The 576,716-nt window shown below is 34.1% G+C and overlaps 1 protein-coding gene and 1 pseudogene across 1 annotated transcript; one reads left to right on the top strand and one right to left on the bottom strand.

Annotated features, from left to right (window-relative positions):
- Window positions 1-98,190: 98,190 nt before the first annotated feature.
- LOC134739729 (protein eyes shut homolog) lies at window positions 98,191-449,676 on the bottom strand. The gene is made up of 12 exons (XM_063666301.1): window positions 449,551-449,676; window positions 417,829-418,110; window positions 408,014-408,128; window positions 269,154-269,288; window positions 267,958-268,902; window positions 263,925-264,038; window positions 169,517-169,710; window positions 166,763-166,890; window positions 146,553-146,667; window positions 116,640-116,799; window positions 107,269-107,408; window positions 98,191-98,376 (listed from the first exon to the last, which is right to left on the bottom strand). Exons 5-12 carry the CDS (start codon window positions 268,703-268,705, stop codon window positions 98,191-98,193), a joined length of 1,785 nt encoding a protein of 594 aa, XP_063522371.1. The 5' UTR covers window positions 268,706-268,902; window positions 269,154-269,288; window positions 408,014-408,128; window positions 417,829-418,110; window positions 449,551-449,676.
- Window positions 449,677-554,798: 105,122 nt separating this feature from the next.
- LOC129037902 (mitochondrial nicotinamide adenine dinucleotide transporter SLC25A51-like) lies at window positions 554,799-571,052 on the top strand (annotated as a pseudogene).
- The last annotated feature ends 5,664 nt before the right edge of the window (window positions 571,053-576,716 follow it).

Below are 576,716 nucleotides of genomic sequence, written 5' to 3' on the forward strand. Positions count from 1 at the left end.
ATTACCATTGTGAGGTATTGTGTACTTTGCAGAATGGTATGTGTTACATTTTTGTACAATTGGCAGTGCAGTAGGGATTTTTTTACACCTGCATCACCACAAGCACACGAATAATGCATTTTCCTAGGACATTAACATTGATACAATTTCATTACGCAATACATGGGACAACCATTGTATATGTGGCATATCATTGACTGCAGAAGTAAGTGAGAAGCCCCTGGAAACTTTAATGCTAAGGGAGCAACATAATCTGACTTACGTATTTCGATTGACTACTCTTTGAAAAATGTATTTTTGTGGAAGTGAGTAACAAGAATGACATTTTGGAAAGCTATTAATCCAAAAGGGGGATTTGGTTGTTCAGATTAGGTGGTAACCTTGAAGATGAAAATAAATGAACAAAATTGGGATATCTTTTGGCAGCAGAGACATTAGGACTATTTTATGGATTTGACTGGGGGGTGCTGAGGCAAGAGACATTAGAGATGTCTCCTAAGTATTTGGCTTGAGTGAATGTGTGAATAGGGAAACATGTTATGATGTAGAAGGGCCTAGCTTAGCACATGAGCATGGTGTTAAGGAAGCATTATTTCTTCTTGGGGTATGGCAAATTAGAGATACAAATTAGACATCCAGTAGTCTTGTCAAGTAAACAATTAGGTTGCTTTTCTAATCTGATTCAGTTTAAAGGAGCATCTGAGGTCTACCCCAATGAGATGCTTTCATGTTACTGCTGTTAAAACAATTTTATCAGAATCCTCAGTTTTTATAAATTATCCTACTTTTAGCATATAATATAAATATTTGTGTAACCATGGACTCGGAGGATGACGCTTGTTTTACTTGAGTGGGCTTCTACTGTAAAGTCAAAACCTTTAGCTAAAACTTCAAAACAGGAGGTGAGTCAAATTGGCCACTCTCCAATGACCTGTCAGAAGTTTAAGAAATTCCTTGAGAAGAATGCAAAGTTTTCCTACTCAATTGTTATGACATATTTTTGAGGCTTCTAATATTTCATTTGTATTTAACCGACAGCAGCGAAGTACTCAGTGTATTTAAAAATAAAACCCAAACTGACCAAGGTCTCAGCCTTTAAAGCAGCGTATAATTTATTTAGAAACCAGACAGTGCCATGAAACCACTAGATGTTATAGAGTGTCTATCATAACAAATATTATATAAGTGATATGTACATGAGATGAAAGATGTAGATAACATTATTATGTTCAAGAAAGTTAAATTGACTTAAAAATACTGAATCATCTGAGTTCCATCTTGGAGAGATAGTAGGATTTTCTAAGAAAGGAGAAACAGGAGTGGTAAGTTGAATAGCAGAAACAAAATCATAAGCAAAACAAGGAAATGAAAATAAATAGATATTTGCATTACAACTAGTCATCATTTGAAAGGCACCAAGGATGCATGGAGGAGAGTGACTGGAAATGAGGTTGAAACAGGAAACATCCTAGACTGTGAAAATATGTTGGAGCATTCTACAGAGTTTGCATTGCGGATAGTACAAATCATGGATGAGTATAAACGGATTATATTGGGGTTTTAGAGAGAATACTCTGTTATCTTATTTCCAATATGATGAAGTAAAGGACAAGATTTCAAGAACTGAATGAAATGGCTCAAGACGATAACAGTGAGATTTAAAAAGACAGGAAAGAATTGTGAGAAAGATCAAAACTAGAGTTATTACAACTTCCTAAGTGAATGTTTTGAGTGAAGGAAAGTTAAGTGTCAAAGATAATTCTGAAGCTCTCAGCCTATGTGACTGAGTGAATTGTGGTGTTCCTCAAATGAAGACGGAAATTCTATTTGATGAGGGAGTAGTGGTAAGCCAAGAAAAGTTCTGTTTTGAAAGTCCAGGTGAAGATGACTAGTAACTAGACACAAATACAATCTGTTGGGCAGGAGATCAATATTTAAGCCAGAGAATTAAGAGTTATTAGCATATTCAAGAAAGTGGTAATTGCTGAACTCCATGAAGTTCCTATGAATAGGTTAAATTGAGAAAAGATCTTTCAGCATAAAACTCTGAGGGGTAGGGGCTTTCCAGGGAGAGGCAGCAGAAGCCAGAGTAAATTAAAAGAAAGGGACTTCAGTCCAGCCTGAGCGAAAGAGCGAGACTCCGTCTCAAGAACAAAAAAGAAGGGACTTGTCAGAGAGAGAAAAGAGAAAAGAAGAGATGCTAAACAAAGAGGAAGGTGATTTTTAAAAAGAAAGGTAAGAATTGACACAAAGTACAGTTATTGTGTATAAATGTATATATACTATGACCCATATTTCTTCATTATTGAACACTTTTTACTTTCTTTTGAGTATTGCCATCCCTCTGTTCTTTAAATTGCTCTAACATCTTTCATATTTCTCAAAATTCTAAATATTAAAAAATTGCTTAGCCACAAAATTTTCTCAAGCCTCCTGTTCATATCTGCATTTAAGAAAAAATTAAACAGTAATAAAATCAAATAAACTGAATAAAGAGAAGAAAAATTAGGGAATAGAAACAGAAGAAAAACTGTAATTCATTTTGCCTGAAAATGAGAATAAAAATATATTCTAAAACTGTTTTTCATGTTTTATGTAAAAATGACAGTTTTTAAAGTTTCCTAGGGGCTGTCTCCTTTAAGATATTAGAACATAGTGATACTTAATTTTGAATAGATGTATTATGGATGATACATAAAAATTAGTTATAAGTATCTATTGATGATATATTGTTTACTACCATAGAATAAGACCAGACCTGAGCCTAAAGAAAGTTCTCAGTTTACTGTAGGTAAAATCTTGCTATGAAAGGTGCACATAAAGATTAGGGGCTTTCTGCGGTGGAGGGGAAACACTGCTGGCTGCAGAAAAAATATCTGACATAACATTTAAATTTAAAAGCACAAATTATTGACTTAGTATGTTAACATAAATGAACAAATGTCTTCTAAATGCTTTGTCTTTTACTAAATTCCAGCATTTTACTACTAAAAGGACACATATACAATAAGTAATAAATATATCTGATATATTTTAATAATGTAACTAATTTCCTTTATAAATTAATTATAGTTTTAATACTCTTCTTTATGTGCTCTAAGTGGCTCCATTGGCTAGGTTAATCATTAGAGGATGACTAAATTGAAAAATCTTTCTACAAATAAAGTGGTGAATAATGTCATCTTCCACCTTCTTATGCTAATGTATAACTAACTATTATCCATTGCTGCCATTTCTGAATTTTACATATTTTGTTCATTTAGTGTGAGCTATCTAAAATATATATGGATTTTAAATATTTATTTTATGCCATGGATAAAGTTTATCTCTCTTATTTTGTTTTGTTCTATAACTATTTCAAAGTAATAACACCTATATGGTCCAGAACAGATGTCATTGCTTGTGGTCTGGAGGTCATGAACATTGCTAAGCCACACAAAAAAATGATTTTGTGTGTGTGTGTGTGTGTGTATGTGTGTGTGTGGTTGTGCACGGTATCTCATGCCTGTAATTCGAGCACTTTGAGGAGCCGAGGCAGGTATATCATTTGAGGCCAGGAGTTTGAGGCCAGCCTGTGCAACATGGCGAGACCCCATTTCTACATAAATACAAAAATAAGCTGGGCGTGGTGACTCACACCTGTAGTCCCAGCTACTCAGGGGGCTGAGGCATGAGAATAGCTTAAACTCAAGAGGCAGAGGTTCCAGTGAACCAAGATTGCACCAGTGCACTCCAGCCTGGGTGACAGAGCAAGACTCCATCTAAAAAAAAAAAGTTTTTTACAACCATGGCTTACATGCTGAGACATATATAATCTCTGATGAATAATGTATCATGCTAATTTTATTTAAAATATTAAAACTCATATTACACCACTATCAAAGTAATAAAAAATAAAGGAAATCAGGTATACTGTATATTGACACAATATATTTTGCTATTTATTCTGATGGCTGATATTTAATAATAGCACAGGTAAAAAATAACTAGGAAAGTTATAGGTAATATTACATATATATAAATTCAGAAATGTCTTGTCTAGCTGTTTGTGAAAGCTGTGAAGCATATCTTCCATTTCCCTGAGTAGTTTGTTGGTGGCCTGGACAAGTTCACCCTCATCACAGCTTGACCCCCAGGGGCTAGAGGACAAACCCTTTGGCCTGGTTCCAGTTCCCCAGCACTCTAGCACACAGTTTGGGATGTATGAAGATGACATCTGTGGCCTGATCTCCAGCAGGGGAAGAGTCCACACTGTCAAAACATAGAGAAGGGTATGGTGATGAGGAAGCTGGGTACCCCTCCCTTCTTTAGACCTGACTGAAAAGCTTATTGCCTGATAGATGTGGTTTCTGCTGCAGGAAGTCTCACCATCGAGATGCCTAGAATAGCTTTGTGATCTGGGCACAAATGGTTTTGGGTCAGACTAACTTGTAGGGCCAGTTGCCAGAGTGGATGCCAGAGGGAGACTCAACAATAAGAGGGTGTATGAGTTGGCTCTTCCTCTGAGCCAGCTCTGTGGTGCAGGAGAGGCACTGTGAACATTGTTGAAATAACAACAAATTATTTAAAATCTTACAAAAACTTAGTTCATAAAACCATGGCAGGCTTAAAGGGAATTGCCTTAAATTTTGAAAGAAGTTCCATTGTGGGTAAAATGCTGTCAAACAGCAACACATGCCACAGAGAAATCTTGTGTAAAAGGAATTGTGCACCGATGTGGTAAATTTCACTGCTGTGTTATGTTAAAATTTGGCACAGTCTCTTTAGCATTCAGCAACCACCATCCTGATAGTCAGCAGCCATCAACATTGAGACAAGACCCTCCACAAGCTAAAAGACTATGACTTGCTGAAGGTTCAAATGATTGTTAGCATATTTTAACAATGAAGAATTTTTCAGTTAAGCTATACATACTTTTTTTGTAGACATAATATTACTGTGGACTTAACAGAATATAGTATACTTTAAACATAAATTTATATGCACTAGAGAACAAAAATATTTTATTGCAGTGGTCTAGAACCAAACTGTAATTTCAATTTAAGTCTTCACAATCAGTGTTCTTTTGTCAGCATGGTACACAAAGATGTACTTATATAAAAAATGTTCTAATTTTTCATATAAAATGTAAATAAATTTGGCAAATGTTCACAGTTCTTAAATTAAGGACAAAAGCAAAGATTATATAATTAAATTCATCTTTTATGTTTATATATTTATATTTTATATATACACAGTAATTTCTTTTTGAGGTTTGTCTTAAATGAGTAAAAAGTGTTTACATGAGTGAAGTGTGGGTTCTGTACCCGTCTATATGACTAATGTTCATAATGTATGAATACCCATACATATATGTTATTTATAGTGTGAATATATGCATTGTATCATGAAATATGAATAAGTTTATAATCCATGCTATAAAATGATACGAATTGTATTACTACTTTATAGCATTAATGTACACAAATATATTTAATTTACCAAAAATATAAGGTAAAAGTAAATAATATTTTTGTGAATTTTGACACATTGTGGTGTTAGAAGCACTAGTTTGCTGATGTAGTTAAGGCACATTTTTATATTAGAATATATTGAGTTTAAAAATAATACAGAATGTTTAACATATTAGCAGTAATTTCTAGGAAAAACCTTTATGAAGTTTAGTATAAATATAATATAAAAATAATTTTAAAATGATGTGATCAGTAATCAAAAGTAACTGATATATAAATAATAAAAACACAATCTTAAACTGTTATAATTTACTTGGCTTGCAAATATTTTATAATATAATATATATATTATACATCAAAATTTATTTTTGATGATATATTTTTAGTAACTTATTCCTATGACAAATTTGGCAAGTAAAAATCAAAATTATTTTCTAATTCCATTAACATGCAAAACATATATCACAAAATTAGTGAAAGCCTAATTTGAATAAGCTCACATTTAAATGAGAATTGCTAGATCATACTAATCAATTAATCAACTTCCCAATCTAGAATTTATTGAACAAATGAGCCTCAGCAATACTGCTTAATACTTATGGTCCATTAAGCAAGACCAGGTGAATGAGGCAATCAAAATATTTTAATAGTGTATCTGATCAGGAGATAGAAGAATACTAAATAATCTGGTGGTTATTTTTAACAATATGTTGTGCTCTTGAGAAGTAATTAATCTTACAGGATTGTCAGCTGGCATCCAAACTCGATGTATCATTTTAAACAAAGTCACTTAATTTCTTGATTGTTTTAACCTGAATAAATTTAAGACCATAGCAATTTTAGACAATTATCCAAATCTAATGTCTATGGTCATTTTCATTCCATGAAGATGAAGTAGTATGCATAGCAATGCTTTTTTCAAAGAAAAATGAATTATACATTAGAAATTATATGATCACTTATAAGAAGGTATTAAATATCACAATGAGAAACTTACTGTAAAGATTACCTACCATTCTAAAAAATGCCAATAAATATTTGTCAAACACTCTTCTAGTTGCTCATTTTTAGGGATGATCAAAACAAACCTGAAACCAGATGATGTGATGGGCTGGAGCAAAGGAAGGGAGCTCTTTTAATTAGGGTAGTCACAGAAGGCATTTTTGAGGAGGTAATAGTTCTGTTGACATATAAGAAATAAGCAGGAATGCGATGAAAAGAGCCATATGAAAAGCCTTTTAGTCTGAAATAATAAGAAATGCAAATGATCTTTATGAGCATGGAGCTAGGGATGTCAAAGTGTAAAAATAAACCAGAAGCTGGAAAGATAGGCCAAATACAGAAAATATAGAGTTTTCTGGGATGTGGTCAGAGTTTAGATGTCATGCTAAGGACACTGACATGCCAGTAGGTTGAAAATATTATCTGATTTAAATATACACTAAAAATACTCTGACTTGCTGTGTGGAGATTGAAGAGTAGAAGCAAGAGTAGAAGCACTGAGACCAACTATGAAAGGTTTTACATTGTCTCCATTGAGAGATCTTGGTAATCTTTACTGAGGATGACACAGCCGAATTAGATAATAGTGAATAAGTTCAGTTTATATTTTTAAATAGAATAAACTAGATCTGAGGGCTATGTGTGTGGTAGTTGAGTAAGAGAAAGGAATTAAACAAGCATCTTAATATTTTCCTTTAGTAATTAGGTAAATCAAAAATACTGAAAGAAGATAAATGAACATTAGATAGTATGGGGGATAGTTATAAAGCAGAAAGTGTTTTATTTCTGACTTTTGTATTTAATTCCTCTCTTAAACATACCCTGATAGGGATATTAAGTGAAATACCTAAGACCGACTTCTAAATAAATCAATTACAGAAAAAAAATTTAGTTATTGGCATGTAGATGGTATGGAGCATATTTGATGCTAACATTTTTTCTTTACCTCCCTGGTTTTGTGATACCTCACTGAGGTAAGAATGTATTTTTCGAATGTATGATTTTGGGTTTGGATATGTGAGTTGCTTTAGCAAAACAAAACAAAACATGATTAGTGGTGACAATGTACCAGTTGTAAGCTGAGGCTTTATTAGACATCAAATATTTTCACTCATTGGGATTTTACCATTTGTCATGAGAAGAGCATACTCTGGGTACCTGTTGATCCTGAAATGAAAAACACATGAATCAGACTTCAACCCAGTCCCATGCCTAAGTCATTACTGTAGCCACTCAAGATTTGTGAGAAAGACAAATGGTTACAGTTCTAAATCACCAAACTTCAGATGTCTCACCAGAAATACTGTTAAATATGTGTCATATAAACAATGAATTCTAAATAAAATCATCTAGCCTAGAGTGGAGAAAAAAATTAAAGAAGAATAAGGAGTAGGGCAATCTATCTTTTGTGGTCAGGTAGAGAAGAGAAAAGGTTAGAAAAATCTTGCAAAATACCAAGGATCCAAAATGAAAACAAAGCAAGTGAAGAGTGATAGAAATCAAGATAACTTTTTTTTTCCAAAAAGTAAAATAAGACAACTTCAGAATGCTAATGAGAGGTGGAGAAAAACGAAGACAGAGAAGTTGTTTCTTTATTATGATCTCAGTGAGCCTTAATTTACATAGAAGATATATGTTCCAAATTTTGCATGATTTGAAGCACATAAAATATTTTAGGGGGCTCATAATCTTCAAGTAGGTTTATATGGCATTTAAATCAAGAAACAATAAAGCTGTAATCATTTCTGGAGACGTTTAGACATATAAGCACACATACATATATTTGGATGGTAGGCATTCACCAATACAGGAAACATGGTTCATGCTGCCAGATTTGACAAAGATTAAAACAATGGTTCCAAATAAACTGGAAAGTTGATTTTCAGTAGAGGAAAAATAGAGAAAATTGGTGATCGGTAAAACCATACAGAATAGTTCACAATCTAAATTATCTTGGTGATTAAAATATAGTAGAGTGTTTGCCAAGTCTGCTTGTAAAGATGCTGGAGTATTAGCAGCTGAAAAGAAAAGATAACATTTTCTTCTACTGAGTTTAGAGAAATTTTTTTTTCAGACTAAGAAATGTAGCTTTCAAGTATTAATAAATATTCCATGAGATTTACAATCTTTTTTTTCTTCATTTGTGAAGCACTAGACAAATCTTTGTTTACATCTGTTTCTGAATTCCAGTGAAATGAAATAGCACAGAAGTCAAAGACAATAATTGTATTAGTCTGCTCTCATGCTGCTGATGAAGACATGCAAGACTGGGTAATTTATAAAGAAAAAGAGGTTTAATGGACTCACAGTTCCATATGGTTGGGGAATTCTCACAATCATGGTGGAAGGCAAAAGGTACATCTTACACGGTGGCAGGCAAGAGAGAATGAGAACCAAGAGAAAGAGGAAATCCCTTATAAAACCATCAGATCTCATGAGGCTTATTCACAACCATGAGAACAGTATGGGGACAACTACCCCCATGATTCAATTATCTTGCACTGGGTCCCTCCCACAACGCATGGGAATTATGGGAGCTACAATTCAAGATGAGAGTTGAGGGGGGGCATAAAGCCAAACCACATCAGTAACTTTATCTTTCTTCCTCTCATCTATAAGCCTCCATATTGATGTGATATAATCCTATAGCCTTGGGAAAACCTCTCTGCAAAACTATTTTTTTAAACTTTTTATAGGCTCAGATTTTTGCATTTTTATCCTTATTGTTTATATCAAAAAGACTACTTGCATTTTTTAATGACTGTGATTTTATTCTTAAAAGTGTCACCGAATCCAGAAAAAGAAATATTGGAAAAAAAATTCATTCTTCATTAGGTACATTTTTACCATGTACCTACCATGCACTAGACACTCTGCTAGGTAGTGAGGGTAATACTGTGATGATAAATGATAATATGGCTTGACTCTGTGTCCCCATCCAAATCTCACCTTGAGTTGTAATAATCCCCATGTGTCATGGGAGGGACCCAGTGGGTGGTAATTGAAACATGAGAGCATGTTTTTCTCATGATAGTGAATAAGCCTCATGAGATTTGATAGTTTATAAAGAAAAATTCCTTGCACATGCTCTCCTGCCTGCCACCATGTAAGATGTCCCTTTGATCTTCCTTCGTCTTCCACCATGATTGTGAGGCCTCCCCAGCATGCAGAACTGTGAGTCCATTAAACCTCTTTTCTTTTTAAATTACTCAGTCTTGAGTATGTCTTTGTCAGCAGGATGAGAATGAACTAATATAGTAAATTGGCACCAGTAGAGTGGGGTGCTGCTGTAAAGATACCCAAAAATATGGAAGTGACTTTGGAACTGGGTAACATGCAGAGGTTGGAACAGTTTGGAGGGTTCAGAAGCAGATAGAAAGACGTGGGAAGAGTTGGAACTTCTCAGAGACTTGTGGAATGGTTTTGACCAAAATGCTGACAGTGATATGGACAATAAAGTACAGGTTGAGGTGGTATGAGATGGAGATGAGGAACCTGTTGGAAACTGGAATAAAGGTGACTCTTGCTATTTTAGCAAAGACACTGGTGACATTTTAACCCTACCCTAGAGATTTGTAGAACTTTGAACTTGAGAGAGATGATTCAGGGTATCTGGCAGAAGAAACTTCTAAGCAGCAAAGTGTTCAAGAAGTGACTTGGGTGCTGTAAAATCATTCAATTTTATGTATTCACAAAGATATGGTTTGGAATTAGAACTTATATTTAAAAGGCAAGTAGAGCATAAAAGCTCATAAAATTTGCAGCCCAATGATGCAATGGAAAAGAATAACCCATTTTCTGAGGAGAAACTCAAGTTGGTTGCAGAAATTTGCCTAAGTAATGAGAAGCCAAATGTTAATCACCAAGACAATGGGGAAAATGCCTTCAGGGCATGTCAGAGGTCTTCACAGCACCCCCTCCCTTCACAGGCCCAGAGGCCTAGGAGGAAAAAATGGTTTTGTGTTCCAGGCCTAGGGCCATGCTGCTTTGCGCAGTCTTAGGACTTGATGCCCTATATCCCAGGTGTGGCTAAAAGGGGGCAACATAGAGCTCAGGCCATTGCTTCAGAGGGTGCAAGCTGCAAGCCTTAGAGGCTTCCACGTGGTTTTGAGCCTGCAGGTGCATAAAAGTCAAGAATTGAGATTTGGGAACCTCTGCATAGATTTCAAAGGATGTATGGAAACACCTGGATATCTGGGCAGAAGTTTGCTGCAGGGGCAGGGCCCTCATGGAGAACCTCTGCTAGGTCAGTATGGAAGGGAAATGTGGAGTTGGAGCCCCCACAAAGAGTGCCCACTGGGGCACTGCCTAGTGGAGATGTGAGAAAAGGGCCACTGTCCTCTAGACCAAAGAATGGTAGATCCACTGACAGCTTGCATCATGCACCTAGAAAAGACAAGACACAAAATGCCAGCCCATGAAAACAGCTTGGAGGGGGGCTGTACCCTGCAAAGCCACAGAGGCAGAGCTGCCTGAGGCCATAGGAACCCACCTCTTGCATCAGGGTGACCTAGAGGGAAGAAATGGAGTCAAAGGAGATCATTACGAAGCTTTAAGTTTTGGCTGCCCTGCTGGATTTCAGACTTGCATGAGGCCTGTAGCCCTTCCTTTTGGCCAATTTCTCCCATTTGAAATGGGTATATTTACCTAATGCCTGTACCCCCATTATACCTAGGAAGTAACTAACTTGCTTTTGATTTTTCAGCATTATAGGTGGAAGGGACTTGCCTTGTCTCAGATGAGACTTTGGACTTCGACTTTTGGGTTAAGGCTAAAATGAATTAAGACTTTGGGGAACTGTTAGAAGACATGATTGATTTTGAAACGTGAGTGCATGAGATTTTGGAGGGGCCAGAGGCAGGCTGATATGGTTTGGCTATGTCCTGACCCAAATCTCACCTTGAAATGTAATAATCCCCATGTGTCTTGGGAGGTACAGAGTGGCAGGCAATTGAATCATGGGGGTGGGATTTTCCGCTGTTCTCGTGATAGTGAATAAGTCTCATGAGAACTGATGGTTTTATAAAGGGGAGTTCCCTGCACATTCTCTCTTGCCTGCCATCATGTAAGACATCCCTTCGCTTTTCCTTCATCTTCTGCCATGATTGTGAGGCCTCCCAGCATATGGAACTATGAGTCCATTAAACCTCTTTCCTTTATAAATTACTGAGTCTCAGTATGTCTTTATTAGTAGCATGAGACCAGATTAATACAAAAGAACACAGAATTTGGCCTCATTTAACCAAAGTAAAACAGAATCAAATGGAAATATAGCCATGAAAGTTTTACAAGGATGCATATATAGTGCTAAGTAATATAATATGCATAATTGGCCTACTCTGTGAAGTCACAGGATCTTTGCTCAGGAATCAATAATAATTGAGTAACAGAGAAAAATGTGAATTAGATACATGGGATAGCAGAGAATAGTGGATTTGTCAGGAATGAGAAGATATCACAGTAAGATATCACGGTGGCACCAGCTTGAAGAACTAAAAACGGTCAGTTTGTCTGGATAAAAAAACATAAGAGAAAATATATGAAATAAGGATGAAGAAGAGGTAAGAGTCAGGGTACACAGCACCTCAAAACAGAACAGCTAAATGGAACTGATTAACAGTATAGACCTGGTGATGACATCAACAATGATGGTAAGAATTCCAAAATTCAGTCCCTCTACAAAAGCAATGATAAATTTAACAAAACCTGTCAGAAGCAACTGTTTTCAAAGCTCTGGACCTCTAATCAAAAGCTCACAACAAATAAGGGAATGTATAATGATGAAAGAAACTGCCGACCAGCCTGACCAACATGGCAAAATCCCATCTCTACTAAACACAAAAATTAGCCGGGCGTGGTGGTGGGCGTCTGTAATCCCAGCTACTCGGGAGGCTGAAGCAGGAGAATCACTTGAACCCAGGAGGCGGAGTTTGCAGTGCGCCAAGATCGTGCCATTGCAATCCAGCCTGGGCAACAGAATGAGTCTCCATCTTCAATAACAACAACAACAACAAGAACAACAACAACAGAAACTGCCAAATATTAACAAGAGAACATATGACATTTTAACTTATCTTCTATCATCTTCCAGTCTCTAGCTTGGTGCTATTTGTGGAGACAAGTGATCTATATTCCTAGTGTGGCTAGCTTGTGCCAGAGGGGGCAAAAATGACTGTTTTCAAAGACATATGATGTGTGTTGACATGTTTGGTGGGTTGCTGAGGGATTGGACCTGAAGTTTGCCTTTGTTTCAACTACCTAGAAGTATTCTCAGTCTAAGAACAGCACCTTATATCACATTTGGCAAAAGCATTTATAGCAAAGTACACTACCACGTAGTCTAGGACAATGGATACCATCCAGGGCAAGTAGCAGACAGATGAAAAAGGCTCGGAAAGAAGAGACTGGGGAAGGAAATTGGCAGGCTGCTTTTCAGGGTCCCTCCACTGTGGTACCAGTTGGACCGCCACATGTAAGACTGTACCCATCCTGGGCAGCTTTCCTGTCTTGGAGTACCAGCTCACAATGGATACTAGGCTCTGTTCTCCTTTGCTGCATATCTGTAAGTAATATATTCACTTAAGGTAACTTGTACACATGAGTGTCCTGTCTCACTAGACTCAGACAAGTTGGTAACCAGTGCACAATGAAGTTGCTTGAAAAGATGACTTGAGTAACACTACAAACCAGACCTAACAGACATGCACAGGATAGTCCATCCAAAAACAGCAAAATACCTACAACAAAATACAAATTCTTATTAAGTTCACATGGAACATCCTCTATGCCAAACCATGTATTAGGCCACAGCAGTCTCAATATATTAAAAAAATTGAAGTCATACAAACTATCTTTAAGGATCACAATGAAATAAGTATAAATATAAGTAACAAAAAAGTAGAGTTCATAAATATGTGAAAATTAAATGACACACTCTTAACCAGTCAAAGCAGCAATCACAAGGTAAATTCTAAATAAAAAAATATGTTGAGACAAATGAAACAAGATCTACAGTATGCCAAAACTTACAAACTGCAGTAAAGGAGTACTTGGAGACAAATTTCTATCAATAAGTTCCTAAATTATAAAAGAAGAAATTTCTCAAATCAACAACCTAATGTTACACCTTAAGGAATCAGAAAAAGAGCAAACTAAACATGAAACTGAAAGGAAGAAAATAATAAAGATTAGAGTGGAGATAAGTGAAATCAAGAATTGAAATACAATAGAGAGAATCAACAAAACTAAAAGTTGGTTCTTTGAATTGACAAACATTTAGCTAGACGGACTAAAAAAAACAGCAGGAGAGAATACTCAAATCACTAAAATTAGAAATGAAATTGCAGATGGGGACATTACTGCTATTTTAACAGAAATAAAAGGATAAAAGGATTTATAAGAATACTAAGGAATACTTAGACAGTTCTATGCCAATAATTTATATAACCAAAACAAACTGTACAAATTCTTGAAAAAATACAAACTACCAAAAATGAGTTAGGAAGAAATGCAAAATCTGTCTGGACTTACCATAGGTAAAGTGATTGAATTCATAGTCAAAACCTCCCCCAAAAAAAACACAAGATGAGATGGCCACACTGGAAAATTCTATGAACATTTAAAGAAAGTTTTTCAGATAATATCAGAAATTTTCAGATAATATCAAATCTTTCTCGAATAGAAGATGAAAGAATACTTTCTAGCTCATTCTATGAGGAAAGTGTTACCCTTAATACCAAAGTCAAACAAAAGGAATGAAAATTATACACCAATATATCTTATGGATATAGTTGCAAAACTTTTCAATATATGTATAATATATGGAAAAATATAGAGAATTGAAATATAATAGAGAATCAACAAAACTAAGTCTAAAAACTTTTACAAGAAAACTAAAAACTAATTATAATGTATTGAAAATATTTGAATCTATAATATAATATATAATTATAATTATATAGTACAGCAAATATAAAGCAGCACATTAAAAATGGTAAAAACATTGTATACCCTCACCAAGGGAGATGTATCCCAGAAATGCAAGGAGTTTCAACATAGAAAAACAATCCACATAGGCCGGGCATGGTGGCTCATGCTTGTAATCCCAGCACTTTGGGAGGTCGAGGCGGGCAGATCATGAGGTCAGAAGTTAGAGACCAGCATGGCCAACATGGTGAAACCCCGTCTCTGCTAAAAATACAAAAATTAGCCGGGCATGGTGGTGGGCATCTGTAATCCCAGCTACTCGGGAGGCTGAGGCAGGAGAATTGCTTGAACCTGGGAGGCAGAGGTTGCAGTGAGCCAAGATTGTGCCATTTCACTCCAGCCTGGGTAACAAGAGCAAAAATCTCCATCAAAAAAGAAAAAAAAAAAGGAAAAGAAAACCAATCCATGTAACTTTAATTGAATGACACCAAAAAACTACATGATCAACTCAATTGATGAAGAAAAAAATAACATTTGGAAAAATCCAATGCACTTTTGTAATAAAAACACTCAAGAAACTATGAATAGAAGGGAAGTTCTTTAACATGATAAAGAGCATTTGTGAAAACCCACAACTATATTATATTCAACAGCAAAAGATGGAAAGTTTTACCTTTAATATCAGGAACTAGACAAAGAAATCTGTTTTTACCACTACAAGGGAAGTTTAAGACAGAAAATTATGCAAGAAAAATAAATAAAAGATATCTCTATTAGAAATAAAAATTAAATCTATTTATATTTAAAGATGTCATGATGTTATATATAGGAAATTCTTAAGAATAGTAAAAAAAATCTATTAGCATTAACATGCAAATTCAACATGGTTGTAGAATACATATCAACACACTAAAATCAATTGTGTACCTATATACCAGCCATAAACAAATTTTTAAAAATTAAAATCTCAATTCCATTGCAAGAACATATAAAACATTAAAATATTTAGAAATAAACTTAATCAATGAATAAACTAACCAAGAAGGTGTAAGGCTCTTACACTCTAAACTACAGAATATTACTGAAAAAAATTAAAAAACTAAATAAATGAAAATACATCCTGTGTTTATAATGGACTCATTAACTCAACAAAAAGACAAGCAACCAATTTAAAAATGGACAAGGGACTTGAGTAGACATTTCTCTAAAGAAAATAGTAAACAAATACATAAAAATATACCCAATATCAATTGTCAATACGGAAATCCAAATCAAAGCCACAGTGAGATCCACTTCATCCTGAATAGAACAACAACCACCATAAAAACCTGAGGAAATACAAGTGTCATCGAGGCTGTGGAAACATTATGACCTTCATATATTGTTTATAGAAGTATGAAATAGTGAGACTGCTGTGGAAAAGAATGGCAGTTAAAAATAGAATTACTGTATGACCCAAGAATTTTATTCCTTGGTATAAACTCAAAAGAGTTAATAGTAGTTGTTCAAATCAATACTTTTATACAAATTTAGTAGTGCTCTTCACAGTAGTCAAAAGGTAGAAATGCAGTCATCCAAATATCCATCGGATGATAAATAGACAAAATGTGGCATAACAAACAATGGAATATTATTCAGCTATAAAAGCAAAAGAAGTGTCCTAGTGCAGTGGCTCATGCCTGTAATGCCAGCACTTTGGGAGGCCGAGGCGTGCGGATCACCTGAGGTCGGGAGTGAGAGACCAGCACGATCAAAATAGAGAATCCCATCTCTACTAAATATACAAAATTAGTTGGGCGTGGTGGTGCTTGTCTGTAATCCCAGCTACTCGGGAGGCTGAGGGGGGGGAAAAAAAAACAAGAAGTACTGATACATGTTGCAACATGAAAGAATTTTGAATATGAATATGACATTTTATGAATTATTCCACAATATATGACATGTCCAGAGTATGCAAATTCAGAGATGGAAAGAAGTTTAATGATTACAAGGGGCTGAGAAGTAACAGTTAATTGGGTATGAGTTTTCTTTGTGAGGTGATAAAACAGAAGATACCACTTTATATCTATTAGGAGGGCTATTATTTAAAAATACACATATAAGAACATGAAATAATTAGAATTCTCTGCACTGCTTATGGAAGTATGATATGATAAAGCCACTGTAGAAAATGAGATGGCAGTTCAGAATATTAAGACATAAAATTGATGCATGATCATATTGATATATGATCAAGCAATTCTATTTCCAGGTATAAATAAAAGAATTGAAAGCAGGAACTCAAACAGGTATCTTAACACTAACGTTTATAGGAGCATTATTAATAATAGACAAAAGTTGAAATAGCTCAAATATCCATATATTGATGAATGAACAAACAAAATGTGGTATAGCCATAAAATGGAATATTATTCAATCTTAAAAATGAAATTCTGATACATGATACAGCATAAATGAACTTAGACAACATTATGCTAATTGAAATAAGGCAGACAAAAAAAGGACAGATACTGTTTGATTCTACTTACATAATGTATAAATTGAAATTCATAGAGACAGAAAGTAGAAGAGTGGTTACCAGAGGCTGTGGGAAGGGGGAAATAGGCGATTATTGTTTAGTGGGTAGGGACTTTCAGTTTGGGATGATTAAAAAGTTCTAGTAAGGAATAAGGATGATGGTCACATAACAATGTGAATATATTTAATACTACTGAATTATATGTTTTAAAATGGGTTAAAATGTTAAGTTTGATGTTATATATATTTTAACACAATTTTTCAAAAATAGATGCATCCATAAAAAGTCTATAGCTAGTGCAGTCTATGTGGAAACAAGGATATCCACTTTCTCCATTTCCATGCAACATTGTACTGGAGGTTTTTAAATGGTGAAATAAGACAAGGAAAATACAGAAAAAGCACTCAGATTGAAAAGGAAAAAATAAGAGTATTGACTAATGACATAATTGTCTATGTGGAATATCCTATTGAATCTACTAAAAATACTAAAACGATTACATGTGTTTCACATGGTTATGATATTTCAGTAACATTAAATATATAGTAAATCTGACAAAAATATGCAAGACCTATACATTTAAAACTTCAAAAGATTATTGAGAGAAATTAAAAAATATCTAAATAAATAGATATATTGTGGTCATAGATCATTAATAATACTTTTCCTCTTTTACACTATTGGCTTTTCTCTAACAATTTGATCCTAACAGCTTTTAATCATGGTGAAAACCCTACCATTTGAATCAATACTTTCAGATATTAATCCTCCACAAATTAATCTACAGATTAAATATAGTCCCAGTGAAAATTCTAGCAGGTATTATATTTTATAGAAATAGACAAGATGGTTTTATAAATCACGTAAAAATGCTATGAAAAAAATAGTAATACAATTGGAGTTCTAACACTCTCTGACTTTGAGACTTGTTATAATGCTGTAGTAATCACAAGAGTGGTGGTATTGGTAAGAGAGAAAGACACCCTTGTTAATGACACAGAATACAGAATCTACAAATAATCTAGTTACATGGTCAATTAATTTTGACAACAGTGTAAAGGCGATTCAGTGGGAAAGAGCATTTTATCAAATGATGCTGGGAGAATCAGATTGTTGTTTTAAAAAAAGAAAGAGCCAGTCTTGATCCATACCTTGCAAGATATACAAAAATTAAGACAAAATGGATTATAGACCTAAAAGTAACCATAAGGAAAGAAGATTGAGAGTAGACAAAATTGAGCAAAGAAACTGGTAGAAGAAAAACCAAGACTACACAATTTCACTGAAGCCAAATAAACAGAATTGACTTTTAAAAAGAAAAGAATGCTTCATTGGATACTGCTGAAATGTTTTAAAAGATTAAGGTTAGAAAATGTCCAGTGTATTTAGCAAGACATGGACCATTTGAACAACTAGTGTTGGGGCTAGATAAACAAAAAGAAAAAGAAAAAAAGGAAACAGGTTTTAGACAGTAATTTTTAGAAAACAGCTTTTTCTTTGAGCAAGAGATTTATAGGGAGATAGCATAGCAAGGATGTTGTTTTTGTTTGTGTTATATAACAATAGAGAACTGAGCATGGAACAAAAAAGAGCTTTTGGGCCTAAAGCTCTTAGGACCAAATTGGTGGAGAAAAGTCAATTTTATAGAAAATAACATGTACTATTAATAAATGAAGTTACAGAAAAAAAAAAAAGTGGCAGAATCCAGAGCCCTTTCGGGAAATTAGACAGAAAGAAGGTTCTCTAATGTAAGAGAAGACAAGAGTTCAGATGGGTGTGGATTTAGATTGAAAGAAGAGAGAGAAGTTCATGGATAGTGAGTTTATACTCTTTCTGAGACTGGAGCTGGGTGGCAAGTTGCAGAAATCAGAGGAGGGTGAAGAAAAGTGAAAAAACATAATGTTGAAGAAAGTGAGAGTGAGTGAAACTGAGGAGTCTCAAGTGTGATATCTGGACAGTTTGCTGTGTCCATTTTAGATAAGAGATCATGAATTTACTGAAAGACAATTCTCCTTTATTTTGAGGTAATACAGTTTTGTGTAATTGCCCAGTTGAAGAAGCAGAATAAAGTGCACATGGGTCTTGCCAGAGATCTATGACACACACATAAATAATCCACAGGTCTTAGGGGAATGTTCCTAAAATAATCAACCATTTAAGTAATAAGGGGAAATGAAAAGAAAACAAAGGCTGACAGACTGTTAGAAAGTATAGGGGTCAATGAACTATGAAAAGTGAATATTTGTACAATAACCACTTGAGTAATAAACGGTAGAATCCATCACAGACAGCTTGCAGTTTAAACAACTGTTCTTCTAATAACACAATAGAAGTAATCTAAAGATAAATTAAGTGATCAAATCCTTAACAGAAGGAGTCACATTTCTTGCCATTTTTTACTTTCATATGATTTTCTCCTAGATTACACTGTGTTTTGTTCCATAACTGGACAGATTTTAAAATCCAATAAAGAAAAAAATAAAAATAATTGGTGAATAGCAGAGCCTCCGGAATGATTGGTCCAGGTTTAGCAACCATCTAATGAGGTCAATGTGTTAATACAATTACCCATGTATAATACAATTATTCATGTATACAATTAGTTTTCCCCCCAAAAGATTATTTTTATACAATGCCATACATTTTAATACCTCTTTTTAACTTTAATATGAGTTGCTAATCCTCCTCCCTTAAAAATGTTTTCAGAGAGAAAAATTTACTATCTTGGTTAAATGCAATTATCAACAATGCAAAATTTATTTTCATGTCTTTTCTTTCCTAGAGGGTCTGTATTTGAACAATGGGCCTATCTCACATGTGGAGGGCCTCCCTTCATTTTTCACATACTCCTGAGTTACAACGTTGACAATTATTTTTCTTTGAGTCATATCTTTTTTCAGAGAGTAAGGCCTGAAATTTGTCTGGAATATCCCTCTTTTATATGAATAGAAATTTTAAAATTTGCAGTAGTAATACGCGTGTCAAAGCTATCATTGTTTTGAGAAAAAATATTTCATTGTGTTACATGGCATGCTCTTAATTGTACAGGTGAAGTGATGTTTTACCTTTACTGGCAATATTTAAGAAAAACAAAAAGTGAATATATATTTCATACTAGGCTTAATAACTGGGTGATAAAATAATCTGTACAACAAACCTCCATGATCTTAGTTTTCCTATGTAACAAACCTGCGCTTGTACCCCAAAATTAAAAGTGTATATATATTTTCTTTTCAGACATATATATCTGAATTTCTATTGCTTAAAAAGCAATAATATCCTGCATATGATTATTTTTGGCTTATTTCTCTGTCTCTTAGATCAGAAAAAATAAAGTATATAAAAATCACACTTACAATTGTGTATGAGTATATGCATGTATTTATTTAAATGAAATCCATTCATTAAAACAGTTAAATTCTAAAATTGTTCTATGTCGCTCAAACTCCCTCTGTGTGGTGTTTTATTAAAAGAGAGGATTGGGGAGAGACTCTTTACCTAATTATGAAATAATACATTGTGTTGGCAGAGGAAATCATCATGATGGCTCAAACCCAATAAAGTCTGTATCACAGATTTCATTTTTTTTCGCCTTGACCATAAATACACAAATGGATGAACAGCAAAGGATAAATTTGCTATCAAGGTTTGAGAAAGTTATATGTACAGGCAAGTTTTTGTTCTGGAGTGTTGCTTAATAATTAAATTTAATAATGAAACATTGATAGATATCCTCTTAGTGAAAATACATCATCTCCTTTGAAAGACTCCAGTCATGGGATATATTTATAATTCCTTAAATCCTTAGTTACTGAGGAATATGCAACTATGAAGTCATATGATTTAAAAACAAAAGGCACTCTTAAATTAGGAGAAAGCAAGTAGTGATATGAATAGTTCCCAAGTCTTGTGGTTGAAAAAAATATAAAGGCTTCTCCTGAGATTAAGCTGGAAAACTCACATAGCAATTAGTGAATCCAATCTATATGCCAATGTAGGCAATGCCACTACTGTGTGGAAGACCATATTTAAGTGTTTATATTTCTTTTTTAAATGTTCTATATTTATCTATAAAATACACTAAGTAAAAAAGCAGGTCTGTAGAAGATATGATACATTATATCATATACAGTTTCTTCAGCCTTCTCTTTTCTGAAGTTCCAAGAGACATATTTCTAATCAGTCCAAGTTGCATATGTCTATGTTTACGTCTCTGTATTTGTGCACCATTGCATGGTTGAGCTACCAGAACTGTGGATGCAGATATAATGTCCAAAATTAAAATATAAATCCTCACTACATGACTACAGAGAAGAAAAAAGTAATATTTGATTTCCCATCAAATCACGCATGTGGTACTTTCAGAGAACAAATATTGCCTAAAACCACAGTGATCTACTGTATTAATGGACTCCTCAAAAGTGATTACTTTTTTATAATTAATCTTTCAATTATTTTCCAAAATTCTTAAAGTCCAAATTTCTTAACATGCTCTATAATATTAAGGATAAAATCTTTTTTTATGCCTCAGTCTCATTCTTAAACGTTTGAATAGTTTTAGATTTGCTGAAAAGTTACAAAGATTGCACCAAGTTCCCATATACCCCTCACCCGGTTTCTCCTCTTATTAACAGCTTAAGATCTGGCATTTGTCACAATTAATGAAAATAGTGATTTATTAACTGAAGTCCATACTGTATTTAGCTTCTGTTTTTACCTAATGCCTGTTTTCATTCCCATATAGAATACATTATACTATTTCCAAATTAGGTCATATTCTAAGGTACTGGAAGTTAGAACTTCAACATATGAATTTGGGTGGGGAGTGATAATTTAACCCATAATAACCCTCAAAGTTCTAGGCAATCACTAATCAACTTATAAACTGCCTATTCTAGACTTTTCATATAAATGGAATATTATAGATACTGTGACTTGTTTTTTCACTTAGCATGTTTTCAAGATCCATCAATATTGTCACACGTGTCAGTACTATTAGTCTGCTCCTGTGAATTTTTCATTTCAGTTCATTAAAGAATTTCCTTTGTATTTCTTATATCTGTATCTTATTGATATTCTCCATTTGATATGAAATTGTCATCATGCCATCCTTTATTTAATCTTAGTGTCCTTTAATTATTTGAGCATGTTTCTAATGATGCTTTGAAGTCTTTGTTGGCTAAATCTACCATGTAGGCCCCATCAAAGACAGTTTTTCTTGTTTGCTTTTTCACTGTGTATGGGTCATATTTTCTTGTTTCTTTGCATGTGTCATATATTTCTGTTGCAAGCGGGATATTTTCGGTAATATGTTGTAGCACCTATGAATACATTACCCACCCCTCCATCTGGCAGTGGTTATTATTGCTGCTGTTTGCTTGGTCATTTGTTTGCATAGTGATTTGCCTGAATTAACTCTGTGAAGGATATTTTCCTTGCAGTGTTTTCCCTGATCATATTTTCCCCTTATTTTTAATCTTTGAGTCTAATATCTAGAGGTTGTCCCAGGAAGAATATAGCTATTTATTGTTGAAACATTTTGCATAAGCTCTCCTTAGTCAGTTCGAGATTTACCGTTTTACTGTTGGATATGTGTGTGTGGCTTGGAGGCTGCAATCATTATTTAGGGAGTTTATGTCTGTCTCACATTCAACAGACTGCTAGCTTGGAGGTTCCTTCTCTTACTGTACTTTAGAGGGTGCAGCCTTCGTTGGGCATGTACAGTCTTCCAGAAAGCTGAGGATAAGTGTTATTTTATCTTTACGTTTAGCTTCTCTAGAAGTCACCTCCATGTCAGAATAATTAACTGTTCAGTCACTGTTTTGCTAGAAGTTGTGTTTAAGCTCCTTGTGTCTATGAGGTTTCTGCCCTGTGTTGATGGGTCTGTATGTAGCTTGCAGAATGTTTTCATTTTCATGCCTTGTCCTGCTCAGATTGCTCCTGAGTGAGGACAACCCAGCACATGCACACAGCCTTCCAGAAGCCCTGAGTTGACTGTGATCTCCATAGGGACATCCTGGGCTGTCTCTCTTCCCGATTCTATCAAATTTCCGGCTGCTCTGTTGTTTTGTGTATATTATGGGTCTACTAGCCTCTTCTTAGTCACTGCCCACCAAGATCTTCATTATTTTTAATAGTGTCCTTAGGCATGGAATTCTATGCTTTTTGTACCAAGTAAACCCAGTCATCTCAGACAAATCTGCAGAGCTCTTTGTCCTATGGCCAGCCTTTCCTGTGGGCAGAACCTCCTGCCACAGCATCAGAGCTGGGTGGAGGGAACCATTTTTTCTCAAAGTGGTACTCCGGCTCTAAGAGTAAGCAGTGGATGGAAGTGGTGGTATTATTTCCTGGTCTTTCTGGTTTGCTCTTTCTATCAAGGAACTCCTACATTACCAGGGACCCGGGCCATAGGCAATCAAAGTCTCAGATTTCTTTGCTTGCTATCCCTGAGGAGGAACTTCTTCTCTACCAGTGAGGGCTATGTAGATATCATTAGTTTCTATATATTGTGAAGTGATGTAGCCTTTGGAGCTCTAATTGAAGATCACCATCATTTCTAGAGCATTAAAACACATTTCCAATTTGAATCAGATTAATTGATTTGTGATTTTATTTAACATCTCCTTTCTTACCAATCACTACAGTTGATATTGGAAATGCCAAGATGAATAAGACACACAGAATTCAAAGTATTTATAATCCAATGTAATAGATAGATATTAAAAAGAAACACAAACTACACTATTTATATTGTCAGTTAGCAGGCATAAATATGTACAAAGTGTTTGTATAATATGGAGATGCCTTTTTGAGATATGTTGATGCCAAAGAGAAACAATCTCATTAATTGAATTTCCAGGATTTAAAGATACTACATAGCTAGTGACATTTGATCTCTTAAAATTTCTGCAGGAATTTACTAATAAATTGGGAGTAGATTGGGTAAAAATTCCTGCAAGTAAGACTATAGAATAAAGTCACAGAGGAATTTGGAGCATGATGTGTTAAAATAACTAAAGTAGTTCAGTATGGCTAAAACCATATTAGGGGTGGGTGAAGAATATTTTAAGGTTCATTACACTTCTATCTTTGCAGCATTAAATTGTCAGAGAAACCAAGATGCATCAGCTAGCATTGCAAGAAAATATTCAGTATATGAGCCTAAGCTAGATGTTCTGCCTTAAAATATTGGTGGAGAATTTTGTAGTTGTGCTATTACAGAGGATGTCAACATTTCATTCTTCAACATGGAAAATAGTATAACTGATTTACTTTCTTCAAGTTTCTCTTAAATATGCAGAGAGGTTGTCATCCTTAATCGTACTGTGACTGAGCCACATTTAATCTACTGGAAGTAAATTGAAATAAATGGAATATGTATGACACTATGAAGAGTAGGATGTATAAATGTGCAATGAAAATATGTGGCTAAACTACATAATAAGACACAATAAGGAAAAAAGCTACAACAAAAGTAGTTGGTATGAAGGTTTGGCAATTTTTATTCTATAGTTATTTCGCATATCATATTTCTCCTTTATATAGTTCATAATGCCAAGAGGTACAAGCTGACAGCTACAGTAGGAAACTGAAGCATGAATTAGGCGATGTAGATTGTAATTCCAGCTCTTTATGACAATTTTTGTCACTCTAGACAAGTCGCTAATCTTCACAGTTTGAGCTTCAATATTTTAAGATGGTGAAATTATGTGGTTCTGGTAATTTACATTCTAGATTATTTAGCAAAATTTTCCTTGATTTTGGAATTATGTGTGCACCTCTTAAGTAACAAAGCAAAATATATACATTGTAGTACTTTGTAATAAATATTACTATTAGTAGTAGTAGCATTAATTTGTTAGTTTGGATTATATCAGCATTGCTTACACATGATTAATAACTCTTTAAAGGGAAAAAAATCTTGAGGATCCTAATATTACCAGAATTTCTATTATGTTACTTAAAATGTACAAAAATTTTGGCATATATTTCTTAGGCTTACATATGTGATTCTGCTAATTTACATTTTAGATTATTTAGGAAAAATTTCCTTGATTTTTGAATTATGTGCACCTCTATGTAACAAAGTAAAATATTTATAGTAATTTGTAATAAATACTATTAGTAGCATTAATTTGTTAGTTTGGATTATATCAGCATTTCTTACATATGATTAATTACTCTTTAAAGGGAAAAAAATCTTGAGGATCCTAATATTACCAGAATTTCCATTATGTTACTTAAAATGTAGAAAACTTTGGGCATTAGGTCATATTCTAAGGTACTGGAATACATTTCTTAGGCTTACATACTCAATTACACCATAACCTAAAATTACAAAGTAAATATAAAACCCGTAAAATGGGCCGGGCACAGTGGCTCATGCCTGTAATCCCAGAACTTTTGGAGGCCAAGGCAGGTGGATCACAAGGTCAGGAGTTCGAGACCAGCCTGCCCAATATGGCGACACCCCATCTGTAGTGAAAATACAAAAAATTAGCCGGGCATGGTGGTGCATGCTTGTTTTCCTAGCTACTAGGGAGGCTGAGGCAGAATCGCCTGAACCTGGGAGGTGGAGGTTGCAGTGAGCCGAGATTGCACCACCGCACTCCAGCTTGGGCAACAGAGTGAGACTCTGTCTCAAATTAAAAAAAAAAAACAAAAACAACAGTATTATTTTGGCAGATGATGGTTTGTAGCTACCAAATATATGCTTATAACACCTTTATGGTACTGACTTCAGTGGTACAGTTTCTTTTACATTTAATAGGTAGAAACTTTCATGTACTATGACTATAAAGCAAAGATTTTACTGTTTTCCTCAAAGCTAACTACTGTGAAACTTTCGTCACAGCAACTTGGGACAACTTTTGATCTTTGCCTGATGTAAGCTAAGCATTTGTAGATTAAATCTCTCTTTATATTTTCTTTGGCCAATACAATGAATGTGGTTTTCTGCTTATGTGAGTATTCAAAAACATAAATTAAAATGAATATATTGAAAATGATTAAGTTGGGTATAAGGTGGTAAATGGGCTGAAGACCAATTGTGTTTATGCTCTCTTTTTCTCTCACTTGAACATATTAACATGCTTTTACATTTATATTAAATACAAAATGAAAATCTAAAATATAAGGACATAATAGAGAACTAGGTAAACCTGGGTAATAAATCTACATTTTCCAGGAGTAAGCATATGCCTTTATGTGAATAAATGAAAGCCAAATAGATTTGTATAAAAATTAGCCCTGCACTTTGCTCACTATAACTCTTTTTGCATATACCCAGATGCTATTCAAGCATATACAAGTCAGGGGCCTCTTATAAAGTCTATCATCATGAACACTTAGGACACTACTTGAACTACAAAGTATAAGGAATGTTTTCGAAATATCACTACATTTTAGAATATTCTCTAGAGACTTGAACAGTATAGGTTTATATCATTATAATTGAATGCAGATTTCCAGTAGATCTTTCACACTGATCTCAGAGATCTAAAAGGAGAGGCATTTGTGCCATTTAGGCAAAAGGGGATTAAAGAAGTGACAGTAGGAAAAACTGAAAGTTAAGAAATACTCCAGCCTGGGTGACAGAGTAAGACTCTGTCTCAATCAATCAATCAAGGATTATGGTAGTGCTATAAACCACATTTGTATAATTGCATGGGCAAACAGTTATGCTTTTGGTGTCTGTTCCTCATTTATGATACTGATAAAAATAGTATGTCCATCTAAGGTTATTATGAGATTTAAATGAGTTCATAAGCAGGATCTGCTGTTTAGGACCCATTGCTAACATTGAAATACTGTTATACAAATTCTTCATTTTTTGAACTAGTAATTATAGATGGAATGATGTATGGGTATGCAAGAAATTGATATCATACAGTGTATTTGGTAAAAGAATGAGCATTTAACTGATTACAGTGAATCATGGCCCATTTTGGCAAAAGAAAAATGGTAAAAACTAAGACAGTGAAAATTACTGAATTGTGTTTCAAATGATCACAAAATGGTCATGTAAAACCATAAAGTACAGTTCTCTTTCAATTACCAAGATTTGTTCATAGTAATGGCTTTAGGTATATGTATATTGATGGAAACATTTTTCTTTTTTACCAAAGTTTGATTTCAGAATTTTAAAGTCTAACAATGTGAATACTATATTATACAAAAAGTAGTTTGCTATACTTTTATTCAGTTTCTATTAATTCTTGTTACATTTTTTACTCTGAAATACTATTATGTAAAGATAATTGCCAGACAAGGTACATAATCCTTTTTAAAAATATAATATATATATATAATATAAATATGTAATATTCAAGATAGGCACACCAATACATGAATCAGTAATACTAGAATCACTTTTTGTCCATTTTCAATTAATATTTCACTCTATCACTTGTCAGAAGAAATAATCCAAAGCATCATCATGATTATATTGAAAAGTTATTTCATTTTGATATCTGAAGTGCTGAGCTTGAATCCTAGGTTTGATTTTTAGTAATTTTGTGATCATACCCAAATTATTAGACCTCTTTAATCATAGCGTTCTATTTATGAAATAGAAGTTAATGCCTTTTCTATTCTTTGTGTGTGAGAGAGGGAGAGACAGAACTAAAAATAAAGAGTACGAAAGCACTTTTAAAAAATAATGATACACCATAATGTTGTTATTGCTATTATTACTAATATGATAATTATAATTTATGGTCACATCCTTGAACTCCTCTCAAAAGAAAATTAAAATTCAGAGCAAAACCTTTCCATATATTGCTGGTTTTAAATCTTATTCAATGGCAAAGGTAGGAACAGCCAAATATTTTTATGTCCTCTTCCACAAAATTTCATTTAAAAGTATTAGAAATACCAATAAATAAAACACCCAAATTGTGGTAGCATAACTGAGATGAACAAATGCTACAATGAGAAGTCAGTTACATGATTAAATTAATATAAAATTATGATCATATTAATATGCTTAAAAAAAGTTATTGGAAGAATGATAGGATGACAAACAGCTGCCATATTCTTCTCATTATAGTTCAAAAAATAAGAGCTGAGAATATCATAGGCTTACTAAAATTGAGCTTGGCTAAAATATTTTATCAGGTAATCTCCATTTTATTGCCCTTAATCTCCATTACATTTCTGGTTAAAAAAATGTATAAAAATTAGTCTGCAGAATGAAAAACTCATAGACACAGGCCAAAACAAGACATATCCTGACTTCACAGGGTGATGCTCATTGCCTCCTAATCATTTATTTCAAATGAGAGCCTAAAAATAACAATTATCATAATTTTTAAATTAATAAAGCATTTCTATATATTATGTTGATATAAATGTATCAATAAATTATAGACAAGAATCACGCTTCACATGTGACCAATAAGGTTTACAAAAATATCTTGGTACAAATTATAATCTGGATATTTTTGTTAACTAAAGGCTAGTTTAATATATAAAAATTATCTGAAAGCATAAACTTTGCTAAATACATAATGTAAATTTTCATATATTTATTCTATTCAATTGGCTAATGCCCACTCTAGGTTTTTAAAAATTCTTTTAAAATTTTTGCCTTTAATATTTTTTTCACCTGCTAATAAGATGACTCCAGATAAACAAGCAGATATAAGCAGAAATGTAACAGAACCTCACTAAAAGAACAAATTTGAAAATCTTCAGAATTTTGTGGGTTTAGAAGCTGGGTGCAACAAGAGTTGATATTAAAGAAAATGGTTTTTGAAATTAAGATATACATATTTATTTGTGAAAGGACAAATAACATTAAATGCATGGCTATATTTACCTCAGTTGTATAATACAAAATACTAATACCATATATGTAATTCTAATGGGTAACTTTTTAAACCTCCAATTACTACCCTGATGAATGTTTTACTTTGTACTATAAGCAGAAAAAAAAATCTGTTAAGAAACTAACATTAAACACCTGTGCAGAAAACATATCTGATTTTAAAAATCCATGTATTTGTAGCATATATATTTTGATTTTTTTTTTTTGAGACAGAGTCTCACCGTTGCCCAGGCTGGAGTGCAGTGGTGCCATCTCGGCTCACTGCAGCCTCTGCCTCCTGGGTTCACGCCATTCTCCTGCCTCAGCCTCCCGAGTAGCTGGGACTACAGGTGCCCACCACTACGCCTGGCTAATTTTTTGTATTTTTAGTAGAGACGGGGTTTCACCATGTTAGTCAGGATGGTCTCGATCTCCTGACCTTGTGATTCACCCGCCTCGGCCTCCCAAAGTGCTGGGATTACAGGCATGAGCCACCATGCCCGGCCGATTTTTTTAAATTTCAAGTTTTATTTTAGGTTCAGGGGGTACACATGCAGGTTTGTTACATGGGCATATTGCTTGATGCTGACATTTCAGGTATGAATGATCCTGTCACCCAGGTACTGAGCATCGTACCTAATGGTAGTTTTTTCAGCACTTGCCCGCCTCCTTCCCTCCCAACCCTCTCTAGTAGCTCCCTGTCTCTATTGTTCCCATCTTTATGTCCATGTGTACTCAATGTTTAGCTTCCATGTATAAGTGAGAACATGTGGTATTTGATTTTGTGTTTTGCTGTTAATTACCTTAAGACAGTGGCCTCCAGCTACATCCATGTCACTGCAAAGGATGTGATTTTGTTCTTTTTTATGGCTGCATAGCATTCTGTGGTATATATCACCACATTTTTTATCCAGTCTACCATTAATGGGTATCTAGGTTGATTCTATGTATTTGTTGGTGTGAATAGTGCTGCAATGAATATACAATTGCATGTGTCTTTTTAGTAGAACAATTTATTTTCCTTTGGATGTATATCCAGTAATGGGTTTGGTGGTTTGAATGGTATTTCTGTTCGAAGTTCTTTGAGAAATCTCTGAACTGCTTTCCATAGTGGCTGAATAAAGTTACATTCCCATCAGCAGTGTACAAGCATTCCCCTTTCTTTGCAACATAATTTTATAACAGATTTTTCCTCTGAAATATCTACTTGAAATTCCTGCCAGTGTTTTCCTAAAACATTTTAACATAAATAAATGAATAAATATTTTTCTAATTATTTCATTTTAAATACAAATACTTACTAATTTTACTTTACATGGTAGAAAATGACTGGTTTTGTTAAATATTTTGAAATTAGACTTACATAAAAATGGAAGATCTTATATATAGTTATTTTTCACTGATTCAGTCTTCTTCCTTTCACATTGTTAAAATATGTTAAAAGTAAAATCATGAAATAGATATACTCATAAAACTTACTTGAATTTAAGTGACCATTTTATTTATGAAAGTCCTCTTTGCTAGTTTTCTCTTTTCTTGTGTGTTACATATATGATTTAGTTACATGCATAGCAACATTTTCCATTGTGCCCCTGTGTTAAGTAGAGGCTTTTATTCTGTTTCTATTCTGCACTAAAGAGTCAGTAGCAAAGAGAAGTTTATAAACATTTCAGAGCTGGATGCATAATCAAAACTCATAATCCACTCCAACACCCACATTTTTTTTTTTATCAAGGCCCACCTAATTTTCTTTTCCCTCTGGTCTAATTTTTACAAAAATTTCATTTTGTAATTATTTATAATAATTTATATCTGCAATTTCTGCTTTGATAGAACTGGTATGTCAGGAGTCTCCATCCATGATATATTTTATCTTTGCTTATCAGTTAAAGGAGTCCTGAAAATAACTCTCCCCTTCCTATGTACCATATTTATGGTTTCACACTTGATTTTTTTCTACAAAGTTGGAGGGTATTTCTTAAAGTTCTAGATGTGATTATCTAATCTTGCTTGGACAGAAAAAGTAAATCGGGTGTTAGCTTGTACTTTAGGGATTGTCTTAGGCAGAATATTGACTCCTGCTTCCCTAACACTTTATTATTAACGAGTCAATTTAGCTATTCCTAATGTGTGCGTGCATGTGTGTGTGTATTTCAAAACAACATATTATATATGACAAATATATACAATTTATATTTGTCAATTAAAAAATGAGAATATTAAAAATAAAATAGTGAATTAGAGAAAATATTGTGCAAATTCCAGCAAAATTCCTACAGATAAGTTTTTAAATGAACGTTTAAGTTGATTACCTGTATAATGACTCCATTACATTAAAAAATAGCCTTATGTATAAAATTTCTATGTATTTTTTAAACAGCTATATTGAGATATAATTCACGAACTATACACTTTACCATTTAAAGTATGCAATTCAGTGATTTTAGTATATTTAGAAATTTGTGCAACCATCATCACAAATCTAATTTTAGAATTTTTTTTTAACCAGGAAAAGAATCTATTAGCATTCAGTTCCCATCTCCCCATCTCAGCTCTTGGTGATCAATAATGTATTTTTTGTGTCTATACATTTGCCTTTTCTGTATATTTCTTATAAATGGTAATGACCAATATGCTGCCTTTGTGACTGTCTTGTTTTTAGCATAATTTTTTGAGGTTAGTCCATTTAGTGGCATGCGTCAGTATGTCATTCCTTTGTATCGCCATCTAATCTTTCATTGTACAGATGTAACATATTTCATTTATCCATTCCTCAGTTGATAGACATTTGGATTATTTCCATTTTTAAGTTTTTATTAATGCTACTATAACATTTTTGGATAACTTTTCTGTAGATATATATTTTCAATTTTCTTCAGAACATGTAAGAATTGGAATTGATGGGTCATATGATAAATTTATATTTAACATTTTGAGGACTTGCCAAAATAGTTTCCAAAATTGCTGGATGATTTTACATTTTCACTAGCAACATATTAGGGTTCCCATTTCTCTACATCTTAATGGAAAATTATTGTCCATATTTTTATTATATTTGATCTAGTGGTTGTAAAGTGGTAGCGTTTCAAAGTTTAGACTTATATTTTTTTAAATGACTAATGATGTCAAGTATATTTTCGTGTGCTTACAGGCCACTGCTGTCTTTTTTGAAGAGGTAACTACTTAAATGCTTTGCTCATATTTTAATGTGTTTATTTCTGTATTGTTATTGAATTGTAAGTGTTCTTTATAAGTTCCGGCTAAAAGTACCTTACCAGATATATGATTAACAAGTGTTTTCTTACATTGTATATAACAACATGATTTGCAACAAAAAATATACTTAATTTTGTCAGGCATATTTTAATGTGCATTCATTTATTCATTCATTTGTTTTTTTGTGTGTTTATCTTGTCATTTGTACCTTTGATTTTACAGGTATAAAGATATTGTGGGTTCTATTTCAGGTCATCACAATAAAACAAATGTCACAATAAAGTTAGTCATTAAGATTTTGGTTTTCTAGTACATATACAAGATATGGCTATACTATACTGTCAACTATCACAGCAGCAGAGATCAGAGTTGCTGGTGGCCTGCCACTCTCAGAATGAAACTGTAGTCCTAGAATAGGAGTTGGGGGGTGAAGGAACTTCTTTGCTTTGGAGCTTCTGAGCTTTTGTGACACTTTGTTGGGTGGGAATGGGGGAGGAATTAAGGGAACAATCAAGACTCAAATACCACAGACTCTGTCTCTGATTACCATAAGGTTCTAATAGGTGTTTCTCCCTTTGTTGTACGCCATTTAAGATAATGTCAAAGACTTTATTTTTTTCTTTTTTTATAAATAACTTTCAGCAGTTGAATTTGTGTTCCTCTGGTGAGAGGACATGCTGAACAACTCTTACCACCATTTTGGAAATCTTTTCTAGCCCAATCAACATAGTGAGACCGTCATTTCTACAGAAAAATAAGAAAAATATAGCCATGTATGGTGGCACAGGCCTGTAATCCTAGCTACTCTGTAGGCTGAGGCAGAAGCATCACTTGAGTCCAAGAGTTCGAGGCTGCTGTGAGCTATGATTGTGCCACTGAACTCTAGCCTAGGTGACTAAGAATCTGTTTCAAAGTAATTTGTTTTCAAAGTTTGTATTTTTTTCCATTTTGCTAGTTGTATTCCAAATAAAATAGTTTTTGAACCAATAAAGATAAGTTCACCCTTTATCATTGTCATAGTCCTCTTCTCTCCATCCCTTCATCTGAGCTGGGCCTATTGAACACTCACTCTGATAAATGGCAATGGTTAGAGTTGAAATATAAGAGGGCTGAGGCCTCTCCCTAAGGGGCTTGGAGATTTTCCAATTAGGCTTGTTTTTGTCTTTTTAAGGACACATGAACAGATTACACAACTTTTTTGTGAATAGTATTTATTAGGAGAAGAGGTAATTGGTACAATATTTTAGTCTCTTTACGCAAATTATTTTAACTTATTTTCCCTAAAAAAGTTTAATTGTTGATACAATTTGACCATGAAGATTGGCTAGGGGTAACTAAAATTCACTTTACCTACAAATTAAACTAGCACATAAGTTATTCTTTAAAACCTACTAGAAATGTCTCCCTAAATAATGTATTTGTTCCTATTGTTCTCTTATTCAAAAGAATCATGCTGTTCTAGAAAAATTATACGTATACTCTAATTTCTACTTTAATTATCCGAACTTTTTATTTATTTATTTATTTATTTTTTATTTGAGACCAAGTCTCGCTCTGTCACCCAGGCTGGAGTGCAGTGGCGCGATCTCTGCTGACTGCAAACTCCGCCTTCCGTGTTCACGCCATTCTGCCTCAGCCTCCGGAGTAGCTGGGGCTACAGACGCCCGCCACCGCTCCCGGGTAATTTTTTGTATTTTTTTTTTTTTTTTTTTTTTTTTTTTTTTTTTAGTAGAGACAGGGTTTCACCGGGTTTCACCGTGTTAGCTAGGATGGTCTCTATCTCCTGACCTGGTGATCCGCCCGCTTCGGCCTTCCAAAGTGCTGGGATTACAGGCGTGAGCCACAGCGCCTGGCCCGAACTTATTTCTACCATGGCATCTATCTTTCACCAAAGTTATACTGAAATACCATCCAAAAATGTGTCTATTTTTATTTCTATATTTCTGACCTTTAGACACATTAATGTCTAATTCGAAAGATTTGGCTTATTATAGTTCCACAATTTTAGCATAAAGTTAATTTAAATATTTGAAACAAATAGGATATAAAATGGTGAAAATTATACTGCTGCTTACATTATTAAATGTTTTAACTATTAGAATATTCTTTTGCTGTCATTTTGAACAGTACTAGAATTCAATACAAGTTTATCAGATATTTAGAATCATCTCAGCACATTATATATGGTGTTGCTAAAGTGTGAATTTAAACCTGTTGCAGCAGCTCAGAGCATGCTCACAACCCAATATGTGAATAAAGAAAATGTAACTAGCAAATGGAATTCTCTGATTCTGTTCAGTTTGAGAAGGAAATATGCAATGGGAGGGATACATCAAGTACACTGATTTTCTCTACAGATTACCTGTTTTTCCAAACATGTAATCAGTTTTTATTTACCTATGCTTCGAAAAATAGAACTAAGATGGATAATTGCAATCCAGGATTCATCCAAATTAAAACTGTATTTCATTCATAATTATTAAGTTACATGTAAGTCCCATACATGTAACTGTGTAACACAAAGATCATACAATAGCTCTGACTTTAAAAAAAGGCTGCCACCTCAGCTTATTATTCTCATATCAAGGCCTTTATATTGATGTTCTTTCTCATAGTTCTTGTCCGTTTCCCTGAACTAGGTTTTCAGACTAACAAAATCTGTTGTTTTTCTTCTAAATTACATTTTACTAGTGTTCAGTTTAATCTAATTGCACCTTCTCCTTAAAAAAAGTAAAAAAAAAAAAAATTGAGGTACTAGTAGGATGTTTAGATATTTATAGCTTGTTTTATTTGACAAATTTTGGATAAACAACAACTTTTTTGTTGTTTCTGGTGCTTGTTTTGTGTTATCATCTCAGTGACACTGAGGGCTCTTTTTTTTGGCCACGGGGGGAAGATCTCTCGAAGAGCTAAATAATATAGAATCTATGTAACAATATAATTTCGTTTATTTTTAATTTCTGAAAAATACACTTTGGGGAATACTGCCCTTGACATAACTGGAACCTGCCCCACCAACATTGTTGTCTTTCTATTTTCCTTATATTCCTATTATTTCTCCCTAGTAGACAGGAAGGGCAATCAAATGCAAAATAGCAATGTGAAAGATATACAAAATGATTTTTCTCATTCAATCTTATTTTGGTTGTTCCTAAATGGTACTATGTCATAGCAATAATTATCACATGGTGTGTTTATGTGTCAATGTGTGTACTAAACGCTATGAATAGATTATTGCACTGATTCCTATACTCACCTTATGTTGTAATTAGTATCATTCTCAGTTTGCAGTTGATGAAACTGACATACAGAGAGTATAGGTGACTTTTCAGCCTATATTGTGAATATGAAAATGTATAGGGACAAGTACACATACATCAAGAAGACTGAATGCTAATAAAAGTTTGTTGAATAACACAAGCAAAGGCTGTTAATTTGTAACATTATTTAATTATTCATGTCTTATGGTATGCCAGAGGACAAAATCAAATTAAGAGAACTTTATTTGGGTTTAGATTTCAATTTAATTTTCTATCCATTATTACAAGTATATCCACAGGGATTCAGTGTGCCTAACAGAAGCTTGGTGGTCACTGGGAAAAGAGCCCCCAGTAGTAATATTTTTTTCCTGTCTTTTTCCTACCTTTAATACATCCTCCCATTTGCTCATATTGCCTTTTCTAAATACATCTGAAACACAGTATGTTTTCCTGTAGTCTTCTGGTATCCAGATTGGAAATACACACACACATGTATGCGTGCTCACTTGCACTCTCATACATTCTTCAATCAAAAACTGTTAAAACAACAGAGAATGGCTAAGCAGATAATCCATTTTCAGGCCATCTTTAAAAGCTATTATTTCAGTTCTTGCTTTTTCATTCACTGTGTCCTTGTGACAAGCATATTTTCAGATACATTCCTAAAGTAACAAACATAAGGTTAAATGAAAAGCCTAGAATAAACTCAGAAATGAAGAGAATAAAAAAGATCTCTATTTCTGGTATTGTTCTCTCAATGCCAGGTCTCATGGAAGGACAATATAAGGTGATAAAGTAAAAAATAAATAGTTCATAGGGTGATTTTATGTTTTAATATACGTATTCAAAGCAGATTCACTATTGTTGTAACTAAGGCCTGAGTAAACTGGAGACAGAGGCAAATGAATAAGCTGTATCGGTCCATGATAATCATCTTTCTTATCACTCTCTCTTGCTCACTCGGGTCCAACCATATAGTCCCTTTCAGGTTCATGAATACAACATATGCTCACTTGACTCAGGGATTGTTTGTGTGTCTTTCCTTCCAAATAACAATTTTCTCATTATCTCACTTCCTTCAGATCACTTCTCAATGTCAATTTATTTGAGAAGTTTCCTCTGATAACTTCCTATCAGAAAGGACCCATTCCTATACCTAATCTTTTACCCTGCTGTATTTTCTCAGTAACATCTTTTTATTCCTAATATATAAATATTCATTGTTTTACCTACTATTTGTTGCTCTAGCAGAGTGAAACCTTAACAGGCATTGTTTTATCTTCTGTTACACCTCCAGTACAGAGAACATTGCCTAGTATAGGACAAGCACTCATAATTATTTGAAGAGAGAATAGGGGAGAAAACATATTCTCTTTCAATGATCTCACTACGCATTCTAACCTGATTACCAGACACCTTGGAAAATTTGTAAACCACAGAAGAAAATAGAAGGATTAGAATGCATTACATTTCTTTGTGTTTGCTGTCTCATTTTGGCTAGAATCACTCCAAATTATTTTTGTCCATAGCCTATACACAATTATTTCTTTAAAATTGGGTGTTCAATCACTAATATTGTTCTATATTGGAAAGAAAATAATTTAAAATAATATCAGAATAAAATTTGACCAAGGTTATCTTTAGGCTTTATAATTAGTTTGAGACTCTCTTTATTTTGCTTATTTTGGGGGAAAAATGGGTTTTTATAAAACCTGTATAATACATTAAAGACCATACATTTGTGATTTTAGATTGCTTATAATTTCCCCTACAATTCACTCTATGAAAAAGATTATTTAAAAGAAAGAAAAGCAAAAGATACTCAGATTGTTGTTGGTTTTTTTTCCTCCTCAGCTGGTTTTGGCTGCTCAATTTTAACACTCCCCAGAGAGCTCTCAGACATTTATGTGATTTAATGGCCTACTATTATTAAGTCAGAGATATTTTATTTTATATTGAGATTGCCATAACCATTGCATTAACATTTGAGTAATAGGCAATAACACTGAGAATGTATCAATGTATCATTTAGTGAATTAATCTGTATTCCCTTCCTAGGACTTGCTTGTTGATGATGCAGGATAAATGTAATAGTAACAATAAGTCATCAAACATTCTGGCAGACCTGTCAGGAAGAGGAGGTGGGGGTGCATGGAAGTGAGCTTGTTGAGAGACAGTTCAATGCAGAAGAAATGACATATGTCATATTTTCCCCACAGTGAAATGATAGCGTACATGGAGATAGCTTAGTGATCAGCAATGTGTGCAAGTTTTGTATGCCTAGAGCCTCTGGTTGTGTTTCTGGTTACCCTATGTAGCAAAATAATAATGAGTTAATTGAAACAGCAATCAAATTCTGTAGGAAATAAATAATCTAGAATAAAAGAAAAAAATGAAAAAATTAGAAATCACATTTAACTGTAAATAATATATCTTAGCTGTCTATCAGTCCACAAATTAGGGTGACGTATATTCAAGGCAGGAAAAAAAAAATAGATTTGTTGTGCATGTACAGGAAGAAAATACAAGAACTTCCATTTATATGCATATTTATCTAAACAAGAAAACATGGACTCATTTTCATTAAAGTGTGTAATATTCAGATTGATATGTATGTGTTCATGGTATGCTGTGTACAAGTTATCCTGAGGAAGAATAGGAGGTCCTGTAATAGGCAAGGTTGCCAATGGCTGTCAGACTCCTTTGTGGAGATCAGACTGTTAATTTCAGTATCCTGTGATGTTGAGCATATCCAATTAAGTTGATTTAAGAATATTTTCTGGGTTTAGTAAAATGTGTCCTATAAAACCGACAAGTGAAAAAAAAAACTCAAACCAACATGAACAAACTATGGAATAAAATGAGAGTAATAAGAACAAAAGTATAAAAGAAAATAGCATCACTGATATTTCTCAGAGTATAACTATCTAAACCACATTATGAAGAATAATAGTCTAATATGAAGAACACTAACCCCCAAAAGCTCAATATCACAACAATTTAAAATATTAATATTTATCTGGTTTCATTAATGATAAATCAGAACTTACACACTGTGTTTTAAGATGTGAATGGCTGTATAAAGCCATGAAAATAAATAAGACATTTCCAAAATTAAGTATCTTGACAATGAAGAGAACCAAAATTTTTGAGAAACATCTAAGGTCTTTCAACTCCTAGTCCAGTATGTCATGCAAGGTCAGCAAACAACCCTAAAGAGTTAGAATTTTATTGGAAAAATTCTCACTTAAATAGCAAAAGGCCTAAATCCACAAACAATTACATAAATATCCTTTTTTTTTCTTGCTATGGTAAAAGTGGTTTAAACGCTATCAAGAAAAGAAAAACAGAATTAAAAGTCTCTTGTCTGCGAATACAAAAAAAATGTATAAAAATTACAACTTAAAAGCACTTACTTCATTAATAATAAGCAAGGTAAACAAGCTACTGCAGCAAAAAAGGTTGATAACTGGAAGCAACACTGGCAATATGTGGTTTCAATACTTGTATTGTTGGTGAAGAGACCCCCTATACCGGAAGATTGTGCAGAAATCCATATAAGAGATGTTCAAGCATTGGGCCCGGATTTAACAAAGGTAATGGAAGATGTCAGCTTTCAGAGATATTAGAGAAGCAAGGTTCAAAAAATGTGCTGGCAGATAGTATGTGGAGTACGTGGAAAATATTGAAGATGATACTTAGATTAAAATTTTGTCCAGTGCAACTGAATGGATGATGATACCATAGTCGCTTTCGGTTAAGAGCATCAAATCAAACATACTAAAACTATGCTCTATTATATGCATGATGAAGTCTGGAGAGTGTTCTGGAAAATCCAGAAAAGTTTAAATAAATATTCTTTCATAGTCTATACATTTTTCTATATAAGTACATTTGGCTAAAAAAAAAATAAGTCTAGGTTATACCTATTAAGTGGCTACCCTTATTAGCTGAGGGGAAGAGACACTATCAGTTGGTATTCTCCTACATTTATGAGGCAGCTCCTGTAAAATAAACCACTGATCTTTTATGGATCTTCTTGGGGTTACTAGTGAGCAGAGTAGATTTTGTTCACCAAAAATTCTCAGAAGAAATCTAACAGTACCTTAATAAAGTTGACTTCCAAGGTCACCACTAAATTAAAACTAAAAATTAACTCTGTTCTATTTTCATCCCAACTTACTTCCAACCATATTCAGAACCTGGCCTCAAAAAACATTCTCAAGGAGATAAAATGACATTATAAAAATATTCTCATAATGAAAAACTTCAACAATACAGATGACCAAATTTGAATATAAACCCATGTATATTATCAAAATAACAGATAGATATTTTAAGTCCAAGAGACATATCCTTTTGCAAGTTAAAGAACCAAAACAGTAACATCCAAAAAAAATAATTAAGCTACCGTAAGTTAGAATTTCCCTCTCTGGGGAAAGACTTAATTCTACAATAATGCTAGTCCTCATACCTTAATGTAAAATTTAGTGCAATTCAAATTATAATCCCAATGAGTTTATTCTTTTTAAAAGGAGATTGGCTAATATGATTTTAAGTGATATGAAAAAAATATCCGGAAAATAGATAAGAAAAATATAAATAACAACAGAAAAAAAACCAGGAGAGCACTGGCCTTAACAGATATCTAAACAGGCAAATAGTTTGTATGAATAGACAAATGTACACTTTTATAGCATTGAGAATCCAGATATAGGTAGTGTCAAGTGGAAATAATTAGGAATAGTTAATAAAGACAAAATTGATCTTCCAACAAAAAAAAATTAAAAATGAATGCATAAACAAATAGTACCAATCTTATAAAATAAAATTAATTACAAAATTTATCAAAAGTAAACTATACTAGAAAATACTGATGTTTGATCAATGTATGTAAAAATAAACTATAAAATAGTGGTATATTTTTGAGCAATTTATTACAAACTGTAAAAATTTTAATTATAGAGAAAAAATTATTTTCAATATTTTTGAAGATGTTATAAGTTCCTAGGATTTCCAAACAAAAAAAACAACAAAAATGAAATTTAATTATTTGTGGGAAATATATAATCAAGATAGAGACACTGTTGTCAAGATAATACACCAACTCTGATTCCAGGGAAGATGGAATAATGACATTCCACTCTACTATTTCTCACTGAATATAGCTATAGAAAGCCTGCAGCTGCTGTATGAGGACTGACTCAAGCAAACAGTAGCAGGTAAAATGGGTGGAAGACCCAAATAACAGTGAATTTACCATTTTTTCCCCTCAAATATCCATAGTCTGAACGCAATGCTTCAGAACTGGCCATAGATGGAGTTAGAGAGTTATAGGAGAACTCTGGTTCTGACTCAAAGAGTGGGAAAGGAGACTCCCAACGCCTAAAGAGAATACCAGACTCCTTCCCCATCCCAACCTCCCTGTGCCACATCCCTTTTTTTGTTGTTTTTGTTTTTCTCTCTTATTCTTTGTCCTAGCCTTAAGCAATTCCATCATGCTGGTGGTGATAGCTGATGGTGACAATAGCCTATAGTAGTCAAAATTATGAGGGAGAGGAACTTTCCTTTCTGTTTGCTAGAGTCATTTTTCCAGGGGGTAGGGGCGACTCCTATTGTTTTTGTTTTATATTGTCTGTTCTTTTGCTTCTTGCATCAGATGGGGGGTACAGTCATGGAAGTGAAGAGCAGAGTATTAAACCCCAACTTCCTGGCAAGAGGTCTAAGTGGAAAGGGAACTGGACTGCACAGGGGAGATGGCAGAGGGAGGAGTTAAGCAAAGTGACCCCATCACATTTTTAATAAACTCCTAAATCACCCCTGTGTTGCATAGATGTGGATCTGATTTTATTCAGCATACCAAAGACAAAGAAAATGTAGTAATAGACCACCAACCATATCACAGATTGACCATTGATGGCAAACACTTAGGATAAATACAAATACAAACAGAACACAGGTTTGAAAACAGAATGGATATTGGAAACAAGGCTCAGGGAAGACATTGGAATTTGTGACCTGAAACTAAACAAATCAACTGCTTGCTAAAATAAAATGCATATATCCTCAATAGGATTTAAATAAGATCCAGCATCTCATATTTATTATTTAAAATGCCTAGGTTATAGTCTAAAATTATTCAACATATGAAGAACCAGAAAAATATCAACTGATATGGGAAAAGCCAACCAATAGATGCCCATGTTTAAATGTCGAATTTATCTGACAAACACTTTAAAGTAGCTATTTTTAAATGCCCTTGTAAATAATTGAGAACACTACTGAAATCAATGGAAAAATACAAAGTCTCAGCAAATAGATAAAATATATAAAGAAGAATTGAATGAAAATTTTACAATTGAAAATTGAAATAACTGAAGTGAAAGCTTTCATTGGGTGGGTTCAATTCAGAATGAAGATGACAGAAAAGAAAAGTCAGTGAACTTGACAGCAGATCAATAAAGATCATCTAAATAGAGAACAGAATTGGTGAAAAAAATGAATAGAGCCTCAGACCTGTTAGACAATAAAATTTCTAGCATTTGAGACATCCGTGTACCAAGAAAAGAGATGAAAGAATGCAGTACTAAAACAAACAAAACAAAAACCTTGAAGAAATTGTGGCTGAATATGACCCCACTGTGCTAAAACACATAAATCGATAGATTCAATAAATACAGTGAAATCTATACATTCAAAACAAAACCTTTCAGACACATCAGAAGGAAGCTGCTGAAAGCTAAAGACAAAAAGGATAATATAGCTTGAGACATTTATACTGTAGCTCTTGCTGTTGGACTCCCACATAATATATCTAGGCTCTAATCTATTCCAATCTGCCAGAAAGGCTTTGAAATAATTTTCTTATTCTTCTTCATTAATTCCAGCTGAATTATCCTGGTGTTTGTTTTAAAAGAATGTTGTGTTGTAGCTTCTGCATTTCTGTTAAATTGAAATATGTGAAAATAAAATTAAACACCCACTGAGGTCATCGTACTCCACTTATCCAAGGTGATTTTCCTTTAACTATTTTATGACCTAGCAGAAAAATATTAACATACTGTAATTTTTATATATTTGGATTATTTGTAAATGCAGTGTTCTGATACAACACATAAGACTGAGATATTTTATGTCATATACATATTATTGTGAATGACATCCATCATTGAAATTATTATAAAAAGAATATTTTAATGAAATTACTCTAAAAGCAATTTGCATTTATTCAGAAAGGTCTTCAAAATAGAAGTCACTGTAGACCATAGCTATATTTGAGCTAGATTCATAAAAATACAAGCAATAGAAGGTTAAAGTTAATATAGTGCTACTTCAAAACAGTGTACATGGATATAAGAGTACACATTGTAAACTGAAACATTTTTCTTTTTATTACGTAGTGACTTAGTCAAACTTCTAATATCCTATCTTTTTCTGATTTTTCAGGCATTTCCCCCAATACAACATAAATGCTACTGTATCAGGCTCAATTCTTAGTAAAGCTTAATCTCATTGAAAAGATTAAGAGGATTTAAAATAAATTTTAAGGTAGGAAGCTTAAAAGTGCTTTATATCTATAAAGTCATATCTATAAAGTCACCTAAGAACTTCAAAGTTTCTAAGAAGGCTTGCTAAAAGAAGTCTTTAAAACATATGCCGAGATAGCATAGCATTTATTTTGATACACAGATTTACTTTTATCTCTTAGAACATTTTCAAATCACCTGAGCAGTTGAGTATTGCTCTTTTATAACTAATCCCTTCCCACACCCACACACCCTGATGTATATACAGACCAGTGCACACGTAGAAAACAACTCGCTTGTGTATTGATTTAATGATGAGATATTTTGGGGGATAAAACAGGTATGGTTAAACACATCTACTAAGATCACTAATATTCCAACTCTATTTCTTTATGAATAAAGTGAAGAAGATCCTAGTTAAAGTGTAAGAACAAGTAGGAAATTCAATTTATGCAGGATGGAGTGGAAGAGGTAATTGTACTTGAATGGAATAGAATGCTAATTATGAAAAGAAAAATTACTGCATTTTGAATGAAAAAGAACTCTTTTCTAAAGTTCAGTACAATAAAAAATTGATAGACACAGGACTGCAAATGTTAGATTCCAAAGTTATTGTGGAAAGATTAATTTGGTTACACATCTTTTAAAACAAGACCATAGTAAAATGTGGAATTCAGTATAGAATTTTCATATTCTAAGGAGCTTCCCAATTTATTACTGTTCAAAACAGTGGAAAGTTATGTAGGGCTGTTAATAAGTGGATGTTTGGTGCCACGCGGAATAATGTTTCTTCTAATATTTATTTTCATCTGAAATCAAAGACACTGGTAATTTAAAATGAAACACAAAAGGAAACAGCACATTTTTACAGCATAAAGTAACATTTTGATAAAAGTATTAATATGGCTCCATTTCCACTTTTGAAAAAGTAAACATGAATTTACATTTTTAAATAAACCATGCTCATAATGTTCAAACATATCACCTGAATTAGTTCAAGCAAAATAACTGCCAATGAAACCCTTATGCAAATACCAATGATATTTTTCACAGAAAGAGAAAAAATAATCCTAAAATTTTATGGAACCACAAAAGACCCAGAATAGCCAAAGCCATCCTGAGCAAAAAGAACAAAACTGGAGACATCTCATTACCTGACTTCAAATTATGCTATAGAGCCATTGTAACCAAAATAGCATGGTATCAGCATAAAAACAAACACATAGACCAATGGAATAGAATAGAGAACACAGAAATGAATCCATACATCTATAGTAAACTCATTTTCAACAAAGATGCCAAAAATATACACTGGGGAAAGAACAGTATCTTCAATAAGTGGTGCTAGGAAAACTGGACATCCATATTCAGAAGAATGAAACTAGACCCCCATCTCTCACCATAATCAAAAAGTAAATCAAAATGAATTAATAACTTCATGTAAGTCATGAAACTACTAAAATAAAACATTGGGGAAACACTCCAGGACATTGTCTGGGCAAAGATTTCTTGAGTATTACCCCATAAGCCCAGGCAACCAAAGCAAAGTGTAAAAGTGGGATAATATCAAGCTAAAAGCTTCTGTACAGCAAAGGAAACAATCATCTAAGTGAAGAAACAATCCACAGAACGGAAAAAAGTATTTGCGAAGTACCCATCTGACAAGGGATTAACATCCAGAATATATAAAGAGCTCAAATAACAGGAAAAAAAATCAAATAATCAAATTAAAAATTAGGTAGATGATCTGAACAGACATTTCTAAAAACAAGACATATAAATGGCCAACAGGTATATAAAAAATGTTCAACATCATCAGAGAAATGTAAATCAAAACTACAATGAGATACTATCTCACCTTAGTTAAAATTGCTTTTATCCAAAAGACAGGCAATAACAAATGCTGATGAGGATGTGAGGAAAGGGTAACCCACATGCACTCTCAGTAGGAATATGAATTAGCACAGCCACTGTGGATAACAATCTGCAAGTTCCTCAAGAAAGTAAAAATAAATCTACCATATGATCTAGCAATCTTGCTGCTGGATAAATATTAAAAGGAAAAAAAAATCAATATATCAGAGTGATATCTGCATTCCCATGCTGCTTGCAGCACTAATGACAATAACCAAGATTTGGAAGCAACCTGCATGTCCACCAACAGATGAGTGGATAGAGGAAAGGTGGCACAAATACACACTGAAGTACTATTCAGTCATAAAAAGGAATGCGGTCCTATCATTTGCAACAACATGAATGAAACTAGAGGTCATTATGTTAAATGAAATAAGCCAGGAACAGAAAGACAAACTTCACATGTTCTCACTTATTTCTAAGAGGTAAAAATGAAAACAATTGAGTTCATGGAGATAGTGAGTAGAACAATGGTTACTAGAGGCTGGAAAGGGTTGCAGGGAAGGAGAAAAGTAAGGATGGTTAATGAGTTCAAAAATATAGTTAAAATGAAAAAGATCTAGTATTGATAGCATGATCAGGTGACTATAGTCAACAAGAAATTATTGTACATTTTATAAAAGCTAAAAAAGTGGAATTGGAATGTACCTAACACAAAGAAATGATAAATGTTTTAGATAATAGATACTCCCTTTACTCTGTTGTGACTATTGCAAATTGTATACCTATGTCAAAACATTACATGTACCCTATAAATATATACATCTAATATATACCCATAAAAATTTAAATAAAGTTTTAAATAACTTTTAAGTTAAAAATGCGAAGATATTAACATGGATGTCATTTTCAAGTTAATGACAGAAAAAAAATTGTTGGAATTTAAAAGTGGGGGGAAAAATCCACTGACAATAGACAAAGCAAGGGAAGGAGAGTTGAATTACAGGAGAAAGCAGCACTTTCCATTCAAAGTAATTTGATCCAAAATTTCCACAATTTCCCTGTGATGTAGGTAATCTTCTGAGAAAATCTGCATTGTATATTGTGGGATACAGGATTCCTGTGAAGTTTTGATTATTGACGTATTTAACATTTGTATATTCTATCGTGCATGGTAGTTTAATCTCAAAAGAGAAAAACTGTTTCCCTTTAAAAGTTGATGTAGTATATGTCACAAGGTGTGGGGAAGGGGGAGAGCTATGTAATCCAACCAACAAATAATTTCAAAGGTTAGGAAAATGTCTTTCTTGCACTGGTTAAAAACTAATAAAACTCCTATCAGACATTATGAGAGCAAGATTGTCTGGTTCTAGTACCTACAGAGAAATTTTGTGGTGGAATATAAATGAATCCAAATAGGTATGCCACTGCAGAGATACAATGAAGTGTATACTCAGAGTTTCTCAAAACACGAATCTACCATATGCTTAAGGCTGAAAGTTAAAGTAACATTTTCTGTTTTTTGACCATCTGAAATTAACTAAAATTGGTAAAGCATTTGTGAAATGACATAATTGTGAAATCTCCCATAAAAATATTTTTTAAATTTTGGGGAAAAAGAAAAATTGATACAAGTAGGAAAACCCTGCATGTGGAAATGCAAGCTGGAGGGGAGCACAGAAGAAAAAAAAAAATAAACTTTTGTTACTTCTGAATATCTGATAATTTCCAAATCTATGCAAGATGATTAAGGATGATTACAGAAATTTAAATATTTTCATAAAGATTTAAAATGACAAATCATAGATGGTAGACATTACTGATGTCTTGTGTCTCTTCCTTTATACATATACCTGTTGAAGTAAGTTGAGACTTTGGTCAATGAAAAGTGAAAGGAATTGGTGTTGGTCATTTCAGGATAGAAGGATTAAAGAGTCATTGCTCCACCCGTGTCCTCTTCTTCCGTCCTAGTGGTAACAAATGAAGTTGCAATAAACTGAAACAGCTGGAAATACAGAGTGAGTCATTAGGTGGGGAAAAAAACTGTCTCAGAGATTCCTGCAGTTTTGCAGCAAATTTTCTGTAACCCAGAACCAAATGTCTTCGGTGTTAATCTTCTAATATTTTGTCTTTGTGCACCACAGTATAACATATCCTATCCTGAGAGAGACATTGAATAAATTTAAAAAAAATGGTTGATGTGTTTTTATACTTGAATGCAAATTTAGATAGTAAAATTGCCACTTAAGAATTACAACATCAAATAGTACTATGAACAGGTGAAAAATTTATCTTTAATGTTTAGAAAATTATACACAAAGCCAAGATTATTGGTTTGTTTTGTTTGTTTTTCAAAATCTTCTTTGGCTCTATAGGACTGATCAGTAAAAATGATAAATCTTCACCTGGAATTTAAGACCTAACTCGACATAGCTTTCAATTTCTAACTGATACTAGTGGGAATGTACTCCTAATTTTCATGTGCTTGAAAATTCAACCAAAAGTACAGAATAATGAAAAACGACTAAGATCCAGGATACATAGTGACACTCCAGTTCTGCCTGGAGTAGAAACTGTCTTTGGACAGCTCATGCAATCTCTCTCAATTTCTCATCTGTAAAGTGAAGTGGGTGGAGAGTAGAATCTCTTTAATTTACGCAATATATTAGTCCATTTTCATACTGCTATGAAGAACGGCCTGAGACCGGGTAATTTGTAAAGTAAAGAGGTTTAATTGACTCAGCATGGCTGAGGAGGCCTCAGGAAACTTAAAATCTTGGTGGAAGGCAAAGGGGAAGCAAGGAAGCTTCTTCTCAAGGCAGCCAAAAGGAGACGTGCCTAGCGAAGGGGGAAGAGCCCCTTATAAAACCATCACATCTCGTGAGAACTCACTCACTATCAGAACAGCATGGGGGAAACTGTCTTCATGATGCAATTACCTCCACCTGGTCTCTCCGTTGACATGTGGGAATTATAAGAATTATAATTCAAGATGAGATTTGTGTGGGGAGACAAAGCTTAACCATATCACTCAATTTCAAAGACCTGCCTGCAGATGCCTGCTCTACTTTACCACACAATGGCTTTTATTTCTGTTGTTTCATTTCTCTGATCTATCTTTTTCTTATTATTATTTCCCAGAAACATCTTATTGTTTCTATGGTTTATCAATATTTCAAGTACCCACCACAATGCCACTTTTTCCATAAAGCTTTTCTTCTCTCATTAAAATTGTCTTTGTTTGAATTATATTACATTATCACTGCCTCTTGTAGTGTTTATTTTTTAATCCATCAATTATTTTCATATTTTGCCTATTCAATATATTATAAATTCATAAACTGTGAAATACACATTTAAGATTACTTATATGTCACACAATATCCAATATGGCCCTTTTATGTTGTATGTGCTCTAAATACACTTTTAAGAACAATGGGTAAAAAAAGCACAAAAGAACGCAAGGACAAAAATAATAAAAGAGAAAAACTGAAACATGGCTGTACAGAATTATTTTCCTATAAGAACTTATTAGAAAGAGATCACTACCTTTATTCTATCAAGATGAATTGTTTGTTCTTTGACTCTATTAATCCATTTTCCAAATATTACACTTCTATTTACTATTTTCTTGTCTAAAACCTAAAGGCTTTTACTTAATCTAGGTCTCAGAGCTACTGAGTACTATAATCATTGTTTGGAGCGACTTTACTTGGGGGAAATTTGCACTTCACTGATCTTTAAAGAGTGGAGAATAACAACATTTCAGAATGCATTAGGAACATTTTAAGAGCAAAAAATGTTATCTATATCACTCAGGTTCTGTTGGATTATCTCACACAATACTGATTGTCACAGTGTGGAATCAAGAAAAAAGAGTTCAATCAATGGTTATTTTTTAAACTGCATTTTGAAAGGACATATATAATATGTATATTTATACATACATATTTACATTTACATGAACATATATATACACACAAACATATATATGTCTGATATAATTTTTACATCTCATCCAAATATATACAAAGTGAGCAGAAAATAAGGAAAAATCCATATCTGTCTGGTGTGCATGTGTTTACCACTCCTCTGTTGCTTAAGCAGCAAATATCAAGAAAACTCTTAAAGTTGCTTGTGTTTAATAAAAGACTGACATGTTCCAAGCAATAGTAAACTCAGTTATGGTTTGCATAATGATTAACAAAGTGTTATTCTCACACACTGATTTATTTGGTATTCATTTAATAATATAAAACAGATAAAACAACTATGTATAGATAAAAAATATGAAGATTGTCATTTGTCTATGATCAAATTGTTAAAAATTTTAAGGTCATGGCTTGAGCCTAAGTTTTCTTATTCTAAATCTATACTGCTTTGTTTCTTCAATCATAAGTGGTATGTCAAAATTTTTCCACTTGGAAAATTTTAATTGTATTTTTTCTTTAATCCTTTCAATAGTTAACTTTATTTGCTCATTAAATAGAGTTGTTTTACCAGCATACAAAAATGTTTACTGTTTTCTGTCTATGAAACAGTCTATAGCTGTTCTGAAAGCACCACCATATTATTTGAAGAATTTGCTTTTCCAATTGAACAAGGTCTCCTAACATTATATTTATGGACACTTTCCTCTTATGGCCAGTGGATCAAACTATTCAATCAAATCTTCCCTCCTTAGAATATAATTCTTATCAGAGATCAAAAGAGAAAAGTACACTGATCATGTTGAGATTTATCCTGTATCCCATCCCTAAATCTCTGCACCTGATTTAGTTCTAAATAGCTCCCAGGTGCTTTTTCCTAGCTAGCCTTCTGTTAATTCTGAGAGCTCATTATATCTTTCCAGTAACATACCTTTGATTCAATTAGCCAGCAATATTTGTGTTACTTCTTACAAAAGAATCTTGGTATTATTGGTCATAATCAATTTAATAATAAATATTTTTCTCAATACATTACATGTCATACAGGGCTAAGCACATACTTAATCAAATGTGATGATTAGAAGACAAAAGACTTAATGTATAATTGAATAAGAAATGTATTACTCAGTATAATGAATCATCTACTGAGAATAACATTCAGTGACCTACCCAGCCCAGAAACACGTTAACTCATTCACTTAGAAAATGACATTTTGTTACTTGAGAGCTAGAATGCATGAGATGTAATCATCATTGGGTAATTACAAGAGTGATTTTTGCATTCCCATAAGTCTCAGGGTTAAATTTCTATACTTCATCATATATATGATGGAAGATATAATTTCTTTAATGATACAATATGATATGAAATGATATATATTATGATATGATACAATAAGAACAACAATAACACATTTATGTATTAGTTTTTCAACCATGGACAAAACACCAGACACCCAATTTATTTAAAGTACACATTGTGTGTTTGAGATGAACTAGTTAGGTTCATTTAAAGCCCATGTAGGTATCTCTATATTTAAAGAATACCTTTAAAAGATTTTAAGGGGACACCCGTATTAAGAGGATAATTAGTTAGTGGACTCTATTCAGTAACTGTCCATTATATAGATCATCTTGCTTATAATCATAAAGCCATTGGATCCGTCATTGATATTCTATTTTTCCAAGTCCATTGTATAACTCGGGTCTATTATGAAGTAGAAATGGTTATTAATGTAAACAATCAAAACATATAAAAAGGAGATAACTTAGTTTTGGATGACAGCAAATTTTAAACAATGCAAGAAGGCGGTTACAGTGGCAAACGCCTATAATCCCAGCCCTTTGGGAGGCTGAGGTAGGTGAATCACATGAACCCAGGAGTTCCAGACCAGCCTGAGCAACATGGCAAAACCCCATCTCTACAAAAAATACAGAAATTAGCTGGTCATGGTGGGGTGCACTTGTAGTCCCAGATACACAGAAGGCTGAAGTGGGATGACCACTTGAGCCCAGGAGGTCGAGGCTGCAGTGAGCTATGATCATGCCAATGCACTCCAGCCTGGGTGACAGAGCGAGACCCTTTCTCAAAAATAAAGAGACAATGTAAGAAATCAGAAGTTAAATATGGAGAGCGTTGATCATATAAATGTAAAGTACCTGAAATCCTCACCAAAATTCGGTAAAGTAATACGATAAAGTGTTATTACCCTTTACATAAAGAAATCGCTTTTCCAATATTCCAGAAAATTAATAAAAACTAAAAATTAAAAGTCAGTTTTAAAACAGGCTAATGAATTTGTATTATAATTAATGTTTGAGGAATCAAAAGTAATTTATTATTTTCATGAATATTGGAACAATAAAAATATGCTTTCTAAAAGGGTAGCAAGTAGCTGATTTACAAATAAGGCATAGAACTTCTACCTAAAAAGCAAAAACAAGGCAAAGCTGTGTGTGTGTGTGTGTGTGTTTGTGTGTGTGTGTGTAATTTAAAATTAAATAAAAAACAATTGTGGTGGCTTGTGCTTGTCAGCTACTTGATAGGCAGAGGCAGGACGATCACTTGAGCCCAGGAGTTCAAAACTTTAAGGTGCTATAATTGCACCTGGAAATAGTCTGAACTCCAGCATGGGCAACATAGTAAGACCCTGTCTCTCAATAAAAAACAAGGAAGTAGAAAAAAATATAAAAAAGAAGTCAAGAGAACAGGAAAAAAGCCAGTCATGATGGTTAACAGTGGAGGAAGACAGTACTGAGAAAAAAGTAGAGGAGTTAGGCGAATAACACATTTAAATTTTATTTCTTTCTTTTGAAATAATATCTCTGCAGTAAATTATTCGGAATGTTCTATTTAAAAAAAATTAATCAGCCTGCATTTCTGATTTGTGACTGTAGGTCATAGATCTGAGATAACCAATGAAATGTCTTTCCAGTTGTTATACCTAGCAAGGCACTTTTTGAACCAATTTAAAGTTATTTACCAGCGAACAAAGGAAAGTGTTAGCAAAAATTCTAACATTCAAATATTTATTTCTCCTTTGTAGGAAAGGTGTACTAATAAGTGCTAATTAACATTTCTTCTGTAAAATACCCAAGTTATTCTTTGTTTTCAAAACTGTAACTACACTTCATTGCAAATTGTTTTCATTACTTTTAAACATGCAGAGAATGAGACTGGGTTTTTAAAAATAGCCAGAATTTTGATGCACGTAAGACATTCACTTAAAACACCAAAAGTTTAGAAAATAAGTACACCTCAGAATAGAAGTACTTCTTTGTCTCTCCTTAAATAATCAAAATTGTATTGCAAATTTGGGTGCTTTAGGCCATTTTATTTTGAGAAGACTGTTTAGTTGTTAGTGAAATCAAAAGAAAAATAGAAAATAAATAAGTGATTTAATAAAAAGGTAAGCTTTGCTGGTTTCCTTTAGGTTATTGGTTGTTTATTTTTCTCTTGTCTCACGTATAATGAATCTCTTTCACTGTTTAAAGGTATCATATTGATAACAATGAAAGACTATTTACTGAACTTATTTTTGTAATTTTGCCCATTATTACTAAATATAAAGAAATTAAAATATTCTCACATTAGCATTCTAAAGTAAAAATATTTGGAATGATTTTTACTTACCACATTATCATAGATATATCTGTGTAGATATATCTTATTCTATTTATTTATCTAAAATAATTTATTTTATTGATATTATTTATAAACGATATTCTATTGCATTAGTATACAATGCAATACAGACTGCATTGACTTTTACCCTCTAGAAAAGTTCAGAAAGATTTTAAAACAAAAGTAGCCTACTCCATATAAAATTTAAATATACATGGGCAACAAAAGAAATTCGAGACTATTAGTTGCAGGGCAGAGGGAGAGAGGCAAGGGTTGAAAACTAATTATTGGGTGCTATGCTCAATACCTGGGTAATGAGATCTTTTGTACCCAAACCTCAGTATCATGCCATATACCCTAGGTAACAAACCTACACACGTGACCCCAGGATCCAAAATAAAAGTTGGAAAAAGAAATCTCTAAAGAAAGTAATTTATTTTCCCTTTGTTATCTCATAGAACCTTATCTGTAGTTCTTTTACCTTATTTGGCCTTGAGTTATTATTTGTATTTATGGATTGTGTCACTATTAGGGGATAAGGTATTTAAAGCAGGATATGGTTTGCTATTCTGTGACTCTTCTACAACTCTGAACATGATTCCTAAGAGAAGTGAGTAGATGTTTGCTGACTGGACCTGGAACATGTGCATATGTCTATTATTATATTGTCTTAATATGGTATGCTTAATGTAGTGAGCTAAACAAAATAACAATGTGTATAGAGTATTGTTTAAAATACCCCACTTCCAGTTGTTTAAAGTGCAAAAGAAATTATATGTTTGAAAGTTAGGTGGAATAAATGAAGATTAAATGATATAGAACTACTCAGAAAACAGGATGACTTTGTGGGGAAGTGAATTTTGATCCTGCTTTTGAAGAATATATCAAATGTAACTTAGAGAGCAAGGATATATGGAAAGAACATAGGCTGTGGATTTCAGAAAATGCTCTTATTTTTTAGATATGCAAACTTAAGCCATTTAACCTAGGATTCTATTTTCTAATCTGTAAAATGAAGGTAACAGCACTCACCTTAACTTACTGGGTGTTTTGAGGTTTAAATGAAATACAGAATTTGATAATATTTTGTAGTTTCTAATTTTGAGTACACATCTAAAATTTTTTCATCTATTTCTTTAGGCCATCAGAGAATTAAAAAAATTAACATTTAAGAAAAAAATGTTTGCCTTGTAAATAAGAAATACAGTATTATCCTTCCATATCTCATTCTTGATTTTACTATATCCAAGTTGATAATATAGAGAGAATTTTTATATTTTATTTTGCAGTGTACCAGATAATCCTTCAGATAACTGGTATAACTGTTCAGTCAACTTAAGATTATGATGTTCTTTACTATTCATTCTAGTTATTGCAACACCTGTAGAACCTATATCTTACTTTCCTGTCAGTCAGCTAGGGGACCATACAGACTTTAGGGACTGGTTAGAGAATGATAATATTGATAGAATAGAAATTGATTGTGAAACAGTGAAAGAGGTTTGACTCCTACATATAAGACTACAAATCTATGGAGGGAGGAACTCCATCTACTTTTTTCGCCATTATTTTCTTTCACTTTGACGCATGGCATCTAGAAGCTACTTTACAAAGATTTGTTGCATGCATGAATGAATGAATGAATGAATGAATGAAATTTAAAAATAAAATTTTAAATCCACAAAAATGCTTTATGTAAATTGATCGTGGTGCATAAGCCTTTTGATGTGCTGTGGGATTTGGTTTGCCAGTATTTTATTAAGGATTTTCGCATCAATGTTCATCAGGGATATTGGCCTGAAATTTTATTTTTTTGTTGTATCTCTGCCAGGTTTTTTACAATACTGTGTTACAATATTACAAACTAGTTCATTAGTATCATGAGCTCAAAGCAAGAAAGAACATATAAAAAATTTCTAGTAAGTTAATTTCTACTTAAGCTACTGTACAATATCTGTTTAATAAAAAAACACTGAAAATTTTAAATTAACATTTACAATTGTTATAAATACACATCTTAATGCGTGTGCATATATATATATACACATCTTGAGACATATGTATTCACAAACATTGATATATATATATATACACACACATACCTTGACATATATATATATATACAGAGAGAGAGAGAGAGCTCACACATGTAAAAAATTTGAATTAAGCCCTATTTTTGGTTCACAAGTCTTGCTTCTTCCAGAAATTTTCTGTACATGTCTCTCAAGCAGACAAGTACCTCGGCTTTTCAGAAGCACGTGTGATCCTGAAGAGATTTGAAAATATGGACTCCTAGTGCTTTATGCAAGGCTATAAAAAAGCTCCAATTTTCAATTATGATTGGGTAAAATATTTCTCAGTTATATAATATTTTTCTTGATATTAATTCTGCAATTTTCTTTTCAGATTTTCTAGACTGTAGTAACGTTCCACTGAAATATAATAATTCTATAGTTGGGAAAATGACTAATCGCATGAAAAAGAAAGGGTACTAAGAGAACATCACTTGACAAAAATATCAATCATAGTCTGCCTCAACTTGAGAGGCACAGTCTTTATAAGATATTTAATTAGTCATAGTACATTGCCTGCAGGAGTGTTACACAGAAGTCCAACCAGTGTTTTCCATGGGGTTTCACCCTAGACCTGATGAATCATAATTTATCGGATGAAGCACAATAACATATGTTTACATGTTCTTTTTAATACCTCTCTTATATTTTACTTATGTATGTATTTTTCCGTCCTTAGGTTTAGGGGATACACGTACAGATGTTACCCTCAGCAGTGTATAAGCGAGAACACAGGTTCGTAACAATTCCGATTGGTAACTATCACGCAACCAGCTAAATTCCAAGTAAACATATGAGAATCAAAATACCAAAACTTTAAAATTCGAACAAACAAACAAATGGAAATCTGTTTCCTGCAAAGTATGAAATATTTTAAATTTTTCTATCCAATTTCTTCAAAAAACCAAGATGGATCTCTTCTTAAACCTATACCTCTTCAAAAATTGGCCATATTGAAATTAACCTTAGAAAATGTGTGTCTCTCTATCTCTCCCTTCTAAACACACACACACCCACACACCCACACACAAAAGCATATAAAGAAAATATAATTGTGTCTTATTATGCAGAGGATATTTGCTAATGTAATAGGCAATTATATTCAGAAATGATTTGCATATTCACAATGTAAAAATGCTGTCATGCTGTGGATATGCAATGAATAATTAATCAGTTATACTCGAAACAATACCTATGAAACACACACTGGTGTTTAGCAATAATCATGAAAGAATCATTGCAAATATGTGTATGAAATATATTACAAATATATCATTAATATTGATTCTTCAATTTAAGATATTTGATTTCCACCTACCAAATTATTAAAGAGATAAACTTTACTAGGTAACCCATGGTTTTGGTTGTAGATTTTATGATAAAAAGGATAAATTATAGATTTGAAAAGATCATGAATATTATGTATTTCAATATCATACTTAGTTTGGTAAGTAATATATGTAAACAATAGTTAGGATGTTTAGATATAATTTACATCCTCCCTTTTTCCCTACTCCATAAAATATATTTGGGAAAACATACAATCAAACATTAATACAAATAAAGTCATTGATAAAAACAGAGATCACAAGAGCAATTCCCTGAAGATAGGGAGAATAATAGAAATGGTAATGAAAGCATAGCAACCAAGTTAGAACAGTTACTGAGCTTGGAAAGAAACATTTCACTTTGAACTTTTTAGCAACTATATCGAAATTGGAAATGTAAGGGATTGTATCATTCTCGTTCTCTAGAAAGAAGAACATCATCGTTTTATCTGGAAAGAAAAACTGCTAGAACTAAATGCAAGAGGAATTGTTTTTTGTAACATAACGTGGTATTTCAACATGTTTTTTTTAAAAAAAAGATGCTAAGATCTCTTGATATAATTTTATTTTACATTTCTAACATCCTACTAATGGTTAGCTTTAATGATTGTAAAACTTTCAAAAATGCAGTCAAATCAGTAAATTTTATTATAATTTTCTTTTCAAACTTTATAATTGATACCTTAATTTCTCATATTACAAATATTTAAAGAATAAAAAAAGAAGGTGAATATTATCTCCAATCTAAGCCTAATAATAGTCACTATTCAGCCTTGTCATCACCCTGGTCATTTTTTCTTGACTCTAGGCTCTGTTTGTCAGTATCAGCTTTTAAAATGACAACCAAATCCTGCTCAATAATTCAAATATAGTTTCTAGTCAATCTTTGTCTTTCATGTCTTTGAACATATTCCCTATATTTTATAATCACCCACATTGTGTGTCCCACTTCCCAAAGCGTAAGTTCAAACAAACAAAGAAACAAACAAGCATGTCTAGATTATCTCGGAGTTTAGGTATATGTGTGTGACTCAGATTCTAGATATCACAGTGAGAGAACTGGATTTAAAAGGGAGTAACCTGTGGAGGCAATTGTATAAGGGGGATGTCATCTCCAGACAAGTGCCATGCATAGGTATTTCCTGAAACAAGCAGTAAAGAACTTGTGACATCCAGCCCTGAGTCTTATAAGACTTGGTAATTCTGAGTTTCTGCTACAGCAGCTGCTGTGATATGTGGGTTAGATGTGATCCCTATCTGTAAAGCTACAGAATCTGAGTTACGGCACTCATGGAGACTGTCTTAATTCAGCCTGCTATAACAAAGTACCATATACTAGGTGGCCTATACACAACAGAAATTATTTCTCACAGTTCTAGACACCGGAAAATTGAGATGAGGGTGCCAGGATGGTGGGGATCTGGTGAGGGTCCTCTTCCAAGTTTCAGACTGCTCACTTCTCGTGCATCTTCACATGGCAGACCGAGGGCAAGCTAGTCTCTGACCTCTTCTTACAAGTGCACTGCTAATCATGAGGGTGAAGTCTTCATGACCTAATTACCTCCCAAAGACCCTACCTCTGAATATCCTTACATTGTGGGTTAGAGGAACAGAAATATTCAATTCATAACTTTCTATTCTTCCCCCCAAATTCATGTCATTCTCACATGCAAAATATATTCAACTCAACAGCCCCAAAAGTTAACTTATACTAGCATCACCTCTAAAGTTTAAAATGCAAAGTCTTACCTAAATATCATCTAAATTAGATACAGGTGGAACTTGAAAGCCAATTCATCCTGAGGCAAAATTCCTCTCCAGCTGTGAATTTTTGAAACCAAACAAATAGTGTGCATCCAAGCTACAATAGTAGGACAGGCATAAGATAAACATTCTCATTCCAAAAGGGAGAAATAGGAAAGAAGGAAGGGGTGATGGGTCTCAAGCAAGTTCAAAACCTAGCAAGGAAACTTCAGGTGATCTTAAGGCTCAAGGATAATTCTCTTTGGCTAGATGCTCTTCCTTCTGATCCCACTGGGGTAGGTGTCCTGACTTCCAGAATTATTGGATCAGGAGTTACACCTTTATTGCTTTGGGTAGCCCTACCCTCACAGTTCGGGGCAGCCCCTCTGCTCATGGTTTTGAGTGAAGGCCATTTGTACTGTTGAAAGCAATGTGAAGTCCCCAACGCCAACACAAAATACATCCTAACTGTTCTCTCTTAACACATTTTCTCATTTTTTTTTTTTTTTTGTGATATGGATAGGCTGAGAATTTTGTCAATATTTAATTTCTAGTTCTTTTTTTCTTAATAATTTGATCTTCAAGTCATTTATCTCATCACACATTTTACTATGAAAAGTCAGAAAGAACCAAGCACTTCTTCAACATTTTGCTGAGAAGTTTCTTCAATTAAATATTAATTTTATTGATTGCAACCCCTACCTTCCACAGAACAACTAGAAGCTAGTTTATAACACAGATCACTTCTTCTCCATTGTCCAATAACATGTTTCTCATTTTTGCCTGAGACCATAATGGCAGCCATAACACAGTGTTCTATATATGATTTATGTATTATTTAAGAAAACAGAAACTTTCTCTACCTCTCTTCTCTTTCTGAGCCCTCAACAGAATTGTCTTTAAAAGTCTCTTCACAAGAGTCTCAGCTTCTTCTAACATATACTTCTTTCAGCTTCTATCCATTATCCAGTTCTAAAATTGCTTTCACATTTTTAGGTACTTATCATAACAACATCCCACCCTCTCAATACCAAAATCTGTTTTAGGATTCTCCAGAGAAACAGAATCAATAGATAATATATATATATAAGAAGATTGATTATAAGAAATTGGCTCACAGGAAGCTGGAAGTTGAGAAATTCCACAATCTGCTGTCTGCCAATTGGAGACCCAGAAAAATTGGTGGTATAATTTGAAGTTCTGAGACCCAGAGAGTCAATGATGGTTCCAGTCTGGGTATGAAGGCATGAGAACCAGAAGCACTCATGGCAAAAGGTCAATGTCTCAGCTCACACAGTAGGGCAGAGGGCAAATTCAACCTTCCTCCAACTTTTTATTCTATTCAAGCTCTCAACAAATTGGATGGTGCCCACCCACACTGGGGAGGGCCACGTGCTTTACTCAGCCCACCAATTCAAATGCTAATCTCTTCCAGAAACATCCTTAAAGACATACCCAGAAATAATGTTTAACCAGCTATCTGGGAATCCAGTGGCCCAGTCAAGTTTTTAATTTTTTTTTATTTTTTTAGTTGGAGTCTTGCTCTGTCACTCAGGCTGTAGTACAGTGGTATGATCTCAGCTCACTACATACTCTGCCCCCTGGGTTCAAGCAATTCTCCTGCCTCAACCTCCCTAGTAGCTGGGATTACAGGCGTGCACTACCACATCCAGCTAATTTTTTGTATTTTTAGTAGAGACTGCATTTCACCACGTTGGCCAGGCTGGTCTCAAACTCCTGACGTCAAGCGATCCGCCTGCCTCAGCCTCCCAAAGTGCTGGAATTGCAGGAGTGAGCCACTGCACCCAGCCCCAGTCAAAACATAAAATTCACCATCACAGAGACCATGAGCTCTACCTTCAGCCAGTTGAAGGATAAAATCCTGAATTTGACTTTCAGCATTCTTAGTCCCATGTCTACAGGAGGTAAAGTTCTCAGCATACATAAAGCTTTCAGATTGTGTATATGCTGCTTAAACTGGTAATTCAAATTCCTGAGCTCATCCTTTTCTTTTCCCAGTCTGTCTAGCAACATTAGGAAAAATCAGCCAATTACATTATAATTCTAAATTTGAGACAAATATTCAGAAGTATCATATACTCAGTCACTGAGATCTTTGCTTCTTATAAGTGGTTGGTTAGGAGTACCCAATGGTGATTATTTATTTATCTCTATTGCCAGATCATGCCATGGGCAATCAGTGCTCTTTGAACTGCTGAAAATAGTGTCATCATGAGAGGAGACTGTTCCCTTGACTTTGATCCCCTTGACCTTGACCTTGTCCCTTCGTGAGCAGGAACCGAAGGGGCTCATTTCACTCAGCCTGCAGTCCATGGATGGCTAAGAGTTAACAGCTCACTAAAGGGTGACTTAGGGCCAAGATTCCAGTATTAAGGGTAGAGTTTAGCCAGGAGCCCAGCCATTCTGCATCAATCAGAATCTAAATCTAATCATGTTCCAGAGTCAATTCCATAAACCCCAGAACCATTTCTGAACAAACTCATCTTTATAAATCTCTTCCCTTTGAACCATTCTCAGTACCAAAATCTGTATTAGTTATGGAAACAGAACCATTAGGATATACATTAATCCATTCATGTATTATAATTATTACATATATATAAATGTCATACTAAACACAGTAATGAATACATTAATGTTATCCTGAACAAATTTAAAACTCATTCTCACGGATAAGTAGAATCAGCATTCAAAATATCTTGACATTAAAACGTATAACATATCTAAAAATAGCTTTATGCATAAATATATTGTCATGAGCGGCCTAAATCTCCCACAGATGTGTAAGATAAAGATTAGGATGATAGGGCCTACCATAAGCATGTGTGCGATCAAGTTTAATTAATAAATTAGTCACAGTACTCTTGCATTTTGGGGCCTTTATTAAGTAATGTAAGGGTTACTTGAACACAAACACTGCAATAACCATAATAGTCAATTTAATAATCAGGATGGCTAATTGAATAATATTTGATACACTGCGTAAAAAAAGATTCATGTCCTAAGAGGGAGGGAGAAAGATGATGTGAGAGTTCATCATGGTACTCAGAATGGCACATATTTAAAATATCTGAACGGTTTATTTCTGGAATTTTCCATTTAATATTTTGGATAGTAGTCAACTACTTTGACTACACAGTTACCACAAGTAACTGAAACCATGGAAAGTGAAACTACAGATAAGTGGGGACTACTGGACTGTTACTCTTTCCGCCAGCATTCCACAAGTGACTCTACAGCCTTTTACCAGTATAACTCTGCATTAAGGGAAGGGAAACAGTTATGAGGTAGAAACTTAAAAATAAATATGCATTCATTCACTCTAAGGAAAGTAACAGGCAAGGCAAGGGTTACAAAGAAAAGAACAAACTTTACCTAGCAAGCTCACTTCAAGGACAATTATAAGGTAACGCTGTCCAGAAAGGCAAGGCCAAAGAAATGGGCTCCAGACACCCCCAATCCAGAGCAAGGTTGAAGGGGCAAAAAAGAGAAAGACAAATTCTTTTACTGTTACTCCTTTCCCTGGTTTCTTAAGCATGATTATATTTTACAAATGTCCGTATTTAGCCAGTTCTTATTTTCCTTTCAATGCAGCTACAAGGTCACCAGCTACGCAAGGCCACAAGTTATGTTATGCTATACGTTACGTGACATATCACTGTATGATTAACTGCTTTTGTTTTGCTTCTGTAGGTCTGCTTATAAAAATCCCACTCTGTCTTTGTTCAAGGCTCAGCTTTTTGTATGCAAATCCACTGAGCCAGTGCATACCTAAAATAAACAATCCTCCTGTTCTCCACATCGGTCTCTCCTGTCCTCAGTTTCCCACAACAATCAGAACTTTTAAGGACTACTGGACACTGTCCCTGAACCCATACTAACTTCAGGAGACATAAAATATCACTGGTGTCTACCAGTCAGGTGAGCAGTGGAGTTTTTACACAGGTTCAAATCACAAGGGGCCCAGTGAGTCCCCAGACACACCCTGTGGTTACTTCCCCAGTTCTGGAATGCACAATAGGAATATACATACTCAGCAGCTGACTTGTGGAGTGAAGATTGTTATGGTAGAAAAGGACAAGCGGAAGCCACTAGAACTATCTGTAACCAGGAAATATGTAAACCAAAAGCAATACAGTATTTATGAAAAGATTGCAGAGATTAGTTCCATCACAAAGAATTGAAAAATGCAGGGGTGGTGATTTCCATCTTATCCCAATTCAACTCCTCTATTTGATCTGTGCAGAAGACAGATGGATCTTGGAGAATGACAGTGGATTATCAAAATCTTAACCAGGTGGCAATCTCAATTGCAGCTGCTGTACAAGATGTAGCTTTATTGCTTGAGCAAATTAGCACATCTCCTTGTCCCTAGTATACAGCTATTGATCTAGCAAACTGTTTTCTTCATTCTTGTTCATAAGGACCACCAGAAGTAGTTTGTTTTCAGCTGGCACTACCAGAAGTATACTTTTTCTGTTTTACCTCAGGGTTATAAAAATTCTTCAGGCCATTGTCATAATTTGGTTCACAGGGATCTTTATTATCTTTACTTTCTGTAAGATATCATGCTGGTTCATTACACTGATAACATTATGTTAATTAGACCAAGTGAGCAAAAAGTAGCAACTACTCTGGAACAATTGGTAAGACATTTACATATCAGAGGGTATAAATCCAACAGAAAATCAGGGGACTTCTAACTCAGTAACATTTCTAGGGGTCCATAGGACCTGTCAAGATACCATTTCTGAGCTGAAGGATAAGTTGCTGCATCTGGTTGCTCCTACAGCCTTAAAAAAAAAAAAAAAGAGAGAGAGACAATACCTAGTGGCCTTTTTAGATTTTAGAGGTAAAATATTCTTTATTTGAATATTCCCATTTACCTAGTGATCTGAAAAGCTGCTAGTTTGAGTGGGGCCCATAATAAGGGAGGACTTTACAGGAGGTCCAGATTGCTGTACAAGCTATTCTGTTCCTTGGGTTGTACGATCCAGTAGATCCAATGGTGCTCAAAACGGCAGTGACAGGCATTCTGTTTGGAGCCTTTGATAGGTTCCTATAGGTAAATCATAGTACAGGCCCTTAGGAACAAAACCTTGCCATCTGTTGTGGCTAAATATACTCCTTTTGAGAAACAGCTGTTGGTATGTTACTGGACCTTAGTACGAACTGAATTATCACATGGGTGATATTATCACATGGGTGATAATTCAAACATGTGACCTGAGTTGCCCATAAAGAATTAGATGTTATTAACCCACCAAGTCACAACATTGTACCTTACATAGCAGCACTTCATCATCAAATGGAACTTTTATATGTGTGATTGGGCTTGAGAAGGCCCTGAAGGCACAAGTAAGTTACATAAAGTGGCCCAAATGCCCATGGTTGCCACTTCTGCCACACTGTCTTCTCTCTTTGAGCCTGCATCTATGGCTTCATAAGGAGTTCCCTAGGATGACATGAAAAGAAAAGAAGACTTAGGCCAGGTTGTTCCCTGTGCTTGGAAGAAGAAATGGCCAAAAGGGCAATAATATATGGATTCATGGGCTGTTTCTGTAGCCAATGGTTTGACTGGATGATCTCAGACTTGAAAAGAATATAAATTGGAAATTTGGGAAAGAAGTTTGTAGACAGACCTGGCCCCAAATATGGCACCATTCCCCAGGGTGATCAGCCAGCTAGCTACCTGGTGGCAGATTGGTTACTTGAAACATTGTTATCACAGAAGGGGCATCATTTTGTTTTTAATAAAATAGAAAATTACTCTGGATATGATTTGCCTTCTCTGCATGCACTGCTTCTGTCAAAACTACTATCCATGCACTTACCAAATACCTTATCACCATCATGGTATTCCACATAGCATTGCTTCTAATAAAAAAACAACACAAACAAACAAAAAAACCTCACTTCATGGCAAATGAAGTGATGCATTGGGCCCATGCTCATAGATTTCCCTGGTCTTACCATGTTTCCCACTATTCTGAGATGACTGGTTTGATAAAACAGTGGAAGAGTTTTCTGAAAGCTCAGTTATAGTGCCAGCGAGGTGATAATATCTCACAAGATGGAGCAAGGTGCTCTAGAAGGCTGTATATGCTCTAAATCAGTATCCATAGATGAGTTATTTCTCCCATTGCCAGAACTCACGGCCCAGGATAGGAAGGGTAGAAATAGAAGTAGCACCATTATTCCTAGTGACCCACTAAAAAATTTTTGCTTTTTGTTTCTGAAACCTTATGCTCTGCTAACCAAGAGATCTTAGTTACAAAGAGGGAAGTGCTTTCACCCAAAAAAGAAAAAAAAAATGATTCCTGACACTTAGTTAAGACTGCCACTGGGTCAGTTAGAACTCCTCATGCCTCAGGATCAACAGGCAAAGAAGAGTTACTACACTGCCTGTAGTTATTGACGCTGACTACTAGAGTAGATTGGTCTACTGTTTTACAACAGAGGTAAGGAAGGCTATATCTGGAATAAAGATCATTGAAAGCATTTCTTGGTATTACAATGCTCTTTGATGAAAGTCAAAGGAAAACAGAAAACAACTGAATCCAGTCAAGACTACTAATGGCCAAGGTTCTTCAAGAATAAACGTCTAGGTCACCCAAGATCAGCTGAGGTACTTAATGAAGCCAAAAGAAATACAGATTGGGTAGTAGAAGAAGCAGGGATTTATCCTAGGTCATAGCCAGCTGTGACCATGTGACTAGTTACAGAAAAAGATAACTGTAATTGACATGAGCATTTCCTTCTTATTTTGTTATAAATATGTGCATGTTTGTATAAAATTTTTTTTATTGTCTCTCTTATTTGCTGGTCATGTAACATAAGATATATAACATAGTATTTAAGTATTGTTAATTTTGCATCATGACAACAAACTACATCTTTATGTTCCCCCAAAATTCATGTGTTGAAATCCTTGCTCCTAGTGTGATGCCATTAGAAAATGAGGCCACTGGGAGGGAACTATTAGACATAAGAAGGTGGAGTCCTCACGAATGGGATTGGTGCCCTTATAAAAGGGACCCCAGGGCTGGGCACGGCGGCTCATGCCTGTAATCCCAGCATTTTGGGAGGCCAAGGTGGGTAGATCACAAGGTCAGGAGATCAAGACCTTCCTGGCCAACATGATGAAACACCATCTCTACTAAAAATACAAAAATTAGCTGGGCATGGTGGCACAAACCTGTAGTCCCAGCTACTCAGGAGGCTGAGGCAGAAGAATCGCTTGAACCCGGGAGCCAGAGGTTGCAGTGAGCTGAGATCATGCCACTGCACTCCAGCCTGGCGACAGAGTGAGATTCCGTCAAAAAAAAAAAAAAGTTAATTAATTAAAAAAAAAAAAAGGGACCCAGAAAACTTTTTTTTCCTCTTCTACTATGTGAGGATACAAGGAGTCAGCAGTCTGCATTCTGGGAAAGAACCCTTATCTGAACTCAATCATGCTGGCACCCTCATCTTGAACATCTATCCTTAAGAACAGTGAAAAATAAATTTCTGCTTTATAAGCCACCCAGTCTGTGGTACTTTGTCATATGAAACCAAACTGACTAATCCATCATAGTAATTAAGTTATGGGATATGAAGAAAAGTAAATGTCACTCAATGACTTTACCTCCTTTTTAGAGCAGGTAGTGATACATTTTCCACTGTACACAAGATAGATGTATCAAGTTAGGAGATTCAGACCTTGCTATTGTCTTCATTTGGAGATTGAGTATGAAAGAGATGCATATGGGTGGTTAAGTTAACAAGGGGTGGACTTACAATGTTTGTTTGTCAATTGTACTGGGCCACATGGTACTCAGATATTTGCTTAAACATTGTGGGTGTTTCTGTAAAGGTGCTTTTGCATGACTTTACATTTAAATTGGTAGACCCAGTAAAGCACATTGCCATCCTTCATGTGGGCAGGCCTCATCCACTCAGTTAGATATCAGAAAAGACCTAAAGGCTTACCCTCCCTGGATAAGGAGGGATTCCTTCTGTCCAACTACCTTTTAGCTGGGACACCAGGTTGTTTTCTTTTCTTTTTTTTTTTTTCTGCCTTCTGTCTTAAACTGAAAGATTGGCTCCTGGGTCTAGAGCCTGTTGGCCTGTGGACTGGAATTATAGCTTTGGCTGTCTTGGATCTCAGGCCTTTGGACTGGGAGTGTTATGGCATTGTCTCTTCTGGTGTAGACTGCAGATCTGGCTGCTTGTTAACCTGCATAATCATGTGGGTCAATTCCTTATAACAAATCTCTGTCTCTATATATTCTATATATAATATATAGTATATATATTTTATATATATATAATATATGTTATGTATGTATGTATGTGTATATATATATATATATCTCCTATTGGTTCTGTTTCTCTGGAGAACCCTAATACAGCAGCTCATATCTATATATTACATTATTCAAAAATTACTTTTTCTAATAATGCCATTCTTTTGCTGCAATCTTTTTGGATATTGACTCTACTTTTTATTTCTGAGGATCAATTTCAAGGTTATTCAGTGTGGCATAAATGTATTCACCCCAGTTACTGATAGGGTTTTGTTTTTAATTTGAATTAAATACAAGGCCCAAGTCAGAGGAGTTTACTTTGTCATGCTCACTATTGTATATAATTTATCATTTGTTGCTGACTCTTCTAGTCAATTCATAATTGTTTCTATTGTGCCAGATGACATGAGATTGTACAACAGTTCTGTGAAATATAGTACATTTACTACCACTCAGCCATTGAGTTTTATTCAAATAGTATCTGAGTCTCAGATGTCATGATTAACTCTTGGTCAGTCATGGCTCTAAGAGGGTCCTATGAGGTGTTACATAATATGATACCTGTGGCCCAGCCCGGTGGCTCCTGCTTGTAATCCCAGCACTTTGGGAGGCCAAGGCAGGCGGATCACCTGAGGTCAGGAGTTCGAGAACAGCCTGGCCACCATGGCTAAACTCCGTCTCTACTAAAAATACAAAAATATTAGTTAGATGTGGTGGCATCCTGTAGTCCTAGCTAATCAGGAGGCTGAGGTGAGAGGATCGCTTGAACCCAGGTGGTGGAGGTTGACAATAAGCCAAGATCACGCCACTGCACTTCAGCCTGGGCGACAGAGTGAGGCTCTGGCTCTATAAAAAAAAATAATAATAATAACAAATATGGTACCTGTGTACCTCAAGATGTCTGTGCTTAGGGCTCTCTCTTCCTGCAACTTTCTTTCCCCCTGACTTTCTCATAGTTATTTCTCTTATTTTATCTAGATCTCTGCTTAAATGTCATTTCCTTAGAGTTCTCCCTTTGCTATCAATCTAAAATAGCTTTCTACTCACCATATCATCTTCTCCTATTGCCTCACTTTATTTTCCTTTGTAGCAAGTGATAACATTAGGCAACATACCACACTTTCCCTAACTTATATTTTTCAGTCTTCTCCAGTAAAATTTTAGCTTCCCCCAAGAAGACAGGCTTTTTCTTTGTTCATCTGTTTTTTCTTTTTCTTTTTCCCTAACCATTCCCCCAAAATAGTTGCATGTCTGACAAGTAGTAAGTATAACAACGGATAATATTCTGTTGGGTGAATATATGAATGACTAAATGAGTGAATAAATAAACTTTTATTTTAAGTACTCATCAAGCATCCTTTAAATAATTCTGGCATCATGTTAAAATCAACATAAATCCTTCCCATTTTTTTAAATGTAGACTTACATAAACCTTTCTTATGTGACATCTTGATTGTTTACATCTTGCTAAAGATTATGTAAAAAGACAACATGTTCATTCTTTTCCCAACAAGATTTCAATTCTATAATTTTGACATTTACCAGCCCAGAAAATACAGGAGTTCCTCGGATTATTTAATTTTCCTAGAAGACAATCTCTGAAATATGAATACCTGAGGAAACGAGGCTTTCCTAGAGCATTTTCAGTATCACTTGGAAATAGACCCAGGATAGCAACCAGTTATTTTTTTGTGGTATCCTCTTATAAAGTCACTTAATAAAGTACTGGATAAAAGAAGTAGATTTATATTATTTCTGCTCTTCTCAGAGGAGCTTTATGTTAGACTTAACTGACTTCCCCTACCTACTAAACAGCATCTCTAAAAGAATGTTACTAATTTCCAGTTTGTTAGCCACTCTTCCAATCCACAATGACTCATTAGTCAACAGAACATCCCTTCACTCAGCCCCTCCCTCCATTCTGCCATGGACGCCACCTCCAGCACTGCACAACTACTGAGTGTTCTCACTAGGAAATGTGTTTATTCTCAAAAACAAATGTCTGTATCAGACATGTTGGGTGAATTATAACTTTAGTTTTTATGTAGTATGTATATTTTCAAGATATAATAGCTAATTAGAGGCACTTGGAAATTATTAATAGTGAAGTTACCTATTTGAGCACCCTGACATTTCACATAGAATGCTAGTTTCAAGCTATACTAAGATATTAATGCTGTATAATTTATATCATAAATATCTGTAACTGTAATTTTTTCTTATGAATTTAGGTTTAATAAATATTTGTAAGTTACTTTTACATGATTTCATTTTTAAATTCTGTCTGTATGGGATGTAATTTTCACATACCTGTAATGTAAAATTACATTTCCCAGTGCTATTTTATGATATCAGTTCATCTGATACATAGAAATAATAACACCTGGCCAGGCGCAGTGGCTCACACCTGTAATCCCAGCACTTTGGGATGCCAAGGTGGGTGGATAGCCTGAGGTCGGGAGTTCGAGACCAGCCTGACCGGCAAAGTGAAACCCCGTCTGTATTAAAAATATATATATATTTAAAAAATCAGCTGAGTGTGGTGGTGTGTGCCTGTAATCCCAGCTACTTGGGAAGCTGAGACAGGAGAATCACTTGAACCCAGGAGATGGAGGTTGCAATGAGCCGAGATCGTGCCATTGCACTCCAGCCTGGGAAACAGAGTGAGATGCCATCTCAAAAAAAAAAAATAGAAAAAAGAAATAACACCTAAATATTGAGCTAAGTTTTTTTTTTGTCATATATATGTATATGTACATATATATCATTAATAAAGTGATACTTGGAAAATCTGGAATATTATCTATGCCACCTCTCATTAAGTAACATTATTAACAATCACTTATATTTTGTTTTCTATTTTGAGTATATTAATTTGATATTCAACTACTCTTATTAGAAGTAGTACTTGTAAGTAAAACTAGCAAAATTAAAGATAAATGTTAATATTCAACAGAATATTTCAGATGTATTTTCACTATAATTAACACTAAAATAATTTCCTTTTATAACTCACAATGTATGTAGTTCTTATTGTGGGATAATTAGTCTCTGTCTAGTCACTGAAAATTACTTTGAAATACAGTTTTAAATGTTGGAAATAGTGTCCTGAGCTTGTGTGTTATGTTATTTTCTTGTATTTCAGAAAGATCACTCTCAGTATAAATCTGTGAATGCTTGCAGCTGCACACTTTTGAAAGATCACATAAATGTACATTTGAATGTGTAATCATTCTTGCATATGTCAGTACTTTACTTGAAATCTCAACTAAGAAAGGATAAAGCCTTGATAGTCACATATAGCATGAGAGAGAAAAACCATATATTTCTACTAGGCCTCACATCATAAAGAGAATAGGTATGGATCGAAAATTAATGACATTGGGGACTTCTTTTGAAAGCTCATAACAGATCAACCAGGTTCTGTAAGTTCTTCTGAAGGAAAACTCCATTTCTAGATAAATATGTCTCCTAGTTTTTACCTATAGCTTTGTATTTCTAATTTTATTTAGTATTTGGGTAATTTAAGCATATTTAAACAGTACGTCTATGTTAAAATTTTTTATCCATTGATCTGTTGATGAATAATAGGTTGATTCTATGTATTTGCTATTGTGAATAGTACTGAAATGAATGCTTAATATGTGGAATCTTAAATGATCAAGTCATAGAAACAGAGTAGAGTGACTGTTACAGAGGATGGAGGATTTGAGTGGGGGTGGGGGGTGATGATTAATGAATACAAAATTTCAGACAGGAGGGAAAAAATATTTATATATAGTTCTATGGCACAGCATGGTGAATACAGGTTAATAATAGAGTATTAAATACATTTCAAAATTACTAGGAAAGTACATTTCAAATGTTCTCATCACAAACATATTAAATATTTAAGGTGATGGATATGTTAACTAGTTTGATTTAATTACTCCACATTCTATTTATAAATCAAAACATTGCTTTGTACATCATACATTTATAAAAAGTATCAATTTACAATTCAACAAATTTCTAACAATATACTGAATAACAAAATGAACTAAAATTAAATAAAAACATAATATTGGCTCTTAAAATGTCTAAAAGTAGAAAAAATAGTAATAGTTTTAAAAGTGAAACAAAAATAAGTTGTTAACACGTGAGCAAATTTTTAAGTATGTTATTGTGTGCAATACTAATTTTCAAATTTTACTACATGATTAGAGAACAGAAAACTTTAACTTGGAAAATATAGCCAATTTTTCATAAGCACTGTAAACATTCCATACTTTCTGGGGCTGAATGAGATAATACATTTTTATTGTCAATAATTGATGTCACAGATATTAACAAAATAGTTCACTAATAATGGCTTTCCATAAAGATGTGCACATTTTAACTTTATATTCTAGGTACAATGCTTTTGTTAGTATTACTTCAGTGCTCTATAATATTTTTTATTAATAAATACAGTAGCATTTGTATACTGTTGATTATTGGTCTTATTTGTAAAATTAAATGGCTCAGTCTGCAGACTTTCTTAAATTGTTGCATTTCTCAAAAAGTTTCATGTAATTTAGCATATTTTCTCCAAATGCCATTCATTTTACAGGTAGGCAAAATTAAATATATATACATCCAGATGCTAAAATTTGTCATTTTAGTGACTGTTTATGTGTTATTAGACATGTCTATCATCTTACAAAATGCATAATTTAAAAATTTTGATATTTGTTAATATATTACACTTTCAACTACCCAAAGCAATACTAATTTTTCTTTTTTCCCACAAAATTAAAACAATATGACTCAATATTATTTGTTAGTTAATATTTTTCCTATCAGAACTCCGTAGCTAATGTTCTACTTGATCTTTTTGGCACTGAACTTTAAAAAGAACAAGTCTCATTCTGTAATAATTTTATTTTTATTTTAAAAAATATTTCAGCTCATGATGTTAAACCAGATACATTGATATTTATTTTACAATTCCAAATGATAATATCAGTTGTTTATATGGATTAGAAATTAGTTTTATATCTTACTTTTGATTATTATTTGTTAGCATTTAGCAGCAACATTTATCAATATGGTGGCAGTTCATTGTCGTGACTATTTGTTAATAACATCTTTTATTTTTTTCTATTTTCTTTACATTTAAAATATTCTAAATTCCTTTCTCATATTATAGACTTGACATTTGTAATACTAATCCCATTCTTTACTGATTTGAATGGAGATTATTTTACTATGCCAATAGTAAAATAGAGTTACTCTGTTAACTCCACTTTTCTCCAATTTTATTCAAGTGGCTATTCATTTTTACGGTGGTCTCATTTCACAACCTTTTTTTCACAGTATCTATGCTTTTTTAAGAAAATATTTGTGTCAAGCTAGCTTTCTCATCTCTAGCAGATCTCATAAAGAATTACACTTTTCAGTGTCGATATTAGTTTCTATTTTGGTTTATGTTGTAAATTTTTATGGGCCGTATTTGAGCTTTGTATATTAAGTGAATTAATTTGTATGAGCAGAAATCTGAACAATCTAAATAATTGCTTACAAAATAGTAGGTTATTTTTATTTTAATCTTCTCGCCATTTCTGTGGCCACTATTAAAATCTTACGTGATCTAAACTCGATAGACTGAATGTTATATATGTTTTCCATCAAAGCGATGCACCAGTACTCCTGGAAGAGTTGAAAGATTCTGGAGCGATTGCTTTCTCACCTGCCAAGAATTGAAATGGCACATTTCCTGTGTGGCTGTGGGCTCCATTTAGCCTCTGTTCTCTTGCTAGGTTCATGCTGTACGCTGCGCAATGCCCTGGCCACAAACTTTGAGAAAGCTAATGGCTACCAGATAACAGAAAATCTATCTTCTCAAAAAGAAGTCTGGCCAAATTTTGTGCTTTTTATTTTGCTAAAAATAACTTACGTGAAAATCCTGCTTCTGCCATTTTGTTTTTAATAATACATTTTGCCTGTCTCAGTTGCCATATGAAAAAAGCTACTACTTTTTTTTGCAGGTGACTTTTAAAAAGTCAGAAGCTGTTAAGTAGACCATAAGAAAAAATACCATTTTAAAAACTATATTTACCATGTATGCTTATAACTATTAAAATTGAAAAGTTAATATCTATTATAATGAATATTATCTACTGCTATATAATGAGAACCCATCTATGCTTCTCTGAAAATATCCCGGCTTACAGATCTATCCAGCTTGAACTTAACTAATATAACTCCAATCATCATTCATTTTTGGTGTATAAATAATAAAGGAACAACATAGCTAAATGGTTTTAAATGTATAATTAATCCCTATGGCCTCATTATACTTGATACCTTGTACCAAGGTAAGTAAATACAAGTATGGAAGAATAAACAGGTTGTTAACAGATGAATGGATGGATGAATCCATAATACATAACTTTGTTAAAGCATATTTTAAAATGCCTAACTTATTGAAAGATTGTTTGAAGCAATAAGCTTAGATTATCCTATAACTTATAACATATGATTAATTTGCATGTTTACATAGTGTTCATGTAACAAGAGGTATTCTATTTGTAATTAAATAAAAACACTAAAATATCTTTAAAAGCAAACAAATCTATTATCCTTCTTTCTTAAATATGTGCATATTTATTTTAAGTGTTTGATGTTTTCTGGCTATGTTTTTCTATTAAAGGTCTTCCCTGAAAAAAAAAAAAAAGAATGACATGTAATGGAAGCCTTCAAAGTTATTGTTGATACGTGGTATTTTTTACAAAATTGAGAAATATATGTTAAAATTTAAAACTTCAAATAAACCCTTTGAGGATTGTGTTTACATTTGTGTTATTTTCTGCTACGTTTTGTGGCTTAATTATGTGAAATTTTACTCTGCAATTGTATTTTGCAGTTATTTTACTATGAATAATTTGCATTTTTTTCTAATTTCCATTTTTTCTATTTAAATTAAAGGCAATCAACTTTTCATTTATGAGAGCAGGGCAGTATCACCTTTACATTGTAGCAAAAATAACAAAAGATAGAGAAATCACATAGTTTTCTGAGGAATGCCAAAAATGTATCTTTCCTCTCTTGCATTTTTGGATGCTGTTTTATAATGCTTTTTACATTTAGTCAGCATTTTTGAAAATTGTACAGATTAGAAATCTTTTAAGAAGTGCCCTAACAGCAAGAAAAGCCATGTTATCTTCTATTCATAAAAAAGATCATTTTGGAAAGGTACTTTCCTTCAGTAGCTTTTGGAGGCTGTTTATATAATGTAGCTGCAAAATAACATTTTCAGATAAATTTTAAAAACTATGAAAATATAAATTGTATAATGTCAACAAATACGACTGTATTAAGTGATAGAAAATGTCCTAAGTGTACAAATCGAGAAATATTACTGTCATATCACATTGAATTATAAATGCAGAGCTAACCTGGTATCTGTTAGAAAGAGAATGGAATTTGACAACTACATCATTTAACTTATAATGATATAAAAAATCAGGAGAAAAAGTTCCCCAGGTATTGTAGGAACTTACACAACTTGTATCAGTATTCTGGAGAGTGACCAAATTGGTAGGTAGTTCACTGATTATTTTGGCCTTCACCCATCGCGACGTTGCCTAGGTTAACACCAAAATTTTTCTGGGTTAGCAAAGCTACTAGGTCACAGGAGGGAAATTCTAACCTATCACTTCCGTATTATGCCTTAAAAAATCTAAACACAGATATTATGTTAGAATTTGCAGCCAGAAAATTAATTCTGATTGGAAATGTGTCATTTTCATACTTAGACCTGTTCATTTTAATCTCTATTCTCATTTACTCTCATTTAGTTATTTCTCAGTTGCTTGATAATTAAAATAATTATACAGTATGCATATATCACACTTCCAAATTAACAAGCTGGCCTCTTATACATTATCTCAATCTCTGCCAAATGTAGACTTGTTTTTCTCTCACTTCTTTCTTGTTCACAGTTACCTTGCATTTCATGGAGTATTGGAAGACTCAGTTTCATCCCATTCATCTTTCAAGGATCAGCTCAAATATTACATTTTCTAATACCACAGGCAAAAGTCATTGACTATCCATCAAGACAGATTCTTGATTAAATTTTTAAAAATACATTTCTACATGTGTTGAATTAAAAATCAGGACCTGTAACCCATAGAAATATACATATATCTTCAAAACTTAATATATGATGTCTTTAATGTTGATAAAACTATATTATCCATGTACATGAGTTATAGAAATGAATACCAAAAATTCTACCCAAAGAATAACAGTAATTCTTTCTTTGAGAGTAATAAACATGTTCTGAATAAAAAGGGAAGAAAAACAAGCTATCAAAATAAAGTCTCAGTGATATGCCACTTAGTTATGCTGTGTAAATTCACATTAAAATTTAAAACCCACATTTAAAAATTATCTGTGGTCTTGGGCTGCTTGATATTTGATTTAAAAGCAGTTAATTGAAGAGTAGTAATTTTAAAAGCAGTGAATGGGGTTTTAGTTTTGTATTTGTTCATTTGTATGGGTGCTGTATTGTTGATTGATTTCTTAATGGGATTCTTTTAACGTCAATGGGAATGTGTAAGAAAATTAAATTACATAAAGCCTGGAGCAGCTTAAAAAAGTCTTGGGTTCAGTAATGTTATCACCTTATATTAATACATTGGATTTCCCCCAAGAAGCTCAAGATCCTTTCAGTATTTATCTTAATAGTAAAGTAGGGCAGGTATACAGAGGGGAAATAGAATGTCTATACACCAATAATGGGAACATTGAAAAAAAATGATATTTCATATTTAGATGAAACAGAATCAGAAACCAGGTCTCCCTTAGCTACTTTGGTACAGAATGAAAGGTGCTCACACTTATAATTTTACTACCATTTGCTTTGGAACGTTCCACGGTGTAGAAATGGGCTCAGCATAAATGCTAAACATATCATTACAAATACTTCATGTTATGATGAATATATTTGGTCATTTCCCTTGGGGTCACTTCCCAAGATGGTTATTTTATAACACTTTAATACAAATGCTTAACCTTTAAAAATGTAGTTCTTCTGGATAAAATCCCAGATGTGCATATAATTAGAACCAACATCAAATATTTTGTGTTGCCAGATCACTAATTAAATTCCTGCACATAACCTTTTTCTTCCTGAAATGCAACATTTAGTAAATTATTTTATAATTATGCAAACAATGTTTTGTATAGCTTTTGCATTTTAATGAGTTTGGGGGAAACCAATTTAGAATTAAATCAGATTCTGAAAAAAAACAAAACAAAACATGTGTTCTACTAAAGAGTTGCCATCTAATTGTAATAACACACACTACTTTCCATCAGTCAGTAATTCCTTTGCCATTTAAAAAGTCACAAATTTTCTGCTTAATTTTTGTGTTTTTGCCTTTTTATGGGAAGATATTTAAATATTTAAATTCACAAAGGACTCATAAGAATCTTCCAAAGTGAAGAAAAACTGTTCTCTCTCCCATAACCTTTTCTTTAATATTACCTTTCAAGAAAGTTTCTAGAGCTCCTATATTCTATTTGGTTAGATTAGCCTTCAGTACACTCAAAGTCCAGGGATCAAAGTAGGCAAAAATATAATGCCCAACTTTATTTCCCTGATTTCATCAATAATTTCATCAGACATTGTATAGAACAGTATTCTATTAATAGGACTAAATATGCATTAGTTGTTAAATAAAATGAAAATTATGTAGCAGAATAATTATCTTGAATTATTGGACTTTCTAAATTTGTTAAATATCTTTAGCCTTCTTTCAATTTCCTGTTTTTCAGAATGTAAGGAGTATAAATGACCTGTAGGAAATGACAAACTTATGTCTGAGGGACATAAATATTGACAAACATATTATGTCTGAGGGAATCCTATAAATAAAGAACTGGAGGGAATAGCTGAAATTCTGACAAAAAATATGGGAAATATTTGGTATTATAGCTGTCTGAGTCTTCCACTAAAGTCTTTGTACCATGGTGTGCTTTAAAAAAATATAGAAATGGACAAATAGGAGTCAAAGTTATTACAGGACTAAGAATATGAGATAGATAAAAACACATATGTATATATATGTTCATAGATACAAACACACACATAAGTGTATATATATATGTTTTGGTACAGTTATTTCATTTTACTTAATTAATATTGACCTCCTACCATCAAACATCTTTTAAGTATAAAGGTGAAAGAAAGAGGTAATTAGAGAATGGAGAATTCAACACACGAGAGCTACTTAAAAAGTTACCATACATATGGCAAAAGACACTAGTTGGAATTTCACAAATGTAGGAGATAAATAAGGGCAATAAAATAGTACAATGTGGGTAAATCTAATATTGGATGTATAAAATGATAACAATGTCTCCTGCTATTTTAAAGATATATGGAATAATACGTATGCACATATATGTGAAGGGGATTAAATGCGGTTAAATATTTATGACCTTTACCTTGTCTGGAATGTGTAACAAGTACCAATTTCTATTAAAATATGGTAAGCTAATTGAAAGTATTGCAATCCCTAGGTTAAGCACTTAAAGAGTAGTAAAGGTAAATGGTAATATCAATAAAGGGGAAATTGGACTGACAAAATAATCAATTGAAAAAGAATACATAAAAAGGAAAAATATAACATAGAATGGATGAAACAAATAAAAAACAAATAGTGTAGGCATATATTTAAACCTTAATATAAACTAACTTAATAAAATGAAAGTAGGTGAAGTCTCCAAATAAAAGATAAAGGCAAAAGTAGTATCCCATAAATAGATTTAAATAAGAAAATATGTTTATTTTATACAAATATGGATTAAAATAAACAAGATAAAAAACTTTTAAGTATATGCTAAATAATATAGCTCAAAATTTAAAAGGTAAAATTTTAGAACTATTTGAAACTTATTAAAACCAACTGGCATGAGGACCTCTAACTCATTTATATTGGGTTTGTGTGTATGTATATACATTTATGTTTATTATAAATAGATGTAAATGTTATATAGTCAAATTTCCAACATTTAGCTATACTTTAAAACCACATGGGACTATGGTATATAGATTGAAACATTGCCTTTTTTCTTGAGGACTACTCCCAAATATGTGGATATGTTATATTTGAGGTGGCATCAAAATACTGCTTTCAGAAAAATTTATTCAGGTAATTATTACCCCCAGCCTGATATATATACCACAGAAAAAGACATTTTAAAGTATATGCGTAAGGTAAATTTCTTCCAAATATCCAAGCACTATTCAAAAATTATCATATGCTAAGCCAAGCATAACAGATGAGTCATAGGAATCCAACATTCCTAACTCCTTCCTAAATTCACACATTACTAACAAATCATAGCAGTATTTCTGCCAAACTTTAGGAATTTTTCTCAGCACCCTTCCTTTCAGTCCTCTTGGTAGGTGCTAGAAATGCTCTACTATTGGAAGAATAATAAGAAATAATTTTACATTTCTGTATTTTTCAAAAAAATTAAGAGCAAAATTATACCAAAAAGCAATGATTAGTAATCATATTCTTTATTAATGATACAATAACACTGAAAATTAGTACCAAAAGAGTAAAAAGTATTGCCAAGTAAATTTAGAAGTCTTTTCTTTCAAATGCCATATTTACTCATAAATGGAAATGAAAATCAAGTCTGAAATCTATGTAGAAAATAGTACAAATAAGAAACTTTAATTTAATATTTTTAGAATACAGGCAAAACAATACCCAAAGTATTTGTAGCTCCAAACTTGTTATTATTAAACAACAAAGAGAATAATAAATTGACTAAGGGTTAACAAAACATCAAAAATTAAAGAACACAAAGAACAAAGCATTGTAAAGTTTAGTAAAGATGGAGAAAGGATTCTATCATTAAACGTATAAAGTATTAAACAAAAATCAGAGAAAACCTTGAGAATAAATCTATGAAAATAAGTTCTTGAAAATAACAATGATATGCAGAAAAGTCTAGCTATTATAAGAGAAAATACAAAAGATGAAAAAATTGATTTTGATTTTATGTCTACATTTTTTTCCTCTTGTTTTATTAGTTTTTGATTGGAACAGCTAGAATTTTACATATAATTGAATTGTTATTCTATGACAATTATACTTTTAAATGTGAATATTATAAGTAACTCCAGTAATATACATTCACAAATTCTTAGTAAATCCTAAGGAATTTTTAAAATTTTTGTGACCATTATGATTTATCCCACTTTATTTAAAATATTTTAGAGTTTAGAGTCAGAAGTACTTTCCATATCTTTGTATAAAGTCAGCACAAGATTGTAAGGCCATAAACACAACTTCTAATAAACACATCTAAAAGACCAAAATTGTTAGTGCATGAGTGTGTGCAATTTGCAAAATTTTTAAAAATTATGAAAGTAAAATGTCAGTTTATTAAACAGCTGCTGTGCTAAATTATTACTTCCCCTTCTATTCCTATTTAATGTATTTTAATTAGAAATGATATCATCTTATTTATCATCTCCTTAATATCAAGCCATCACCATGTTTAATGATAACAAAATCTAAAGTCCTTTGAAATTCAGGAAGAAAAAATGGGTGTTTACTCTCACCATTAATATTGTACTTTGTCTTAGAAATTTGATCAAATGGTATTAAACAACAACATAATATTAGTTAAGTAAATAATAAAAAGAAAATAAAAACTACCTGTATTTGCAGATGTAATTCTCTCTAGAAATAATAAGAAAAGTTGTATCTTTAAATTATAAAGAACTATAGCAACTAAGTAAGATACACTTCTCAGGAAAACATGGTAAAGAGCCTGTAAAAATTTCACATTGTAAGCAATCTTTTTTTGCTGCTGCAAGAAGTGAAAATCAAAATGAGATATAATCTGATACATAAGAGTGGAGGAAAGTCAAAACCATAATGATTAATACTTGGCATAGTGAATGTGTAAACCAAATGGTCCTCCTACACACTGTTGGTTGGAGTGTAAATGAGGACAGAGAAAATTTGGTTGTACCAAATCAACAACTACTCACGTGTTTTTTTTTGATTTAGCAATTTTCTTCAAGTTAGGTGCATGCATTTACATAAATACTTTGAAGCCATAAAAAGTGAGGTTGTATATTTATCTTATTGATATACACTGATGGTCAACATTCATGTGTTATTTTAAAAAAGGGAGGTTATAAACATATGTACATGAAATCCATTGTTAACCTTTCATAAGGGAGGTTGTTCTTTCCATGACATGAATGGGTAGGAAGTTGACAAAAACTAAAGGAAAATGCTCCAGGAGCTCACCTCTGGGAATTTAGGGATGAATACTCCTAGAGACAGATCAGCTCTGGGGAGACTCATCTTGGGAGTCTACTACAAGGGTTGTGTTGCTTCGAAGATGAGGCTCAATTTCATGAAGAACTAAATTCTCAGTACATTGAAAGAGTAGGATCCTGCTTCTACCTACATCAGAGATCTCAAGCCACTAGCTGAGGGGTTTAAGAGCCAGTATGTCAGAATATAGTGCAGAGTGATGAAACTGAGCTTGACATGATCCTACAATATGTCTTGAAAGCCCTGAGCAGACACAAAAGGTTAATGGAATTTTTATGAAGAGAGGGATGTACATGCAGCTCCATGAGAGACAATATACTGGGATAAGTGATACCAACAAAAAAAATAGCGAATTTAAGGCACAACCCCAGTGACTAAAAACGAAATATCTTCTGAAGGAAGACTACAATATCATGGCGAATTTTGGGGAAAACCACGAATACAAGCAACAGGCTTATGTAATATCTCCTACTTTCTCCTCTTAGGCATAAATTACAAAAGAAAATATATACAAAATAAAAGCAATTATATAAGATATAAAATCAATGTTATTTGTGCATTAGTGTTTTTAAAAGATCAGAACACAAAATAGGCTACACTATAAATTTGTTTTCTGTAAAACTATCCATGAGGTCTTAACAGAATTGGTGATTATAACGGCTAGGTTAATTAAATGTCTATTCAAAGTATAGAGACTGGAATGTGGAAGGAAGCAATCAAGGGTAAAAATCTTACTAACTGGGTCAGATTTGAACACCCAATATGGAGTAGTTCAATTCTAATGCAGACAAGATAGTCTTGGGCAGTGTGATCACTCCAGTAAGTGTTCTAGAAGTACGAAGGCACCTAGAAGTTTCTTTGTACATAACTCCTTTGTATATAAAGTACCCCTTTAGGTACTTGTAGACTGCTTTGGGGAAAATGAAATTATAACCTGAAGGAATATAGTAGAACAGTGAAAATTAGGCATCAATAATTGGCACTGTACAGTGGGAGCTAGGTTCCAGCTGAAATGCAAATGTGGTTGAAACCTACTAGTACACTTCTACAGAAATAAAAGTTAGCAGACAAGGAAAGGAAAGGGGCCTATGGAAAAAAAATTAATCCTGGAATTCAAACAGTTTCGTGTTGCCAAGGTAACTTAGACCTAAAAATAGAATAAAGTTGTCTGGCTGGCATTTTGGAGAATAAAGTCATAAAGATTTGCAAGTCAAATTTATAATATATAAGATTGTATCAGAAAAGGAGTTTGCTTTAGGATAGCAGCCTCATGGAAATTAGATGAAAACTAGCAAATCTATCAATAAGGCTTATTTCAGTCTCATCTCAAATAGGAAACGGCTGGGCTTGATATTGTCTAAGAACTCGAATCCTCCTACTGGTTAAAGGAGAACTTCCTAGACTTCTCTGGTAATCAAGACAATTATAAGAAAAGTAAGATGAGAAGATGGTTGCTCAAATTAAGAAGGACGATAAACTTGCATGGTCTTATTTTGACCATGAAAAAATTTTAGAGAACAGTAGTGCTGAAAGTGTCAAAAGGACAAGGGAAGAATATTAACTAAAAAAAAATCAATTTTGAATTCATTACTAAAATATTATAGATATAAATAACATTGGAATTGCAAAAAGGTTATAACCTGAAAAAACACATTCTTTGAAATTATTCCCAGAGTTAAAAATCTTTGGAGAGTTTCAGAAAATTGATTGGAATCAGTTTTAAATCCTGTAGGATTCACTCAAGCATATGGCCTTACCAAGTGAATGTATCAGCTTCTTCAAGAACTCCAGAGATTAGTGTTTTTATGTAGACAAGATTGGACTAGCTGCTTTCCTCATGCTGTGTTTCATGGTAGTTCACACTCAAAAGTGAATTTTACATCCTAGGATCCATACAATTCCTCTTCATTAACATAATTTACTGGGTTTAGAACAGTTTTCTTAAAGTGGTTCACAAACCAGCAGCGTAAGGATCACCCCAGACATACTGGACACTAGAGCTACCAAATGAGAAACTCCTAACGTGGGGCCAATAACTGGTGTTGTAACAAGACCTCCAGGTGATTCTAGTAACATAACATTTGTGATCCTCTGGGCTACAGATACAGAGACTGACATTTAATCTGGAAATTTGATTGTAAGGCTAAAACTTCCAAAAATGTGATGGGGATCAGGGAAATAAAAGGTGATTATACTTGATATAAAAGCCATGGTTACATTGTTTTTAAAATGTTAACAAATGCCTTCAGAAAGCACATGAGTTTGGAGAGGGAGGGAGAGAAAGCAAATGGAGGTGGGGAAAGAGACAGCAAGGAGAAATCAAATGGAAAGGGAGAAAGGGAAGGAGGAGGATCATACGATGGGGAGAGAAACCAGGTGGAAAGGGAGAAATCAGATGGGAAGAATTCAAGATGAAGGGAGATACAACTAACAGAAGGAACCAGATAGAGGAAGAGAAGGGGGCTGGAGAGAAAGAGGGGCATCTACTTTAAACTGCCCCCAAAAGATTCTGCTTTTAGTGGGGTTAACTCTGCATCCCTGGGAAAGTTTAGGCAGATCAGTTCCTTTACTTCTCACTATGTGAAGAGTTTAGAAGTAGGACTGAACTGAGGAAAGCCAAAGGATTTTTTATAATTCAGTGGAAAGAAAAAACACAATAGAAAATACAGGCCTTGCTGATAATACGGGCCTGTGAAGCTTGTGTTGGGTTTAATTTGAAAAGTGAAAGAAACATTACAGTGTTTAACCCCACCTGGAGAAGTAGGCCATACCAATTTTATATTATATTCCAATAATAAGTACTATGTATATATGTGGTAAAACTATATAATTTATACACAATATATATTTAATGATCATATAATGTACAACCAATATAGAGTTGATATGTAAAATAATAGAGGATTCATTGATCATGTTTGCAAATACACATATGTATTTAGCCATGCAAAAGGATTATGGCAAATTACATATTCTATTAGTAATGGCATTATGCAGAATTAAATTCATTCTTTATTTTATGTAAAATTACTACTTAACTATATATTTACTGATATTTGGAAGATTGTTAAAGAAATGATATATATATATTTTCTAAGACAGACACCTATATTTTAACAATGCTAGCACATTTATGCAATTTTATTTTTACTTAGAACATGTTTGAATGTGAAGTAATATGGCCAACATTTTAGCAAGCTTACCAGAATTTTTGCCCTCAAATTTATTTTTGCCTTAAAAAAGCTAATCTGGATGGCTATACATTTATTCCAATGATATCACCATTTCCATTTTTGGAATTTATCTTTAAATTGCTTCCAAAACCTTCAACATATTACTTTAAATACCAAGCAGGGAAAATATTTTTCATGTTACGATGAAAATCCAAATAACTTTTCGAATTGGGTCTGCTTAATAAAATGGAATATCCAACTGGACAAAACTTAAAAAATTTGTTTTATAAGTGATAATGTAATTGTTTTTCTGTAAGGCCACTGTTCTGATTTTATAAGGTAATGATAAGTTTGAAATTATTATAAATAATCATATCAATGTAAGACCAATCATAAAAATGTCAAGTAATTAAATTTGAATGCTTAATTTCTGATATTTAACGTTAAAAGCTGCCTTATTACTACACTGAATCTTGTTCTCTATGACTATACAGAGAATATAGTATGTTTGTGACTTCACTTTTTCTTAAATGTTACTAATGTCATGGCATCAAACTGACCTAGACAATACTGAAACCAAATTTTATTCTTAAACTAGAAAAAATTGTCACTCCATGTGCTTATGCAGCCAAACAAAAGGTTGAAATGCAGTACTAAGCTGTTTAGGCAAAATTATTTGGAGCTTATGGCTGCCTGTTCTTCCCTTCAGACCTTTGACATATACCATCATATTCCCAATGCTTCAGCCTGACCTTATTAGTCTTATTTGCATGAGCAAGGCTGTGTAGTCAGATCAAATTGCCCAAAGAAGCAATCCTATTATTCAAGTGAATGCATTTTTTTTTACTTTGCCAAATAAGAAATCAGACTACAATACCAATCAATAGACACATTTGAGATATATCAAATAAATATATTAACAACTATTTACTAGAAAATTTGATTTATCAGGAAAAAAAAAAAACTTGCCTTTAAATCCTGGGACACACTTGCAGAAGAAATATCCCCTTAAATGTATACTAGTTGTTCCATTTTTGCAGGACACAGATCTGCAGTCTTCAGTATCTATCTCACAGATGTTCCTTTCATATCTTTGCAGACCGCTACAGTTACACTTGTGCGAAAGGGCCAGGCAGAGGCCATGCACTGATATACTCTGGTTCCCTAAGCAATAGTCAACATTGACAACACACAATCTGCCAATGTAACTAAGAGAACAGCTGCATCTGAAACACAGAAAAATGAAAAACCCAATTAGTCATACACTTTATTTTGATATATTTAAGTATTTAAATCACACATTTATTTAAAAACACAGAAATAAATATTTAATGAAGATAGTTGTGGGGTGCATTTAAAAATATTTTCATAAAGTGTCCATTCTTGGCAAAATTACTTTTGATTATTGTGCAGAATTATGAGTGAAAATAACTTTGGTGCTGAATATATCTAGTTTCAAAAACATATTCTGCCACTTAATTGCTATGTTAGCTGGGATAACATCATGAACTCTGCCTATGCTAGTGTGTGTGTGTGTGTGTGTGTGTGTGTGTGTGTGTATTAATATATTATTAGGTTGGTGCAAAAGTAATTGCGGTTTTTGTCATTGAAAGTAATGGAAAAAAATCACAATTACTTTTGTAACAACTATATATATATACATATATATAAGATTATTCAAACTCAGTTTGTCACTCAATGCAATTATTTAAGATGTAGCTGTAAGGCAATGCCAGGTATTCTTATATTATTCTTTAAATCTATAATATTTTGAATTTTAAAATATCTGCACTCTTGAATACATGAACATAATTCATGCATTCATTATTTTAGTTTTTTAGATACATTTTTAATGAATTTGCAAATTTTGATGAGATTTTCCCGTAGTAATTTCAATTTATCCAATATATTTTTCTAGTAGTTTTTTACATAGTTTTCTTGTAAGTGAAGATAATTGTGAAATAGTCTGCAATTTATGTAAATGTATTTTAAATACTTTTTAGGTTTAATGTTGAGAACTATGTTGGCTATCAACAAAAGTGGGGATATTTTTCTGGAGTTAGAGAGACAAAGATTTTTCACTTTTTTCTTCCTTTTAAATACAGATGCGCACAGAAACACACACATCTGTTCAAGGCCTAATTTATTTGATCATTATACATTGAACAACTTTTCTTGGGTTCCTCTATATCTAGGCATAGTTATAAGTTATTAATATAAATTATTAGATCATTTTAATATAATTATACATTATATAATATATCCATATGCATTTCTTTGAATATTTTATATACACACATAAATTGAAAAAGAAAGCATAAGGTGAAAAAACATTAAAGTATCACGATTTTCAAGAATTCTTTACCAAGCACTCAAAGGGCACTTAACATTATCATATAAATATGTCAATGGGCTGAGAAAAGCAATGTCAAATCACTTTGCTTGTTATTCATAAAAATTAACCTACTGAACCTAAGTCATTACACTTATAACTCTATATGATGGTAAGCATTTGGAGCCAGCAAAAATGTTAAAGGTGAATTAGTTCAAGCCTTTCTTCTTGTAGTTGTAAAGAACTTAGCCATTTAATGCAATTTGTCAAGGATCACTGAGATTATTAATGGTAGGAAGTATAGTGGAGGCTTTGATGTGTTCAAATCACTGGTCTTGGAGAGAAAACTTTGGTTTCAATTCTTTTCAAACATTTATTAAATAAGTATATTTTTTCCTGTTTTCCTCATCTGCAAAATTCTCAGTTGCACATCTATTTCACAGAAGAGCATTGAATGCGTTTTTTACTGGGCAAGTAACTGTTACCTACTGTATCAAACACCCTTACAACAAAGTTACCTGAAATAAAATCATAGAACACAGTTACTTCCCTTCAATACCTTTCCTCTTCTCCCTCCACATACAGAAAAAGAAAAAAAAAAATCCTAGGTAAATTCAAAACAACTGCCACACGGCAAAAAATTGTTGGCCTGTGCTAGGCCTTGTTTAACCATATTTTTGTAAATTGTTAATAGTGCTTTTTCACTTTCAACAGTGTTCTGATTGGGGTGGTAGATTACATGGGGCCCTATGTATAACGCCAAGATTATTATACAGTTCTGTGCCTCCACTATACAAGTTTTAGTCATAATGCTATTTGTTATTCCATGAAAATGAAAAGAAAATTTTAGAAAGTTCCTTCCTAAATGAGCAGGATATCCTGTACAAGATATGAAAGCGTATCTTTATAATTCTTCCTGAGCTAATCTCTAATTTATTAAATCTCAATAAAGGCATCAAGAGGTAGACTCTAAATTATATATGGGAAGCTTATGGCATTGAGAATATTTTTGAAAATTAAGAGTAATATGGAAGTACTAGCTCAATAAGATACTATAACAAACAAAAACGGTAATAATTGAAATAGAGTTTGCCAGTTATCTATTAGGACCTTGCTTAAGTCTCTAAAATCTACATAGCCTATGAAGAATGATTCCTTTTTAAGTCTGAGCTTTGTGGAGATAGTGACACCTTTCATTAAGAGGAAGATTTAATAGGAGAAAATTTGGGGTAGAAACTAGGAATCTGCATTTGGCCATAGCAAATTTGAAATGGTAATTGACTTGATTTTTATATTTCATTATATTTCATATATTTTTATATTGACCACTTGATGTTTGTTTTATTGAGCTTTAATGTCCTCAAGAGAATACTTTTTCTTGTGTACTTGTCTTTTTAAAATTTGATGAGTTGTAGTTAGAGCAACAACCTACCTGTTTCCAATTTTGGAATTTTTCAAATTTTATTTTTGACACAACTTAGGCACATTCCCTTATTGTTTAGCATTACCATTTCTGTATCAACCTACCTACAATACAAACCTACCTACACATACATATTTATTTATATATATATTTAAATTATCAAAAATGATTATATCTTAGTAATATATAATGCTCTGAAATTTTATCTTTTCCTTTAATGATATGTCTGAGATACCAATCCAAATTAGCACATTTTGTTTTTCAAACGTTGCAAATATTCTATTATATGAATGTACCATAATATTTTACCCTCAGAAGGCACTGTAGTTACTACATGTTTTAATTTGTTGTGCTAATATTTATACAGAAATGGAAGTCCTTGTACAAATATATCAGTGGATTCTATAAAGAGGGTCCATAGAATAAATCCCTTGCAAAATTGGCTTTAATCAAAAGGAAATCGAGTGTTTAATTTTAATAGTTCTTATCAAAGCCCTCTCTAAAAAGGCTGATGTTCAGAATGCTGGGCTTCTCAAACACTGGAGAGTTCTGCATATCATAAAATGTTTTAGTATTTACCAGTCTGATTAGAAAATCTAGACAAACCAGTATAAGATAGAAACTTAAGTAGTACACATGAGTTTTATAATTTATCTGTCTCTGGCAGATAGCTAAACATAGCACATCAGATCATAACACAATGTGAGGGAAATACAGTGTACAATGACATTTGCTTCTATTCTGGAGCTTACAATTCAACAGAGAAAGAATTACTTGTAGTCATTGTGGTCACAAAAGGTTTCATGGAGGCAGTGAAGATAAAGTTCTACTAATACATAGTTTTTAATTTTAAAAATGTAAGCCTTCAAAGAACTAAAGTTAGCAATGTGTGGCAGTCCAAAAATTATGAGGAAAATGAGCAACTAAAAGGATTTAGAAAATTAAAAAACAAAAAACAACAACAAAAAAACCCTATGGTCAGATGTTCAATCTTTGGCCGGGAGTGGTGGTTCACACCTGTAATCCCAACACTTTGGGAGGCTGAGGCAGGCGGATCACTTGAGGCCAGGAATTCCAGACCAGCCTGACTAACATGGCAAAACTTCATCTCTACTAAAAATACAAAAAAAAAAAAAAAAATAGCTGGGCATGGTGGCACACGCCTCCCAGCTATTCAGGAGGCTAAGACATGAGAATCATTTGAACCCAGGAGGCGGAGGCTGCAGTGAGCTGAGATTGCACCACTGCACTCCAGCCTGGGTGACAGACTGAGACTCCTTCTCATAAAAATAAAAATAAAATAAAAAATTAAAAAAAAAAAAAAAAAAAAAAAAAGAAAATCTGTCCTATTTTGCTGTGATTTTTGTGTATTTAATTTAGGAATAACTGCACTTTTTTTGCAAAGTTACTGGTCATTTACCTTTTTGTTTTCCTAATAACCTATTTTTGGTAATTTTTCTACAATAAATAACATATTTTTTACACTAATTTTATAATTAGCACAAAAGAAAATAAGATATCAACACTTCCTTCTCCTTTGCACCACACCCTTCCCCTGACCTCCCCAAAAAACAATTCGGCAATCTATTGCTTTCTAATGGCCATTGTTTGAAAGCTCATTGGGATGTTCTTAGGAAAGTGTCGCTTCTGATGCATTGGAAGTAGTCCAAAATTTCTGAAATGCCAAGCGTTTTGGTTTTAAATTTATTTCCAAGTTTTAATATTCTGGTTTATTTTAATTTATATTTTCATCAAATACTACATAAATATTCCTATAATAATGCAAATATTTCTTATAGAATAACTATAGTGTCTTCTGAGGGTCAAAAATTACAGTGCATTTCCATTTCTAACTCATCATGCCACCTATATTTAACTACTTTAAGATGTTTAACTATTTTTGTGTTTTCATTTATCTCAATATTTCCAAATAAAATATTTTACATTTATTACTTAATAAAAAATCACATTTAAACATTATTCATTGACGTCATCCTATGGAAGAGAAGTATTTACATTTCTTACACTGTTCCTTACCCCAAAACACACACACACACACACACACACACGCACACACACACACAGACACACAGACACACAGATAAACACACCAAGCCCTTATTTCATTCTCCCAATATAAAATTAGGTTAATTTTGTGATAAATTAACATTCATTTTATATAATTAATTATGTCTTCAGTGATATCATTTATAGCTGAAAGAGGTCGTATGCATTTACTTCTACTGAACATTTTTGTTTTCCTGGCAGTTTTTAATCACTTTATTTTTAGTTTTGTTTACTTATTCTAAGCACCCAGTCATCATTACTTCCCCATGTCCCTCAATATGCAAAATACATTGGATATTCTCTCAGCCTCAGTCTTTTTGTCTTTAGAAATGCCTCTTCTGAATGGGTAGAGCCACAGGCTCACTTCATAGTGTTTTCTGGGATGACTCTTCACCTTCATCCTGGGAAGCTTTACCGCCTGTCTTCTGGTTTGGATCCTCAGTTTCCTAAATTCCTCATCTTTTTCCTTACTTGACTTCCTATTTTAAGCGAAGTATATTATTTTTAGGTTAGACCTCTTGAGAACTAAAAATGTTCACATATTGTAGATCTGAAAACTATTTTTTTCTACCTTTGTCTTATTTCTTTGAGGGCAGTAGTCTTAAGTTTTGCAGTTTTTTTCAAAAGTTTAACATGCATCTCTTCTTTGTATTTCCTCTGAATTCTCTCCCCACCTTCCAACCCCCAACTAACTTTGGTCTCTGGCTGTGAAGTTAAGAGAATTTCTTAACTTATATAGTTATGCTTGGCTCTCCACTTACATTGAAAAATTAATCACCAAAAAATATCGTTTGAAATTCCATGTATTAATTGTGAGTGATTTTCTAGTGACTTTATTGCACTGTGATCAAAGAGACTTGGCTGATTTGTTTAAGAACTCTCTAATTCTCTCAGAGTCTGTATTCTTTTACCTAGATCCACTCAGTGACAGTCAGGGGAAGTGGCCTGGCCACTCACATTTTTAGAGCAGAATGGAGAAAAATACCTTGTTACCTTTGTTTTGGGAGTAGATTTTTACTTAATTTCTCCTCTGTAGTATTGCACCACATCCCTGGGCTCTGTGTATTTCTCAATTTCTCAAGAATGGAACAGGCTGTTCGCACAGATAAAAGAGAGAATTCAGGAGTTTAACTGTGCGCTCATAAAGCTTTCAACCAATTCTTTGATTTTCAGCTTCACCGTGGTTCCACCCTCAGGAATGACTGATCAGTACAATGCCTGTCTTTCAAGTATTCGGCTTATTTAGTGGCTTCCCCTCTGCTACCAACTTAGTGTGGTGGTTCTAGTCTGTTGAGTAATCTACTTATTTATTCTATAGTTTCCTCTCCCATGCTCTTTGCTCCCTTTGATCATAATTTTAATGGGTTTTGGAAAAAATAGAAACCCATGTACTACATTGGCCACATTTAACAGGAGTACCTATAAAATATCATTTTGTCTAATGTACTGTAAATATTTTTTTCCAGATGCTTGAATGTTTTTGGAGTTTATGCCTTTATAAATTATACATTTTTATATAACACCTGTATCTGTTTTTCCTTTAATTGCTTCTCAATCTTGTGTCATGTTCAGAAAAGCCTCCCCATTTTAAGATATACAAATATTCACTCTCACTGTCTTTTAGAAAGGGATAGTTTTATTTCATAAATGAATGATCTGATAAATTGTTAAATGGTGTAATTTTTTCTACCATTGATTAGAAATGCTATGTATATTAAAATAAATTCATATAGATAAGTACATATATTTATATATAAAATATACATATGTATATGACTCATATGTATGAGTCATTGTCTCCCTCAGTAGAAGGTGTTATTTAACACCCCAGAACATATTTTAATACCTTGTTTTAATATCTTTTCTCATACTCCTATAGTTTTTCCTTTCTTTCAACTTTTATCCTTTTTATATACATAGTAAAACAAAAAATTTATTTTTGTTTTATATGAGACCATATAGAATTTATATATGAATTTAGAGTTACCATATTTAAAACATTGAGCCTTTCTACCCAAGAACATGCTATGCAATTGAAAGCATTTAATAATCTCTCATAAATTGTTCATTATAATTTTAAGATTTTCTTTTGTTATGCATTTATAACAGTTTATTCCTTGGTGTTTTATCTTTCGGGTTACTATTGTAAATAAAATATTAGTCTTCATTTTATTTTCTAAACGACATTTATTTCTTATTGGAAATCTATACGTTTCTTACGAAGATTTGTCAGTAGACCACAAAATAAAATTATTTTATTTCTAATAAGTTTTTTAAATCAATTCATTTTACTATATTCATAATCATATCTATAAACCACAATAATTGTGTTTCTTCCTATCCAATTTGTACTTCCTCATTTTTTGACTTGTTCATATACTTAAATATTTTCAGGAGCCTAAATTAATAGCAGGCATTATTGATTGTAATGCAAAATGCTTTATTACATCAACATAAAGCTAAATAAAAACTACTTTTTATCTGGTTTAACACTTTCTATCTTAAATTCCACCTTGATATATCAAGTCTGTAGTTCCAGCCTTGTTCTCATTAAGATCTCTCCAGTAAGTTTTTCTGTTATATATTTTTTAATCCTTCTAAGTCAAAGTGTTATAATGAACCTCTTAACCTAGAATTGCTCTTAGTTTGATTTTTGAGGTAATTTAATAGATGTTAATAACCAATATATCTTTTATGTGTTTATAATATTTTTGTTTTCTATTTTGAAATGTGAATTGTGTTTTATTTCTTTATTTTGTGGTTTGTGATGTTATTTATTTCTTATAATTTTGAAATATTTGTCTGCTTTTGATCCTCTGTTATACTTTTAAAGGTGTATAACCTACTTAGCTTTGTACTTCCTGAAACAGATACACTAAAATCAATGAGACCAAGATTTTCTGTTAATAGTGCACTTCTGGTTTTTGTAGCACACACTTTACTTCATACAATGGAATTCATAATGTATCCTACCTACACACCTAATATTAAAAATTAACCAAGATAATTCCCTAACTCTAATATAAAAAGTATAAGAGACCACTAATTTATAAGACCACTATTTCTATACAAAAAATACTAAGGAATGACTGAACTAGAAGATACATTGAAGTGGTTCGCTCTTTGCACTCATACACAGAATTACCGTGGGTTTGGTAGCCACAAATAAAGACTGATAATAGTCATTTCCTATTATACACTCAGGTAGGATGATGTATTTTTTTAATGTGGTTAAAAAATTCTAAGAAATTTCTGAATGAAAAATAATATTTATTGATGTAACATAAAATATTTATTCCTGATATAGTCAATGATTATTAAAATTGTGTAAAAATATTTTGTGCCAATATGTGACATGAAATTCAGATCTAGGCTTAGATATTTATATGTAGGTTTTATATACACGTTAACATATGCTGTGACTTTTAGAAATTGTGCAATCCGTGAAAAACGTTTGCTTTGCCTGAACTGTTCTGTGCATTGAAAGATTTATAACATTCATCATTCACTGCCCTCATGCGAAAATTAAACTGTTCCAGCCAATTATTCTGAATATTGACAATGACTCTAGAAATTCCCAAGATGCCTCTAGAAGACAAAATACTCTCCCTGAAATCACTGAGCTAAAATAAATTTCTCCAATTCACAAAAGCACTCATCACTTGTCACCCAACCATGTACTAGTATGTCAAGCATTTTGTCATCATAATTAATAAATTCAAATAAATTGTAATATATATGTGTACACTGATATTGAGTACTAAGAGAAATGGCTATCAGATTGAAAGCTTTTCAGTGAGTACATCAATTTTGCTAAAATATCAATTTTGATGAAAATTATGGTAACCTATAAATGTTATTGATATCTTGAAAATATTATGTAAATCTAAAGAAATTTTCTTTGAGAAATCAAATTGGACTAAAATAATTTATGAATGTATTGCTAACTGTATTAAATATATAAATTTTAAAATACAGTTAAATGGGAAACAAGTGAATAATATGATAAAAAGTAAAAAGCAGAAGCCTACTAGGTAAAATTCTATAAGTTAAAAATATGATCTAATGTGAAAATATTATAGTTATTAGTTTTTTATCATTTATGTTTTTAATGAAAAAAATTCTAGGAATAGAAAAACTAAAATGTATTCCTTTACACATTATCCTGAATCCTAAAGTTATGACCCAAATACCTTATAAACTGTGGATGCTCAATTACTGTTGCATTAATATGGTCAACAAATGCATTTTAAACTTGAACAAGCTTCGCTTAAGACAAAGGTCACCTTTTAAAGATTCTGCATAAAAGGCTTCATGAAACTCCAAGTCTTAGAAGATAATTTGAAAAGCAATGCAAAAAGGTTATACCTATAAAAACTATTTAAATATAAATTTAAATAAAAATCTGGCTTAGGTAGTATAAAACTATATAACATGCATAAATCATTTTATTGTTTGATATATGAAGTTGAAGTATGAAAAGTCATAAAACCTGAAGCTATAATATAGTCAAACTTTTATTTTACATATATAATGTATGTATTTGGGAAAAATATATGAGAGATAATTGTGTATAGATGAGTTAAGTTTCAACCCATATGAAACTTGAAACTTTATTATTCAAAAATGCTTCATTTAATGAAGTTTGTCATAATAATTTTGGTATCTGTATGGGTAATACAATGATACATACTCTAGAATTGCTTAAATGAAAGATTTCTATATCATTTTACTATAAGGATTTAAGAACCAAGATTATTTGGTTTTCTAGAGCATAATAAAGAGAGAAAATATATCAGTGTATGTAAGTGCCTTAGACAAAAAGATTTAGACACTTGATCTAGTGGTATCAAGACTGGCCCCAACCCAAAAATACATTCAATATGACACTTTCATATGCAGTTCAATATCTTTTTTGTTTTAAAGGTAAAAATATAAGCACATAAAACTTTTACTTGAAGGCAGAAAAGTTTGCATAGTATAGCCAAAATAAATAAATAAACCTAAAACAAACTATTCAATTTGTTAATAAAATCACAGACATCACGGCAGAAATTACAATAGTCTTAGAATAAATAATTATTAGACTTTTGGGATCAGAAATAATTTAAGAAAATCCTGGTCAAATTATACTATATTTTTGTGCCAAATTCACATAAAGCTCTATTTTTACAAGCCTCCTGACTCTACAGAAATAGTTTTTGAAACTTTACCTGATTTTCTTATGGACTTTTAGATTTTACACTTTGAAACAGAACTCTTACTTATAACTGAAAATTATGTTTTGGATATATTTAACATTACACAGAAAATGTGAATCTCCTAAAATAGCCTGTAAAGGAAACAGGTTAAATTTAAAACTTCCAGAAAGAAAGCCAGAAGACACACTGCTATAATCAAGCAACTTGTATGTTCAGAAAGTGAAAAAAATAATTACTTTAGTACTTTAAAAATGTGTTCACTTTCTAAATGAAACAGAAGAACCATGAGATGTGTTCTGAAGAGTATATAATCTTACCTATGTATAGTACATTACCTGGGGACAGGTATCATGTCTCATTGTCATAACGTTTCAAAAAATATCTTCCAGTTAGAGGAGATTCAATAAATAATAAATGTACAAATGACTATATTTCATTCTGTTATGATATTTCTGGTAGGAAGTAGGGATTGGTGACTTAGACATAAATTTGAGGCTTCAAAAACAGGTGGGAGTCATGAACACTTCACAGTCTGGGCATGGTATTAAGAAATTAGCATCCATACTTAGCAAATCCTTCCTGGTCTTAAGTAACTATATGGCTGGTATGATTTATTCTTTGGCTCATTAAACATTTTATAAACTCCTAGAAAATTTTTTTGAAGATTTCTGGGCAAAAAAATGTGGTAATATGCAGACCTGTTTGAAATACATCATTTATATGATGAATTTTAATCTGCACCCATTTAAAATACACTTTAAAAGAAAATGTTTATACGTTATCCATTAACTTTGTGTCTGTTAACATCAACATTATTAGTGTCTATCATTATAATACTATCATTATTTTGCCTTATAAATTGAGTTTAACTGAAAAATTTCTCCATCCCGAAATCACAAAGATATTTTTCTACATTTCTTTCATTTATATCATCATTTTACCTTTTACTTTTAGATCCCTATACACATTTAGAGTCTACTTCTATATAAGGTATAAGGTTGTAATCCAGTTTCACTTAAGGTCTTACAATGAGCCATTTCCTCAATACCATTTACTAAAGAACCCTGTATGTTCAAATGATATTATAGCCAAATTTCTCATATATCGAGTTCCCATATATACTCGGGTTGTTGTCAGAGCTCTCTGTTGACCCATTATTTTTTTTTTCCTTTAAAGGCACCCATATGTGTTTTGTAGTCTGTCATATCATATGGTTCATGAGATCCCACCCCATTAGTCTTCCTTTTCAAAGATAACTTCATAATTTAGAAAATATTATTCATAAATATATATAACATGATAATTAGTTTCTAAAATAACTTGCAATATTTTTACTATTGCATTAAATGTGTGAATTAATTTGGGAAGAATTAATATTTTAGCTAATTTAAGGCCTAATATTTAAATCCATGCATTATATTTCCATTTATTCAGAGTATATATAATTTTCTCTTTTTCATTGAGCTTAGTGGTATATAGAGGGTCTTTTTAATGGAGAAGTAGAGCATCTTTTTTTAATTCTAAAGATTTTGCATATCTTTTGACATTATAACAGGTGGTATCACACATATAATTTCTAGATACTGCAACTGATATAGGGAAACTTAATTTTATATAAAATACTTGTATCTGCAACATTTGCTGGGCTCCATTGTTAGTATTAATTATGAGACAATATCAAGAACTCATTAAAGTGTTGATAAATTACAAAAATGCCAAGATTCTCTGGATATCAAAAAATAATGGCAAACAAAAGAGAATCACAAAATCAGAAAAAAGGAAATTACATCACAAAACGAAAGATAATTTTCTTAATAAATAAAAAAGCTTCTGAAATTCATTGTTTCATTAAAAAAGTATTTGTTGAGCACTATTCTATGTGTCTTTTGTGGCTTACCACTTTTCCTTATCAAAATATTTTCAATGTTTATTCGTATTGAAGCATGTTTCAGTAATTCATCTTTGTCTATTGCTGAATAACATTTCATTGTATGGATATAACAAATTTTATATATCCATTCATCAGTTGATGGTCATTTGGGTTGTTTCAACTTTTTGACTCTTTCGAACAAAACTGCAAACATTCACATATAAATTTTTGTAAGCACATATATGTTCCTTTTTTTGAGTATATACTAGAAGTAGAATTGCTGAGTGTAAAGTGTTATCTCATTGTTTTGATTTAAAATTCCAGTCTTTCAGCCTTTCACCATAAAGTATAATGTTACTTATGTTTCTTTGTTCTTTTTTTTAACTTGTCTTATCAGATTGTGGAAGTTCCCTTTTATTCTTTATTTGGTGAGTGTTTCATAAAGAATTGTGAGATTCTGTAACACGCTTTTTTTCTCCATCTATTTACATTATCATGCATTTTCTTATTTATTCTATTGATACATTAAATTACATTAATTGATTTTAAGATATTAAACCAAACTTACATTCTTATGATAAATCCCACCTGGTCATGCTGTATAAACCTTTCTATATGTTGCTGAATTTGGTGTGGTATCACCGTGTTGAGGATTCTTGTGTGAATTAATTTGGGAAGAATTAATATGTTAGCTAACTTAAGGCCTAATATTTAAGTCTACGCATTATATTTCCATTTATTCAGAGTATATACAATTTTCTCTTTTTCATTGAGCTTTGTGGTATATAGAGGGTATATAGTGCTATACAGAGGGATTGAAAACATAGATTTGCCTATAGTTTTCTTGTGATTTGTCTGGTTGTGCTATTGTTGTAATATTGGCCTCATAAAATGAATTGGGAAATGTTCTCTTCTCTTCTATTTTTGGAAGAGGTGGTGAATAACTACTCTTAATTTTGCTTTAAATATTTGTTACAATGTCCCAATGAAGTCATCTAGGCATGAGCATTTCATAGTGTTAATTTTGTTAGTTTGTTTACTTACTGATTCAATCTTTTTACTTGTTATAGGTTAGGTTTCCTATTTCTTCTTGAATCAATTTCAGTAGTTGGTATTTTTCTATTTTCCATTTTATCAAAGTTAACATTTTTTTAATTTACAGTTCTTCATAGCATTTCTTTATAATAATTTTTCTTTCTATAATTTCAGTAATATTTTATATCTTATTCCTGATTTTAGTATATTTATTTTGTTAATGTTTAAACAAGTGAAATTTTGTTTTTTGATATTCTTTATCTATATTTTATTTTATTAATTTTACTTTACATTTTATGATTTCCTTCTTTCTATTTATTTTATTTAGGTTTAGTTTCCTCTCTTGTCCATTGTGTTGTGGAAGTTTAGGCTATTGAGGTATTTACAGCTATAAATTTTATTCCCAGCACTGCATCACCCATATCCCATGAGTTTTTGTATCCATTTTCAATAATCTCAAAGTCTTTTCTAATTTCTCTTGCAATTTCATTTTGATACATTGTTTAATAAAGATTGTGTTATTTAACTTCCATGTAATTGTGAATTTACCAAGTTACTTATTGATTTTGATGTTTAATCTCATTCAATTTTGGTCAGATAATGTCCTTTTTATTATTTCAATTTTTTGAAATATATTACAGCTTGCTTTATAGCATAGTGTAGGATATGATCTATCCTGGAGAGTGTGCCATGTACATTTAAGAAGGTTATTCTGGTGGTGTTGGGTAATGTGTTTTATAGCTATCTACTATTTCTAGATGATTTACAGTGTTGTTCAAATCTTCTATATCTTAGTTGATTTACAGCCAAGTGTTATATCTGCTATTGAAAGTAGAATATTAGAGCCTCTAATTGTTATTGTTGGATTGGCTATTTCTCCCTTAAATTATTTTTTTAGCTTCATTATTTTGAGGCTCTGTTGTTAGTTGTGTATATACATATACATATATATATATATACACATACATGTTTGTAATCACTACCTTTTCTGATAGTTTGACTCTTTTATAATTATAAAATATCTTTCTTTTTCTCTAGTAACTTTTTCATTTTTTCTCTTAATATCTATTTTTTTCCCTGATGTTAGTATAGGCACTCCAGTTTTCTTCTTGATGCGGTTTGAATGATATTTTTTTATTGGTTTACTTTCAGCTTATTTGTATCTTTGAATCTAAAGTGTCTTCCGTAAACCATATATATACACACACACACACGTATACATAAAGTGTATCTTCTACAGATCATATATAGTTGACTAAATCAGAAAACAGCCAGTCTAAACATCTCTATCTTTTGACTGAATTTCTGAAATCACTTTATTTAAATATTTTTGATATATTTGAATTTATGCCTGCCATTTTACTTTTTGTTTTCCACATGTCTTATATCTCTTTTGTACCTCTATTTTTCTCATTCTAATTATTCTAATACTAGTTTCTTTTATACTAAGTAAATCTCTAGAGCAATATTTTATTTTATTGTATTTATTTTTTCGTGATAGGGTCTCACTCTGTTGCCCAGGCTGGAGTGCAGTGGAACAATCATAGCTCATTGCAGCTTCTAACTCCTGGGCTCAAGTGATACTTCTTCCTCAGCCTCCCAAGTAGCTAGGACTACAGGTGTGCACAACCACACCTGGCTGATTTTTTAAATTTTTTGTAGAGACAAATTATCACTATGTTGCCCAGGCTGGTCTCAAACTCCTGGCCTCAAGCTATTATCTTGCCCTGGCCTCCCAAAACACTGAGATTACAGGCTTAAGTCACTGTGCCAGACCCTGAGGACAACATTTTAATTTTGTTAATGCTAATTTTACTAAAGCATATGAGTTTTTGTTTTGTTGTTGTTGTTGTTGTTTGTAGTTGCTTTGGAGCTAATCGTACCCATCTTAACTTAGCAGAATTTGCCACAGATTTATGCTAACTTAATTCTACAATGATATAGAAAAGTTATTTCTATACAGATCTATTCCTTCTTCCCTTCTTTTATTGTGCTAGAATTGTTATACATAACATGTATTATGTAACATAATATATAATAACTATATATGTATATGTAAGTGTTTGTTGTGGAAATTCCAATCATTTTAATCCACAAAAAGATTGTTACCATGAAACAGTTCAATTATGACTATCAATTTAATTATAACTTTTTGATATGTGATATTATCTGCTCAAATGATACATAAATACCTGGGTCTATTAATTTCATCTTTACAAATAGCTTCATGTTGACACTCATTTTCTTGATCATCAGTTGTATTTTCCAGATACATGTTGCCAGCCCATCTGAGAAAACATAGATACAGATATTCCTGACTGTCTTCTTCACTCAAACAACTGCATCCATTTGCACAAATCTATAGCAACAAAAGAAGTAAAAATGTTATAAATTCCCATCACTTACTACAATATTACAATTGTGACCTGAGACACCACAATAGATGCCTCTCTGTCTACTAAGATGAAACCTAGGGTTAAGGAAACAGAAGGTAACTGTAGGACAAGGGTTCAAAGCTTGGCTGGCACAGCAATTCCCTAAATTTCTAGAGCTACCAGAAAAACCACACCCTTGCTAAACTCCCTAATAGGAGCTATCAGTCAAATTGTCGTTTCATTTCTAACTCTGATTTACAACCAAGGCCACCATAACCCTTATCAGACAGAGAATCGCCTTACAAAACACTTTTCTGATAAGCAATTGTAGGCCTCAAACCAGTTTCAGGCAGTTTATACAGACAAGACATAAACTGTCTTTGTGTCCTATAGTTCACTTTTTTTATGTGAACTGCCAAATTCTACCTCATTTTAAAGCTAAAGCCCTGCTTCAAAGAGAACATGGGATATATGTTACATATATGTTTACTCATTGAACATGTGCTTGACTGTCCCCCATAAATATATATTGCTTTCCCCACAAACTTGCTGAATATGTCTGACTCTATTTTGAACACAGACCTTATGAGGCACAAAAATCACCCTGCCCTTTACCACTTCTAAGAGAGCACCTTGGGTCCACATCGGAGATGAAGTTTTCCCAGTTATATTATTTGGCTCTGTTTCTTCAGCCAAATCTCATGTTGAATTGTGATTCTGACTGTTGGAGGTGGGGCCCGGTGGGAGATGATTAAATCATGGGGGCAGTTTCCCCCTTGCTGTTCTCCTGATACTGAGTGAGTTCTCCTGAGATCTGGTTGTGTAAAAGTATATAACACCTCTCCTTTTACTCTCTCTCCTGCTGCCATGTGAAGACCATGCTTGCTTCCCCTTCACTTTCTGCCATGATTGTAAGTTTTCTCAGGCCTCCCAGCCATGCCTCCTGTAGAGCCTGTGGAACTGTGTGTCAATTAAACCTCTTTTCTTTATAAATCACCCAGTCTCAGGTAGTTCTTTATAGCAGTGTGAGAATGGACTAATACACCCAGTTAGCAAACGGATATCACAAATAAACTCTTCTTTCTACTATTTAGTCTTCCTGGTAGTCTTTTGGATGACACAATCATTTCAAAGTTTGAATTTCAAGCTTTCATTTATTTGTTGAAATAATATGTTTCTTTAGCAAAGATTAAAAAAATCAGTTTTGATTTATGTCAAAATCATTTTTAATAGTCAAATTGTTTATACTCAAATTGTGACAAAAATATATATGTATGTGTATATATATGTATGTATATATAAGTACTGAATATATGTACATTTATTACACATTTTTTAAAATTCCATTTTATTTTAACCAAATTTTTATAGACATTTTTTAAATGTTAACTGATGTGATGGAAATAGCATTGTATTGATAGACAGATCCATGGAAAATCTATTTGTGGTTTTGCTAAATAGTTTTTATCCTTCAGTGGTTTACTTGTTTTCTCCTTTAAACTGATAGTAAAGCTTTACTGGATTCCTTATTAAAAGTAAATTAAATAACATCTTTCACACGTTTGTTTAATATTTTCATAAAGTTATGATGCCATGTTTTATTGAAAATTATATTTATATTTTTAACAGCTTTAAAAATCTTCCACAGATATGCCCAATGGATTCACCTGATGGTTAGGTAAACTGTCGGAAGAGAAATGCACTTCTTATGGAGTGCTTAAGCACAGGTATATATTTATATATTTACATATACATATATTCCTAATTTCTACAAGTAAATTCAAATGACAATAAAACTTTACTATCTTTAAAAACATTTCTCTGCATATTTTCACATTTTCTTTTTGGTTTTGGTTCATAGCCAACAAGTTATTTTCCACCTGTAGCAACAAAGATTAGGAATTTAGTTTCATGGTCTGATCCTTTATTGGTATCTAAATAGATGAATGTTTCATAGAGATTCACTCTCGTTGAATTAGAATCAAATGAGAATCTGTCTTTTCACTTTCTACATAGAGCTCAAAACAAGTAAGAAAGTCAAATCTACTAGGAAGTAGAATAGTTCTTTGACATGAACGGATAATAAAGTGTTATTTACACTTGCCCCAAGTCTAAAATATTACAATTGAAGCTATAAGTTTTCTCTGTGTCTGTGTGTCTATGTGTTTGTAATTCACAAAGGCTTTCACTTCTGTTTGAGTATGTAATGATTTTCTATATCCAGAGGATATTAGTGGTAAAGATTTTTTCAATTAAAGGAGCACTATTATAACTGGCTTACAAATTTAATAAACACTCATATAAGAAGCAAGAAATTCCAGCATTTTATGACACTACTTTATTTTTCTATCTATCTCTATCTCTATATCTACAGGTAGTTTAGCTTTCTGAGATTTGAGACTATATTGAACATTATAACTTACTGTGTTTTTCTTTAAAAAAATGAGAATATTCTCTTTTGTTACCTCAGAAAAATTACCAAAGTTAGAAAGTTGATTTGGCTATAAAGCTATATTTTCTAGCTTATAAACCTTATTCAAAATTTGTTAATTTTTAAAATATTCTTTATGGAAAAATGCCTAATGTATTATTTCTGCACCTTAAATATAATTAGAAAATATGAAACACCAAAACTTCAAATTGCCCATTGTATTTTTAATTATTATATATCTATATTACAAAATAATACATAATTAAATCTTGAAAGAGAGCAATAGTTTAACAAGGAATATTAGTATAGAATTTGGAATAGGACAGACTTATTTCATATAACTATGTGCTTTCCCTTTTATTTTCAAAATAATTATTACTGGTATTTAAGAAAATCTGAAAGAACTAAAAAGTTGAATAATGAGTTTTTCTCTTGGCTATACCTCAAAAACCACATAACATTTTGTGTAAGGGATGTGATACGAACACCTAAATTACATCTAATGCTCTGGTTGAGACACTTTTATTAAATGGGAAAGATGGTGAATTATTTTATGCTGCAGTTATGTACTATATCTAAAAACTATTGCAAGTAATTTCTGGGACTAAAAAATAATTTTGGATTTCAACATGATTTCTCATCTGTTCAGGTAGTCTAGACATCTACTAGAATTTTGGTTTTCTATAATTAAATTTACAGATAAGAAGTCTCTCAGAAAAATTAGCAAGAGAGTAAATTATATCAGTAGACATATAGAAACTTGAATCTGCCTTGTAAAGCAGAGGAAAGATTTCTCAACTTTGTGTATACAGAGAAGCAAAGATCTGCTTAAAGGAGTCCATTAATCTTTAAAAATTTTACACAAAAAATTCTATCAAACATTCTATCAAAACGTTACATCAAACGTGTTAAGCAATTTTGGACTGAATAGGGGTCGGCAACCCTAACTCCTGTATTTCACAGATCAACTGTATATATATTATGTACATAAAATATATAATTAATTATTAAACTTTGATTGCCCAAAAACCCCAATATTACAAAATACACACAAGTTAAATTAGAAGTTTTATTCTAGATATTTTAAAATGTTTACTTGATGAAGGAATGCAATAAAATCATGATTTTGGACAGTGGAAGATCTTTTCTTCCCAAAGGAAACAGAAGTAAAACAAACAGCTGGAAATTCCCTTTTTGATAATTCATTACTAGTAATGTATATACATAACACAATATTATTACACCAAAATCACTTCATCTGCAGAGAAATTAACCTTCCTGAAGGATATTTATAACATACTTACAGACAATGTTCTGCATAGGTAAATAAAACAACTCTAGTTAAATAATGCCAGCTATCATTTCAGGGAATATTGTGTAATTTTCTAGAAATAATTTTGTCATATCCACGTTATATTAGTACATATGGTCACTTGGCAAAGGACTCTGTGGGAAAAAATTCAGTAAGATCTAATATATGCCCTTTATTTTGTCATTTTGACCCTTGTTATTAAATAGATAAATAAAGTGACTTCAGAGGTGAAAGTGACTTTACTTAATCATGATATGTAGAAAGCTGGATCCTTAAAATAATATCTGTCAAGGTAAAAATTGCACCAAAGTTAGATAGGTAATTAAATTTTATTAAAAACTATTGAAATAGGGGACGGAAACTAAACTCAATTCTCCAAAAATAGAAAGCAGGAGAGATTTTAATTGCGAACTTGAACTAATAAAAAATAACAGCAGTCCTCCCTTATTGTTGGTTTCACTTTCCATGCTTTCAGTTACCATGGTTCAAAAATATGTTAGTACAGTTTAGTAAGATATCTTGAAAAAGAGAGACCATAGTCACATAACTTTTATTATAGTATACTGTTATAATTGTTCTATTTTTATTAGTAGTTGTTGTTAAACTCTTTTTGTGCCTGATTTATAAATTAAACTTCATCATAGGTATGTATGTATAGAAAAAATACAATAAATATAGGGTTTGATACTATTCACAGTTTCAGGCATACACTGGGGTCTTGGAAAGTATCCCTGCAGTTAAGAGGGAAGACTGTTATACTTGATGTCACTAGAGAAGAGTTTGATCAATGTCAATGTGTCAAGCAGATTGAGTTATTACTGAGTTTGCAAGGATTTTGCTCTGTGAGTAGGCCTTCTGTAGAGTACACAGGGAAGTAAGAGTACTATTTTCTTTGATGTTTACATTTCAGAGACATGGTTCCAAGGTCCTTGATACAGACATCCCGTGCATCCTTAAACTGGCAAGAAGTTGGAAGAAGATTTACATACATTTCAAAAAGGCAGATAATTTACAACTGAAAAATTTTTAAAGTACATCCTATAAGAAAAAAAAAGAGCGCAGGGGCCTGTAGGCAATAAGAACCTGTCTGAAGTTTAGTAAAGGTGAGGGAAAGAGGAAGGTTGTTTTGGCTATATATTTAGCTAACTAAAAGGAAACAGATTTTAAAAATCATATCTGGATGAATTAAAGTTCAAATTTATACTGGATTAAGACCTAGTCATAAATTCTGAAATAAAATAAACTTGGTAAAAACCTTTCACATCCCAAATTTTAGTGCTCCATGGACTCTTCTACTTTGCTTGAAATTCACCTTCCCTTCCCAGTAATTCATAATAATATATAATTTTATAACATTTTTGTAGCAGGGGTGTAGAAAACAGATAAACTTATTTATAATTATGTGTTTCCATTCCAGAAGCATTTGCATTTAAAAGGACCTCACTCAGAGAAGGAACACATTTTAATACAAAAAAAATAAAAGAACACTCTTGGAATTTCTGTCTTTGATGATGAAAACTAAAATAAACCTAATTTTCCATCATGCGTTTCAAAATACTGAGAAAAAGCAAGACTAACTTACTATTTACTCCATGAAATACTTGCTTCTGGAACATAAGACTGTGAACCAACTAAAATAAGTTATTTACAAAGACTAACAGTTTGCACATCAAGATTCACTTTAAAGATTCTCAGTATATTGTGCCACCAATACGAAGCTTTCCTTCATAAACTCTAACCAATCCCCGCTAAATACCCTCTACAACTGACTCAAGGCTCTACACCAAATAAATAACTTTCCACAACTTCTCCCATCTAATGCACTACGAAGACTCTACTAAGGTGTTGTTTTCCCTTATTGAAAGACGTCTAAAATAATTAGTTTTTCTCCATCAGCAGAATTGCCTGGTGGTCTTTTGGAGGGTAAAAAGTGAATAAATCCAAAGTTTCACAAAATCTCATTAAAATGCCCTCACTCTCAAGGCTGGATAGCAACCAATGCACTACCCTGAGACCGCTGGATATTCTCTCCAACTGTGAAAGTGACATAGGTACCGTATCAAGTCTAAACTCCAATTTTTTTCATCAACTTCACAAATGTTATGTTTCTGTTGTTTCTTAAGAATAAAAAAATTTCAGATATATATAAATAGGAAAACTCTCCGTCTTCATCACTTTTTCCGGTGAGTCTATAAGAGGAAGTCAGCTGGGAGAGGAAAGTGTGGGTTCTGTAAGTGCATCATTCAAGTGTTCTAAATAAGCGATGAGTTCAGATGATCACATCACTCTGGTGTTCCTTTGTGCAACATTTTTATTGTCACCTTTTAAAAAATCTTCTAAACACTCTTAGTTGATTTGAAATTGATTGATCTTTTGAATTTTCTGGAGACATGATATTGTACAAATGCTTGCTGACATAAGTTTTCACAGGTTCTTCTCAGTCTTTTATACCTGGACACCACAGATTCCTCCCCTCATATTGTAAGCCGTATACATATCTCTCTAACTGGCATAATTTCTCAAAGGACAATGTGAAATTGCAGTGACCACTCTGGGGAAATTTTGACATGAACAAGATTGTTTATTTGACAGATCCAATAGAACAAAAAGGGAAAAATCCTCATGAGGAGATTCTCTGCCCTGTATGTCTAATAGAGAGATTACTGTGTATTATACAAAACCTCCTCTTTCATTTTCATGCTTCTGGGATTAAGAAGCACTAGATTTTTAATTATATGGCTCTGTGGAATTGTCAAGTATGTGAGTTGTTTAAATTATCTATAATAATTTGTTCTTGTGTGTTTGAAAATAGGTTTATCTGCATTTAAGCATCTCAAATGCTGTGCAGAAGGGAGATAATCAAACTTTGCAATCATAATTTTATATCTACCAGAATCTAGATAAACTTCATTTATTCATTTTTCACTTTTTCTCCTTTTCTGTTTTGCTTAGAAAAAATGGAAATTAATTGATCATAAATATTTTTATAACATTCTATATTGCCATTCTAGGATGATTTTTCAGATATTCTACATTTTACAATGAAAGGAAATGATTAACTGTGCTTTATTTACGTGATTTCTCTTCCCAAAATTTTAACAAATCAGGAAAAGCATTCATGTGTATGGGTAATATTGTTAGTCTTTTAGTTGAGAAAAAAAACTGGGCTCCACAGAGCTTTGGCTTAATCTTAAAGTTTTGATTTTTCAAAATACATAAATACTGAGGTTTGCTTATTTATATTAGGACATATGTATTTATTTATTTTAAAGAGGTTTATTTATTTAAAAAGGACTCATGTAATTTTTAAATAAATGACACTTCAGATAAATTAGCCTGATTTAATTTAAGAGAAATATTCTATAATTATGTCCTCAAATTGTCTGATTACACAAATCTAAAATTGACATAATTGAAATTTTAATAACAGATATAATTTAAAAGGGTTGAATCTTGTGAATTCTTACTAATTTTACTACACTGATGTATTAGAATGTTTTATTGATGATACTACAAATCATAAGAACTTAACATGATTGTGTAAGTTTGCAATTTCTAAATATTTAGTCAACATTAAGAACTTACACAGATATTTAATCAAATTAATCAAATTATTTTGGATGTCTGAACAATTAATCAAATTAATCAATTATTTTGGATGCCTGAACAATTCCTAATTAAGAAAAATATAAAAACATAGTCTCTAAATATAGATTTAAATTACCTCTGTCCTTATAGAATGGAAATAAGGTGTGCAAATACAGTTGAAGGATGTGTATTTATATTTATTTTGTCTATGATAAAAGTTGTTAAAGTTATATAAAATGTGTAATCATAAAGTAATAAAATAGCCAAAATGATCTTAGATTGCTATATTTGTGTATTTTCTTGAGTCTAAAGAAATTGTCTAATTAATTAAAGTTGGTGATTTATATTATAAAAGGATACTGAGAACTAGAAATACATAAACAAAACAACAAATACGATTTGCTTGTTCCTAACAAAGGTTTATAGTTACTGAATTATTAAGTGTATTATAATATGTAACTATTTTTAATATACTGATAAAGCTAAAAGTCTTAAAGATAAAGCTGTAATGTAATCATACATATAGTGATATATATGTGATTGGCTAAATATATATATATATGTAAGAATGTATTAAGCTTACTTCATGTATTTATGACTTGTAAACATATCAAAATATATTTGAGGGCATACTTTCAGATGTTCTGTGGTATTTGAAGTCTTTTTGCCTGTAGTTGTAATGCCTCTAGATGGCAAAATTGAAGGCAATAGTGACTTGCATCAGTTTTTACAAGGTTGACTCAATATAAATTGATATATTAATAAAGAAAAGGGCTTACAAGTCTTTACTGAAAAGTATACAATACGCAGAATTAAAATGTGACTTTCTTAAAATGACCAAATTAGGATGTATCAAGACAAGATAGGTTACAAATACTTTGTTAATTCTCTTTTTGGAAAATTCTTGAATCATTTTAACAAAAAGTTTCTGTTCCTGAGTTGTTTAAAATGAAGATTCTCAAATTTTTCTTAATTATTGTTACATATTAAAAAATATAATCTTAATTTGTATAAGACAGTGGTGAGGGGATAAAAGGAGGGCCTCTCTTTTATTCTTGCCATAGGCCTCACAATTTTTAGTGATGGAACAGCCTAGAGATTAGAAATTATTTTCATTTATTTTTATTTATTTTATTTTTTAAGTAGCTTGCTTGTGTAAGAGATTAGAAATCTCTCAGAGATTTAAACATATCCAAAAGACAAATGCATTTCATTATGATCTGTAAGCAAAAAAAGTGGCATCATCACAACTGTATTTGAGAGGCTTTAGTCAGCCTACAAATTATAACATTAATAAAACACAAGAAGACTAGGAAAAAAATGATTCTTCAAAATTTTTACCTTCCCATATTATAAATGTATGAAGTAAATATAAATTTCCAAGTAGGCTGTTGGGAATTTGTTTACGAAGTTATATTTAAACTATGCAAACTACATAGTTTGAATATTGAAGAATCTGTAACCTAAACATTTCTAACTTTCTAAAAATCAGACAATTACAAGCTAAAGAGAAAAATGAAAAGCAACTACATAAATTTACCTTACCTCTTTTGTGCCTTCACGTGGGAACCAACATGAAGAATTATAATCTTCAGGATCGTTCACATAGATTGCATCTTCAGTGCAGTTTGCAGCCAGAAAGAAATAGGCATCAATAACCCCTTGGCACTTTTCACCTTCAGATCCTTTAAAAAAAAAGAGAGATAAAAAATTAAATAAACTCTTACAAACTTGAATTCACAATGAATTATTAAGGACTGTGGTCAAATTACGTGAAAAGATAAATTTGACAACATCTGCCACAAAATAAGTTCCTGTAGGTATATGTTATTGAATTTGAAGGGGACCTCAAAGACCAACATTCTCATTTTAAACATGAACTGAGAAATACAGCATCACAACAAGAAGAAGACACAGCTCCCAGGCCAATTCACTTTTTTAAATAATAAAATATTGACTAAACTGTAATTAATAATTATAAGAAAGGATGGTAGAACCATAAAAAGAACACTGTCCTATAACAAAAATAAAAGCAGAGATTGCAAAAGAGCAGAAGAAAGAAGGGACCTATATTTAAGACAATGTGACCTATATTCAAGAGGAAAACTAAAATTTTAAGGCTCAGACCTAGAATTCTCAGACAAGGGCTTTAAAATGATTCTATTAAATTTTCTGAAAAATCAACAGAAAAAGATGAATAAAATAGATAATTAGATAAGGAATTAGGGAATGAGAGATTTTGAAATTGTAGGAAAAACCAAACAAAAAAAACGGTAAATCTCAGAATTGAAGGGAAAAAGGAGTTAATTAAACTGGGCTGAGAACCCGTTATTGGTCATTAATAGCGGTAATGAACATAGAAGACCTGATCCAATCTTTTTGTAAACATGACTACATCTCCTAGTAAATAAACAAAAAATATTTGTCAGAGGACAGTATTTATCTAAAGAATCTTTTAGCAAAATATCTCTGGCTTTGGATTGCTTATAGTAAACAAATCTAAACTACAGGGACTCGCAAGGCATCATTTCATGGAAAATACAATGTAAGCTATGCATTTTACAACTGATTTGTAAATTAGAAATTATTCATAAACTGACGTCTCCCTACCATGTGAATATCTCACCAAGAAATCTCACATATTACTGGAAAAAAAGAAGGAGCTAGGAACCAAGCACAATATCCCAAATCTCTTCAATCATATGTATGTAATTTGACTGTCTATAAATTTAAGATTACAGAAAATTACGGCTATGTTAATAAAACAATTAATGGATGAGATTATCAGAAGATCAAACACAAGAGAAGAAAAGATCAGTAAATTTAATGATAGGTCAATAAAAATTCTACTTGTAACATTCTGAGAGTAATTAACTCAAACAAGATTATGTTAGCTCCATATAATTAATTGATATGTGTTCCTCCCTCTGTGTTTTTGTGCAAATTTATATAGTATTAGAATGAATACTTTATTGAAAATTTGGAGAACTTTAATAGAAGGCCATATATTTCAAGTATGCTTTTGTGGGATGATTTTTAAAACTATTTTATTCAGTTATTTAAGAAATTGTAGGATTATTTAGAGTTGAAATTTATGATTTGCTCAGTTTTTCCAACTAGTATTTTTTTAGAAATTTATCCATTTCATTTAAATTGTCCAGTTTATTAGCATAAAGTTTTTCATAATGATATATCTGACTAAACATTTGGATTTAACTCTTAACTTTTTCCCTCTGCCTCCCAAGACCGCAAAAAAAGAGATAATTAAAAAAATAAATAAAACAAACGTTTTAACCCACAAAAAAGAGTGAGAAGACGAAAAAAAATGATACACTGACTAAATTAGCAGAAAGGCTACAGCCAAAACACAAATGAGGGGACATAATTACAAAAAAAAAATTGGCCTAGCAGAAATACTGAGATGCTCTGGGTTTAAAAAGCATCTGAGAATCTGATACTAAGGTGGGCTCTGGAAACAAGATTAGTTGACACTGAGAGTCTCTCTCCCAACTCAGTGATCCAGATTATTATTCTAACTCCTCACTCAGCTTTACAAACAAACAATTTCCGAGGTTTATTTTCAGGAGTTAAAGAATCTCAGGGGCTCTTGCCTTAAGGATACCAAGCTCCTTGAGGGTCCCCTAGCGAAAGCCTAGTTGCCATCCTGCAACCCTGTCATAGAGCTCCAGTCATCATGGCCCATCCTTGTATGGTCAGTTTCCAGTCAGCCTTCTTAGTTCCTCACCGTTAAATATGATCACCCCACATTTGGCAGAAAGACTCCAAACGAGAGAGAACAAATCTTCATAAACAGTATTTACAGAAAACTGAGACACTAGGCAAAAAAGAAGAAAATTAAAACAAACAAAACTATAACATTTTTAGAGAGAGAAGAAAAGCCATTTTACCCTTATTGAAAAAAAAGTCAGAAATGTGTATAATTTAAAGGATGGAAAACTGCCCTAGATTATTACAAATATAGTAAAACAAATTAAAAATTCAAACTCATTTTGAGATATTCAACTGGGGGAATGGAGTAGAAAATAAAACAATTTGAAAAGAAATAGGAAAGAGAAAAGAAATTATGAGAAAACGAGAGGATCAATTTAGGAGATGTGATACCCAATTTTTGGAATTGGGGCTACAGAAAAAAACAGGAAAAAGGACTTTTTAGGGGAAAAAATACAGAAACTACCTAAAAATGGAAAGACCCATGCTTCCAAATAGAAGAGTTTAACAAGAGACAACAAGAACATACTATGTAAAAGTCTCAACATTGTGAAATTTCAGAACACTGAGCAAAAAACGTGGAAAAGTGTTCCACAGAAATAAACACAAATTACACATAAAAAATCACAAAGTTGTCTACTATACACATGATTCTACACTGTTGCATGCCTTTCTTTGACCTTATCATGTATCTCAGTCCTAGATGAGTTCTACATTCATTTCCATATTTATGTTTATTCTTTTTCTTAATAACCAATGATACCAGTTATAAAATTACACCTATATTATTTAGCATGTGGATGTATTCTCAATGATCAGAAGGTTAGGTCAAATGGTATAGAATTTGTAATATTGAAAGATATTGCAAAACTATCCCACTTAGATATTATAGTGATTTTACATTATTGCCAGCAATGGATAGTCATTAAATTGTCCAATTCTAAAATTTTTGCCAGGCTAAGAGGAGAAAAATTATATACTTACAGTGTTTTTTAAGTTTGCTTTGATTGCATTATGAATGGAACCTAGCATTTTCCCCACATATTTAGGGATACTCTCTGTGTCTTCGTATGTAAACTGTGTGTTTATATTACTGACTTACCTGTCAGGCTTTTCAGTTTTTGCTTCTTAATTTCTAAGTTATTGATATATTCTTGATCCTAATCTATCTTTTGTGAAGTAAAATGTTTCTGCAGTGTTTCTTTTGCATTTTGATTTTTACGTCTTTCATAAGCAGATACTTTTACTTGTCTTGTAGTAAAATTCACCAGTCTTTTCTTTCTGACATCAACATTTTTAGTATTAACTATAAACATCTTCCCCATCCATTTTTTTTGTTTTTCTCTTTGAGTTTTTGTGGGTAAATACTAGGTGTATATATTTATGGGTTACATGAGATATTTTGCTACAGGCACATAATGCATAGCAATCACCTCAGGGAAGATAGTGTATCCATCACTTCAAGCATTTATCCTTTCTTTGTGTTACAGATAATCCAATTATATTTTTAATTACTTAAAAATGTACAGTAAATTATTGTTGCCTGTAGTCACCCTGTGGTTCTATCAGATACTAGATCTTATTAATTATATCTAATTATATTTTTGTACCCATTATCTATCCCCACTTCCATCCACCTCACTATCCTTCCAAACCTCTGGTAACCATCATTCTACTCTCTATCTGTATGAGTTCCATTGTTTTAATTTTAAGCTCCTACAAATACGTGAGAACATGTGAATTTGTCTTTCAGTGCCTGGCTTATTTCACTTAACATAATGACCTCTAGTTCCATCCATGTTGTTGCAAATGACAGGATCTCATTTTTTTATATAGCTGAATAGTATTCCATTGAGTAAATATACCATATTTCCCTTACTCATTCATCTGTTGATGGACACCCAGGTTGCTTCAAAATCTTGGCTATTGTGAACAATGCTGAAGTAAACATGGAAGTGCAGATATCTCTTCAATATACTTACCCCCTTTCATTTGAGTATATACCTAGCAGTGGGATTGCTGGATCATATGGCAGTTCTATTTTTAGTATTTTTTAGGAACCTCCAAACTATTCTCCACAGTGATTGTACTAATTTACATTTCCACCAACAGTGTACAAGGGTTCCCTTTTCTATACATTCCTGCTAGCATTTGTTATTGCCTGTCCTTTGCACTAGGGTGAGATGACATCTCATTTTAGTTTTGATTTGCATTTATCTGATGACCAATAATGTTGAGCACATTTTCATATGTCTGTTTGCTATTTGCATATCTTCTTTTGAGCAACACCTATTTAGATCTTTTTTCCCATTTCTAAAAATCATATTATTATTTTATTCCTGTAGAGTTGTTTGAGCTCCTTTTGTATTCACGTTATTAATCCCTTGTCAGATAGATAGTTTGCAAATATGATATACCATTCTGTGAGTTTTGTCTTTGTTGTTTCCTTTCTTCTACAGAAGCATTTTAACTTGGTGTGAGCTCCTTTGTCTATTTTTTGTTTGATTACTAGTGCTTGTGGGGTATTACTCAAGAAATCTTTGCCCAGTCCAATATGCTGGATAGTTTCCCCAATGTTTTCTTTTAGTAGTTTCATAGTTTGAAGTCTTAGATGCAAGTCTTTAATCCATTTTGATTTGCTTTTTGTATATGGTGAGAGATAGGGGTTTAGTTTCATTCTTCCCCCATCCAAATTTACAAAGCATTTCTCCAACATTCTCTAACATTTTTATACTTTCTTTTTTATGTATTAAAACTTTTATCTATTTCAGTTTAATCCAGAGAATGTTTAAAGGTATACACAAGTCGAATTTTTCTTCAGATGGCTATCCAGTTGTTCCATGTTAATTATTAAATAGTCCCTACTTATTCTAATAATCTGAGATGGCAGTTTTATTATATGTTATATATTTTTTCATGTCTTGGATTCATTTTGATACTTTGTATTTTGTCATATTTGTTGACTACCAATGCAGTGGTGCTATGCTTTTCATTAATAAAGCTATGTAATCTACTTTAATATATGGCAGAGCTCATTCTATACACCACTTGTCCAAACGATGCACTTTTGCAGAGTACACTTAGCTTTATTTGTCTTTTATTCCATGTGAACATTAAGAAATAAGATGTCAATTTCATAGAACACAAAGATAACACCATTATTTTATTAAAGTCTCAATAAACCTATAAAATAATATGAAGAGTTGAAATGTTTAAAAGTTGTATCTCCAGTATAATATAAGTTTTTCAGGGGGAAGATTATTATTATTATTTTAAATTTACAGATGAAACTGTATGTATCATACATAAGGTTATGATTATGTATGTATGATATACAACATGATATTTTGAAGTATATACACATTGCAGAATGACCAAATCTAGCTAATTAACGTATGCATTACCTCATATAGTTATCATGTTCGTGGTAAGAACACTTCTGAAATTATAAAACTCACTGGCAAAAGTAAACACATTGTAAAATTCAAAATACTCAAATACTGTATGGTAGTGTGTAAATCACTAATATAATTAGTACAAAGGTTGAAAGAAAAAACTATTAAGAATAATCGTATCTACAGTGTAATATATCTTTAGAATTTTCTTTCAGATTATGTATGCATGCACCTATACTACAGCAATATCTAAAGTTTTCTCTATGTAGAAGTTGCATATTTTTGTTAATTTTAGTCCAATGCATTTTAACATTTTAACTCTTGTTTGTAAGAAATATTTTCTTATGATTTAATTAGCTTTGTTCTGTTTATTAAAGTTGTTTATTTCTAATTAGCAATTTAATTAAGAGAATTCTCTTTCAAAGCACGTAAAAATGCTTTAAAAACTTACTGTAAGTGATATGAATGAAAAGTACTAAACCACTTTTTTTAATACTCAGATTTTTAAAAAGTCTTCAACTAAAGATTAAAACTAAGGTCCCTAAAATACTTAATAAATATATAAATAGCAGGCATTTGACAAAAGAAGACTTGAAGGTAGAACAATATACTAAGAAAAATAGATTTTGATAAAGATTTCTTTGTTGATATAGCATTTCCTATTTTCACAAAAATCGTTTAAAATTTAAGAAGTAACGTATAATACATAGATTATAATTAATATTCCGGAAGGTCTTCTACCAGAAGATCCATTACTTTATAAAGGAATAATAAAACTTTCAAAGTAAATATTTGTTTGCAATATCAACTCACAAATGCAACAATCACTATTTATTTAGAAAAAAAGTTCACTAGTACATGTTAAGTGTTTTAACTCTATGTTTAACTTGGATAAGCAAACTGAAATAACGACATGCTTCAAGAAGAAAGAGATTTAAAAGAATTTCTATGTCTTATTTTCTTTTTTTATCTAAGATTTTATCTTTTCTTAAGCATGATTCATATTGTCTTACTTCACTTCTCAACTCTTTATCCACTCTGTCAGTAGCTCCTTTCCTCAAACCTACATAGATGATGACATTGAAAAGAAACAGTGCATGTCAGCTCTTTCTCAAGATGTACATTGTCAACCAATTGTCCTTGAAGGGGTTTCTTCTAATTAATTACCATCCCTTTTCTGTAGAGCAATCATATTGGCAAGAATTGATTGGGCGTGTAAGACACTTCATTTAGTTGTTAGAAAAATCCCTTAATTAAAATAATTTTCCTGCTGGTAAAATTAATGCACCCCATGCAAAATTACCAGCATGATTTTAAAGTTCCTCTTCAATTACATTTTATATTTCATGAGGAAAAAGTAAAAGAAGATCTTAATGGCAATTATCAAAAGAAATAAGAAGGAATTCTACAACACATAAAATGTATAATTCTATTTACATATTTTTTCATTTATTTTAACTTCTATTCTGTTTTGAAAACTTGAGAAGTTTCACTGCTGAATCTTCATATTGAAATTCAAAATGAGTTTAAGTGTTTTACTTAAACATTCATTCAGGCTGTGCATTGCCACACTGCTTCTTTTCCATTGGAAAGCCCAAGTCATTTAGATTCTCAGATGTAGGGGTCACATAATTTTAATTTTTGTTATAATTAGCTATATTCAGTAAGTTCTGTCCAGTAATTCAGGAAGGAATAATGATTAAATATGCATACATTGTTTTGAAGATAATTACTTTCTGCTAAGTTATCCATGAGTAATTTTAACTTTGTATTACACCACCCATTTTCTAAAACATATATTTATTTTACTGCCATTCATAAAGTTGACTATATTTGCTCAAAGCTGATTTATCCATGAGCAATTTGACTTGCTATTATTCCTTCCATTTTCCCTCAAAAATACTTTTGCTATTTCATCATTGTGAATATGTTCCCTGTAGCAATATTTAGTTCTCAAAAGAAGTTTAATATTTAAAAATAACCAAACATATGAAAGCATTATTCCTACTATGAGACAAAGGAAAATGAAGTGCAAAAACGATGCAAGCACTTAAATATGTGAACTAATTTGGTTGTAACAGTAGAGAGCATTTCTCAATCTGCACATTAAAAGCATTTAGGGAACCTCAAAAAATACTCTGTGTCCATCTCACTACAATTCCAGTTTGATTGTTCCGTAATGAGAGTTCACCATTAGTATGTTTCAAGAGCTCCTTCGGATGATTCTAATATGTGGTCAGGGTTTAAAAACAACTGAACTGACACAATCCCTAAATAGTCCTGAGGTTAATTCCTCTAACCTCAACTATATTTATTTCTTTGTTTCGTCTGATTGTGTCATTTATAAAATAGTATGCATTCATAACAGAGTCTCTGAAAGTTCCTTTTAGCATCAACATAGTATAATCAACAATGCTTTGCTCTCTTCTACCAGTTTTGGTCTTCAGTGTGATCTGATTAATGAACTGATAACTATTTCTGTCACTAAAGGTTGTTTACAGTATACTATTTTATGAGCATGGCGAAATAAATTATCATGTTTTCTGTTTAAAAGGCTAATTGTTAGTTTACTTCAACACTGTTGTGATGTAATACAATGTTGGAAATTCAGCTGCTGTTGGTTAGCTGTTACTCAAAAACAGACATATCAAACTGTTAATTTGCTGGTTGTTTGTAAACTGAAGTGCCAAAATATCACTGTCAGAGGAAATATTCTTTAAAATAATGAAAATACCATATAGTCTTAAGAATGTAAATCAAATTTGCATCAGCTAAGTTAAATGATATTAAAAATGTAATCAAAGAATGAAAACTATGCTCATCAAAATAGATTGCGATAGAAATTGAAACTCTATAAAACAAAAACATATGGGAACACAAGTGCTGAAATGATTTCATTTCAAGTGTGTAAGACAGAAAACTAGGAGTCCTGTTGACACCTTCATCACTTGCTATTTCCAATTCATAAACAAGATCTTCCATTTATTTCAAGCTTCCAGCATTATGACTCACATTATTACTCCAGCCATCTCCCTAGCTTTTTTTCTTCTCTTCCATGTGTTTCTCTACTTACTATAAACTTATCGAATGCGTCAAAACCTATAGTAGTTTTCTATTCCTTTTAGAATAGAAATCAAAATATCTAACCCAGCATTTTAGTTCTGGCTTTACCCCCTCCATGGAATTGTTATTAGTCTTTTCTCACAGCCCCAGACAGGCCTTCAGAGAAGCCATTTCTTCTAATATAATGTTTTTACAAATACAATTCCCTCAACCCAGAATCCTCTCTTCTCCAACTTCTCTGCCATGACATTATTCTCTATATCTCTCTTCAGGGGTAATTTTCTCATGGAAACCTTTTCTGACAACCCAACTCAGTATCTCAATTGCCCAGTTTTTTTTTCTTTTTTTCTAAACAGGCTCATTGCTTATAAGCATTCATGGAATGCTACCTGTTTTCATAAGAGCATTTTGATTTTAAATAAAATTACATAGTTATCACTGTATTTGTCCATTAACCACTCCCTTCCAACAAATGGATTTATGAAAGTAGGAAATAGCTCTAGTTTACTTCACTATTATCTGTCTTGCACCAAGTAGATTTCCTAGGATGTAGTTGGTGTTAAACATGTCAGTTAAAGGAATACATCAGAAAATAAGAGTATTAATTTTATTTTTAGTTTATATTATGTTTTGAGATATAAAATACATTATGTGTTTAGAAAATGAATACGTGACTAGCAAATTTTGAAATGATTCAAGCAGATTAAAAAAATTACATAAATTTGTTACCTGCAAATCCCAATTGCCACACATATTCAAATTCAGCAGGACCTTTATCTTGGCAAATACCATGGAAAGTGACTCCACAGTAGCAGAGGTGTTGATGAATTAGGTAAACATTCTTCAAAAACCAACATGGATTTTTTGGGCACCCTGGAATGCATACATACTACAAAAAGGAAACAACAAAAAATGGTAAATTCTTTTTTGAAATATTTTTCAATATATACATATAACATAAACAGCTAATTTTTAAAACTGCAGTGATTATAGAAAACTTTATGGGACACCTTTTTTATACTTCTCTTTATTTCTTCTATTTCTTTATCTTTTCTTTCTGTACTACCTTTTGCCATATTCATGTTCAAAAGCCTATATGATAATCTTTTAGCTTTGACTCACTCTCAATATACAACAGTCCCTAATCTTCTGTTTGATAGGCTATAATACATCTTTCCCCTCACAAATTAAAAATACCTATGGTATAAATTAAGAGATACACCATTTAAAACACTTATAACAGTAGAATTAGCACAATAAAATGTCATGGTGTGTTCAAATTAGACTTTTGCTATCATTTGAAAATAGTTTAAGATAATCAGGGCATATTGTCTAATAATATGATTTGTTTATGATAATCTCCAGCATCTTCAAATACCAAAATCATATATAGTTATATCCACAATTGAACTAACTAAATGTAAACCATTTTAGGTCACATTGAGGGCATCACTAAGTTTTAGTACATGCTACGCTACTTAGGTATTAGGAAGACATCAACCAGCATGAAATTTAAGCCCTAGAGACAAACTAGGGCTACGTGTTCTCTTTAGAGCATACCCCTCAATTATTTCTACTTCTCCACGTTTTTTATTAACTAATCTCCCTTGAATTTGGCAGAGAAAAGCACAGCTGAGACATGCAGTACAAGGAATCTGACAGTTCCATTAATGAAATTACTACACTAAGTAAGCATTGTTCTGTTTCAAGTCATGGTGGTCTACCTGGATTTGCAATCACAATTTCCTAATTGCACAACAACCCTAAAGTATGAGTCAACACTAAATGTGAGGAAAAAAAAAATTGGCCAGGCGTGGTGCCTCATGCCTGTAATCCTAGCACTTTGGGAGGCCAAAGCGGGCGGATTACCTGAGGTCGGAAGTTCAAGACCAGCCTGGCTAACAGGGTGAAACCTTGTCTCTACTAAAAATACAAAAAATTAGTCAGGTGCAGTGGCGTGCGCCTGTAATTCCACCTACTCTGGAGGCTGAGGCAGGAGAATCACTTGAACCAGGGACGCAGAGATTGCAGTGAGCTGAGATCACACCACTGCACTCCAGCCTGGGCTACAGAATAAGACTTTGTCTCAAAAAAAATGAAAAAGAAAGAAAAAAAAAGAAATAATTTAAAAAATAATTATCATTTAATTATATTAAATGATTACCAAAAAATACAATTTTATGATATATTTCCAAATTGTGAGATGATCAAAAGCTTTAACCCATTACTTTTATACTGAGACATCAAATGTTGAACTCTACAAATGGCATTAACCAATCTTCACTGTCAGTGGAGATTGTCTTTATTGGATTTGGGTCCTCATTGTGATAGAAAATATGAAGGCCTAATAAATTCTGAATATATGACTGTACAAAATAAACTTAGCAGAACAGTACATTATTCATATTGATAAGATCCTGTAGAGTCATTTCTTCACTTAAAACTTAACAAAACAATAGACAGTTTTTATCTCTCATCCCCCTCTCACCCTTCCCTCTGAGTCCCCAAAGACTGCATACTGAGTACAGTGTACGCTGCTTCGGTGACTGGTCTACCAAAATCTAAGAAATCACCACTAAAGAACTTATTCATGTAACTAAAAACCACCTGTACACCCAAAAGCATTGAAATAAAAATTTAAAAATAATTTCAGAATATCTTCCTCTGGACACTGGCCTAGGAAGAGAACTCATGACTGAGATCTCAATGTACAAGCAACTAAAACAAAAATAAACAAATAAGACTTGATTAACCTAAAATGCTTCTGCACAGCAAAAGAAATAATCAATAAAGTGAACAGACAACCTTCAGATTGGGAGAAAATATTTGCAAATTATGCATCCAACAGGGGACTAAAATCCAGAATTTACAAGGAACTCAAGCAACTCAACAACTTTAAAATACGACCAAATAACCCAATTAAAAAGTGGACAAATGACATGAATAGACATTTTTCAAAAGAAGACGTACAAATAGCCAGCCAACATATGGAAAAATGCTCAACATTACCAATCATCAGAGACATGGAAATTCAAACCATAATGAGACATCATCTTATACCAATCAGAATGGCCATTATTTAAAAGTCAAAAAACAATAGATGTTGGTGAAGATGCAGAGAAATGGAATGCTTATTCCCTGCTGATGGGAATGTAAATTAGTACAACCACCATAGAAAATAGTATGGGAATTTCTCAGAGAACTAAAAACAGAAATGTGATTTGATCCAGCAATCACACTACCAGATATCTGCACAAAGGAAAAGAAATCATTATATAAAATAGATACCAGCACAAGTATGTTCAGATTCATTATTCATGATACCAAAAATGTGGAATCAACCTAAGTGTCCACCAATTGATGACTAGATAAAGAAAATTGTTTATACACACATACACATACATATACATACACACAATGGAATACTATTTAGCAATAACAAAGAATAAAATCATGTCTTCTGTGGCAAAAAAATAACAAAACAGCAACAACAAAAACTAAGTTTAAATTAAGTCCTGTCTAAGGTGTTTTGTTTTGTATGCAATTGTTTTTGTTCTTGTTTGTTTGTTTTTTAAATTAAGAATATCAGAGGAAGTTGGATCAAAGATATGAATCCCTGTTTCTGCCACTCAGGAGTTAAGGAACCACTTAAAAATGAGACATTAAGTATTCTGTAATAACTTTGAGAGAGATGAGCTGGTAAGGAGAATGAGAGATGCCAGGAAAAATGACAAAAATAATATGAATCCCTGCTCACAGGAGTGCTGTGGTATTGTTCCTACTACTTTAACCTGAAGACCAAATTTGACTTCTGGCTTTTCTTAATGAAGAAAACAAAGTCACCCAGGATATATTTCAATGGGTGTCCGAACAATTTATCTGTACTTATACCTTTCTATCATGAATAAGGACACTATGAAGATATTATAACTTTAGATAAAGTTTGGATTTAGAGGAAGTTATTTGTGATTGCAGCTCTTAATACCTTTTTAAAATTGTTGCAACATGAGTACATTATCTCCTCTAACATAACAACCTGAATGTTAAGAGCAGTTAATTTAAAAGAGCAATTTATTTAAGCCATATGTAGAGGTTAGGATTATTGTCATATAGGTCTGTCTCTGATTCTGACCTCTCATTTATACCTTGTGTGTTCATGTGAGGATGCTGATACACACACACATTTCACAGCACCAACATGAAAACAGATGTACAATATAACTTTTAAAGCAAGTTAATATAAGTAAAGTATGATGGTGAGATGGAAGAGTGGAAGCACTTTTTGTGTAAAACATTTAACTTAATGGTCTTTTGGAGCAATTAGATGCATCACCACTGTATTACAACTGAGCCATTAATCTTGAAGCTTCATCAGTATTAACTTGGTTCGCTTTCATCATGCTGTTGAGGGGCTCATCATTTCTGTAGAGGTTCAACAGAAAGGCCTTTTGAGCAGTGTATATTTTTGTATATTTACAAAAGCTTTATTCACTTTGTTAACTTCTTAATCATTCATAATGTTTATCTTCTTAAGATTAGTGGTAACTGGTGTTGCTTTGTTTTTAGTCTTTTAGTTGCTTTGTTTTTAGTCTTAAAGTGTTTTTAGGCTTGGTATATGAAATACTTTCCTGGCCTTTGCTCTCTTAATTTGTTCTTGTCCATTGTCTATAATACGCATGTGCAGCTTCTTAAGCTTCAAGTGATGCCATCTATTGAGTGAATAAACTAAATGTTTGTCTTTAAATTGCTCTGACCTTTCTAGAAGCCAAGGGAAAAAGGGAAACATTAAAATATACCACAGCTGTTTTTATTGATTAATTTTATACTGGTAGATTCATTTTGGTTTATTTGATGAACCAGATTTCCAATTGATATTCCTAAGGAACAATTGTTATATGGTGGAGAATATTAAACAAATGACAATACTTTGGTAATACTGTTATGAAAAAATATTTATTATATTGACCAGGATTCTACAAAGTATTTTCTTAACTACTATGTTTTACAAGTAAGATGATTTTTAATTAAATCAACTTCCTTTTTTTGAGTATGAATTTCAAAAATGCTGCTAATAAAAGAAAAGTAATTATTTCAAATTCACAGTGAAATGGCGACTAATGTAATGCTCATTGCTTGCTAAAACACTATTTTTTTTGTTTTTGTAAACTTAAATAAAAAGACAATTAAGTGAGTCAAACGTTATTTGTATGACCAGATAGGTGTCTTTGTGGAATTCAGTTATTTTAATGTGGCCTCTCTTTTAAAATGAAGTTAATTTTCAGTAGAATGATGGTCTTCTCTGTTAAGATATCTTAAGTTTCACAGTGACCTCAGGTACTATGGTAATATTAACTTTCAACCTCAATAAGCTTGTGAGAGGAGTAATTCTGGTAAGCAAACAGTGAAATTAAGACAAAGATGAAATGGTTTCACAATGACAGTAAAAAGAAACAATATTAACATCAATCTTATTTAGAACCAAAGAGATTAAAAATTAGTTAGTTTACATGGAAGTATTAACTTAGTTTGATTTTTTAATTTAATTAAATTAATATTTGGAATTGATGCTTTAAAATAATCCCATTTTAAATACTATTTTCCATTTAATTCATGGATTAGGTGACAAATATTTAACAGAAAATTTTCTCTGGTCTGGGAATTTATATCAAAATTTATACATTTCAAACTTTACCTCTGAAATAGAAGTATGATTATCTTCATTTAAATAAGTTCACTTATTATGGTATGGTGAATTTAAGGTGATCAACTTAACTGTTTGCCTGGGACTTTCTTTTTTTAAAGGCTAAAAGTCTTATGTCTACTGAACTACTCATTCCTAGGCAAATTGGGATGGTTACTTTTCCTAAGTGTTGATTATACACTCAAAGCTTTATTTCTGAAATTAAGGAGGATGTGGAGTAGAGCTGTATTTGGCATGCCATGAGAGAAAGAAATGATCCTCTGTTGCTGTAGGTTTCTGAAGTGTGTGTGTGTGTGTGTGTGTGTGTGTGTTGGGAGAAGGGGGGATTTAGTTACCATAGAATAACCCAACCTAATATGCTTATCAGAAGTTTCCTCCACCTATAGGTGAGACTAAACTCATTATCAAATATATTAAATTAGACCTTATACTATAAAATGTATAGCTCATATTTCCATAAGAAAATAAAAATTACATTAATTGCAGTAAACAATAGGTGTTTATAAGTTGCTAATAACAATATACATGAAAAATAGCAATGTGTTAATCTATCCCGTACTTGACAGCCCACTCTATGTATAAAAACTGAAAAGAGGAATCAATTCAGCATTTGCTCTATTTCTTCTTTTAGTGAGTTGAGCGCCAAGGGTTGGAAATACACAAACATGTCTTTGGAAGCAAACATCTATCTTACTGTTGACAGTGAACTAATTAACTGGTACATATTAGACAACTAAACTTGAACTGACTTTGAACCTCAATAAGCTTGCGAGAGGAGTAATTCTGGTAAGCAAACAGTGAAATTAAGACAAAGATGAAATGGTTTCACAATGACAGTAAAAAGAAACAAGAGAATCAAGAAAATTGTCTATAAAAAGGAAAGTAATCTATTTCTTGTATCTCGTGTCACATCAGAAATAAGCAAATATCAAAGTTTTGTGATTTTTATTTGATTGACACAAAATATATATTCATAACAATTTTATAACCTTAACCAACTGATTTATCATTTCATGTGCCAAATATATTCAATGTTGCTTTCCTTAAGGCTTTTCAATTTTATAAGGGAAAACTGATTTTGATTGCTAGCATGAAGAGGATTTTAAAACAACTTTAGATGCTGATTTCTTATTTCAGCAGCAACCTTTCTTAGGAAAGATAATGATTTCCATTAGAAATCTTGCTTTTCATGATGTGCTAAGCATTGTAAACTTCTCTTTCTTATAAAAACTATATCATGAAATTATGGCATATACCTAGAATTACAGCGTCTATATTCCCTGGTGATTCTATTTATATTTATTTAAAGCATTTGCTAGTTTTTAGAAACTATACAGAAAAATGAAAAGAAATTCCTTTATATAAGCAGATATTAATAGTGGGAAAATCTCACCTCTCTCTTTCTCTTTTTTCTTAGTATTTGTATATGTGGTCATTTTACCACATATGTGAATTCATCATTGTTCAAATGGGTTCAAAAGCATTAACTCATTCTATTCATTTCATCATTTTTTTCAATAGCCTGGATAGAATATTTGTATATTCATTTCTATACTTCAGATAAGGAAATAAAAGTTACAGAATTTTTTTTAGCTCACACACCTCAACTCTCACAGGTCTAAGGCATAAAACCTTTATACTTACGTTTCAAATCTCATCAACTGTTACTTTATTTTAAAATTTATTCTCTATTCCCCAATAAAAATATTTTCAGTGGAAGTTTTAATTGACACACAAGAACTATTATCGTTAAAAATTTGAAGTATATAACCTTATAATTCTGATGTTTTATTGTTTTTATGACACCACCTTTTTGCTTTGACATCACTTATTCACTTATCCTTCTGAAGTTTAAGTACTAATAAATTCTTAACAGCTTATTTCTAAAATATTCTATCCAGTTTAAAGAAATGTAATGATCTTTCAAAAAGCAATGATGAATTTACATAAATTAATGTTCAATTTCCACTCACAGTCAAAACCTTCTATGGAAAATTAATCAAGTAAAATCAATAGTAAATATATTATTTAAATTAAAAAACATTAGCATTATTTTTCCTCTAGCTCTTCTAGGTAGCACCTAAATTTAGGAACTGTATCAAAAAATGTAAAACAATACAAAATAAAAAACAAAGCTAGCCTATTTTGGCTCTCTGGGGACCAAGGGAAATCTGATTTTAACAGAAAATTCTCAAGTAGTTTGGGAAATTATATAATATCATTTTCTGGTCTCCTATTATTACTTTAACATTTTTCCATAAATCACAGTAGTTGCTGACAACTCCATGACCATACTATATTCTAGAGACATGTGAAAATTCAACAAATATTTTCTGAAATATAACTCTTCTCCAACTGCTATGCTAAAAAGAGACAAAAAGTTTAATTACAGCATCCACGCTCTCACTGAGCTCACAGTCTAATGTATGTTTATAGTCATTCCAAGAAATCCCATTTAGTGTAGTCAGTGCTATGTAGAAAGACAGTATTGCAAACAATGGGAACAGAAAGGAAGAAGTAGTCGACGTAATCACAATGTTGTGAGGTAGTTTCATTCTGGATGAAGGCATGTATTGGGATACATGAAATAGGAAAGGCATTCTTTTCCACATTTCCATCTATATTTCTACATATAAAATTGTGACTGGAGTTCAAGGAATGGTAGGTGACCATAAATTATTGAATATCTGTACTTTTACCCAAGATATTATAATTAATTTCTAAATTTCCTTTAGAAATACCATTGTGTCCGGAATTGGTGGGTTCTTCGTCTCACTGACTTCAAGAATGAAGCTGCTGACCCTCGTGGTGAGTGTTACAGGTGGCGCATCTGGAGTTTGTTCCTTCAGATGTTTAGATGTGTTCAGAGTTTCTTCCTTCTGGTGGGTTCGTGGTCTTGCTGGCTCAGGAGTGAAGCTGTGGACCTTCGCGGTGAGTGTTACAGCTCTTAAGGCAGCGCGTCTGGAGTTGTTCATTCCTCCCGGTGGGCTGGTGGTCTCGCTGCCTTCAGGACTGAAGCTGCAGACTTTCACGGTGAGTGTTACAGCTCATAAAGGCAATGTGGACCCAAAGAGTGAGCAGCAGCAAGATTTATTGCAAAGAGTGAAAGAACAAAGCTTCCACAGTGTGGAAGGGGACCCCAGCAGGTTGCCACTGCTGGCTGGGGCAGCCTGCTTTTATTTATTCTCTTATCTGGCCCCACCCACATCCTGCTGATTGGTAGAGCCCAGTGGTCTGTTTTGACAGGGTGCTGATTGGTGTGTTTACAATCCCTGAGCTAGATACAAAGGTTCTCCACATCCCCATCAGATTAGTTAGATACCAAGTATGGACACAAAGGTTCTCCAAGGCCCCACCAGGATCAGCTAGATACTGAGTGTCAATTGGTGCACTCACAAACCCTGAGCTAGACACAGGGTGCTGATTGGTGTGTTTACAAACCTTGAGCTAGATACAGAGTGCCGATTGGTGTATTTACAATCCCTGAGCTAGACATAAAGGTTCTCCAAGGCCCCACCAGAGCAGCTAGATACAGTGTCCATTGGTGCACTCACAAACCCTGAGCTAGACACAGGGTGCTGACTGGTGTGTTTACAATCCCTGAGCTAGACATAAAGACTCTCCAAGGTCCCACCAGACTCAGGAGCCCAGCTGGCTTCACCCAGTGGATCCCCCACCAGGGCTGCAGGTAGAGCTGCCTGCTAATCCTGCACCCTGCGCCCACACTCCTCAGCCCTTGGGTGGTCGATGGGACTGGGCGCCGTGGAGCAGGGGGTGGCGCTCGTCGGGGAGGCTCCGGCCGCACAGGAGCCCATGGAGGGGGTGGGAGGCTCAGGCATGGCGGGCTGCAGGTCCTGAGCCCTGCCCCGCGGGAAGGCAGCTAAGGCCTGGTGAGAAATCGAGCACAGCGCCAGTGAGCCGGCACTGCTGGGGGACCCAGTACACCCTCCGCAGCCACTGGCCCAGGTGCTAAGCCCCTCATTGCCCGGGGCCGGCAGGGCCGGCCGGCAGCTCCGAGTGCGGGGCCCGCTAAGCCCACGCCCACCCAGAACTCCAGCTGGCCCCCAAGCGCCACGCGCAGCCCCGGTTCCCGCTCGCGCCTCTCCCTCCACACCTCCTTGCAAGCTGAGGGAGTGGGCTCCGGCCTTGGCCAGCCCAGAAAGGGGCTCCCACAGTGCAGCGGTGGACTAAAGGGCTCCTCAAGTGCGGAAGTGGGAGCCCAGGCAGAGGAGGCGTGGAGAGCGAGCCAGGGCTGTGAGGACTGCCAGCACGCTGTCACCTCTCACCATCATTCTCAGCAAACTATCACAAGGACAAAAAACCAAACACCGCATGTTCTCACTCATAGGTGGGAATTGAACAGTGAGAACACATGGACACAGGAAGGGGAACATCACACATCGGGGCCTGTTGTGGGGTGGGGGGACGGGGGGAGGAATAGCCTTTGGAGATATACCTAATGTTAAATGACGAGTTACTGGGTGCAGAACACAAACATGTCACATGTATACATATGTAACTAACCTGCACGTTGTGCACATGTACCCTAAAACTTAAAGTATAATAAAAAAAAAAGAAATACTCATATATGGATATGTGAATGATCAATTTAATTTAATGACTTGTGAGGTGACTGACAGGAATTTCTTTCTCTTCTCTTTCTTTTTTCTTTCCTTCCTTCCTTTGTTCGTTCGTTTTTTTGTTTGTTTGTTTGTTTGTTTGTTTTAAGACAAGGTCTGTCTCTCTATCACCCAGGCTGGAATGCAGTAGTGCTGTATCTGCCCACTGCAACAACCTCCACCTCCTGGGCTCAAGCCATGTGCCCATGTCAGCCTCCTGAGTAGCTGGGAGTACAGACATGCACCACCACGATTGGCTATTTACACATTTTGTAGAAACGGGGTTTTGTTATGTTGCTCAGGTTGGTCTCCAGCTCATGAGGTCAAGTGATCTGTCCATCTCAGCCTCCCAATGTGCTGGGATTACAGGTGTGCACCACCATGCCCAACCTGAAAGTCATTTCTTAGACTACAGTGATTCATTATCTAATGTTTCCCTCCAAAAATAACACAGATAACACAAAGCAAAACAAGTAAAGCCTCTTATTTTCTAATTATGAGAAAATGACTGAAGAAATCGAGCAAATATTGGAATTTTTCATGATTGTGAAGAAATGTACACTATTCTAAAACATATATGAGTAACTAATTTATTATTCACAATCTGTAGTATCCCATAAAAGTGCACCATAGCTAATGGCCAGAGAACCTGTTCTTCCCCTATTTTCATTTATTTCCTTTTAAAGATTTCTTTGATTTTTAAAAGTATTACTACAAGAAGCCACAAAAATGTGGCTACCTAATTCATCACCAAGTATTTGATTTTCTCGTTTTAAGACATGATAATCACTATTATTCAAGATCATTTCTTTATTCAATATGTATTTATTGTGAGTATACTCTGGGGAGTTATTAATCACATAAGGCACAAAGAAAGTAAAATAACGAAATTGTCCCAGTTCTCTTAGATATAACTTTAAAAGGAACACAAACAAACAAATGAAAATCTCACAATTCCTAAAGGCAACACATTCCAGGACATCCTTAATCCAAGATGCTGCAAGTTGAGTATGTCATTTAAACACACCTAGATATATTTTACTATTTGGGAGTAAAGTAAAATTGACATATATGTATTTATGTGCGTGTGTATATATATGTGTGTGCGTGTTTGTATAAATGTATATACACATGCATATACATTAAATATATGCATATATGTATGTATACACATTACTCATTATTATATATACATATATATACATATACATTTATATATATATGCCTATATATGTAATGTATATGCATGTGTATATGTGTAATGTTTTTTCTACAAGTGCTTAAAGTTTTCTTCTTAGGAGACAGTTTCTTCCCCTTCTTAAATATATAAATTTTCTTTAAAAGTTTCTACGTTAGTATTTTATATCACTGTAGATAAAGTGTAATATTCTCCAGTGCTATACTGCTCTGATTCTGATATATTTATTTTTTCTCAAGGACTTTCATTTTTAAACTTTATAAATACAGTGTCTCTTATTAAACTCTTATCATTGCTTTAAATTCAAAAAAAGAAAATTAGAAAAGTTATGGGAAATCTTTAGAGTGAAGTCACCCTTTTCTTTTCACCAGGAAAGCAAGCAATCTCAAAGAACCATGAAAATGATCTGATTGCATTTAGTCCTAAATCAACTTTCAGCTGCTGAGGTAAAAATGTCTTTGCCATGACATTAAACCTTTGTAGTTGTCTCTCACATACTACATAGACTTGCATGCCAAATGTTATTCAACTTCAGGAATGAATGTGATCATCATGGGCTACAAAAGAAGATAAATGATTACCTTACTCATTTAAAATGATATTAAAACTATTTTTTTTGCAGTTAAATCTTCCTTTTGCTCTATAGGCTACATAACATCTATTTGTTTCATTCTTCTATCAAACAAATAAATGACTGCAGAAAACCAAAACCCCTATTTTCCCTTCCCAGCTAATTGCTAATGCAAACTTCTTATAATAGTGGCATAATATTAAATAAACAAACAATTAATTAAGCAATTAAATATATAGCTTCAGGTTCAAGATAACTTACATTGACTCTACTCATTTTTTGTTACAGTTATATTTAATCATTTCAGAAGAAAAACATCTCAACTCCTTTAAATATACGTCATTTTGTTTCCACAACATTGTAAATGTTCTGATAGATGTTGTTTTTCATGGCATAGACATATTTGATAACGTTGCCATCTCACGAAGAGTACATCTTTAACAGGCTAAAAGTGACTTTAATGTTCTTCTTAATTTTCATAATTAGTTAAAAAATTAGATTGATAATTGACGATTTAACTCTTAATACAAGTCAAGTTTATTTAGTAGCATTTATTTAGATTACTTCAATCTATCAGTAGTTTGCATTTTGTTATTTAACTAAAAACTTAGATTAAATACATGTGTCACATATTTTTTTCCAATTGTAGAAGTGTATGTGAACTAAATTTTCCCTCAAAATATCTTATTATAATTTTTTGATATCATTTTTGTATATCAAACTTTACCCCACTGATTTCAGTTTATAAATTCAGAAAATGACTTTAAATATATTCTTGCATTGGATTTTCTCTATTTTAATTTAATTATCTTTTTTATTGTGGTACAATAATATCTTAATTATTGGGGCTTTATAATTAATTTTTTCACCTGGCATTCCAAGTATTTCTTTGGTATTTTTTCAAAGTTTCCTTATATATTTTTAAATTTGTTTTTCCAAATAAACTCTTGGATATTTTTTCTTAAATATCTCTTATGTGTAAATTATTAAATAACATCTGATACATCACATCATTTGATTTTGTCTTTGTGAATTTTTGAAACTGTAGGGTAATATGATTTTTCTCAGGCTTTGATTAAAAAATAAAATCAACTAAATGGCTTTTTTTTTCAATTCATGGTAGAACATTGATTACAACATTTCCTTCCATAAAGAGTAGTAAATAATCAACCTCAGAATTGTGTTAGTCATTACATAGGAAACATTTATAGATATACTAGAATAATAATACAGAAATACAAAATGAATAAAACTTTAAAATATCATAATGTTGCATGAGTTGAAAAAATTTTTTTCAAATAGTCCACTCATTAGAGATATGCGCTTCAGATATATTTTAATTCATGGTCCTCATAAAAGAGATCAAGTTGGACTATATTAAAAATATTAAGACTTATTATGATATCCTTCTCTTTAGGTTTGATTCTAGGTAATTTTATAATTATTTCAGATATTTCTTGTATCTACCTTTTATATCAGGCATTTTAACGAGATAGTTCTGGGACAATGTTCTCTTCTGAGTTAATTTGGGTACTTTTAAAGTTCAGTTCCTTCTCCCCGGATGACACCATGGAGCTCTCAACATCTTTACTTAAAGAGATAGGATACATGTATTAAAAACAAGTACTTGGCCAATTAGAATATTATGGAGTTAGAAGAGAGGCAGTTAAATTTTTAAAAAATGAAATGTGTTTCTTCTGATTTCTATATTCACTATTCAAATGCAAAAAGTAACTTTCTCTTTGGATGAAAATCTGAGTGGTAGTGTGTCTCAAACATTTTTGGTACAACTGCATAATTAAACTCTCCACCTCATTTTAAGGAGTTCTGGTCATCTGCATACTGTCAAAAGGATTTTTTTGTGAGTTGAAGTAGATTGCTTAAAAAAGTCATCCTAACTCTGAAGAGCAGTTGGAAAAATAAACAGTCAGGACTTCAGACAACTATCAATCTAGGGAAACTTGGTAACCAACAAAGAATGGATAAATTCCTTCCTCTCTTCTCATACAGAAGTAAGAATAGTCAAGGACTGACCTATACTTGCTAATAGTAAGCTTATCCAAAATACAATAGCAACAACCAACAAAACGCTCACTCATATTTTTCCAGGACCTAGGAGGATTCCTGTCTTGGCCCTCCATCTGCCTGCCTTCTTACGCCTGAAAAATTTTCTGCCTGATCCCAGATTTAGATAGGAAATGATTATGAAGAACTGAGCAAAAGATAGAAAATATTAACCTGTGGATCTCTGTCTCTGTCTCCTATATCTCCCCCTGTGTGAGTGCATATGTGTGGTCAGTCCCTCCTCAGTAATAGGTGGACAGTATTTTCAAATCTGAACTTTCAGCAATTGATGTTAGGTTTCTCTTTTATCTTTTATTTTGTTTGCAATTAAAGTTAAGATATATATCTCAGTGAGTGACTATTACAAAGCATAAGGTAAGATCATGGTCTGTCTTCTTCAACATTGTGTGCCTGGAGTTGAGAGGTTCCACAACGTAATGTTTTTGATGAGCCCGAAAGACAAGTGACTAAAGATTTCACCAAAACTTACTGAGGCTAAACAAAAGTTACTTAGTCCATGGGCCTCTTGTAATGCCCGTGATTACATCTGCAATCAGAATGTTGGCTGTCTAGTAAATTATGTATGATTCTCACTTTGTAATGTGGATTGTCTTATTTTTTAAATTAGTGTTTCTGTTGACTTTTGAGTACAAGGTGAAAACATGACTTTGCAATTGTTAAAGATAATATAAGAATCATGTAGACATCAATTTCTAAACATTAGATGTTCACATTGGGAAGAATACCAGTTAGTGCCTTTTGTGTAAACCAGACCTAGTTTAACGCCTGTTACTCTAGCCAAGCAACTGTTCAGACCCTTTTTCATTCTCAAATGTGTCCTAATATGGATGATAAATTAGTAAAGTATGTACACATGCAGGATATGGCATTAGCATGGGCTATTCCTGTCTGAATTAGAAATGGGACAGCAAAATGTTACAAGCCAAGATCTCACTTGTGAAATTCTGCTGTTTCACTAAGCAGTTGACAAATGGATCTCTTAAACGTGCCAACCACGTCAAGGTAAATGCAGAATTTTAACTAATGAAAGTTAAATCCATTTGTTCTGAGATATGCAACTAACCAAACATCTTGCTGCTTTTGGTTTTTCCTGATGTACACTCAATCCCCTTGTATCAGTTAGTTCAGATGGATCCAAAACTCAGCTAAGACTGAAAATGACTGCTAAGAATAAATCTTGATTGACTTCTTTTGTGTATTTTATATACATTTTTAGAGAGGACCTATCACCATATTTACATGCAAATTTATGTGTTCAGTTGGAGAGCTTCTTTAATGATTTTCAGCTAGCAAGTTTACTTTGGTGTAAGTTTTAAAATAAAATTTCTTGAAGCCTTTGTGGATTTGCTTTCTATTGCTACTGTAATGAAACACTACAGATGTAGTGGCATAAAACAACATTTATTCTCTAACATTTCTGGAGGTCGGAAATCTGGAATCGGTCTCATTGATGTAAAGTCAGGGTGTCAGCAAGACTGGCTTCTTCTGCAGGTTCTGAGGGGGAAATCTGTTTCTTTATCTTTTTCTCAGCTTCTATTGGTAGCCTATATTATTTGGCTTGTACCTTCCTTCCTTCAGCTTTAAAAAATAACACTCCAATCTCTGCTTTGTTATCATATCACCTTCTCTGTCTCTGATTCTGTATGCAACTTTTTAATAGGGACCTTTGTGATTATATCAGGCCCCATCTGATAATCAGGATAATCTCTTCATCTCAAGATACTTATATTCAATGTATCTGCAAAGTCCTTTTTGCCATGTTAGATAACATCCATAGGTTATGGGGATTAGGACACAGGGGAAAATTTGGGTACCATTATTCAGCCCAGCATATGCTGGATGTTCAGAAACTGTTGAGGAAAGTTTATGTTCTGGTTTCTTTCCCAAATATTTGTGAAATTCCTTCTAAAGTACTGAGCTTTACCATATGTACAGATAGAATGGCTCTAAATCCTGTTAATAAGCATCTTGGTAGAAGAGCTGCTATCTTAAGGATCCAAAACATAATATGAAATAGATTCACATAAATAACCTGACCTTATTTTGTTTTTCTTTCACAAATGATTTATTCTTAACCATAGCAGGTGAATTTTTAAATAATAAAACTTGTTAAGAAAAGTTTTTTTCAATTATTTTTCCTGTTCCAGCACTAGTAAAGACATAGTGACATTCTCAGTTTCTCTAAGACATTTAAAATGTTTATATGTTTCCTTTAAATATGAATGTTTTAACTATTCACAAGCATTGCACTAATTTGAATGAATTAATCTATCACTTCTTATATTATAGTTGTTTTAATTTATTTTATCACTTATAAAAGTTCTGCTGAAAAAAAGCAAGATAAAAGATAAACTTGCAACTCCTTTGGTGCTTACTCTTGTAAATGGATAACAGCATAAAAATCAAGTTTAAAAGTGTGAGAGAAGAAGCTTATAAATTCATTATTAGAGGTCTCCCTTAAATATTTCCTACTCTATAGTTAATATCAATTATTATAGCCAATCAACAGAAAACATGTGGAATTATAAAGTACTTCTCACTGGAAATTAGTTAATTTACATATCATGCATGTAGAGGTAACATTGGCATAGCACTAATTCCTGAGCATTTCTGTATTAGTCCATTCTCATATTGCTAATGAAGACATACCTGAGACTGGGTAATTTATAAAGGATAGAGGTTTAATTGCCTCACAGTTCAGCATGGGTGGGAAAACCTCAGGAAACTTACAATCATGGCAAAAGGGGAGGCAAATATGTCCTTTTTCACATGGCAGCAGGAAGGAGAAGTGCTGCGCAAAAGGGCAAAAAAGCTCCTTAAAAAAAACCATCAGATATTGTGAGAACTCACTCACTATCACAAGAACAGCAGCATGGGGGTAACCACCCTCATGATTCAATTACCTCCTACTGGTTCCCTCCCATAACACATGGGGATTATGGGAACTACAAGTCAAGATTAGATTTGGATAGGGACACAGAAAAACTATGTTAATTTTTATTTTTGTCCTAGATCTATTAAGATACTGGTAAATTTCCTGTACATCAAATCCTTCACACATAATGGAAGTTATGTGGTAACTTTGCTTTCTATTAATCTTCTCAGTTGAACACATCTGAAGCTTTATTATTGTTTGCTGCCTAGGAAAGGACAAGCCAAAAAGGCCCAGATAATACTATTTAAGGTTGACCAAAAATAAAGTTTCTACCACTTTGAATGATTAACAATTTTATGGCAATAAAACCATTTGAGAATGACTTAAACATGAATCCTGTGAAAGATGCTTCTTACGTTATTTGAAAAAATTCTTCCAAGTAAAAACACATTGTTGTTTGCTTATTTAAAATATGATAGTAATTTAAATTATTAAAATATATCATAGAACTAGAAAAACAGTAACACACGCATATGAACAATATTATAAAGGGAACAGCTATTTTGAGGATGCAGCTCTCTTTCAAGTAGTACTTTAAGCATAAGCCAACTTTCCTCCCAAGAGTCAGTACAAGAAGAGGATAAACTACTCAATTAATGAAGTTCTTTCAGAGAGCCATTGAGAAATATGTCCACAAAAGAGAGAGATGAGAGGAGATGTAAGGCATAGACCAGGACACGAATGAAATGGATGATGATCATATGGTATTGTTGAAGCTACCTCAGAGCAATTCAGGGGCTATTTGATTTTGTTATTTTATGCTTAATACATCTGGGATCCTCCCTCTTCCCGTTTTCTTAAAAGGAAGTAGAGCAAGCTCTCTGTTATTATCACGCAAGTTCATTCTACTTAACAAAACTCTTTCAAACTTTCACCTACATGACTAATAATATGCATAGAGGAAAAAATGAAGCAAATTTAATGTAAGCAAGCATTTCGGAGAGAAGAACTGAAAAGCAAAGTTTGTGACCAAGCAGTATATACATATATACACATTTGTGACCAAGCAGTATGTGTGTGTATATATATATACACACACACACACACACATACGCACATATATATATCTCATTCTGAACCAAAAGTGCTTAGTCTGTTCCAACAAAGCAAGAAAATAACAAGAAAACAATTTGTCCTAACCAATTATGTGCATCTAACTGTCAGACGCAATGCCCACATGAACCAGAAAAAGATTTCCCAATCTGGAATCTATCTCCGGTTATTACGGTCTGCTAGTCTGAAACAGTTTTTCTTTTGTAAGTCTGGGGTTCTCTAACTTTCATAAAGTTGTATGCATTTGATCTTTCCTTTTGTCTTACTATTTTCCACTTTCTGCAACCTAAACTTCCTCTAAGGAAGAATTTTTCAACCACAACAATATTGGCATTTTGGACTCAATATTGCTTTATTGTAGGAAGCTCTCCTGTGCACTGTAGGATCCTTAGCAGCAAACTTGGCCTCTATAGCCAAACAGCAGTAGCAGCCCTGATCTCTACTTGAGACAACCAAAAATGTCTTTAGACATTGCCACATATTACCTAAGGGGCAAAATCACACTTGGTTCCTTCAGGGATCTTCCTGATTCTGACTCTAACTATTCCTTTTCAAAGATGTCTGTGACTCTCAGCACAAATTATGGCACTGACAACCCAGTCCCTAAGTGTGAAGAAACTGTCTCTGAAGACTGATAAATAATGAATATATTCGTGTGTTTATTTGGTCTGGGGTACAATCAGAAGGTATCTTTTGCAGATTAAAATGTAATTGGTAAGGTGATAGATGGTCACAGTATTTCTGTTTAATTCAGGCTTTAGTAGATCAGCATAGCATGAATTTCAGATTTTGCAATTTTGTGTACATTTGAATACTAATATTTTGAGTGTCATAACATACTTAGCTTACCCAATGCCTCTTCTTTCTTTCTTTCCCTCCCTCCCTTTCTTTCTTTCTTTCCCTCCCTCCCTCTCTTTCTTTCTTTCTTTTTCTTTCTCTTTCTTTCTTTTTCTTTCTTTCTCTCTCTTTCTCTTTTCTTTTTTTTGAAACAGGATCTCACTCTGTTACCCCAGGATGAAGTGCAGTAGCACAACCATAGCTCACTGCAGCCTTAATTCCTGGGCTCAAAGCGATTATCCCACTCCAGCTTCCCAAGTAGCCAGGACTATGGATGCATGCCACCAGATCACACTAACTTAAAAAAACATTGAAATTGCATCTCACGATGTATTGCAGGCAGGTCTCGAACTCCTGGCCTCAAGCCATCCTTCCATCTCAGCCTCTTTTTTAGTTTGGATTACAGGCCTGGCTGTAATGCTTCTTTCTTTGACTGACTTTTATATTTTTTTACATAAAACCATAATGCAAATTTTTTTTATGCATCACTTAATTTTTCCCACCTTTCAACAAATGCATCTTTTCCCATGTTCTATGTATTGCTATAAAATGTAATCTGGCTTTCCAGGCTTGGTCAAATTAGCTCTGACTATCTCATTACTAAGAAAGAGTTCTCCTGGTCAGTTTATATAGTCTGTGCACTTCCTATAAGGGAGTCCCTCCAAACAGGGTTCCACCAACTACATTTGGCATAATTTGCCTTTAGGGTAATTTTTCTGCCTTCCCTGGAAGAAAGTTAGTACCATACAAAGAAACAAATATATCTTTCTTCACAGAGATTACATTTCAGCCTAATCTAGTCTTCTAGTCAATAAAAATAATGTATGAAGAACTATGTTGTAAACTGGGAAGCCAGATGGCAATAATTGTTAAGGAAAAAAAAAAAAAACACCAAAAGTGGAGATGACACATATGGGCTGGATGAGAGTATGGGAGTGTGGCTGGCTCTCCTTCTCCATGGGTTCTGCATCCATGGATTCAACCAACTGCGGCTGAAAATATTTTTTAAGACAAATGATGGTAGCCTCTGTATGAAACACACATAGGCTCCTTTTTCCTGTCATTATTCCTTTCAAAATAGAGTATAACAACATAGCATTTACTTTGTGTTAGGTATTACAAGTAATCTATAGATAATGTAAAGTGTATGGGAGGATGTAGACTGGTTATATGCAAACACTCTGTCCTTTTATATAAGAGACTGGAGCATCCATGAAGTATCCAAGTGGGTGGGGGTCCCTAGTACCAACACTCCACGGATACCTAGGGAGGACTGTATGCAACATTTTAGATTGGGTTTCTACAGAAGGACAAACGAAGGATGTAACATTTGAGAAAATACCTACATAGAATGAAGAAACTGATGAATAATAAATGTGGGTGAAAATTTGGGTGTAAATGCTCACAACAAAGGCTTCAAGTAGGAATATGCCTGAGTTCTTATGGGAACTTCCAGGATGATATCGTTGTTTTTGTAGAGCAAACCAGGAGAAGTATGATAATATTGAGCCTCTGGTTAAAAGCTTACATGCTTTCCTCTCTGCAAAGTTTAATCATGTGAGCCTTCAAATTCCTCTCTCTCTCTCTCTTTCCCCCCTCTCTCTCTGTGTTTGTATGTGTGTGTGTGTGTGTGTCTGTGTAATGGGGGAAGTGGGGGCAAGGAGAGAGGGACAGACAGACAGAATGAGAGAGAGAGAGAGAGACAGAGAGAGATTTTCTTTAGATTTTCAATTGTTGCAACTAAAATTTAAAACTTTTAATCCTACCCAAATGCAAATTGTACTCATATGGAATTCTAATTCGAGCTTTACTTCTTTCAGCGTGAGTTTACATAAGTCACTCTTGTTGAAGATAATTGTAAAAAAAAAAAGCAAAAATGATTTAACTGGAGGATAGAAATAGAAGACAGAAATAAAGCAGATGGTGAAGTTAAAGTAGATTAGTTTTAAATTTTGTGTTTTTTTCTTTGTTCTCTAATGAAGCCTTATAGGAGATTTAAAAAAAATAAGATAAAACATAAACTGAATCCTTATATATGCACTTCTGAGCCAGTTGCAAAAGAAGAGAATCAAAGGAGCTTTCTATAAAGCTCTAATGCTATTTTCTTTGATGATATAACAAGCAACACTCAATAACTTTAAGTCATAACATTAGGAAGTTATATAATATTTGAATAGACACGAACCAGAAATTGCATTTCTAACTATATGTATTAAAAGGAAATAAATGAAAATAAATGTGTCAGTAAATCACTGAAACTCTAAGGAAAAGAATGCCTGAATCATTGCTGTAAGGCATTATAAATAGTATTTAATTGCATAGTACCTGTATTTTATAATTATAATGTGCTGGATGCCGTTTATTTATATAAACATGAAAATAACTATAGGATTTTTTTTTTGCCATGAGCTCTTAATCTCTTCAATAGTTTATACATATGTGATGGTGATTAGAAACCTAACACTCTCAATTGTAAAGCAACAATTGTTTTATCATTGAGGCCATTTATATTATTAATATTGAGAATGCAATTGACATTGTGAATGTGCTTGATTAGATATTCCTCATCAGAATTTCAATGAGAAAGTTAGCCATCCTTATGCCACTTCAATTATAAAGAAAATGAATTGAAAATAGAGAAATTTAACTCATAATGAAGAGCATGACTTAGAATTAATAAGGTTCTGACCTACAGGGTTTTTTTCTCTCCTCATATTTTCCAGCCTATTTTATTAATATCAGCTTCCTAATCTTAATGTTACTATGAAGAATGCTTTATTCTTCATAGAATTTTCATTAAATGAATATAAAAAAAGAAACATATTTTTGTTCTCTTTTTAATTTTAGTCTAATCCCATTAACAAGAGTAAACTACTATTAAATTTGTTGGTTTATTTTCTTGTAGCTTATTTAATACACATCTGCACAAATACAAATTTCAGCCTGGCCCAACTGGCCATCAAAACTCTGATTAAACTTGATCATAAGTTAAATCCTCATACTAACAGAGCCACTCTGTGAATTCCAAATCCATTCTTCCCCATGTTTCTTTTGGATCCTTGCTTCGGTATCCCTGTCTGTTTCAGGTCTTAAAGTCCCTTAAAGTCATGGGGACAATGGAAACAATTTGGAAAACACTTCAGGATATTATCCAGGAGAACTTCCCCAACCTAGCAAGACATGCCAGCATTCAAATCCAGAAATACAGAGAATTCCACTAAGATACTCCTTGAGAAGAGCAACCCCAAGACACATAATCCTCAGATTCTCCAAGGTTGAAACAAAGGAAAAAATGTTAAGGGCAGCCAGAGAGAAAGTTCAGATTACCTACAAAGGGTAGCCCATCAGATTAACAGTGGGTCTCTCTGCACAAACCCTACAAGCCAGAAAAGAGTGTTGCCCAATAGTCAACATTCTTAAAGAAAAGATTTTGCAAACCAGAATTTCATATCCAGCCAAACTACGTTTCATAAGTGAAGGAGAAATAAAATCCTTTACAGACAAGCAAACGCTGAAGGATTTTGTGACCACCAGGCTTGCCTTACAAGAACTCCTGAAGGAAGTACTAAATATAGAAAGGAAAAACTGATACCAGCCACTGCAAAAACATACCAAAATATAAAGATCAACGAAACTAAGAAGAAACTGCATCAACTAATGTGCAAAATGACCAGCTAGCATCATAATGACAGGATCAAATTCACACATACCAATATTAACCTTAAATGTAAATGGGCTAAATGTCCCAATTCAAAGACACAGAATGGCAAGTTGGATAGAGTCAAGACCCATTGGTGCGCTGTATTCAGAAGACCCATCTCATATACAGGGACACATATAGGCTCAAAATAAAGGGATGGAGGACTATTTAGCAACAAATGGAAAGCAAAAAAAGCAGGGGTTGCAGTCCTAGTCTCTGAAAAAACAGATGTTAAACCAAGAAATGTCAAAAAAGACAAAGAAGGGCATTACATAATGGTAAAGGGATCAATGCAACAAGAAGAGCTAACTATCCTAAATATATATGCACCCAATACAAAAGTGCCCAGATTCATAAAAATAAATTCTTAGAGGCCTACAAAGAGACGTAGACTCCCTCACAGTAATAGTGGGATACTTTAACACTCCACTGTCAATATTAGACAGATCAATGAGACAGAAAATTAACAAGGATATTCAGGACTTGAACTCACCTCTGGACCAAGCAGACCTAATAGGTATCTACAGAACTCTCCACATCAAATCAACAGAATATACATTTTTATCAGCACCACATAGCACTTACTCTAAAATCAACCACATAATTGGAAGTAAAACACTCCTCAACAAATGCAAAAGAATGGATGCAAATGTAAAAAAAACAGACTCTTAGACCACAGTGTAATCAAATTAGAACTCAGGATTAAGAATTTACTCAAAACCACACAATTTTGTGGAAACTGAACAACTTGCTCCTCAATGACTCCTGGGTAAGTAACAAAAATAAGGCAGAAATAACAAAGTTCTCTGAAACCAATGAAAACAAAGAAACAACGTACCAGAATCTCTGGGACAGGGCTAAAGCAGTATTTACAGGGAAATTTATAGCACCAAATGTCCACATCAGAAAGCTGGAAAGATCTAAAATTGATACCCTAACATCACAATTGAAAGAAATAGAGAAGCAAGAGCAAACAAATTCAAAAGCTAGCAGAAGAGAAGAAATAAGTAAGATCAGAGCAGAACTGAAGGAGATAGAGGCACAAAAAACCCTTCAAAAAATCATTGAATCAAGGAGCTGCTCTTTTGAAAAGACTAAAAAAAAAGATAGACCACTAGCCAGACTAAAAAAGGAGAAAAGAGAGAAAAATCAAATAGACACAATAAAAAATGATAAAGGGGATATCAACACCGATCCCACAGAAATAAAAACTACCAACAGAGAATACTATAAACACCTCTATGCAAAAAAAAAAAAAAAAGCAAAACAAAAACCAGAAAATCTAGAAGAAATGGATAAATTCCTGGACACATACGTCCTCCCAGGAGGAAGAAAATCCTAACTAAACCACGAAGAAGTCAAATCGTGAATAGATCAATAAAAAGTTCTGAAATTGAGGCATTAATTAATAGCCTACCAACCAAAAAAAAGCCAAGGACCAGACGGATTCACAGCTGAGTTCTACCAGCGGTACAAAGAGGAGCTGGGACCATTCCTTTCGAAACTATTCTAAACAATAGATAGACAAATGCAATCTAATTAAACTAAAGAGCTTCTGCACAGCAAACGAAACTATCATCAGAGTGAACAGGCAACCTGCAGAATGGGAGAAAAATTCTGCAATCTATCCATCTGACAAAGGGCTAATATCCAGAATCTACAAAGAACTTAAACAAATTTACAAGACAAAAACAATCAATCTCATCTAAAAGTGGGTGAAGGATATGAACAGGCACTTCTCCAAAAGAAGACATTTATGCAGCCAACAAACATATGAAAAAAAGCTCACCATCACTGGTCATTAGAGAAATGCAAATCAAAACCACAATGAGATACTATCTCATGGCAGTTATAATGATAATGACGATCATTAAATGTCAGGAATCAGATGCTGGAGAGGATGTGGAGAAATAGGAACACTTTTACACTGTTGGTGGGAGTGTAAATTAGTTCAATCACTGTGGAAGACAGTGTGGCGATTCCTCAAGGATCTAGAACTAGAAATACCATTTGACCCAGCAATCCCATTACTGGGTATATATCCAAAGGATTATAATTCATTCTACTACAAAGACACGTGCACACATAAGTTTATTGTGGCACTGTTCACAGTAGCAAAGACTTGGAACCAACCCAAATGCCCATCAATGATAGACTGGATAAAGAAAATGTGGCACATATACACCATGGAATGCTATGCATTCATAAAGAAGGATGAGTTAATGTTCTTTGCAGGGACATCGATGAAGATAGAAACCATCATTCTCAGCAAACTAACACAGGAACAAAATACCGAACACCACATGTTCTCACTCATAAGTGGGAGTTGAACAATGAGAACACATGGAGACAGGGAGGGGAACATCACACACCGGGGCCTATCAGGGGGTGGGGGGCTAGTGGTGGGATAACATTAGGAGAAATACATAATGTAGATGACAGTTGATGGGCGCAGCAAAACACCATGTCACATGTATACCTATGTAACAAACCTGCACATGTAACCCAGAACTTAATGTACAATAATAAAAAAGATAAACAAGAAAAAAAAATAAAATAAAACAGAAAAAAAAAGAGAGGGACTCCTCCCTAACTCATTTTATGAGTCCAGCGTCATCCTGATTCCAAAACCTGGAAGAGACACAATAAGAAAATAAAATTTCAGGCCAATATCCCTGATGAACTTCGATGTGAAAATCCTCAATAAAATACTGGCAAATGGAATCCAGCAGCACATCAAAAAGCTTATCCACCATGACCAATTTGGCTTTATCCCTGGGATGCAAAGATAGTTCAACATATGCAAATCAATAAACATAATCCATCACATAAACAAAACCAATGACAAAAACCACATGATTATCTCAATAGATGCAGAAAAGGCCTTCGACAAAATTCAACACCGCTTCATGCTAAAAACTCTCAATAAACTAGGTGTTGATGAAACATATATCAAAATAATAAGGGCTATTTATGATGAACCCATAGCCAATATCATACTGAATGGGCAAAAGCTGAAAGCATTCCCTTTGAAAACCGACACAAGACAAGGATGCCCTCTCTCACCACTCCTATTCAACATAATGTTGGAAGTTCTGGCTAGGGCAATCAAGCAAGAGAAAGAAATAAAGGGTATTCAAATAGGAAGAGAGAAAGTCATATTGTGTCTGTTTGCAGAATACATGATTGTATATTTAGAAAACCCCATCGTCTCAGCCCAACAACTCCTTAAGCTGATATGCAACTTCAGCAAAGTCTCAGGATACAATATCAATGTGCAAAAATCACAAGCATTCCTACACACCACTAACAGACAAGCAGAGAGGCAAACTATGAGTGAACCCCCATTGAGAATTGTTACAAAGAGAATAAAATACCTAGGAATACAACTTACAAGAGATGTGAAGAACCTCTTCAAGGAGAACTACAAACCACTGCTCAAGGAAATAAGAGAGGACACAAACAAATGGAAAAAAACATTCCATGCTCATGGACAGGAAGAATCAATATTGTGAAAATGGCCATACTGCCCAAAGAAATTTATAGATTCAATGCTATTCCCATCAATCTTCCACTGACTTTCTTCACAGAACTAGAAAAAAATACTTTAAATTTCATATGCAACCAAAAAAAGGCCGTATTTCCAAGACAGTCCTAAGCAAAAAGAACAAAGCTGGAGGCATCACGCTACCTAACTTCAAACTATACTGCAAGGCTACACAGTAACCAAAACAGCATGGTACTGGTACTAAAATAGATATATAGACCAATGGAACACAACAAAGGCTTCAGAAGTAACACCACACATCTACAAGCATCTGAGCTTTGACAAACATGACAAAAACAAGCAATGGGGAAAGAATCCCCTATTTAATAAATGGTTTTGGGAAAACTGGCTAGCCATATGCAGAAAACTGAAACTGGACCTCTTCCTTACACCTTATACAAAAATTAACTAAAGGTGGATTAAAGACTTAAATGTAAAACTTAAAACCATAAAAACCCTAGAAGAAAACCTAGGCAATACCATTCAGGACATAGGCATGGGCAAGTACTTCATGACTAAAACACCAAAAGCAATTGCAACAAAAGCCAAAATTGACAAATGGGGTCTAATCAAACTGAAGAGCTTCTGCTCAGCAAAAGAAACTGTCCTCAGAGTGAACAGACCAACCTACAGGATGGGAGAAAAATTTTGCAAACTATCCATCTGACAAAGGGCTAATATCCAGAATCTACAAGGAAGTTAAATTTACAAGAAAAAAAAAAAAAAACCTCATCAAAAAATGGGCAAAGTTTATCAACAGACACCCATCAAAAGAAGTCATTTATGCAGCCAACAAACATATAAAAAAAAAGCTCATCATCACTGGTCATTAGAGAAATGCAAATCCAAACCAAAACGAGATACCATCTCATGCCAGTTAGAATGATGATCATTAAAATGTGGAAATAATAGATGCTGGTGAGGATGCGGAGAAATAGGAATGCATTTACACTTTTGGTGGGAGTGTAAATTAGTTCAACCACTGTGGAAGACAGTGTGGTGATTCCTCAAGGATCTAGAACTAGAAATACCATTTGACCTATCAATCCCATTACTGAGTATATACCCAAATGATTATAAATCATTCTACTATAAAGACACATGCACACGTATGTTTATTGCAGCACTATTTACAATAGCAAAGACTTGGGACCAACCCAAATGCCCATCAATGATAGGCTGGATAAAGAAACTGTGGCACATATACACCATGGAATACTATGCAGTCATAAAAAAGAATGAGTTCGTGTCCTTTGCAGAGATGTGGATGAAGCTGGAAACCATCATCCTCAGCAAAGCAACATAGGAACAGAAAAGCAAACACCACATGTTCTCACTCATAAGTGGGAGTTGAACAATGTGAACACATGGAGATAGGGAGGGAAATATCACACACTGAGGCCTTTCGGGCAGAGTGGCAGGAAGGGGAGGGAGTGTATTAGGACAAATACCTAATGCATGTGGGGCTTAGAACCTATATGACGAGTTGATAGGTGCAGCAAACCACCATTGTACATGTATACTGATGTAACAAACTTTTACATTCAGCACATCTATCCCAGAACCTGAAGCAAAATAAAATTAAATTTAAAAACTTGAGACAGTTTGAACATTTAAAATGTGTATTTACTTTTATTTTCATTTATATCTAAAGATTATCTATACAATATATTTTCTAATTTTATTTGTTCTTTCCCTTTAAAAATTAACAATATAACTCACATATAGTTTTGCATGAAGAAACAAATACACCCCACCATGAAACAGGATTTATTAATTTCTTAATTTTAAGAATTTTAAACATCAGAATTTTATGATCTCTGATTTTAAGTTTTAAGGTCTATTTTACATAAAAGTAAGGTAGGCATCAACTGGTTTCTGGTTAGTACTTCTCTCAATTTTTTCCATCATTTTGTTTCAATAAAGACATTTTATTTCATATTATCTCATGTGAACAGTACATACCTCTATTGTGATTATGTTTATTTCTAATGTAAATTTAGGTGGGTAATCACTGGTTATTGTTGTCTTTTTAAAAATTATTTTGATGCACAGAAGTTTTTAAACTTAATTAAGTTCAATAAACCAATTAATTTTGTGCCCTATCTAACAAAGTTTAGTCTAATACATGGTCATGAAGAACCTCATCGTTTGGTGTATTTTTTTTTTTGCTCCATTTTATTCTCAAGAAGTTTTACAAATTTTCTTTAACTCTCAGGTTTATGCTTCATGTCAAATTAATTATTGTGTGGTTTGAGGTAGGGGATATGGACTCACTTTTTTTCCATGTGTGTTTTGATAGGAAGATGTTCCTTTGTTAACTAAATTATCTTGGTGTTTTTGAGGGAATTCAACAGAAATTTCCTTGCAGATCTATCTTCGAAGTCTCCTTTCCTGTGTGTGTGTGTGTGTGTGTGTGTATGTGTGTGTGATCTTCTAGTTCATCCTTATGCTATGCATTAGTCAGGGTTCTCTAGAGGGACAGAACTAATAGGACAGATTTATATGAAAAGGGGAGTTTATTAAGGAGTATTAACTCATACTATCACAGGGTCCCACAGTAGGCTGTCTGCAAGCTGAGGAGCAAGGAAGGCAGTCTGAGTCCCAAAGCCAAGAACTTGGAGTCCAATGTTCGAGAGCAGGAAGTATCCAGCACAGAAGAAAGATGTAGGCTAGGAGGCTAAGCCTGTCTAGCCTATTTATGTTTTTCTGCCTGCTTTATATTTTGGCTGTGCTGGCAGATGATTAGATGGTGCCCACCCAGATTAAGGGTGGGTCTCCCTTCCCCAGCCCACCGACTCAAATGTTAATCCCCTTTGACAACACCCTCACAGGGTCAATCCTTGGCATCCTTGAATCCAATCAAGTTGACCCTCAGTATTAAGCATCACATGCCAGTACCACATTGCCTTGATACTCTGCTTGAAAGTAACTCTTGAAATCAGGTTGGTAAAATCCTTCAGATTTGCTGTTATTTTTGATTACTTAGCTATTTGAGGTCGTTTGATGTTTCATATCAGTTTTATAATCAGCTTACCCATTTCTACAAAACATTTGTTAATATCAGTAAGAAGAAAGGACATCATAAAATATTAATTTTTCTAATTCATAAATATGTTATAACTTTACTTATAGGGCATATTCCATTTCCCTCTGTAATCTTTTTTTAGTTTTCAGCATAGAGGTCTTAGCCACATTTTGTTAAATGTTTTCTGAAGTGTTTTGATACAATTATAATCATACTTTATTTCACTTTTATAGCATTAATTTTTAGTGTCATGTCTTAATTAGTTGTTGCTATATTACAGAAGCCCTATTGGTTTCTAAAAAGTTATAATGAATCCTGGGATTTTGCCATATTTAACTTGTTAGTTCTACTTTTTAATTTTTATAGCGTTCCAATGAATAGTAATGAGGTATGCTTATCAAAACCACACTATTTTATTTATTCTATCTTCATGTTGTATTTATTTTTCTTGCCTTATTTCTCAAAAAAATTATTTTTTGAAAAAAAAAGCTTTGCAGAAACATTGGAAGTCCCCTTTGTACTCTCCCTGATTTCATTCTCCCATCTACCTCCCCATAGTTTGCCTTTCAAATAAAGCTGGTGTGTGTAATCCTCAAGTTTATGTCTATACTTTTGACATAAATTTATGTAATTATAGAAGTATGTATACATTTGTGTTTTACCACTTTGAGTAATATTGTCACACTGTATGTGAATAAAATTTTAAAATTCAATATTTTTATATTTGTAAGTATTAATATATATAGCTATTGTCTATTCATTTTAACTAGCTTTTATAATTCCATTGTAAGACTACACCATGATGAATTTGTCCATTCTCTTATTTACAAGGTTTAGTTTCAGATTTGAAGTGAAAATTCCTGTGTATGTCTCTCTCAGTAAATATCTGATAATTTCTCTAATAGACACACCTACAAGTAACATTGCTAGGTTGTGGAATATCCCTTACCACGTGTAGTACAGACATTTTGTATTTGTAAAGTAATTTCAAAAACTATTCACTAAAAAAGCATATTTTGTGGACCCTAACAATCAACCACTAGACTGATTTTATTTCTCATCTAGTTAAAGAGCTTAAAGTATTAGTAACTGGGGTTTTATATACTAAGAAGTATATCACCAGGCCTCAATTAGCTTTATATTTACTTTATAATAAAAACACCTCCTAGAACATTTATTAATTCCCTCCCAACATAATTCTTATAAATTAAAACCCCTATTGCTAAGCTTTACATAACTCACATTTAAATATACATATAAGGATATATTTCTCTGGCTAAGATTAATAAGAGCATTTGAAATATAGACTAACTGAATCTATTGTATTTTGAAGGGCTAAATTATGTTGCCATGTATTAAATTACTTACTTTGAATCTTCCAATTATATTGAAACACCATTCTTCATTCAGACAGTTGATGCTGAGCAGTCTACAGTGGTCAATTGCTTTCTCACAGTTTTTTTCAGTAAATCCTGATATACAGCTGTAAATACATCAGTGTAAATTAGAAAAATTATAATTTAAATATTTTCAGAAGAGCCTATTAACATTATTCCAAAAGGAATAAGGCTTTGTTTAAATTATATGGTATTATTAATCATTTTTTTCTACATACCTGTGATCTTAGCCAAAAAGCTCATATTTATGTATTTGGAAAGAATTACAGTAAACTACATTTTCAATGTATGCTCTTAATGATCTCTTTTGGGAATTTAAGAATAAAATAAACTTTGGCCTAAACTGATACTTAACAATACAATATATGTTTTGGAAAACTAGTGAAATGTGAAAAAAAAGATGCCAATTGTGATTTTTTAATGTTTAGTAGAGCCAGTATATACTGATGATGTGCTAGCAGGAGTTAATGATGACTACATGAATTTGAGACAGGATAGAGTGCCAGTGGATGATAATGGTCTAGTTATAGTTGGGCTAGTTATAGGACTTCTGTTTTTTAGATGTCATTTTTAGAATTGTTTTTCAAACAATCTATATTCCAGTCTACTGTATTTCATTAACTGCAATCTATAAGTTGCTAAAGAACACACACTGGTGTTTTGGCTTCCACTGCCCTCACTTCTAATTAATTTGTAGGCAACAGTCCTGTGCCTTAATTCATATTTAGTAAACTTTCTATTATAAAATAAATGGGACCCCAAATGAAAGAATGTTTTTTCTAATGTAAACACCAAATATTTTAAGGCCAAAAATATGACTTCTCATGACTTTAAGTTGGTAGAAGCTGATTTATTAATGAAGTGAATTTAACTATGTATTTATTATTTTAAATCTGTTATAAGAACACAAAATAATTTCACAAAAGGGATCAAAGGCCATGTTGGCACAATTTCACTGAAATAGCATCAATAAAATGCTTTAGTAATTTACCTTTCCTATAGTTTGAGGCACACAGCTTTGCATTTTCATCCTGCAGAATTAAATTATTTCTCCATTCGTATCAGAAATAATCATCCACTTTTTTTCAGCACCCACCATATGCCAGCCACTAGGCTAATTACTTTTACACAATTTTCTTAAGTTCTCATTCAATTCTTGTAAGTTGTGAAATATATTATTATTTATCACTTTTATAAATGAGGAAACATACCCATAGAAATTACATTAGTTGCTTTGGCCATATTACTTACAAATTTTAGAGTGGTTAATAAAATTAAGTTTGTCCTAACTTTAAGTGCATTATTATACTCTGCTATTCCATAGATGAAGACCTTTATGTATTTTACTCTACTACTCCACAGATAGTAAGATATATTTACTTTACGTCTCTCATTCTGAGGGGCCAGCTAGATATCCAGAAATCACTCCAAATACCAACTTAATGAAAGGTAGCATCCCTTCCTATTGAGGATGAGCATGTAATAGCATAGAGAAGAAGAGAAGAGCTTTAGCATATCCTAAAAGTTGATGAGTTTCAATTTTCCTTTCGAGTTGGAATGGACTGAATTGGCCAAGAGCAGTTAAAGACACATGTGACATTTGGGCTTATTTTGTGTTGCAGTTTCCAAAGAACAGGATCAGGTCTATGAATTGAAGAACCAACATTCAGCCATTAAGAAGAATCAGATCCAAAGGGTGTTGGATGAACACTGGGCAGCAGCAACTCTGAGAAAGTGTTTCTAAACAGAGCAGGTTTTATTGATCCAAAAAAAAAAGGCCAAAGATTTTCTACTCTCAGTACACACTAGGTAAGAGACCCCCCAAATACTATCTGCAATGTGTGGCTCAGAGAGGTTTGACCCAAAGGCGGAGGACTAATGTGTACTAGGCTTAATACCTGGATGATAAAATAATCTGTACAACAAATCCCCATGACCCAAGTTTACCTATGTAAGAAACCTGCACTTGTATCCCTGAACTTAAAAGTATTTCGTTTTTAAAGGGAAAATTTTCCAACTGAGTTTCAGGCAATCATCTCCAATCCCCCACTCCCAGTGACGGCTTGAAATCTAAGAGGCACTTCCAAGTCTTACTCATAAGAAAAATGTCATCCTATCAACTCAGCCTGCTGTCAAGGAAAAAGAAAGTTTCAATAGTAGCCTTGACATTTAAGAATGTAAAACAGAGAAAACCAAAAGCAAAGTAAACAAAAGCAAACTCTGGAACAACATGGACCTTTTTAATAAATGTGTTTACAAAAGTGCATTAACTTCTGTTGAAATGCTCAGAGAGACTTATAGCTAACTAATTTGAGCTACTCTAGGTGTCCAGCAGACATTTTAGTCAGAGGCCAATTGTTTTAAATACGGGGGGGAGAGAAAAGAAAGACCTTTCAGATCGCCATGTTTCTAAAACATCCAATTTATAGTCTGTTTTTATATAAAACTATTTTGAGACTTTAGAGTAAGGGTAACCTCATGATTGTGATGGAAATATTTAAGGTGTCATTTTAGTGGTAAAACGGGAGATGATACATAGGATAGCAGCGAGGATCTGTGAAGATACATGAAAGGGAAGGAAAAAAATAATGAAAATAAAATATAATAGTGGAAAAGAGGAGACAAAAACAATACTCTTATCTTCTTTTACTTTTTCCTTCCTAAAATGATTTCTTACCACTGATTTAAATATCTTTCTATTATTAGGTTTCCTTTTGCCAATAAAGCCAATATTCATTAGTTAATTAGCTTTACTCTATTTCTTGGACATAGCATTCCTAACTTGTCCAGTGACCTATGGAATGCACACTATTGATTTTAATGAGAAGTGTCGGGCACTGTTGGGAACACAGCATTAATAGAGTAGGAACAGCAATATCAGAACAAAATTCCATCACCAGCATTTTGGTAAATGTTTTATGTAATACAGAACTACTAGTATTTATAACTGCTATTTATTTTTAAAGTTAATTGATAAAATAAAAATCAGTGAAACAATATTTACTACATTTTTAATAGGTTTCAAAATGCATTTTCTCAAAATATTAAGAAAAGCCCATAAATTTAATACAATTAAAAATAAAATGTTCAATATTTTACTAACAATTAGTAAAAATTATTACTGTATTAAAATAATAATTTCATAAAGGAAAAAATTAGAAAAAATATTTTTTAAAGAGTTAACTTCAAATTGGAAGTATACTTTTCCTTAAAGTTTTCTAGCTGCTGAAATGGCTTTTTCAAATTCTATACTATTCTAGTAAATGGAAAGGAAATAGTTATAAACTAACTTCAAATAGTTTTCTCTGCCTGTGGTAACTTGAAATACTCTCATCACTTGTTTGAAAACTTGGAATCAAATTTTGATACATTTTTTTCCAGGAAATGAACAGTTATATTTGTAATTTTTATAATGTTTCAGTTGTAATTTTTGTCTTAAAGCATTGTAGTTCACATTTGTCTCTTTGGTTTCATCATGCATACATGGGGATTCTGATGGAAAGTTACTTGTATCAGTTTCTTTTTTTTGTTTTGTTTTGTTTTTATTTTATTATTATTATACTTTAAGTTTTAGGGTACATGTGCACAATGTGCAGGTTTGTTACATATGTATACATGTGCCATGCTGGTGTGCTGCACCCGTTAACTCGTCATTTACCATTAGGTATATCTCCTAAAGCTATCCCTTTCCCGTCCCCCCCACCCCACAACAGTCCCCAGAGTGTGATGTTCCTCTTCCTGTGTCCATGTGTTCTCATTATTCAATTCCCACCTATGAGTGAGAATATGCAGTGTTTGGTTTTTTGTTCTTGCGATAGTTTACTGAGAATGATGATTTCCAATTTCACCCATGTCCCTACAAAGGACATGAACTCATCATTTTTTATGACTGCATAGTATTCCATGGTGTATATGTGCCACATTTTCTTAATCCAGTCTATCATCGTTGGACATTTGGGTTGGTTCCAAGTCTTTGCTATTGTGAAGAGTGCCACAATAAACATACGTGTGCATGTGTCTTTATAGCAGCATGATTTATAGTCCTTTGGGTATATACCCAGTAATGGGATGGCTGGGTCAAATGGTATTTCTAGTTCTAGATCCCTGAGGAATCGCCACACTGACTTCCACAATGGTTGAACTAGTTTACAGTCCCACCAACAGTGTAAAAGTGTTCCTATTTCTCCACATCCTCTCCAGAACCTGTTGTTTCCTGACTTTTTAATGATTGCCATTCTAACTGGTGTGAGATGGCATCTCATTGTGGTTTTGATTTGCATTTCTCTGATGGCCAGTGATGGTGAGCATTTTTTCACGTGTCTTTTGGCTGCATAAATGTCTTCTTTTGAGAAGTGTCTGTTCATGTCCTTCACACACTTTTTGATGGGGTTGTTTGTTTTTTTTTTTTTTTTTTTTTTTTTCCTTCTTTTATTATTATTTATTATTATTAAACTTTAGGTTTTATGGTACATGTGCGCAATGTGCAGGTAAGTTACATATGTATACATGTGCCATGCTGGTGCGCTGCACCCACCAACTCGTCATCTAGCATTAGGTATATCTCCCAGTGCTATCCCTCCCCCCTCCCCCTACCCCACAACAGTCCCCAGAGTGTGATGTTCCCCTTCCTGTGTCCATGTGTTCTCATTGTTCAATTCCCACCTATGAGTGAGAATATGTGGTGTTTGGTTTTTTGTTCTTGCGATAGTTTACTGAGAATGATGATTTCCAATTTCATCCATGTCCCTACAAAGGACGTGAACTCATCATTTTTTATGGCTGCATAGTATTCCATGGTGTATATGTGCCACATTTTCTTAATCCAGTCTATCATTGTTGGACATTTGGGTTGGTTCCAAGTCTTTGCTATTGTGAATAATGCCGCAATAAACATACGTGTGCATGTGTCTTTATAGCAGCATGATTCATAGTCCTTTGGGTATATACCCAGTAATGGGATGGCTGGGTCGAATGGAATTTCTAGTTCTAGATCCCTGAGGAATCGCCACACTGACTTCCACAAGGGTTGAATTAGTTTACAGTCCCACCAACAGTGTAAAAGTGTTCCTATTTCTCCACATCCTCTCCAGCACCTGTTGTTTCCTGACTTTTTAATGATTGCCATTCTAACTGGTGTGAGATGGTATCTCATTGTGGTTTTGATTTGCATTTCTCTGATGGCCAGTGATGGTGAGCATTTTTTCATGTGTTTTTTGGCTGCATAAATGTCTTCTTTTGAGAAGTGTCTGTTCATGTCCTTCGCCCACTTTTTGATGGGGTTGTTTGTTTTTTTCTTGTAAATTTGTTGGAGTTCATTGTAGATTCTGGATATTAGCCCTTTGTCAGATGAGTAGGTTTTTTTCTTGTAAATTTGTTTGAGTTCATTGTAGATTCTGGATATTAGCCCTTTGTCAGATGAGTAGGTTGCAAAAATTTTCTCCCATTTTGTAGGTTGCCTGTTCACTCTGATGGTAGTTTCTTTTGCTGTGCAGAAGCTCTTCAGTTTAATTAGATCCCACTTGTCAATTTTGGCTTTTGTTACCATCACTTTTGGTGTTTTAGACATGAAGTCCTCGCCCATGCCTATGTCCTGAATGGTACTGCCTAGGTTTTCTTCTAGGGTTTTTATGGTTTTCAGTCTAACATTTAAGTCTTTAATCCATCTTGAATTAATTTTTGTATAAGGTGTAAGGAAGGGATCCAATTTCAACTTTCTACATATGGCTAGCCAGTTTTCCCAGCACCATTTGTTAAATAGGGAATCCTTTCCCCATTGCTTGTTTTTCTCAGGTTTGTCAAAGATCAGATAGTTGTAGATATGCGGCGTTATTTCTGAGGGCTCTGTTCTGTTCCATTGTTCTATATCTCTGTTTTGGTATCAGTACCATGCTGTTTTGGTTACTGTAGCCTTGTAGTATAGTTTGAAGTCAGGTAGCATGATGCCTCCAGCTTTGTTCTTTTGGCTTAGGATTGACTTGGCAATGCGGGCTCTTTTTTGGTTCCATATGAACTTTAAAGTAGTTTTTTCCAATTCTGTGAAGAAAGTCATTGGTAGCTTGATGGGGATGGCATTGAATCTATAAATTGCCTTGGGCAGTATGGCCATTTTCACGATATTGATTCTTCCTACCCATGAGCATGGAATGTTCTTCCATTTGTTTGTATCCTCTTTTATTTCACTGAGCAGTGGTTTGTAGTTCTTCTTGAAGAGGTCCTTCACATCCCCTGTTAGTTGGATTCCTAGGTGTTTTATTCTCTTTGAAGAAATTGTGAATGGGAGTTCACTCATGATTTGGCCCTCTGTTATTGGTGTATAAGAATGCTTGTGATTTTTGTACATTGATTTTGTATCCTGAGACTTTGGTGAAGTTGCTTATCAGCTTAAGGAGATTTTGGGCTGAGACAATGTGGTTTTCCAGATATACAATCATGTCATCTGCAAACAGGGACAATTTGACTTCCTCTTTTCCTAATTGAATGCCCTTTATTTCCTTCTCCTGCCTAATTGCCCTGGCCAGAACTTCCAACACTATGTTGAATAGGAGTGGTGAGAGAGGGCATCCCTGTCTTGTGCCAGTTTTCAAAGCAAGAGCAAACACATTCAAAATCTAGCAGAAGGCAAGAAATAACTAAAATCAGAGCAGAACTGAAGGAAATAGAGACATAAAAAACCCTTCAAAAATTAATGAATCCAGGAGCTGGTTTTTTGAAAGGATCAACAAAATTGATAGACCGCTAGCAAGACTAGTAAAGAAGAAAAGAGAGAGGAATAAGATAGATGCAATAAAAAATGATAAAGGGGATATCACCACTGATCCCACAGAAATACAAACTACCATCAGAGAATACTACAAACACCTCTACGCAAATAAACTAGAAAATCTAGAAGAAATGGATAAATTCCTCGACACATACACCCTCCCAAGACTAAACCAGGAAGAAGTTGAATCTCTGAATAAACAATAACAGGCTCTGAAATTGTGGCAATAATCAATAGCTTACCAACCAAAAAGAGTCCAGGACCAGATGGATTCACAGCCGAATTCTACCAGAGGTACAAGGAGGAACTGGTACCAGTTCCTTCTGAAACTATTCCAATCAATAGAAAAAGAGGGAATCCTCCCTAACTCATTTTATGAGGCCAGCATCATCCTGATACCAAAGCTGGGCAGAGACACAACCAAAAAGGAGAATTTTAGACCAATATCCTTGACGAACATTGATGCAAAAATCCTCAATAAAATACTGGCAAACCAAATCCAGCAGCACATCAAAAAGCTTATCCACCATGATCAAGTGGGCTTCATCCCTGGGATGCAAGGCTGGTTCAATATACGCAAATCAATAAATGTAATCCAGCATATAAACAGAACCAAAGACAAAAACCACATGATTATCTCAATAGATGCAGAAAAGGCCTTTGACAAAATTCAACAACGCTTCATGCTAAAAACTCTGAATAAATTAGGTATTGATGGGACGTATCTCAAAATAGTAAGAGCTATCTATGACAAACCCACAGCCAATATTATACTGAATGGGCAAAAACTTGTATCAGTTTCAATGCTGTCATTGAACCTATTGCACTACTTGGGCAAAAAGACCTTTGAAGGAAATTAAGATTTATTCTTATAATATAATCTTTGCAATACTATTGCATGCTTACATACTGTGACTTGTGTGGGCATAGACAAATGTTTAGATTTATGGACTACTTCATATGACGAATTTATCTTTTAAGCATAAACTGAGCAACAAGGTCACTGCCTGGATTTCAGGAAGCAAATAATTCAGATGTAAAAGTTATTTAAAGATGAAAATAAGAATCTTAGACAAAACCATCTGTATTTGATAATTAAAATTAACATGCTATACCTCTATCCTAGAATATAGAAAGCTAGTATTAAACCTATTAAAACAGCAACTTCTCTGCCTTATTATACATTAGTTTATGGGGAAGGGAGAGAAAATTATAAATACATGAGTGTAATGACAGATAGGCAGAGGTGCTATATAATTAATAAATTAAATCTGATAAAAGTGGAGGGAGAAATTGAGAAGAGGTATTTCAAGGCTGTGTCAGGATCAACAGGAAAAACATCTTTGAGGAGATAATATTTGAGTGAATGGCTGAAGGAAGTGTACAAATTGCTACTGTGCTTTCTGGGAAATGTGCACTTCAGAAAAGGGAATGGCAAATACCGAGGATTGAAGCAGGAGGTCCTTGAGATATTCAGGAAACATCTCAAAGACCAAAGTGGTGACTTAGTAGGAGATGGTGGCAGAGAGATAGACAGGAGGAAAATATGGCTCACCTTGTAAGCATTTTAAATACTTTAGGTTTTATTAATGCACGGGAACCCCCTGAATGGCATTGGCAGACGAATAACATGATTTTAAAACATATATATTCTTTTTTGTGGATAAAAAATGATAAAGAAGCAAACTATTTTACAGTTGCTTTACCTGTAACTTTCAGCATCTAATATAATCACAATCTGTCTTCTAGCTGCTCAGGACAAAAACTATAGAGCCAATATATTTGTTCTTTTTCTTTCTCATTCAATCCACTCTAAAGAAACATTGTATTGACTCCATCTTAAATATACATCCACAATCCAACCCCTTCTTATTATGCTGTCTCTCCAGTTCTAATCTAAGTCACTGTCCTACCCAGATTACTATACTATAATTACTATAATAGCTTATTAACAGGTCTCTTTGCATGTGCCCTTGTGTCTGTACAGTTTCCTTTCAAAACAACAGTCACACGACAATTTAAAAATATAAGCCAAATAAAAGTAACTCGTTTGCCAGCAACACTGCAATACTTGCCATTGTACTTAGAGTGAAAATGAAGGACTTTACAAAAGCATTCATGATCTAAAGCTGCCCCAGATTCTGGTTTCTCTTCTAACTTCATTTCTGCTACTTCCCTTGCTTTCTCCAGAGCAGTTAGTCTGTACTCATGCATGGATAGGGCCTGAATAGGCCAAGGATTTTGCAATAGGTACTCCCTCTGCCATGAACATTCTTCCGTTAGACAGCTGCACATTCCCTCACATCATTCAAATCTCCGCCAAAATATTAGCTTTTTTGATGAGACTTCCATTCACTATTTGACATGTACCTGAATGAAGATTCAAAACAATGAGGTCAAGAGGGAGGCTACTGAAATGTTCCAGCTGAGAATTTGGCTTGAACAAGGGTGTTAACATTCATAATGATAAAAGTGTTCATATCCATGATATGTAGTTATGGGAGAGTTCAAAAGATTTGTTGATGGACAAGACGTGTCAAAAGAGAGAAAAGAAGAAATCAAAGAGTAATGTAAACGAATACTGGCAGAAAAGAAGCTTTGTCCAGGGCTCAGTAATCAATTATGAATTTGGAATACATTAAGTTTGAGCTGCTATATTAGATATATATAAAATGGACAAGAATTTAATGGTAGGATGAGAATTAAACAGGTTTGGTGTTTTCAGGTCAATGGAACATAGAAAAAGAGAATCAAGGAATTTGAAAGTGGATGTGTAAGTATGTTTTTTTAAAAGAAAATGGGGACCTGCATGGGGTACTAGACACAGGAGTGTCAACGTAGTCATATAATTGGAGGTCCTGTTGCTTTTTAAAAAATTTATGAAATTTTGTCATTACAGCACATGAGTGAGTGAACTTGAAATACAGGAAGTGGGGATCAGAGAATGAAAGAATTTAAATTAAAGATATTGCAGGGTATGCAATTACAGGCATGATAACTTATAGGATAAGACCATGGGAGATGGACTGAGGTGAAGGAGAGGGGGAAATTAGCAAAATAATTATCAAAAAATTTAAACAACCAAAGTGAGTTGATTTCCAAGAGGGATACCAAAGTTATCAAAAAATATAACCACAGTGGTGTTAAAGAAAAGGTCAGCAAGCTAGATGCTAAAACATTTAGTAAAGGATAAGCAGAAACTGAGAAAAAAGCTACTAGAAAAGGAGTCAGGGAGAGGGGGAGGGGGTGAGAGAGTCAGAGAGAGAGAAGATACAGCTGCTGGCTAGGGTTTTCAGAAGGAGAAGGGGAAAAATGGCCTGAATATGGCAACAAGGGCAACGCTATCTATACACTTCACTGTCTGTGGTACACAACTGTAGAAGAATGAATAGTGACCAACTAAGAAGACTACAAGAAAAACTGTCCTCAGGTTTCAGTAAGAAAAAGAAAGTACAGAAAAAATATTGTGGGCTGGGCGTGGTGGCTTATATCTGTAATCCCAGCATTTTGGGAGGCTGAGGCAGGAGGATTGCTTGACTCCAGGAGTTCCAGACCAGCCTGGGCAACATAGTAAGACCCCATATCCACAATTTCTTTTTTTCAAAAAATTAGCCAGGTGAAGAGTCCCAGCTACTCGGTTACTTGGGAGGGTGAGGTGAGCGGATTGCATGAGCCCAGGAGGTTGAGACTGACATGAGCTTGGTTCACAACACTACATGCCAGCCTGGGTGAAAATGTGAGACCCTGTCTCTAAAAAATAAAAAAATAAAGAAAAAGAAAATATGTTGTGGATACTTGGAAAATATTCCGTGGACAAAATGAGATACAGAGGGCAAAGTGGAAGAATATTGGATATTAAGAAATATTGGAGGTTGTGCAGAGCATTATGGGGCTAAGGTTTCTTTAATCAGGTATGCCAGGAAAACTTAAAGATTTCATGATGTTAATTCAAATTTCATCTGCATATGTCTGTACTAACTTATTATTTTTTATATGGAAATTAATACATTCAAGGAAGGAAGTTTATACTGATGAGAACATATGTTCTTATATGAGGCATTTAGGGGGCCAGATTACAGGATACCTCCTGTCCCCTATAACAATACCACAGAATGTAAAGTTGTACTAATAGTAGCAAAAGCTACTCTTGATGAGAAAATGGCAACAATGTCCTAGATATTTTTAATAGTTATATAGTTTGTGACCAGAATCTGAAGTTAAAACTATATTTAAACTTTAAAAAATGTTTCCCTATGTTAAATTTCAGAATGATTGATTCAAAAGTTAGCTTTATAAATGTGACTATTGATTTCAAGCAAAGAAAAATGTAGCAGCCCAGCTTTTGAGATAATTAACTGCAAAAGATTAAGCTTTCCTGTTGAAAATTATTGAGTGACCAAGTGGAAGCATTCCATTAATTAATACTTTCCTCATGCAAATATGTGATTGCTATTTTAACAATCATTTTTCAAAATTAATAAGAAAATATAATTTTATTATATGTTGAAATATGTCAACATATTTCAACATATGTCAACATATTTCAACAAATATGACTTTCTGCAAATGCAGTGTCCTATTTCAAAGTCACAGTGCATACTTAATTAGTTATATTTGTGACATAAACTGAAAACCTTAACTTTACCCCTGACTGACATGGTGAGATTTATCACAAACCAAATAAAATAAATGCTGAAACTGACTTGGGGATGGGGGTGGGGGAAATTATGTTAATACATCAAATTGAAATTTAAGTAGTGTAAGTTATAATAATCTAAATCCAGGGAATAGAAAACAGAAAAAAACCACAATAAGCTGAGAATATAAAAAAGAATACCACTATCCCTTGAAATATCTCAGAATTTGGGAGGAGAAAATAAAAGGCTTAGAAAGCAAAATTCTCTATATCACAACATTTCTGATTTTTAAAAACATAGTATTCATATTTCTCTAATATCTAGTCAGTGGCATATTTTACAAAATTTTCTCCCAATTAATTTGGTTAAATAGTTGATTTTCAGACTTGAAAAATTGTTATATGAGAAAGACACCAGCTGGTTTAACGAAACTTTATTTCCTGGTTCATTTCCTCATTTTACTCTAAATAGTAAAAATTTGATCCTCCTGATATGTTGAGAATATTGGAGTCATTGCATTCAGTAAAAATTAGAGTGTGTGTGTGTGTGCGTGTGTGTATGTGTATAAAATGGCAATATTAATACTGTAGTTCATGATAATCTTCAAAGCCATTTAGTGATTTTGGTGAATAAACACTTTCCACTCTACAAAAGTGGGAAGTATGGTGGAGAATTCAGAAACCTACATGTCAAGTCACAATGACTTTCCCTTCTCTACCCATGAACCTCCATCCAAGAGGTGATCAGGGACCCTAGGAAGCATCACTGCAGCTGTGTCCTGCAGCGCCGTGGACACTGCCACCTCTGTAAGTGAAGTGGAGCACAGAGTCCTGTAGCTTTAGCACTGCTTTTGGAGAAATTTCCAAATGTCTATCGAGCTCTGTGAGCTCCTGAAAAAACCCAGCACTATTAACTTTATGCCAACACTCACAATCAACCCACTATGATCTACCTTTGACGCCAGTAAAATTACTCCCTTATTACCATTACCTCAGATATCCTAGGAAGTCAATGGTTTCCAAGTCATCCCTCACCGTGTGGTTCTTTTCCCCCAAGCAGCTCTGTACACTTCTTTCATATTCTTCTTAGGAATCTCTTTCCTTTGACTGTAAACTCTCAAGTGGTGGTTATTCTTTCTCCCTCTTCTCTCACAGCTCAATGTCTACATGTTGTATAGTTGTCTTCATCTTTTCCTCATGTCCTGTCCTCTTCCTTAAAAGCCTTACTTATTTCAAGATGATGCCATCAAACCATGCTACCCATATCCTCTCCTTGTCATACTCATAGCTAACCTTCCTGAGCATCCCCTCTAATTCTTTCACATTTAATATCTGACTTGTTATATCTTTCTCTAATGTAATCCCAACCTTACTTTATTTTCTTGTTTGTCTGTTTTGAGACGGAGTTTCGCTCTTGTTGCCCAGGCTGGAGTGCAATGGCATGATCTCGGCTCACTGCAACCTCCGCCTCCCAGATTCTATCCATTCTCCTGCCTCAGCCCCCTGAGTAGCTAGGATTACAGGCATGCGCCGCCATGCCCGGCTAATTTTGTATTTTTAGTAGAGACGGGGTTTCTCCACGTTGGTCAAGCTGGTCTTGAACTCCCAACCTCAGGTGATCCTTCCACCTCAGCCTCCCAAAGTGCTGGGATTATAGGCGTGAGTCACCGCGCCCAGCAATCCCAACCTTACTTTGTTATTTTTTTCCAACTTTATTGAGCATAATTGACAAAGTTGTACAAATTTAAAGTGTAAAGCATGATAATGACTTGGTATATTATATATTGTGAAATGATTATCCTTAGTTAACATATCTGTCACCTTGCACAGTTATCATTTGTATGTGTGGGGGGATAGCAGGTAAGATCTATTCTCTTAGCAAATTTCAAGTATGCAATGCATCATTTTTAGCTATAGTCATTACCTTGAACATTAATTTCCCAGAAGTTATTCATTTTTTTGTCTTTATTTTTTATTGATAAATACTGTTTGTGCCTATTTATGAGATACATGTGATATTTTGTTTCATGCTTAGAATGTACGATGATCAAGTCAGATTTAGGGCATCCATCACTTCAAGTATTTACCATTTCTATGTCTTGGAAACATTTCAAGTTCTCCCTTCTAACTGTACTGAAATATACAATATTATAACCCTTTGAACACCCCCCAATTTCTCTCAGCCCTACTTGCCTGAAAACCAGTATTCTGTTTCTATGACTTTGACTTCTAAAAATTGTACATGTTAGTTAGATGATACAGTGTTTGTCTTCATCTGGCTGATTTATTTCACTTAGCATAATGCCGTCAACATTCATACATGCTGTCGCAGATGACAGAATTTCCTTCTTTATGTAGCTGTGTAATATTACATACATACACATGCAAACACATCACAACCTCTTTATCACAATAGCCAAGGCATGGAGAACACCTAAGTGCCTTCATTATTTCAATATCTGCAAAGTTTATTTATTTGCAACATTAGCATCTCCTAGGAGCATACTGTCTCAACTCAAAGATCTGAATCTTCCCTCTAACTCTACAACCTACTCCCACTCTAGTATGCTATATACTACCATAATGTATAACTACATTATCTTCTCAATGTTAACTTACATAATCTTAACGTTAAGTATTTTATATTCTATGCACGGCCTCATTTCTCTTTCTAATTTACTCCTTGTAGTCCTTTTCTCCCCCAATGTTTATTCCATCCCACAATCCATTGACCCTACCAACACTTCAGTGTCTGTCATCCCCATCATATTCTCTATTGCCTCCTTGTGTGAATTAGATTACACATTTTACTTCTATAATCACTAATTGCATACACCCTTAAATCACTCTTTCCCCTCCATTGTCATAGCCTGGTAAAGGCTCAACCCTACTTTAATTCAACACCCTAGCTATTTCTGACAGGCATATGAGTAAATTACACTTGGTTTGAGATTGACACATATTATTGTAGACTGAACTTACTTTAAATTCGTGTTCACTAACTTCAAGGAGATGCTGTAGCATATCAGTAATACTCTATTTTCCTCATACTCACTTGGATTACTGTTTCATCAGACATTGCTGCTTATTTCACTTGAGTAACAGAGCCATCAGAAGACACTTTCCAAATGATTCAACAACCACACATTCAAAGCAACCTATTCTATTTTTCCTTCTATTACAATTCATTCAACATCGCCATCCTATCTAAGCTAACTCTTCTGCTTGTGCCCTATATCCCAACCCATTTCTACTACTATCTAAAAATAAACTATTTTGAACTTTCCTTAGTTGCCAGTTTATTAGCTTCTCTAATAATTGTGTGTATTTTTCTCATCGTAACTCACGGAGTCCTTTTAAATCTCATGTTCTAATACATTAAGTCCCTCAAATATGAGTGTCCCAAGTCTCAGTCGAAAACCTTCCCATGTTCCTATCTGGGTTCAATGTGAGGTAATTTCATTGAGTTTCCTGTTTTATTTTTATTTTTCTCTAAGCTAACCTCTTTTATTTATTTATTTATTTATTTATTTATTTATTTATTTTACATTTAGAGACTACAAGTGCAGTTTTTTGTTTGATTGCTTGTTTTTTGTTATTTTAACATGGATATATTACATAGCAGTGACGTCTGGGCTTTTAGTGTACCCATAACCCGAATAGTGAACATTTTACCCAATAGTTCATATTTCATTCTTACACCCTCTCCCACCATCCCACCTTTTAGAGTCTCCAATATCTATTATTCTACCCTATATGTCAATGTGTACCCATTGTCTAGTTCCCACTTATAAATGAAAAGATTAGGCTTTTTACTTTCTGGTTCTGAGTCATTTCACTTATAATAATGGTCTCCAGTTCCATCCATGCTACTGCAAAGACATGATTTTATTATTTTGGGTGGCTAAGTTGTATTTCGTGCTGTGTGTGTGTGTGTGTGTGTGTGTGTATCATGTTTTTAATCCAGTCATCCATTGATGGACACTTAGGCTGATTCCATGACTTTGCTATTGTGAATGGTACTGTGATAAACATATGAGTGCAGGTGCTATTTTGATATAATGATTCTTTTTCTATTGGTTAGATATCCAGTAGTAGCATTGCTGAATAAGATGGTAGTTCCATTTTTAGCTCTTTGAGAAATCTTCATACTGTTTTCCATAGAGACGTACTAATTTATTTTTCTATCAACAGTGTGTAAGCATACCCTTCTCTCTGCATCCTTGCCAACATCTGTTGTGTCTTGACTCTTTAGTAATAACCATTCTGATTGGTATAAAATGGCACCTCACTGTGGTTTTAATTTGTATTTATCTGATGATTAAAGATGTTGAGCATTTTTATATGTTTGTTGGCTGCTTTTATATCTTCTTTTAAAAAATATTTGTTCATGCCTTTTGCTGACTTTTTAGTGGGGTTATTTGATTTTTTCCTTGCTGAGGTGTTTGAGTTTCTTCTAGATTCTGAATACTAGACTTTTGATGGATGTTTTCCTTGAAAATGTTTCTCCTATTCTATAGGCTGTCTGTTCACTCTGTTGACTTAAAATTATACTAAAAGGTTATAGTAACCAAAACAGCATGGTATTGATATATAAAAATAGACACATAGATTAATGAAACAGAATAGAGAACCACATACCTACAACAAATTGATCTTTGACAAAGTCAACAAAAATATACGTTGGGGAAAGAACATCCTATTCAATAAATAGTGCTGGGAAAAATAAAGAATTATATGCAGAAGAATAAAACTAGACCCCTATCTCTTACCATTTACAAAAATTAACTCAAGTTAGATTAAAAACTTAAACATAAGACCTGTCATTTTAAAAATCCTAGAAAAAAAACTAGGAGAAACTCTTTCAGACATTGGCCTAGGCAAAGAATTAATGACTAAGTTCTCAAAAGGAAATGCAACAAAAACAAAAATAGACAAAAATTGAATATAATTAAACTAAAATGTTTCTGCACAGCAAGTTTCCTGGTTTTAAATGTCATGTCTCTGGCACTGGCTTCCAAATTTATATATTTAGCCCTGATAGCTTCTCTAAAATGGAAACATACTTGGTATCTACTTCAATATCTCTACTTGGCTCTATTAGGTGTCTTGTCTAACATGTTCAAAACTGACATCTTGTTTTCCACTCCTGCCAACCAGGCCCGTCTTTCTACAGATTTTTCCATTTTGGAAATGGTAATAGAAAACTGTTTAGGTTTATTTCCCAACCTTTCAATTGAGCAAACAACCTTGGAGTTACCCTTGACTTATTTCTGTTACCTCACATCTAACCCTTCAGCAAAAGATTGAACTATTCTTAGAAATATATTCCAGATCTGATCCTTAATTACCATAATCACAAGTCATCTTGATGGCAGTGTCAGTCACCAACTCTGGGCTACATACTCATAGTAGCTTTCTAGCTGGTCTCCCTTTCCTTGGGAACAGACACCAACACTCTATTTAATAAAACTGAGTCAGAGTGATCATTTAAAGCAGTATCTGCCTACTGGAATATAAGTTTCTTACGAAAAGAGCTTTTTTTCTTTTTAATTTTTTTTGGCCTTTTTTATGGTTGCAGAAGAGTTTTACTTCGAGTAGGAAAGTTTCTGAAAAATATATAAATATTCTTTAAATTAAATAAATTAGTCATTTCATGTCACAGCCCAAGTCAAGACCTTCCATTTCAATCAGTAAGATCCAAAATAATTATTATAAACAAATTATATAATGAATCAAATAAATTAGTTAGAAAATATTCTATACATAGCATAGTAAAATAATTTAGAAATACAGAAATGAATAAAACACATTCTTCTTGAATGCCTTATAGTAGAGTAGATTTTCATAGTAATTCAAAATCATTTTCATAAAGTAGTTAGCAATATTACAGAAATATTTGATTTTCTTTTAGTAGATGACTAATAATTGAGTGGCCAATAAAACTACTTGTATGGCTGAAGATTAACCATTTAAAATATGTGAGCAATCTAACTCAGTGGTTTGTAAAGAATTTCAGTATATTCACTTGGAAAGTTTTCAGTTGTAAATAACATAATCCTAACTCAAACAGACTAAACCAATGCAGAGAATTATTGGCTCATATTGTTAAACTGTCTATAGGTAGTTCTTTCTTCGTTAAGAATTTGATCATTGTTCTGGCTCTCCTTTTAATCCTTTCAGCTCTATATCTGTTTTGGCTTTGTCTCCTTGCTGGACTTCATGGTTGCAAAATGACCTCCAGTTGCACAATTACATGCTGCAATACAGTTTCTTAGTGTCACTGTAGAGTGTGACTTTCGTTTCCCTTTAAAACCTCTAGTAGGAGTTTCACTGTTAATCTTAAGTGCAGACTTTCTTCCAAATGGTTCAAGTATCAACATGCAAAAGTGCCAAATATACCTTGAAAAAATTTACCTTCTAGGGCCAAACAAGCAAGTAGGGGGTAAAATAGTTATTTCACTTTTGTGGACGGAGAGCAGTAATGCTGGAGAGGAGTGAGAGGAATTCTGTAGGAATTCCTAGTATTTGGATGGCTAAACCACCACCCAAATACTGGTCAAGTATCCTTTTTAAAATATTTGTTTCATTTTTTTGCAATTGCCATATTTCACAAACTCCATTTTATTTTCAAATCATTATCCAAAGTATTCACACAAACAATCAAACCATTCTTCCATAATTTAAGAGAGTCACCAAAGTTGTATTCTATCTGTCTGATACCTCCAAGACATCAGTTATTCCTTTTCCTTTCCTATCAGACTCTACTTGTGTGCTACCTGCTCCCAGCGTTGCCACTTTTGATACTTTACAACTCTTTCTGCTCATAATAATAACATTTTTATGCTAACTTCCCATAGAAACCTAAAGCTTTCAGTCTTCTAGGTGGTAAGGAATTTTCTGATTTTTAACTACAGGAGAAAATTAATTTCTTTCTAACTGTATTGCTTTAAGTTACTAGGTACCAAATAAAAATTTCCATAACCAATGTTTCACTGTCTTTCTCAAGGAGGTAATTTTGCTTCAGTTTCTCTCTCATCTACCCATATAAATTTAGATCTATAGCATATGTTCAGGTAGGGAAACTAATATCACCATAATCACTCTATTCTTCTCCTTTCCACATTTGACTCCTTTTCACCTTAACACATTTTTTTTTCTCCCAAATTCAGAAGAGTAAAACTTCAGTAGAAAAGAGTAGTTAAACTAGGTGGAAGGTATAAGACAATTTCCCTCATTGAAGCTGTTTAAGGCCAAGCTCATTTTGACTAATAGTTCTCAAAGTATGGCGTCTCCAGATCAGGAGCATCAGCATCACTTACGACTTGATTGGAAATGTACATTTGCAATCCTCATCCCAGATCTATTAAATTATAAACACTAGAGACAAGGAACAACCATTTGTACTTTAGCTCTTCAAGAAGTTCTAATTTCAAAGTGTTAGAGTCACTGACCTAGGAAAACATACCTCATAAGTTAGTAACACATAGATAAATCCTTAACATAAAAGCATTGAAGTCAAGTCGTTTTTATTATTATATTCACTGATATTCTTTGACTCACATAAGAACAGAAAAATAGATTTCAAGATTAATTTCCTGTCTTTTTTTCAACTTCATACTTAATTAATATTTATTATATCTCCATTATTTCACCTGAGTCAGAGTCAGCAATTTTTTTTAATCAGTCAGTTTTATGTTTGGGGAGGAGATGTATCTGTTTTTTTTTAAGTTGATCACTTTTCTAAGTACATTCACTAATATACTAGCACATTAAGGCATACAAATAGAATTGTAAATTAAAAGTATATATTTTTAAAAGGATAGCATTTAGGTTTATTGATGAATTAATACACGATTGAAGGCATGCAAAAATTTGACCGAATGGGTTAGAGTTTTCAATATCTTGATACAGCAATAAGGTTTATTGTCACTTCTTTTGAAAAAGTCACATTTCAAAAGGTTAATTAAAAAAAAAACTTTAAATTTGGATTCCTTTGAAATAAAGTATCATACAGTGTGAAGTGAATGCATATTCTAAGTTTCTTTTCAGTGTGTTCCAAGGCTATTCTGTACCCCACATGTTAATTTTCTGCCTTTAAGAATATTCTAAAATGTTGAGGCTACTTACTGCTTTTCAATAATGCCCAACAGAATTTACTTTAAGCAGTCAAAGTCAAGCAAGTGTGAAGAGTACAAATTGTATTTCTTAATGATGTGAGAAAATGTCTATAAAGCTATTTAAAATTGACTAAATTATATGCCCAGATATTTGGGTCACTTCTGCCATTTATAAATGAGTAATCTGTGGCAAATTATTACTTAAAGAAAGAACGAATTCCTAAAAGTCTGCCTAAAGACCCTAACTAATATCTATCTGTTGAGGTCTGTGAAATACAGGACGAAATAGTTATTCTATTATTTTAAAATATTTCAACATTATATATGTATAATAGAAATAATACTATGGAGACATATCTCTCTCTTTTCTTTCTAGACCTTCAATTATTATTTGATTATATTAAAACCTCCATTATGAAACAAAGTATTTATTTTATAACTGTACAGCTAAATTATGCTTGAGAATTTCTCAAATATTTATTTAAATTAATACCACAACAATTAACCCAAAACATGCAAAAAAAATTTTACTTTAACTTAAAATAGAATATTATATACCATTAAGTAAAAGTTAGGGTTAAAACCAGAACATCATTATATTTTTATTCACATGATTTAAAAATCCATGTATTTTGTATTAAAAATAAACAGAAAATTAATTATACCTGCAATGATAATCTTTCTCCCATTTCTTACATGTAGCGTTATTCCTCAAAGAAAATGACTCACATGATGTTTGAATGCTCTTACAAAGCAAATCTGTAAATATTGGTGAACAGATGTACATAACATCCTAGGAAAGATTAAAAAAATATTTTTATGAAGTATTTTGGATATTTCAAAGGTAATGAATGGGTTCTTACCTGGAGAAGGGTTAAAATTATTTTCATGAACTTGGAGTAGAAATTATCTGTCAGCAATGTGGCAGATTCTATTTTCCAAAATGTCACAATGCCATCTCCCATCTCACACACTCTTCCTGCTATGTGAAATCAAAGCTCCTCTATTGAGAGTTAGCGACTATATTCCCTTCCTCTTGAATGTAAGCAAGATTGTGACCATGGAGACAATGATGCTTTAAAGGCCATATAGAGACCATGGAGACAATGATACTTTAAAGGCCATATAGAGTCTATCTTATTGTCTTAGGATGCTTGCTCTTTGAACCCAGCCACCATGCTCTCAGGAAGCACAGGCCACATGGAGAAATCACGTTTAGGATTGTGGCTAATAAGCCCAGTTGTGGGCCAAGCTAACAGCCAACATTAACTACCAGACATATGAATAAGAAAACCTTCAAGATGAAGTCCAAGTCTAGACACTTTCTGATGGCAACCTCAGAGGGACTCTAAACAATATCCTAGCTGAGACAAGTCAGCTCACAGTACCATAAGAGATAATAATAAAATAATTATTTTAAGCCAGCAAGTTTTGGGGTGACTATGCATAGAAAATAAACTATTGGCACCTGACAAGTACATGCATCCATGGGCAGGTAAAAATAAAATGAAATTAAATTTGCTGGGCAAAAGTTAATTTCACCTGCATTCAAAATACAACCTAGTCATCATATTTCTTCCTCTTGCTGTCCTCCTTATTTTTTCCTCTCTTTTTTCTTTATTATCGTTATCATCAACATCATCATCATTACCAATCGTTATCATCAACATCATCATCATTACCATCATTTTCATTATCATATTTATCTGAACAACAAGATTTATTAAGATTCCAAGGTAAAAAGCCCATATACTTAAAATTGATGATTTTGTTTTATTCTCATGGAATCCAATCAAAATTTATTAATTTAACCCAAAACTAACATTGAAAGAGGTATATAGCTTGCCCAAGCTCAAACATGGTAGCAGTACAAATGATAACGTGTACAATCTTCCAAGTAATTTATCTACAAAATAATTCTAATGAATAATAGAGAATATTAAATAATGAGAATATTAAGTAGAGAATATAAATAATGAATAATAGAGAAGCAAAATAGAATTAAAGTACTTCTATGATTTAATAGTTAAGCATACATCCATTAAAAGTCGCTTCTTATGTTAAGATTCTTTTAACTCGTAAAGTTATAGAATGTGTTCAATTGTTCATTATTGTCAACTTTAAAAGCAAAACATTTTAAACGATACTATTAATAGTTCTTGATTATTGTATTAGTTTTCTATTTATATAACAACTTTTTATTTAAATAGCAAATTCTTACAAACTTAGTAGCTTAAAGCAACAACAACAACAAAAAATCATTATCTTAGAGTTCTAGAGGTCATAAGTCTGAAAAGTTTCAGAAGGCTAAAACCAAGATGTCTGCTGTGTCCTTCTGTAGGCTCTACAGGAAATTGTTCCCCCGACTTTTCCAGCTTATTCTAGAGGATGCATTCATTTTTTCATTTATGGTCCCTTCCTCCATCTTTAAAACCAGCCTCAGTACATCATCAAATCCCCCTTTGACTCTGATTCTTCCATCTCTCTCTTCCATTTTAAAGGACCATTGTGATTACATTGGATCCACCCAAATAATCCAAGATAACATCAGCTGATTAGCAGCCTTTATTCCATCTGCAATCTTAATTTCCTCTTGCTGGGTAATATAACACATGCACATATTCCCAGGATTAGTGCATAGACATGTTTATTTATTTTATTTTTATTTTATTTTTTGGTGGAGGACGAGGGGCATAGTCTGCTTACTACAATAATAGTTTCCTTGATTTTTAGAAGAAGCATGTATTATTGCTCTTTGCCCTTGTATCTCCAAATATTTGGGTCTAGTATATTGTACATTGGTAACAAATCTTTGCATATTGTAGAAGAAATTTCAGGTAGAGTAAAAAATGTTCTTCTATAAACTTTTATCTGTATATTATGTTCTATATAATTTAACTAATTCTTCTCAGCAAAAGTTCGGCAATTTTTTTGATAAAATGGACAGTTCTCCAGGGAAAAAAAAAATTCCTTTTCAGAGTGTTAGTAACAAAAAGTTCAGAAGGTTGGAAAAATAATCTCTTAAAGTTCTTTAAAGAGTTAATGACAAATATGAATCTAAAATGAAAAGATAGTAATTTGTGAGAAGAGCTAACGAAATATTTCCTACTCTTATTTATTTAAATGTTAAATTGAAAAAGTAAAGTATAACAATATTGAATTACTAAAAGATAAAGCAATAAGTAAAAATGAAGAGTGTACAAATTTATATTCTTTTAAAAGGGAGAATACTGATGGAAGAGCAAAGTTCTTTCCTACATAAATAGAAAAAATTAAAATAAGTAGATTGTTCTTGTTTGTCTGAGTTTAACAATTAAACTACCTTAATAAGGATTCTAATTATTTATTCTTTTCAAATTGCTTGGTAATAGTAAAAAAAAATTTAAAACCACTCACTTATATTTTAGATTGAGACTTACATTTGATATTTGGATGCAGTCAGTACCATTCTGACATGGTACTAATGAACACTCACTGACATCAGTTTCACCATTTTGGCTGGAAGATCCTTTTGGGCATTCATAAGTGTAAGCAGAACTGCTATTTGGGCAAATTCCTCTTTTCCAACAAAGCAGAGAAACACAAGGTTTTGTTGACATCTCACAGAATGGACCTTAAAAAAAATCACACACAAGAAAGAAAAAAAAAAAGAAAAGGAAGGAAGGAAAGAAGAAATGAGCATAGATATGTAGCAAAACATTCTAGAAAATTTCTCTAGAGTTTATGAAATATTTTTATTTAACAAATGTATTGCAGTATAAGTTATATATTATAAAATTCATTCACTGCAATTCTACAATAACTTTTGCAAATGTATAGAGCTACTCAAGCATCATCACAATGCAGTTTTAGCACAATTCCTTTACCCAAAGAAGAGCTCTTTTGTAGTCAATCTTGGTACCCAAGCCCAGTTCCAGGCATCTCATTAGAAAGGTATGATGGAGTATGTGGTCTTTTGCGATTGGCTTCTTTTGCATAGCAATTTTTTTAAAGAATTTTCATGTTGCATCATGTATCAGTAGTTGGTACTTTATATTGCTAAAGAGTAATTCACAATACACACATTTTGTTGATCCATTCATCCTTCAGTGGACATCTGTTTTCAGTTTTTGGTTCTCATGAATCATGAATTCATATACAATTATTTGAGGGAATATACTTTTTTTGTATTTCTTGAAAAGATTCCCAGGAGTGGAATTGCTGGATTTTGTGGAAAATTCATGTTTAATATTTTAGGAAACTGCTAAACTGTTTTTCAAAGTAGCTGTGCCATGTTAACATTCTCACCAGCGATGTGTCAGATTTATGTTAATCCACATACTTGCCAACATTTGATTTTGTCCGTTTTCTTTATTATAGTCACTCTAGTAAATGTACAATGGTATCTCCCTGAGGCTTCAATTTTCATTCACTAATGGCTAATTATTTTCAGCATCTTCTGGTATGTGTATTAATCATTTGTGTATCTTCAAAAATGAAATGTCTTTTTAAATCTATTAACCATTTTTAAATTGTGTTATCAGCTTTCTTATGTTGAGAGCATTTTTTGAGTGAGTTCTTTGTATATACTGAATAAAAGTCCTTTATGATATATGAGATTTGGCTTTCCATTTTCTCACTTGTTGACATTTGGATAGCAAAAGTTTTTATTTAATGAAATCCAATTTGTCAACTTTTCCTTTATTTAATTAAGTCCATTTTGTCGTTTTTATATCATATATTTTGGTATCATATAATTGGTTTCTAATAATATTTTGCCTAACCCAAGGTCATGAAGACATTTTAATATATTTTATAATTTTAGCTCCTATGTTTAGATTCCTAATCCATTTGAGTTTATTTTTTATATGGTGTGGGATAATGATTTAGCTTATATGTTTCACGTATACACATACAATTGTTATGACACTTTTTCTTTTAAGACTGACCTTTCCTTGTTTGTTTGTTTGTTTAGCAACTGTTAAAACTGACCTATTATAAATATGAAAGTTGATTTCTGGCATATCTATTATTTTTTCCTGATTCATATACCTTTTTATGTGCAATAACCCACTGACCAGACAAATACATAATGCATATAGCTATATGGTAGGTTTTGAAATTGGGTAGTCATTCAACCTTTCCTTCTTTTTTTCCAAAAATCATTTTGGCTATGCTATGGATTCTTTTTGTAGTTTCCTATAAATTTTTCTATGAGCTTGTCAATTTCTACACAAAAGCCTGTTGGAATATTATAGGAATTTTATTAAATCAATAGATAAAACTGGGAAAAATTTCCATCCCAACAAGATTGAATTCCAATCAATGAATATGCAATGTATCTCCATTTCTTTGGCTATCCTTGCATTTCTCTCAGCATTGTTGCATAGCTTTAAGATAAAGTCTTGCATTTATATGTTAAATTCATATCTAAGCATTTTAAGGTCTTGTAACTAGAATTGCTTTCTTAATTTTATTTTTGAATGTTATTTTTATTTATTTATTTTTTTCAGAGTCTCGCTGTGTTGCCCAGGCTGGAGTGCAGTGGCATGATCTCAGCTCATCACAACCTCTGCCTCCTGCGTTCAAGTGATTTTCCTGCCTCAGCCTTCCAAGTAGCTGGGACTACAGGCACGCATCACCATGCCCAGATAATTTTTGTATTTTCAGTAGAGATGGGGTTTCACTATGTTGGCCAGGCTGGTCTCGAACTCCTGACCTCATGATCCGCCCACCTTGGCCTCCCAAAGTGCTGGGATTACAGGTGTGAGCCACCACACCTGGCCTTGAAGTATTGTTTTTAATATACAGAAAGGCAAATTACTTGTGTATATTAGCTTGTAGTCTGAAAACTGTATAAATCCATTTACTAGTGCTAGTAGTTCTTTGGGGGATTCCTTAGGATTTTCTACATATTAGATCGTGTCATTTGTGAATAAAGACAGTTTACTGCTTTCCTTTCAACTAATATGTCCGTGTGTGCATGTGTGTGTGTGTGTGTGTGTCTAACAAATAGCCTGGAACCTCCTATGTTCCAGTGTTAAATAGAAATGGTGAAAGTAGATATCATAGTCTTGTTCCCAATTCTTCCAAGAAAAGCTGTCAGCCTGACACCTTTAGTGTGGTGTTCCCTGGACATATTTATCATAGATGCTTTTTATCAGGCTGAGGGATGGTGTTTCTATTTCTAATTTGTTGAAAGTTTTTATAATGAATAGGTGTTAGATTTTGTGATATGTTTTTCCTGCAACTATTGAGATGATTATGTAGGCTTTGTCCTTTATTATATTAATATGGTATATCACATTAATTGACTTTCACTTATCTTGAATCCTGGGAGAAAAAATCGTACTTTATCAGGATAGAAAAAAATATTTTTATATGTGATTGGATTCAATTTGCTTATATTTTGGTGGAGATTTTCTATCTTTATTCATAAGTGATATTGGTCTTTAGTTTTCTTGTGGAAGCTTTGTCTTTGGTTTTGGTATGGGGGTAATACTGGCCTGATAGCATGACTTCAAAAGTGTTCCTTTCTCTTCTCTTTTTCCTTTTCTCTTCTTTTAAGAGATTAGTGCCAGTTAGTGAGGATTGGTACTAATCTCTTAAATATCTGGCAGGTCTATATGAATTTTCCATTTCTTCTTGAGTCACTGTTAGTAATTTATATATATTTAAGAATGTATTCATTTCCTCTAAGTCGTCACATTTGTTTGCCTAATGTTGTTCATAATATCTCCTTATAATCTTTTAAATTTTGAGTGGTCATTAATGAGTCTTCACTTTCAATGCTTATTTTATTTACTTGTGTCTTTCCTTGTATTTTTTCCTTGTTCATTCCGACTAAAGATTTGTCCATTTTGTTTTCCTCAAAAATCAGTTTTTTTGTTTCATTGATTTTCTCTAAGAAGTTTTAATGATTTCTGTGCAAATCTTACTGTTCTCTTTTGTTTGTATGCTTTGCATTTAATGTGGGTTTTTTTCCATTTATTTAAGGCTGAAGCTTAAAATATTGATTTGAGAGTTCTTTTTCTGGTGTAGAAACTTGGAACTACAAGCACTGTTATAAGTGCTTAAGCACAGTATAAGCACTGTTTTAGCTAAGCATTGTCTTATTTTTAAGACATAATTTTTCATATTTTTCATATGGTTTCATGTTATTTTTCATAATTTTTCATATGGTTCCATGTTATTTTTTTCTTCTTTACTCTCAGGTTATTTCAGAAATTTGTTATTTATAATAATTTCCAGATATGTGAAGATTTCTAGAAACAATTCTATTGTTAATTTCTAATTTAGTTTTGTGAGGGTTGAGGAACATATATGATATGATTTGTATTCCTTTAGATTTATTAAGACTAATTTTCTTGCCATGCCTATTTGTCAATACACTATCAACAGCAGAGTTGTACAGTGAGGTTTGGCACTCGAAGGGATGTGAAAGCAAGTGCCTCTTTAAACTTGATTTCCTAGGCAAGTCACTTGCCTCCCCTTAGTCCCCACTCTACTAAGATCATGCGAATAGAGTTAACAAACTAGTATTATTAAGGCCCAAGCCTGGGGTACCCACTGCAGCTTGTGTAGAACTTGGATCAGCAGGTGTTTCACTTCACAGTTAACAAACACTTGTCAATCTGTTCAATGTGCTGTAATCAGGCACACCATAGTGACATTAAAACGTAACTGCAGTAGTAGGCTGACAGGCCTTGCCATCTCTGTGAACTTCTAGATTTTGAAAACAAAATTTACTCTTTTACTCCTCTTAGCTTGAGTAAGGCTTTGGAAAATTGATACGTGTTAGAAAAAACTGAAAAGGGAGATATCTGACTCCCAGCTAAAAATGATATACGTGGACTTCGAAAATTAAGGTATTTGTACTTCAAGTTTATAACCATTTTCATCAAAATCACCATATAGTGCAAGACTTTTTAGTAAACAACATATTTATTGAAAAATATCTTATATCCAACTCATTTATTACTATGTGAAGAGTAGCATCAAGAAATACTTATCTACAAAATATTAAGTTACTTAGTGACAACTTACTAGCCAGAAAACACTGCTTAGATTATATAATATTAATTCATTTGGATTTTGGATTGTGTCGGTTTCTAAAACAGACAGTCATAAAGGCAGTATAAAATGTTCAGTGACCACACCATTGACATTATTATTTGAAAACAACTCAACCTTTAATTTGTGGATATTTATTAATATATAAGCATTTATTTTGATCATACAAAGAGTAAATATGTATTTCTCCATGTTATGATACATTAACATAATGTTTTCCTTTTACATAATCAAATATTGATGATATTTGATTAGATATTTAGTGGTACTTAATTAGACATAAATATTACTTGAAATTATAGTAAAACATTGTTTGAATGATACTACCTTATGAGTATGTAATTCTTGGCATTTCCATAGTACTTACATCCATAAAGATTTGATAAAATTCTTAAAACAAAACCTGAAATTTATAGAGGTCCGTTCTTACCCAGTTTTATTTTAGTTGACACATTGTAATGGTACATATCTATTGAGTATAATTTGACATTTTGTAACATATCCATGTGGTATAATGATCCAATTGGGATAGTTAGTATATCTATCACCTCATGCCTTTATCATTTATTTGTGGCAAGAACATTCAAAACCATCTCTTCTAGCCCTTTTGTAATATATAGCACCTTACTTAAGCATAGTCACTCTGTGCAATCAAACAGCAAAACTTCTTCTTCTTATCTCATTGTAACTTTGTACCTGTTGACCAACCTCTACCGATTTTCCCTCTTCCCTCCCCTCCCCAGTCTCTAGTAACCACTGTTCTACTTCTATGACACTAGCTTTTTTTTTTTTTTTTTTAGATTTCACTTATGAGTGAGATCATGCAGTTTTTGCAGTTTTTGTGTTTCTGTGTCTGGCCTATTTCAATTAACATGATGTATGTCTCCAAAAGGAATTGAAGTCAGTATACCAAAGAGATATTTGTACCCCCTGTTTATTGCAGCATGATTTATAATAGCCAAAAAATGGAATCAACCTCAGAGTTCAACAATGGAAGAATGGACAAGGAAAATGTTAACTATATACACCATAGTATACTATTCAGACATATAAAAATAATTAAATTCTGCTATTTGTGAGAAGGATAGAAATGGTGGATATTATGTTAAGTAAAATAAATGAGTTTTATATTTTCATTTTATTTTATTTAAAAGAAACTAATTTTTCTAGACATTAAGCAATTTGCCACATGTCACACATCTGGTTAATTAATGGGAGATTGATAATTTTAAAAACTGCATACCACCTAATCCCATAATAATTCCATGCTCTTTTCACAGCAGTACATGCCCAGATTAATTCTGTACAAAGAAATAGAAGACACAAATACCATTTGATTGTTAGTACTAGACCAATATTTCTACTCTCAGATAAAATGTTGTTCAACATCATATGTTGAATATAAAAATATACAAAAACAAATGCGTTTTATTTGGCTTCTTCTACAAACAAAATTCTCCCAATGTATAAATATATCCTGTGTGTATATTTGTCATGGCAGTTTCCAAAGTAATCCATTGGGTAACATAGTAAACAGTGAAATGTGTGATTTTTCACATTTCATTTTGAAATAGTAATAGATTCATAGAAAATTACAAAGTTAATACCAGGAAATCCTGAGTATGTTTACATCTTACATAACTATAACACTATATCAAACTAGAAAATTGGCATTAGCATAATATTTGGGTATAGTTCTATGTCATTTCAACACATGTGTAGATTGAGGTAATCAACCACTATAAAAATGTGAACCATTTCATGATTACAAAGATCTCTCTCATGCTACCCCATTATAGTCTTACCCATTTCTCTGCCCTCTACCATTTCCTGATCACTGACAACCATCGATTTTCTCCATCTCTATAGTTGAACTATTTTGATAATGTTCTTTAAATGAAACCATACAATATGTAACTTTTTGGAATTGTCTTTTTTGTCCCTCTTATTATAATGCCCTTGAGATACATTAAAGCTCTTATGTGTACCAATAGGTCTTTTTTTTTTTTTTTTTGGTTAATTGGTAAATAGTAGTATCTGGTATGAATGTACCACAGTTTGTTTAACCATTCACTTATCGAAGGACACTTTTATTGTTTCCAGTTTTTCACTATTACAAATTGCTAGGGACTGAAATTTTGTGTCCCCCACATAGTATGTTGAAACCTAATCCTCAATACAATAGATTTGGAGTGGGAATTTTGGGATGTAATTAGATTATGACAGTGGAGCTCTCCTGTATAAGATTAGCACCCGTATAATAATCAGATAGCTTGCTCTCCCTCTCTCAGCTCTTTACCATGTGAGGATACAACAAAAAGACAGCCATTGACAAACCATGAAGTGTGCCTCACCAGGCAACAGATCTTCTGGGACCTTGATCTCTATTGCCCAGCCTTCAGGACTGTGATAAATAAATGTTTAAGCCACTTAATCTGTGTTAATTTGCTATAGTAGCCTAAACTGACTAAGACACAAATAAAGCTACCATGAATATAATATATAGGCTTTAGTGTGAAAGTAAATTTTTATCCTACTAGGATTTGCTGGGTCATATGGTTAAGGCATGTATAGTTTTTAAAGAAACTGTCAAATTGTTTTCCAAACTGGCTGTACTAGTTTACATTTTCCACAGCAATGTATAAGAGATTTAGTTACTCCTCATATGCACCAGCATTTCGTGTTATCATTTTTTTTATTTTAGCTATTTTAATAGGTATGTAGCAACATATTATTGTGGCCTTAATTTGCATTTATCTCATGGTCAGTGACATTGAACGTCTTTTCATGTACTTATTTGCTATCCTTATAGCTTCTTCAGTGAATTTTCTCCTTGTATTTTTTGTCTATTATTTATCGAGATTTTTGGATTTTCATGGTATTGAGTTTTGAGATGCCTTTCTGTCATCTATATATGAGTCCTTTGTCATACATGTGGTTTGCAAGCCTATCATTTGTCTTTTAATCTTCTTAACATGCTATTTCCAGAAAAAAATATTTTATTTTTATGAACACTGATTTATCTATTTAGTTTTTCTTTTATGAGTTGTGCTTTTAGTGCCATATCTAAGAGCTCTTGCAGTGATCCGTTCTCATAAGCTTGACCCCAAGATGTCAAAATGGGCAGAACTGCTTTTTCTGAGGTGAAAGCATTTTGTTGTGCACAATTTAAGATGTGATTTTCTGTGCCTTGGCTTTTTAATTTACCTGATCCCATCACTTCTCAATTTCCCCAGAATTCCTGAATAAAATGGTCTCCATGTTATGCTTCAGAAACACCATATTTATTTTAATGGAATGTTTGATGAAAAGAAAATGATCATATATGCTTAGACCCCCAAATTAAGATATCAGACTTTTTCTTATGTAAAATATTCTTCATCACAGCTATGAAGCAATTAAAGTAATAATTTAATTAATTTAGAATAATGTGCCTATTGACACTGATTATATGTCAAGAAATATTCTATATACTTGGATTATAGCAATGTACAAAATAGATTTTGACCTCATGAAGTCATGAATTTACAAGGAAATAGAACACATTTAAAATACATATAATCAATTAATTATATAGTATGTTTACTAGTAATAAATGATGCTAAGAAAAATAAATCAGTAAAAGGATTTCTAAGAAGAGTTCTTAAGAGAGGGGGCACATTGTGCAGCCTCAAAGATGCAAGGAATATCTAAGATTTATAGAAATAATGGAATGAGTCCTGTGGATAGGTTGTTCAAGAGTACGGCGGACCAGGTGCTGTGGCTCACACCTGTAATCCCAGCACTTTGGGAGGCCGAGGCACACCGATCATGAGGTCAGGAGTTCGAGACCAGCCTGGCCAAGATGGTGAAACCCGTCTCTACTAAAATACAAAAATTAACCAGACATGGTGGCAGGCACCTGTAACCCCAAGCTACTCAGAAGGCTGAGGCAGAAGAATTGCTCGAACCCAGGAGGCAGAGCTGAGCTGAGATTGTGCCACTGCACTCCAGCCTGGGCGACAGAGGGAGACTTCATCTTAAAAAGAAAAAAAAAAAAAGGAATAATGTGAACACCAACTTCCCTCATCTTGCTGTATTTACATTTTTCAGTTCAGATAATGTTCTAAAATAATATATTATATAAGGATTTGTGTCTATAATTTGTTGCCTTCATTTAAATATAAGCTCCACTTGGGCAGGTAATTCTGTTTGTTTCACTGGCTGATTTATTACAAGCAAATAGAATGCTGCTACCCCACAATAGATTCTCAATAAATATTTGGTGAAAAAACAAGTAAATGAATAAACAAAGAGCATATCAACAGAGAAAACAGCAAATGCAAAGACTTTGAGTTGAGAGCATGCTTAGGTATTCAAGAAACAGAATGAAAGCTAAGAGACTGAGTCAACAATTGTATGGGTATGGAGATGAGCTCAGAGGAGGATGTAATAAACTATTTCAGGAATTCTGGCATTTACTGCTTTTAGATCCTATGGAAAGATTATGGAGCATTTTGTTCTAAATAGTGGCATGATTTCACATTTTCAAAATATTTCTTTACAAGTAGCCTGTAGATGTCCAAGAAGGAAAGCAGAGAGACAAGATTTTAGACTACTGCAGTATTGCAGTAATGGAATTATAGAGACTGGATTAGGATGCTAGTGAAGAAGACAGTGAGAAAAAAATCATGCTCTAAATATATTTTGAAAGTACACTCATCTACATTTGTTGATGGATTTAAAGTGAAGGAAAAGGAAAAGGAAGATTTAATCTTTTTTTTTTTAATGGAAGTAACCAGAAAGACAGGATTAATCTTTTCTAAGACAGGGAAAAAGAATTTAAGGGAAGAAGTCAGAATCACTTTTAGATATGTTAATTTCAAGATATTTATTACACATCCAAGTGAGGTTGGTTTATACGCAGTTAATTAGAGTGATCTGCAGTTTCCGGGGTAAGGTCATAAGTGAAGATAAATATTTGAGATTTGCCTGTATGAGGATAGTATTTAAAGGCAAGAGAACAGGTATGATCCTCTAGGGAAAAAATGGAGAGAGAGATGACAACACTGATATTTAATGTTACTATAGCAGAGTTGTGCTATCAATGTATAGAATGTGCACTTCAATGTATAGAAAATATAAAGACGGGAAGGTACCTGAAAAGTTATTAAGAAAGAACAACCAAGGAAGGGGGAATGTAGGAGAAACAAGAGTGTGATGTTTTAAAAATACAAAATTTGTCAAATACTGCAAATGGTTTATAAAAGATGAAGAATTAGACTGAATTAATTAAAGATTAAATTTAGCAATGGCGATTTAATAAACATTAGTAGAACTATTTCTATGGTATAGTGGGGATAAACATTAGTTGCATAGGTTCAAGAGGAAATGAGAAGAATAAAAATGGAAAGAGGTAGTATATAATTCCTGGCAGTTCAAAGGATGGTCCCTGAACCAGTAGAATCAAGATTTCACCTGGTATCTCATTAGAAATGCACTCCAGACCCACTGAAGGAGAATCCGATTTAACTAAGATTCCCACATGATTCATATGTAAATAAAAATTTGTGAAGCATTGATCCAAATATCTCTTTTGAGTTATATGAAGTACAGTGGTATGAAGTAGCAATTAAGGAGGTATTAGAGGTTGTCAGGTTATATTTGTGAACAGATGGGATGATTAACTAGAAAAACAAAATTGATAATGAATGCAATAAAGGGGACAGACTCTAGATTAATGTCTATAAGTAGGGTAGAGTGACACATGGAATCCTGCCCACCGGTAGAGGGATTATCAGGTAAGAGACATCAATATAACAGGAGAAAAGACAAAAATAGATGGGCAAAGAATCAAGTTAACTGGTGGCATCCAGGCAGAGCCTGGAGATCTCTTTTTCTGATTGTTTCTGCTGTTTACTAAAATATGATGCAAAGACAAAAATGAAGTCTAATGAAAGGGGTGGAAGTTTGAGTAAGGAAGAGATGTAAGAAATGGTTGCCTAGCATATTGAGAGAAAAAAATGTACACATTAGAAAAACCTATCAAAATTTATGGGCAGTGTCTATGAACTCCTTGAAATTAGTGAATATATGAGACCAGGTAGCATGGTTCCATGTATATTTTACTGCAAACAAATCAATAAGTAGAGAAAATTGAACAGGTTTGTAATTTTGCAGGGAGTTACAACGCGAGGAGAGAGGAACAAGAAATTGAGAATTTGAAAAAGTGGTAGTAATGACAGACCATATAATTTAATCGCACAAGAAGAGAAAGGCATCACAAGGAGTTAGGAAATAATGAAAGTATGGTAAAGGCTCAATAGACTTTATTGTTTGAGGGAATGAAAAACCAACAGAATTTGGAATCCTAGAAGGAACAAATCTGAAAAATGAGACGGTTATATTCTTGGAGTAGAATGCTTAAAAGTTTATCTAAATACAAAAAATACATAGTGTGGGTTTGCTATAAGAGTACAGTACATTTTTCATAGTAATAGTAAGTGTGGCATAAATAAGTAGAAATTTATTAAAAGATGTTCATGATAAACAATTCTCCAGGTGTAAGTTATTATCATTTTTATCTCACAAAAGTCTCTCTCTATCTCTCTCTCATACACACACATGTACAAACATACAGACATAACCCAAATAATTTGAAGTAAAATATTTAAGCAGCAATCCTATTAAAATTATCTAAATAATTTTTATTTTAGTAGAAATCATAATGGGGCTTCTATAAAACAAACTAGCTCTGCTATCCTAACAATGTGCATATATCCATAAAAAAACACAACGAATAAAAGATTATTTTAGACCATTATGTTTTATTACAATTTCAGTAAATTCTTTTGGTCAATCCTCTGATGAAGTGTCAAAAATTTCTGAAGCAACTCTGTGTAAAAGAATGCACTGCAGTTAGTTGAGTATTTTATTCATTCAAGTTCGTTTTAGTCTACTTTCCTTTAAGAATGAAGCTATTATACTCTTAGGATAGGCAACACAAAGACATCACCAAGCAGGATGATAATTTGCCTTTCATTTCTATGGGGAGAGAAAGAAATGGTTGCTAGGAGCTCTGTTCAAGAACTTGAAAAGTGACAGAAGAAGTAAATACAAGAAAATTGAAGAAAGACAGCTAACTTGTTTACCCGTGTTTGATTACATTTTTAAGAGTTTGCCAAGACAAAGAATTGCTCCAAAATAAGAAAGAACATCTAATGAAAATACTCAGTTATTCATCAATGGTAAAAGTAATTATGTAAAAAGTTGCTAGTTTAGCATTTAAGATAAACAAAAAAAATAATTTTAGGTTATTCATTGTAAACATACCTTAACAAATACCATTTAAGTAAAGTTATTATCTTGTTATTAATTCATTTTTGGCCATGCAGGATATGAAAGTTTAGCAGTTAAAAGTACTGACTTTGCTAAGTTTCTAATGTGTGACTCTCACCACTCAGCTCTTCCACTTAAATTACCAGGATTGAGCACACAACCTATTGCAAGGAGATTAAAACCCAATATATTCCTCCATTGTATGGATCTGCAATTTTTTTTCTCTAAAGAAGCAGATAGTAATTATTTTGGGCTTTGTGGGCCATCAGGTCTCTTGGATTATTCAACTCTGCTATTGTAGTATGAAAGCAAAGATTACACATAAGTGCATAAGAATGATTGTTATATTGCTTTTCATCTATGTCTTTAATAAACCACACAGTGATTGAAGCCTTTTACATGTAATAATGCAGCAACTTTTATAAAGTAGATATTGTCGTTATGCCTACTATAAGCAAGGTGACTGAGGCACAAGGAGGATGGTCTAGAAATACTCCATCTCTACATTACTCATCAGAAACTTTGAGGAATGGCTGCCAGAAGCCCAAAATGCAATATTGGATTTAAGAAAGTTCCCAAAAACATGTAAATCATGCATAGAATACCAACAACAAAAAGCACATGGGGAGCAAATAGATATGGCCCCTAAAATAAATCCATTCATATCTCTTAATTTGAAGAAGCAGGAGACTGAAAAAAAGAGGGCTCCCAGAGCACTGAGTTATGATATGAGAATGGTATGGTAGAATTCAAAACAGACAGTGAGGTATAATTTTTGGAAAAATATGCGTATGTTACATATCCCAGTGTGCAATTTTAGGTTAGGCTACATTGGACTACATTGTACATACCAGCCTAAGTTCCTATTTAATAAATTCAAGTATTCCTAGTAGAAAAACTACATTTCCAGTTAGAAAAGTAATTTTGAGCAACACAATCAAAATGATGTAAACAAAAAGTAATACACAGAAGAACTGTCAAATGGTATTTCTGGTTCTAGATCCTTGAGGAATCGCCATACTGTCTTTCATAATGGTTGAACTAATTTACATTCCCAATAAAACTGTAAAAGCATTCCTATTATTCTGCTATAAGGACATATGCACACATATGTTTATTTCAGCACTATTTACAATAGCAAAGACATGGAACCAAACCAAATGCCCATCAATGATAGGCTGGATAAAGAAAATGTGGTACATAAACACCATGAAATACTATGCAGCCATAAAAAGGAATGAGATCACGTCCTTTGTCCTTTGCAGGGACATAGATGAAGCTGAAAGCCATCATCCTTAGCAAACTAACACAGGAAAAGGAAACCAAACACCACATATTCTCACTTATAAATGGGAGTTGAACATTGAGAATGCATGGAAACAGAGAGGGGAACAATACACAACAGGACCTGTTGGGGGTTGGTAGGTGAGGGGAGGGAACGTAGAGGATGGGTCAACAGGTGCAGCAAACCACCATGACACACGTATACCTATGTAACAAACCTTCATGTTCTGCACATGTATCCCATTTTTTTAGAAGAAATAAAGAGAAAAAATCTGTCATGAATACTAAAAGTATGGTCTCAAGCCACAATTAGCGAACCTCCAGTTGTGGTTGGACAGTGAAGCCTCTCTACATCTAATTTTATTTTCATGTTTCATCAAAGCCTTAAAGCTTTGATCAGGAGCTTGCCTATTCCCTGGCTGAAAGCACCTCAACCCCTAATACCATGCAGATTTAGTCATTTCTCTGGGAGAATGAGAAAAAAGAGAAAATAAACCAGACATATGAAGAGTTAATATTCAAAAGAAAAGTTGAAAAATAAGGCAGTCATTTTTTTTCAGGAGCAGAGCTATTAGAAAGTGAATAAAATCTAAATGTATAACTTATGGATGTATAAACCCAAACATGAGGCTTTAATAAACAAATACAGCAATCAGTCCTTTAGTAGTTCTTATTTAAAAAGTGAGAGAACAAATCTACACCTCATTGAGAATATTAAAATAGAAATTTTATAATTTGATTATATATGTTTTAAAAGACTGAAAATACAAGAGAATGATTAACAATTCTGTCCTAGTAAAATTGCAATCTAAACATGTACAAAAATTCACACAAATAAATTTATAGTAGTTGAAAATACCAATAACAAAATATAATTTATCAAAAAAAATCAGAGAATTAACCTCCAAAAACACATTGAGCCTAAATTTTGATTCTTTAAAACATGTGTAATCTGTACAATTTTGTTCATTATGTTCTACAACAGCTCCATTCAAGAGAAATAGAATATTTCACATGTGATTTTAAATTTTCTAGTCATCACATTTTAAAAAATAAAGCAAGTAATATTCATTTTAATAATATTTAATGTACCTCAATATATCCAAAATAAAATTATCATAACACATTATCAATATAAAACATTATTAACATTATATTTTAAATTTTGTTTATACTAAGTTTTTTTTTTTTTTCACTTAAGTTATACATTTTTTTTTTCTTTCTTTTTTTTTCTTTTATTGTAATTATTATTATTATTATTATTATTATACTTTAGGTTTTATGGTACATGTGCCCAATGTGCAGGTAAGTTACATATGTATACATGTGCCACGCTGGTGCACTGCACCCACCAACTCGTCATCTAGCATTAGGTATATCTCCCAATGTTATCCCTCCCCCCTCCCCCCAACCCACAACAGTCCCTGAAGTGTGATGTTCCCCTTCCTGTGTCCATGTGTTCTCATTGTTCAATTCCCACCTATGAGTGAGAATATGCGGTGTTTGGTTTTTTGTTCTTGCGATAGTTTACTGAGAATGATGATTTCCAATTTCATCCATGTCCCTACAAAGGACATGAACTCATCATTTCTTATGGCTGCATAGTATTCCATGGTGTAGATGTGCCACATTTTCTTAATCCAGTCTATCATTGTTGGACATTTGGGTTGGTTCCAAGTCTTTGCTATTGTGAATAATGCCGCAATAAACATACGTGTGCATGTGTCTTTATAGCAGCATGATTTATAGTCCTTTGGGTATATACCCAGTAATGGGATGGCTGGGTCGAATGGAATTTCTAGTTCTAGATCCCTGAGGAATCGCCACACTGACTTCCACAAGGGTTGAACTAGTTTACAGTCCCACCAACAGTGTAAAAGTGTTCCTATTTCTCCACATCCTCTCCAGCACCTGTTGTTTCCTGACTTTTTAATGATCGCCATTATAACTGGTGTGAGATGGTATCTCATTGTGGTTTTGATTTGCATTTCTCTGATGGCCAGTGATGGTGAGCATTTTTTCATGTGTCTTTTGGCTGCATAAATGTCTTCTTTTGAGAAGTGTCTGTTCATGTCCTTCGCCCACTTTTTGATGGGGTTGTTTGTTTTTTTCTTGTAAATTTGTTGGAGTTCATTGTAGATTCTGGATATTAGCCCTTTGTCAGATGAGTAGGTTGCGAAAATTTTCTCCCATTTTGTAGGTTGCCTGTTCACTCTGATGGTAGTTTCCTTTGCTGTGCAGAAGCTCTTTAGTTTAATTAGATCCCATTTGTCAATTTTGGCTTTTGTTGCCATTGCTTTTGGTGTTTTAGACATGAAGTCCTTGCCCATGCCTATGTCCTGAATGGTATTGCCTAGGTTTTCTTCTAGGGTTTTTATGGTTTTAGGTCTAACATTTAAGTCTTTAATCCATCTTGAATTGATTTTTGTATAAGGTGTAAGGAAGGGATCCAGTTTCAGCTTTCTACATATGGCTAGCCAGTTTTCCCAGCACCATTTATTAAATAGGGAATCCTTTCCCCATTTCTTGTTTTTCTCAGGTTTGTCAAAGATCAGATGGTTGTAGATATGTGGCATTATTTCTGACGGCTCTGTTCTGTTCCATTGATCTATATCTCTGTTTTGGTACCAGTACCATGCTGTTTTGGTTACTGTAGCCTTGTAGTATAGTTTGAAGTCAGGTAGCGTGATGCCTCCAGCTTTGTTCTTTTGGCTTAGGATTGACTTGGCGATGCGGGCTCTTTTTTGGTTCCATATGAACTTTAAAGTAGTTTTTTCCAATTCTGTGAAGAAAGTCATTGGTAGCTTGATGGGGATGGCATTGAATCTGTAAATTACCTTGGGAAGGATGGCCATTTTCATGATATTGATTCTTCCTACCCATGAGCATGGAATGTTCTTCCATTTGTTTGTATCCTCTTTTATTTCCTTGAGCAGTGGTTTGTAGTTCTCCTTGAAGAGGTCTTTCACATCCCTTGTAAGTTGGATTCCTAGGTATTTTATTCTCTTTGAAGCAATTGTGAATGGGAGTTCACTCATGATTTGGCTCTCTGTTTGTCTGTTATTGATGTATAAGAATGCTTGTGATTTTTGCACATTGATTTTGTATCCTGAGACTTTGCTGAAGTTGCTTATCAGCTTAAGGAGATTTTGGGCTGAGACAATGGGGTTTTCTAGATATACTATCATGTCATCTGCAAATAGGGACAATTTGACTTCCTCTTTTCCTAATTGAATACCCTTGATTTCCTTCTCCTGCCTAATTGCCCTGGCCAGAACTTCCAACACTATGTTGAATAGAAGTGGTGAGAGAGGGCATCCCTGTCTTGTGCCAGTTTTCAAAGGGAATGCTTTCAGTTTTTGCCCATTCAGTATGATATTGGCTGTGGGTTTGTCATAAATAGCTCTTATTATTTTGAGATACGTCCCATCAATTCCTAATTTATTGAGAGTTTTTAGCATGAAGGGTTGTTGAATTTTGTCAAAGGCCTTTTCTGCATCTATTGAGATAATCATGTGGTTTTTGTCTTTGGTTCTGTTTATATGCTGGATTACATTTATTGATTTGCGTATATTGAACCAGCCTTGCATCCCAGGGATGAAGCCCACTTGATCATGGTGGATAAGCTTTTTGATGTGCTGCTGGATTCTGTTTGCCAGTATTTTATTGAGGATTTTTGCATCAATGTTCATCAAGGATATTGGTCTAAAATTCTCTTTTTTTGTTGTGTCTCTGCCAGGCTTTGGTATCAGGATGATGCTGGCCTCATAAAATGAGTTAGGGAGGATTCCCTCTTTTTCTATTGATTGGAATAGTTTCAGAAGGAATGGTACCAGCTCCTCCTTGTACCTCTGGTAGAATTCGGCTGTGAACCCATCTGGTCCTGGACTTTTTTTGGTTGGTAAGCTATTGATTATTGCCATAATTTCAGCTCCTGTTATTGGTCTATTCAGAGATTGAACTTCTTCTTGGTTTAGTCTTGGGAGGGTGTATGTGTTGAGGAATTTATCCATTTCTTCTAGATTTTCTAGTTTATTTGCATAGAGGTGTTTGTAATATTCTCTGATGGTAGTTTGTATTTCTGTAGGATCGGTGGTGATATCCCCTTTATCATTTTTTATTGCATCTATTTGATTCTTCTCTCTTTTTTTCTTTATTAATCTTGCTAGCGGTCTATCAATTTTGTTGATCCTTTCAAAAAACCAGCTCCTGGATTCATTTATTTTTTGAAGGGTTTTTTGTGTCTCTATTTCCTTCAGTTCTGCTCTGATTTTAGTTATTTCTTGCCTTCTGCTAGCTTTTGAATGTGTTTGCTCTTGCTTTTCTAGTTCTTTTAATTGTGATGTTAGGGTGTCAATTTTGGATCTTTCCTGCTTTCTCTTGTGGGCATTTAGTGCTATAAATTTCCCTCTACACGCTGCTTTGAATGCATCCCAGAGATTCTGGTATGTTGTGTCTTGGTTCTCGTTGGTTTCAAAGAACATCTTTATTTCTGCCTTCATTTCGTTATGTACCCAGTAGTCATTCAGGAGCAGGTTGTTCAGTTTCCACGTAGTTGAGCGGTTTTGAGTGAGATTCTTAATCCTGAGTTCTAGCTTGATTGCACTGTGATCTGAGAGACAGTTTGTTACAATTTCTGTTCTTTTACATTTATTGAGGAGAGCTTTACTTCCAAGGATATGGTCAATTTTGGAATAGGTGTGGTGTGGTGCTGAAAAAAATGTATATTCTGTTGATTTGGGGTGGAGAGTTCTGTAAATGTCTATTAGGTCTGCTTGGTGCAGAGCTGAGTTCAATTCCTGGGTATCCTTGTTGACTTTCTGTCTCGTTGATCTGTCTAATGTTGACAGTGGGGTGTTAAAGTCTCCCATTATTAATGTGTGGGAGTCTAAGTCTCTTCGTAGGTCACTCAGGACTTGCTTTATGAATCTGGGTGCTCCTGTATTGGGTGCATATATATTTAGGATAGTTAGCTCTTCTTGTTGAATTAATCCCTTTACCATTATGTAATGGCCTTCTTTGTCTCTTTTGATCTTTGTTGGTTTAAAGTCTGTTTTATCAGAGACTAGGATTGCAACCCCTGCCTTTTTTTGTTTTCCATTTGCTTGGTAGAACTTCCTCCATCCTTTTATTTTGAACCTATGTGTGTCTCTGCACGTGAGATGGGTTTCCTGAATACAGCACACTGATGGGTCTTGAGTCTTTATGCAATTTGCCAGTCTGTGTCTTTTAATTGGACCATTTAGTCCATTTACATTTAAAGTTAATATTGTTATGTGTGAATTTGATCCTGTCATTATGATGTTAGCTCGATGTTTTGCTCGTTAGTTGATGCAGTCTCTTCCTAGTCTCAATGGTCTTTACATTTCGGTATGATTTTGCAGTGGCTGGTACCGGTTGTGCCTTTCCATGTTTAGCGCTTCCTTCAAGAGCTCTTTTAGGGCAGGCCTGGTGGTGACAAAATCTCTCAGCATTTGCTTGTCTGTAAAGTATTTTATTTCTCCTTCACTTATGAAGCTTAGTTTGGCAGGATATGAAATTCTGGGTTGAAAATTCTTTTCTTTAAGAATGTTGTATATTGGCCCCCACTCTCTTCTGGCTTGTAGGGTTTTTGCCGAGAGATCCGCTGTTAGTCTGATGGGCTTCCCTTTGATGGTAACCCGTCCTTTCTCTCTGGCTGCCCTTAACATTTTTTCCTTCATTTCAACTTTGGTGAATCTGACAATTATGTGTCTTGGAGTTGCTCTTCTCGAAGAGTATCTTTGTGGCATTCTCTGTATTTCCTGAATCTGAATGTTGGCCTGCCTTGCTAGATTGGGGAAGTTCTCCTGGACAATATCCTGCAGAGTGTTTTCCAACTTGTTTCCATTCTCCCCATCACTTTCAGGTACACCAATCAGACGTAGATTTGGTCTTTTCACATAGTCCCACATTTCTTGGAGGCTTTGCTCGTTTCTTTTTATTCTTTTTTCTCTAAACTTCCCTTCTCGCTTCATTTTATTCATTTCATCTTCCAGGGCTGATACCCTTTCTTCCATTTGATCGCATCGGCTCCTGAGGCTTCTGCATTCTTCACGTAGTTCTCGAGCCTTGGTTTTCAGCTCCATCAGCTCCTTTAAGCACTTCTCTGTATTGGTTATTCTAGTTATACATTCTTCTAAATTTTTTTCAAAGTTTTCAACTTCTTTGCCTTTGGATTGAATATCCTCCCGTAGCTCGGAGTAATTTGATCGTCTGAAGCCTTCTTCTCTCAGCTCGTCAAAGTCATTCTCCGTCCAGCTTTGTTCCGTTGCTGGTGAGGAACTGCGTTCCTTTGGAGGAGGAGAGGTACTCTGGTTTTTAGAGTTTCCAGTTTTTCTGCTCTGTTTTTTCCCCATCTTTGTGGTTTTATCTACTTTTGGTCTTTGATGATGGTGATGTACAGATGGGTTTTTGGTGTGGATGTCCTTTCTGTTAGTTTTCCTTCTAACAGACAGAACCCTCAGCTACAGGTCTGTTGGAGTACCTGGCCGGCCGTGTGAGGTGTCAGTCTGCCCCTGCTGGGGGGTGCCTCCCAGTTAGGTTGCTCGGGGGTCAGGGGTCAGGGACCCACTTGAGGAGGCAGTCAGCCCGTTCTCAGATCTCCAGCTGCGTGCTGGGAGAACCACTGCTCTCCTCAAAGCTGTCAGACCGGGACATTTAAGTCTGCAGAGGTTACTGCTGTCTTTTTGTTTGTCTGTGCCCTGCCCCCAGAGGTGGAGCCTACAGAGGCAGGCAGGCCTCCTTGAGCTGTGGTGGGCTCCACCCAGTTCAAGCTTCCAGGCTGCTTTGTTTACCTAAGCGAGCCTGGGCAATGGCGGGCGCCCCTCCCCCAGCCTCGCTGCCGACTTGCTGCTTGATCTCAGACTGCTGTGCTAGCAATCAGCGAGACTCCGTGGGCATAGGACCCTCTGAGCCAGGTGCGGGCTATACTCTCCTGGGGCACCGTTTCCTAAGCCTGTCGGAAAAGCACAGTATTCGGGTGGGAGTGGCCCGATTTTCCAGGTGCCATCTGTCACCTCTGGAAGGGGAACTCCCTGACCCCTTGCGCTTCCCGAGTGAGGCAATGCCTCGCCCCTGCTTCGGCTGTCGCACGGTGCACTCACCCACTGACCTGCGCCCACTGTCTGGCACTCCCTAGTGAGATGAACACGGTACCTCAGATGGAAATGCAGAAATCACCCGTCTTCTGCGTCACTCGCGCTGGGAGCTGTAGACCGGAGCTGTTCCTATTTGGCCATCTTGGCTCCTCCTATACTAAGTTTTTGAAAACCAAAGTGGTAAAGTGCATACAGGCATATCCTGGAGCTATTGCAGGTAGGTTTCCAGATCACTACAATAAAGTCAATATCACTCTGAAGCAAGTCACACAAATGTTTTGGCTTCCCAATGCATATGAAAGTTATGTTTACACTATACTATAATCTATTAAGTGTGCAATAACTTCATATCTGAGGAAAACAGTGTACATGCCTTAATTTGCAAATACTCTATTGCCAGAAAATGCTAACAATCATCCATGCTTTCAGCAAATCCTAATATTTTTGCTGATGGAAGTTCTTTCCTCAATGTTCATGGTCACTGATGGATCAGGGTGGTGGCTGCTAAAGATTGGAGAAGCTGTGATAATTTCTTAAAATAAGACAACAAGCTTTCTTTTCATGAAATATTTCTCTGTAGCATGCAATGCCATTTGAGAGCATTTTGCCCACAATAGAACTTTTTTCAGAATTAAAGTTGGTCCTCTCAAACCTTGCACTTTGTTTTATCAACTAAATTTATGTAATATTCGAAATCTTTTGTTGTAACTTCAACAACGTTCACAGCATCCTCACCAGGAGTAGATTATATTTGAAGAAACCACTTTCTTTGCTTATCCGTAAGAAACGATCTTCATCCATTACAGTTTTATCATGAAATGGCAGCAATTCATTCACCTCTTTAGGCTCCACTTTTCATTCTAGTGTTCTTGCTATTTCCACTACATTTGCAGTTGCTTCTTCTACTGATGTTTTAAACCACTCAAAGTAACCCATAAAGGTTGGAATTACTACCTCCAAATTCCTGTTATTGATGACATTTTGATCTCCTCTAATGAATTAAAAATATTCTTAATGGCATCTAGAATGGTGAATTCTTTCCAGAAAGCTTTCAATTGACTTTGCTTAGATCCATCAGAGGAATCACTGTCTATGGCAGATATAGCCTTACAAAAAGCATTTCTTAAATAAAAAGACTTGAAAGTAAAAATATTCTTTTATTGGTGGGCTACAAAATGGATGCCATGTTAGCAGTCATGAAAACAATATTTATCTCCTTGTATAACTCCATCAGATCTCTCGGGTGATCAGTTGCATTGCCACTGAGCAGTAATATCTTGAAAGGAACATTTTTTTTTTTTTTTCCTGAGCAGTAGGTCACAATGGTGGGCTTAAAATATTCACTAAACTATGCTGTAAACAGCTGTGTGGTCATTCAGACTTTGTTAATCCATTTCTAGAGGGCAGGCAGAGTAAATTTAGCATCTTTCTTAAGGAACTTAGGATTTTTGGAATGGAAGATGAGCATTGGCTTCAACTAAAATTCACCAGCTGCATTAACCCCTAGCAAGAGAAGCAGTCTGTTCTTTGAAGGTTTAAAGTCAGCATTGACTTTTCCTCTCTAGCTGTGAAAGTCCTAGGTGGCACTATCTTCTGATACTAGGCTATTTTTTTTCACATTGAAAATACGTTGTTTGGTATAACAACCTTCATCAATGATCTTAGCTAGATCTTCTGGATGACTCACCACAGTTTCTACATCAGGAATTCCTGCTTCACATTGCACTATTATGTTACGGAAGTAGCTTTTTTCCATAAACTTCATGAATCTATCTCTGCTAGCTTCAAACTTTTCTTCTATACCTTCCTCACCTCTCTCAGCCTTTATAGATTGAAGAGAGCTAGAGTCTTGCTCTGGATTAGGTTTTGGCTTGAGGAAATGTTGTGGCTGGTTTGGTCTTCTATTCAGACCACTAACATTTTCTTCATATCAACAATAAGTCTCTTTAGGTTTCTTAACTTTCATGTATTTACTATAGTAGCACTCTTAATTTCCTTCAAGAATTATTCCTTCGCATTCACAACTTGGCTAACTGTTAGGAGCACACGGCCTAGCTTCTGGGCTATCTGAGCTTTCCACATGATTTCCTCATTAAGCTTCTTTCTACAAACAGACATTGTCTCATTTAAATTGAGAGATGTGTGACTTTTCCTTTCACTGAAACACTTAGAGGCCATTGTAGGGCTATTAACTGGTCTAATTTCAATATTGTTGTGTTTCAGGGACTGTGGAGACATGAAAAGAGGGGGAGAGAGAGCAGAACGGTCAGTTGGAAGCAATCAGAACCACACAACATTTATCTACTAAGTTTGCCATATTATATCGACGCAGTTGGTGGTGTTCCAAAGCAATTACAATAGTAACATCAAAGATCAATGATCACAGAGCCCCATGTAGATATAATAATAAAAAAGTTTGAAATATTGTGAGAATTACCAAAAGGTGACAGAGACACAAAGTGAGCACATGGTGTTAGAAAAACTGGTACTGATAGATCTGCTTGACTCAGGATTGCCACAAACTTTCAATTTGTAGAAATTGAAGTATCTGTGAAGCACATTACAGCAAGGCACAAGAAAACAATGTATGTCTGTATTTTATGCTTACAGCATATTTAACTTTGAAATAGCTAAATTTCAAGTGCTTAATAGACACATGGCTTGTGGTTCTATACTGAGTAGCACATTTTTAGAGCATGGAAAATAAATAAAGCTTCCAATCTAATCTCAAGAAGTTATTGTAACTTGATACAAATACCTTATAATGTACCATATTTAATTCTAGTCTCATGACTGACTAAAATTGGAAGAATCTTAAAAGAAATATGAGCAATTACATTTTATTAGTATTGACATGTAGCAATAAACACAACCAAATTGGATCCATTTTAACACTGAAAATTTTAGAAAATCTGTGAATATAATAAGTTAGATTTATACTCAATAGGAAAGAAATTTAATAAGAAAAATACACCCTTCACATAGAAAAAATGCAAATGCCCAATAAATATGCAAAGCTTTTATATCATTAATAAACATAAAATTAAACAAAAAACTGCTGCTACCTAATTGCCAGAGTGGCTGAAATAAACATCTGTGACCCACAGAGCAATGTGTTCACATGAAGCAACAGGAAATATCCTACACATCTAACAGGAGGGTAAGTTGGAACAATCACTTAGGAAACAATGTGTTATCATTTAATAACATTTAACAAATACATAAATCATGACCAAAAAGCCTCTCTCTCTATAGAGAGACATATATATACACATATACACACATATATGTATATATGTATGTTTATGTGTACATCCTACAAAGGAACAACAGACAAGTGCAAGAAAGCTTATGGTAGCATCATTCATAATAACTCCAAACTTAAAATTACCTAAATTCTGTCCATCATTATAACAGATATATAATTTTGATATGTTCATTGAGTCAAAAAGCACATGACCATAGAAATAATTGCTAAAACTAAACACATGATCACACAAACATCCTATAAATAGAAAAAGGATAAAGAGAATAGAGAATATACTGCATAATCCTCATCCACATAAAAATTAAATGAGGGAAAACAAAACTAAAATTTAAAAATTCAGATTGGTTTTTATGGTTGGGGCATATTTACTGAGAAGTGGGAGGACTAAAGATCTGAGAATGCTGGCAACATTTTATTTCTTGATCTATGTCACATGTACGTGGGATTTTGCTTTGTGAGAATTTTGTAGTCAAAATGTTAAATTATTCAATTTAAAAATACATGTAATTAAACCATGCATAAAATTAAAAGGCAGGTAATTTGTTAAAATGTAATGTGTGTGACAGGCAGATGTTCTTCAGTGTTTTTAGCTGTTTGCTTGTGTCACTGGAAGTCAAATGTTAGCCAATGTCAGAATCACGGGGACAGCTTGTTAGAACAGATCCCAGGACCCAGCTCCCAGAACTTCTTATTCAGTGGGTCTACTACATTTGGTATCATAAATTGAGAATTTGTATTGCCATGTTCCCAGGTGATTCTGTTGCTGCTGATACAGGACCACACATTATAAACCTCTGGCTTTTGCTATTCCCATTGAAATATACTTCCCTCCATCCTCACAGTCACCTAGCTAACTCACTTTTACATTCACCCTAGGCCCAACTCCAGCAAGGCCATATAATTAGGTTACCCTCTCCTCCCAAACCTACTATTATCTTCAGGGAGCCCGCTTCTATTCTTTCATAATATTTTCCTGAGAAATTTACTTAAGATATTTTATCTCTCTGTCTAGTCTTCTAATTTCCCCACTATAAGCGACATTCTCTAGGGTTTACTTTATCCCTCAGAGTGCTTATTTAATTATATCTGTTGAATAAATAAATCCCATCCATTGACTTTTCAATTCCCTTCAGTTGTCAATTTCTCTTTTAGGTTCCTATGTGTCTTGCCTTTAGCCCCCTATTTCAAAGTCTAACTTTAACCCCAGCTTTCTTGGGAACACCTTCCTTCCAGGTTTCTAAGGTGTAATGAATTTAACGTGAAATTTGTGTCCTGGCAGCCTCCTTCTTCATTAACTCAGCCAAAGACTGCCAACATCTTTCTATACATTCGAAGTTTTACTTGCTTCTTTCTTAGTAGGGTGCACTGTCCTTCTTACTAAGTTGCCAGAAGATTAACAATCCATTACCTCCCTTTCATTATGTTCCCTAGCAATTTTATTTCTATTTTTTTCTTTCTTTTCCTCATATAACCTTGCTCTTAAGATTTTTCTGATGGTCTGTGAATTATCTTATTATTTTCTTTAGTCTTACTCTTCACAAAAATACTTTTATGGAAAATGAATATTTATCCTATGTCCTTCATTTTGTGGCTTCGGAAATAATGCTTCCTTTGTTACTTCCTTTCTCTCTTCCTTTCAGGGCCATTGAAACCTATTTTTAATACACAGTATTAAATAAATGCATTCATCCTCTTGTGCTTGAAAATATATTACAGATTTTCCATGTTTAATGAAAGGCATCTGTTTTATATTACATCAAATATATCTCATTTTACCAATCAGTACACAATTATATTTTTAAGAAGTGAGGTTTTGAGAGTAGGTATCCTAAGTTTATAAATGCTTTGGTATTTTGCTGCTACCTCAGAAATATTTAAATATTCTGGTATGTAGATGATGTGTGTTACATTAACTGAGGCATGTACAGGTTAATGGATCTCTCACCTCTGTCTGAAGATGGAAGAAATAGTATGACTTCAATAACCCTCAAACCTAGAAGCTATTATTAATAAAGAGCAGGGAGATTTTCTCTGCATTCCAACCTCAAGTGCATATGAACTATTACTCTATATTTTCTGCCCAAATGAAATTTACTCCAGGAAGGCAAATAATAAATGAAGCTACAGATTGTTTTTCTTGTTTGGTGTCTCTGTGTCTAAGGGTGTTATTGCAGACATTTATAATGAATAAAAATTGAATGGCTAATGTAATTACATGTGCAATTCAGTACCAAAGCGCTCCTTTGACCAACTATCTTGGTCAGCTGAAAAGCCTTTAGCTGTATAAATGTATATTTGATTACAAAGGTAATGTTGAATATTGTGGTTAGTTATTCTTTCAACAGGGAAGGAAAATATTATTTTTGTATATGAATAATGACTGTAAAGGGTACATTAAAATACTTGAATTACAAACTAATCTGTCTCTAGATGTGTTCTCTATGATCATGAGGAGAATTAATATAGTCAATTTTAAATAGATTTAGTAAACGTGCAAAACAAGTAAAATTTTGAAATGTGTTTTCTGGTTCAAGACTGTGGCTTCCATATACACTTGTTTTCTTTATGTTTTTAGAGCATATTAAAATGGTACCATTAATTTACTCATATATTGAGGAAAGCTAAAAAATCACTAGACCCAGATTGCAAAGAGGTTGAGTAGGTAATTTAATTGTTTTTGCTTTCCATAAATGTTGGGGAGGCTATCTTGCTTTACAAAACAAGATTAACTTCAATAATATCTATGTGTTTTAGAGGTGAAAACAATGTCTAAAGCATTTACATTAAACTTGGTTGGATTTGATTTCTTCTTATGAGGTTGTCCTTCCATAAGAAATTTAAACAGTGAGCAGAGGCTAAGAATCCTTTTATTACTCATAAAATTTTGGCTTTGATGGGCAAGTGTTTATAGTTCATGGCGAGGGACCAGTCTTTTAAAGCATTTTCATCTTTGCCAAAGTCTCTTCCTGGATTTAACTGGTCATCTCAGCAGGTATTAGAGTACTTTATGGTTTATGATGACAAATTTTCTCTCTAGAAGTGATGGCAGAAATGTTAGATGTTTTTCAGCTGTATTTATCCACCAAACTCAAGTGCATGTAACCAAACTGAAGACTACAGAACAAAGACTTCTTAATAAGTCAAACAGAAGGATTCCATTTTTAGTTTTAGAAACAGGGTCTCACTCTGTCCCATAAGCTAGAGTGTAGTGGCACAATCATAGCCCACTGCAGCATCAAACTCCTGGGCTAAGTGATCCCACAGCCTCATCCTCAAAAGTATCTAGGACTAGAGGTGTATGCCACCTCACGCAGCTAATTTTTATTTTTGTATTTTGTAGAGGTGGGTTCTTGCTTAGGCTGGTTTCAAACTTATGGCCTCAAGGGATCCTACCTTGGCCTCCTAAAGTGATGAGATTACTTAAGGCATAAGCCACTACACATAGCCAAAATTCTGTTTTATTATTATTAACTTTTCATTTCCTGTGCTGAAACAAATTGCTCTTCATCTGTTGTTGGCTACTAAATAAAATACAGGGGTAACCTTGCATTTAGTGGCTCCGATGTATGGATATACATAAATAAATATATTTTATTATTATCTTTAATGTCTAAAAAAACATTGAATGAATGAGATTGTCCCACTTTGGATAAGAGGCAATGTGGTAAAATGTCTGCTAGACCTAAGCAGATTAATTTTCTGATCCTATATTCTTTGGAGCATGTTTTCCTAAATAAAGTTGCCTGCTGAATCACCTCCACTTTTTAAATTGCCCTGTTCTTTTTATCTATCAAAGCTGATTTTATAAAAGTTAATTAGGAAGAACAGAGATAATAGGATGAATAAATCATAGGATTTTGAGACTTTTCTTTTACTATATACCCTTCTATACTATTTTCCTTTTTAATCATAGGCAAGAAATTTAAAATATATATTGTAATGTAAAAATTTTGTTTTAGGAGTTTCAACAGATGTTAATAAGCTATAAACCTTAATTTAGTAATTTACATGACTAAAATGTAACACCTAAAAATGAATCTTTTGTTTACACATATGGAAATGTTGTGGCTTGATTTAAACTTTATGGATTTTTAATTATTAGAAGTTCTTAATATTAATGTAGTTAAATACATAAATATTTTCTTTTAGGTTTAATTTTTGAATGTGTGTGTTGTATGTCTGTATGTTTTAAGGAAATATTTCCCATAGTGAAGCCATAATCTTCTCTAATATAACCTTAAATAAAATTTGTAAAGTTTAGCCCCCTGAAGCTTTTTCTTTAAATGGTGTAGGGTATCCCTTACTCTAGTTCCACCTTCATAAGTAGTCTTGATATCTGCCAGGGCATTTCACTTCACTTTTTCTTCAGGAGCATCATAGTTATTCTTTGGCCTTCCATTCAAATTTTGTAATCATTTTAGCACATTTCTTGGAAAATTCTTTTGGAACATTAATTAAAATTATAGATCAAGTTGAAAATTAATTGAGATGATGAAGAGTCTCCTTGTGCATGAATATGGTATTTCCCTGAGTAAATTTACACGTTTAAATTTTTCAAAATACAGATATGCATTGACTACCTCATGTTAGATTTGTTTCATAGTTAACATGTATTTTTAGTTAATATTATAAAATATTTCCCTTTAAATTGTGTTTTCAATAGCCTATTAATATAATTATAAACATATTTTAAAAATAAATATAATATACATAAAAAATAGAATTATTTTCTTTCATTGCAGGGGTAGAATAAGAATCACTTCGAAGATAGGCAGCATATTTGAGTCAACATAAAACATGCTCTCATCAATTGCAGACATGCAACAGTAAAAGGGGCACCATTATGGTATAGCAGTACCCCGCTGAATGCTGAATTATATCACTCAGTATTAACTCACCATCTGTAATAAAAATTGCAAAAGAAATTCATACAGATTTGAAATAATTAAAATAGTATAAAATGCGATATGTGATTTATTATATTCAGGATATAACTCATGACATACTAAGGAGAGAAAGCAGGAAATTCAAAATTATATATTTAGGATGTTTCCACATATAGATGATATCAAGAACATGATATATAATTACAAAAGTATACATGATACATTCTGTGGTATGAAAGTACAAATAAAGAAAATTTCATTTTATTAATAATAAAATGTAAATTTAAAATATTAACATGTTATACATAATAAGTGAAATTTGATGTTCAACTTAGCAAATATTTTTTAATTTTTGGAATGATATCAACTACTGCTGGTGAGAGTGATGTACGATGGCCTCTTTTATACAGCAATAATGGAATTACAAACTCGCTCATCAATTCTCAAAGGGAATTTCTTAGTATGCTTATGTTCATTATTTTGAACATTGACCCAGTTATCCTATGTCTGAAAATTTATTCTAAAATACAAATATATACTCAAAGATCTAGATTTATATGACAGTATTTTTTAATAAAAGCAATGTTAAAAAGTGAATGTACAAATAGAATGGTTAAATAAATACATTGAAATGATAAAAGGCTAAGTAGTCATTAAATTTCATAATAATTACATCAAACACTTGTATTGTGCTAATTATGTGCCAATCATTGCTATTCATTTTTACATATATTAACTCATTTAAATATCACATATTTTTCTATGAAATAGTCACTGTCATTAAACTCATTTTTTTTAGCAATATTGAGGTTAAGTAACTATCCAAGCTGGAATTGTATGCCAAATCTATGCTGTTTTTTGATTCTCCTTCTTCTCAAGCCATTAACAGACAAGATAATGGACTGACCACTTCAGACGCATAAAATTCTCCTTCCCTTAAACTCCACCCATGCCCTCAGTTCTTCAATAAAATAATATAAAATATAGATAATCTTCCATCATATTGAGAACTGAAAATCACTGAGGAATTTTTGTTAAATATAACGTAAGTTGGATCAAATTGCAGTAAAGATATCAAAAACTGTCAAATGCATCAAAGAAACACTGTGCTTCATTGCTAAAAAATCCCCCACATGAGGCACCAATATGAAATTGTGGCCTATAAATAAAAGATGTTCTGAGCCGGGCGTGGTGGCTCATGCCTATAATCCTAGCACTTTGGGAGGCCGAGGCGGGCGGATCACCTGAGGTTGGGAGTTCGAGACCAGCCTGACAAACATAGAGAAACACTGTCTCTACTAAAAATACAAAATTAGCCGGGCATGGTGGCACATGCCTGAAATCCCAGCTACTCGGGAGGCTGAGGCGGAAGAATTGCTTGAACCCAGGAGGCGGGGGTTGTGGTGAGTGGAGATGCACCATTACACTCCTGCCTGGGCAACAAGAGCAAAACCATCTCAAAAAAAAAAAAAAAATGTTCTGGCACAACACTTGTAGCAACAATTAACTGCAAGAGAAATTACTAGGGGCCAGTGCATGGTGTGCAACTAGAAATATACTACGTGGAATCTCCCTTTAATAACCACTAATCCTCAAACGTATTATAAAGCAGCTTACTCTTCCAGCCTCTGGGTTTCTTCCACTTGGATATAAAAAATTGAAACCAAAACAAAACACAACAGTGAGGCAGAGTTATTCAATTCATTTTCCAGCAGGCAAAGAAATGAAGCTAAATACTAACAGCTTCATTTCTTATAGCCTTATAGCCAAAGAGAAAGCTAAATACTAATATCTGAGCCCTACCACAGTGGCTTCATTGTGCGTATACAGTAGTATCAAGCACACTCTAATATCCTTACTTCATTGGTTCCAAACCCAATTTGCTAATTTATGTTGGTAACACCAGCCCTCCAGATTACACACTATAAACAAAGTGATATGGGAACTTGACTATACAATAAAACAAGGAAAAGAGAATAAAATGTATTATCTATGGAGAAACATTGAGAATGATTTTTTTTATTTATGATGAGTTTCCAAAAACAGATACACAAATAATTTCAGGCTAATGAAAATGTCTTAGAAAATAAATGAAGAAAATAACACTTGATAGACAGAGAAGAGATACTTTTAATTATTGTAATGACAATAATAGTTAATGTTTTATAATAATACTTTTAGTAATACTTTTAGTTTACTCTGCCAAGCACTGTTCTAATACCTTTACATGGATAGCTGTTTTAATCCTCATAATAACCTATCAGATAGTAGCATTATTATTCCCATTATAGATAAGTGAAGCATAGGAAAGATGAGTAATTTGCTCAAATTGACACTGCTATAAATGACAAACTCTTGTGCCTGAACCAGGAGTTGAGAGGTAGAGCAAGATGGCAGAATAGAAGGCTCCATCAATCATCCCCCTCTTCAAGGACACAAAGTTAACAACTATCTACAAAGGAAAAACACGTCACAATAACCAAAATCAGGCGAGCACTCATAGTATCCTGTTTTAACTTCATATCACTGAAAGAGACACTGAACTCAGTGCTGTTCTGTTAGAGCAGAAAGGAAAACCAGACCAAACTCATCTGACACCCACCCACAAATGGAGCATTTAAACAACCCTAGCCAGGGGTGAACCACTAATCCCAGCAGTCCTGACTTAAGTGCCCACAAACCTCACACTGAGGTCCAAAATGCCAGTCTCTGAGTAAACTTGAAAGGTATAAGGCATAAGTTTCTAGGCCATAAGGACTGCAACTCATAGGCAAGTCCTAGCACTGAACTAAGCTGATACAGTTGACTTGTGGGGCATGTGACATACAAAGACACCAGCTGGGGCAGCTAAGGGAATGCTGGCATTACCCCTCCCCTAGACCCAGGCTAACCCTAACCCTTTCCTTCTGCTTGAGCAGAGGAGAGAAAAGAGTGGGGAGGACTTTATCTTGCATCTTTGATCTTGATCAGCCACAGGATAGGACACTGGTCAGAGTCATGAGGCCCCTGTTCCAGGCCTTAGCTGCCAGATGGCATTTCTAGGCACATCCTGGGCCAGAAAGGAACCTGCTGACTTGAAGGAAAGGATCCAGTCCTGGTAGCATTCATTACCTGCTAACTGAAGAGCCCTTGTGTTCTGAATAACCAGCAGTAATACCCAGGTACTATGTGGAGGGCCTTGGGTGAGCCTCTGAGACTTGCTGTCCTCAGGTGAGATGCAGCACATTACCAACCTTGGTGGCCATGGGGAAAAAAAGTCCGTCTTGAGGAAAGCGAGGAAAAAGAAGAGGGAACTTTGTCTTACACTTTAGATACAAGTACTGCCACAGTCAGGCAGAGCACCAAGTGGGCACTTAAGAATCTTCTACACTACTACTTTCAATTTGCCTTTTCTACCACCACTCCAGACTGTGGACAAGATCACTAAAAACCATCTTACTTCAGAATCCATTGTGAACTCTTTCACCATTTTTGTTAATTGACCTGTCAGCAAAGCAGCATTTAAAGTGTGGGTCATAACCTCCTTTTGAGAAACACCTTTTCCTTTACTCCTTAATATCACCATCCTGTATCTTGGGTTGTTACTTCTCAATGCCCTTTGTGTCAGTGTCTCTTTGTCACATACTTCACTTTCACTTTAATTGATGGTATTCCTCCTTATTCTGTTCTGAAGACAGTTGTCTTCTATTCAGCTTTTTTCCTTTGGTGGATACTACCAGATCCCAGGAAGTCAACTAATATGTATATGATATTTATGACAATAAAATAAATAATATATTATTTGTAATTTACTATTCTCTCTTCTGGGGAGCTTTCCTTCTTTAAATATGTTGAAAACACTACATTATTTATCATAAATATTTGTTCATTATATATGACAGTAACATTATTAGGTGGAAATATTATGTGTTGGAAAAAATTGCTCAAATTATATTCATGATCACTGGCTGTTCTAAAATCAATTTTATTAGGTAATATCTGTGTCACATTATCTCTAAATTTCCATAATTTTTATAATGAAAATGAAGAATAAAATCAAACTGAGTTTTAAAATGTGAGCTAGTAATTTTAGTTATAATGTTTATTTTAACATTAAACTCATGAATAAATAACAAAATTAAATGCAGTTCATCATTCTTTGAACATGTCTGAATTTTTGAAGATCAAATATAAATCTTTCACAAGGCTTGCATTTGACAATGTTGAGCAACTATCTCTGGTGGGAGGTTGTTATTGTATATTTTAAAAATAATTTAGGATACCAAAAACAATTCCTCACTAGATTCCTTCTGGAAACCAAGAAAATATCCAATAATAATGGCATTCTCTAAACCCAGTTAATTAAAATCTTATGATCCATAAAAGTAAGATAAATATTACTCATATTTGTAGATAGAACATTAGAGGATTGTTGCTGTATTTTCAGAGTAAGGGTAAAGATTAAGCTTTTCATAAGAAATGATTGCAATAGCTGTTTTATAAATAGGGTTTTTGGAAGTTAATTATTTATATGAAACATAAAATTATTGTGTCAGATGCTTTCCTACGGACTGGAGATAAAATAATGAACAAAACAGATAACCATATATCACCTCCTTGAACTTAAATTCCGGTGGGAGAACACAGAAAAATAAGCACATACATAGGTACATACGTACACACAAAATCTGTGATTATGTAATAACCATTATAATTTATAATAATTTAGATGCAGATGAGTATTATGAAAAAAATGAAACAAAAGAGGGTGGGGTTGCTCAGGTATGGGTATAGGGTTCATTTTTAAATAATGTGGTAAGGAAATGCCTAACTGTGCAGAACAAGAAGACCAAGATGACTGCGAAAGAATGAAAGGAGTACAGATGTGGGAGGCCAGGTCCAAAAGTAAAGGAGGTCAGACAATTTAGGTCCTTATAGGGCATTTTGAAGGCTCCTCTTCTTAGTGATATAAAAGCTTCCACACAGAAGGGGATTTAGCAAATTGACATGCTCTGACCCACATTTGAGCAGAATTGTTCTCCCTGCTGTTGGAGGTAAAAGGCAGAAGCTGCCACTGACATGGCAGCAATGAAATGGGTGAGAAGTGGTCAGATTTTAAATGTATTTTGTAGGTAGGAGCAACAAACTTTTCTGAGAGATTAAGTAAGAATGTAAGAGAAAGGAGAAGTCAAGAAAAAAAATAAGACTGCAAGGTTTTTGTTTGTTTTTTAACCTTGGCCAACTGAGAAGATAGACTGATAATTAAGGGAGGAATGGGAGGGGGTGGATATCACGTGTTTGTTTTGTGAAATTAAATTACATTGTTGAATTTAAGATACATCAATATATAATAGGTACCATTAAGGAAACACATCAAGTGGGCAGTTAGATACAAAACTGTGGAGTCCATGGGAAAAGTCTATTGAGCCTTTTCAGGTTATGGATTGTTTTTAAATATATAAAACTAGACAAGAATACGAAGGAAATGAAGATAGCAAAAACATGGAAGCCAATATGTAGTGTCCTGGAGTCCAAGTGAAGACGGTATTTTAAAGGGCAAGGAAGGATCAATTTTATGACAATCACTAGCTCTTCTAGAATGTCAGTCACTTCATCTGCAATTGGAGGCACTGGAACACGACCTGATGGACTCTAGTCATTCCGGGTCTTAACATTTTGTGGGACTCACCAGGGTACATGATTAAAAAAAACAGAATGCTTCAACAAGATTATATTTTCATGGTCATCTCTTTTCAGTGCTGTAAATCTGTGATTAAGAGAATGTTTGAGATTAATGATGGAAATAATTAAATCATGTCTAAACTCATTATATGAGAGATGAAAGTAATAACACCCAGCCAAGTTTAGTGGCTGTGAAACATTTAAAGTTTGGGGTCAGCCTACAGACTCTTAGGAGCAGATTTAGTACGTTTTTCACAAGGCAAAATAGAAATATTTCGGGAGTTGTTAATAATTTGATAGCTTTATAAGATTATTTGTTAATAAAAATGGTACTAGAATGAACCAAGTAATGACTTTAACATTTGAATATGCACTTACTTTTTATTTTACTTGATCACGATTTGGCTCTTTAATTAATTTTATTTACTTTTAATCTTTCTTTTGGCCCAGAGGAAAAATTAACGAGTTGAAATGCCATGTTCGGGTTTAATTTGAGAATGAGATTTGAAATATGAAATATACCTCTTCTTCAAATCACTTCTGTGGCTTAGAGTATGACAGTCAAAGACCTCTATTTCCTACCGCATCAGTCACAGCTCTTCCTAAGCATCACACTTTCAATAGAAATACAGCTGACCTCATAATCATCCCAGATAAACCATTTTTTATTTTCCCTGATCTTCAGTGAATATTTTAAAAAGGCAGAGTGATTGGAGAGCAATGTGGAGGAGTGAATAGTGCAGCATAGTGCTGAGAGCCCTCAAGAACTAAGCTTTGCTAAGAATGTGGACCTTGTTGAAGACATAAGTCATTATCCAGAGATGAAGAGAAGCACCAAGTATTGTGACAAAATTTTTCAGAAGGAAGGGGCAATATTAAAACAACAACAATAACAACAGGTTATATCAGGGACATTTTCCTAGGTTTGCTTTTTTTTTTTTTTTTTTTTTGAGACGGAGTCTCACTCTGTCGCCCAGGCTGGAGTGCAGTGGCGCGATCTCGGCTCACTGCAAGCTCTGCCTCCCGGGTTCACGCCATTCTCCTGCCTCAGCCTCCCGAGTAGCTGGGACTACAGGCGCCCGCCACCACGCCCGGCTAATTTTTTGTATTTTTAGCAGAGACGGGGTTTCACCATGTTAGCCAGGATGGTTTCGATCTCCTGACCTTGTGATCTGCCCGCCTTGGCCTCCAAAATGTTGAGATTACAGGCGTGAGCCACTGCACAAGGCTGCAAAAAATTTTAAATAAGGAAAATTTTAAAATTGTCACTTAAACTTAAATGTTTCATCTATGAGAGGCTGCATAGCACCTAAAATCTCTCATCATCCTTCTTCTCCTGAAAGATGCATTTAATGCTAGAAACATTGACATATGCTACTCTTTATATCTAAAATGTTCCCATAATATGAAAATGTATTAATATTTTAAGGCTTAATTTATATTGCTACTTCTCTGTGAAGACCTGTTTGTCTCATTTCAATTAAATATCTCTTTCTTTTCTGTACCTCTATTATCTAATTATCTCTACTATTCCTAGTATTCTTAATATTTATTATACATAGGCTCTTGGGGACAGAAGGACTAGTATTCTGCATGGCTTGTATTTTGCATTATTACTGGTTTAGTATATTAAATAATTAATAGATGAGTAAATTAATATCACACATCTAAAGTCACCAGATTTTATGTTAAATAAGATATTTTCTATCTGATTTAAGAAAAAAATTGAAAGACAAATTACTGTACCTATTGAGTTTCATTAATTGGTTACAGAGTTATAAAATAACTTCAAAAAACAACATGTTTAAAATGTGACCTATATAATTAAATGTTGACCTTGTGGGACAGTAAATGAAAGTATCAATGTAATATTAATTATTTATGATGATAAAGCCTTTATGAGATTCAAAGGGATTTCTGTAAGTCAAAGATTATAACAGTTCACGTTATGATTTGCTATTTAGTAGTTCTATTTTCACTAATTTTCTAATAAATTTTGTTTTATATATATGAATACAAATACATATTATTTAACAATAGATGTCTTTTTATGGGCTGATTATCACAAAAACTTAAAGGAAATAATTATGTAAGCATGTTTACAGTCTCTTATGGAATTACTAAGTAAAAAGAGAGAGATTAAATTGTTAACTTTAAAGTTAACAATTTTAACTGGGTGAAGGGCCCATGGAATCTTTATTATTTCCTACAAGTGCATGTGAATCTACAATTATCTCTAAATGAAAAAAACCTTAATAGAAATATTTTCACACTTACTAAGGACTGAATTGTGTCCTTGTCAAAATTCATTTGGTGAAGTCCCAGCCCCCACCCCAATAATTCAGAAAGTAACTGTATTTTTACATAGGGCCTTTAACGATATAATTAAGGTAAATGAGGACATGTGGGTGGGCCCTAATTCAATATGATTAGTGTCCTTTTAAGTAAAGGAGATTAGGACATAGAGGCACAGAGGGAAGACCATGTGAGGACACAAGATGGCCATTTAAAAGCCGAAAACAGAGAGGCCTAAGAAGAAACAACCCTGCTGACACTTTAATCTCTAACTTCTAATCTCCAGAAATGTGAAAATATTAAATTATAGTTTTTAAGCCATCCAGTACATGGTACTTTTTTTTACGATTGTTCTAACAAATCAATATAACACTAAACAGAGCATTTTATTTTAAAATACATATAACCAAAAGTAGAAGAAAAGTCTAATAGCAAAGAAAACTATCAATGTAATTGGCCATATTAGCAGATGGAATGAAACAAAATCACGGGTCATCTTTTTGGATGCTGGAATAAATATTTAATAAAATTCCACATATTGTTGAAGATTAAATGCCAGAGCATTTGGAATGAAAGGGAAATCTCTAAATCTGACAATGGCTACTTACTAACAACCAACAGACATTATTTTTTTCATCATTTTTAAGGGTGAAACATTACAAAAATTTTATTTGAAAATGAGGAGCAAGAGAAGGTAGACTGCAATCACCACATCTATTCAAAGCCATATGAAAGGACTCAGCCAGAGCAATGTGACAAGAAGAAAAAAGAAGAAAAAAAAATGATGTTTTGATTGTCTATTCAGTGCTTCCCAGCATTTTTCATTTCAGGGGAAACACAGAAATTGCTAAAGGAACCAGATCAATATCTTTCCTCAATTGTAAACCATTTGTGACACAGCAGTCTGCTGCAAATGGTTGAGAACCCTGTTCTATACTGTAAATCAACATAATGACAATCTTTCAGAAAAAGTATTCATCTAGATAGCTGAGAAAATATCAATATACAAAATAGATAAATGTCCTATATACCTTCAATAAATAATTAGAAAAGATGTTCAAGATATGTATGAAGATAATTATAAATCTTCATTGAAATAAAAAATATCTAAATAGATATAAAGAATGGCTGAAATTTTAATATTTATTTAAAGAAATCATCCTCCCAAAATTAATTTACAAATTCAGGAAATTTCTAATCAAAACCTACAACTTAATACACAAAAACAGAGTCAAGAATGGCCAAGACAATTCTGTAGCAGGCATAAAGGGAAAGCAGGTTTTAACAGGTATGTAAAGTAAAAATTAGAAATCTACAGTAAGTAATAAAGTATAGTATTTTGGTGTAAGCTGGCTGATCGGTAGCAGAATAGAAAGTCTGTATATAAAAACAAAACTTTATTATGTTTCTCTTTTTCTTTATACTACAGAAAATGTTGCAGATGATTCCACTGAATTTATGCAACTCTGCTGTTTTACTAAAATGTAAAATTTATTTCAAAATAATAAAGCAATATCCTAATAACTGCAATTGTGGGTGTGCTCAGTGTCAAAAATTAATTACAGGGTTAAAGAAAGAGAGAAAAACATACATTAGTGTTTTTTAATGGTAATATGAGATTAAAACCTGTTTTCTATTAGGATATTTGCAAATTCATGCGTGAACATTAACTCTTAGATGATAGTTAAAATATAAGAAGAAAAAGGGAATTTTGGGATTTCTTCAGTATGCAGTTTTTTCATGGAAATCAGTTTCTTTCATTGTTATCACCACAATTATAATGGGAAATTGAGAAAAAGATACTAATTTAGATTGGTTACCACATGATATTTAAGTATAGAATTTACTTTACCCACAGCATAACATATGGACATGTTAATATAACTTAAAATTTTAAAGAGTACTTCATGTGTGCTTCTTTAAGAACTGTATAGAAGAACCTTCTTTAAGAAACTTGGCATCCAAAACTGTTACAAAAATATTTTCAAGTGGGGAAGATTAATTTTTATTCTTATTGTAATAGCTTAGAGCTTTTGATATCTCCCTTATGCAAACATTTGATAAAACAGTCTCTGGCATAATGCTTTTTGTCAATTTCAAATGCACCTCCAAATTTAAACATTCATATTTTGGGTTTTATTTCAGTTTTTCCTTTTTTTAACTGTACTTTAAGTTCTAGGGTACATGTGCACAACGTGCAGGTTTGTTACATATGTAAACATGTGCCATGTTGGTGTGCTGCACCCATTAACTCATCATTTACATTAGGTATATCTCCTAATGCTATCCCTCTGCCCTCCCCCCACCCCACGACAGGCCCCAGTGTGTGATGTTCCCTGCCCTGTGTCCATGTGTTCTCATTGTTCAATTCCCACCTATGAGTGAGAACATGTAGTGTCTGGTTTTTTGTCCTTGCAATAGTTTGCTGAGAATGATGGTTTCCAGCTTCATCCATGTCCCTACAAAGGACATGAACTCATCCTTTCTTATGGCTGCATAGTATTCCATGGTGTATATGTGCCACATTTTCTTAATCCAGTCTATCACTGATGGACATTTGGGTTGGTTCCAAGTCTTTGCTATTGTGAATGTGCTGCAACAAACACACGTGTGCATGTGTCTTTATAGCAGCATGATTTATAATCCTTTGGGTATATACCCAGTAACGGGATGGCTGAGTCAAATGGTATTTCTAATTCTAGATCCTTGAGGAATCGCCATACTGTCTTCCACAATGGTTGAACTAGTTTATAGTCCCACCAACAGTGTAAAAATGTTCCTATTTCTCCACATCCTCTCTAGCATCTGTTGTTTCCTGACTTTTTAATGATCACCATTCTAACTGGTGTGAGATGGTATCTCATTGTGGTTTTGATTTGCATTTCTCTGATGGCCAGTGATGATGAGCATTTTTTCATGTGTCTTTTGGCTCCATAAATGTCTTCTTTTGAGAAGTGTCTGTTCATATCTTTCGCCCACTTTTTGATGGGGTTGTTTTTTTCTTGTAAGTTTGTTTGAGTTCTTTGTAAATTCTGGATATTAGCCCTTTGTCAGATAAGTAGATTGCAGAGATTTTCTCCCTTTCCGTAGGTTGCCTGTTCACTCTGATGGTAGTTTCTTTTGCTGTGCAGAAGCTCTTTAGTTTAATTAGATCCCATTTGTCAATTTTGGCTTTTGTTACCATTGCTTTTGGTGTTTTAGACATGAAGTCCTTGCCCATGCCTATGTCCTGAATGGTACTGCCTAGGTTTTCTTCTAGGGTTTTTATGGTTTTAGGTCTAACATTTAACTCTTTAATCTGTCTTGAATTAATTTTTGTATAAAGTGTAAGGAAGGGATCCAGTTTCAGCTTTCTACATATGGCTAGCCAGTCTTCCCTGCATCATTTACTAAATAGGGAATCCTTTCCCCATTTCTTTTTTAGTCAGGTTTGTCAAAGTTCAGGTGGTTGTAGATGTATGGTATTATTTCTGAGGGTTCTGTTCTGTTCCATTGGTCTATATCTCTGTTTTGGTAACAGTACCATGCTGTTTTGGTTACTGTAGCCTTGTAGTATAGTCAGGTAGAGTGATACCTCCAGCTTTGTTCTTTTGGCTTAGGATTGACTTGGCAATGTGGGCTCTTTTTTGGTTCCATATGAACTTTAAAGTAGTTTTTTTCCAATTCTGTGAGAAAGTCATTGGTAGCTTCATGGGGATGGTATTGAATCTTTAAATTACCTTGGGTAGTATGGCCATTTTTCATGATATTGATTCATCCTATCCATGAGCATGGAACGTTCTTCCATTTGTTTGTGTCCTCTTTTATTTCACTGAGCAGTGGTTGGTAGTTCTGCTTGAAGAGGTCCTTCACATCCCTTGTAAGTTGGATTCCTAGGTATTTTATTCTCTTTGAAGCACTTGTGAATGGGAGTTCACTCATGATTTGGCTCTCTGTTTGTCTCTTATTGGTGTATAAGAATGCTTATGATTTTTGCACATTGATTTTGTATCCTGAGACTTTGCTGAAGTTGCTTATCCGCTTAAGGACATTTGCTCTTATTTGTGTCCTCACAGTTTCAACCCCAATCATGCTCAGTTCTCATTCCTGTATTTCAATTTAATTAAACTCAACAAACATTCATAGACATAAAACTATAATATGAAAAGTACTGTAATGAATCTATCTTTAAACAGCAGCTGATAAAAGACAAATGAGTGAACAGTTCATAATGGCCAGATGAAACCAAAGATAAAAGGTGACAGTGGAGGGCAAATAAGTGCTTGTCAAGCAGACAAGGAGGAGGGAGTGTTTCAGACAAATAAAACAGCATTGGAAAGGTTAAACAGCTGTTTTAGTGCATAGAGTTTTCAGGAAAAAAAGTAAGTGATTCAAAAAGGATAAATCACATAATTGTGAAAGTCAATGGAACAAATGGATAAATACAGATGAGCTTAAAATAAAGGTGAAGTTAAATTTGCAGTGGCTTTTTAAGCAATTGTTGAAGCATGCATTTTACTCTATACCAGTGATACGTAAACAATGCTCACTGGACAGGGCCTTCTATGCATAAATAGTTCCAAGATGAATAGGAGTGAGAAACATTTGATAGATTCAATACCATATGTCTACTTGAACCTGTCTTGAAAACTTACAATGCATGTTAGTTTATAAACAACCTTCAATAAAAAAAAAATTAAAACCCCAAAAACAAAACCAAAAACCCCCTTGACTTTAATTTAATACATTTTCTAAATTTTATGAAAATGAAAATTTCCCTCATTTGGAAGACCCATTATAATATCAAGAAAAAAAGCCCAGAGAATAGAGTTTGAGAAACATATTAATAGGACGTGCAAGCTTGTGATATCTTTTACTTTACGGCTCACAAGTAATTTTTGCTTGTCTTTAATGAGTCTTCCCCACATTTCCTCCATAAACATCCTCATAAAGCTGACCATGTAAAGCTAATTTTTTTTGTATTCACATCATATACTTCTACACTGGAAGGTGTTTGGGATGTAGCATAAAGTATCGTTGAGAAATTTTTTTGATGTGGCTAATAACATTAATTTATATTAATGTCTGCTTCACCAGGAATACTGTTTTAGGAACCTGACTTAATTCCTTTGTGTAGAAAAAATATATATATATATTTATATTATATACATATTTATATTTATATTATATACATATTTATATTATATATTTATATTTTATATATATTTAAACAGTATATATATAAAAAAGTGTCTGTATATGTATATGAATATATACATTTAAACAGTGTATATATGTATATCTATATGTATTAAACTGTGTGTGTGTGTTTGGCACATGATAGGAACTAAATATATGCTTCTGAAAAATAATAAGGTTAATTAATTAAACTCATTAATGACTTGTCATGTTTTGTGAATCATGGAGCAATGAGAAATGTGTGTATTTTGCTGATAACATTTTTTGCTACAAACCATTTTTATTAGTATTTATTTAGTTTCAATGTTTAATATCAACATAGCATAATACTGAATTTTATGAAATTCACTCATTGCACATTATGTCTCTTCAGGATTTAAATTTTTATATTTTGTATCATCTCAATATTTATATTTCTAAGAACTTTTACTTTTTAATATTTTTGCACTATATTTTGACACTATATATGTTAGTTTTAGATCTGTTCTATTTACGAATGTTCATGAACAGATTTTCCCATTTTCTAAAATTCTTATTTGAAAATACATTATGAAAGAATTGTATTTTAGAAATCATGAATCCTCTGAGATGGAATGACAAAATCTTTCCAGGACTTATAAAAAATTCACTAAACAGTTAGGTCTTTCAACTGTTCTGTGTTGACAGACGGTTGCAGATCAAAACTGTGGATCAAAAAGATTATGTTAATATAATTACAGTGGAAAATATTCTGAGGAACACAAGAACTTTTCCTTAGCACCATTTAAATGCGGTGTCTACGAAATAGGTAAAGTAAGCAAAGTCAACCTAAAAACATAGAACTGTAGAACTTGAAGGGACTAAATATATATCGACTTCAAATTTTTCTGCTTTCAGAGGAGGACACTGAGAACCAGAGAAATGAACTGACCTTTGCAAGGACATTCAGAAGTACTATTTTCTAAATCCTGCTCAGACATATCAAGGAATGACACAGCAAGTTCAAGGCCAAAGTCATATCTGAAGCCATTAAATTTGCTTGCTTGAAAAACTAAATGTCATTTCTTCATAGAGGCCTTCTTGAGATCTTTTTCTTTTTTGTGACATGATTCATTCCCAAAAATATGACTGTAGTGTAACTGAAAGCCTGGTTTATTTACTTCATACACCCCATTAGAATTTAATTTTATTTAAATCGTGTTGCTTTTATATCATTGAATTATTTGCGTTTTCTTCTTTAAAAAATATGTGACTATAATTTTTCTAATAATTAGAGTTCTTCATATATGAAAATTTCTAGCTCAGCATTTCTTAGTGACTCCTGAAATACCTGATGCTTTACTTCCTATCTAAATATCTATATCTTATAGTCAATATTCAGTACTTGGTCTCACCTCTGGACTATTGATTTTGATTATTGGGTTTGAATTATATGGGCTTAGAATTCTAAATTTTGAATATTCTTATGCATTCTAAAGTTTAAGAACTTAGAAATTTTATTATTTACTTTATGGTAAGGCAATTTTATTACTTCATACTGCTGTAAACTACTGTTTTTCATAAATTTTAAAAATGAATAGGCCAGGCGCAGTGGTTCATGCCTGTAATCCCAGCACTTTGGGAGGTCAGGGGGGCGGATCACGAGGTCAGGAGATTGAGACCATCCTGGCTAACATGGTGAAACCCCATCACAGTGAAACCCCATCTCTACTAAAACTACAAAAAAATTAGCAGGGCTTAGTGGAGCGTGCATATAGTCCCAGGTATCTGGGTGTCTGAGGCAGGAGAATTGTTTGAACCCAGGAGGTGGAGGTTGCAGTGAGCCAAGATTGTGCCACTGCACTCCAGCCTGGGTGACAGAGCGAGACTCCATCTCAAAAAATATATATATATATACACATTCACACACACATGCATATGTGTATATGTACATATATACGTACATATACATGTACGTATATGTATATATGTACATATACGTACATATACAAGTATACATATGTACATGTATGTATATACATATGTGTAAATGTAAACACATACAAATAAACATGTGTATACATATATGTGATATGTATGTGTCTATACATATATGCATACGCATATACACCCCACCCTCCTAGTGCACCCCTCCCCTCTCCTACCCCCACCCTCCCCATGCACCCCTCCCCTCTCCTAACCCCACCCTCCTAGTGCACCCCTCCCCTCTCCTACCCACACCTTCCCAGTGCCCACCTCCCCTCTCCTACCCACACCCTCCCTGTGCACCCTTACTCTCTCCTACGCCCACCCTACCAGCGCACCCCTCCCCTCTCCTACCCCCACCCTACCAGGGCACCCCCTCTCCTACCCCCACTCTCCCAGTGCACCCCTCCCCTCTCCTACCCACACCCTCCCAGTGCACCCCTCCCTTCTCCTAACCCCACCCTCCTAGTGCACCCCTCCCCTCTCCTACCCCCAACCTCCCAGGGCACTTCTCCTCTCTCCTACCCCCACCCTCCCAGTGCATCCCTCCCCTCTCCTACTCCCACTCTATATGTGTCTATATGTATGTATATACATATACATATGGGTATATACATATATGCATATACATATATGTGTATATATGTATGTGTATATGATGTATATGTATATATACACATATGCATATATGTGTATATGATGTATATGTATATGTACATGTCTATAGACATATACACATATATGTACACGTATATGTACACGTATATGTACACCTATAGACATATATGTACACGTATATCTACATGTATAGACATATATGTACACGTATATGTACACATATAGACATATATGTACATATACGTACACGTATAGACATATATGTACATATATGTACACATCATATACACATATACACATATATGCATATACTTATATGTATAGACACATATATGTATATACATATATTTATAGACACATGTATATACATATATGTATACACACATATGTGTATATACACATATACATATACATCATATACACATATACACATATATAAACATATGTGTATAGGCACATATATGTGTCTATACACATATATGTATACATCATATACACATACACATATATACACATATGTGCATATACACATATACATTACATCATATATACATATATAGTAACATATACATTATATACACATATACAGTAATATTCCCTTACTGTTAAGAATATTAATCAAATATAAGTCTAAACTAAATGAAAAAAATCTAAGTTAATCCTCATGTTAGTTCCTATACCTTTTTCTTTATATCCATAAGATCAGAAGAACACTTTAAATAATTAACCTAAGCTGGATGGAACAAGTAATAATAATAGTAATAATAGACTTTAATAATAATTATTAAAGCATGGTTCAATGGTTAAAAGTAAGGTCCCTGTGTCTGTGTCTGAAATTTAAAGACTGCAGTTTTATTAGAAGGACATTAATTGTATGCATATTACTGAAAATTGCTGTGAAGGAACTAGAGTAGTCAATTTCCTTAACCCACATATTCCCATTGTACACTACAGTCACTATTCTTCAATATAGTCTCAAAATATACATTTTTACTAATTTCAGGCACTATTTTTTAAAAGCTTATCTTCAATAAATCTTCCCATACTAAATTTTGGCTTTGTGGATTTAAAAGACAACAACACAGTGCTAACTTTTGACTTTAAACAAGTACGGGATGGGACTCAAAGTCTTCTAGTTTAAAGTTGATGTAATTGATTTATTCTCCCCTCCTTCACAAGAAAGTTTATATAAAAAGAACATAAACAAGTGGTGTTTATTTTGCCACAAGGCCTACTTATACAGGGAGACCTGGATGCTGGGCAGCTTAGTGGAAAGGTCAGTCTTTGGAGAGGGTTGGATTGTAATCCTTTAAGGCACCTATAAACTATGTGACTTTAGGCCAATTGTAAAGTATTTCTGATCCTCCTTTTAAACATTGGGTTTTGTTGTTCTATAAAATAAAAAGAATAATACCAGGTAAACATTCTGCTAGGCTGTCTACTTCAGGTCTTCTATGTTAGGAACTTCTATTCTAGCCAAGATTTACATTTAGTATAAATATTATTAGTTGCAATTATGACATTTTCTGCTATAGAGCCTAATAGGCCATCTTTACAAATTCCTTTATTTCACAGAAAAGTAATGAACTGTATCAACTATTTGATTATATTTATACTTAGATGCTAGAAGCAGGACCAATATAGTGCTCTTCCATTTCTCAATGACGTATTCAATTAATTCATGCTTTTTCAGTCTTCACTAGCTTGTTACCTGTCTACACCTAAGACCTTATCTTGTTTCCATTCTAACATCCAAATATGTTATGCATAGCATTTGTTTCTCGATTAATCTGATAAAAGATCTCTAGAATAAATGCTGCATTAACAAATGAAAGTGAATTTAATGCCTGCCAAGTTAATACCTGAAAAAAAAAAGTCTTTTAAACTCCTTGGATAGTTTTGATTGTTAATGTTTTGATAATTATTTTTTACGGTTATTTAAGTGTTCCTAGTATGACAAGCCAAAGGTCTAGGTTCATCAATCCACCATGATTGAATATTTCTTATAACTTTTTGTACTAGGTGGAAAATGATCACTTTTATTAATCCTGTGTACTGATCACATAAAAATATCTAAGGCTTGCTTTGCTCACGCCTATAGTTTAAGTTAATTTATTAGAGAAGTATAATAGTATTCAGCTTTAACAATTAAACTATAAAGTTCTCCTAAGAGAAAATCAGAGCGATAAATATTTTGAATAAAATTTTACTACTTTTTTTAAACAAAAAAGCATAAAATTAAATTTGCCTGCTAATTTATATTTTAACTTGTTAAACTTGTAGCCCTTTTTGGATCTAATGATTTCCTCCTTCATGTGATTTTAGGTTTATTCAAACTTACTTTTGATTAGGAAAAAATTTACCTGACAGCCAAAGCATATATTCAAACAGATAGCAAAATCATTGGTTAATAAGATGTGTACTAAGACATAGTCTCAACAGCGCAGAAATAAACCGAAAAGGTATTCTTTTAAAATATTTGCCTTTATATAGAAATAATATGTCATGTTTTCATATTTAACCATCATGGAAAATCTTGAATTCAGTTCTACTTTATTGATGTTCTCTGAACTTCCTTTTTAAGAGATAATATTTTAGAAACATGTTAATATGTACTGAATGTTTAAATTCCTAAACTATTTGTTTCCATAATTTTATGATATATAATTTTCCACATAAAATTTCCCAATTAGCTTATAATATCAATAAGATTCATGTTTACTACTCATAATTTAGGAGAAATAAAATTTGAACTAAAAGGAGTAGAGTTTGAAAATTTTCATAGTATAAATAACATGGTTTTAACCCAGAGGTTTTTTTAATCAATCACAGCGAAACATTTTCAAAAACTCAGTCACTTTGTCTAATGTCAATTAGTGGACCCAATTGATCACTTGTTTTATCATATATGCAGCAAATTTATAGTTTATCACTTGTCCAAAGGGTGTTAAGACACAAGAAATAATACATCAATATTGAGTAATAAACACAGAAACAGTAGTTTTAGAAAAAACAATAAAATGTTAATACTTTTAATGAAGCCATGAATTTTTTTGGCAAAATCACCTTCAATAATTATGGCTAATTAATACTTTTTCATCAAGTAAAATTTTACTAGGTAGTGTGTTTAAAGTATATTAACTTCAAAGAGAAAACTGTCAGAACTAAAGGTATTTTTAAGCCTGAAAGTTTAAACGATATAAATGTTTTTAAATGCTTTGATTTGAGGAGGTACAATCCTCTGTTTTCATGACTTTGATTCATTGCTGTGTAGACAGAATTAAACTCAAGATAATACTGAGAGTTGTGCTAGCGGTTAAGTTCACAGTGATTAATGGCAAGACAAGATACCAGGCATCTAAGAGTTGAGAAAGTATTAACTTGAGAGAAAGCTGAAAAAGCCAGAGGGAAATAAGTCACAGTAACGAAAAGCAAAGAAAAAGCAAAACATTGTTCTTGATTGTACTTTGATACATTCCTGAATTCATCCTAAATTGTCAAAAGACATGTTAAAGCAGTGTTCATGTGATCTAAATCTAAACTGGCCTATGAAATAAGTAACTAATATATTATTACATAAAAATTAAGAGAAAATATATAAAATATTATAAGCAAATTTTCTGTTTTTGAGTACAAAATGTAGTAAGAAATATTAATTCTTAAAACTTTATGAGAAAAAGAGAAGGCACAGAAAAAAAGCCATTCTAATAATTTATAGTTTTAATATAATATTAGTTATCAATTATTAAAGCCTTCTCACATGCCAGACATTGTCTTAGATCATTATATAACCTATCTTAATCCTCATGACATAATCACCAGTATGTGAGAACAAGTGTCTCCTTTTAAATGTTATATATTTTGTAAGCTAAAATTCAGAAAGATTCAGTACTTTTTTAAAGGTTGCACAGAAGTAAGACTTTAAATATAGTTCAGATTAGTAATTAAACTTTGTTTTATTCATTTGCTTAATCATCTGTCTTCCCCAATGTTTCAATATTTGTGAGGGTAGGTACCAATGCTGGCCTTTCTACTTCTAATTTCCAGCAATTTTCACAGAACCTGACTCTCTCTCTCTCTTTCTTTCTCTCTCTCTCTCTCTGTGTGTGTGTATATATATATGTGTATATATATAAAAATATATGTATATAATTATATATATAATTAGAATTATAAATATACTGTACTGTATCATAAATCTTTCATAATTTTTTGAGTGTACATGTGTGATATTTCTTTCAAAACAAGAGCACTTTCCCAGACCAAACATTGTAACATGTCTTTCCATGTATTTATTTTTTTGCATAGATTTACTCACTTTTTCATATGCTCTTTGTATATATTTTTTTCATTTGACATTAATTGGGCCCTTAATGAACACATAAGATTTCAACGTGCTAGAGTCTCCATAGGCAAAGATGAATAAGAAGTGATTCATTGTCTGAAGGCAGCGGCATGCAAACAACATTAAATCAGACAAACAGGTGCACACATCGTATTAGTAGAATGGTTTGTGTTTTGCGGATGCAGAGAGATAAATAACTGATGAATCATGAGGGAGCTAGGGAACACTTTGCTAAGGAAGCCACCTGTGGGCTGAAACTGGGAAAAGTAGTTAGTTGTCTAGCTTCATGTTGGCAGGGAATGGAAGAAAGGAAAAGCATTTCAGGAAAAGGAAACAATGTACAAAGACCCAGGTTAAAGAAGATAGGATGCTCAGTTTGCCTGTGATGTAGTGTGTGAATTAGAATGAAATGAATCTAAGCTAGCAGAAATACGGTCAAGTCAGATTACGATGAAATGTGGTTCAGCAGAAATACTACTGGCAATTTGGACAAATTTTTCTTTGTTCAGAAAAATTACTTGAGGGAAGTTAAACATCACTTGTCCTATCCACTAAATTCCAAGTACTCCCTAGTATTTGCAACAAGCTGATACAAACCCAACTCACCCATTCCTCCCATCACTTTTCCAAGTGCCTCCATCAGGAATTGTAATCTCACACATACACACACTGCATGGCATTAAGGGCCAATGTGGAGTACTGAGGAATTTGGACAATATTCAATGACAAATGAAGATAAAGAAGATGTTAGATGACTAACATGATTGTATTATGCTTTATAGTTTTCCAATTTTAATTCCTTAATATGATTAGTCCAAACTGTAAAAGGAAAGCTGAAATCATTCTTAAAACTGTGAAAAGTTTTATTAAAATTCATTGAGACTGCAGTTATGAAATGTGCTAATTTTCAGGTTATGACAACTTAACACTTGTCCATTACTGCTTCATTGACATGAAACTGCATTAGAACATGTCCTTATTCTATTAACACTTTTTTATGGCCTTCAAAGATAAACACAATAGGATATTTTGTTCATTGGCACACACATTCATAGACATACACAGTCACATAGACTTGTATACACTGCTTTATAAAGCTCTTACAAACGTATTTTTGAAGAGTAAGTTTTTGACTTCTTTGAAATAATTTTTTTCTATTTTTTTAACAATTTGGCAATATCAAATGCAATGTTTTTAGTAATTATATTATGAAAACAAAAAGCAACTTAAGACTTGATGAAAATAGTGGTCAAAGCAAATAAACACAGTTTATGTTTCAGCCAAATTACTGCATTCAAGAAGGCTGTGTCCACAATGTATGACTCTTTTCAACATGATTACATAATCTTATCTGTAAGCAATACAGCATGCCATTCTAGTTAGAAACAACAGTTCTGATTTAATGTTAGGTTTGTGAATTTGGTTCTCACCTTAAGAAACTAACACCCACATCCATATGCAATGCTTAATTTGCTTCCACTTTATTCACTTTCTTTCATAAGCTATGGCCCGAGCACAAAAATAATCTAGTCCAAAAGATTCTTGGGGCCATCTGCTCTGTTTTGCCTTCTGAGGCTTCTGTTGTTTTCCTTTACTAAAGAATGGTTTCATTGATGTTGTCAATGACCTATTGTTTTGCTGATGGTTATCTTGGCTCTCTTCCTGTAAGAAATTCAAGAATTGTCTCCAGCTGCCTATAGCATAGATGGCCAGTCATATGACTTTTGCCTTATTGGGATGCCTATAAGACAGGTGAAGAACTTTCTAATTAAAATATTTGAGTTGTCAATTCATAGAAGAAAATAATTTCTTAGGAGACTTTTCTGAAATTTTTATAATAAAAAAATGCATTGGGTTGTCATCTTTCTCAAACCTTATAAATTTCTATTGAAATCTGTACAATTTAAAACAAAAGAACACTGAGATGAAGGTTAGTATACATTGTTGCCTATAATTATTAACTATTGGAAATACAAAGCTACTAGTAGCTGAATGGAATTTCATTTTGGTCAGATTCAATTGTGAAATAAAATCAAACAAAATCAAACCATTCATTCAAGTACACAAAGATGATTTTGGTATCTCATTTTAAAGCAAAGGCAAGCAAAATAAGCCTTGCGAAGAAAGGAGCCTGTTCATTTCCTCCTTTTACTTTCCTCAGAATATTTTGTTTCCTTTTCTTCCTCTCATTTCCCACCTTCTGTTCTTCAATTCTACTCTTCTCGGTTTTAAAGTAATTTCTTCCTTTAGCTGGGCCTCTCAACTTTTTATCTTCCTGGTTTTTATTACAACCTCTCTGCGACCTCTTCCTCATTTTAGATGCTAATTAGCACTTACTAATTGAAATTTTAAAAGCTGAGTATTTTAAACACTTTAGCACATCAAAAAATTCTGTGATCATAGGCAGATTTCAAAATAGTTTAGTGTGTAAAACAGAAGATACTAGAGACTCTGCTGCCTTTTAAAGAAAGTGTGAGAAACAAGATATGTGTCTAAATTTTACACTTATTTTAACATTGCATGTCTAATTCTGACATTCTTACACAGTTTGAAAACAAACCAGGTTTTTGTTGGGTTCTGGCTTGTGTGATTACTGTCATCAGAATCCTAGCCTATTCATTTTTTCAAATACAACACAGTTATCACAGATTTTATAGCATTTTTTTTCTAGATTCTGCCATGTCTGTTCCATGCTTTCTACAGAAAATCAGCTATGAATAAATGTAACTTTATCCTAGGTATAGGGGGAAAAGCAGTCATTCTTATGAAGTGCAATTTTATATATCATTATTTTTAAAAGTTACATTGTATTTATGAGATGCTACAGATTGGATTCTCTGGGAATCAGATGTTGAGACAGAGTTTAGTGTGTGGAATCAAGGGGGAAAGAAAGTAGTCCTGACACAGGTAGAAGTGGATTTCCACACAGTGACCAGAAACTTAGCTGACCCAGTGATTTATGAAGCTAAAAATGACCAATAAGAGTTGTTTTGCTTGAAGTGGAAGAGGCCTAGGCCTTTATATCCCTCCCTCTGTCGGTCACAGATATGCAGATGTGCCCTGCTCTGGAAATGGGTGTGACCTTAGGCAGGGCAGCTTCTCAACTCAGGCAATCCCTTAAGGGGCAGCAGCTTTCCTGCCACCTACACTCCTAAGACCAGTGGCAATAAGATACTCCCTGAGAAATGTGGGTGACCCATCTCCACATCCAACACCTAAAAAACATTTAACATCCCTAGACTTATGCTGAAGAATTTTGTTTTAAAATATGATGCCTTCTTAGCTCATCATTAATACGAAAATTTCTGACAAACTCAAAACTCACACTTTTTTGGTATTACTCATTTTATTCACATATAATTTATCTTCCTTTTAACTTTTATTCATGGGTCAGAGATACTGCTGTATATATGTGCTTTGTACTCACATAGTTCTTTTAATTTTTGCTTTATTTTTCCTTTGGCGTACTTATAATTAAACTACTGGTATTAGTGTTGTTATCATTTATTCTTCACTTGTCTTTGCTATTTTCTAGATTAATAGAAAAAAATGCATGCAGATAAGTAATGTAGTCAATTCTAAGTTGGAGGACTAATAGAGACTTTCATTGTGGCACAAAGTAGAGAAAGAACATAAAGACTCATGTTTGTAGTGTTTACTAATAGCACATTTGAGGATAAATGAGAAAATACCATTAATTTGTTTATTTACACCCCCCCACACACAATTTTGACCATGCTTTCATTTGTTTAATTCAAAGAATTTGTGTACTTACTACCTCAATCAAAATGCATTATTTGACACCCTAGTAATGACTCAGATGCCTCTTTAGCATCTAATAATTCTTCTTTCACTGTAAATGTTCATTAAATAAATATCTGAAAGATACATAATCACAGATCTTTAAGAGTTCTTTAGGGATATACAGTATTGTCAAATACTTTAGGGATACATAGTACTTTAGAGATATATAGTATTGTCACATTTTAAACTTACATAACTTGGATTTGTCATTAGCTTAAAGAGTTTGCTCAAATACAATAAAAAATACAGTTAGCAAACATAAAGTCATTTGATTATGAGATACACTGTTTTTTCTATTGCTACTTCCACAGTGAAAACTTCTCATTGTAATTAGCACTTCTTAAATATAGGCACTGATCTATACTTTTTATTTCTTTTTATTAAATGCATATTCCAACATTTTATCTCTATAAACATTGATTCCAAATTAAAGTGTCTAATTTTTAAAAAAATGTATTCAATGATATGTTATTAATGAACAACTGTTATTTGAACAATTCATTTAAAATAAATAATTTTATATCTTTTGCCTTGTTAAATGTTTTAAAGGAAAATTAATTTTTAATTTGAAAATTATTCACAGAAATTTTCAGAAGTTTTACTCATCTTAATTTTTAACATGCTTACATGCAACTATTAGGAGAATTTAATAATAATTTAATCAAATGAGTTAATATATGTCATACACTTGTAATAGTACCTTATGACCTCACACTTAGTGTGAAATGCAGGTCAGCTCTTTTTTTTTTTTTTTTTTTTTTTGAAACTTTATATTTTATTATATTTTTCATACAGATGATTTACTAAAAGAACTTAGGGTGAGATAAAATGGCCTTAAACAAATGAGAACCTGTGCTAAATGTTTTTAAGTTGAGTTTTAAAACTAGTGTGGAGTTGGATTTTTTTAAATAAAGCCAGATAAAAGCATTAGTTTAGCTCCATCCAGGAGATTAATTTGTCTTCCACAATAAAACTAACAAATCCAGATAGCAACTTTTACCAATCTCCACTTGATGTCTCCTCATTTTGCACCTTAGGACTACATATTTTTGTGTCTAGCATGCTTCTTTATCAAAATGTGGCATAATTGTCACTTCATATATTTGCCTTTTTCAAAATTCAAACAAATCTCTTAGTTGTTTATAAGTTATAAACAGCCTAGTGTGGTGATTTAGTAATTGGATTCACTAATTTATACACGACTTTCTAGTCCAGTCTAAAACATCTACAACTTATTCTGATTATTGCTCCATTATTGAAGATAACCGCCTGAATGTTACATGTCCAACATATGTGTCTGTACAATCTAAAGCAAGTTAACCACTTTAGGACAAGTGGAACAATCAAGTATTCAATTAGGAAAAAAAAAATGTTGGTTATCAAAATTTGGCCAAGCTAATCTATGGGATTAATTCTTTTAGGTGAGTGTACACCAATAAAACAAAACTAAACTAAATAAAAATAAGTTTCTGAATGTTGCCTAATATATTTGTGATTGTATACATAATTTTTGCCTTCCTCTGCTTTGTGATATACAGGTGACTAAACATTTATTTCCTTTGATAACTTGGCTCTGTCATCCAGCAGATGGTCCATAAAAGGACTTTAGCCTCCATAGTCAGTTTGGCTCCTCTGGGACCTGAGTTTGACCCAAAGGAAAGACTGAGGGATTACTATGAGGGAAACGGCACAATCCTGGCTTACCTAGCAGAGATGGTAACAGATGGGTACCACTGCCCATTACCAGAGATAAACAAAACATGTAGCTTTTACAGTTGAAATCACAAGTTTTTTCTTTTTTTTGAAACACTGCAGATTATTGAAATTGCTTTCCCTAATAACTGTGTTGGCTAGCCATATGTAGAAAGCTGAAACTGGATCCCTTCCTTACACCTTATACAAAAATCAATTCAAGATGGATCAAAGACTTAAATGTTAGAACTAAAACCATAAAAACCCTAGAAGAAAACCTAGGCATTACCATTCAGGACATAGGCATGGGCAAGGACTTCATGTCTAAAACACCAAAAGCAATGGCAACAAAAGCCAAAATTGACAAATGGGATCTAATTAAACTCAAGAGCTTCTGCACAGCAAAGGAAACTACCATCAGAGTGAACAGGCAACCTACAAAATGGGAGAAAATTTTTGCAACCTACTCATCTGACAAAGGGCTAATATCCAGAATCTACAATGAACTCCAACAAATTTACAAGAAAAAAACAAACAACCCCATCAAAAAGTGGGCGAAGGACATGAACAGACACTTCTCCAAAGAAGACATTTATGCAGCCAAAAAACACATGAAAAAATGCTCACCATCACTGGCCATCAGAGAAATGCAAATCAAAACCACAATGAGATACCATCTCACACCAGTTAGAATGGCAATCATTAAAAAGTCAGGAAACAACAGGTGCTGGAGAGGATGTGGAGAAATAGGAACACTTTTACACTGTTGGTGGGACTGTAAACTAGTTCAACCCTTGTGGAAGTCAGTGTGGCAATTCCTCAGGGATCTAGAACTAGAAATTCCATTTGACCCAGCCATCCCATTACTGGGTATATACCCAAAGGACTATAAATCATGCTGCTATAAAGACACATGCACACGTATGTTTATTGCAGCATTATTCACAATAGCAAAGACTTGGAACCAACCCAAATGTCCAACAATGATAGACTGGATTAAGAAAATGTGGCACATATACACCATGGAATACTATGCAGCCATAAAAAATGATGAGTTCATGTCCTTTGTAGGGACATGGATGAAATTGGAAATCATCATTCTCAGTAAACTATCGCAAGAACAAAAAACCAAACACCGCATATTCTCACTCATAGGTGGGAATTGAACAATGAGAACACGTGGTCACAGGAAGGGGAACATCACACTTCGGGGACTGTTGTGGGGTGGGGGGAGGGGGGAGGGATAGCATTGGGAGATATACCTAATGCTAGATGGGTGCAGCGCACCAGCATGGCACATGTATACATATGTAACTTACCTGCACGTTGCACACATGTACCATAGAGCCTAAAGTATAATAATAATAATAATAATAAAAAGAAAAAAAAAAAGATTTCATAAAAGACCTTATTTGAAGATGAAGAAGTTTGAAATTTTCACAAGTATTTCTGAAAATCTATTGAAGAATTTTAAGAAGTATAGGCACACTGACATATTAATTTTTTAAATTAATATAATTATGAAAATTTTCAAACAGTCAAAAGCTGAGGAAACAGTATAAAATTAATCACTATACATTTATAACCCAAATGCAATAATAATCAAATCATTTAAATATTTATAATACTTCTTTGCTGACATGTAATAACTAAACCATAATTAAATGTCCCCAATAATCTCAATATAATTAATTTCTATGGTTGTTGTTTTAATCCAAACCCATATGAGGTATTCCCATTATGTTTGGTTCCACGTAAGTCTGTTGGTTTGTACAATGTAAGTCTCTTGGCGTGGAATAAAGTACCCTTCATTGCTTTTAGTTTCTACTATTGATTGTTGCAAAGTCCACACCAATTCTCTTTTAGATTTCTCATATTTTATAATTTTATTTATTGATTGATGTCATTTGTTCTTCTACCTTCTGTTTTGTGTTAGGTGACATTAACTCTAGAAGCTTGATTTAGTTCATATCCAACTTGTCAAAAAATAATCCAGAATTAGTTTAGTAGAACATACAGCTGAATTTCTTTATATACAAGGTAAATTATCAATTATATAATAGTAAGTGAACAAAAGCAAAGCAGAGTTTACAAAACAGTCTGTGGGACAATGAGCTGTGTTCTGTCGTGTTCTTGTGTTTGTTTACATTTTTTTTTCTAAGCCCTGATATAAAACCACCAGGGCTTAGCAGCCTGCTCTAAAGTAGGTCAGCTCTTATTAACAGCAAGTAAGTAAACAAATAACTAGGGTGTACTAAAACTTTCTAATAGTAAGATTATCAGCCTAAAATTTAAGGGATTTTTTAATCATTTTTATAGAAAACAATGTATTTTGATTTTAATAAAACATGAAAAACATTTTAAAGACAGAAGTAAGAACACGGAAAGATTTTTTTTTTACAAAATTAAATATTTTCCAAATTAAATAAGATGTTCTAATATTGAGCCAGATTTATCTGCTTAAAATAATTAAGTTTTTTAGTGGGTATCAGACATATGTATAGAGGCCACTAAGGTAGGATCAATTAAATTATAGCTTGCAATGTATTACCTCATTCAAGATAATAATATGTAATTAGTTGACTTCACTGGGAATTTTCAATTTATATTCCTAATAAAAAAAATTATGTAATTGAAACCAACATCTGCCTAAAATCAAAATGTCATTTAGAAGATTTGCAGACTACTGCTAAAGTCAATGGACATTGTCCCTAATGAAGTTCTCAAAGAAGTGTTGAGTTGTAGTGAAGAGCTTTCTGTGCATTATTCCAGCCTGAGGGAACTATGTTAGCAAGTATCATACAGTCTAAGATATTGGTTTTCTTATATATGGGCAAGTAATAAATCACTGTACTTGCATATGTCATGTACTTGGCCTATATCAACAATCAGAGGAGATGTAAATTTGTTGACTACAAATATGAACAAACATCCATTGACCAACAAACTGTAACAGGCAATCAATCCGATAATGAGAAATCCAAAAGAAGACTTTCTTTTAAAGAAAGACATGAAGGACATTAGATCACAGACAAGCTCCATAAGGTTCTCAAAAAACAAATTTATCTACAAAGCACAGGTACACAGCCTGAAGCTGATTACTTGTTTGTTCATATTTTTCAAAATAAATGGTCGAATATACCCTAAAAGAACAAATTTTCACAGACATATGTGTGGTTGGTATGTATGTGCAGGTTTATTGTTCGAAGTCCATATACAAACATAGCGTGTATTTAACTATTTATGTATTCAACTTCTATACTGTTTTCAAGCAAACTGTACCATGTAATTGCACCATGTATAGAGGAGTAGACTAGGACATTTAGATAGCATTTGGCATTTTATTCCAAATTCTAGGAGGAACACCAATATTCTCAGCTTATGTATTTAAGAATTAGAACAGATTTTTAAACTCAAATTTATTTAAAAAACATTTGATTTGTTTTCTTAATTGACACATTGTAATTGTACATATTTATGAGGTACACTTTGAGGTTTCAATACATATCTATGCTGGATAATGACCCAATCAGGGAAGTTAGTGTATCTGTCACTTCTGTGCATTTATCCTTTCTTTGTGATGAGAACATTCGAAAGTCTATCTTCTAGCTATTTTGTAATACACAATATTAAACTGTAAACTGTAGTCACCCTACTATGAAATAGAACACCAAAATTTATTCTTTCTATCTAACTGTATCTATTGACCAACCTCTCCCCAACCTCTCCTCTCCCCTCCCCACTACAGTCTCTGGTAACCGTTGTTCTACTCTAAGCTTCTAAGGTATCAACTTCTTTTATTTTAGATACGATGTATGAGTGAGATCATGCAATAGTTGTCTGTCTGTGTTTGGCTTTTTTCACTTAACATGATGTCCTGCAGGTTCATGTTGCCACAAATAACAGCATTTCATTCTTTTTGATGGCTGGATAGTATTTCATTGAGTATAAATACCATATTTTCTTTACCCATTCATCCCTTGTTGGACTTTTAGGTTGATTCTCTATCTTGGAAATTATAAAAAGTGCTGTAATAAATATGAAAGTGCAGATATCTCTTTGACATACTGATGTCATTTTCTTTGGATATGTAACCATTGGGGGATTGCTGGATCATATGGTAGTTCTATTTTTCATTTTTTGAGGAACTTCTATACTTCCTTCCATAATGTCTCTACTAGATTACAATGTGTGTAAGTGTTCCCTTTTCCCCATATCCTTGCCAACACTTGTTTTCCTTAGTCTTTTTGATAATAACCATTCTAACTAGAGTAAAGTGGTATCTCATTGTGGTTTTGATTTGCATTTCCCTGATTACTAGTGATGTTGGGTATATTTTATATACCTGTTGATCACTTGTCTTCTTTTGAAAAATGTATATTAAGTTTTTTTACCCATTGCTAAATCAGATTATTTGTCCTTTTGCTGTTAAATTTCTTATGTATTCAGAATATAAATCCTTTGTTAGATATATAATTTGCACATATTTTCTCTCATTTGTAGGTTGTTTCTTCAACTTGGTTAATAGTTTCCTTTTCTGTGTAAAAGCATTTCAGTTTGATGTAATCAAATTAGCCTATTTTTGCTTTTGTTGCCTGTGCTTTAGAGGTTTTATTTAAAAACAAAAAAATCCTTGCCCAGCCCAAAGATGTAAAGCATTTCTCCTATGTTTTCTAATAGTTTCATATTTTCAGATTTTACATATAAATATTTGATTCACATTGAGTTGATTTTGTATATGGTGAGTTTGGGGTCTAGTATCATTCTCCTTCATGTAAATGTCCAATTTTCCCAGCACCATTTGTTGAAGGGATTGTCTTTTCCTCAATGTGTGTTCTTCTTACCTTTGTTGAAAATCAGTTCACTGTAGATATGTGAATTTATTTCTGGGATCCCTGTTATGTTCCATTGATTCTTGTATCTGTTTTTATGCCAGTACCATGCTCTTTTGGTTACTTTAGTTTTCTAGTGTATGTTGAAGTAAGGTAGTGCGATGTCTCTAGTTCTGTTATATTTGCTTAGGGTTGCTTTGGCTATTTAGTGTCTTTTTGTGGTTCCATATAAATTTTAGAATTATTTTTTTATTTTGTGAGGAATGTCACTGGTATTTTGATAGGGATTGTAATAAATGCGTAGGTTGCTTTGGGTAGTATAGCCACATAACAAAACCAATTCTTCCAATTTGTAAACATGGGATATATGTCCGTTTATTTCTGTTCTCTTCAATTTCTTTTATCAAAGTTTTATAGTTTTCAGTTTAGAGATCTTTCACCTTCTTGGTTAAGTTGATTTTTATGTATCTTATTTTTTTATAGCTCTTGTAAATGGAATTGCTTTCTTGAATTTTTTTTCAGATAGTTCACTATTAGTGTATACACATACTACTGATTTTTGTATGATGATTTTACATCCTGAAACTCTACTGAATTTATTATTTCCAACAGTTTTTCTTGATAGAATCTTTAAGATTTTCTATAAAGAATTTTAAGATAGAAACTAAAAACAATTTAAAAGATCAACAAAATAAAGAGTTGGATTATTGAAAAGATAAAATTCACAGATCTTTAAACTAAGAAAAAATGAGAGAAGACTCAAGTAAAATCAGGTGAAAAATGCATCATTACCACTGACACCACAGAAATACAAAAGAAGAGGAGAGACTATTAAGAACAACTATATGCCAACAAATTAGAGAACACAGGAAAAATTGATATGTTTCTGGATATGTACACTCTGCTAAGATTAAATTTCGTAGAAATACAAAATCTGAACAGACCAAAAATTAGTAAGAAAACTGAATCAGTACCAAAAGTCTTCCATCAAAGAGAAGCTCAGGGCCTAATGGGTTTACTGCTGAATTCTACCAAAAATTTAAAGAAGAATTCATAGTAATTTTCCTCAACCTCTTCCAAATAATTGAACAGAATGAAATACTTCCAAATTAATTTTACAAGGGTAGCACTACTTTGATTTTAATACCAGACAAGGATGCAGGAAAGAAAAAAGGAAGGAAGGAAGGAAGGAAGGGAGGGAGGCAGGGAAGGAGGGAGGGAGGGGAAAGAAAAAAAGGAAGGTAGGAAGGAAGGAAAAGAAAGAAAGAAAGAGAGAAAGAAAGAAAGAGAGATGCAAGCTACAGGCCATATCTCTGAGGGACACAGATACAAAAAATTTCAGCAATATACTAAACAATTCAATCCCACAGCACACTAAAAAGAACAGGCCGGGCGAGGTAGCTCACTCCCGTAATCCTAGCACTTTGGGAAGCCGAGGCAGGCGAATCACGAGGTCAGGAGAGCGAGACCATCCTGGCCAACATGGTGAAACCCCGTCTCTACTAAAAAATACAAAAATTAGCTGGGCGTGGTGGAGTGCGCCGGTAGTCCCAGCTACTCAGGAGGCTGAGGCGGGAGAACTGCTTGAACCTGAGAGGCGGAGGTTGCAGTGAGTCGAGATCACACCACTGCACTCCAGCCTAGTGACAGAGTGAGACTCTGTCTCAAAAAAAAAAAAAGAAAAAAAAATTTACTCTTAGTGACTTAATACAATTCAGTTTTAATTTTAAGATTCATTACCATTGTTCTTGTATAATTGTTTCATAATTATAAAAAAAAGAACATTCACTATGATCAAGTGGAAATCATCCCAGGCATGCAATGAGGGTTTAATTTATGCCAATAAATACATGTGATACATATCCCATTAACAGAAAGACAAAAGCATATGATAATTTTAATAAATGCATAAAAAGCATTTGACAAAATTCAACATCCCTTCATGATAAAAAAAAAACTCACAACAAATTAGAAGTATGTAACTTTATGCCTAATTTCACCATTTCTATTCAGCATAGTACTGAAAGTTCTAGCCAGTTATTAGGCATGAGAAAGTAATAAAATGTATCCATATTAGAAAGGAGGAAGTCAAACTGTCCCTGTTTGTAGACAACATGATCTTATATAGAGAAATTCAAGTGTTTCTGACTTCAAAACTGTTGAAGACGTTAGTGCTACTTACCATTATCTCCTGAGCACATGAGGGTCAGTATAGAACTTCTTTACCCCCTTGAGTTTAGGCATAGCTTTATGATTGGTTTTAGCTAAATAAATCTATGCAGTTGGAACATATGCCATGTGTCACTTAAAGATGGAAGCAATTAATTGCTGATAGAAGCCTCTCCAAGGTTGTTTTCTCTTGTTGTTGTTGTTGTGTTTTATTTATTTTTTTTTTTAGACTAGGTCTCCCTCTGTCACGCAGGCTGGAGTGCAGAGGCACAAACACGGCTCTTAAAGCCTTGACCTCGTGGGCTTAAGTGATTCTCCTGTCTCAGACTCCTATGTTTCTGTGACCACAGGCATGTGCCACCATGCTCAGCTAATTCTTTTTTTTTTTTTTTTTCTGTAGAGATGGGGTCTCACTTTGTTGCCCAAGCTGGTCTCAAATTCCTGGCCTCAAGCAATCCTCCCAATGTGAGGCACCGTGCCTGGCCTAAGGTTCTCTTTCAATGCAACAGCAATCCTTGATTGGAATTGATGTTGGAATTGCAAAGTTGAACTATCTTTTGCTTGACGGTTGCGTTGGAATATCATCTGAAACTGCAGTTTCCTTGTATAAGTAAGAAATAAATCTTTCTTGTTCTAAATAAGTGCTATTATTTGTTTTGTTATCCTAAAATAATCTAGCACACTCTGATGAATAAAAAAAAATCAAGTTTACCCTAATATGCTACATTGTCACGGAATCAAGCTGAAAGTTACCAACCTAAAGATAATTAATATTCTCATCTACAAATCAAGCTTAAACATTCTTATATATGTTCCTAGACCTAATTAGATGTGTACAAGTTTGGTAAAAATTCTCAAATATCAGTCATCTCATCTTTTTAAATGGCCCATAGTAGTAGCTCAAGCTCAGCAAATACAAAATTAGACCATTATTTCTGCCTACCCTCAAATCTATATTATCTTCTTAGTCATATCCAGGGAGAACCAGGGAGCAATCCTGCTTCTTAACTCTTCATCCCTCACCACTCATAAAATCCTATATGGAAAATTATGTTGATTTTGAACATGTATCTATCATTGTCTGCTTCCTTATTGGCACTACTAAGTTTGGACCAGCATCTTTGGAATATAACTAGGTTAGTTGCAACCTCCCAAACTCTGAATTATCCTCTACTCTTGTCATTCAAGATATCACTGTAAAATTCAAATCTGATCGTGCATAAAGTACTTTACTGAATGTTTGTTATAGCAACCGTATATTCTCTACCATGGCACTTCACATCTTCCATCATAGTTTCTTTGTATACATTTCTGTCTTCATTCTCCACCAACCTGTGACTTGCTCTAGGACAGAAACTATGGATTCATCTTTGTAGTCTTAGTTCTCAATCCTCCCTCACCCAGCTTATACTTGTTCCCAGCCTAACCTCAGGGAATATCCCATGAGAATCCTAGTTGTCAAATGAAGACAAAACATTAATACCTAAAAACAGCATAATTTATGCTGACTCAAATAAGGTGCTCTCAGAAATGTTTCGAGAACTTCAAGACTAATTTTTCAATTCCTATTTATCACTTCAAAGCTGAAGTAATGTCATTTATTTCTGTTAATAGAATTGCTCAGAAATAGTTTCTGTTGTTAAGTTCAGGATTTACATAATTTAATCAAGTACATGTGATGCATTAAAAGTTTGTAATTTAGGGTATACCCAATCTAAGCTACCTGTTTATATTTGCCTACAAAGCACATACACATTTATCTTATATAATTGTGAAAACAGTTTGGGTAGACAAAGACATTTTTTTGTTGCCTACTAAAAATATTGAATTTTGCCAGACACTGAGGAGAAATTGCAATGTTTCAAATAAAACGTCATTGCCAGTACTATTGTAAGCCTAATAGCATGTATATATTTAGAGAAAGAGAGAGGTAATAGAGAGACTTATTGTCACCTATTTGTAATGTACTTGCAAAATAATCTTACAAAAAATTTAATTAAAAAGTATAGAATTTTAAAATTGTTGATGTTTAATAGGATTTGTTCTAAAAATGCTTTTATATTTTCTTTATGAAAATCAGAGAAGAACGCTTTTGCTATGATAGAATTATACACACAGTCATTAAAATCTGATAAGATGGCTCCTGCTAAGTGAACTTTGCCAAAATTAATTGAGCAAGATGCACCTGCTGGTTTGAAAGGCCAGCTGTAATAGTATATGAAAGAATGAGAGAGAGGATGTGCTGAGTGTATATGTCACAGAGACTGGGGATATTCAATTAATATTTTCACTTATTAGAAAAGATGAAGCAATTGATGTTCCTAGTGATATTTTAAATGCCAGTGATATTAATTCTGAATAATTGCTGTCATTATCTGTACATTATTTTGCACAGGTAAGCAGAGTAAATTTAGAGAACATTATAGTTTAAGTGTGGAACAAAATGACTAAAGAACCTACTAACTTTCAAAATCAGTATTCAGAATATGCAAATGATTAAGATAATAAGAATGTACATATAATGAAGAGTATATGATATTTTAAATCTGACAATTTAATCAATGAAAAGATAAAATAAAATATTATTATACAACTTTATACCAAACAGGCTAAGGCAAGAAGTGCCTGACACCTGGTAGATGTTTGATAAATATTTGTTAAATCAATGAATGGATAAAAAAGAGTTTCATAGAGAGTCTTGAACAGAAGACTGTTCAAGAGATCTCAAATATCTGTTTATATGGACAGATAAATATTTTTTAACCCATAAATATTTAAAGCCAACTGAAATATTTGAAAATATATTTACAGTCATAGTATGATAAATTGTTCATTCTCACAAAGTAGTCACTGTATTTTGGTTGGCTTTCTTAAACAGAAATTATCTAAACTAAAAGGATTACTACTGTATCTTTTTTTCTTATTTTTCCATACTTTTTCTGGTGTGTGTGTGTGTGTGTGTGTGTGTATTTTTTATATATATATAATTTTATTGTATGTATTAATATAATATATCACTGATATATGTGTGTATATATGTGTACACATACACACACACACACACACACACACATATACATATAAAATCTCCTCTAAGAGAAAAGAAAGAATGGAGAGAGAAAAAATAAAAGGAAAGAGGAAATTATCCAGAGAGACACCTTGAGTTATGGTATCCACTGTTTCCTCCCTAGAGAAAGTCACATCTTTCTAAACTTACATACAAATTAATAAATTCACAACGTAAGAAATAGGCAAAAATTTCTATTATATATAAAATACAAATTTACACTAGCCATACTATAAATGTTTGCATTGTTAATGTGCAGATAAAAATGTAACTTCTGTCAAATATCTAAGAAGATAAAGTCCCCTTGTTCTTCCATCTTGAGTAATTACTTTCTCTTTTGAGAACATATGGTACAGAAAGAAAGGACTCTCCATAGTTGTGAAACTGTTTAGCTCATCTCATCAGACCTGATAATTTGCACATTATGACCAGGCCAGTTGAAAATAATTATAGTGTTAATAATGGAAGAATGAGATTAAATCAAAATTAGTTATATTTAGCTCAGATTCATGCTGACCTAGAGCCAAAAGCCAGCTTTAGTTTACTCAGCCTTCCTTTGGCAATTTTTCAGTCAAGTACATGAACATTTATTCCAGTAATATCTAGTGGTGTGTTGGCCTGAACAAATCAATGGATTACTACAAACAACACAATAGTTGCCAAATAAAATATAGATCAATTAGTTCACATACAAACACACTGACTGCTTCACACTATATTATTAAATTGAAAAACTATTCCATTAACATGATGCATTACTATAAAAGATTTGGCATATATGAATTTCTTAACATGCTCCCAACTCTACTTCTAAATAAGGAAGTTTACTAAATGATCCATAATATTCTTCATACCTGAAGGTCAAATACTGTTTCTATATCAAACATTAAAATAATTAATTACCAAAGATGTATTTTCCAAGTTTGGTTTATCCAGATATTGATAAAATATTATGATTCTCTATTCAGAAATTGTATTACTCAATTGATGTGATTGATTGGATCAAATGCCATATATAGTTGTACTTTCTTCTGTCATATAAATGAGGCAACAATGGCCTTGGTAAATTAACTCTACCATTGTTTATTTCTTCACAGAAGGCTAAGACCATTACCTCAAAAGCCAAATGGGGCCAAACACAAATTTTCACACATGCAATTGTTTTAAACAAACTCCTGATAAGCATTATTTTTAGCAATTTAGAGCCTAGCTCCATTACATGTCTAGGAAAACTTCACTCTACATTTGTTAGTCATAGATAAGACACATCCTGAGGCTATAGATGACACCAAGTGACTGTTGATCTTTGGAGTTCTCTAACTCATCGACTTCCAGTTATAGTGCTGAGCTACATCACCCAGATGTATAAGCTCACTCTCATATTCCCTTCTTCCTGGAGCTCCTTTGCCCTCTCTGCTATTTGGGTTATGGCCCTCTGCTTCTGTTTCTTTTGAAACATCTGCTGTGTATGCCCCTCCCACTTAATCCTAAACCTACACAATTAAATGCTATTGCCACTTCATGATCATGTCTTTTTGCTTGATCAGCCCTGAAACCCTCAAGTTTTAAGGGTACCTTCTCAAGTTTTAAGGGCACTGAATAAATTTTAAATATAATCGTTAAAATATTTTATATCACAAGCTGCTTGCTACACAATTATTAGAATAACTAAAACAACAGAACAGTAAAACAACCATTATTAATTAAAATGCCAAGTAACAGGGACTCTCATACTTTACTGATAGGAAGTAGTATTACAGTATTGCCATTCTGAAAAATGATTTATCAGTCTCTTATAAAATTAAACTATACTTTCATATGACTTAGCAATGCTACTCTTGGGTATTTACCATAGAGAATGAAAACCTATTACTCTAGAGAATGAAACATTAATCTTATTCATGAACACTTATAGCAGTTTTATTCATAATCATTAAAAATGGAAATAACTCAAATGTCTTTAAATGAGTGAATATCTTATATTGGCCACTGCATAACAAATTTTGGGACATTTGTATAATAGGATACTACTGAGAAATAAAAATAAGTGAACTATAAATACAAACAACACTTGGATGAATCTCAAAGATATTCTGAGTGAAAGAAGTCAACCTAAATAATTCATGTAATGTATGATACTTTCATATAATGTTCTTGAAAAGTCAAACTATAATGACAAAGAACAGAAGAGTGATTGGTAGAGTTTGGAGTAAGGGAGAGTGTGGCTGCACAGGGATAGTGTGAAGGAAGTTTTGGTGTGAATGGAAATGTTTTGTATCCTAATTATAATGGTGATTACACAAATCTTTATGTGTAAAGATTCATAGAACTCCGCACACACACAAAATCAATTTTGGGTATGCTCCTTTAAAAAGTTAAATTTAAGTCTTTGCATTGAACAATAACTGGAAGAAGAAATATTAGAATTCTATTTATTATTTATAGTATATCTTATTTGTAGTGTATTATTTATAGTATATTTTCTCTTAGAATTGTGTATGTCTTTACTACAACATACAAGCAACTGTTGAAATATTCCATTATTATTTTCACTGTGTTTTGATATCACACCATTACTCTTAAATTTTACAGGAACTTTAATGTGTATAATTTCACAGTCATCAAATTTAAAACTATTCATTCTCTCACAATAGATATTTAAAATTGTGAGTTATATGGCTTACATTTTAAATATGTATACTTTTTATGGTTCTTAATATGTGTTGTCAATGTGTCAAATTTTTAACATGTACACATTTCAATCTCATTATATTTACATTTTATTTGGCTGAATTTTTTTCTATATTTCAATAATCAAGCTTGTTCTCTTGATTTCCAAGGTATTCAAAATAATATTATTTCATGGAAAATTTCTTTTCTCACATGGATAACTGGAGAAGACATTTAACTGGTTTTCCTGCTTCTATTCCTGCCCTCATCTCTGCTGTATTTCCCTCTCACCACAGCAGTCAGAATGACTGTTTCCAAACGTGTCAGACCATGTTACCCCTCTGCTCAAAACTCTGCAGTAGCTCCCCATTTCAGGGTCAAAATTAAAGTCTTTCAGATGGTCTCTGAGGTTCTGACTCTTACTTGCTTATCTGACATAATTCCCTGTTATTACTACTCTTTTAATTGCACTCCTGACACAGTCCTTGTTGTGCACTAGCTGTTTCATTTGTCTACAACTTTATTTCCCAAACAATTGTCACTGTTAATTGCCTTTCACCCTCAAATATTAGACGAAATATCACTTTCTCGATGAGATTTCTTCCAATCACCTTGTAAACAATTGATATAAAATTGGTAAACCTATTCACTTAGCATTTGCTGATTTTCTCATATTGTTTTACTGTTTTATATTTTTATTAACCTATCATATATTAACATAAAATTATTTATATTTCCAAGTACCTAATACAGTGCTTGACATATAGAAGGTGATCAATACATATTTGTTCAATGACAGAGAATAATTTATAAATTAATTTGTGCAAGAACTATTTTATGTATGCATATAAAAATAATAATTCATGATCAAATATTGCTTGATGTGTTTATTTTAAAAAGTATAGTTTGTCTCCTTAAAATATTTGTCAGGAAAATAAACCCTGAGTTTAAAATAAAATATAATTATGTAAATGACCACTCAGTCTTGAACATTGAGATATACTTCAAGTTCCCTCTTGACCCATTTATGCCTAGTGTTCCATTATTGGAGTGCTAAGCATGTGGGAGTTATTTACATCCTATTGCTCAAGGTCATCGCCAAGATCTGACTGCAAAAATTCAAAAAATTGCAACCTCAGGCATAAATGGGTTAACTGTGATGGTATATAATTTTAATATATTTTGATACTATATACTTTTAATATATTTAATTTCATACAAGTGTATGATTTGGTGCTTTTATCTTTATCCTAAACAAAAATCTACCTATTTTCTTTTTTCAAATTTCAGTTAGGTTTTCAATTTTCTTCTATCTATTGGATTCCGATAAATGGATGTAAATTGTCATGTAGTCTAATCTTATGCAATTACACGGTCCCCAGTTAATGCAGAGATCATTCAAAAGTATACACATTGATGCATTTTAATTGTTATTTTGTACATACAACCAAGATCACAGGAGACACAGGAGATAAGAAGCAAAGAAGACTTTTTGGATACAGTTTGTAAGATTAGATATACAACTACAGGGGGTAGATATTTCTAATATTTATCTTGGTTGTCCCATGAAGGTAGTTAAATTTTGTTAACTACAGAATAGCAAATTATACTGTCTGGCTTAAAGAATGTCTGAGTTGTAGTGCATGATAAGATATCTCCCAAATTATGTCAAATATATCTGTGAAAACTGAAAATAAGACTAAAGTTTGTAACACAACTAAATGCCAAAGTTGAATCTCTACCAACATCAAAGTTAATGTAATCAATACACAAATATTTTGTATTCTCATCATCTAAAAGAAAGTAAAAATTTCATCATCCGTCTACATGCCGCCTTTTAATAAATTGGAGCCCTATCTCCTCTAAACCATCTCCTCTCCCCAGTCGTTTTGCATCTATTCTGAAACAGCAACTCCATATGATACTCCAAGGGAGCATACAGGAGAGAGTCGGGAAACTTCAGTTTTTCATGCTTCCATTGATTCAGAGCATAGAAGCAGAATCCACCACAGTAGACTAGAGAATCTGTAGATGTTCAACAAGAACCAATGACTAGGTTGGAAACTTACCTTGTGTTCCACGTGTGGGACTGAGAAATTTATTTTGCCATTACTCAGTGAAGAGAGATGAGGCTTAAAGGTATCCACATGACCTAATTACTAAAAATTTCTGAATTGGGGTAGCTTTCACTTCTTTAAGTAATGTTGAAAAAACAAACAGCAATATTTATAGATAAGTTCTACAAAAATAGAGAATAGAACCATTGTCCTGAATACTGAAATAAAATATAATTTAGATAATAGTCTACTGCATTAATAAGAAAAACCTTTTGCGATATTCAAGAACATACAATGTCTATAAAATGAAAAGAGAAGAACACCAAGAGAGAAACAAATGAGATAAAAAGATAGCAGAAACCAGTTGTGGTGTTTCACGTCTGTAATTCCAGCACTTTGGGAGGCTGAAGAGGGAGGATCACATGAGGCCAGGAGTTTGAGGCCACCCTGAGCAACATAATGGGACCTCATCTCCCCCCATTTTTTTTAATTAGCCAGGTGTGGTGATGCACACCTGCAGTGCTAGCTACTTCAGAACCTGAGGTGGGAAAATCACTTGAATCCTGGAGTTCCAGGTGGCAGTGAGTCATGATTGTGCCACTGTATTACAGCCTGGGTGACAGAGTGAGGCTCTGTCACAAACAAACAAACAAACAAACACCAACCAACCAAACAAAAAAGACAGATAATAGAATGAAATGGAAAAGGAGAATGGTAACATGAGTTAGAATTTATAGACAAATAAAAATTGGAATTAAATTTACATCAGAGTCGGAGAAAAGCACAATTAATGTTGAAATAAATAAATATATTTTTAAAATTCAAATTGGAGGAATTTTCTAATACCAAAACAAAATCAGGCCAGGCATGGTCGCTTACTCCCACTCTTGTAATTGCAGCACTTTAGGTGGCCGAGGCAGGAGGATCACTTGAGCTCAGGAGTTCATAACCAGCTTGGGCAACATCATGAGACTCCAACTCTACAAAATTTTTTAAATTAGCAGGATGTGTTGGCTTGTCCCAGCTACTCATGAGGCTGTGGTGGGAGGATCCCCTGAGGATGGGAAATTGAGGCTGCAGTGAGCAGTGATTGTGTCACTGCCCTACAGCCTGGATGAAGAGTAAGACCTTGTATCAATCAATCAATCAATAATAAATAAGAGAAAGAAAATTCTACAATTTTGAGAAAGAAGAAATGTTAATGGGACAGAGAATTAGCAAGACAATTTAGAAATTACATTGCCCTCAGCAATACAAAATGTATAATAGTGTAACAAGTTTTAATAATTTTTCTAGATCATTATATTATAATGTATATATGATTTCAAATACCACTACTAAAACCAAGAATTGGAACTAAAAAAGGTATTGAGGTAATGGAAGCAGTAAATATAAGATAATATTTTATTGAAGAATTTTGTATATACTGTTTTTATTAAGGGATTCAGTAAAAAAGATATTACATTGTTGACACTTAGACCTAGAATATAAAATACGACATTGAGCAAATGAGATGAAAGAAATAAATCCTCAAAATAAAATATAATATGTACCATTTGTTAGAAACAAATTCATTCAGGATAGTTACAAATAAAACCATGGGAGAATATGTTGGACAATGTATATTTCATATGAAATGGAAAAATTAAATTAATTCCCTTTAATATGAGGAACATTGTTAAAATTCTCACTGTTACAACTATTTACTACTATCTTAGAGGTCTCGGTCAAACCAAAAAGAAAAAAAAAGGAAATAAGAGATATGTGGAGATTGGAAAGATATGGGGGTTGATCAAGGGAAAAAGATGTGATCAAAAAAGACAGTAACGCACACACAAACTTCATTGAGTGGCACTTGGACAGGGTTGCATGAGAGGGGACGTCTCTCTAACTTAAGACTTTCAGACACTAATTATGAGGAGGCCACCATCCAGAAGAGAAGGGACACAAGAAAACTCCTGAGGTAAAAGGGAATCCGAGAGAGACTTACTTGTCCAAGTGATAACTCAGCAGCGCCATGGAAAGTTTCTGGGTCAGAGAGCTTAAGGGCAGTAGCAGCTTAGGCTTTATCACCACAAAGCTCTAGCTCATCAATGCCCAGCAGATGCTATATGTAGTTTTACAGGTTATACAAAGTAGGCAGGCTCTAAATATTAGTTTGGTGCAAAAGTAATTCAGGTTTTTGCCATTGAAAGTAATGGCCAAAAACACAGTCACTTTTGCACCCACCTAATAGCTAAAAATCTTCTTGTTTGGACTATTTTTAAAACCAATATGTATGTAAAAATTTTAGTGTGGTACCAGCTGGCATTTGAGCTAACAGATATCAGCCTGTAGTGAAGAAATATCAACGTAGGGGCCAATACACGGAGGCCTTTTTGCCTCACTTATATAACAAAATTTAAAAATTGGAAGATAAGTTAGTTATTCTAACCATATGCAGAGAAACTGGATTATCTAGCAAGTAAATGCATAGAACGAATAGGTAAAATACTGAATGAATACAAGATCTCCACAAGGTTGCAGAATATAAGATTGATGCCTAACATTCAATGCCATTTCCTTACCAAAAGACTAACAGTTATAAAAATCAGAAATAAGATATTATTCCCTAGAATGACAAAACTGATACACATGACTATTTAAACACACACACACACACACACACACAAACACTCATACAAACCCATATGAGAGAAACTATCATAATGAAGATTTAAAAATCTGAATAAATGAAGAGATACATCACTTTATGAGATTTCATGAATTAACAGTATACTGTCTGTTCTCTCCAAATTATCCTATTAATTTAAACCAAATTAAATTATATATTTAATAATGCTTAATAACATTACTTAAAAATACATAGGTAAAAAGGAGCCGCAAATGTAGGTTAACGCTAGAAAATAATAGTGTGGGGGTAATTGTCCAGACAAAATAAAAATATATGACAGAATTATATTAAGAAGAATGTGTAGATTTTGATTATAGCTTTTCTTTTGATTAAAAAAAGCCACAGACAAAGATAATATATTGAGAGATATACCTAAAATGTCTCCAAACTAGAAGGGATTAATTACTATCATGTAAACATTACTCTTGAAAATAAAGAAGTCACATCACTGACTGTGGGAACTCCAATGCCCTGTTTGCTCCTTTCCCCAAAGTCTCAAACTAGACTCTCAGTGGTTTCTCTGTTGGGTTTACACCAGAGAAGAACTAAGGGCAGCTCAGGAAAATTAACCTCCTGAGCATTCCTATGACACTTTATCCTTAAAGGGAAAGTAACAAAAAGCTCTGTTTCCAGAACCTTAAACAGGGAATCACGGCAAGAGATGTTCTGATGCTTCTCCCTAATCAGAGCCAAAGCTAGAAGAAGAGACAGTGACATATATAACTTCTTTTTGCTGTTTTCTTTTTTCAAAGCCTTCTTCTCATGCTTTTTGGGGCAAGAATAGCGGAAATTTTATTCTTACTTCCTCTAGGACTTTGCTATTATTCCCACTAAGCTAGATTAGCTACATTAGATTTAGTTAAATAATATTATGCACAGTGAAGGAGAAGTCTATGACCTGGTAAGTCCTTCAGGATGGACTTACAATGTAATAGCCAGCCTTTTAAAGTTATTTATTTATTTATTTATTTATTTTTGATGCATGGCCATATTTTGCACGTCAGGAGCGGAATATAACCTCCTTTTTCATTATGACCCTTATGTATTCCAGGGTCCTTTTAAGTATTTGGGTGCCTTTGGTTAATTCGTACAAAAGTTACCTATTAAGGAAATCACAAATAAAAAACATATACCTTGATATACCTATGATTGCAAAGCAGTGTAAGTTCTATGGAAGCCCAATAGAAGGAGAATTCTGAGAGGGCAATTTCAGTTCTGGTGATTGTTACATTTCAAGAAAAACCAAAACTGAAACTCTATTCTCTTTCACAGAAATTTCTCATTCATTTCTGGGAAGGATATCTTTAATGTCCTTCGCAGATGTTAAAACTTTAAGATTCCATGAGATATGGCATCAGGAATATCTCATTCTTTTTAATATTTTATGTGCTCTCTACTTAAATACCTTTCTTTACTTCTTTGATCTAATGAATTTTTCTGTGAAGCAAAGAAGAAATCAAAGTTCAAATTCACCTCTAGGGTTGCCAGATAATATATGTCGTACACTATTAAATTTGAATTTCTGATAGAACAATATTTTTCAGTATAAGTATTTCCCATTCAAGATATGAGATATAATAATACATCCATTCCTTTTCTGAAATTTAAATTTAACTGGACTTTTTTTCTGTTTTTATTTGCCAATTCTAGCGACCTTATATAATACATCAAATTTTATGAGTTCATAAACTTTGTTAATCATGAAATTGGAAGAAGTACGGTAACAACCAATTTTTTGACATGTAATATCATAAATAGTTCAAACAGAGAAAGTTTAAAACAACATTTTTATTTCAGTGAAATTCCTTCAGTTATACTTTTGAATCTTCATAACAAATATTTTCAGTCCGGTAAATATACATAGATATGTATTTCTTTTCCATTAAAATTTTTAAGGACATAATGTTTTCCTATATTCTTTTATCAAATATTTTAGGTCAGTGAATCTAAAAATAGGATCAAAACTCAACGTATGAAAGAAAATGTATACACCTTCAAATCTATGAGTCACATGAACTTCATGAAAATCAAATGTTTTTCTTTTAAAATTATTCTTCTCTGTATTTTTTATTTCTTTAATTTTCTTGAAAATTTGTATTTTTCAAGAAAGAGGGACATTTTGCCATTAGTACTGGTGAATACCATTCAGCTCTTTTTTTTTAGTCACAAAAAGCCAGAGGAATTCAAACTTCAACAAATCTCTCACTATCCTCAAAAAACTTTCTTCCTCAGCTATACATAGGCATCTATTCTGCCAAGCATCTGTTGAGGAAATGATGTAAGTAAATTTCCAAAGATTTTAAGTCCCTAGCTTTAGCCTAAGTATAGCAATTGCCAGATTGCACTGTGACTTAAAATCATATCAAAGAAAAATGCACAAGCTTCCTCCACATGGCATTTTAAATTTTATGTATGGCTTTTAAAAATTGTCTGTATAAGAGATTAGATACAAAATAATACTTTCTCAGGAAAAGGATGTTTCTAGAAGAGTTTATGGAAATACCATCTTCCTTAAAATGTGCTTACTTTAAAGGACCGATAGCAAGCAAGAGTATATGCCAGCGATTAAAATATTGTCTCCAACTGAGCATCAAGGACAAAAATCTGTTGATGTCATTAATGTTTAAAAACATCCCTTTTACCACAAGTAAGGTATAGACTTAAGAAATTTTTAAACTCATGAAAGCCTTCTGAGCTTGCTTTTCTCTAATTAATGGGTGCAATGGAAAGTAAAGTGGCAAATACTATTTGGTATCATTCTGAAGACTAAATGTAAATAATGCATAAAATACAATGAACACATTGCCCAACATGTAGCAAGTACTCAATAAATAGAACCTATTATTATTTTTCATTTAATTTTAATTTAATATATTAGATTGGCTTTAAAATTTATGAAGCTAGATGTCCTTGATGCAGCCTGAACAATCTAAATATACATTCTAATATTTTTGCATTAAAAGCAATATTCATTAATCAAGAATACAATATATTATCGCTAACCATTCCATACAATAGATATCACATTTAAACATTAAATGATTACATACGGCTAGTACTCTGTTAGCCCGTCCAAAGATATGAAAATAATTTGAAATTTTTAAGTAACTGAGCTGATAGAAAGACTGATGATTATATGTTAGTACTATAATCAAAGAGAGCTAACTGTAAATCTCTGGAATTTGACATGTCATCCACATTAATGTATAAGTTGTTAAGTGTGATACCAAGAAGAGAAATTGTTACCTACATGCCAAAGTCACTTAAGAAGATACATGTGGATATAGTGTTTAGTTCTAAAATTAAAGGTGAAGCTATAAAAGAAGGATGGCTTGGGAGGCTGAGGAGGGCAGATCATGAGGTCAGGAGTTTGAGGCCAGCCTGTTCAATATAGTGAAACCCTGTCTCTACTAACAATACAAAAATTAGCTGGGCATTGTGGCACACACCTGTAATCCCAACTACTTGGGAGACTGAGGCAGGAGAATCACTTGAACCTGGGAGGCAGAGGTTGCAGTGAGCTGAGATCGCGCCACTGCACTCCAGCCTGGGTGACAGAGCGCAACTCCGTCTCAAAAAACAAATAAACAAAAACAAAAACGAAAAAAAAAGGGATGGCATAGAATGTTTACAAAAGCACCAGCCTGGGCAACATAGTGAGACCTCATCTTTACAGAAAAAAAAAAAAAAAAAAAAAAATTGTCAGGCTTGGTAGGGTGCCTGTGGTCCCAGCTACTCATTGGCTGAAGTGGGAGGATTACTTGAGCCCAGGAGGTTGAGGCTGCCGTGAGTTGAGATCATATCACTGCACTCTAGCCTGGACAACAAAGTGAGACCCTGTCTTAAAAACAAAAACAAAAGAAAAGGAGTTTACAAAATCAACTAATAAAATAAAGATAAATGACAATGAATTCTGGGATTGTATATTGTATTAGTACAAGAGAGTAAAACCAATGATTTTCAGATCTTGGACAACTTGCTTAGCATATCACAATCAGCTTTTCACTAACTCCTGCTTTGACATCATTGTAATTTATGTTGATGTAATTGAAAATTCAGAATATGATCTCATTACCTCTGTAGCCAGAGCCATTAGAAAGAAAAATATTCCTTACTGTAAAATAAATGATATAGAAAATACTAGTTGACTATTTTTTCTCTTCTATGAATCATAATTATTTGTATTCTTGTTCACAATAGAAATCATGTGACTATGTAAATTACCATTACTATTCTATTTCTAATAAAATATTTTAAGATATTTTAACCTTAAGATAACATGGTATTGTCATGTTAAACTATATTTCATAACATTTTTCATGGCATTATCCTTTTAAATGAGACACATTCAAAAACTAAATATAGAACCTAAATGGGAGAAGAAATTTGGTTAGATTATGCTATGTTTTATAGTGTTAAACTCTTCTATATATAGTTTATATGAAGATGATTGCATTTGTTCATCTTGCTTTAATTCACATTACTCAGTGCCTGAATAAACAGTATGTTTTTTATGACACAAACTAACATCATATTGTCAGTTTCCATGCACTTGAAGGGGATCATGTGATACACTGGAATATGTTTTTGTTTAATTATTTCTCAAAAACGAAATCATAGAGTTGGAAGATCCATATAAAGAAGTGTGTACCAATGTTGAAAATGAAATGTAATTAAAACAAAATATTTTGTAAGTCTGAATGCCATTTATGTCTAGTAAACATAACCATCATGGAAGAATATGGGTGTGTTTGGCAGATCCATGTTTCCTTTTGGAAGGCAGTATGTTAGAATGATCACAAAATGGGAGATGTTTTATAATTATTTTGCAAATTATATTTTCCATGTCTACACTAATTAAAATGTCAGATACATATTCTTATGGAAAAGTTTGTGGAACAAATTTAAGTTAAAAATTTTTTAATGTAAGCAGTTACAAATTTGATGAGCTTTTGAATAACATGCCTTGAATTTCTTGAACAACTCTTCATTATGACTTACAAATTATTTGGAATTCACTAGAGTATAGGATTCAATAATATAGCACATAAACAGAAATATAAAGTGTCTTATTTGTACAAAAATGTGATTTTACTGACAGGAAAAATTTACAGATGAGATAAAGTTCAAAAGAGAGGAAGTCAAACACTAAACAACTTATATTTTTGTATTTGAGAGCCATCACTCCATCTCATTAACTAGTTTATGTATTTAGGCATATTTTATTTAAAACTCACTATTTTTCTTACCTAATTCCTCGGTTGGTTCTTGTAAATATTGTCTTTATAAAATTGTTTCTCTACTAAGATTTATAGATATTTTAATAATATGTTCTTATTTGGTATATCCTCTCTTGTGGGTCCAAATTCCTAAGGTCCCTAGGTTATGCTTTCATAAGCAATGGCACCAGTTTAATGAAATGAAACAATTTACCCTCATAGGTAGTCTACTTCTATCAAGTAATATAATAGAATTAAGTCACTGGTTCTTAGACATTAAAAATATATATAGCAAATAATGAATCCAATGGTGCTAAATTCATTTGAATATATTACATCAGGCTATCGGTAAGGAGAGAAATTCAGGTCAGAATGTTATTACTATATGTAGACAGATTCAAGCAAATAAAACTAGAGAATAAAGGTAAGGGACTGTATGGTTAAGAATAAATTGATAAATAATAGATAAAGTTGATATGTCATTTCTGTGTAAGAGATAAAAACAATCTCCTTGATGAGGATGGAGTAAGGAAAACTTTAGGAAAGAGAAATTGAACAAAAAGCAAACAAACCCAAAAATCTTGGAGAATTTGAAAAAGAAGCAATAGAATATTAAAGAGGTTACTGTGTCAATACCTAAGAAAAGATGGAAATAATGTATTGGCAGTAGTGCTGAGACTAGCCACTGTATTTTTAAAGCTTTAAAAAATGTTGGGATTTCCACCAACTGTGGTCAGTAACTGTGACACCTGGGTTTTGATTAATTACTAAAAACCAAAAATTTATGCAAGAGAAAACCAATAATTAATAATTTGATACTATCTAGATGCTAAGCACAATATTTATATTTTAGATACAAGATCTAACTAAACTTCAGAATAATTCTCCTTTTTGTTTTTTACCCAACTACTGCACATGAAAAAATTTAGCTTCAGAAAAGTTAAATGTTTTGGACAAGATTAATAAACAGCAGATATGGGGTGACATTGAAGTCCTTGAACTTAAAAAGAAATATTTTCCCAGCAAATAAAATTTCCTCCACAGGAAAAATAACAATGTTGGTTATGGGATTTTTGTCTCAAAAAAAAAAAAAAGGAAATGTAGAATGATTCAGAAAGTGAGAGAACTAGAAGGATAACAAGGCCCAGTGTTTTTTAGAGTAATGATGAGGTTCTTGGCATTTTTGTGGATGAGTTGCTACATTAAAGTGGTTGTGATTTTCCTTGCAGTTAAGGAGATCAAAAAATTTGAAGGAAGATTTTAAAAACGATGACAAGCTTTGTATTTGAAAAGGAAGACTATCAAGTAGGTGTATCCAACAATTAGTGAGGAGAAAACAAGAAGACAGTAAATGACAAAGCTAAAAGCAGTAGCAAAGCTGATATAAGGTGACACGGAGCTCAAAGAAGAAGCAGATTTTGAATAATATGTGTAAAACAATAGTTTCATAAATGCAATTGTGTAGCTTAGAGGAAGTAATAATGACCCCCATGGGGAATGGTACATGGTAGAATGCATAGCTTTCTATGATTCTATAGCAAACTGCAGAAAGAGAAAAAAGAACGTGCAGTGTGGTAGCCTATCAAAAATAGCTTCAGCAAAATTTCCAACCAAAATTGGTCCTCCAGACCTTTCTCCACCCCTTTATCCTAAATGAGCTTCTATAAAATCCTCAGCAAATATAATATACAGAGAATGACAATGTATGATTTCTGAGGCTAAGTCTTAAAAGTTAACACAGCTCACTCTCTCTATTGAAGCTTATTGTGGAATTTAGTACCGTGTATAAGGAAGCCAATGCCATGTAGAAAGTCAGTATGTAAGTCTTCCAACAGATAGCATCAGCTAACATCTAAGCCAGTGGCTGGCATCAACTTCCAGATTTGTGAGGAAGCAATCTTTAGATAATTCTGGCACCCAGTCTTTGCAATGACAATGATCAGAGCAAAATCAAAATAAAATTGCTGATTTTTGAAAATAAATGTTGTCATTGTTTTAAACCACTTAATTTAGGGTTTGTTTATTACACAGAAACAGATGACCAGTAAAAACTTTGAGAAGTGAAGATGAAAGAGCACTAAGAATTAAAAGTGCTGAAAGAACTGGAAGTGAACAACAGAGGAGGAAAAGTTAGGAAAGAAATGAGAGCTCCTGAGAATGTCAAAAACAAAGAGACTTGCATTTTGGCTGAGGATAAGAAGAAGATAGATCAAAGGCACAGAGAAAAAATATGCTTGCAATATATACTAAAATCCCAGAGTTTCAGCTATTGATAAAAGTCAGATTTTTTCAGACAAAAGTGTTCTATCAGCATTCAAAATAAATTTACTCAGAAAATTATAGTGTCTCTTTTGGGAAAACTAACCACCTCCTAGTCCAAATGTCTATATATATACATATATATAGCACTTAATGGTTATTGTATTTATTTTCTCATAGTTAAAATCATTGAATGCCATCTTTGTATGAAAACATTGTACAGAGTTCAAAACAATAAAAATATACAAGTAGTTCTTGGTTTTGGGTCATAAAAACAAACTATATTAGGTGAGATAAAAGAGCTACTGTTTTTCATTTATTCAATAATAGTTACATTGACTCTTTCTAGCATTGGTCTTTATATATACCCACTGGAACAAAGAGTTTATTAATAATATTTCAAAATTTTAAAATAAACTGAAAATTCAAAATTATAGGCTAAATGTACACATAATGCTGTACTAATACAATTCTGCATGGTCAAGGATATTTATTTGAAAATAATTTTATATTTAGTTAATGATAAGTAGCCAGGTAATTACTTTTCTATGAAACAATTCTGAAAAGTATAAGAAGGCACCATTTTAAAATTAACATCTGGGATTTAATCAGAAAGTCATTGGTCAATAACTGTTTTAAAATAACTGAAATAAAAATCATCTGACATATGTTGTTTACCTTACCTAAAGTATATACTCATTTTATAAATTTTTGTACCCCCTGAAGACAGACAGACAGACAGACAGACACACACACACACACACACACACACACACACACAGAGACAGAGAGAGAGAGAGAGAGAAAGAGAGACATAAGCACTTTTCCCAGCTTTCTCTTCATGGAGTAATTAAATTTATTCCATTTTTAAAATCTTAGACTAAGAAAATAATAAATAAGGAATATTACAGAACTGATTACATGATTTCAGTAAGCCAAAAATGATGTTCGCTCTGTATTTCTTACTGTCTCAATGATATTCTTCATTATACAAGTATAACACCTCTTAAGAGCAATTATTTAAGTAAAATTTTGTCAGGGAGAAGATATGAGGATTACTCTCTTATTAAAAAAAAAAAAAAAAAAAGTAACTTGCCAAAAAAAGGCATGATTGAATTAGAGAAGCTTCCGTTTTTTGTGACCCTGCTCCTGAAGTGAAACCTTGGGTCCTAAACACCAAATGGTGGCTTCATCTGCCATGATGCATGATATTTGTTTTATCAAACAGAATAAACTCTGTTAAAGATGTTCCTTAAAAGCTCCAATTTCAAGTATACCCTGCCATCAGAGTTGGTCTACCATAGATAGACTAACAAATACCAATAGAATAAAATCTAATGCATAAAGGACAGAAAAAGGAATTACATTTTTCCCCAAATTTACAAAATTGATTGCTCATTAAGATATTTATATGTACATCTTAATTAATTCACTTATCTCAGATTATTTTTAAATTTGCTTTTAAACTTCATGGAAAATTCTCCTGAACTGTGGCATAATTTGAGTTCAAAATGTATTAATTATTTCCAAATATCTTGAATCAGGAAATTTTCATTTATTACAAGCCATTTCTAAAATTGCTATTTTTTTTTTTTTTTGAGACAAAGTCTCGCTCTGTCGCCAGGCTGAAGTGCAGTGGTGCGATCTCAGCTCACTGCAACCTCCACCTCCCAGGATCAAGTGATTCTCCTGCCTCAGCCTCCTGAGTAGCTGGGACTACAGGCACGTGCCACCAAGCCCAGCTAATTTTTATATTTGTAGTAGAGACGGGGTTTCGCCATGTTGGCCAGGATGGTCTCGATCTCTTGACCTTGTAATCCACTGGCCTCGGCCTCCCAAAGTGCTGGGATTACAGGCATGAGCCACAGTGCCCAGACTAAAATTGCTTTTAAACCTATACAATAAGAATTTGATTGGGTTATTAAGGTAAGCCTGAACATGATGAAGTAGGTTGTAAAAATTTAGAATTTTTATTCACGCTAATCAAATCAACATTCTAAGAAATCCAGTATGGTATCTATTGAAAGGATGATGACACTTTAATAATTATGGTATTGTGCTTTCATAGCCAGCTTCTGAAACTGTAGTATCACTGAGTATCACAGACAAGATACAATAATAAGGTTACCCACAGAGAAAAGGTAAAATGCCTTGTAAATTTAACTTTCTAGATTTTCACTTTCAAGTTTTCGTACTAAATAAAAGTTGAAGCCATATGTTCAGAAATGTTCCTGTATCTAAAAAATAAGCTTATGGCATTTCCCCATAAAACACATTTCTAAGTCCCAAGATGGAGTAATTAGAGAGATGTTTCTACATGGAGTTCTATAAATTGTCACACCTGTTTAGTTGAACAAAGAATGAAAATATGCAGACTTCAACAGAATTCAAGAACTCATTAAAAGACTTACACTTTACCAGCAGAAATTACTTAATGTAGGAAAAACGTCAGTCATTTTTCAGGCAGTCATGAAGTGATTTTTAAATCACTGAAAATGACAAATTAGAAGTGGAAAATTATCACAATTATATAAGCAGTATTACTGCGATGTACAGAACATCTGCCACCAGTGATAGCCAATTCAACATTCTACAAGGGGAGCCAATTGACGCATTCAATATTACAAGGCTAAAGGCAGTTATTACATTTTTTTCACTTTTAAAACAAAGAAAGCAATCATGTAATTTTCAGTTAGTATAAAAATTGAATACACTCTGCATCAAAAATAAGCAGGTATCATATTTTCCATATGGCCATTTGTAGCAAATCATACATTTCATTTTTAAGAAATGATATATTTTTCAATCTTTTTTCTATGTGTTAATAAAACATGGAGAGAAAGCTGTGATTCTTTTCGTTCTACAAATGGCCATAAGAATGTCAGTACTCAAATATAACTCTGTGATTTCAGACTAAAAAATTGTGTCATACCTATTTTCAAATATGTCTGTCAGAAGAGAATGATAATACTTTGAACTTCTTTTAAGATTAAGAACATCCCCACATCTCATACTCTCCTCATTATCAAACATTTATTCAATACCTTATATGTGCTGTAAAATAGGGCTGTAAATTTGAAACGATCACAGGCTTTGCTGTCAAGAACTTTGCAAATCAGTAGGAGGAGTAAAGGAAGTAGATTTTTGCAGAAGTGAAGGAGAAGAAGAGAGACTTCATTCTAGAGAAAATATAAAATACGAATGACAGCAGAGAAAATATGAATGTATATGGCTTGTTTATGACACAATCACTAAGACTAGTTGATTAGAGCAAATGACTGGTTAAGAAAATATTGAAAAATGCATATAAAAGTAGATAGACATAAATTACATAAACACCTGAATGCCATAAAAAGGATACTGGATTTGGCTATATTCACAAAATGGTGGAAATAAAATTGAATGAGAAGTTGTTATGCCAAACAATAACAAAAGTAGCAAAAGCTAAAATTAATTAAATGTTTACCAAGTATTTTACATGAATTGGTTCATTTAGTCTTAAGAAAAACACATGAAAAATTCTACTCAATTCTATTTCCTCATAAATTCACCCTCTTGACAGTGCTCCATTTACTGGTTTCCTCATCTATATTAGTGAATTTCATTTTTAAACAATTACCAAATTATAGTGAAGTCAGGACCACTTTACAAGAAATTGATCTTCATGCCTAATTATACATAATTGATTTTAGTTAAATATCCCAAATTACTGTTTCTACTTGGAAGGGCCCTGTTTAGAATCACTGAAGAGTTGCTTGTTTCACTGAAAACACAGAAAAATTCTTAAAATTAAAAAGAAAAAGAGAGAGAGAAAGCCACATTGACATTTGCTATTCTGTGTTGGTGGTGTAGCTTTTTTCAGATGAACTCTCTCACTGAAAACTACAAAAATTCTGTATAAAAACACACAGAAATCTGCACAAAGTCCTTTAAGAACGAACAAAACCAGGCAAAAATAGAATGCACGAGTAAACTCAGAAATTTATCCAATGAAATTATCTAATCTGTAGAATACTGAGAGGACCACAAATGGTTGAACTAAAATGAATAGAGCCTCAGTGACCAGTAGGAGAATTCTTAATCTACCATACGTGTAACTGTAGAAGGAAAGGAAAGAGACATTTTGGGAAATAACTCCTTGGCATATATTTGGCAAATATCAAAAAAAGCTGAATTAAAATTCTGGTAGAATTTTTTAAATAAATTGACAAGTGCATTCTAAGATTTATATGTACATGCAAAGGATCTAGAATAGTCAGAACAATCTTAATAAAGACTAAGAAACTGGAAGATTTGTTTTATAGAACCTCAAGTTTGATATAAATATACACTAACCAAGAAACACTAGTATTGGCTAAGGAAAGAAAAATAGACCAATAGAATAGAATAGAGATTACAGAACTAGACATACAGACATACATGTTTAATTTATTTATGATAAGATCTCAAGCAAATCTATGGGTAAAAGAAAGTTGCCACATGGTGATGAACTGTATATCCATATATTAAAAAATTAAACCAACCTTCTATGAAATGCAAAAATTAACTGAGTGGATTATAAACCTAAACAGAGGGCTAAAACTATAAGTCTTCTAGAAGAACGCATTGGATAAATTCTTTGGTATTTTGGAACAGGCAAATGTTTTCTAAAGAAGGCACAAAACATACAAAATGTGTTTTAAAGTGATAAATTTATTTTATTAACATTGAAAACTTTTGCTCATCAAAGTACATGGAAAAAAATTTTAAAGTATCCTGGGTGTGGTGGCTCACACCTGTAATCCTAGCACTTGGGGAGGCCAAGGCGGGTGCATCACGAGGTCAGGAGATGGAGACCATTCCGGCCAACATGGTAAAATCCCGTCTCTACTAAAAATACAAAAAAAAAAAAAAAAAAAAAATTAGTTGTGTGTGGTGGCACGTGCCTGTAGTCCCAGCTACTTGGGAGGCTGAGGCAGGAGAATCGCTTGAACCCAGGAGGCACAAGTTGCAGTGAGCTGAGATCGCGCCACTGCACTCCAGCCTGGTGACAGAGCAAGACTCCATCTCAAATAAGTAAAATTAATTAATTAATTAATTAAAAGGTAAGTCAGAGACAGAAAAAAATATTTGTATTATATGCAGACATGACAAGTGACTTCTATCCAGGACATATACAGTTTTTCTACATATCACTAATAAAAAGACAACTTAAAAATGGCAGAGTGAGTGAGCCATATTGGCTTTCAATGACTACAGGATATTATGGGCCTTATATAAATATACACAGATACTACCACATTATTAAATATTTCATTGACATTTTCATGAATAAACCAGTGAAGCAACATATTATATTGATTTAAGATCAAATCACTGGAGTCAAATAATTCCAAATTATAATTATATTTCTGCCATTTTCTCAAACGGTAAAATAGAGATGAGATTATCTATTTTATTTACTACTTTATGGACTTTCTGATAAAAAGAAAGGTGCATATTAAATAGTAGTTAAAAATAACCAAGGACATAAAATTAGTATACCAAATGGATAGCTGAACCCCCATATTTATTATAGCATTATTCATAATAGTCAGTATATGGAATCAACCTAGATGTCCATCGAGAGATGCTTGGATAAAGAAAATGTGGTCTATATACACAACGGTATACTATTCGGTCATAAAAAGAATGGAATCCTGTCATTCCTGGAAACATGGATAAACCTGTAGGATATTATATTAAGCAAAATAGGTCAGGCACAGAAAGATAAATACGGCATGTTCTCACTCTTATGGGAGAACTAAATAAAATTTGAGCTCATGGAAGTAGTGAGTAGAATTGTGAGTATTAGATGCTGGGAAGGGTAGGGAAAAGGAGGATAGGGACAGTTTGGTTAATGGATACAAAATTATAGCTAGATAGAAGGAATGGTTTATGGTGTTCTACAACATTATAAGGTGAATGTGGTTAACTGTAATTTATTACGTATTTTCAAAAGCTAGAAGGGAATATTCTGAATGTTCACAACACAAAGAAATGATAAATGCTTGAAGTGATGGATAAGTTAATTACTCTGATTTGATCCTTACATATTGTATAGATATATCAAAATATCACTTTGTATCTTATAAATATAATTATTGTCAACCAAAGAAAGCAAAAGGAAAAAATAAGTATTCTATACATTGAACAACAATAAAAAGACATTCAAATTGGCATATATCTGTTTAATAATTTTAGCTAAATTCTATGCTTTATTGAGCATTCAGGTCTTTTCATTTTATAATCAATTTACACTCTCATTTCTCAATACAAGCAATAAAGTTTCATTAGCATCCTGAGATCTCATAATTATCAATAATTACTATTTGTTAAGTGTAGTATACACTACCTTGTTGGTAGACACAAACTATTTTGAGACAATTTTTTGTTGTTGTTTGTGTTTTGTTTTGAGATGGATTCTCGCTCTGTCGCGCGATCTCGGCTCACTGCAAGCTCCGCCTCCCGGGTTCACGCCATTCTCCTGCCTCAGCCTCCCAAGTAGCTGTGACTACAGGTGCCCGCCACCACGCTCGGCTAGTTTTTTGTATTTTTTTTAGGAGAGACGGGGTTTCACGGTGTTAGCCAGGATGGTCTTGATCTCCTGACCTCATGATCCAGCCGCCTCGGCCTCCCAAAGTGCTGGGATTACAGGTGTGAGCCACCGCGCCCAGCCCAATTTTGAGACAATTTATGGTAGGGTGGAGAACACTTGGAAATAATGTTTTGCCAATCAATCTATGGAGGATTCATCACAATGGAAGAAATTAATTGGAAGATTCAGAGGAAGATTCAGTTCTTTATCTGGATGGAATACGGTAGCAGAAGAAATTGTTCATGTTAGTAGTCGATACAGAGCCTTTGCTTTTAAATGTTGTGTTATTGTGGATTGTGCTGTGTTTGGAAATAACAGTCACCATCAATGCTAATAATTATCATAATGACTAGAGAAACAAGAAGAAAAATGCTACAAAATAAAGTTTGACAATGTAAAACTAATAGCAACCCAGAATAAGCTTATATAAACACCTGCCTATTCAATGCCTTAAAATTATTTACATTATTAAATGTGTTAAACATTTGCCATAAATTGTCATTCCAAATTTTATAAATACTAAGCCTTAACATTGACTCTACATGTGTGCTTATAAGCTCATGTAACTCCATTATTTTTTAAAATTCCACTTGTGAGAGCAAGGACTAGTTCAATTCTCTACATGGCAGGGGGTTAGAGATAGGGTTAAATTGACAGAGATTAATTTTCCAAACTCTATCAGAATTGAGTCTGAAAATAGGATTAAAGTTCAATTATTAAAAATGAAGAAAGTTATATCTGATTTAGCTCCTGCCTGCTTTTCTTTCCATGAGCAAAATTCTATTCTTCACAAATTCTACACACTGGTGAGGATTACGCAAATGGAGAAATATGTACTTGACACTGGAAAATATTCTGTCTACCCTCTGATCTAAACTGCTAACTAAATGTCTTACACTATTCTCCACTAGTCAGATTGGATCTCTTGTTATCTGTCCAAAATGGTAGCTGAAGTTACCATCATTGAATGCCATTGCAAAACCTTTTTAACATCACTCATCTTGGATTCAAACATCCCAGCATCCTTATAAACTTTCCCATCTTGAAACTGAATTTGTTTATGGTAGCTTTAACTTAGTCAAACTAAAAACAATTTATTTTCTGACAATCACCTGTTTCTAGGTCAAATTCACACTTGAAAATGTGTCATTAACTAATAATGTATAGCATAATAATTTTAACATTTCCTTGCGTTGATCAAAAACACACATTTAAAAATTTAGCAATAAATCTTATAGTTGTAAAATTTGAATAAATCACTTTCTAATGGATGCATAAATCTTACATAACATTTCAAATTTGGGATTACAATTAAGAATACATTTTCATGTGGTTTTATATTATATTTTAATTCTTAATTTTACTTTTATAATGTTTGAAATTGAAGTTTGACCTTATGGCTAAGGATTCTTATTTATACTCTATTTCACAACACTTGAGATATCTGAAAAATCAAGAATTTGTTTTTCTAAGGGCTCTTAAGTTTTGAAATATGATTGGCATACTCTACACCATATTTATTTGCAGTCTTAATGTAAATTTGCATTAGATGTGGGTTTTTAAACTTCTTTAGGTATGACAACTATAATATTCCAAATGATATGAATTCCAAAATTCTGTTTGGAATGAAATTCAAGAGCAATGAGAACTTGACATAATGGCTAATTTTATAATAATCACTGGTTGATAAGGCATTAGGAATATTAATTTTCTATAGTTTTACTATGGCTCATTAGAACATAATATTGATTATGAATCCAGACTCATATTTCAAATAATATATATTAATATGCACAGTTGATCATGGTAGAAAAATATACATATATTGGTTTCTGAAGAGTTTTGAAGAAACCAATAATAAAATATTAGAAAATATATATGAAATAAAGAGATAGATGGTGTATTAGTTCGCTTTCATGCTGCTGATTAAGACATACCTGAGAATGGGCAATTTGCAAAAGAAAGAGGTTTAATGGCCCCACAGTGCCACGTGGCTGGGAAAGCCTCACAATCCTGGTGGAAGGCAAGGAGGAGCAAGTCACATCTCACAGGGATGGCAGCAAGCAAAGACGGAGAGCTTGTGCAGGGGAACTCCTTTTTTTAAAACCATCGGATCTTGTGAGACTTATTCACTATCATGAGAACAGCATGGGAAAGATGTGCCCCCATGATTCAATTACTTCCTACCGGGTCCCTCCCACAACACGTGGGAATTCAAGATGAGATTTGGGTGAGGACACAGTCAAGCCATATCCAATGGATAGATATAGACATATTTTATACATCTTTTAAATGTGATGCTTCCTGTACACGTTTGGCACAGGCTGTACATCTCAAAATATTGCAAAAAAAAAAAACCTATTATAGTTACCAAACCTTTATAGGGTAATCATTCTAGTTTGCTCAAGATAGCACCAGCTTATGCTCATGGGGTAGAAGACAGAATATTGCTGAAGTATCTCAGTTCTCTCCAAATATTAAAATGCCATTTTTCCTGGATGTTTTAACCAAGTACTATTATTTATGGTTACACTAAAACAAATAGGGATGAGTTTGATAAATCACCACTTGGTATTTTATATTCTGCCATCATCTTTTCCAGGAGTGTGAGATATAGAGTTATACATAAGCAGAAAATTATTTTTAACATGAGGATAATATGGTAATATAACCAGTGATAACACACCTCTCTTTTTCAATGTTTTCCAGATGCAGATTTTATTGTATCAATCATTCAAAGACAGCTTATAGGACTTTGACGACCCAAGCAGACAAAAGTAAGTAATTCCTCCTTATTTCAATTGGTATGCAGAGAAGCTACTAATAATGCTACTCTTCCAGCACAATGTTTCCAGGATGCCAGTGAGCTTGGTCAGTAGAAACCACAGGAAATTATGAGTTATGTCTATGTTATATATGGAGGAAAATTGAGGCTACTAGTTTTGTCATAGGGTTTATAGATAATTGTCTGTATGTTCTTGCTATAGAGGTTTGGTCAATTATTGTGTGGTACAAAACAGTGGTCAGTAAACTATAGCTGTGAGCTGAATAAGGCCTTCCACCTATTTTTGTAAACAAAGTTTTATTGATACAGTGAAATCCACACATTTATGTTTGTCTATGGCTGCTTTCATGCTACAATAGCAGAGTTGAATCATTGTGATAGAGACCATATGGCTCAAGAAGTCTAAAATATTTACTATCTAACTCTTTACAGAAAAATTTGCCAGCCCTTGGTGTAAATCTACAACTATTTACATATTTTACTATGCACTGATGAACATTTCTTATTCTACAATAAATACTTACTTTTTAATAAAACCAAGTTTCGAATTTGTTTCCCTAGAAAATCAATGATGAATATGTAGTTGCCCCTAAACTGCGCCACTATTAATGATCCACTGTAGGATATTAGTGACATTACTGACTGTATACAAACCAGAATGCATACATTATTTGAGCAATCATCAGCATCTACTTTTAAAAATGTTAGTAAATATTTTAGAAGACTGTCTTCTGATGATGAGCTAGGTGCATAAGCAGAAGGTCTTCTTACATATCACTCTGTGAAGCACGTCTTTTCATTTAGATCAAATGACTGTCCCAAAATTATTTTTCTCATTTTTTATTGCAAGTTCCTCTGTGCACACAAAAAGTAAAGTCATAGTTGTCAAAGTGTCATCTCAGCTAGTAGACAACTTCACTTACAGTTAAAAAATGCCAGCTTGGGCTGGGCGTGGTGGCTCACTCCTGTAATTCCAGCACTTTGGGAGGCCAAGGCAAGTGGATCGCTTGAGGACAAAAGTTTGGGACCAGCCTGACCAACATGGCGAAATCCCGTCACTACTAAAAATACAAAAATTAGCCGGCTGTGGTGGCATGCACCTATAATTCCAGCTACTTGGGAGCGTAAGACGGGAGACTCACTGGAGCTTGGGAGGCAGAGGTTGCAGTGAGCTGAGATTCACCACTGCACTCCAACCTGGGTGAAACAGTGAGACTGTCTCAAAAAAAAAAAAAAATGTGATCCATATTAATAAAAGTAGAAACTTCAAATTGATAATCAGTTAATTCCAATAATGGTTTTCTTTTTCCCTCCAATTCATTAAATTAAAATAAAGTTTTGCAAGTTTATTCTGTCAAAGGCAAGACATCTGACAATATTGGTAGTGCTATTGGGAATTTGTGAATTCAGCAAAAAATATTCAAAAATGAAGTTATTGGTTCCTGTGGTGAAATTTTAAATATACATTTTGTTAAGTACGTGGCATAATACATTGTTTTGATCAAATATAGAAAAATGTAGAGCAGAAAATATAGGAAATGTACTGTGGTTCACACATAGTTCATATTTTGTTTCAAATCAGTCATGATATTCACACAACTAAAATAAAAATTGTAGTTGCAAAATTCACAAATAATTTTAAATACTGATAGAGTAATGGAACTAATTTGTTGTGACAAAACTATTATTGAAAAACTTGTAACCTGGCATAATTTGCTTTTTTTCTTGCTTCTTTTCATCAACATTCAAAGTTTAGAAATGTTTAAGTCTCTAAAGAATGACTTTGAAAATGAATCTAAGGGTGCAGGGAAGCTTTGACATTTTAGTAACAGAATGCTTTACATTTAGCTGCATCTTGCTCAAAATCAGTTTCAAAAATTTAATTAAACAGCTAGAAAAATTTAAGTACCAAAGAAATCAGTTTTTGAACATTACAGTAAGTTGAATTTTTTAGATGAAGCATTGAAGTTTATTCCTCCATGATTCAAGAAAGACACTTAGCAAATTTAATAAGATTTCAAAAGTATATAAGATTTTAAATATTATAACAGTGCTTTGGAATAGCTGGGCTTGTGGGAAGCATTTGAGGGGGCTCCTAAATTTCAAGGATAAACTTCATGCTAGAGCATAATGGAAATAAATTGAGAGAGTCAACAACTTTGCAGTGTCTAAATTTAGCCAAACATTCTAAAGAATAATAAATAGAAATCATTTACTTCATGAATATCTTGGAAAATGTTATCTAACAAACTGATTTTGAATAAGTAAAATATAGAACTCGTATAAAAATATTTTATCCTTGAAGAGGTCCTTCACATCCCTTGTAAGTTGTATTCCTAGGTATTTTATGCTCTTTGTAGCAATTGTGAATGGGAGTTCACTCATGATTTGGCTCTGTGTTTGTCTGTTATTGGTATATAGCAATGCTTGTGATTTTTGCACAATGATTTTGTATCCTGAGACTTTGCTGAAGTTCCTTATCAGCTTAAGGAGATTTTGGGCTGAGATGATGGAGTTTTCTAGATATACAATCATGTCATCTGCAAAAAGAGACAATTTGACTTCCTGTCTTCCTATTTGAAAACCTTTATCTCCTTCTCTTGCCTGATTGCCCTGGCCAGAACTTCCAACACTATGTCGAACAGAAGTGGTGAGAGAGGACATCCTTGTCTTGTGCCGGTGTTCAAAGGGAATGCTTCCAGTTTTTGCCCATTCGGTATGATATTGGCTGTGGGTTTGTCATAAATAGCTCTTATTATGTTGAGATACTTTCCATGGATACCTAGTTTATTGAGAGTTTTTAGCATGAAAGGCTGTTGAATTTTGTCAAAGGCCTTTTCTGCATCTATTGAGATAATCATGTGCTTTTTGTCGTTGGTTCTGTTTATGTGATGGATGATGTTTGTTGATTTGTGTATGTTGAACTGGCATTGCATCTCAGGTATGAAGCCGACTTGATCGTGGTAGATAAGCCTTTTGATGTGCTGCTGGATTCTCCTTGCCAGTATTTTACTGAGGATTTTTGCATCAATGTTCATCAGGGATATTGACCTAAAATTCTCTTTTTTTGTTGTGTCTCTGCCAGGCTATGGTATCAGGATGATGCTGGCCTCATAAAATGAGTTAGGAAGGATTCCCTCTTTTTCTATTGATCGGAATAGTTTCAGAAGGAATGGTACCAGCTCCTTTTTGTACTTATGGTAGAATTCGGCTGTGAATCCATCTGGACCTGGACTTTTTTTGGCTGGTAGGCTATTAATTATTGCCTCAATTTCAGAACCTGTTACTGGTCTATTCAGAGATTCAAATTCTTCCTGGTTTAGTCTTGGGAGGGTGTATGTGTCCAGGAATTTATCCATTTCTTCTATATTTTCTAGTTTATTTGCACAGAGTTGTTTATACTATTCTCTGATGGTAGTTTGTATTTCTGTGAGATCGGTGGTGATATCCCCTTTATCATTTTTTATTGCATCCATTTAATTCTTCTCTCTTTTCTTCTTTAGTAGTCTGGCTAGCAGTATATCTATTTTGTTGATCTTTTCAAAAAACCAGCTCCTGGATTCATTGATTTTTTCAAAGTTTTTTGTGTCCCTATCTCCTTCAGTTCTGCTCTGATCTTAGTTATTTCTTGTCTTCTGCTAGCTTTTGAATGTGTTTGCTCTTGCTTCTCTAGTTCTTTTAATTGTGATGTTAGGGTGTCGATTTTAGATCTCTCCTGCTTTCTCTTGTGGGCATTTAGTGCTATAAATTTCCCTCTACACACTGCTTTAAATGTGTCCCAGAGATTCTGGTACGTTGTGTCTTTGTTCTCATTGGTTTCAAAGAACATCTTTATTTCTGCCTTCATTTTGGGAAGGACCTCTTCAAGGAAAACTACAAACCACTGTTCAAAGAAATAAGAGAGGACACAAACACACGGAAAAACATTCCATGCTCATGGATAGGAAGAATCAATATCTTGAAAATGGCCTTACTGCCCAAAGTAATTTATAGATTAAATGTTATCCCCATCAAGCTACCACTGACTTTCTTCACAGAATTGGAAAAATCTACTATAAACTTCATAGGGAACCAAAAAAGAGCCCACATAGCCAAGACAATCCTAGGCAAGAGAACAAAGCTGGAGGCATCACGCTACCTAACTTCAAATTTTACTACAAGGCTACAGTAACCAAAACAGCATGGTACTGGTACCAAAACAGATATATAGACCAATGGAACAGAATGGAGACCTCAGAAATAACACCACACATCTACCACCATCTGATCTTCGACAAACCTGACACACACAAGCAGTGGGGAAAAGATTCCCTATTTAAGAAATGGTGTTGGGAAAACTGGCTAGCCATATGCTGAAAACTAAAACTGGACCCCTTCCTTACTCCTCATACAAAAATCAACTCAAGATGGATCAAAGACTTAAACATAAGACCTGGAATCATAAAAATCCTAGAAGAAAACCTGGGCAATACCATTCAGGACATAGGCATGGGCAAAGACTTCATGTCTGAAACACCAAAAGCAATGGCAACAAAAGCCAAAATTGACAAATGGGATCTAACTAAACTAAAGAGTTTCCACACAGCAAAAGAAATTGTCATCAGAGTGAACAGGTAACCTACAGAATGGTAGAGAAATTTTGCAATCTATCCATCTGACAAAGGGCTAATATCCAGAATCTACAAAGAACTTACAAATTTACAAGAAAAAAGCAAGCAACCCAATCAAAAAATGGGCAAAGGACATGAACAGACACTTCGCAAAAGAATACCTTTATGCAGCCAACAGATATATGAAAAAATGCTCATCATCACTGGTCATTAGAGAAATGCAAATCAAAGCCACAATGAGATACCATCTTACGCCATTTAGAATGGTGATCATTAAAAAGTCAGGAAACAACAGATGCTAGAGAGGTTGTGGAAAAATAGGAATGCTTTTACGTTGTTGGTGGGAGTATAAATTCGTTTAACCATTGTGGAATACAGTGTGGTGATTCCTCAAGGATCTAGAACTAGAAATACCATTTGACCCAGCAATCCCATTGCTGGGCATATACCCAAAGGATTATAATCATTCTATGATAAAGACACATGCACACGTATGTTTATTGCAGCACAATTCACAATAGCAAAGACTTGGAACCAACCCAAATGTCCATCAATGATAGACTGGATAAAGAAAATGTGGCACATATACACCATGGAATGCTATGCAGCCATAAAAAAAAAAGGATGATTTCATGTCCTTTGTAGGGACATGGATGAAGCTGGAAACCATCATTCTCAGCAAACTATCGCAAGATCAGTAAACCAGACGCTGGAAGTTCTCAGTCATTAGTGGGAGTTGAACAATGAGAACACATGGACACAGGGAGGGGAACATCACACATTGGGGCCTGTTGGGGGTGGGGGGCTAGGGGAGGGATAGCATTAGGAGAAATACCTAATATAGGTGACGGGTTGATGGGTGAGCAAACCACCACGGCACATGGCATAACTATGTAACAAAATTGCCCATCCTTCACATGTAACCCAGAACTTAAAGTGTAATTTAAAAATATATATTTTATCTGCATATTTTATATCAAAAAAAGATTTAATAATATCTTCCTTTAGCAGACTTTTTTTAAAGAAATTAACAGAAACCTCAACATGTGTTCAGTGAAAATGTCCATAATTTAAAATTTAGTGGTTAAGAAGTGTCAAAGACATGAACAATTTCAAATTCATTGGTCATAAATGCAAGTCTGAAGAAAGATGTAAGTAATTTTATGGTGAAAAGCATGTGAACTGTTGTTCAGACTCTTCTTATGCTATAAAACATTTAGCACTAGTATGATTTAATTGTATTAACCAAATTGATTTATTAAACTTTACCATAAAAGAGTTCAGTATATATAACTTCTAAAATTGTATTTTTCAATAATATAGGAAATATTTCCCATTTAATTTGAAATACATAGACAAAATTAAAGTTATTTGTGTATATGTATGTATATATATGCATTTTTTTACCTGAAAATTGCTCATCACATTCACAAATGAAACTATTTGAAGTAATGTTGCTGCAGTTTCCATGGAAACAGACATGTGGTTGACATTGGCCAATTATTTCTGAGCAATTCTTTCCTATAACAATGAAAAAAAGTTTTTTTTACATTGCATATCAATATTGTAACCATCAGTTTTCCCTCAATTCTTTAATAATGAAAATATCAAATTCTGACAAATGTAATTTCAGTTATGAAACCATGTTATATGATGATGCATTTAAATTGAAATAAAAATTAATTTTGATACTTCACATAAGTTTTTCATCTTCTGACCCCAGACTATAATATCTAAATATTTTTTCTGGCTAGTAGTATTTGAGCTTTATTTAATTTACATAATATTTTAAAATTTTAATTGTATTTTCATGATAGATAATATTCATATATTTAAGTACCAGTTTTTCAACATACACTGATAGTATTGCAGTGATAATTTACAAAATGACACATTCAAATGTGTATTGTTTCTCAGACTTACCCCCTAGCCAAGGGAACAATTCAAAAGGAGAAATGGCTGCCTGGATTCTCAGAATATGTGCACAAACTTCCAAATTCAACACTTCTTTGCACTTGCTGGCATATCAAATTTTCCAAATTTCACTTACACATACTATTGTGATCCTACTATATCAGTTATATATATATATATATATATATATATATATGTATATACACATAGCCTTCCATAACATACTCATTCTATGCATATTTAATCATCTTATAATACCCTAGTAGAGGAATGTGCCTTGAAAATCCCAGGGCATAGCAAGTGGACAAATGTTGTTACAAACCAACTGCATGTAATATGGCAATATGTTTTTTTCCCCAGTTTAATTAAGCCCTTAATTTAATTTATGAGCAGTTTTTGCCATTATCACTGATGTCTTTCAAATTCCTTATATACTGACATTGCTGCCTCACTAATGCAGAAGTCTTTTTGCTTCATTTGCCTCCAAGCAACCCTAAATGTAATGAAAACATAAATAATGAAAATATAAATAAAAATCATTGTGCTTCAAAAGGTTTTCCAAACATAACAACTAAATTAACAGTATAATGCTCAATAGGCCACACCCTAATTAAAACTTAGTGAGTTTTATGAGCTAAATTGTGCCCACCCACCCCCGCCAAATTCATATGTTGAAGTCCTAACCCTCAGCATCACAGAGTATCTGTATTTGGAGATAATATCTTTAGAGAAGTAAGCAATTAAGGTTAAATATAAGGTCAGCAGGGTGCATCCTAATACAATGTGACTGGTGTGCTTTCAAGAGGAGAACATTTACACACAGATACATACAGAGAAATGACAATGTAAAGACACAGGGAGAAGACAGCAGTCTATGGACCAAGCAAAGAGATCTCAGAAGAAACCATATCTGCCAATCTTTGACTTTTGGCATCTAAAACTGTGAGAAAATAAGTTTCTGTTTAAGCCATCCAGTCTATGGTACTTTGCTATGACCGCTCTAGCAAACTAATGCAGTAAGCATTCTCAATTGTTTTGACAATTCTACATATTTCATTATCTTCTTTGATTTTTAAAATTGAAGTAATTATTTATAATTAAAGTGGCAAACGGAGTATTCTTAATGTTATAAAAATAAGTAAGCATTATTTAGATATTTTATAGTGCTCAAAGCTTAATGATTTAAAGCATCTATGGCTGTAAGAAAGAAAGAGAAAAGAAAGAAAGAATGAAAGAAAGAAAGAAAGAAAGAGAAAGGAAGGAAGGAAGCAAAGAAGGAAAGAAGGAAGGAAATCGAGTAGGAAGCAAACCATTCTATGCAGTTATAATAAAACCACTAAAATAATATCCCATGAACTATGAATGCATACACGCAAATTCATATTCTGACACATGGTAGAAATTTTCTGGCCAAATGTTCTTTAAAACTCTTTGGACAGGTGAAAATGGATGCTTTAAAGACTGTCTATTAAATTGCTTTACCATTCACTCCAAATCAGCAATTTGAGTGTTTTCACATTTTCTCTAGTCTGCCTTAACTTTAATCACCTGATAAACCCCAGCGGAAAGAAGAGGTATAACTTGCACCTTCTATCACCAATGCCAGTACAGTCAAATGAGAATTTGATCCACGTTATAGAGACAATATATTCAGTGGCTATTATTGGTATTAACTTCTATAATGATCTTGGTATTGAGCTATCAAGTTCAAAGTGACTATTTGAAAGATTGGATTAGGTGAATTTTACAGCCTACAATGGCTTATTGAGGTCTTCTATTATATCTTTTTATTTTATTTTATTTTTTGAGACAGAGTCTCACTTCATCACCCAGGCTGGAATGCAATGGCGCGATCTCAGCTCACTACAAACTCTACCTCCTGGTTTAAGGGATTCTTCCGCCTCAGCCTCCCGAGTAGCTGGGATTACTGGCACCCGCCATTATGCCCGGCTAAGTTTTGTATTTTTGTAGAGATGGGGTTTCACCATGTTGGCCAGGCTGGTCTTGAACTCCTTACCTCAGGTGATCCGCCCGCCTCGGCCTCCCAAAGTGCTGGGATTACAGGCGTGAGCCGCCTCCAAGTCGGCTCCCGTTACATCTTATCACACAGCCTCTTTAAACTTGGCTCCAATGGAGTCAGCCTCAGGCACAGGGGAGAAGGAATCCCCCTAAAGCCTGCCTAACAAAATTACAGTTAAATCCCTGCAGGTGATCTGCTCTAGACATACCTCTGCTCTAACCTTCCTTCCTCTTTTATGACCAAAATACATACCAATCTGCTGTTTTCCTATACTATTATTATCAGCCGTGTCAAATATTTCTCTTTGTTAGATCATCGTGGTCTTCTTTTACTTGTAACTCTCCATGCCAGGTCTGTCAAACCCTCAAATAAATTCTTTCACAAGTTTCCAAGCTTTAAATGTTCCCTACATTTTTTCAATCTTTCTCCTCACTTTCCTCCGATGACCCCAGATTCCTCTAGTATATTCTCAAATAGAGAGAGTTCTATTCCCTTCAAACTTCACTTTAGCCTCAGGCAGCATCGTTTACATTTTTTTAGATTGCCTTTCCTCTGGCTTAATTACTCACCAAACATCTTTTTACAACCTTTTCTGATTATTGCCTCTTATTGAGCTTATTACAACCCATTATTAATTATAATATCTTCTTTCCATCCTTGTCACTATCAGCTATAAACCACCATTTGGATGCCATACCAACATCCATTTAAAACATTGCTCTTGGCTCACAATTATCTGTTCCTCTCCAATTCAACCAAGCAGCTTCAATGGCTTCCCTTCAAGCATAGTTCCCTAACTTCCTCTACTGAGATGCATACTTCATTTTCAAGTTATCACCTATCTAAATACCGTAATACTGGGAATTCATTCAGTGACTAAAAGCTTTTATATTATTCTGATAATCTTATGTTTTAATGTACGAGACATTAAGAATGGGTGTTGGGAAAGATGTAAATATAGATATTTCACTATTAAACATGTTTCTAAGAGCCCTCTTTCAGTTAAGCAAAAAGCTTATTTTGGAGGATCCTTGATAGGATTTGTATAGGTCCAGAATCTAAATTTAGCCAAATCTAAGGAATCTATTAAATTTTTTATTTTTTTGTTTATTTTATTTTTATTTTTATTTTTTGTGAGATGGAGTCTAGCTCTTTTGCCCAGGCTGGACTGCAGTGGCGCTATCTCGGCTCACTGCAAGCTCCTCCTCCCAGGTTCACGCCATTCTCCTGCCTCAGCCTCCCGAGTAGCTGGGACTACAGGCGCCTGCCACCACGCCCGGCTAATTTTTTTGTTGTATTTTTAGTAGAGACAGGGTTTCACCGTGTTAGCCAGGATGGTCTCGATCTCCTGACCTCGTGATCCACCCACCTCGGCCTCCCAAAGTGCTGGGATTACAGGCATGAGCCACGGCGTTTAAAATATACTTTGATTTCTGTTAAGTAACAGTTTATAAATGCACTGTGTTTCTCTATTTTAATAAAATTATATATTTTAAACAATCTTACCTGTAAATGGTGGGTGACAGACACATTCATATCCTTGCCCATCCCAATTTTCTCTTTTATTAATGCAACTGCCATTATTTTTACATGGTTTAAAAGAACATGCATCAAGTTCCTGGCAGTATTTTCCAGAAAATGGAGGGTGGCAATGGCAGCTATATGTCTTGCTCCAAGCTTCACTAAGACATTTACCATGACCAGAGCAAAATTCTGAACTCAGAGATTCCTGGCAGAACTGCTGTTTCACTGTCACATTTAGTCGAAGTCCCAGTGGACAAGGTGATGGACCACTTGCCATAACTGTGATAAAATAATGTGTCCCAACACTCAGCCACTTAGAATTAACAGTGTGCATTCCTTTTAGTCTGCAACCAAAAAGTAACTGATCTTCCGTTGTGGTATTTTGCACACAGCCAATGAAAGATGTTTCAGAAACATTCATCAAATTTATTTCTGGAAATTGAAGAGATGGTTCAGAAGAAATTACAAGGATGTCTCCTAATTGAATTTGCAAAGGGCAAATCTGGGGAACAGCTTGATTGCCTGAAGTATCTATTTTAGTGTTTACACCCAAAAACCAGCAATCTCTGTAGAAGTCCAAGCAGATGTTTTCTGTTAGTGTCCAATTTACCACATATGATGAGGGTTGTGGATGCCATTCTTCCACCGATTGCCGTCTACATGTTTTTCCATTTATGAAAGAGCTGTGAAAAACCATCAGGCTCAGAATGATGATTGATTTGTCAGTCATTTTCGTGTAACTGTATTTTACAGTTTATCGTAAAGAATTGCTGCAAAATGGTGTTTTAAGTATTGCTGGAAATTTCCAAGCAAAGTTGTTGTTAGGGATTCCTGGGAATTGGAATTGGCCTTTTTTCTACCCCCAAAGTAGCTTTGATGACAATGTGCTTTGATGGAGAAACAGGAATTCAAATGTTGTAAATATTCCTTTAAACAGAAAAAAATATATATTGTTAGTGAAGTTTTCCCTAAATTAATAATATAGAAAATGCTAGCTCTTTCTGTAGATTTCATAAGAGCCTACACTGCAAAGATAGTGTCACCAGCAGCTGGGGACCTTCTTTGGGAAAGAAGGCCAAGAAAAACATGATCAAGATATGTTGATCTGGTCAAGCTTTATATAGTCACCTGATTCTGAAAAGTTCTGATTTCATGACATAATTAAGCCAGCAACTTACTGCGGTCTTCTGTGTTTTCTCTTTACACCGAGCTTCAATCTAATCAAAACACAGCACAGCCAAGATTCTTTTACAGATGGTTTCAATTTTCTTGGGAGATAAGCATTCCTCTTCTGATTAGTTTTCAAAAAACACCTTTAAAACATAGAAGAGTAAAAATCATTTAAATATATTTTCATGTAATATTTTATATAAAAATAAGCTTTAAAATGCCTGATAGTGATAACCATGTTCCTTTTATGATAATCCAGAGGATGGAAACTCCCATATGTATGTAAAATTCTGTTGTGCAAATGACTAAACCTAGAATGAGTCTTCATCGACTTCTGTAGGAATGGTGGAAGGTGCCAGATAAAGAGGGAAAAGAAAGTCAAAAAGCAGTAATGAAAAGATTATAAATATAAGTAAAATGGTAGTAACTGAAAGGAGGGGTCAGCCCATCAGTTCTATTGTTCCAGAGGGCAAGAAAACATAAAGGATTTCTGAGTTTAATATGTTGACCTATTTTTTTAAAAAAGGTAACTACCAATTATTGAAGGTTTTCTCTGTACAAATCATTCTACTACTTGATTAACAAATAAACTGCAGTCCTCACAATTAAACTCAAATTTTGAGAGGAAAGGTAAATGACGTTAGTGAAAAAAACGTGTTCTTTGGATCTCAGTTATGTTATTCATTTGTTTAATGTCCTTAGGCAACCTGAGATTTAATTCTCTCCACTTTCAAACAGGCACACCAGGGAGAAATACACCTAATTAACAAGGTAGTATTGAAGATGGAATGACTACATAAACATATATGAGTCACTCAATAAATAGTAGCTTTTATTTTTGTTATTGTACAGTTTCATCCAGCAGGTAAGTGGTATATGTTGGATTAAAATTCAGATTTGTCAGATTCAAAATATCGGCATTTTCTACTGTACCATAAAGATCAATTAAATGTTGTTAAAATAAATTATGTTATGCCATTATATAATTTATTTGTTAATTCATATCAAATATGGTAAGTCTAACATCTTAATGGGTCTTTTAGATCAGGCAGAAATCAAATTTCAATTATAAATTACCTCTTTGCAATTTCAGTTCTACATATTATAAGTCTATGAAATATAAATTCATGTGACAAATAACACAAATATGCATATAGAAAGATAAAATACAACTTCTACATAATTAAATGTTCTACATAATCATGTCAATTTCAAATATATTAATCACCTTGTTAATTTTATAGATTTAAATTATCAATCTTGCTAAAGGTTTAAAAAAATAATTCAAACAGGTATATTTGAGCTCAATCTATGTGCAAGGCAATATGCTCAGTACCAGGATTCATCAATAATCAGTTGGAATAAGGTATCAATGGAAGGAATTAAGAACTCAATGAAGGAGACAGATCATTAGACAAGCAACATCATCAAATTGCTATCAACAAAATAGTCTAACGGTCTATGAGACATGTAGCAAGGACATTATTTAGTCCAATCCAGGAAACAAAATCTAAGCTAAAATGATAAAATGGAATCACCTGGGAAAATTGCCAAAGGAAAAATGTTCCAGGAGAGAGCATCTATATCTAAAGATTTTGAGGTGAATGTGACACTGGATGCCTTTAAGGAAGTAAGAGAAGTGGAGCTTTCTCATCAAAGAGGGAAAAGGAATTACAATTAAAGATAAGCACTCGATTTAGGACGAGATTATATCAAGAAGGAGCAGCCATTCTCAGTAAAGGAGCTCATATTTTATTCGAGAGCAATGAAGAGCTTCTTGAAGATTTCATATAGATGATTAACAAAATAAATAAATAAATAAATCCTCACTTAACTTTGTCCATATGTTCTTGGAAACTATGACTTCAAGCAAAACAACATATGACAAAATCAATTTTGTTCTCTCTTCAATGTTATAATGAAAAGACAGAGAAGGAAAAGATGTTGAGGACCAACATGTTGTGTGTCATTTTGCTTAAAGTCACAATTTTGAAGAACCTGTCAACTACATTGAGACCTCACTATAATTTAATAGCATTAGTCTAGTTTCAAGGTGAGGAATATATTGGTGAGTGCAATTAAAAGAATTCAGACACTTGTGGAGGAGAAAACAACGCTAATGTAGTGAAACAATAATGAAGACTGATTAGTACAGAGGCAATACAAATATAACACTCATGGAGTCCATAAATACTGAAATGGTAGACTTACTACATCTCCAAGGCTGTTGACCTAAAGAAAGAGAAGAAAATCCAGGAAGACCAGTTGGAGCAATAAGACAGCAAGGAAGAGGGGAGAAGTCTGATTCACTTATGCATACACTCAGTTTAAAGTCTATCTGAGTGATTTCTAGCACAAGTGTTCAGAAATCACAAGAGAGAAAGTGAGGTTTTAGAGAAAGCTATGAATCACTAGGCAATATTGAAATACTTTTGTACCTGTAAATCACAAATTTACAGTAGTAGCAACCTGCACAGGTGTATTATTTTCCCAGTAGCTTGGTTGAAAAGGATCACTAAAGATTAAATAGCAAATGAGTTAAACACAGTCACAAATTTATTTCCAAATGTAAATGCAAGGAAACAAATTACATTTGCATTGAAGCAAAATTAGGCCTATGTGACATTTTTAGACTGACTGCAGATGTGAGCTCACATTATTGTGGGGCTAATCCCATGGTTCTTGAGCACGCTGGGTCTCTAATTATTGTGCATTTATGTTTTCAAAGAGAAAGTGGCTTGATGCATTGCATTTCCGCCTTGTGAAAATTTAAATAAATGAAAATAGCAGCAAAGGAAAAAAAAACACTAACAGAAAAACATCTATGAAGTCACTGTATATCTATACATGCTGAATACAAAATGCTTTGGATTTTATTGGGAACTAGAGTAATATAAACATTATAAATCTGAAAAAGGTGATGTAATTTTGACCCAAAAGGTATGATGTTATGTGTCTCAGCTTTTCATTTATAAAGACATTCTTCAAACCCTGTCAAAATAGCAAGCCAAATGGTATTCTCCTCTATTCTAAACGCACATATTGATTAAAATCAGGAAGTAATTTTATCCCAGGTGATATTACCATTAACATCTTATAAATTTTTGAGCCAAGAAGTCCAGAACCCAGAACTATGATGGAGCCATTGACAGCATTGCACATAATTACAACCATAACATCACTTGACAGGTTACATTACCAGAAAAATATTTCACAGGAAAATATGTGTAATTTCAGAACTGTATGAACTGTATCACTTTTATAGTAGCTTTGTAGTTAGGTTATTCTAACAAATAAAGTCCAACTTAAATTCAGTAGTTAAGAAAACATGAACAATATTTCTTCCTTTCACAAACAGCTGTCATCTTAAATGACATCTTTTAAAAAAACAAGGTAACAGGTTTAAACAAATAAATTTTATATAAGCCAAAAAATAATTTGAATAGAACATGCTCATTATAATAGTTGGCATATAATAGGCATTCAATTAAAGACAGTTGAGTAGAGATTGGAGATGATGGATGTAATTTATTTCTATTTGCACTCAATAGACAATATTAAGAACTGTGGAAGCCTTTAATAAGCTTGTAGTTGATTCTATATACCGGATATTTTTCATGTTTCACTTCTTTAAGAAGTATGACCTCCACAATAAGCAGCTTTTTATTTGTATAAATTATACATTGTACTTGCAAAACATATACAAAGAGGAAAATTAGAAATAGAAGAGATAAAATTAACAGATATAAAAGTTCTCATAATTTATGCCTGTGCTCTAGAAAGTAAGCAACAAATTTTACCTACTACAGATTAACTAAAATTATAGGAGGGGAGTGAAAATGTGTGTTTCAGAAATGCTACCAGCAGTGTGAATGATGAACATTTTAGCAAGGATACTAGAAAAGGGAAAAAAATGGTAAATTTTAAAATAAAACTGAGAGTACTAGAGAAGAGACAGCTGATTTATTCATATTTTTTAAGGGAGTAGTGACTGACTTTATCGATCATGCTCCTACTATTGGGAGACACCAGTCCTTCTTTAGTACACTGTCTTGATTATAACAATTATCCTGTGAGGTAAATAGTCACAGCCCCATTTTAAAAGTGAGAAAACTTAAGTCACCATAGTGTCCAAAGAAATAAAAATAAAAAGAGTAAAAAATAAAAAATAAAATGAGAAAACTGAAGCACAGAAAGATTAAGGACTTGCCCAAGCTCACACAATCAATAAGCAGTGGTGCATGTATTGACCTGACTCCAAAACACATGCTCTCAGTCACATTTACCATCTCATACACAAATGCACACACCCAGTTAGGCTTCTGAGGCAAAGGAGGCAGGTAATTTAGGAGAAAGAGTATTCACAACATGATTGCCAATAAGGCATAGGATTAAACAAAGTGGCTCAGGCAAAAGATGATAGACAATCCTGGAGAACAATAATATTCAAGAGACAAGTGAAAGAAGGTATCTCAAATTATCCTTGCATTTTGTTAAGAAAAACGAAGAAAAAGGTTTTCAGAATTTTTAGAGTTGGCACTTTTATAAATTATGAAGTGAGTTTTCTATATTTAATTATCATAATGGTGGTAAACTCAGTAACTGGTCAGTTGATGCTATAAGAGCAGGTAGATTTGAGTGGTATGGTGGGATTAAGGGAGAGAAAAATCAAATTTAAAAAAATCTTTGAAAAAATTGTCTATGGAAGAAGAGTAATTAAGTAAACAAGTTGCCAAAATAGAGTTAAAATCTCATTTGCTACATCAACTTCTTCATAAAGCTGTGTTTAAACTCAGATCTCTAGCTTGAGCACCACTCTACAAGTGCCTTCACATTATAGTATCCTTTTTGAAGAAGAGATAATAGGCAGAAATGTACCTTCATTCAATTCCCTCTTATTTCTGTCTCCCAGGTTTATCTAATCCTAAAGTCAATAAACAGGAATGAAGTGATTGTAGGGAATGTGCAAGGGTCAGTGATGTCAGGACGTAGAAAGAGCCACAAGACTGTCACAGGTGAGCTGAAGAATGAAGTACATTGTGGATTACGCTTGGGGGTGGGGGAAGGTCAGAACTTTTTGTTTTGCTCATTACTCAGCTACTTACAAATGTATAATTTCACAATGCTTTTTAACATGCTTAAATGTTTAGGGACTAAATTTAATATGTCAGTATTTTAAAAATATTTTCCTTTTTAATCCACATACTCTATGAGTAGGCCTCAGAAATTTTAAATAGCTGTATTAAAGAGTACTTATTAGAAACAGAGTTTGTCTTCTGTGAAGTGAAATCAGTTTTCTGTAAGTAATCTAGAATGGAAAATAATTGACAGTAGTATCAATAGATCTGTGAGTGTCCATGTATACACGTGCGTTTGTCTGTGTGTGGGAGAAGGGAAGTGTATGCAGCCTTCATCTCAATTTGAGTCATCACAGCATATTGGTATTGTTAGTTATTTCTCTTTTGTAGATGATGAAAATGAGAATTTAAATGATTACATTGAGGTTTCATTATTCAACTCTTTTAAGGTCATATTTCCTATCTCTTAACAGAGATAATATATTTTTTCTAGAATATTTTATATTTTAATAAGGAAAAACTACATTTAAGAAAAACACCTAAATTATAGTTGCCATAATCCAGTTGGTCTATAGTATATGGATTAAAAGTGGTAAAGGAAATGGAAAGAAACATCAATATATTGTAATTGGAGTAAAGAATGACGCTTGGTAACTCACTGATTATAGAGTATAAAAGATTTACCATTCAAGATATCATTTCAATTGCAATTATAAATTTTGTATTAACATTTCTTTAGCTTGTGGTTAAATTTTTATCAAAATATATAATTCCATATATGACATTATAAAAAAGTATAGAGATTATTGTTGACATAATAAAATATGCTGTAAGAAATTAGTGTTCTTTTGAAACACTTTAAGCTTGCCTTAAAAAATATTATCTAGACAACTTTGCCGTTATCTAGAGGGTGAAAATATTATTATTAAACAGAAATGGATGAGATAATAGCATCATACGTTTGCCAACATGATTATTTGCTTTTAAAAAACAGAGCTGGTTTTATAAAATAAGATTTTAAATAAATTATGCCTTATTTTGTACTTCCTTTTCCTTTCTCCACATATGGTCTTATAGATTATTGATTTTTTTAAAAAAATAAGTATAACTTCTTTTCCATTGTCTATGTTTTAGCTTTCATGAAAAAAGGTTCTTCGTTTAAACATTGACCTTTCACTGAAATTAAGATAGCTTAAGTATATAAAAGTCAAAGGCTACATGCGACTTACAGACAAAAATGTTTTGCTTCCATGTTTTGACAATTATGAATAAAGCTGCTATAAAGAGCATAAGGATGTCTTACAAAACTAAACATACTCTTACCATGTGATCCAATAATCATACTCAACTCACACAAATCATACTTTGGGTATTAACTCAAAGAAGTTGAAAAATTACATCCCAGAAAATCCTGCACATGGATCTTTATTATATTAACTTTTTAAATACATATTTTGTTAAAAAAATTTAGTAGAGTTTTAAGTTTACAAAATTATTAGGAAGACAGTGCCGAATGTTCTCATGTATACCATATTGTCCAGTTTTGATGATTTTTAATGTTTCATATTAGTATAATACATTGTCACAATTAATGAGTTAATATTAGTATATTAACTAATGAATTTTACTTAAGGTCAATGTTTTATTCAGACTTTTTCATTTTTTACATTATGTTCCCTTTTCTTTTCTAGGATCCTATTCAGGCTACTACATTACATATAGTAGTCATATCTTCTTAGGCTCTTCCTGGTTGTTACTTGCCTTGTTTTGATGACCTTGAGATTTTTTAGGACTATTGGTTATGTATTTGTAGAAGAACACCCTGCAATTATGATTCATCTGATTTCTTTTCCATTGTTGTACAAAAGTAATATGTACTGGGGAGAAAGACCACAGAAGTAAAATCTTCTTTAAGAAGTGAAGCAGTAAAGTGTCATTTACATCACATCATATGGTATATAAATAGTCACCATTAATGTAAACCTTGATCACCTGTCTTGAGGTAGTATTTGTCCAGTTTCACCACCACTCTTTTAACCCTGCCTCCGTTGCCATACTAATTCTTTGGAATGTAATAAACTATACTTAGTTTTGGAAGAAACTATTAAACTGTTTTCCAAAGTGGTGGTACCAGGATTTTTTAAAAATTTTTACCAGCAATTAATCAGGAGTTATTATTACTTTGCATCTTTGCCAGCAGTAGTAGTGTGAGTTCTTTGGATTTTAATCATTTAAATAGGTATTTACTGGTATCTCATTGTTGCTTGCTTAAATTTCTAATGACAAATGATGTTGAACTCCTTTTTATATGTTTATTTACCATCTATATATTTTGGGGGTTGAATTGTCTATTCAGATCTTATGCACGTTTAATTAGTTCTTTGTTTTATTGAGTTTTAAGAATCCTTTTACATTTGGATAAAAATCCTTTATCAGATATGTGTTTTGCCAATATTTCTCCAAGTAGTTATTTTTGTTCTCTTAACAGTGTCACTGAAGAGCAGATTTTACTTTTAATAAAGTCCAAATTTCCATTTTCTGTCATGAATTATACTTTTGGTGTTGTATCAAAAAATGTATTGCCAAGCCCAGGGTCATCTACATTTTATCCTATGTTTTCTCCTAGAAATTTTGTAGTTAAGTGTTTTGCATTTAGGTATGTAATTCATTTTGATCTAATTTTTGTGAAGAGTGTAAGTTGTAAATTCAATGCCTATGTTCATTTTATTTGCATATGAATATCAAATTCTTCCAAAACCAATTAATAAGAAGACTATACTTTTGGCTTTGAATTACATTTGATTATTTATCACAAATTAGTTGACTACATTTGTGTGGGTCTATGTTTGGACTATCTATTCTGTTCCATTGATCTACATGCTTGTTCTTTTGTCGATACCAGGCTACCTTGATTGTTGTTGCTTAATGGTTAAGTGTTGAAATAAGGCAGAGTGTATTCTCCAACCTTATTTTCTTCAGTATTTTGGTGGTTATTCTAGTCTTTTGCCTTACCATAAAAACTCTGTAACCAGGGTGTCAATACTGGCAAAATAGCTTGATGTAATTTTGATTGGGATTGTACTGAATCTATGGATCAAACAGGTAAGAAGAGCCTTAATTATATTGAGGCTCCCAGTCAATGAACATGAAATCTCTTTCCATTTATTTATAATATTTATTTAGATTTTTATCAGAGTTTAGTTTTCTGCATATAGGTCAGTACATAGTTTTATCGGTATATACCCAATTATTTATTTATTTCGGATACTATTACAAATGGTATTATTTTTCCTTCAAATATTAGTTGTTCATTGCTGTTACAGGGGAAAGCAGTTGACTTTTGTATACAGTATTAAATTTTATCCTGGACCCATGCTATACTGACTTATTTAAGGCATTTTTTAATATTTGGGAATACAGACCATTTTATGTCTTTCTTATTAGTCTGCATATATTTTCATGCTTTTATTTTCTAATTGCATTAGCTAGAATTTCCTAGTGTTGAATAGCAGTGATGAGAGGACATTCTTGCCTTGTTCCAGACCTTTGGAGGAAAGTATCCATTTTTCTATACTAATTAGCATAACTGTAGGATTTTACAGATGTTCTTTACTAAATTGATGTTTTTCTCCTCTATTTTTTAGCTTTCTGAGAGTTTTCATCCAGATTAGTTGTTAAATTTTGTAAAATATTTTTTCTGCGTCAGTTTGTATAATTATAAAATATTTTTCCTTTAGAGTATTGATATGGTAGATTACAATGATTAATTTTAAAATGGAGACCTAACTTTGCACTGTGGAATAAATTACTGTTTATTTATTTCTATAATAAATAAAAAGAATTTATTATTCTTTTTACTTATTGTTGGATTCAAGTTTAAATATTTGTTGAGAATGTTGTGTCTATGTTCATGAGAGTTATTAGTCTATAGTTTTCCTTTATTTTAATACATTTGTCTACTTTTGGAATTAGGGTAATGCTAGCCTCAGGAAATGGCTTAGGAAGTGTTCCATCTGCTTCTATTTTACTGGAAGAGGTTATGAAGAATTGGCATCATTTCTTTCTTTCATAGTTGATAGAATTTACCAGTGAATTAATCTGAGATAGGTGATTTCTTTTATGAAAGAGTATTAGTTATTGATTCAATTTCTTTAATATATGTAGGCCTATTCAGATGATCTTTTCTTGGGCGAGTATTGATAGTTTGTGTCATTCAAGAAATTTGTCTATTTTACCAACATTTTCAAATATTGAGACAGAAAATTGTTTTTAGTATCCTTTTATATATCCTCTTAATGCCCATAGGAACAATAATGGCAATCTTTGTTTGATTTATTATATTAATAACTTGTGTCCTCTCTCTCTTTTCTCCCTTGATTAGCCTGACTAGAGTCTTTATCAATTTTATCAATATTTTCAAATAATAACTTTTGTTTTTGTTTATTTTCTTTATTGTTTTTCTATTTTTAATCTTACTGAGGTCTGTTCTAATTTTAATTATTTCTCTTCTTTTGCTTAGTTTGGCTGTTATTTCTCTAGCTTCTTAAAGTAGAAGCTTAAGTTATTGATTATAGATTTTACTTTCTAATATATGCATTTAATGTTATACGTTTGTCTCTGTGCACTGCTTTTTCTGGATCTCACATGGTTTGACCAGTTATAATTTCATTTTCATTTAGTTCAAAATATTTTTTAAGTTTCTCTTCAGACTTCTTTGACTAATGTGTTATTCAAAGTACACTGTTAAATTTCAAATAATTTGACATTTCTTCAACTATCTTTCTTTTACTGAATCCTACTTTTATTCCATTGTGGCATGGGGATATATGTTTTATGATTTCATTTTGTCTTCATGTGTTCAGGTATGTTTTATGGTCTAGAATGTGTTCTATCTTGCTAAATGTTCTACACAGTCTCAAAAGAATTCCTTCTGCTGTTGGATAGAGTACTCTATAAATGCCAATTAGATCAAGCTGTTTTATAGTGCTGATTGGTCAAGCATATCTTTATGAGGTTTCTGCCTGCTTGGCTTATCAGTTACAAATAGGGGTATTTAATGTATCCAACTGTAATGGTGGGTTTTCTCTTATTCCTGTCTGTTTTATCACTTGTCTAATATATTTTGGCATAACGTTGCCAGGTGCATGCACATTTAGGATTGCTATGTCTGCTTGCTGAATTGATTCCCTGAAGACTGCTTTATCTGAAATTACTTGAGCTACTGAAGATTTCTTTTGATTAGGGGGAGCATAATATATCTTTTCTTGTCTCTTTTAACCTACCTAAGTCTTTATATTTAAAGTGTTTCTTGTAAATAGATTATAGGTGGGTCTTGTTTATTTGTTTTTCTCCACTCTGATAAGCATTTTTTTGTAACTGTATTTCATTGATTTCCATATTCCTCTTTTTCTATGTGCTCTGGTTTTAGTTGGGTACTTTACATGATTATTTTTATCTTCTCTCTTAGAGCACCAATTACACTTCTTTTAATGATTGTATTGATTGTCCTGAGGTTTACAATATCCTTCCTTCCTTTCTTTCTTTTTTTTTTTTTTTTTTTTTTTTTTTTTTGGCAGAGTCTTGCTGTTGTCCAGGCTAAAGTGCAATAGTTTGGTCATAGCTCACTGTAACCTTGATCTCCTCGACTCAAGCAATCCTCTGCGTCAGCCTCCCGAGTAGCTGGGTCTACCAGCCCATGTCACCAGGCCAGACTATGATTTTTTTTTTTTTTTTTGAGACAAAATCTTGCTGTGTTGCCCAGGTCTTGAACTCCTGCCTTCAAGTGATTCTCTTACCTCAGATTCACAAAGTGCTGGGATTACAGGCATGAGCCATCACACCCAGCCACAACATCCTTTTTAACTAATTTAATTTGATTTTTAAATAACAGTATTTGGCTTCATGTGTAGCACCTGTACCTTTTAACAGAGTATTCCTAATTTATCTCTCCTGATCTTTCTGACATGACTGTTATTTCACCTATCCATAGGCTACAATCACCCAATATATGGTTATCAGGTTATCATTATTACTTTGAAGTTATTTCTATAACTATTAATAAGGAAAATGAGGCATTTTATTTTATCTTTATTTATTCCTTCTCTGTCTTCCTTTCCTCATATAGATTTGAGTTTCTGACCTATATTATTTCACTCTCCCTTTTTCAATACCGTTTGCATGCCATGTCTGTCTTCATGAAAATCTCTCAGATTTTGTTAGTCTGAGAAAGTTTTTACTTCTTCACTTTTAAAGTATCATTTTACCAGGTATAGAATTCTAGGTTAGTGGGCTTTTCCTCTTGAAGGGTATATCATTGCACTCTTCTCATTTGTATAGTTTCTGATAAGAGGTGGGCTGTAATTCTGATCCTTGTTCCTGTATAGAAAAAGTTTTTTTTAATCCCTCTGGCTTTATTTAAGATTTTTCCTTTGTCTTTCATTTTCTGCAGTTTGCATATGACATGCCTAGAGAAATTTTTTTGTTTGTTTTGTTTTTATCTTTATAATTTATTTTGCTTAGTGTTCTCTCAACTTCTAGAACATGAGAATCATTTGTCACTCATTTTGGAAAGTTTTCAGTCATTATTTTTTCAAATACTTTTTCAGCTCTGTTCTCTTTCTTCTCCTTCTAATATTACAATAACACATAATACACTTTTTGAAATTGTCCCACAGTACTTAGATATTCTGCTGTGATTTTATTTTATTTTTCCTCTTTGAGTTTTAGTTTGGGAAATTTCTGTTGATATATTTTCAAGCCCTCTGATCTTTCCTTAGCTTTCTACCTACATCCATTCTCTAATGAACCTATTAATGGCATTTATTTCTATTATGGTATTTTTTACTAGCATTTTCTTTCAGTTCTTTCTTAGAGTCTCCATCTCCCTGTTTACTCATTTGTTCTTGCATTCTGTCTTCCTTTTTTATTAGATCTCTTAACATATTATTCATAGTTATCTTAAATTGTCTGTAGGGTATTTACAACATCCCTGTGATGTATGAATTTGTTGTGATGATTACTTTGTCTCTTCAGATTATTCTTTCTTTCCTTTAGGTATGCCTTGCAAATTTTTGTTGAAATTCAAGCATACTGTATCGGGTAATAGGAACTGAGATGAATAGGCCTCTAATGTGGGGATCTCTGTTAATGTGGTTGGGCTTTGGCTTTATTTAGAGTTTGCTGTACCTAAAGGTGCCTAAGACTTGATTTGAAATTCCTTTAGTGTCTGGTTTTGTTTTCCCTTTTGCTTTGGACTTTCCTAAGTACTCATCTATAGAGAATGTCTATGATTTGCAGTTTTCAACTATTGTCTTTTATGGTACTGAGGCTCTGTTGGTTTGATGGTAATGTATCAGAGGGAAATGATATAATCTATGATCTATGGTCTATGATCCTCCAATTAAATCTCAAGTCTTTTCTTGGGTCTGTGTCTCTAGCCTGTAGCCTTAAGAAATGTTTCTTCTGCCAGGAGCGGTGGCTCACGCCTGTAATCCCAGCACTTTGGGAGGCCGAGACGGGCAGATCACAAGGTCAGGAGATTGAGACCATCCTGGCTAACATGGTGAAACCCCATCTCTACTAAAAAATACAAAAAGTTAGCTGGGAATGGTGGCGGGCGCCTGTAGTCCCAGCTACTCAGGAGGCTGAGGCAGGAGAATGATGTGAACCCGGGAGGCGGAGCCGAGATCACGCCACTGCACTCCAGCCTCGGTGACAGAGCGAGACTCCGTCTCAAAAAAAAAAAAAAAAGAAAAGAAATGTTTCTTCTTATATGAATTTCCCATTTTCATTGAGATAGGAAGTATACAGGGGGCTAAAGTATGACAAATGCCCTTGCTAACAGTCCTGGCATGACTCTGGCCAAACTCTTCCCCACTGGAGAGTAGGACTTTGTTAGAAAGAAGATCTCGGTTCATTTAAAAAGGGTAACTCTTCCCCTCCCCACTCCCTGGATCCCACAGAATCATTCTCAGATCTTTACAGTGAGAACGTGGAGAAAAATCCTGGAGGAAAAGCCTCTGAAAGTGTGGGAACCTACCTAAGACTGCAGTGTAGCCTCGGGGAGATTCTCCCTCACACGAATCCACACTTAGTCTTCAGCAATACATTTAAGAACTTCAAGTAAAAATTAAAAAAAAAAAAGAAAAGGAAAAATGAAGTTACCTTGATGAATAGCAAGCTTCTCATTTATTGATGTCTCAGTAGTGTGTTATAAATCCACTGGGAAGAAAATTTTAATTAAATATGTGCATTAAAATACTTTGGTTAAGAAGACAAAAAAAAATCTACGCAAAGCGTATTTTGTTAGATGACTCAGGACCCAGAGGTATCCAATGAGTAAATTGGAGATGAAAATAAACATAGCATAAGAGGAGTAACATACTATAAACAGAAATAACATACATCTTCCTTTCATTGATTGGATGACAGAAGAATGCCAGAAAGGAAGCAGAGCCTCTGCAGGAGCTACAGACTGACAGCTCATAACAGATTCTCCTTAGAGAATTTAAGATGGTTGATGTGGAATCTAGAAAATTTAAGATGGCTGGTGCAGAATTCTAGCTTTTCTCTAAGATTTTTTTCATCATAAATGGTTTATATTACACATTCCCATCAGCAGTTTTTGAGGGTTCCAGTTACTCTATATCATCTCCAATACTTGGTATGGGTGGTCTTTTTAACTTTTGCTAAACTAAAATATTTTATTATGGTTTAATTTAATTATCAATTATGTCAAACATTTTTTAATCCTTGTTTGCCACCTTCATATCTTCTTTGGTAAAATAACTGTTCAAACATATTGCCTACTGTTATTTGGGTTTTTTGTTTTTGTATTATTGAGTGTTTAGAGTGCTTTAAACATTCTAGATGAAAACTCTATGCTAGACATATGACTTGCAAATATTTCCTAACAATCTGTGGATTAAATTTTCATTTTCTGATGAAGTAGCTCTTAAGAGAAGATTTTCATTTGATAGTGTCCAATTAATAATTTTTCTCAGTGCTTTCAAACTTAAATGTAAACCTCCTGTCAATATGGTGAAATACAGCAAGCAATTCCTTTCTGTTTACCTGTTTCTTTCCCCACTGTAGACTCCCACTTTGGAATGCTGCAATGTGAAGTGACTTTTTCTAAATGTTAACCCAGCTGTACTTCTGAAACCTCCTATCAGCATCATTCTACCTATTACTATTGCCTCACTTCTCTGTTGGATCCTTGTTTCCTGGACCACACGTATTATTGTTATAATCTCTCATTTTGCTGGAGAAAATTTTCCAATAGGTCTCTCAGCAAGGTGAAATGGGATATACATTTTGAAAACTTCAAATATCTCAAAAATAACATTTGATTCACACTTTTGATTAATATTTTTTGACTGAAGTAGAGTGCTGGGTTGAAGATCATTCCTGTAGGAAAGGTATTTCTTCATCTCTTCCCATTTTTTTTGATGTAAAAGTCCATTATTATTCTTACTTCAAATCCTTTGATTATGACCTTATTTTTGTTATGTTTTTCTCTCACAAATCCTTATCTCTATCGTTAAAAAATGTTCAGTGATTAAGACTTGAAGTATGTCAGTTTTCATTCATTTAGATGTATCAAAATAAGGCGTGTGTGTTGTTGTTAATTTAGAAATTTGTTATTTAATTCTAAAATAGTATTACCCAAGGCAATTATTTCATTCAACGGTTTCTTATTCCATTGGTAAATATGGTGCAATGTTTGATGATGCACATAATATTCTCTATCTGCCTCTTGCTCTTTTTGAGGCTGAACTTCAAAAGCATTCTTTGACTGTACTTAAAACACTTTAAGGCAAGGGTTAATTTGTGAAGAATCTGTGAATAGGAGTTGCTTTCTCACCAATTCCTTAAGGATATATTTGTTTTTAAATTTTACCTACAGAGATTCCAATTCCATTCTCACAGTCATGCAATAAAATTGACAAACAGTAACTAGACTATTTATTTTATTTTCTTGCAAAAAGAATACATTATACATGACATTACTTAAAAGAGCTGTAGGAAAATAGCATACCTGTTTCTTTTCCCACTAATGGTATATGCTTTTTATCTACTAGGGAGAAATTATTCTTTAAAGAGTATGTAAATAATTCTATTTTAAACCAGAGAAAATTATTAATTAAAACTATTAACTTCTTAATATAAATGCATTGTGTGTGTATGACAGAGAGAAAGAGAGAGAGAAAAAAAGAGAGAGCTAGAGAGATGGAATTGTGGAATGTATTCAGAATATTTTTACAAGACGAAAGTCTATCAGAACTCCTAAAGTACAGAAATCAGATTTAAATACTCACCTATCTAGGTCCTAAGATTAACAACCTAACCTCCTCTTTGCTTGCTTCGTCTCCCATCTACATGCTTCTACATATGCTTTATCACACAGTCTTATAGGCAAACTGCATATAATATGATGTGTATTGTGGAATCCACCTGCCCTAACCCAGATTAGGTAAATTTTTTAAATTGTTATTTCAGTCTTCCCAAGTAGGTACTACTTTTTTCCAATTTATGAATTAGCAAAATTGGTGTCAAAAAGATCCAATAACTCAGGACAGGCGGGGTGACTCATGCCTATAATCTCAGCATTTTGGTAGGCTGAGACAGGGGGCTCACTTGACATCAGAAGTTCAAGACCAGCCTGGTCAACATGGCAAAAAGTCATCTCTACTAAAAATACACAAACTAGCCGGGTGGGATGGCACACACTCCTATAATCTCAGCTACTTGAGAGGCTGAGGCAAGAGAATCACTTGAACCTGGGAGGCGGAGGTTGCAGTGAGCCGAGATTATGCCACTGCACTCCAGCCTGGTCAACTTGGCAAAAAGTCATCTCTACTAAAAATACACAAACTAGCCGGGTGGGATGGCACACACTCCTATAATCTCAGCTACTTGAGAGGCTGAGGCAAGAGAATCACTTGAACCTGGGAGGCGGAGGTTGCAGTGAGCCGAGATTATGCCACTGCACTCCAGCCTGGTCAACTTGGCAAAAAGTCATCTCTACTAAAAATACACAAACTAGCCGGGTGGGATGGCACACACTCCTATAATCTCAGCTACTTGAGAGGCTGAGGCAAGAGAATCACTTGAACCTGGGAGGCGGAGGTTGCAGTGAGCCGAGATTATGCCACTGCACTCCAGCCTGGGTGACGTAGCAAGACCCTGTCTCAAAAAAAAAAAAAAAAAAAAAAATCAAATGACTCGTCTAAAATCACATAACTTGTATATGATAAATTGAAATTGAGGATTCAAAACCTAGTGTCTAACTGTAATATGTTGATCACCTTCAGATTACCATTTCTGTGAAATTTTTCCCTAACTTTCCGGCACACTTAGACATTACTACCTGCAGTTACTCATATGCCTTACAGATACTCTTAGTATAAAAATTACATTGTAGGCTGGGCGCAGTGGCTCATGCCTGTAATCCCATCACTTTGGGAGGCCGAGGCAGGCAGATCACGAGGTCAGGAGATCGAGACCATCCTGATTAACACGGTGAAACCCCATCTCTACTAAAAATACAAAAAATTAGCTGAGCGTGGTGAGTGCCTGTAGTCCCAGCTACTCGGGAGGCTGAGGCAGGAGAATAGCATGAACCCGGGAGGCGGAGCTTGCAGTGAGCTGAGATCGTGCCACTGAGCTCCATCTAGCCTGGGTGACAGAGCGAGACTACATCTCAAAAACAAAAAAAATTACATTGTAAAGTAATTTTAAGTATAAAAATGCTTCTTAAATATATTAAAGCTCTTTAGGGAAATATTATATGTAATCCACATCCCCTAGGCATATATTAAGACTGAAAAATATTTATAGAATAGCTAAATAAAGGAAGAAAATGAATGAAAAAGAAAAGAAGGAAAGAAATAAGAAAGGTATAAAGCATAAGGATGCTGAAACCATTAAAAGAGAACATATATATTAAAATAATTCTGGCACATAGCAGGTTTTCAGTTAATTTTTGTATAATGTGACAAATTAGTTCCCTGCCCATGCATATGAATAAACCTTTTATTTGTATACTTGCATGTTCTATATGTGAAAGCCCATATTTCTCATGGAAATCTGTCTACTTCTAAGCATTTAGGCCTGTGGCTAGACAAAGACCACTGCTAATCCTCACAGCTATTTAGGTACTTTTAATGATGATAAGTTTAAAGTCCCTACAAATGTGAGTTTAATAATGAAAGGAGAAATTATGACATGTAAACAACTTTCAGAAGTCTTGTTTAGGATTAGGACTGACAAGATATAGTAGAAGCATGAATGGTAGTATATGTTTCAGGAGAAAATATAGGGAAATAGACAAATAGATTTTTCAGTATAAAGTGAGATAATTTCTTGAAGATGTCAGGGCAAGAGTTACAATTTTATTAAGGGCTTAATCTGCATCAGGCCCTATGATAAGTGTTTTGTATGTTTAATTCTTTTAATCTACAGTCTTTGAAATTAGTACAAATATTTACGTCCATTTTACATGAGGATGTACAAAGGCACAGGATGCCTGGTATTAGTAACTCCTCTTTTCTCCAAAATTCTCTCAAAATTATCCTCAAAAAATTTTTCTCAAAGAGAATACAATGCAAAAGGAAGAAGAGTTTATGAGAAAACAAATTAGATTCTACTCTAGATTCTGACACTTACTAGTCAGAGAATACAATCTCTTACTGGGAACAAAAGAGTTTCAAGTTAACACACGCTTTTCAACTATAACACTATATGATATTGTTATTTTTCCTTTAAAATGATAATAAAAGATACTATGTGGATAACAGCTCTACTATTTATAGTGGTCTCAATGTCTATTACATGAACTTATTTATTTATCCATTTGCAAATAATTCTTAGCCTCAGTTTCCCTAGCTATAACATGATATTAATGAAAAATACTTGCTCATGGAACGTGGAAATTGGATTTAAACCAAAGCAACTACTGCGTGTGGAAGGGCTGTATATCTAAGTATATTATATTATTTTATTTTCCATTATAAACCTAGGATATATTTTATACCTCACATTTTAATAGCTTATTTTCTGTCCCATTTTTTAAATAAAAATAATTGTCTGTAACAAAAGTATTTTGGAATCTGTTTTTTTTCAAAAAAAAAAAATGAAAACAAAAGCCCAAACCTTAAACCGTTTCTTTGAATAACTAAAATCAATCTTCTTACTCTAGATGAATTCATCACTCAAAAATCTTTAACAATGAATTAATCTGCCTTTACATCCAAGCTAATAAAATTATAGTTGAAGCAATACTTATGTATTATGTAAAGTGAGGTTAAGGGTAAATAAACTATTTAAAAATGATGCTGTAGTTACATCCTCATGAGGTCTATGGTTAGGCAGGTCATTTTGGGCTTTTTATCAACTTATCTGTGCTAAATAAAACTATCATTTTAAAGTAAAATAAATAAACTTTACATTTGGAAATTAACATTTAAGAATAGTAGTATGAAATTACAGTTTAATTATTTCAACCAAGTAAAAGTAAGTACAGGCATACATGACACCAATGAGAGATTATTACCATTGTTGTGAATTACAGATGTTAATCATTAAAGAGAATAAAAAAATTCAAGAATATACAAGTTTGCACGTGTAAGTTTGAGGCAGGATAGTAAAAAGTCAACTCCAAACACGTTCTATGTGTAAGAGTTTCCAGTGATTTGGAAGTGGTTCCTGCACTCAACAATCTTGATGTTTAGATAGAAAAAATAAATAAACAAAAAGCTAAGGATAATAAAAATAATTAACAACATGATTCTTAATAGACACTTTTTCTTTAACAGGCTTAACATATATACATTATCTAAATCTCACAACAGCTTTAAGAGGTAACATTATTACCTCTATTTGATAAATGAAGAAACTGAGTCTCAGAAAAGTAATATTCCCAACGTCTTACAGCTGGTATTTGGCAGAATCCAAACTTATATCCAAGAATTCTGTTATCAGTGCCTGAGTCCTTAATTACTGTCCTAGAGTAGACTAAATTGAAAAAAAAAATTTACTTCTATAAAATTGACAAACATATTATGAAAAATCTGGAGCATTACCCATATCTTATAAAAATTATGGTTTTCACCTCCAACTTTCCACCTTCATCTCTTCTCCAAAAAGGGCAGGGAATACATCTCAGTTTTTGTATGTGTATTTTACTAGCACAACAAGTTGGCAAACACAAGGTAAATGTTCAATAATATATTAAAGCAACACAGGTTTCCATGAACATTAAAGAAGGAAATAGACATTTTGAAATATGTATGTTCTATATTTAGTGAACACATTATCTAATCAAGAAGGTAAGATTTACTTTATTTATTTTCTTTAGGTCATGCAAAATTGTGGTATCATCTTAAAGTTAGAATATAAACCCCATGAGGGCAAAAGTTATTGTCTTTTCTTGTTCATTGCTATAAATACAGCAATATGTGTGTATTAGTCGGTTCTCACACTGCTAATAAAGACATACCCAAGACTGGGTAATTTATAAAGGAAAGAGATTTAATGGACTCACAGTTCTGCAGGGCTGGGGAGGCCTCACAGAAGGCCTCACAGAAGGCAAAGGTGTAGCAAAATCAGGTCTTACACTCCTCTTTATAAAACATCAGATCTGTGAGACTTACTATCATGAGAACAGCATGAGAAAGACCCGCCCCCCCATGATTCAATTACCTCCCACCAGGTCTCTCTCATGACACGTGGAAATTATGGGAGCTACAATTCAAGATGAGATTTAGGTGGGGACACAGCCAAACCATATAAATGTGTAATGTCCATGTCAGAAAAAAAAATTGTGAAATTCTTTGAAATGAAGAAAAATGATTCTTGTGTGTTCTATCGAGCCCATCCTTCTGGGATATCCCTCTCTTTCATTGTGTTTGAGTTGTTTTACAATTCGGTAAATTGTAGCATACTATTAATAATGCTAATAATGCTTGGTCATTGACATGCAATTTGTGTCCAATGGAGATACAATTGATTATTGGATTGTGGATGTTTATCAATTTTGCATCTATTTGTACATTCATTTCAATATACATTGTTGCCTCTGTGTGTGTGTGCGTGCATGTGTGTGTGGCGGTGGTGGTGGCAAATTAAACTTTAAATGGGTTTGAACATTGTGCTAGTTTCCTCTTCAATTGATGAGTTAAACTTTTATCGTGTATTGATATTTAAGAGTTATGATTTTACCTTAAACATTATTTTTAACATCTAAATTAGTAAACAAAGGCATACCAAATACAAGATAATTAATAAATATATGTATATTATCTATAAAGATTAATATAAATTAATAATAGAATACTAAATTAATAATTGAATTAATGAGTGATTGAATAAGATATTTTTCATGAAATAACACAGTTATTTGTTATGGTCTCTATTAGTCTGCATTCATTGTTATAATATGCTTGGCCAGGTGACTGAGAACACTTGCAAAAACTGTAATAACTATATATATATATATATATTTTTTTTTTTTTGAGATAAGGTCCTTCTCTGTCACCCAGGCTGGAGTGTAGTGGAGTCCTCACAGCTCACTGCAGCCTCAACCTCCCGCGGCTTAGAGGATCCTCCCACCTCAACCTCCTGAGTAGCTAGGATTACAGGCACATGCCATCACACTTGGCTAATTTTTGTATTTTTTTTTTTTGTAGAGATGAGGTTTCACCATGTTGCCTAGGAATCAATACTTTTCTAAACCATATATCGATTGTCACTCTTTATAGATTAATTTTACTCTTTATAGATTTACCCTTTAAGTTTACTATGCATATTAGATTAACTTTTCAAATATGTACAACATATTTCATGTATTTCAGCAGTACTTGATACACATCACCCCCTCTGGCTACCCAAAATAAAATAATTGTGTTATATAGAAAATGTGTACTTGCAAAAGAATTCCATTATAATTTGAAAACTCAGAAAGCATACGGGGCCAATACTTCTGAATTTGGCCACTGTACTTTTTGATATCAGATAAGATACAGAAATAATTTATATATGATAAAAAGAAACTCAATTTGATTTCCACGAAATTTATAGTTCTAGACATTTAAAAATGTGTTTATTTTTAATGAGTGTAACAAGGATATTGCTAAGATAACAAGACATATGTTGAACTGGCTAATTTTCTTCAAGATGCAATGAGCCCTCTTGGGAAGTAGGCCTTGTGCTGGACACTAAGGAAATTTGAAGTTATAATGTCTAAGTTTTCATAATATAGTGCAGAATATGGAAACATGAGAAGTAAAAATGTTACACAATATGGGTTATTGCAGAGGTACAATTATATATACACATATATATCATTTACATAACAGTCTATTCCTGATATATACATATATGTGTGTGTGTATGTATATACATATATCAGAAGAATATAATGTATACATATATACATATATGTATATATCAGGAATAGACTAGAATAAGGATTGACTGATAATTATGAGTTACTGTTGTGTCTATCATATTTACAGGGTCTCTAAGCAAGACCAGTGTCTTTGTCTGCAATGTTTCTTCTATCTTCTTTTTTATTAACAACATAAATCATGGATTTTACAGAGTGAGAATTTCATTGGACGAAAGGTAGTCCAATTTTAGTGCTTGATTGCATATTTCTTTGCAATTGGAGAGGCAATTAAAAATTAAGGGTAACAAACATCTTCTCAAAATCCTAAATTTGAGGACAAATATGAAATTATGACTGCTGATGGACTAGGCTCACATGTTCCAATTTGCTGTTTGCAAAGGCTGACACCAAAAAATTATTACAATTTCTATCATTCTGAACAAGTTTATATGGATGCATTTGCTGCAATTAGGAGAAAAATATAGTTTGTTCAGGCTTATCTTATCAATTTTTATTCTCACATAATTAGACGCTGAGTAAAACTTTTGTTTTAGAGATGTAAAAATCATGATAGAGAATGACCATCTGCTCAACATATATACGTGTTGTATCAAATCACTGCAGTACTTAAGTACAGAGGCTCTAGAGTCAAAAACCCTAGGGGAAGAAATCTTGGTGTGTTTGCTTTCTACCTTTCTTACACTGAATAAATTACTGAACACAGTTTCCCCATCTGTGAAAAGAAGGTAATGCTTGTTCTTATCTCACAAAATCATTGTGAGGACTAAATTATATAAATCATAAAAATATTTTTGAGAACTCAGATTTTCCAAATAGAAAGTTAGTAAATTTATTACTTTAATGAAATAGTATATGCGTGAAGAAGTCCAATAATCAGGTTGTGTTAAAAAACTCCTCTATCCCATATCTTAGTCTAACTTACATAGCCGAACATACCTGACAGTTCATATCAAAAAATCTACATTAAGAAAATTTTGACAATTTGAATAAGGTTTCTTGTGGAATTAGGTCTCATTATTTTGGAAGAAAGTAATTTGTTTGATTGGCTATATTTAAAGTATTCATCTCTTCTAATCCTGTTTTATCACACTTAGCAGAGTTACAGAAGATTGTAAATGTAATTTTTTGATTAATGCTAATCCGTTTTAAGGGTCCTCAAATTATGAAGGGCAGAGATTCTAATATCTCCTACTTATCAAAATATTCCCAGTGTCTCATAGGGTTCTCGGTATATAACGGATGTTTTAAAAATATTTTATTTGATTAATAGTCAACAATGTAAGTGAATAAATGATAATTTAATTCATTTTTAGTCATAAATAATTTATTGTTCAGAGTTTGAGGAATTTTACCTTCAAATTTCCTGTGGGTCTCTTCTTACAAAAAATCACTTTTAACATTTATAACAATTCTATCAAATCTTGGTAACGTTATACTTTCCTCAGCACTTGCAAAAATATTTAGTATTTCTAAAAAAATACTCTGATGTAAATCTAGTACGTAAGCTTCAGATTTCATTCTACTTGAATTATTTATCTAAAGTATATAGAGTAATTTTTCTGGCAAATTGCAAATAAGATTCTATATATTCTGATCTCTGAAATGAATTATATATTCCTCTGTAATAGTATAACATAGTTTTTACAGCTGTAAATTAAATGAGAAATTAGTGGGCCAGCACAGTGGCTCATGCCTGTAATCCCAGCACTTTGGGAGGCTGAGGCCAGAGGATCGCTTGAAAACAGTGGCTCAAGATCAGCCTGGGTAACGAAGTGAGACACTGTCTGCACATTAAAAATAATAGTGAAAGTATTTTGTGTGGCTCGTCCTTAAGTCTGTGTGTGGAGTGGGGTGGAGATGGGTTGTTTGTTTTTGAGAAAGTCTTGATCTGTCATCCAGGCTGGGGTGTTAGTGTTCTTAAGTTTTGAAATATGTATGCATATTTTTGTATCAAAACACATACAAGCATAAATATTTTAAGAATTTCAATGCAATTTTGCTTCCAAATTATATGCTAATTTTTATTATGTATTTTGCATATTATACATAGTTTAATCTTTGAAAGTTATTGAATATGTATTTGATTTAATTTGATCTTCCCTTGTATTCTCACATTTTTGATAACTTTTGTGCAGATGTGATATAAAATCTAATGCATCTGAAAATTTTTATAATAACTGAACTTTTCACATTTTATGGCTAATTCTGCCTTTTAACCTTTTCCTTGATCCTCTATGAACAATTTAGTGTAATATTTAATTATAATGACCAGAAAACAACAAAACATGAAAATGAAGTTAAATGTAGGATATTACATTTTTGTTTTCAAATAGTTGCAATTTTTACTTTAATATCTGATTATTTTGTGAGAATTATATGTACAATTACATGTAAATAGAATCTTCAAATACATAGATTAACAATAAAAGAAAACACTTGTTGTCATACGACATGCAAACCCCAAGAGCAGGCCTGTTATATATGATTTTTTAAGTGTCTATGATTTGTATTAGTAACATTTTATAAATGCATTATGGGGTAATGTATTCTTTAATTACCTACATTTTACCATTCCACAACATATATATATCTCAAAACATCATACTGTAAATTATACAAACACTTATGTGACAGTTAAAAAAATAAATTGTGATATACACACATACAAACACAGAGAGAGACAGACAGAATGGCGTACTATTCAGCCTGAAAAAACAAAGAAATCCTGCCATTTGAAACAACATAGGTAAATCTGGAGGACATTATGCTAAGTGAAATAAGCCAGACACAGAGAGAAAAATAGTGCATGATCTCACTCACATGTGTAATCTAAAACAGTACATCTCTTAGAAGCAGAGAGTAAACAGTTGTTATGAAGAATGAGGAGGTGGGAAAATGGGGAAATTTTGGGCAAAGAGTACAAAGTTGCAGCTATGTAGGATGAATAAGTCTAGATGTCTAATGTAAAGTAATCATTTCACTATATATATGTATATAAAAATTGTGTTGTATACCCTAAATATGCCCAATTTTATTAAAAATAACTTTTTTAAAAAACAAAGTTTAAATGTTTATATACTGCTAGATGGCAGGTGGGTGGAAATTATATAGCTACGTCAGGGGTAGTCTACATTATGAGAGAACAAGTTCTCCATATGGATGGTTTGCTGAGTTAGTGTTTCTCAAGGATATATTCCAGACATACTTTTCCTTACAGCCAACGTGGAATAAAAGTCCAACTTTTTTTTTTTTTTTTTTTGAGACAGAGTCTCACTCTTGTCGCCTAGTCTACAGTGAAATGGCACGATCCCAGCTCACTGCAAACTCCGCCTCCTGGGTTCAAGTGATTCTTCTGCCTCAGCCTCCCAAGTAGCTGGGATTACAGACACACAACACCACGCCCTGCTAATTTTTGTATTTTTAGTAGAGACGGGGTTTTGCCATGTTGGCCAGGCTGGTCTCGAACTCCCAACCTCAGGTGATCCGCCCATCTTGGCCTCCCAAAGTGCTGGGATTACAGGCTTGAGCCACCCCACCTGGCCAGAAGTCCAATTTTCCTATAGCAGTCAGAATTAATCACCCTGGCCTGCACAGTAACTCTCTTCTTTGTCTGTTTATTCAGAGGCATGAGGAGTCCAAAGTGGCCATATGGCAGTCTTAACTTCCATTTCAATGGAATAATTGTTGCGTCTCCTGGTGGAAGCATTCTCCTTTTTGGAACTAACGGATTTAGGCCAGCAGAGCACAAGGTCACAGAAACAGGAAGTAAGCATTTTGCTACTGGGTCAGTAGGAGTAACAGTGAGTGGTACCACTTTCATTTCCACTCTCTAAATGTTGGACCATGAATCATATACATGAAGCATATACAGCCTTCTAGAGAACATTTTCCCAGCCCTTCAAGATGTTGCCACCTAGCTGGTACTATAACCAGCTCTTCAAAACACAATTTCACCGTTTTATCAAACCACTTACTTCAGGTTGATGGGAGACATGGAAACACTGGTGAAATCTATGAGTGTGGTTTCACTGCCACAATTCATTTGCCATGAAGTGAATTCCTTAGAATCAATGTTGTGTGAAATATCATGATGATAGAAATGTATTCTGTAAGCCCATGAATGGTAGTTCTGGCAGAAGGATTGCATGTAGGGAATACAAATCCATATCCAAAGTATCTAATATAGCAAGAACAAAACGCTGCCTCTTTTATGACAGAAGTGTCTCATGTTATTAACTTGCCATCAGAAAGCTGGCTGATCACCTTTGAGTGTCATGTGAGGGCCTCAGTGTTGATTGTTGCTTCTGGCAAATTGAGCACTGAGCAATGGCTTTAGCCAGGTCAACCATGGTGACTGGAAGTCCACGTTGCTGGGCCCATGCATAATTTCCATCCTTGCCACCACGGCCACTTTTTCTAAACTGATTCTTTTTTTGTTTTGTTTTTTTTCAATTTTACTTTAAGTTCTGGGATACATGTGCTGAACATGCAGGTTTGTTACATAGGTATACGTGTGCCATGCTGGTTTCTAAACCCATTTTAAAGTCGTATGTTGAAAGCATTTGAAGATAGGGCTCAATAAAACATTGAGAAATCACTGAAAAAACTGGGGAATCATGATTGGTATCCACAGAAAAAGTCGTCCTATCAACTTGATTATTGTAATCATCCTCTGCAGAGGTCACTGTTTAGCAAGCGTCTGAGTGAAAACAAATATTTTCACATTATTTGCCCATTCAGAAAGTTCTATTATACACACCTCTTACCAGACCTCCTCAACACTGATTTGCCAATCAAGTCACTTACAAGTCCCTGGCCATCCATTCTAACCTGAAAATTCAACTTAACTCATGTTCTGCTAGCCTTCCCAGCCTTTCTGATTCCCCTCGCCCACCATCAATTACTCTCACAGGCATCTCGCTAATAAAATCTTTGATTAATCCTGTCTTATTGTTTGTTTCTCAAAGAACTTAATCTAACAAAGGTATTGTTAGTGGAGATGAGCAACACAGAGTATGGCATTTGACATGAAGTAACTAATTACTGAATCTTTTGTTTTCCATATCCATAAACAGGAAGTATCTAAAGCAGTTTACTTTTAGATGAAATGGACAACAGTATATCTTTACAGTCTTGCCTCATGGCAATGAGTGGTCCTACTTTATCTAACAGAGTAGCTCAGAAGTCTTGATTGTTTTGGAATTTCACAAAATAGCACTCTTGCCCATTTATAAATTATATTATCTTAATTAGACTACTAATAACAACATAAGAAATGTCTTAAATGTTCTAGTAATTACATACATGGCAGTGAGTCTGGAGTGTTTTAGTCCGTTTTCTTTTGCTATAACTACAAATTACCCTGAGACTGGCTGATGTATAAAGAAAATAAGTTATTTTGGTCTGGTTACTAGAGACTGAGAAGTCCAAGGTCAAGGAGGCGTATCTGGTGAGAGCCCTCTTACCGTGTCATAACATAGTGAAGGGTATCACATGGTGAGAGAGCAATAGCATGTCAGTTAGGGGTTTTCTTCCTCTTCTTATAAAACCACCTGTCCCGTTATGGGTCTCATTCTATTGACCTTATCTAATCCTAGTTATCTTCCAATGGCATCAAATCTGATTCCCATTAACGTATGATTTGTGGAATTAAATCTTCAATACATGATATTTACAGAAAAAATCAAACCAAGGCAGGTATAAAACACAAAGATTCAGAGATCAGTTGTAAGTAAAATTTTGAGAAGGTCCTTTGGTCCGAAATATCTTAGAATATTTCCTCTCTCTTAAAAGATGCCATCACTCCTCTCACCTCTCATCACCAAGCACAATGCACAGCACTTGATAAGTCTCTTTAGATTTGTAGCTAGCAAACATTTGGAAACACTGCTTCAACCTGTCTTTTTTAGTTTATTCAAAAGGCTGCTTGGCTCACGCCTGTAATCCCTGCACTTTGGGAGGCCGAGGCGGGTGGATCACCAGGACAGGAGATTGAGACCATGCTGGCTAACACGGTGAAACCCCGTCTCTACTAAAAAATACAAAAAATTACCTGGGCGTGGTGTCGGGTGCCCGTAGTCCCAGCTACTCCGAAGGCTGAGGCAGGAGAATGGCGTGAACCAGAAGGCGGAGCTTGCAGTGAGCCCATATCGCGCCACTGCACTCCAGCCTGGGCGACAGAGCAAGGGTCTGTCTCAAAAAAATAAAATTAAATTTAAAAAAGACTGCTAATCTTGAGTGGAATCGAAATAAAGAGAGGGCACTGCATAAAGTCCAGGTGGCAGTATAAGCTTCTCTAAAACTCAACCCAAATAATTCAGTCTATTTTATAAAGCTGTAGTAATCGGTGTTGGAACAGGAATCTGTGGAGTTTTGGGTAGCCCAAAGGGATGAGTCCCTAGGTTTCTGGAGAAAGGTTAAGCTATTATCTCCTTCTCATCACTTAAAAAATTTCCATGTCTGTTACTGGACCATAGTAAAAACTAAGTGTCAGTCCATGGGACAGAATGACTTTCAATGAGGTGCATGTCCTTAGATACATAAAGGTTAGTCAATCTCAGCAACAACCTCTTGTGGCCTAGGAGTAGTATATTCTGGTTAACCCCAAGTAACTCTAGAAAGCATTATAAATTACAGACACCTATATCACCTCCCTAACTCACACTATATTCACAAAAGGAGTTTCCTTATGACTAATTAATGGTAGTGAAGTATACTGGGGTATGACTCACGTATGGGTTGCTTTATGGTAGCACTATTCAAAATTGCACATCTTCTTCATTATAGGCCCACACAGGACAGCCCAGGAGCATGATGGAGACCAGAAATCCTTTCAGAGGATAGATCTCTGAGCACTAAACTGATCACACCTTTCAACAGAACAGATGACATACCTTTTAAAAGTCATCCAGTTTCTCTTCAGGTCACCCCAGTGTTAGCACAGAAAAGCCATAAATGTCATGGTGGCACAAAAGGTTATGCACAGTCCCAATAATACAGATGCCTTCTCATCCAGACTGATCTAGTTATTTCCACTAGTCTATGTCTGACTTGCCAGTATAATTGGACACTGTCTTTGCTATCACACTGTTACTCAGAGAGACCAGGCATACACCTATCACAATTAAATGCATTGACACGAAATGAAAGTCGTTCATCCATAGTAGACATGATAAACTGTGTAGATATGCATTTGATTTTCCACACATGGGACCTCCCTAAACAGCTTTAGTTAAGGGTTACAAAATAACACATCCATCAACATGATAATCCATACAACATTGTCTGAAATTAAGAAGCTCATTTTATGGCAAAGGAGTTGGTTCAATAGGCTCACGACTATTGGATTCACTGGTTGTGCCATGTGCAATAGCCTAGGATCAGTTTTTAAAAACTATTAACTGAATGGCTGAAAATGTTACTTAGCCATCAGCTCAAACACTATACTTTCAGTGTTGAGAAACTGTCCTTCTGGTAACAGCACATATGTTGAAACAATGGCCAATATAATGGGACTGTGACTTAATATGAATTGAGAAAATAAAGGTGAAAGTAGAAATAATTTATATTTCAAAATGTCCATATTGTGGAATTCTCTCCTCACAAACTCAGTCTCTGTTTCTGATTGTTAGGAGCAACATTTCTCCAAGGGGAACATAGAAAAAAATTTCACTGAAATAGAATTGATAACTACAATCTACCAACTAGGTTCTAATGCTATTGATAAGCAGACAAAATGTATTTGCTGTGCAGGCTGGGTGTCCTGGTTATAATGAGGATCTATGATTGATGTTATCTACTATGGTTTGAATGTTTGTTGTGTTGAAATTTAATTGCTGTTGTAACACCATCAAGAGGTAGGACTTTTAAGAGTTGATTAGGCTATGAGGGCTCTACCCTCCTGAGAGGAATGGGTTCCTTTGTAAAAAAGTAACTTGACCCCCTCTTACCATCTCTCACCCTCTTGCCTTCTGCCATGTTATGGCCCAGCAAGAAGGCCCTTGACAAATTCCAGTGTCTTGATATTGAACTTCCCAGTCTCCTGAACTACGAGCCAATATATTTCCATTCATTATAAATTACCTAGTCTCGACTATTCTGTTATAGCAGCACAAAACAGAGTAAGACACTAACCAATCAATTGGGGAAATTTATTTACATATAAAGTAAAGAGAATTCACTCATTATTCCATGTTCCTTGAAAATTCTTTATGGAAATTTTAATAATAACAAACCAATAAGAACATGGTAATTAAAGGTTCAGACCCTTAAGAAATAAAGTTCTACGTTTCTTTTCTTGGCAAGCTCTGAGACAAGCTAAAGTCTTTTGCAAATTTTCAGAAATCTAGAATGGATGATTCAGGAGAAAGATAAGAAATATCAATTAATTGCTCAAGAGGAGATGCAGAAGCAAGGATTATAGATGACTTCTTTAACCGTTTTAAGTTCTCTAGAAGATCAAAATTAGCCACCATCTTGAAGTGGATATTATGACTGATTAGGCTTTAGATTTCCTCTTGGGGGCTTGCTATTCTTAAAAAAAAAAAAAAGTATGGGATCTTGGCATAATGAAAGGACGTTTCAAGCAATTGTGAATGTTGCAAGGAGTGACACATTTTAAGCTTTACCTAAAATTATCTCAACCTCATGATGTTCTGGCTTTTGAATGCTTACTTCCTCATAATTCTGTGTAAATAACCACTCTGTTGAGGCCTATATGCTTGTATTACCTAAAGCAAATATCTGGAGTCTCTGGGCTCAGATGAATTACCAAAGAACGTGAAGGAAGATCTGGCTTCCCAGAAGCTGCTTAAGATACCAGGTGATACAATTCAGAAGTACAGGAGAACTAAAATCCCCTGGAACAAACTTTGACAGATGAAATACAGGACACCAGAGGAAGTTGATTAATAAATTGCCTTTCCATTACTCCCCCTGAAGCAGTAATTTCTTATATACATTCCCCTCAGAGTTGTCTTGTAAGCATGAAACACATGTTCTTCATGAAATATCAACCAGCCTGATAATACATTATTACGGACTGAATGTTTGTGTCCACTCAAAATTAACCTGTTGATATCATAATCCCCAAGATGAAGGTATTAAGTGTTGGGCCTTCATGATTAAATCATGATGTAATAATCATTACAGCCCTCATGAATGGGATTAATGCCTTTATGAAAGAGACCCCAGAGAGCTCCCTTGCTCTTTCCATCATGTGAGGACACAGTGAGAATGCTATGAATTCTCAGTCTATGAATGAGGACACAGTCTATGAATGAGGAAGCAGACCCTCACTAGAACCCAACAATGTTGGCATTTTGATCTTGGAATTCCAGCCTCTAGAAGTAGGAAAAATAATTTTCTGTTGTTTAGAAGCCATTCAATTTATGGTACTTAGTTATATCAGCTCAAAATGATGAAGAAAATATTATCTTTTGTTTGTTTTTTACATTTCCCTGCCTGTCTCATATTTTTGTTGTTATTTTTTTGTCTCAGCCTTAGGATTGTATCCTATAATAAATCATTAAAATCCATCTCAGGTTTTTGTTTTTATAAAGAAACTAAGATTGATATAATGAGATAATCAACAATGAGCTTACCATTTGTCAGTCAGTAATTTAAATGGGAAGATATTGCCAATTATTTTGCTTGGTAGCCTACTTGGTGAAACTTCTAGAGAGAGCAATTTCTCAGTGTCTATCAAACTCTAAATTCACATACTATTTGACCCAGCTCCAAAGCAGGAGTCAGCAAACAATGGCCCATGGGACTCCAAATTCAGCCCACCACCTGTCTTTGTACATACAGTTTTTCAGAATGCAGTAATGCACATTAGTTTAAGTATTGTCTATGACTTCTAAGCTACAAGATCAGGATTGTGTCAAAGATTGCGTGGCTCAAAGAGTCTAAAATATCTATCTAGACTTAACAGAAATGCTGATGGACCCCTGGCTTAAATGTCAACAGTTATTATTATTAAAAAAAGCTTATAAAAACATAATTTTTGTATCATTCCAAGAATTAAATTGGATTCATACTCTGTTTTTCATGACTCATTTTTTTCTTATAATAAAATATACCTGCCATCTTGACAAAATCATTTAGTTAACCTCAGTCAAGTTACTGAACTGCTTTACACCTCAGTTTATATATGAAAAGGAATGTGGAAAGACAACATACATTTCCACTGAATTTGAAAGGACATCATGTATGTAGAGTGTTTAGGTACGGCCACAAGTTTTTAGGCCATTTGGTCTGCATACTTTTTGTTCCTTATGCTTGCACTTAAAAATATGAAGCCCCATATTTTTCTCTTTAAATAATTCCAATAAACATATTTTTCTAGAAAAATAAAGAATCTAAATTGCCTACAAAATTTTGATATGATAGTTAATACAATCACTCTCTCCTTTAGGAAAAATAGTAATAAATTAAAGAATTTTCTGTATTTAGATCTCCTTTACAGTAGAAATATAAATGAATAATCTGTATTTTTTATGGCACGATGGAAAGTGTGGATGACCTTACCGAAATTTAATTATTCAGTTCTTTTAAAACTCTTTGATCCATGATACTTTATGATCTCTGATCAGGAAATAAACAAGGAATGCCACAGAGTTCAGGATAGGAAATTTTGTAGAAATTAATGTTCTCCTGGCAAGAGGGAAATAAACAGGCATTTATCTCTTAAAGGAAATGGCTTTAAGAGGCAATGCCTATGTTATCATCATTGTATTTGCCACATTTATCTGGCATGAGTTATAAAGAAAATGCTTCATAAATGTTTTCCAATAACTGAATGAATAAATGAGTGAAACACAAAGGTCCATGTTATGTTCAGCATTCGGGATTCTGCGATTAAATGGAACATGAGGCAAGACAGAAGATACAGTGTGGCCTCATTATAATCTGACAGAACCAGAGAGGTATAACTAACTGAAAGCCCAATCCCCAAAGTCAGACTACATGAAAGGAAACATTCAGGTCCTAGTATACACATAGGAGCCTTTGTTCAGAGTTTTAAATGAATAGGGAGATCCCTATGAGCAGTATAAATATTAAAGTCAAGGCAGAATCTATTTCCTCTTCATTTTATGCACGCTGCTCAGTGTGGGCAAACAAGGTTGGTATGAATTTGTGGGCTGGGTGCCAGAGCTGGGAGCAGTAATCAACAGGTGCCCACAGATGCTGACTGAAAGATAGAAAACAGCTAAAATAGATTTGAGCTATCTAATTAGAAGCCACTATAAGAAGCAACTGACACATTAACCTTTTGTTTCATCGGTAATATATAGAATATCTTGATTTTTAAAACATCTTTCATTAACCTAATTCATAAGATCTGCTTGATGATGTAAATTCTTTGAACCTAGAAGGGAATTTGTTAACTCTGTGTAAGTTACTGTGTGATGTGAATAATATATGTTAAAATTCTTATAATTATACTAGGCACTTATTAAACACTCTAGATATGTAAATTATTGTCGTTATTATTTCTATTGCTATTATAGAAAATGTATAAAAATGAAATATGAATATTTTAAATACTTTAAAACGTGGTGTTTTTATTTTAATTTAAACAATTATTGAACTCAATTACCTGCTAAATTATATATAATCATATGCTTAACAAATTTTAAAAAATTAAAATAAAGATCTCAAGATTATAACCAGTATTATAACTCTACACGTAAGAAAGTCTATATTTACTCTGGTACATATTTTAAAGCCTTCATATTTCTATTCAATCTGAATGATCTCAAGTCATAATATTTTTCTTTGATCCAAAATTGTTTGATATCCATATTATGGTACATGATGTTAGAATACTTGTTTTGTTCTGCCATGGTCTGGTGAATTAATTATGTCTAATTCTTATTGTTCTGACTTAGTCTTTCTTCAAGATTAGATCAAAACATTAAGTATTACAGCTACAGTCCCTGATGCATTATTAGTTCAAGAAGCAATGTAATATCACATTTGTCACTGTTTTATCAAGCTAGGTATAAAAATTGCTTTACGTTTAAAGGGGAAAAAGTGAAAATTCCAGCAAAGCAGCCTAGATTTCACAGCAGGACAATCAGGAATATTTTCTCACTTTTGCTGTCCTGGAGCACAGGTCTGACAAATAAAAGAGATTAGAAATGATTCCAATGCTTCCCTTTCCCACATTCCCTAGATGGATATGTACTAAAAAGCTTTAGAGTAAACATTACCAACAGAAAAAAAATATGGCATGTATGTTTTTAGATAAACTAAAGGGTATAATCTCTACTTCTGCTTTCTGAAGTTTCCACTTTTACACTGTTGGTGGGAGTGTAAACTAGTTCAACTATCCTTTTTAATGAAGTTTGTTTTAGGATCTTTAAAAATATCTCTACAATTTATTAATTGTAATTGGTTCCTCAATTTTAACTTTGCAATTGTTGATTTTATAGATTTTTAATAATGAAAAATAAAAATGGATAAATTTTATGTTTTTAATTAAAAATATATATAAAAGTTACTAATATTAGCTGCTTTAAAAGATTGCTAAGCTCTATTTGTATGTAATTTATTGCCAGTACTAAATAGAAAATAAGTATTTATGATCATAATGAACAACACAGATCCCACAGAAATACAAACTACCATTAGAGAATACTATAAACACCTCTATGGAAATAAAGTAGAAAATCTATAAGAAATGGATAAATTCCTGGACACATACACCCTCCCAAGACTAAACCAGGAAGAAGTTGAATCTCTGAATAGACCAATAACAGGTTCTGAAATTGAGGCAATAATTAATAGCCTACCAACCAAAAAGAGTCCAGGACCAGATGGATTCACAGCCTAATTCTACCACAGGTACCAAGAGGAGCTGGTACCATTCCTTCTGAAACTACTCCAATCAATAGAAAAAGAGGGAATCCTTCTTAACTCATTTTATGAGGCCAGCATCATCCTGATACCAAAGCCTGGCAGAGACACAATAAAAAAAAAGAATTTTAGACCAATATCCCTGATGAACATCGATGTGAAAATCCTCAATAAAATACTGGCAAACCGAATACAGCAGCACATCAAAAAGCTTATCCACCACTATCAAGTTGGCTTCATCCCTGGGATGCAAGGCTTGTTCAACATACACAAATCAATAAACATAATCCATCACATAAACAGGACCAACGACGAAAACCACATGATTATCTCAATAGATGCAGAAAAGGCCTTCAACAAAATTCAACAGTCCTTCAGGCTTAAACCTCCCAGTAAACGAGGTATTGATGGAACGTATCTCAAAATAATAAGAGCTATTTATGACAAACCCACAGACAATATTATACTGAATGGGCAAAAACTGGAAGCATTCCCTTTGAACACCGGCACAAGACAAGGATGCCCTCTCTCACCACTCCTATTCAACATAGTGTTGGAAGTTCTGGCCAGGGCAATCAGGCAGGAGAAGGTAAAAAAGGGTATTCAATTAGGAAAAGAGGAAGTCAAATTGTCCCTGTTTGCAGGTGATATGATTGTATATTTAGAAACCCCATCATCTCAGCCCAAAATCTCCTGAAGCTGATAAGCAATGTCAGCAAAGTCTCAGGATACGAAATCAATGTGTAAAAATCACAAGCATTCCTATACACCAATAACAGACAAACAGAGAGCCAAAACATGAGTGAACTCCCATTCACAATTGCTACAAAGAGAATAAAATACCTAGGAATACAACTTACAAGGAACATGAAGGACCTCTTCAAGGAGAACTACAAACCACTGCTCAACAAAATAAAAGAGGACACAAACAAATGGAAGAACATTCCATGCTCATGGAAAGGAAGAATCAATATCGTGAAAATGGCCATACTGCCCAAGGTAATTTACAGATTCAATGCCATCCCCATAAAGCTACCAATGACCTTCTTCAGAGAATTGGAGAAAAACTGCTTTAAAGTTCATATGGAACCAAAAATGAGCCCACATTGCCAAGATGAACCTAAGCAAAAAGAACAAACCTGGATGCCTCACGCTACGTGACTGCAAACTATACTATAAGGCTACAGTAAACAAAACAGCATGGTACTGGTACCAAAACAGATATATAGACCAATGGAACAGAACAGAGCCCTCAGAAATAACACCATACATCTACAGCCATCTGATCTTTGACAAACTTGATAAAACAAGAAATGGGGAAACGATTCCCTATTTAATAAATGGTGCTGGGAAAACTGGCTAGCCACATGTAGAAAGCTGAAACTGGATCCTTTCCTTACACCTTATACAAAAATTAATTCAAGATGGATTAAAGACTTAAATGTTAGACCTAAAACCATAAAAACCCTAGAAGAAAACCTAGGCAATACCATTCAGGACATAGGCATGGGCAAATACTTCATGACTAAAACACCGAAAGCAATGGCAACAAAAGCCAAAATTGACAAATGGGATCTAATTAAACTAAAGAGTTTCTGCACCGCAAAAAAAAACTACCATCAGAGTGAACAGGCAGCCTACTTAATGGGAGAAAATTTTTGCAATCTACCCTTGTGAAAATGGGTTAATATCCAGAATCTACAAAGAACCTAGACAAATTTATGAGAAAAAAAAAATCGAAAAGTGGGCAAAGGATATGAACAGACATTTCTCAAAAGAAGACATTTTTGCAGCCACCAGACATATGAAAAAAATGCTCATCATCACTGGTCATCAGAGAAATGCAAATCAAAACCACAATGAGATACCATCTCATATCAGTCAGAACCAGTTAGAATGGCAATCATTAAAAAGTCAGGAAACAACAGATGCTGGAGAGGATGTGAAGAAATAGGAACACTTTTACACTGTTGGTAGGAGTGTAAACTAGTTCAACCATTGTGGAAGACAGTGTGGTGATTCCTCAAGGATCTAGAACTAGAAATACCATTTGACCCAGCGATCCCATTACTGGGTATATACCCAAAGGATTATAAATCATGCTACTATAAAGACACATGCCATTTTGTAGGTTGCCTGTTCACTCTGATGGTAGTTTCTTTTGCTGTGTTTTCGCAACCTACTCATCTGACAAAGGGCTAATATCCAGAATCTACAATGAACTCAAACAAATTTACAAGAAAAAAACAAACAACCCCAACAAAAAGTGGGCGAAGGACATGAACAGACACTTCTCAAAAGAAGACATTTATGTGGCCAAAAAACACATGAAAAAATGCTCACCATCACTGGCCATCACAGAAATGCAAATCAAAACCACAATGAGATACCATCTCACACCAGCTAGAATGGCAATCATTAAAAAATCAGGAAACAACAGGTGCTGGAGAGGATGTGGAGAAATAGGAACACTTTTACACTGTTGGTGGGACTGTAAACTAGTTCAACCATTGTGGAAGTCAGTGTGGCGATTCCTCAGGGATCTAGAACTAGAAATACCATTTGACCCAGCCATCCCATTACTGGGTATATACCCAAAGGACTATAAATCATGCTGCTATAAAGACACGTGCACACGTATGTTGATTGCGGCACTATTCACAATAGCAAAGACTTGGAACCAACCCAAATGTCCAACAACGATAGACTGGATTAAGAAAATGTGGCACATATACACCATGGAATACTATGCCATAAAAATGATGAGTTCATGTCCTTTGGAGGGACATGGATGAAATTGGAAATCATCATTCTCAGTAAACTATCGCAAGAACAAAAAACCAAACACCGCATATTCTCACTCATAGGTGGGAATTGAACAATGAGAACACATGGACACAGGAAGGGGAACATCACACTCTGGGGACTGTTGTTGGGTGGGGGGAGGGGGGAGGGATAGCTTTAGGATATACCTAATGCTAAATGACGAGTTAATGGGTGCAGCACACCAGCATGGCACATGTATACATATGTAACTAACCTGCACATTGTGCACATGTACCCTAAAACTTAAAGTATAATAACAATAAAATAAAATAAAATAAGACACATGCACACATATGTTTATTGTGGCACTATTTGCAATACAAAGACTTGGAACTAACCCAAATGTCCATCAGTGATAGACTGGATTAAGAAAATGTGGCACATATACACCATGGAATACTAGTTAGCCATAAAAAAGGATGAGTTCACGTCCTTTGCAGGGACACGGATGCAGCTGGAAACCATCATTCTGAGCAAACTATCACAAGGACAGAAAACCAAACAGTGCATGTTCTCACTCATAGGTGGTAATTGAACAATGAGAACACTTGGCCACATGGTGGGGAATATCATGGGGTGGGGGGATGGCGGAGGGATAGCATCAGGAGAAACACCTACTGTAAATGATGAGTTAATGGGTGCAGCAAACCAACACGGCACATGTATACCTATGTAACAAACCTGCACATTGTGCACATGTACCCTAGAACTTAAAGTATAATAATAATAATAATAAAAGATATTAAACTTCAGAGTTCCAAATAAGGCTACGCCTTTTTCATTCCAACAGCCTCCAATCAGGGTCTTCCCTTTTTTTTCACTATAAAGCTTTCCCATTCCTCCATCTGCTTTTGAGTCTAGGCCAAACACAAGTGAGTGTTCCCAACTTCCTTGCTATATAGCATATTCTGAATAAATAGCTTTTGTTTGTTCTCACTTGGGTAGTAATGGCTTAACTGTGCTCTCCCCATCCCTTCAAATGTTTAGGTCCTAATCCCCAGTATGCCAACATTTGACTGTATTTGTAGACAGGGCTTTTAAATAAGTAATTCAGGTTTAACTAGGCCATTAGGGTGAGCCCTAGTCCAATATAACCAATGTCTTTATGAGAAGAGGGGTTCAAGACACAGACACACGGAGGAAAGATCATGTGGAGACCGAGAGAAAAGAGGACTACTTACAAGTCAAGGAGAGAGGCTCTCAAAAGAAACCAACCTTGCCAACATCTCAATATTAAACTCCTAGCCTCCGGGATTATGAGAAAATAAATTTCTGTTGTTCAATCCACCAAGTAGGTAGTATTTTGCTATATTCACCAGACCCTAGGTAATTTTAAAGTTAAATTCAACAACCTTTATGGGGCAATTGACCAAATACCTAAAAGAGCCTGACAGAGATCCAAATATGTAACCTAGCTAGTACTATAAATTGCCAGGGCTGGAAACACTGATTCAGATATGAGCTCCAAAATAAGGTAACTGCTGATTATACAGGCATATTATCTGGAGGAATTACTGCCTCATTGTTTATGAAATCAGAGCATTGTTCCCATTGGTGGCAATCATGCAGCTAGAAAAGACTGTAAAAGAACTAACACTTAATACTATAGTCTGAATGTTTGTGTCCCCAAAAATTTCATATGTTGAAATCTAATCCCTAATGTGGTGGTATTGAGAGACGCGAATTGGGGGAGATGATTAGGTTAGAGGCCTCCGTCCTAATGAATAAGTGCCTTTATAAAAGTGTCCCAAAGGAGCTTGCTCACCCATTCAGCAATATGAGGACACATAGAAGATGCCATCTATGAGAAACAAGATTTCACCAAATATGGAATCTGCTGGCACCTTGATCTTGAATTTCTCAGCCTCTAGAACTGAAAAAAATACATTTCTGTTGTTTATAAGCCACCCAATTTATGTCATTTTAGTACAGCAGCCTGAATGGACTAAGACACTCACTCTGGCAGAAGTTATTCATGATATTGCCTTTGTCCGAGGTAGAAATACAGATCAATCTCAACTCATTGGCATAGGTAGTGATAGACAATAATATTACCCTAATTTTTTTTTGTCTTTTAGTCATCCTGGTGTCTGTGCCATTGCTCATACTTCTTGTACTTGGATCAAAGAAACAAGCAAGTTGGAACTATTTATATATTGTTTTAAAGTATAAGCTATTTGGCTCTCTAAGGTTAATCTTCATGGTCTATCAAATTTGTTATTTTGGCCTTGATTTGGCAATTGAGGTTCCTGGTTCCAAATAACCTTATAGGAACTATTAATTATTCTGGCTTTGTAAGAGTGGCATGATGCTGCGTGCTATCTAGATTTTTAAAAGGTTCTGCACATCTGCTCTCTAGTCAGAAAATCACTATGATAATACAACAAAAAGGTCAAGAAGATTTTGTAATACAGTTTTATATGAAGTTTACTGAATAATCTCTGAGTGGTAAAGAGCTGGATTTCCAGCTTTCCTTAAATTGGCTAACCTCTTGAAAGTAAGAGAACGACCAAAAGGGGTGACTAAGAGCCTGAATATACAAACACAATGGCCAGACCATACATGAAAGTAGAGTGCTGACCCACCTCTACAGCAACCAGTCCAGAAAGCCAAAAAACAACCCCATGGCAACTAGCTGAAAAACAGCCAGGACTTCATTGACTGACAGCTTCCTTAATTTTTGCGTCTGCTTGCAACTTAGGACCAAATGAAAAAAGTCAAATATGCACACATAACCAATCACATTGGATGTCCTGGTTCTAGTTAGCTTATCTACAGCTTCTCCATGCCAACAGCCTCCAATCAGGGCACAACTGAAGCTTTCTCCTTTTTCCATCATAAAGCTTCACACTCCACTGCCTGCCTTTAAGTCTTTGCCAAATACAAGTGATGATCCCTGACTCCATTGCTCTGAATAAACAACTTCTACTTCTCATTTGGGTGGTTTATGTTTATTTCTACACTCATTTACCTGATTTAGCTGCTGCTGGAAAACACGATGTTTCTGTTTTCACATTTCAAATATTCTTTTACATGCATCTCATTGAATCAAAAATCATCCTGATGAAAGACAGTCTGGAAAATGTGCTTGTATTAGTCAGGGTTCTCCAGGAAAACAAAAGCAATAGGAGATATTTTGTTAGTTACTATAAGGAATTGGCTCCTCCAGTTATGGAGGCCAGCAAATACCAAGATCTGTAGGGTCAGTCAGCAAACTGGAGACCCAGGATAGCTGATGTTTTAGTCTCAGTCTGGGTCTGAAGGCCTGAGAACCAGGAATGCCTATGTAGTTCCAGTCTAAAGGTCAGTGGCCCCGGGACCCAGAAAGAGCTTGATATGGTTTGGCTGTGTCCCCACCCAAATTTCATCTTGAATTTTAGCTCCCATAATTCCCATTTTGTTTTGGGAGGGACTCAGTGGGAGGTAATTGAATCATGGGGGCAGGTCTTTCCTGTGCTGTTCTCATGGTAGTGAATAAGTCTCACAAGATCTGATGGTTTTATAGATGGGAGTTCCCCTGCACAAGCCCTCTTGCCTGCCGCCATGTAAGATGTGATTTTGCTTCTCCTTTGCCTTCTGCCATGATTATGAGGCCTCTCCAACCATGTGGAAGTGTGAGTCCATTAAACTTTCTTCCTTTATAAATTACCCAGTCTCAGGTATGTCTTTATTAGTAGCATGAGAACAGACTAATAAAGAGCTGATATTTTAGTTTAAGTCTAAAGGCAGAAGAAAGGCCAATATTCCAGTCTGAAGGCTGTTACCAGAGGATACTGTTCCTTACTCAGCGACATCAAACTTTTTGTTCTATTCATGCCTTCAACTGATTAAATGATGCCCACCCACATTAGGAAAGGCCATCTGTTTTACTCAGTTTATCACTTTAAATGTTAATTTCACTTAAAAACACCCTCACAGAAACACCCAGAAAAATGTTTGCCCAAGCATCTGCGCAGCCCAGGGCATAGATAAGTTGACATGTAAAATCAATCATCACAGTAATATACAGGTGTCTAGCCCATACCACACAGAAAAGAGTGGAAACAGTGCTATCAACAGACAATATAAAGCATGAAGTCAAATTATCTGAGATAAGGAAAAAGAGGAAATCATGGAAGAAATTTAAATGTGGTGACGTGATGACAAATTTACTTCAGATACATTTAATTTGAGATAGAGTGATATATTCAAGTAAATATGGGGAAGAAGACAATGACACTAAATAGATAAATTTGAGAATCATAGGACTGTAGAAGACAAGCGAAGCATGGTGATAGGAGAGATACCATGTTAAAGACTATAGTTAAATAAAAAAATAGCACCGAGACCTGAGTTCTGAGAAATTCTAATATTTAGAGGCCAGATAGGAAGATAATATAGGGCAAGTGGTTGAGAAGGAGTAGCAGAGTTTTTTTTTTTTTTTTCAGGTAGACAGGGAATAAAGTGTCTTGAAAAACAAATACAGGAAATGTTTACAAAATCTAGGTGATGGACTAATAAGTTGAATGAATATTAACAATTATGTTTCACAACATGGAGGTAATTATTGGAGTTAATCAAGGGCGGTTTCTATAGAGTAGTTCAAGCAAAAGCCAGCCTGATGTGGTTTGCAGAGCCTTCAAACTTCTGGTTTTAATGCTATAGTGCACTAGCTATTTGGATAATATCTAAAAATGCTAGAAAAATGTGATAGTAATATTTTTTACATGCTTGTCTGAGATGGTGTAAAACAGAAGAAAGTAGTGAAGGCCAGAAATCAAACAAAAATTATATAAGACCTCAACAAAGAAAAGGATAATAAACCCTTATAAAAGACATAAAGCACACACATCCCCTTGGGGAGATATAATATGCTTGTGGGCAGAAAGACTCAATATTGTCAGGTTATTAAATGTCTCTAAATTAACCTATAAATTTCAATCCAAGGCACCCAAAATAAAAATCACAATTGGATTTTTTTCATAGAAACTGAGAACCTTATTCTTAAACTCATATGGCAAGGCTAATAACTAAGAATCACTAAAACAAGTCTTATAACTAAACAGATGTATATTGATGTATGTAGCCACATATGAATACATAGACATAGAATGAGTTCATGTCCCTTGCAGGGACAGGGATGAAGCTGGAAACCATCATTCCCAGCAAACTAACTCAGGAAGAGAAAAACAAACACTGCATGTTCTCACTCACAAGTGGGAGTTGAACAGTGAGAACACGTGGACACAGGGAGGGGAACTTCACACACCGGTGCCTGTCAGGGGGCAGGGGGCAAGAGGATGAATAGCAATAGGAGAAATACCTAATGTAGATGACAGGTTGATGGGTGCAGCAAACCAACATGGCACATGTATACCTTTGTAACAAACCTCCAAGTTCTGCACATGTATCCCCTAACTTAAAGTATAATAATAAAAAATCATGCTATGTGGAATATCATACCCTTCAAGTGTGTATATGTAAATTAAACCCTAAACATTAAATATTTCCTAAGATTTATATACATTTACATATAAACAATAATTAAGACTTGTTTATATATACATAACACACTTGTTACATTTATACATAACATGCACACACACACATATATTTATATATACAGAGAGAGAAAGAGAGAGAGATCTGAGAGGATAAACATTAAATTATGAATGTATTTACTATTAGTTGGAAAATCAAAAATTCATTTCAAAAGAAAACAGAAATTAAAGAAACAGACACTGAAGACTAATGGATATTTTAAGATGATTGTCTCTGATAAAAATTATTGCTACCAGAAAAGACTTGCAGATATGCAAAATACTAGAACACTCTTGAATATTCATAGGATGAGCCATTAGCATGGGAGAGCTGGAGAAACAGAAGATGAATAATAGAAGAATCAAAATCCAGGAAATATGAAGACAGATTGGACTTTGCTGATAGCAGGATCCCTGCAGTAAGTGCTGATGCTGAGAGGATTTTCAAATTAGTATTGAGAATGATGAAGAGTCAAACTCTTCGGTCAGGCTGAGTCCGAATCTGAATTTCCTGCTTTGCCTCTTAGTAGCTGTGTAAGCCTGGGAAAGTTACTTACGCCTTTCTGTGTGTCAATTTCCTCATTTTATTAAATAGCAATAAAAAATATAACTTGATCAGGTGAGTTGTTAAGAAGACTAATAAAATGTACTTTAAAGAGTTCCTAGCAAAATAAGTGCTTAATATTGGTTGACAATTATTACAATCCTTTGTTTTCCACAATAAATGGTAAGGATATAAGTTGAAAGAAAAGGTAAATGTCTTTAGGAGAATTAAGAAAGCAAGAAGAGTGGCTGAAGGAAATAATAAGGAATAATAATAAGGAAATATAGTTTGATTGTTGGACAGGTCCAAGGGTCCAATAAAGGTTGGCAATTGAGAATCTATATTTTTACAAATTGTCTTGGCATTACATTATCATACTTATGCACAGAAAAAGATGATTTACAAGTATCCAGGACATACTTATATTTAGCATTCCCTTTGTATCAGATTCTGTTGTTAAGTGCTTCACAAATATTACCTCATTTAACCCTTAAAAATTGCTATTTATAAAACAAATACTTTCAGGTTCACCTTCCTAACAAATATAACACATATTGAGCATCTCCCAAAAAAGTAGGTAATTAAGCAGAGAATGTCATGAATAGACCACTGCTATATTTTAATGTTTGAATGAATAATGACCCATATAATATAATGACCCAATATAATATAATGACCCATTTATCCATTCAAACACTAAAATATAGTCGCAACAATTCTTTCAAAGTTTAAGGAGACTTTTTTGTTTGAAACCCTTCTATGACTCCTCCTAGTATTCAAAATTCCATACCATAATAAGCCTTACAAACCCTACATGATCTGGCATCCTGCTAAGTCTCTGACCTCACCCCCCTGTCTTCTTTCACTCACTGCATTCCAGCCACACTAGTGTTCCTACACCTTGAGTATTGCATAGATATATACCATCCTCAGGGACTGAAAACACACTTCCTGTTAATATTCTGGCAACAAGTTTCATGCAGTTAAAGCATAAGTGAAGTAAATGGAAATTAATAAAAAGAAATAGCTTATTAGAATAATTGTGCCTTTAAGGTAAATTATTCTCCATTGTATTTAAAGTGTTTATTATTTTATTGCACTGCAAAATATATAAACTCTGCATATTAAAGAATATCTAACTGGAAATTGCATTAATTCTGCTTCTCCAGTCTTGTAGCTGGTGCACAAAAATATGCATCATTGCATCACTAAGGAGATTCAATAGTTTCCAAAATTATTTGACCTCAGAACACTTCTCATAGAATAATATTTCTCAGGAACATTTTTGGAAATGCAGTAGGAGACAAAGTTCTTCTGCCATCTTTGTTCCTTACTTTGATTTAAATTATAACACTACATAAGCCAAAGACATAGTTCTCATCTGGTAAAATTTCCTAAAACAAACTTAGAGAAGACTAATCAGATAGCAATTTCTGAGAAAGCTATGATATACAATATAAATATATTGGACTGATTCATTGAGAATGATTAGAATTAAACAGAATGATAACACTCAACATAGTTTGTAATGAATCACATTTTGCAAATCATGACATTATAATAATACTCTGAATCACCATGTTAATTTAGACAGGTAGGCATATAGCATTAAAAATGGTTCTTATATATATCAAATATGTGTTGTATTTCTAGCTACTAAGAATGACATAAAACAAATGTTTGAAAGTATATCATGGTCTGATGAAGCTTCATTTTCAATATAAATAAATATTATAGCAGTTTGCTGTAAAAAATTAAGATGAAAACTATGTTCTTTGAAGTAAAATTGATGAGTGAAAACTTTAAATCTTGAAAGTATTAAAAATATTCATGAACTGTCTATTGATGGAATTCTCTCTGAAGTATAGTCCTTCAAACACCTTCTGTCATGCATTTCATCCCACCACATGTGTCAGCTCAAGACCATGAAAAGCAAAGAGAGAAAGCTCATAATGCTTTGCTGCCACTATAGCACGCAGCCATCTGTGAAGCCTTGTTTTAACATTATTGCTTCAGTGGATGTTTATCTTTGCATAAAAAAGTTTAGATTGATATATTCCCATGTTTTTGCACACACTAAACACTTACATTTGTAGTAAAGGGGAATCTTATTTTTAGTTTTTAATCAGTCTTATTAACAGAATCATAAATCCAGAAGGGACATAAAAGAGCTGGGTTTAGATGGAAGTTTTCTGTCCCCAGCTCAATGCTTTCTCCATTAAGCCATCATTCCAATGATACCAAGCACATTGTATTCTAAGAAAATGGAACAAACTCTCTAACCTGCCCCACAATCTAGTTTTAGTGACATAAATACTTTGTGGGCAACAAAGGAAATGAAATAAAGAGGGTAAGGAGAAAGGGGAAGCATCAAAATTCAGAGCTGAGGCTTTAGAACCTCTTCAGTGATGCCATATTTGTCAAATGCAAGTAGATAAAAACATGCCACATTTTAAAGCCAATTTGTGCCTCTAGAGACAAGAATTATAAAGTCTGTTGATCAGAATGAGGTAATGTTAGAAGCGAATTAATTATTTTAGCTGGTGCCAAATATACATAAAATTCCTTGCATACTTTTAAATACCAATATTAAAGCAAAATTAATGTGAGCACATACTTTTTTATAGCAGGGAGCAATATTCTTTTAAAACTTAGAGAAAGGTGGCCGGGCGCGGTGGCTGATGCCTGTAATCCCAGCACTTTGGGAGGCCGAGGCGGGTGGATTACCTGAGGTCAGGAGTTCGAGACCAGCCTGACTAACATGGTGAAACCCCGTCTCTACTAAAAATATTAAAAAAAAAATTAGCCAAGTGTAGTGGTGGGCGCCTGTGATCTCAGCTACCAGGGAGGCTGAGGCAGGAGAATCGCTTGAACCTGGGAAGCGGAGGTAGCAGTGAGCTGAGATCACACCATTGCACTCCAACCTAGGCAACAGAGCGAGACTCTATCTCAAAAAAAACAACTTAGAGAAAGGTAATTAAAAATCACTACCACAAAACGGACATAAGTATCACAATTTTTATTTTTATTTAGTACTTATATTTATTCCTTCATTTTAGTAAATAAAATTGCCTATATAGTTTGCATAAATTTATTCACATCTTCAATCTTGCTTACACTTTTTTTTCCTGTTGGCCTCATATTCCTTTTCTGCAAATTCTCTTACAGCAAAATCTGGAAATATAGCCCTTAAAGTTAGGTGGTGCCACTTTATCACACACATACACTAAATAGTTCAAAACTATGTTCCTTTAATCTAATATACAAATTGTATACTGATTGTAAGAGATTCTGAGTTAATTTAAACATTGCCATTAATAGTATACAACCACTGATGAGTAAGACTCTTTGTTGAGTAAACAGGTTTGATTTCAGAGATTATTGAAGTTTACGAACATTTGTTCATGAATCAATATTTGGCGATTATGTAAGTTGTATTTTTTTAGAAGATCAATTGAGCTGATTAAGCCATCTTGTTTAAACTGAATTTGGAGGTTAATTCTGAATCTCTTGTGTTTCAAAATCACAACAATGGTATCCATTATTTTGTTATAATCCAGACTATATTTTAGCACATCTTTCAACTTAATTGCTAAATTAATTTGAATTTTAAATATTAACTTTCCCAGCAAAAAACTTTATCTGCCTTTCCAAGATTTAATCACTAGATGCATAACATTTTTCCCCAAGGGTTGATACAAGCTGTCTTACAAATTAGCCTACTCTTGTCCCATGTGGATAAGAGTGTATTTATTAGAAACTATAGTCAGATCTTGTATGCTGCCCAACAATACTGCTTTAAATAGATATACAAGCTATCTCTTTGCTCAAAATGAAGATGTGTTCCAATAAGATTCCTTTGATGAATGCCTACAGAACATTTAAGAAACAAGTGATTGTATATTAGCCAAGTGCTCGTCATCATGGAGGATGGAATGCAATTACCTGGGAACCTGGAATGATAGAAGGTTTGATTTTCTAATAAGCTAGAAGGCTAGTAAAGCATAAAATTTCTAGCATGGTTGGAAAGCTTAAATAGAGCTTACACAAATCAAATTAATAGTATTTAAATTGATATAATTATACTTGATATAAATATATTAATGTGCAAGGAATTGACTGCACACTTTGCAAATATTTAACTCCATTTATTCTAAATATACAGATAGATTTGACTTTTTAGCAGTTTTGATTAAATAGTTATGAATTCTAAGATTATTTCCAACTATGGGATTATTTCCAGACACTTCTTTATTCCTAATTGGTTTTAAATACATTGCAAAAAATATTTCATAAAATCAACTAGATATAGTAGGCATCTATCTTCCAATAATAACCAGATTTGACTCAGACTTGATAGTTTACAAAGTATTTTACAATATATCATTAAATTTGTATTTGAGTGAACATTGTATAACTATGTCTATTGAATTTTAAAATACCTAATATTCTTTTCCAAATAGTATTTCATATGGAGATTTTTCAAAAAAATAACTGTGGCTATGGATAACAATAGAATGTGTGTGTGTGCGTGTGTGTGTGTGTGTGTGTTCATTATGTTTGGAAACAGTAAGTATATCTGTCAACACCAATCATATGTTCACTGTATTAAAAAATTAGAATATTTGGTCTTGACAGCAAACTTGGTCATATTCTAAATTCCATTTTTTATTATGTTTGAAGATTACAAACTGATTAATTAGATTTTAAGTTATTTAAGGGATGGCTCAAAGATGATTTATAACCCCAACTCTATTTCAATGACATAAACACCTGCTACTTGATAAACCTTGATATTGGCAACATTAAAAATGACATTGGTAAATACTATTATGAGCAAATCTACCAATGACTTGAATTTTTGTAAAGACAGACATATTTTAAGCATTCAAATATATTTCTACACAAAATATTTATCTCCACTGTTACTTTGATAACATGAATAAAAACACCAACATTTATACTAACATCTCTCTTCTCTGAACTAATTGCACAAACCACATGAAAAATTAAATTAGAAAGTCAATTATATAATTAGAATGTGATCACAGTTCTCTGTTTTATTTACTTTTATTTATTTATTTAGAGACAGAGTTTCAGTCTTTCACCCCGGCTGGAGAGAAGTGGCGTGATCTCGGCTCACTGCAACATCCGCCCCCGAGGCTCAAGTGATTCTCCTGCTTCAGCCTCTGGAGTAGCTGGGATTATAGGCACCTGCCACCATGCTGGGCTAGTTTTTGTATTTTTAGTAGAGACGGGATTTCACCATGTTGGCCAGGCTAGTCTCGAACTCCTGACCTCAGATGAACAACCTGCCTTGGCCTCCCAAAGTGCCAGGATTACAGATGTGAGCCACTGCACACAGCCTGCTGTTTTATTGTTTACATTATTTTACACTGGTATTTTCCTGCTTAACTAATTATGTTTTGCTAAATATTTTTATATATTGTATAATTATATATGTAAATACATAATATATAAATGTATATTATGTATAAATACATTTATATATTATGTATACTATTTATATATTACATAATTATGTGTGTGTATATATCTCTATAAATCTTTCTCTATATATATATATAAAATTATATTATAGTTCCAATAGTTTTACCATATGGGAATTGATAAAAAGTTTATCTCTTCATAGAAAAGGGAATCTCTCAGCCTAGGTGTTTTCAAGATTTTGTTGTTTTGTTTTGTAATCACTTCAATCTTTGTTATTCATTAATCTTCTCCCTATGATTTAAAACCATAGTCAGCACTGATTGCACCAGAGTCTGCAATTGCTTAAAATTCAGATATAAGTAGAGTCATGACTATGATATTTTTTGCTTTTGCTCTAACATTGTGAATCACAATTTGTTAGTTTCTAAACCAAAATAACAGATGACTTTGAGTGGAACAATCCTTGCTCCATAAAAATAGTCTGCTGCAGTAAATAGTAATTGGTCAACTTCTCTCTACCACTGCTGGAGTGAAGGGTATGAGGGAGCATAGTAGAGATAGCCTCGCTTTTGAGTTGAGAGTGAAAAATTTCAGTGTGAACACAGAATCAAACTTTCCCACCTATCACTGAAAAAGAGAAAGTGTGTGTGTGTGCGTGTGTGAGAGAGAGACAGAGAGGAAGAAAGAGACCTCTTTACAGACTCTATATGGAAGATCTGTTTTGTTTTGTTTTGTTTTGTTTTTCCATTTAACTCTTTCATGACCACATGTGTGGCCTTTGGTTTGTAACTTGGATATGGATGTTGTTTGTCATTGCACTTTGTATTTTATAGCAGTAGCTCATTATTCATGAGAACACGTGAAGTTCTTACTGAAAAACAATTTTTAAAAATTCATTTAAGTCTATTTTGCAGAATGCGATTTTGTGCATATTTTCCAATTTAATAGTTGCATCTGGCCGGTAACTTTGGCTAAAGTTATTTTTGGACTAAAGTATCCTGTATATACTGTGATACGGTTTGGCTGTGTCCCCTCCCAAATCTCATCTTCAATTGGAGTTCCAGTTTCCCCCATCTGTTTTCATGATACTGGGTAAGTTATCATAGATCTGATGGTTTTATAAGGGGCTTTTCCCCCTTTTGCTCTGCGCTTCTCCTTGCTGTCACCACGTGAAGAAGAATGTGTTCACTTCCCCTTCCTCCATGATTGTAAGTTTCCTGAAGCTTCCCCAGCCCTGATGAACTGTGACACAATTAAACCTCTTTCCTTTATAAATTACCCAGTCTCAGGTATGTCCTTATAGAAGTGTGAGAACGGACTAACATGTACTGAGTAAAATTTTTAATATAGAGAAAAGTAAAAATAAAAGCCATCAAAACTTTTAAATGTGAAATTCCATGCCAGTGATCTAAACAGTCTGAGAAAATTCTGTCTTGGTGTCTCATTGAGGCAAAAGAATAACTAACATGATTATTTTAATAGATTATTTTGGCGTAATTCATTCTAACCAAAGTACATGTTTACAAAAATCTTCTTTATAAAATAATTTAAAAGAACTGATAATCACAAGACAGATTACTAATAATTTTAAAGTTGTATGTAAAAAGTTATTTTATTCAAAAGTATTAAGGCGGTTACTTGGGCAGTGAATCTAATTTGGCTTTAAAAATAATGAAAAATTACATTTTACTGGAAAATAAATTGGGAAAGAGACTTTTCAGCACTCTTACATTCATTAGTTTAAAGAAAGAAGATGTTAAAAAGAAAAAAGTTGCCTCTAAACTAAAAAATTGCCTCAGCTTCCCAAAGTTCTAGAATTACAGGTGCGAGCCACTGTTCCTGGCCTAGATTTTTTTTTATTCTGTTTTTTTTCTCTGATCATTATTGCCTCTAAATATTAAAATAAAATGTTGTTTAGTTAGAATATATGACTGGTTGTGAATAGGTGCTTGGTTTAGTACTACAGATTTTAAATTAGTATTTGGATATTAACCAACATTTTTATACATGTTTATTTTTTAAAGTGATTTTATGGAGTTTGATATGAGTACCAAAATCACTTGGCAATGATCTCAAAATTGAATTTTGTTTTAAGAATCTCATGCCAGTATAAATGATCTTTCAAACCATAAATGTCAATGAAGAAAGTGGGATCAAAGAGTATATTATCTGGGTTATGTTATAATTACAAGAGACAGAATTACAAGTTGCTGTTTTAAATTTCAATATGTATGCTGTATATGTACGTAATATAAACTGATAAAGAAGTATCAAATCAATTTTCAATACAAATCGGCTAAATCAAAATAAGCTACATATTTATGGAGGGATTAAAGGATTAAAAGCAATGAACAAATATGGAATATCTTCAAATTTAATAGTTAAGAAAGACCATCAAATTAAATTTACAAAGACCAATTATTTCATGACTATTATTGAAGATCCAGTGCTGAATACAAGATTAGATAATTATGCAAGATTACACAAGGTTCGATGCTGATTGATGAAATAGTTAAACTTGTATACACTAGCACTGCTATTGAACCATTTTAGTATTTATATTATTTAGCAAACTTATAAGCACCTTGGCAAACCTTTTTAGATTTGTAAAAAATTTAATTAAAAATTATTTTAATTTTTTTTTTTTTTTCAGATAGAGTCTGGATCTGTCACCCAGGCTGGAGTGTAGTGGCGTGATCCTGACTCACTGCAGCCTGTACTTCCCAGGCTCAAGAGATCCTCCACTTCAGTCTCTTGAGTAACTGGGACCACAGGAGCACATGACTACATCTGTCTAGTTTTTTATATATATATATATATATATAGGCACAGGGTTTTGCCATATTGCCCAGGTTGTTGTTAAATTCCTGCTCAAGCTGTCTGCCTACCTCAGCCTCCCAAAATTCTGGGATTCTCCCAAAGTTCAGCCTAGACTTTTTTTTTTTTTTTTTAATTCTAAGTTTTATCTCTGGTCATTAATTACATTGAAAACATATACTTTTCGAAATGGTAAAACTGTGACTCTGTAAATATAAAATAAACATATGTCATTCATTTTATTTAACTCACTGATTAATGTGAATATAAATGAAATAAGTCAATTCAAATGAGAATTTGACTTACAAAGAGTTTTATTCTCCACTAGACAACATTCATTTGTATTTTTTATTTTATTTTTTTAATACAACTCGATCTTTTCGTTTGTTTGTTTGTTGTTTGTTTTTTGTTTTTTGAGACAGAGCCTTGCTCTATTGTCCAGGCTGTCAAGATCTTGGCTCACTGCAACTTCTGCCTCCTGGGTTCAAGAGATTCTCATGCCTCAGCCTCCTGAGTAACTGGGATTACAGGCGCCCGCCACCACGCCCAGCTACTTTTGTACTTTTAGTAGAGATGGGGTTTCACCGTGTTGGCTGGGCCGGTCTTGAAATACTGACCTCAAGTGATCTACCCACATTGGCCTCCCGAAGTGCTGGGATTACAGGCATGAGCCACCACACCCGGCCATTCATTTGCACTTTAATGAAGAAAAAGTATCTTCATGGCTAGGAGCAGGCAGCATTTGCCGTAAGTTTTCTACAACTCTACTACTCCTTCAGAGTTATAAATAGCTTAATCAATCTAAAACAACTAAAGGTACACACTTCTATAGAATCAGAAGGTTCACTAGACAATGTCCAGAATGCCACTACGAAAAAACTGCCAGTCATCTCTTCTGCCTGTTTCAAGTCTGACAAATTTTGCTGACTGTAACTCCCACTCCTCTTTATAGGTCTTATCTACTTCCTGCCACTGTATGCATATTCTTATGCAAGATGTTCTTTATAGAGTTGAGCTCATCTAGTATAGCCAATTTTAAATTTCACTATTTCCACAGATATTTTCATATCATTAGGAAATCCTTAGAAATATTTCAATGGTTGCATGATATGAATCTACTAAAAACTATGTAAGCCCTCCTCTAATGTTGGTCACAGAGGGTATTCAAGTGTTTGCTATCTTAAATGGATCTGAGAACAGCAGTATGCATACCATATTCAACTACAAAATAAATTTTAATAAGTAATATTACAGTAATGAATGTTTTATACTACTTCTAGAAGTAGATCTATGTAGATAAATTATGTTCCTGATTACTTGTATGTGTGTGTGTATGTATGTGAATGTTTGCATGCCTGCTTTTAATATTAGTGTACATAGTGTCTGTATTGTATTGGGATTATTGGATTTTGTATCATCTAATATGATAGGCAAAATACAACACTAGTAAAATTTGTATTTACGCAATAACTGAAATGGAAACTATTTTATATATTTATGTGCCATTTGAACTTTTTACTTTGAAAATTGTCTGTATCTTTTGGAATTTTGTTGTTGTTGTTCTTTTCAGGTTAAGGGAATCAAATGTAATTGGTTATAGGGACAATGTTGCAATTTGCCTAAGCCCTATACTCCGTGAAACAGAGGAGGTCAAGAAATCTTCCTAATCCTTTTGTGATTTGGGCAACAGCTTCTGAAACACTCTTCCCAATATGATTTAAACAGATACAGAGGCCTCCTTATTTACCTGGAGAAGGCTAGACAGACTCTCCAAATTCCCATTCTTTATCTCATAAATGGTTGGCTGAGCTGTTTTCCCCACTGACACATTTAGATAAAACTTAATCAAACTTTAGTCAGACTTCTCTCCTTCACCCAGGCCCCTGAACTTTGACCCACACTTTGGTAGATATTTGATTCTTAAATTATAAAAATAGTGGTGTTATCTGCTACTAACAAACTACAAAAGTGAAAGTGTCCAAAGAACTATTCTACAAATAAGTAATGTGACATGATCATACTTAATGCAGAATTTATTGATAAAGAAAGATACTTATGTAAGGAAATGAAATATATTTTCATTATTTGTGATTATTTAAATTTTAGTTTGCTAAATTGAAGGTAAATTCCATAAACCTGTATTCACCGAATCAGTTAGGTTATCAATTATGGCAACTTTTTTTTTTCTAATTATTATTTTTATAGGACATTAAAAAATTGCAACTTGTCAAAGCTTTTAATAACTGAATTAAGTCATTTAATAATAACTGTAGACTTCTGTGGACCCAGCACAATAGTACCTCTTGAAAAGTAAATGTACATTTTTATTTTTAAATTGTACTGCAAAGGAACTATCCAATGGAAGTTTCCACAGCGATTCAATCTGTTCCTTTGTCCCAATTCATTTCCAAGAAATTCTGTATCTGTCTGATTCCCAGCCCTTATCTCCACCTCTTCTCTATGATTGTATCCTTTCCAATTTGAACCCGATGATCTAAATTCATGCTTCTCCTTATGAACTCACTTCAATTTTCTGCAACTGTTCTACAGTATAAGATTTGCTGAGTATTAAACCCACCCTATGAAGCCCTGCTTCAGCATTCTCTGGATACAAATACACAGACAATTCAACTCAAACTTGCTCAAAGACTAATTCAGTTTTATGCCTGAGGAAGGAGGTGTGCTCCTGATGTTCTGTAGCACAGTGGTTCCCAACCATTTTGGCACCTGGGACCAGTTTCCTGGAAGACAATTTTTCCACCAGATGGGAGGGGAGGGTGGTTTCAGGATGAAACTGTTCCACCTCAGATCATCAGGCATTAGATCCCTCACATGTGCAGTTCACAATAGGGTTTGAGCACCAGTGAGGTTCTAATGCACCCCTGATCTGACAGGAGGCAAAGCTCAGGCAGTAACGCTCTCTCACCCTCCCCTCACCTCCTGCTGTGAGGCCTGGTTCCTAAATGGACACAAACCGGCACTGGTCCCTGGCCCAGGGGCTGAGGATGCTTGCTGTAGCAGATATTCCTGGACTAATAGATCTTACTACAATAATCTGTATCTAATTTTATAGCAGGCAATGTATTAACTAAACCTAATGCAGAGACTTAAAGCTATATCACAAAATACCCATGGGGAGAACTGGAGATGCAGTATGTTTCCTATATAAACTGTTTAAAATACTTTGGCTCTACTTTGTTATGCTCTATACCAGAATTTGGCAAACTGCAGCCTGAACCCATATATGCCTGCCTTCCTGTTTTGGTAAATAAAATTTTATGAGACCACACCCCTGCTCATTACTGCTGTATGTAGCTGCTTTTGTGCTTGTAGCTGTGTAGTTGCTATAAAGACCTTATCGGTTGTATTCCTAGGGCTGTCTTTATGAACATGTGCCCAGTGCACTCCCACAGGGTACCACACAGAGAAGGGCTTATATTTAAGGTCTAATTTTCTGCAATTACGTTGTTGAAATTCTTAAAACATTCATTTTTGAATTAGTGTTTATAAAGTCTGCTGGGATAACATATGATATACTGGGGGCTTAATGCCTCAGCTCATATGTTTTTCCAACCTGACTTTCTCCTCAGGAAGAATTTTTCTGACAGCTGTTCCCAGTCAACCCTGTCTGCCTATCCTTGTCCTTCCTGCTCTGGTGCTTCAGTGGCTGCCGCCCATTGGCCAGAACAGTTACAGATTACATTAGTCAGGGAGATTCATGTTCCACCATACAGATGTCCTGGTCTGGAATGCAGAGAGCACTGGGCTCTGGAGTTGGCCAGAAATGTCTCAGGGAGGGGCAAGGTGGCAACCATCCTCCCCGGATCAGCAGTGGTACAGTGAATTCCCCAAATGACTAGGCAGATGCTTTTTGCCCACTCCCATCCATTATTTTTCACTGAGCCCTTTTGTAGCTGAACCTGTTTTTCCCCTAAGCCTGTCAGAAGTTAATATCTGACTCTACCATATCTTTCTGATCTGGGAAAAACCTCAAGGCAAAATGGATTCAGATTCCAGACTTACCTCTTATCTCCTTATCTTTCATGGCATCTCAAACTTGTTATCTCGACTACTTTGCTAGCTTTATGTTGTCTTTAAAGATTGCTTTTACATTTATTTGGAACTTTTTCAGTGACCCTAAGCAAAAGTGATCCATCTTTATTAGAAGTAAAAATCCACTAACTAAGAAATAAACATTGTTCTCTCAAGTTGTTCAAGACATTTTAACAGGAGTTTATTTTTAAAAAGCTTGTAATCGTTATACTTAACATGAAAAGGAAATTGGCTTGATGATTCAAATTATTTTAAATAATTTTACTTTAAACTGCAATTTTCTTTTCAAATACTGCACAAACTACCAATTCAGTAGCTAACATTTGAAGACCTGCTGAATTTCTCATATGTCGAGAATGACACTATACACATAGCTGAAGCTGAAGAAAATTTCAATTTATTAATCATGTGCAGATGCATTCTCTCTGGCATTAATTTATTTAATGCCCAGGAACAAATGGATAAGATGTTTATGTGTCATATTAATGGGGACATAGCATCTTTCTCACAAGGGGTTCAAACCATTTTTAAATTTAATTTACTCTCAAACTGTGATGATACTAATATAATTATCTTTCATATTATACCTAAGATTCAAAATAAAACGAGTAACCAAAATTGCCAGAAATTATGAGATGCAAATTTGTGATCAGAGGCAAAAGCCTTTCAGTTCTAAGGTACTTATTTTAAACAATGAAGCCAAATATCGAGGAAATTGTATTAATGAAAAATATATTCACTATCTGTTGTTTCTTTTAAATGAAGAATTGATTCAAATCAGCACTTTGGTTTTGGGAACAAGGTATTGGAATTAGAATCCCACCTGAATTTATATGATGCAAGTGATGGCAGATTAATTCATTGTTTTTAAGTTTCTATGTCCACAGCTCTACTGAAATCATTCTGACAAAAATCATTAGAAAAATATAAATTCACTTCTATAGTGACATCCTCCTAAAATGATAACCTGACATGTCTTATTTTTGCCAAGTGGCTTCATGTAAAACAGCATATTGTAATGTGAAAAGGATCCAGTAACCAGAAACAGTTTACAGAAGACCACAGCAATCTATCACTGAGGTTCCTTTCGTGGGATATAGGATAGATCATAATGTTTTGTTCAATAAAAGGAAAATGTAAAACTGTAGACACATGAAAGCAAAGTGATAAACAGGAGGCTATGTCCAGCATCTAAAACAAGAATCTGGATTATGCTCCTGTCAGTACTTTTGTCTAAAACGAGCACAGAGAATTCAATGATTTATATCTTAGAGTGATATTGTACTATTGAGGGAAATCATATTAATAGCAAAAAAAAGTTTACCTATGACACTTTTGTTATTGTTAATTTGATGAAAATTTACCAGTTCCTTCATTAACACTTAGAAATCTTGCTTGTAAAAACAAATTAAAACAAAACAAACAAAAACATTTCTAAAACACCATAATAATCTTTTATAAAATAATGAGTTATATGTAGTTAATTTTTGCCAACGTATTAGAACATGTGGTTTTCTGTACTGCTTTTTAAGCAATTGATAATGTCCAAATCTCAAGCTGATTTTTACATTTAAATAAAGGAAGCTATTTATTATTACATATTCATATTCATTAATCAAAATATATAAAATATTTTAAAAAGTCAATGGAAAGAAACCTTTCTGTTATAAACTTCATATATGTGTCCTTCCAAAATTCACAAGATGAAATTCCAACCACCCATGTGATATTAGGAAGTGGTACCTTTGAAAGGTAATTGGGTCATGAGGGCTCTGCCTTTATGAGAGAAACTCCAGAAAGCTCACTAGTTCTCTTTTTGCCATGTAACGACATGAGAAGATGGCAATTGGCAATCTGAAGCATTCCATCACCAGGATCCAATCGTCCCGTCACTGGATCTCTGTCTTCTAGCCTCTGGAACTGTGATAAATTTTTGTTGTTTATAAGCCATCCAGGCTATGGTACTTGTTATAGCAGCCCAAAGATACAAAGATACTTTCCCTTTCCTGTGAGGGTTTTTCAAAGATTTAGTGTCCGCATGATATTTTCTAACACCTACCAAGGAATTATTTGACTACATTTTTATTATTGTATCTTTGAACAAGAAATTAATTAAACAATCTCTTTCCTCAACTTTCTCTCAACCTCCTTCTTTATTTTTTGGCTTGCTTTTATACTGATATCAACCAAGAAAATATTCCCTTTTCTTTTAAGAATCCTTCCATAGCCCATCTTGTTTTGATGGATGCTTTTCCTATATGTTTACTCTATTACAGTTTCCATAACTTTGTCATGGTATGCCATATTTGCCCACTTATCTCTCTGCCTTCTACAGTAATTACTATATACCACTTTTGCTTTCTGTCCTCTTCACCATTTCCCCCAGACACAAGACTGAGTACTTCACATTTTGCAGGTACTCAGTTGAATAGATAAAGTCCTCAGTTAAAAATAGCAATGCCCTATCAGAAAGATTACTAAGTGAATAACGGCCTTCTGTTTCCTGATTCATAAAATGGCACAAAGGCTAATTACAGAAAGCAATGTCTAGCCAAGAAGGAGAAGAAGGCTTTAAGTCAGTGCGTACAGCGCACCACAATTAAAGTTAGAAATATCCCAGTTTTGTCTGGTGTCAGCCCTGATCTCAACATATATTCCACTACAAAACTCTTAATTTGCACAATTATGCATTCATATGTTGTTTTCAATTTCTTCTTGGTCACAAAAATATTGATTTTGTACTGTAACTTTACACAAGGAAAAAAAAGACAATTCAAATTGTACCTAGTATAATTATATTCCAAAGACTGTTTCAAAGCAAATTTCAGAGCACAAACCCAAGATGATCATCAGGCTATAGAATGTGATAGTTATAGTCACTATCAATCAAAAGTAATAAAAGTGATTTCTGACCAAATAATAAAATTTATGTTTTCATTATCTTTATGGTACACCTAAAACGACCATGAAATAAACTAATTCATTCTACTTTGTGAAATAAACTGAATTTACTTCGCACCATTACTAGCAATTCTACTTTAATAGATTTATAAATTGCCAAATAACATTCCTGAAGGTGTAGTAAGAAATAAATTTACCACCTAGAGTTTTATTTCTTCTCTTATCTTTTACAATGCATATGACTGCTTAAATGATCTATTTAGCCCTTTATTTTTTCACTATATATTAGTTCATATTACTCAGCAATATATTTTTATTATTATACATTTATTCAAGAAAAAATCATGTTTCCATATGAAATTTTCACTTTGCATAAAACCACATTTGATACTTTTATTAAAAACATTTATATTGTAATTTAATTTTACTTTGAAGTTGTGATTACTCACAGAAGCTGGTTCAAATATTTTTTAGTCTTAAAACACTCACATTTCATTGTTGTCTAGCCAAATTTTGTTGGCAAATTAATAACTGTTTCTTACTTTTGTAATTAGTTTTTGGGACTCTAATTTACATTTTAGTACTGAACTGTCTGAGACAATAATGAATAGTCACTATTAGACATGTAAAATTTGAGTAGTTCAAATTCAGGTGTGCTGTAAGTATAAAAAATGCAGATTTTCAAAAACAGTAAAAAGATGAATACTGTAAAATATCTCAATAAGGCAATTGAAACTTTTTAAATATGTTGGAGTCAATCAAATATATAATTAAAATTAATTTTACCTACCTTTATTTTCACTTTTTTAACATGGCTACTAGAAATTTTAAAATTGCATAAATAGCTTGCCTTTGTGGCTCACATTATATTTCCTTTGGTCTGTGCTGTTCTGGCTTTGCTCAGTGGTCCTTCTGCATATTGTTGCCCTCATTTTTCTTTAAATCTTTAACTATTTTGTTTTTTCACCTGAAAAATACTGTTTTAGGGGGTCATTTTCACATTATTGGTACCAACCTATAATACTTAAACTCTTAAGTTGGGTGCAGTGGCACACACCTGTAGTCCCAGCTGTTCAGGAGGCTGAGGCAGGAGGATTGCTTGAGACCAGGAGTTTGAGGACAGCCTGGGCAACATAGAAAGACCCCATCTGTTTTAAAAAATATATGCATAACTGAACTCATAAAATTTCCCTTACAGCTTTACTATTTAATATGTGGAGGAGACTGCTGGGTTTGTGTGTGTGTGTGTGTGTGTGTGTGTGTGTGTGTGTGTGTGTGTGTATGTGTGACTAAGAGAGAATTCTGAAGGATTAATGTGTCAGATCCTCTTTTAGTGATATTACACGAGATGTCTCATTTTAATTAAAGTCCATGTAAGAGAGATGTCATTCCTATTTTACAGACAGAGAAAGAATCTTGAGGAAGATTGAGTAACTTGTCCAGTATGTGCTTCTCTAAAGAAAACATTATCTTAATTGATAAAATCTTTACAATACCATATTGTAATAATGTAGCTATTTTCAGAAAAAAAATATTAGCAATATTAGTTCCATGGGCATTATAAATTTTAATATCCTCAAAATTTTCTTGTAATATCCCTTTAGTTTTTTCAGGTGTACCTTGACTTAATTTTGCAACAATTCACTTAGAGCTGCTGATACTTTTATCCTGTCCAATGTTATTATCTTTTCATATGAATTCTATATAACTTAATGAATATAAACCTTAAAGTGTTTTAAAATTGTCTCCAATATCACATGTACTTAATTCTTAGGATAATTTGGATAATAAAAGCAGAAAACAAATACTATTATTTGTACTGTAACAGTATATGGTAATAATATATGACATAGATCTGGTTTCAGTATATTAAGAACTGTTTTGAAGTCAATATAAAGAGATTTTAGTCACTAAAAATGTACAGATGGTATAGTTATGATAAATTGTTGATATTCCAAAGTAAATCATAACAAGAATTATAACAATGTCATAAGATCCTTCGGGTGTCACTTCACCAGCCAGACACCTCTGTGGCCAGTAAAGCCCCTGCTTGAGATTTGCTGGCACCTGCTAGGCTTGTTCCGCCCACCCAGCCCAGCAGGCTTCACTCATCTCACGCTGCCAGCCCAGATCCCACACCTGCCAAGGCTGAGCGAGGTGCAGAGTGGTGAGGAGTGTGTGCGTGAACAAGTGCAGGGTCCAGCCACTGCATACAGGCAGGCGCGCCAGCTACTGCTACTGCAGTGGGGCAGGCAGCTCCAGGCCCTGGCACAGGTGCGAGTTTGTGTGAGGCTACAGCTGGACCAGACATACAACAAGCCACAAGCAGTCTCTGCTGCAGGCACCAGCATCCAGAGGAGGAGAACACAGTGGCAACTGATAGCTCAAAGATGCCAGGAACTGCGGAGCCCCAAAGAGGGTGTTAAAACATGTCACAGCCCTGGCTCATGGAGCTCCGAGGTCTGGGCTCCCAGCACTGCCACTCTTCACTCTTACAGTCTGGGAGTGCATCACCACCTGCAGCTCAGCAAGCCAGCCAGGAACATGTTACAGCTCCTTTCACTCCCGAGGTTTGGTGGGTCCTGAGTTCTTTTCCTGAATCCAAGAAGAATGAGGTTACACTGACAACTGGAGGGTTAGCAAGGCAGAGAGGAGTTTTATTGAGTGACAGAATAGCTCTCAGGGGACCCAAAATGGGTAACTCTTTTCCACAGACAGGTCTTTGTGTAGAGGAGACCCAAAGTGGGTAGCTCTTATCTGCAGGGAGGTCGTCAGGAAGAGTGTCTGAATCTGGCTGAGTCCTGGGGTTTTTATGAGCTCATAGGGGAGGAAATCCATGCTGATTGGTTCATGGGTGGCCATGGAAGGGCCTGGAAAAAGTACTGTAAGTTCTCACTCCGGTCACAGACTCCACACAGAACTGGCATCCGAGCCCCCAGGCTTCAGGCTCTCCATTGCTCTTGCTTGAAGGTGGGGTTTCACTGGGGACCATCTTTCCTGCCTAGAAACCTGTCTGCCTCCTGCTGCCATCAACATGCCATCCAGGGTGCCCAGGCTGTCAGTGCCAAGGGGCAACTGCAGGCCAGCACCAAGCTGACCTCAGATACCTGGCCTCCCTCCCAAGCTGACCAGCACCCAAAGCCTGGAGGGGGTCAAGGAGGCAGGGGGGTGCAGTATGTCAGCGCAGCCTTGAGTGTGTGCACACCAGGCTGGCTTACGACGGTGCCTGGGCTCGGCCACAACTTTGCTCTACACTGGAGCAGGCACTGGGAGTGGGGAGAGGCCAGAGACCAGGAGCAGGCACTTACGAACCTGCAGGTGCAAGGGGTTTCCCATGACCCTAAGAGCACAAGGATATCTGGGTCAGGAGCCACAGATGGGTGGCTGCCGCTGCACCTGGGAACACTGGGCTCCTGATTGTTCCCAGCCCCTGCCAGCTCCACAGATTGCACATCCCCATTCAAGCCTCCTCCACTGCAGCTGGCTTCCGTGTAGTAGCTGTTCCAGATGGGCCACCACTGCCACCAACAAGACGAACAACAAGAATATAGCAAGAAACACAACTTCGGATATAGCAAAAAGAAAAATGGGACGGAAAGAAATTACCTTTCTACTTGACCCCAAGATGCACTGTCGTGTCATTCATTCTGTAAATGCATCAGCCTGGCCTATGTCTGGAGAACACACAGAGGATAATACTGACAATGTCAAATCTAGGTTAGTCCTACACTGTGTTTTGCTCCTTAACTCCAGAAAAGTCACAGCCTCACCATATGCTAGTTTCCTTAATTATAATGAGAGAGTTTGATGAAATGGAAGATTTTAAACAATCTCCCACTTTTAATAATATCACAGTCCTTTAAAAAGCTGTTTAGAAACATCAAAGTTAATATTATACAAAATCCATAATACATGAAATAGAATAAAGAGAGAAGCTATAATAAATAAAAACCTAAGCAAAATAAATAAAAGCAGGCCGGGTGTAGTGGCTCATGCCTGTAATCCCAACACTTTGAGAGGCTGATGATGTGGGCAGATCACTTGAGGCTAGGAATTTGAGATCAGTCTTTAGTTTTTTTCTGGCCAACATGGCAAAACCCCATTTCTGCTAAAAATACAAAAATTAGCTGGGCATGGTGGCTTATGCCTGTAATCTCAGATACTACAAAGGCTGAGGCACAAGAACTGCTCGAACCTGGGAGGCCAAGGTTGCAGTGAGCTGAGATCACGTCACTGCACTCCAGCCTGTGCAAGAGTAAGCACTACCTCAAAAAGAGAAAAAAAGAAAAGAAAGAAAAGAAAAAAAATTTTTTTGGCTACTCCCAATAGATTTTGCATGTAACTACTGGGTTGTTTTTCTGCAGGTACGGAAATGGTTGCCACATATTCACTCCCCAAGATTAGGCTGTAAGGTTTTTCATGGGCATAAATATAATTTTTCATCTGTGCGTCTTAATAACCAAACCCAAACAGGAATAACTCAATCTCAGTTAATATTAATAAAGTAAGAAGAAATACTATGTTTTTACTATAGTTTACATCATCAAATAAAGTATACAGTTGAGCAATTTTCTGAATAATTCTCATTTAAATACCATGTTTAATTATTTCATTAATTATATCTCTAGATACTTTGATACACAAATAATATAGTTATAAAACTTTTCCAATAAAGTTGTCCAATTTTTAAATTTATGGTACTGAAAATTACTTTATATCTAATTTTTGATGTATATTTTAGCTTGTACCTTTCAAGCAGAATTAATTTAGAATTTACAGTTCCTTGAATTTTAAAAATTAGTTCAAAGACTTTTATTGCAGTCTTACTTAAAATACTTTCTGGTTTCTTTAAATTATTTCAAACACTTTGACGACATTTTTTTCAAATGATATTAAACAATGTCTTTCAGTTTTAGTTTATGTTTTGTCAAATATTTATAATGATCATATCCTACATTATATCTATTACTCAAAACATTGACAAACTATAATCTGCATTTACTAATATACTAAGATGCTAATATTCATTCATTCATACTAAGATACATCAATCACTATAATACTTTTAAAAATAATATTTATACTTATATTTATATTATATTATAAAATATAATCATAATATATTATAATTATATACAATTATATATAATATAAAACATATAACATATATTATTAATATAACATATAATAATATATAATATATTATTAATATAACATATAATATATAATATATTATTAATATAACATATTAATAATATATAATATATCATTAATATAACATATAATGTCATATATTGTATATAAGATAACATATAATAATACATTATTATATATTGTGTATAATATATAATATAGTTATATAATAATAACAATATTCAAAACTTGTATATATTGCAGGACACAAATAAAGGTGTTAGACTGTTCTTGGTGTCCATGATTTTGTAATTTTCACTTCAGAAATACATGTGTGTATGTGGTGTATGTGTGTGTATTTAAGCAAGACTTTTACTCATTGTATAGAAAATATAGTTCAACATGCACTGAAATGATGGCATGCATCTCTGCCATCCATAGGCAGACATAAATCTGCATGTCTTTCACATTTTTTATTCTTTCTGAAGGATCTAAAAGCACACAACTTTTAAGTTAAAGCGTATTAAATGAATATATTTGATGAATATGCATAATATAATGAATATACAAAGTACAACATTTACATTAAAGAGTATAAAATGAGTATGTATATTATATATACTGGTCCCACACACAGTATCTTCTTATTCTATGGGTACATCCATGTAATTATATTTTTTAAAGCTTTTCGGTGGTTGTAAGTTGCAGAGAGATTTGACAACCAATGGTCTAGCCATAATCTTCAAGCCTGAAGATTTTTTTTTAAAGACCTGTTGGTACTTTGTTATTTTTTCATCATCTCTTATTTTGATTGTTGCTACCTTGGATAATTCACAGATATTCTCAGATTAAAAGTTGTTTGCTCTTGAATTTACTCTGTATCTTGCGGACAATACTAATGAAAATGTGATTGGAAAGACCCAGAGTGTCAATGTTATCTCCTGCTAAGGCTGACAATCAACTTTGCCCCCAGTGGCATTTATTTTTCTACAGGCAAGTTGGGACCCACATCTTAGACTGCCATCCATAGGCAGAGATAATTTAAAATTCCATGTTGGATATTTTCATATAAGCTCTACTATTAACATTACAGTCTATAACACAAAATTTGCTTAGGCAAACACTTTCCATTAACCAAACCTAAACCTTTAATGCTCCCGATTAGCTGAAGAGACTTCTTGAGTCACCATTTACTTCTCTCTCAAGGGTCCCTCTATTAGCTCTATTTCTCAAATATTTATAGTGCAGTCCCCCTTTTCTATTTCATTTGTCATTGAATTCAGACCCACATTATCTCTTACATTTTTTATTGACCTAATTGTTAACTTCCAGGTGTATCATGTTCATTTGTCTCATTTTGCTTTTCTAATGGGTAATGGTATGTATTAAATGGTATCTTTTAGATATATTCAAAAGGTAATGTAACACTTTAATTTTTAAGTGTCAATATGTACAATGTTTTAGAAATTACCAACTTTTAAATATTTAAACTAATAAATTTTAGATGGCATCTTAAAAATATGTAGGGCTGTCAACGGTTTTTCAAAATACTTTTGGGGGTTAGAGATGCAAAAATAATGAAAACCACTACTCTACTTCTATTACAAATCTTTTAAAATACATGTTATTATAACCTTGAAAGTGCTGATTCATACCATGAATATTATTTAGTTAATATTAATAAGCAGAATTTTATATAACATTTAATATTTTTATCAGAAAGTAATTTTCTAAATTAGTTAAATGGTTATAAAAATACAGTATTTTAATGTAAATATTTACAATATCCTAATTTCTCCACCAACTTTCTCATTGTAAAATTTTTTCTATATTATATAAACATGCTATATATGTATATAATAATTTTTGTATATAATAATTACAGAAAATTACCATATACACCATATACACATAGAGCATGCATGTTTAGTAAAGACAAAAAAAAATTAGCCTACTCTCTGACTACTACATTTCCTCTGGAAGAAGCTATGTTTGTTCAAGAGGCAATTTGACATTTTATATTTGCAAAAAGTTATCAGCAAATATCAGGAACAAACATTGGATGTGAGCTAGCAAAAGACAAGAAAACATCAAATTCGAATGAAGCAGCTTAATAATAAAACATATACCAGGGTACATATCACCCATGGGGTCATAGCCAAACAATTTGAAGAGGAAGAGTTAATATATTTTAATAGTCACCTATAACTTATTGTAGTGTATTCCCATACTGTTATACAAAATTTGTAGTTAATATAAGGATAGAATGGAAAGAATGAAATAAATGAAAAAACCCCTGAAATATTAGAAATCTTCCAAATTTAATAAACATGGAATCTTGAAGTAGGTATACCATGTTCCCTGGACCTCCACATAGCAAGACCCTGGAGATAGTTGGTCAGGGTGCTCAATTTCCCAAAATATATAAAGTTTAAGGCAATTTTATTTTAAATTTCACAGGGACAGAATGCCTTCAGTAGATATGACTTATACATAATTAACCTGACTGAAATGAAATGAAATAAATACTGTGTTAATTAAGTTAATTTTATTTCTATAGCCAGTTGTAAAAGTTTCCTTTGGTAACTGTTAAAAATGTGCTGTGATTTTAACAGTCCTCCTCATGAAGTACAGTTTAAATAATTTTGTAAAGATGTGATATTAATTGGCTAAGACTTCCAAAGCAATTATAATATCTGTGGGTGGTTTGAAGCTGATACTGATCATTGATGCTTCATCAAGTTTAATAAAATGATACTTTTCTTGCCTGAATAAATTCTATGCCAGTGAGCCATGTAGTACCACTTTTTCAGCAACACTTACAGAATTCATACAATGTTAGTTCTAGAAAGAATTAAGTATCCTTTCATCCAACTGCTTCATTTTACTGATAAAGAAATTGCAGTCGAGAGAATTTGAATAAATTGTTCAAACAATCATATAACAACTCCTGGCTTGTGAGACAAACTTGAATTTATGTCTCCAGCTTCCTAGTTTAGTACATACTCATTTCAACACAAAACACTGCCAAGGTTTTAGTGAAAAGGATATCAATAATTCATTACCAATTATACCAGTTGCAAAATTAAATCAAAATATCTCAGAAATTCAGTAGAATATTCAGTAATTATTTTAAGTTCATTCACTAAATATGTAGTCATATTACAGAGTATTTGCAGGAGAAAATTAATATAAAACTGTTATATTTTTATTGTTAATTTAATATTCAGCTACATTTTCATGTATGATCAACATTTATTTGTTATAGAAAGCCATTCAATTTCAGCAATATTTTATAAAGCATAGTATCTCTTTTGAAATATATAACAAAATTAAGACTATCAATCTCCAAAAGTTAATTCTGCAGTTATTTTTTTTCTAAAGAAAACCCCACTTTCCAATTGACAACCATTATGACATTGTACACAGAGAATATAAAAATTTAGTTAACTAATGCATGGCATTTAAAACGGTGAATCAGATTCAAGTTTGCTATGAAGTTAGAGTAGGTAGATAGGCAGATAATAGGGCAGGATAGGGCCCCCAAGTAATGTCAGGTGACTGTCTTGTAATTGTCAGGTGGCCCCTTAATTGTGGGCCACAACTCCCAATAAAATCCTAAGAATTGAGCAAACATGTGGCAGATGACATGATTGTATATTTAGAAAACCCCATCATCTCAGCCCAAAATCTCCTTAAGTTTATGAGCAACTTCAGCAAAGTGTCAAGGTAAAAAATCAATGTGCAAAAATCACAAGCAATCCTATGCACCAATAATAGAGAGCTAAATCATGAGTGAATTCCCATTCACAATTGCTACAAAGAGAATAAAAATACCTAGAAATACAACTTACAAGGGATATGAAGGAACTCTTCAAGGAGAACTACAAACCACTGCTCAAGGAAATGAGAGAGGACACAAACAAATGGAAAAACATTGCATGCTCATAGATAGGAATAAACAATATTGAGTAATTTATAGATTCAATGCTATCCCCATTAAGAAATCATTGACTTTCTTTAAAGAGTTAGAAAAAAACTACATTAAATTTCATATGGAACCAAAAAAGAGCCCATATAGCCAAGACAATCCTAAGCAAAAAGAACAAAGTGGGAGGCATCATGCTACCCGACTTCAAACTATCCTACAAGGCTACAGTAATGAAAACAGCATGGTACTGGTACCAAAACAGATATATAGACCAATGGAACAGAACAGAGGCCTCAGAAATAATGCCACACATCTACAGTCATCTGATCTTTGACAAACCTGACAAAAACAGGCAATGGGGAAAGGATTCCCTATTTAATAAATGGTGTTGGGAAAACTGGCTAGCCATATGCAGAAAACTGAAACTGGACCCCTTCCTTACAGCTTATACAAAAATTAACTCAAGACGGATTAAAGATTTTAACATAAGACCTAAAAACATAAAAACCCTAGAAGAAAACCTAGGCAATACCATTCAGGACACAGGCATGGGCAAAGACTTCACGACTTTTAAAGCACCAAAAGCAATGGCAACAAAAGCCAAAATTGACAAATGGGATCTAATTAAACTAAAGAGCTTCTGCACAGCAAAAGAAACTATCATCACAGTGAACAGGCAACCTACAGAATGGGAGAAATTTTTCTCAATCTATTCATCTGACAAAGGGATAATATCCAGAATCTACAAGGAACTTAAACAAATTTAAAAGACACAAACAACCCCATTAAAAAGTGGGTGAAGGATATGAACAGACACTTCTCAAAAGAAGACATTTATGCGGCCAACAAACATATGAAAAAAAGCTCACCATCACTGGTCATTAGATAAATGCAAATCAAAACCACAATGAGATACCATCTTACGCCAGTTAGAATGGCGATCATTAAAAAGTCAGGAAACAACAGATGCTGGAGAGGATATGGAGGAATAGGAAAGCTTTTACACTGTTGGTAGGAGTATAAATTAGTGCAACCATTGTGGAAGACAGTGTGGCAATTCCTCAAGGATCTAGAACCAGAAATACCATTTGACTCAGCAATCCCATTAATGGGTATATACCCAAAGGATTATATATCATGCTACTATAAAGACACATACACATGTATGTTTATTGTGGCACTGTTCATGATAGCAAAGACTTGGAACCAACCCAAGTGCCTATCAGTGATAGACTGAATAAAGAAAATGTGGCACATATACGACATGGAACACTATGCAGCCATAAAAAAGGACTAGTTCATGTCCTTTGTAGGGACATGGATAAAGCTGGAAATCATCATTCTCAGCAAACTAACACAGGAACAGAAAACCAAACACCACATGTTCTCACTCATAAGTGGGAGTTGAACAACGAGAACATATGGACACAGGGAGGGGAACATCACACACCAGGGCCTGTTGTGGGGTGGGGGGCTAGGGGAGTGATAGCATTCAGAGAAATACCTCATGTAGATGACGGGTTGATGGGTACAGCAAACCACCATGGCACGTGTATACCTATGTAACAAACCTGTACATTCTGCACATGTATCCCAGAACTTAAAGTATTGAAAAAAAAAAAAAAAAGAATTGAGCAAACATATTCAGGCATGAGCAGTAAATGGCAAAATGTTGGAATTTGACTTTCCTTGGGGACATGTATAGGTGTGTACAGTAAGGGTCAAAATGGTGGAGTTTGACCTTCCACCAGATGCACTAGACTGGTAAGGGAAAATTTCCCCAAGAGAGCATGCCTGTAACTTCAACCAAGTGGCGCACTCAGCTCCTCCAGTATACTGGCAAGTCACTGAGCATGCGGTGATTAGCCAACAGCTCACACGAGGGGAAGGATGAGGGGACAAGACCTGGAATAAAAAAAGAACAGGAAATAGCAATTCTTTAAGAGCCTTGAACCAACAATCAGGTAGGGCACTCAATCTTTTGTTTTGTTTTGTTTTTTGAGAGGGAGTGTCACTCTGTCGCCTGGGCCAGAGTGCAATGGGACTATCTAGGCTCACTGCAAGCTCCGCCTCCCGGGTTCACTCCATTCTCCTGCCTCAGCCTCCCGAGTAGCTGGGACTACAGGCGCCCGCCACCATGCCCGGCTAATTTTTTGTATTTTTAGTAGAGACGGGATTTCACAGTGTTAGCCAGGATAGTCTCGATCTCCTGACCTCGTTATCCGCCCGCCTTGGCCTCCCAAAGTGTTGGGATTACAGGTGTGAGCCACAGCGCCCGGCCAGGGCACTCAATCTTTTGAGTTGCCCACTTGGTTTCTTCCAAGTGTAGTTTTCTTTGCATCAGTAAACTCTTATTTCTGCCTTAAATCTACTTTTGTGTGTTGGCTGAATTCTTTGTCTCAACAAGACAAGAATTGAGGACTGCAGAGTCTACCCAGACTTGCCACCAGTAACAAAAGTTAAAAAACAAAAACAAACAAACAAAAACCTCTATATTTAATCACGGTGTCATCAGCCTAGCTCTATGACCTTAAGAAGCTAACTTAACATGTTAGAGCCTAAATTTCATCATCTAAAAAGTAAGAAAATTATACACAATGAATTCAGAGTTTCCGTCTTCTCTAGGTTTATATTAGTAGTTTAAAAAATCATATCCAAAGAGTTAGTTCAGAAATTAACAGAAAGTACAAAATAACAATATGACTGCATTTTTAAAAATCAAAGAAAATTTGTTTACCACAGAAACATAGGTTAAATTACTTAGCACATCATCATGATTTTAATGTGTCCCCCCAAAGTTCATATGCTGGAAACTTACTCCCCAGTTCAAGTGTTGGTAGGTGGGGCCATATAAAGGTGCTTAGATCATGAGGGCTCTGCCCTCATGAATGGATTAATGCTGTTATTGTGGGAATGGATTGTTATAAAATCTAGCTCAGTCCCTTCTTGCTCTTGCCATCTCTTGTCCTTCCACCTTCTGCCATGAGAAAACATTGCAAGAAGGCTGTCACCAGATCCAGGCACTTCAACCTGGGAATGCCCACTCTTCAGAACTGTCAGAAATATATATGTGTATGAATAATATATATATATACACACACATATATATAATATATACATATAAATTAAATATAAGTTACCTGTTCTAACAGATACATTTTCTAAAATGGTGACCCAAATGAAATGAAAAAGTATTTATATTTGTATAGTTTGTATAGTAATAAAAGAGAAGTAAAAATTTAAATTATAAATTGATGTTTATTAAATATATATTAAGTCAACATTCTATCTAAACTCTATAGTCTAAAAAGAGTAGGTAATAAAAATGATGCAGCTTTTTAAATAAGGCCAGATGATCGCTGAATGTCTTCTAATATTCCACTGAAGGATTGCTTCAAAAATTCAAGTCCAGTAAGGATTATTTAGGTTTCTAGGAAATGTATCATTATTTTATTTTTCATATTTGCTATTAATGAAAGCCTTACACTTGGTGAAGTTATATGTTAACCTCTAGTTTTCAGACCAATTAAAATAAATTTTGGTAGTAAAAAAGATAACCCCTAGCAGATTTATAGTTATGCAGGGTTTTAACCAGTTTCTTTTCTAAGCTAGGTATATTATTCAAATACTGTCTTTGAATATTGCTCCCTTAAGTGGGCCTTTCTGGACCCTTAACTGAACTCAAAATTACCTAATTAGCTTGCTAATGTTGTGGCACAGAAAACAATACCCCAAAATATGGCATTTTGACTTGCTGAACTTCAGATGAATCTCAAGTTCTCTGATTTTTCCCCACCTCTCCATGTATCTCCCACACATGTTGAAGTTTCCATTTTCCCACCTAGAACAATAATTATTTTTTCTTCCCCCTCCCTATTACCTCATTATCTATTGCAGAAAAGAAGATCAAGAGTAACAACACCTGAGCAAACACTTTTACAATTATGATGACTGTCTCTGAGGATTATTTAAATCCCCAACTGAACTATTTACAAGTTAATCTCTGTTCCTGATCCATATCCATTCATTCCTCCCCAGAAACCATTTATTGTCCTTCCAGAATTCCTCTTCTCACCTCTCCCATAGCCTGTTTTACCAGAATCTGAGCTCCCACTTTCTTTTTTTTCTTTTTCTTTTTTTTTTTTCATAACCTCATGATGGTATATAAGCTTTCTCATAACTCATTGGAAAGTTGGGTCTTCATTTTAAAGGCTTCTGTGTATATGCACTAAATACAATTGCATGCCATTTTTCTTATCAGTCTATCTGCCTCATGTCAGAGATTTTTCAATGACTCTTTAAGGGACCAAGAGCCCATGGCCCCCTCACTAGCTATTTAAAGAATTAAATAAACTTTTTAACACGTTTATGTTTTACGTAAGTGAAAATTATACTTTAAATTAAAAACAGAAAATAATAGCAAAAGAGTTGAGCATGACTTTTCAATGACAAAATTAGACTAGGTAATTTCTATGTGGTCATGTCCTCCAAGCTGCTTTTGTTTCGAAAGTGCCTCACTTATTTGATTTTCTCAGGAGAAGCAGTTGAGAAATAGTGCTGTGTATGTCAGGCTGTCTTTTCTAATTGACAAAAGTTACTCGTGACTTATCTCAAGAATACAAAATTGAAGAATTAGAGACAAATGTACATATACAAAACACTGATGAAACCACATTTGCAAAAATTATCACAGTGAGAATATTATGACAGTGAAAGTGATCTGACCTGAGTCCATCTTGCTTCTAACTTCCAAACTGTCCTTGTTCATCCCTGGGCATAGGCCAAACTAACTTTGTGAGGAACTTAGTTTACAGTTTAACTTTGAGACAAAGATGATAACTGTCAGGCCTCTGAGCCCAAGCTAAGCCATCATATCCCCAGTGACCTGCATGTATACATCCAGATGGCCTCAAGTAACTGAAGAATGATAAAAGAAGTGAAAATGGATTGTTCCTGCCTCAACTGATGACATTACCTTGTGAAATTCCTTCTCCTGGCTCATCCAGGCTCAAAAGCTCCCCCACTGAGCACCTTGTGACCCCCGCCCCTGCCCGCGGAGAACTACCCGCTTTGACTGTAATTTTCCTTTACCTACCCAAATGCTATAAAATGGCCCCACCCTTATTTCCCTTCACTGACTCTTTTCGGACTCAGCCCGCCTGCACCCAGATGAAATAAACAGCCTTGCTGCTCACACAAAGCCTGTTTGGTGATCTCTTCACACGGACACGAGTGAAAATAACAGTTTTTCGAAAACAAATTTTCTTCTTGCCTAGGGACCAGACTGCCATTGTAGGACTAACAAATTAGCTACTTGATTACAAATTATGGCTTAGGAGTCATGCAGCTGGTGGCCACAAGATTCTGAACCTCCTCAATTGTTCCTAGGTTAACACTACTCTCCTAAAACCTAAGATTGGTGCTCAAGATATTCTTCAGACTCTGCACTCAGTGGATCAGCTGCCCCCACCCAAATCAATAAACTGGCTCATCTGGTTTTGTGGTCTCGACCCAGGATCTGACTCAACACAAAGGACAGCTTCGATTCCCTCTGATTTTATCTCCAACCTGACCAATCAGCAATGCTCACTCTCTGGCCCCCTACCTGCCAAATTATCCTCAAAAAGATCCAGTCTCTGAATTCGGGGTGAGACTAATTTGAGTAATAATAAAACTCAGGTCTTCCTTTCAGACTGCTCTGTGTGAATTAAGCTCTTTCTCTATTTTAATTCCTTTATCTTGATAAATCAGCTCAAACTAGGCAGCAGGCAAAATGAACCTGTTGAGTGGTTACACTGATGTGGAAGGACAAGGGAGTTAGAATGAGGGAAAGAGGAGTCAGCCATGAAAGTAAGATTCAAATATTCTAAGTATGGACTCTTATTCCAACCTCAATGCCTGGCAGGTTTTCAGCTCTAGGTGTGTGGGGACAGGTGGAAAACAAAAAAAACAAAAAAAACAAAAAAAAAAAGTTATTTTCCTCTAGGGAAAAAGTAAAATGTATTCAAGGGGATAGGTTTCCTCCTCCAATTCTGCCAGTATACTTGAGATTACTGAACAATTTCCCTACCAACTAAATGAAGCTTGCAAAGAAAGAAGAGCCTAGACCTTTCTTAAGAATGTAATGAATTCCCATCATACTTATAAATAGCCTATGCAGAAAACATGCTAAATTATGCTTAGCAAATAGGTTCTCTATACTCTTCAATGATTTACTAGGACCTTTTTTGGGAACTCATCAGCAAGTCATTTTGAAGTTATCATGCTGTGATTAACTGCTGTGCCATTTTTCCCCTCAAAATTCATGAAAAATGCAGAGTTACTATCTACTTCACCCACTGTATGGGTTTCACAACTGATTTTTATCATTATCTCTCATGCTGGGTTTATAGATTGCTTGAACTGGGGGTGAGAAGGCCTGCTGATACTGTCACAGAGCAGTCTAGTTAGGTTCCACTGAGTGAATCAGTTAAAACTGTCAACAAAAAATAGCCAATAACTTTTAAGATAAACAGAGATGGACTCTTTCCTACAATGTATCTAGAAATGGAAGCTGAATAAAGTCTCAATAAAAAGAAGGTTTTGTTTATTTTCATTCCTTTCCTTTTGCATTATTGTTTGGACTGCTTCTGGAAACTTCAGCCTTAGAAATAAATAGAAGTGAATACCTTTTAAAGTGAATATCTTCAGTAGACTAAAAGTAACTGAAGATTTTTTTCCATGTATTTTTTACTTGTTCCTTTGTTATATTCTAAAAGAAATGTACTTGGAGGCCATATGTTTTAGAAACTCCATTACACATGTACATTTGTTTCTCGTTATTCACATCAGTTATGTTCTGTAAGGTTGCCATAAATACTGAATAATTGCTTTAGTGGGGCGGGAGAATATATATTACACATATTATACTTTAGAAAAACAATAGTTTTCATTCTATCCTTCTAGGTTTCCAGCTGGGGCATTTGTAACAAAAGACAGATTAACAAGAGAAAAACAAACATGTATATCTCATACATACATGGGAGAAAAGACAGGGCAATCAACTCTCAAAGGGGTAGCTCAGCATTTAAACTTAAATACCATCTTCAGCTAAAATATATATATATAAAAAGAGAAGGATATCTGAGAGGTAAGTTATGGCAAGGTGAACATGAAAACAAAGGTGAACAAGAGTAAAAGTTGATAGGCAGATTTACGTCAGTGCCTTCTCCATAGATAGAATTATCTTGTGATTTAGAGTCATATACTCTTTCTGGTACAGAGAAGGATAGACTTTTACAAATAGAAATTTCCTTTATAAATGTACTCTTCCCTTATAAAAGTGTAATTTCTACTCTGGTTTTAGAGTTTGTATTATATCTGCTGTTTCTCAAAATAATCTTATAGGCCAAAAAAGTGTATTTTTTTTTATTTTGGGATGACATAATCTGGTCTCCTATAGCCATAGTCCTGGGTAACATATTCTGATCCACTATAATATAAATTCCATGTACTATGATCGTTGCATTTCTAAACAACAATAGTTCGATAACGAAATTTTTCAAATGCTCTTGATAAAAATGTATAATGCCCAAGTTCTGTCTATATAGAAAGCTTTTATAAAAAACATTTTTTAAAAAACCTTCAAAAAACAGTAAAGAAGATCCAAATCAATGAAAATATATGTTTATGGATATAGGATTTAATACATTCAAGATGTCAATTATGCCTAAATTTATCAATAGATTTTAAGAAATCTCAATCAAATTTTCAGCAGATCATTTGTAAAACTTGAAAAGAATATAATGAGATGCATATGGAAAGGCAAAAGCCCAAAGTTACAAACATTAAATAATATTTTTTTAAGGAACATTACCTAAAATGAGAAAGGAAAATCTTCTCTGGTGAATATGAAAACATGAAAAGCTATGCTTGTAAGATACCATAATTTTACTCCATTAATTCCTTTTAAATCAACTCATGAAACAGAATATAGAGTTTAATTATTGAATAAATATGACAGTGTAGACAAGCTGGAAAATTATAGACTGTTCAATAAATCATGCTGGAATAACTGTATATCCTTACAGAGATACAAAATTATATAGCAGTCTTTCATATTCAAAAATCAATTTCTTGTAAATTAAATACATACATGTGAAACATAATGTTAAAAACTTTTAAAATATATGTCTTGGTTCTAGATAGAGAAACAGTTCTTTAAAAAGGCACAGAAGCCAAAAAAAAAATAATAAACAATGTTGTTAATTCTCAGTAAATACAAATCATAAGTAAAGGAAATTAAATGATGAGCCACAAATTAGAAGAAGATATTTTTGTCATATATGAAAAATGGGTGTGGGGAAGGATAAATTATATTTCTTTCTACTAGTTTTATCATATGCAGGAGAAATGAAATTAAAATATACAGTCATGTGCCACATAACAGTATTTCAGTCAATAATGAACCGTATATAAGATGGTGATCAGAGCAACAGGCTATACCATGTAGTCTAGGTATGTAGTAGTCAGTACCATCTTGGGCTGTGTAAGTATACTCTTGGATGTTCATACAATAGCAAAATTGTCCAACAATGCATTTCTCAGAACGTATACCTTTTGCTAAGCAAAACATTAATATATTTATATGTGTATTCCCCCATTAGTTTTATGTTTTATACAGGAACATCTATTTTAAAAACTGTTAAAAAAAAAAAAATGATTAAGCATTTTACAAATCTATTTGCATACTTTCCATTAAAGAAAACTACATTTTTCTCCAGGCAGCTTATACCTGCTGTTTGATAGATGTTATCAAGACAAATGATGATTTACTTCAATGGGCTGAGGAGAGAATTCCATGGGAGCTCTTAAAGATCTAATACGTGTGCTTCTGAAACATCTATAATTTAGCCTTTATGGTTATGTTAATATATGCAATGAGGATCAGGAAATTCAATTTGGGAGTGATGTCACAAAGATTGCCGAGTGGGCATAGCAGCTCTCATCTCCCCCCCAAAAAAAACTATAGACAGCTATTCAAAATCAAAAATAGGCCAGAGAGGGCTCAAGAGCTCATTAATGAATTTGCCACAACATGTTGAAGCAAAAATGGAAAACACGTACATAGAAAGGATCACTGATGTGATCAGAATACCCAAGATGTCAGTACAAGCAAAGAAGAAACGTAAAAGCTATTGATATCAGCTACATGGTCGGAACCACTCTGGTCTCCACAAGTCTGCTCTACAAAGGAGACCAGCATCTTTTGCCACTGAAGGAATCAATAGCTATCCTGGCTGAGGAACCCAGAGAGGGAGATGCCACTGTTTACTCTTCTCCCATACAAGAATTGGCTGTTCTTCAGCTTGAAGAAGAAGCTCCTTCAGGAAAAGAACTGCCACAGATACATGCATATGTTCACGCAGGTATTCTGTGCAAATCCTGACCCTGAAGCCCAGCCTTCCTGTAAGTCCCCATTTTTCAGCTCCAGGCTCTGTGGCTGTACTGGTACAGCCTACCTTTCAGATACTGGAACCACAGCTATAAGATGTTAGTTTGCACACATAGGCTCCAGGGCCAAGTTCTTGCAGTGTATGCCTGTGCTTTCAACATCAGCCCAGCTGTGATAAATAGCTAGGCCCTACCCTGTTTCTGAAGCTGCTCTAAACCAGCACACACCTGCATTCCCATTCTCATCTTGTCAACTATTTCACGAGTATACTGTTTCATGATCACCTTGCATACTATTACTAATGTGGCAGTGTAAGCCTCTATGACCCAGGCACTAGCTTAGCTGCCTAGAGAGTCAAGCAGTATCTTAGTCCTGGGGCTGCTCTAACACTGTGCATGCCTATTCTGTCGTTCTTGGCACTCTGGCTAGTTCACAATCATCCACGCCTCACAGACAGTAACCAACATGGCAGTGGGAGTCCCTGCGCCCTAGGCACTAGTGCTATTACTACCCCAATTCCAAGAACTGTAGTTTCTCCACACATTCTCATTCTTTAGTCCTCAACTTTGTGACCGTTCCATGTGTGCCAACCAGACATTGGTGCCACTGGCACCTCTAGTGGGACCCTAAACCATTCCGAGTGCCAAGAGCAACCCACTAGCTACAACAAATATCTAGGTACAGGAAAGTCAAATGTCTCCAATCAAATTCGGTCCAAACAAGACTACACAAAGACACGATATAATCAAACTGTCCAAAATCAAAGACAAAGAGATGATCCTGCAAGTAGCAAGAGAAAAAAAGCATAACACATAAGAACATACATACACTGAGAGTGAAAGAATGAAAAAGATATTCTATGCAAGTGGATACCAAAAGAGAACAGGGGTAGCAAGCTATATGTGTATCAGGTAAAATAACTTTAAGTAAAAAGCTCTAAAACAAGACAAAGAAGGGCGATATATAATGATAAATGTATTAATTAATCAAGATGTAACGATTGTAAACATATATACCCAACATTGGAGCAGCTAAGTAATAGTAATATATCTGAAGAGAGAAATAGACTGTAATACAACAATAGTACGAGTCTTCAATATTCCACTTTCAAAAATGGGCAGATCATCCAGACAGAAAATCAGTAAGTAAACATCGGACTTGAACTATATGCTTTAGACCAAATGGCCCAACAGACATATACAGAATCTTCTATCCCACAGCTACAGAAAACAAATTTATCTCAAGTGCACATGGAACATTCTCCAGCATAGATTATACTTTAGTCCACAAAAGAAGTTTTAACAAATTTAAGAAGATTGAAATCATATTAAATATATTTTTTGACCACAGTGTTATGAAACTAAAAATATATGGTAAGAGAAATTTCAAAAAGAATAGACCTATTTGAAAATTAAACAGCATGGTCCTAAGCAACCAACTGGTCAAGAATAAATTATGGCTGGGAGTGGTGGCTCACAGCTATAATCCTAGCACTATGAAGGCAAAGGCAGGTGGATCACTTGAGGTCAGGAGTTCAAGACCAGCCTGGTCAACATAGTGAAACCTCATCTCTACTAAAAATACAAAATTTTTTTGTACTGCAAGTGTGTATTGCAAACTTGTAATCCCAGCTACTCCGAAGGCTGAGGCAGGAGAATTGCTTGAATCCAGGAGGTGGAAGGTGCAGTGAGCTGAGATCATGCCACTGCACTCCAGCCTGGGTGACAGAGTGGGACTTCCTCTCAAAATAAATAAATATACAAATAAATAAAGACTATAGTAGAAATAAATAATATAGACATGAGAAAAGCAATAGAAAAAAATCAACAAAACTAAAATTTGTGGTTTTTTAAACTAAACAAAATTGACTAACCTTTAGCTAGACCAACGAGGAAAAAAAAAGAAAGACTCAAATACATGAAACCAGAAATTAAAGAGGAGATATTACAATTGATAACACAGAAATATAAAGGATCTCGAGACCACTTTAAACAATTATATACCAACAAATTGGACAACCTAAATAAAATGGATAAATTCGTAGACACATACAAAATACCAAGACTATTTTGCAAAGATAAAGAAAGTTTGATCAAAACAATAGCAAGTAAAGAGATTAAATCAGTAATGAATATTCTTCCATCAAAGAAAAGTCCAAGACTTGATGGTTTCAGTGCTGAATTCTAGCAAACATTTAAAGAATACCAATTCTTCTCAAACTCCTCCAAAAAATTAAAGAGGAGATAATACTTTCAAATGGATTTTATGAAGTCAGCATTACCCAAATACCAAATTCAGACAGCACACTACAACAAAAGAAAATTACGTGTCAATAATCTTGATGAACTAGGTGCAAATTCCTCAATAAAATAATAGCAAAAATATTTCAACAGCATAGTAAAAGGATCACTTACTATGATCAAGTGGAGGATTTATCCTTGGATGCAAGGATAATTTAATATATTGCAAACCAGTAAATGTGATTCACTACATTAACAAAATGAAGGACAAAAGCCATATGATTATCTCAATACATGCATCAAATAAGTTTGAAAAAAATCAACACTCTTTCATGATAAAAACTCTCAGTAAATTAAATACAGAAAGAATGTACCTCAACACAACAAAGGCCATTTATGAAAAGCCCATAGCTAACATTATACTAAATGGTAAAAAGTTGGAAGCTTTTCCTGTAAGATCAGGAATAAGACAAGAATGCCCACTCTCCCCATTTCTATTCAAAATAGAGCTGGGTGTCCTAACCAGAGAAATCAGTCAAGAGAAAGAAATAAAATGCACCCTCTTTGGAAAACAAGAAGGGAAATTGTTTTGGTTTTCAGGTGACATAATTTTATATATAGAAAACCCTAAAAACTCCATCCAAAAACTGTTAGAACTAATAAATTCAGTAAAGCTTCAGGATACAAAATCAACATTCAAAATTGAATGTTGAACAAACTATTTTTAAAAAGTCAAAAAACAGGATTATTCACAACAGCTACAAAAAAAATACTTAGGAATAAATTTAAACAAAGAAATGAAAGACTTTGTATACTGAAAACTCTAAATACTGATGAAAGATATTAAAGAAAAAATATAAATAAATGAAAAAATATCTCCTCTTCATGGATTAATAATTAATATTGTTAAAATGTCCATACTTCCCAAAGCAATCTACGAACTTTATGCAATTTATATCAAAATTTCAATGACATTTTTCACAAAAATAGACAAAATAATTTTAAAATTTAAATGAAAACACACACAAGAAAACTTAATAGTGAAAGCAATCTTGAGTAAAAAGAACAAAGCCAGATATATCACACTACCTGATTTCTAAATCTATTACAAAGCTATAGTAAAATCTATTACAAAGCTATAGTAATCAAAACAGCATGGTACTGGCAAAACAAACAAACAAACAAAAAACCATAGTCCAATGGAACAGAATAGAAACTCCAAAAATAAAATCCACACAGTTATGGTAAATTTATTTTTGACAAAATTTTCAAGAACACAGAATGAGGAAATGACAGTCTTTAATAAATGGCACTGAGAAAACTGGATATCCATATACAGAAGGATGAACTTAGACTCTCATCTCTATCTAAAATCAACTTAGAATAGATCAAAGCCTTTAACATAAGACATGAAACTATAAAACTACTAGAAAAAAACACAGAGGAAAAGCTCCATGACATTAGTCAGGGTAATTATGTTTTTGGATATAACCCCAAACACACAGACAACAAATCAAAAATAGACAAAGTCGATTACATTAAACTAAAAAGTTTCTGCACTGCAAAGGAAACAATCAACAGAGTGAAGAGGCAATCTACCAAACTGTAGAATATATTAGTAAACCATACATCTGATAAGGACTTTATATCCAAACTATATAAAGAACTTAACTCAATAATATTAATAATAATAAAAGCCTGTTTAAAAAAAAAAAGGACAAAAGACCTGAATAAATATTTCTCAAAAGAAGACATACAAATGGCTAGATGGTATATGAAAAAATGCTCAAATTACTAATCATCAGAGAAATGTATATCAATCCACAATGAGATGAGATCTCACCTCATGCCTGTTAGAATAGTTATTATCAAAAGAGGAAAGATAACTGCTGGAGAGGATGTTGAGAAAAGGGAACAACTGTACACTTGTTGGAATACAAATTAATAAAGACATTATGAAAAACTGCGTGGAGGTTTCTCAAAAAACTGAAAATAGGAGCACTGAATGATCCTGCAATCTCACCAATAGGGATATATCCAAAGAATATGAAATCAGTATGTCAAAGAAATATATCTACACTACACTTTTTGCAGCACTATTCACAATAGCCAAGGCATGGGTTAAACAGGAGTGTAAATCTACAGATGAACAGCTAATAAAAATGTGGTGTGCATATATATATATATACACACACACATACACACACATATATATACACTATATATACACACACACATATACATATACTATATATATATATATATACACACACACAATAGAATACTACTTAGCCTTTAAAAAGAAGGAAGTCCTATCATTTGTAACAACGTGGATGAACCTAGAGTATATTATGTTAAATGAAATAAGCCAGGCACAGAAAGACAAATACTGCATGATCCCACTTACATGTGAAAACTAAAAAGTCAAATTCATAGAAAACTAAAAAAATTAAATTCATAGAAATAGAGTAAAATTGTTGTTACGAGAGGCTTTGGGGCGGAATTCTTGGGAGGATGTTGGTCAAAGGACACAAAATTTCAGTTAGAGAAATAATTTAATAGATCTATTATACATCGTGGTGACCACAGTAAATAACAATATATTGTATACTTAAAAATTGCAAAGCAATAGATTTTGAAGTGTTCTCAGTATTAAAAAAAATGATAGGTATGTGAGGTAATGCATAGTTAAAATAACTTGGTCAGTTATCTCACAATTTATACACATACCAATACATGTTGTATACCACAAATATATACATAATTTTTACTTAACTAAAAATTAAACTTACAAAAACAGAAAAGAAATTGGACTCATCTTCCACACATTTAATTTAATCTTGCAACAAAATAAACTCATAATAAATTGAGGACTATAACTAATTTATTAATCCTTTTATAAAATGTTCTTGCATATTGACTGAGGCATTAAAGAAGCACAAAGATTACAAAGTACCCCATTCTCTTATGGTCACGCAGTATTTAATTAGATAATTAAAACTCTGTTTATGTATGTTTCTAGTTTAAATTATTTTCCAAAGCCATGTAAGAATAAATCCAGCACACAAAAGAAAACACATTTCGTCCAGTTACTTTTGCTCTGACTGGATTAAGTTTTCTTCAAATATGGCAGTGACCTAATGACCAACTCAACTTTGACTAATGAGAAACTTTTGATGATTATTCGTTTGCCTGTATACTTAACATAAGCTAGTTACAAGAATCTAGAAGATACAACATATATTAGATTTAGAAACTTGAAATATGAGGCAGCTTTATAGACATTGAAATACAAGGATTTCCAAAGTATAATTTTAGTGGAGAAAAGGGGGAATATAAACAGTATGCTGATATTTGTACAGAAAATACATATATTTACAATATATTTCTGGAAATATATATCAGAGACGGCAAAGATCTTTGTGTATTAGCCAGCTTGACTGCCAAAAGAAAATATCATAGACTGGGTGGTTTAAGCAACAGAAATACATTTTCTCACAGTTCTGGAAGCTGAAACTTTGAGATCAGGGTGCCAGCACGGTGAGGTTCTGGTGAGGCCTCTTTCTTCCTTGCAGATGACCGCCTTCTCCATGAGTCCTCAGGTGGCCTTACCTACGTATGTGCTATGGAGACAGAGACAGAAATCTGTCTCTTTTTTTTTTTATAAGGTCACCCATTCTATCGAGTTAGAAACCCACAGTTATAATCTCACATAACGTTAATTACCTCCTAAAAGCCCTATCTCCAAATATAGTCACACTAAGGGTAAAGGTTGCAACATATGAATTTTGAGAGGGCAAAATTCAGTCTGTAGAACCTTGTCTCCAGGGAGATAATTTGCATTGTCAGGAGACAAAAAAGGGAAGGAGACGTTTCTCACTCTACTCTTTTGTAATTTCCATCTTTTGCATGTGAATGTGAAATTTGCTCAGAAAGATAAGTTACATAAAATTTAAATAATAGGGTTATCGTATCTACATGGTCATGTAAATATTAAGTATCTCCATTACTATGGCATTTTACTAAATAATATATCAGAATATAATTAATTCAATAATTTTGTTTTACAGACCTAAGACATATGCATCAGTACTTTGTTAGGTTTTGAAAAATGTCACAGAAAAATATCTGTATCCTCAGGAAGGAACAGCCCATTAAAATATTATTCAAAATCAACAAGTATATTCCAAGATTAATTCAGCAAAAGTGGAGTGTATTTAGTAAAATTGCAAATGTTCTATTTGGAGAAAAGATTGCTTTGAAATAAAAGTTAATTCAACTCAAAGAGAAAACAACTATAAATATTAAGGATACGATCAATAAAGTTACTAAAAATATGGCTGTCCCTATTCAAGATTTAGAATCCAAACAGAACTCATTGGTTCTAGAAACTACTAGTGTGAAATTGGGAAGATTTGTAGACAACAGATTACAAAAGTAATTAAGAGACTAAGAAGATTTAGGACAATAAATGTAAGAAATTCTCTTTTAATTGAAAACCTAATTCTGTAGAATGTTTAAAATATAACTAATCAGTCATAGAAAAAAATAGCATTTGTAAGTACCCTACACATTGCATTCTTTGAAGCAATTATTAATGATTAATACTTTACTCTGTGCTGTTATTTGAATGTCATAGATCTGTACAAAAATTAAAATGAAATGAGACACAGTCCATTCAAAATGGCATAATGCATAATTGGATACAATTTTAACCTTGATTCCATTGTTCTATATAAAGCTACTATTTCAATTTAATATAGCTAATGTTCTAACCAGAAATTTATAATGTTAAATACTTCATCCTAAAACTTCAAGTGTCATGTCTCCCCCAGATAGAGATATTAAAGGCCATTTTTTATCTCAAGGTAAGCCTGAAATATAGATAATATATTAATATTCCAATATTTCAAATTGTAAGCATTAAAATGTCATCTAATGAATTTTGTGGTTAAATATAATTTGACATATTTTAATCTATTCAATTGCCATGAATAATTTTGGCACTTTGTTTCAACTTTTAAAAAAGTGAATTTCTCATAATGGATCTCTTAAGGAATTATCTATTAACATAATTAGAAGTTAATACATGTTGCTAATGGCTTAATCAAAGAAATTGTAAATTGATGTGGGACTTCTTTGTAACTTTGCTGTGGGTCTAATCAGTAATATTTCATTTACTCGTTGTCTTCACCCACCCCATCCTTTATTAAATATAGAGGGGAAAAAAGTGGCTCATGTAGACTAGGACTGGTTCAAGAATTTTACGAATATGTGATTTATAAAGTGATATGGAGGAAAGACATAAAAGAAAAACTGACTTATTGTACAGCAAACGTTTTAAAAGCCACTTGACAAAAATTAATGCTATATTTGTTCTATTTCTATACAATCAGAAACCATTAATAAATATATATCTTTCATCTATAACGGCCAGAATTATTCTTAGTAGGCCTCAGGAATGGTCAAAGTAAAATTTTTGCCAGGGAAACACAATAATTGCCAATGTTCAATACTTGGTGTGCCAGTCAATGAGGGAAACAAAAATGTTGCTTTACAACAATCCCTTCTAATGTTTAATGTTACTGTTAATTGCTTTATGTAAACTCGATGCTCTTAGTTTCTTAGTCATGCTCTTATTAACCAAAATTATTGTAATACTTAAATAAGTACCTATATTCACCTAACCAAAAATGTGTATATACATCATGCTTTTATTAGTCCCATTAGTAAATAATAAAAATCATTTATAAAAATGACAACTAAATATCTGTAAAAATAAAAAAAATTAGTAGCAAGATAAATCCATTATATCTCTATTATGTATACATCCAAGTCTTTAGTGCACTGTGATTCCTATTGGTGATTTTTTCAAAATGATTTTAAAATCTAAAAGCTTGGCTGGGCATGGTGGCTCACACCTGTCATCCCAGCACTTTGGGAGGCTGAGGCCAGCAGATCATGAGGTGAGGAGTTTGAGACCAGCCTGGATAGCATGGTGAAAACCTGTTTCTACTAAAAAAAAAAAAAAATATATATATATATATACAAATATATATATATAAATTAGCCAAGTATGGTGGTGCACACCTGTAATCCCAGCTACTTGGGAGGCTGAGGCAGGAGAATCACTTGAACCCGGGAGGCGGAGGTTGCAATGAGCTGAGATGGCACCACTGCACTCCAGCCTGGTCGACAGAGTGAGACTCCATCTCAACAAATAAATAAATAAATAAATAAAAGTTTTCTGAGAACATTTGATCTTTTACCAGTATTTTGTTGGAAAAGCAGGTGTGAAGTTATTTCATTTATAAGGAATACTTCACATTACTTCATGAATTTCTGGAGTTATGTATTAAGACGTCACCCACAGTCAGGACCAGGAAACTTAATAAATAGATATTCAGTTTTAAGATTGTCTAATGAATTTATAAATTTCCCCTTACACCTGTTTATAGAGGCTTAGGCAGATTAGTTTTCAAAGAACAAAGGCTAGCTCTCATGTCAACTGTATTCATTTCTGCATGTCATTCTGAACCAAAGAAATGGATGAAACTCATCTGTACTTTTGACTGAGGGAATTACATGATATTTTGCTATCATTGGAAAACAGAATAAAATGATCTTTCTTTACTTTCAACAAACCCATACACTCCCCCATCACTATCCACACACCATCATGATTCTACAGAAATAAATAAATTCATTTGGCCTATCCCAACAGAGGGATTTCACAAATTTAGAATACCATAACCAAGTAGTTTGGAATACTCCTGTACAAACAAGACAGATTACATGTGTAATAAGTGACAAAGAAATACACCTAAGAAATGTTATAATTATCCCTATTTTATGGACATTTTTTGTTTTGTTTTTTGAAAGATGCAACCACATTAAAATGTTTATGCCTAGTATCTTACTTGCAAACTCTAGCAATGACTTCATAACAATAGTAGCTAACACTCATGTTACTAACATACTGATAGTAGTATACTACTACTTCATTTCCTCACAGTAATGGCAAGCAGATTGTAATATTGATCCCTATAATGCAATTTTAAGTTATTTTTAAATTTAATTTAAGTTACATAAGTGACAAAAAAAGAAATTTGAATTCCATGTCAAAACTCAAAGGTACTGTTCTAATTGTTAGATAATACTGCTGTAAAATCTTTTTAATTCCCTTCTGCTCTGGAAGAAAATCTAGGTTATTATAATACTCCAGATTTTAAATGGGGGCTCAAGTCTACTTATTTTAATATTGTTTTCTCTTAAACTAATTTGCTGTAAGAAGAATTTTATAAAGAATATTAAATATAAAAATGCAGAGGATAGTTTAATGATATATTTATGTCACATTTTCAGTAAGGCAATTACTATGCTTTTCCTTAAGTATGAATTACTTTATATAAGTGGTAGAAGTTTTCTTCTAGTGCTTTATACACCTTAAGGATGCCAAAAGTAAAACAAAATGGCAAGTCTGAGCCGGTATCCCACTACAAATAATATTTTAATTCTATGACTCTCATTTCATTTGAATAGCTTTGAACTCCATCTGGTCACCGACAGGAGGGAAAAAAAAGTTTGGGTTCCCATTTACATTAATATCTTCACTTTTTAAAGTGGAAAACGGAAAGCTTCAACTGCTAACAACACAGCAACTAATACATTCATAAATGAACCTGCTCCTATAATGGTCTAAAGTGGCTCTCTGTTTAAGAAAGCAATTGATGCAATTGGACCTTCCTATTATTTTCTTTAAATAATCAAGTTATTTGTTTTTAAAATACAAGTGCATTTATATTCACAGTTTACATGAGTGGACAATATTATATTTGGTTTTATGTTTTACACAAAATAGGGATATTGACAGAATGTTAATATGTTCATATTAACATATTACCTAACATATCTTATGAACATATTACTTAATATATCTTATGACGTAACATTTTATGAACATATTAGTTAAAATAAAAAATAATAATTTCAGACTACAGAAAGTTAAAGCAGAAACTTTTGTTGACTGGATGAATTCTAAGGGTGAATAGGAAATATATTTCAGCCAGCTATGACAAATAGAGAAAAACACAACTGAAAAAGAACCCCAGCCATCTCTCTTTAATACTATGTCTCTAGTTAGCTACATGAATTTAATAACTCGTGGAATATTTCTGCATCATAGTCCTGTTACCTGGAAAATAGGTAGGTTGTATTAGATCAACAGTTCTTTGCTGGGATGATTTTGCATCCCCATGGGACATTTGGCAATGGTTGAAGACATTGTTTATATCACAACAGTGGGAAGAGGGTTAGGGCTGGCAATACTGGCATCTATTAGGTAAAATGGAACAGGAGAACTCCACACAACAGAAAATTATCCAATCCAAAAGAGTAATGTCAACATTAGGAGACCCTAGAACAGGCAGTATTTATGGTTTTTATATCTAGGATTTCAGGATGAGTTTTTTAGAGTTAATTGGGGAACATGAGGTAGAGTGAGGGGCTGAGATGTCTTTTTACCAATTAGGTTTTTTTCAAACAAAAATTTGAAGAATTAGTAACTTTTAGTTCAAACTGTATTATCCAGAATGTTCTATAAAATACCTTCAAATGAATCATTTTTCTTTGAAAATACTACTTTAAGGCTAATCTTTCACTTTTCAATGTGGAGGTCCCCATCCAAAGTTTATGGCATTTATTTATCCAGTCTTACAATAATATCTTACATTGCTATATAATTATAATATGAATATTATAGATGATATACATATCTTCATAATCCATTTAAATCACTTCTAAAGCATGAATAGTATATATGTCTTTTACACATGCATGTATACACACAAATACAATTTACTTATAAACATATCAAGAATTAGCACTATAGGAATATTATATATACTCTCTCTATATATAATATTTTTCATCTCTTTGTCCCCAAACTTTGTGATTTTATAATTTCAATAAAAGTACAATTTTGTTCAAACTGTATTTGTATCTTATGTTTCTGTTCATGCTTCTGCAGGATATTTTACAAGATAAAAGTGTGGTCCGTTTCTATTTGCTTTACTAAAGTTCTAAATTTTAAATAGTACTAAGACCACCAGGAAAATACTTTCTAATTTATTAGAAAATACTTAAAATAAAGCATTAATTTGATAATTCAGGAATGCCAATATAAGTACATGAAATGGAACACAGTAAAAAATAAATGCATGAACACTCACATAAACCATTTCATGTCATCATTTTCTGTATTTACCAAAGTTATAGCTCTTTTGAATGATTATTGCTAATGTATTCATCTCTGACAAAGCACAATTATTTATTTAAATGAATGAACAAAAGAAATAAACAGACTGGCTCATTTTCATGGGTGACTGACTGAAGGAATTTAAGATTTGCTTCAATAATCCTCAATTCATGAATCTAGATGGTATAAACACAAATTGATAATTTTAAAACTAAAATAATCAAAAATGTACATTAAAATATTTTTAAAATAAGCTGAATTATTCACATAAAGAATTTGAAGTGCTATAAAAATGTTAAATAAATACTACAATGCAATTCAGTATATTATTTCAATAACAGTTTTTAGTGTACTCTTTGAAGCAGAAATATTATAACATTCTCTGTCATAATGAGAAGACAATTTTAAACATCTTTTCCAAATATTAAGGTTGACTGGCATATGAGACTACATTTATGTGACTGTATGTTGTATTTCAATGATGAATGAGTTTTACCTAGAAAAGATTAGTAGAAGATTTTAATAAAAGTAAACTATATGAGAGTCTTACAGTTATTGTTGTAAGAGCTAAAATAAAAGCTTCACTTATAGAAAAAAATACTAAAAGGTTTAGTAACTACTCAATATGAATTTGCCTGCTACTAAAATATTTTATTATTAGGTTGTTGCAAAAGTAATTGTGGCTTTTACCATTACTTTTAAAGGCAAAAACAGCAATTACTTGTGCACCTAGCTATTCACAGAAGGAGGAAAATCAATATTTAATTTAACACTCCATGTTATATGGCCACTCAATTATTTGGTGGTTTCAGGCTCTATTTTGGGGAATTCTAGAGTTTCTTTATGGTTTCAGGAATGTCTGCATTAGGAGAGGTTGGGAGAGAGGGTATTTTGTTGGATGTAATTTCTTCATTTTACTTTAATCAAAATAGTTTCTCTTATAACTATACACATACAGAATTTCAGAAGAGGCTTTTAACTGAACAGAGGGGTTTATAGAACAACAGCAACAAAGGTAGATAATTTCAAATTAATATGGTAATATGCACTGCTGTTACACTGATCTCTTGGTAAAGTAATTTAAAACAAGAATTAAAAACTAAACTTGAAATTTAGGTAATTAAATTCTATGAATAATTTTATAACCAAAAGGGGCAACTATTGAGATGCTGGAGATTAAGGGTATCCTATCTTAAGGAATGTAGCCATTGTGGAATTAGGACAGCACTTTCAAACGTAGAACATACCTGCATTTGTTTCTTGTCAAGTTCACCATTAGAGACAAAACTAATTCGTCAGAACTGTGGAACATTTGAGTAGCAACATACTTTTTATACCGACAATTAGGTTGAAACAACTGAAGAATGAAATGCATAAAGAAGTGTGTTCATTCCCACCACAGAATAAGAATTGCACTTAAAAATTAAGGAAATATAATTTTGATAGGAAAATATTTGTTATTAAAGGGAATAAAGAAATTTTGTAAAGTAAAAAATAAACCCATTGACATATTGAGTAGTAGTGTGTACATTCCCTGTCCAATTCTATTACAGGCAAGCCTAAACCTAGAGCCACTAAAATTTCTACGATAGACAGTTTATCTTTAACTAGATATATTTTTTCTTTTAACTAAAATGCCTTAGTAATTTCAGTACGATTTTTTTTCTTAGATGTCAAATATCTTTTAAAATTCAAGTTATGGATCACTTAACTCTAAATACATGCTTTTATTTTATTTCCAAAGCTCAGAAGACAAAGATTATTAAAATCTGAGTGTTTAAATATAAAATATCTTGAAGTATATGCATTAAATGTTCCATATTTTAGGCTACCATTGAGAAGATGTTTCTCTAAGCAACATTTGATTAGACTAATCATGAAACTAAACAGCCAGCTGTTTAGATTATAGTACAATCCTTGCTGCCATGTATAACACTATCATCATTGGTTTTATAATCCTTTGGCTCAACTTACTACTTACTGGAGATAGCCAAAGAGAACTAACAAAGTTTATAATGTGATGGTGTTAAAAGGTGATATGGTTCAGTTGTGACCCTACCCAAATCTCATCTTAAACTGTAGTTCCCATAATCCCCAGGTATCATGAGAGGGACCCCATGGGAGGTAACTGAATCATGGGGGCCATGTCCCCAATGCTATTCTCATGATAGTGAGAAAGTTCTCATGAGATCTCATGGTTTTTTAAGGGGCTTCCCCCTTCCCTTAGCTCTCTCCTTCCTGCCGCCATGTGAAGAAAGAGGTGATTGCTTCCCCTTCTGCCATGACCGCAAATTTCCTGAGGCCCCTTCAGCCCTGCAGATCTGTGAGTCAATTAAACCGCTTTCCTTTAGAAATACTCAGTCTCAGGTATGTCTTCATTAGCAGTGTGAGAACGGACTCACACAAAAGGCCTACATAAATCCCCTTCTATTGGGACAACAGTATTTGGAGTTAAGAGTTAAAAAGAACACATAAAAAGATGAACTGTAAACCTTCATTCAAAAATAAAACAGCATATTATATTACACTTTCATATGCAATAATATTTTTAAAAGTTCACTGTAAGTATAAACTTGTGTGAGATATAACCAACTTATTATAGTTGTAGTTTCATAAATTAAAAGATATGGATGAAGTTCCAAGATTTGAAATTACTCAGCTTTTATTATCAAAGTTAAAGATGGCAGAGTAATAATAATTATCTTAAGTTTGAACAATAAATCATTCAGAGAGTGGTGCCCAGCTGGTTGTTTACTTTTCCTCTTAGAGATGATTGAGGAAATAGTGTTAAGATTTACTATTAGAAAGATGTTTAGAAGAATAATTTTGTGACAATGATTAAATTCTAAAATCCTTGATCCAAAAGGGAATTGAGAGTATGAAATTAGATAATGAAATTTCCTGCTGTGTATCACATGCCATCACTGAATAAATTCTCTTGCCACATATTTTTGTATTGTGTTTCTTTTCTTCTATGTCATAAACCTCTATCCACCTCATTTAACATTTTTACTGATTTTTTTCTCCCACAAATCATATTCTTATTGTGCCAAATACTATTAATATAAAATCTAACAGGCTAACATAAAGAAAGAGATGTCACTTTATCCTTAGAGGTATCTCCAGATATGGGCCTGTTATGTGATGGGGGGAGTATCTGCTGAGCCTCTTAAGACTGTGGAGATGGCAGAAGCAGTTTTATGCCTCTGAGGTCTTAGCAAATTGGCATCACTCACACTTACCTGTCTGTTTCCTTCACTGATCTCTTTTAAGCTATTTCTAAACCTTCCCCCTGTCCATATCGTGCCTCTGTATTCAAAATATAATATTATTAGACACAGAATTTTATTTAAAAATACCTACTCACAGGAAAATAATGAGACTTTTTCAAAGAAAGATCATTCCTATATTTTTGGCAAAGGGAAGGGCTCCTCCAGGAAGCCTTTCAGAGAGCTACATTGACACATTTGTATAAAAATAAATGAAACGGTATTCATCATAACTATGTGTCTCTTGCAGGATTCTATAACCCTTAAACTAACATTCTGCAGATGGCATGCCAATGTATTCAAGGGGGATCATATATAATTTGGATAGTTTTGATATATTAATAGGATATATACATCAGGCTTTCTTTTTAAAAAGTGAAACAAACATATATGATCTTAGAGGCAAATCAATGACTTTTATAGTTTTGAAACCCTTAAATTAACTTTTTAAACCAAACGAGACTATTATATATAGTCATCATTCTTTAAAGTTTCTACTTCCATTTCTTCACCTCCTGATAAGTTTATTTTCTCCTGTATCACACCACTCAAATTTCTAGTAACCTCTTAACTTCCAAAAGGAATAATGGTGTGTTCCTCATGCCCCGTGACTTCCTACCAGGATTTGCTTACAGTCACTATCCCTGAATGGAAACTATTTTTCTCTGATCCCAAGACCCTAAGCAGAGCATTGCATGCAGGTTGTACTCTACTTTCAACCAACCCTTTAAAGCACTAGGCACTCTGCATGTTGCATTCTGGCCAGAGTGCACTGCTTTGAATTCCTCTCATTTGACTCTTTGACAATCCTCATTCAGTGCTCTTCTTCAGCCTGTTTCGTCAGTCTGCAATTATCTTTTTCTTCTTTACCTCCAGTTGAAATTTTACTTCTATTTCAATATCTATTTTAAATACTTTCTCCTTTTAATGATTACCCTCACACCCACTTAAGTACACACACTTGTACACCTCTCTAGGTAGAAATGGTTGATTCTTGTCTTAAATTCTGCTTGTAGTCTTATGTAGCAAATTTTTTCAAACAGCCAATATATAAACTTCAATTGGACTTATCACTGTATTGAAGGCCCAGATTATTATTTTTTTAGAAGTTGGCTACATTCCAGAATGCCTAGAAAACCAAACTAGATTGTATACTTAAAAAATTAAATTAAATCTTAAAAGTATATATTAATATTTCTAATAATTCAACTAAGAAAAAACACTTTCTCTGAATGTAGCATTTTACCATTTTCCTGACATTTCAATTTTCTAATGTGTTAGAAATAAATGTTAAAGGTTTTGGGGGGTGATAATGGCCTATATTTTAACTTCGGCTTAATGTTTATTAATGTGTTACTTCTGAGGTCAATTATTTCTATAATTGTTAAATATGTCTTTATAATGTCTACAATTGTTAAATATATCTTTATAATTTAAAAAATCATATGCTGAAAGCAAAACCATTGGCAAAATGAACATGTTGGACATTTTTAAAGCATGTAAGAAAAAAAGAAAGAATTACAGCACCATAGTAGAGACCTTAGTGCTTAATAAAATTCTATGTGTTTTCCCACAATTCCACTTTAATATTAAGTGTAATTGTAAAATGATTCTGAAGATGTAGCAAGATGAGTGTCAATTATAGGCAAAAGCAAGGAAGAGGTAGCATGGAACCTTCTAGTTCTTTCTTCCACTACCACAGTAACCAATGAAGCAATGTGCTACAGATGGTAGAGCCTCCATCAACCTGAAGCAGAATATCCTGCTGCCTACAATACACATAAACATATCAACACAAAACTTTTTCTTTTTAAATTTTTAACTGACACGTAATATTTATACATATTTATGGGATACAGTGTGATGTTTCAATACATGTATAAAATATGTAATGATTAGGGTAACTAGCATATCTATAACTTCAAACATTTATCATTTCTTTGTGGTGAGAACATTCCAAATTCTCTTTTCTGCCTATTTAAAAATATACAATATATTATTGTTAACTATAGTCACTTGACTGTACAACAGAACACTAAACATTATTCTTGCTATCTCACTGTAACTTTGTACCCACTGGACAACTTCTTATTCCCCCACTCCCAAATCCCTGTAGGCCTCTGCTAGCAACTATTCTACTCTTTACTTCTAGAAGATCAACTTTTGAAGATTCCGCTTATGAGATCATGTGGAATTTGTCTTTCCATGCCTGGCTTGTTTCACTTAACATATTGTCCTCCAGGCAATTTCGTGTTGCCTCAAAAAACAGAATTTTAATGTTTTTTTTCTTATGGCTGAATAATATTACATTGGGTAAATATACCACATTTTTTTTTATCCATTCTTCAGTTGATGGACACTTAGATTCCATAACTTGGCTATTGTGAATAGTGCCACAATAAACATAAGAGTTCAGATATTTCTTCATCATATTTATTTCATTTCCTGTGAATATATACCCAGTGCTGGGATTGCTGTATCATACTAAAGTTCAATTTTTAATTATTTGAGGGATCTCCATACTTTTTTCCAAAATGGCTTCACTAATTTACATTCCCATCAGCAGTGTGTGAAGGTTCCCCTTTCTCGCCACATGGCCTCTCCAACATTTATTTTTTGTCTTTTGATAATAGCCATTGAAGGTGAGGTGAGACGGTATTTTACAGTGGTTTGTTTGTTTGCTTGTTTTGAGACAGGGTCTCACTCTGTCACCCAGGCTGGAATACAGTGGTGCCATCACAGCTTATTGCAGCCCTGACTCCATCTCAATCAATCCTCCCTCCCCCCTTAGCCTCCCAAGTAGCTACTTACTATATACTTAATCTCTGTGTGTGTGTGTGTGTGTGTGTATGTGTATGTGTGTGCCTGTGTGTGTTTCTCATAATGCCTTTCCATAATGTAAGGAACATGTTGGGAAGGTCCTTGGAATTACAGTAAACACAATACATTTAAAAGAAAACAACCCATTTCATAGTTCTAGATATTATCTTTTCCCTTTCTCTTTCTAGTTGTTTTATTTTCTTGCCTTTTTAGACTAAATCTCTGACTCACTTTTTGAAGCTCCAAATAATGCAAAAATTTCTTCTGAATCTACTAATTTAACCTCTTTTGTTATATTCACCCACACGTTATATGCATGTCACCATTCTCTCTGTTTGGAATAATCTTTCCCCTGATTTTTGCCTGGTTATGTACTACTGATTCTTCAGCTATCACCTGACATGCCTTTGCGTTGGAAAACCTCTGGGTCCTGGACTTATATACTCTCTCATAATTTGCATTCTTAACTCTTTTTATTCTTAACAAAATTGAAAATTAAATTATTTTTTATATTTAATAAGGCATTTCTGTATCCACCATTAAGCCATATGCTACCTAAAGACAAGCACCATGTGTCATTATCTCTGACATATCTTGTCACAGGCAAGCACAGTGCTATGAGGAGAACATAATAGATACACAAAAGCATGTGAAGGATAACTGCAGTACCTTATAATCAACTATTTTGAAAATGGTATTTCTAGGCTAATCATACTTAGCATCATTGTACCAATTTGTATGTTCATCTTAATATTCGCTAATTTTGATCATTTTTTCAAAACACATTTCTATTCTATAGCTTTCACTTTTCATAATTAATTTAAAGTTTTTTAAAAAATGAACATTTTCATAACTTTAAAAAAAGGCTTTATGAATTATTCTAACAGCATTCAGAGTAAAAGGCAACTTAATTTGATTGATTAATTTTGGATTTAGTTAAGTTAGAAGTTGCCAAATTATAATATAGTATATAACTGAATTTTATATATGTTAGATATTTACAAATTATGCATTGAATTCAAGTTTTAATATTTAACATCTGGTAATTTTTATGAAACAGATATTTTATTACTATATTTCAAAGTTTCCTGTTTTATTGCATTTTATTTACTTGAAATAAATAAATAACTGAAATACAGGATGAAGATAATAACAAAACTCACAGCTCACATTTATCATGAGCAGGTACAGGATAAGTGATTGACATATGCTATCTTATGTAACCCTCACAACTACCCAGAGGGGTAAACGCCACTATTCTCATTTAGACATGAGGAAACTATAGTCATAACTAGGTATCCAGTTTTAAAAAAGGAGCTTAACTCAAATGCTTGAGGCCCTGCCATGATGCACCACTACTTCATTGCATTAAACACAGTTTAAAGTTAAACTACACATATCCTTAAAATTTATCTGTGGAAGCAGGAGAAAGAAAACCAAGAAGAATGGTTGGTTTTATTAAAATCCCTTTCCTAATGTCATTGAGCAGTACAACATGTTTATAATTAAAATTAATGAAACTTAACATTGGCTTTATCCTTTTGTGATTCCTGCATGTAGCATCCTTCTCTACCACGTATCACAACATTATGGACAACAGCATGAGAACCATCTTTAATTCTGCCTCCTGTTTCCAGTAACTCCAGCAATAGGAGTCAATGTTGAAGATAATATGTAAATAAATCACTAATAATTCAGCATTACCCCTAGGTGGGCTAGGGAAGAGCATAAATTATTTTAATGTACAGTCCAGTAAATCCTTTGTTTTTGGTCTCTGATGCGTAACCATTAAAGATGCACCTTATTAAGAAATTCTTATGTAACATTTCTAGACATAAATGTCATCTATCTTTCCAAAACTGTCTTTTAAAACAAACTCCTATTCAGCTATCTTTACACAGTTGAGTAGTATAGGACATTTGTTAAACATAAATGGAAAAAATCCATATTCTTCAGAAACAAAATATTATTCATATTAGAAGATCAAATTGAGATTTTTTGCTTCTCTATAATATTTTATTACTTCTCTGTTTTTCTTCTGATACTTCAGGTGAATCTGGTTCAAGCTAAGAGTTGAAAATCAATGCCTTAGGGCATGGGATTTTAATACTACTACATATTAGAATCACCTTGGAAATAGTAAATACATGAAAGCTGATAGCCCACCTCAGAACATTTAAGTTATAATTGGATGGGGCCAGAATGTTTAGAGTTTGAAAAGTTTCAAGGTGTTTCTCATATGCATACACTATTGAAAACTACTCTTAAGAGGTAAGAAACCTAAACAAATAAAGTCTATTCTTAAAATTCAATTTTTCTACATACTCTCCCATAGCAAATTTCATGTATTTCCCACGATATTATTTTTTTATTCTCCCCATATACATTACGAAGGCATCATTAGTACTCTAATTATATTTTGTCCTTCTTTTTAGGAAGTGTTTCTGTCAGGTATTATAATTATTTTACTTTATAATTATAATGCAATAATATTTTGCATTAAAAATTAATTAACACTTAGAATGTACCAGGTATTGTTCCAAAAAACTTTTCCAATACTGAGTCTACAGCACTATTGCTATCTTCATTTCACAAACAAGGAACTTGGAGCATACAGAAGGTCAAATAACTTGACTAAAAATCAGTCAGCTGTTAGGTAGCATAGACATGATACAACCCCAGAGCAGCATGGTGCTTGACTAATAATAACAAAATAATGAGTTAATAGTTATATAGCAATTAGAACAGCTCTGGCAAGTGTTAGGTTATTGCTTACTTTACTATTATCATTATGATCATTATTATTATTATTTACTGTGTGATTACCATGTACTAGGCATAATGCTAAGAACTTTACATAGTTATATGGTTGTATATGCTTTATTTCATTTTCACCTCACAATATCCCTGTGAGATGAGAACACTTATTGCTGTAAGCAACTTGTTTCAGTCATCCAACCAATAAGCAGATGAGCCTGAACAAAAACCCATAGTTAAAACCATGGCCTTTTTCTTTTTCATTTTGTGTCCTGTACAGGATTTAATAATAGTTTTCTCAAACAGTAGTAAACTATTATTTATTGAGTTGAATTGAATTGAATTTGTATATGTGTGATTCAAACTTAGTTACATTACTTTGCAGTAGAGACATTTTCCTTTTTTTATATATATTTGTGTCTGTCTTATTTATTATCTCTTAGCCTGACATTCATAAAAAATATCAGTTTATCAGATGAGTTGATTGCAAAAATTTTCTCCCATTCTGTAGGTTTCCTGTTCATTCTGATGGTAGTTTCTTTTGCTGTACAGAAGCTCTTTAGTTTAATTAGATCCCATTTGTCAATTTTGGCTTTTGTTGCCATTGCTTTTGGTGTTTTAGACATGAAGTCCTTGCCCATGCCTATGTCCTGAATGGTATTGCCTAGGTTTTCTTCTAGGGTTTTTATGGTTTTAGGTCTAACATTTAAGTCTTTAATCCGTCTTGAATTAATTTTTGTATAAGGTGTAAGGAAGGGATCCAGTTTCAGCTTTCTACATATGGCTAGCCAGTTTTCCCAGCACCATTTATTAAATACGGAATCCTTTCCCCATTTCTTGTTTTGGTCAGGTTTGTCAAAGATCAGATGGTTGTAGATGTGTGGTATTATTTCTGAGGCCTCTGTTCTGTTCCATTGGTCTTTATCTCTGTTTTTGTACCAGTACCATGCTGTTTTGGTTAGTGTAGCCTTGTAGTGTAGTTTGATAGACTGGATTAAGAAAATGTGGCACATATACACCATGGAATACTATGCAGCCATAAAAAATGATGAGTTCATGTCCTTTGTAGGGACATGGATGAAGCTGGAAACCATCATTCTCAGCAAACTATCGCAAGAACAAAAAACCAAACACCACATGTTCTCACTCATAGGTGGGAATTGAACAATGAGAACACTTGGACACAGGAAGGGGAACATCACACACTGGGGCCTGTTGTGTGGTAGGTGGAGGGGGGAGGGATAGCATTAGGAGATATACCTAATGTAAATGACGAGTTAATGGGTGCAGCACACCAACATGGCACATGTATACATATGTAACAAACCTGCACATTGTGCACATGTACCCTAGAACTTAAAGTATAATTAAAAAAAAAAAATCCATCATCCACATAACCTTGAGCCAATGACCTCCACAAGCTTCACTTTCCTTATCTGTAAATTCAGATAATGGTACTTACTTCACAGGACCGTTCGGAATCTAATGAGTTAATGCATGTAAAATACCTAGCACATAAAGCGTCAATAAAACAGCTCTTTTATCTCAAAAAAAATATCAGTTTAGTTAAATAACGGTTTATCTCTTTGGGAAATGTAAGAGAGAAAACAGTCTAGAATTGCGACATCACTGTCTTTTCACCAAATACAGAATATAGGTGTGGTAGGCAGCTTCTAAGGTGACCGCTAATGATCTCTGAGTCTTGGTATTCCTACTGTTGAGTCTGGGTTGGATTTAAAGACTTGTTTTTAATGAATGGAAAATATTAGAAATAATGGGATATTACTTTTGAGATTAAGTTATAAAAAGAAAATATCTCCAGCCTTGAGCTCTGAGTGTTGCTATTTCTCTCTCCAACCCCCTATCTCAGTGGAAAAACAGCCTATTGCGAGCACCCCTACGAGGAGAGAGGTCCATCTGAAGAGGAATTGATATCTCTCATCAACAGCCAGTAAAATTCTGAGGCCTGCCTATAGCTACATGAGTGAGTGTGAAAGAGCGTCTTTTGAGGCCTACTGTCAGTCCCTTTGACAAGTTTTGGGGTGGATTATCTTCCAATTCAGCTTTAAGATGACTGTGGCTAAATAACATCTTGGATAAGCTGATTCACTTCAGTGACTTTAGAGACCTTGAGCCAGAGGAACACAACTGAACTACATTCACAATTGTGAGATAAGTTTTTGTTAAGGCACTTCATTTGTGGATAAATTTTTATGCGGCAATAGATAACTAATAATTTAGATTTTGGTTATGTGATATATGTGAATTCATTTTGGAATCCTCACATAAACTCAAACAGATAGAAATGTATGCAGCTAGAACCAAAGAAAAACAAAGGCCTACATTACTGAATATTGGGAAAGATGTGATTTTTATGTAAATGCCACCATATGTGCAGATAACAAAAATGTGACCAATATGAATCCTGAAATGAAAGACAGGAGCAGGCACTATGAATTACAGGTTTTCATGTACAGTGAGGCTTCTCTCACAGACCAATTCTCCACAGCATATTCTAGGTTAAATGCAGGAAGAATTTTTTTTTTTAAATAAAGGTGCTTGATAATTCTCCTGATTAATGCCAAATATGTCAGTAGGCTTTCCATAAAAAATAAGGAATGGTACATCATTTTCTTACTTTTTATTTATAAAACTAGAAATATTCATTACAATTATAAAAATTGATTTGGATAACAAAGCATTTAAAATTGATATGGATGAAAAAGCATTGTTAATATCTTATTCTAACTATTTAGTGGGATGATAAGATTTTTGTTTCAGTAGTTCTAACAGAACAAAGTCATTAATTAGGGAAATGATAGTCCTTCAAGAACATCATTAGAATGATGCGCTTCTGCTTTCAACAAAGAGAGAAGTCAGAGAACCAAAGCAACTCAAATTTGACACAGATTCATAAAGGATCAGAAGTTCAAAACATAGTAATGCATATGAACATTATATTAGAAACCATTGCATCCCAAACTGGTATTTTACCTAATAATATATAAGCAGTTATAATATTTTAAAAAATGATTCATGCTCAAATAAGTTTGAGAAAAAAATGCTAGTTAGACAGGCTTGTTAATTGTAGGGCTCTCCTGTGCTTTAAATTACTAATACGCACGATTAATCTCTAAGAGTGAGCCAAGAAACAGCATTTCCTACCTACATTTGAGCATTGAGATTTTTGTGAAGGCTAAACAATTAGCCTTGCCCAGAGTAATGTTCCACGGAACAATAAATGAGGAACACTCTTAAGTACCATAATTCAAAGAGTTCACAGTAAGCTACAGGAAATCAGGAACCACCTTTAGCCACTCCCAGTATACTCCCAGTACTAAGTACAGTACTGACAGTGCAGGCTTATACTAAGAAATTACTGATGAATGAACGGATAGATACCCCCAAACTGTAAGTTGGAAAGTATTAGCTACATGCATATATTATTTTCAATTGTAGTCTTGCATCAAATAATGATTTATTTCTCTTCATCTTTCTACCAGCATCTCAATCCAAGGTCACTTCAGAAGTCTGGAGGCTTGTATAACAGCACACAGGATTAAAGGAAGGACCCTTCACTCAAGAATAATCTGTCATGATTGTGGCTAATATCAACATTATCCAAGACCTTATTTAGGTTCCTTGAAAGCTGGTATCTGTTCAGCTTCCATTCAGGTGCAAGGTATTGAAATCATCATAGACTGGCAAAAACGGCCAAGTGCGGTGGCTCACACCTGTAATCCCAATACTTTGGGAGGTCAAGGCGGGCAGATCACTTGAGCTCAGTAGTTCTAAACCAGCGTGGGCAACATGGGAAAACCCTGTCTCAACTGAAATAAAAAAGTTAACTGGACATGATGGCATGAACCTGTAGTCCCAGCTACTCAGGAAGCTGAGGTGGGAGGATCGTTTGAGCCTGGGAAGTCAAGGCTGCAGTAAGCCGTGATCCAGCCACTGCACTCTAAACCTGGCAACAGAACGAAACCCTGTCAAAACAAAAACAAAACAAAACAAAACAAACAAACAAAAAACACTCTATTTTTAAGTCCTCACTGCTAAAAGCAAAATTTTCTACCACAGGGTAGTAGCAATAGATTCCTGCTACTGAGAAGACCCTCCTCCCCACCCACCCCCCCGAAAAGAAAAAAAAAATGAAAACTTTTCTCTCCAGGTATTTAGTAATTCCTTCTTTTTTTCTCTTTTATCAGGAAAACTGATGTACTATTTTCAATGAGGTTTGGATTTTCAAAGGGCACACACAGAGAGAATAACTTTAGGCTACTTCTTGAAGATACAATTCAACGATTTTTAACCAATATTTATACCATCCAGCATCACCTGGATTATAGCCAATCAAACAAAGCATATGAACCAAGTAATCACACAATATCTGCATTGATATGTTGCCTTCATGCAGCAGAAAGATCTGAATAACTCACCAAAAACATAATTCATATATACCTTGTTTACTCCATTTGCCAACATACTTTATTTCAGAGAAATTTTAAATTATATCTCAGCTGTTTCTCAGAGCTCCTTTGTGGAAATTATATCCTGGTTTCTGTTCCATACTTGAGTAAACTACAGGCTTTCCAGTACATTGTCCATTGGACCAAAATCTGGAGCAAGAGAAATAGTGTTATGGCAGTTAGGACATAGTAGCTGGAGCCAAACTATCTAGGTTCGAATTTTCGCTCTGTCACTTACTCTTTATCCTTGAATGTATTATTTAACCTCTTTGCCTCATTTTCCACAACTGTCATCAAAGGGAGTAGTAATAGTATGAGTTAGGGCCATCACTTAACTTAGAACAGGTGTGTGGTGTATATATCTTTATCTATATTTATATATCTATATCTATACAATCATCCCTCAGTATCCTCAGGGGATTGGGTTCAGGACTGCCCGCATATACCAAAATTCATGCATACTCAAGTCCCACAGTCAGCCTTGTGGAAATCATGGACACAAATGTTGGCCTTCCATATATGCGGATTTAGCTTCCTGCAAATACCATTCTTCTATCTGCTTTTGGCGGATGAATGTGAATGAGGAACCCACATGTAGTGATGGCCAACTGTAGTTATTGAAAAAATCTGCATATAAATGGATCTGCCTAGTTCAAACCATGTTGTTCAACGGTAAACTGTATATCTCTTCTGGACTCTCCATTTGGAAACACCTGGACCCAGAGGATTTCTTCCTATGCTTGTTTATTTTTATGTGAGTGTGGGCCCACATTTATCTCTATTGGCTGATCCAGAAGATTCACAGAGGTTATGTTCTTCATCTTGTTATCCTAACCGTCAGGTCCAAGAGTTTGTATTATCTTTTTCTCTTACTTCATTGACTTGTAGATGCCCCTGGTCCTTGATCCATCTTTGTGAACTTAATGATTCAAACTCTTTTATTTATATCAGGTTTAAAAGAACAGCTCTTATTACTAGATGTTCAGAAAAATATAAATTTTATGTTTCTATTAAATTTAGAAGATCCTACCCATTTTTAGCATTAAAAATATGAAATGTTTATTCAGATAAAAATTTAGTCCAATGTAGGTTTTCAGTGTCTTCTAGGTAAAAATGTTTAGTCTCCCAGACTCCTTTCCTTCTTAGTTTTTGTCTGCTTAAGATAGTGCCTATTCATATGGGAGGGGTTGGGGAGATAAATGGAACTTATTTTATAAGGTTTCATGGTGGTAGGGGAAACAAACAAACAAATACCTTGAGTGCTATGTCCTCAGATTTCTACGGTTTCCAAAGAATTGGTTATGTGCTGTTGACATAGAATTGGTTATGTGCTGTTGACCTCTGCTAGTGATCACTGCTGATTCTGTATTGAGTGTGAGTCTCTCATCTTAGAAAGAATGTAAAAGTGATCATGTGATCAAGTGATCTTGATCAAGTGGAAGCTTCATCTCAGTTCCACTGCACTGGTCACTTATGAGCTCTCGCTATAATTTCATTTTCCTTCATCTGGGGATAGCAGGTAGTGATTCCTAACCTTTTGTGCAAAGACCTCTGAGTTCATACAGTTCTCCCATCAGCCTCTTGGTAAATTCTGAGTCCTGTGTAACTCTGGAACCAAGTGTGGTTCCAAAAGGCTACAACATAGGGCCTTTTATCCCTGACCTGTTGCATTGCTAAGTAATTATAGCTGAGCCCCTAGTGATTCAAGTAAACCTTCAAGAAGAACCTCATCCCAGACTCCTGGACTATGGACAAGAGTTTTCTCCTCATTGTTATTCCTTCAACATATGTAACATACCTCATGGATAAGGATGGCTTTTATATTCTTATGTAATCCTAAGTTAAATATCAACTATTAAGTATTATCTCTGACACCATCTTTATATTCCCTCCATCCTTATTCTCAAGCAAATGAAAGCTATACAACAACATAGGGAGGTACTCAGAAATGCAAATGATGAAAGCATATTGTGCCCTCATTAACATGAAAACAAGTTCATGGTAATTTACACGCATTTCGTGGTATAGCCAAATCCCAATCAGGAGAATAAATACTGTGCATTGAAATTGTACCTCTGATTTCAAAATTAAAACATAAAAATTTTTAGTAGTTATATAATTATGTTAGTTGCATGAAATTTGTTTCTAAAATATGACTTTGACAAAGATATATATAGGACACATAGTAATCAAAACAAAAAGGCAATTTTCTCGGTAGTACTACATACCCTCGTGGGCTATTCTATGGAATTCCTTTCCCTATTGTTTTAGGTAAGCCGTCAGTATATCTATTTTGCAAAGAAAACAATGATACTGGGATTTTAATACAACTCATGTCACTTAGCTTCCATGTCTATTTCTTTATATGAATTATTATTTCCTTTTAAAACTATCATTTATGTATAGTGATAGATCCAAAATATATCTAAATACATGTTGCTTATTATGAATACTAAAGTTAAGTAATGCAGAATTTATAGATTCATACTCCAGTTTAAAATTAGGTAGCTTACATAGGGGCATTTATATTGTTTCATGGAAGCAAGTTTATTAGTGCTTTCCTTTCAAGCATAGCCTAAATACATTAAGATTAAATATATTAAGGTTAATTTGAGAGTAGTTTTAATTCCATAGGAACATACATTAGCCATATCTTTTCATTTGGAAAAAATTATAACAATAGCAAAACAATAAGTCTAATAATATCTACAAAGAAACCATATGAGATTAGAAATATGAAACCTTGTATAAATATCTCCTATCAGTCCCCATACAATTGTCTGAATCCCCATGGCTACAGTCATTTATGCTTTTTTTCCCCCACAGAGATACCAGCACCAATAAGAGAACAGTTTATTCTGCCTCTTGCAGTGATTTTTGTGAATATCTCAAAATATTGATAATAAGAAATGGGTCCAGTCAATGCATCTGATGGATGCTAATTCCATCCAGGAGACAATATTAACCTTTTTCACTGTAAGCCTATCAAATACTAGAGATCTAAGATGGAATAATAGCTCGAAATGAATTTCTCCATGAAATAAAAATAGAACTGATTGTTAATCTTTCTTGAAAAACAGATTAGTAAAACTGCAGCTGTTTCAAGAAGTGAATATGTGGGAAAATGTCAAGTGTGAGACGGTTTTCTTTCTTGACCAATTAAAAGTAATAACATGTCAACTTTGAGAATAATAGTGTGGGAAATAGTGGCAGTTTTTAAACTTTGTAAATAGAAGTATCAAAACATATAATTAATTACAAATTTTTGGTTAATTAAACACAAATACCTATTTATCTGTTGTATTTTGCTTTCATAGTGGGCTTATAATGTTGACATGAAGAAAATAAAAATAGTTTATTGTTACAGCCTATGTAACAAAGCATGACAAAAACATCCAGATATCTAATCTCTCATTGGTCTGGGTCTTTTGCAGTGTGGATGCATAATTTTGTTATCAAATTGAATGGATATTTTTAAGGATATAATTACATGTTTCTTGGGGAAGTTCAACAATTTAAAGTATCTTGTCAATGTTTTATTTTTTCCATTCCTTCAAAACTTAAAATTAAGTAGCGAGTCACTGATTCAACAAGATGTACACAAAAGTATGTCTACTAGTATAAATTATAAACGTGAAACTATAGAACTCTTATCATTAAAGTTGTTGGGTTATAATAGAAACACACGTAATACATGTAAAAATGTATAACGCAAGCTCAAGTTGAGTTATAAAAACATGTTTTGCTCATGAAATTTATTTTAATTTTTTACTAAATTTGATTAGTTGAGGCTTTTAAATAAACATAACATTAATGAATTAAATAATGTATAATTCCATAAATGTTTTCTCCACATGTACCTTATGCTATGGAAAAATATTTATCTATTCTTTCCACAAATATTTATTAAGCTTTGAAATATGCCAGACACTGTTCTTGGAAGCAAGAACACATGAATAAACAAAAACATTCTAAATGTTGGCCTTTGTGGTACTTCTGCTCATGTTTTATATATTAAATAAAAAAGACAAAAGCTATTTTTGTGACATTTGCAGTTTGTGGTTAAGCAGGCAGTAAACTCTTCACACAAGTCAACAGGGGAAGCACAGGTTGTAAATATCTGAATGAAAGAGTGATGTAATACAGAATAATGTGTGAAGGCCCATTATAGGGAAGAGACAGGGAAGCCTTTTTGAAGTGATAACTCCACGGCGTGACACACTTTTAAGTTTGCCTAAGACAGTTCTAATTTACAGTTGTCCTAACAGTCTGTCAGAGTAGCCTTTGCTCCACTCAAATATTTAGGAGAATGACTAAGGTAAAGTAGGAGACCGATTGTAAGCATTGAAGCAGGTTCGGTAAGGGATGGTTTTGATTGGGTTTAGGGTGATAGTAACTGAGATTCAGAAATGTGGATACATTTGATACAAATACTCTAAATAATCTTCTTTTCCATTCGTGTATTTAAGTCACTTATCTATTCAAAGAATAAGTAGCACTCAAAACTCAAAAGTTCAAATAACAGAATGATATACCACTTCCTGCTTTAGAGGTTCACAGTCCATTTGAAAGAGACAGACAAATAAACACATGCATATAACTTAGAGCTACAGGAATCCTAGTGTAATTGGCAATGGGTAAGTGGATCACCAAGGAAAGAGAGGTGAATTCTAACTATGCACAAAAACAAAAAAGATTCACAGAGTAATGGACCATGGACTTGAGATTTAGAAGTGAATGATGGTCATTTGTCAATTGGGATAATACCTCTGTAGGTTTATGAGGTCCTAACTTTGGTGAAGGAAAACTACAATTTGCCTTCATAAATTGCTTACATTTTTTCTGAAGAAAGATAGTTTTTTAATTCCATCTATTAATATTTATTTGAGCCCCCTGTTACCTGAGAAGGCAATCTATTCTGAAATGAAAATAATAGAGGCTTAATACGTTAACCTGGAAACACTTTATAATACATATCACATTGAAGAGTTCCTACATAAATACTCTTCTGTTCATTTTAAACTTGAACTTTATTATCTGTTTTTTGTAAACCCCAGAGCTTTCTTAATGAGCATTATGAAAAATCCTTTAAATAAGACAAAAACATTTTAGGTTTCTATTCCTGTTTTTCCCTCAGTGCTTTCAAATAAATTTCTGAGCATAACCTGTTGTATAAATTATACTAGCAGGTTATGATTGTTTGAGGTACTTCCTTGATTTTTCACATTTAAAAATAAAACTGCTCATGTTTTTTTTTGTTTGTTTCAAACAGCAAGCAGAAAAATTGTCATACAGAATGTTACCTGTAAACTTTATCTTTGTTCATATTTTAGATTTTTTTCCTTGATTTGAATGACTTTTTTTTTCTTTTCAGGTACTTATATGTGAATTATTTTCAAATTGTACTTTTTAAACAACAGATGCAGAAAAAATAGGAATACTGACTTACTATGTCCTCAAAGTCTCCTCTCAACAAATACCAGGAGATTTCCAGTTTTCTCTTACATAATTTGGTTGGAATTAGTTCTGTTTTGATTAATAGTCATGAACAATGTGTTTGTTCTGCCCTTTTTTTTAAATATGGGAGGGAGTTGATGTGGGTAATTATTTATTATTTCTCTCAACTTTGCTATAAAACAGGAGGAATTTCATTCAACTTCTGATCACATTTGAATTAGATACCAGAAGACTAATAATAAGTAATTTTACAATGTTGATGTGTGGGTAATTCTAGGGAAGATTCAAAACACAGAAAACATAAAAGGGAAAATTCACACAATTAATTACGTTTAAAAATTCACATGGAAACACATTAAAGAGTTCAAAAGAGAAAAGGGAAAAGTAAAGCCATGAAATACAAACTATCCACATGAGTACTAAAATACCAAGGTTTGGGTTATACATGTGTATATATTTGTCAAAATTTGGAATGTACACTTAAGATTTGTGCGTTTTATTATATGTAAATTTTACATTAAAATAAATAAATTTGAACTCTAGTTAATGATAGTAATAATAAGGTATTTAAGGGAAAGTATGCTGATTCCTGCAAAGTATTTTAAATTGCATCCAAAAATAAGGTAGAATAATGTATGGAGAGGATGAAGGAAATATGAATTGGTTTGTGCCACAAGTTTAAATAAATATTAGTGTTAGAATCTAGGTAGTAGATCAATGATGTTCATTGTAAAACATCTTTAAATTCGCTGCACTTTTTTTTTTTTTTTGAGACAGGATCTTGCTCTGTCACACAGGCTGGAGTGCAGTGGCACAATCATGACTTACTGCGACCTCAATTTCCCAGGCTCAAGCTAGTCTCCCACCTTAGTTTCCTGAGTAGTTGGGACTGAACGTGTGGCCCACCATGCCCAGCTATTTTTTTTTTCTTTTTTTTTGTAGAGATGGGGGTCTCACTATTTTTCCCAGGCTGGTCTTGAACTCCTGTACTCAAGCAGTCCTCCTGCCTTGGCCTCCCAAATTGCTGAGATTACAGGCATGAGTCACCACACCGGCTTTCACTGCACATTTGAAATTTTCATAATAAAATGTTGAAAAATTTCTACATGATGATCTCTAATAAATAATATAATGCAATTGAATACCAATTAAAAATTGCATTGACATGAATGGTATCAACAAAAAATTTAAAAGAAACACACAAGTGAAAAAAATATGAAAAAAATGCATAACTTCATTGTCAATCACATAAATTAAAATTAAATTGATATTTATTCTATTATGTCTTTAAAGAAGAAAATAAATTATAATACACAAGGTTTTTGAGGGTGAGGGTGTTGAGAATTATATACTATGTCCACGTGTATGTAAATTTGTACAGCCTTTTAGAAATACTCCTTTTGAATATGTCTAATAAATTTAATGACATTACCTTTGATTCAGCAAATCAAATTTTAGAAATGTATTTTCATAAAACATTGAAAGATTGGATGCAAAGATATATATCCATAAGCTTATAGTTATCAAATTGAAAGTATATAACCTACATATTTAGCAAAATTATTTGATTAAATACATTTGGTATAAATAATATGATTAAAATTTTTTATTGTATTGTAAGCACTGATATAGATTTATATTTATGGACATAAGATAGCCACACTTTTTTGAGTGAAAAAGGCAAGCTATGAAAAATTATGTTGAATATATATGTATGTGTATGTGTGTGTGTATATATATATATGCTTGTATGCATAAAAGAATAAATGTCTGAAAATGTAGAATAAAATAAAATTTGCTATCTCTGGAAATGCTGTATTGTGATCAATGTTTACTTTCCTTTTATACATTTCCTTTCACACATTTCAGTATTTTGAAAAGTAAAAATAAACATTTACAGATCAAAACTTGAGGAAATATCTCACATCAGATATAATGAATAATTAATATTCTTAATGTACTGAGTCCTCACAGTTAAAAAACTACGAACAGCAGCAAATTTTTAAAAACAATATTTATTTACATGACAAAATTGTAGTCTCTAGGAAATACAGAGAATAAGAAATATAGAGACTAAATATTCCTTACCTTCCACATATTTAGAACCAGTATTCAAAAATAGTTTTGAAAATATGTTTAACCACTCTAAATGTACATTAATATTCTATACACACAAGTGTGAAAAGATCACAGGAAAGTAAAACTATTTATTGCTTTATGTTTACTTACTACATATTCCAAGCTATACTAAAGTGTATTTAAACTATAATTCTAATTGCCTAAAGAAAGCATACGAGTTTGTATAAATAAAATACCATTTTCGTAAAATGAAATTCTAAGATAAATTTGTTGAATTTTGTTTTTTTGAAAAGGATTAGAATAACATCTAGATTATATCATCATTTATGAGTTCGAAGAAGAAATGAAATCTCCTTTGAATGTCGCACCATTCTGCCCCACTTAGATCAATTTTGGACATTGACCATCATAATTAATTACTCTTAGCCTTCAGGATGATGCACAACTCAAAATATGGAAAACTGAAATACTGAAACAAATACAACTGGCTTTACAACATCTGAACCATTTAATACATTTAAAATTACTTATATGAAAAGTAAAATTTAAAGTTACTGACTCAAAATTTTAATCAGCTTGACTATCCTTCTGTATCTAAACATGAATTAAACAATCTTAAAGCTAGAAATCTAACCATAGACAAATATAAGTAAAAAAGAGAAGTTTACCAGTTGAATTAGTCTCTTCCAAGTATTTTTTTTTTTTGCAATTTTGAATTTACTGGTTATTTTAATGAATGAAGAAATAATAATCAGATATAATGTCTTAAGCAGGAATGAGTAGAATATACAAAAATCTAATCTAAGAACAGGAATGAGACATTAGATATTTATTTATGAAAACTGAATAACTAATAAAAATGATCTCAGCAAATATGTCTAATTTAGATATTGTGTCATAATTTCTTGTGAAACTTTTGAAGTTAACGTTTTGAGGAAACTTTAAATTCTCTCTCAAACACTTGCAATTTAATTAATTAGCTATCAGGCATCAGTGATATTCAAACTTGCCTCCAGGATCTCATTTATGAGATTTCACCCTGGATCACATTTTTAGTTTGTCATAAAAGTTGGCACTCTGCACAAGATTGGCAAGGCAAAACCGTTGCTTTACATTTATTTTCCTTTGTATTCACTTTTTTTAAAAAAAATACTGTCGCATCTGACAGAAACCATAGTAATTTCTCTCTAAAGTTATTCTTTCTCAACTTTTTTACCCTTTGTGCTCTTGACAACTTTTCTGCAAATTTCATTGTAACAGAACCAACACAACTAGTAAGACTCCTGCTGTAACTTTCCTCACGCCTTCTATTTATTTTTGTCTGTTTATTATAGAATCACCCTACGATGTTACTGCTTCTTTTAATTACTTTTTGAAAAATAAATAATTTTATTTTTAAGAGGTATGTTTAATCAAACTCATCTTACATTTATTTTGCATACCTTCAAATACTCATTGTTATCTGAGATAATTAATCTGTTTGAATTATGGTCGAACAAAATTTGTGCTTTAAAGTTCATTATCTCAGCGAAAAGAATGGAGTGAAAATCAATTATATTTAAAACCACACACATATATTATGCAGAATTTTCTCATTTCAGAATTGATATTCACAGACATAAAATGTCACTCTTACTGTTTAGTTGGAAAATGCAGTTGTTAGAAAATTACATTTCATCTTATGGGTCAATCTCCGCACAGAAAAGCAAATTGGCTTTCCCTGGAATGTGAGAAAGCAGCAAAAGCAAAACACTTTAAAATTATAATTTCACATTCATAATTTATATTTTTATCTTTACCTTGCTAAAGAATAAGAATATATTCCACTCTTCTTAAAAACTCTTGATTTTGTGGAGGAAATACGTTCAGCAATCTTTAGGATGATATAGTTAAGTGTCAATTATGAGGCTACATTCTGAGAAATGTATCATTAAGGAATTTTGTTATTGTGTGAACATCACAGAGTGTACTTACACAAACCTTTTAAATGGGGTAGCCTGCTACACACCTAGACTATATGCTATAGCCTATTGCTCCTAGGCTACGAATCTGTATGAGGTACTACTGTACTGAATACTGGAGACAAATGTATCACATAGTAAGTATTTTAATATATTTAAACAGGAAAAGGTACAGTAAAAATACAGTTTAAAAGACTTAAAATGGCACACTGTATAAGGTCCTTGCCACAAATAGAGTTTGCAGGACTGAAAGTTGCTCTGGGTGAGTTAGTGAGTGAGTGTTGAGTGAATGTGGAGGCCTAGGATGTTACACTACCGTATACTTCACAAACACTGTACACTTCATAAACACTGTACACTTTATAAACACTGTACACTTAGGCTACATTTATTAAAAATATATCTTATTTCTTCAATAATAAATTAACTCACCATAACATTTTAGGTTTATTTACTTTTTAATGTTTTTAACTCTTTTTTTTTTTGAGACGGAGTCTTGCTCTGTTGCCCAGGCTGGAGTGCAGTGACGCGAACTCCGCTCACTGCAAACTCCGCCCCGCAGGTTCATGCCATTCTCTTGCCTCAGCCTCCCGAGTAGCTGGGAGTATAGGAGCCCGCCATCATGCTCAGCTAATTTTTTTTTTGTATTTTTTAGTAGAGACGGGGTTTCACCTTGTTAGCCAGGATGGTCTCGATCTCCTGACCTCGTGATCCGCCCACCTCGGCCTCCCAAAGTGCTGGGATTACAGGCGTGAGCCACCGCTGCGATCTATTGAAAGTCAGCCCTCGACACAAGGGTTTGTAAAAAGAAAAAAAAGCGGAAAAAAAAGAATAAGTAAAAAAGAAATTAAAAAAAAAATAAGGAAAGTAAAAAAAGAAAACAAAATAAAAGAAAAATAACAAAAATGAATTTTTCAGCTCTATTATTATCTTATGGGAACACCTTAGCATATTTGGTCCATCCTTGACTGAAACAACTTTACCTGGTGTACAACTGTATGTATCCAAGATAGCAAAAAAAAAAATCTAATATTAACATTGTAAGAACTGTATAAAATTTAATTTTAAAATTATATGAATCTTTTGAAATAGAGAATATACCCTTGTTACTCTTAATACTTAGCTGACTCTCCTTTTTCTAGATGAGAAAAATATGATCACAATTTCAAATCATCTTAAAAGGACATTCTCATGCAGTATAATATAATTTCACTAATACTGAATATCACTTTTTATTTCATTTATTCCATTATCTCACACACTTGGAGAGTTTTGAATTGCCACCTGGCAGTGTATTATAATATCATATTTTACTTTCACTCTTTATCAGATATCTAACATGTTCATATTTCTTGCAGACAAATGCAATGACAAAAAGTTCTTTAAGCAATCAGTTTCTCTAAAGGTATTCTAAATAGATTTAATCCTTTGAATCAAATGCATAATATGAATATGTATCATATTCATAAACAAGTTATATAAAACTAAATTGTTATGCCACTAAAAATATATAAGCCAAATATCATGTATTTAATTTATCTTTTTGAATGCATTGTGTTTCACCTTTTGAGGTATAGTTCACACAACTGGATATAAAAATATTCAGCCCAGGCTAGAGTGCAATGGTGCAACTTTAGGTCATAGCGGCATTGAACTCCTGGGCTCAAGTATCCTTTTGAATCAGCCTCCCTAGCAGTTGGGACTACAGGTGCATGCCACCATGCCTGGCTAGTTTCTTCATTTTTTTATTTTTTGTAGAGACAGTATCTCACTAAGTTGTCCAGGCTTGAAGCAAACTCAGGCCACAAGTGAACCTTTCCCCTTAGACTCCCAAAACACTGGGATCAAAAATATGAGCCGCCATGCCCAGCCTATTAAACTATTCCTTTTTTGTTGGTGTTTTTTGTTTTGTTTCTTCGTGTTATGTTGTTCTTTTTTTTTCCTTTTTTTAACTATTCTTAAAATATCAGAGTTTGTCTACTCAGATTTGCATGACTTCATTTTTCCAAACTCATAGATGTACAGGGATTATTTATCTTCATTAGTCATTAATTGCTAACAATGAAATCTAAATTGGTGAGGACAGAGAAGGATGTGTAGATAAATTTTGTTCCATCATTTAGATACATTTTTATGTTTATATTTTCCTATTATGATACTTCTAAGTTTCTGGAGCTATAAATTCCAGACTTTCCACTTCTCTTTGTCAAGAGGTCCATTTTTTCATTGCAAATATTCTAACCTATGTGCCATAACTACAGGGGAACATCCTATATATAAAACAAATTATTCTATTCAAATTTGACATATGTCCTCTGTTTCTGACAATATTTCAAAGTCTTCCTAACTGTACTTTATTTAAAACTTCTATAATTTTTCTAGTTTTATTAAGGGATTAATTTGCACAGGATGATTATGATGCTTGCGATATTCAGCTTCTTTATGATCAAAGCCAATTCTAATTCTGCTATTTACTCACAAGCATACTAATTACTTTTTAAAATATCATGTTTATAATAATCAAAACATCTCTCTGTGTAACTTATTCTTCTTCCTAGCAAAAAGCTCATTAGCAGTCATAGGACTCAATAATGTTAATATTCCCAGGATGAATGATAAAAAAGATTCATTATCTTTATGCCACACTGGAATCATTGAACTGAATCATTTTACATGATTACAATTATCTTTCAAGCAATGTACTCATATAAAGTTAACTAAATGCTTAAATGGCCTGTTGACCCAAAGGGCACTATTAGTTTCTGGCTTGATAATTTAATATATTAATGCCCAGGAAATAATGCACACTTTTTATTCCAGACTCTTCTCTTTTATTTTTTGAATGAAATAATCGTGTGGATATAATTAGAATATTGAAGGAAAAAAGCTTCCTTTCTTCTTGGTATATGCATGTCTTCTTCACTGATTATGATGAAGAATTGAGAGAATTCAACCTACATAAGTTCATTTTCTGTATAATTGCAATTTAAAAATTTAAGCAGCATGCTTCCAACCATTTTTGGTGAAACTCTAAGATAACATAAATAAATTCTTTGAAAAGTCAGTATAAAATATACCTTCAGTTTGAATATAATATGGGTATATAAGAAAGACTATTTCTTATTTTCTCATGAAATCTTTATTTTCTTAGTTTTATGTTTAGTTTTCTTTTTATAGATAAATTCCTTAAAGCCCTAAGTCATGATAAGCAGAAAAAGACTGAAAAGATCCAGAATTAAAACTATTTTATTGTAAAAATTATATTGATTGATCAGAGACAGTTAAATATTATATTTACAAATTCCAATCTGTTTAAATGTCCTATTAGTACACATAATGTTGTAATAGTATTGCATTTGTGATTTATCTCAAGATTTCTATACCTTTACAGTATGGTTCTCTGACATTGGCTGCACACAGCAATTTCCCATAGAGCTTTAAAAAATACTAATAAATGGGTCTCAAACCCACTACTTCTGGCTTAATTGGCCTAAGATGTTGCCTCATCCTCAGGATTGTTAAAAGATCCCCAAGAAGTTCTATTGTTGAGCCAAGCTTAGGAAACATTGCTCAAAAGGTATATCAACAGAAGAATAAAGTCTAATGTGCAAACTAGACATTCCCTTTAAACTTGTCACATTTCTCAAAATTTATCTAGTAATGCAGAAAACATTATTTGCATATATAAACCATTTAAAATGGCCCTAAAAATACTTATTATCTTAACAATTTCACTAGCAAACTCCAAAAGGAACACTCACAATGGTATAAAAATATATTAAATTATTTAGACATAGTCAGCATTTTAAACAGCTAACAGAATGTTAAAATAATTCATATAACTGTGCTTGGATTGGCATGTGTCATTAAATGTAAATCCTGTATATATGTATATATATGATATATATGTGTATATGTATATATCATATATATATTATGTATGACATATAATCCTGGGTCATTACTATTTTAATCAAAAGATAATTCAGAGCTCATGAAATATGAATTGAACTTCCTTGATATAGATTCGAATTGTTGTTTGGTCCATCTATCTGATGACTGCTTAAAGAAAAACACAGGTACTAAATTTACTATGAACTGATTAAATCAAGTAATACTAAATTTATTATGCACTGACTAAACTAATTTTTCAAGCTATAAATTAAATTATATTTATTAACTGCATTATGGAATAAAAATATTCTCATAAACAAATTCCTAACTCTGGAAAAATAATACTTTATTTTTAATATTTATATTGCTGAGTTAACTAAGCAACAACTAAACATTCTACAATATGAAATGTTAATATCATTTAATTAAAATATATTGTGGATATTGGTATTACATAATCACTCATTCTATAGTATTAATCATGGAAGTTTCCTTTTAATATATTTTATAGAATGTTATTAATCTTTATTCTGGTGTGTTATTTATTATAACTCAAAAAAGCAAGTGATTTAATATAAATTAAGATAGTTTATGTTTGTTGATTAGGGGAAAAATAGAATTGCTCATCATATTTTCCCTCCTTTTAAGTATTTTTTTCTTATTTTACTTTTTCTTGTTAGAATTTCATCAATTTTATCAAAAATATTCAAAGCTATTTAGGTATGAATTTTTCTTGAGCATTATTGTGTAAACAAGATAAATACATAAAGAAAACAACAGTCTTAAAACTTAAATTAACTTTTTTCTAACCACCCCAGAAGTCTCTGTAAATGAAACATCTACAGAGGCATCTCAGTTTATAGATGGTTTTTGCTTCAACTATTTCCACTGCACAGACATATACGTCTGTCTTATAACTTTAATTTTCTTGTCTTTCTTATGAATATAACAGTACATTACATGCAAAATCACATTATTTAGTGTTGGAGAAATCAATATATTAAATTAGCAGTGTCTGGCATACAATAGATATTCAGAATATTGTTATATTTGTTGACTAAATTAATTTTATAATTTAATATGGTGGTGACTTCTCTATGGATAAGGTAAGAGACCTAGCTGAAGCTTTTCTATGAATATTCTTCAAGCAATCTTTTCAATAATTCACTGTTCATCATAGTAATTATAAATATAAAAAGGAAAAATATCTGTAGTGTGGGAAACCTGAATTTGAAGTATAATTTTAAGTCTGGTACACTGGGGAAGATCATTTCTAAGTGGAAAAGAAAGAAAGAAATGAACCCTGAAATATTCTGTGTGTGAGCATTAGCAGGAATTCAAATACATGATCTGATTGCCAGCCAAACAGAATTTATTTAAATATGTACACAAGTAAATGGGTTTACATGATTTAGGGTAATATTTTACAGGTACTAAAAGTTAGCAGATAACTTTGTCTTGAGTGTTAGCCATGTGAACAACAGAATGTAAGGATCCAGGCAATTCGTTTGAGTATTGACTTTTTTCAATTATGACGAATTATGATAAAGTGATTAAAAACACACTACCTCGGACTTCACATAATATATGTTTTCACTTGTAATATGATTTCCTACTTTGATAAATTCAAACCTACTATTTTTTATGTTTTTCATACAGATGGTTTATGGTTGTTAGGCAAAAATATTTATTTAGATTATGAAATAAAAGAGCCTAAGTTAATAAAGTTGGAAACTTTTGCATACTTTTCTTAAACAACTGAAAAAAAAGAAATTGAGTAACTATAGGCAACATGGTGTCCATGATTAATACAAAATTTAATTATTCACAAAGTGCCAGGCACATGGGATATACAATACGACATGTCTTTAAATTTTACTTATTTCATTTTCCATTATCTTTAGGTTTATATTATTTCACAGATAATAACTACACATTTCATAACTAAATCTGAAATCCATATAAATGCACATTATGAGTGTTTTGGGAGATATGGACCCCCAACAGACGGTGAGATGCTGAAAATTTAGACTACAATATAAAAATAACTCTTGCTACACTGTACTTCACCAAAATACACAGGACTAGCTAACAATCACACTCTAATAAAAGAATCTTGTTGTATGGGGTCAAAGCTTTAATTCATTTAATGTCCGTATATTTGGTAAAAATGGTAATATCTACGGATATCTCCAGAAAAGTTCACCACCTAGCAATATCTATGCCTGTGAAAACATCCAGAATATCTTGTATTAATAAATTATATATATGTTGGATGTAGTCCAATGAGTGTCATGACTCAGAAGAAAGTACAATAAACCATTTTCCCCACAGATAATCAGTTGTCTCCATAAAATGTACATTTGTTATAAAATGCATAAAAATGAACTAGGTGTACTTAAAATGGATCTACATGAGGTTTACTCTACTTGGCAAGAAAAACATTTACATTATTAGATAGAGAAAGTGGTTGCATCAATTATAGCAAATAAATGACAGTATTTGTTTTTTATTTGTCATTATTCTTAAATCCTCTAGAGGCAAAATGGTTAATGAAATACTTCTCAGCCTGCATTTATATGCCGGCCTTTTCAATAAAATCTGTAAATATTCAGATACAATCTATGCATATTCTGTAGTAATCTTTAAAGATTATCAATAAAGACTGTAGACATAAACATATACATGCATGTTTGTGTGTGCACGTATACACACTACAAAGTCTAGTCCTTGCAAAAGATGAGAGGTATGTTTTCATTGTTCATTATCTATTCAAAACCACTAGCTTACTACTACACTGTGCAGAATCAAACAAAACTTTCTAGAACACACCAAAAGGCAAAATTCAATCATCGTATTTGCTATTTCAAAAGTCTGAAAAATGTTGCTTAGTAACTTGTCTGCAAGTAGGTTGTTTAATTGAATTCAAATAATTATTTTAAAATACTTTGCAAATTACTTTGTCCTTTCATTTTTAATTTTATACCTACATTACTATTGATCAATACCTTGCTTGAGACAAAGTCTAGGGTACTTTGCAGTTTTCATCTTTTGAACAAGACTGGCAAGTAGTGGGTATTAAATGAGCACTGGCCAATTTAAATGAATATTCTTAGGAAAATAATTCATCCCAGTTATCCGAATATTCAAAACTGAGTTCATTTCATATATATATTATATATATGTGTGTGTATATATATAAATATATATATTTAGTACATATATATGTACTCTATATATTATCTATGTAGACACAAAGCTAAATGATGTTTACTCTGCCACATTTTTACTGTCTTTTGGATAATATGATTTTTAATTTTTTAAATATTATGCTTTCTTGAGATCAGATATATATATATATATATATTTGATTTTTTAAAGTATGTTTTTCCCCCAGGGCATCTATACAAATACTTCTCAGATATGGTCACTTAGAAAAAAAAGTTCTCGGCTAGGCGCAGTGGCTCACGCCTGTAATCCCAATACTTTGGGAAGCCAAGGTGGGCAGATCATGAGGTCAGGAGATCAAGGCCAACCTGGCTAACACGGTAAAACCCTGTCTCTACTAAAAATACAAAAAATTAGCCGGGCGTGGTGGTGGGTGCCTGCAGTCTCAGGTACTTGCGAGGCTGAAGCAAGAGAATGGCGTGAGGCCGGGAGGCGGAGCTTGCAGTGAGCCCAGATGGCAGCACTGCACTCCAGCCTGGGCAACAGAGCCAGACTCCGTCTCAAAATAAAAAAAAAGAAAAAAAAAATTATCAAATATTATGAACACAAATTAATTTGATGTGAACTTCTTGACACAAAATTGTATCAAGAGTTAGAAGAACATGTTAATGCATTAGCATCAAGTATTAAACATCTACTCTTACAGTTTTTCAGTTTTAAGTAATTAATTTTATTAAATTATATATTTTAGTATAATGGAAGGCTGATATCCAATTTTTAAAGCCAGCTTTTATTCTACGTTTTACTCATTTTTTCTGATGTAATGACATTTTTCTAGTGTTAATAGTCATATAAAATGTTTCTGCTCTGTGAGTTTCTTCACTAATTCTTGTGTTTAAGTCTTCTATGAGTTTCTTTTAATTCACTCAAAATTATTTGTTCACTCTCTAGAAATGCATTACTCTTCCAAGTAATCAAATCACTGTTTAAGACAACTGATGTGTTAATCAACCTTGTTTGCTTCAAATAATAAACCCACAAGTTAGACCAATTTTAAGACTAATTTTATTGAACCAGAGAATTTAATATGGCATCATTTTCCCATATGTTTTAAGAAGTAAATCTTTCCTGACTTTTTAATGATTGCCATTCTAACTGGTGTAAGATGGTATCTCATCGTGGTTTTGATTTGCATTTCTCTGATGGCCAGTGATGATGAGCATTTTTTCATGTATCTTTTGGCTGCATAAATGTCTTCTTTTGAGAAGCGTCTGTTCATATCCTTTGCCCACTTTTTGATGGGGTTGTTTGTTTTTTTCTTGTAAATTTGTTGGAGTTCATTGTAGATTCTGGATATTAGCCCTTTGTCAGATGAGTAGGTTGCAAAAATTTTGTCCCATTTTGTAGGTTGCCTGTTCACTCTGATGGTAGTTTCTTCTGCTGTGCAGAAGCTCTTTAGTTTAATTAGATCCCATTTGTCAATTTTGGCTTTTGTTGCCATTGCTTTTGGTGTTTTAGTCATGAAGTCCTTGCCCATGCCTATGTCCTGAATGGTAATGCCTAGGTTTTCTTCTAGGGTTTTTATGGTTTTAGGTCTAACATTTAAGTCTTTAATCCATCTTGAATTGATTTTTGTATAAGGTGTAAGGAAGGGATCCAGTTTCAGCTTTCTACATATGGCTAGCCAGTTTTCCCAGCACCATTTATTAAATAGAGAATCCTTTTCCCATTGCTTGTTTTTCTCAGGTTTGTCAAAGATCAGATAGTTGTAGATATGCGGTGTTATTTCTGAGGGCTCTGTTCTGTTCCATTGATCTATGTCTCTGTTTTGGTACCAGTACCATGCTGTTTTGGTTACTGTAGCCTTGTAGTATAGTTTCAAGTCAGGTAGCGTAATGCCTCCAGCTTTGTTCTTTTGGCTTAGGATTGACTTGGCAATGCGGGCTCTTTTTTGGTTCCATATGAACTTTAAAGTAGTTTTTTCCAATTCGGTGAAGAAAGTCATTGGTAGCTTGATGGGGATGGCATTGAATCTATAAATTACCTTGGGTAGTATGGCCATTTTCACGATATTGATTCTTCCTACCCATGAGCACGGAATGTTCTTCCATTTGTTTGTATGCTCTTTTATTTCATTGAGCAGTGGTTTGTAGTTCTCCTTGAAGAGGTCCTTCACGTCCCTTGTAAGTTGGATTCTTAAGTATTTTATTCTCTTTGAAGCAATAGTGAATGGGAGCTCACTCATGATTTGGCTCTCTGTTTGTCTGTTATTGGTGTATAAGAATGCTTGTGATTTTTGTACATTGATTTTGTATCCTGAGACTTTGCTGAATGGCAATCATTAAAAAGTCAGGAAACAACAGGTGCTAGAGAGGATGTGGAGAAATAGGAACACTTTTACACTGTTGGTGGGACTGTAAACTAGTTCAACCATTGTGGAAGTCAGTGTGGCGATTCTTCAGGGATCTAGAACTAGAAATACCATTTGACCCAGCCATCCCATTACTGGGTATATACCCAAAGGACTATAAATCATGCTGCTATAAAGACACATGCACACGTATGTTTATTGTGGTACTATTCACAATAGCAAAGACTTGGAACCAACCCAAATGTCCAACAATGATAGACTGGATTAAGAAAATGTGGCACATATACACCATGGAATACTATGCAGCCATAAAAATTGATGAATTCATGTCCTTTGTAGGGACATGGATGAAATTGGAAATCATCATTCTCAGTAAACTATCGCAAGGACAAAAAACCAAACACTGCATGTTCTCACTCATAGATGGGAATTGAACAATGAGAACACATGGACACAGGAAGGGGAACATCACACTCTGGGGACTGTTGTGGGGTGGGGGGAGGGGGGAGGGATAGCTTTAGGAGATATACCTAATGCTAAATGACGAGTTAATGGGTGCAGCACACCAGCATGGCACATGTATACATATGTAACTAACCTGCACATTGTGCACATGTACCCTAAAACTTAAAGTATAATAATTAAAAAAAATTGAAATTAAAAAAAAAAAAAAGCAGAAGTAAATATTTAGGCCGGGCGCAGTGGATCACGCCTGCAATTCTAGCACTTTGGGAGGCCGAGGTGGGTGGATCACGAGGTCAAGAGACTGAGACCATCCTGGCCAAAATGGTGAAACCCCGTGTCTACTAAAAATACAAAAATTAGCTGGGCGTGGTGGCGAGTGGTGGGTTTACTCCCAGATACTCGGAAGGCTGAGGCAGGAGTATAGCTTAAACCCCGGAGGTGAAGGTTGCAGTGAGCCGAGATAACGCCACTGCACTCCAGCCTGGTGACAGAGGGAGACTCTGTCTCAAAAAAAAAAAAAAAGTAAACCTTTATTTTCTAATAAAACTAAGAAAAAATAAATATGTATATATCTTAGTTCAATATTTTTAATTCAGTTTGTGACTGATCACTATGACTAATTAATACATTGAAGCTTCTAAAAATGTTACTATTTCCCTGGCTTATTTATACAAATTAAGTATTGAACATGTGTATAAATATTAAAACAAATAAAAATTAAACATCATATGCAGTTACAACAAATGATTTCTAACATTAGGATACGGATTTTTATGGAAAAGGAGAAATATTTTTAGACTTTCTTTGATCTTTAGTTCAGATGATTTTAAATAACTTTAATGTGCTTGTTTCTGCAGATATTCATTAAACATCAAGAGGGTTAAAAACCTATGTATAACTAAGAAATGTTGACTTGGAGAAAAAAAGATTGTTTCACCTCTGATCTATATTTGATATTAATTGAGCAGGTTGATAATATAACAAGAGCTTGTGAACGAAGCTATTGATTTACTTATGAGGGACTTAAAATATCTAGTTTACTAGTGACATTCAGAATGCAAATTAATAAAGAAAAAGAAACTCACTTGTTACGACTTTAAAAACTGTTCTATCACATATCTATTGGTAAATATTTAATGATACCTGAATTAAAATTATATAAAATTAGCAAGGTATATTGGTAAATGTTTAATGGGACCTGAAAGAAAATTATATAAAATTAGCAAAATAAGTTCATATGGTATGTTATAATTTTTATTTTTAAATGTTTCCTTGATGTGTCTCTTTTACTGAGTTCTAATATGAGGAATCACCAAATACAGATAATCATAGCATTCAATGAGGAGAAGTTAAGTGAGTTAATCAACAGGTGTTTATAAAGCTGTGGTGTTATGCTGTCACTAATCTTTCCTTGTAGTAAATATCGTGGCACATTACAGAAAAAATAATAAAACAAAACTAAAAATAAGCAGTTCCCAAGTCTCCAAGCACAAGACAGAGATGCCTATAAATTTAACTGAACAACTTTTACAGTTTATGTCAGCAATAAAGGGATATCTAAACAGAGACCAGAATGAGGCAGAATCGTCTGTCCTTCTCAGCTGACTCTCTCTGAGGCTCACTCTTCTCCCCAGTTGGTTAATCCATTGTTTTCTTCATACGGGTTAGAAACAGAGGAGAAACTTTGGAGATGAGAAATTTGAACTTTATATTTTTCTTCTTTATTTCTACAGGCTACACTGAAAACAGTTGCTCTGTATCAGGTTAGCCATAAGTTAGAGCACCAACTTAAACTACCTTGAAATACATCAACTTTTTATAAATTTTTTGATTTAGAGATTTCAAAATTACTTCTGCTATTAATCAAATTTTCCTTAGACATGTTTTCCATTATTATTGTAATATTATTATTGTTAAAATAATAGTAGTAGCTACATTCCTTTTCACATTATTCAATTATGGCAAGTCATTTGCATATTTTTTCTTATTTAAGGTCTATACAACAGTTTTATGGGATGGTGGTGTTAAAATTATTTTTCCTTGCAATAATAAGAATAAATATTTAGGACACCTGGTTTGGATTATTGCATTGGAGAAAAATGTACTTCAAAGCAGACTATCATTGTTAAGATTGTTTCATTTCTTGAGTTAATCAAGAGTGAGACCACATTTTTAATGAATATCTCTTACTATATAGGAATAATCTTCCTTTTTTTTTTTCTGGTTTTGAAACAGTATCTCTCTGTCACCCAGGCAGGAGTGCAGTGGGGCAGCTACAGCTCACTGCAGCCTCAACCTCCTGGGTCCAGTGGTCCTCCCAACATCACCCTCCCAAGTAGCTGGAACTATAAGCATGCAGAACACCACCCGACTAATTTTCAAATTATTTGTACAGCTGAGATCTGTCTATGTTGCCCAGGCTGGTCTCAAAATCCTGGGCTCATGTGATTCTCCCACCTCAGACTCCCAAAGCACTGAGATTGTAGGCCTGGACCTCCGCTCTTGGCCATTCTTCTTTTTAATACCTTAATTTGAGATGTGGCCAGGCAAGCAGTAGACCTTACTTCTAATTACAGAATTGGGAGGAAACAAAGAGTCTGAGCTCTGGGCACACAAGCTGATGCAGTTGATGTACAATGTCCTGCTAGATAACCTCCAAAGACTTGGTTGTAATTTTCTCAATCTCTATTTTTCGTAGGAACTTGGTAGAAAGCAAGGGACAGTGAAGTCATCATCCAGGAGGAACTAACATGAAAAATATTTTGCAGATATATTATTATTATTTTAAAATCATTTGTCTTAATTTTTAAACTGCTTATATAAAATGAATGTTTATCCCTTGAAATGAATTACATTAAAATTTAATGAAGATATTTCAGGTGCCTTCAGCTCAAAATAATTTGGGTAATTTTTAACAATTATTTATAATAAATAAATTTAAAGGACAGCTGAGATATATAATTTTTATGAATTTACACTTACAAATTTTTAGTATAGTATTGTACCTAGGGGAAAGTTTAATACATAATAGGTATTCAGTAAAAACTTTTTGAAAAAATAATTGAAGACATAATAGGTTAGCCTGGATTTGCCATTTAATCAGTTCAGTTCAGGGTCTTGAGTATGTACATATGAATCATTATTAAATAAACATGGAATTATTTTGTAAATTAAAAGTAATGTATGTACATTTCTTAGATGATGTCTAACATGCAGTAGACATCCAATGAGTCATAAATCGTGCATAGTGTTTACTTTTGGAATAAAGTGAGACAGAAGAGAATTGGTATTTTCTCTGTCTCTCTTGTATAACCTAGCATAACCCACCTTTCTTGAACATAGGCTTATGTTGAGTGGGAAGCAAGGGAGTAATCACATGGAAGAATGTTCTGCTTTCAGGAATTAATGCATCCTATTCCTAAATAATTAACTACAGGTAAGTATATGATAGATGGATGGATAGATAGATAGGCAGACAGGCAGATATTCTCAAACAGCAATTAAAGTAAACATTACAACTTAATTCAGTATCTCATATTACAGTTCAAGAATTTGAGAAAATATTTTCTAAAATAATGATATTAGGCATAGAAGAGACACACATAGTGGCTATATAGAAATCTCAAACTTATACAAAAGCAATGAAAGTTCCCCTGATAGATATCAGTATGGGAATGTTGTGTTTACATTAAACCCTGTATTTTAGAATGACTTAGTATTGTGGTTGGCAGTTTTGCCTCCTTAATCTTCAAACCCTTGATATTGCACCTATGAATATGTCAGCTTACATGCTAAAAGAAACTTTGCAGAGGTGATGAAGGGTATGATGAGGAGACTATCCTGGATTAGATAGTTTCAGTCTAATCACTCTAGTCCTTAAAGGAGGAGAGCCTTTTTTTCAGCTGAATTCAGAAAGATGCTGTGATGGTTAATATTGAGTGTCAGCTTGATTGGATCGAAGGATGCAAAGTATTGTTCCTGGGTGTGTTTGTGAGGGTGTTGCCAAAGGAGATTAACATTTGAGTCAGTATGCAGGGAGAGGCAGACCCACCCTCAATCTGGGTGGGCATCATCTAATCAGCTGCCAGAGCAGCTAGAATAAAGCAGGCAGGAGAAGGTGGAAGAGCAGACCTGCTGAGTCTTCCTGCCTTCATTTTTCTTCTGTGCTGGATGGTTCCTGCTCTCGAACACCGAACTGCAAGTTCTTCAGCTTTGGACCTTCTGGACTTACACTACTGTATGTCAGGGGCTCTTGGGCCTTTGGCCAGAGACTAAAGATTGCACTGTTGGCTTCCCTACTTTTCAGGTTTTGGGACTTGGACTGGCTTCCTTGCTCCTCAGCTTTCAGACGGCCTATTGTGGGACTTCACGTTGTGATCGTGTGAGTTAATTCTCCTTAATAAACTCCCCTTTATATACACATCTATCCTATTAGTGTTGTTCCTCTAGTGAGCCCTGAATAATACAGATGCTCTGGAAAAGGGAGGGAGGGGAGAAATTCAAAGCCTGAGAAAATTTCAACCTAGAGGAAGGGGGCTGTTATACAGGGAAAGTGGGCTGCCTCTAGAGGCTGAGAAGACCTGAAGCCAATTGTCAGTAGGAAAACAGGGACCTCAATCTCAAAATCAAAATGCACTGAATTCTGCCAGCAATCTGAGTGAGCAAGGAAACAGATTATTTTATATTCCCCGAAAAGCCATGGTACTCTGTCAACATTTCGACTTCTTCCTGGGGAGAGTTGGAGCAGAGAAACTAGCTGAAATCACCAAATTCTGACCTCTTGAACTGTGAGATAATCTATTTGTGTTGTTTTATTTCACTAACGTTGTGGCAATTTGTTATAGCAATAGAAAACTAATGCAGGCATAATGGAGGATTCAGACAATTACAAATTTATCCAGCTTTCATTTGCTTACTTTTAAATCTTTCCAATATGAACAACAAAAACATGTTAATTTTGTGACTTGCCTCAGTTAACAAAAGGAAAGTTCTGGTGTGAAAATGTTAATATAATACCACATATTTTAGGCAAAAAAAGTTGTGAAATAGTCTCATATAATTATAACATACATATTTTCTATTTTTATGTTTACTGAATGAATGAAATTTAAAGAGTTTAAGTTTCTGAAAATTAAACACAATTGCTTATATGCAAATTGAAAACTTGCATCGTTAGTTGAAATCTAACTATTTTTTGTTTTATATTTGAAATTGCAGTGACAATGATTTCCATTTAGCTCTAAAGCCATTAAGCAAGACAAATTTCTCAAGAAAAGGTTCTTAATGTAGTCCCTGAAGTGAAATGTAACAATTGTCTATCTAAAATTGCTCTTGGAATCCTACTTCGCAATAATCATTTGCAAATGTAATATTTTTCAGTTACCAAAACTATTTTACCTTTACTGAATTTTCCTGTGGATGTTCTGAAATTATTCCTTCCCTTCCTTTAATTGCAGATTTTTCAAATGTAGCTTCCAGATAAGCTTCCAGGTAGCAATCATGATCTGAATCACTGAAGCCCTGTGTAGTGATGTGTAGTCTCTTAGTCCCTAAGAGGTTCCACAAATATCATCTCCTATACACGTTTTGAACCTCCTAGACGATGATACAAAGCACTTATAGTCAGACTATTCAGTCCTGGGAGATTTTTGAGGTCTAAAATCTCACAGTGATTCTTTGGTTCTTGTATTTGTCGTTCATCAAGTCACATAGTTCATCAAATTCATTTCTGGCTCAGACCTTGCCATATTTAGGGGCTAAAAGAACCACTACCTAGAGTTCGATTGAATTCTAAGGCCAAGATCATAGTCTTTGTTTTCTTGTTGTTGTTGTTATCTTCTATGTGCATTTAGTAATCTCATATCACTGGGAAGTCTAGAATGTCCAAAAGCCTAGATGATGTACTGTGGAACTCACATGATCCCTTTGATAAGGGTGAGAGTCTATACAGGGATAGATACAATGAATAAACTAAACCGTAATCCACTGCCTGTATAATTGAATCTGTTTTAAACAAACCCTAATTTTTTAATTAAAGCTCCTCTGACCATTGAAATCAATTGTATTTGTATACCTAAAACAAGCCATGGACCCGAATAAGGAGTAGATTAGAATACAGACCAGGAATGGAGTAAAGAGGCCTAAAGTAAGGAATGACTAATTTACAAAATAACAAATACAAAGATAGTAACAAATATCCCAGCCTCAAAGTTGTAATTAATAATGATAATAATAGTAATAATAGATACATATTGACTATGTGTGTGCTCAGCAGTGTTTTATGTATTGTATGGACTCATAAGAACAGAGAGCCCCCGGCTCAATGGAAATGGGCATATTATGTAAAAAAAAAAAAAAAACACACAAACAAAAACTGTCTTGTTAAAAACCAATACATTTCAGGTTTTCTTTTCTTTCTTTCCTTCTTTCAGCCTGCCTTTCTTTCTCTCTCTTTCCTTTTCTTTCTTTCTTTTTCTTTCTTTCTTTCTTTCTTTCATCTCTTTCCTTTCCCAGTTTATCTTCCTATAAATATTGATTACCTGAAATTGGTGCTACTGTAACAATGACAATAAAATGCACAGTATTTACTTTAAGTCTGGGCAGTAAACAGCAAGAGAACTCTTACTGGAGGCTGTAAGAATGCAGTTTGTATTATGCAACAGGGAAACATAAAACTGTCACTTGTGATACCATGAAAGAGAGAAAATATCCCAGTGAACCTGTAGCTTTAGGTCAAAAGTTGAACAAGTTTAACAAAGAGAATTTGTGATGGCTGCATTTGTAATGGTACTATAGGAAAGAGATGAGCTTGGAAAATAATTCAATGGTTTTCATGCAAATATATGATGTTACTGTTTATAATTTTAGGGGTGTGTAGGGTTGAAACACATTTTTAACCACAAACATTAAAAAGCAAAATTGAGAAATGATTTGATCAGCAAAGGTCAATCAAAACTCAGATTCACAGTAAAGTCAAGTGTATGTCTATCACACTCACTGTTAAAACTATACAGTAGTTTAAGATGATGCTCAGTCAATCCTTTCAGTTGAACAAATAGTGCAAGGAAATGAGACTGAAGGTGAGGCTGTTCTACAGAATCCTGGCAGGATCAAGGTACCCAAAATTAAATCTAAAGGGAGAGTCATATCATTAAAAGAAGAGTAGGTTTTATAACCAGAAGTTATTACACACACACAAAAGACTTGAATCTTTAAGGGGGTTATTCTGAAGCTGTCATCACAGGATTAACAAGAATTCTGGAGAGAAATATAGTTACAAGTACGCATTAGTCAGGCTGCAGTTTGATCCACTTCCTTGTAACCAAAGTCAAAGTCACTAGATATCGACCATTTGCATGTCCATTGTTCTTATTGGTAGGATACCTGAAGTTAGAATCATAAGACTTTTAAGAATCCTGAATTCCAGCAGAACAGCTGATGCCAACCCAAAAACCCCACATAAGAACCAAATCAGCATGAGAATGCAGTTTCTTCTTCTCCCTGTCTCATGACTGCACCCTGCACTCTTCAACCAATCAACAATCTCCACACATCAGCCCACTCCAAAACCTTTAAAAACCCTACCCTCAAACTCCTCAAGAAGACAGCCCTCAGGTTTCCTCCTGTCTCTTTGTTCAGCAGCTCTACAATTAAACCTCTTTCTCTGCTGCAACCTGATGTCTTGGTGTATTGATTTGTCTTGAGCATAGGGCAATGGGCAATGAACCTTTTGAGGCTATAGTTCCACTAAGTAATCCACCTCTCTGGACTAAAAAATAAAATGACCTCAATATTCTGAAGATGTAAAACAAGCCTATAAAAAAATCCTGCACAGCCTCCAGAGAAGACAAATTCTCAAATTCCCTCTTTAAGTGAAGACAAGAAGGATAATAGAAAGTTAAAGAACTCCCAAAGATCAATCCCATGGATGATGGAGAACAAGGTACAGAACTGGATTGCTAATCCCAGGAAGTGAAATTAGGGTCTAATCAAGGAATACACTTCCAGTGTAAAAGCACCTCATAAATTCCACACAGCTGGATTTCAGAATTGCTGTTGACCAATGACCATTATATCTCCTGTTCTTCCCATATCAAAATGGTCACTGTGGTTGTCTTGTGTCTGCTTCACTATGTAATATTTGGTAGGGGAAAGGGGATCTTTGACACTTAGGTCAATAGGAATCACATCCAGACTTCATTTAGAGACTATCACATTATCTAGATTCCTGGATTTTAGTTAGATACTAACATTGCTTGGGACTTTGTGTTCCCCCTACCTGCGGAAACAGGAGAAAAAGGAGAAGTAAACAGTTACACCTTATGGAACATCTTCTCCATTAATATTTTCTTAATAGTACATTTTTCTGCTTTTTATATCCAAACTTAGTAGAACTTATATATTTCTCAATGTAAATTTTTTGATCAATATTTATCTAAAAAAATTTCAAAAACTCAATAGCAATATTTTAGCAAAAATGGTATATGTGAAAGTCTCAGGTTGCATAACAAATACATTTGACAGAACTTCTAAATCATATGCAGCTATTTTGAAAACTTGTAGAGTATCAACAAAAGAAATACCATTCTTATATGAAGCACATCACAGTGTCATTGTCAGTTAAAATATTCTCTGTGACTTTGTACTTGTGTTGAACATCTTGCCACATTACTTTTTATATTTCCATAGTACTTGTCTAAAATAGTAAAACAAGTCCTCCAAACAATAAAGAAATTTGTATAAAAATTATTGAGAAAAGCTGTCTCAATGGAAGAAAACTTACTGAATGCAAAAGAACTGCTTGTTAACAACCGTATTGTTTGGTAGTTAAGAACAAAAGATGTAAGCAATTTATATACTTAGGCAATAGTTCATAATGTATATTCTTTAATGCATTTTAAAAAGTAATATATTGGTTGTAAATATTTGACTGATGTGTAACTCATTAGGAATATTTTTCATTTAATTTATTAAGAAATAGACTACGTGTTAGTATTTTCACACATAAACCTCTAATTTGCAGGAATAAATTACTGTGATTAATGGGAGATCCCTGTAAAAAAGAGGATCAACCAAGTTTTTGGTGACAATGAAGACAGATGTGACCATTATTTGTGCTGTTGAAAAATATCCTCATTGTCCAGCCCACCTTCTGGACACAAAGTAGTTGCACTTCCTGAATTCTGTCTGGAGGATGGGGCTGGGTGGTGAGTTTCAGTCCGTGAGGTGTGGGTGGAAGAATGCACATCATTTCTGGACCAAAGTACTTAATCCACTATGATGTCCTCCAGTGTGTTATTTCCTCCAGCTACTGTGAAAAGTAATATTAGCTTTGGTCCTTGAATGAGGATGGCATACACACCAGATGGGCTATAATGGACACCTAACATGAATGGAAAAAAAAAAAATCCTGTGTTGTTTTCCCTCTTTGGGGCAAGTGGGAGATGAGTTTTACTTGAAAAATCTAGTCTGATCTCTACTGTTTCTCTACGACTTCATTATGACTGAACAAGCCCAAATACTGTCGTCTCTACTCTGATTTACTATAACAGACTTATAATTGATTTTTCTCTTTCATGTTCGTAATCTGCAAGTCTTCTTTCCATAAAGGGAGAATAAATTTTTTTAACATGCAAATAAGATTGTGTCAGCAGTTCTAATGTGCCTATGGATAATTCGAGTAGAGTATAAGTAAAATTTACTAGTAGGTGTTCCAGGAACTGTGAGGCCAAATTTTAGAAAGTCCATTATTATGGATGTTAGAGTTCCCAAGCATAAAAGAGAATAATGAATAGAAAGAAAGGTTATAATTCAGTTAGTGGCTAAAGTCACTGAATATTTACAATGTGGCAGATACTCTTCAGTTCTCACATCACTCTAATTCTCTTACAACTTCTCCTACTTTATATATGAGGAAATTTAGTGACAGAAAGATTATGGTAAACATAATGGTAAAATATGTCTTAGGTAACACAATTGTTAACGTAATAGAAGTGGGATTCAAACTTGCCACAGAGCCTAACACTTTTAACTGCCAAAAAACAAAAAAAGTCCTGGAAGTTCTAGGGACAGAACCAATAAAAAGTGGGCAAAATGAGCTCATGAGGAGTTTACGAAAGTGCCTGTTACAATGCTGAATGCAAAGAAACTGCATGCTTTGTACTTATATTCTTATCTGGATGCTTTATAGGTACCAGATTTTCTCTGCTCGTTCATCAGTAGATAGATGAATGTTCCTGATTTCCACTTGACAAGTTAATGCATTTTGGAAGTGTAAATACTCAAATAAAATTCAAAATCAATGTCTAATAAAATTTTTCTGAGCCTGGACTCCACCACTAGACGACGTATGCATGTAAGAAATCCGCACTTGTACTCACTAACTCTATAAAGATAAAAATAAAAATTTTCTTTTTTTTTTCTGTAGTATAAAGAGCTCCCTTGGTGCAGGTGAGTATGTTATTATTCATGCTCTATCATATTCCAAATTTCATTTTATGCTACAGGTTAGCATATCAACTACTATCCTCATTTTCCATCGAAAGGTCAGTGTTGCTCTTTGTGTGGTTTTTGAGCAGAAGAAATATGCATTCTGAACAGTGTTATAAATGTATTAATTATTCCTTAATAAGTTATTATGCTACTTGGATGACTATAAGAATGTAATATATACCACTAGGTAAGTTATACTTTCTCAAGTAGAAACAAAGAATTGAAAAACTAGAAGATTATCTTATGATACCTAGTTTAACTTCCATGTTCCATAGGTGAAGAAATTGAGTCCCAAGTAATTAAGTAATTTTCCCTGAATTTCAGAAGATACTAGTAAATAGGGATAAATTGAGGACCATAACTGAGGGCCCTTGAATCTGTGTTCCATGCAGCTTATGTAATTAATAAAATAAAAGCCTCAATGACACAGCAAATATGTCTATCTACAGAAATTTATTAAATAGTATTTTTAATAGTAAATGAGAAGTCAAAAAGGTTGGCTCATATAAAGATGCTATGTAATGTGTTTTTCTTGCTACCACAACGTAATCATTGCATTGTTAGGGTTGTGTTTTCTCTGAACTATCCATCATAAGATTTATTTTTCTGACTTTTGTATATCTAATGCTTTCTTACTTAGATCTTCTAGTAATTCACATCTGAGTTCACTTTGCTCTCAACACTTGTCTAAGCAGGGTTAGGCTACAATGGTAACACTTTACCTTCTTGCAGTGTGCTATATTTCATTTTGTAATTATATGAAAAGACATTTTAAAAAAGAGGAAAGAAAAGCTCAATGTATTTTACAGAATGCATTTTGTGCCAAGTCTGAAGTACCATATACTTGTGAATACCAGAGAGTTTTCAAAGCATTTTCATTTTATTTCACATTATTTCATGTAATTCTCCCACTAATCTGTAGAGATAGGCGAGTAGGTTTTAATGTCTCTGTTTTACAGATGAGAAAAACTTGGCATTGGAAGGATAAGTGGCTTGCCCAAGTTCACATTGGTATTAAGGGGTGAAGCTGTCCATTATTCAGTGCTTCTCCCTCTACAGTTTACTGAGATAATCAGTGTTACTTAATAGTAGCTGCCTAGAACATATCTACTATAATTATAAAATACCTACTCTCAAAGCCACAAACTGGCCCTTTTCCCATTTCTCACACTTCTATAGAACAGGGGTCAGCAAACTAAAACCCACAGATCAAATTGGAGTCCTTCCTACCTTTGTAAATAAAGTTTATTAAAACACAATCACAGTCATTCATTTACATATTGTCTATGGCTGTTTTCCTGCTGCAATGGCAAAGGTAAGTAGTTGGGAGAAAGGTCACATGGTCCCAAAGTCTTCAGTACTCTTTGGCCTTTGCCTTGAATGTGTGCTGACCCCTGCTAGAGAATATGAAAAGCTAAAGTATACTTCCAGACTCTTGCAGCTATTCTTTCAGAAACTACAGAAATCTCTAGGTAATGTTTCCAGGAAATGTTTTTAAAATAAACAGACTTGACTGGCTTGGCTCTTCTTTTCTTCGTCCCTTTCCTATATTTGCTTCTTCCAACCTGTATTGTGAACAACACCTGGGATTGCAGTCGTTACTTTGCATCCATGAAGAGACAAACATATGCACAAATGATGACAGATAGAAAGAAAACAGAGTTAGGGTGCCTAATTACATTTCTGAGCAACCTCTTCAGCCCTGGACTTCCAGGATCTATAAAGAATTCTCTACATATTAAATACACTGTTAGTAGTGTAACTTGATTATAATTTAAAAAAAATATAATGGATGCATTCGAATGTCCTGTCATTTACTGAGTCATAACAACAGTGTTAGCTTCCATGTTAAGGCCACTAAATATTGAATCACTTTAGGATTCAGCATTTTACTCCTTTATCTACACCCACTCCCTTAGCGATCTTATGTAATCTCATGAATATACAGTGTTTATGTGATGATTAATCTTAATTCTATCACAAGGCCAGTCATCTATTCAGCTAGCTACTCAGCAACTCTACATGGAAGTTTATCCGTATTTCAAACTTGACATCTGCAAAACCTGATCCTCTTGAAGATTTCCCCATTCCAGTTAATAGTAATTTAATGTTTCAATGCTTGAGCCAAAAACTGTGGGGTCATCCTTAATTTCTCTCTGTCACCTACATTCCATATTTTTAGCAAATCTAGTCATAACCCCATCAAAATATTTCCTGAGGCCCTGCAAGCTGAAGCTTATTCCTTGTTATACAGGTGAGAGGAATATGTCAGATTGCCAGTGCCTTCCTCTTCTATAACTAAAAGTTCTTTGAGTCTAACATCTGGATAAATTGTGCCCAACATTAAACTTCATTTTTCTTCTGTCTCTATAGAAATGCTTCTTATTAAAAATCAATTTGCCTTCATCACAGACAGAAGCCTAGACCATCTGAGATGCCATCTCCTCATATTGGAAATAGCTGTTTGACTGAACTGATCTAGTTTCAGGACTAGTCTGCAGTTCATTTAAGTGCTGTGCTAAAACTGTTGGTAAGGATATCAACATCTTTGTCACATAAGCCTAGGAACACTAACTGGGAACCCCATGAGTACATGCAGATAACTGCAAAGTGGTTTTATTTTTATTTCCCTTGTGCATAACCCACCTCACCCCCCAACTATGCCTCTTGTCAACAGGAAAAAGCTAGAGTGATCATCAGCCTTTTCCCATCTCTATAGCCAACACCTTAAGAGTAAGGTGCTATGGAACCCAAAGCAGGGTTTAAAACTACCTTTGCAAATTATATCAGGGAGAAAATTACGACAGTCAAAGAGATCTGATTTAACCCCCCTGCCCCATCTTGCCTTTCCCTTCAACATTCCTGAGCTTAGGCTAAGCTAACTTTGAGAGACATTTAGTTTATATGACTTTTATCTTATTTTGTTATTTTTATAGAGATGAGGTCTCCCTATGTTGCCCAGGGTTGTATCAAACTCCTGGATTCAAGCAATCCTCCCACCTTGGCCTTCCAAAGTACACGGATTACAGGCATGAGCCACAGCAGCCAGACAATATAAAATTTAGTTTTAAATGATAATAGGCCTCCCCCAAAACTCAACCACCTTTGTAAATCTAATGAAACATTATCAGGCTAGAGGGAGGAGCTAAGGTGTGGTCTGATCACAACATATGCAACATCACTACTGTAGATTGCCCTTTTGAGATATTTGTTCAGGTTTTTTGCGTGTCTGACACCTGGACCTGACTGCTCCTGTGGCTCCACATGGGAGCGACTCAGCTTAAGAGGATAGCTTTGCCCTCCTACAATTTCATCTCTGCCTGAACCAATCAGCAGCAAAGTACCCATTACCTGGCCATCCCATCCCTTCCCTCAAACTGTCTTTGAAAAACTCCTAACCTAAACGCCTGAGATGAGATTGATTTGAGTAACAACCCCATCTTCTGAGTAGTGTGGCAGGCCTTGTGTCAACTAAACTTTTCTTTAGTGCAATGCCATGGTCTTTACTTATGCAGTGGGCAGGAAGAACTGATCAAGCAATTATACTTCTACTCTTGTCTTATTTGGTCTATTCTCTGTACCTCAGTCAGAATGACCCAGTAAAACTGAAAAGAAGACAAGGTCATTTCTCTGCTCAAAATTTTTCAATGATTTGCTGTCTTTCTTAAATAGAAGCCAAAATCTTTGACAACAACCTACAAAATGCTTTGCAATCAGTCCCACTTCCTCCCCAACCCTACCTTGTTATTTCCATGACCTCAACTCATAGGCTTTTCATTCATTGTCCTCTGGCTACACTTTCTTGCTTGCTTGTCTTCCTGAACATGCCAAGCATTCTCCTGCCTGGAAGTCTACTCTGGTTATTCTCTTTGCTCACATTGCTGTTCACCCAAAAAGCTACATGGATATCTCTCTCTTGCAAATTTCTGCTCAAATTTGATTACCTCAGTGAGCTCTTCCTCGACTCTTCTGTATAAAACAGCCAACTATTAACCACTTCCCTTAAGATGACAGCAAGAATGAGGAAAAGAAAAAGAAAAATAAATAGAAGCATCAAAGATTATCCACTTCTCCTTCCCATTAGTACTTCCTATATTCTCTAATCTTCCATTCTTTGCTTATTTCTATCATTAATGTTTTATTATGATATATAATTTATGTACTATAATATACACTACTCTTAAGTATTTGCTTTTGCTCCTTAACTCTTATGTCTTCTATGATACTATATACTTTACTTTTATTTATTTAGTTATTTATTTTTTGAGGCAGGATCTCAATTCTGTCACCCAGGCTGCAGTGCAGTGGTGTCATCACAGCTCATCAATGCAGCCTCAACCTCCCAGGCTCAAGCAATTCTCCCACCTCAGCCTCCTGAATAGCTGGGACTACCAGTTTACACCACCACAGTTGGATATGTTGTTTTTCAAAAATTTTTTGTAGAGATGGCGTCCTCGTATGTTGTGAAGGCTGGTCTTTAAGTCCTGGGCTCAAGAGATCCTCCACCTCTGTGTCTAAGATTAAAGGCTAAGATTAAAGGCATGAGCCAACACACTTGGTCACATTTATTTATTGTTTACTAAATATCTTCCTGAATTTAATTTAAAAACGATAAAGGCAGAAATTTTATTTGTTTTATTTGTAGAGAGCCCACAGATTTTTTAGTAAGTTTCTGGTGAAGAATTTAATATGCATTTTCTCATTTAATCCTCACATTAATGAGTTATTTCCTCCACAGAAAAAAGGAAAAAAACTCAAATATATTATATTTAAAATAATTGGCATTAGTCACATTGCTAGTAAGTAGTGATGGAACTGACGACCAGTGTGGAGCAGCTGCTGCAAGGACGCAGGCTGCACAGCGTGAGACATGGACAGGGTTTCTTGTTCTGCAAAGCTAGTGGGAGCCAGGAGCAGGTGAGAGCCCAGATCCCTACTCAGTTGATGAGGCAGAAGCCTGCGCTCCCTGGCACAGCTGCAGCCTCCCAGCTGTGGCTCTGGACTCCAGCATCGCTGCACTCTTGGGGGCCCAAGAAGCTCCTTGCCATCGCAGGTTTAAAAGTACCTGCTCCTGCTCCCTGGCCTCTCCCCACTTCCAGCACCCTCTCTGGCATGGAGCAAAGTTGTGACCAAGCCTGGGCACTGTTGCAACTTGACCAAGTGTGCGGGCACTCGGGGCACCGCTGACACACCAGCTCCCTGCTGCCTCAGCTTCCTCCAGACTTTGGACACCAACAAGCACAGGAGGGAGGCTGTCGGGCGGGGTGGGTGGTGAGAGCAGCTCAGCATGGGCCTGCGGCACCCCTGAACACAAACAGCCTGGGCACTGTGGACAGCATGTTGATGGTGGCAGGAGGCAGACAGGCCCTTGGGTGGAAAGGGGTGGTGCATCCCAAGTGAAACCCCACCTTCAAGGCAGGGATGGCCTGAAGCCTGGGGGCCAGGTTGTCAGTTCCAGCTGGAGTCAGCTACCCAGAGTGAGAACTTATGGTGCTTTTTTCGGGCCTGCCAATGACAGCCCATGGACAAATAAGCGTATATTTCCTCCCTTCTGAGCCCACTGAAACCCTGGACTCAGCCAGACTCGGACGTATGTCGGGACTACCAGCTGTGGGAAGGAACTACCCACTTCAGGTCTCCTGGAGTCATAAGGATGACCTGTCTGCAGAAAGGAGCGATCCACTAGGGGTCTCCTCTAAGCTGTTCTGTTGCTCAATAAAGCTCCTCTCCACCTTGCTCATCCTCCAGTCGTCCGCATACCTCATTTTTTTAAGAGGCAGGACAAGAAGTCAGGACCAACTGAATGGTGGGAATGAAAGAGCTGTAACACAAACAGGGCTGAAACTCCCCCCGATCGCCATGCTGTGGTCGATGAAAAGGAGAGAAGAGCTGAAGAGGCCCTTTGGGGACGCCAGACCTAGCGGCTCCCCGAGCCAGGGCCGTGACACCCTCTTTGGGGCTCTGTTCTTCCTGGCGTCTCGAAGCTTCTGGGTGCCACCGCATTCCCCTCATCCGGACACAGGTGCCCACAGTGGAAGCTGCTTGTGGTACATCTGATCCAGCCACAGCCTTACACAGAGTAGGCACCTTGCCGGTGCCTGGAGCTGCCCACTGCGCTGCAGCAGCCAGGCGTGCACAGTGGGTGGACCCCACGCTCACTTTCTCACATACCCCTTGCCACTCCGTGCCTGGCTTACCCTTGGCCGGCGTGGGATCCTAGCCGGTAGTGCAAGCCAAGCACAGCCTGCCAGGCCGACTGGGCAAAACGAGCCCAGTGGGCCCAAGCAAAACTCAGGCAAACTCGCTACTGGCCACAGAGATTTCCAGCTGGAAAAGCAACACCCTAAGGAACTCAAGACAGTAGTGTTGCCAAGATTTTAACTTAGAAATTGTGAAGTCACAGAATACCCTCTTAATTACCATGCTCTATATTCTCCTAGCTGCTCTGTAGAACAAAGTTCAGACAAAACAAATAGTAACATGATTGAAATGGAGATTGGCAGGATACTATAACAAGCAGATATCAAGCTACTTCAGAACAATATCCTCTTAGTTGCCAAATCTAAGAGAAAAAGCAAATAAGCTCATAATAAAATACAGAGAACAAAAAAGCTGAGAATGTATGATTAAGATAATATCAATATGAGAAAATACTACATTTAAAACTAGTTGTCAGTAGAAGGAGGAGTAGAGAAAGGAAGAGAATAGAACTCTATTAAGTCAAGTTTCAGGAAGAATTTTCCAGTCTGAAAAAATAAGAAAAGTTATTAGAGAAGTAATAAGGGGTCATTTCTAGAAGAATAAAAACCTGTATATGTTTATCTATTAACTCAAAAAAAAATTCTACCCTTTCATCTTGAAAGAGAAAGAGATGCATTTTAATAATGGATTATTTAAATGCATCTCTTTCTCTTCCCAAGACCCCAAAAATGTTATGACAAAGTAACACCAATAATGTGAAAACCCATAGAATTGTGACTACAAAAATTGAGATATTTCAGCACACCTTTAGCAGATCTAAAGTGAATTTAAGAGGTAGGAACCATTTAGTAGAGCCAAAAACGATAAAACCTGAAATTCTCTAGAGTAGAATGTTAATGAATGGTGAAAGATTCTGAATAAGGAAGCAAAAATTGCCATGAAAAGCAGGGAATGAGGCAAGATTATAAAAACACAGAACCTGTTTTTACCTCAGGACTCTTATCCTTACCTCAAGTACACAGGTTCTGTTGCTGTTTGAGATCAGTGTTTTATTTGCTAAATAAATATGGAGCAGAGGATCCAGACTTGACTCCCCAGGTGTAAGAGAGGAGTGAGACACAAAGCTGGAAAAAAAGAAATAAGAAAAATTATTTTATCTTTCAGTTTCTTCTCATCATCCCTAAGCTCTCCCACATCTTATGGAGGGATATAATCTCCTCCTTTCAGATTAGCCAGTATCCTGCCTTTAGCTATAGTCCTACATTTATTGTCTGTGTAATTACCGAGAGAAATAAGATGGTAATTAACTTTCAAAATGGGCACTATAGCTGTAACAAAATCTTTGAAAGCAATTGACATACAAAAATTCCACAAATAAAAGTAAGTGTAAGCTCAGATAATACAATAGTACATTATTCATAGAATAATGCTTTTCCCATTCCATTGTATTTTAAACCTATGAACCCAAATGCCATACTGGAAAGAAATGTTAGGGAAATGTCAGCAGTAATTCAGTGGGTCCATGAAAGGGCTTCAACTTGGCAGGAAACCTCTAAAATTATATGCAGGATCATATTTGTATTTTCATGGTGATGGTTTTCATGAAAGTATCTCTAAATGAATTTCAAAACTAATTCTTGCATTAAAAAGAGTATTTTTTTCCTTTAGGAAACTTTTTAATACATAGGCTATCCATGAAATATGTATATGTCTGCAGTTGCTGTTCAAAGCAAGATCAGCTACTCCTCTGTCTGAAAAATATTTTACTTCATCTTCATCTTGAAGGGTATTTTCAAGGCATATAGAATTCAAGGTTGGGAGTTTTGCTGTTATTGTTCTTTCTGTGTTGTTTTGGGTTTTTATTCAGCATGTTGAGAATATCATTTTACTGTTTTCTGACTTTTATTGCTGCTATTGACAAGTCACCTTTCAACTTAATATTTTCCCTTGGGCCATTTTTTAAGATTTTTTTATGGTGTATTTGATGAGGTACAGTTTCACTATAATGTTTCTAGTTGTGGATTTATTTTTATTTCTTTTTTCCTGAAATTACTTAGGATCCTTGACTCTATGGATTTCTGTCATTGACTATTTCTGAAAAATTATCAGCCACAATTTTTTTTTTTACCCTTGGCCAGTAAAATTTATTATCTGTGCCCTATTTCTTTTTTTCTCCTCTTAGGACTTCAGTTGAAATAATGTTACATTTTCTCACTCTGTCATGTATATACTTTATTCTCTTCCTGTATTTTCCTTTTATTTCTTTGTCTCCCATGCTTGTGGTGTTTTTTACAGTGTAAACTTAGCTTAGGTAGAAATATGTTTTCCATATGTGCTTCCCTATATGCTTCCAGGTTATAGTGGGCCAAAATAGAAGTTTGTACATGATTTGGAAAGTGGAGAGGAAGAAACAGCCATAACCTCTGTTGGTTTTTTTGGTGTTAGGCTGTAAGAAGCAGAAGCATCAAGCTCAGAGAAGCAAATTCAAAATTAACCATACTCTCCCCAACTCTGCATTTGTAACATTGACCTGCTAGCCCTATTGACCAAGAGTGACCTCAGGCCCACTCCATCTCAGATGGAAAGGCAATACCCTGACACAGATGTCTCCACTAGTTTTCCTTTATGGTCCCATTCTGCAAGTCAGCCATGCCTGATTTCTGAGATCTCTGGCAAGTTCTAATTTGTCCACCCATACTGGTTCTTCAGAGAGGAGGAGAGCAAATTTCTCTGATCCGCTAACTCACCCATTCTGACCCTTACTTACCCAGTGTCTTGTGTAGTTGTCTAAAGTTTTAGTGCTATAATAAATGTCCTATTCTGTATTACTTACAGTGGTAGTGTTCACATGGTTGAACTTTGTCTGTACTGTGTACTGTTTTACTGCACTCTAAGAACACTAACTTCACATCCTTGTATATAATTAGCTATGAGGTCTATGCAATGAATTTTTAATTTATTAAATTTTGGAGATCTTTATGTTCTTGATATTCTTTTTTACATCTGTAGCATCACATTTTATTTCCCTGTTTCTGTTGATATCCTGAACTTTTGTCTTTGACTTCTTTAACTTAAAAAGCTTAAGAGTTTCTTCTGCCTTGACCTCCTGGGCTCTAGTGGTCTTTCTGGCCTGGAATTAGTCATCTCACAGAGTAATTCACAAAAAGATTTAGAAACAACTGAGCTCAAACCACAGCTTGGACCACTTCCTAAGTAACACATAAGTTCTCCTTGTTTAACATCACACTAGATTGTAAAGTCCTTATAAAAAATAGATTTGCTTATTTTATCCATAACTGAATATATAGGGCCTAGAGGAGGTCTGAGCATCTGAGAGGTACTCAATACATATTTGTTGAATAAAAGCATGGCCAGAAAAGGATAGAATTATTCTGTGCTCTCCCTAAGGATTTCAATAGGATGTACTTCTGGGTCTACTTATTTTGTTGTTTGTGTTTCGGTGGGTACATGCTTTTGGTGTGTTTTTACTTTATGTACCTGGCTATCTTTGATTGAGCTAAGCGTTACACATAATTAATTGTAAAATTAAGCATAATTAAGCACTGCATAATTATTTGTAGGAATAATTAGAGGACTGAGATGAAGGAAAGCCTTCATCCAGAGAGGATTTCTGTTTGTTTCAGTCAACGGGGGCATTACTTGTCCTCGGTCACATTCAACAGTTTGAATACTTTAGATTACTGAAGGCTCCAGACTTTTAAAATTAGGCTACAATTCTTCAAGAAAACCAATCATTTCATTTTTTTATTCACCTTTGTCCCAAAGGTGTATTTATTAGGTAGCAACTTATTGTGGGACGCTTACCTGTTAGACTCTTCATTTTGTTTTATAATTTTTAACTATAGATACGTCAATACAAATATTCACATTTATGTAACTAACAAATACTTCTATTAGTTCTAGTTTTCCCTTTGATTTCAGTCTAATAATTATTTCTTTTCTTACAAGACCTGCAGTGATTTTAAGAAGATATTTTAAAATATATCTTATGCAGATTTTTAGAAGTTTTTAATAGAATTGTTTGTACAGACAATCCTCCCATTATGGGAAACACCTAGACTCCAGAAAATAACTTTAAGAATAATTTAGAGAGCTTTGATTAAGAATGTGGATAGGAGGCAAGACTAGCTTGCAGCTCCTGCTTGGACAGACAGAGCAGTGTGGGAAGACTCACATCATAAAATTTTGCTCCAAGAACTACCACAGGAAAATACCAGGAAAGCTGAGAGAATTATCTGACCCTTTGAAGGAACTGGATTGCTACTGCAGGCTCCCTGAGATGCCAAAACACTGTGAGTGTACTTGCTTTCTCAGCAGGGAGGCTAGTGGCCTGGGCAAGTTCTCAGCCCTGGTCACCAGCTGCCTAAAAATAGACTCAGTGCTGTTGGGGGGACACAGTGGGAGTAAGACTGGCCTTTAGGACTGTGGGCTGTGTGGGAGCAGGGTGAGTCCTGTGACTGCTGACTTTTCCCCACTTCGCTGGTGACCTGTACGACTCAGCAGAGGCAACCTAATACACCTGGGAATATAACTCCATTGGCCTGGGAACCACATTCCCATTCCACACCGCAGCTGCAGCAAGCCCCACCCAAGGAGAGCCTGAACTAAGACATGCCTATCCCTGCTACCACCCAGTGGTCTTTCTCTAACCAGTGTAGTTGCCAAAGAAAAAGGACATAATCTCTTGGGAGCTCTATGGCCTTGTCCACTGGCTGAGAAACCTGAATACTTAACCAGACATTCCTAGGGCAAGTTTGCATCCTCCCTATAGTACCACAGCTGATGCACTCTTGAAAGCGCCACCTCCTGCCTGGAGGGCAACCAACACAAAACCAGCGCACTGAACAAAAACACAACCAAAGACCCTCACAGAGTCCACCTCACTCCCCTACTCTCTCCACCAGAGCAGGTTACTGGTATCCACAGCTGAAAGACCTGAAGATGAATCACATCAGAGGACTCCCCAGTACCGGCCCAGAGCTCAGTACCTCTGCTTGGTGGCTAGATCCAAAAAAGCAAAAACAATCACTGAAGTTCAGCTCTCAAGAAGCCCTATCCCTAGGGGGACAGGGAGAATACCACATCAAGGGAGCACGTAGTGGGACAAAAAAATCTGAACAGCAGTTCTTGAGTCTCAGATCTTCCCTCTGACATAGTTTACCCAATGAGAAGAAAACATAAAAACAATTCTGGTAACATGACAAAACAAGGTTTTTTAACACCCTTAAACGATCACACCAGCTCACTAGCAATGGATTCACACCAAGATGAAATCTCTGAATTGCCAGAAAAAAAATTCAGAAGGTTGATTATTAAACTAATCAATGAGGCATCAGAGTAAAGTGAAATCCAACTTGAAATCAAAAACATGATACAGGTTATTAAAGAAAAAACCTTCAGTGAAATAGATAGCATAAATAAAAACAATCACAACTTATAGAAATGAACGATACACTTAGAGAAATCCAAAGTGTACTGGAAAGTCTCAGCAATAGAATAGAACAAGCAAAAGAAAGAACTTCAGAGCTTGAAGACAAGGCTTTCAAATTAACCCAATCCATCAAAGACAAAAAAGTAATACATAAATGAACAAAGCCTACAAAAAGTTTGGGACTATGTTAAGCATTCAAACCTAAGAATAATTGGTGTTTCAGTGGAAGAAGAGAAATCAAAAAGTTTGGAAAACATACTTGAGGGAATAATCAAAGACAACATCCCCAGCCTTGCTAGAGTTCTAGACATCCAAATACAAAACACTCAAAGAACACCTGGGAAATTCATCGCAAAAAGATCATTGCCTAGGCACATAGTCATTGGGTTATCTGAAGTCAAGACAAACGAAAGAATCAAGACAAAGCAAAGAATCTTAAGAGCAGTGAGGCAAAAGCATCAGGTAACCTATAAAGAAAAACCTATCAGATTAACAGCAGATTTCTCAGCAGAAACCCTACAACAGAAGGGATTGGGGGTCCTATTTTTAGTCTCCTTAAACAAAACAATTATCAGCCGAGAATTTTGTATCCACTGAAATAAGCTTTATAAATGAAAGAAAGATACAGTCTTTTCCAGACAAACAAAAGAATTCGCCACCACCAAGCCAGCACTACAAGAACCACTAAAAGGAGCTATAAGACTTCAAAATAAACCAAAATAGAACCTCTTTAAAGCATAAATCTCACATGACTTACATAACAATAACACAATGAAACAAACAAGGTATTCAGGAAACATAAAGCATGATTAATAGGATAATAATACCTCACATCTCAGTACTAATGTTGAAAATGAACTAATATAGGGACTTTAGCACTCCACTGACAGCACTAGACAGGTCGTTAAGATACAAAGTCAACAAAGAAACAATGGACTTTCACTATACCCTACAGCAAATTGATTTAATAGATATTTACAAAACATTCTACCCAACAACTGCAGGATATACATTCTGTTCATCAGCATATGGAACATTCTACAAGATAAACCATATGATAGGCCACAAATAAGTCTCAGTAAATTTAAGAAAATCAAAATTATATAAAGTACTCTCGCAGACCACAGTGGAATAAAACTAGAAATCAACTACAAAAGGAACCTTCAAAACCATGCAAATACATGGAAATTAAATAAACTGTTCCTGATTGATCAGCAGTCAACAATAAAGTGAAGATGGATATTAAAAATGTTTTGAACTGAATAATAGTGACATAACCTATCTAAACCTCTGGGATACAGCAAAAGTGGTGCTAAGAGGAAAGTTCATAGGATTAAATGCCTATATCAAAAAGTCTAAAAGGGCACAAATAGACAATCTAAGGTCACACCTCATGGAACTAGAGAAAAAAGAACCATACAAACTCAAACAGAGCAGAAGAAAATAAATAATGAATATAAGAGCAGAACTAAATGAAATTGAAACAAAAAAACTACAAAAGATAAATGAAACAAAAAGCTAGTTATTTGAAAAGACAAATAAAATTGATAGGTCATTAGTGAGATTAACCAAGAAAAGAAGAGAGAAGTTTGAAGTATGCTCAATTAGAGATGAAATGGGAGACATTACTATTGATATCACAGAAATACAAAAGATTATTCAAGTCTACTATGAACACCTTTATGGACATAAACTAGAAAACCTAGAGGAGATGGTTAAATTCCTGGAAATAAACAACTCTCCTAGAATATACCAGGAAGATACAGAAACTCTGAACAAACCAATAACAAGCAGCGAGATTGAAATGGTAATAAAAAAAATTCCCAGCTAAAAAAAGTGTGGAATCAGATGGATTCACAGCTGAATTCCTTCAGAAATTCAAAGAAGAATTCAAATGAATTCTACTGATACTATTCCACAACGTAAAGAAAGAGGGAATCCTCCCTAAATCATTCTATAAAGCCAGTATCACCCTAATACCAAAACCAGAGAAGGACATCACAACTACAAGAAGAACAACAAAACTGAAGACCAATATCCCTGTTGAACACAGGGACAAAATACTAGCTAATGAAATGCAACATCATATTAAAAAGATAATCCACATGATCAAGTGGGTTTATACCAGGGATGCAGGGATGGTTTAATATCTGCAAGTCAATAAATGTGATACCCAACATAAATAGAATTAAAAATGAAAGTCACATGATTATATCAATAGATGCAGACAAAGCATTTGATAAAATACAGCATCCTTTATGAATAAAACCTTCAGCAAAAGCGGAATAGAAGGGACATACCTTAAGGTAATAAAAGCCATCTATGACATACCCACAGCCAACATTATACTGGATGGGAAGAAGCTGAATGCATTCCTTCTGAGAACCAGAACAAGACTAGGATGCCCACTTTCACCACTTCTATTCAACACAGTACTTGAAGTCCTAGCTAGAGCAATCAGACCAGAAAGAGATAAAAGACATCCAATTTGGTAAAGAGGAAGTCAAACTGTCGCTGTCTGCTGATATGATCTTATTCCTAGAAAACGCTGAAGACTTATCTAAAAAGCTTCTAGAACTGATAAATGACTCAGCAAAGTTTCAGGATACAAAATTAATGTACACAAATCAGTAGCTTTGCTATACACCAGCAGTGACCAAGCTAAGAATCAAATTAAGAACTCAACAACTTTTACAATAACAGCATAAAAAATAAAATACTTCAAAAAATACCTAACCAAGAAGATGAAAGACCTCTGCAAGGAAAACTACAAAACACTACTGAAAGAAATCAGAGACAATATAAACAAATGGAAACACATTCCATGCTTATCTCATGGGTAGAATCGAAATCATGAAAATGATTATACTGCCAAAAGCAACCTACAAATTAAATGCAATGCTCATTAAAATACCACCATCATTCTCCACAGAACTAGAAAAAACAATCTGAAAAATTTATACAGAACTAAAACAGAGGCCATATAGCCAAAGCAAGACTAAGCAAAAAGAATAAATCTGCAGGTATCACATTACCTGACTTCACACTATACTATAAAGCCATCGTCACCAAAACAGCATGGTACCAGTATAAAAACAGGCACATAGACCAATGGAACACAATATATAACCCCAAAATAAAGCCAAACATTTACAGCCAACTGATCTTCGACAAAGCAAACAAAAACATAAAGTGGCGAAAGGACAAACTATTCTACAAATGATGCTGGAATAATTGGCAAGCCACATGTAGAAGAATGAAGCTGGATCCTCATCTCTCACCTTATACAAAAATCAACTCAAGGTGCATCAAAGTCTTAAATGTAAGACCTGAAACCATAAAGATTCTAGAATATAACATCAGAAAAACCATTGCAGACATTGGCTTTGCCAAAGAGTTCATGACTAAGAACCCAAAAGCAAATGCCACAAAACAAAGATATTATAAATAGATGGGAGTTAATTAACCAAAAAGCTTTTGCTCAACAAGATAAATAATTAGCAGAGTTAACAGACAACCCAGAAATTGGGAGTAAATTTTCACAATTATATATCCAACAAAGGACTAATATGTAGAATCTACAAAGAACTCAAACAAATCAGTGAGAAACAAACAAACAAACAAAATCTTATCAAAACGTGGGCTAAGGACAAGAAAAGACAATCCTCAAAAAAAGATATGCAAATGGCCAGCAAACATATAGAAAAATGCTCAACATCACTAATTATAAGGAAAATACAAATCAAAACCACAATATGCTACCATCTTACTGTTGCAAGAATGGCCAAAATAAAATAAAAAATAAAATATAATAGATCTTGGCGTGGATGTGGTGAAAAGGAAACACTTTTACACTGTTGGTGGGAATGTAAACTAATACAACCACTATGGAAAACAATGTGGAGATTCCTTAAAGAATTAAAAGTAGATCTACCATTTGATCACTCAATCCCATTACTAGGTATCTACCCAGAGGAAAATAAGTCATTATAACAAAAAGTTACTTGCACACACATGTTTATAGCAGCACGATTTGCAATTGCAAAAAATGGAACGAGCCCAAATGTCCATTAATCAATGAGTGGATAAAGAAAATATATGTGTGTGTGTGTGTGTGTGTGTGTGTGTGTGTGTGTATGTGTGTATATACCATGGAATACTATGCAGCCATAAAAAGGAATGAAATAATGGTATTTGCAGCAACCTGGATGGTATTGGAGACTATTATTCTAAGTGAAGTAACTCAGGAATGGAAAGCCAAACATTGTATGTTCTCATTCATACATGGAAACAGAGCTATGAGGACACAAAGGCGTAAGAATGATACAATAGACTTTGGGGACTTGGGAGAAATTGTGGGAGGGTGGTGAGGAGTAAAAGAGTACACACTGGGTACATTGTACACTGCTTGGGTGATGGGTGCACCAAAATCTCAGAAATCACCATTAGAGTACTTATTCAAATAACCAAACACCATCTGTTCCCCAAACACCTATTGAAATAAAAAAAAATCAATTTATAAAACAAACAGAGAAAAGGGAAGAAACAAGAAAACAACCTTCATTCACATTTAACTGAAATTGGTGGCTGAATAACGCACTATTCCACCTAGGCTTTTACACATGTAAGAAAGGGAACAAAAGATTTTTAAAAAGTGGCCAGGCCTAGTGGCTCATGCCTGTAATCCCAGCACTTTGGGAGGCTGAGGAGGGGGTAGATCACGAGGTCAGGAGATAGAGACCATCCTGGCTAACATGGTGACACCCCATCTCTACTAAAAATACAAAAAATTAGCTGGGCATGGTGGCACGCACCTGTAGTCTCAGCTACTCGGGAGGCTGAGGCAGGAGAATCACTTGAACCTGGGAGGCCGGTGAGCCGAGATCATGCCACCGCACTCCGGCCTGTGCGACAAAGTGAGACTCCGTCTCAAAAAAAAAAAAAAAAAAAAAAGAAAACAGAAAAACTTAAATAATAAAAATTGACATTACTTGCAAGACCCAACTACTTTCTATGATTTCCTTTATTCTAGCAAGAGTTTTGTATGTGTTTTGTTTTGTTTTTAAGATTGGACGCCTTTTCAAAGACCTTAACCTATGTGTGCATAATGTGTATAGCATAGGTTCTTTTCTGAAAGTGTGTCCAATCTTAAAACACACACACACACACACACACACACACACGTATAAACACACACATATCCATGTGCATTTGTAATAACTGAAACTAAAAGAAGCTGATTACTAAGAATATAATGAACCTTATTGTTTACTCTTCATCAAACATATAATCATCAAATATCCATTTAAATTATAAATAAAAATAAGTGATTTCATAAGATAAGTTTCATGCCAGAAAACAGGATTGTTTACCAGTATTTGGCAAAACTGGTTTGATCCATGAAATGCTGATACATGCAAAATTGAATTCCATTTGTAATTTCTTTAAAGTAATACTCCATTCTTTTTATTTGACCATTGATGAATTCTCTCCTTTCTCCAGATAAGAACTATTTAGATTGTTTTTTTACAAATTCAGTATGAAGGAATTTTTTTTAATAGCTGTGAATAGCATCGATGTAATGATGTGTCGTTGAGCCCCACATTTCTGTCACTAGAGTGGTAAAATAACACAGATGATGAACCAAAAGTCACCTGTAGATGACAATGGGTGAAAGAAAACACATTTAATTTACACAGAAACATAGAGAATGTCAAAAGGGTTAAAATTCATGAATAAAATTTCATTAAAAATGCATTCTAAAGTATTAGTTAAATATACACTACTTAAGAATGATTTAAAACTAGCATTAAATATATTAAAATGGATATATTTTGCAGGAAAAGGATGCCTGTGTTTTCAGTGTTTTATCTGAATTATTTAATGGTTTACATAACTTTCTGTGAATGAAGGGAAAGCAGTTTTTTATCTGAGTATTCTCAGGATTATCTGAGCATTTTCATTGCCTACATAACTTTTTCTGAATGAAGGCAGGCAAAATACAGAGAAAAGACTGAGTATCTGTATCATATAATACTTTAAATAGAAAACATTAGCCCTTTGTTACATATCTATAGGCTGAATAAGGACTCAAACACAGTTCTTCCAACTCAGCACACAATGCTATCTTTGAAGCCTGAAGGTTATAAGGCTATACTCATAACAGATTCTCAGTCTCACAATTAAACTAAAATCTAGGCTTGAAGAGATTAACACTATTTAGCATGCCAGGCTGGGTTGTAACACAGTAGCCATATATTTCTTTTATTTCATTTGAGTTTAGACCTGCAGTGTATTGCCAGACCCCAAGTGAGATGGAAATATTGCAATGATTATTTCAGAATACTTTGTGTGGCTTTACTGTCATTTATGTTAAAGGTAAACAGGATTCTCTGTTCGATCATTGACATCGAAGGCAAGATGAATGATAAATTATTTTCCCTCTATTCTTGCATTTTGAGACAATTTTTGTTGAAGTCCAAATTTACAAGAGTTTGGGGAGGATGTTTTCTTCTGGGGAAACAACGTTCACAGCAGTCCAGACTGAGGGTACATAGAGAGCAAAAACAGCTCTAGCTGCTAAGTGTCCTGCTTATACTCTCACATTTGCCCATCTACTAATCTACTAATTACTGTTTTTTCTTATTTTTACAGATCCTACATATCTAGGAGGTTCCTTTTAAAATGCAAATAAAATACCTAAATGGGAGTGTCACTGACTTCATTATCATTCATCAACACCATAACAGAGATTATTTTATCACATTCGTTTGCTTCAGAGAGTTGAGCTGCAAGAAAATGGGACTGAATTCACTTATGTTTTGAAAATGAAAGTGCTGGATAACAAGGTAGCAGTTTCCAACAAATTTAAATATAAAAACCTTTATTAATATAATAAAATGTCTAATGTCTATTAAATTATATAGTGGCAAAAGTCTTAGAGAATTCAGGGACATGTTAATATTATCAATTACAAATTGTACTAGAGAAAGCTACTCCAAATGGGTGGAAATCATAGAAGCTGATCATTTTCCAGGGAATGACCTTGCATGCTTTTACCTAAAGGAACTGTTTAGATTTTTAGATCAGAAAAATAAGTGAAAAAAAAAACAGAAGAATGGTCTAAAAATATATATATATATTTAATGTTACTGTCAGAAAATATAGGCTTGTAAGAGAGCTTGGATTTCAATTTTAGAAAGAAACTTCAGTTTCTTTGGAGACAATGTTTATATTAATTCAATAGTGTTTCTGTACATATATATCTGATATTGACTGCCATTGTCTCTTCTATAACCTTCTTTGAGTCCCAGGTTTATACTTAATCTTATGATATCTTCATGTATATCTCCTATAAATATTTCAAACTTAAATTTTTAAAAGCATAAGACATCATTTCCCCTCTCCAGTTGCAAAGCTCTTCCTGCTTTGTAAATGAATGAATAATACAGCAACCACTACAGGATGCAAGCTAGAATCTTGGAAATCTTACTTTATTTCTTCTCTTATCTCATTATGTCCTTACTTTCATATTTACTTTTGAAACTATCCAGTTCTCTCTTTTTCTGTAAAAAATCCAGAGTCTCCTATTATCCAGTCAAAATTTCTGCTGTAGCTGTGTAACCAGTCTCTTTAATCTAAGGTATATTTTCAGTGCTATATTAGCAGTTATACTGAAAAAGTAAACTAACCATTGTTATTTGGGATAACTTGTTATGCAGCAACAAATAACTAATACACTAAATTGAGAACTCCTGGAAAGAGATAAAAACATATACAAGATCCTTTTTTAACACTAAATCCCTAGGCTCCATCTCACTTTGATAGTATTAGACACAATAGAAACTCCATTTTTTCTGATGTATGTAGAATTAAAATAAAAAAAAGCAAAACATCAATAATTAAAACAACTATAAAAATGTGTAGCTCAAACTAGAGGGAAGCTGGAATGGCTTGAGGAAGGAAAATGATAAATGAAATCAAAGAATTGATTCATGTGAAATAAAAGAAAAATGCTTTTTACAAACAATACTGCTTACTAAAGGGTATACATCTTATGAAATGAAATAATTTTTTTTTTGCTCACTGAACACTATGATGGAGTTATAGATGCAGAAGTAATTTTGTAGTTGACTTTGAAAATTGTTTTGAAAAGTAGAAGAAAAGAGTTAGATGTTTACTGAGGCAATCGGAGGAAAAATTGTGCTGAAGTTAAGGAGGATAGGGAGGAGGAGACAGGAAGATAAAGAAAATATCTCAGAGAAGTGTAATGGTAGTGGCTTGTTTGTATCACTTTTTTAATATTTGGAAATTTTTTAATGTATGCTCAAATCACAGAAAGGACTGATTCCACTTCTTTGTAGTTAGTGTAAATATAGAGAGCACCTACTCAGTGAAAAGAAAATTAATAAGCTTAAATAATTTAGATGAAGATGGAACTCTTAGCTAGAGGTCACTAAAAAAAGAGAACTTCAGGAATTTAAAGACATACTAGGGAGAATATTGAACTTTCCCCTAAAATACAGTAAAATTTTGAGCTGATATTGTCTAGATCTTTAAGGCAGGAAGGGTGCAGATGAAATATCAGTTATCTAATATCAACATGAGCTTAGTTTAATGAATCATGAGATTGTACTTATGTTAAATAACTACATTTTGAATCACTGATAACTATCCAGGATATAAGAAATCATTTCAAGTATTTTCCATAACAGGACTGTAATATAGAGGTTTGGTTACATAGATGATGGAGAAGCCAAATATCTCACAGTAGGAAGACACTACCAATACTAATTAGGAGGGATAAACGAAGAGGAGGTTCAACCTAAGCCAGAAGATAGCGTTAACAGGCAGAAGCTACAATCATGTGGACATGTCCTGAAAAAGTGGGAGCCACAAAGGATACACAGATTCTGGACACTACCTAATTCAGAGAGAAAGGGCGAGGGAGAGAGAAATACCCGGTGTTTTCTATTTCTTTAATTAATTTTTATCTGTGCCTACCTTTGTCCAAAACCACCCAGAAGCAGATGACAGGGTTGCCCGGAAAATACAAGATTATCACTCCTGTTAAACAGAGCACAGCAAGAGAAGAACAAATAATTGGTCAAACACATCCAGGATGGGCATAGTTTATATGTAAGGGGGACCAAATTATTAAATAACTTGATAAAAAGAGTGAATCTAGAGATATAAACTAACAATGAAGATAAAATTGCCACCAAACAAGTTTGCCTAGCACTAGCTTTGATATACACTGATTTCAGATCCCCATTAGGATACTGGTGCCACTGAGACAATTAAATTTCAGAACCCATTTAATTTTATACAGGCACCCACTTCAGCTCGGATATCATATCATTGCCGTATTCACAACATTTAAACTGATTTGGGGGCAATCCAACTTTTAATTCTGACTCATATAAGTCTTCTAGATTTACAGCAACACCACGTTGAACTGCACTGGTTTGTCATCTCTCCCATTCCAGGATCTGTTTATATTCAGCACTGTATCTCAAGGACAGGCAAATAGAGTCAGATTTTTGACATAGCTGAAGAGTGGTGACTTTAGAGAACCCTGTTTCCTCTTATAAGAGCTTTTTAGGAAATAACCAGTTACTAGCACGTTTAATGCATTGGCAAAGTCCAAGTGTCCTCTACATCTCACACCCTTTGTGTCATCTATAAGGACATAGGAAGGCAATTTCCAGAAGCAAAAATATGTCTGTATCTTCTGCCCTCACTTTTTAGGTCAACACAGTCACCACAACCCGAGCTGCCATTTCCTGCCATGGATATCTGACAGTCCTTCATACTGAAGACAAGTAAGTTTCATTGATATAAAAAGTTATAGGATTATTAGAAGTATTTATACTTATTTTTGTTTTTAGCATGCCCACTAAATACTTCAGAGTTAGTCATAAATTGACAAGACAACCCCTCGGCTTTACTCCTTTCATTATTTATTAGTTCTCAAAACAATTTTCTCAAAGTGTGAAAGTTTCTGTTAAAAAAGGTAGCATGAAACTATTTCAGCCAGAGATAGCCTATGAATTCATAGTATATGTGTTACTTTCCTTTGCCTTTCTGTAATAGTTACTCACAGACCTGAGCTTCTGTAATTGGCTTATTTTATTACTTGGAATAAATAAGATTGTATATAAGAAATCCTGTAGGAGAGGAAAACACAACTCTTGGGCTTGGATATTATTCTTTGACAACCCAAAGATTTTTCCAAATGGTTAATAAATGGACCATTATCTTATTTACTCTTGAGGAAACTTCTTTTCTAGCATCTGAGGTAATGACCTCCCAGTTTTTGACCTGCCACTGTAAGGTTTAAATTTGGTTTTCCTCAAAACTGATAGATATCAGAATTTACATCTAAAGTGTTAAAGATTCTGAGCTACATAGTACTGGGTGTGAAAAGGTTACAGAGACATCCCTATACCAGGTGAGACTCCATTAAAAAGGTCACTCACTTCTGTTCTTACAAGTATTGTTCACTGAATTGAGTCAAGAAATGCTCAATAAAAGGGAAAAAGAACTAAAACTGTTCCTGAGAATTACCTGACAAAAGTGAGCTCACCAAAAGAAATGATTTAGGACCATACCAAGGAGAGACACAAAGTGGTACCAGAGACCAGCTCATTAAGTTTACCATATACAACTATGGTTATTTGTTTTTAAAAGATATTCTAAAACAGGTAAGTCAAAGTTTCACATATGGAAATACGTCCAAATTAAAATGTGCTTGTCTTCCTGAAGAGTCTGCGTCATTCATAAAAAAAAAAAAAAAAAAAGTGTTTGTCCAAGATTTTAGAGCAGGAATAAAATATCTTCATGAGAATTACTTTTCTATTCATAAGAGGAATTTGTAGTAATTCAATGTATTTTTATAATTAAAATGTATTATTAATTTTGTGTAATACGAATGAAATTGGATTTAGAGATAAGTTTCTGGATGACATTGAAAACTCATTATTAGAAAAATGCCAAATAATTTATAGAGAATTCTCAATAATTTATTTAAATACTCCCCATCAAGTAGATACAGCATAACTGCTCACCACTTAAGTATGAGATGCATATAGTGACTTCCTTCTAAAGAATACAGTATGAAAATGAGGGGAAAAATAACATCTGTACAATCAAGATACCTGGAAAATACTGCTTTAGCGAGTTAATCAAGGTTAACATCATTAATAAGTTGTTGTTTATAGTATATATAGTATATATACCCAATTATAAATATATGTTGATAGTGTATCCCCTTGAAATGGTACAGTGAAAATGGCACTTTACCTCTTTGTTTATTTTCCTTGAAATAGATAAACCATGTCTAGCCATGAGAAAAACATCAGAAAAACCCAGACTTAAGGATTTTTCATAAAATATCTCATCATGTTCCTCAACACTTTTAAAATAGGCCTACTTTGTTTTATTGTGCTTTGCTGATGCTGTGCGTTTCTTTATTTGTTTGTTTGTTTTTTAACAAAATGAAGAGTTGTGGTAACTGTGTCCAGCAAGATGTGACTGAATTGCTGCAATCTTATGATCAAACTTGGAGAGATGAGAGTTGCTTTTTATGGATGAGCAAATAACGTGGTTTCTTGAGATGTAATCTATTCCTGGCGAAGATGCTGTGAACAATGTTGAAATAACAGGGATTTAGCATATTACATAAAGTTAGTTAAGAAAGCAGTGGCAGGGTTTGAGAGGATTGACTCTAATTTTGAAAGAAGTTCATTGGTGTCATTTTTCCAACACCATGTGCTCACTTCATGTCTCTGCGTCACATTTTCATAATTCTCACCATATTTCAGACTTTCTCATTATTATACCTGTTAAGGTGATTAGTGACCTTTGATGTTACCATTGTAATTGTTTTGGGACACCACAAACCATGCCCATATAAGATCACAAACCTAATCAACAAATGTATGTGTTCTGACTGCTCTACCCACTGGTGATTCCCTCTTTCCTCCCCGTCTCCTCAGTCTCTCTATTCTTTGAGAAACAACAATACTGAAATTATGCCAATTAGAAACTCTACAATAGCCTTTAAATCTTCAAATGAAAGGAAGAGTAGCACATCTCTCATTTAAAATCAAAAGCTAGAAATGATTATGCTTAGTGAGGAAGGCAGGCTGAAAGCTGAGATAGGTTGAAAGCCAGGCCTCTTGCACCAAACAGTTAACCAAGTTATGAATGCAAAGTGGAAGTTCTTGAGGGAAATTAAAAGTGCTATTTCAGTGAACATATGAATGATAAAAACAGGCTTATGGCTGTGTGACCTGGATAGAAGATAAAACCAGCTAAAACATTTGCCCAAGCCAAAGTTTAATCCACAGCAAGGTTCTAACTCTCTTCAATTCTGTGAAAACAGAGAAATGAGGAAGTTACAGAAGAAAAGTTTGAAACTAGCAGATGTTTGTTCATGAGGTTTACGGAAAAGAGTCATTCCTATAATATAAAACTGCAAAGTAGAGCAGCAAGTGCTAATGTAGAAGCTGCAGCAAGTTATTCAGAAGATCTAGCTAAGATAATTGATGAAGATGATTAAGATGAACAATGGATTTTCAATGGAAACAAAACAGTTTTATATGAGAAGAAGATCCAAATAGAAATTTTATAGCTACAGAACAGAAGTCAATGCCTGGTTTCACAGCTTCAAAGGACAGGCTGACTTTCTTGTTAAAGGCTAATGTAGCTGGTGACTTTAAAGTTGAAACCAAATCTCATTTACTATTTTGAACATTCTAGGCCCCTTAAGAATTATGTTCAATCTACTCTGCCTGTCTTCTAGAAATGGAAGAACAAAGCTTCAGTGATAGCACATCTGTTTACAGCATGATTTACTGACTATGTTAAGCCCACTCTTGAGACATACTGCTCAGGAAAAGATTTGTTTCAAAATATTGCTATTCATAGATAATGCACCTGGTCACTCAAGGGTTCTAATAGAGGTATACAATGGAGAAGCATGTTGCTTTCATGCCTGTTAACAAAATATCCTTCTGTAGCCCATGGATTGAGTAGTAATTTTTACTTTCAAATTTTATTGTTTAAGAAATAAATTTCATAAGGCTACAGATGCCGTAGATCGTGATTTCTCTGAGGGATCTTCCGGAAAAGATTCACCATTCTAAATTCCATTAAGAACATTAGTGTTTCATGGTAGGAAGTCAACATATCAACAATACTAGAAGTTTGGAAAAAGTTGATTCCAAGTCTCATAGATGACATTGAGGATCCAAGATTTGAATGGAGGGAGTAACTGCAGATGTGGTAGAAATAGCAAGAGAACTAGAAGTGGGAGAGGAGCTGAGAGATGTGACTGAATTGCTGTAATCTCATGATCAAACTTGAAGAGATGAGAATTGCTTTTTATGGATGAGCAAATAATGTGGTTTCTTGAGATGTAATCTATTCCTGGTGAAGATGCTGTGAACAGCATTGAAATAACAGAGATTTAGCATATTACATAAACTTAGTTGAGAAAGCAGTGGCAGGGTTTGAGAGGATTGACTCTAATTTTGAAAGAAGTTCTACTGTGGGTAAAATGTTATCAAATAGCATTGCGTGCTACAGAAAAATCTTTCATGAAAGGAAGTTAATTGATGTATCAAACTTTATTGTTGTCTTATTTTAAGAAATTGTCAAACGTATCCCAACCTTCCTTCATCAGTCAGCAAAAGCCAATATTGAGGCAAGATCCTCCACAAGCACAAACATCCTAACTTGCTGGAGAGTCAGATGATCACTGGAATTTTTTAGCAAGAAAGTATTTTTCATTTAAGATATGCACATTGTTTTTTAGGCATAATGTTATTGCACACTTAATAGATTACAGTACAGTGTAAGCATAATCTTTATATGTGCTGGGAACCAAACAGCTTGTGTGATTTACTTTATTGAGGTTGCCTGGAACTGAACTCACAATATGTATGAGGTATGCCTGTATTATCAAAAGCAAGGAAAGTCTGAGAAACTGTCACATTCTATATGAGCTCAAGGAGATAAGATCACCAAATGTAAAATAATGTCCTATATAGGACCCTATAACAGAAAAATGAAATGACATAAAAACTATAAAAATCTGAAAACTGTATGGACTTTTGTTAATCATAATGTATCAATATCAGTTCATTAGTTGCAACAGATGTATCATGGGGAAACTAGGTGTGAAATTTAAGAGAAGACTAATATTCCTGCAACTCTTCCATAAACTTAAAACTATTATAAAATGAAAAGTTTATTTTTTTAAAAATTTAGATTAGTAAAATATAGTTAAAATAATAAACTCCCTGAAAACTATGAATAATGATAACTATGACTAACATGATTGTATTTTGAGTGATCAATCTACTCAGATATTCAGTATATTTCAAATTTAATGTTTGCTTAATGGAAACATACTTAAAAGTAAAACATTGCCCAGAAGTAAATGAGTAAAGTTAAATTTTAAATTATGATACACATGTAACATATATGGAATTGAACTGCAGCCTTTCCTAACTTAATATGGAGCATCTCCACCTCCCTACTTGCCAATTCCAACACTAACCCAACTCTAAGCACACTGGAAAATCATATTGTGTTTACAGATATTGTCTTGGGATGGGGATAAAGGAAAGAATACATTGTATCTCATATAGTAAGCATTATAAAAATGATCTTTAAACCTTTTTTTTCTTTTTTTTAATGAAAGGTCTAGAAGGTTTGTTTAGCTTTATTCTCACACTCTCCAGAATCTTTTTCTTTTTCTCTTTTTGAAGACCACATGGGTGCAGCTTTATTTCACTCTTAGTTTATCTAGATCCTATTGTTTTTGTAGTTAATTTAGATGTCTCTTGATTTATTTAATTTATAGCCTTACATATCAATATCCTGGAACAACCTGAAAATGTTCCTTTAGAGTTTTATTTTTAAGAAGGAAAAATAAAAGTATTGCAGATAATGTTTTTAACTTCCTTTATTATTTGCTCTGCCACAAACAACATATATTATATTCAGTATTTTTTTCCAGGATTAACAAAAGGAAACTTTGTTTTCAACAATTTTTTTGTGCAGGAGTACTATCTGGCAATACAAGTTTATTACAACGGAACTGCATGACACTCACATATTAAGCATTTTATGAAGGAAAACCGTAAGAAAATATACTAGAAAGTAAAATGTTGGAAAATAAAATAAGGAATCCTGTGCTAAATCTCTGCCTTTGGTGATTTCAATGATTGAGACCAAACTCAGATTTCCATCAAGATTCATAAAACTTACCATGCCGTTGTTGAATTCACTACTGGTGTATATATACTGTTCCCTGATCAATTTTTAGAAAATCGGAGCTGATAAAAGTTAAAAGAATCACGAGGAGAAGTGGAAATATTGACTTATAGGAGATAATAAATATCCTTAAATTCATATACTATGAAAAAATGTTCTGCTTTCTTCTTAGCTGCTATGCTATTTCTTTTTTTTGAGACACAAACATTAGAATTTTCAAACAAATTTACTAATTTTATGAACTTACTATTTTATTTATTTATTATTCTATGTGCAGTATTCCATTACTATACAATGAAGAGTATATTTTCTTTCATTTTTAGGTGGTTAATAAAATAATTCACACAAGGTTATGGCTAATCAAATTATTGTAGTCAAGAAGTCAGAATTGCAGATAACAGCTCTTGGAAGTCCACCTCTAAGTATGGAGGGTGTTCATGAGTTTAGAGAAATTTTTGTGAACTGACTAGTCACATAAACTGGTTTCTACTATAGTTGGGGACAGGACTGGCTGTATAAATGACAGAGTATAGTGCAAAATGAAGATAAAGGGCTGCTTATTAAAAATTTATTCAGAATTTTAAAATGGTATCAAAAGATCATGAAACCAGCAGCAAGAACCTTCTAAGCACTGAGTCCTGTGCAAATGTAAAAAATCATGAAGCTGGTCCTACATAGGGGTAGTGAGAATTAGGGAATAAATACTATTTTCCTTTTGGTAACTTAGTGATCCCCTGTTTTAAGTATGAATCCATAATCTTGAACTATTTTCTCTTCTTTGGTATACCATTGCATGTACTATCTCTCCTTTTAAGCTTTTCTGCTTTTCTCTTGTAGTTATTTAATTTATAAACCTTAAAATAAATGAAATATGATGAGGGGACAGTTCCTCATGTAGCACTTAGTCATAGGTGAGGAGTGGAAAAGCACTTCATGGCTCTTTATTTTAATCTTTAATTTATATAACTATATGCCTTTTTGAAACCTGTAAGGACAAACAATTGAACATCTAAAGACAGATATCCATATGCACTATAATTTCCTGAATTCTACATTTTTGGGAAAAAAGATGTTCTTCTATGATAAGGGAAATATACGTATACTCACACAAACACACTCACACACAATTATATATTTTTAGTATCCTATTATGTCTGAATATAACATGAAATAACAGACGTATGCGATGTTTACAGAAAATTGATCTATTAACTTTCTGATACTGTGATCACCTTAATTTCTTGATAATTCATTTTATTTGCATGTGAAGCTTTGTAAACTTATATTTTGAAATTGAAAGAGTCAATTAGAAAGCACCTAAGGACTCATAGTGTCCTTCTTTTATTGCTTTGTAACACACTGCTCTTATGTAATTGCTTTCTCTACTATGTAGCACTAGTGTGACAATGATTATTATGATAATGATGATAATAAAAGTGATATTTAATAATATAAATTGTACCTTGAAATAAGCTGTAAGTACAATCTACAGAGCTTAAATGCTAAATTCTCAAAATAACTCGGTCTATAAGTGGTAGTCTTTTATTTGTTTTTCTGCAGCTCCTAAACACTTTCTAAAATGTATTCAGAAAGTGATTATAATGGAAAGATGGTCTTCCTTACAAAAGGAATGTTTAGATCCTTTCTGAGACCTGGGGACTATATCTCACCTCCAGAGAACCATACTTAGGTTGATATAACCACCATATATGAGACGGTAAAATATTAATTACAACAATAAGCATCTTTTGAGAACTTTTTCTAGGCTATATCAGAAGCAAAAAAGGTTTTGTTTGGTGTTTGTTTTTGCTTTGTTCTATGCCCCTTCCAGGTAGTGACCATTATTATACATATCTTGAGGGAACTGAGGCTTAAAAAGATTATATAAATTTAAACAGAGTAAATTTGCACAAGGCTATGCTACAATGTTAAAATACTTTCACAGAACTTTATAATTTACAAAGTATTTTCCTATTTAGCTCACAATAATAAACACATAAATAAAGTCACTTAGGCTCCAATAATAATACAATTTTGAATGAATGAGATATTCTTGCCTTACACTTCCATGGAAGAGAAAGGAATTGCATCATACACTATTTCCATGATTTAGTTACAGACATATTGCTACGTGAACAGAGAGGAGGATAAGGCAAATTCTACCTGGAACTTTGGGATAATTTCATGAGTGGTCATTTGTACCACTTCTTCCAAGCAGTTTTAGAATTATATGAGCAAATGTATGAAGATGGTAAAAATCTGTGCCTGCACAAGGAACAATACACAGTCTAGTCTGGTTAGAGAATAGAATACAAAATGGCAGCTATTCTTGGAAAATGCATATTAGTCTGATCTATAAAACTTTGCATTCCTACTTATGTGTACAGGATCTTTCTGTGTCAGTTTTGAATGGAGGCATAATGAAAGGATGGAGAGGCAAGAAGGAGGTTACTTAAAAGGCTACAGCTAAGGCAAAGTTAATAATCACCAGAGATTAGACAGTAGGGAAGAAACTAGATGCAAATTCATCACACTCATTTTACTTTTTTTCTGGTCACACCATATTTCTAGACTTCCTTCAAGTAAAAGTTAAGGATTAAAAAAAGGCAAAAGTAAATAAATTATTTGCAACCTATCATACACATCTAACAACAGAATAAAAAGATAACAGGTACCGATTTTGAACATTCCCAAAATTTACCACTTAATTTCTGGAAGAGGTTTATCTTCTACTCATATTTAGCGAAGAGAGAAGGTCACTGTGGCTTAAAGAAATGGCTCATCTCCAAGCTAATGTCCAATCTCATATCAGCCAAAGTATGATCACCAGGTTACATTAAGGATGAGCTTGATATATATTTTTTCACTCAAACACCCATCAGTTTTGCAATGCAATATTTTCTCTCAAAGGCAAGGGAGACATCGATGTTAAATAAAAAACAAAAGAATTTAGAACAATCTATTTTACATCGTTACATACTTATACAGTTGGAATTAATATTTGCTTTACTTTAATCTACCATAAAATTGTCTGTAAGTGGAATTTCTCCTCAATAAATGAGTGCTCCACATATTTTGCCCCATCTTTCAGCTCAATAATCCATGCTTAGGGTGAATGTGGAAACCCTGTATTGAAGAAGGCAGCATGTCAAGAACCACAGTGTTGAAATGACTACATGCTCTATTATAAACACTAAAATTTTAAGGTTTATCTTTAATATCTGCTAGCATTATCTGGAATGCTAAACAGTATTATAGAGAAAAAATAAAAGGGAAGGTGGAAGAAAAATAAGAAGTTAGTGAAGGTTGTTATAAAATGTGACGATTTAGATAAACTTAATAAAATTTTACCTCTGGTAAACTAGGATGTTGGCACAATAATACCTAAAATGGGATACATAAGAAAAAATGAATCTACTCTGAAATGTAATGATGAGCAGCCTAAGCATATGTTAGGGTTTAGAGGGAGGGCCCCTAAAATATCAGAAAAATATTTGAAAATAATACTTTGAAACTATTTTTGATAGCTCAAAGAAGTAGCAGCTTCTTTCTTGAAGCAGCAATGTAATCATACGGGGGTAATCACAATGTTTCTTATGCTCTTATATGCACTCTACAGTTTGGCATTGTTTATCAGTTTCATGTTAGGAAGTCATATTCTTTCCAGCGATTAGAGCCTCTAAAAATTCATGCTAGTTTAGAAGTATGTCTGTGTTTAGGTATCTAGAGAACAGGAAGAGATTTCGATATGTTGCTCAGCAGAGAAACCAATTCTAAGAGTATATGACACAGGAGTCAAACCCTTAGAAATATTGTTAGAGTCATGAATTTGTATAGGACCACAGGAGACACCATAGAAAAATAAGAGTAGAGTGTCATCAGGCTATAGTCCCATTTACAAAAAGGAAGGGTAATTAGCAAAACTAAATATAGTCAAGAGGTAGGAGAAGAAACTTAAAGAAAGGAATTAGCACTAGCAAATATAATGAGAATATACCATCTTGGACTTATCCTTACTGGAGGCATCAGGGAAACCAAATGGGTTGATTGGTCAAAGTGGGCAGAAAGATAGCTTTGAAATGCATGTCATGGTTTGGATCATGGTACAAAAGCAAGTTAAACTTATGTAGATACATCATTAGTAGATAAAATCTTTATTTATTTATTTATTTTTTGAGATGGAGTCTCTCTCTCTCGCCCAGGCTGTAGTGCAGTGGCGCGATCTCAGCTCACTGCAAGCTCTGCCTCCCGGGTTCAGGCCATTTCCTGCCTCATCCTTCAGAGTAGCTGGGACTACAGGCGCCCGCCACTACGCCCAGCTAATTTTTTGTTTTTTCTGTTTTTTTTTTGAGACGCAGTCTGGCTCTGTCGCCCAGGCTGGAGTGCAGTGGCGCGATCTCGGCTCACTGCAAGCTCCGCGTCCCGGGTTCAGGCCATTCTCCTGCCTCAGTCCCCGGAATAGCTGGGACTACAGGTGCTGCCACCACGCCCGGCTATTCTTTTGTATTTTCAGTGGAGACAAGGTTTCACTGTGTTAGCCGTGATGGTCTCGATGTCCTGACCTCGTGATCCGCCCGCCTCGGCCTCCCAAAGTGCTGGGATTACAGGCATAAGCCACCGCGCCCGGCCCATACATTTTTATATATTTCAACCAAAATTAGAAAAACAGACTAATAATAGTGAAAGAACCAGAAAGTGACAATCTTCACCAAAGGTTCAGTCTCAAATGGTATGGGCAAAAGCACACCACGCACACAGAAGAAAGGGCAGACTGAGATGAATGTGGGTTATTAGGGTTCAAGGAGTGTTATGGAAATGAAGGGAGTAAAGGAAAGAAGAACATCAATCCATGATACAAAACCCATGGATAACTTCAGACAATGCATTTTTACTGCTGTGAATATTTTAATATGATAGCTAAGTAAAGCAAACATATTAAAGAAAGTTGAAGAGAGGAGTTACAAAAGGAGTATTGTCTAGAGGAGTCAGAGGGAAATATAATTTGATACAGAAAAGAAGACAATGGCATTAATAAGCACTTAGTATATATGAGAAAGTTGCTAGAGAAGATAGTGGGCAGAGGAGAAGGATTCTCTGGGTTCAATATGAAATTTCTCCACTTATAAATTATTTCACCTTAGGGAAGTTATTCATTTTTAATATGCTCACAAATAAACAGGATAATAATTTGTTTTCATATTATTTCTTTCAGAGGGAGTAAACAGAGATCCTTTTAACAATTATGATGTGACAACAGGTGCAAAACTTAGACAAACTAAGATATCTGATCACCATATTTACTAGGCAAAATATTGAGGTTAAAAGAATTTGTGCTTTCTGTTTTGTCCTTTCAGTTTTCAACGTTCTCATCCCAGTAGATGACAAAAGGTCTGTGACAAGATGGGACATAGCAATTGTGTCTGTGTGATCTGCCCATCAGGAAAAGAGCTCTTAATAATCCAGGCTAAGCTTTTCTGCAGTCAAATGTACCCAATTTCCTCCTTCAGTGGTATGATCTTAGACATCAGCTTTCTTTGAGGGAAATCTTCATAGAGACATTGAGAGAAATCTTTACAATCTAAAATTACTTAATGGAATAGGTCTGTGGTTATAGTTCAGTTTTAACTAGGGACATACAAGTAATAATGTCTTAACTTCAAATATCGAAAATCCATAAGAAGTTAAGGTATGAGAACTGAAGGATAGAAAAGGCAGTCTTATTTGTGCTATAAGATGTTCTTTGTTCTTGCGATAGTTTACTGAGAATGATGATTTCCAATTTCACCCATGTCCCTACAAAGGACATGAACTCATCATTTTTGATGGCTGCATAGTATTCCATGGTGTATATGTGCCACATTTTATTAATCCAGTCTATCATTGTTGGACATTTGGGTTGGTTCCAAGTCTTTGCTATTGTGAATAATGCCGCAATAAACATACGTGTGCATGTGTCTTTATAGCAGCATGATTTACAGTCCTTGGGACACAGGAAGGGGAACATCACACTCTGAGGACTGTTGTGGGGTGGGGGGAGGGGGGAGGGATAGCATTGGGAGATATACCTAAAGTATAATAATAATAAATGCAAATAAAATAAAATAAAATAAAATTTTTTTAAAAAATTGGAAAATTAATTAAATTGTAATTTCTTTAAAAAGAAAAACTCAGATTAAAAAAAAAAAAAGATGTTCTTAAATCCCTCACATAATTGCACCAGGAAGTATACTTTCTTTCTTCATTTATCTCTTAAAGCTCGATCTTAAGACAAAGGGGCTAAAGGCCTGAGTTTCAATTTATATTTGTTTCATAATAGCTGTGACCCCTCAAGAAATGGCCACTAAACTGTGGGAAACTATGAATTCCTACACAGTAAAATACATTATTTTCTTAAAAATGGCACAAGGTCTTATGAGAATTATAGCAGAAACATTGCTTAGCATCATGCATGGCATGTACTAAATTTTCAGTCTATGTGCTACTTAGGTATCCTTGATGTTATATTATGAAATTGTAGATATTTGTAAATATGCACTCTCCTAATACATAGTTGTAAAAATGTGTAAAGGTGTCCAGTGAGCGATTAATAGATTTTTAAATAATATTCCATTCTTACCCTTCATGATTTGTATAAAAGATTTAGAGAATGAAACAAAACTCTGGGATCTGTACCTTTTAACTGAAACAATTAACCACCAGATCTAAATTCACATAACCATGATAAATAAATCTCTAAATAAGATAAGTATGGATAAACTTTGTAAACTTCCTCTTTTTAAGATACAAATAACAATAATAGTGTGGGTTATTTCTTCATAAATCATATACACTCCCAGTTATTTGTGACAAACTTCTCTCTTGTGCTTGATGGTTTCCAATTCAAAACATGGTAATATTTTTCCAGTTTTCAAAGGAAGTTCTGATTTGTCAGTACATAGAACTTACCATCTCCAGGCATACATATTGATGGAATGTAAGCTAACAATTCAAATCTTTTTTTTTTTTTTTTACATTGGGTGGTAATTTAGATTTATGTTTCTTTAAAACTAAGTCATTGGTGTCATGTTCATTTCCCTATAGCTAAGATTCCATCATACCAAACCAGAAAGAAATAGTATGTGTGTACAAAAATGTAAGAAATCACTACTCCAAGCTATATAATAGGTTGTCAAACATTATTCTCATAAAATATCTATAGACACATTGGCCAATATTTACTTATTTTTTTATAGAAGCAATAGTAGTTAAAAACAGGGACTTTGGAGCCAGAATAATCTGTATTGGCTCCCATCTCCATTTCTTATTTGCTTTGTTCTCTAACAAGTTTCAAAATTTCTTGTCTGTTTTCTCAGTTTTAAAATGGGGATAATTATACATATGCTTTACATAGCATATTTAAATTACTAATTACTGTAGTAATTAAATGTTAGCATAACTAAAGTTTATACCTGTCGGGTAGTAAATATTATGTGGTTGTACTAAATAGTAAGCTGTGGTTGTCAATTCTAATATTCTTAATAGTACATACTTCATTGTGTTCTACAGATATTGATTAAATATAATTTTTGAGAAATTTAAATTTTGACTTTTCTCGGACATACTAAAATATTCTAAAATATAGATTTGCTGGGTTCATGAGACTATAGAAACCATATGTGAAAATAAAGTAATATCAGCATCCTATAGACATCTTCTTCTAGAATCATAGAATAAAAAAGGTTCTTTATTTGTTATTTTTATTTCATTTTATTAAGCTAACAAAGATTAAGGATAAATACTCTTGAAAAATACATAAAAATAATAAAAATTAAAAATAAATAAAAAAACATAAAAAATATAAAAAATAGAAACATAAATCTAAATTGCCACCCAATGTTAAAAAAAAAAAGAAGATTTGAATTGTTAACTTAAATTCCATCAATACGTATGCCTGGAGATGGTAAGTTCTATGGACTGACAAATCAGAACTTCCTTTGAAGAGATTTATTAAGAGATTTGATGAAAGTGATTTTAAAAATGCAAACACAGAATTAATCTCTTGCTCTGACTACTGCCCTATCTCCTAATTTGTTGTCCTACTTCTGTTCTTGCTCTTACTTATTCTATTTTTCCCACAGTAGCCAGAGCAATTTTTGTAAAACATGAAACTGATTATGTGACTGTTCTGCTAAAACTCTTCAAATTCTTCCACTGTGCTTAAAATACAACTAAATTCCTCAACCTTGTTTACAAAACTCATGTAATCTTTTCCTTGCCTAATGCTCTCACTTAAATTCATGCCATTCTCTTTCTCACTTATTCAGCTTCACCCATAACTTTTTATTTCTGGAACATATTTATGTTCATTTCCAGCAAAGACACTTTGTATTTGCCGTTTCCTCTGACTGGTAAGCTTTGGATCTACATTATATATAGCACCATTGCCATATTCTTATAATTCAGATCTTAACTCAGTGATGCCTCTTTTCAGAGGACTTTCCCAACTACCAAATCAATTGTTGTTCAAACTCCATTCTTATCACCAATACCCTTATTAATTGTCAATCACATTACTCTTGTAGCATATTAACATGATTGCTCTCTGAAATCATCTGTTCATTCATCCACCTCTTGAGACCAAAGATTTTGCTGGCGTTTTCCACTGGTACATTTTTCCCACCCAGAACAGTATTTCCTAAATTACAGTATCACAATACATATTTGTGTAATCAATGAATAAAAGGATATAAATCAAAAGAGAAGCTTGTTGATATGCTAATATGAAGATACTGATGTTCAAACAATTTTATCAGTAAATTTGGAATAAAAAGTGTTGGAAAAGATATTCAATGGTAATGGGGTGAGTAGTTGATATGTATTGTACAACAGCAACTGAAAAACATTAAGTGTGAACAGAAATATCAGCAAATGCACCATTGAAGTAGTATCAGTAGTACACAAAGCCAGTTCATCACGAAATAGTTTACACTCTAACTCTTCCATAAGTTTCATATTTGGCTCTTTCTTTAGATCCCTTTTGGCCACTTTATTTTGGGCTATCATATTTCTTCCTGTCTTCTAATTAGGTTTTGTCTTTATAATGTGAATCTTAGTCTTACTTGAATCAATGATTAGTAGAAGTCACTGTTGTAACTAACATGCTTCTTCACATATGTATTTAAAAGTACCCTAAAATCAATTCATTTAAAGTGAAAGCCTGACTGTTTTCTAAAATATCTTTCAATAGTACTCCATTATCACATTAAATAGGCAATAACCTTGAACCTCATTATTTTATATTGGGTCTTGGCTAACTGTGGGTCTTAGACTAAATCCAGCTGGCCAGCTGTTTACAAGTAAACATGATTTTATCGAATCACAGCCACACCTATTTATTTATTGTCTATGATTGCTTTCACTCTACAATGACAGGATCATTGCAACAGAGACTGTACAGCCAACAAAACAAAAAAATATGTATTATCTGCCCTTTATCAGAAAGCTTCCTTGTCCCTACTTTAAACCACTGTTTTATAGAGATTAAAAACTATGTAAAATTCAAATCATTTTCTTCCATCAGCTTTATTGAGTCATATCTGTCTCTCTCCCTTTCCATACAATACAAAGATTACCTTTCAAGATCTCTTATTAACCTTTAAACACTGAAGACATTGGCAAACAGACATTACTTCATTTTCACTAGTTTCTTAATAAAACTATTAATTGACAAGTTACCTTATTTAGCAGGAAGCCAATAAACCACAGTGTAAATCAGTAGATTATGCTGCTTTAAGCTTTTGAAGAAAAGATTAGTTTCACTAAAGGGAGGGGCAATTACTGCCATTGCTAACTAATTTTGTACCTGGAAATAAAGATCTGCAATTTGTTGCCCATAGCTATAGCACACAGCCTGTTGACTTAGTACCTACACAGTTATAAACTATGGATTCTAAGAAAATTTAAATGTATGATGTTTATTTAAGTATATACGGTTATGATGTTATCTAAAGTACATTTATTATGAACTTCTTGGTGTATAATCATTCATGCAGATAGGAGGATCTCTCATTTTGCAATAAAACTTTTAATTTTGACCCACACAAGGTAAAGAGATGCTCTTGAGGTACCTGCTTCTAAACTACAGACGATGAATGTGTGTGTGGACTCATTGGTGAATCCTCATATATAAACAAAGCAGATGATATAGTCATGCTAAAAGGAATCTGACTTGGAGCTAAGGCCCTTTTCTAGAGGCATAAGATTTATTCATACAAAAACACTTAAATAATTTTAAAGGCATCAGACTCTCTGTACAGTAGGGATTATAAAAGACTGAAATCTCCCTTTTGTAATAGGGTTTCTGGCCTCTTTGGCCCTCCAGAAATATTAGGTATAGCTTAAAATCAGAGAAAAATAATACCAATTGCCAGAGAATGCTTTGTCCTTCATGATGTCAACAGCTGTCCCTCACTGGTTGCTCTGATCTCTTCTTTCTGTCAGCTTCTCTTCACCTATATGCAGACAACTATGATTCGCAGGCCAGAAACGTAAGAGCTAAGCATATTGGTGCCACATTAAATCCATGGTCATCACCATTAAATGAGTCCTTAATACAGCAAGACCACTTTGTTTCATTTTTTCTGCAAACTGCTGTTTCCCTCATTACTATCATTGTGTAAAAATTGTGTGTCAAATAGAGTTATTAACACCTGCACAGTTGGATATATGCGAGTTAACTACGGCTTTGTCACACAGGAATGGCATGATCTGAAAAAAATGGATTAAACTCTCCATCTCCTAGTTTTTTCTCCTGTAAAATGATGACAATAATGTTTATAACATATACTTGTGATAGCATTAATGGTACATAGCATATAGTTAGTCCTAATAAAAATGATTTATTGTCCCCATCATGCCTCTCTGACTCCTCCTCCTCCGCATCATTTTTGAACATGTAACCCATATGCTACTCTTTCACCTGAGAAATTAAAAGAAATACAACAAGATTAACCCCGCACCTTTCTGTTCCTCCTTTTATCATCTTTCAATGGAGGACTTGGCTTCTTTCTAAGGGCCATTTCTCTCTGTCCTCTAGTTTCGATGCCTTCTAATTCAATGCTATTTATTTTTCAACTACTTGTTATTTTCTTAACATTTCCTTGTAATATAAACACTCTCTCATTATAAGTCGATTATGGAACCAAAGAACTTCTGTTGCATATCTCCTTTTGCATGGATCGACCTTTTGGTTTCCCTTATCTCTTTGGGTTTAGGGGTGGTAAGGGATTCCCATTGTTGCTAGGCATGGGGTATTTCACCATTGTGTTTAGGTTTCCTCACTCTGCTCACACTTCTGTAAATAGTTAATTCATTGAAATATCGTATTAAACTCTGTGTGTGCTACTGTTCTGTGCCAGGACCATGACTGATACAGATGCCTATGATCTTTATGGAGTCAGTAGAAGTGTTAGTCTAACAATTTCAGGGTTAATCAACCAAACTCTATTAATAGCTTATTACATGCCAGATACTGACACATTTGAACAATTGATAATGAATGCTAACTCAAGACTAATAGGATCAAACAATCAGACCTTATTTCAAGAAAAAAGCCCTGCTACTTACCTTAGGAACTAATTTCTCTTCTTTTCCAAAATATATGCCATTTCAAATGATCAGTTTACCCTTGACAGTAGAATATTTTCTCTTCATCACTCCATATTTAAAAACATTTATTTAACATAAAAAGAGCAATTTAATTACAATCTTTGTTTCCTTGGCCACAGTTATAGCTATCTCACAGAGGAGAAAACACATTTTATATGAATGGCACCTATATTTCTTTTCACCGAGACACATTTAACAACCCACCTTTTAAAGCACAAAGAAAGTAGAAAACCTTCAGAAATATGTCTTTTCAAATGTTGTTAAACATTGATTTGTCTGATTATTATAACTTGAGATAGTCCTTATTGTAGTAATTGCGTACTTAAAATTTAAGATTTTATGCCATGTTATATGTTAATTTTATGCATCCACTTTCTGTTTCTCCTGTTCCAGCCTCCCACATCCCAGGGCATCTGTGAAGATAACAAAATTGCAAATGCCAGACGGTAGTATGATCATTAAATTAAAATCAGTTCCACTCTTGTTTCAATCATGAAACAGAATGATCAAATTTGTAAATGTTTCTATTTTGGATATTATTTTATTTTACATGAAAACAAAGAGTTGTATTTTAAAAACATTACATTGGTAAATTACAGTATTTTTTTCTCTACTAATCTTATTTTGTAAGGTTCTAAAATTTGGTTGACTAACACTTGTGTTCTGCAAATTAATTTACCTAAAAAGAGGAATAAATAATAATAAACTTTGAACAAAAGAAAACTAATATAAAATACTGTTATATTTCACATAACTAATTGAAAAAAAACAATTCTGACAGGCTTTCTTGACACAATAATATTAGGAATAAATTTTGTTCCTTGTTGCGGGGTGAAGTAAGGAAGATAGCTGAATAAGTACCAAACCCTCCTCCGAAAGGGACACCAACTCAACAATATGCAAAACATTCTCCTTTGTGAGAAACCCAGAGACTAGCCAAGAGACTCCTGTAGCCCAAGTGAGTATCGTGCCAGCCACACTGAAGTTGATGGGAAAATTTGTGGCACCCACTTGCCAAAGCCCTGCCCTTAGCTCAGAAATGTGCAATCCGAAGGAAGATCCCAACTCCTCACTTCTCCCTGGGGAGGAAATAGAAGACTGGAACATATGTCTAATGTTCAGATTTGGAGGGCACTATCTAAGAGACTGATTTCTTCCTTATCTGAATCTAAGTGCTGACAGGAAAGGGTGTCAGATAAGAAACCAGTGGAAACAGAGGCAGCGCTTTGAATTAGCACACACTCAGTTACCATCATCTTTCTCCCCAGCTCAGCATAACAGTTTCACCTGAATTGGCATACTGACAGGAATTTGAATGCTCTAGATGCTTGAGGATACTGAAAACAAACATAAGAGCTCCAGAGGACCTACAGTATAGCAGACAGAAGCTGATTCAACTTGACAGTTTGTTCCTCAGGGGGAAAAGAGAAGAATAAAAGGTGTGTCAAATATTCTGACTTTTGGGGGGAGTTGCCTGAAAAACTGGTTGTTTACTTGCTAGTCTCAGAGCACCAAAGGGAGCTGGCATACTCTAAATGCCTGAGGCCAATGAGGAGAAAAAGAAATGAGTGACTTACAGTAACATCAAAGGATCTTCATTAGTGGAGACAGACACCATAAGAAGGAGGAAATTTCAGCTTCTAAAAAAGGAAACCAGTAAAATCTCCCTAATTAGGAATTTACAAATTCACAGAAATATTTGAGAGACCTGCAAAATATGTAGCTGGGTCATTTCATGGAAAACTTTTCCTGTTTGGAGCTGGTCCATAAATACTGGGAGAGGAGGCTACTTTTCAAATGCATAGATCCCAACAAAAAGTAAAAAGGCACATGAAGAAACTGTTGTAACCAACAGTTGGGCACATGAACCAAAAAAAGTATCAAAAAACTATCTCCAGAAATAAGTCCTAAAGAAATGGAGATATATGAATTACTCAACAAAAAATTCAAAATTACCATTGTAAAGATGCTCAATGAATACAGAAAATAAATACATAAAATGACAATGTCAACAAAGACATAGAAAATTTTCACATGAGTCCGTGTGAAGAGATCACCAAACAGGCTTTGTGTGAGCAATAAAGCTTTTTAATCACCTGGGTGTAGGTGGGCTGAGTCTGAAAAGAGAGTCAGAGAAGGGAGATGGGGTGGGGCCATTTTATAGGATTTGGGTGGGTAGTGGAAAATTACAGTCAAAGGGGGTTGTTCTCTGGCGGCAGGGGCAGGGGTCACAAGGTACTCAGTGGGGGAGCTTCTGAGCCAGGAGAAGGAATTTCACAAGGTAATGTCATCAGATAAGGCAGGAACCAGCCATTTTCACTTCTTTTGTGATTCTTCAGTTGCTTCAGGCTGTCTGGATGTATATGTGCAGGTCATAGGGGATATGATGGCTTAGCTTGGCTCAGAGGCCTGACATTCCTGTCTTTTATATTAATAAGAAAAATAAAACAAAATAGTGTTGAGGGGATGCCGAAAATTTTGGGAGGTGGTATGGAGAGATAATGGGCGATGTTTCTCAGGGCTGCTTTCAGTGGGATTAGAGGCGGCGTGGGAACGTAGAGTGGGAGAGATTAAGCTGAAGGAAGATTTTGTGGTAAGAGGCAATATTGTGGGGTTGTTAAAAGGAGCATTTGTCATATAGAATGATTGATGATGGCCTGGATGTGGTTCTGTATCAATTGAGAAACTAAACAGAAGATACAAGGTCCAAACAAGAGAAGGAGAAAAACAGGTATTAAAGGACCAAGAAATGGGAGGACCCAGGACATCCACTTAGAGAGTGGCCAAGGGGGTTCAGCATAATTACTTGTTTGGTTGGTGAGTTTTTGGGCTCTATCCTTGACAGAGTCCTCCTTTTTAAGTCGGAGGCTGAGCTTGATGAGGTGTGTTTTTAAAAGACCATTAGTCCATTCTACCTTTCCTGAAGATTAAGGACAGTAAGGGGTATGAAGGTTCCACTGAATACCAAGAGCCTGAGAAACTGCTTGGGTGATTTGACTAATAAAGGCCGGTCCGTTATTGGACTGTATAGAGGCAGGAAGACCAAACCGAGGAATTATGTCTTACAGAAGGGAAGATATAACCGCGGTGGCCTTTTCAGACCCTGTGGGAAAGGCCTCTACCCATACAGTGAAAGTGTCTACCTAGAGCAAGAGGCATTTTAGTTTCCTGATATGAGTAAAGTCAATTTTCCAGTCCTGGACAGGAGCAAATCCCCAAGCTTGATGTGTAGGGAAGGGAGGGGGTGCAAAACTAATAAAAATAAACACACAGAAATTTTGAAACTAAAGAATAAAATTATATAATTAAATAATTCACTAGAAGAACTCAAAAGCAGGCTTAATTGTGCAGAAGAAAAAAAATCTGTGAACTTTTGAAATGATCCAGACAAGCAAAAAGAAAAAGAATGAAGAGTGAAGAAAGCCTAAAAGACTGATGTGACTCCATTAAGGGAACAAATACACATTATGAGAGTTTTAGAAGGAGAAGAGTTAAAGAGGTAAAACTCTTATTGAAAGAAATAATGGCAGAAAACTTCCCAAATTGGGGCAAGGAAATGAACATCCACGTTGAAGAAGTCCAGTGGCATAAACTCAAAGAAGACAACAGTAAGACACAATGTAATCACATTGTCAGAAATAAAAGACAAAGAGAGGATTTTAAAAGCCAGCACAATATTGCAGTGAGCCAAGATCACACCACTGTATTCCAGCCTGGGTGACAGAGCGAGACTCCGTCTCAAAAAAAAAAAAAAAAAAAGCAGCACAATAAAAGTGATTCATTATATACAAGAAATCCTCCATAAAACTAACACAAGATTTCTCAGCAGAAGTATTGCAGGCCAGAAGGACTAGAATGACATATTCAAAGTGCTGAAATAAATAAAACTGCCAACCAGGATTACTATATGCAACAAATCTGTCCTTCAAAAATGAAAAAGAAATAAAGACATTTGCAGATTAACAAAAGTTGAAATAGTTTATAATTATACTTGCCTTACAAAAAATACTAAAGGGAGTCCTTCAGTCGTAAACAAAAGAATGCTAGATAGCAACAAAAAAAGCATATGAAAGTATACAGCTTGGTAGCAAAGGTAAATATTTAATGAATACAGAATCCTGTAATACTATAATGGTAGCATATGAATCACTTTTAGTTCTGGTGTATAATGAAAGTATTAGTATAAAAATATAACTAAAATAAATTTATACACAATATAAGAAAGTATAATTGTGACATCAATACCAGAAACTGTATGTGTGCAGGAGGAAGTAAATATGTAGTTTTTTGTATGTAATTGAAATTATGTGTTATCAACTTAACACAGATTGTTATCATTATAAGATGTTTTATGGAAGCCCCATGGTAACTGCAAAGAAAATATCTATAAGAGATACGCAAAAGAAAATAAGAAAGCAATTAAACACTGACAGTATGAAAGTCAATGGGAAGAAAAGACTGCAAGAGAGGAAAAGAGGAACAAAAAAAGCTACAAGATAAACAGAAAACAATGAATAATATGGCAATAATAAGTCTTTATCAATAAATATTTTAAATATAAACAAATTAAAATCCCCAATAAAAAGATATAGAGTAGCTAAATAGATTAAGATAAAAACCAAAACCATGATTTAACTATAAGCACCCTATAAGAGACTCACTTTAGCTTTAAGGATGCACATAGGTTGAAAATGAAGCGATGAAAAAAAGATATTACATGTAAGTGGTTAGCAAAAGAAGGCAGAGGTAGCCATATTTGTATCAGACAAAATACAATTTAAGTCAAAATCTGTCATAAAACAAAAATAACATCTTAGAATTATAAAAGGGTGAAGTCACTAGGAATGTATACCAAATATATATGCACATAGCACCCAAATATGTAAAGTAAAATAGGCAGAACTGGAGTAAGATAGAGAGTAACATGATAATAGCAGGAAATTCCACACTCCCCTTTTAATTATGGACAGAAAACCAGATAGTTGACCAATAAGGAATAAGAGAGCTTGAACAACACTATAGTCTGAACCCAACTGATACATAGAATCAGTCTACACAAAACCAGCAGAATAAACATTCTTCTCAAGTGTACGTATTCTTCTCCAGGTAAGAATACATTGTAGGTTGCAAAACAAGTCTTAAGAAATTTAAAACGATTGAAATCACACCAAGTATCTTTCTTGCACACAGCTGAATAAAAATAGAAATCAATACAAGAAGGAGAAGTGGAAAATGTACAATTATATGAAAATTAACACACTACCAATGGTTCAAAGACAAAATCAAGGGAAATTAGAATATGTACTGAGACAAACAAAAATGAAAACATAACATACCAAAATTTATGAGCTGTAGCAAAAGCAGCACTAGGAAAGAACTTCATCGTGATAAACACCTACATTATAAAGAAAAGTTATCTCAAATAAACAACCTAACTTTATACCATAAGAAACTAGAAAAAGAAGAAAAAAATAAGCCCAAAGTTAGCAGAAGGAAGGAATTTTAATGATTAGAGCAGAAACAAATAAAATAGAAAATAGAAAAACGATTTTAAAAATCAACAAAAATAAGAATTGGTTTATTGAAATATCAACAAAATTGACAAAACCTCAGCTAGACTAAGACAAAAAGAGAGAGTATTGAAATAAAATCATAAATTGAGACATTACAACTGATGCCACAGAAATTAAGATTATAAGAGTATTACAAAAATTATACGTCTACAAATTGAATAACATCAAGGAAATGGATCAATTCCCAGACACATACAACCTACTAAGACTAAATCATGAAGAAATAGTAAGTGTTAACAGGCATATATCTAGTAAGAAAATTGAATCAATAAGCAAAAACCTCTCAACAGAAATAAAGTCTAGGACTAGATGGCTTAACTGGTGAATTCTACCAAATATGTAGAGAGGAATTAATGTCAATCTTTCTCCACTTGCTAAAATACTGAAGAGGAGACAACACTTCCAACATCATTTTATGAGGCCAGCCTTATTCTGAGATTAAAGCTACATTAAAAACACTAGAAAAAAATTGCAGACCAATATTCCAGATGAATACAGATGCAAAAATCATCTGAAATTTCCTAGCAAACCAAATTCAATAGTATCTTAATAGAATCATATACCATAACCAAGTGGGATTTCTCTCAGGGATGAAGGGACTGTTCAACATATGAAAATCTATCGATATGATACACCACATTTACAGAATTAAGAGTGAAAACCACCTGATCATCTTCATAGATGCAGAAAAAGTTTGACAAAACTCAGCACTGATTATGATTAAAAAAATTAAAAAAAAACCAGAAATTGAAAAAAAAACTCAACATGATGAAGGTAAAATATGTAAAACCCATAGCTTTATCACAGTCATTGGTGAAAAAAAAAAAAAAAAAAAAAAGAAAGCTTTTCTGGTAAGATCAGGGATAAGGCAAGAATGTGCACTCTTATCACTTCTATTCAACATAGTACTGGAAGTCTTAGCTAGAGAAATTAGGCAAGAGAAAGAAATAAAAGGCAACCAAATCAGAAAGGAAGAAATAAAATCAATTATATTCACACAGGATATGACCTTATATGTAGAAAACACAATAGATCTCATATAAAAACTGTTAGAACTAGTAAATGAATTCAGAAAATTTCCAGGATAAAAAATCAACATATAGAATCAGTTGTGTTTCTACACGTTAACAAAGAACAATTTTGAAAAATAAGTTAAAAACAATACCATTTACAATGACATCAAAAAGAAGAAAAAAATACTTGGGAATTATCTTAACCAAGGGAATGAATGACTATAAAACATTGATGAAAGAAATTAAAGGAGACACAAATAAATGAAAAGATATCCTGTATAAATATTGGAAGCCTTAATATTATTAAAATGTCATTACCACCCAAAGTGATCTACAGGGTCGAGGCAATCCCATCAAAATCCCAATGCCATTTCATTTTTCAGAAATAGACAAAATAATCCTAAAATTCATAAAGAACCACAAAGGACCCCCAATAGCCAGACAGTCTCATGAAATAACAAAGCTAGAGGGCTAACTTCAAAACATACTACAAAGCTACAGTAAGCAAAATAACATGATACAGGCACAAAGGCAGACATATAAACCAATGAAATAAGTTTGAGGGTGCAGAAATAAGCCCATGCACATATAGTCAACTGATCTTCAGCAATACACAATGTTGAAAGGATAGTATCTGTGTTAGTCCATTGTTGTGTTGCTGTAAAGGAATAGTGGAGGCTAGGTAATTTATAAAGAAAAGAGTTAGTTGCCTAATGGTTCTGCAGGCTGCACAAGCATGTCTCCAGCATTTGCTTCTGGTGAGGGATTCAGGAAGCTTATAATCATTGTGAAAGGAATGGGAGCCAGCATGTCACATGATGAGAGCCTGAGCAAGGGGATGTGGGGTACCATGCTCTTTTAAACAATTAGATCTCATGTGAACTCAAAGTGAGAACACACTCATTATTGCAATAATGGCCATTAATGAGGGATCTGCCCCCATGAGCCAAACATTCCCCACCAAGCCCTATCTCCAACATTGGGGATTACATTTCAACATGAGATTTGGAGGGGACAAACATTAAAATTATATCAGTATCTTCAATAAATGGTGTTTGGAAAAATCGAATATTTTTTCACATGCCAAAGATATTCAGATGCAATAGAATAAAATTGTATTCTTATCTAACAGCATAAACATAAATTAACTCAAAACAGATTAAAGACTTAACTATAAGACATGAAACTATAAAATTCCCAGGAGAAAACATAGTGGAAAGCTTTATAATGTTGGTGCAGGTAATGATTTTATGAATATGACACAAAAAGCACAGGAAACAAAAGCAAAAACAGACAAGTGAGACTGTGTCAAACTAAAATACTTCAACACAGCAAAGTAAAAAATCGACAGAGTAAAAAGGCAACCTGTAGAATAGAAAACAATATTTGCAAACCATATGTCTAATAAGGAGCAATATCCAAATATATGAGGAACTTCTAAAACTCAATAGAAAAAAAAGAAATTATCCAATTATAAATGGGCAAAGGACATGAAAAGATACATCTCCAAAAAAAAAAAATGACATACAAATGACCCATATCTTCATGAAAAGATGCTAAATCTTTTTAAACTGGAAAAAACAGATCAAAACCACAATGAAATATCAAGTCATCTGTCTTATAGATGGCCAACATCAAAACAAAACAAAACAGAAAATAATCAGTAAGGATGTGATAATAATAATCCTCAATAATCAGAGAGGATGTGAATACATTAAAACCCATATCCCCTCTTGGTGTTACTGTAAAATCATGCTGGGGCTATAAGAAATAGTGTGACGATATCTCAAAAATTAAAAATAGAACTACTATATGATCTAGAAATTCTATTCTACATACTTATCTAAAATAACTGAAAGCAGGATCTTGGAGAGATACTTGCACTTTCATGCTCATTGCATCTTTATTCACAAAAACCAAGATATGAAAACATAAATGTCTACTGACAGATGAATGTTTAAAAAGTTGCATATATGTGTGTGTGTATGTGTGTGCATGTGTGTATGTAAGTGTATGTATAAAATAGAATATTATTCAGCTTTAAAAAAGAAGGAAGTCCTGTCATCTGTAACAACATAAATGACACTTGAGGACGTCATGCTATGTGGAAAAAGCCAATCACCGGGACAGATACTGCATGATTCCACTTTTATGAGTCACCAAAAAATAGTCAAACTCATAGAAGCAGAAACTAGAATGTTGGTTGCCAGAGTCCGAAGAAATGAGGAAATGAGGAGTTATTGTCTAATAAGTATAGAGTTTCAGTCATACAAGATGAAAATGTTTTAGAAACCTTTTCTACAATAAAGTATATATAGTTAACAACACTGTACTGTATAAATAAAAAACTGTTAATAAGATATATTTCATGTTGCGTGAGATTTTTTCACCACAATGAAAAGTATTCCTTGTTATGACAAATTAAAAACAAGAAAATCACTACAGTATAGTAAAGGAAACTGCATCCTGAAATATTTATGAATTATTTGCGATCATGTTGTAATCTGTTACTAATCTCAAGTCGTACAATAGCAATTTGTTTCTTCTACCAATTTCTCACAAAGTGCAGTCTGCAGTAGCCTTCAGTCAGAATAAAAACTCTGGTATCTAAGAACATCACCAGACCTACTGAATCAGAATTATGGTGGATGGTACACAGGAATCTGTATTTTAAGTATTCTTTCCAGGTGAAAATTATGTACATAAAACTTGTGACATTGCTTTATATGAAAGCTTATATTCATATATATTATGTGCTCCTAAATTTTCACACACACACACACACACACAAAGCAAATGTTCTTAATCAATATAAGTTACATTGAAGTTAAATTCATTGTTTGACTTTGACTCAAAGAGGTGGGTTACGTATCTTCACTAAACTCTTCTAATCTTACTGATCACACTTGATAATCCATACTAATTTCAGATCTAGAAAATTAAGTAAAACTATTCAAAGTTCCTTAACAATATGAACTAGATTTGAAAGTTCCAACCACTTTCAACATTACATAAGATCCTGATAATCATATTATTTGTTTTCAACCTCAGAAATAGCAAAAAAATTTAATTTTAAAAAGCAAAGAATTGGTGGTTTTGAACTTTATTAAAAGTATCATCAGCATTTTATTCATTCTATGGTAAAGAAAATAATATAAGAACTTGAAAGTCTATTAATGACAGTAAAGTAAACTAATTTATTTTGTTTTCTAAGATTCAGGAAAAATGGATCACTTCTATAGCTAAACTAATATTTTGAAATTCCTTTATTATAGACCTAAAAATGTAAATATGGTTTAAAGACTGCAATTTGTTTAGGTTAGCCCTATGATTGACTCTAATTTATATACTGAGTTCAATTTCAGCTTTCTATTATAAATGACCTAATAACAAATATTCTCACAATTCTCTTCTGACAGAGGAGATGTGGGGATTCCTCACCATCAGCAAAGAAGTGATCAATTCTGCAGAAACACCAGCTGGGCTAACTCAATTCAATTCAACTCAATTCTCACACTCTACCTCGATGTAGCAACTGAGCTACATCTAACTCTATTCAATTCTCACACTCTACCTTGATGTAGCAACTGAGCCACAGGTTGAAGGCTCAGTTTCATGAGATTGCCTCCCATTGGCCACCGGTGATCATTTTAACCTTCAGCCCCAACTCATCCCTAGAGCCTTGGTCTATCTGGCAACCAACTGTCATCATCTGTGGGGGCCAACAGCCATCAGCCAACTTATTAGCATATTAGAAGACTGGAGATTCTAAGGATTCAATTCAATTCTCTAACTCAATTCAGTTCTCACACTCTACCTCGTTGTAGCAACTGAGCCACAGGTTGAAGGCTCAGTTTCATGAGATTGCCTCCCATTGGCCACCAGTGATCATTTTAACCTTCAGCCCCAACTCATCCCTAGAGCCTTGGTCTATCTGGCAACCAACTGTCATCATCTGTGGGGGCCAACAGCCATCAGCCCGCTCATTAGCATATTAAAAGACTTTGGAGATTCTAAGGATTTTAGGAGTTGTATTCCAGGAAATGGGGTCAAAGACCAAATATATATTTCATAATACCACACTTTGAAGAAAAAATTAAGTGAAATTAAATCAATATCAATATTTCAGTGGAAAGCTTGAGTGGCGAAGATAATTTAACAAAGGAATTAACTTTTTGCTTTACGTTAATGATCTTCAAGATATAGCAGAACTGAATTATAATGGTAGGCTACAAGCCTTTATTTAAATTTTCCCCTTAGACATGAACAATGTGTTTTATGCTAGCAGAAGACATGAGACTCCTGGGCCAGAGACAAAAGACCTTATTACTTATGGCTTAACAGGCAGCATAAATATCATTCTCCTGTCTTCTGACCAAGACAATTTTAATGTTCCCCTCAGCTTGAGTAAATGTTAAACAGATTTCTTCTTGATTTTAGGCCCCTGACTACCTTCGCCCTTTGAGATGTAAATCATCTTTGAGCCTCTTGCTAGTTTTATAGCTCACGTATATTTGTCTTAAGAACTTGAGAGCCATTCTTCTAAAAATCTAATCATTAAGAAATATAATGCCTCTACCTGTCAAGCTCTGTGAGAGAGTAGGACTCTGACTTTGGTAAGTGCCAATCAGCAAACACAGCCTAATCACGTTGACCCCTACCTAACAAATAGTCTTCGATACTTTTCCACTAGGCTACTCCAGCAATTAAAAACTCTCCTGCCTTTTGTTTCAGTGGTGTTGAGTTCAATCTCTCCCCTATTGCAATAGTCTTAACTACAATTGCAACAATGTTGAATAAAGTTTGCTTCCCTGTTTAGCTGTCGGGTGCAATTTTTGTTTGAAATTCTGAAGTCTCTTGGGAGCAATGAAGAGTGGTCCAGGTAGAAGCTGCAGTAATAGTTTGTTTATGTCACTGCTGAGAAATACAAGCATAGGAAACTCCAGTTTCATCAGAGGGTTGCTAGCAAGTCTGTCCAATCTTAGCTATGGAGTGGGAAGAAAACATGGTATTTATTATCCTGATTAGGAGACAAATCTTGTCTCTGACCCAAAAGGAAACCTTATCTGTATCTTCCAAGGCTTTTAGCTATCCTAACATATGTCATAAATAATTTTATATATGAGTTAATACTTACATAATAAATGTTTGTTCATTTGGTATATTATAATTTGAAAATATTAAAATATAGTTATTTCTTGGAATACAAATATTTTTATTATTCAATCACATATTAATTTATTTAATACAGTGTTCAACAAACATTTTTATAGATTGCCTAATATATATCACATCCTATGATCAAGAGCTATAAGACACAGTAAATTCATGCTCTCCAGGAGCTCCATTATAGCAGCTGAATAATTTTCTAGTTGTGTACCACATTCAAATAAATCAGAGCCAGAGCACAGAGACAAATAGAGAGTTTCAAGACGTGATGCTAAATTTATCAGACAAGGAGAAGGAATAGTAAGAAGAAAGAAAAGAAGGTAAAGTGGCTTTAATATGGAGTATCTGAGGGACAGTAAATACCATATGAGAGTGGCTAGAATTACCTGGAAAAATAAACGGGGTCATGTCAGAAAGGAAAGTTTAGGCCACTATCAATAAGTTGGGCTTTATTTGTAAATGATGTGGTGCCATTTAAGCACTTTATGCAGAACAGTACTATGTTCAGATATGGATCAAAGACAGGCAATGCTCTACACAGCGACTGTTATTAGAAACTGTCACAGTCTTGAATTAACTACAGGGAATATAAATTCCCAAACCTTCTTTACCCATGGTGTATTCATTTCAAAAATATATTTGATGTGTTTTTATCACTCATGATAAAAATTGCCAACTTGTTTCTCAAAAATATTTTACAGCAGTATTATATCTTAATTAGAATTTAAAGTCAGCACATCTGATGAAAAATAGTCTAAAGTCAAAATTATCCTTGTCAGTTTCTGATAAAGGTGCCATTTTGAAGATCCACAATCTGTCTTTCAAAGTACTAGGTTACTCCAGCAATGAAAAACTCTCCTGCCTTTTGTTTCAGTGGTGTTGAGTTCAATCTTTCCCCTATTGCAATAGTCTTAACTACTATTGCAATAATGTTGGATAAAGTTTGCTTGCCTGTTTAACTGTCAGGTGCAAATTATCCTTGTCAGTTTCTGATAAAGGTGCCATTTTGAAGATCCACAATCTGTCTTTCAAAATAACAACACTACTTTTTTCTCCATGGTAAAACAGTTTACAATTCCCTCATGGAAATATCAGATGAAGTAGTGGTTTGTATTTAGGGTCCATGTTTTATTAAGATAAGTACTGTGTTTTCAAAAACTAGCAGTACATTCAGTGCTTACTGAAGCTCACAGTATCAGGGACATGAGTTGGAACTGACAAGGATTGAGAGAGCAGCAGATTCATATTTTCTTCCACAACCCACTGGGTCTAGGACATATACTCAGCAGAATGGCAGGCAACATTTCCAACAGTATCTGAATGTATCCACTCCCTCTCTCAACCATGTATAGTTGAAGCCAAGTAATTTAAACAGAACCAGTGCAAATGGACTATACTATGTTTCTACTTCATTTTCTTTGCAATAATGCTAATTTTGGACCAAAGTTTTAGGCAAAAGTTATCATCACTGTTAAAAGGGGATAAAGCTGGTTTTCCTTTTGGTTTCTGTTTATCCTTTAGTGGATTGTAGATTGATATTCATTGCCTTAGAATTTATTAAAGTCATGATACTTGCCAATCAATTTTTGTATAAGCAATTTGTTTGGTGGAGATGTAACATGATAACAATAAGGACTGATTTATTGTCTTCAAATTCTGATAAAACCAGGATTGAAAACAATAGGAGACAAACATTCTGCTATGTTAAAGAAGGGTGCAAGAAACAGTCATGCAGGATTTAGTTAAAAATAGCAAATCCTCTTATCTCCCCAAGCTCTACAAGAAAATAATAACATTTTAATGGATTATTTGAAGGGAATTAATACGCTATAAAGAAAGCTGTGGCACTTCCTCTGTCAGATGGTGGGACGGGGTGCTTTTCCTAAAGCCAAACGTGGGAGCACGTTCAAAAGAATGTAGAGAGGACACCTGCCAGCACCTTCTTTCTCAAACAATGTTTGCTGAGCTGCAGAAATGTATAGACGCTATACGGTACAGAAATGGAGTGTTGTGTGAGAGTTTTTGATACACGTTTGTGTGTGTTCTAGAGAATTTGGTAATAAACATGAACCCAGGGGCTGTTTTCCACTGGAGAAGTTTAAAAGCAGCAGTCTGTTTTGAGATACTTCCCATGGTAAGGTGAGGAGAGAGGGGTCAGCAGTTAAACATGTGTCCTTTTTTTTTCCAACTTTTATTTTAGGTTTAAGGGGTACATGGTTAGGTTTATTATATGGGTACATTGTGTGTCACGGGGTTTTGGTGTTCAGATTATTTCATCACCCAAGTAATAAGCATAGATCTGATAAGTAGTTTTTTGTTTTTGTTGTTTTCTTTTGTTTTTGTTTTTCTTTTATCTTCAACCTCCTCCCACCTCCCATCCTCCACCCTTAAGTGGGTCCTGGTGTCTGTTGTTCCCCTCTTTGTGTCCATGTGTACTCAATGTTTAGCTCCAACTTATGAATGAAAACAGGCAGCCGAAAGATGTACAGGGCTTCTATGGCCTGAGGAGACGACGCGGATAATGGGCTGGCTCCTGTTATTTTTACGTAGTCCAACCTATAATAGGGTTAGAGTGAGGGTAATAAGACATGGAAGTAATGTTTCCACATGGGTCACTCTATAAGGGCATAGCCTATACTAGACTGGTGAGTAGGGACAAAGTCCCTGTAGCACTTCCAAAAAACAGCAAGCCTGATACATGAAGAAGAACCTCAATTTGAATGATGGACACATAGAGATATCAATGGCCATATTTCAGCAGCATTTTTTCTCTTAATTCCTTTGCTCACTTCCTCTATTGTTTCTTAAAACCTAGAATCAATAATCAAGTCTGTGCTGGGAAGAAAGAAGCTACGACTATGATGTCAAATTGAAGTTTTGTTTATATAAACTAGACATTTTAATGACTGAATGTGTCAGAATTACCGTAATAAAAATTTTCTTTTAATTGAAATTGATTGGAAAGCTAATAGATAGACTTAAGGTTCAGCAAAAAGAATTTACTAGAGTATAATTGAAGGCAAGGTCTGGAGAAAACTAAAGTATTTTCCTATTTATATCACATAGAGTTCAACCTTCATTACCTGTTCAATATACCAGTTGCAAGAGTATTAATCATTTGACATATTTGCCTTAATATTCTCTTTTTGTTATGTTTTAACCTCTTTTTATTTCAGTTACAGCGAAATGTGTGTTTCCATGCATATGTGAGAGAAGACAGTTAATATGTCCAAATTTCATATTTTCCTTTGTAATCTATATTTTTTATGTACTGAATGAGTCATTCACATTCTAAAAGGCACAACAATGTTGCAATATATTCTCTTTAAAATTCTAATGCCTTCAATCCTCAAATTAATATTATAAACATTAAATTCATATCAAATATATTTGATCACTGTTCTAAGGTAAGTACAGAAGAACATATGGTGTGCTTCCCAGATCTCCTTTCAAGACTGAGAAACTTATTCCCCCATCTACTGGAAGTGCATTGCGAGATTATTTCCAGCTCTTCCTCAACTTCAGGAATTGTTCTACCCGAAGAATGTTGCCTTGACAAAGATCATGTTCTTCCCAGTGTCACCCTACATCTAATGGTAGCCAGATGCAGGTATAAAACAAACAAACAGACGGAAAACCTAATCCTTTCTTTCCTACTTAAGATAACCTGAAGGGACATCTCTAGAGGTCTTTATTTAGACTGTATCAGAGCCCATTTTCTCTGGCGTTCTTCCCGGCTCTTCCACACAGGACGATGCTAAGAGCCCTTAATTGACACTGATGTCTACCTCTGCATCTTGAAAAATCAAATATGGGACAGAAAAGACTGAAATTAGTCCTCCTCCAAGGTCAAAAGCCATTTATTACACTGTCACTTTTTAGTAATTATTATTTTCTTTGTGGTGCTCCGATGGCTCCTTGATCATACAGCAAGGAGGCCTATGTAGTGGAGTCGATGCGATTATGTGGTTATGCATGTGTATGCTTCTGTGCTTGTGCTAGCACACACACAAACACATACGAATACATAAACCCACATATATAACATATGCGCACACAAAAATGGGGAGGATAGGAGGATTCATATGTTTGTTAAACAAACTACAAAATGAAAGATAAATACAAATGAACCTTTAAAATATCATTCTAAGGAATTTTTATTTATCCCTTGGGTAATGGGTTGTTTTTAAAGCAAGAAAGTATTGTCATCTGAATTTTTTCCTAATAGGCAAATAGTAGCCATGTGCTGTATACATAAACAGAACCAATACAAAGGTTATTATAACACATGAGGTGAGAGATGATGAATACCTGAAGCTGGGTGTTGACACTGGTAAAAGTTAAGAGATACTCATTGGAAACTAGAATTGATGGGGCTTGGTGACAACATGAAAAATTGAAACAGAGATTTTTAAATGTTATAGGCTATTTAAATAGATTTTATTAGAACACAAAAATGTTATTTTTAATTTAAAGTATTAGAAGTATAATTATTCTATAGAAATAAAAGGGATAATAAATTCTTTAGTCACACATTTATACCTAGACTAGTTTCACGCATGAGTGATAAATGATGCATTAGCCATATTATTGTTGTTCTTGTGTTTTTGAAACAAAGAAATATTCAGATTTAAATTTATACATCTTTAAAGCATAAAAAATGCAACTGAATAATTTATGAGCAGTAGCACTGAGACTACTTAAAAAGAATACAGCAGTATTTGAAAAATTACATACTAAAAAGGCAAGGTTCTATATGCAAGAAAAAAGATAAACTCAAGATAATATTTCAGGATCTATAAACATAACAGTCCAGTTGGAAATTTCCAGCTTTAAATATGACATATGCTGAAGTGAATGACAATAGAAAAAATCTGAATAGTTTAGGGACATATCAAGGTCAAATAACTCCCTACTTTTCCACCTTTTGTAATAAATTACCACCTCACTTTTACAGCAGTAAACAAGCCTCTAAGTAGAAAGATTCTAAACATAAACAGATAAAGATTATGTGGGATGCCCTCTCTCACCACTCCTATTCAACATAGTGTTGGAAGTTCTGGCCAGGGCAATCAGGCAGGAGAAGGAAATAAAGGGTATTCAATTAGAAAAAGAGGAAGTCAAATTGTCCCTGTTTGCAGATGACGTGATTGTACATCTAGAAAAGCCCATCGTCTCAGCCCAAAACCTCCTTAAGCTGATAGGCAACTTCAGCAAAGTCTCAGTATACAAAATCAATGTGCAAAAATCACAAGCATTCTTGTACACCAATAACAGACAAACACAGAGCCAAATCATGAGTGAACTCCCATTCACAATTGCTTCAAAGAGAATAAAATACCTAGGAATCCAACTTACTAGGGATGTGAAGGATCTCTTCAAGGAGAACTATAAACCACTGCTCGATGAAATAAAAGAGGATACAAACAAATGGAAGAACATTCCATGCTCATGGGTAGGAAGAATCAATATCGTGAAAATGGCCATACTGCCCAAGGTAATTTATAGATCCAATGCCATCCCCATCAAGCTAACAATCACTTTCTTCACAGAATTGGAAAAAACTACTTTAAAGTTCATATGGAACCAAAAAAGAGCCAGCATTGCCAAGTCAATCCTAAGCCAAAAGAACAAAGCTGGAAGCATCACGCTACCTGACTTCAAACTATACTACAAGGCTACAGTAACCAAAACAGCACGGTACTGGTACCAAAACAGACATATAGACCAATGGAACAGAACAGAGCCCTCAGAAATAATGCCGCATATCTACAACCATCTGATCTTTGAAAAACCTAACAAAAACAAGCAATGGGAAAAGGATTCCCTATTTAATAAATGGTGCTGGGAAAACTGGCTAGCCATATGTAGAAAGCTGAAACTGGATCCCTTCCTTATACCTTATACAAAAATTAATTCAAGATGGATTAAAGACTTAAATGTTAGACCTAAAACCATAAAAACCCTAGAAGAAAACCTAGGCAATACCATTCAGGACATCGGCATGGGCAAGGACTTCATGTCTAAAACACCAAAAGCAATGGCAACAAAAGCCAAAATTGACAAACGGGATCTAATTAAACTAAAGAGCTTCTGCACAGCAAAAGAAGCTACCATCAGAGTGAACAGGCAGCCTACAGAATGGGAGAAAATTTTTGCAATCTACTCATCTGACAAAGGGCTAATATCCAGAATCTACAAAGAACTTAAACAAATTTACAAGAAAAAAACAAACAACCCCATCAAAAAGTGGGCAAAGGATATGAACAGACACTTCTCAAAAGAAGACATTTATGCAGCCAACAGACACATGAAAAAATGCTCATCATCACTGGCCATCAGAGAAATGCAAATCAAAACCACAATGAGATACCATCTCACACCAGTTAGAATGGTGATCATTAAAAAGCCAGGAAACAACAGATGCTGGAGAGGATGCGGAGAAATAGGAACACTTTTACACTGTTGGTGGGACTGTAAACTAGTTCAACCATTGTGGAAGTTAGTGTGGCGATTCCTCAGGGATCTAGAACTAGAAATACCATTTGACACAGCCATCCCATTACTGAGTATATACCTAAAGGATTATAAATCTTGCTGCTATAAAGACACATGCATATGTATGTTTATTTCAGCACTATTCACAATAGCAAAGACTTGGAACCAACCCAAATGTCCAACAATGATAGACTGGATTAAGAAAATGTGGCACATATACACCATGGAATACTATGCAGCCATAAAAAAGGATGAGTTCATGTCCCTTGTAGGGACATGGATGAAGCTGGAAATCATCATTCTCAGCAAACTATCGCAAGGACAAAAAACTAAACACCACAAGTTCTCACTCATAGGTGGGAATTGAACAATGAGAACACATGGACACAGGAAGAGGAACATCACACACTGCGGCCTGTTGTGGAGTGGGAGGAGGGGGGAGGGATAGCATTTGGAGATATACCTAATGTTAAATGACGATTTACTGGATGCAGCACACCAACATGGCACATGTATACATATGTAACTAACCTGCATGTTGTGCACATGTACCCTAAAACTTAAAAGTGTAATAATAAAAAAAATTATGTGTAAAAATTAAGATAAATTGAAAAGTAGAAAAAATAATCCTATTTTATTTTCAGTTGCTGTGATACATATGAATATAGATATGTTTAATAATAACATAAGTATTTTACTGCTTCATCCTGTTTTCAACTTTATATGATCTTTCTTTAGAAAATCTACTTTTTTATATATACTTTAAGTTCTGGGATACATTTGCAGAATGTGCAGATTTGTTACATAGGTATACACGTGCCATGGTGGTTTGCTGCACCCCTCAACCCATAATCGCCAGATATTGCGGGATCTGGCCAGCAGCCCTCAATGCAATGGGGCGCTCTCTTTGTTCCCAGATGGATTGGCAGGTCGAGAAATAACAGACACACACAAGATAGTGAAAGCTGGGTCCGGGGGGGTCACCACCTTCTAGTCCCATGGTGCCAATAATGCACTGGATATACCAGCATTTATTATTAAGTTTAGTGAGGGCGGGGGTTGGTTAGTGAGGGATTTAGGATCATTTGATTATGAGGTGAGATGGTCACATGGGGATGAAGTAATTCTTTAATATAACATCTGCATGCAGAAGTACAGTATACACAGGTAAGAATTTACAATATAGTGTGTGCATCAGTAATTTCTAACAGAGCCTTAAAACAGAAACACAGTCTTTCCATAACCTATGATTAGCAAGATATTAATCACCAGTAACAGTTGCAGCAAAAGCTGGTTACAAACAATCCATAGAAATAGGATGTGAAGCTAGCTAGACAACCGGTTAGACCAGAAATTCTCAGAAGGGAGTATGCCTTAACCCTAAAGAGGCCTAGAAGAGCCGTGGCAAGATGAGGGCGTTTATAGCCCTATCTTATCCATATGGACAGGCGCCTCTCATGCGTCCGTTTATAAGCTCTCCACAAGGGTCGCTTCCATTCCCAGAGCTATGAACATCTGCTTTTCTGGGATAGGAATCTTGGTGATATGAAATCTCCCTGACTGCACGTCCATTCATAGGCTCTCTGCAGGGGGAAGCACATCACGCGCTGTTGGCTCATTCTGGCAGTCCAACCTGGCATTGTCTTTACACAATCCTGCATGCAATTTTGTATTTGCAATAATCAGGAGCATTTCATCTTTTATTCCGTAGCAATAGTTTCGGGGGGTCTCCCTACATCAACCCATCATTGACATTAGGTATTTCTCCTAATGCTATCCCTCCCTTAGCCCCTCACCCCACAACAGGCCCCCCAGTGTGTGAGGTTCCCCTCCCTGTGTCCATGTGTTCTCATTGTTCAGCTCCCACTTATGAGTGAGAATATGTGGTGTTTGGTTTTCTGTTCTTGTGTTAGTTTGCTGAGAATGATGCTTTCCAGCTTCATCCATGTCCCCACAAAGGACATGAACTCATCCTTTTTTATGGCTGCACAGTATTCTGTGGTGTATATGTGCCACATTTTTTAAACCCAGTCTATCATTGATGGGCATTTGGGTTGGTTCCAAGTCTTTGCTATTGTGAATAGTGCTGCAATAAACATACATGTGCATGTGTCTTTATAGTAGAATGATTTATAATCCTTTGGGTATATCCTAGTAATGGGATCACTGGGTCAAATGGTACTTCTGGTTCTAGATCCTTGAGGAATCGCCATACTGCCTTCCACAATGGTTGAACTAATTTACACTCCCGCCAACAGTGTAAAAGTGTTCCTATTTCTCCACATCCTCTCCAGCACCTGTTGCTTCCTGACTTTTTAATGATTGCCATTCTAACTGGCGTAAGATGGTACCTCATTGCGGTTTTGATTTGCCTTTAACTAACGACCAGTGATGATGAGCTTTTTTTCATACAATTGTTGGCTGCATAAATATCTTCTTTTGAGAAGTATCTGTTCATATCCTTTGCCCATTTTTTGATAGGGTTGTTTGTTTTTTTACTGTAAATTTGTTTAAGTTCTTTGTAGATTCTGGATATTAGCCCTTTGTCAGACGGATAGATTGCAAAAATATTCTCCCATTCTGTAGGCTGCCTGTTCACTCTGATGGTAGTTTCTTTTGTTGTGCAGAAAATCTTTAGTTTAATTTGATCCCACTTGTCAATTTTGGCTTTTGTTGCCATTGCTTTTAGTGTTTTAGTCATGAAGTCTTTGCCCATGCCTATGTCCTGAATGGTATTGCCTAGGTTTTCTTCTAGGGCTTTATGGTTTTAGGTCTTACATTTAAGCCTTTAATCCATCTTGAATTAATTTTTGTATAAGGTGTAAGGAAGGGGTCCAGTTTCAGCTTTCCACATATGGCTAGCCAATTTTCCCAGCACCATTTATTAAATAGGGAATCCTTTTCCCATTTCTTGTTTTTGTTAGGTTTGCCTAAGATCAGATGGTTATAGATGTGTGGCGTTGTTTCTGAGGCCTCCGTTAAGTTCCATTGGTCTATATATCTGTTTTGGCACCAGTACAAGATACCTCACTTGTATGTTTATTGCAGCACTTCTCACAATAGCAGATATGAAATAAACTTAAGAGTCCAATGATGGATTATTGGATAAAGAAAATGTGTACACATAAACACAGACCATGCAATACTACTCAGGAATAAAAAAGAATAAAATTATGTCTTTTAGGTGGAAGTGGAGGCCATTATACCAAGTGACAAAGTCAGAGACAGAAAGTCAAATACTGCATATTTTCACTTGTAAGTAAGAGCTAAATAATGTTAACAGCGAACATAGAGAGTGGAATAATGGGCATAGGAGACTTGGAAAGTGGGGAGGTGACGAATGAGAAATTACCAATGGGTACAAAGTACAGTATTTCGGTGACGTTTATGCTGAAGGAGTGAACTTCACCACTATGCAATATAGCCATATAATAATACCACACTTGTACTCCCCAAAACTATAAAAATAAATTAAAATTAAAAAGAAACAATATGAAAAAATTGACATAATTCATACAAAACACTAAATATTAATTTGAGGTACTTAGTTCATTAAAAGAAGATCTTTTCATACTTGTTTCCTAGTAATGAAAAAAGTGGATATACATTTTTCCTTGTGATATTATAATTGTAAAAGATGTCACTACAATGATAAATATAAATGGAAAGTATAGTTTTCCAATTAATCATTCATAAGATTGTTTTCCATAAGGAACTACAAAGGGACTAAAAAATATAATTTTTTTGGTTCTAACACAACATGTAATATTCATAAACATGTAGAACTATCCAGTTCTGGAGAAAGAAAGTCATTCTTTAAAATATGTTTTCAAATTTCTACAATTTTAAAAAAAGGTGGAAAGACAATTTTCAATGCTTTGCATTATATTTTGTTTGAAAGATACAGAGTCTAGGCTAATTTTTAACTCATAGAGAAGGTTTATATTTTACTTTTTAGAATTTTGGAAATAATAACTGCACCATTACATTGTAAGTTTTTGATCCCTTCTTTCATATGGTCTTGGCTCCTGAGATACCTAGATGCTCAGACATCTATTAAGTAAATAAATAAATAAATAAATACCATACACTTCAAGGTGAGACAAAGCTTCGTAAAATGGTCTTCATAAGTAGCACTACGCAAGAAAATAATATAAAGCATTCTATTAAATTTCCCAGTAATAACAAGAAGTCAAATAGATTTCATCGCTTCTTTCCTTTCTTCCTGTTTTCCTTCCTTCTCTTTCTTTTCTTCTCTCTACAGCCTTACTTCTGTTTTATTTTTTCCCTCTTTCCTCCCTTTTTCCTCTCTCTTTTCTTCCATTTTTCTCCTTATGTATTCTACAATGAATTTATGTTGTATAATTTTACAGTTTATATAGCTTGTAACTTTGTAAAAATGAAGAAAACATGTAGGAGAGCTCTGATAGAGACACAGCCCTCAAAAGCAAACGCTCTTCTTTTTTCCTTTCTTTTTTTTTTTCTTTTTTAAGTCTTGGGCCATAGTTACAACAAAACCGTACCAGTGGTGGTTTACAAAATGCAAGAGAAAGGAGGATGTTTGGCATTTTAGGGACACATTTGCTAGTACCATCTTGATTTTTAACATGAGGTTATAAAAAAAAAAAAACTCTTTTACGATAAAACCTGCAGAAGTCACTAGTCTGATATTCAATATTAGAGAAGTATTAAGATTTGGAAAATTATAGAATTTTAAGTATAAAGATAATGACAGAGAAAATTAGGAAAGGATAACAGGAGTAAGAACTTGCTTTTATGCATCTGAGTTTAGAAAATCCATTTGAATTTTTTAAAAAAGACATGAAGTAAATGCAATGAGATATGGAAGATCCTATGTGTCCTGTGTAATAATGGTTCATAAGACACTGAGGAAATGGTCAATAGATAAACCTAAGCACCCATCTCAGCTTGCACAGTACATTGCTGGTTTCTATGGGTTGTCCTAGACCTTTGTTTTCATTTTAATTGCTTTAGTGTTTACTACTTTTAAGAATGTCCTGATTTTGATGCTATAGTCACCTGATGAATACAGAACCTCCACAAGGAGGATGAAGAAAGTAGATAATAGCTAAGATCAATAAAAAGACTGAAACTTTTGTTCTATAACTGAAAATGATTGTTTAAAAATTATGTATAATAACAAAATTAGCCAGGCTTGGTGGCACATGCCTGTAATCCCAGCTACTCAGGAGGCTGAGGCAGAAGAATCGCTTGAACCCGGGAGGCAGAGGTTGTGGTGAGCCAAGATTGTGCCATTGCACTCCAGCCTGGGCAAAAAGAGCAAAACTCTATCTCAAAAAAAAAAAAAAATATATATATATATGTATAATAAAACATATGCACTCTGCATAAACTAGTATGTAAATATTTTTAAATTTAGTAACTTATGGAGTTTAATCATATTGCCATTTGATTCTTCATATTTTTTTTTTGTCTCTTGAAGTTGTGATGCAATTTAATGTTTTTGGTGATTGTTAAAAGAAACTTCTTCATGTATATTTTTAAAAAAACAAATATTTGTGTTTAAACTAAATTACTCCTTCTTGATTATAATTTCTAAGCAGAGATCGCCCTTGTGTAATCAGTAGTATAGAAGAGGCTCAGGTAACTAAAACTATAAATATAGTTAACAGTGTATTTTCTGGGGTCAGCCTGCCTGACTTGGAATCCCAGACCCAACACTGACTGGTTATTTCACCTTCCGCAAATTGATGCACTTGTGCAAAATGATGTTAACTAGCAACGAGGTAAACCATTGGCTTTTTGTGGATTAAAAAAAAAAAAAAAAAAAAACTTTGTAAAACCCTTAGCCATTTATATTTGCCAATAGTTTGCTCTGCTATGTTAGATTGGGAAGACAAAGGAAAAATGTTCATTTTCTTCCTTCAAGGTGTTTAATAATCTCAAGAAAAGACAGTATTGCATAAGAAAAATTATTAATAAAGTATAAAATTTGATATAATGACTAAGAGAGAAAATTCCTTAATCTCCCTGATAAAGTCATAAAAATTTTCAAAATGAAGGAGAATTTGAGGTGAGACCAGAAAGCTTAGGAAGAGTTGAAAGAGAGCAGAGGCAATAATTTGTGAAAAATATAAATTTTACAAGAAAACTACATATCATTCAGTAATATTGAAATATAATATGCAAGGGCAAATTAGGTGTCCATGTACGTAGAAATAAGTGTCGTTTTGTTTCTTAAATGATTAGGCACCACTGAGAAATTTTCAACAGAGAGTTATGTGTGTAATATTTTAAAAATACAAACCTCTGGGAAAAGTTAAATATAGATTGCAAAATTAGAAGAGGCAACTAATGGTATTTATCACCCTTGTTTGGCGAGATTATGACAAATAATACTACAGTAGGATTAATAATATTTCCTGAAACTCTCAGAAGGTATATGGCTAGTAAAGAGGAAAATTAAAACACAATTCTGTTATTAAACTGCAGGTGTTCTGAGAAATTCTACTGCATTTATTGAATTTTAATTTGATATATACCTCAGATCCAATGTAATCTTTTGATTTTTCTTCATATATCATGTGATAAAAGAGTTTTCAGTGGGAAAATAGGAGAATGGTAGAAGTCAGTGAAGGACAAAGGGAGAGGAAGTTGGGTCAAAGCCATATTAAGTTGATGCCTATTAAATATCAAGGAGTCAATAATAGTTATTTTTTTTACTTTGCCTACCTTAGCAATGTTATATATATTTATATGTAACTATTTCTACAATAACATTTTATAAATACATGCACATACAGGTAATATGGCTCTGTCAAAAAGTTGATTTTCTGTTGACTTTTATAGAAAACTATCTTTATAGTCAAGTATGAATCTATATAAACATAGTTATATAATTATGAAGTAGCAATTTGGCTATTCTATATCCTGTGAATATTCAAACACATACAGAAACACACATGGTTCTGTGTTAAGGAATGACAAGTTAACTGCAACTTGAGCATTTTACTCAAATTTGGTCTAAAATAATTATTCTAAAGCCATATGAAATCCCAGAATTCAACTGGGATTAGAGGGAATGATCTATCTTGTTTTGGCAGGAGAATATATAAAAGGCAATCTAATAGGTCTCTTTCCTACTCAGCAATCCTATAAAACAAAACAAAAGTTCGTCTGCCTACAGTAGTGTATACTGAGATGAAAGTTAAAGATTCTGTTGTATTCTTCAAAACGACTGACCTTGGTTCCTGAGCCAGTATGCCTGTTCTGATTAAACATTTTCTGGCAAATTCTCAGAGATATATTTAAAAATGTCATACTCCTGGTTAAAAAACTTCTATATTATTTATCTAAACATCTTTATTTACTTTACCATATTTGGCTAAAAATGCAAACTGATTAATACAATTTGTTGTTTTCAAACTATATTACATAAATATGCTATAAGAATATTAGACAACTTTTGAAGTTAGTACCTTTGAGCTGATTTTAATCATTTATTTTGAGAGTAAACTATTTGTACATTTATTCATTTTGTGTGGTTGATCTTAATGGTAGTCTTGATTTTCTTAGTTGCTATCATTATTACAAACCTCTTTCTCTGTTTTTGATAAGCTAGATTATTAAATGAAGGCAAATTAATGCAAAATATAGGGGGAGCTAAGAATATGGAAATCTCTTCAAATTCTCAATTATATAACAATACATAAAAGTATAAATTATCTCACTGGTAAGGTAAGGCGTTACTTCAGTCTTGCACATCCTAAAAATGAAATGCTATTTTAATAATGATAAATAATTCAAAGATCACTTAAGCCATTGTAAATAAAATATTAAACTTTGAAATGTATTTTATGCACTTCTTAAATAAATTGACAAAAATATTTCTAAAGAAAATTTAAAAATCATCCAGAGTACTTAGAATGTAGAATTCTTAATCTATATTGTTTCTTCTGCTAAAGGTAAGAGCTATCGAATAGTATATGCCTTCACTTTTAAAATACACCATATTGAATTTTGTAAGCTTAGTCTGGTTTTTGTTAGGATACCAAAGGCATGAAAAGATTCGATAGTTAAAAAATTCAAACTGCAGCCAGATTACATATATTCTGAGGCATTTATATCTCACATATATGTTTTTGTGTGTTTGTGTGTGTGTATACATATACATATAATGATAATTCACTTTGGATAAAAAGGTATGTTTTGTCTCTTAGTTGTAAAATTATTATAATTAACAGTCTCTAATAATTAAAATGATATAGATTAAAAAGTCAATTCTCAATGTATATTTATCATGATGAATAGCTACTTCATCATGTATACTTTAGACATTTTAAAACTATTCTTCACAAGCTAATGTGAAATTCATGTGAAGTGCATATTCACACCAAAGTCACTTTTACATTAAGTGTTTACTGCAGGCATGCTTTACAATGTCCACAGGATCATCAAGGCTTGAGTGACCATTTGAGGTTTCATCTTGTATTCTATTTGTGCAGGTAGTCTTTCAGTAGATCTGACATTGATCATCTGTCAATTTGATTTTCTAATCTTATGAGACTCATTGTAAACAAAATAACTAAATGTTTGCAGGCCCACAGAGAAAACACGACAGCTCTGCATTTTATTTCTGACAGAAGCATTCTTTTCAATCAAGCTTAAAAATAGAAGAAAATAACAGTATTTTTTCACTTTATGAATTCTTACCAAACGATTGGGTCTGAGGCATTTAGAATTTAAAAACAACTAATCTAAATGTAGAAAGAGCCTGGCTTGTGAAGTTATAAAATTAGACGATGGAACTAATAACGAGCATATGTTAATGAAGACACGAAATCATCATGGCATTTCATCTATCTTAGTCACAGCCTGTCAGTATGCCCATTGCCTAATAAATTGTATCCCTAGTCACAGTTTATAAGGCACAAGAAGACATTTTCAGAACCTACAAATGAAGCCAATACGTGACATTTCAAAACTGCTGTACTACCACAATTAGTGGAAAATATACAAAGTAACAAATACATTTATTTCACAAAGAGTGGCTTAAAGACTTGCCTAGCTCATCAGCTTCCTATGAAACATTGTCAGGTAATATTTATGTGTGTCAGAGTGGGAAGGAGAGGGATATGGTTTAGGTCAGATGCTGGGGGAAGGATGTATTATTTCAAATATGATATCTGGGAAATATTTGTCTGACAAAGGTGCATCATTATACATAAAGAATAGTTGCCTTCCTAAGCACTGACACAAATAAATATTTATCTTCTGTACATAGATAGATGACTTGCATTAAAATTTGTAATTTTTTTATTGCTTAATTCAGAAGCATAATCTCTGAATATTAATAGACAGCATGGAGAGTTAATGAAGTTTTTGTCATAATGCAGTACATTTCTCCAACATTCTCTAATAAAAGTATTTGTAGCTAACTCAAAATACTGGTGGGTCCTATATAATTAATGCATAGATTAAACATGAACTATAGGTTATATCAACAATATAAGACTTTTTCTTGAATTATAAATCAAAAAGAGATAAGAGCTGATGAAAACTATCCACATTTACTTTTAGGATGCTAAAAAAATGAAGAATGCATCTAGAAATTGTATTCTATCTAAGTCAGATGGATTCTATCTAACTCAGATGTTATACCACATCTTCCTCTGAGTGTTCTACCACAACCGTGGTGTGCACTACTGTTTTTTGTGAATTTCACGGCACCTTCTGGTTTCTATTACATGAATTGCTAAAACATTTACCATGCTGCAGGTGTCTATACATGTTATCCTTTGACTTCCTCATATACCTTTCCTTACTAAAATTCTACGACTTTGCATCAGCACAGTGTTTGCTAGTTAATTCTTGAAGTTTTTTCTAAAATTCTCCACAGAAACCATTAAACATGGATTGTTTCACCATAAGAAAAACTAAAGAATCAGTCTTCCTGATATTATTCAAAACAGATTACTTTTCCTACAATTACTTTTCTAAACTGATACAACATAATGTGTATTTCTTCAAACTAGTCAATAAGTAAAACAAAATCACCAGAGTTTTCACATTTGAGTCATCACGAGCTTTATTTGCTATTCATGAATTGGATTTACTTCCTATATAAATATTTCTCCCAATTTTTCTTACCGTTTGGTCAATGTTAACAATGGCACTTGATTCTTGCCAAGTGAAAATAATTTTAATTTATTATCTTCTACTTGCATATGTATTCGTTTTAGATCATGTCTATATTTCTGTTTTATTATTTTTACTATGGCTAGATATGATATTTTGGATGCTTATTTGTGCTTATAATGAAGTTTCGCATAATTTTATTCCTCTTTATAAGTATTTTTATCAAAATTATGAAACCCTATTTTACATATAATTGAAAATTGAAACTAATTATGAATTTCCCTTACTGAATAAATATTTGTCAAATTTCACTCAATATTATGGTTCATACTGGGCAGTGGTAATTACAAAACAAAAAAAAAAGAACGATGCAGACCTTGCTTTGAACAAGTTCACAATGTGGTAGGGAAACAAATAAGCCAACAGATGTAAGTAGTAGTCATGTACCCAATTTCACAGAAAAAGTCTGATATGAGCATGTATACTAGCTGCAAAATAACCTGGTGTGTGTAATCTATTCATCCTAAGGCAAGGAGATTTTTAACTGATGGGGTACTCATCAGCGAACAGTTGAGAGAGAAGACATGAACATTCTTCTGTAAAATGACAGGAAGCCCAAGTGCTGGAATGACTGGGCAAAGGAGGTGAATGGTGAACTATGGAAAGGGACAGTCCTATTCAAAGTCTTATTAATGAAGGCCATGAACCAACCAAGCTGAGTTTGGATTTTTCCCTTAAAACTATATTAAAACATCACAAGGATTTATGAAAGGGAGTTAAATAATCACATTTTCACTTTTGGAGAGATCACATAGCATCGTAGCTGCTCACAAGACTGGACCCTGGGGGACCGATTAGGAAACCATGAGAGACAATCAGGACTTAAACTAAGACCGTGACAGTGACATGGAAAAAAGAGGGAAAGCATTTTAATGATAGATATTAGGAAACAGAGTCTGCAAGAGCTTTTGACAATTGGGAAACAACAAAGCCCAGGAATCAAGTAGGCTACACCAGAAATATCCAAAGGCCAAAAGGGGATACTGTGGCTACATATATGTTAAATATTCTAAAAATATTATGCTTTAATTATTTTAACTTTTAAAACTTTTAATTTGTATGGTAGTATTGATCTAAATGTTTTTCTTGATCCTACTTCTTTAATATTTTAAACCTCTGGTGCGTAATACTGAGCTATAATATTTACTATATTCATTAAGCCTCAGGCATACTTTTTTACATTTGCCATGTCAGAAATTGGAATGCACCTTACATTTCTTCTTACTGTTAACATATTACCATCAATACAAAGCCCATTTCATGTTTGGGTTTTCCCTTATTTCTTAATCCCCATCCCATCTGCTTCCTTTCATAGGAAACCATTTGTAATGTGTTTGCTGTATGTTCTTCAGCATAGATATAGTCTTGTAAAATATAGTGTGGGTTTTGTGTATTTTCAGTTCCATTAAGGGTTTTGTAAATCCCATCTCTGTCCTACTTTACTCATCCAGCCTTGTTTGGGGACCAATCTATGTCACATATCTGGTTTATTGTTTCATATTGCTATACAGCATCTCATAGTGTGATTTACTGTATTTTATTTATCCATTCTTCTGGAGATGGATACACAGGTTGCTTTCAACTCCCTAATGCCATATACACCATCCTTGTATAGATCTTTGCAATAATTTCTCAGGAGTATGTATCCAGGAGAGGAATCCTTGCCTGTACTTTTTAAATATATTTCTTCCTTAAGGAGTATTGGAAAATTTATTTGACTATGAATATAAAAATATTTAAAATTATTCTCCCATTATTGAATAAATGGGATTGTGGCAACAGGCTACCTATGTGCATAAAATAACACGAATGACTATTTTACTCCTTATGCCAAAATAAATCACAGATGAATAAGTATTCAAACACTAAGAAGAAATGAAGTCATATTAATACTGGGAGAAAGAACATGGGAAAACTGAAAATAAATCTGTCCATTTTTCTAGGTTCCCTATTATCATCCTCCTTCACGCTTGCTCATCTCTCTGCAGTCAAGTCTCCTCACACAACTGTCAGATGATTATTTTAAAACAACTGACCAATAATACTCTTGCACTGTTATAAACATCTCAGTTTAAACATTAACTTGCGCTGCTTCCTGACTACCCAGTCTAAAATACCCTCCCAGGCAATGTCTTCTTATCCTATTTGAATTATCTGGATAGCTTTTATTATTTATTATTTTCTTCTTTATTTATTTCTTGATTTTTTTCTCACACCTCTCCAGAAATAAAAGCTTAACAAAATTCACAATTTTTGTTGTCTAATTTGTCACTGTTTTCTCAGGACCTAGAATGTGCAGGGAATATTAACAGTGCATTTGTTGCATAAATAAATAAAAGGGCATATATATAGAGAGAGAGAGATAGAGTTTTTTGGAACAGGAAGCTTTGTAATATCACAGTTTAGAAATATTTCATAAGGTCTGGAGTTGCATTCTTTTAATACTTGAACATATTTCTCTGACTTCAGTGCAAACCCACAAAGGTAGTATTGGACATTTAACCATCAAGCTGAAGCCAAACTTAGATTTAACGAGCTAATATCGACATGTTGTGCCCTATGGGGAAATGACTGACATGTGCTTAACAAGTCGTCATAACCACGGGGTAGGGAGATGATTAGGGTCAGTTTTCTGCCCTACCATATCCTCAATGGCTCTCAGTTATTTCTTCCATGTTTTGGAGAGAATATTTCTCTACTTTGTTTCTTTGACTATTTTCTTTCAAAAATAAAAGAATCTTTTCTTCTCATTACATTTTATTTGTAATTGCGGAAGCTACTTAATTTTACATTAATTTTCAGTGTTTCAAAATAAGTTGTAGTTTACGAACAACAAAAAAGCTCATTAAGCTTAATGACAGTGTTTATATTAATTTGATGATTGGCTTACTTATTTTCTGTAATAACCAAGAAAACAGATTAGCTTATAAAGCATATAAGGTGGCCAGGTGTGGTGGCTCATGCCTTGTAATTCCAGCACTTTGCAGGACCCAGGCGAGTGAATTACTTGAGGTCGGGAGTTTGAGACCAGCCTAGCCAACATGATGAAAGCTTGTCTCTACTAAAAATACAAAAATTAGCCAGGCGTGGTAGCACTTGCCTGTATTCCCAACTAATTGGTATGCTGAGGCAGGCAGGAGAATCGTTTGAGCCTGGGAGGTGGTGGTTGCAGTGAGAAGAGACAGCACCAGGGCATTCCTGCCTGGGTGACAGAGTGAGACTCCATGTCAAAAAATAAATAATAAATAAATAAATAATAAAATAAAATATATAAGGCAGTGTATAAATACATAGATACGTGTGTGTGTGTGTGTGTGTGTGTGTGTGTGCGCATAATGATGATTAATTTTATGTGTCAACTTGGCTAGGCCATGGTGCCATAGTATCCACTTTTTGGTCAAACATCAGTTTAGATGTTGCTATGAAGGTAATTTTTTAGATGTTATTAACATTTAAATCAGGAGACTTAGAGTAAAGAAAAGTGCCTTCCACAATGTTAGTGAGCTTCATCCAATAACTTTAAGGCTTTTAGAGAAAAGACTGAGGTCCTCTAAAAAGAAAAGTATTCAGCCTCTAGACTGCCTTCCAATTAGAGCTGCAGCATTAACCCTTCCCTAGATCTTCAGCAGCTGGCCATGCAAATATCAGACATGCCAACCTGCACAATCCCATGAACCAATTCCTTAAAGTGCCTCTCTCTCTCTGTCTCTTTCTCTCTCTCTCTCTATACATATATATATATGTATATATATATATATATATATATATATATATATATATATACTGTTTCTCCCTATATATATGTACTGTTACTCTGGAGAATTCTGACTAATGCATGCACATATACAGGCAGATAGATACATAAACCATAAACAGATACATAGAAAGATACATGGATAGATAGATATATAATAAGAAAATATGTGAGCAATAATTCTTTTTTATAAATTTAACTATGTTAGTTGCTAATTTCCAGACTTATATCCCAAAATGTAAATAATACGTTGAATAAACCATTTTAATAGTTGCATATTAACTTATAAAATAGATTTTACGCTAATATTACATTTTTATTGAGAATATATTCCTATCAAAAATTTGAATGAGCAAAGTGCATTGGTTCCATGTGTATTTATTTTCTACATATAAAAATTGAATTTATATTTATATTTAAAAATATTAAAATTATCTATTATCTATATTTACATTGAAGTTATAACTCTATGAATGATAAATTAATACTTTAGAAGTAATGAAAGAAAGCTCCTAGAAGAAATCTGATTAATATTTTGAACTAACAATGTGAGAAATTCACATTATCTCAATTAAAGTATTTTATTGATATTTGGGACATCTAATGACCTTCTCCCCAAGACCTTGAGGAGAGAAAAATGAATTGTTTCTGAAAATTAACTGTAAATTCATTATGTAATGGATTGGCATGGTGCTACAAAGTCACTTCAAAGACGCTGTCCAAGACTGTCAGATCTGGCTGTAATCTGATAAACACAGTATTAACATGTCTGGAGAACGACTGAGTGAATTGAAAGTGGGGGTCCCTGAGAAGGAAGGTGAAAAGAAGAGCCATGGAAGCAATATTAGGCAGAGTCTCCAAGCAGATTCTAAGGAGGAGTAAACGCTGATATAAAAAACTCCACTGGAACAAACCCGTATTAAATATGCCACCATTGTGCATGTGGATGCTTTGAACTTTCTTTGTGTAATAAAACATGCAAATCACATAACTCACAATCCTTAATATGTATTGAGTTCTCAGCTCACAAATACAGTGCATAGCACATTACATACAATAGTTTATGTAAGCTTCAACTCAACTAGATGAGATGTGTACTATTGTCTCCATTTCATAAAAATTATCTCCATTTTATGAAAATTCATTTGCTAAAAATTGCAAAGTTAATGAGTGACAGACTAATAGTCTTAAACCAGTGTGTCTGACTTCAGACCATGCTCGATTACTCTGCTAAGCTAATATTTTCCAGATTCAGATTCTAAATTCAACAAGTTAAGTTACAATTATAATTCAGGTTTACATTTACTTGTTCAAAGAAAGAATATGTGCTTGATGGAGAGTATACCTCTTCAGACTTTGATGTGGTTCTATTTCTTGTCAAAAAATAATAGACTGTTATACATTTATAACTTAATATTCGGTTATATTTGATTTCTCTGTAGCTTTCCCAAATAGATAAAATATAATAACTCAAGAATAGACACCTTCTATTTCATCAGAAATTTTAGTTAGCACCATGAATTTAGTAAATACTATTTTGATCATTAGAAAATGCACTTGGTGAAAATAAGCATAACCTTGAAAGTAAAATGCACCAAACCTTACACAGCAGTGATGCACTCACTCTCTGAGTTCTCTTGGGGCAAAACCCGGAATATGACCAGAGGCACATTTTCTAATCTTTGTTTCTTCCAGTTCATTCAAAGATGAAAATTGTTTCTTTAGCATTATTTTCCAGGGTTATCTTCTGAAGTGTTAGTTTTATTATATTTAAAAATATAATTTCCTCTGGGAACACATGGTTTTCTTAAAATGGTATTTTTTTCACTTTTTTATTTCAATAATAGAGAAGTGTAATAGGCATTTATTTATATCAGTTGGGCTAGCAAAAACTTGTATGATTAGACCACCTTCTCCAGTGTTATATGGGCACCATGAAAGTTACTATGAGCCTCTGCAAGCATACGTGATTTTCATTAAGATTATTAAGTGGTTAGTTCCTGACAACTTAGGGCACTCACGGGGAGCAATTAACTCTTTGGCTACTGCCATTTAGGGCAGGAGCTTGGCCAGAGTCAAAGAATCTGGGCTGCATAAGAGGAAAATTTATTCATGGAACAGCTAAGCATAGTTTAATGTACTCAGGGCTTGTTGGCCACTCTTCACCAGAAATGTTTTATTTCTTTTGGTCCTTTCTTCTTTTTTGTTTTCCCTAAGTTTTTTGTTATTGTTTTAAGGATGCTACAGAAGGGGAAAGTGGAACCAAGTAAGTCAATACAGTTTTGTTTTGTTTTTTAATGCATTAACTCAGTATTTGTTGAATGCCTCCAAATCAAGGCTTGGTATTAGGTTTTAGTAATTCAATGGAAAAGGGTCACTGTGCTTATTCCCTATGCTCACAAGTTATTCTCTAGTTGGTTAAAATGCAGAAAATTATACAAATTTTGTCTATCATTTATTTATGGCAACTGCAAACATGGAAGTCTCTTCATGGTTTGGCATTTGAGTTCTCGAATATTGAGTATAGTTAGGATTAAATCAATATCAATGCCCTTTTCCTTTCTAAACAGTAAAGTGTTGCAAACACTTTTGTTTAAAAGGGCCATTTTTAGGCCAATTAAAATTGTTAAGTTAAAAACTGAGAATTATTTTTTAAAAATCTGATTTATTAACAATTGCAATTTTTGTTGATAATAAAAACACACTTTATCCACTAGTAATATTGTATTTCCTTAATCCTGCTAATAATATAAACCACATCATTATTACCTAAATATTAAGTTTTAAATAAAAACTTGTTAGAATTGATAATATAAATATAGTATGAAAATTAACTGCAAAGTAATATATATCAAAATTAATGGCAAAATAATATATATCAATATGTTGCATGCTTCAATATTCATTTCATATGTATTTTATGAAATCACATTTAATAATTTTAGGCAGAATGATTGATAGACATATACTCATATGATATAGATGATATGAGCATATATATGAGTATATATACACATATGAGTATATATATCAATAGTTTCTAATATTATGTAATCAACTTTGAAAATAACATTAACCTTTAAGGTAAGCAATGGTCCCTCATTTTAATATTGTATACTAAGTAATTACAAATAGTTCAACATACATGATTTCTGAAATATTTAAATAATAAAGATTTTTAAGTTCATTGAAGTCATAAGAATTAAACAGAACCAATAAATCTTATTGAACCATAAATCTCCTAAATAATAAAATAAGATTGGTAGTGTATTAATAAGGTAAGAGTGTTGTACCTGTGAAACACCTTTACGTTTTCTTTTTAAAAATAAATAATCACAATACAGCTGTTAAAAAATCATCATATCTGACCAGTTGTAAGAAAACTTAAATAAACAACTGCGTACAAAGGAAACACTATCCTCACAGTGCCATTGAAGAGGAAAAAAATGTTGATCATTAACATGAGAATAAACATCACCTCCAACAAAACTAGTATGAGTATCTCTAGATTTATGGCCAAAACCTTTTCTAAACAAACCGAAAAATCATACAATTTCATTTGCAATTGACATTTCATGGCCCTATGTATATGCTGGCAGACAATGGGGGAAAACCTTAAAAATCGAAAGCAATCATAAGTACTTCATGACTAAATAAAGATTCTCTAGCAATCCCCCAGATCCTGTATCTCAAAGGAGGTGAAAATTATATTCTTTGTATATCCAAGGAATATAAAGCACATGTTGTTCTTGATTCAAACACAATGAATATCCTTAAGCAAATGACAGAGAAAATTTAGTGAAAATGTTTTGTATATAATAAGTAAAAATAACTGGTTAAAGAAATGCTTATGATTATAATTAGAGATCTTTGTAGTTGTTGTCAGCTAGGCAGTGTTTTTATCTAGTAACAGAAAAATAATTTCTAGGTGGAATCAAGTATAACTTACCCCAACCATTAGCAAAGGAGGCTTGCAACCCTAGGAGGCTTCTGATTACAGTTAATGTCTGGACATGCCTAGTGTGTATCACTTTGTTTCTCAGAAGCCTAATCCAATAAACTTCTTTTATATGTGGCTTCTGAAACAGGACTAAAAGCCTTAACCTTTTGCAGTATAAAGGTAAAGTCATTAAAGCCATGTGCAGGCTGACATAAGTCCTAGCCTTTATTTAGCTAATCTGGAGATGAATATAGCAAATCACCATCTGGAGCTTTGTGTAAATCCATAAGCAAAATACTTCTCTACAATTTAATTATTCTTTATTTTATTTGTAACTCACCATTTTCATTGCTAACTTCATATGTCTCAGTCTGAATGCTTTCTTGTGTTTTTAGAGATTATTACAATTTTTTTTTTTTTTTTTTGGTAAAAAAGTCATATACAGACAGTGGGAGAAAGAAAAAGGCTTTCTGTTGCTAGGGAAACCTGATGCTGAAGGTTTAGTAACAACCTCAGATGGTGTTGTACAGCAAAGGCTGTCAGGATGAGAGAATAGAAAGGGGGCCTGCTGATGCAAAGAATGATTTTAGTATGTTACTTATTGATTCTATGATGATCTTTATAAAAGAAGTAATGCAGAATCTATCTTTTTCTAAAGAAGAATTATTGGGACTATAATAAAGAAAGCCTCAAGAAATTTATACCATTGAAAGGTAGAATAAATGAAATCTCACCTCTATCTGTGAGATTATAGAAAGAACAGTTACTGAGTGCATTAGAATTTTGTCAAATTAAGATTCTATTAGTATATCCTGAACCCACAGTCCAAGTTGGACATTGGCTTTAATACTATCTTTGTATTTTCAAATTACTAAATTAAACATAAATTACACTTGATCCTGCAGTAAGTGTGTGAAACATATATTTAATCACTCTCCTAATGAAAGAAAAGTAATATTTTAAAATATTAAAATCACACTGTAGAAAAAAATTTCTATTTGTAGCAATAAATAAGATTATACATATGTGTATATGTTTTAATATGATTTATTCTTTGTATAATTTAAATAATATTTACACATTTTTCATGAATCAATATGCTACTAACATTTTGTTATCTAAAGGGAAGAACTTTTATATGTTGACTCATGGAAATGAGTTATTCATGATTATACGCTGTGGCCTCCCAAGACAATTTATGCTGAACATAACATAGTATCATGATGCACATATCCATTTAAATCTAGAAAACAGTTCATCTACCACATCTTACTTCTTGTAAGACCAAGAAGTTTCCTCCCTTTCTCCCTCTCTTCCTTTCTCTCCCTTCTTTACTTTATCTTTCTCCCTCTGTTACTTTCTCTTCCTTCTTCCTTCCTTTCTTCACTTTTCTATATCCTGCATCTCCCCCATTATTTCTTTCATCCTTTCTTATATCTTTCCCCTACCTTCCCCCTCCCTTCCTCCTCCTCCTTCCCTTCCCTTCCCCCTCCCTGTGTCCCTTCTCTTCCTCTCCCCTTCCCTTCCATCCCCTTTCCCTTCCTCCTCCTATCCCCTCCCCGCCCCCTCCTTGCCCTCTGCTCGCCCTTCTCCACTACCCCCATTCCCTTCCCTTCCCCCTTTCCTCCCTCTCCCCCTTCCCTTCCCTTCCTCCTCCTTTCTCCATTCCTTTCCCTTCCCTCTCTGCTCCCCTCCCCCTTCCCCTCCCCCTCCTCTTACCCATTTCCTTCCCTTCCCCCTCTGTTCCCCTCTCCCCTTCCCCCTCCCCTCTTGTCTTCCAGCTCCCCTCCTCCTTTCCCTTCCCCCTCCCCTCCCCATTCCCTTCCCTTGCACCTCCCCTCCCCTTTCTTTTCCCTTCCCTTCCCCTCCCCGCTAACCTTCCAACCCTTCCCTTCCCCTCCTCTCTGTTTCCCTCCTCCTCCCCTCCCCTTCCCTCCTCCCTCCCCTCCACTCCTCTCCACTCCCCTCCCCCTTCCATCCCCCTTCCCTTACATCTCTCCTCCTCCCTTCCATCACTCTCCCCTCCCCTGTCCCATTCCCCTCCCCCTCCCCTCCCTCTCCCTTCCACCCCTCCCCTTCTCTCCTCTCCCCTTCCCCTCCCTTTCTCATCCCCTTAATTCTTGCTTTCTTTGTTTTTCTTTTTTTTTTTTTGAAGCCAAGTCTTACTCTGTCATCCAGGCTGGAGTACAATGGCATGATCTTAGCTCACTGCAATCTTTGCCTTCTGGGTTCAAGTGATTTTCCTGCCTCAGCACCCCCAGTAGCTGGGATTACAGGCACCCCCTCCACCATGCCCAGCCAATTTTTATATTTTTAGTAGAGATGGGTTTTCGCCATGTTGGCCAGGCTGGTCTCAAACTCCTGCCCTCAAGTGATCCACCCACCTTGGCTTCCCAAAGTGCAAGGATTACAGGTGTGAGCCACCGCGCCCGGCCCCTTTCCTTCTTACTTTAAAGTCACATTTGATAGAAGAACAAAAAGAAACAAAGACAGAAATTTAACTATGCAGACATCTGTGGAAGAGATATTTAGGTAGAGAAAACACTGATTAAAAATATCCTAAAGCAGGCCAGAGACGACTGGAGTAGAAACTATAATTGGGAGCATGACAGGACAAGAGGCTAAAGCGGTAAAGGATAAATCAGAATGTGAATGTCTCCCTATTGGCCATTTTATGGACTTTGGCTTTTACTTTAAATCTCATAGAAAGTTCATGGAGGTTTTGAGAAGAGAAAATACATGACTAGACTAACAATTAAAGGATTAATTTTGTGGTGACTAGAGTGAGAGGTTGGTGGAAATGGGAAGATGCTAAACCAGATTAGAGGCTATTACATTCATTCAGACACAAGCTAGCAGTGGCTTGGATCAAGTTGGCAGTAATGAAGGTAATGTTGGATTCTGGATATAGTTTTGAACAGAATTTAGAGAAGAGATGATGAATTTGTTGTGAGGTATGAAAGAAATATATCCCAAATCTGTAAAAATTTAAATTTAAGACCTCAAACTATAAGAATCTTAGAAAATAATCTAGGGAACACCATTCTGGACATTAGCCTTGGGAAAGAATTTATGACTAGGACCTCAAAAGCAATTGCAATAAAACCAAAAATTGACAAGTAGAACCTAATTAAACTAAAAAGGTTCTATATAGCAAAAGAAACTATCGTCATGGTAAACAAATACCCTACAGAATGGGAGAAAATATTTGCAAGAAAAAAAAAAACACAACGAAAAAGACATAAACAGACACTTCTCAAAAGAGGACATCCCAGTGGCCAAGAAACATGAAAAAATGCTCAACATCAGAGAAAAACTGATCATCAGAGAAATGCACATCAAAACCATGCAATATCCTCACTTACCAGTAAGAATGGCTATTATTAAAAAGTAAAAAAAAAAAAACAACCCATGTTGGTGAGGCTGCTGAGAAAGAAAGAATGCTTATACACTCCTGGTGGGAATGTAAATTAGTTCAGCCACTGTGGAAAGCAGTGTGGAGATTTCTCAAAGAACTTAGAACTACCATTTGAACCAGCAAACCCATTACTGTATATATATCCAAAAGCACATAAATTGTTCCACTAAAAAGACATCAGCACTTACATGTTCATTTCAGCACTATTCACAATAGCAAAGATATAAACTCAACATAGGCACCCATCAATGGTGGACTGGATAAACAAAACGTAGTAGTTATTCAACATGGAATACTACGAATCTACAAAAAAGGAAGAAAATCATGTCTTTCGCAGCAGGATAGATGCATCTGGAGGCCATTATCCTAAGTGAATTAATGAGAAACAGAAAACCAAATTCTTCATGTTCTCATTTATTAGTGGGAGCTCAACATTGGGCACTCACGGACATAAAGATGGCAACAACAGACGCTGGACACTACTAGAGGAGGGAGGGAGAGAGAGAGAGAGGCAAGAGTTGAAAGACTGTTGAGTTCTTTTAGTGCCGGGGTGATGGGATCATTCTTACACCCAACCTCAGCTTCACACAATATGCCCAGGTAACAAGCCTGCACGTGTGCTCCCAAATCTAAAATAAAAGTTGATAAAAAAGAAAGATATCACAAATTTAACCACTGCACATTATTTTCACTGCTGTCACTCTGGTTGAAACCATCACCATTTATCCCAAGAGTTAATGCAAACCTCCTTTAATAGATCTTTTTGTTTCCACTCTTGCCCACCTCCCTCTTCCCATGTTTATTTTTGGGAGAATAGCCACAGTGATCCTTTTAAAAATTAAGATATATGGTGGCAAATATTTAACCAAATTTTGTATTATTTTTTATTTCACTTATAATAACAGACCAGAGTGGTTACAAGGACCTGAAAGGCCTTTCAGGATCTGTCCTTCTGTTACCTCTTTGATTTTCTTTTATTGATTACCCTGTTCCAAACACATTAGTTTTCATGCTTTTTCTCAGAGATAGCAAGGAGGTTAGCGCTTTAGCTTCTTTTCTTAGTGTTCCCCCTCTTAGAACACTCTTCTCTCAGCTATCTTGATGCAGGTAAACTGTCTCACCTTCAAGTGCATGAGTGCCCTTACCTTCCAGAATATACCTACCTTAACCTTTCCACTTAATATTACAACTTACTATTCTCATTCCAATCTGCTCCACCCAGCTCCATTTTTGTTTGTCCAGAATATGTCACCATTGAGATACTATTTAACTGCTTATTAATATGTGTACTGTATAGTTTTCATCCTTCCTCTTGATTGAAATCACTGAGTCTAGGGATCTTTGTTTTTTTCCATCATGTACAGTTGCATAGGACACTGTTCCACTTAGTAAGTTCTCAATAAATTTTTGCCGAGTAAGCAAATGAAATCATAATGACTATAAGTCTTATGACCTGGGATAATAGAGAAGTCAAGTTTTATTTTACAAGTGGGGGAAGAAAATGAAAAAAGTAGGTTTGGGGTGGGGTGGGAAAGGAGGTCAAGTATTAGCACTTGGCATTTTAAGTTTGAGAGGACTATTAAACATGTAAATGATGAAACTATGAAAGTAGGTAAATAGCCATGTTTGTAGTTCAGAGAAGGGATCCAAGTTAGACATAAACATTTGGGAGTTGTTAACACATAGATTATTCATAAAGCTATGGGACTAGAGGAGATTTCAGCAAAATTTAGAGATGTTGGAAATGAAGAATCAGCAGATGAAAGTGCAAAGGAATACTAGCTGAAGTGGAAGAAAAAATAAGAGAGTGAGGTCCCTGAGGCAGGTGAAGTAAACATTTCAAGAAGGGAATGATAATCTGTGCCATATACTGCAGACAGATATTTAGAACACTGGACTACAGGCATTTTCAATATATAACTTGCATATGTAGCTGAAGGAATGAGAATCATCATTCTGCCACAACAGTCCAAGGAAGTGTGATCCAGTACGCTACCTCAGGCTTCTCTGTTTCTGGCATCCAGTGTGACTGTCTCTGCTTTATACCTCAATACCTATGAGGTAAGGAAGGTATCTCTCAAAATTCTTGATGAGAGTAAGACCACAGATCCTTCCTAGTCTGAGTTCCCTATACTTAAAAAAGGAAGTTATTTTCTTCCCCAACTCTCTCAGCCTGAAAGCAAGGGGAAAAAAATTCTTCCTCAAACTCCATTCTCTCTAAATACCCTCTCCTTTATTCATGGATTGAGTTTTTGGAACTATGAGCTCCTTCATCCCCAAAATTGCCAGTTGCCATTGAGTACTCTGTTTTCTTTAAGTGCCATTAGAGAAATTATTAGTGAGAGAATATATTATTATAGAATTATTATTAGAGACTATATGAGACAATTATTATTGTCCCACATATTTCATTCAAGATGGTAAAGGAAAAGTAAAGTATTGAAGTTTGTTAATATGTCTTCTGGGAAAATTAGCCCACCCTGCCACAGATTCGATGCGCTGCACAGATCTATCCTGTGGGGTTTGGGAATTTAGACAGCTAAACCTAAGTTTTCATGCCAATGTTGTTCTCTTTTCAGATCTTTAAAAATAGTCACTCATATCTGAAAAAACTTCTAACTTATTTGTAGGGATTTTCTTATCTCATGGCTCCTGACAACAATAATCAGACAATAAATTCTTTTCCCAATAACTGGGCTTTGCAGAGACAATAGAGTGTAGTTGAAAACTTGGGGTCTAGAGTCATAGGACCTCGAATCAAACTTGGCTCTTCCAGTTACCAGTTACGCGAACTTGAGAAAATTACAAATTTATATATCTGTAAAACTAATATCGTAGTAATACCTATATTTGAGGACTGTTAAGAGGATCACAAATCAATGCATGTGACACACACACACACGAGAGAGAGAAAGCACATGAAAAGTATTTAGCACATGGCTAGTGTTCCACATAAGTTAACTGGTATTATTTCAAGTTCATGGCCAGAGGTGCACATCACCATGTCATATGCTCTTATGGTTTCATGACAGTGTGAGATGAAAATATGTCTCTATGTTTTTTCTGTCTTCATTTACTATTTGCTCTTGATATTTTGCAGTTGTTTCTTGAACAAAATCAAAGGCATGGACCTATATGCAAACACACACACACACATACACACTCTTACACTCTTACAATACTTACAAACATTTACCAGATACATAAGAGGAATTCAAGAATGTGACTCTACACACAACAAAATTAGCCATTTAAAACATTAGGGATCCCATTTCTTTCTGAGTGTTTCAAACATCACTGTTCTTCAGTGGAAACTTTACCTAAACTTTCCACAAACATTCTCCAAAATAAAGAATCTTTTTGTTATCAGAAAAAGTTCAAATTCTCAAAATAAATAAAATACTGTAAATAACAACAAGCACTGTAAAAAACTAAAACAATAGACCATTCTCTCATTTAAAGTACTAACAATATTTAAGTATGACTATTTCAATTCTCAGAGCAACTCATTGCAGAGATTTATAATGTTTTATAGCTCATGAAACTTTATTCCCTAAAACCTGCCTACTAGCAATTTTAATTCCTTCCATCCCTGGGGATCTCCCCTTTGACACTATTAATCCCTTGAGTTAGTTATGTTTGTCTCCTTTTTCTTAAAACCTGAAAGACTAGTGCCCCTTTTTCTCATTATCTGCTTAGTTTTAAATCTCTTTCAATCTCTCTTATGCTTCCACAATCCCCCTAAGATAACTTTCTTGATGGTGACCAGTAACTTCCTTATTACTACTTCAAAAGGCCTCATAATTCTTTTTCTAACATCTAGGATTAAATTTCAGTTCTATCTTTTACTAGTTGTATGACCTTTGTCAACCCATTAAAATTATATGAATCTCAGATTTTTACTTCTCAGATTGGTTGTAAAGAGAAGACTCTAAAACATTTCTGAAAGCACCCAATATAAAAAATGGGATTTTTCTTTCTGACTCTGTTCATTCTGTCTTCCTTTTGCCTGTTTAAGTCTTTTGACTCTGGCCACTTCCCTGAAAATTTCGGTTTGTGTGGCTACTATACTACACTCTGTTACACCTTTGTCTTTCTTTCACTGATCCAGCCCTATGCTCCTGACTCCAAAGTGCAGTGTACTGACATTTGATGGTACTGATTGGCCCTCAGTTCTGCCCAGTCTCTCTCTCTCATCAACCTATTTTATGTTTGTGGAATTCTAGGCTAGTAATTTCAAATTTTACATGGCTCTAATGAACACCTAAATTTTTTCTTAATTTTTAGTAGAGATAAGGTATTGCCCTGTTGCCCAGGGTGGTCTCAAACCCGTGGCCTCAAGTGATCCTCCTGCCTTGGCCTTCCAAATGTTGGGACTACAGGCATGAGCCACCACATCCAGCCTCTAATGAATACTTTTATCTTTATTAAAAATATCAATTATTCATTTGTTTTCTAAGTACCTACTCACAGGCTCTCATCATGTCCCTGATTTCAGTCCTCTTCTTGCATGACTGTAGGCATAAAAATGACCAAGAAGGTCATTTGATCAATGCTACCTATTGGAGAGGTTTTTTTTTTTTTGAACTGGCTATTTTTCAAGTACCTGAACTTCAAATCAATTCCACATTAAAAAAAAAAATAGTTATGATGAGGTCAGAGCTTCCCACATCACAAACTTCTATTGGCCTGTGCAAACTAATATTAGTTGTGGTACAACTTAATCACATGCTCACTACTTGCTAGTTTGTTCAAGATGCTGTAACAAAGTACCATATACTGGGTAGCTTATAAACAACAGAAATTTATTTCTTGCAGTTCTGGAGACAGAGAAGTCCAAGATCAGGGCTCCAGCAGCTACAATGTCTGGTGATGGCTTGTTTCAAAGAAAGTGCCTTTTTGCTGTGTCCACACATGATGGAAGGGGAGAACTCTAGTCTCTTTAGCCTCTTGTAAGGCCACTAATCATATTCATGAGGGCTCTGCCCTGTGATATAATTACCTCCTCAGGACTCTATCTCTTAATACCAATACCTTGGGGTTTAGAATCTCAACATATACATTTTTTTCGGTGGGAGGTTGGGCATAAATATTCAGATCCTAGCAATACCTTTTGTTCTATTAAGTAATATACAAACATTATCATATTTGTATACAAATGGAACCTAATGAAGTGGGTATTTTCTCCATTGTTCAAATGAATGTCAGGAAAATTAAGCAGAATGTGTAAAGATCACAAAACTTTTGATTCATTCTCAGAAACTGTAGGCTTCAAAATCTGTACACTTCCTACTGAACTATATCACTTCCAAGACAAGGTAGGAATCCACTTCCAGATTCCTTAACGGAGCTACTTCATTATCTGGCCTCAAATCTTGTTTCAGTTTTATTTTCTACTCATCTTCACATACTATATTATTCTTAAGTAAAACTGACCAATTTATATCACATTCTGGAAAAGACAAAACTGTAGAAACAGAAAATAGAGAGGTTAACTACCAACACATGAGGGAAACTTTTTGAGGTCTTGGAAATGCTCTATATCTAGATTGGGTGGTGTTTATGCAACTACATGTGTTTGTCAAAACTTGTGTACTATACACTAAAGATGATAAATTTTTCTGGATGTAAATTATAACTTGATAAATACTTTTTAAAGCTGCCTAAAACATCATTGTATTAGCCAGGGTTCTCCAGAGAAACAGAACCATAGAAGGAGCTCTCTCTCTATATATATATTTACATATATATATATACACACACACACATACATATACACACACACAGTATATATATATACACACGTATATACACATATATACACACACATATATATACACACACACGTACATATATAGTACAGTACCATATAGATAGACAGATGTTTTATATATGTGAGATATATATATACACACACACGCACACACACACTGAGCATAGTAAATATACTCAAGAGTTTTATTCTGTTCTCTCACTTGATTGTAACAGTCAACACAGAAGACTTCTGTGACCAAATGTACAGGGGTTTCTTTTCACCACCAAGCAATCAGTTCTGCGGTGGACACCAACTGGGTGACCTCCAATTCAATTCTGACACTACACACCTAAAGACGGCATCAGATCCCACAGGTTGAGAGTTCAGTTTCACAAAACTGCCCCACACCCTCTTCCCCACTTCACACACCAGTAACAAGGCTGGGCCTCCAGATCTTCTGACCAAGAAGCTTCAAGTTGGGGTTCCCACAACCCTCTCTTTGGCTTCAATTAATTTGCTACAATGGCTGACAGAGCTCAGGGAAACATTTATGTTTATCAGTTTATTATGAAGGATATTACAAAGGATACAGATAAAGAAATGATTACAGTAAGTTATCAGGAAATAGATGAAGAGCTTTCATGCCCTCACTCAGTGTACCACCCTCCAGAAACCGCCACATGTTCAGCTGTCCAGAAGGTCTCCAAACCCAGGTTTGGGAGTTTTATGGAAGCTTCATCACATAAGCATGATTGACAACCATGTAGAAATGTGATTGGAAAAAAGAGGTGTGATCTAACACTAATAGACCACGTGGGGAAACCCAGCAAGGCCTGTCTGTTCAGATTCTTCTTCATCTCTCTGTGAAGCATTCATTCTTCCAGGATATGGGGCAGGATGCCTTCTGAGATGAGGGTCTTAAGATTACAGTCCTGTCTTTGGCAGATGAAAGTGAGGCCCCTACACAGAGTCCCTATTGGGGTACTGCCTAGTGGAGCTGTGAGAAGAGGTCCACCATCCTCCAGACCCCAGAATGGTAGATCCACTCACAGCTTCCACGGTGTGCCTGAAAAAGCCAGCCACTCAATGCCAACCTATGAAAGCAGCTGAGAAAGGAGACAGACCCTGCAAAAGCCACAAGGGTGAAGCTGCCCAAGGCTGTGGGAGCATACCTCTTGCATCAGTGTGACCTGGGCATGAGACATGGTGTCAAAGGAGATCATTTTGGAGCTCTAAGATTTAACTGCACTGCTGGATTTCAGACTTGCATGGGGCCTGCAGCCCCTTTTTTGGCCAATTTCTCCCATTTGGAATGGCTGTATTTACCCAATGCCTGTACCATCACTGAATCTAGGAAGTATCTAACTAGCTTTTGATTTTTCAGGCTCATAGGCAGAAGAGACTTGCCTTGTCTCAGGTGAAACTTTGGACTGTGGACTTTTGAGTTAATGCTGAAATGAGTTAAGATCTTGGAGGACTGTTGGGAAGGAATGATTTGTTTTGAAATGTGAGGACATGACATTTGGGAGGAGCCTGAGGTGCCATGATATGGTTTGGCTGTGTCCCCACCCAAATCTAATCTTGAATTTCTATGTGTTGTGGGAGGGACTTGGTGGGAGGTAACTGAATCATGGGGGCAGGTCTTTTTCATACTGTTCTTGTGATAGTGAATAAGTCTCACAAGATTTGATGGTTTTAAAAAGGGGAGTTTCCCTGCACAAGCTCTTTTCTCTTGTCTGCCACCATGTGAGATGTGCCTTTTACCTTGCACCATGATTGTGATGCCTCCCTAGCCATGTGGAACTGTAAGCCTATTAAAACTCTTTCTTTTGTAAATTGCCCAGTCTCAAGTATATCTTTATCAGCAGCATGAAAACAAACTAATACAACTGCAAAGCCACCCTCCTTTTTAATTAGTTAAATTTTACATTTTCAGGATCTAGATTTAGAATTACTGACTTCAACATTTGAAAATAACAATGATTCATTATCCATATATTAATAATCATGGCATTAAGCAGGATAATTTCAACTAAAATGCTATGACTAATTAAACCTATCATTAATATCAGAAATAATTTGAAAAATTTTAAGTGTATTAAAAAGAAAAACAATAATCAAATGGTCAACTGAAAAGAAAGAGGACAGATAAAATGAATATTTTTGAGTACCTGATTTTTGTCATGCCTGATGTCAGCATTTTCACATAATATACAACTGTATTCTCACAATAGCAACTTTACAAAGTAAGTACAGTTATGCACCACATAATAAAATTTCGGTCAACAATATACTGCATATACAATGGTGATCTCATAAGTTTATAATGGAGCTAAAAAATTTATATTACCTAGTGGCATCTTGGTGATTTTGATTCTGTGTAAGCCTAGACTAATGTGTGTGTTTCTGTCTTAGTTTTAAACAAAAATTTAAAAAGTAAAAATATATCAAAAATTAAAAATAGAGAAAAACATATAGAATAAGTATATGGAGACATAAAATATTTTTGTATAACCGTACAATGTGTTTGTTTTAAGCTAAGTGTTGTTACCAGAGTCAAAAAGTTAAAAAAGAATTTAAAAGTTTATAAAGTAAAAATGTTACAGTAAGTTGAAGTTAATTTATTATTAAAAAAATCTTTCAAATTTACTGTAGTATAAGTATACAGTGTTTATAAAGTCTACAGTAGTGTACAATAATGTCCTAGGCCTTCACATTCACTCACCACTCATTCACTGATTCACCCAGGGCAACTGCCAGTCCTATGAGTGCCATTTATGGTAAGTGCCCTATACAGGTGTACTGTATTTTATATTTTATGCAATATTTTCAGTGTACTTTTTCATTTTTAGATAGGTGTAGGTAGACAAATAATTTATCATTGTGTTACAGTTGCCTACAATATTCATTATAGTAACATGTTGTACAGTTTTATAGCCTGTATTTATCAGATTCACATACACACTATTAAAATTGTGATTAGTTACACTGATATGGTTTGGTTCTGTGTCTCCACCCAAATCTCATCTTGAATTGTAATCCTCAAAATGCCCAAGTGTACAGGGAGGAACCTGGTGGGAGGTGATTGGATCACGGGTGCGGTTTCCCCAATACTGTTCTTGCTTTAGTGAGTTCTCACAAGATCTGATGGTTTCATGAATTTGACAGTTCTTCCTTCAAACACACTCTCTCTCTCTCTCCCTCCTGCGACCATGTAAGATGTGCCTACTTCCCCTTCTGCCATGATTGTATGTTTCCTGAGGCCCCCCCAGTCATGCGAAACTGTGTCAATTAAACCTCTTTCCTTTATAAATTATCGAGTCTTGGGCATTTCTTTACAAAAGTGTGAGAACAGACTAATACATATACCAATAATAAACATGCATTTACATGGTGGTTTAGAAGTAAATAAAATTCATCTACGAATTAATTGTCTGTCAAATAAATGGGTAAACTTTAGAGGACATAAGTTTTATTATCTTCATATGGTAAATTGAGAACTGTTTTAATAAGTGTGCATTTTTGGCATTTTCAGTAAAAAGGTTGTGATATCTTAACCTGATCATCCTTTCAGAGAAATTGAATGTCAGGGCAACACACCTAATAAACTTTTACTAAAGTTTCCATGTTGCTAAGAAAAGCAACTATTTTACTTACTAAAAGAGAGTTAGAGATTACTAATTAATGCAATGATTTAAATTAAAATTAAGCCAAAGTTGAAGTTTTAATAAACACAGTCTAAAAAATTGATTGGTCAAGTTTTAGTAATTGCAAATTGCACCTTTTTTATTACTTGTATATTCCACTACAGAATTTCATACTCAAATTCCAGTATCATTTTTATAAAGAAGTTAATTGACTGTATGCATGTCCTACTAAATATTAAGAATATATTTTTATTGTATTTAGGCAAAGTATATAGTGTTACCCATATTTTTGAAAACACATGATGTTCAATGCTTAAGGTAACTCTGACATTGAAAATGTGAATTATTCATTTAAATATTGTTACATTAATATTTTGCTTTGGGCATAAAAATAAGTATTAGGCAATTGCAAAAACAAAAACTGATTTTTTAACAACATCAGTATTACTTGGGTGTACATACAAATAATACAAATCGTAAATAAATGATTTTTTGCTGATTCAGAATATACTGCTGTTTTTGTCATATGTAAATTCGGACTTAGCTTTTTATTTCAAAAACAAATGCCAAAATCAGGGTTGTTTATATTTTTTATTTCAAATTGTGAATCAATTGCTTACCTATGAGAATAGTAAAAAAAGTTAAGAAAATTTTCACACAGGATGCAATACAGATATTTGTATAAGAATGGGTATTAAGCAGACAGATGAATGAACATTTCAAGTGAAATGATTTGATAAAGGCTTTTAAAAATAGACAATATTTGAAAGGTCCCTGTGAAATTTCACTGGAATTTATACACACATAGACACACACACACACACACACACACACACACACACACTTCTATGAAATAGTTTCCAAGTTTAATTATTTTCACGCTTTTTGTTAAGATAACTTTTGAAAGATATTTGTTTTCTATTACTGTCTATCTATACACAGGAATAGCTATAGCTAGTAGTCATAATGATTAAACTTCAACAAAGATAAAACTGCATTATTTTTAGAACTAGATATCTAATAGTCGTTCACTAATCTTAGTATAATATATTGATATATGTAATTAGAAACAAAATGTCAGTTGCCTCTGGGTACTAAGTTTCTTCAAAGTATTGCTATAACCATCTTCTTTTTTGTTTTATTATTATTATTTTGAATTTAACTTTTATTTTAAGTTCAGGCATACAAATGCAGGTTTGTTACATAGGTAACCTTGTGTCATGGAATTTGTTTTACAGATTATTTCATCATCCAGATATTAACCCTAGTACCCATAAGTTATTTTTCTTAATCCTCTCCCTCCTCCCACCCTCAACCTGCTGATCAACCCCAGTATGTGTTGTTCCCCTCTATGTGTCCACGTGTTCTCATCATTTAGCTTGCACTTATAAATGAGAACATGTGGAATTTGGTTTTCCATTGCTACACTAGTTTGCTAAGGATAATGGCCTCCAGATCATCCTTGTCCCTGCAAAGGACATGATCTTGTTCTTTTTTTATGGCTGAATAGTATTCCATTGTATATATGTACCACATTTTCTTTATTCAGTGTATCATTGATGGGCATTTAGGTTGATTCCATGTCTTTGCTATTGTGACTAGTGATACAAAACATACGCGTTTATGTATCTTTATGATAGACTGATTTATATTCCTTTGGGTATATACCCAGTAATGGGATTGCTGGGTCAAATGGTATTTCTGTCTTTAGGTCTTTAAGGAATCACCATACTGACTTCCAAAATGGTTGAATTAATTTACACTCCCACCAACAGTGTATAAGTGTTTAATTTACACTCCCACCAACAGTGTATAAGTGTTCCTTTTTCTCTGTAATCTCACCAGTATCTGTGTTTTTTTGGCTTTGTAATAATAGCCATTCTGACTGGTATAAGATGGTATCCCTCTTCTTTAGTAGTTTATTAAGACAACATGAATCCTCATATATTGAGAACAAGTATATTCCATAATTTATTCTTGGATTGTTGGGAGTGAGTCTACTATGATTCTTTATGTCTTTCTCCTGTAATCTTTAGCCTTTCACTTCCACCAAGTTCTGCATCTCTGCTCTTGACTCCTATTGGTGTTACATTTCTAGACAACACTGATCAGCAATAGATGCTACCCCAACTCCTGACTTTCCAAAATACTATTAAAATGAGGCTGTGGTATTTGTGGAATATTTTACTGATGATTTAAGGAAAATGATGAAAACTGATAGTATTGTACTGTATAAACAGCAACTCAATGCTGAATATTAGCCATTATTAAACTACACTTAATTAACCATTTGCTACCATGAAATATTTCTTACTATAGCCTGCACTTGAAGGAACTGCTCCTGTCTCCTGCTTTACCCTTTACCACATTTTTAACTGTTCATAGATTATAAATTTTTCCTATATTTCTATGAAAAAATGATTTTATTTTATTTACTGTCATCTAACTTAAGCCTTTTAGTATCTTCTACTTTCATTGGCAAACAGGAATTTTGTTAATTTTTTTCTATTTTTCTTACTCACTTTTTCTTACTATTTCAATTTCCTAGATAATATCAGTGAGTTGTGTTTGTCTTAAGTAGTTTACTGCCTTTTATATAATAAAATCCTTCTGAACTGTATTAAATTTAATTCACTAAAAGCTAAGTAGTCATTCTAGACCTAAATTTTGAAAAGTGGGTATTCAAGTCAATGATGTTAAATATTTTATCTTAACTAGCCCAGATTCTCAAATTTTGAGCATGACTTCACTGAGGAGATCATATATTTTTGATTCAGGTAATGATGACTAAGAGAAAGTTGTACTTAATAAAATTTACTTCACTGAGATAATACTTTAATGTATCTTATGTGTGACACTTTCTATAAGTATACTAAGATTGCATGTACAAAATAAATGCTCTGCATTAAATACTGATCAAAATATATTTCTATAAAAATGATAAAGGTAAATTAAACATTATATTCATTCATAAAAATATCTTATTTCTAAAAATCATTGAAAAACTTTGTTTTATTTGGTCACATTATACTGTAAAGTATTGAATCACAGACATCTTGGTGTTCATAAGCGCCATCAACAGTTAAGGCTCATTACTCCAGTATTAATAGAGTAATTACTCTATTAGAAGTATTTTTAGACCAGGCACGTGGCTTATGCCTGTAATCCCAGCACTTTGGGAGGCTGAAGTGGGTGGATCACCTGAGGTCAGGAGTTCAAGACCAGTCTGGTCAACATGGTGAAACCCCATCTCTACTAAAAACATAAAAAGTAGCTGGGCATGGTAGCGCATGCTTATAGTCCCAGCTACTGGGGAGGCTGAGGCAGGAGAATCACTTGAACCTGGGAGATGGAGGTTGCAGTAAGCCAAGATCGTGCCACTGCACTCCAGCCTGGGTGACAAAGCAAGATTGTCTCAAAAAAAAATACATAAATAAAGTATTTATGTATTTACTTATTAATATAAAAGGAAAATAATTAGAAGTATCTGTCTATTTTCATTGGAACAGGTTTTTTTTTAATGAGAAATATGTATTAAATAAAATTTTAGGATCCTTTGGACTCTAGCCAGAATGCATTTATTTGCAATTTCCCAGCCATGCAAATACAAACCATATTCACAAGATCCTGAGGAAACTTTTTAACTTTTACTTTGAATACTTCCTTCTACCAAAAATAGAGACAACTTCTATCCTTTGTATTAAAAAATATGAAGTTCATATTTTCCTATTGTATCAGGAATGTATTAATTACACAGCTAGTTGTGTAATCTTTTTGACAAACTACAGATTCTCTACGAAACAGAAACAGAACAGTCAAAAATGATTTAATTAGACAATAATACTGAGAAAATTATTAAGCGTCTTAAGCGAGTCCTGTTTATCTGTGAACTCATTCTTCATCCCCTTTTGTGATTTATTTTTATCATCCCAAGCCATCTCCCCATTGTTGTCCTTGTGTCAGCCTTTAGGTTGTTTCTAGTTATGCATTCCCCTACTGAGGCACATGCATCCCAAGCAATTCTTCATACTCCAAATCTGTCTTTCTTTCTTTGCCTGTATTAAAGCTAACAACAATAGGCCTTAGATTAACAAAGCTTAACTTGTGTGCAACTAATTAATTCTAGAAAAGCTTTTTCATAGCCAGATATGTACATATGTGCATAGGAGGATCTTTATTGTTGGACTTCTTAGTACATTTTAATTGTAACGAAACATGCAACGAATTTGCCGAAATCTTGCAAAATAACAGCCTTGAAAAATGTAATAGGGATAACAGAATACCATTGCTAAGTTATTTCAGTTTTCCCATCTATATATGTGTATTTATATTTAATTTTACCTTATCTGGAAAACTTCAGTTAAAACTTGTTTTTAGTATATTTTGGTGATTTTTAATGATATCATGAATACTTTATTTTCTTTAATGGATAATCTGATAGTATAGTAAATACTGTTTAAACATCAGAACACAAATTATTTAAGGTAGAACTATTTGCACAAGTTGTTTCCATTACAATTTAATTCAAAAAGGTTCTCTGAACAAAGGTAAATTAACATGCAATATTTACAGGCAGAATAGCCTGAATATATGCCTAATTTTAGTTTTAAGCAGGTTCTTCTGCTCTTGTCATAGATTCAGAAATGGAATTGTGTTTATCACTGTCATGCAGATGTGATGTACATTTATTTTTCTGCTCTTCAGTGATATATAGGATAAATCATCCGGGCTACTGAAATGTCTGTTAGATATTAAATCACTGATGTCAGCTGCCAAGTCATCTCACTTAACTCAAAAGGAAAAACTCTGGCTCCTGACTTTTTTGTGTGTATTTTTGCTTCTTTAGCTAGTACCAACTAAATACCAACTGCCTGTATGTTCAAGGTGAGGAATACTATTTGTAAAGCACTGAGACTCATTAACTCATTATAACTTAGGCTATACGTTACAATTATGCATTCCTTCATTTCTTGAACTTAAAATGTTAAAGCCTGCAAGTCTCTCTTAAAACCCAAATTAATGTAATTTTTGTCTACCACCTGAATAGGTCTAATATATATGGTAATTTGGCTCAAACTAGTTGACAGAATTCATGTTAAGTTAAAATAATAAGCATGAATTTCACAATTAAATTTCCCCATTGACTACTTTAAATTTTAAATGCGTTGATTTAAAATTACTTCATTACTTAGAGATACCTTATGCCCAGACTAACGTAATTTATGTACTGTACTTCCAATATGCTTTGGTATACATTGACATTTAAAGACATAAATCTTTTAAAGTCATACTCATAAGTTGCATGTATGAATATACTGTCAAGGCACTTCTCTTTTAAGATCAATTTCTGTTGGTTTTCATTTTTTCAGGGATTTAAATTTAGTTTTTAATGATTCTTGGAACATTTTTTATCTTACTGAAAACAATAAAGACTTCTGAACTTTGTTTCTCCAGAAATTTTAGACATTAATTTTTGATTACATTGATGCTGTTTTTGAAAATATATTTTACACACCCACACACCCACATGCTCACACACATTCACTTTTTCCTTTTCTTTAGATTATTATGTTAAACTCCACAAATTGCATTTTATCAACTATCTGTAAACTGTGCTATAGCTTTATATACCTACGCCAAAGCAAAACTTGCCCCCAAATTAGAGTGTTAAGGAAGGAAAATTAAAGTGTTAAGGAAGACTTTAGGCTATTTAAATACAGGAGAGACACCAGAATATAGTTTAATTCAGTTCTCCTAAAACTAAAGGAAGGAAGGTTTTTAATTTCTGGAGTGAATAGTGAGAAAAACTAGAGAATTTTGAGGGGGGACCAGTGGAATATGTGGAGTGCCTCGAGTTATTCCTGAGTTTGCAAATGTTTTTCTCTGTGATTAGGGCATCTGTGCTCGCTAATCGGTGCCACGAGAAATTAGACAATTACCCTCCTTCAGAAACTGGGAAATAGGGCACACTCTTCCTTGAAGATTTCAAAGGGATGACTTTCAGGTCGTATAACAAGACATTCCTAGGTCATAAAACTGGCAAAAGGCTTTTAAGAAGATTTACTCCCAAAGAGGCAGATAAATAATTTACAGTTACAAGTTTTCTAAAGTAAATGCTCAAAGAAAAGGGACGTCAGGGCCTAGAGTCAGAAAGAAATGCTTTTGAAGCATAGTCAAGTTAAGGGGAACACTAAGGTTGCCTTGGACAAATTTAAAAAAAAGATTGTGATGGAATTCATCCTTATTTTATATTTTTGAGTAACTATTTCTCAGGTATAGAATTTTCAACTATGTCATGTAACTAATTTGCCTTACCCAATAACATATAAATTTCACAAAACAGAATTTAATTTGCTTCATTATATATTTTAAGCCCCTAGAATAATCTCTAACACATACTTAGATTTCAATAAATGTCTATTGAATAAATGAATTAATTAGACACAATTTTTTATTATACTTTAAGTTCTGGGATATATGGGCAGAACGTGCAGGTTTGTTACATAGGTACACACGTGCCATGGTGGTTTCCTGCACCCATCAACTTGTCATCTACATTAGGTATTTCTCCTAATGCTATATCTCCCCTAGCTCCCCACCCCCTGACAGGCCCTGGTGTGTGATTTTCCCCTCCCTGTGTCCATGTATTCTCTTTGTTCAACTCCCACTTACGAGTGAGAACATGTGGTGTTTGGTTTTCTGTTCCTGTGTTAGTTTGCTCAGAATGATGGCTTCTAGCTTCATCCATGTCCCTGCAAAGGACATAAGCTCATCCTTTTTTATGGCTGCATAGTATTCCATGGTGTTTATGTGCCACCTTTTCTTTATCTAGTCTATCATTGATAGGCATTTGGGTTGGTTCCAAGTCTTTGCTATTGTGAATAGTGCTGCAGTAAACATATGTGTGCATGTGTCTTTATAGTAGAATAATGTGTAATCATTTGGGTATATGCCCAGTAATGGGATTGCTGGGTCAAATGGTATTTCTGGTTCTGTATCCTTAAGGAATCACCACACTGTTTTCCACAATGGTTGAACTAATTTATACTCCCACCAATAGTGTAAAAGCATTCCTACATCTCCACATTCTCTGCAGCATCTGTTGTTTCCTGACTTTTTAATGATCGCCATTCTAAATGGCATGAGATGGCATCTCATTGTGGTTTTGATTTGCATTTCTCTAATGACCAGGGATGATACACTTTTTTTCATGTTTGTTGGCCACATAAATGTCTTCTTCTGAGAAGTTTCTATTCATATCCTTTGCCCACTTTTTGATGGGGTTTTTTTTCTCTTGTAAATTTGTTTAAGTTCCTTGTAGATTCTGGATATTATCCCTTTGTCAGATGGATAGATTGCAAAAATTTTCTTCCATTCTGTAGGTTGCCTGCCCACTCTGATGATAGTTTCTTTTGCTGTGCAGAAGCTCTTTACTTTAATTAGATCCCGTTTGTCAATTTTGGCTTTAGTTGTCATTGCTTTTGATGTTTTGGTCATGAAGTCTCTGCCCATGCCTATGTCCTGAATGGTATTGCCTAGGTTTTCTTCTAAGGTTTTTATGGTTGTATGTCTTGCTTTTAAGTCTTTACTCCACCTTGAGTTAATTTTTGTATAAGGTGTAAGGAAGGGGTCCAGTTTCAGTTTTCTGCATGTGGCTAGAAACAATTTTATTCCCAATATTTTTATAAGTAAAAGAAACAACAGACTTTGCAATTGTTCTCTGAGGGATGATATAGCCATTCAAGGTAATTTGTGCCACTAACACATGACTTTCATACTAAATAGTCAAGCAAAGTAAAGGCATTCAAAAATAGAAGAGTGACAGGACAAATAGAGGGTATTGCAGAATTAGTGAATAATATTGAATGTCAAAGTATTATATCAGAACCCTAAAACAGTCTTGTCTTCTCCATTTCAATTTTTCCTTTTGCTATTTCCCACCAGACAGGAAGGATTATATCTTTGCAACTGAACTCTGGCCATATCATCTCCCTGATTAAAATCCTTGAGACACACACACACACACACACACACACACACACTCAGCAAGATACTAATCTAAGCACTTCACATTCATTAACTCAAATATTCCTCAAAGCGAGCCTATGAAGTAGATGCTTATTATCCCCATATTTACAGGTGAGAAATCTGAGGTACAGAAAAGATAAATAACTTCCCCAAAGTTCAAGTATCTAGTAAGTATCTAGGTTCTATTCACCAAGTCTGGTTTCAGTCCATGACCTTAACCCCTCTTCAAGCTGAATCTAATATCCCCATCTTGGCCTACACGGCTCCCCATGACCCAGCCCCTGCCTAAGTTTCTGTCTGCATCTCATTCAGTTCTTCCTCTTGTCTAGTGTGCTCCAGCCACTCCAGATTCCTCATCCTGCCACCTAAAGGGCTTAATGCTCTCCAACCACCCTTCTGCCCTGTACATGTTTTGGAGGCCTTCTCATTCATTAAGTCTCAGCCTAAATATCACTTCCCTTATCTCCTTATCCAAATACCTCCTGAACTCCTCGTATCATTACTGCTCTCCCCTTCTTGTATCTATTTTCTTCATTCGTCTTATCACAACTTGTAATTATATATTTGTTTGTTTATTTATTTATTTACTCTGATTCTTCTCTAGACTTTAAGCTCCATAAGTACAGGAGACACGTCACCAACGTCTGCCTGGTTCTTAGCATTGTAGTACTTCAATAAATATTTATTGATTAAAGAAATAAAATATGTTTATAATTACAAGAAAATTTATCAAGGTGTATTAATATATTCAAAAGTTATATAAACTTAATCAGCAACAGTGGCAGGTTTTATTTTGTTTTCAATAAGACTACATCAGTCTGAAGGTAGAGCTGAGGTTTTAAAAAAAGCAATAAATATTTTCTAATATAGCATAGTAGCAACAGACTTAGTTTAGTTCGAATTCTACCTCCAAAATGGTGGGGTTGAGAAAGGTAAATTCAGAATTTTCACATCCTCATGGTCTCTTTGTTTCCATTGTACTTAGATAGAGTCCAGCAGCTTCAAAGTAGCTGGAGGCCTCCTACCACTGATGCTGGCACTACCAAGGACAAATGCCACATGATATGACCCTGATGCTATCAAGACAAAGCTTCTCCAGGGCTGTTATTCTCACTTACGCTATTAACTCACGACTGCTGTCTTATGTATCAGTGCCTGCACTGCTGTCTTATGTATCAGTGCCTGCACTGCTGTCTTAGGGATTCACTACTTCAGGCTCAGTTTATCTGCAACTTTAATATTCCCACTCCCCGTCCTTTGACAGTGAAACAGCAGCTGCTTTTACTCTTTTGTACTCTGGACCCTATAAAAAAACCTTCTTGATCAGCTAAAGAATTCAGACCAGACAATATCTCACTGTAGCCCAAGGTTGTTTTTGTAGATCTTTTTGTTCTCCTTCTTCTGAAGGACTGACAGGAAGCAAACTGATCCTCTTGCTTTTTTCCCCATGGAGTAGAACTGAGTGAGTTCTGGAAAGGGAGGCTCAGCCTGGCGATAGCATACCCACTGCTGGGCGCCTGCCTTCCCACCCCTTCGTCTGGATGGCTCCTTAACCCAGAGGAGTTAAGGAAGTTAAGTTGGCAAGTTTAAACTCTATTCTTCTCTCTTAAAGTCTTTTGTTGCACAACCATAAACTAAATGTTCTGAGATTTTGACACTAATCACAACCTGGAAGATTTAAAGCTTCCTGAAAGAGATGTGGCTTAAGAAAAGGAAAGCCAAAGGGGAGGACGTCATTCTGAGCACAGACAGTGACAAATTTTGAAATTAAAAAAAATGAGTGCACATTATACTCATGTTATTAGAGCAGAGGTGGAAGAAAAATGAGGTAAACATAATGGGATCAAGTGAAGTGGGTGCATTTACCTTACCATAACTTACCAAACTCCATAAGGAGTTTGGATTTATGGATACAGTTTTACAAGAATTAAAGATTTTTAACAAGAGTTAAAGATGGCCGGGCGTGGTGGCTCATGCCTGTAATCCCAGCACTTTGGGAGGCCGAGGCAGGTGGATCACTAGAGGTCAGGAGTTCAAGACCAGCCTGACCAACATGGTGAAACCCTGTCTCTACTAAAAATATAAAAATTAGCCAAGTGTGGTGATGGGTGTCTGTAATCTCAGCTACTCAGGAGGCTGACGCACGAGAGTTGCTTGAACCCAGGAGGCAGAGGTTGCAGTGAGCCAAGATCACACCACTTGACTCCAGCCTGGGTGACAGAGTGAAACTCCGTCTCAAAAAAAAAAAAAAAAAAAAGGATCCAGCTTTGCAATCAGACAGCTTCAGTTTGGATTTTGATTCCATGGCTTATTAGCTTTGTGACTTTGTCAAGACACTTAACCTTTATAAGGTTCAGTGTGTTCATATTGGTAATATTATAATATATACCTCAGATTGATATAAATATACATCAAAGCACTTACTGGGTTGTAAGTGGCAAAAGACACAAAGAGGCACCAGTCTCTGTGTGCTCGCCACCACTGTTACCATTATCGGTGTTATTTAATCCAAAAGAACAACTATATTCAGCCAAATAGGAGGGGGCAGTCATGAGAAAGTCTCCAGTTTTACAATGTATTACATAGCAAATATTCAATAACCATTTAACAAGGAAACAAAAGTTATAGCATGTAGAGTAGGCTACTTGGGGAAAGTTTTGATAAGAAGACGACACCTGTAATGTGATCTACAGTATTTTAAAAGCATGCACAGAATGTTGTGCTAAGTAACATAGCAACAGGCATTCATATCATTTTCTGTCTAATCCCTTGCTAGATGAGTGATGGATTAGAATTTAAATATGGCTGAAGACGGTCATTCCTGGCTACTTATTGTTTCTATATTCAGCAGTTAAAAAGTTAAAGCATTGCCCAAAAAAGCCAAAAACACCTAGCATTATTGTCTCACTCTATCCAGTATTTTCAGTAAAGAAACTTTTGAATTGAGAAAAAATTTGAGAATCTACACATTTTTAAATGAAGAAAATGAGTATTAAGACCTTATGAGCTTCACATTTTACAGAGTAAACCTAAACAAGCTAAAGTTGGCTTTTCTTAAACACCAAGATCCAAAAATTGCTGAGGAAGGGCTTCTCTTGTTTTTTGGTTTTAAATATACTGTGTAGGAGAGACAAGTGAAAGCACCTCAGAAGCTGCGTGGCCTGGAGAGTGGCACTTAAGTGTTGCCAATATCACTTCTCCAGGTCTCCTCTGCTAGAGATCTTTAGCTCAAAGGCAGACAAATGAGGTGCTTAGAGCTCCCCTGAAAGAATGCCCAATTTTACTATTGTAGAGCTTTATGACCTCTCTATCAATAGGTAATTTTTCAGGGTTCCATTTAGGGAATAGGACTCATGGACAATATTTGACTCCATGACTGTAATAAAATAACAAGCATAAAGTTTACCTAAAAATATTTGAGTACTACTTTATTTAACAAAACAAAACTTCTGAGTGTGAGTGACCTCTGTATATTCTCTTTTGGTCCCCATGAACTTGAAGTATTATGTATATCAGGTAACAGAGGATGTCTGTCTAAAAGGGGAAAATGATTTTTATTTCCTGGTAGGAAATTCAGTTTGAACTGCCAAAATTTCCTAAAAGCTCAAAAGGAAACCCCATATAAAATTGATTTAAAACCATAATAACACTCATAATGAAAAGATTATAATGGATCTAGGGTATTCCAACGAGCATTCCCACATGTCCTGTGCTGTATAGTACAAGCCTGGCCTTCTGTGCCTGAGCCTTTTCAGACCACCTTCTTTTAAATTCCCTGGACCTACTTTTCTATATATTTTTTGTCACTGAACCTTTCTTTCTTGGATCCTACTGTCTTGGCTTCTCCTTGTGCAGTCTTATAATAGCTTATGCTTGATAACATGTTGCATTAAACAACAATAAAATGTAAGAGCATTATTGGATTGCTGTCTCTGCTGGGATGTTGCCTCTGAATAGCCTTTTGCAGCCATAGTGCTTGTTCTTTGAGACTCATTTACTGGTATTACGTATTTCAAATTTAGGTAATTAAAGATCACCATTACTCTATCTGTATGTGGAGATATAGTTACATTTTTTAAGATTAATATTGACATATAGGTACATATAGCTAAATGTAGACCCATCACTCACCTAACTTTGACCTCTAAGTAAATAAAAGTATATTATTTTAATCTCTAGTCAGAAAATTAAAGTGGAAAATTCACCATACAAGAGTAGAGATTCAGAGCAACTGCATTTGATCAAGACTTTCAAGTGTTGAACTCAATCTTCCCCTCTTACTAACTTTGTGATCATAAATACCTCAAACTCTCTGTGCTCCAGTTCTCTCACCTGAGAAAACAGGGATAAGAAAAACAAAAATAATAATCACTTTGAAGGGATAATTAATATAAAAAATCTCAGAAGCATGCTTGTCACACAGTAGATATTCAAGAAATATAAACTGTTATCATAAACAGAAATTACATCATTGGAGGCTGATAGGTACAGGTTTACTAACAAAGAGACCCCGGAAAAGTAGTCCCATTCAGTTGACTTAGTATGATTTTTCATTCATACAGTGTTTCAGGTGCTATGCTATATGCAGAGATAGTAAATTGTTGTAGGAATGGCACAGTTTTGCCAGAAAGGTATGACAACTACTAAGAGGGGTGGCAGATATATTAACAGAAATTTTTAAGTGAGATTGATAGAACACTTAAAATGATCTGAGTTTTCAGGGAAGGTTTAATGAAGGGAATGTTACTTGAAATAAGTAATGAAGAATGAAAATTGGCAAGATAAATGAAGTAAGGGGGACTCTTCCAGGAAGAGAAAGTCACAAGTAAAGACACAGTAGATAAAAAGTGGTATGTAAATGAACAGCATAAAGTTCAGTATTACTGGAGCAGAAATCAGTGTAAATGCACACACAAAGAGAAATAGTGGTCAGGTTGTACATGCATTATATTAGTCAGTTTAGGCTGTTATAACATAATTATCGTCTCAGAGTTTTGGAGGCTGGGAAATAAAAAATTAAGGGAATAACAGGTCTGGTGTTTGGTGAGAGCTTCCTTTCTGGCTTGTAGACCCCTCTAATGCCTTCTTATATATCTCTATATGAGAGCAAAACAAGAGGCAAGGTTATGTCTCTATTTATAAGGGCAATAATCCCATCATGAGGCCCCACCCTCATGACTCAATTATCTCTCAAATATCCGACTTTCTAATATCATGTAATTAGGGGTTAAATATTAACATATGTGTTTTAGGGGAAAACAAACATGCAACGCTTAACAAGTATTGATTTTCAGTTTTTTTTTTAAAGAAACTCAAACTTTCTTCTTGTGAAAACTTGGTTTAACTCTACATAGTGGCAAATAAATTGTTCTGAAAGAGATATGATGAGATCTTAGCAAAAGCAGTGGAAATAGAAATAAAGTGAAAAACATTAAACATTAAAAGAAATATTCAGAAAACATTTCTGTCAGAATGTATTATGCTACGGATACATGGAAAAATAATATGAGATTTCATGGTTTAGCATTCTAGTTTATGTTTTGCATAAACAGTTATACCACTAAAAGATCTATAACACATTATTAGAAGCAATCTAAGAAAGTTATGGATTCTGAACTCTGCAATGTGGTCTATGCAAAATAAATTTGTGTGTAAGTGTCTGAAAATTGAAGACAAAGTCAAAAATAGAGACATTTGAAAATCTTTAAGAGTTAAAATAAATGCAGTGGAAAGAATTGCCAAGATTAGTATGCAGAGAGAAAAGCACTGGGGCAGGATCAAACAGAAAACCACAAAGTCCAAAGAAGAACATATTTAATTTACACAAAAGTTGATAAGAACAGATGATCAGAACAGTAAAAAGAAACCCGGTGAATGAAGATCAAAGATAGAACAGAAATTAATTTAAAGTAGGTATGAACAGAGTCAAACATATCAAAGAATTTCAGTAAAATAAGGAGACTAAAATTTACCCATTAGATTTTGCAATTGGAAAGAAATTGGTGGGGCTGACCAGGAAGAATTAGTAATTAGTGGCAGGAGAAGACATGTGCTGGACTGATGTAGAAGGAGACATGGGTGAAGGCCAAGTGAACTCATAGTATAAAAACTGAGCTTTTATGAAACTTGGCTAATAATGAGAAGGAATGTATAAAAATATTTTGACAAAGGGGAATAAGAAAGACTTGATTATGTTTATTGACAAATAGTTAAGTTCATGGAGAGATACTGTAAGACAATAGATGAGATAAATGATGGAAGAAGCTCTTGGAGAAACAGGAAATAAGATTTTCCTCGGATAGAAGGAAAGGCTGTTTGTTCTATGAGATATGACAATATTATAGATTTAGAAAAGTATGAAGGATCAAAGAATTGGGTGTTTCCTCAAGGGGATAAAACAGATGATATGGTGGAATAATAGAAAAGCAAAAATATAGGGAGACGTGTCCTTTCCCTAGTGCATATTTTTGTTGAATTTGTCAAAGATCAGTTGACAAATTTGAAATACCCCATGTTCTCATTTCTAAGTGGAAGCTAAATAATGTATTCACATGGAAATAGAGTCTAGAATAATAGTCTAAAGGAGAACCAGAAGGGTGGGAGAGTGAGGGTGTTGAGGAATGAGAAATTACCTAGTGAATACAATGTACATTCTCTGAATGATGGTTACACTAAAAGCCCAGACTTCGCCACCACTCAATAACATGTAACAAAACTCTACTTGTACCCCTTAAATTTACATCAATAAAAAGCATACAGGAAGGTATTACCAAGAGTAAAATATCAGAATTTAACACAGCAGAATGAATTGGGAGAATAAAAAACCAACAATCAAAATTGTGAAGTTGTCAAGAAGTCTGTGAAACAGGTTTTATTTTGTGTTTGAGAAAATGTGAGGATCACTGAAATAACCAAAAGATTGAAAGAAACTGCAACATGCAAGCTTTGTACAAAATCACACACAGACTTGACTCCCTGAGACTGTCAGCAGCATCATAGTGACCAGATGGACAGCAGGATCAGGGAACAGTGAGATAGTAACTCAAGTGAGAGTTCTACTAATTTTCTTATAAATTGAAGACTAAAATGACTATTCAACAGTTTTTTCAAAATAAATCAAACATATAAACCTTTGACCTTACCACTTTTCACTAACTCCATTGGCCTCGTATCACATCCCTCCTTACTCATCTTACAGTCTAGTGTACATCATTTCAATTGCTCTCCTAGAGCCATCCGTAAACTCGTTTCATTTTTATTTTATTTAAATATCCGAATGATGGCAAACCCTATTTTCGGCTTAGTCCTTGACAGAACTTCTTTACAACTTTATTTGTTTGATAAAACAGTCAGTATTGCTAAATAGCTCACCTTTAAATTTATGACCACAACCTCAGAGTTATCAGATATGCTTCATAATTATATAATATTTCTATAGACAATTTACTCTCTATCACTATGAAAATACCATTTCATGGTTTTTTCTCTCTTCTTGTATAATTGTGAAATACAAGCTATCAGACAAGAAATTTTACATGCTCCCACTACTGTGCCTGCCACACTGCCTCACATCTGGATGCTCATACTTTGTCTTTCCATGGGTTATGGTGAAAACTGTCTATATTTCTATGACCAGTAATTCCACTTGAACACTAGAACCAAATGCCCTTTTACAGCCATTGCCCTAGAAATCATTCACTTTTCTGTCCTACAACAAACTTATTCTCTCTTAATTAGACAATTCTCAGCAGTATGCAAAGATTTTCTGATATATTCCATATATATCATTCTATATATATATATACATAGATATATACTCTCTCTCTCTCTCTATCTATATATGTGTGTGTGTATGTGTATATATATATATACTCTCTCTATATATAACTTAATTTATCCCCATCACCTGTGGATACTTCTGTATTCCTTTACTCTGCTTTAAAGCAAAACTCTTATGAGAGTGTTCTATTTTCTGTCTTCACTTGCTCTCCTCCTGCTTTCCCTAGAACCCACTTCAGACAATCTTTGCCCCCAGCTTTCTATTGAAATATTTCCTTTAAGAGTATCTTTATGAATGGGCATGGTGGCTCATCCCTGTAATCTCAGCATTTTGGGAGGCTGAGGCAGGTGGGTCACTTGAGGTCAGGAGCTCAAGACCAGCTTGGCCAGCATGGTGAAACCCTATCTTTATTAAAAATACAAAACAAATTAGCCAGAAAAAAATTAGCTGGGCTTTGTGGTACACACCTGTAATCCCAGCTACTCAGGAGGCTGAGACACAAGAATTGAGAATCGCTTGAACCTAGGAGACAAAGGTTGCAGTGAGCCAAGATTGCACCACTGCACTCCAGCCTGGGCAACAGAGTGAGACTCTGTTTAAAAAAAAAATAGTATCTTTATGTAACAAAGCAAGATGAACCCTCTGATAATAACATTTGATACAGTCTTTCCCTCCTTGAGTCTTGAAATACTTTCTACTCTGCCAGGAGACCACTTTTTTTTTCCTGGTTTTCCTCTTACTTCACTATACTTTCTTGATTCTACATATCCTTATCCTCCTCCAAATAAATTCTGGAATTTTAAGATTTTTAATACACTGCATCTATAGCTATAATTTCTAACTATAATAAAAGCCATTACCTAGTATTTATATTTTTGTTTTCATTCTAACTAGAATATAATAAGGTAGGTAATACTATTTTTCCCCTCTCCTAGATAGAAAAAATTAATCATAGGACAATCACAAAGGTAATTTATACTTTTCATATATATATATAACTTCACTCTCTACCCCATCAGTAAACTTCAGGTTTATACATCCAAGTAACTCTTAATATATCTACCAGGACATCTAATAGATATTGCAAAAACACTATTCACTCATGTTGTAGAGAGAATAATGATCACCCAAAGACGTCCACATTTTAATCCATAAAATCTGAGAATGTTACCTTAAGATACGGTTTTGATCTTTGTCCCCACCCAAATCTCAAGATGAAATGTAATCCCCAATGCTGGATGTTGGGCCTGGTAGGAGCCAACGGGATCATGGGGGCAGATTTTCGCCCTTTGGTGCTGTTCTCATGATAGGGTCCTCACAAGATGTGGTTGTTTAAAAGTGTGTTGCCCCTCCTTTGCCCCATCTTCCTGCTCTGGCCATGTAGGACATGCCTGCTTCCCGTTTGTCTTCCACCATGATTCTAAGTTTCCTGAGGCCTCCCCAGAAGCAGAAGCTGCTGGGCTCTCTGTATAGCCTGCAGAACTGAAAGCCAATTAAACCTCTTTTCTTTATAAATTACCCAGTCTCAGCTATTTCCTCATAGCAGTATGAGAACGAACTAATATACCTTACATGGCAAAAGGGATTCGCCAGATGTGGTAAAGATAAAGATCTTCATGTGGAGAGATTTTCTGAGGATATCTTGGTGGATCTCATATAACCATAAGCCTTTTTGTGAGAGACAAGGGGGTCAAAATTAGAGATAGAGATTTGATGAAGCAGAGGTCAGATGATGTCATTGCTAGAAGGGGACCATGAGCAAAGGAATGCAGGTGGCCTCTACAAGCTAAAAGAGGCAAAGGATATACTCTCCACTAACCTACAGAAGTAATACAGTCTTTCTGAAGCCTTCCTTTTAAAACTTGTGGCGTCTCACACTGTAATATAAGAAGTTTCTATTGTTTAAGCTACTAAATTTATGGTCATTTGTTATAGCAGCAACAGGAAATGAAAGCATTCAGGATGTACTCAGTATAATCAACTTTTTCCTTCTATAATTTTCCCCATTTTGATACATTTAACCACATGTAATCGAATTGTAGCTGCAGAGTCACAGTTTGGTAGGAAGTTACCCTGAGGAGGAGAAAGAGAATCCCAGACCTAAGTGCTTATTATTGATGATTCAATGGAATAATAATCCACCAAAAAACACTGGGCTAATGCCATGACATTTGACATTCCTTTTGCAATACATGTTCTCTAGCATATGTGTTCTGTATGATTAGGCAGTACCAAAGTTGGCACTGGGAAATGGCTGTAAAAGTGATCCAACGTAAGTTGAGGCTACTCCTTTAAGGAGTTACGGAAGTGCCAGAAAATCCAGGCCAGTTGTATATTTGTTCACAATGAGCCAGGCACCACTTCATGAAAACTTATTTACACATTTAAATGAAATAAGAAAAAGGTTAGCTTAGGAAGGGAAGGAGAAATGAAGCTGCTTCAAAGCTTTGAGGATAACATTCCACAACATTTTTTTCAGGCAACACATAGAAACTGCTTAATTATGGCAGAAATTGTTCAGAAAATGGTGAATTGTGTATCATTGTATGTTTAATTTCACAGAAATATAACCTCCTACCACAAAGCAAGCAAATATAAAAATTCTTGAAGAGTTCATCGTAATAGTAAAATAGGAATAACCTTTTGTTTTTATTTGCAATATGGGTAACATGTTTTCTGAGAAATAAAATCAATAAGGGCTTGATTACTCTTTTTTTTTGAGACAGTCTGGCTCTGTCGCCCAGGCTGGAGTGCAGTGGGGCGATCTCGGCTCACTGACTCACTGCAAGCTCCGCCTCCTGGGTTCACGCCATTCTCCTACCTCAGCCTCCCGAGTGGCTGGGACTACAGGCGCCCACCATCATGCCTTGCTAATTTTTTGTATTTTTAGTAGAGACGGGGTTTCACCATGTTAGCCAGGATGGTCTCGATCTCCTGACCTCGTGATCCATCCGCCTCGGCCTCCCAAAGTGCTGGGATTACAGGCGTGAGCCACTGCGCCCGGCCTGATTACTCTTTTGTTTAAAAAAAGTTTCCCTTATCCTGACAGTTGTAATTTAACATCTAAGAAGCTAAACATTTTGAACATTTGTTTGTGTGTGTGGTCTGGTATCATTTTCTATTACTTTCAGACAGAGAATTTTCTCTGAAGATACTGTGTGTGATAGAGTGGAGCGAGAGATAATAATAATTCACGAATTGTTATTCAAATCTATATGAAACCTGATGAAATAATGTTTACTTTACTTTAGAGGAAGGCTGCAAAGAAAAGGAATTGGTGTGTGGTAGGAAGAGTGAAATGATTGACGGTAAAATTCACAAAAATGTTACTCAAACTTTCACATTAGAGTATAATACATATATATATATATATGACTTACTATAATTAATTAGAATTATAATAGAATTTGTTATAATTATTAGAATTTTGGAATTCCTTAGAATTTTCATATTGAACTAGTATATAATGCAAATATATGTATCTATGTATATACATAGATATATACAGATAGAGAAAGAGAGAGAGAGAAAATGACAGAACTATTGGCCTATGTGTATTGTATTCATACACACATATACACACATTCTCAGAATCACAAGAACAAGGGCAGTAAAAGGAGATAGGGGTTAATGAACTTTATAACAAAATAGGGGGTGAAAATCTGTGTCTTAGTACACTTTTTATCACAAAAGCTTGATATCATTGTGTACCCTTGGTTTTGTTTTTGTATTGATCTTCAAGACAGACTGAACAAGATACTTGAGGACACTAAACCTCTCATCATATTATCATGACCTAATCACACAAGGAAATACTGGCTGCAAGAGCAGGTTATGCCAATGAGCATCATTCTGAGTCTAACTAGGAGAGAGTATAGATGGATTGAGATCAGTGTTAGACGGAAACTAATCGAAAGTATTTGGAGAGATGTCTATAGGCCCAGGACTACAAGTGGCACATGTATTTTCTTCTTAGTCACTATTGGTCAAACCTTAGCCAAATGGCCCCAACTAGATGCAAAGCTTGGAAATAGAGTTCATGTTCAACAGCCACTTCTCGGCAAAATTCTACACTGTAGGAAAAGCTACTCTTCTCTACCACAATTTGCACACATTCTAGTTTCTCACAAGGATAAGAGGGACATTCTAAGACCTAATATTAGGTTATGTACTGCTTGCCAAATATTGAAATCTTTCATAACTTTTTTATTCTTTACTGTTCTTTAACATTCAATAAGCTGATAAATTGTTCAGCCTGGTCTCAGACATGTTTTAGCCTGGAAGGTCCTACTGTGACAAGAGTGTTAAAGTAGGAGTAGAGAATATATACATAAGCAGCATTGAATTGACAACATTAGTTGGTTAATTCTAGCAAATGTGGGAGAATTTCCATACATAATAGGTCATGTTCCAGTTCCTACATCCTATCGTCTTTCCTAAGTTCCCAAGATCACCTTTCTAAGACTTAAATCATCTAATGTTCAAATACATTTAACAGACAGCTGCCATTTTTTAAATTTTGTTTATGAAATTTAAAAAAGAATATGTTGAACTATAAAATACAAATCATAATCCTCTTCCTAGGCTTAATATTTAATATTTTCCATTATTGTTAAAATCTTACCATTAAAAATAAGCAGATGTTCTATACTGACTACCATAATCAGGAAAGTAAGTAGGCATATAAGCAGCTAAATAATTACCTACTTGAAATTCATAACAAAATTGTATTAATGACTTTCTCTTCATTGTTAACTTGTGCCATAGAAATCATTGATCATACAAAGAAGGTTTCTGTTTGTTTGGTTTTTTTTTTTTCAATTTAAGCTACTAGGTTTCCATTTTCTATTACACGAAGAAATAAAAAGACTGTCTTCTAACTTCAAATACTAAAAAACAAAAACAGCCCTTTTTTAAGTAGAATAAACCATTTCTGAATGTGGAATAAAGTATATTCACCTCGAACTCTGGGTTACAAAAATATTACAGGAATACCAGAAACATTCTATAGCATTATTGCTTACAGAAAACACACAGTGTTGCACAGCACTCAACATAAGTGGAGATATGTGTAGCTTCCATAAATTATAAATCAGTCATCAGAATACAGACTAAAAAAAATATGATACAGAAAATGATACAATCCACAGATAAGAAAAAGCAAAAATATCACACTACAAGTCTGGCTTCAAAAATCTGTCAGTTATTTCTTACAGTGTGTTAACTGAAGGAGAAAAATAAAGCTGTAGGCTATATGGCCTTGTAGCATTTCAACTGGAGTCTCCTAATTGTGGAGATTCAAAAGCTATTCTTCCTTTTCAACTCAAAAAAAAAAAAAAAAAAAAAAAAGTGATGTTTTCTGACCAGAGGGCAACTTGTTCAGATTTCAGATTGTACTCTTCCTTGCCTCATATGATTTTATTACAGTTGGTTTGTAGTGGCACATAACTTTTGTTTAGCCAGAAAAATAAAATGACACTTTTTCTCAACAGTAAATGTTTCAAAATTTGAACTTTTGCAACTAAATTTTTCTTATAATTTTATTTGATTTAGCTTGCATTAGATGATGCACAAATATATTTTTAAAAGCCTTTATATATATGAAAACTCTAAGAGAGAGATGATAAATATGGTTCTTATATAAATTAGGTAATTAAGACTTTAAAATTAATTGTATCTTTCTATTGAATTAGATAGTATAGGGAAAGCAATGTAATTTTTTAAATAATTTGTGTATATTAATAATAATTGTCATGATAAATGAACCTATATATTTTAAAGTTCAAATGGAACAGACTGTAAGAATCTGTTCTCAAAAAGACTGAAGTATGTATAATATTGCAGATAAATGAACTAACGAAGTACACATTTCCTCCAAAATTTTTTCCTGAATTTTCTGAACATTTCAGCACATATGCCTTTGATTTTCTTACACTTCAACATTTTATTCATAGATTATATTCTAGTCTTTCAGAAAAAAACATGGAAATTTCTACACGTTTTACCATATACTTGCAGTTTTCAATGTGGATAACATAATTTGAATCAAGTCAAATATTTTAGTAGACTTTGCTGTAGAGACAATGTTTCAAAAGTTTGGTACAATGTTCTTCCAAAGAACCAGAGAAGGTATGCAACTTCATGTTCTGAGTTAACTGCAGAACTTTTCTAGATTGAATTTTGTTAATGTAATCCAAAGTATTTTTGAAGCCCATTGCTTCTAAGGATTTAAAATATATACTGTTTCAAGACTTGCTACAAGTTTCTCAATTTTATTAGCCTTTCAAAGAGCCAACTTTATATTTCACTCATTTTCTCTGTTGTTTTCTCATTTTCAATTTCAATGATTTCTACTTTTTATTTTCCTCCTTCTCTTTGTGTTGGGTTATTTTTCTTTACAATTTCTAGTCTGTTGAGATACGCTATTCATTTGATGTTTTCCTCATTTCTAATGTAAGCATTTAATGCTGTACATTTCCCTCTCAGCATTACTTTAGCTGCATCCCATATATATATTTGGTGTATTGTATTTTCACCATCATTCTATTTTATGTAAATGTTAAAAGCTTTCGCTGAGACTTCCTCTTTGACACATGGGTTATCTGGAAGTGTTTAATTTCCAAGTGTTGAGAAATGTTCCTGTTGTCTTTCTGTTATTGATTTATAGTTAGAGTCCATTTTGGGTGGAGAACACATTTTTGTATGATTTGAATTATTTGAGATGACTTTTCAAGATAGCCGACTAGAAGCAGCTAGTGTGTGTGGCTCTTATGGAGGGGAACAGAAGGGGCAAATAAATACAGTACCTTCAACTCAAACATTCAGCTACTCACATTGGAATAAATAGAGGAAACAACTTGATCCACAGAGAATGGAGAAAAGCAAAGCAGGACAATGGCCCACCTGGGAGAGACATGGAGCAAAGGGAAGCTCCCCAACCCAGGAAAGTGGTGAGTGAATGTGCAACCCCAGGAACCCATGCTTCTCCCATGGATCTTAGCAACCTTTGGGTCAGGAGATCCCCTTGTAAACTCACTCCACTAAACCCAGGCTTTCAGTCTGACACACAGAACTGCATGGAATCTCGGCAGAGCAGCCACTCAGGCATGCACAGAGACCCAAGAGCTTTAGATACTCCAGCTTTCCGGATGTCTTAACAAAAGTAGTTGCAACTTTGGCAAAGAGGGATGTTAGATCTCCGTACATACTCCTAGGAAAGAGGCTGAATCCAAGGGGCCTACCAGCAATGGTCTTCAGGCCCCACTTCTATGGGCCACACAAGATAAGACCCACTGGCTTGGAATTCCAGCAACCTGTAGCAGCCTTGTGCCTCCCTGGGATGAAACTCCCAGAGGGAGGGGCGGGCTGCCATCTCTGCTGTTTGGGCGACTTAGCTGTTCCAGTCTTCAGGCTTTGGAGAGTCCAAACTGACCAGGGGTGAAAGGGATCCCCCAGCACAGCACAACTTCTCTACCAAACTGTGGCCAGACCGCTTCTTTAAATGGGTTCCCAATACCGTTCCTCCTCACTGGGCAAGACCTCCCGACCAGGGTCTCTGGACACCCCTCCCAGTGTTCTCCAGCTGATACAGAACCTGTCACCCTGGGAAGAAGCGCCCAGGGAGGGGGGTAAAACACCAGTTTTGCTGTTTGGGCAACTTAGCCCTTTTAGCCTGTAGGCTTCGGAGTGCCCTAGGCGACTGAGGGATGAAGTGGACCCTCAGCACAGCACAGCTGCTCTACCAAAATGTGGCCAGACTACTTTTTGAAGTGGATCCCCAATCCTGTTCCTCCTGACTGGGGTCTTCAGCCACTTTCTACAAGTGCATTCAGGCTGGCAACAGGCTCATACTCCCTGGGCAGAGCTCCCAGAGGGAGTGGCAGGCTACCATCTTTGCTGCTTTGTAGCCTTCATTGATGATACCTCTAGGTACCAGAAAATCTGAGGTGACTAGGGAATGGAGCAGACCCCCAGCATACTGCAGCAGCCCTATGGAAAATTGGCCAGACTGTTATGTGGTTGCCTGTTTCCATATCTCCTCAATGGGCAGGTCCTCCAATCCTGGGCCTCTAGCCATCTTCTGCCACAGCTATCAAGTCAGTAGCAAATCAGCAACTCCCTGGGCAGAGCCTCCCAGGGAAACTGAAAGCCTCTCTGCCACTGCCTCTTCAGTGGAACTGTCCTTACTACCCTTAGACTAACAAAGGAGCAAAGACCCTAAGTGCCTTATCTATACCTCCAACAAGCTGCAGTCAACCCAAGGATAGGAGGCCAGTCTGACTTCCATGGGTCCCAAACACCCCTCACTGCTTGTCACCAGACAGAGAACCCCAGTCTTGAGCTCACAGCACAGACTCCGCATCCTGGGTTTATGGCACTGAGTAATTGCTGACTCACATCTCTTCGGGGTGGAGCCCTTAGGAGACAAGCAAAGTTGGGGAGCAGCAAGCCAGCTGATGTGGAGCCCACAGGGTTTTGTGCAGGAGCTTCTGCAGTAGAGCATGGCTAGGGATGACCAACCCTCTAGGTTTGACTTGCTCCCATAAGAGACTTTAGCCCTAGTGGAATTGTCAGACCTGATCTCTGCTGGGTAGTCGTGCACATCAGAGAGGCCTGATCTGACCTGAGAACTCTTGGTTTGTTGGCCTCTCCTGGGGCCTCAGCCTGGCCATGCTTGCTTACAGAACAGTCTTGGGTGCCCTGGGGGTCCACACCATTGCTTCTGTGCTGTTGGATCATGCCTGACCAGTGGGGAGCTCCAGGAGATTGACCCCTACAGTTGCACACCAACCTACACACTCCAACCCCACACTGCAGCTTCTCCTGAGCCCTCAGAAACTGCCTATGTTACTTTGCTGGCACGTGTCTGCACGAGCAGGTTTTGCCTTACTTGCCTCACCAGTAAGTGTGAGTGCAGTACAACCCCTGACCTTTGTTGACTGCCATTGCAAACAAAGCCTTGGTGGGTACAGAGCCAGCAAGTTCCAACCCTGCCAGTACCCCCACTCTTGTGCTAACACTGCACAGAGAACAGGGGATCCTCCCACAACCCAACCGATCACTCCTGGTTGCAAGGCACACAGAAGGCACCCAGACCTGTGCTGCCCAGCACCCACCCCAAACCAACACCACCTCCAATGCAACAGCTTACAAGTTCTCCAGCAGGTGTCCTCCACTCCCGACCCTCACACCAACTGCTTTGCCTCTGACACTGTGGTGAAAGCCTGCAGGGAGGCAGGCACCCCAACATCCTCTAGCACTCAGCTGCAGGCTTCTGCACATTTGTCCTCCCAATGCAGTAGACTCACACTCTCAAGGAGCCAGAGAACAAAGTTGAGGCCCAAAACAAGTCCTCCAGAGTTAGTACATGCAATCTAGGAGTTGGGATCTGAATGTTGGCCCACTAAAATCTTCCAGAAATGATGCCCGGTGACTGAACCCACCTTATATCACAATCAAACCCTCAAGGCCATCAAATAGAATAAAAGAAAAAAAAATCCAACAGTTGGCAGCCTCAAAGATTGAAGGTAGATAAACCCACAAAGATGACAAAGAATCAGTTCAAGAACACTGAAAACTCAAAAAGTCAGAGTACCTTCTTTCCTCTAAGTGACTGCATTGCTTCTTCAGCAAGGGTTCAGAAGCAGGCTGAGCTGAGATGGCTGAAATGACAGAAGTAGAGTTCAAAATATGGATACAAATGAAGTTCACTGAGCTAAAGGCATATGTTGTAACCCAATGCAAGGAAGCTAAAAATCATGATAAAACATTGCAGGAGCTGACAGAATAGCAAGTATAGAGAATAATGCAACTGACCTGTTGAACTGAAAAACATATTACAAGAATTTCATAATGCAATAAAAAGTATTAATAACAGAGTACACCAAGTAGAGTAACAAAGCTCAGAAGTTGAAGACTACCTTTCTAAAATAAAACAGGTAGATAAGAATAGAGAAAAAAGGAAGAAAAAGAACGAACTAAACCTCCTCTAAATATGGGATCATGTAAAGAGACTAAATCTATGACTGATTGGTATACCTGAAAGAAATGAGAAGACTGGCACCAACTTGGAAGAGACATATTTCAGGATATAATCCATGAGAACTTCCCCAACCTAGCTAGAGAGGCTGACATTCAAATTCAGGAAATCAAGAGAACTCCAATAAGATACTCTATGAGAAGATCATCCCCAATTCACATAATCATCAGATTGTCCAAGGGCAAAAGAAACAAAAATTGTTAAGAGCAGCTAGAGAGAAAGGCCAGGTCACCAGAAAAGGGAAGCCCATCAGACTAATAGTAGATCTCTCAGTTGAAATCATACAAACCAGAAGATAACTGGGGGTCAATATTTAACATTCTTAAAGAAAAGAAATTTCAACCCAGAATTTCATATCTGGCCAAACTAAACTTCATAAGCAAAGGAAAAATAACATCCTTTTCAGATAAGCAAATGTTGAGGAAATTCATTACCACCAGACCTCCCTTACAAGAGCTCCTGAAGGAAACACTAAATATGGAGAGGAAAGATCACTACCAGCCACCACAAAAACACACTGAAGTACACAGACCAGTAACACTATAAAGCAACCACATAAGCAAGTCTGAAAAATAACCAGCTAACATTATGATGACAGGATAAAATCCACACATATCATATCAACCTTAAATGTAAATGGGCTTAATGTACCAATTAAAAGACACAAAGTGGTAAGTTGGCTAAAGGACCAAGACCCATCAATATGCTGTCTTCAAGAGACCCAAATCATGGCAATGACAGACATAGGCTCAAAATAAAAGGATGGAGAAAAATATACCAAGTATATAGAGAACAGAAAAAAGTAGCGATTGCAATTCTAATTTCTGACAAAACAGATTTGAAACAGACAAATATCAAAAAAGACAAAGAAGGGCAATACATAATGGTAAAGGGTTCAATTCAACAAAGAAAAATCTCTAACTATTATAAATATATATGCACCCAACACAGGAGCACCCGTATTCATAAAGCAAATTCTTAGACAACTTCAAAGAGACTTAGACTCCCAAACAATAATGGTGGGCAACTGTAACACCCCACAGACAATATTAGACAGATCACTGAGACAGAAAATTAACAAAGATACTTAGGACCTAAAATCAGCACTGGATCAAATGGAACTGAATATCTATATATATATATATCTCCACCCCAAAATGACACACTATACATCCTTCTCATCACTTCTCATCACCACATGACATATACTCTAAAACTGATCACATATCAAAAGTAAAACACTCCTCACCAAATGTGAAAAAACTGAAATAACAGTCTCTCAGATCACAGCGCAATCAAATTAGAAACCAAGGACTAAGAAATTCACTTAAAACCATGCAATTACATGGAAATTGAATAAACTGCTCCTGAATGACTTTTGGGTGTGTAATGAAATTAAGGCAGAAATCAAGAAGTTCTTTGAAACTAATGAGAACAGAGATACAACATACCGGAATCTCTGAGACACAGCTAAGGAATTGTTAAGAGGGAGATTTATAGCAAAAAAGTTAATGCCCACATTTAAATGCCCACATCAACAAGTTACAAATACCTCAAGTTAACAACCTAACATCACAACTAAAATAACTAGAGATCCAAGGGCAAACAAATCCAAAAGCTAGCAGAAGACAAGAAATAACCAAAATCGGAGCCGAACTTAAAAAGATAGAGACACCAAAACCCATTCAAAATATCAACAAATCCAGGAGCTGGGTTTTTTTAATCTGAAAAAAATTGATAAAATAGACTGTTAGCTAGACTAATATAGAACAGAGAAAATCCAAATAAACACAATCACAAATGAAGGAGGTATATTACCTCTGACCCAATAGAAATACAAACAACCATTACAAAATATTATAAACACCTCTATTCACATAAACTAGAGAATCTAGAAAAAAACAGATAAATTCCTGGACACATACACCCTCCCAAGATTGAACCAGGAAAAAACTGAATCCCTGAATGACCAATAATGAGCTCTGAAATGGAAGCAGTAATAAATCTCCTACCAACCAAGGTTCAAAACCAGAAGGATTTACAGCTGAATTCTACCAGATGTACAAAGAAGAGCTGATACCATTTCTACTGAAACTATTCCAAAAATTTAAGGATAAAGGACTTTTCCCTAACTCATTCTATGAGGCTAGCATCATCCTAATATCAAAACCTGGCAGACATAAGAAAAAAAAAGACAGAAAATTTCAAGCCAATATCTTTGATGAACATCACTGCAAAAGTCCTGAACAAAACATGGACAAACTAATTCCAGCAGCACATCAAAAATCTTATCCATCAAGATCAGGTAGGCTTTAATCCTGGGATGCAAGGTTGGATCAACACACGCAAATAAATAAACGTGATTCATCACATAAACAGAACTAAAGTTCAAAACCACACAATTATCTCAACAGATGCAGAAAAGGCTTTCAATAAAATTCAATATCCCATCATATTAAAAACTCTCAATAAACTAGGTATTAAAGGAACATACCTCAAAACAATAAGAGCCATGTATGACAAACCATATCAGACAACATCATACAGAGTGGGCAAAAGCCAGAAGCATTCCCCTTGAAAACCAGCACAAGACAAGAATGCCCTCTTTCACCATTCCTATTTAACATAGTATTGAAAGTTCTGGCCAGGGCCATCAGTGAAGAGAAAAAAACAAAGTGCATTGAAATAGGAAGATAGGAAGTCAACTATCCCTGTTTGCAGACAACATGATCCTATATCTAGAAAAACCCACAGTCTCAGCCCAAAAGCTCCTTAAGCTGATAAACAACTTCAGGAACTTTCAGGATATAAAATTAATGTGCAAAAATCACTAACATTCCTATACACGAACACCAATCAAGCCAAATCAGAGCCAAATCAGAAATGAACTCTCATTCACAATTGCTACAAAAAGAATAAAATACAAAAATCATAACAAACAGTATTTCGGGCCACAAGGCAATCAAATTAGAACTCAGGAATAAGAAACTCACTCAAAATGGCACAACTGCATGGAAACTGAACAACCTGCTCCTGAATGACTACTGGGTAAATAATGAAATGAAGGCAGAAATAAAGATATTCTTTGAAACCAATGAGAACAAAGACACAATGTACCAGAATTTCTGGGACACATTTAAAGCAGTGTGTAGAGATAAATTTATAGCAATAAATGGCCACAAGAGAAAGCAAGAGAGATCTAAAATCGATACACTAACATCACAAGTAAAAGAACTAGAGAAGCAAGAGCAAACAAATTCAAAAGCTAGCAGAAGACGAGAAATAACTAAGATCAGAGAAGAACTGAAGGAGATAGAGACATGAAAAACACTTCAAAAAATCAGTGACTCCAGGAGCTGGTTTTTTGAAAAGATCAACAAAGTAGATAGACTGCTAGCCAGACTAATAAAGAAGGAAGGAGAGAAGAATCCAATAGATGCAACAAAAAATGAGAAAGGGGATATCACCATCAATCCCAGAGAAATACAAACTACCATCAAAGAAAACCACAAACACCTCTACGCAAATAAACAAGAAAATCCAAAAGAAATGGATAAATTTCTAGACATACACACCCTCCCAAGACTAAACCAGGAAGAAGTTGAATCCCTGAACAGACCAACAACAAGTTCTGAAATTGAGGCAGTAATTAATAGCCTACCAACCAAAACAAGTCCAGGACCAGACAGATTCACAGCTGAATTCTACCAGAGGTGCAAACAGAAGCTAGTACCATTCCTTCTGAAACTATTCCAAATAATTGAAAAAGAAGGACTCCTCCCTAACTCATTTTATGAGGCCAGCATCATTCTGATACCAAAACCTGGCAGAGACAAAACAAAAACAAAAAAAAAAAAAAGAAAATTTCAGGCCAATAGCCCTGATGATCGTCAATGCAAAAATCCTCAATAAAATACTGGCAAACGGAATCCAACAGCACATCAAAAAGCTTATCCACCATGATCAAGTTGGCTTCATCCCTGGGATGCAAGGCTGGTTCAACATACGCAAATCAATAAACATAACCCATCACATAAACAGAATCAATGACAAAAACCACATGATTATCTGAATAGATGCAAAAAAGGCCTTTGTCAAAATTCAACAGCTCTTCATGCTAAAAAGTCTCAATAAACTAGTTATTGATGGAACATATCTCAAAATAATAAGAGCTATTTATGACAAACCCACAGCCAATATTATACAGAATGGGACAAAACTGCAAACATTCCTTTTGAAAACGGGCAGAAGACAAGGATGCCCTCTCTCACCACTCCTATTCAACATAGTACTGGAAGTTCTGGCCAGGGCAATAAGGCAAGAGAAAGCAATAAAGAGTATTCAATTAGGAAAAGAGGAAGCCAAATTCTCTCTGTTTGCGGATGATATGATTGTATACTTAGAAAACCCCATCGTCTCAGCCCAAAATCTCCTTAAGCTGATAAACAACTTCAGCAAAGTCTCAGGATACAAAATCAACGTGCAAAAGTCACAAGCATTCCTATACACCAGTAATAGACAAACAGAGAGCCAAATCATGAGTCAACTCCCATTCACAATTCCTACAAAGAGAATAAAATACCTAGGAATACAACTCATAAGGGAAGTGATGAAACTCTTCAAGGAGAAATACAAACCACTGTTCAAGGAAAAAAGAGAGAACACAAACAAATGGAAAAACAAACATTCCATGCTCATGGACAGGAAGAATCAATATCCTGAAAAAGTGCATACTGCCCCAAGTAATTTATAGACTCAATGCTATCTCCATCAAGCTACCATTGACTTTCTTCATAGAACTGGAAAAAACTACTTTAAATTTCATATGGAACCAAAAAAGAGCCTGCATAGCTAAGACACTCCTAAGCAAAAAGAACAAAGCTGGATGCCTCACACTACCTGACTTCAAACTATACTACAAGGCTACAGTAACCAAAACAGCATGGTACCAAAACAGATATATAAACCAATGGGATAGAACAGAGGCTGCAGAAACAACACCATGCATCTACAACCATCTGATCTTTGACAAACCTGACAAAAACAACCAATGGGGAAATGATTCCCTATTTAATAAACAGTGTTGGGAAAACTGGCTAGCTATATGCAGAAAGCTGAAACTGGGTCCCTTCCTTACATCTTACACAAAATTAATGCAAGATGGATTAAAGACTTCAATGTAAGACCTAAAACCATAAAAATCCTAGAAGAAAACCTAGGCAATACCATTCAGGACATAGGCATGGGCAAAGACTTCATGACTAAAACACCAAAAGAAACCGCAACAAAAGCCAAAATTGACAAATGGGATCTAGTTAAACTAAAGAGCTTCTGCACAGCAAAAGAAACTATCATAAGAGTGAACAGGCAACCTACAGAATGGGAGAAAATTTCTGTAATCTATCTATCTGAAAAAGGGCTAATATCCAGAATCTACAAAGAACTTAAACAAATTTACAAGAAAAAAACAAACAATCTCATCAAAAAATGGGCAAAGGATATGAACAGACACTTCTCAAAAGAAGATATTTAGGCAGCCAATAAACATATGAAAAAAACCTCATCGTGAACTCCCATTCACAATTGCTTCAAAGAGAATAAAATACCTAGGAATCCAACTTACAAGGGACGTGAAGGATCTCTTCAAGGAGAACTACAAACCACTGCTCAATGAAATAAAAGAGGATACAAACAAATGGAAGAACATTCCATGCTCATGAGTAGGAAGAATCAATGTTGTGAAAATGGCCATACTGTCCAAGGTAATTTATAGATTCAATGCCAGCCCCATCAAGCTACCAACGACTTTCCTCACAGAATTGGAAAAAACTACTTTAAAGTTCATATGGAACCAAAAAAGAGCCCGCATTGCCAAGTCAATCCTAAGCCAAAAGAACAAAGCTGGAGGCATCATGCTACCCGACTTGAAACTATACTACGAGGCTACGGTAACCAAAACAGCATGGTACTGGTACCAAAACAGACATATAGACCAATGGAACAGAACAGAGCCCTCAGAAATAATGCCGCATATCTACAACCATCTGATCTTTGACAAACCTGACAAAAACAAGAAATGGGGAAAGGATTCCCTATTTAATAAATGGTGCTGGGAAAACTGGCTAGCCATACGCAGAAAGCTGAAACTGGATCCCTTCCTTACACCTTATACAAAAATTAATTCAAGATGGATTAAAGACTTAGATGTTAGACCCAAAACCATGAAAACCCTAGAAGAAAACCTAGGCAATACCATTCAGGACATAGGCATAGGCAAGGACTTCATGACTAAAACACCAAAAGCAATGGCAACAAAAGCCAAAATTGACAAATGGGATCTAATTAAACTCAAGAGCTTCTGCACAGCAAAAGAAACTACCATCAGAGTGAACAGGCAACCTACAAAATGGGAGAAAATTTTTGCAACCTACTCATCTGAAAGAGCTAATATCCAGAATCTACAATGAACTCAAACAAATTTACAAGAAAAAACAAACAACCCCATCAACAAGTGGGCAAAGGATATGAACAGACACTTCTCAAAAGAAGACATTTATGCAGCCAAAAGACACATGAAAAAATGCTCATCATCACTGGCCATCAGAGAAATGCAAATCAAAACCACAATGAGATACCATCTCACACCAGTTAGAATGGCAATCATTAAAAAGTCAGGAAACAACAGGTGCTGGAGAGGATGTGGAGAAATAGGAACACTTTTACACTGTTGGTGGGACTGTGAACTAGTTCAACCATTGTGGAAGTCAGTGTGGCGATTCCTCAGGGATCTAGAACTAGAAATACCATTTGACCCAGCCATCCCATTACTGGGTATATACCCAAAGGATTATAAATCATTCTACTATAAAGACACATGCACACGTATGTTTATTGCGGCACTATTCACAATAGCAAAGACTTGGAACCAACCCAAATGTCCAACAATGATAGACTGGATTAAGAAAATATGGCACATATACACCATGGAATACTATGCAGCCATAAAAAATGATGAGTTCACGTCCTTTGTAGGGACATGGATGAAACTGGAAATCATCATTCTCAGTAAACTATCGCAAGAACAAAAAACCAAACACCGCATGTTCTCACTCATAGGTGGGAATTGAACAATGAGAACACATGGACACAGGAAGGGGAACATCACACTTCGGGGACTGTTGTGGGGTGGGGGTAGTGGGGAGGAATAGCATTTGGAGATATACCTAATGTTAAATGACGAGTTACTGGGTGCAGAACACCAACATGGCACATGTATACATATGTAACTAACCTGCACATTGTGCACAGGTACACTAAAACTTAAAGTATAATAAAAAATGAAATAAAATAAAATGAAATAAAAAAAGAAAAAAAACCTCATCGTCCTTGTCATTAGTGAAATGCAGATTAAAACCACCATTAGATACCATCTCATACCAGTTAAAATGGTGATCATTAAAAGTCAGGAAACAACAGATGCTGGAGAGGATGTGGAGAAATAGGAATGCTTTTACACTGTTGGTGGGAGTGTAAATTAGTTCAACCATTGTGGAAGGCAGTATGGAGATTCCTCAAGGATCTAGAACTAGAGATACCATTTGACCTAGCAATTCTATTACTGGGTATATACCCAAAGGATTGTAAATCATTCTACTATAAAGACACATGCACACGTATGTTTATTGCAGCACTGTTCACAATAGCAAAGACTTGGAAGCAACCCAAATGCCCATCAATGATAGACTGAATAAAGAAAATGTAGCACATATACACCATGGAATACTATGCAGCCATGAAAAAGGATGAGTTCATGTCCTTTGCAGGGACATGGATGAAGCTGGAAACCATCATTCTCAGCAAACTAACACAAGAACTGAACACCAAACACCACCAAACACCACATGTTCTCAATCATAAGTGGCAGCTTAACAATGAGAACACATGGTCACAGTAAGGGGACCATCACACACTGGGACCTGTCAGGGGTGGGGGGCTAGGGGAGGGATAGCATTAGGAGTAATACCTAATGGAAATGACGGGTTGATGGGTGCAGTAACCTACCATGGCACATGTATACGAATGTAACAAACCTGCATGTTCTGCATATGTACCCCAGAACTTACATATATATATATAATATGTAATAATAAAATACTTAGGAATACATCTAACTAGGTAGGTGAAAAATCTCTACAAGGAGAACAACAAACCACTACTCAAAGAAATCAAAGATGAGAAAAACAAGTGAAAAATATTTCATGCTCATGGATATGAAGAATCAATACATTCAATGCTATGCCTATTAAACTGCCATTGACATTGTTCATGGAACTAGAAAAAAGTATTTTAAAATTCATATGGAACGAAATAGAGTTTGAATAACCAAGGCAGTCCTAAGTCAATTGAGTAAAGCTAGAGGCATCATGCTGCCAGACTTCAAACTGTATTACAGGGTTCCAGTAACCTAAACAATATGCTACTGGTATAAAAACAGATACATGGACCACTGGAACAGAATAGAGAACCCAGAAATAAGACTGCACACCTACAATGATCTGATCTTCAACAAACCTGACAAAAACAAGCAATGGGGAAAGGATTCTCTATTCAATAAATGGTGCTAGAATAACCGGCGAGCCATATGCAGAAGATAAAAACTGGACCCTTCTTTTAGCAATATACAAAAATTAACTCAAGAAGGATTACACACTTAAATTTAAAACCCCAAACTATAAAAGCCCTGAAAGACAACCTTCGCAATAACATCTCAGGACATATACAAGCAAAGGTTTCACGAAGACAATGTGAAAAGCAATTGCAACAAAAGCAAAAATTGACAAATGGAATGTAATTAAATTACAGAGGTTCTGCACAGCAAAAGAAACTTTTGACAGAGTAAACATAAAACCTACAGAATAGGAGAAAACTTTTTGCAAACTGCACATTGAACAAAGGTCTAATAACCAGCATTCACAACTTAAACAAATTTACAACAAAAATATCCCGTAAAAAAGTGGGCAAAGGACATGAACAGAAATTTTTAAAAGAAGACAAAATGCAGCCAACAATCATGTGAAACAAAGCTCAACATCATTGATCATTACAGAAATGTTAATCAAAACCACAATCGGGTACTGTTTCATACCATTCAGAATGTTACTAAAAAGTCAACAACAACAATAAAAAGCAAAACAAAACAAAAACAAATGCTGGCAAGGTTGTGGACACAAAAAAACACTTATACACTGTTGGTGAGATTGTAAATTAGCTCACCCATTATGGAGAACAGTGTGGCAATTCCTCAAAGACATAAAGACAGAAATATCATTCGACCCAGCAATCTAATTACTGGGTATACACCAAAAGCAATATAAATATAAATATATATAAATAAATATATATAAATCTTTCTATTATAAAAACACATGCAAGCGTATGTTCATTGCAACACTATTCACAATAGCAAAGACATGGAATCAACCTAAATACCTGTCAATGACAGACTGGATAAAGAAACTATGATATATAATATATATATAATTATATATGTTATAATGTATATAATTATATAAATTATATATGTTATAATGTATATAATTATATAAATTATATATGTTATAATTTATATAATTATATAAATTATATATGTTATAATTTATATAATTATATAAATATATATGTTATAATTTATATAATTATATATATTATATATGTTATAATTTATATAATTATATATAATTATATATATTATATATGTTATAATTTAAATAATTATATATATAATTATATATGTTATAATACATATAATTATATATATTATATATGTTATAATATATAATATATATAATTATATATGTTATAATATATATAATTATATATATAATTATATGTTATAATTTATATAATTTATATATATATATAAAAATAAAAATACCATTTGCCCCAGCAATCCCCACTACTGGGTAGCTACCTAGAAGAAAATAAGTCATAATATGAAAAAGACACTTGTGCATGCGTGTTTATAGCAGCACAATTCACAATTAAAAGAATATGGAACCAGCCCAAATTCCCATCAACCAGGGAGTGGATAAAGAAAATATGATTATATAATATATATTATATATATAAATCATATATTATATATCACATATATATGATATACATGTGATATATATCACATATTAATGATATATATGTGATATATATTACATATTATTTATTGTGATTTTGTAATTGCTGATATATATATCACATTTTCTTTATCCCTCCCTGGTTGGTGGGAATTTGGGCTGGATCCATATTTTTGCAATTGTGTGAATTGTGCTGCTATAAATAAACATGCATGCGCAAGTGTCTTTTTCATATTATGACTATTTTCCCCTAGGTAGATACCCAGTAATGGGGATTGCTGGGTCAAATGGTATTTCTACTTTTATTTCTGCAAGGAAACTTCATAATGTTTTTCACAGTGGTTGTACTAGTTTAAATTTCCACCAGCAGTGTAAAAATGCTCTCTTCTCACCACATTTACTCCATTATCTATTATTTTTTGATTTTTAAATTATGGCCATTCTTGCAGAAGTAAAGTGGTATCACAATGTAGTTTTGACTGGCATTTTCCTAATATTTACTGACATTGAGCATTTTTTTCATATGTGTTGACCATTTGTGTATCTTCTTTTAAGAAATGTCTATTCATGTCCTTATTCACTTTTTGATGGGATTTTTTTCTTGCTAACTTGTTTGAGTTCTTTGTAGATTTTGGATATTAATCTTTTGTTGGATGATGCAAAGATTTTCTTGCATTCTGTGGGTTGTCTGTTAACTCTGCTGATTATTCCTTTTGCTGTGCAGAAGCTTTTTAGTTTAATCAATTTCCATCTATTTATCTTTGTTGCAATTGCTTTTGGGTTTTTGGTCATGAACTCTTTGCCTAAGCCAATGTCTAGAAGAGTTTTTACAATGTTATCTTCTAGAATTGTTATCATTTCAGGACTTAGATTTATGTCTTTGATTCATCATGAGTTGATTTTTGTATAAAGTGAGAAATGAGGATTCAGTTTCATTCTTCTACATGTGGCTAGCCAATTATCCCAGCATCATTTGTTGAATAGGGTGTCCTTTCCTCACTTTATGTTTTTGTTTGCTTTGTTGAAGATCAGTTGGCTGTAAGAATTTGGCTTTATTTCTGCATTCTCCATTCTGTTTCACTGGTCTCTGTGTCTGTTTTTAATACCAGTACCATGCCTTTTTGGTAACTATAGCCTTATGTTACAGTTTGAAGTCAGGTAATATGATGCCTCAAGATTTGTTATTTTGCTTAGTCTTGCTTTGACTATGCGTGCTCTTTTTCAGTTCTATATGAATTTTAGGATTTTTTTTCTAGTTCTGTGAGGAATGATGATGGTATTGTATGGGAATTGCATTGAATTTATAGATTGCTTTTGGCAATAAGGTCATTTTATGTCAGTTTTTTCTTCATAAATTTTGAAGCTCTGTATTATGCACACATTTATGATTATTTCTCTTCATACTGTATTAATTCTTTATTAATTATGTAATATCATTTTTTAGTAATTTTATTTCCTCTGAAATCTACTTTATCAAATATTAATATAGCCAATTGTGCTTTTCTTTTCATTAATATTTGCATGACATAACTTTTTCCATCCTTTCACTTTTGGCTTATCTATATCATTAAATTTAAAGAATTTCTTATAAACAACATATAGGTGAGTATTTTTTAGCCAACACTATGCATACCTGTCTTTTAATCAGTGTATTTAGACCATTTACATTAAAGATAATTGTTGATCTTCTGAATCATAATTTTGCAATTTTATTATTTGCTCTTTTGTTTGTTTCTCTTTCTTGTCTTTGGGCTACTGAAACATTTTCTAGAATCCGATCTTAACTAATTTGTAGTGCTTTTATCTCTTTGTATTGTCTGTGTAATTGTTGATTTTAGTAATACATTATATACATGTGGCTTATCAAAGCCTACTGGTGTTTTTACAATTTCAAGTGAAATATGAAAATCTTACTTACATTTAGTCACTTTATCTTCCCTTAACACCATCAGATGGTATTATAGTTTATTTCAATTATCAAATATAATTTATATAACTCATCAGAAGTTTATGCTGTCTTTATTTCTGCTGTTTCCACTGTTCTTTCTCCATCTGCTGATGCTCTAAGGTTTTTACTTTTATTTTTTTGTTTCCTTTTTTTTTTTTTGGAAGGAATTTCGTGTTTTTTTTTTTTTTTTTTTTTTTTTGAGATGGAGTCTCGCTCTGTCGCCCAGGCTGGAGTGTAGTGGCATGATCTCACTGCAACCTCTGCCTCCCAGGTTCAAGCAATTCTCCTGCCTCAACTTCCTGAGTAGCTGGGACTACAGGCGTGCACCACCACACCACACCCAGCTAATATTTGTCTTTTTAGTAAAGACAGGGTTTCACCATATTGGTCAGGCTGGTCTTGAACTCCTGACCTTGTGATCTGCCCGCCTGGGCCTCCCAAATTGCTGGGATTACAGGTGTGAGCCACCACGCCTGGCCTAATATGCATTTCTATGATTTTAAGTGAATCATTAGGAATTCTGTATATCTAACCTGTGTATGCCTAAACTGTGTTAAAGCTACCTACATTAGAAATTAATTGGGAAATTTCTAAATAGGAACAATCCTAGGCTTTCAAAATCAGATTTCTGAGAACAGAGTCAGATAACCTGTATTTAGTATAAAGACAAATTCAAGTCTTGACAGAAGTAATAAAAATAATATAATAAAAATATACGTTTTTACAAATGAGCAAATAATATTTAAGTATTTTGTAGGTCTATCACGTTATGCATAAAATCTAAAACCTTGCCTTACTTCCAAAAGGTCTTCATCTCTTTCAGAAGATTAATCTCCTGAAGAAGATTAAATGGTCACCTGTGCTATTTAGTCAAAAGAATCTAATTTAAAAATTCTATCATTTGTGTGAAGAAAACTACACTGAAGCTTACAGAAAACTTAATATTTGAAAATAATATTTTTACAAGTTAAAAAGTGGTAGATATTTGTAGGATGAGCAAGCCAAAAGATCTACTGTACAACATGAGGACTATTGTAATCAGGATTTTTGCTAAATTAGTAGATTATAGCTGCTCTAGCCACAGGGGGAGAAATGGGTAACTATGTGAGATGTTGGAAATGTTTGTTTCACCATTTCATTTTACTGTATATATGCGTGTGGGGTGTGGTATCTTATAACATCATATTGAATACCTTCAATATGCTCAATAAAATTTATTTCTGAAAAAGTAATTATGTATATACCCTAAAAGAGAGAAAAGGTTTTGTTCACAATACTTTATCTCTTTGAAGAATTACTAAACAAAACACATGGTGGGATGGGGACAGTGGTGCTGTAGTTAGGATGACTAAAGCAGAGTTGACCTAGGATGTTTTATTGGTAAGTCATCCAACTCATCAGGGAAAGGCATTGTCCTAACACTACTGTGTGGGCGGATGGACTCCAATATAGCAGTTATGCTTTTTCAATTTTGAAGTTTAGTCACCTGTTCACGGGTAACCTAGTATCCATAGGTTGTCTCAGATTTTCTTTATGTCACCAAGATCCAAAGCTTGGTCCTTTCGTTGGCTTTCATAATAAAAGTCTACACACACAGAAACATTTAGTGAAATTTGGACTATATTAAATGTTAAGAGGTCTTTGGGATAGCAAAGCAGACAATCTTTTGCAAAAGCTGCCTTACTTCCCTTTCCTTCTTCTCTCTCAGTTAACAGAACTTGGATATTTTTGTAATATATCTTCTACTTTGAATGAATTTGTCAAGACATTTATTGTAAATGCAGATAATTCCATCTATAAAAGGATATCTGAAGAAATATCTTTTCCCCATGAGAGAATGAAAGTTCTCATCAGGTACGAATTTTTGCTTCTTTTTGCTGTTTTTGTTAATACCCCAGGACCTGAAAAATGCTTGGAATACAGTAATTTCTTTTTTTTTTTTTTTTTTTCCATTTTTACTTTTTTTATTTTTTTATTTTTTTTCTGATCTGAAAGTTTTTACGTAAGTTATTTTTTTTCTTTTATTATTATTATTATTATTATTATACTTTAGGTTTTATGGTACATGTGCGCAATGTGCAGGTAAGTTACATATGTATACATGTGCCATGCTGGTGCGCTGCACCCACCAACTCGCCATCTAGCATTAGGTATATCTCCCAATGCTATCCCTCCCCCCTCCCCCCACCCCACAACAGTCCCCAGAGTGTGATGTTCCTCTTCCTGTGTCCATGTGTTCTCATTGTTCAATTCCCACCTATGAGTGAGAATATGCGGTGTTTGGTTTTTTCTTCTTGCGATAGTTTACTGAGAATGATGATTTCCAATTTCATCCATGTCCCTACAAAGGACATGAACTCATCGTTTTTTATGGCTGCATAGTATTCCATGGTGTATATGTGCCACATTTTCTTAATCCAGTCTATCATTGTTGGACATTTGGGTTGGTTCCAAGTCTTTGCTATTGTGAATAATGCCGCAATAAACATACGTGTGCATGTGTCTTTATAGCAGCATGATTTATAGTCCTTTGGGTATATACCCAGTAATGGGATGGCTGGGTCGAATGGAATTTCTAGTTCTAGATCCCTGAGGAATCGCCACACTGACTTCCACAAGGGTTGAACTAGTTTACAGTCCCACCAACAGTGTAAAAGTGTTCCTATTTCTCCACATCCTCTCCAGCACCTGTTGTTTCCTGACTTTTTAATGATTGCCATTCTAACTGGTGTGAGATGGTATCTCATTGTGGTTTTGATTTGCATTTCTCTGATGGCCAGTGATGGTGAGCATTTTTTCATGTGTTTTTTGGCTGCATAAATGTCTTCTTTTGAGAAGTGTCTGTTCATGTCCTTTGCCCACTTTTTGATGGGGTTGTTTGTTTTTTTCTTGTAAATTTGTTGGAGTTCATTGTAGATTCTGGATATTAGCCCTTTGTCAGATGAGTAGGTTGCGAAAATTTTCTCCCATTTTGTAGGTTGCCTGTTCACTCTGATGGTAGTTTCTTTTGCTGTGCAGAAGCTCTTGAGTTTAATTAGATCCCATTTGTCAATTTTGGCTTTTGTTGCCATTGCTTTTGGTGTTTTAGACATGAAGTCCTTGCCCATGCCTATGTCCTGAACGGTAATGCCTAGGTTTTCTTCTAGGGTTTTTATGGTTTTAGGTCTAACATTTAAGTCTTTAATCCATCTTGAATTGATTTTTGTATAAGGTGTAAGGAAGGGATCCAGTTTCAGCTTTCTACATATGGCTAGCCAGTTTTCCCAGCACCATTTATTAAATAGGGAATCCTTTCCCCATTTCTTGTTTTTGTCAGGTTTGTCAAAGATCAGATACTTGTAGATATGTGGCATTATTTCTGACGGCTCTGTTCTGTTCCATTGATCTATATCTCTGTTTTGGTACCAGTATCATGCTGTTTTGGTTACTGTAGCCTTGTAGTATAGTTTGAAGTCAGGTAGTGTGATGCCTCCAGCTTTGTTCTTTTGGCTTAGGATTGACTTGGCGATGCGGGCTCTTTTTTGGTTCCATATGAACTTTAAAGTAGTTTTTTCCAATTCTGTGAAGAAAGTCATTGGTAGCTTGATGGGGATGGCATTGAATCTGTAAATTACCTTGGGAAGGATGGCCATTTTCATGATATTGATTCTTCCTACCCATGAGCATGGAATGTTCTTCCATTTGTTTGTATCCTCTTTTATTTCATCGAGCAGTGGTTTGTAGTTCTCCTTGAAGAGGTCTTTCACATCCCTTGTAAGTTGGATTCCTAGGTATTTTATTCTCTTTGAAGCAATTGTGAATGGGAGTTCACTCATGATTTGGCTCTCTGTTTGTCTGTTATTGATGTATAAGAATGCTTGTGATTTTTGCACATTGATTTTGTATCCTGAGACTTTGCTGAAGTTGCTTATCAGCTTAAGGAGATTTTGGGCTGAGACAATGGGGTTTTCTAGATATACTATCATGTCATCTGCAAACAGGGACAATTTGACTTCCTCTTTTCCTAATTGAATACCCTTGATTTCCTTCTCCTGCCTAATTGCCCTGGCCAGAACTTCCAACACTATGTTGAATAGAAGTGGTGAGAGAGGGCATCCCTGTCTTGTGCCAGTTTTCAAAGGGAATGCTTCCAGTTTTTGCCCATTCAGTATGATATTGGCTGTGAGTTTGTCATAAATAGCTCTTATTATTTTGAGATACGTCCCATCAATTCCTAATTTATTGAGAGTAGGCCAGCATCATCCTGATACCAAAGCCTGGCAGAGACACAACAAAAAAAGAGAATTTTAGACCAATATCCTTGATGAACATTGATGCAAAAATCCTCAATAAAATACTGGCAAACAGAATCCAGCAGCACATCAAAAAGCTTATCCACCATGATCAAGTGGGCTTCATCCCTGGGATGCAAGGCTGGTTCAATATACGCAGATCAATAAATGTGATCCAGCATATAAACAGAACCAAAGACAAAAACCACATGATTATCTCAATAGATGCAGAAAAGGAATGCAGTAATTTCTTAACAATTAATTGTTAGCTGAATGAATGATTAGAATGCCTTGTTTATTGAGTATTTTCTTATATTGGGTCATAATTCCCTGACTTAGTGACCCCTTCTTGACTTTCCTTCCATAGGATAAGAATCCTCACTGGTGCAGACTGTCTTATAATGTTCATCTTCACTGTGACCAAGTGAACTAGGAAAGATTCCTGGTCCTTTCCTGTGTCCAAGTAATTATGAGTTCCTGTCTACTCCTTTTAATGAAATTCACCCTGTTCCCATGGCCCTCTTCACAGACACACACATACCAGAGCCCTGGACTAAGTTCAAGGGGCAATCTGATGATAGGGTAAGCATTACTCCTAGCAAGAGGGGGGTGGGGATGTGATAGACTGAGTCACATCTGTACCAACCCCAGATCCTTAAATGAGGCCAATGTTGCTGGTCCCTACCTGGCTGCTTGGTCTTGCTTTGATTAACTGGAGTTTTTCCTTTTCACTCATCTTAAGAAGTAACTACAAATATTTAATATTGTTTTCTTGGTCTGATACAAGTTCTTTGTTTCTGGGAACACGGAATACCCCTCCTTCCTCAATTGGGAGTGCTGTGTCTCTTCACAAATTGCCCTGTGAATTTTTTTTAGAACTGGGGATTTTTGTTTGTTTGTTTTCCAATCTATAGTTTCAGCCACTGGAATAGGGTGAGTGAAATAATGTAATTCAAGGATGTGCACTGTTCTAGTTGGTGCTCTAGATATGTCACCTTCCAAGAGCTACAGCATCTATACATCTTACAAGCATCATAAGCAGCTGAAATCAAGCAAAAATGAGAAAAGGAAATGAGAGGATGAGAGAAGTCAGTAGAGAGGATGTTGGCAGCAGCCATTCATGGATCATTTACAAAGGCAATGTTCAGAGGCAGAGAACTGTCTAATTTTTTAAAACTATAATAAGATTTGTTTGCAAGTGTTTTCTATTATCATAAAATTCTATCCTGCTGCATAGCAGACAGAATTTGATTTTTGCTCCCTGAAAATAATCACTTGACATGTAATATAAGTCTTTGCACTTTAAAAATTGTTTTACCACTTGTCTCCAGGATGGTTATTTTACAATCCAATATAAATGTAATAATCTGAATAAGAATGTATGAGGCTCTGACAATTTTAGAAACAAGAACTCATAAGATATCATTTCCCTAATATCAATGTGGTAACTCTTTTAGTATTGAAGGTAACAAATCTTTAGTAATAGAGAAATATAAGGCCTCTCATTTTTGTTTGCCAAGCGGCATTTCATGAGATTTCTTGCCTGTGTCATTAGTCATGGAGGAAATATTAGTTTTATAATGGAAATACTGTACAGCAAACCTGCAATCACCGGATTGTCTACGTAAGTAACATCAACGTGGATCTCCGTCCAATAATTCACACTCCTTCAGCTCTACTGAACTGCAGGTAGAAATGGATGTTGTATATAGGCCTTATCCAAATAAACTCCTAAATTATAAAGAGTCATCTCCAACCACGATTCATGCCATGCCCTTTTTCTCACTCCTCTTGTCAGAGATGTTGCTGCTGCCTTTGTCATGATAAATGCTGAAAACAAAGCAACAACTCACACATGAACTCCAGTTTTCAGAAAGTAGGTAAGTTCAGAAATAGCAGCTGGAAAATAGTAGAACCTGAAAAAATAATTTGAACCATTGAACCATGTAACAGATTCAAACGTAGGGCAGACTTCTCTATGTGCTTAAATCCAAATATTCCTATTCCACTGGTTAGGCTCAGGGGAAATCTATCTTCCTTTGAAAATGCATTAAAATGTATACTTCATTTTGATATCCAGAAAAGTCCAAAGAATAAAATAATTAAAGGGGTGCATAAATATAATATTTCTTAGTCATCACCCTCCAACAACAGTTGTGCTAGTAAAGTTATTAGAACAATATAAAATGCTAAACAAATAGAATATTTGGCTTTCAGGAGATGAGAAAGAAATGCATGCATATAGTTAGGATAAATTTTATTTATGAAAACAAGTGTCCAGCCCACTTTGTGAAACAATTGTCAGATTAGTTTGCCAATATGATTCCTTAAAATAATAATATCACAATAACTACTATTTATTTGGTTACTAAGTTTTCTGGTGAGCTCCTAAATTTTCTGTCTTATTTGCCTCACCCTAGTTGTGGTCCTGAGTGCCAAAGATGAGTTGCACATATTTTGAATTCTTTTCAGTGGCCCATCTTGCACTCAGGATGCTGAAAATACCCTTTTCCACTGTTTTCTCTCCTTTATGCAACAGGGCTCCTTGACCATGACAAACCAAGTTACCTGGTATTAGCTAGGGACTGATTTACTTCATTATCTTGTATTTTGTTACTATCATTTTAATAGCATGTTTCTAGGATAATGTGTTTTAAGCTCCAAGTAGTCAAGCAATTATTTTTAAGAGTTTTGTTTGGAGAATGGGAGAAGAAGGGGTTGATATTTACACATTCACACACATGAACACACACATATTCTTCTAGGAGTCTTCCTTTAGGACTTTAGGAACCAAGGGCAGTTGCCTTTGGAGAGATACTCAGGTTGTCTTGAGGAATGCATGATTTACTGGTAGAATTTCCTTAAAGTCATCACAAGTCTCTTATGACCACCAAAATTTCCAGATCACCATGTTTTGGGGAGGGAAGCAAGTTAATGTCTGGTTCCACAGAGAAAATACAGTCCCCTGAGTGTATATAGTATATACAAAATGGTATTGACAATTTTGCAGGAGCACCAAGCATGGCCTAAAATAACCAGGGGAAGTTGATAATGCCTCCAGTGTGATTCTCCAAACAGATGGTCAATCTCACAACTCCCATTTCAGTTAAAATGTTTGAGTGGACTCCCTGGTTTTGGGGGCTTTCATTCAACCTTTCCTATTATTTCCATTGAGAGCTAGGATTTATGTCCCTTCCCTTGAAACTGGGTAAGCTTCTGTTTCAACCAACAGAGTGTGATGGAAGGGAGCCAGTGACTTCCAAGGCTAGGTCATAAAAAGCGACTCAACTTCTGCCTTTCTTGCTGGTATACTTTCATTTCTACTCCCTTCAGCTGCCATGCTAGCAATCTGATTGCCCTGAGACCACACAGAGAGAGATGACCTGGGGAAGCTCTGAGACCCATGGATCCGGAGAGAGAGAGAAATAGACAGAGAGAGAGAGAGAGAGAGATCTAGTCCTCAACTATTCCATCTCTCCACTGGTACAGCTCCAGTCACAGCTGACTGCAGCCAACTGAGGGACTCTGGGCCAGAATCATCAAGTTGAAAATTTCCAGAATTTTTGTCCCAATGAAAGTATAAAAGAAAATAAAATTATTGCTTCAATTATAAGATTAAATTTAGCTAAATTTTGGGGTGATTCATTTCCAAGAAATGAATTATCAGAATTTTGAGTTTTCACTGTGTGAGGCTAGCCCCACAAGATGGCCAAATATCTACTATCTTTTTATTTCCTTATAGTATGTCTACTCAGGTGAATAGAAACAGCTTGTACCAGATCTGGAAAATGGAGGATAAAAATAGCTGGCAATCATTAGCTCATTTCAAAGGACTTTTCTTTCTCTGAAATTTTAACTCATTAAGTCCTTGTTGCTTCCTTCAGTCTCTGTTGTCTTTACAAACACGTTTTTTTTGCAATTTATTATTTTCTTTTCCAGTTACTGTAGTAAAATTCTTGGTCTGCCGAGACCAAATCCATCCTACTCATACCCCCATTTAAAGGTTAATTCTGCCTGTACTTCCTATACTCATTTCCAGCTTAGTTTTTTCATCACCTGTCACTATTCGAAACAAAGCATACTTCACACAGACACACAGACACACAGACACACACACACACACAAAACATACATATTTTTTCACTTTGTTGTAGTACCTAGAATATTGATTAATACAGACTCTAACATATTCTCACTCCAAAATAAAGTTATAAATATTCTGTTTCTTATCTTTTTTTTTTTTTTCTTTTTTGAGACGGAGTCTCACATTTTCACCCAGGCTGGAGTGCAGTGGCGCCATCTCAGCTCACTGCAAGCCCCGCCTCCCGGGTTCATGCCATTCTCCTGCCTCAGCCTCCCTAGTAGCTGGTACTACAGGCGCCCGCCACCACGCCCGGCTAATTTTTTGTATTTTTAGTAGATACAGGGTTTCACCCTGTTAGCCAGGATGGTCTCAATCTCCTCACCTTGTGATCCGCCTGCCTCAGCCTCCCAAAGTGCTGGGATTACAGGCGTGAGCCACCACGCCTGGCCTCTGTTTCTTATCTTAAATGATGGTTTATTTCCTCAAGTTTTATCTACTTAGAGTGTTATGAAAGTAGATGACAAAAACCTTCATATCCTGAGCAAACAGATAACTTCAAAAAAAAAAAAACAAAAACTATTGCAAGTCTTAATAGCCATATTGGACCACACACCCTTATGTGACCAACCGCTGTAATGCACCCTGGGATCTAGTACTTAGTATAAGCCAAGGCCCACTCCTGGATTTGACAGTAGGGCAGTCACTAAGAATTTGTGGGTTCTAAAAGAATGGGGATGGAAATGTAGCAGTTAGCATTCTTAATACCGAACTGCATAAAACAACTTTGCTATTAAGTTGGTGCAAACGTAATTGCAGTTTTTGCCCTTGGCAAAAATGTTTGCACAAACCTAATAATTTCTGCTAAAAATATTATTGGAAAGCTGTTAAAAGTCCTATAGAACTTATTATCTAGGTAAACAGTTATAGAAATGGAGTAAGGCACAAATAAAAGAACCACCATACAGCCAAGATCTGTCATTTTTTAAAGGTATTTTTGAGATACTAAAAAATAACACTTTCAAAATAATATTATTTCTATCTTTTATTAATGTACATGTAAGTCTTTTCTTAATGTACATATAAGTCGTAGACATTTCCTAAATTGTACATTTAAAATAATAATAATCCTAAAAATCTAAATGCAGTTGGTATAAAGTAAACTTGACCAATATGATTTTTCTTTGTATTATGAGTATGGAGGATGACAAATAATTCATATTGATTGTCGACCTTGACTTGGCTTAGGTTTCCTACTTCACAATCTGTTGAGAAGAATTATATTAATCAATTTCAAGCTCTTAAGTGCTTTAAATTAATATAACTGATATCTAGGTATAAAAATCACACAATTTACATATCTCTCAAAGCACGACAAATGTATCCCATTGTGTATATTTATTTTACATGTCAGTAGCAATGAAATTACCTACTCTATTAAAATCTAAAGACTTTTGACTTATATAGGCTTATCTGACTTCAATAAATATAAAAGTTTTACTTTTGTCTAACACTGTCTACTTTCCACAGACTCAGGAGCATGTTTCCGATTAATAGTAAAGAGAATTTAGTTGACAACTGGCTACAGCTGTTTCAATGAGCTTAGTCTCAACATTTAGGCTAGGGGTAAATGTTCCTTTATTACTAAGAAATAAAATACAAATTAGACCTTTATTCATCTCCTTAAGTTTGGAGACTATTAAGGAGCTTCATATTTGTACTCTTCACCAAAGGAATGTAAGTGCACAGTAGACACTTTATTTAGTCAAGTTCTATCAATATTTTTTGAGTAATTATCAGTGTTGAGTTGACAGGTATGATTCAACTCATGTACCAACACATAAGGGATGATGAGTGGAGTATAGTGTTGAAAAGGACTCTAAGGCTTAACCTGGGTTCAGTAGTCAAGGGTGCCATGTTAACTAGTGACACTGCCCAGTGGTGTGCAACACTGAGAAAGGGACTTGAATGCCACATATCTGCCATCACATAAAGGCAATGAACAAGTAATAGATGAATGTCCATCCCCAATACCAGTATTTCTCAATCTTTAGAGCACTAAGAATCATCTTGTGAGCTGTGAGAAATTCAAATTGCTGGTGTCCACTTGTAGATATTATTATTTAGTATATTTAGGCCAGGGTTTATTAACTGGCTTTTGTTTCAACAACCCATATGAGCCTGGTGACAGTGGAATGATAACCATGCTTTGAAAGCACTGCTCTTTATAGCATACTTTCTGTTCTCACTAAAGCTCTGAAAATGCCAGTCAACTAGATATTTTATTGAAATGGTATAAGGTCAAAAGTAGTGAAAATGTGAGAAGTTGGCCTAACACCTAATCCTTTATATGTACTCTTGCTATAAATAAACAAAGTTCATTCCATAAAGATAATTATCTAGATTGCTTACATAACCCCAAACACTCATGATGTCCCAGGGTACCACTGATAATTTTAAGTGTCAAGCTAATGTATCAGTAGCTAAACTCAGTTGTCATTTGAGACAAGCCCAAGTAATACTAATCGCTTTTTCACAAGTGGTCTTCATACATATTTTTTTCTTTTCTAAGTAAACCTCTTTCTTTAATAGGTCCCTGCATTTGTAGTTTAAGACCTTTTTCCATCTGAGTTACTTGGCAGTTTGCTAATAACATTCATAGTGATGTTTGCCCAGGCTTAAACATGGTTTTCCATGTGCTTCTAGTCATGTGCAGTTAGTCTGACCCACTTTCCTCATCTAGTCATTTCATACCCATTAATGTTGTGATTCAGCAAAGTCCTGAAGAGATTTTGGTATAGTTTAGTGGGTAAATACACAGACTTGGCTTGAAAGAGAAATGGGTTTTACTTTTGGCTTTGTTACTTATATGTCTGAAATTGAGCAAGATTGTTACATATGGATGGATAGTAAGTAATTTTTCAGGAAATGTGTTTAATTCATTTTACTTTTAGAAAACATGCCAAAAATTCATAGCAAATTTATTAATAACTCCTGAATGAAAAATTCGGTTTTTATGTTTTAGTTTCCTCTGGACCTGGACATAAAATTAAAATAAAAAATAAGATGTAAATATAATTATGATGGGTAAGTTACGAGTTGCACAGGGAATAAAATTCCATGACCAGATCCTTATCATCCCAAATTAAACGACTCACATTAGCACAGCAAACACGGTATTTTCTAGAGCTAATATTTCCTCTGCCAAAATGTCCTATTTGCTTGGATTATATCAACAAATTGGCAGACCTGCCCAGCTACTGCCTTCGCCTGTCTATACATATCTTGGCCATCAGAGGCCTTGAACTCCATGCCAAATAAACTAATCTCCTTTACCCCATTCCACAAACATTTTTCTTTTATCATTTACTCTGATTTACCTAATTATTGTCCTTAATCCTTGTGACAGAAACTGCCATTTGCCCATATTTTATCCATTCTTGTCTTTTTCCTTAACAACAGAAAGCTGATTTTATTGGAAATGAAATGCACTGGCAAAGAAAACTGCAATTTCTTGCCCCCTAGACAAGTGGGACTAGCCTTGTAACTGGTTAGTTCTGGCTAAAGAGCTTTAACAGTAGTTTTAGGTCATGAAACTGGAAGCTTAAAGGGAAGTAGGGGTGAGGAGTCAACTAGCATATGCCATTTTGTCTTTTTCTTTTTTTTTCTACCTGAAAGGCAAATGGGACGGTAGGCATCCTGGTGGCTATCTCATAACCATGAGGTCACCTCAAGTATGGTAGCCTAAGGATGGCAGAACACATATATGGAAACAAGTGGGAAATCACTTGTGGCTACTTTGGGTCTGGACTTCCCAATGTACATCTCATTATTTAAAACAAGTATGAGTTCCTAACTTATTTTAAGAATTATTGACTGATTTCTGTTACTTACAGACTACCACATTGATTCATTACTCTGATAGAGGCAACTCAGATAAAAATGATTTTTAATGGGTACAGAACACCAACATGGCACATGTATACATATGTAACAAACCTGCATGTTGTGCACATGTACCCTAAAACTTAAAGTATAATACTAATAAAATCAAAGAAAATGATTTTGACAATGGCTTTATAGAATCTGGTAATTTTCCAATAAAACCCTTTCCTATATGTAAACTTTGTTTTTCTTTTATTTCAACTAAAGAAGGGGCAATTATGGCAGAAGGTATTGCCAGTTATTTGAATTACCAAAAAGTTAGAAGAAATTTAATCTAAATTCATAAGTTTTCTACTTGCTTGTGATAAATAGTTTGAGGAACACAGCCATCATATACGGTAAAATATTGTTTGTACAATTCCTAACTGATGAAATAGTCATATCCCTTAAAATATGTTAGAAAAAAGACCCTTACCAGTATTGAGGTATTACTGGAACTTTAAGTGGAACAATAACTTCGAGTTAGGAGTTGCCCTGTTTCTGGCAAAAGTTTAACATTTCTGGATCCCACCCACCCAACACTGTATTCTATGCATTTATTGTGTGGGTCAAAAATGCCTCCTGGGGAGACACTGCCTCTCTGCCCCTCCTCTTACATTTCTTTCTCTTCTATCAACCCCCATTGAAAAACTGCTGGATCAAGAAGACTCTGAGACAATTATGCCTTAAGAACATATCCATTTATTCCTCTATTTTATCTGTTCTACATTTAAGTCTCTATCTCTATTGATTTAAAATAGTGAAGATATATAACCTCTATTATTCTCTAATAATAAAATTATGTCTATTTGAACCCCTTTTATCTCTCATTTTCATGAAATATGTCGGAAGATGGCAATCGACACAAATATTTAGAAGTGTGTGTAAATGAAATTATTATAAATGTATAATGGGTACAACAGGGAATTTTAGTCTAGATTTGCCATTAACTTGCTACAAACTTCTTAGAGATTTTATTTATCAATGAAGTGTAGTTAATAAAACCTTCAAATTCTATGACATGGTAATGTTATTACAATAATATAGAATGATGTGTGTGTAATCATTTTACATGAAACGCTGGGATAGTGTTATTTCTTTAAAGTGGGGAAAATTTAATGTGCTATACATGAAAGTAAAAGACTGTTACTAGCCACCGCAAAAGCACACTTAAGTACATAGACCATTAACACTAAAAAAGGAGCCACACAATAAAATCTGCATAATAAGCAGCTAAAAACAAGACGACAGAAGCAAATCCACACGTATCAATATTAACCTTCAATATAAACAGAATAAATGCCCCAATTAAAAGGCACAGAGTGGCAAGTTGGATAAAAAAGCAAGACCCAACTATATGCTATCTTTAAGGGACCAATCTCACATGTAGTAACACCCATTGACTCAAAGTAAAGGAATGGATAAAAATCTACCAAGCAAATAGAATACAAAAAAGAGCAGGTGTTGCTATTCTAATTGGAGACAAAACAGACTTCTTCAAACAAACAATGATCAAAAAGACAAATAAGGGCATAACATAATGATAAAGGGTTCAATTAAACAAGAAGAATTAACTATCCCAAATATATATGCACTCAACGCTGGGACACCCAGATTCATAAAACAAGTTCATAGGGATCTATGGTGAGATTTAAATAACCATACACTAATAGTGGGAGACTTCAACACCCCACTGACAGTATTAGACAAATCACTGGGGCTGAAAACTAACAGAGATAACTGGGAGCTAAACTTGGCACTTGACCAAATGAATCTAACACATGTCTATAGAACACTTCACTCAACAACAGAATATACATTATTCTCATCTGCACATGATACATACTCTAAAATCGACCACACAATCAGCCATAAAACAAATCACCAAATTCACAAAACCAAAAACATATCAACCACAATCTTGGACCACCATGCAGTAAGCAAAGAAATAAGTACTAAGAAGATCTCTCAAAACCATGCAATAACATAGAAAATAAACAACCTGCTTCTGAATGAGTTTTGGGTAAACAAAGCAGAAATCATGAAATTCTTTGAAACCAATGAAAACAAATAACATACAAGAATCTCTGGGACACAGCTAAAGCAATGTTATAAGAAAAGTCATAAGAAAAGTTTTGGTACCAGTATCATGCTGTTTTGGTTACTGTAGCCTTGTAGTATAGTTTGAAGTCAGGTAGTGTGATGCCTCCAGCTTTGTTCTTTTGGCTTAGGATTGACTTGGCGATGTGGGCTCTTTTTTGGTTCCATATGAACTTTAAAGTAGCTTTTTCCAATTCTGTGAAGAAAGTCATTGGTAGCTTGATGGGGATGGCATTGAATCTATAAATTACCTTGGGCAGTATGGCCATTTTCACGATATTGATTCTTCCTACCCATGAGCATGGAATGTTCTTCCATTTGTTTGTATCCTCTTTTATTTCATCGAGCAGTGGTTTGTAGTTCTCCTTGAAGAGGTCCTTCACATCCCTTGTAAGTTGGATTCCTAGGTATTTTATTCTCTTTGAAGCAATTGTGAATGGGAGTTCACTCATGATTTGGCTCTCTGTTTGTCTGTTATTGATGTATAAGAATGCTTGTGATTTTTGTACATTGATTTTGTATCCTGAGACTTTGCTGAAGTTGCCTATCAGCTTAAGGAGATTTTGGGCTGAGACAATGAGGTTTTCTAGATATACAATCATGTCGTCTGCAAACAGGGACAATTTGACTTCCTCTTTTCCTAATTGAATACCCTTTATTTCCTTCTCCTGCCTAATTGCCCTGGCCAGAACTTCCAACACTATGTTGAATAGCAGTGGTGAGAGAGGGCATCCCTGTCTTGTGCCAGTATTCAAAGGCAATGCTTCCAGTTTTTGCCCATTCAGTATGATATTGGCTGTGGGTTTGTCATAGATAGCTCTTATTATTTTGAGATATGTCCCATCAATAACTAATTTATTGAGAGTTTTTAGCATGAAGCGTTGTTGAATTTTGTCAAAGGCCTTATCTGCATCTATTGAGATAATCATGTGGTTTTTTGTCTTTGGTTCTGTTTCTATGCTGGATTACATTTATTGATTTGCATATATTGAATCTCAAAAGAAGACATTTATGCAGCCAAAAAACACATGAAAAAATGCTCACCATCACTGGCCATCAGAGAAGTGCAAATCGAAACCACAATGAGATACCATCTCACACCAGTTAGAATGGCAGTCATTAAAAAGTCAGGAAACAACAGGTGCTGGAGAGGATGTGGAGAAATAGGAACACTTTTACACTGTTGGTGGGACTGTAAACTAGTTCAACCATTGTGGAAGTCAGTGTGGCGATTCCTCAGGGATCTAGAACTAGAAATACCATTTGACCCAGCCATCCCATTACTGGGTATATACCCAAAGGACTGTAAATCATGCTGCTATAAAGACACATGCACACGTATGTTTATTGTGGCAGTATTCACAATAGCAAAGACTTGGAACCAACCCAAATGTCCAACAATGATAGACTGGATTAAGAAAATGTGGCACATATACACCATGGAATACTATGCAGCCATAAAAAACGATGAGTTCATGTCCTTTGTAGGGACATGGATGAAATTGGAAATCATCATTCTCAGTAAACTATCGCGAGGACAAAAAACCAAACACAGCATATTCTCACTCATAGGTGGGAATTGAACAATGAGAACACATGGACACAGGAAGAGGAACATCATACTCTGGGGACTGTTGTGGGGTGGGGGGAGGTGGGAGTGATAGCATTGGGAGATATACCTAATGCTAGATGACGAGTTAGTGGGTGCAGCACACCAGCATGGCACATGTATACATATGTAACTAACCTGCACATTGTGCACATGTACCCTAAAACTTAAAGTATAATAATAATTAAAAAAAGGACCAAAAAAAAAGAAAAGTTTTAGCACTAAATGCCCATCTCGAAAGTTAGAAAGATCTCAAATTAACAAGCTAACATCACACCTAGAAGAACTAAATAAACAACTCCAACACTAGCAGAAGAAAAGAAATAACCAAAATCAGAGCTGAACTGAATGAAATGGAGACATGAAAACCCATTCAAAGGATCAATGAAACCAGAGTTAGTTCTTTGAAAGAATAAATAAGATTGATGGACTGGTAGGTAGACTAATAAAAAAAGGAGAAAATACAAATAAACACAATCAGAAATGATAAAGGTGATATAACCACTGACATCACAGAAATACAAAAACAAACAAAAACCTTCAGACAAGACATTATTACAAACATCTCTAGGCACACAAACTAGAAAACCTACAAGAAGTGGATAAATTTCTGAAAACATTCAAACTCCCAAGATTGAACTAAAAATAAACTAAAACCCACAACAGGCCAATAATGACTTCTGAAATTGAATCAATAATAAAAGCCTACCAACCAGAAAAAGCCCTGTACCAGACAGATTCACAGCTGAATTTTACCGGATGTATAAGGAAGAGGTAGTAACAAACCTACTGAAACTATTCCAAAAAATTTAGGAGGAGGGATTCCTCCCTAACTCATCCTGATATCAAATCCTGGCAGAAACACAGCAGAAAAAGTAAAACTTCAGGCCAATTTCCCTGATGAACATAGATAAAAAAATCCTCAAGAAAATACTGTATTCAGCAAACTGAATACAGTAGCATATCAAAAAGCGAAGTCACCACAATCAAATAGGGTTTATCCGTGGGATGTAAAGCTGGTTCAACATACATGAATCAATAAATGTGGTTCATCACATAAACAGAACTAAAAGCAAAAAACACATGATTGCCTCAATAGATGCAGAAAAAGCATCTGATAAAATTCAACATCCTTTACATTAAACATCCTCAATAAACTAGGCATTGAAGACACACACTTCAAAATAATATGACAAGAGCCATCTATGACAAGCTCACAGCCAACATCATATTGAATGGGCAAAAACTGGAAGCATTCCCTCTGAGAACTGGAAGAAGAGTATTACTCTCACTACTTTTATTCAACATAATACCGGATGTCCTAGCCAGAGCAATCAGGCAAGAGAAAGAAATAAAAGGCATCCAAATAGGAAGAGATGAAATCAAGCTATCTTCAGTCACATACATAATGATTTTATACCTAAAAAAACAGAGTTTCTGCCTAAAAGCTTCTAGAGCTGATAAACAACTTCAGCAATGTCTCAGGATACAAAACCAATGTGCAAAATTTACTAGCATATCTATGCACCAACAACATCCAAGCTGGAAGCCAAGTCAAGAACAAAATACCATTCACAACAGCCACAACAATATTAAAATACCCAGGAATACAGCTAACAAGGGAGTGGAAAAACCTCTAGAATGAGAATTTAAAAACCCTGAATTAAGAAATCAGAGACAACACAAACAAATGGAAAAATATTCCATATTCATGGATAGGAAGAGTCAATATTGTTAAAATGGCTATATGGTCCAAACCAATGTACAGATTTAACACTCTTCTTATCAAACTACCAATGGCATTTTTCACAGAATTAGGAAAATATATTCTAAAATGTATATGGATATAAGGGGTTGCACAGCAATACATTCAAGCTTCTATACAAGGCATTTGAGGTCGGGGCATATAAAAATACTGAGGTACTGTGTGTATGTTGTTTGTGCATGAGACCGTAACTCCTTGACCCTGAAAACAAGGCAAGTAATTCAGTGTGTGATACGGAATGCTGAAAACAGTCTCCTGAGAATGTAGTTTAACTGCTTTGACAAGGCCATATGTATCTCATGACCCGACGGCAAAATGCCATCTAGTGGATGTCTGTAGTAGCAAGCCCTTTCAATAAATACTTGGTGCACGGATTCTGGGGAGCACTCTCTCAGAAGAGCTGCCCCTCACCCCGCTCAGCTGGAATTGTCTGAGTACTCATTCTTAGCATTCACTGAAAGCTATAAGCTGCAATGGAACCAAAAGAGAACCCAAACAACCATGATAATCCAAAGCAAAATTACAAAGATGAAGGCATCATACTATCTGACTTCAAACTATACTACAAGGATACACTAAACAAAACAGCATAGTATTGCTTAAAAAGTAGACACACAAACCAATGAAACAGGTTACAGAACCCAGAAATAAAGCCTCACACCTACAATCACCTGATCTTTGACAAAGCCAACAAAAACAAGCCATGAAGAAAGGGAACCCTATTCAGTTAAGGCAAAATAAATGACTAGTCATATGCAGAAGATTAAAAATGGACCCTTTCCTTTCACCATATACAAAAATCAACTCAAGATAGATTAAAGACTTAAATGTAAAACCAAAAACAATAGAAAACCTTGAAGAAAACTTAGAAAACACCATTCTAGACATAAGCCCTAGCAAAGACTTCATGTCGAAGATGTCAAATGCAATTACACCAAAAACAAAATTGGCAAAAGGGACCTAATTAAACTAAAGTTTCTGCACAGCAAAATAAACTATCAACAGAGTAAACACACAACCTACAGAACGGCAGAAAACATTTGCAAACTATGCAACCAACGAAGGCTTAATATCCAGAATTTATAAGGATTTTAACAAATGAACAAGTAAAAAACAAACAACCCCATTATAAATTGAGCAAAAGATATAAACAGACATTTTTCAAAAGAAGTTATACACATGACCAACAAGCATATGAAAAAATGCTCAACATCTCTAATCATTAGAGGAATGTAAATCAAAACCACTGTGAGATACTATCTCACACCAATCAATCAGAATAGCCGATATTAAGAGGTCAAAAAATAAGAGATTCTGGTGAGGTCATGGATAAAAGAAAACATTTATACACTGCTAGTGGGAAGAGAAATTAGTTCAGCCACTGTGGAAAGCAGTTTGGAGATTTCTCAAAGAACTTAAAACAGAACTACCATTCCAACCTAGCAAACCCATTATTGGGTATATACCTAAAGGAACTAAATCATCCTACTTTAAAGACACATGCACACATGTGTTCACTGCAGCACTACTCACAATAGCAAAGATGAGGAATATACCTAAATGCCCATCAAAGGTAAACCGAATAAAGAAAATGTGATACTATACACCATGGAATTCTATACAGCCATAAAAGAGAATGAAATCATGCAGCAACATGGATAGTGCTGTAGGCCATTATGCTAAGTGAATTAATTTAGGAACAGAAAAGAAAATACTGCATGTTCTCACTTGTATTTGAGAGGTGAACATCAAGTACACATGGACACAAAGAAATGAACAATAGACACCAAGGTCTACTTGAGAGCTGAGGGTGGGAGGAAGATAAAAATAAAAAATCTACCCATCAAGTACTATGCTTATTACCTTAGTGATGAAATAATCTGTGCACCAAACCCCCATGACACACAATTTACGCATGTAAGAAACCTGCATGTGTACCCCCGAACCTAAAATACAAGCTGAAAATAAAATAAAAATAAAGTAAATATACAAATAAAATGAAATAGTTTTTGTAATCACTTTAGCTTACTTTCTTAGAAAATTCTGTTATCAATAGGAATATAATTTATTTCTGATGTAATATTTCATATTTTTAATATTTAAAAGCATGTAAATAGCATGTCAATTTTATATGTGTGAATTAGTCCATATGTAAATGGGACATAATTATACAATAATGAATTATTTACTAAACTTATAATTCCCAAATTTCCAAACTCATGTTTTATATTTCTACGCATTTTTTTTTTTTGATACAGAGTCTCGCTCTTTTGCCCAGGCTGGAGTGCAGTGGTAGAATCTCAGCTCACTGCAACTTCCATATCTCAAGTTCAAGTGATTCTACTGCCTCAGCCTCCCAAGTAGAGGTATATGCTTTTTATGTGGTAAGCTTTGGTGAGGTCTGAATATTTAATAACTTGCATGGCACAGACACAGAACAGACAGTAGCTTTGACAAACAGAAAAGGACAATCATTAGTGTGCAAACTTAGAAAATATCACCCCTTGTAGGTCACATTACAATTTAGTAATTAATAGAAATCTTTGACCTAATTCTTACTCTTGGGACCATTCTTCCTTTCATATCCAAGTGACTTTACTCCCTTATCTTCTTTGTCTTTGCACAACTATCACCTTTACGGTGACTACTCCTTGACCATCCTATTTAAAATGGCACATATACTTTCCATCTTCCTCATCCTGCTTAATATTTCTCTATAGCACTTATTGTGAATAAAATTTTATTGACACATAGCCATGCCCATATATTTAGCTATTGTCTGAGGTTGCTTTGTCACCACAGTGCCAGTTTGTAAAAGTATGAAAGATCCCGTGGCTGGCAAAGCCTAAAGAAGTATATAATATCTGGTCCTTTGCAGAAAAGTTTGCCAATCCACACCTTGCATAATTCACTTATTTATGATGTTCATTGTCTGTCTCACCTCAGCAGATTATAAATTCCATGGAAATAGAAATTTTGTCTTTTTTGTTCTTTGCATCACTTTTCTATCCCAATTACCTATTAACAGCACTTGACACATAGTAGGCACTTAATAAATATTGATTAAAAAAAGGAATGGATAAACTAAACAAAATGTTTATCACATTTTCCATATATTTGCTCTCTTCACTAGTTATGTTTTTAAAAGACAGTTTACAGTTTCATTAAAAATAGGTATATGGGAACTTAAAAAATAAAAATAAAGCAATATGTAAATTTTTTTATGGCAGGCATTATAAATTGTGGCCAATTATTCATAATAAAAATAAAAATAAATTGTTGAATGATTTCATGACTTTCAATATATTATAGAAATATGTAATATATTTAATTTTTGTATTGTCAGATATAATTCACTGGCAGATAGAAAAATAGGAGTACTTTACCCATTTGAAAGTAAAAGTGAAAATGGATATTGCTATTCTTTTTTTAATGTGACAAAATTTTTTTTAAAAAATGGATTTATGATGTGGAAAGAGTCTAGAAAAAAAGCTGCTTCATTTTAGTGTTTATAATAAACAAGTAAAGTAATGTAAAGAGTTGTCAGATTTGAACACAAGATATTAAGAAAGTAGATTTCAAAAACATTATGAAAAATAGAACATAAAATTTCAAAAGCCTTTAGATGTGACTACAGCTTAAAACGAATGGAAAAAATGTGGTAAGTAAATTTCGATAAAACAATATGACGCAATGTCAGTGAGGAAAAAAACGTTCTTTCTTAGACAAGACCTAAGAAATATAAGTAGTTTTTCAAGTTACTGGTTATGTTAAAAGCTTATGTACAGAAAATTGTGAAACATTTTCGGTCATTAGCTGAGACCTAACACATGATAAAGGCTAGGAAATGTATGTTATAATATTACGAGTCAAAAAATAAAAAGAAAAAGAATGTTCCCACTAAAAAGAAAAGATGGTGTACTGTTCTACATTGAAAATAAGAAAAATTAATTCTCCACTTTACCATGGCCACTTGGGTTCCCAGGTGCTAGAAAACAGATTCTGAGACATACATTAGCCTGAAGAATGTTTGTTGGGGAGTTCTCCTGGGATTATCATCTGTGGAAGTAACAGAAATAAAGAACTGAGCAAAGGACGAAGATGAGTTGTAATGCACTCCCAATCAAAAGGGCACCCTTTGGGAGTACTCTGGAGATATGGCCCATCAGAATTGTTTCAAGTTGAAGTAACATAACCAGGACATTTTACCCTTCCTTTGATGAGCCATGGGTGAGGCTACTATTGGAAGGAGTAATAATGTGGATCACGGTAATTTTCTTCAGAGGAACAATTCACAAATAGGGCTTAAATGCAAAAATGTCTTTGGACAGAATTCACAATTAGTGTGTTGATAACACAGGGAGTTCATGCATGAAAAGACATCTAATCAATGTATCATAATGTCAATTATAGTCCACTAACTTCAATGAGGTCTGGGAGTAGTTCCGCTTGGGTTGCGGTGAACCTCTCTTGCTGAGGTACTTAGAAGATTAAGGTTAATGGAATAGGTTCTAGTCCTTGCTTCTGCAGCTATTCTCAGGACCACAACAGAACAATCATCATTTCCATCCTCTGCTGTATATTCTTAATTCCCCTTACCTTCTGGGGGCTTATTTGGTGTTGCAAACCAGGCATCATTCCAGAGGGTTGTGAGAAGTTGGTTAGCATGCCCTATTTGGTGATATGTTGCTATAGTCTTTTATTTATTCTTGTTGTTCATGTTTTCTATATATTTGCTGATTTTTTTCCTAGTAAATTTATCTATCCTTGAGAGTGGAATATTGAAGTCACTCAAAATTTGTCTATCTCTTCTTTTAATTCTTTGTGTTTGCTTAGTATATTCCTGGGGTCTGTTTTAACATGCTTATGTATTCACAGTTTTTAATCTCTTGATAATAATAGATACTTTAATTGTGATGACAAATTGTTTGTCTTTAGTAACATATTTTTAAAACTTGTGATAAAATTAATGTAGTCACTTCATCTCCTTTATGCTTTCTTTTTGCACAGCATGCCTTCTTTAATTCCTTCAGCATTTCAATTTATTTTCATATTGATGGAAATAGAATTGTGCATTATGTGTTGTCTGGGTAACCCCAACTCTGTTTGCCATTTACTTATATCATTCTATTGTCCTCTGACTTACATAGTCTCAAAGAGAATTCAGTATTTCTCACAGTTTTCTCCTTTATATAATGATCCCCTTCCCCCCACAGCTTTCTTCAAGATTTTCTTCTTTACCTTTTGTTTGTATAAGTTTAAATATGATATGTCTAGGTGATATTTTTGGTGGAGTGCCCTTACTTAACCACTTTGGTTTTCTATGAGATTCTTGAATCTGTGGTGGCTCTTTATTATAATTTTGGAAAATCCTCATCCATTATGTATTGAAATATTTTTTCTCCTTTTTCTGAGACACAATTATGCACATATTACAATGTTTAACATTGATTCATAGCTTTTGGTGGTCTTATTGTTTTTATTCTTTCTCCTTTTTTCTCTTTATGTTTCAGTATGGATAATTTTTAATGACCTCATATTGAAATTCATCAATTATTTCCCTAGGTATTTTGGGTCTATTGAAGTTTCTGACAGTGGCATTTTTCCAAATATATTTTTCTTACAATTTTTGTAGCATTTTCATTTAATTTTTTAGTTTTCATTTTATGATATTTTCTATCTGATCTTGCAACTTTTTCATTAGAATCATTAACCTATTTTAATCATAGTTATTTTAAATTCTCCATCAGACAGTTTGAATATTAGTATCATGCCTGTGTGTGCTGAGAAAAACAACTTGACTCCTGAAAATGGCCACAGCTTTTCTTCTACTGGGCCTTTAGTGCAAGGTGTTAAGTAATCTAATTAGGAGTTGGGTTGGGTTAGATATTAGTTTTGTTTTGTTTTTGGTTGCTATGAGTACCCTCAGTGAACCACAGATTTCAAATTCCTATAGAAACATCATGTGTTTATGGTACAGATTGAGTTTTTAGAGCAATGTCGGTTGGAGTATAAAATTTAGGTCTTCCCTTTATATTTGCCTCATGACCTTTGCATTCTCTTGATCCTTCTGTCCTTCTTCCAGGAATAATATACTGTTGATTGTTACTCAAAACTTGTTAAATTGGTCATGAGGAGGGCAGTTGGAGGAGTCCATTCTCTGTGGCTCTGGATTAAACTTCTGTCTTAGGTATGACTATGTTCCCGAGTCTCAGGATTGTAGGCTTACTTTTTTCATCCACCAAGGACTGTAGTTGTGGGCAGAGTACCTATCCTGCCCTTCTCATAAGAATAGCGCCCCTTCCCCCTTTTTCCTTCCCACATATGCAATTAGTCCTTACCAATGCCTTAAAAACAACAGTGCTTTTTGTCCTTATACCTACCTACTAAGGCTTTTGCTTCACAGTGAAGGTATGCAAGAAAGATCTGGGTAGAATTTCTTGCACTTTTATACAGCTCCTCTTACCCAACCCCAGCTTGCATTCCAACCAAACTTTTTAGGGATCTTTCTGATATCATCTGTGAGTAGAGTTAGTGTAAGTATGTCTGCAAAAGGGTATGAACTTCCCCAGTTTCTGTGACTCCCAGGCCACAAGTTTATACTGTTCACCACTTCACATTCAGCTTTTAAAACTTTTCAAATATTCTATTGGAACTCTTCTTACTGATTTCCAGTGGCTTGTAACCCAGATGAGCAAGTACTCACATCTACTATTTCCCAAGAAAAGTATTTTATCCTTAGATTTTGGCCAGTTTGTTGTTCTGCATCCTTAGCTATGCAAGGAGTTTAAAATTAAAATCTCAATTTAAAGTTGACCTGATTTCTAAAATTACATAATGAAATGATCTTTTTCTGTTATCTACATTTATAAGCAGAAGTATACTTAATTTTAATTAGTAATTATTCCCATTTTTCAGATTATTAAGACAGCTTAGCTATAGCCACCCAATTCCATTGTCCTTATAGCCTTTATTTCAACTCTACTATTCTTCTCATCTAAACATAGAAAATATGTTTTCTCCACAAATGAACCATACCACTAGTTCATAAAGCTTACCACCAGTAACTTTTATAAATTACATAGTTATCTTTTTTCAGAAACTGTCTATACTTCACCTACCTGCAATGACAGGTTCCTCATTGTCAAGGCAGCAAGTGATTCAACTCCAAAATTTAACTTTAAATTTGCTTGTTTGATCATTTCTGACTTCAACATTCAAGTTGAATTACAAAGGAAATGGAATATGACACATAGATATGCACGCAGGAAATGTATAGGGGCTGCTGGAATCAGTGTTCTTGAAATGGAGGAGAAGGAATGAAGATTACGAATATAGAAAATGTGAGTGCTATTCAGTTGCAACAAATGCTCAGCTGACCCCACAAGGGTTTATGAAACTAGGATACACTTCAGAGTTGTCCTAAATTGAGAAGAGGACTTCCATACTCCTATGTTGTTAGGTCATTGGACGGGTCTGCCCACAGAAGGAGTCACGACATTGGGAAAAGTAGTTTTCTACAGCTGAGACAATGCTAAAGAGAGCTTACAGCTAAGACTTGTTAATTGGCAAAATTTTAGTAGGTAGCTACAATGACACCTTCATGTGACAAAAGAGATCTGGGTGGCATATGATAGCCTCCACCATATGTACTTATTTTTTTCCTTTTAAGTAAAAGTATCCTTAAAATTAATAGAGTTATCATTATTAAGGATCTATGAATTAAAATACATATTCTGGTTCTACAGAGTCCACGGACTAGTTGGCAAGAAGTGGAAGTAGGCAGGCAATAAATATACTGTAGTGTGAATATTTATATTGTTACTAAGCTGGAACTTTTCTGAAAAGTGCCCCTGCCTCCATCTCCTTAAAAATAAAAGCACCTGTGCCTATATAAATTTAATGTTTACTCCAAGAAATCCTCACCCAAGAAGTCAGTATTATGAACTAATAAATAACTTTACCATTTGCTTGAAGAAATTATTGCAACAAAAGTATCTGAGAAAACTATTTGTTCACATCTGAGCAAACAACTGTCAGACATTTTTCACACCTAAAGAAACAGCTCAGTTATTCCAACAGTTCCATCTAGTCTTCAAAATCTTCACCCTTCTTTGTCTAGCAATCCTATACAATTGTGTAAAAACTTTATTCAGTTCCAAAACATTCCCCATCTCTAAAGACCCATTTTAAGCCACTTGGGCTAATACTTTAAAATCCCATAAATACCCTTCGCTAACATCCTGTCTTTGAGACACTATTGAGTCTGTGTCCAGGTAGTGTTCTTTGTTGCTGCATAGATTTAATAAACTAAGATTTGCTTAATCAACAGATGTTTTGGTGGTTTGTGGAAGAGACTATAATTACCCATTCTGGAAATCACGTCAAGAACCTTTTAAGATCTTCTTGGCATGGTTGAAGATTCTCAATTCAGAAACAGTGCATTATCCTGTCATCTAATAAGTATCCTATACGGGAAACTTTCTAACCACAATAGTAAATTATGCCCCACATTTAGCCTGAGCTATGATTTCTATTGTCTACATCAGTTATAGCCTACACACTATAATTGTTAATTTATGTCTATGTCTTCTTTGCTGCCACAGCAGCAGTGTCAGATAGGACAAAGACAATATGATCCCCGCAACTGAAAATATTTACCATTTACTCCTTTAGAAACAACATTACTGATCTCTTATTTCAAACCTGATGACTGAGTTTATCTCCTGAGAATGGAGGAACCACTCCTCTGTAAATCATTTGCTTATGTGTTCATGAATTGAAAACTCTTATCTTTGGTAAAAACACGTCAGTAGCAACACTCTAACTTTTCTGTTTGTCCTTGTCACTTTTTGTTTTGAGTCTTTTTAAGGGGAGTTTACCGAGTAGAGTGGGCATAGATCCAAGAAGTCTGTCCCTTAAAATGGCCCCAGTGCTCATAAGATAAAAAAGTCTTATCATGTGTTAATCCTTACTAGGTAAACTTTGTCTTCCTTAATGTTTCAAACTTAATGAAGAGTTTCCTATGTCTTGTATTTGTTTATTTGTTTTATACTTGTCTAGATCAGGAATTGCCAAATTATGGCCTGTAAGTCACACCTTTCTTTTATGTGTATGGCTATGAATTTACTTGGTTGCCTCCGTTCAGTGCTGGAGGTTTCACTGCACTACAGTTGGTGATGGTTGGTCTTTGGCCAGATTCTGGAGACACTTGATTTTACAAACACCATTTTTCTCTTAAAGTCTTAATAGTCTCTCCGCCAAACAGAGCTTTCTTCACGTTTTAATTCACGTACACATCTCTCTAACTAAACAGAATTTCACCAAGAACAATTTGGAAATGCACTGCCAAGTTCAGGAATATTTTGATCTGAAGATGATTTTTCAATTTAGAACACAAAAGAGAAAACTCCCATGAGGAAATCCTTTTTATTATCTGTCTATAGGAGTAACATAGAAAACCTCTGTCTCCGTATTTCAGAGATTAATAATCTGTTACACTTTATTTTTTGTTTGTTATTTTCTTATATATATATGTTATTATTTCATCTTCGATAAATTAAGTTTCTATAATGTGTACTGATACCAATTAACTGTGATATCCACAAGGCTTTTATCAATAGTTTTATTCTTGGCTTCCATGGTCGCTCCATGGTAAGAGCATAATATTTGGCTAAAATTAACTTATGACTTTCCTAAAATATGCCTGGCTGTGCGCAGTGACCAGACCTCGTGCTTGCTCACCCACACACTCTTCACCTGGCGCTCTGTGCCTGGCTGTCCCTTAGCAGGCGTGGGATCCGGGCCGGTAGCAAGAGTGGAGCGCAGCCTGCTAGGCCTAGTGGGCCGGGCAGAAGGAGCCCAGCGGCGCAAGCAATACTCACCAGAGATGCTGCAGCCCACACAGGTTTCTGGCTGGCACAGTGACACCCCAAGGATCCTGTGATAGTATTTTAAGCCCATCTGATCCTATTAGTCTTCTTGGGCAGTCATAACAAAATACCACAGACTGGATGGCCTAAACAACAAGAAATCAATTTTCTCACAATTGTACAGGCTAGAAGTCCACGATCAAGGTGCTTGTTTATTCGATTTCTGGCAAGGCCTCTCCTCCTCCTTTGTACGTGGCTTCCATTTTATGTAACCTCACATGGCCTTTCCTCAGTGCACTAAGAGAGTGAGCGACCTCTCTGCTGTCTTTTCTTATAAAGACACTAATCTTGTTGAAACAGAGTCCGACCATTATGACCGTATTTCACCATAATTACTTAATTAGAGGCTCCATCTTCAAATATATTTAACCTGGGAGTTAGAGCGTCAAAATCTTTTTTTTTTTTTTTTTTTTTTTTTTTTTGAGGAGAGGCGCACACATTTTCCATCTTAATGAGATCTTGTCTAATTTAGGCAGCAAATGAAGCACTGAGCCAACAAAATTTAAGGTTTTTCCTAGCATTTAACACAAAGTAAAAACCAAACACCAGTATTTTGAGATCCACTTCACAAGGAGAGAAAGGTAAAAGCAATTTACCTTACCTCACCCTACAACGAACTTGTTTGTTCACAACAAGAGGATTAGAAAAAACACAACAGGGCTAGTCTGGGCAGCCGACCGCTAGAGGGGCCCACCCCAGTCCTCTGCACGCGCCGGCTGCCCTGGCCCAATCGCTGTGGACCCCACCCAGGCGGCGCGCGCAGAATCAGTTCTGGGCCTCCTCGGCTCCCGGCTTTCCCGCCTGTCGCGGGTGTTTATCAGGCTGCTGGGCGACCTTTCCCGCGAAGGAGGCTGTGCCTTCATTCGGTCACGCCCCGGGCTGGGGAGGCTCCTCCCTGGTGCGCAGAAACCGTAGGGGCGGGGAGGAGCCGGGCTCTGCCAGCGCCCGGGAGAGAGCGGGGCTGGCACCGCTCAAGGGGCCCTGCCTCCGGGGAGACTGATTTCGGCCTCCTGACCTCGGGACCCCTCACTGTGGCGTGTCAGAGACGGAGGAGGACTTAGTGATCTTGTCCAACCCCCTCCCCGCTTTTCACAGGTTGGGGAGATGGGCTCCTGGAGAACGGAAATCCATTATCAAAATTGACTCCAGAAGAGAGAAACTAACAGAACAATAACAATGGAAGAAATTGAGAACATTATCAAAAAGCTATCATCTTGCCGAACTCCAGGCTCAGATTGTGTTACAGGTTAAAAAAAAGTCAGTCCTTCGTGAAAACGAAAGACCTTAAGCAACACGATGGATTCAGAAGCTCATGAAAAGAGGCCACCAACACTAACATCTTCAGAACAAGATATATCACCTCATATTACAAATGTTGGTGAAATGAAGCATTACTTGTGTGGCTGCTGTGCAGCCTTCAACAACATCGCAATCACATATCCCATTCAGAAGGTCCTCTTCTGACAACAGCTGTGTGGCATCAAAACCCGGGATGCAATATTTTAGTTGAGAAGGGATGGATTTTGAAACCTGTATCCTGGAATCCTTCCCCCATTGATGCAGAAGACAGCTACACTTGCACTTATGTTCGGTCTCTATGAGGATTTATCCTGCCTTCTCCACAAGCATGTCAGTGCTCCAGAGTTTGCAACCTGTTGCGTGGCAGCAGTGCTTGCAAGGACAATAGAAGCAATTTTCACTCCACCGGAAATAGTTCAGACATTGATTCAAGACCACAAGCATCATGACAAATTTACCAACATTTATCAGGCCTTCAAGGCACTGAAATGTCATGGAATTGGAGAGTATTATCGAGGCTTGGTGCCCATTCTTTTCCAGAATGGACTCAGTAATGTCTTGTTTTGCGGCCTTTGAGGTCCCATTAAGGAGCATCTGCCTACAGAAACGACTCACAGTGCTCATTTGGTCAATAATTTTATCTGTGGAGGTCCATTGGGTGCCATGTTGGGATTCTTGTTTTTTTCCAATTAATGTAAAAACTCACATACAGTCTCAGATTGGTGGGGAATTTCAGTCTTTCCCCAAGGTTTTCCAAGAAATCTGGCTGGAACGGGACAGAAAACTGATAAATCTTTTCAGAGGTGCCCATTCGAATTATCATCAGTCCTTTATCTCTTGGAGCATAATCAGTGCAACTTACGAGTAAAGGTTATATGAAAAAAAAAACCAACAGTTAAGTGCCATTTATCAACTGAATAGACCTTCTAAGAAGAATGCAGCTGGCCCTCTTTCTTAGTTGGCCAAATACAAGTTGGTGTCGTAACTCCAGGCCACAGTGAGTTATGGGCAAAGCTGTTTTGCTTAAGCCTCAATAAAACAGAATAAAAGATTCCAATAGGAAAATATAAGGCATTTTTTTGTTTTGTTTTCTGGGTTTTTTTTTTTGTTGTTTTTTTTTTTTAATCATTACCTAAGAGCCTTAGGCTAATTGCCTGATAAATAGCTGTCCATCTGATGGCCTTTGACAGGGAACCTAATCCCCAAAATAGGATTATTTTTCTCAAACCAGTCTTGAAATCTTCTGCATTGAAACATAAGTGGCTGTGAACGGCCAGAGAGAAGGTCCTCAGGGGCCAGGGGCTCCTCAGGCTTCCTTTGTTACTCTATTGCTTGCTTCTCTGCCTACAGGAGGAGCAGCTGCAGAGGATAGTCTTCATTAAGCTCCAGCATATGACAATGGGGCAGAACAAAGAAGGAAAACAGCTTATTAGGTGTAGGCTTTTCATGATAAATTGCTTGTATTCATTTTGAAACTAAGTACCTATTGGATAGTCATTATACTATTTCTGTTTAGATATGGTAGATCAAGGAGTTTTGAAAGTTCCCATTTTGCTTTCTAGGTCTGAAAGTTTTCTGTTTGATTCTGACTGTGACCTTCAACCCTTCCAAGATATCCTTATGTTGATTTCGCTTATTTCATTGCCCAAAGATGAAGGGACTTAAATGTTGTTATAGGTGTTCTATCCTGTTAAGAAATTTTCATATTAATTGTGTATAGATCACATTCTGGTTAGCTTGGTTTCTTTGAATTATTGGGGCCATCTCAGCAAAGGTCTGTGGTTATTTTTCCCCTTGAGTAGGAGTTGGTCATATTCAAGCATCCTATTCTCTTAAAACTCTCCTTTTAAAAAATAAACACTTCCATAACGTTTTGTTTTGGAAGTCTGTTAATGCAATCCCACTTTTTTCCCCTTAGTTTCTAAATGTTACAGAGTGGGACGAAGGCTCAGGATAGTTTTCACTTCACAGTGTTGGCTGTCTTTTATTTTACCTTTGGAAATAGAGACTCCATTAGGGTTTTGACATTTTGGGAACCCAATTTTACCGTTGTGTTAGTAAAACAATAAGATAGTTTGAGAGCATATGCTCTAAATGAAGACATTTGAAGAGTGAGTTTGAATTCTAAAAGTAGGCAATAGCCAAATAGCATTCTCATCCCTTAATAGATGAAAACTTATTTGTCAAAAGAATTGGAAAATGTGAAAATATTTTTTCCAGATAAAGCAAAATGATTCATATGCCACTTCCAATTGACTAATGAAATATAAGAGACAGACTGAAAAAGTGGATTATGAATCTTAAAACCTTTTCTGTAAAGATTTATTTCCAGCATCTGACATGATGGTAGGTTTCTTGTTAACCAGTTTTTCTTCTTTCTGGGTAACTGCATGTGAATATTTGCACATACTGACCAAAATAAAATCAGGACCTCAACTTGGTAATTTACTGAAAGTTTCTGGGCAAATAGCCCATAAAAGCTGTTTATGTCTAAATGCAGTATGGCTGGTTAAATACAGTGAACATCCTTCTTTCAGCTGTAAAGGGTGAAGCATATTAAGCATTAGCCAGGCAGTAATGAAGCTAAGTAACCATATAGCACCTCTGTCTGACAATATTGTGCTGGATATCGCAGTTTACATTCAAGGTGTAGATGTAAGGATTTAAAAAAATAATTTGGCACCAAATAAAGATGAGTAGCATCCTTTGACCTACTAAACAGAGTCAGGATTTGAAGGGAGTTAAATTTGAGAAATGAATGAATAAAGGCACCTTGGTGCCTGACCCATTCATTCATGTGGGTGACTCTGAGCACTGACAAGCGTGTCCAGCTACTCAGCACAGGGCAGGTGGGTTAGCCTGAGCTAATACCTTGGCCCTGGGAATAGACACCACTGGGCCTTCGGTTTTGTTGGGCTTCCTTTTGTCTTTACACTACATACAGATGGTAAAAATCTGAGTTCTAAAGCACTTTTGTGAAATACAAGCTAAGTGAGAATTCTAAGGAAAACTCTTTGGTTTCTGCTGTCTCAAATAAGTGATGTTTAAAAACAATTATTAATAAATACTTTTAATGGTTTTTAACTCAGTGGTTTTTTTTATTTCTTTGTCACTCTTTACAGCTTTTGAAGACCAAACTGCAAATACATTACCAGGGATGGTTTTGTATTGTCCTATAGACTTCTCAAATTTGACAAAAAAATTTCAGCAGAACTTGTAACCAACAGCTTTGTCTGAACTTGAAGTCAAAATGTATTGTCAGTAAGAGATTCTAACTATTGTTTTTACCTTCAATGTGAACTAGTGTGGTAATAATTTTGAAAAGGCAGGCCGGCACGGTGGCTCATGCCTATAATCCCAGCACTTTAGGAGGCCAAGGTGGGTGGATCACTTTAGGTCAGGAGTTTGAGACCAGCCTGGCCAACATGGTGAAACCCCATCTCTACTAAAAATACAAAAAATTAGCCAGGCATAGTGGCCAATGCCTGTGATCCCAGCTACTTGGGAGGCTGAGGCAGGAGAATCGCGTGAACCCGGGAGGCAGAGGTTGCAGTGAGCCAAGATCTCACCACCGCACTGCAGCCTAGGCTACAGAGCAATACTCTGTCTCAAAAAAAGAAAAAAAAATTAAAAGGGCAAACATGATTGAATATCTGAATAGCTTTAAAAGTGGCCTTTCTCTTACGTATGTGGCACAAATGGCTCATGAATGCAGGACACTAATGGTCTTGTGTCCTATACTTCGTGTCTGATGCCACTAGAAATGTTATGAATTCTGTATTTAACACACTGAGAGTGATATGAGCCCTCATGACTGCACCACAGAGTAAACGCAACCTTTATATGGTGGCGAATATGTTTGTCTTTCTTGTTTCATTTGTGGTTGGGGATAAAATCGATGTTTTCATCTGCATATTCGATATTCATCTTAACATGGTTGGCTGTATAATCACCGGCTATATTGTGAACTGTGCAATAAAACAGAATCGTGTGTGTATATAATTACCTTTGGATAACTGAAATTCCCAAGCTCCGTTACAATGTAATACTCAGTATAAGGTTGTGCAAACATGTAAGGGGATAATGGTGGTCGATGGGATATATGAAATGGGATCTAGAGGGCTTTGAGTGAAGCCAATCATGTTGAACTAACACTGGTTCAGTGTAGATGAAGTAGAGTGAGGGGTATGCAGTCATAAAATGAAGGGTGGACAGGAGATTATATTTGAAGAAAGGGTAAGCACTCAGACTTGGTTTCTTTTAAATTAAAGTATTTCTTTTCTCATGTGCAAATGCATATCAAAGACTTGATCAGGCATTCTCTTGAAATTTGAGGATTTTTAGTTTTTAATGCTGTCTTTGCTTAATATTAAATATATGTTGCCTAATGGCTCCCAAATTGTGTGGGAGTCTACATGTTTCCTCTTAAAGGTTCATTATTAAAAGTGGTTAAGTGCACAATGCTATTTTTGTTTGATAGTTTGAGTTTTATGACCATATGAGTTTAAATGAAATCTGTTAAATGTTTCTGAATTAACATTTTTAAAAAATAATTTGGAATAAAGTTTGTTTTTTAAGCCTCTCCCCCCAAAAGAAAAAAAAACTTTTATTAAAAGTCACCTGTGAAAAATAAATATAATTAATTTAACACTGCACACTTATTAATTGCTTCAATCTGATGACAATTACTGAAAGACTGTCAACATTATTGTTTCATCTATGGAAATCATATTCTCCTCTGGTCAACTTTGGATGCACCTAATGATATGGGGAATATATTATCTGAAAAATAGAGCCCACATCTGAACCTACAAATACATGACTTAATTTGAAAATTTTTTAATTTTCCACGGGTGTCACATCAGGAGATTGCAGTAATTTACTATCTCAAGAAGCTCATTAAGGCAATTCAAACATTGCTTGTTTAGTTACAAACCAAAAATAATGAGAGGACATGATTGAAGAACTTTTATCATTCATCTCACTGTGTCAGAAAGATTTCCCAGAAGAATAAGTGAAGCAGATACAATTTATTTCTCATATTTTTCAACATAAGGGCATGTAAACAACATATGTATTTAGATAATTTCAAATTCAAACAACAATAAGATACTACTACAAACCTATTAGAATGGCTGAAATCCAAAACACTGACGACACCAAATGCTAGTGAGGATGTGGAGCAACAGGAACTCTCTTATATTGTTGGTGGAAATGCAAAATGTATAGTCACTTTAAAAGAGAGGTTGGCATTTTCTTACAAAACTTAACATGCTCTTACCATATGATCCAGCAATCACACTCTTGAAACTTCTGTCGACACAAAAACCTGCACACAAATGTTTATAATAGCTTTATTTAGAGTTACCAAAACTTAGAAGCAACCAAGATATTCTTCAGTAGGTAAATGGACAAATAAATTGTAGTACATCCAGGCAATGGAATATTATAGCACTAAAAGGAGATAAACTATGATACTGCAAGAAGAAATGAAGAATCCTTAAAAGCTAATCTGAAAAGGCTACCTACCGCATAATTTCAACTACATGACATTCTTAAAAAGGTAAAACCATGAAGGCAGTAAAAAAAGAAAATCAGCGATTTACAGGGGTTTGCAGGATAAGGAGGGATGCATAGGTGGAGCACAGAGGATTTTCAGGGCAGTGAAACTGTTTTATATGATACTAATGTGGAGCATATATGTCATTATACGTTTGTCAAGACCCAAAGAATGTACAACACAAAGAAGGATCCATCAGGTAAACCATGGACTTTTGGGTGATAATGATGTGTCAGGGTTGGTTAATTTTTTGTAACAAATATCCATACTGGTGCAAAATATCGAATGGGAAAGCTGCCTCTGTGGGTTGCGGAGCAGGGAAGATAGGAAGGGAGATGTGGAAACTCTGTACTAACTTTCTGTTCACTTTTGATCTGAACTTAAAACTACTCTAAATGTAAACTCAATTAAAAAAAATTAGGTCAGGAAAAGGGACTCTTCTTTTTTTTATCTTCAATCACAACTTTTTTAGATGCACATGCCATTCAAGTGTATGCATGACTAAAGGGATCAAAGCAAAACTTTTATAATGAATTATAATTTTCACATATCTTTTGATCGGTCGGCACAACTGTGTGTACTGTGCCTGTCTCTTTTTATTGTAATTATACTTTAGGACAACGGTGCCCAACATTTTGGACTGGGACTGATTTCATGGAAGATGGTTTTTCCATGAATGGGACTGAAGGGATAGTTTTGGAATGAAACTGTTCCACTTCAGACCATTGGGCATTAGTTAGATTCTCATAAGAAGTGTGCAACCTAGATCCTTCACACGGGCAGTTCACAATAGAGTTTGCATTCCTATTGTGATCGCTGCTGCTGATCTGAGAGGAGGCAGAGCTCAGGCAGTAATACTGGCTCACTGGCCACTCATCTTCTGGTATACATCTGAGTTCCTAACAAGCTTGGGACCAGTACTGATGGTCCATGGCTCAGGGACTGGGGACGCCTGCTTTAAGAAGTGATGTTAGAGGTTGAATGTTTATCAGAGAAGTGGGAATGCCTTAATCTCCTTTTCCTTTCTCTTTAATTTTTCGTTCCTTTCTTCTTTATTTTCCCCTTTTCAACTCATATTCAAATGATTTAAAGCAGTATGTTTATAATTTTTGTTTTTATCTTACATCAAATTGCTGCATTCTATCTAGTGTTTCAAACTTGCATTAGATTAACACAGAATAATAACTTTGGTCTTCATGGACCTCTTTGAGTCCATGGCCAGGTATTATAGGATTGATTAAACTTTTGTAACTTACATTTTTGTTTAAGTGAATATCTACTTTTTCTAAATAGGGGGTACGTATCTTTCATCAATTTTTCAAAGGGACCTAGGACACAAAATTGATTCAGAAATATATGCTGTTGTTCTTTCCTGTGATTTCATTATATTTGCTTTGATAACTATATTTTTATTCGAAGTTTGATACATTATATATGTTGATATAAGAAACTCTAGTTATAATTTGCCTTTCTCAAGTCAAACTGTATTGCAATAAAGAGTGGTTGAATTCTGGTTATCTGAAATGACTCCTAACTCTCACTACTGGTGATCTTATCTTCATGGAGAGTAATAATGTTACAAGTAAGAAATTATCAGGTTGGTTCCTAATACATTGGAAAACATCATCTTTAATTGGTACAAATTTCTAATCTATGAATTTAATTCTATAGAATTATCAGTATCAGATTATCAACAAATAACCTATATTTTAGGAAATGAATTATATTTTAATTCAAATGCCTCTGCTTTTAGTCTCCACTCAGTTTTATTATTTTATTATATGTATTTCCCTGTAACATATGCCACCTTCTATCCAAATATTTGGATTGCTTTTTAGAGTGTATTTGTATACTTTTTATAACATAGTCATTTCAACAATTTTCTTGACTTTAAAAGACTCTAAGAATGCTCAAAATTTAGGTTCAAAAATTATTAGTGACCTGCCAATGTAAGGAAAATGGTACTTCTTTACTTTTCATATTTGTTGTTTTGAAAGTAGAATGTTTGATAGTTCTGAAACCCATTTAGAAAAAAGCATTTTAATAATTGAAAAATTTATAAATTACTCTCTATAAAGTGCTATGTCTAGATCTCTTTGTGTTCATTTAACAAAAAAGAATAGTGTGTCATAAAAAGTTTCATTAAATGCCTCTTGTCAGCCAGATTCCTAAATGTGCTTAGACAATAATCTCAATAGAAATTACTGACAGGACAGTCTGAATATCAGGGCTGCGTTGTATCCTGCTAATTTCAAAAGATATGTAGCTCAAGTGCAAGCATTCTATTGTATTCCAAATGAAAGTGGCCAGGATCCTATGGGGACATTTAATAAGCTCAAAAAAGCCTACATTATAACTCATTACAACCATAAAAATGGAAAAGAATATTTCTACTATTGTTTGCCTACTGTTTTCATTCTGCAATTCTACAACTACCAGAGACTATTGAAAATTAAGAAAAAAATTTCTGTGCATTCTGAACCTCTGAAAATTAAAATTATATCTAAGGTTTTACATTCTATTGAGCATCTTACCTTAGTTCTTAATTAATTTATGAGGAGGCCATTTCAGCTATTTCGGTAGAAGGTTGAAGAATTGATTTGTGATACTCCATTTTGTCTATTTCATTTGCTGGTTGTATTGTTATATGCAGATCAGTTGACTGTGCCTGCCTCTAGAGTAAAAGTTTCAAGTTGTATTTATGTAGCAAGTTGGTACACTTTATACTATTTCAACAGTGGTGGATAAACTTAATAGTATTTCATAATTATTTTCAAATTATTTACTAAGATAAAAGAAAATAAAAATTAAAAATTAGCATGATTGTGTAAAATCATTTTGATGTAATGTATTCTACCTCAGAAAAGTTACATTTTTAAAAATAAATACAAGATGTAGAGAAGCTGTACAACTTTATTTTCATAATTTCTATTTAAGCACTTTTTAAATGATCTATAAATATTTTAAAACTCTGTTGTATTATTGGACAAAAATAAAATCTGAGGAGACAAGTACATTAGTATAACAATATGATGATTAAATCCTTATCTTTAAAATAAAATTCAAGGCCATTGTAGATCATGGAAGACATCCAATAAGTTATAAATAGTTGTGAAACAGAGTATTTGCTCTCAGAAACAAAATGTAGTAACATCAAGTATAAATAAAATATTAAAATTAAAAATATTAAAGAGTTAAAAAGATTGCAACATATACAATTAATTAACAAATTAAAATTTCAGGCAATAATTCTCTGAGAATGGCAATAACTCAAGGAACTAAATAGTTCTGGAATGACTTCAGGGAAAGTGGTTGGACTTCAATTAGGCCTTGAAAGATTTATAGGTTTGGATGATGAAGTTGAAAGGTGGTGACAAACAGATGTTATTAAAAGAGAAGTTCAAAGTCAAAATTGTGCACAATATTTTGAAAATTTTTTAAAAAGTTGATTAAATCAGAGTTTGAGGCTGCAAGTAGTAGAGGCCACAATTTAAAAGATACAGTGAGATAAAATTACAATGCTTGAAATAATTAACTAGTTTACACATGACATTAAAAGCAATGAACAATAATTAAAATTTTTTGAATAAGTGAGTGGCATGATGAAAAAATATTCTTTAGGACAATTTAAAAAGAATCAGTTTCATAGGAAGAACAGCATTGTAACAGTCATGTATTATTTATCTGTATTATGTATCCTGTTGATTGTTATTCTCTAGATATGTGGTAAAGCAATTTATTTTGAATATCATTTACTATCCCAGATGTTGGTAGTTTTTGTATACTGTGAGTTTGGCACAAGAATATGCAACTAATAGGCAAAAATTCAGCACAAATATGACAGGTTTACTTAATATCATAATCGTTACTCCATCTTTTTCCAGATATTTTAAAAACAACTGCAAAAGATGAATTTGAATTGAAATTCTCAGGCTGTGTAGGGATGGAGCAAAATTGGCTAGAGGACTGTGGAGGCAATTCAAATGAGATAAACGAATGTGTTCATTGGATCTATGGTAGGATTGAGATGGAGAAGATAGACTTGAAATACATTGTAGAGACAAAGAGAACAGAAGTTTGAATTAAATGGATGTGGCAAAAAGGGAGAGGGATGAGATAGAGGTGAACTCAAGTATTCTAGCTTGAATAACAGACTGAATGACCATGCCACCAAATGAAAGGTTAATTATTTAAGTTGAGATTAATTTTAGGAGAAATGATAAGTACTTTTTCAGTATGCTGTGCTTAGAGAAAATTGTGGTGTGAAGAAAACTCTGGGAACCCTCAACAGTTAAGAGATAATTATTGGAAGAAGCTATGAAGAAGACTGAACAGGAGTGGTTATAGAAAGTTATGAGGAGAACCAGGAGAGCACAGATCTCATGTGAGCTAAAAGAGGAGTGTTTCACTGAGAAACCAGTGATGAATGATGTTGAATGTGGCACAGATGCCCCATAACATAATGTCTGCAAAATAATGAAGCATTCTAGTGAAGTATTAATTTAATGAGGCCCGTAGGTACAGTTTATAGGAAATTGGTGAATGTTTTTCTTTGAGGAAAAAAAAATCCTCGATTTATATTCATTACAATGCTCTGCAAGGATAGGATGCTCTATTTATTGTAATAAATTGTATCTAGTGCACATTGAACTTCCCAGTTAATTAAATAACACCATAATTCATTTCTATTTATGTTTTAGTGTTTTCCCTGGTGGAATCTAAAACATCCTTAATATCTTGGATCAGAATGTATAGTGCATTTTTGGAGCTACATTAACCCTTTCCTCTTCAAACAATGCATCGAAGGCAATAATACACTTGGTAAAGCCTATAGATGTAGGCAAATTGGGCTCATCAATCTGTATGATCAAGGACAGTTTTACATTAATTGTAAAAATGACCTCCTAAGATAGTCAGTTCTCTTAATGTGTAAATTACTTCCTGCAAGAATTGAATCATTTTTGAGTCAACAGTGTTTGCAGGTCATGATTAGTTATTGACATAGGCCAAGTTTACATGATATCCACAAAAGAAATGTTAAAAAGAGAGAATAGTGGGACTTTAATTCATACAGACATATTAGCATGTATAAATTTACACACACACATGCACACACACACACACACACACAGACATAATTAGAATGTAAGATAACAAGGTTCCAAATTTTCTGTTCTCTTCTAAGTTTCTTTGTTCATTACCTTATTGAATAGTAGATAACAAATTGATTTAACAAAGGTATATTGATTGTGTACTATGATCCTACATTATTCTATACTCTGGGGATACAGCAGGAAACATAGCATATATTTCCCCTCATCGTAAGGCTTATAATTAGTAGGTGTTAAAAATAAATAGAATAAGTAAATAACAATATTAGTAAGTGGCATGAAGGACCTAAAATAAAGGAATTTAACAGAAAGTAATGGGTTGATAGTGTTTAATGTAAGTTGGATAATACATTTTAATTGCCCATTCATCATCCACCCTGTTACTCCACCTCCACATAACCCCAGTAATTATGTATCTAACCTCCTGACCTCATGCAAACACTGGTCACAGGGGAAGATGATTCCTTTTAGAGCTCCAGCACACAGACAGCATGTAGTTGAGTACTAGGTTAATACACCAAGGTGTCTGAATGAAAAGTCTGTACTGTTAACCAGTATTTTGTTTCTAACAGGCCAGACATCTATCAATAACAATAAATGAAAGAACTCCTCCTTAACTTGAATATTTTGAAATGTTACAAAAAATCTATGTGTTTAAAGCTAGTAATAACTTAAAAAACTTATAAAGTGATATTAATTTTCATTAAGGACATATGACGCTTATTTTTCTGTATTTTTTGTATGGTATGTTGATACATTTTTGTCCCTTTATAGTTCTGTATTGGAGATCATTTCCTTGTATTAGGCCTGCATTAATATTTTAAAATAATATTATCTCTATATTGCTTTACACATTTTATTAAAATTATCTACAATTTGTGACACATAGAAACAGGCCACAATTTATTAAAATTTATTCTACTAACAATTCTACGTACTGTTAGAGCTTCTATCTAGTAAAAAGTCTAAAACTAATAATAATTGGTGAACAACCCATTGTTTTTCACTTTTATGATAATATAGCTTTCCACAGATTCTATCTTTTGTTCATCTGTATTCTCTGAAATCCCTGTAGCAGCAGAAGAGTTTATGCTACTTGGTGAAAAAGTAACTTCCAGTTTCAGTTAGTTGAATAGAAATATGAACTCTGCGGCACTTTCTCTGTAATACTGCTCAATATTCCCTCTGATAACAGCAAGGTATAGGTTTGCTGTTTACCCATTTCTAATATGCAGAGTACAGTGAGGTCTAGAAGAAAGAAGAGGTTACTGAGAATGAAGGACTTGTGGGCATCTATACACTGTAACAATGAAAGTACCTCTCTTCTTTAAAGGATTTCATATTTATGCCATTAAACCTGTCTGTAAAACGAGTTTACATATGTGATTTTGTATGTGGTCAAGTTAGCATTAGCTCTATCAAACTCCCCCTTTCTCTGTCTTCTGACAACAGGCTCTTATTTTAAGACCATGGGAGTAAGCATAAATGTCAGTGGAACCATTCACTGTTTCTTGGATTCAGTTCCATTACTGGCTGCAATTCTTTACTCCTTCTGGATTCATACTCTTTGCTAGGTGATCCTTTAGTTCCTTTACAAGAAGGATCTTAAAGAAGTGCAGTATATTTACTATCATTTCACTTAACTTTGGATTTAGTCATGTGAATTGCTTTGATGAATAAAATGAAGTAGAATAGACAGTGTGCTAGATAGAATCCTAGATCCAAAGAAGGCTTGCAGGTTTCTTCTTGCCATCTTGTAACTCTGCTATCACCATGAAAAGAGCATGTCTAAGCTAGAAGGAGGACGACAGATGTGTGGAGCAGAGCTGAGCTGACTGGACCAGATGAACTGTCCTTTGGACTTGTGAGCTTAATAAATGCCGGTGTATTGAGATGTTATGGTTGGTTCTTTATGCAGCATTATTTGGTTTACAGTTAAGTGATACACATCCCATATGCCTAGTCTCGATGATAAGTTAAATATGAACAATGGAACAGAAGTAGGCTAATCTGAGTCCTTCCCCGGCATTTTATATATCAAAGCATAGAAAAATAATCCTTCATCATCTAGGATCACTATGGTGTATGGATCTTGCATATTTTTATGGTCCCCGTAATAAAGAGAAAAGCACCCATAGTAGTGGAAAATGATGTTGACAAAAAGGGATAGGCAGAGTTAGAGACAGAAAAAGAGAGATTTCCAACGTTTTGTCCCAGGAGTCCGTTATTCTTAATACCATTTCCATTCTCTTTTTCAGTGGTGAAAAAGCCTGAGCAATATTGCAAGACACACACCACAAAATGTGAAACTGCTTGAGTTAAGGCCCTGAGAGTTGCCAGATCCTGAGCTAGAAAGATAAGTTTCCTCTGTCTTTCCTCTGCAAGAAATTCAAACCAATGACTGCACGGTGGTTTAATCTTTTCCCCTCTTATTTACACTATGTTAATGATGTTTTATTTTTAAGTCTTTGGAGCATCTAGAATTATATAATTTATATGTAATATGGAACTCAAATTTTATTTAGTCCATGTGTATAGACAATTGTCCTAATATAGTTTGTTAAATAGAATGTTCTATATCTTCAAAATGACAAACTTGTAATATATTAAATATCATATATGCTTAGGTTTGTTTTGTTTTTCAATTGTCTGTTTTATCTTTGCCCTGCCTTCAGCTGATACCAATTGTTTTAACTACTGTATTTTTGTACTTGATAGACATGTTTATACATATTTATACAAATATTTGTTATGACCATTTCTCCACCTTTCTTCTTTTTCACTTTAAAAAATATTCTTAATAATTTCTCTTGGCTAAATTTTAGAGTCAGCTTGACAAGTTATTTACAAGGCTTTCTGTGTTGAATTTATAACCTACTATGGTGACAATATATGCTTTTATAATATTAAATCTCCACATCCAGGAATATATTCTCACCATTCCTTCAGTTTCTATTTTATTTTCTTTTGTAGCCTCATAGATTTATTCATGTCATTCTTACACATCATTTCTTAAAAAGAATTACATTTGGAAAACTTAGTAGAAAAATGGTGATTGAATTTTGTCTGCTACCTTTTGTGAGCAAAGTAATGTACAAGAATACAACAGGCTTCAACTTAAGGAGGCCATTTGAAAGCAAAAAAAGAGAGAGGAAATTATATCACTTTTCTAATATAGGTTATTTTGCCTCTGGTCAATGCTTCTAGATAGCTGACAAGTGGGGAGGCTAGAAATAGTGATATTTGGGAAAGCCAGAGGGATATGGGGAAACCTAGTTCTTCCAGACTTATTCTTAAGCTATTCCCTTGTGAATTATTCTTCCAATAAATAAAATTCACTTGGAAGTATCCTGGGGACATAAAGCCAATTAATACTGTTTTTCCAAGGGAGTATGTTGTTTCATGTTAGTCTATGGTAGAAACCAAGACAGAAACTGTTGATTAGAAAGATGTGTGGTTGATGGGAAAGAAGAAAATCACAAGTTTAGTATCCAGACTCAAGCATTGCTGTCTCAGCAAGAAGTCTAATCCTGAATGTTTGGCAGTGGAGCCCTCCAGATTGAAAATGACACATGGTCATTTAAGTGTTTAGGGACAGGTATTGAGAAACCTCAATTCCGGCAAAAATGAGTCCAATATTTCTCAACACATAACACATCACCTTTGTGCTTGAAACTGGTTCATGGGAACATAGATATCTACATGATATTACTTTCAAAATAAGAATCTGTTGTCCAGTTTAGTGTCATATGGACAGCACATAAAATAACACTCAAGCTAGGAAAACACAGCTAAAAAACCTTTTCAGCCTGTAGCTCTCTTCACCTCCAGGAACATGATTAAAAAATGGATGTACTATCACATCTCTGACTGACAGTGTATGGAATATTTTTTCTGCCTATTATATTGCTTCCTATTTCCTTATTTTTGTATAAAAATTTTATGATGATTATGATTGCATTTGGTTCTGTGGTGGAAATTTTTGTCATTTGTTAAATAGTTTGCCATGTCAAGAGAAGACAAAAATTATGGGTCCAAAGAGAATGCTGGGGAAAAGTTTTACTGTTAAGTAGAAAACCCAGGTTAGGGTATATGAGATGAGGGTGAAGGATGGAAACAGAGTGTGTTCTTTAAAAGCAGAAACAAACAAACAGTCTGTATCCCATGTTTATAAAATGAAGTCTCAGAGTGATGCTGATTGGCTAACAATACTTGGACAAAATGCTGAACATTTGGATAAGTTCTTGTTTGCAATTTTTCCAAGAAATGGTCTTTACAGTTCACATGAAATGACCAATACTGGTTTATAAAACTCTGTTTGTCATTTTAGAAAAAGTAAAGTTTGACATAAGAATAGACATATAGGTAAATGAAATAGACTAGTGAGTTCAAAAACAGACATATACAGTAGAGTTATTTGATTTTTGACAATGTTGCCCAGGTAAATTAATGGGGAAGGAGTAGCTTTTCTTTCCTTTTCTTTTTTTTAATTATACTTTAAATTTTAGGGTACATGTGCACAACGTGCAGGTCTGTTACATATGTATACATGTGCCATGTTGGTGTGCTGCACCCATTAACTCGTCATTTAACATTAGGTATATCTCCTAATGCTAACCCTCCCCCCTCCCCCCACCTCACAGCAGGCCCCGGTGTGTGATGTTCCCCTTCCTGTGACCATGTGTTCTCATTGTTCAATTCCCACCTATAAATGAGAACATGCGGTGTTTGTTTTTTTGTCCTTGCGATAGTTTGCCGAGAATGATGGTTTCCAGCTTCATCCATGTCCCTACAAAGGACATGAACTCATCATTTTTTATGGCTGCATAGTATTCTATGGTGTATATGTGCCACATTTTCTTAATCCAGTCTATCATTGTTGGACGTTTGGGTTGGTTCCAAGTTTTTGCTATTGATATCATCTTCATTACAGTAACTTTATCATGTTTTGAAATCAGGTAGTGTAAATAGTCTGTTTTGCCACTCTCATTAAAAATAATCTTGGTTCTCTATCGCTTTTGTATTGTCATGTAAATTTAAGAATCAAATTCCCTATTGTTACAAAAATTATGTATCAATGTTGATTGAAATGTTTTTGGTGTATTTTTCACTGTGGAGAGAATAAACATCCTAATAATATAAAAAAAGATAAAGTAAAATTTGTACTTTTATTTGTAGATTAGGCAGCTGTGTTCAGATTAATTAGATGTATCACAAAGTGACACACCTAAGTTTGATTAAACAGGAGGTTCTTTATTCACAAGTTCTCTACTCATAGCTGTATACAGCAGTTAAGCATGAGCATGTCCCTTGGGAAGGGAAGACTACTATTTGCAGTTTTATGTGGGGCTATTTTATGTGAGATGCCAGGATATATTTTGGAAATATATAAAAACTCTATGGAATTCAATTCCAAAGGGACAACCAGAGAGTTTCTATACTATTATTATTATTGTTTGCTTGCTTGCTTGCTTATTTCTTATTTGTTTTTATAGGTTTTACCTCTAGGCTTCATCTCCACCTTTCTTGCAGTAATAGCACCTGTCTTCCTGAGCATAGCACGGGATAGGTAATCTAGACTGGTATAATTATATTTTCCAAATTATCTGAGCAAGATGATTGGGCTGAGAATAGCATGTATGTCAATAACTCTCTGAGATTTTATATAGTGAAATCACTCGTTTATTCACTAAACAATTTTTAGTACCCACTATGTTATAGATAGTGTTCTTGGTACACTAGGAATATAGCAGTCACTAATAAAGATAAAGAAAATTGTTATCCTCAGGGAGTTCATATTTTTGTGAGAAGATTCAGATAAAAATTAAAATATATATATATATATATGTTTGTGTGTGCATGCATACGCACATGTGTATATATATGGAGAGAGAGAAGTGTTAAGAAAAAAAATCAGGAAACAAGGTAGGAGATTCTGAAGAGAAACAGAAAATTTCAAATTTAAAGGAAGTGTGTGCCACACTAAGAATGTGAAATATGAACAAAACCTTGAAGAGAAGGACAAGAAACATTTTGGATATTTGAATCTGGATGAAATAACCTCTTTAGTATTCAATGCAAATAACTGTGATGTCTGATATTTTACCAAATTTGCAAGCTAATGAGTTAGCCTGCCACAGTTTTGTGAATGCTGCTATAATATACAAGACTCCTGGATTAGAGACAAAGGGCAATTTATTACTCAGAGCAATAGCAGTGGTCACAGAATCATCATTTTCGCATGTTTTCTCAAAGTCCTAATTCCCCTATGGTGATAGGAAGAAAACCAGATTATATCTGTAAATAAGTAGGTGGCATTACAGAACAGGAACTCCAAGTTTAGGAATAACAAATATTTTATGATGGTCCTAAGCATGCCTTATCCTTGTTCTAGAGGGAGACACTATCTCCATTTTCCAAGGCTGTTCACTATACAAACATTCCAGAAATAAGTGTTTAGAACCAAGGGTCATCAGTGCTTCACTTTGTAACACATGCATAAAAAGGTTAGATCTATTCCTGACTTTACATGATTTTAAGATACAAAACTACACAGTCTTCTCCTTTGCTTAAACTAGCTGAAGCAGTTTGACTTACATTTCAAATGATTTAGCCCTCACATATCTATCTATCTATCATCTATCTATCTATCTATCTATCTATCTATCTATCTATCTATATCTATCTATCCATCTCTCTATCTATCCAGCTAGCTAGCTATACATGTTTACATATGTTTGTGAGTGCTTAAGTTCTTTTTTAGAGTATAGCCTGTGATGACCCATGATTTCTTTATGAAGTATCAATGGACATCTTCCCATCACTCTAAAAATATCCAATTGTGCTATTAGGTGAATCGTCACTAGTGTGTATTAAATATTCGCTGATCCATATTCTTTGCCAATCAGCCTAACATCAGGCTTTTTAGGAAAGTCTTGGTATCTGTTCAATGTATGCCTTACTTACTGCTTTTATCATATTTTAGGTGACTCAGTCCTATAAAACTAGCAATTTCAAATTATAGTCAATTTTCTTTAGATACATCAAATTAAAATTGATCACATATTTTTAGCACATAGTAGCTCTCATGCATTTTCCAAAGAGCAATATTAAAAATATATATTTTAAAAATTATTAACATATTTTAAATGAGCTGTTAGTGAGTAATTAAAATGCCAACTTGGAAGAGTGGAGACAAAGGTTCTTCAAGGCCAGTTATATCCTTGTCTTCATAAAAAAGATTTATGGACATTACTACTTGGGAATATGCTAGTGTCATATGTTACATTATCTAAGTCAAACTTCCAGGGTTAAAATCCCAGCTTACTAGTCTTGTAACTTGAGATAGTTGATTTAACTTCTCTGTTCCTCCATTTCCTCATCTATGAAAAAGGAATAATGATATTATCTACCTCCAGTGGTTACTATAACAAATACACAAGCTTTTTTCCCCTGTAATTTAGAACGGAGCTTGCCACATAGAAATAATGCAATAACTTTGTGTTGTAGATCTTCCATTTTATCTCATTCCCTTCTGACCATATATATACATACATCTATGAAATGGCCGCAATTATATTGCCACTTATGGATGTTGAAGTCTTTTTCTTGAAACAGTTAAGTATCCCATATGGAAATTGAACACACCATTAACTTTATTTGAATCTGGCTAAACCCAGATTAGCTAAATTGGCCTGGTTACCAAGTTGGCTACAGTGGGTAAGTCATAAAACAATGGCATCCATTTGGAAACTGCAGTCTCATGCATTACTGACTTCAAAGTAAACACCTGAATGCTGCTCCGTGTCATTGTTCTACATCAGGCATTTCTATGTAAAATTATTATTATTCTAGAGAGTACTTTTCTGTATGGAACAGTTTTATTTATGTTGCAAATATAATAGGCCTATAGTGGGTAGGGTAATGTAGAACTGTACCGAGGGCATAATGCTGTGATTCTTGTGGCTTGTTAAGATCAGTGGGTGCACACAGAGACCACAGCGCTAAGAAATTGATGAGATGATTATTACGTGTTTTAAACCACAGTTAATTACACAAATTACACCTATTAAGTGAAAGAGAATTAACCATTCACTTTGTATGTGCCTATTTGTAGCAATAGGTAGCTTGGTAAATATAGCAAAACAAGGAATTAAAAAAATACCTATTGTCTCAAAAATATCACAAGAACCAGACAATATGGTTTGGTCCCTATCACTATTAGGTATATTCATAGTCACTCCTTTAGTTCATTGTAAGAATGAGGAAACAGTGGGTATCAATAAAATATCACAAATTAAAAGTTAGTTAATATAATAAAATGTAAAACACACATAGTCTCTTTCACATTATTCAAAGTTCTGGAACTTAATAATAACATAATCATTTTACCACACTTACAAGTACTGTTAAAACCTGTCTGGAACTGGGTTCTAACCTGTGTAATAACTAGGATTGAGGAGAGACATTGCAGAAATAACTGAAAGATTTGAAGTTTGAGTAAGAATAAATAAGGAGGTAAGAACAATTTTGCTTTTTTAGCCAGGAGAAGAAAAGGGGGGGTTAATAAAATATTTTAGTTGTGGGAAGCTAATGCAGTATTTCCCATGCATGTTTGCTGTACTTAATAGACCGCGACAGCCTTAAGATTGTAGGCTGTCTACCATCTTATGACAATTTTGATAAGTATCTTTTTTTCTCCCCTAGAATGAGTATCTGGAAAACTTAATATATCATATATGTGCAAGGTAAGTGACAGATATTCTGCCATCACCATTAAAATTTCAAATGTTTCCTGTCGTAGAAATCAGCAAACTTTGTCTCAAAGCTTCCATGAATATAAGGCACTGGGCTCAAGAAAGCTGGGAATTTAAGATAGGTAAATAATGCCATGGAGGCCAAACCTCAGGATTTTAAAGATGATGGTTATCAACTTGCATTAGCCAATTTGCCCATATTTAAAACTTAAATTTACTTGTATCCTGGACGTGATAACATTTGCTGTTTTCCCAAGTGGCTTAAAACTTTTTTCCCTTTGTGTTGAGCAGGGCTCTATGCCTTTCCCACAGCTATGTCACTCCCCTCTTTCAAGCTTCCACCATTGAGGAAAGAATCATTTTTTCATAGCATCAAATAGATATTGTTGTAATTCTACTCAAAATTATCTAAAGTCTTCTTAATTCAGTTAACACAAAGGTAAAAATTTTAAATGGCCTGTAAGGACCTATATAATCAGGCTCCATTCCCTATATGAGCTGCTCATCCTTTAGTCACCCCATTGCTCCTGCTGCCTAGCCAGAGGACTTCTCACTATTCTTAAAACAGGGTGAACAGTTCCAAGCTCACCTTTGCACATGCATTCTCAATGAGGACAATTCTCATCCCTCTTACATCGACACAACTCATTACTTTTCTTCTTTCAGCTCGTGCTCAATGTCTCCTAAGAATGAGACCTTCGAAGACCACCCTACAGAAAATAGTAAGCCACCCCCTGCATATGCTATATCCTTACATGCTATACAATTATCTAGAGGACTTATCACCATTTGAGTAACTATACATTTATTTACTTTCTTTTTACCTCTGCCACACATAAATTGCATGAAGGTAATTTTTGTATGTTTTGTTTATCCCTGTATGCCCAGTACTTAAAACAATGCTAGGCTAGGCATAGAGTTATTCTTCAATATTTATTTATTTATATTTGGTTTGTTTCTTTGTTTGAAATAACACCTTGCTCTGCCATCTGAGCTGGTGTGCAGCAGCACAATCATAGCTCTACTGCAGCTGTGAACTCCTGGATTCAAGTGATCCTTCCACCTCAGCCTCCTGAGTAGCTAGGACTACAGGCATGTGCCACCACACTTGGCTAATTTTTAATTTTTTCTGCATAGATGGGGTCTCACTATGTTGCTGAGGCTGGTCTCAAACTATTAACTCAAATGATCCTCCTGCCTCAGCCTCTCAAAGTGTTGGGATTATAGGCGTGAGGCACCACGCCCAGCCTTGTCTGTTAAATAAATGAAAAATTGGAATAACAAATGAATGGTATTATCACCACTTATGTATTTGTCCAATTTTCCTTATTAAAATTCAACTCCAAGAGGGCAATTTCTTTTTTAGTTATTTTAACTAAACAAGCAGTGACTAATTTGTGTCTGTTAACATTTGAATTCTTTTTTTGTTTTGTTTTGTTTTGTTTTTTTGAGATGGAATCTTACTCTGTAACCTAGGCTGGAGTGCAGTGGCGTGATCTTGTCTCACTGCAACCTCTGCCACCTGGGTTCAAGCGATTCTCCTGCCTCAGCCTCCCGAGTAGCTGGGACTACAGGCGCCTATCACTGTGCCTGGCTAATTTTTGTAGTTTTTAGTAGAGACGGGGTTTCTCTATCTTGGCCAGGCTGGTATTGAACTTCTGACCTCGTGATCCACCCGCCTCGGCCTTCTTAAATGCTGGAATTACAGGCGTGAGCCACCGTGACCAGCCGACATTTGAATTCTTGACAATAAAGGGAAAAATTAAGGAATACAATGAAAATATAAATGGTTTGATTGCATTTCAAGATAGTTCAGATAAGAATAGCTCTGGTCTTAATAAATAGACTCAAGAGCACAATGATAAGAATGTGGAGGGTCAATGTATCATAGTATAATCACTCGGTAATTAACAAGTACTTATTGAATGCTATGTTATGATAGACACTGTGCCATACTCTAAGGATATTCTAAGGATATAATGGGAAGGAAAACATTATCTACATTCTCAAAGGGCTTGCAGTAAGCCAAGGATACAGAAAAGTAATC

Source organism: Pongo pygmaeus, chromosome 5 (genome assembly GCF_028885625.2).
Source record: "Pongo pygmaeus isolate AG05252 chromosome 5, NHGRI_mPonPyg2-v2.0_pri, whole genome shotgun sequence".
Lineage (NCBI taxonomy): Eukaryota > Metazoa > Chordata > Mammalia > Primates > Hominidae > Pongo > Pongo pygmaeus.

Excerpts from the sequence above, each read along its gene's own strand:
- LOC134739729 (XM_063666301.1), bottom strand. The coding sequence starts at position 268,705 with ATGACTGACAAATCAATCATCATTCTGAGCCTGATGGTTTTTCACAGC. Across the intron at positions 116,800-146,552 it reads ATATAATTGGAAGATTCAAA|TATGTATGCATTCCAGGGTG; the intron begins GTAAGTAATTTA and ends TCCTTTTTGTAG. Across the intron at positions 98,377-107,268 it reads CACGTGAAGGCACAAAAGAG|ATTTGTGCAAATGGATGCAG; the intron begins GTAAGGTAAATT and ends TTGTTGCTATAG.